The sequence below is a fragment of the Pieris napi genome, chromosome 3, assembly GCF_905475465.1.
Source record: "Pieris napi chromosome 3, ilPieNapi1.2, whole genome shotgun sequence".
Classification (NCBI taxonomy): Eukaryota; Metazoa; Arthropoda; class Insecta; order Lepidoptera; family Pieridae; genus Pieris; species Pieris napi.
The window spans coordinates 5,487,937-6,064,652 of NC_062236.1; the positions used below are offsets into that span (position 1 = coordinate 5,487,937).

The 576,716-nt window shown below is 32.9% G+C and overlaps 29 protein-coding genes and 2 long non-coding RNA genes across 66 annotated transcripts; 11 read left to right on the top strand and 20 right to left on the bottom strand.

Moving 5' to 3' along the window:
- Positions 1–11,405: 11,405 nt before the first annotated feature.
- On the bottom strand, positions 11,406–13,246 carry LOC125063659 (lipase 1-like). The gene has a single exon (XM_047670220.1). The coding sequence runs from the start codon at positions 13,135–13,137 to the stop codon at positions 11,905–11,907; it is 1,233 nt and encodes a 410-aa protein (XP_047526176.1). The 5' UTR covers positions 13,138–13,246; the 3' UTR covers positions 11,406–11,904.
- Positions 13,247–15,733: 2,487 nt separating this feature from the next.
- LOC125063647 (molybdenum cofactor sulfurase) lies at positions 15,734–21,310 on the top strand. Of its 2 annotated transcripts, none has more exons than XM_047670186.1 (7): positions 15,734–15,988; positions 16,063–16,147; positions 16,224–17,037; positions 17,219–17,513; positions 18,227–18,845; positions 19,532–19,962; positions 20,247–21,310. In XM_047670186.1, the coding sequence occupies exons 2-7, from the start codon at positions 16,075–16,077 to the stop codon at positions 20,472–20,474; spliced, it is 2,460 nt and encodes an 819-aa protein (XP_047526142.1). In that variant the 5' UTR covers positions 15,734–15,988; positions 16,063–16,074; the 3' UTR covers positions 20,475–21,310. The 2 variants fall into 2 exon arrangements, with proteins under 2 accessions (XP_047526142.1, XP_047526141.1); XM_047670185.1 differs by having other exon boundaries at positions 15,734–15,945.
- Positions 21,311–21,333: 23 nt separating this feature from the next.
- Positions 21,334–22,184, bottom strand: LOC125063648 (migration and invasion enhancer 1). The gene is made up of 3 exons (XM_047670187.1): positions 21,936–22,184; positions 21,727–21,824; positions 21,334–21,548 (listed from the first exon to the last, which is right to left on the bottom strand). Exons 1-3 carry the CDS (start codon positions 21,992–21,994, stop codon positions 21,385–21,387), a joined length of 321 nt encoding a protein of 106 aa, XP_047526143.1. The 5' UTR covers positions 21,995–22,184; the 3' UTR covers positions 21,334–21,384.
- A 1,104-nt stretch (positions 22,185–23,288) lies between these two features.
- LOC125063689 (ras-related protein Rab-27A) lies at positions 23,289–27,751 on the top strand. Its single transcript, XM_047670261.1, has 5 exons — positions 23,289–23,630; positions 23,787–23,854; positions 24,066–24,180; positions 24,652–24,848; positions 25,434–27,751. Exons 1-5 carry the CDS (start codon positions 23,487–23,489, stop codon positions 25,537–25,539), a joined length of 630 nt encoding a protein of 209 aa, XP_047526217.1. The 5' UTR covers positions 23,289–23,486; the 3' UTR covers positions 25,540–27,751.
- Positions 27,752–29,284: 1,533 nt separating this feature from the next.
- On the top strand, positions 29,285–145,640 carry LOC125063775 (sorbin and SH3 domain-containing protein 1). Of its 14 annotated transcripts, XM_047670391.1 has the most exons (29): positions 29,285–29,462; positions 46,518–46,748; positions 48,863–48,892; positions 58,228–58,379; positions 61,765–61,820; positions 63,249–64,112; positions 75,874–75,954; positions 101,559–101,606; positions 116,035–116,219; positions 118,566–118,716; positions 121,099–121,191; positions 122,101–122,246; positions 123,662–123,728; positions 123,801–123,836; positions 124,597–124,816; positions 125,675–125,789; positions 125,915–125,947; positions 126,219–126,284; positions 127,309–127,403; positions 127,728–127,897; positions 133,296–133,355; positions 137,410–137,573; positions 140,280–140,330; positions 140,496–140,750; positions 141,144–141,384; positions 142,195–142,353; positions 142,870–142,978; positions 143,354–143,499; positions 144,424–145,640. In XM_047670391.1, exons 2-29 carry the CDS (start codon positions 46,653–46,655, stop codon positions 144,444–144,446), a joined length of 3,912 nt encoding a protein of 1,303 aa, XP_047526347.1. In that variant the 5' UTR covers positions 29,285–29,462; positions 46,518–46,652; the 3' UTR covers positions 144,447–145,640. The 14 variants fall into 14 exon arrangements, with proteins under 14 accessions (XP_047526347.1, XP_047526349.1, XP_047526348.1 ...); XM_047670393.1 differs by lacking the exon at positions 101,559–101,606; XM_047670392.1 differs by lacking the exon at positions 48,863–48,892.
- Positions 145,641–146,071: 431 nt separating this feature from the next.
- Positions 146,072–172,048, top strand: LOC125063425 (centrosomal protein of 290 kDa). The gene is made up of 33 exons (XM_047669852.1): positions 146,072–146,317; positions 146,461–146,536; positions 146,943–146,995; positions 147,609–147,908; positions 148,573–148,708; positions 148,798–148,934; positions 149,016–149,123; positions 149,418–149,693; positions 150,217–150,404; positions 150,947–151,219; positions 151,748–151,884; positions 152,634–152,808; positions 153,419–154,218; positions 155,012–155,162; positions 155,754–155,892; positions 156,404–156,510; positions 157,201–157,377; positions 157,757–158,006; positions 159,493–159,721; positions 160,199–160,802; positions 161,393–161,509; positions 161,867–161,972; positions 162,879–163,052; positions 163,939–164,135; positions 164,539–164,688; positions 165,226–165,360; positions 166,086–166,237; positions 166,929–167,086; positions 167,449–167,609; positions 168,432–168,553; positions 169,130–169,227; positions 170,004–170,144; positions 171,653–172,048. The coding sequence occupies exons 1-33, from the start codon at positions 146,135–146,137 to the stop codon at positions 171,716–171,718; spliced, it is 6,276 nt and encodes a 2,091-aa protein (XP_047525808.1). The 5' UTR covers positions 146,072–146,134; the 3' UTR covers positions 171,719–172,048.
- Positions 171,829–181,526, bottom strand: LOC125063211 (putative sodium-dependent multivitamin transporter). 2 transcript variants are annotated; one of them, XM_047669512.1, is made up of 11 exons: positions 181,262–181,526; positions 180,425–180,594; positions 179,665–179,786; positions 178,802–179,364; positions 178,413–178,509; positions 176,820–176,984; positions 176,104–176,261; positions 174,570–174,774; positions 173,939–174,133; positions 173,055–173,219; positions 171,829–172,759 (listed from the first exon to the last, which is right to left on the bottom strand). In XM_047669512.1, the coding sequence occupies exons 3-11, from the start codon at positions 179,779–179,781 to the stop codon at positions 172,727–172,729; spliced, it is 1,698 nt and encodes a 565-aa protein (XP_047525468.1). In that variant the 5' UTR covers positions 179,782–179,786; positions 180,425–180,594; positions 181,262–181,526; the 3' UTR covers positions 171,829–172,726. The 2 variants fall into 2 exon arrangements, with proteins under 2 accessions (XP_047525468.1, XP_047525469.1); XM_047669513.1 differs by lacking the exon at positions 181,262–181,526 and adding an exon at positions 180,664–180,887.
- On the top strand, positions 181,512–186,997 carry LOC125063213. The gene is made up of 2 exons (XR_007119477.1): positions 181,512–181,645; positions 186,830–186,997. It is a non-coding gene; the product is annotated as an uncharacterized LOC125063213 (long non-coding RNA).
- Positions 181,781–195,523, bottom strand: LOC125063212 (putative sodium-dependent multivitamin transporter). 4 transcript variants are annotated; one of them, XM_047669517.1, is made up of 11 exons: positions 195,126–195,523; positions 192,471–192,593; positions 191,721–192,283; positions 191,374–191,470; positions 190,737–190,901; positions 190,215–190,372; positions 189,835–190,039; positions 188,654–188,845; positions 186,800–186,958; positions 184,034–184,090; positions 181,781–183,434 (listed from the first exon to the last, which is right to left on the bottom strand). In XM_047669517.1, exons 2-10 carry the CDS (start codon positions 192,585–192,587, stop codon positions 184,067–184,069), a joined length of 1,680 nt encoding a protein of 559 aa, XP_047525473.1. In that variant the 5' UTR covers positions 192,588–192,593; positions 195,126–195,523; the 3' UTR covers positions 181,781–183,434; positions 184,034–184,066. The 4 variants fall into 4 exon arrangements, with proteins under 4 accessions (XP_047525473.1, XP_047525472.1, XP_047525471.1 ...); XM_047669516.1 differs by having other exon boundaries at positions 186,794–186,958; positions 195,126–195,522; XM_047669515.1 differs by lacking the exon at positions 184,034–184,090.
- A 7,594-nt stretch (positions 195,524–203,117) lies between these two features.
- LOC125063747 (odorant receptor 45a) lies at positions 203,118–205,615 on the top strand. The gene is made up of 4 exons (XM_047670345.1): positions 203,118–203,287; positions 203,491–203,604; positions 205,076–205,231; positions 205,481–205,615. The coding sequence occupies exons 1-4, from the start codon at positions 203,231–203,233 to the stop codon at positions 205,529–205,531; spliced, it is 378 nt and encodes a 125-aa protein (XP_047526301.1). The 5' UTR covers positions 203,118–203,230; the 3' UTR covers positions 205,532–205,615.
- On the bottom strand, positions 205,567–209,862 carry LOC125063746. 2 transcript variants are annotated; one of them, XM_047670342.1, is made up of 5 exons: positions 209,212–209,862; positions 208,519–208,579; positions 208,136–208,344; positions 206,406–206,565; positions 205,567–206,165 (listed from the first exon to the last, which is right to left on the bottom strand). In XM_047670342.1, the coding sequence occupies exons 1-5, from the start codon at positions 209,375–209,377 to the stop codon at positions 206,081–206,083; spliced, it is 681 nt and encodes a 226-aa protein (XP_047526298.1). In that variant the 5' UTR covers positions 209,378–209,862; the 3' UTR covers positions 205,567–206,080. The 2 variants fall into 2 exon arrangements, with proteins under 2 accessions (XP_047526298.1, XP_047526300.1); XM_047670344.1 differs by having other exon boundaries at positions 209,216–209,328.
- A 1,696-nt stretch (positions 209,863–211,558) lies between these two features.
- Positions 211,559–221,483, top strand: LOC125063236 (cell division cycle and apoptosis regulator protein 1-like). Its single transcript, XM_047669573.1, has 15 exons — positions 211,559–212,397; positions 212,935–213,083; positions 213,218–213,443; positions 213,516–213,805; positions 214,126–214,351; positions 214,614–214,767; positions 215,106–215,455; positions 216,000–216,170; positions 217,123–217,377; positions 217,660–217,895; positions 218,433–218,529; positions 219,232–219,346; positions 219,898–220,133; positions 220,723–220,838; positions 221,009–221,483. Exons 1-15 carry the CDS (start codon positions 211,738–211,740, stop codon positions 221,133–221,135), a joined length of 3,408 nt encoding a protein of 1,135 aa, XP_047525529.1. The 5' UTR covers positions 211,559–211,737; the 3' UTR covers positions 221,136–221,483.
- A 299-nt stretch (positions 221,484–221,782) lies between these two features.
- On the bottom strand, positions 221,783–226,154 carry LOC125063237 (abl interactor 2). Of its 2 annotated transcripts, XM_047669574.1 has the most exons (10): positions 225,989–226,154; positions 225,405–225,844; positions 225,061–225,249; positions 224,846–224,970; positions 224,556–224,631; positions 224,066–224,133; positions 223,466–223,588; positions 223,061–223,154; positions 222,562–222,699; positions 221,783–222,387 (listed from the first exon to the last, which is right to left on the bottom strand). In XM_047669574.1, exons 2-10 carry the CDS (start codon positions 225,835–225,837, stop codon positions 222,341–222,343), a joined length of 1,293 nt encoding a protein of 430 aa, XP_047525530.1. In that variant the 5' UTR covers positions 225,838–225,844; positions 225,989–226,154; the 3' UTR covers positions 221,783–222,340. The 2 variants fall into 2 exon arrangements, with proteins under 2 accessions (XP_047525530.1, XP_047525531.1); XM_047669575.1 differs by having other exon boundaries at positions 221,784–222,699; positions 225,989–226,153.
- A 1,593-nt stretch (positions 226,155–227,747) lies between these two features.
- Positions 227,748–237,048, bottom strand: LOC125063137. The gene is made up of 7 exons (XM_047669374.1): positions 236,671–237,048; positions 230,950–231,065; positions 229,980–230,063; positions 229,097–229,582; positions 228,709–228,821; positions 228,230–228,373; positions 227,748–227,943 (listed from the first exon to the last, which is right to left on the bottom strand). Exons 1-7 carry the CDS (start codon positions 236,849–236,851, stop codon positions 227,799–227,801), a joined length of 1,269 nt encoding a protein of 422 aa, XP_047525330.1. The 5' UTR covers positions 236,852–237,048; the 3' UTR covers positions 227,748–227,798.
- Positions 237,049–237,219: 171 nt separating this feature from the next.
- Positions 237,220–253,804, top strand: LOC125063138. Of its 2 annotated transcripts, XM_047669377.1 has the most exons (7): positions 237,220–237,712; positions 244,540–244,732; positions 250,477–250,662; positions 251,547–251,728; positions 252,223–252,416; positions 252,831–253,075; positions 253,672–253,804. In XM_047669377.1, the coding sequence occupies exons 2-7, from the start codon at positions 244,569–244,571 to the stop codon at positions 253,784–253,786; spliced, it is 1,086 nt and encodes a 361-aa protein (XP_047525333.1). In that variant the 5' UTR covers positions 237,220–237,712; positions 244,540–244,568; the 3' UTR covers positions 253,787–253,804. The 2 variants fall into 2 exon arrangements, with proteins under 2 accessions (XP_047525333.1, XP_047525332.1); XM_047669376.1 differs by lacking the exon at positions 237,220–237,712 and having other exon boundaries at positions 244,248–244,732.
- LOC125063136 (striatin-interacting protein 1 homolog) lies at positions 239,754–242,718 on the top strand. The gene has a single exon (XM_047669373.1). It carries the CDS (start codon positions 239,869–239,871, stop codon positions 242,347–242,349), a length of 2,481 nt encoding a protein of 826 aa, XP_047525329.1. The 5' UTR covers positions 239,754–239,868; the 3' UTR covers positions 242,350–242,718.
- A 1,669-nt stretch (positions 253,805–255,473) lies between the features above and the next one.
- On the bottom strand, positions 255,474–262,422 carry LOC125063118 (homeobox protein pnx-like). Its single transcript, XM_047669339.1, has 3 exons — positions 262,000–262,422; positions 261,191–261,304; positions 255,474–256,576 (listed from the first exon to the last, which is right to left on the bottom strand). The coding sequence occupies exons 1-3, from the start codon at positions 262,346–262,348 to the stop codon at positions 256,206–256,208; spliced, it is 834 nt and encodes a 277-aa protein (XP_047525295.1). The 5' UTR covers positions 262,349–262,422; the 3' UTR covers positions 255,474–256,205.
- Positions 262,423–286,301: 23,879 nt separating this feature from the next.
- On the bottom strand, positions 286,302–379,012 carry LOC125063121. Of its 3 annotated transcripts, XM_047669349.1 has the most exons (7): positions 378,843–379,012; positions 360,549–360,634; positions 356,520–356,685; positions 350,312–350,417; positions 348,340–348,478; positions 346,901–347,030; positions 287,642–287,745 (listed from the first exon to the last, which is right to left on the bottom strand). In XM_047669349.1, the coding sequence occupies exons 2-7, from the start codon at positions 360,567–360,569 to the stop codon at positions 287,660–287,662; spliced, it is 648 nt and encodes a 215-aa protein (XP_047525305.1). In that variant the 5' UTR covers positions 360,570–360,634; positions 378,843–379,012; the 3' UTR covers positions 287,642–287,659. The 3 variants fall into 3 exon arrangements, 2 of the variants coding, with proteins under 2 accessions (XP_047525304.1, XP_047525305.1); XM_047669348.1 differs by lacking the exons at positions 346,901–347,030; positions 348,340–348,478; positions 350,312–350,417; ... (1 more) ...; positions 360,549–360,634; positions 378,843–379,012 and adding an exon at positions 326,528–327,078 and having other exon boundaries at positions 286,302–287,745; XR_007119471.1 differs by lacking the exons at positions 346,901–347,030; positions 348,340–348,478; positions 350,312–350,417; ... (1 more) ...; positions 360,549–360,634; positions 378,843–379,012 and adding an exon at positions 326,490–326,662 and having other exon boundaries at positions 287,624–287,745.
- A 542-nt stretch (positions 379,013–379,554) lies between these two features.
- LOC125063149 (alpha-1,6-mannosyl-glycoprotein 2-beta-N-acetylglucosaminyltransferase-like) lies at positions 379,555–383,850 on the bottom strand. The gene is made up of 2 exons (XM_047669400.1): positions 383,503–383,850; positions 379,555–382,297 (listed from the first exon to the last, which is right to left on the bottom strand). The coding sequence occupies exon 2, from the start codon at positions 380,903–380,905 to the stop codon at positions 379,613–379,615; it is 1,293 nt and encodes a 430-aa protein (XP_047525356.1). The 5' UTR covers positions 380,906–382,297; positions 383,503–383,850; the 3' UTR covers positions 379,555–379,612.
- Positions 382,427–390,326, top strand: LOC125063150 (acidic leucine-rich nuclear phosphoprotein 32 family member A). Of its 2 annotated transcripts, XM_047669401.1 has the most exons (7): positions 382,427–382,617; positions 384,180–384,556; positions 384,756–384,838; positions 386,443–386,577; positions 387,170–387,235; positions 387,731–387,853; positions 388,452–390,326. In XM_047669401.1, the coding sequence occupies exons 1-7, from the start codon at positions 382,570–382,572 to the stop codon at positions 388,532–388,534; spliced, it is 915 nt and encodes a 304-aa protein (XP_047525357.1). In that variant the 5' UTR covers positions 382,427–382,569; the 3' UTR covers positions 388,535–390,326. The 2 variants fall into 2 exon arrangements, with proteins under 2 accessions (XP_047525357.1, XP_047525358.1); XM_047669402.1 differs by lacking the exon at positions 386,443–386,577 and having other exon boundaries at positions 382,430–382,617.
- On the bottom strand, positions 390,324–394,323 carry LOC125063148 (origin recognition complex subunit 2). The gene is made up of 8 exons (XM_047669399.1): positions 394,104–394,323; positions 393,733–393,921; positions 393,041–393,241; positions 392,633–392,721; positions 392,103–392,249; positions 391,484–392,018; positions 391,017–391,247; positions 390,324–390,571 (listed from the first exon to the last, which is right to left on the bottom strand). The coding sequence occupies exons 1-8, from the start codon at positions 394,138–394,140 to the stop codon at positions 390,372–390,374; spliced, it is 1,629 nt and encodes a 542-aa protein (XP_047525355.1). The 5' UTR covers positions 394,141–394,323; the 3' UTR covers positions 390,324–390,371.
- Positions 394,324–396,893: 2,570 nt separating this feature from the next.
- On the bottom strand, positions 396,894–431,761 carry LOC125063222 (protein roadkill). Of its 4 annotated transcripts, none has more exons than XM_047669540.1 (8): positions 431,610–431,761; positions 423,020–423,051; positions 407,712–407,880; positions 403,748–404,085; positions 402,421–402,662; positions 401,231–401,409; positions 400,365–400,507; positions 396,894–399,107 (listed from the first exon to the last, which is right to left on the bottom strand). In XM_047669540.1, the coding sequence occupies exons 3-8, from the start codon at positions 407,784–407,786 to the stop codon at positions 398,954–398,956; spliced, it is 1,131 nt and encodes a 376-aa protein (XP_047525496.1). In that variant the 5' UTR covers positions 407,787–407,880; positions 423,020–423,051; positions 431,610–431,761; the 3' UTR covers positions 396,894–398,953. The 4 variants fall into 4 exon arrangements, with proteins under 4 accessions (XP_047525496.1, XP_047525497.1, XP_047525494.1 ...); XM_047669541.1 differs by having other exon boundaries at positions 422,997–423,051; XM_047669538.1 differs by lacking the exons at positions 423,020–423,051; positions 431,610–431,761 and adding exons at positions 417,425–417,463; positions 418,958–419,179.
- Positions 431,762–433,006: 1,245 nt separating this feature from the next.
- LOC125063224 (huntingtin-interacting protein K) lies at positions 433,007–434,453 on the bottom strand. 2 transcript variants are annotated; one of them, XM_047669546.1, is made up of 4 exons: positions 434,342–434,453; positions 434,036–434,245; positions 433,595–433,702; positions 433,007–433,178 (listed from the first exon to the last, which is right to left on the bottom strand). In XM_047669546.1, the coding sequence occupies exons 2-4, from the start codon at positions 434,192–434,194 to the stop codon at positions 433,083–433,085; spliced, it is 363 nt and encodes a 120-aa protein (XP_047525502.1). In that variant the 5' UTR covers positions 434,195–434,245; positions 434,342–434,453; the 3' UTR covers positions 433,007–433,082. The 2 variants fall into 2 exon arrangements, with proteins under 2 accessions (XP_047525502.1, XP_047525500.1); XM_047669544.1 differs by having other exon boundaries at positions 434,324–434,408.
- A 1,320-nt stretch (positions 434,454–435,773) lies between these two features.
- LOC125063223 lies at positions 435,774–443,666 on the bottom strand. Of its 2 annotated transcripts, none has more exons than XM_047669542.1 (7): positions 443,536–443,666; positions 441,921–442,034; positions 440,150–440,258; positions 439,199–439,321; positions 436,799–436,900; positions 436,361–436,427; positions 435,774–435,951 (listed from the first exon to the last, which is right to left on the bottom strand). In XM_047669542.1, exons 1-7 carry the CDS (start codon positions 443,606–443,608, stop codon positions 435,868–435,870), a joined length of 672 nt encoding a protein of 223 aa, XP_047525498.1. In that variant the 5' UTR covers positions 443,609–443,666; the 3' UTR covers positions 435,774–435,867. The 2 variants fall into 2 exon arrangements, with proteins under 2 accessions (XP_047525498.1, XP_047525499.1); XM_047669543.1 differs by lacking the exon at positions 443,536–443,666 and adding an exon at positions 443,323–443,463.
- Positions 443,667–457,017: 13,351 nt separating this feature from the next.
- LOC125063225 (insulin-related peptide 2-like) lies at positions 457,018–457,998 on the top strand. The gene is made up of 3 exons (XM_047669547.1): positions 457,018–457,184; positions 457,401–457,569; positions 457,753–457,998. Exons 1-3 carry the CDS (start codon positions 457,182–457,184, stop codon positions 457,908–457,910), a joined length of 330 nt encoding a protein of 109 aa, XP_047525503.1. The 5' UTR covers positions 457,018–457,181; the 3' UTR covers positions 457,911–457,998.
- Positions 457,999–458,239: 241 nt separating this feature from the next.
- LOC125063426 lies at positions 458,240–459,985 on the bottom strand. The gene has a single exon (XM_047669854.1). The coding sequence runs from the start codon at positions 459,818–459,820 to the stop codon at positions 458,240–458,242; it is 1,581 nt and encodes a 526-aa protein (XP_047525810.1). The 5' UTR covers positions 459,821–459,985.
- A 224-nt stretch (positions 459,986–460,209) lies between these two features.
- On the bottom strand, positions 460,210–462,109 carry LOC125063701. The gene has a single exon (XM_047670279.1). The coding sequence runs from the start codon at positions 462,107–462,109 to the stop codon at positions 460,397–460,399; it is 1,713 nt and encodes a 570-aa protein (XP_047526235.1). The 3' UTR covers positions 460,210–460,396.
- Positions 462,110–462,514: 405 nt separating this feature from the next.
- Positions 462,515–464,304, bottom strand: LOC125063429. The gene has a single exon (XM_047669857.1). It carries the CDS (start codon positions 464,302–464,304, stop codon positions 462,526–462,528), a length of 1,779 nt encoding a protein of 592 aa, XP_047525813.1. The 3' UTR covers positions 462,515–462,525.
- Positions 464,305–464,517: 213 nt separating this feature from the next.
- On the bottom strand, positions 464,518–481,878 carry LOC125063226 (guanine nucleotide-binding protein G(q) subunit alpha). Of its 6 annotated transcripts, XM_047669553.1 has the most exons (10): positions 481,580–481,876; positions 480,897–481,100; positions 478,511–478,695; positions 474,439–474,593; positions 473,729–473,857; positions 473,508–473,636; positions 470,045–470,174; positions 469,460–469,613; positions 468,145–468,252; positions 464,518–466,903 (listed from the first exon to the last, which is right to left on the bottom strand). In XM_047669553.1, exons 2-10 carry the CDS (start codon positions 481,012–481,014, stop codon positions 466,821–466,823), a joined length of 1,191 nt encoding a protein of 396 aa, XP_047525509.1. In that variant the 5' UTR covers positions 481,015–481,100; positions 481,580–481,876; the 3' UTR covers positions 464,518–466,820. The 6 variants fall into 6 exon arrangements, with proteins under 6 accessions (XP_047525509.1, XP_047525505.1, XP_047525504.1 ...); XM_047669549.1 differs by lacking the exon at positions 473,729–473,857 and having other exon boundaries at positions 481,580–481,875; XM_047669548.1 differs by lacking the exon at positions 473,508–473,636 and having other exon boundaries at positions 481,580–481,873.
- A 1,355-nt stretch (positions 481,879–483,233) lies between these two features.
- On the bottom strand, positions 483,234–497,269 carry LOC125063718 (fatty-acid amide hydrolase 2-B-like). 2 transcript variants are annotated; one of them, XM_047670300.1, is made up of 9 exons: positions 497,141–497,269; positions 489,527–489,709; positions 488,272–488,491; positions 487,121–487,338; positions 486,471–486,600; positions 486,070–486,209; positions 485,636–485,776; positions 484,506–484,775; positions 483,234–484,041 (listed from the first exon to the last, which is right to left on the bottom strand). In XM_047670300.1, the coding sequence occupies exons 2-9, from the start codon at positions 489,701–489,703 to the stop codon at positions 483,739–483,741; spliced, it is 1,599 nt and encodes a 532-aa protein (XP_047526256.1). In that variant the 5' UTR covers positions 489,704–489,709; positions 497,141–497,269; the 3' UTR covers positions 483,234–483,738. The 2 variants fall into 2 exon arrangements, with proteins under 2 accessions (XP_047526256.1, XP_047526255.1); XM_047670299.1 differs by lacking the exon at positions 497,141–497,269 and adding an exon at positions 490,778–491,041.
- Positions 497,270–536,164: 38,895 nt separating this feature from the next.
- On the bottom strand, positions 536,165–560,756 carry LOC125063717. The gene is made up of 3 exons (XR_007119555.1): positions 560,452–560,756; positions 538,056–538,137; positions 536,165–536,266 (listed from the first exon to the last, which is right to left on the bottom strand). It is a non-coding gene; the product is annotated as an uncharacterized LOC125063717 (long non-coding RNA).
- Positions 560,757–576,716: the final 15,960 nt, after the last annotated feature.

Consider the following 576,716-nt stretch of genomic DNA (forward strand, 5'->3'; position numbering starts at 1 on the left):
AATAAAGACATAATAAACAACACATTTCCAGCGCAATATCGAATATAACACGTAAATTATCACACTCGAGCGAACATTGAAAATAGACAAGAAGAAAAGAGGCGGGCTTTATCCAATAACAATTCTCACTTGGATCGCTCTATTTGCTCGCCGTCGCACGATCTGATATTGAATATGGATAAAGTGAATTATATTCCGAGTGGCGGGTAGCGCCGACTCGCAGAGTTTCTGATAAGAGGATTACTTACAACTTATAATTGGTTCTCCCTATTCAAGTGAATAAGAGAAAAACTCAAGCACCTCTTCGGCTCTAAGATAAAGATCGCAATTTTTCTTTAACTCTAGTTTATGATCTGTAGTACTTCTTAATTGCCCTGACCACTTACAATTTATTTTCTAATGTAAATCGAGGTAAGCGAAGTTTAAGACCGACAAAACTTTGAGGTTAAAGGGCGTAGATTCTTTCAACGAAGTTTATAAAAATGTTTATAACAAATATATTTACTTACCAGACTTTTGATTATTCATATAACCGATTCTCGTGAATTTAAGTGGGAACATTAAATTCTTTAACAGATACTCTCTACACAAGGATCATAAATAAACTTATGATAAATCCCACTGGGGTCAAATTACTGCCTGACATGAGCTGAAACTGGAGCTAGCTACTTTCATAAAAGTCATCAAATAAACCATAAAATATTACGAAACCAGCAAAAAATTTACGATCATAATCCCTTAGTATTATGTAAAAATGGTATATAATGCATGTTCATTTTATTATCCATTTACGATGCACGTTGTCGGATGCAAACATGAAACAAGATTAGCTTCATTCGCAGTTTTATTCCATTACGTTCATACATTTAGCTACACATGATTTTATTTATCACTTCAATGTAAGTTAATCAATTTAAAAGAAAGTAAAATAAATGCATATTCTAGATTAAATCAGCTTTGACTTTAGAAGCAACACTTCGTATCGTAAGAGCTATGATGATGTTCAAAATAGGTTCCTCTTGCCTCATTTCATAAAGGTAGGAGCCGTATTAACTCAAAATTTCATCCGCATCACCTTCATAGTTGGAAGCCTTATATGGTCCGCTTCATTTTCTTTTGCGAATCGAAATAGAATCGACTACCAGGATCTCCCTGGGAGATATGACCTCCAATTGTTTAGAAAAAGAGCATACTCCTCTCTCAAACGCCATCAACGCACCCACTTAAATAGGCAAAATGGGCAGCGATGATTGCCCTTTTTGGGTATGCCGAAGAAATTGGGCTCATTTGCCCACATATAAAAAAAGGTAAGGTGATAAATAAGGTAGACAGTTCGTGTCTGAATACTGCGAGGAAATTCAATGAATACAAATTTTTAATTAATTAATTTAAACAAAATATATTTTATTTATGTAGGTTACTAAATGAACACTAATATTATAATGAAAATTAAAAAAAAATATGATTTTAAATTCACATTTACTGCCAGTTCTCCAAACGGCGAAAAACGAACAAGAAGAACTAGAAATATACTCCCCGTCACTCTTATAAATCACCAAGTTTTTTTACAAAATACATATATTTTACAGCAACCATTATTAATTATAATTTAACATAACAAATATATTTTGTCTATTCCAAAGCACTTAATATATGGTTTCAAAACAATTTTATAGAGTATTACCCATAAGTACCATTAAAAAAGTAGACAAAATAAACGGCCTGTTAGCAGTTGAGAGGTTGGGTACATGTTTGCTGCTAACACAATTACCACTGCACTGGCGGCATCCTGCAATCTGAAGCCAATTCAATTAACATCGGCTTTTAAGTTCATCTATTGTCGGACATGCGAGCAATGTTTGTGAAATTTTTAGTACTCTGCTAAATTCCGTTTGATATTCTATTAGATTACCGACTTCGTTACAAATGCCGGGGTAAAAATCAGGGCGGTACTTTTTCTACGGGAGAAGGTCTTAGTTACTATATAAAGCTGAAACACCACGTTTCGCCTTTTATTTCGAGGGGGAGGCGATAGGAGTATTTTGACGTTTTTATATAGAGAATAAATATGGCAAGTCTAGTCTGAAGATTCGTGATTTTTTCAACGGCCTTCCTAAGCTGTGTAAATTTGCGGCATTTGATCGAGAATCGGTTTAGAGGTATAAATACAAAATATTCATTATATTTTTCACTAAAACCGACTATGAAACATTTTATACGATACTAGTGGAACCGACTGACGTGGTCATCTATATAACTCTAAAATACAACAAAATAAATGTAAATTTATACCATTCTCGAATCACAGAAAATTTCATCAAAATTGGTCCTGTTCTTTATTTACAAACATAGAAGATTTGTATGAGTATAAATTGTATTTTATATAAGGCGCCTCGTTCGCACTATTTTATTCTTAAAAAAGAAAAAAAATTAAACCTTTTTAACTAAAGCACTCATCTGTCTATTTTCATTACGTCATAAATACAATTTGACAGAATGAGACGAAAGAGTATTTAAGATCATGATAAAATTAGGGTTTTTTGACAAGTTATCCTCTTTGTAAATGTAAATTTTAAACTTAGCAAGTTGTGTGTCACATTTAAGTAAAGCTTTTAACCCATTACGTGATAATTTAACTTTTAGGTTTCAGAAATATCTGCATCCAAGAGATGTCGACCACATGCGGGCTGTGGTCACACAACGTATTTGTCGGACTGGCATTATCGGCGGGACAAATTTTCTACAATCTCTATCCTTTGTGAGCGTAACTGGATATGACATGTCAATTACTATATCCTGCGTACACGCCCACAAGTCGAACTAACCTTTGCTACGTATATTGTTCTAGGAACGTTTAGTTTTAATTAAAATCTGTCTATTCTTGTTACAACAACATCACAACCCTTTGTTTCTGAAAATGGGTTTTATAAAATATTAATATTGTCCAGTTATTTTTTGTAGATTTTTTAGTGAAAAACATGATTAAATTGTTTTCTATCTACAATAACGAGTAATTTTTAATACGTTGTTACGAAATATATCTATGTGTATTCAGCTTTTAACTTAGTTTACTCGTTAAAAGTCAAATTTTAATCATGAGTTTTACAGTACGCTCGTTTAATTTGATATAAAAAAATATTCAAACAAATGAACAAGTTAAAAAACCTCTAATAGCGTTAAATGTCAATAAAATTTGATGAGCTTCCTCGGTTTCTCCATGATTCCGACCTGATCGTAACACCACAGAGAAATACCTTTCAAAACATAATTCATTAGTCCAAGCATCTGCACTAAGAAATTACAAAAGAATGAAATTAACAACCTCATTTTTCAAATTCAATACATTTGAAATTCAAACCGAAAACAAATATTCATGTAAATAATGACTTGATATAGCTGTAGGAGGAAGTTATGACAGTTAGAGGACATGTGACAGCGCGGCCAACGCCGGCCATTGAGTGACACCTTATTTCCTGAGAAACGTCGCAGGCACTATTTCAATTGACTGTCGGGTATCATCCACACTTTGCATTCTATGAAAGAGCTTTATCTACGTTGACGCTTTTATGGAGAACTAAATGGACACGTTTCTATATACGTTGGACATTTATATAAACAGGCAACTTAAAAATTACATGAGTTATTTTGTTTAGCCTGTAATTTCGATCGAATATATACAATATATGTAATATTAAAATAGTATAGTAACTCTGGACAATAATCTAAATAACGTCGAAATGTAAGTTTGAATATACAAGATAATATCTCAACGGACGTAAACATAGACACAAACTGGCAACTTAAAAAGAAAAATCTATTACAAGGCTAGGATTTAAACTAAATACTTCACAAGTCTTCCTATAAAAAGCGAAGTGGTTTAAAGTAAATTGTTACAGTGTAGAAAGTTACCGTGTGTAGAAAACGACTTCACACGCTGTTGAGCAACATTCTCAGGCGTCTCGTGAACATAAGCGTCTTTTACATCTCCCCTTTCATGTAATTAGGGTAATATTTGAGTTCCAAGTTATAATATTATAGAATTTATAATCATCAAGGTTAAATGAAGGGCGTATAAATAAAAACCCCAGAGTATGTTTTCATTTATTATTTGGCACAATGCTTAGATTACGTAAAATTCAACTAGAGTTTATATCCAATAATTTACATATAATAATAAAGTCTCTCAGTTTATTTCGTTGTGAAGCTACGTATTTAAGCTACTATTTACTAACTTACAACAGTACCTAGTGCTGTCAAGTTATGATAAGATTCACAGCCAAGACTTAGCACTTAGGTTTTAAATTTCGTTACTATTTAGATGTATAACAAAACTATTAAACTGCCGTTCGAGATAATTTAAGGGATTTCTCATTATGGCACTTAACGAAATAATCTTAATAAAACCTCTTATTTATTTATAAATATACTATTAATAAATTGTTGCCATCCTCATATAGGAAGTTTAATATTCCATTGACCTGTTAAATAGGCATGTAGGTGACTAGACTTCCTAGGGCTTCCTGGCTGGAAACGAGGTGAACTGGTACTCATAGAATACCTTTGCGTGTGAATATGAAATAATTAAAAAGAGATATTAAAGTCGTATATCATTTACTTCTAAACATAAAGTTATTATTATTTCCTTGCTAGGAGGTTGTATTATTACAAAAACAGCTATAATCAACATAATAAATATAATATAGGTATTACTCGGGTTTTTCACGTAATCGGTACCGGGATAGTATTACATATGACAAAAAAAGCATTATAAACATAATGATACTAAATGATTTTGAGTATACATATATATGTACCCATTACTGAATCTTAGTCTGAAATGTACAAAGTAATGAAACAAACAAAATTGGTCATACAAATATGTAGGTAGACATCATTATCTTAGAATTAACGTCAAATGTACAACATTATGTTTTTGTGGGCAAAAACGATTATAAATAAGACCCAGTATGAAAACAATTGTGGTGGTTGCGACCGGAAGTCTAAAAATAACCAAGTTCTATAAACTAATTTATTTAAATTAAAACTTATAATTTAATTATAAAGTGGCAGCTCAATGGTGCGGATGTTTTGTTTCTTACAAGTCTATATTATATCTTAAGTTTACTGTCTAAGTAACTTATAATAAAGTGTCCCACTGTCAAAATTATTTCCAATAGTGGTAATAGACCTGCTTCAGATATCTGACCGTCGTTTGAAATAAAAAGCTTTAAAAAACGTATCAACAATTAAAATCACTTGAGTTGATTTATTTGAACATTTTACATCGACACTGGTATTGTTTTCGTACTTCAGTAATTGTTTTTAGTATTTCGCAACGAAATAAGGTCAATAAAATTTCAATTTCCATATAGCCTTCCGTAATGTATTTTCCGAGTATAATGGACTGAAGTAATAAAGTGATTGGACTAATGGGATAAATCTGGAGTCCCGCTTATTACTTATAGAATTATAAAGGTTTTTTTATTGGCATTTCGATGTATCTGATTCGTTATAATAGAAGATACCTCAAACTAATACGTGTTCCGTAATCATTTAATTTTGACACATGCTCTAATTTGACATGGAACCATAAACACTCAAAAAATTGCAATTTAAAGACAAGAGTATAAGTAGAAAGTAGGTATAAAACAACAATTAAGACAGATGATTTAAAATATATTCTATAGTATTCGTTTAATTTATCCTTGTGAACTTCAGGCTCGTCCACCGTAAAAAGGATCGGAAACAATATCGCCGTTCAATTTGCATTATTGCAAAAATGGCGACTGTTTTTCATCGCTACTAACCCATATGTCAAGCTGAGCGTAGGGGACACCTCACTAAGCTTAACGGTTCAATAAGCATTACTTTAATACGTTTTATTTCTATTTTCCTTTGAAGTGGGGCAAGCCTAGTATGGTTAATTAGGCGAAAGATCCACCCAACCAGTGAGCTGCTTAATCATGTTAGACAAATTATAACGTGTTATTGAACAAAGAAACCATGTGACAAATGTAAATAAAGCCTTTCGAAGGGGTATACGCTCTATTAGATATTTAAATATGCTGTAGAACTGGAAATATATTTCACAATTATTTATAGTTTTAAAAGGAATCAATCATTAGTAAATCAATAAAGCAACATATTTCGGGAAAACTAAGAAAAGACGCCACAGCCCTTTAGGTCTCAGATTTCTGTAGCTGTTTCGCGATGATTTGTTTTTTTCAAATAGGCAAGCAGGTTTTTTTTTTTAAAAAACCGGGCAGGAGGCTCACCCGATGTTAACTGACTGGTTGTCGAGGATTCGAACAACTCGTCGTTCGTCGTCGAACATCATACGGCCAAACTAAAGGAGCCGGTAGAGCTCGCGCCCAGAGGTGTGAACAGTACTCCACGTGAGTTTATACAGTTGCAAGCGATAGCCCGGAGTGAAGTACCGTCTCCCCTTACTGAGCACACCAAGCTCCTTGGAGGCTAATAATGTGATCACCCTTCCATGCCCGATACACGCCATCGACTTGGGTCTAAGCCATACCGCTTTCCTTACGATGTTTTCCATCACCGGACGAGTGAGTTCTAGAAAATTAATTCGGGTTTCAGGGTTCAAACCCACTAGGACGACTCACAATACTTCAACTACAGATAAACTAAATCATTAAAAAGATTTTTCATTACAGCATCAAGATAACAAGAAATTGCTAAATACAATTTATTGGCATATAAATAAAACAACATTTCCTTTCTGTTTAAAACGTAAGGAAAAATCACAGCGTAATTGTACGTAGAAACCTTAGCCGCAAACATAGTTATATGCTCTGGTTACCTGAGGCTTACAATGATGGCCTGTAAGCTTAGCTTTACTTGGCATGTGTCCAATATCACCTTCATAGATTACTAGTACTAGAAAAATCTAACCAAAGACTCTAAATAACTCTATCGACAATATGTTGTTAAATTCAACAGAGGCTATCTTTGCATAACATGTTTTTCACGTGTACATGATATTGACAGTTTGATTGCTTATTTCTTAATCAAATGCCATTGCCATAAACGAGCTTAGAATACATAGATTATTGCACAATAAATACACGATATTTTCAAACATTTGTATTAGTTATTATTTGAAAAAAAAACTGGAGATATTAAAGTTTTTATTTGTCACACATAAACATTACACAAGAACGTTGTGTCATGGATATACATAACAATTGTATAAAGCAGCAAAGACCATGTGAAAATACACCTGCGCCGTTCAAAACTGAGATACGAAGGCACGTTTAACAAACCCGCAGCAGTTTCTATTTCGATTACTGAAATATTGGAAATAAAATATAACCGCTATCACATTTCCACGCGACTACCGGAAATAAAGCCTGCCGACAAATCGACGGCGGCGTTTCACGTCACGTCCCCATACAAATATATGCAAATGCTTTAATATAACCTACCTTTCAATACGTTTATAGAGATTTTAGTTCACAAAAGGAATATGCATCATAGTATTCAATTGACGAATATGTAGAAAAGAAGTAAGTGTCGTATGTTCTGTGTACACATTTTTAATTGATAATATATATACATAACCGTAGTCAAGTTTATTACTCATAAATCACTTAAATAATTATTTGTTTTTTAAGAATCCAATATTAATTAATTAATTAATTCCTTAATTCATCGTTTAGCCTGCACTATGAAAACAAAATTAATAAACCCTTCGTTTAGTTACATCATCAAAACAGTCATCATAAAACGGCCCTTAATTATGCATTAATTACCATTTTATTTGTAATATATTATATTGATATCCTGCAAACTTATTTCATTAAGGTTGTTTATTGTGTGTTGTCCAAAGTTATACTTTACCCATATGTTAATATCCTTTATGTTAATACGTGAAAATAGTTTAATATTAGAGTTATTAGAAGCAGTATGCTTCTAATAAGTCTAATATTACATTACAAAGCACTCAGAGCCTAGAGGTAAGTATCACTAATTGATTGTAGTGCAAAGCCCCTTAATTCTAAGTAATACGCACAAGTTCAAAGGCTTGTTAGATGGATAACCTAAGGGGAATTAATTCCCTACATTTTTAAGACTAGAACATTCAATACTTGTAAGATTATTTCGGGGAAAATTTATTATATTCGTGAGTGATTCAAATAAATATAAATTAAGGTCAATACAAAGCAAATATCATTAAGTTATGTTGGTAACAAAGTCAAATGGCCCCAAATGTAGAAAGAGCCAGTTCTAGAGCCATCAATCAAGTTTTTCATTTACAATAGGTATGATTAAAGGACACTCACTCACTATGTGGAACCAGCTGCCTACTGAAGTATTTCCGAACCAATTCGACTTAGAGTCCTTCAAGAAAAGAGCGTACCAATTCTTAAAAGGCCGGCAACGCACTCGCGAGCCCTCTGGCATTGAGAGTGTCCATGGGCGGCGGTATCACTTAACATTAGGTGAGCCTCCTGCCCGTTTGCCCCCCGTTCTATAAAAAAAAAAAGGAGGAGGAGCGATGGAGCTGCAACCACTACATGATAAGTACAATTACACTTCGTGTAGTGAATGAAAATGTCATGAAAAAAAACAAACATTGAACCTCTACCACCGGTAATCATAGCGAAATAGGAGCATATTTATACATTAAAGTGATACCAACAGAGAAAGTAAGAATGGAATCTCACTCACTCGCCTTGAACTCTTGAACCTTGCTCTGGTTCCCTTCGATGACATGTACAATGTACATGCACGGCATATCGTTTTATTTATGATTCCATTATGTTATAGTTTTAGTAATAGCAGATATGGTTTCTTATAGGCCAGGGGGAAGGCGGGTGGGAATTAAGAGTCAACCTGCGTTTTATTAACCAGGTTTTTTTTATAGAATAGGGGCCAAACGGGCTAGAGGCTTCCCTGATGTTACGTGATACCGCCCGCCGCTGCCGCCATGGACACTCTCAATGTTAGAGGGTTTGCAAGTGGATTGCAACGTTTATGGGTGTTGTAAAGAGCACTAAACTCTTTTCTTGAATGCACCTAAGTCGAATCTCTCTTTTCTTGAATGCTACAATTTGGAAATACTGGCAGCTTATATTTCCATTATCCCATTCATTGTTTGAAAAGTTATGGTGACATACCAAGTCAGTTACTACAATGTTTTAAACCATCTTATTTGATCTTTGGCCGGTATGTATGACATAGTGTGGGGATTTGAAAATATTGGAGTGTCCAGAGATATCGAGATGTTCTTTTGATTTAAATTAGATATTCCAGATTAGGGAACACTCAGGTTTCATAAACATCGGTGTAGTTCTTTCGAAATATGGGTAAACGTATTTTTGGGGGAACTTAGTTATAATAAAAAAAAATCCCTTTTTAAATTACTTTTATGAAAACTATATTTTCATAATATTATCGTAAGAACCTCACCAAAAACAGCAAATATTATATAAATAAACAGCAAATATTCGCTATGTTTAAATTTTATACTACCTATAATTATTAAAATCACATAATTATCAAATAAATTACGCAATATACTCCGTTCTCGATCCGGTACAAGAAAGGCCGTGGCCGTGATCTAGGCTCTGACCATCAACTTAAAACCAGCTTGTGCTGTCATACTATCAACCTAGTAAGCACAAGCTGGCAGAAACATTCTATTACTATACATTCCGGATCAACCTCTTTTGTTTTTGAAGTTATACTTATTTTGGCGCGTTAGGGAAAGATGATGAGAGTAAATCTTTACGATGCGCGCGCACACCGTCACAAAAAAACCGACACCTTGAATTTAGCATAGTCAACATTTTAAAATATAAAATGTCCATTTCTTCAATTATGTAGAAATAATGTTTTTGTGAAAATGAAACTTTCAATATATTAAATACCTTTTTTATATTTTTAGTGTCGTTTTTTCTACAAAGAAGTATAACTTCTAACACGTGTACATAAGTAAACACGTAAAAACACATAAAAATGTGATTTTTTCACGTGTTTCTTTTATAGACCTATAACCCCTTTAGTAAACAGACACATTCTAATTCATTAAATATTAAAGACGTAATATGCATGATACAGATGAAACGGCTGGCAATGGTATAAATTAAGTTTTTAATGAATTTAGTATTTTGGCCAGTTTAATTAACAACCGACCTTCACCAAACCACGATCAGTTCGATATGTATTTTTGTTATTATATGCATACCGATTACATCAGCATAGTCTTGATTTAAGGTTTTACATTCAAAATACATTGAATATTTTCTAAATATAATATTTGCAATTCTGCGCTTTATTAATATTAAATTATTTAAGTTAATTTTGTAGTGTTAACTATGTATTATTGTTAACAAAAGCAAATAAATATATATCTAAAATCGAAGATGAGAATCAAAATTAAACAGCTTTAATATTTTGTTTTACTTCAGGCTATAGGGGTAAGAGCAGTGTTGTAGTAGCTTGTTCGTTTGACATTCATCTCTGATGTCGTTGATTCGAACCCCAGTCAATAGACTTTTCATTCTATATGCAAATTTAGCACTAGCTCATACGGTGAAGAAAAATGTGGTGAGGAAACCAGCACGCCTTAGATGTCATAGCATGGGCCATGGCATGGCATCAACAGCGTGTGACAGGCACAGAAGGATGATCACACATAGTTTTTCTCAGCTGTAAATAAAGACGAACAATTAAGTAAAGAGTGCTAGATTAAAAACGTGCCAAGTGCTATAAATTTTTAATCAGCCAAAATAATCACGATATGACATTGATAAAGTACTTGTTGACCGGTACATGGCCTTCACATTCATTACCTGAACAAAACAGAGTGTTTTCACGTTAAATTGGGTGTAGAGAGGCAATATGGTCTGCGTACGACGTAACGTCCGACAGTCAAGCATTTTTTCAATTAAAATCCTGCATTCGTGACGCCGAAAACCGCATTGTATTTTGTACTCTATGGAATTTTGTTAACGAGTTGTCTTTGTTTATCTTGAAACTTTAATAGTTTATTAACTGTATTAGGTTTTGCGAACTTTCCTTTTGCTTTGATGAAATAATACACATAAGAGGATATTTTTACACGCTTTATATTAGCTTCACCTGTATGTATGTATGTAACCGACTCCTTCGGACACGATTTTGACCCACTTTAAACGGACAGATTTTATTCAAATTTTGCGCACCTGTCAAAGATCGATGACAATGTAATAATCCGAAAAAAAAAATTTAACTAAAAAATAAAAAATAAATAAAACACGCTTTTAAAGCACATCAAACTAAAAAGTGAAAAATAATTCCTAATTTAGGCTGAAAATGGTAATGAACAAAAAATACTGGTATTATTGTGAAAAAGCGTGGGGCGCTCTGTGCCATATTTTTCGTCTATAGACGTTTTCGTGTTTTTTAGTTTTTTTTAACTATTATTTATTAAATCGAACGTTATAATGTATAAAATATTGTATGTAAATATGTACTGTATTAAACAAAAGATTTCATGTCACAAAAAGTTTTAACAAGTTATCAAACCACGACCTTCACAAGCAATAAAATGACAAAAACAATTGATGTATCTTTTCTATTATTTGAAACACAATTTTTTACTACCATGGTCAATAAAGTCACGCAATAAACGGCCTATTTAAAGTTATGTTATTATTATCGCTATACTTAGAAACTTCGTATACATTATTGCTATAGAGTTTAGCTTTAAAAATAATACAACTGGTATTCGTAAGAGGTAGAAAATTAAGAAATATGATAAAGGTTTCATGCGATAATTTGATTTTAATACTTACTGCGAATTCACAATTATGATATCTTTGGTTTCACTTATTACAAATTTATTCTCAGAACACTAATAACAATCACAGATTTAATAACAATAATCACAATTAATTACCTAATATCAATAGTGTCCAAAATTTTTAGTTCTTTTAATATGTTGATTACTGGCTTATTAATGAATTCTTTAACCCTCGTACCGTATACGAATTCAAGATGTGTAAATTGATTACTCTCATTTATAACGTTAAATCTTTCGATATATTTCAATTTATTTTTCAGTAAATTCGTGTCTTTTTCATCACTAAACCAGTCTATTTCACTAACAAATATTGAGCTAGGAACTGTAATTGACGAAACATTAAATTCTGGTGGGATTAAAGATGAATAAATTTGTCTATTTTTATTCATACCATAATCGAATCTTTGAAATCTTTTGCTGCCATAAAGTTGAAGGAAATGAAAAAAAGTTTTTGCAGAAACTCCAGCTGGTATATGACTAGTAATAACAGGTAATCGTTCCGGTGATAAATCTAATAAATTCCTCACGCCAAAATTCAAATATAATTCAATGTGACATAAGAAACTATAGGACGCCGTAGTGTTGCACACTTTAGCGTGATAATAATTATTTCTTTTATTAAATGAAAACACTTCGTAGACGTGACTTTTTTCAGAAAACTCCATAAGGTCACTCAAAATTTGGTTAAAAAATCCTATAAAAGGATACTTCGTATGCGTTAACCAAGCAACGGGGGCAAGTAGGATAGCATGATTAATTTTGTCATTATATTCTAGTTTTGTGCTACACATTATGAAAAAAGCTGTTGTTCCTTGTGAATAACCAATGTAAGTCAATCTCTTCATATTAGTTCGTTCCAGAATATAATCTATTGTAGCTGGCATATCTAGAGTGCCCATTTCTTCAAAACTGAAGTCCCAAAACTCCTGAGGCGGCACTGCGTTAACGTGCTTCTTGGAATATCTATTTCCTCTTGCATTGTAAATCCAGACATCAAATCCAGCATCCGCTAGCATAAAAGACAATGAGCTGGTTGGGCCCAGCACCAACCAGGAATCTGAACTATCACCAATACCATGAACCAATAAAACCGGGGGTCCGTTTCGCGGTATTCGAAAGGTATTTAGGAGATAACCATCCTCCGTCAGCACGACGTGACTCTCAACTGGATAATTATATCTCTCAATCAATTGAATGGAATTAAGATAAATATCCGACTTACGATTGTGTGTCTCGTCGTCCAAATTAAATTTGACTAGAAAACAAGTTATATCCATTGATAGCAGCAAAAATATCACCATATCAATCACGTGAACAAATCTCATTTCGCGAGTTGTTTACTAACGACTTAACAGTTTGGAGTAGATGAAGCTATTGACACGTTGTGGCCGAAACCAATGTCAAGTTATTATAATCTTGACCATGCAAGGTGAAAAAAACTAGTTTTAAAAAAATGTGAACTTATTAGCCTCGGAAATGCTCGATATAATATGTTTCTTATCGACGCTGTGATTATTAAAACATTCAAAAGTTTTGGTATTTCGTATACACAACTGCATATTGCGCGCGTCAAGAAACTCCTATTTTTATTTTCACAACCTATCCTGTCCCTCTTATTCCTAATCGCCCTTAATAGCTAATAAATATTAGGATCACATTTAACATTTTAATAAATAAAATTTATACATATTATTTAACTATTTACGTTCATGAATAATGTCTGTTTAAAATCATTCATGAAATTTCAATAGTATCTTACAACAGTTTTAGACTTAAATACATTCTAGCAAATTTATTCTACCTCTTTATACTGCGAAATAGAAAATTAAATGAATTCGTTTGCCTTAAATTAATATTCACACGCCATGTTTACTATTGACGCGCGACTGAGTTATTATATTGACAGGAGAAACAACCGCGCAAACCAAATATTCCACGTTGTTTGTAAACATTTCAGTTCAAGTGGTATGAGCTACCTATGTCAATAAACGGAGAGCAATCTCATTATTGTCAACCATTGTTACCTGGCACAAATGCCCATTATTAACCCGATGATACTTATAGCTAAAGAAAATTACATAAATATCGACCCACGCCGGAAAAAGCATCATTGTGCCGGTCACCCTACATCATTCCACTGAAAATTACCATAGTTTGGATTTCTCTTGAGCCTTGAACTATGTAAGTGATATTTTTCTTTATCTTTAAAGTTTCGTAGACTTTTCATATACTGTTGTGCGTGAATTTTTGTTTTTAATTTTAAAATGACCTAGAAATTACTTTCCGACAATTGTGGGTGACCTTCGTGGTAAACAAATAATTATTATAAAATACAGAAAACAGTTGGACAAATTGTATTATGTAATTTTTCAGCTGTTTTACTAATTGTAAGAATCGTATACTAAATGGAGTAACAATGCTCAGGGTCTTGAGGAAGAGAAACATACTTAAGATTTAAATTTTTAAAATTATCTTTAATATCTATAAATATACTAATTATGATATTAGTTAATATTTAATAAATAATTTAATTAGAAGTTATAAAGAGACAATATGTGGCGTATAATTTGATGACCCCTATTTCCGTATAACAGGTGGCCTCGCATTGTTATCTTCGCAAATAAGTATTTCCGTATTTCACGGTTTATGTAATCTGAATAATAATCACAAAACTTGAATATATTTTTGCCATATATTTATATTTTTTTATTCTTAATTCAAACTATATAATAATTCAACTATTTAAACAAAACTCTTGGCAATAGTTACATGGGTGGATTAATAAAGTACCTACTGAGTAAAAGTAACTTTTAATATCACTAATAATTTAAAAAGTCTAGAAGTATTCTGTAAGAAATTAAAAACAAAATATGCGTTAAATGAAATTAAATCAAACTTGCGAAATAATTTAATCATAAGGCAATATATGAAGCAAATACCTTATTTGAAGTAAATTAGCTAAACCTTATTTAAATAAACCTTATTAAAAAGGTACTAACTAATTAATAAGGTACCATAATATTTACTAGATAATAATAGTGTAATTTAAAATAATTTCGAGATGTATATGCTTTTGACGCTTTACGATTTGTTTTATAAATCAATGTAAATTGTTTGGTTAAGAGGCTTATCCTGTCTTTACCTCATGTAAAACTGTTGAGTGTCTTCTACCACGGACGTCAATTCACTTAGGAGGAGTCGATCACGGCCGCTTGCTACTAAAAGCTACTAAAAGCCTTCCATAAAAGCAATAATTAAATTGCCGTAACTCAATTTAGTAAGGCGATGCTGCGGAAGGTGCTTCTATATCGGTATATGTACTTATAATATTAATTCCTAGGGTGATATTTAGAATGGAAAAATACTATGTTGCATTGTTGTATTTTAGAAAATCAGATGTAAAACTGGAAGCAATATTTTGTCTTAATTTTTTATATATAATAGAGAATAAATTATAAGAAACAGACAATGAATTCTCATAACTTGTACCTAAGTTCTATAAATCATAAGCCAAAAGAACTTTTAATTATTACGGAAAATAAAACGACTGAAAATCTATTATTATTATTATTATCTATTATCTGTTTTCGGCATTTGCATTTAGCAGATTCTTCATTTTTGATAATAGCTTTCCGTTTTTAAAAATAACCGATTTCGCCTAATATTTTGCCAATGCGCGCCAATATTATAGAAAGTAACAGATCATTCATATTTAGCTTTTGTCAAATTGAAAAGTAACACTGATCACTAATATTGACATATTATCAAGATTTGTCGCAAGAAATCACGAATGGTCAGACTTCAAACATCAAACCATCTTAGTGTATGCCCTTATATCTGTGGTGCTATGTAGGTTAAACTCCAATGTTCAAATTGCATAGCCTATATGTCTGTTAACTGTGTTGTGGTACTACTACAAACAAATACAATATACATAATTAGTACTTACATACAGTCCAAATGTTATTACAATATTAAGAAGTACATATATAAAAAATATTAAGCAATAAATAGGAACCGACTAGTTACGACTTACGAGATTAAATATATGATCTAATAGTGTATCATGTATGATAATGTAATAGTTCAAATTAAAAGAGGCAGCTATATACTTGTGTTCTTAACCATTCTCAGTAAGGAAAACAGTTACAGAATTCAATAAATTTCTAACTAAATGTTATTATTTCATCATTAACCAAACTAGTTTATATAACTGAAATTAGTTTATGTAATGCATTGTGTGTTTTTAGGTATCAAGAATCATGATTTCGCTCAGCAAAGTCCTGAATTATGACCAAATGGTAGATATTTCTAAAGAATTTTGCAGATTAAGAGGTAATAATCAAATTATACATCCAAATAGCAGAGTTAAATTGTTTCAAAACATTTATCCGCTAATTATATTTTTCAGAAAGATGCTATTTAGAAAATGCTGGGGCTGCATTATATCCAGCTTCACTTCTTCAGAAAATTAATGAAGATTTTACTAATAATGTATATATGAATCCACATTCAGATAAATATACCAAAGACTGTATTGAACAAATAAGATGTTTAATACTAAAACACTTTAATACTGATCCATCCAATTACACTGTGATATTTACATCAGGTACAACACAGTCACTAAAACTAGTTATAGAGTCATTTCAATTCTCAAGTGAGGAAGTCGAATTGAATCAAGGTTCCTTTGTGTACTTAAGAGATAACCATACATCTGTTATTGGTTTAAGAGAAATAGCTAAAGAAAAAAATGTTAATGTTGTACACATTTCTCAAGAGGAGTTTTTAAAATCTATTAAGAATTCTGTAACTTCTTTGAATGCATCAAGTGACAGAAAAGGCAACTCCCTTCTTGCATATCCGGCTCAAAATAATTTTAATGGGTACAAATATCCCTTAGATTGCATAGATAGAATTAAAAATGGATGTCTTAATAGTTACCTAAAAAAACAATTATGTGGAACAAGCTCCAACTGGCATATTCTAATTGATGCAGCTTCATATGTTTCTACCAATAAACTAGATCTATCAAAGACACAACCTGATTTTGTATGTCTATCATTCTATAAAATTTTTGGATATCCAACTGGACTGGGAGCCCTTATAGTTAAAAATAAAAGTATACCAGTTTTAAGTGAGAAGAAATACTTTGGTGGTGGTACAGTGGATATTGTTTTAAGTAGTGAAGACTTCCACATAAAGAGAGAAACAATATGTGAAAGGTAGGTATTGCAATAAGTTGGCAGTGTTGAGTCTTTGAAGTGGTAAAATATTGTAATTTTGTATTCATTTTATATAATCTAGAACTTAATCATAAAAGAATACAACTACATGCTCCATGCACCTACAAGCGGTCTGAAATGGGATAAGTGATATAATTAATCAGATTTATTACTGTTTCAGGTATGAAGATGGAACAGTTTCTTTCTTATCTATTCTTGCTTTAAAGCACTGCTTTGACACATTATATTCCTTAATACCAAAAATTGTAAATAATGATGTTATGGAGACTATTTCCCATCACACATTTTATTTAGCTCAAGACTTCTATAATCAACTGAAGAAATTAACACATGAAAATGGAAATAAAGCTGGACATTTGTATATGGATTCAGATTTTACTGATATTTCTAAGCAAGGATCCATTGTCACATTCAATTTAAAGAGAAAGAATGGAGTATTTGTTGGATATGCTGAGGTTTGTTTACAATAATATACCCTACTCATTCTTGCACAAGATTTATTCTATTGTAATGTTAACCCACTCATGCTGTAGCCAAATACTTTGTTAGTAGGGGTTGTAGGGTTAGTATACTATGCTTTTGTCTAGTCTTTAAATCTAATATACAAAATTCTCGTGTCACAGTTTTCGTTGCCATACTCCTCCGAAACGGCTTGACCGATTTTGATGAAATTTTTTGTGCTTATCCGGTATCTATGAGAATCGGCCAACATCTATTTTTCATCCCCCTAAATGTTAGGGGTAGTCCAGTCCACCCCTTGATTTTTATTTTTTAGACAAAATTTTTAATTTCTATTTTTTTATGATACAGCATTAAAAAATACATACAACCCCTAATTTTCACCCCTCCACGATCAACCCCTATTTTTTATTATAAATTTACATGGCAAAACGACGTTTGCCGGATCAGCTATTATATAATATATGTTTTTAAATAAAAAAGACCTAAAGATATTATGATAGTATGTATATGCCCTATTAAATAATTTCAGAATACAATTATTGTTGGTAATAAAACTATCAGTTGTACAAACACACAAAAGAAAATAAGAATTTACTTTATTTGTACTATAAAACTAGTTTTCTATTCTTAATTCCTTCAAATATCTAGTAGTACTAGCATATTTAAAATCCCTTAACAATATTACTATTAAACATTTTATATGTAGTTTCAGCACATGGCCGACTTATTTAACATCAGCGTGAGAACAGGATGCTTTTGCAATTCAGGCACTTGTCAAAGGCATTTAAATGTCAGTAATAAAAGTATGAAGGCTATGTATAATGCTGGGCATAAATGTGGAGATGATATTGATTTACTTAAAGGAAAGCCTACTGGAGCTATAAGAGTCTCATTTGGATATTATAACACATTTCGAGATGTTGATAAATTAATTTATATGATATGTAAATGCTTTGTTAATATTCAAATTGAAAAACCTATAAGAACTTTGAATATTTATAAAAACAGTCGAACACCGATAATAGAAAAGCAGCATGAAAATTGTAAATTGAATGAGGAATCTGATTCAACTAGTAATTCTATATCTTATACAGAAGTATCAGATATTACTTTAATGGAAATTGCGATATTTCCAATAAAATCTTGTGGTGCATTTAAAATTAATAGACACTGGAAAATCGGACCTAAGGGATTTCAATTTGATAGAGAATGGATGGTTGTTAAGGATAATGGTGTTTGCCTAACACAGAAGCAATGCCCACAAATGTGTACAGTTTGCCCTGAAATCAACTTGGAAAGGCAATGTATGATGTTACATTGTCAAGGTAGGTTAAATTAGTAAGGGTCTTAAGAAAACACTCTTATTATTATAGGTTCTAGGCCTTCCTAGTTTTTTTTTCTTTAAAAAAATCGGTCTTATTAAATCTCTATTATTTGTAACAAATATGTGGTGACTTCTGTTAGGCACAGAAATTTGATTACAAGCGAAAATTGAAAGATTTAATGTTTTGATAGAGTCTAGTGGTATCAATTTTGCCATCACTACTTTTGGTAAAAGAAATAACTATATATATCATAGTGGTACAGATACCGGCAAACTTCTTGAGCATTAAACAAGGGAGTGGGGGAAAGTTTGCGCATCGTACACATACGAGCAAATAAAAGGTCAACTGATTTACCAATCACGCGATCGACACGTCACTCTCCCGCCGCCGCGCACCACCGCCCAAGTGATACCTAAAAATGGCAAGGACATTTGTTCAAGATGTTTGCCGGTATCTGTATCAAACTTTAGAACTTTCTACTAAAGTCTTAATCTAGTTATTCGGTGCTTAAGACGTCACCCACTTGGATTTCTGATTTTAACTAAAATTAGAAGTCCAAGTGTCCAAGCACTTTCTAAAATTTATAAACTGAGTAACCCAGTAGCCGGATTAGAAAAACTATATCTTAAACTAACTATGCCTTATTTTACTCGACGCTCTCAAATGCCTGTACTATTTAATTTCAGGTATGCCTTCAATATCAATACCATTAGAGCAAATCTCAAATGAGTACAAAGAATCATCACTTTGTCATAGTAAAGTTTGCTCTGATATTATAAAGGGCACCGATTGCGGCGACGCTGTAGCAGACTGGATTTCGAATGCTCTAGGAATATCATTTCTGAGATTAATAAGACAGTCAAGTAACGACACTCGATCACAAAAGAAAAAAAATGATGGTAGTAATAAACTATTATCATTGAGTAACCAAGCCCAATTTCTACTAGTAAATAAAGCTACAGTAAAATGGTTGAGAAATAAAATAGATGATCCCTTGTTTATGGACGACATAGATTCGTTAACTGATCGCTTCAGAGGTAACTTGATAATAGATATGGGACAAGAGCTAGCAGAAAAGGAGTGGCAGAAAGTTATTATAGGAGATCACTTGTTTAACGTAAGTCAAGTATGACGTCACAGTTGTAACGAGTCAGTATTTCTATTTATAGGGGCTGTCACAAGAAAATAGCACTTGATTCGTGGCATTAACGACTGACATTTAGGATTTAGGTCCCAAGTACCTGTCATTTTGAACCATATGTGTATGTATGTTGGTGGTAGATAGTATATCATTGCCTTAATGTTAGCAGTTTTACATTAACTATGAATTGTTTTAAACTGTAATGTCGTTTATTTTACATCATACTATGCTTTTCCTTAAAATTATTATTGTAATTTCAGATTGATGGCCAGTGTCCACGCTGTCAGATGGTTTGCATTGATCAAAAAACAGGACAGAAGACAGTTGAGCCCCTCAGAACAATTTCTGAACAATTTGCTGGAAAACTACGCTTTGGAATTTATTTGAGCTATGCTGGCGCAGTTAACGGATCAAAATCTTCAATTTTGAAACGATATGCACAAGTAGTACCAATATACAATGATGTTAGTGACAATACTAGTAGGTAGGGTTAAAAAGTTTTAGATTTTTTATTCAAATCTACTAACAGTGAAATATTGTCAAGGTTTTGAGCTTATAGTATATGTTGCACCCTTTTTCTCTCGGCAACTATTAACATTTAATCTTTAAGGATGGAGGCTATGATAGTTCAGTTTTCCCAAATATTTCAAGATTGTTAGGTGAAATTTACCTTTTTTATAATTTTAATTGCTAATCAATCGAATTTAATAAAAAAATTATTAGAATTGTTAAGTTAATGTTAAAATTAAGTATGTATAATCTTATGTAATACCTTTCTATACATTGTCAATTTGAAAGAAGTTACCTCTATTTAGTATAACAAATCTATTTCAGCTAAACGAATTTAAGTATGTAAGTTTGCATTGACATATTAAGAAAAGTAAGAGATGTACCATACTAATTGTTGTTTAACATACAGTTGTTCTGTAATTTATATTTTGATAGCAATGTCTTTAATATCTACTATTTTTTATAATTTATATTTGCTCTGTTAGTTATAGATGATGGTTGTTAATTGTTTTGTCTTGCCATTATTATTTTATATTATATTGAAGTAAACTGTGATTTAACTATTTACATAACATATACACTTTATATAAATTTTAATATATATGAAAGATGTGATGTAGATGAATATAGAATTCTAGGATAATAGGTCTGAAGTAACTAATATTAAACATAATTAGAAAGTAATCTCTTCACTATAAAGCATAATCTATAAAGTTACATATATAGCTACTTGTTATGTTTCTTTTGATGTCTTGATAGACGGTTTTTAAAATTAATAACAAATATATATTACACATATATTTCAGTATTTACAGTGTTTCGTGTGTGTTGTTTACAGTTATTTTAAGTGTTTCAAGTTTGATCACGTTGTTGATTTTCTAAATATATCTATTGAATGACACAATTAATTGGTTGTTGGCCTTTTATTTCTTTAGGTTCCAACCCTTTTGAAACGTCACTAACAACATTTACAACTTCTTCATAATCTGGTAGAGCCATCGTTTGAAGTTTTGAATACACTAATTTATCATTAATTACTACTTCAAATGATCCTGAAAAAGGTAAGTTGTAATAAAATATATTAACGAAAAGCAGTTCAATCTGGCAAGATAATTGTTTTGTGTGAGAATTCACTCGTATGTGTCAATAGTGGTGTACAGGACAAGGTATTTCACTGCTTTAAATTAAATAAAAAGACATTGTAAAAGTTAAATTAATTAGGTACTTAACCTTGTCGACCTCGTTTACAATAAATATTAGCACTTGGAGTTTTATCATTAATCATTTTTGCTAATTTCAAACAATGGCCTCCGTAGTCACAGGATCCACTAAAACATTTTAGTTAGGATATTATAATAATATTATGTACTATTTTAATATATAAACACAACATAATTGTTTATAACATACAGTCCTCAAATATTACATAATATACTAACCAATATTCCACATCTACTTTGGGAATCATTTTATTTTTTAATTCTGTTTTTGTTTCCATTATCTAATATAAAAAAACTGTAAATTAAAATATTATTATTTTTTTTAGTTATTCATTTTATCAACAAAAAAATTCTTGAAATTCCAACAATGCTAATCATAAGAGTTAAGACTAAGATTTTTTAAATAATTTATCATAATATCCAGATGTTTGTACATGAATGTACTGACTACTAGTACTGTCTGTTACTTCTTTTCAAAGAGAATTCAGTCTTCAGAATAGTAATATAGTAGGGATTAAAGGGGGCCTAGACAAGATGCCTTAACAGCTGTGTATGAATAATTGTAGTCTGTAGATAGTCGAAAAGTAAATTTATATGAAAATGACAGCTCGTGTCGACAGTCGCTAGCCTAGACCCAAAAGGCGTGCCGCGTGAGTCGGGATACAATAAGCGCCGCCATGACAGTGCTACGAAAAGACACTCATTAACGCTCACGCTTTTCGGTAGTCAACGCCAATTAATGTTTAAACGGCATTTATCGTCCATGTTTTTGCGTTATCTAAAAGCTGCTAGGTATTTGCTATAATTCGGTACCCCTATTTGAACAATCAACTTTTATAAATGACTACTTAACTTAACCTCAAATTGGATTTATGGGTATACGTAAACAGAAAATCATCATCAGATTTATGGGTATGTCAACGTATTATTGTAAAAACCGTTAGATTGTAATCTATCTCGCGAGATTGTGAACTGTCGAAAGATTGTGAACCTTTATGTACTGCTTACAATTTAACGTATTATTATTCGGTAGATTGTAATCTATCGAAGTGAAACCGTCAAATTACAATCTTAAAATTGTCAACTGTCCGAAGGCTGTAATGTATTGTATTTGGACACTACATTCATATGTTAATTTTTTCAGCTTGCTATTGCAAATTTAAAATAATATTGTGAAGTTTTCAATTTTTGTTAGGTTTATAAATGTGACATTAGGAATACATTTATTCCAGCGACAATATGCCAGAATAAGGTGCTACGAACAGCAGCTCGAAGCTACGCTGTCAACTTTGCGGTAGTGTAGGAACGTGTCTCTTGGATGCGAACGTTGCGTTTTCGACAATACAATTACGCAAAAGCGGTAGTGTATGTGGAAAACTTTTCAGCATTAATATGGCTAGACCCCAAGAATATAGGACAAAAATTTATTTTAGCACGGTTTCTATGTTTATTTTCATTGTAAACTGAAAACCAATGAAATTTTTGAAATATATTTAAAAATATTGTTAGTAAAATCTGAAATAAAATGATTGTAGTGTAGCTTATCTGTGACTATATCGAATATCGAGTACTCACTGCACAGATTACAGATAAGTTTACTGTTAAGTGTTAAGTTACTATTTGTATTTAGTAAAAGATTATAATAATTGATCAATGTTAAATGACTTAAAGTGAAAACAAGTGTTAACGTTAAGTAATTTATTTTAGCCATCATTCATAACAAAGAACCTACCTTTACTTAAGGCACGTATACCTTATGATAAATCCAATATGGACTACGACTACCTTATAAAATTATTATGTGTTGGTGATTCAGGAGTAGGTAAAACGAGCTTTCTTTATAAATACACTGACGGTGTTTTTCACACTCAATTTATTTCCACAGTGGGAATAGATTTTAGGGAAAAGACTGTGGTACGTACTATATTTTTTTATACTCACATACAATTTATTATTAGAATGCCCAATTAAAATATTTAAACATTTTACTATCTAGAAGTTGCTGAAAATCTATTAGTTTATCCACAATGGTCATATCTTATTTATTAAAAAGCTAACTTATTATTTCAGATTTATCAACAGAATGGAAGACAGCATCGTATACATCTTCAACTTTGGGATACAGCTGGACAGGAAAGGTAAAATAAAGTTTAAGTTCAACTTATTGTTTAAAAGCAATGTAACTGATTCATATTTATATAAAAGTTCTTAAATGTAAGCTTAAATTTTAGTATCCCTTTTATAACAAAGCTAAAATCAATGTTTTCAGAGACGATTGTAATAAACATTATTCTTTTAAAGTGCAATATCATTACAACATTGCTTTCATTAGTTATTTATAATTTCCAGGTTTCGTAGTTTGACAACAGCATTTTACCGAGATGCTATGGGATTTCTTTTGCTGTTTGATTTAACTAATGAGGCGTCATTCCTTGAAGTGAGAAACTGGATTGAGCAATTAAAGGTGAGTTTTTTAAAACTTTCTCATATTGCTGTTTTTCTGATGGTGAGTCATTATAAAAATCTCTATATTTTTCCAGCCTTTGATCTGCCATGGCTTTGCATTACCTTAAAAGGGGCCATACAAATACAAATATTAGATCACTAATGAAACTAACCTAATACTTAATATTTTTGATGAATAAGTCTGAGCAGTGGCTAAAGATTTTATATTTGTGCATGTATGACCTATATTAATGCATTATAAAAATCATTCTAATAATCTAAGATTAAAATAGTTCATTTGATATTGGTCAAGTCTCACTATAATAAACACATAAGTATAAATATATTTATCTTTAGAAGAGATAAGCTTTATTAAATGATTGATCCTTATCATATTATTAAAATGAAAGCTAACATCAGCATATAAATTTAATTGAAATTAACAGAGATATCATATATTTATTAATATAAGCACATGTTATTTATTCAGACACACAGCCTTAGCGATGACCCAGATATAGTACTGTGTGGGCATAAATGTGATCTTCAAGAAAAGCGATTAGTCAACCCAAATAGAGCAAGAGAGTTTGCTAAAAACTACAATCTTCCATATTTGGAGACAAGTGCCAAAACTGGACAGAATATTGATCGAGCCATTGAGATTCTTCTTGATAAAGTCATGTTCAGGTAATTCTATATAAGGCAAATCAAGATATTTTTTAGATTGTTCACTTAAATTTACATTAATTTATATAAAGTTCAATTAAGGTTTTTTTTATTTATGGAGGAATACTGCCAATTCTTAAATCAGTGGTGAAGAAACTGGGAATAAACTCATATATGACAATAATGACCATGTTCTGAACTTTAAAAACGAATGACTATAATCAAAAAGTTTTAGTTACTATAGTGTAGTAGGAAGTTTCAAAACCTTTAATGGGGCTTGGAAGAAGACATTCCTGTACCTGTTTTATTGATGTTTCCTTGCCTTTTCTTGCTAACTTATCTGAAGTTTGTTGGCTTAAGACATGCCATATGTCTGATGTTATCCTTTAATATTGCATATAAAAAGAAAGGCTGTTAATGCCTAGCCATAGTTAAAGAATTGCATTCTTAACTGTAAGGCTCAACTAATTTCATACTTTGGTTCGCATCAGATTATTATGTTAAAACAGAACTTAGCATCTTTAATCCTTTTCTCCATTTTTTTAATACAATAACAAACCTTTTTTGGATTTCTTATTGTTGAATAATAATAAAACATTGTTAAAGAATGGAGACATCAGTTGAGTATGCAATGCTGTGTGCGACTGGACGCCGTCGTCAATCCCTACAAAAGCTCCAAGCCAAACAAGACCGAAACTTTTGTTCATGTTAAAGCGAGACAACAATTTAGTAATATTATTCATATAACATTTATTTATTTGAAAATTTTCCAAAATTTATAATTTGTTGTGGAAAAATGCAAAGCTACTGGACCAATTTGAATATTTTACTATAAATTTATTTCAGCATATAGTGTATTTAAATAAATTGGTCTTACTATCTATAATCTCTATTTAATCATATATATTCATGAAAAATGTATTAAGAAAATTTAATTATAAAAGCCATGATAACTGGCTGATCCTGTGATCCATATACAATCTAAATGTATACAGAAATTTTACAATTTTAATATCTCTTATTACATAGTGAATACAATGCTATCAGATGTATGTCGAAATAATAGTATGTATTGGCACACAAGTTGGCCAAGTTTGGAGTAACTACCATGTGTATGTAATTTAATTTATTATTATTAGTATGAAGCTCTAGGCCATCTATGAGCCAATCATAGATTATTGTAAAAATGAATGGGGAATTAAATATTTGGGAAACAAAAAAAAACTATATTAGTTGGTTACTCCTACATTTTGTCATAGTTAATATACCATATTTTAATCTGATAGCCCTGTATTCACTTACTATTACTGTATACTTATGCTTAAGTGTTAATAGACTGATTTTTATTTATATAGAAACTTTTTCGGACAGTTTTGCGGTCTACATTTATTTATTGTAGATTTTAGTCATCAGTATTTATAGCCAAACTTCTTCTAATTTGCTGTCTTCAAATACAGAATTTCTAGAGTTTAATATGTTATAAGATTTTATCATAAAGTCGGTTACAAGGGAATTCTAACGCGTGAACCAGTTCTGCTATCTGTTAAATTGTTATCAAGTTTTGACCGATATCAGAGTTAGTTTGCTCTTAAAGTTGTCTATGAATCTTACCCCCTTATTCATATAAAGTGACAAAGAAAATGAATGAAACCATAATTCTTCGTCTCTTTCTGTCATATTGTTCTTACACTGTGATTAACAGAGAGATCAGTGGCTTAGTAATTGTAACTGGTTTTGTTTACTTTTAATGAATAAGGGGAAATGCCTCAGACAATCTTATTACTCTACTTTATTGTATCTGTAGTAAACACGGAATGTCTTTTAGAGAAGATATAAAATTGATTATATTACTAAATATTATCAAGGGTATATAGATTTTAAATATTGTTATTATGTACTTATTTTAAGATGATGTTGCTTCTGTATTTAAAGGAACTAGTTATTGCTTACAAAGAAATATTTATGGTTCAAGTCCTATTCCTGAAATGTGTTATGTGTCTTGTGTGTATGCCTTTTAATACAGAATTCCGAAGGACCAAAATCTCCAAAATCTCCAAAATCTCCAATGACGGAAAAAAAATTCACAATCAAACTGCGATAGATGTAATATTTGTGTTTAATGTTTGTATAACTTAAAGCAGAGATTGTAAAATGCTTTCTTTACTCATTTGCATTTTTATGAAATATCAGTTTTTTAAAGTATTTGGCATAAGACAGTAGTTCCGACTGGTTTGAAATTTAAAGGAGGAAGAGTTCATACATCCATTCGAATAATGTGAATTCCAAGTTTTTCTGTCCATTTTTTCTGCTAGAGTAAGTATTGCCGTATAAAAAAGGCTGAGATATAAAACCACCGTCTGCAGAAATACGACAAAAAATGTAACATATCTTTTTTTTTTCGAATTCACATAAGGTTATTCTTATATGCCAAAGATGTTTTATCTAGTCAAACTAATTTAAATAATATGTTTTTTGTTTATTCTAAAGTTTACGAGAGCTAAATACAAAGAGGAAGAAACAGGAGACACCAAATCGATTATATACCAAAGAATTACAAGTATTTATTAAGTAAAAATATCGCTTAATTTTAATGCGAATGTTCTAATTACATAGTTAGGTTTTGTATGCTGCCCTTTTATTTGATATACACGGGTGTTTTACAAGCACAAATATATTATGCTGGTTTTATCTTCAGTATTGACATTACCGCTGTAAGAATCAATTTTTAATCCATATCAAATTTTTAGATGTTAAATTTTTGACTTAGCCAAATATCGTGCATTTATTAAATTATTATTAGACCCTAAGTAAAACGTATTTAAATTGAACATTCCTGACCAAGCTGCCATATAGGTGTAAATTTATTTATAAATCGTCTGTTCATTATTTTAAATGTATTTTGAAAATAATTTTAAACTATTCAACATTTCTTTTATTTACTTTTCCCTATACATTTATATCTACTAACGCTCTTATATAAATAATAGTGTAATTGCAACGTTTGAACTAAAGGTTTTTATGAATAGGGGAGGAAAATATTTTCAGGTTTAATGTTTTTAAAATAAATTTTAAGTCATTTTAATGGAAATTATTTGAAAACAAAATGTTTGCCTGATCTCAGCCACAACGTTAGGGTTGCCAGGTATATCTATATCATCACCTCTTAAGACTAAATGTTTAGTCTGACTGTTGGCTTAATATTTTATCCTTAAATTCTAGAGAAAATGCCTTCAAATAAAAAAAAAATAAAGTAAATTAACTAGCCCTATGTGTATTTACTGAAAATTCATTTCAAGCATTGTTAGTTTCGCAGTGAAACAATTTCTTTTGTAATTTTTGCGTTCAATTCTTTGTACAAAACACGGTAGGCCAATACATAATCAATCGAGATATATAGCCGTAGGGCTAATTAATTGTAGGTGTTCTAAAAATAATCTTATTGCATGAAAGTTCAAAGTTATGTCTTTAATCGCAGAAAAAACTCGATACTAAGCCCATTTCTAGAACGTCAATCCAACATTAATATATACGTAGTTTTAGGGACTGTCAAATCATTGTATTAAATATGACAGGTATCAAGACGAGATTGTTACTTGAGATACGAATCCTGGACCTAAGACCTAAGGCATGTGGATTTCTTAAAACTGAAACTAACCGTTCTTCGACGATTAGTATAATATTTAGCTATGTATTTAAAAGTAAGTTATGTATTCATAACTATAATCTATCTATATTAACAGGCGCTATGATGTGTTTGATTAACTCGAATCCATACTTTTGCATTAATATCACAATAATTTATATCAAACACATTAATCAGCAATTATTGGTACGATAGCAATTTTGTTCTAGATATATTTAACTCCTTTGTGATCCAAGTATAAAGTACGTGTTTGGAATAATAAAATGCTCGCCGCTGGAAATCCTATATGACACGAGGGGTGCGCTTACTGCAATCACATATTAGGCCCCCATGCACGTGATGTATGTTTGCAGTAATTGTACCGAAGGTTTGAAAATCGGCCTTATCGCCTTTGCTTAAAGTGGGAAATTCAAAAGCAGTTTTGGATAAGCTCCTAGGGAAAACAATGCATTTTTAAATGAACTCTGTTGCAAGGTCACAGTGTACAAATTGGTCCAGATATGAACGGCGCCTGCCCCTTAAAGCGCAGCCGCGGAAGCTGTCCGTACGTCACGCCGCTAGCGTTAATATGACCCCTACTCGGTGTTCCCTTCAAAATTTACTTGTCTTTTTATTAGGCTGAAACATTCTATAAATAACCTATTACTTCCTTATATTCGGGTAGATATACCAAACGAGTTAGATGTCTTTGATATTCGGCTCGTAATTAAAGATTTCTGTGAATATTTTCAGATGAGCGTTTGTGGAACATGTGGTAATGCCGGTATTCGTAGCTAGCTTCAGTTTGCTAGTCGGTTTGTTTATGTATTGAAAGACAACAGTGTAGCCGGCTTCGAGTGAGACTGACTCGCGTTTCGTAATTTGGAACAGTGATGTAGTTCTTGATTGTATTCGCTCGGATAAAATTAATTCAGTGTAAGACGTCCGGTACAAATAAGTTGAGTGTAATTATTTAATACGCCAATTACTCCAAACAGGAATCAGGATATCAGGTATGTTAAAACACTATTATATGTAACAAATTATATTAAAAATCATGTAAATAATAAAATACTACTGGTAATTTTACATAGCTTCGTTAATAATAATAGACTTATATATCATAAATAAATTTCAATCACACCACGTTTAGTTATTTTCGTAGCTTACATTTCCTTTACGTTATATATGCACTCGATTAATACATCATTCATCCTTTGGTCTGAAAGCTAATTAGTCATAGACCTTAGTGCATATCCATTTACCTCTCAGTAATAAGATCAATTATTCTGTCGGAAACCACGCGTGGTTTTGTAACCAATATTCTTACGAGTACGAGCGGTGTTTGTTAAAGGTGCAATATTATGTGTTGCTAGACTGCAATGTCGTATAATTGGTGATATGAATTTAATTTAATAAAATATTAAATTATATTATTATATTAATATTATATTCATTTATTGACACGAATATAGACAATAAACTAAAAGCTAAACTAAAATAAACACGTTTTTTTTATTTCTAGTCTAATCTTGATAATAAGTCGTATATAGGTATTAAACCATATTTGTAAATTTATAATAATGATTTAATTCTTTGAAAAATATACGAAAATTGCCTCTTTTGCTGGCCCTAAACATACTAAGTTCAAACATTATAAACCTCTATTACTTTAAATTACCCTTAATTAATTGTAATTATCGCACGCCTTGTTATTTCGCTATTACTAAGATCCGTTGTTCTAAGTATAAAGCTTTTGTGTGTGTTTAGATCTAGTTACAAAAAGCCACTGTTCGGTATTAATTTCGTTAACCTGATGCGGTTATTTATATATATAGGTTTTTATTTTTATATATAGGATATAGGTTTTTTTCAATTTTCTTTATTACTTATTTAAATATTGATTCTATTAATATTTATATAAAATTATTATATTTGCGATTAGGTTGCTTATAGTATTGCATAATTTGTGGTTTTAATTATTATAATTTAAAATTTCTGTTTGTTAATAATATTCCAAAAAAACCAAACCGTTTTCGGCACCTTAATATATTCTATGAAAAAAGAATTGTTACGATAGCGTGCCTGATGTTGAAAATCTTTGGCTTTAAAATCTTACTTTAAAAGTATTTGAATATATAAAATAGGGACATTGTAAACGATACCAATAAGGCTTTATAGACCACAAGCCCATGAACAAAAAATACCTGTGAAATGACCCAACGTGAATTACGCTTAGAAGGCTGTTACTATATCTGAAAATAGCTCTGAGCACTATGCCGTCATTTCTGAGCGGTACATGTGAGTACGTGAGTGAATGGACTTTCTCAGGTACAATGGGGGAATTTCGACTAATTATTAATGTACGGCTTTGTTATAAGTGTATAGATGATTAAAAATAAATGTCGAAAAACCTAGTGCCGTACAAAAGTGATGGTGCCGGAAGTCGGTGCAAATTTTTAATTCGACGACAGTTGCAGAAGCAATATAGGTCATTTATTACTGTACGGCATTTGTGTGATTCCTTTTGGACACATATACAGATACTTTACCCGTAAACGCCGTACATATTTCCAGCGGAGCGGTCGAAAGCCAAGGGTCGGAACCCTACCCCTACACCCATATACCCTAAGGTCATTGTAAAATGTACGGCAACATGTTCAAAATATTATTTAACACAGACAATAATGTTTTATAATTATGCCGTCCAAATATTATAGTTAATATTTGTGTAATTAAATATTTATCGAAATTTCAGGATTTACCAAGTTCTTACTGCTGTAAGATCAGAGAATAATGTACGGCAACTTGTTTTTTTACATAATGTTACTAAATGTTACCGTTGTACCTTATAGCCGTTCATTATAAATGGTAACAAATAAAAATATTATGATAAGAAATATATGAAATTTCCGAAATTTAGATGACTTTTCAAATGCTCCTAGAGTAATATGGGGAGTAATATTTTCAAAGATTATTGTTATTTTATATGTAACAAATATAAATAAACAAAAAAAACCAGATGCCGTACATTTTACTCCAGATTATTCTTTACAGCTGATAAAAACTTCGACTACGTTTGAGGTGTCCCTTAAGGTCATTAATAACTGTACATATCTGAGTATACTACCATAAGGCTGTAAAGTATATTTACAGCCTTATCGTACCAGCAGAGAGAGGTAAAGGAAAAATATTTTTAACAAAAATAAAAATATAATACAGGGCGTCCCAAAGTTATGAGACATGAAGGGAAAGTACCTTAAGTATCGCAGATAGGGTATTTTACTAAAAGAAGACTTTATGTTATTTTTAAAAGTTAGTAATTCTGCATTCAAAGATTTTTTAAAAACTACTTGCCTCGTCTGGAAATCGAACCGGCTTAAATTTAAAAAAAAAACACCCCTACTTTTATGATGCCAATCGAAAGAATGGCCAAAACCTAATAACTTTTCTAAAGTAACAGACTCGTAGGGGATTTTTTTAAGCCGAATACGATAGATAATGTTTTTAATTTGATTAAAACATATATTCACGCTGTTCCTTTCTTTTAAAATACTATGTTACTTAAGAAGAGTTATTAGTTTTTGGCCATTCTTTCGATTGGCTTCATAAAAGTAGGGGTGTTTTTTTTACATTTAAGTCGGTTCGATTCCCAGACGAGGCAAGTAATTTTAAAAAAAATCTTTGAATGCAGAATTAATAACTTTTAAAAATAACATAAAGTCTTCTTTTAGTAAAATACCCTATCTATGATATTTAAGGTACTTTCCCTTCATTTCCCATAACTTTGGGACGCCCTGTATTGGTAGGCGGTGGTAGCGGACTATCGAAAGTGTACGGCATTTATCTTTTATTAAAGATTGTCTAAAGTATTAATAACCTGTGTTATTGCCGTACAGATAAAAGTCACCGGAAAATGACTCTTTTCTGAGGAAAGTAATTTACCCCATACACCTATGTGTTCCACAAAAAATGTACGGCATGCTGGAAAATGTTATCTATTTGTGAAGTACTCTCAAGATCATTTAATTTTATGTTGTTTCATATCATCATCACCTATATGCTAATCAGACATATGTTGCGACCCTTGGCTTTCGACCGCTCCGCTGGGAATATGTACGGCGTTTACGGGTAAAGTATCTGTATATGTGTCCAAAAGGAATCACACAAATGCCGTACAGTAATAAATGACCTATATTGCTTCTGCAACTGTCGTCGAATTAAAAATTTGCACCGACTTCCGGCACCATCACTTTTGTACGGCACTAGGTTTTTCGACATTTATTTTTAATCATCTATACACTTATAACAAAGCCGTACATTAATAATTAGTCGAAATTCCCCCATTGTACCTGAGAAAGTCCATTCACTCACGTACTCACATGTACCGCTCAGAAATGACGGCATAGTGCTCAGAGCTATTTTCAGATATAGTAACAGCCTTCTAAGCGTAATTCACGTTGGGTCATTTCACAGGTATTTTTTGTTCATGGGCTTGTGGTCTATTAGAGGTAAGTGTACCTATTACACCTACATGCTTAAGCGATATTGCGAGGTTTTCTACAAATAATAATTGTCTTATTATTTGCAGATTTTTCTAGAATCTACAATCTACATACTTTCCTGGTCTTGCTTTAATCAATATCAGGACACGCTTTTTATTTTCCTTTTCTCTATGTTGCTGCGTTTTATGCAAAGGCGGTTTTAATCTCTCAAAGGAGATTGTTATTGGTAAAGCGGTAATATAGAAACCACGGTGATCATGTACTAAACATTCTACCTTAGCTTCAGTACTAGTTTATAAAGATCTCTCTAAAAATAGCGCATACTTCATCGCGAAATTACATAAACAATTTATAGCAGAAAGCAGGCTAAGGTTAGACGAATGTTAGAATTCATAGAATATATCTCGTTCCCAGATAATCGTATAGAGTTTCATGGATTCATTTCAAATTGAAATTTACAAAGATATCTCGATAAGTAGGGTCCCGTGGAATGGCTTTACGATCTGGCAAAGACGTTCCTAACTGCTCTCTTATCTATTGCTGACCCAACCCTTTTCACTGTCTGAACATTCGAAATACTGGTCCGAAACTATAGCTGTACACTTTAATATATCATTTTATTATAGTTCTATTTTCAGGCACTATTATTCACACTTTACAATTTTCGACATAAAAGAAAAGCAATTGCCATGTATTTTCATAAATACCTACGTTAGGCAGAGAATGAAAAACATACTTATATAATATATAAACTCAACCTTCTTCGTTCAAATATGCATTGATGTTCAACTGTTAATCAATGCATATCTCTATTACATATTCAATTAAACTTCATTGTGTAGTGAAGAAAACATTATGAGGATACCGGCGGTCAAAAGAAATCGTCGAAGAGGGTCACAGAAGTATCTAGAAATATTAATTTATAATGACATAAGTTGCCGTACCACTTGGTGAACAATAGAATAAAACAATTTCACTACGTACGTATATGAATTAGTGTTAAGGATTTCTCTGTTTTGCTCGGTTTAAAATGCAGAAAGCACTAAACTGCATAAGTAGTTCAATGACTATACGGAGTACAAGAAGTCTTATAGATAACCAGATCTCGCAGCGGAATGACAGCATCTGTTCGTAATTATGATTGCAATTACAAGCGATCAGACTGTTCGCCGCATATAGCTTAATTACTATAAGGATCTTGGGAATACACTTGAGAGGTACATAGTAATTATCTTGTAAAAAAATATTGGTAGGATGTCTTCACTAAGCACAGGATGTTAAACATAGAAATGACGAGGAAGTAGGTAGTGGAACTATTTAAAGGTTTTAAAGAATTTAAATTAATAAAATAACTACGACAAACACAACTATGAATCCCAAATCATAATTGTTTCGAATGTTAATAAGTTTAACCTCGATGGGACTTGTGTAATTTTTAATCTAAAGTTTAATTCTTAAAGATCGGCTAAGCCCCTACAATTTAAGGTAACTCAGTATCTCATTCTGTACATAAAGATTTCAATTTCTAACTGTTAGGTAGAAGGTAGCGTTCTATTATTTAATTGGACATGTTGGACTAACATGTCTTATATATTTAATATTAAGGATGTAAAGCTATAGTAATGGTATTCTCCAATTTAAAGTACGTTTATAAAAACCTACGCAAACCTATACAATTAAATTCCTTTGTATTGTTAAAATATAAACTTGTAAATGTTTCATCTCAAACTCAACGACAAAGTCCGCATTGAATCAAAATAAACTTTTAAAAACAACTTCAACTTCATTAGCAAGAGTTCTACGGCTATTGATGAGTCCTTTGTCCGCCTTATTTTTGCTCAAATAGAACGTACACGCACGGATGTTTACATACGAGCAACTAATCCAGATTGACCTAATTTACAGTTCCATATGGAAACCGCCACACGCATTCTTCGTACACATGCATAACTTTTATTCTATACTAGCCGTAGTCCGATTTCATTGGCGTGATAACAGGAAAGCATATTTTAAAAGATCTAAGCATTCAGACGACGGCAAACGGATTTTTTACTATAGACATTTCCTTCTTGAACTCTATTTCTAAAAAAAATCATTAAAATTAATGTTATGTAATAATGTTTCCTTGTCAACTACTAATTTTATTATACCAGCAAACTTGGACTGTAAGATACAATCAGGAGAATTTGCATTGAACAAGAGTAATGAATACAGAATTCAGATGTGCAAGAATATTAAATTTAATTTTAAGAAATTAAGCTGCAAGCCATGTTTAAACCTATCACGTAAAAATAAACAGGTAAATAACAAAAACACGGGATAAAGTCGATCCCAGATCCCTCGCAGGATCATTAGGCAAGTTGGAAGCAATAAAATTCCTAAAGCAACCCCAGTGGTCATTGCGAAAACTACGGAAAATGTGCTCATTGTCCTAGAAATACGGCTGGAATCAAACTCTTGAGATCTTGTTTAGTTGTCCCGGCTGACCGGCGGACGAATTTCGTAGGTAATTTTTCACGTGCAACCTTTTTTTATATCTATAATAAAACAATAATGCTTTAATGGATTAAAACAACTTTCTACTAATACAATTAACTATTTACTATATTTTTAATAACGATACGAAATTAATTATGCAAAACAAAATTACATAATAAAAAATACAAGAAATTACCTAACTATTATATACGTAGTCACTAACAAATAATAGGACTATTGTTTAGTTGGCTAAGATGCTCATCTATTTGGCTCTAAAAGTTATATGTAGTATGTATGGGTGATTGAGACACCTTAATTCACGCATTTGAATAATCACAGGTTGACGGACTCCATTTATATGACAACTGATCGTTTTGTCATAAATGAATGCTTTTATTGAGTGTAATTAGAGATTTATTTTAAAAAAAGGGGCTAAAACGTTTGTGTTTATAAAATAACGTTTGTGTTAATAAATAATAATAAGTAAATAATTAAAAAATAAATAAATATAAAAGTGTTATCTATAATAACAGGGTAAACCCTCTTCAATCTTGTATGAAATGCAAATGTACAAATGTTAATTATTATTATCTTATACAATTATTGTCAGGTTATACCAAAGGGAATTATCCATTTAATGGATTCATAGTCATCAAAGATTTTGGAATAGGTCCTTCCTATCTCTCGTGTTCATAAACTAAATTTATAGATATTGACTGCGTACCTCACTCGTATTATTCTACTGTCTGTACCTTTGGGGTGGAATTTTCAAAATATGTACTTCCATAGTGAATGTATTCAGGATAACATATTGAAGTGAAACTTCTTTAGGCGCATGAGGGTAAATTTTTACGAAAACGTCACGCAGATATGCAGCGTTTTTGTCGAAGAAAAGGAAGAGAGCGATTGAGACCGATTGAGAGAGAATGAGAAGGGCGAATTACCTTATAGAAATTCTATTTTTCATATGAAAATTTCGTAAAGAGAAATTTATGAAATATTACTATTTTATATTTTATGCAAAATAATTCATTGATATCTCAAATGACGGTTTGTAAACTAAAATGCCACGGGTTTATAATATCGAAGAAATAAATAAAAAAATAAAAATTATTATTTGTATTAATTTTCGACACTTAATATTTTAATGACAATTAAATTCATTAAATTCCTAACATATCTTCCATTTTCCCTCCCTCTAAGTCTCGGAAATCTAAGTTTTAGATTTGTATAAATTTGAACAAGAGATAAAAATTAGTTTGCCAAAGAAGTTTCACTTCTGACATGTGTACTTTGTACGCACGCACTTTTTGAAGTTATACTTCTTTAGGCGCGTTATGAAAAATTGATGAGAGTGAAATTTTACGATGCGCGCGCACCGTGACACAAAATTAAAAGAATGAAGTTGCCCACGGAAGATGCTACGGCATTGGACATAATTTAAAAACAATATTCGAATAATAATAGAATTTATGTTACACTCAACGTAAGAGAATAATAATTAATATTTATTTATTGAATTTTTCAAATGTAAACTGAACTTTATTGACTATAAAGACTCCTTTTCCAGTCTTTGATTATTTAATTGTAACTAATTATTTGCATGCAATCAAAAACAATTTTTAATAATGCCAAAGAAGTATAACTTCTTACGTGCGTACATAAGTACACAAACCCTTTTTTTTATACAGAAATGGACGTTTGGGCGTAAACCCACCTAATGATAAGTGAGATGCAGCCTGATGGCAAGTCCTGTCCAGGACATGCCCATTTACCTGGCGTGAATTACATGGATTCATTTTTCTTTAGGAAAGATTTAAAGAGGCAAGGAGTTCCACTCCACTGTTTTCATAAGAGAGGACGATCCAAATATGAAGTGCGACATTTGTTGAGAATAATTGTGCATCAAATAACAAATTTTCTTCCTTCTATTGACAAGTAATTTATTTGGTATAAGTTTACTTATTATTAATTGGTTGTATAAGTCAGCATAGTTAGTTTTTTAATTGTTGATAAACAATTGTTAGTACAACCATTTTACGATTGACGTTTTATTAAAAATAGGGTTGGTAATATATATTACGTATACCTAATACATTTTAATTGGATCATACAAATTTTGGCATAATTTCATAATATCTAAATACCGACTAATGAAATTTTCAATCACGATCGCACTCGTAGCTACATTTTATATATTTTGAAATAGCTGAAAACGTCATTAGGTCATCTAAATAACCAGAGTTGTAAAACAACTGGCGAGTTAATTTTAACCTTCGATTAACGTAATGCTCCGTGACTCATCTCGGGATCTTCGTACCGACATTTTGACGCAAGCCGACTTAAATAAACCTATCAATCACTGGACGCTGCTCAGCCCATTACACAAATAAACTCGTGTTTCGTAGTACAAATCAATAATTAAAAACACGAAAATGTAACGTGACCTAATTACTTACGTCTCCAGCATCTATGGCTTGCTTAATATGACACCCCGCAGGTTCAGTATTCAATTAATTGCGGAAAAATTGTCTGGGAGGAATATTTAAGACACTCGTCGGAGGAAGTTTAATTATATATTTTTAAATTGATCGCATTTTACATAATAAGGATTATAAATTGATTCTTAGATAAATAGGATCCTAGACGAAGCTATGAATATTTTTTATATGATAGGCCAGCGAGGTTACGCAGAGGCTATAAAAGGTAGCTGCTGCAGCCCATGGACACCCATGTCATGTGCGTTAGCGGCTTTTAAGAGAGGAGAATCCCTTTTTTAAAATCTGGAAATCGTATCGTCCAGGAAAGATCTCCACTGAAAGTCGATTCCACAGCTCGCCAGTTCGCAAAAGCAAGTGTCAAGAAAAGCCGACTGTGGGAGACTTCCTACCATCGAGGTGGTGTGGATGAAACCTGGAATTAGTCCCTGAAAATAATTGCTCATATTAAGATCATCGTGTATTGGATGACATTAGATGCGTAGATGTTTTTTATTTTTTTTCATGCTAAAATGACATACGTGCATACCTCAAAATGTAGCCGAGCAGTAAGTATTACAGAAGTAATCTCAAACATAATGTCCCAGAAAATTTCACTTTGATCCATTTATGTATGTGTGTAACAAAATACAAATGTCACATTTAAATTTAGAACGATTATATCAGAGTTGAATTTCATTTGTTAAAATATATTCAACGGTAGACTAAAATTCATGACTCGTTTGTGGTGCAGCTCGCCATTGTAGCAAAACTATAAAAGAAAAAAAGCAAAGCTGCATGTTGATCAAAGAGTAGTCGGTTTTGATGTATGCCTGGAAAATGAACGATTCGTGATCTGTGGTAAAAATATTGCAGGTTCGAAAATCCTTGTTGATTTATATTGATAACGGGCAGTTCCGGTTTCACACGGATAGCACATTTTTTTTAATTTTGGCAATAGGTAGTATGTAACTCAGGGGTAATGGGAACCACATACAAATACTTTAATTTTTATAGGCTAGTTGGTGTTAAAATACGTTTAATTTACACATCCTTGTTTGACAGATTGAATTATTCGGTCAACTTATATCATATACTAGCTCTTCCCTGCCACGCATCGCTGTAGCACATTGTGATTTAATGGTGTAGAAATGAGAAACAAAACAAAGAAAACATTTCATATAAGTTTAATTTTGCAATACTTGTGAAAAAAAAACATAAAGATAAAAAAAAAAAAAAAAAGTAGATAAAAACCTTGATGCGGATTATATACCATTATCATGCTAAAATTTCAGCTTGATCGGTGCAGAACTTTCTGAGTTTTTGAAGCGTACACAAACCAACATAACATTTTTATATAAATAGATACATAAAAAATAACCTGTTTAGTTGTTTTGGTGATTAGTATGTAGGTTCTATCACTTTCCTAATCGCTCACAAATTTTTTTACTTAACATTGAATAGATATTATACACATCAGAAAAACACACACGCACTGGTGAATTATAAGATCTAGAAATAGTAGGCTACCTCGGCTCCCTGATAACCAGTCAAGGAGGAAGCGAAGAAGATCCCAGATGACCAAAGACGCTATGAAAAAAGTTGTGTTTATGATCGGAAGGACCGGAATATTTTCTGAAAAACATAGAAGAAATTGGTTAAGACTCTGGTATTTCCGATTTTCCTTTATACCGCTGAATCCTGGACAATACCGACATCTGAAAGGAGAAACATAGATGCTCTGGAAATGTAGTGTCGGAGGCGGAAGGAATTCCTGGACAGCTAAGTAAACAAACATGTCCATACTAAGACGGCTACAGGTAAAAATCGTCTTTCGACACTTTGTTACTAACGCGTCCTGAGTTATTTTTGGATCCAGAAAGTCTAGAAATTCTCATCTTGACTCGCAGAGAGGAAGGCACCAGATCTCGAGGCCGATCCCCCACTGGCTGGACCGATCAAGTAAAGTCCCTTACGGGTCTTACTATCCAGGTACAGAGGCTCGCCGAAGACGGGGGGAGAGTGGAAGAAGCTGTAGAAGAATAGATTATTAAAGGAATTGCAGACTGATGGAGGAAGCCTCTTGCAGATCTACGTATAATGTGATTTATATATATAGTAATATTTTATACACAAAATCATTTAGGAAAAATATCCGATTTCAACAGATAATAGGGGGAAACTCTATACCGGCTGAATATATTCTATAAATCGGTACAACGTTGCCACCGACAGACAAATAGATGTCTTATAACACCCCTCTGTGAAAAAATGAGGTGATCGACCTTTGATCTTTATTACCCCTGTTTCCTTACTCCCAGATCTCTATAATACGAGTAGTATGTTCCGAACCCTTTTCAGGGCCATATCAGTGAGTGACACCCCTTTAAGGCGCGTACTGATTCAAATGCTATTCAGTGTTTCCGTTCTCTAAGGTTTATTTACATACAATACGACGGTTATGAAGGTGTGAATAGGGAATATCTTATCGATTAGTTTTGAAGACCATTCAAACGACATTTAATAGTTTTGAGGACCATCAGTCTTTCACTTCATCGGTCCATTTGGTTGATGAACGCCCACGTGGTGTTTTGCCTTCTGTGTTACCAACCACGATCAGTTTCTCCAACTTCTCATCGCCTCTGCACATTATATGGCCGAAATATGACGTATCTCGTTAAAAAGTATGCTATGTAAAGATTTGACAGTTCTTAGAAAACAAAGGTTTTTAGATTTGAGTTCCCGTTTCAGAAATATAATTAGAAATTAAAAACATCTACCTTAATATAGTTAGTAAAGCTCGGTCTCAATCCAGTTAAATCCTTGTATTTTATTGATACGGATAAATTAATCACTGAACAGGTGCAAACCTGAGATTCTAGAGCCGATGTCGATTCATCCAGTTGATAAAAGCAATAAATCGTTTTAACTAGGCAAAGAGTTTTATTTTCTGAATGAGCGTTCGTTATAAAATCGCGTTTGCATCAGGTTATTTTAATAGCTTCACTTAATTTAAAAGAGACAAATTAATGTCTATTATTTAAAACATTTCTCCAAGAACTATATGTGGTTCATGTCTTGCTGTCGCTATCGTTATCATATAACCAGACAAAATTGGCATAGACAGGTAAAAAAGCAAGCCTGAAACGTTACGTTATAAATATCTTATAAGTATCTATGCTTTAGTTTTTATCTGTGGTAATATCTACTTCGTTGCTGTGTTGCCAAAATAATAGATATACTAATCCACATCAAAATAATAGAAATCGTCATATAATATGCGTCCGATATACGGGCTTTATATAAAACAAAGGGCAGGTTAGGTGATACCGCTGCTAATAGACAAGTCTAGAATGACGGCAATATTACCGGCCTAATATTAGTTTCGTAGTAACAAAATAAATTGTAACTATGAAATGTTCTATCATTTATTACTGAAATGAAAGAACATTTTACACAAACAGATGGACAGTCTGATGTGTGGTTACATTATCGGGCGGGCAGCGTTCGTTGTTTAAAAACTTATAATTATTTAATCAGTGTGCTGTGTTAAGCTTAAAGATATATTAAATGAGGTAGATTTTTTACAATTACGTATTTGAACAACATAGGTATTCGTTAGAAACAGTTGAACCATACTCATTTCATTACATTTCTCTTAGAACAATTCCATTTATAAAATACATTTATTTCTCTACCGATCCATATAATGATTGATGACTTTATTATTGCAGATTATATCCATATGTAGTTTTAGTTAGACTATGTAACAGTTCTGTCTTAGTTGCTATGTTAGCATTGTATACAAAAAACACCTTAAAAGCTCCTATACAGGGGAATGTTTTAAGAAATGCTTGTTCTCTGTAATCAACACATTCAGGATACCATTGGTATCAACACGATGCATTAAGAATGTCACCCTTTTCTAAATTATGATATTAAAACCGTTAGGTCGGGTCTCGGCAAACATACCCGACGCACTGTCCGTAGGCGTCCATAGGCTTCACGGGTAAAATGACTGACAATACCAGTAGTACCAGTACCAATTCTTAAAAGGTCGGCAACGCACTTGCGAGCCTTCTGGCAATGTGAGTGTCTTAACATCAGGTGAGCCTCCTGCCCGTTTGGCTCCCATTACATAAAAAACAACGTTAAATTTATTATCATGCTACTGATATTTTACTATAATCGGTATTGTATACTACTATTTAAAAGCTAAGAAAGATCTTACCGATTCGCACACGAGGACGAGCGCGATTATATCCCATATTATCTCCTCGTTATAAATAGGCTCTGCTGTCCAGACTCCTAAAATTGTAAATATTATTATAGGAAAATAATATTAAGAGATTTTTTAATGATACATGAATGCCAAACCTAAAATGGTAATTATCTTTAATCTTAGGTTCTTCTTACATGAAGCGCATATATTCCTAATCTATAGAATATAGGTACATATATAATTAATCTTATATATCTATATATATAAAAATGAAACCCATTTTCCGTTGTCACGACATAACATGAAAACGGCTTGACCGATTTGTCTGGTTCTTTTTTATAATATTCCTTGAAGTGCGAGGATGGTTCTTACGGAAAGAAAAATTAAAAAAAATGAGTGAAGAAGTCTAAAAACAACACTTTTCTATATTCCCATACAAAATATTCGTAATAATACTTAAAAGTCAATTTGAACTTTAATACCATATCATAAAGTTCAAGTGCCAGTGGAGGGGTTCCGGGAAGGTAAATTTTAATTTTGTGACATAATGTATATTTTGTTGTCTTATCAACTTTCTTTTTTTTATCTTACTAGCCAGACAGGTGTCCCGAATAGCAGAATAAGTATTTAAAAAAAATAAAGAATCGACTGTTAGGCGGTACGATGTTCGCCAGGTCAGCTAGTAAATTATAAAACTGCTACTAGGTAGTTATAACTAAAGTGTCTATTGAATATAATTTATATAATATTAGGATCGCTGACTACTTTTAGGATATTTAATGAGAATTCCTTAATTCTTAAATTCACGACGGTATGCGAGTAATTTCGAACGGAATGTTAGGAAACAATCTATCTCATGTATTAACTGATCAATAATACTCAAATATAACGTTCTTAGAACTAAACTTTTGTATTTTTATTTTACGACAATATTTTCATATATATCTTAGAATTATTTATTAGTAATCATATCAATCAAATGTACAGTATTTGCAATTTTCTTAACCTACAGAGAAATAATAAAAATAATTAAAAACTTAATAAATAATTAATAATATTTTTTTTGTGAAAATCCATGTTTTGAGTGGAGGATTATTGTGAAGAAGACACAGGGCCCATAAAGGATTGTAGCGCCACTGAGAGATTAAAAATTGTTACAAACTATTAAAAGAACAGTGGCGCTACAACTCCTAGCTAGGCATTGGCCAGTTTCCTGATCATTTATTTTTCTCTAGAGGCAAGTACGTGTTCAGCTTTCTGAATATATGTCCTCGATTTCGACTCGCTTAAATGTCATTGCTTGTGGCGGCGTCCATGCGTCGGGTTGTCTCTCTCCCTAAAATATGGCGAGGGGGCCGATGGCTGGCCATGCGTCATACTCGTGAACGGGTGCTACTTGTGGTGACTGGTCGTACTTGAATTCGTGTATGCGGTGATGTTAATTATTTCGACTATGTGTTTGCGTGTTGTTCCCACGAGAATGTAAGTGCGTGCTCCTATTTCACCATGCCTCCTGCTGATACCGGAAAGGTCTTTGTTTTTATTTATGCTATTATTATTAATTACTTAAAATGTCATGTGGAACATGGTGAAATGGTTGCAGCTCCTTACAAACGTTGTGTAAAAAAAAAAAAAAAAAACATGGCGATTAAAAAGAGTGGCGGAGAGTTTATTGCCAGTTCTTCTCTTCCGTTCTACGCCCTTGATTTGAGAACTGGCAGTAAATGTAAAATTAGAAGCAATAATATTTTTTTTTTAATGACGAATCACAAGTGTAAATTGTGTTACCTACGTGAATAAATGATTTTTGAATTTGAATTTGAATTTGATTTGTTGGTCTAAACTCTAAGGCATGCCTCATAACATAGAAAGTCCATCAGCGCACAGCCGTGATTCGAACTACACTAGGCCAACACTGCTTCTTCTTAATCTCCGTTCTGTTGTAAGTGGTCGTATATACAGTATTAATTTTTTAAGAGAAAATATGACATCACAAATTTTACACACATACACATCTATTATTTTAGAACATAGGCAAGCTAGCTTAACCTTCATAGTAATAGTAATAAAAAAATTGATAAACAGAAAACTAAAATAAATTTAAAAAGTTTGGTCCCTCTGGCAGTGTACCTTTAATGCTGGCAGAATTTCCTCGCTGTATTGCGATATTTATTCGTTGAGGAAAGCACAATCTCTAACTACAAACTCGTATACCTAACATAAATAATTACTATGACAGAGAACTAAATAAAAAAGTTATTAAAATACGATGTTTAATATAATATATAGCTAAGACACGGGATTTACGGATGTATATGTGTTTTTGATATAAATATAGCTCCACCTGAAGTTTTGTGCCGATACTAGTTTGATAATTTGACCTTCCACTCAGATCGTTGAGATCATAGGCTGAAAATAATAGAGCAAAATGGCCTCGGCCTAACAAATTTAACTTTACGATTCACCACTTTACCCAGATATTAACATAAAACAAATTAGTTTGCATAAATTTTTTAGTATACAACTCGAAAATACAATTCTATTTAGATATTATTTTAGTATATAAAATTCTCGTGTCACAATGTTAGTTACCATACTCCTACGAAACGGCTGGACCGATTTTTATCAAATTTTATATGCTTGTTAAGTAGGTTTGAGAATCGGCTACTATCTATTTTTCATACCCCTAAGTGATAAGGGTTGTCCACCACTAACATTTTATTTTTTTATTTTAGACATTTTTTATGATACAGGATACAAAAATACATACAACCCCAAATTTTCACCCCTCTACGATCAACCCCTATTTTTTATATAGTAGATAGTTATGTTTATTGAAGTAAAAAAATGTTTCCTAGAAATAATATACATGGCAAAACAACGTTTGCTGGGTCAGCTAGTATTAGTATATAATATATTAAATTTGTCCATTCAAGATTTTGTCGATATTCTACTTCGTATCTCTAGTCACAATCTTTAGAGGACTGTCAAAATTGTTAAAGTTCGTGCAGAAAAAAACTCAGGTTCGGGTTCGATACCTTGAAACTACATCCTATAATACGGATGTCATTGAATCTAAACAAAGGACACAGACAAGGTGTTTTAAATCAACAATATTTTTATTTACATTAAACGAATTCAGCGGTGTGTCGAAGTGACAAATGTAATTTGAAAAAGGAAATCGAACTTCAAAACTCAATCAATGTTCCTTCATTTATACGGATTCCCTCTGATAAGTTCTAGGAAACCTTTTATATTGAAAAGATGGAGAAAATATTGTATTTCATTTGAATAACGATGGCACTTAAAAATGCTCTTATGTTTCTACAGACTTCGCTGTTGTACTTTCTGATTGAAAACGAGGTTGAGTATCAAGACTTGAACGTTTTTTACTGCCAATGTTTATGAGGAATTAAACTGGTCATTAAACTAAATATACCTGCATTTACTGTAACATTGATATTAGCTTACGTTAGGGCTCTCTAAATAACCTAATATATAGCTGTCATTGCTATTTCTGTTTCAGTATGTGTGCTATTATTTTAAACTAAATTTATGTTGAAGATCTGTCATTCCATATATAAAAATGTCAAACATGTTGACAAAAGTCCGTGGATTTTTCGTCTAGGACACGTATTGGTGCTAGACCGCTCCGCTGGGAATATGTACGGCGTTTACGGGTAAAGTATCTGTATATGTGTCCAAAAGGAATCACACAAATGCCGTACAGTAATAAATGACCTATATTGCTTCTGCAACTGTCGTCGAATTAAAAATTTGCACCGACTTCCGGCACCATCACTTTTGTACGGCACTAGGTTTTTCGACATTTATTTTTAATCATCTATACACTTATAACAAAGCCGTACATTAATAATTAGTCGAAATTCCCCCATTGTACCTGAGAAAGTCCATTCACTCACGTACTCACATGTACCGCTCAGAAATGACGGCATAGTGCTCAGAGCTATTTTCAGATATAGTAACAGCCTTCTAAGCGTAATTCAGGTTGGGTCATTTCACAGGTATTTTTTGTTCATGGGCTTGTGGTCTATGCGGATTCAATGTCACTTGTTGGGTGTTATTTTATGTTTAAAATCGGCTTTAGTTTGTTTTATAATTTACATTACTTAGCACCGATGACTAATAGTCTACTTGCAACTATTGCCTATTTAGAATTCAAATATCTAAGATACCAATGTCTTAAAAGTGAATTTTTAAAACTTATATGAGAAAATCCGGGTTTCGATTGATGATTGAAAGTATAAAACCTAAAGCATTAGCCTATATTTATAACTATTGTTAACGTTGTGGGTGAGAGCTATAAATCTTATTTCCTAAAGGCTTATTTCACCTATCAATATTGATCAGCTATTCTTGTTTCAGATTGAACGCGAATACCGACGAAGATGCATCGATGGCTGAAAGATGTTTTGTAATTACAAGCAATCCATTGATGTGTGGAAAGGAATTTGAAAATTCTCGTCGCTTGAATGAGAGCTATGAAGTGAAAATTTTGCGATGACATCAAAGGAAGTGGAGTTGACAGGCGGCGCGCCGTGGGGATTTCGTATGCACGGCGGCCTCGATCAAAACCAGCCATTGCGCATATCACGGGTATGTTATTTTCTAACTAGATTTTCCTTTGTAAAGCTTGTAACGACTATTTATTTGAAAGAGCCTTAGCTTGGATGATATAAACGATATATTAGATACTTAGAGATCATTCGCTGCAATACTGTAAAATATAATCTATACTAATATTATAAAGAGGAAAGGTTTGATTTTTTGTTTGTTTGAAATGAATAGGCTCCGAAACTACTGGACCGATTTCAAAAATTCTTTCACCGTTGGCAAGCTACACTATTCATAAGTGACATAGGCTATGTTTCATTTCCAAAAAAATAGGGATGCTTACTAAAACTTGAATAATCTAACCCAAGGTGTAAAAAAATAAACAAAAAACTTCCTTCAATCGCGTGCGAAAACTATTATGTATTTCAATTTTTCAGGAAAAATAGTGTTTTTAAAAAATGTCGCGACAGCACGTCTCTATCTTTTATAGTTACGTCACAATAAGCGTCCTTTTATTATTATTTATTTATTAAAATACCACCGCTAGAAAAGGCTCTTTATTCGTACCTAGGTAGATATTGATCCTTATTAAAATAATTACCAACGTTTCACATAAGCTACAATTTAATGGCATAACCACCAAAAAAGCATGGTGGATTGGTGTTCTCCTGCCTTTTCTCTTGAATAGTTTACTACTATGTAATATAACAAAAATCTTAGCCACAGCAACGCTTGGCCGAGTCTACTAGTTAATTATATTTGACGTAGATTTTGATAAATTACTAAAATGATCAAATTTTTACAAATTTCAAATAGCTTGTTTCATTAAACCGTGACCATGCAGGCTGTAAACCACGAACATATGATTTCAGCACACAAAATTGTTAAATTGCTTTAATATATCTTAAAATCTTAGAAGTTAATTACACATACAATTATACCTTTTTCACTGTAAAAAACAACAAAAAATGTACTTTAAGACCCGGAATGTTAGTGTAATTTGTTAAGTGTATTGCTTTGTGCAGTGTTCATTAGACGTACAATCTGTTTGCACACAGACATTTGTCCTTTGTGGCTATTCTTTTGCCAAACAGTGCCAACTAGTCCATATTAAAATAGTGTAAACTTTGGATTTCAAAGACTTTCTTTGTTCATAGACTCATTATTGTTAAAATCAACGAAATTATTAATAAATCATCGTCGATACTGAAAAGAGATTTCAGTCCTGTTTAGAGTTTGGTCTTAGTTTTGAGGCTGTAGTAAAATTCTTTATAAGTTTGTAGGTTAGGTAGATTCATCATTCATCAGGATCACTAATATTTCATATAAATGCGTAATGTTAGTTGCGAATATCAGCTGATAACAGAAATGTTAAACGATATATGTAAAAGAAATATTGAGACCAAAATCAAATTAATGAATTGTATTTTTAAATGTGATGTATTAAATGGTCGGCAATATGGTAGGTGGAAAAACATAGGTATTTTCTACCATAGTCTATTATGTATTTTATGATTTTGAATTTAAAAATACTACAGATATATTAATTTAAGACTGTTTTGTTTTTATTGTACAAAACAATCTAAAAACTTTCATGATTAGAATACCAAGCGATATCTTCCAGGCAACCTAGTCTAGTACGGAAGAACGCAAGTGCAAAAGTTCAAAATTTATATACCTATTATGTAAGTGCATACATCACAATTATTTCAGATACATTAAATTTACACAGTCCAAGTCAGCGGTATCAAATATATTATTCTAATTGTAACTATGTACACGTATGTTACGTTTATTTTGCAACATTTTGTACTTCCTAAAAAAACGTGGTAGTAAATACCACAAAGAACGGTTCGGTGGCCGTCGATACACAATTGTATACTAAAATAATAAGTCCTGAGTACATACCTCGTTTCGATATGTCCTTTCCTACAAAAAAATAACTACAAAATCAGTTCATAAACAAGCAAGGTATCCGCGAACACATTAAAAAATTGCCAATTGAGAAACGTACCACGATTTTGAAGTCGGTTAAAAATATTAGTTAAAAACATTCTATCCTAAAAACAGACAATTAAATAGAGTGTGTACTTAGCTAATCAGAAAATAAACGAATCTGTGGTTGTCATCTCTCAAATTGGGTAATTTCATTTCAGAGCTTCAGTGAGTCAATGGAACGAATTGATGTGAGTAAAATTGTGACGGAATTGTTTGTTTAACACACAGTGATCAATCTTTTTAGCTAACGAGAGTGCCACTTCGTAACTTGCTATTCATCAACATCGCTTTTATATTTAGTGACTAAATAACACTATAACACTGTTTGTTAATATTCATAATCAATTAATAGCGTGTCTTTAACACCGATAGCTGATAATATTAGTAAAATAGTTACGGAATGAGTTTCTACATTCTGCATTAGTACCTTAGATACGAAGAGTGCAACGAACTTGCAAGCTAACTGGCATTGTAGGCATCGATGAATAGTTATCACTTTACCTCATATTGCCTGCTCATTTCTATACATTACTTTATTTCCTTATTATAAGTTAATAAAGTATTTAAAATATTGTATTTAAAAATAAAATACAGAAAATAATAAACGGCACAAATATAAGAGTCTTTCCTCCAACTTCGATTTTGTTCCCTTTGGAGTAGAGACTCTTGGGCCGTGGGGTTCAAGTATTTAAGTTTGCGCCTGGTAGATAGTACCGGTGACCCCAGAGCTGGTGCTTTCCTTAACGAATAAGTAACGCAATACAGAGAGGAAATGCTACCAGCGTTAAACGTACACTGCCACAGGGTTTTCTTTTTAATTATTTTTATTATTACTACAAGGTTAAGAAAATTGTAAAAACTAATTATACGTATGTAGCATGATTTAAAATTGTATATTTTATTAAAAGTGATTAATTCATTTCATTAACGGATACTAGCGAGCGATTAATTGAATTATTTATAAGTCGTTTCGACTGATTTAAAGACCCACGCTGACCACAACAGCTTTTTAAGCACTCGAAAAGTCCAGTTATGAAGTTTATTAAATTTTTGTACTTGTTTAAAGCAAAGACAACATTCTTATTAGCATAATGTAAAATATTAAATATCTGAACTTTGATCAACAACAGTTAGAAATAAGTTTTATTGGGTCGGCTATATACACTTTCGCTGCTAAGATTTCATATAAATCTCGCATACAAAGAAAATGTAACAAAGGCCCTATTGCTCAGTTCAGCAATTATATGACGCGGGAAAACAAGAGTTGTTCACTCATAACGTCTTTTACCTGACGGCTTTGGTCTGAATGTTTTATGTTGCTTTATACTTGAAGTGGTTCTACAGGGTGTAAAACTGTAAAAGTAGATGTTGAATGGAAATTGCTCGGTTTCACACGCAGAGAGAGTACTAGAAGTGCCGATATAACAATTCCAATCTCGAACAATAAACATTGCGTCAATTTCGTTGATAATTTCTCTTTTTAGACAAGTGGGTAAATGAGCCTTCTGTGGGTCGGGGACATGTCGGTTTCCATGCTTTTCCTTCACCGTACGCAAATGATATACATAGAAGGAAAATCCAATTGGTTTGTTTGGACCCACCACCTCGGAGTTCAGAGTTGCATGCTCAACTTTGATCAACCTGGGATGTGCAATCTTGGCTGTATTAATTTAAGATGGATGTAATATTATAAAATATAAAAACTTTTTTTCTCTCTATATGCTGCAATGTAAGGAAATCAAAATAGATTTTGATATTGATTGTATTTTTTACGCTTCAGTTTATAAGGAATTTAAAGAAATTCGCACTTTGGTCTAGCTCTTCAGGCACCATGGTTAAACTCCTTGTGTTTTTTTTTGTTTTTTGTACTTTAAGATTATAAATAATGTTTAAGCAATAAAAAGTATAAAAATTGTCGAGGAAAAAAGGTATTCGGATTTGTAATTTCATCTCAACGTACGTAATGTTATTGTTTTTATTATTACCAATAATAATAAAAACAATAAGTGAGTGTTCGACATCAATTCCCATACGGATAAACTTAAGGGCACTTCCATCTTTGAAAATGAAAGAACTCACAACATCGTAGCCGCACAGGCTTCTTAGCAAACGTCGCGTCGACTGAAATGGTTTCCGCGTTTCACTTGACAGTTGACACTGAGGTGTAAATGTGCAGGAATTTATTGTATGTGCCTTCCACAAGCCTGATTTAAAACCGCATTTTTCCGCTGCACAAAGATAAATGTGTTTGAGGATTGCAGTGGGTTGCTACCTGCTAGGTAATACTGGGGAACTTTTATATTTGGAACAAACAGTATTAACCTTGCTCTCATATCAATCTCTATTTTATTTAATGGTACAATTGTAGTTTAAAATATGAAAATATATAAAGTAAATAAATAAATTAGATTTCTAGGTTTTTAATGATCGCCATATAAGGCTCAAATAGTTCTAGAATGTTATATATATTTAAAGTCACATAAGGAGAATAAGGACAAAACAATTAATAGGAATAAATATAACGATTATTATGATTTATTTCAAATTCAATATGTATTTCCAGTTTTGAAACATTTAGTGATACTATAGTTATCGGATCCCGTAGGTCAATGGTTTATTTAATAAACAAATTTGTATTTAATTGTTTATAATAAAGCAAAAGTGAAACAAAAGCATACACAGAGATGATTATCTAAGTTATGTTAGTTAATACATTCTATGCACATTCCGATCAAATATCATATCAGCAATTTTGTATCAACGTCTTCGTTAGGCTGTTAATAGCAATAAAACCTTCAGCCAAAGGGGATTGTCCTTGGCCACAATCCAACCCTCCTTTATTAAATTGAAGAAGGTGTTCCCGTTAAACCCAAGTTATGGCTTACTTTTGCAAATATTTTACGACATCAGTTTCAATATTTTATTACAGATCTGACACTTATGGAGCTGATTCATGATAATTTTAACACCAAAATTATCGGTACATTTAAACAGATGGTTCAATTTAAACGATTAAATTAATGCTATAAGCGTTGTTAATACGAATAAAAAAGTTGTTTACTGAATATTTTTTAATGAATTATTGTGTTATTATATTTACTCAGTATATAATCGGGTATGTTCGTGTTCTGAAGTTTGATAAAATTCGTATTCGTTGTGACACTTGACACGTGTTGTCAAGTTTTTAATCTATTGTCTATATTTTATTTTATTGAAGATCTCATGGAAAATGCAGGGCAATAAGATGTATGCATTATTTATATCTTTGTTCCATAGAACTTCATATAACATTATTAACAATTAAAAACAATCGGTACGTGTTAACGTTGCAAGTCAACCATAAATCTTTCTGTTTTTTTTTATTGTTCATATATTTTAAATTTACCAAAGAGATTGGTACAAGAAGGTTTTACTGTGCCACCACATCTTTCACTTTACCTAATGATGTAAATCGTCAAATTTGATCACCATTTTTAATACTAAAAGTAAAAAAACCATCCTTCTTAACAAACTTTGGCGTTTATCAGTATATCCCTATCGTACTGATAACGTAAAATGGCTCACGTGCGTCTCAGTCACGGGTCATACGTGCAAGGAATTTCGATCCAATAGTTTGACCGACCAGGCAACTTTGAACTACTATAATCTTTCACGTCGCTAATACTACTACAGATTTACTGTGTACCCTCAAATCTCTGACGGTCCTTGTTATTCTGGTTACGTCGCTTCCTATAATGTTACTTTTCAGCAAATTCCTTATTGATACGTTCATGTTTTTATTGAAAACATGTATTCAGTATAATAAAAAGGTAAAAATGTATATAAATTTCTATGATTTTCTTATTAGTATAGTAGAAAAATAAGATTTATTTAATGACGGCATAACGCCAAAATACCTAACCCAACTTTAAAGCGAGTAAAAACATTACTACGCTTACGTACAACTAGTCGCCGTAGGCTCGCCGTAGTTAGCCAAAAATATTGTTTGAACAGTTTTAACCCACTTGAATGTTTCCACAGATTCTTGCTTTCAAGAATATCTTGACACAAACTCGGGAGTTGATTTAAGATCGCTTAACTATCTTTTAATTAAAATGAAGACAAATGTTAGTTTTAGAAACTTTTGCTTTAACTTGGTTAAGTAAGAAAATGTACTACTTAGAGTTAAATTAAAAACACCTCGTCCAACTAAATTGTACAAAATCCACAAAGTAGGTACTCACTTTGAATTAAACATTAAAACTATATATTGATTTTGGAATCCAGCCATTAATATTAATACAACTATGTCTGGTATGTTCTAAAAGCATTGGAATTTATATTTGCTAATATGCATTTAATAGTATAGCAATATAGGCGTATCTTAAGTGTCTCGAGCTTACATATAAATTCCTGCAGTAGGGCGGGCGATTAGGGCGAAACTTATTCTTCTTGAGAAAATTCTAAGTGATTTGCAAGTTGTAAACTTTAACTACGTCTTGCTTCATCTTTTATTGCACCTTCTTTTAAATTATTATAGTTACGAGTCAGTTTTATTTCTATTTTTACATTTATTTGCAAAATAATTTGGAAATAAATATAAAAGTAGAAAAAACAATAATACTAGTGTACAAATTAGTGTAATTTATTTTCTTAAAAATGTATATATAATAGAATTAAGTTAACTTTGTTCTTTTGCAATAAATAAAAGGGCTTTTTTATTTTTTTTATTTTATTAATGGGGGCCTCCCCCAATTACGTTTTATTATATAAATCAAACCTTTTTGTTTATATTATTGGAGTATCAGAACTAAAATTTAAATTTTTAAATGTAAAAATAACGATGTGATTATCATAAAATTTTCAATAAGTGCGAACGCTGCGCTCACAAAGCGTTTATCTGCACTTATCTACACTATCTTACAGACTCTTAGAGAACTTGAAGACCTTTTATTTCCTTAAGTTTCATTCGATATTCATTGCCTCAAAAAAATTTCTGCATAATATTACCCTCAATTCTCATACAATTTAGAAAATTTTCGAAACGAAACGTCTTCGTTTCTACCTTGAAGAACTGATTAAGATTTTAATAGTTTATATAGATAACATAGAGAAGTGTTGGCTTCAGAGTGCGATTCTCATCCCTGAGGTCGTAGGTTCGATCCCCGGCTGTGCACCAATGGACTTTCTTTCTTTGTGCGCATTTAACATTCGCTCGAACGGTGGAGGATACATCGTGAGCAAACCTGCTTGCCTTAGACCGAAAACGTCGACGGCGTGTCAGGCACAGGAGGCTGATGACCAACTTGCCTATTAGATTAACAAATGTTCATGAAACAGATACAGAAATCTGAGGCCTAGACCTAAAAATATTGTAGCGCCACTGATTATTACTCGTATAAAGATAAGATAAATGTTAGGACTTTTTCACTATATGTAATCATTTATTACTGCAAGCAATTGGAAAGGCAATGCAAGAACAAAGGTTGTTTTCTACTCTAGTGCTATACCAAGTAATATTAACTATTAATTAATACATTTCACTGTTTTTACGCTCCAGTTCTACATCCATTACTAGAGGTAATTGTTACGAGTTGTAATGTTTTATATAAGCTTTTTTTATATACTTTTCTATGAAAGGTTTCTCTAAAAAAACATTCCTTACTTGGGTTACCCCAGCGTAAGAGTATGAAATTTAGAAACGAAATTATATGCATTTCCTTACCATAATACTGAAAGTCACGTACAAATGTATGAAAATTAAGGCATGTATGTAAATGATTATGCGGTTATCACTTGAAGCTGCTCGTAACACGCACGATCACTGCAATGAGCATTATAAAGCCGAGATACAGTTTTATCGCACTCGTAATAGTCCGGGAGGTAGCGTTGCAAATGCGAAAGTCATAGTAAGCCGGCTGATATTAACACCGATAGTTGATCTTATATGACTAATAAGTGAACTGACCGTCAGCTGCTCAAGTAGCGGTGGGTGCGGGTGTAGGAGGCTGCGAAAGAGGTAAAAAATAAAAAAAAATAAAGTAATAGTACGCTGGCTGAAACTTGTTCCATGAATAGTTGATGTCATACTGAGCAAAAAAAAAATCGTCAGCTGCATCGTGGAGGGGGGATTATGCGTCAGCTGCCCGCATGCACTTGTGAAAAAAAGACGTAAAAAAAAAAGTTATAATACGCCGAATGAAATTTAACTCCGTGATTCTACAAAAAATATAGAGTACGAAAACAACAATCAGCTGTTTATGTAGCGGTGGAAAGACCGTCAGCTGACCCAGTCAAGATTTAAAATTTTGGAGCATTGCTGTCAGGCTGTTCGCTTTCAAACACATATTTTGCGATACATTCTGGCCTTGCTTGAACCCATAGCACGACCTTCGGGCTACCTAAACCTCTCCCCCTAAAATTTCAAAGCAGCATCCGCCTGGGGAATCTTTGTCGTACACAATCAGTTTCGGTTCTCCTCGTCGAACGAACGGACCTTGGGAACCGATTTTTGCTCTGCGTTGCCAGGTTTCCATGCCCTCACAGGCTGTGATTTTAATCCCGCATTTTACAGGAAAGAAAAAAAAGCCTTTACAATTGTTGCGAAAATCACAGGCATATATGCAAGCGTTGGGGGATATTGCAACTATTCTGAGTCGTGAATTAGACAAGGTCTTCATAACGATTGAAGAATTAGTTTGTCGCTTGTACGGGTTTAAATCGATAAACGATGTCAACGCTACACGCGTTGCTACCTTCGCGAAAAATTATCAAATCAATGAGAAAAACGGCGTGCTCAAGTGGAAAAGCCGTATCGACGGGGCGATCTTCCCACCATGTAAAAAAAACCGAGCTACGCCAGCATTTACTGCGCACGTCATACATAGCGCACCTTTGGAGCCATGCTCACCTTCAAGATCCATCTCATAATTGAGATGGGAGATAATTCTCCCACGGACTGGGGATGGGAAGAAAACGACGACAAATATGTCTTCAAATGGTTCGAAGGAGATCAAGTACCCCTATCAGTCACCAGTATAACGAATAGCAGCGACAATATTGGCGGTATGGAATTTTTGTCGGTGACACTTTCTTTGAGCTTTCTAGTAGCCTAATTTTGATAATTTACATGGTCATTTACAGATGACGGTGAAGAGAATCGAGGCCAAGAACTCGATCAAGACGAAGAGAACGATTTCCTGCAGGACATTTCGGCCGATGATTCGTCAGACAATGATGATGATAGCGATACCATCGACAACGATAACTTTTGCGATCTTTTTATTTCTATATTTCGATTTTGTTTATATCACCCTTCATTTTATTTTGCGTTCATTTCATTTTACACTCGATTTTATTTCATCTCGTGCATTTTGTTACGAATAAAACGAGATAAAAATATATCGAGAAAGATTCTGTGCATTTCTAGAAAAATCTTTACCTTTACTGCGTCAGCTGACGGTCTTTCCACCGCTATACACGCAGCTGATTGTTATTTTCGTACATTGAATTATTTAAACGATCACGTAGTCCAATTTCATCCGGCGTACTATGACTTTATTTCACGTGATTTTATTACAAGTTCATGCGAGCAGCTGACGCATAATCCCCCCTTCACGATGCAGCTGACGATTTTTTTTGTGCTCAGTATGACATCAACTATTTACGGAAAAAATTTCAGGCAGCGTACTATTACTTAATTTTTTAATTTTGTTTACTTCTTTCGCCACCTCCCAATTCCACACCCACCGCAGGTGCGCCAGCTGACGCTTGATTCAGTTATAAGTATTTCGAGATTAATAGTGAAAGAAGGAAAATAGTCGGCGTAAAATCACTGCCAAAAATGCAACGCTACCTCCCGGACTATAACTTTAATTAATAAAATAATAATATTTACGATTTTTCTGTTACTATACATAATCGCCAATAAATATAAAACATAAATAAAACGTGTATGAGTTTCTTGATATCTTTTTTTAGTGATCAACTTGACTCTTTGCCGATTTTTATGGTTTAAAGATGTATTCTCTCGATGTATTTTCTTTACCGTACAATCGAGTATCAAACGATTATACAGAATAAAAATCAAATTGCCTACAGTCCCGCATCAAACGCACGACCTCAAGGTTCATAATCGTACAATAATGCCACTACTCTTTAGGCCTACACCGCTCAATTAATCGCGAGTCTCTACGTAATAATATGGGTTCTTTTTGTCTATACTTAAATATAGTTTTAATAATGACGAAAAATAAGAAAAGAGCAGAAAAATTTAATCTTATAAGACTCTTTTTAGTAGAGTCAATAAATGTCTGGATATTCATTCAATTCAATTTGTATTTTTGCAAGAAATATTAATGTACTAAATCTTTATACATTTATTTAGAGGTTTTCCGAATAGAAATATTATCACCATACAAAGTTCATTGGCTTTATTAGAACGCTACCAAAGCACGATTTGCCGTGGACAAGATTAATATTCGAAGCAAGTGACGACCCTCAACACAATAGCCACGTCCTCACGGCGCATGCATATTCGAATAATGTCCATATAATGTTTGATGAAATTGGCTTTAACATTTACCTTAACTTAGTATAACCCCTGACTCGTGCGGGAAGGGAAGTTTTATAATTCCGTGTTATGTAACATTGAACTTAAAGTTGTGTGTTAGATATGTTTTTACAAAGACTATCTAAAAACAGTGTATTATATTATATAGGTTAGTTTAATATTGTTTGATTCGTGAATTATATGCAGCATAAAAGTGATGTAGTGTGGGGATTATGTTAGGGCTGGTCGAGATTTCCGGGAAACATGTTGAAGTTTTGTTCACCGGCTGCGCGACGGCGTGAGACAAATGTGGTTTGTAACTTAATGAAACTTATTGAGAATGTCTAAGTGTAAAGTTGAAGACATAATATGAGTGTCAGCAAATCATTATATTATCTCGGGCACGTATTCTACATTTTTGACATTGTGAAGGAAAACATCATGAGGAAACCGACATGTCTTATACCCAAAAAGTCGACGTCGTGTGTCAGGCACTGAAGGCTACTCACCTACTTGCCTATTAGATTTAAAAATGATCATGAAATAGATTCAGATATCTGAGGCCAAGACCCAAAGAGATTGTAACGACACTGATTTATTTATTTTTATGAGTAGATTGTGTCTTGAATAAAGTATTGCAGTAAGGTTTTGCAAAAATAATATACGCAACAAATACAACCTTAAATATACTATTTATATTAAATATCAATATTTGAAATGTTAACTGGTTTAAATATAGAAGGTACTTTTAGTGTGCATTCTTGTGCATGTGCATTATTCTTAGACACACAAACAATGATGAAACATATGAGGAAACTGCAAAGAACATAATTTGTGTTACATTTTTCTAATAAATCGATAGTTCCATAATCGAATAAGTGCATGTAGTGTGAACGATTCTTCATTTGTATCATCACTTTTCAACCCTAACACAAATAAAACCCCAACCCTTCAAGTAATCAAAGTAATTACCTATTATATTTTTAATTCCAGGTGAATCCGGGTCGAAAAGCATCTCTCAGCGGCATTCGTGAGGGTGATGTAATCACCTCAATTAATGGCCAGTCCACTAAGAACATGACTAATTCAGAAGCTCATGCCATGCTGAGATCTGCCGGGCCTAGCATGAGACTAGGGCTAAATGAGTGAGTGTTTAAATTATTCAAATAGTGTTACGGCTCTTTCACCATCCAGGTAAAAGTATTGGCAATAATCCTATGATGAGCGTTAGTTGAGAGTCAACAATAAAATAGTAAATAAAAATTAAAAAATTCAACAACAGGCTTTTCGCTAATAAGTGATTAACGTATTTTGTAGTAGGCGTAGGCAATTTGAATGACAAAAAATACTTGTGAAGGAGTACAAGTGCTAAATTTATTGGCTCTTTATAGTTAAGGATTTTTTTTGTTTATGGATATAAAAAGTTCTGTATAAGTTTGCTAAGACCTTTCCACTTTCACATTAGCCGATGGGCTTTAGTCTGAGTATAACTCTAACCAAAATTCGATTAGCGGTTTAGACGTATTCTGTTAACAACATATAACTTTTTATACACATTACATGATCGTTAATTGCTGTTATTAGTCCTGTAAACTCCTAAGTATTTCATATCTGCATCTCTTACATCACTATCACTACATAGTATAAAACAAAGTCGCTTTTTCTGTCCCTATATCCTTATGTATGCTTAAATCTTTAAAACTACGCAACGGATTTTGATGCGTTTTTTTAGTAGATAGAGTGATTGAAGAGGAAGGTTTATATACATATAATATTATACATAATAACATCCATTAAATACTGGAGAAATACTGTTATTTTTGAGATTACTAATGTGATGTCGTAAATAATAATAAAAAAAAAACCGCTTACAGTGCAAACGCAGGATTATCAAAATATCCAAATTTAACGCGTACGGCCCACGGGCAGTAACGAATAAATCAATACTACTGGATCGATTGGCTATATATTTTATACCCGTGCGAAGCCGGAGCGGGCCGCTAGTTGGTGAAACACCAGTCATGGACCCAACCAACCAACATTTACGATTATCACCAAGGTTAAGCACCTCCACGAAATACATATTAACTGTGGATGCAGAATCGTAAATAACATACCCTAAAATTTGTTAGTTTCTCTCAAATAGCCACTGAGTAGATTTTAATGATTTTAAGGACTTGGTTAGAATAAAAACATTTATTTTAATAACCGCGTGAAAGCCAAGTAAAAAGTGCATCAGCGCTTCCCTCAGTATATCCCTCGCACGTCTAGACATTTATTTTTGAAATACTTTAGAAATAAATATATTATTACGGGATAATGAAGCAATCTAATGGTGAAAGTATTTTTTTAAAACGGCCAATCAGTTTTTGAGTTAATTCGTTACAAACAAAAAATCTTTCCTCTTCATACTATTAGAAGCTAATATTAGCTTTACAAGGAAGGAGATACAGTAGATCTCAGTTATCATACTTAATGGTAAAAAAATAACTCTTATGTTAACAACACATTTAGATATTCTAGTCTGTGAAATCTACATTGTACCCAAGAGCACTGAATGCTACGTGCTCTTGCAGATATAAACATACATATTACATGCTGAGCTTTGATATTATTCATAATATGCGATAACTTCTACAATGTTTGCCCTTTTGAATCTCACTTGTATTATTGCATTTATTTATTTTCCTATTATTTTATACTGAAATAAATGCCAACTTTATAAGTGGCAGATGGGATGGCAGTGGGCAGATATACTGCGTTTTGTTGTGAATTACTGTAGCACCAATGGGGAATGGAGCGGATAGTACTATTTCATTGGTATTTTTATTACAGATGATTATATTATATATAATTGGGAAGTCAATATCTCCGAGCTTATTCGGCCTAAGCTATGGAAACTATTTCGTATATTTAGGGTTATTGCCTAAATTATTACTTGGAGCACAAAAAGTTACGATCCGAAGCGTCTTTTTCTTGTGCTCGAATAAATAACTTGTTTAGTCTTAAAGGTTATTTTATTATATTATTTTTTAGGAAAATTTTCGATCAGAGTTATAACATTAGTAAAATTTATAAAAATGACACGTTTATGTTATTGGATATTATTGTAACGAGAATGTTAAAATACAATTTATAAGTGTGGTAAAAACTAAAGGGCTCAATATTGGCTTCAAGTGTGCGATGATTGTACATACCAAAAAAAAAATGTACTAAAGTTAGGTTACATAACATACGTCTAATATATATTTATACTCTAGTACCATACCATTGTTACGCACAACGGACCAATTATGAGTCTAAATGCGGAAACTGAGTCTACCAACCTATAACCATACCATTGTTGTAAACTAAAAAAATGTCACCTGTTTACTCTCATATACCACACACGTACTAGCCCGCAGAGGATTGACTCTAATACGATCACTCTTCGCCATTTCACGAGATTTGGACATCAGATCCATTAGGCTATGTTCAGATGGCAAAAACTTGACGCGCGTTTTCAAATCGCGCGACTAGACATTGTGGTATTTTCATACAACTGTTCACATGAGCGCGCGGTAACGCGCGTCAACGCGGCGCTCAGAGAAAAAGTCTCTAGACGCAGGTGATCGCGCGTTGACGCGCGCTTTGATATTAATGTAATGTCCGTTTGCTGTTCAGATGAGCGCGCGCTTTCATCGCGATCGCATGTAATTTTGTTAATTTTCGTAATTATATTTTGTTCTCGCTTTTAAAATGAGTGAAATTGAAGATATTGACATCGACTTACTAATCGATGAAGTAGAAAAAAGGCCAGCAAGTTGGAATATAGTAAATTTGTTTAAAAAATATAATATAATTTGTATTTTTTTTTTCAAAATTGGATGAACCCAATGTGTACGTTTTCTTTTTCTATATTTTTCTTTATAATATGACCACAAAATAATAGCCTCTTCCACGTCCATTTTCTACGTTCTACCGAACTAGACTGACGAGTACTCTCGCAACGCGCGTTAGCGCTCATCATCTGAACGCTCTTCAAATTTGATCGCGCGTTGACGCGCGTTAACGCGCGTTGCATGTGAACATAGCCTTAGGCATATTAAATGCGACGTAATTCATTTTACCGATTAAACATGAAAATAAAAAACTCGGTTTAGTTTAATTTTGTTCGATGATGTGAAATTAGTAACTTGATATGTATTAAACCTATCGTTATATATGAGAAATAATCAGTGTAGTAACTTCGAAGGAGAAAATAATTTAAATTTAATGTTACAGCCAGTTTTTGTGTGTCGGTCCCCAATCTAAGATTAATCAAAATATTTTCTGTGTGCATAAAAATGTGCGTAAGATTACGTTCACATCTACTGAATTTGATGACATTATTAAATGCCCTTATATCTGGGCGAGTATGCATAGTATGTGGCGATAAAATAGGTAGAAAACAAGGAATTTTAGCATGGTTGAAAACAGTTTAGTCATTAAAGAAAAGTTATATTACACTGCTCCCTGCTCAAGTTCTAATCTAAGTTTTCTTGTTGTCAGAGACAAGGAGATGTCACCTCGAAGAAGATCCATCGGGAAGGCTGCGGACTTGAAAAGTAAGTTAGCTTATTTGTCTTTTGAAACTCGATCATCTAGTAGGGAAAAAATATTTTGAAGCTCACCTTTATTTTTATTCCCTTGGAATTATTTTACTATATTATCAGAAAAAGATTTTTACCTACATTATGCACATAAATTACTTCTCTTTAAATTCACGTAACTAGTATGGCATAGGACATTTCTGGGTCGATTCGATTCGATGGGTCGATCGGTTTAGACTCTACTGTTGACAAAAATCGATCGTAAAGCCTTTGTTTCTAATATTAGCCACGAGGTATAGAGGAAAAGTACTACTTACTTATATTAGTCGCATAAACCGCATTAAAAAAACTTAACTAACTGATCTCTGTGTGATTATAATATTCTTTACAAGTTCTTTTGCTACAGTTTGTCAGGTGGTGTAATGGTTACTCCTACAGCCGTTTATTAAAACTAAATACTTACTCGATGATTAAAATGTACGTATATGTCAGATACTTTTGGCAGTTCGTAACTAACCGTAAACTTATATTTAAAATGACATTTAAATAAGTGTTAAGGTACCAATATAAAGGAAAATTTTATTGATTCTTTCATAATACTAAAATATAAATTTCGAGTTTCTAATTTTTGCTTATTTGTATGATTTGTTAATGGTTAAAAATTGTGAATATGCTCAGTCCCGTAGTTCTATCTAGTCATTCAATTGATGAATAGAAATGTAGGTGGAGGTATTTGTATGGCATATTCCATTGCCTAGAAGCGTACATAAGCCGCTATGCGAATGGAAGTGCTCCAGGAAATATTATTTCAAACTCTCATCTTTAGGATTTAAGCTTTATTGTGTGCCAGTGTTCATCCGCTTGTATAAGAATGTCTGGTATATTTGCTATATGTGAACACCTTATTTTCATAAATAGAGTTTCTCTAATCTAGCAAAGAATTGGTATCTAATTTTAAATACCTAAAAAAAAAAAAATACAATTGAATTGCTTCTTAAAAATATAATATTTTGTAACCATAATGAGACAAAAATACTCTAATAATTCCTTGCGATATTAGGCTTCATAAAAACAATATTCACCAATTACAGAAAGAACTTTGGAACATTGAATTAAGACATTAAAATAGACCTAAGCTACGAGTATATAACATTACATTAGCTAACTTTTATATGTACTGCTAATGGTATTAAATTTCAAGAAATAAACGCTATCAAACAACAGCTATGTCACACTCTCATTATAAACTATCGTTGATAAATACAATATTTTAGAGATTGTTTAAAATTTGAATTGTATCTACGAGTAATCGTAATTCTTTTTAAGTATATTAAGGTATTATTATTTAATGGTAAAGATTGAGCTTCTACGTAGCACATACAATATATTATCTAGAATGCTTTTTCCAATTTTCATCTTCATTTCAATGTTCTCTTATTACAGGACCGTCACAGCTAATGGCTGATCTTAACAACGGTAAAGCAGTCTTACAAGCTCCGGTTTACGCCACTATCCGACCTCCACAACACAGGCCCACAGCCCCGCCATTAAGATCACTTAGCTCTCCGCCTACAACATATACCTCAATCGTACAAGAACCGCCGAAGATTCACCCAACAAACCCCTTTTACACCACGTTACCTCTAAATTGTACAAGTGCTTCCAGGTTACCTATACCAAACGGTCGATTTTCTACATTAGATAGGAATAACTCAATTAACAAATCTAAAGAACCAAATTATGAGTTTAATTCGACGTTACCCAATGCATCTGAATTAAGTCAATCGCAAATATTTGAGACAAGATCTGTAAATATACCGATTACAAGAGAAACTAATATGTATTACAATGAAAATGATTCTCAATCGGCAGCGCAAGACAGTAGAAGAAATCCCTTTGAGACGAAACGCAACAGTGACCCTTTTGAAAAGTATCATCGACCCAAAGCGAATGGAACTCATGCACACACTATGTTGAATTCTAAAAGCGATACAGACTTCTATTCAAAAGAAGAAATAGTCAAACATTCGGTAATAGAAGAGAAAATCAGTGAAATAGAAGAAGTAAAGACGATAAAGAAAATGGTGTTGAACGGTTCTAGTGACGCAATTGATAAATCTAACGGTTTGCAACATTTAAAAAACCACTCAAAAGTTAGTGACTTGAGAAACAATAGTCAAAATGAGTACATAATTACTCCAACTCTTGAGAATTATAATGAATTTAATAAGAACGGTGGTAATCTGGAAAGACGATTAAGTTCTTCAGTTATTTACAAATCGCCGAGAAATCACTACCAGCCACAAGGTAAGTGTTCTAATTTTAATCTATTGTTTTCCTTCTAACACTTGGTCAGATTAATGCATATGATAAACTGCCTTGCTTCGATTGATTATGAAAATGTTTTCGAATGGTGGCTTTTAGTATGGCACATGCCCTACTTCAGCTTTACGATGTTTTAATTATTTGATTTATTTCTAAGTCTATTGCTCTGATATTTCATATAAAGGTAGTTATTTAAATTATACAATCTTGATGAATCTGATTTAAAAACACTTCGGATAATACAAATCTAAACTCTCGTAATTTATACGCCTGTTTGATTCGGTAGAGCAATGTTTGCAGTCCACATCATTTTACGTAACAAAATAAAAACAAAAATGTAAAATATTTACAATTTAACCCATTTCCAATATATATTTAAGCTATTTTTGATATCATGATAATCGTATAACATTTTGTATACAAAATCGTCCGTGAACAGTACAAAGATAACCGAATCTCATTTTGAAAATGTCTTACACTTATGTTTTAAGAGCCCGTGAAGTAAGTAGAAATGTTATTTTAAAATACAGTTACGTTCGCTTTAGTTTATAGAGTACCTCCTTACTTAAACCTCTTGGAGCTAAGTCACCAACGTGAAATGTTTCAGTCTGAAGAGGGCTGAGCGCGACTGTGATTACGAAACTTGTTTTGTAAAAGTTAAAACCCTCATAATATCGTATGAAAATGCATGAAGTTGCCGCTACCTGCGGATTTTCTGAAACGAACTATGAACTATTTAGACAAAATTACTGGGGTATGCAAAGTATGTTTTAAACCTTCCGTTCCTATTTTGGGTCAATTTAAAATTTTAATTTGAGATTGTATTTTACATGAATTCAACTAATGTAATTTTTTATAGGAAATCCTTTTTTACTAATTTATTTGTTGATGAATTTATACTTACAAATCATAATAATTTGGCATGAAAAAAAAATTCTGGGATGTTTGGTGAGAAGCTAAAATATTCGTAGCACAAACACAATATAAACTTGAAATACTAAATTGTAGCCTTAAATTAAACTAATTAACATTTCGCATATTCAGTATTTATTTCAGAACTAAATACCGAAGCAACGATGAATATTATTATAATTGTTACCATTCATTATATATTGCCATAATTCATATCTTTCTTATGATATATTTGTTATTTTTTATAAAAATACAGAAATACGTTATAATGTCTTCGGTGTAAAGGGATTTAGGCGTATAAATGCCATGTTGACGTACGTTACGATTATCTTTTAGCAATCGCGGCGCATAAAATGGTCGGTATGATCAAAACACATGAGTAATTTAATAATCAACGTTATTTTGTATTCGTAAATACCTCTTAATGTTAATAATAAATATCTTCGCTTAACAGCTTTGCCCGGACCTTTCCATTTTCACTTTGCGGTTAAAAAGGATAATGGAAATCCAAATAACTTTTAGCATTAACAAAACTAACATTTAAATTGGAATGACAGCGTTACAAGGGATTTTGTTTATTAAGGTCGTATGCACTAATAACTCGTTTTTATGACTCTCCTATGTGTTTGCTTCTCAGACCATTACATTTTAATTTTAAGAGTGAATTATACTTTTTTAAATATATAAACGACCGTTGTTTTGTATGTGTGGACCATTTTGGATGAATAACAATGATTATCGGATTATATCCCTAAAAAGGGTTAATTTTGAAATGAAAAAAAAATTGATTATTGCATCTGTTTTACATTTTTGGACTTATAAGGCTGAAATTTTTTTTGGAATCGAACCCAAGTGCTGCAGGCGTTTTGCGTTTTTGGCTTTGTTTCATTTTGTCAAAAAATCTTTAGTATAAAGAGTTCTCTAAAGCACGTTGATTCGTAAATATAATCAAGTACAATACACCATTCACCTACTTTTTATATCTAGATGTTGGCACTTTGTCAAATTAAAGTTTACATTATCTCGTAGAGGAAACGTTTTTGTAAGAATTAGTAATCTGTTATTTTTATTTGTTTCGAAATTTAACTTGCTTATTTTAAACGAGTACTTATTAACTTTTCTCTTCATTTATCGAACTAAAATCGTAAATAAATCCGTTTTTTTAAATACTAATTTTATAATAAACATTAATTACTAGTATTTACAAAATTATTATAATTATACATGATTAAAATAGATTCTTAAGGGATCCACAGGGTTTAAAACGACGGCAATATTGCAAGTGTCCGAGGGACCATCTGGTTCTCTAAACAACTGAAAATAGGAGTGTCAAAAATACTTCCACCGATGATTATTATTAATAGTTGCCTTTCCTTTACTTGTAATTTTGTTAAATTTTTATATCATAAAGCAACAAAGTGTAAATAAAATAAATAGCCGAGAAAGTATCAAAAGACACGTATTAAACTTGGCTTCCTAGCAAGAAATCATTCTGTCAACAACTAAAAAAATAATTTACATACACGATTAAAGTGCTTTTCAGCAAACGTGGTCAAAGACGAGATACTACACTTAAATTATGTTTTATTTATTATAAACCGAAGACGATATAAAAATGACACAATCAAATAATTCATTGCTATTTTATAATAATGGGTAATTATTAGAAGAACAAGACCAAGGTCTTGGGCTTGTCAAAGGGAGCGGTGTCACGCTCCAAAGACGTCTTGTAAGCGAAAAAATCTCTCAGTTCCGTCATTGTCCCCAAGACTTTATAACCAATTGCATATCTTGATGATTTGCTTTGTAAAATGAACTCCCCCTGTTTCGCGAGTAGTCCATATATTTTTCATACAATTTCGGACGGTTCGAGTTCTGAAACTGAGGATAGCTCTGATTCCGGTTGTGAAAAAATTGTGGAAGGTTTTCCAACGAAATATAACGATCCGAAGCGAAGAACAATTAATAAAGTTAGTAAAAAGATACTTAGGGCAATTGAACGATTAACATGCAGTATAAAAAGAAGTGTGAATGTGAAGAAAGCTAACTTAGCCAAACGAGGAAAAGGTAAGAAATTTTGGTGTTATTTAGCAACCTTGTTAATGTCAGCAAATTGATATTATCTTTTTTAAAGTTGCAAATAGAAATTGTGAATTTTTATTACATACAATAATTTCGTCCATAGATAATTGTCTTAAGAGGTACTACTATAAAATATGTTTAATAATATTTTTTACAATACATAATATTTTAAATTAATATTTTTAAAAAGAGCATTTCGCATGTATTAAATCGATTGTTTAATTACGCTTACCTTTTAGATGACCGACAAAATCAACTGCACCATAAATAATTTAACAATACACGTATTTATAATTTTTTTTAAACCCCTAAAAAGTTAATAAATAATAATAAAAATATTTAATATCAAGGTCTATTTCTTATGACGACATACACACATAATTTATTTATGATTGACCTGTTCATATGTATATTATCATAATCTTATTATATGTATGAAAGGTTCGAGATACTTTATCGGTCGCCTTTGCAACATTTTTGTAACGTATAATAAGGTTATACGCAAAAATATTATGATAAATAGACCCTTCAATCTCGGTGAAATATTTGGGATAAAGTTTTTGTTATATTCGGCTCTTTTAGATTGAGGACTTCTTAATGTACATTATAGATTACACGTTAGCAAATCGAATTGAAAAATATATTTTTAGTATGAATCAAAGATATATTATGGTAGATGAAAATACATTTGTATAATTAATAATCAGAACCAGAAATAGTTAATTATACATACAAAGTGCTTAAGAAAAAAGTATGCATTGATTTAAATGGTTCATCAGAATTAATAAGGTTTTTTTGGATTTCAGTTTTATGTCTATTTTCGAAGATAATGCCAATTTATTGTGCTCAAGTTCGATTGAAAACATGAAAATCCACCTTTATTTCAAAGAATTTAAAATTAATATGAAATATAAAGAATTCCAATTACTTAACTACATTAAATTTCACACAATGTGCATGCGAATATTGACATAATGGGCCAACGATTTATTTGTATTGGGTCAACGGACGCGTACTATGTTGCTTTGAAATGTACACCGCAGTTTACATTCTATTTTCTCATATTACTCTGCAAATATAGGATTTGTATGAAACATTTTCAATAAAACGATGCGTTTGTAGTTGCAATAACTGGAAAATAATTGTGGTTTAAATTCAATGTTCGCGATGAAGAAAATTACTAAAATTAAGTTAAATTTTTCTTCTCAATGCAGATTCTTCTAGGCTTCACTGACCTACGGAAAGAGTCAGTGGATCGGATGACACCAAACAAACTTGGGGACCTTTTTGTCCCCAAATGATTAAACTAAAGGGACTCTTCATGTCCCTTAATCATTTATACATACATTTCCAACATATCACTTTCATTTTTTTATGATAAATACTTCCATAACTGTGTACTCTGTACAATAATGTTCTTAAATTTGTTATAATTACGGAATAAATTACAATTAAAGCATTTATTTCTCAATTATATTCACGCAATGTATTGGTAAATCACATTTATGTTAAAGCACTGAAGCGTATATTTGCTATGAAAAAGGCGGAACTGTGGCTGTCAAAATAATGCGTAGACGCACCCCACTGCGCTGTAAAACCTTTATTCTGCATCCGGCCACATCTTATTGCTGCAATCTATTCAACAACGACCTAATTGTTATTGAATGACCTACTTTACCTTAAATTTTCTATTTTTATTAACAATATGTGTAAGTTTGGTACTGTTCTGGTTGCCTAGAGACGCTCTAACACTGTTCTCTGATTATGTGTTAATCATTCTCCTTGTAGGCATTTGCGTATAAAGAAAACCATTATAGAATAGTTAATTTACAAACGGTAAATTTTTAGGTATTTTATGTCACCGCATGAGCAGGTATTTTGACGTCTTATGAAATTATATGATGTACTTTTTAAAATAAATGTTACGAAAACTTAATATTGAGAAACGGATGGCTACCTATATATAGAGACTGTACACAATAATCGTAACGTCCTCCATCCTCACCATCCCATAGCTAGTTATTAAATCTCGTTATGAGTTTCCTTTGAATCAGAACACCAGAAAATGAAGAACCATGTCGCGTGTCTATGCTTGTTGGACTAGAGCCGCTGTTGACCAATCGAAATCAAAGGGAACGTGCTATCGCTTTGTCTTTTGTTTTACATTGTCATCCCCAAGATTTTCCAAGTCCCATCCCTAGACGAAGGCCACCCATCATTTAAGATTAGAATTAAGTTTTGACGGGTGACCTTCATTAACTTTATCGCAATTACTATACTTTACGATTGGAATGAAATGTTTGCGAGTTTGAAAATTGCGAGGAAATGACGTACAGAGCTCTTCTCACGAGAATTAAATTGTTGTGTAATTTGGTTCATTGAATTGTATTTACATCGAATATTTGCGTGATGTGTATACAACGGTTCTTAATTTTCATATGATTCGTATATTATTTGAGAAGTATGTTTAAATATCACAGTAACTAGGGGAACATTAAAATTATTTATTATTTTTATAAAGTTTAAAAATAGGTTTTCTTAACTAGATATAGTTTTTCTGCCCTCCAGGACAACTTATTTACTAAGAAATTTGACTAGTTTAAGATATACTTCTGCTTCTTTTGTTTTCACTATTATGTTAGTGCGTTCTTCAATTTATTTATTGAAGTTCACCACGTCATACATAATACATTACTATTGTTACATTACACACTCTTTTATCTAAAATGTATGACAATTTAGGTAAACATAAATAAAATTCAATTAAAATATATTAAAAAAAAAACAGAAATTTTTGTTAAACATAAATTACCAGCAAACCTGAACTCCTAGGTTGGTTTTTGCAGACGGAATTAGGACAATTTTGCAGATTTTAGTCGTTTATGTTGTAACTTTATTATCATTCCTTTTTATCGTTACTTAATATTCCCTTCAATACAACACCAAGACTTGGCTTTTAACAAGATTGGCGGAGAGTGTCCTGCCAGTTCTTCTCGCCCGCTCTACGGCCTTGATTTACGACTACTGGTAGTAAATGTAAATTCCTTATTTAATATAGACGTTTATAATTTGGTGATAACGCCCAAGGACACTCACATTGTCAGAAGGCTCGTGACGTGGCGTTGCCGAAAAAAAGGAAAAAGTATGTCTATTCGTCAACATTACATCGTTGTAGAATTGTCTTTGGTATACACGAATAGTAAAGAAATAAAAAAAAATTACAAAAAAATGTTCACATTAAAATAAACTTCAACATATTTAAGTGCTTATTGAAATAATTGAAGTTAAAACGGCAACATATTACCAGAATCAACTTAAATATTGTTATGAATCACCTTGATTTAGTCACTCCCTAACCATGACTACTGTAAATCATTAAGAACTTCAACCTACAATCAGAGTCTATAAGAAAGTTTACTGAAAATGATTCAATACTTTGAATTTATAGTAATATTTTAGGATATGGATAAAATAATAAATGAACGTAACAGTTGATAAATTACAGAAAGCCTACGTGTTAGTTTTGATAGCTTAATGGATGTTTTTGAATGCCTAGAATGTAAATGATGGATGAGCTTAAAGCTGACGCCACCATTCGCATTTTGTACTGACAAATTGACATGCCGCACCTTGGCGCAGTTATATGACAATATATCGCCGTGCCACAGGACCATTTATGTATTTATTTGTGGTAAATTTTAATGCAACAATTGCTGATGCAGATTCTCACACATTCCTTCCATTATATACGGAAAAATACAGTAAGGAAAAAGTTTAGTGAAAGGAGTTTTTGTTTCACGAATTACCGGTAGTATACCTATATATGACAGTATACTACAATTATTGTAATAATTTATATTAAAAATAAGTTAAAAGGCTTATTATTAAACTTGTTTTTATGGCAATATAACAGGAGGCAAACGGACAGGGACACTTACATTGCCAGAAGGCTCGCAAGTGCGTTGCCGGCCTTTTAACTCTACCAAACTATAAACATCTCGCTACCATGAAAACTCTGAAGTTTGTATCTAATAGTAATAGTGTAATTTTTTATCAAAGTTTATCAAAGCAAAAGTTTTAAAAATCAATTACTGTGACCCGTGGCTAGGATGTTGTCTGACCAAGCTACGAGTTTAAATTGTCGATAATTTGATTGGAGCTACGTAACTTACAATCTCTTTCATGAGCTACCACACTTTTTATATTTTTTTAGCAAATAAATTTCCGCAGCTTCTTTATTGTAAGTAATCAAAAAATATGGTTTTTTAATTAGATGTATTAAGTTTTAGAAATTTTTTTATTTAAGTTCTTAAAATTGTAAAAAAATCGCCACTTAGATTATTGTTGTATAGTTAGAGTTATTTAGCGTATTTTAAGGCAGTTTACCGCGTATTGGTACCATACTAGTATGGCACCTTTGGCACTATGCTTCAGTAAAATGAAATCCAAAAAGTACAGATTTGAATCCAATATTTTGTGATTGTCGGTTCGTGCTTAGTGTCGCATGTCGTAATCAACGTACAAAGCGGCTTTTATTGTACTCCACATTCGGGTTCCATTGTAGAGGATCACTGTGACAGTGCCCCTCTGTTAGTGAGGTTGACCTGACCCGTGGTTTAGTGTAATTGTACAAGTGGTTTTTAATATGTGGTAGTAGGGTATAGAAGTTAGAGGTGAGAAGCGTTCGGTTTTGTTTATGGTTAAACTCGCGTCTCTGGTCAGATTATTTTACAAAATATCTGAAGCTATGTTATAACGGTCGGCGTACGTAATGTCTGGTAATAATGGTATCATTTTGTGTCTAAGGCTTGACACTAGGACCACGGAAAATAACGAATTTAAAGATTGTTTAGTTATTTGTGAACGTGTTTCCTGTGGAAGCATGAACATTAACCCTATTTGCATCAAATGTTCTTTTCTTTCTAATATATATATAGGTATATTTCACTTGTGGTTACTTAAGGTATATTTAACTGATTGATTGTTGGTTTAGAACCCTAAATTTAGCTCATAACTGAGGTTTTTTTTTAAATTAGAACACAAAATCATACTATTTAAGTCATAGTCATCAGAACTTTGTAACAATAATTTTGAGTAATCCGATTAATTTGTAATCCTTTGACGGATAATTTAATCTTATTCGAGTTGAGAAGTTTCAATCGATTTCCAACATCAATCGGGTACTCGAAAAATAAACTCGACGTTTTGTCAAGGACCATCCAAATAGTTTGATGGAATCTTTAGATATTGCAAACAAATTTGATTTTGCTAAAGTAATCAATATTAAAATATTTATTTACTTACACTTCGTTACCTTAACCATACATATAAAAACAGGTTACGTAAGTTATTAGGCTTATTGCTAACAAGCGATTCATTCCAGGCAACACTGGAAGAAAAAAAATCACCAACAGCGTAAAGTACAACAAGTGCATAATTTTTTTACAAAAAAACAAAACACTAGAAATACTTACAACGTTTATGGCGACAGAACGTTGAGGTATTTGCTACCGCGGCTAATAAATGGACGACCCAGCCAGTTATTAGATAGCCTAACGTTAACCAACATAAAAAGTAAGTTGAAAAACTACTTTTATATGGATTTGTCGCGATCCTAAACAAGACGGCTATGGTTACATTTACAAAAACCAAAGCGATTTTTTAATGTAACGTATTATGGTTTTATTATATATTTTAGTAAAATGAATAAATTAAAAAAAACAACGGGTTGCACTCCGGGAGTGCCGGCAGAAGTGAAAACTTGAATATTAACGTTGTGCATATTTGATATTTTGGAATAGTTAGGGAATAATTTTGTACGAATTGATTTAATCATCAGTATACTCGTAAAAGTACCTACTATCATTTATGTGGTAGAATACAATATTTATTTATTGCGCTATCGTACACATACATGACATTAAATACGCCGCGCCAGCTGTACTCTCCATCCGTCTTACGAATTTTCGATCAGGTCACGTGTCCTGACGCGAGTTTAACATTTTTTACCCATTCCAAAAAAAGTGTACAACACCGCTAAAGAAGTTTTCACTTAAAAAAACCGAACTTAATTAAAACTAAAAAATAATATTAATAAAAAGTAAAAGCTAATCTTTGTTAGTTAAACAAATAATTATGATGATTTCTGATGTAAGAAAACTCAAGTAATTTCGCTTTGAAATGTTTTTAAACTCAACGACAGTTAGTCAAGCAAATTATAGCTTTTTTAAATAATTATCTCGTTATGTTTGGCTTGCTTCTTGTACAACTACTTCTTTTAAATCCGTTATAGCTTTATTATATAAGACCACCCATTTATATAATTATGTAGCGCCCGTTACATTATATTATATTTTTATTATTATAATCAAAAAGTACCAATTCACAGAAACACAGGTGTACGTGTATTGTGTTAGTTATAAATAAGAACAATAACACTGAACGGAAACGAATTCGATCAATTACAATTACTACATATACAATCACGGTTGGGATGTATTTTTAGGGTTACTTGGAATTGTTGATTATGAGAAGCATTGTTTAGTTCCATATCAATATTTAAGTTTATAGATGCTTATTAAATTTTATTCAGGCATCAAAGTTACATAGTGGGTTTTGGTGCCTCTGCCAAAAATGTATAATATTTGTTTTAACTAACAAATGAAAAAAAAAGTTCTATCTACGGAAGTAATTTGTGGAACTCCTGAAATTGTTTTGAAAAGTCTCTCCTGTAGTATGCTATCTATATATATATATAATTCTCGTGACACAATGTTCGTTACCATCCTCCTCCGAAACGACTCGACCGATTCTTATGAAATTCTTATGCAATCAACTTCTATTTTTTATTATAGTAGATAGTTATTTTTATTGAATTAAAAACACGTTTCCTAGAAATATTATACATGGCGAAACAAAAGTTTGCCAGGTCAGCTAGTATTATATAAGTATAAGTTGTTGCTAAGTTGATTAAATAATGAAACACACGTATTGTTATAAGTATTAATTAAGAAACACAACTTAAAAAAAACGAAACGAAAGAAGCGCTAGAATATATTGTCATGATCAGGTTTTGATGATCAATTATAATTACTTTTCTTCTTCTTTTTTATATCGTAATCCACCTAGTGTGTCTTACACCCAACGAAACGAAAAGCAAATCGCAAATTTTCTCTAATACTCGTAATAGCTTGATTTGATTCATATCTGTGTTTTCCTGTTTTCACGAATGAATTCGCTTGGGTCAGATCTTGGACTAAACTAGACTTAAAGCAGGTTCAGCTGTCACTTTAATATTCATTTATGAAAGAAAAATAAAAGTAGAAACTTTCCCTACGTATAATTAAATCATGAACAAATATTTGAATGAATGTTTACGTATTTATTTTAGAGATATTGATGATTTAATATTTAGTCATGTAATACGGATGATTAAAAACGAATGTATATTTTATTAATATCCTTTTTAAACAACGGAAGGTAAAAGAGGTTAAAGATTCAACGCTTATGTTTTTTGTTTTCTATTATTTATTCTCCTGTATACTAACGACTCGTCGACTGAAGTAGATGTGAAACAAACACAGAAGGCGCGAGTGTCGGCTGTGGTATAATTTATTGTTTGTGAACAACTCCTTATTCCCTTTCCTCGTATAATACAAATTCACACTTTATTCACTTTTCGCTGGCGCTTTATGAGCATAATGTACACACAGGTTACGCATGCAGGTTAGGGAGGGTACAAATTTGTATTAAATTTATTTTTATTATACAACCTGGGGGAGCGTTCAAGTAACGTAATATATAATACGTAACGAATTTTGGGGGGGGGGGGTCCTTTTGTAAAACGTTACGATGCGGGGCGGAGAGTGAATTATGCGTTATTGATAATATTAGTTTCGACTTTCCAGTAATTTACACCACATAATGGTAACTTTTAGGTATAAAATGTGATCAAGAAACGTTTTAATATACTTGGGTACAGAAAAACGTTACGGCGCGTTACATTGGGGGGGGGGGGGGGGTGGTCAATAATCTCCAAAAATTGCGTGACGTAATACTTGAACGCTATAGGTACTTATATTATTAAGACGACAGAATTTTGTTTATGTATGTTTGTGATGACTTAAAAACAACAGACCCGATTTTAAAAAGTATTTCGCTTTTAGGTATGGTCCATTATTCTTAATGATATTATGTAGGTAATATATCATATGTAAAACATGTTATATTTTCTATTTTGAAGAGTCCAGCCGTGCGAATGTGTAAAGAAATAATTTATCATATTACATACTGAACCTTTCATTTTTATAAATAGCAATATAAACAAGCAACATAGTCAAGCATCACAAATGAGCACAGTTTTATTATGATTTATTAATTATTATATATTATTACTATATTTAGTATAAAGTTTGCCTGCCCGCCTTACAGGGGACGCAATTTTGTATACGTAGACTTATTGTTACAAATTTCTTCAGTGCCCTTTGTTAATACACGGCAACCAATCTTGTTCTGTATTTGAGTTTTCTTCTAAGATACTCCTGGTCTTAAGCAACTCTGTCCACGGACTGGTTTTCTTTTGCTCTATGATAAAGAGAGATTTAAAAAAAATGACGAATTCCAGTGCAATTGTTTATTAAATTCAGAAACAGGTGTAAAATACTGTTAAAGTGAAAAGTTGTACATTTGAACTTTAAAGACATTTCTGACGTCAACACTTGTTTACTTATACTATATGTTTGTTTTTCAGTGGATGAACAGCCAGTTGACGTTTCAAAACCTCCACTAAAGTCACCTAGTTCTACGCTTACACCGAGTCCGAACAGTCAACGTGAGTAGATAATTTTAATATAAATAATAATTATATGCAATTTATATGTTATTTTCCATTCTTTGCAAGAGATTTTAAGATAGGTGTGTAAATATGTAAACCTCGTGGGGAAGACTGATTTGTTAAATTTATTTTAAAGACGATAGCGATACTAAATCATTATATTGCTCATAGACGATGTGTAGATGATAACATTTGGACAACTCATTGGTCTAGTGGTTAATACCCCTGACTACGAATCCATGGGTCCCGGGTTCGATCCCCGGCTGAGACGAACATCGATGTGATGAGCATTTGGTGTTGTGCTTAGGTCTTGGGTGTTTAAATATGTATTTATATGTCTATCTATCTATACTATGTATGTATATCCGTTGCCTAGTACCCATAACACAAGCTTCACCAGCTTAGCATGTTACTAGGTCAATTGGTGTGTATTCTCTTTAATAAAAAAAAATAAAAAAAATAACTTAAAAATATATACTATTTTAAACAATACAAACAATAGCCAAACTCCGAACTATTCCCAATTATTCACAAAACACCCGTTTATGTAACCCTATAGAGGTCGTAATATAATCTACACGTTACCTTGACGAAGCTCGTTAATCTAAATACGGAGTAATTTTATGTCACACTTTTAAAGCTAAGCGGGATTTAGTACTCACTAACGATCTCCACAAAAACGATTCAGACCTTTTCGAATTAAACGGATTCGAGATTGGGTTTCAGGTTACTTAATAATTAATACGGCGTGAAAGAATAATTTATTTAAATAATAACTTACGTGAGGTTTTTTTGGTATATGGATTTGTCAGCGTCATAGACTAAAGAATGATTTGCATATGCTATTTTTTTTTGTTACAGTATTTTTGCTCTTTTTTGAGGCCTGAGATATTATCTATATAAATACGAATATATATTAGCTGTTGCCCTTCGTTAGAATAGAAACGGGGACAATTCATTACAATCAAAATTGTCATTGTAACCCATATTACCCAGGAATGGATCACCTAGGATACCTGCAGCTGATTTTCATCATCGGACGTCGAGGCATTACGAATTTCCACTCGTATCACATCGACGTCCGTCGTTCTACAACTGAGCCGTTTTTAAGGCAGTTTTTGCCACGCACCATTACTATGTGGAACCAGCTGCCCACTGAAGTATTTCCGAACCAATTCAATTTAGGGTCATTCAAGAAAAGAGCGTACCAATTCTTAACGGCAACGCGAGCCCTCTGGCATTGAAAGTGTCCATGGGCGGCGGTATCACTTAACATCAGGTGAGCCTCCTGCTCGTTTGCCCCCTGTTGTATAAAAAAGAAGAAAAAATTAGCTTTCTCTTGGTTAAATAAATTTAAAAATCGATTTATTCGTGTCAGATTACTTCCAACAAATTTATAAACTGTATAATATTCTTAATAGTATGGATATATCTGTATCGATTACTCAATAATTCGTTAATATCACGCGAACGCACTATAAAATTGGCTGAATACTTTACACGCAAGTACAAGGCTAGATTTCTTATAATCGAGTGCGTGCAACTGAAATGTGATAAGTTGCATTCGGCACAATTACCTTATTACCCTTTGAATGTTTGCCAAAAAACTGGCAGAAGTTATCGGCCGTGCGTTTTTGGCACTGCTGTCCGGATCTATGCGGCGATTATGTCATGGATCGTAGTTCGTCCGCTTTCCAGTCGCCAATCGAGTCGCCAATATTTGTCTTGAAATCATAATTTAATTTTACAGTACCCATTCAAAAATTTTAGACCATAGAGCAGACATACCACCAAGCAGGATATTGTTTCTTATCTCTGGGCGGAAGCTCCCTACTGCCAGATCCTTTCATTGGATGGCATCCAGCGCAGGGCGGCTCAAATCGTCGACGACCCCGCTCTTTCCGATCGATTTAATCCTTTGGGTTTGCGTAGAGATGTTGGTTCCCTTAGCATCTTCTACCGCATTTATCAGGGGAAGTACTCTACCAATACCTCTTTAGAATGGGAGTACTCGGACCAAAATTCCATAATTTCCATCTAGACACCTGGCGCCACGACACAGCGCTTTTTAAGGCAATTTTAGCCTCGCACCACTTCTTTGTGGAACCAGCTGCCGGTAGAGGTATTTACAAACCGAAACAACCTATGAGCCTTCCAAGAAACGAGCGGAAATTCTGAAAGGTCGGCAATTCACCCGCTGTCCCTCGGCGTTGCAAGTGTCCATGAGCGGAGGTTATTACTTTATTCAAAATGACACGCCTGCTCCTTTGTCTCCTGTCCCATAAAAAATATATATTTTAACGTATTATTGAGATGGAACATGGCAGTTGCCTTGCAAGTTCACATATAATGTATATCGAATGTTGTTCAAAACAAAAATACTTAATTTTCTGTAAAATTTGGTTTTGGATCTATAGGAGTTGCTGTTATTGATCACAGTCAGCCAGTCTTGGAGTTACTACCAACTCACACCATCCCGGTTTTTTATACTATCCTTGTGGCAGTTACATCGTATTCTACTCGCTTCGCTTACACAATTAAATAAATAAAAAACTTTTATATAATCTCATTCGGTAATATTGTAATTGTGAAATGAAATAAAATATGCCAATAAAAGTTATTTTATTGGCATATTTTATTTACATACTTCTTGAATAAAATTATAAATTACCTTAAAGCATTATTTTCCCAACAAAACAATGCTTTCAAACAATTTTTTAATTATTAAAGTACAATGTACTCGCCTGCGGCTCGTGTCAAAAAACTACACTCATGTTTTAATACCCTCTATTATAATATGACAGTTGCATAAACTACTATTTTGTATCATATTTATATTTAAGTGTATATATAATATATTTAAGTGTATTTTATTATTTATCATGCTGCGTAATTTTTAGTAACTTTATTACTTTTACGTTTTTGTAAGCAAGATTTTTATTTATGTTTTAAGTTAGCTGTCCAAGCCAATAAATAAATGTATGTGATACATAAAATCCGTTTGAATAGAAGTACATATTTCAATATACATGCAGACAGCCGGGTGTCATTTTGTGATATTCCTGGAAGGTCACCCTCTGGAGCTTGATTTATTACATCTGCTCCTTTAAAATGCTTTGTAAGTTTCATTCTAAGTATAGTTTTCGCACTAAACTTATAGCGACTAATGTTATTAATGATTTTTCCTTAAGAACATATTCCAAATGATACGAGTACATATAATGTTAAGAACTTTTTGGTTTTGACTCTCCGTGCAATTTCTTAACCTTTAGAAATCGATTACCCGTGACAAGGCCACTCGTATCTTTTAAGTTTTAAGTTATTATTGATCTATTGTTATTTTCTGCAATAGATATACTTACGCTAAACATTTAGTTATGAATAATTATATTTTTTCCACCTAGGAGTGTTAATAAATTTTGACCCTTTTCTATACTTACATATAATCAATGAGTTAAATACTACATATTTTATAATGTGACGTAAGTTGTACGTAGTTAATGTTACGAATGTTGCTATTTTTAAAAGCTTTTTATAAGTCTTGACCTATTTTTCGTTCATTATAGTGGATCCTCTGCAGTGTTTCAGAATATATTGATATAACGAATCTTTATGTATTTGTTTTATCTTCAATGTTCCGAGTAGATTATGTAGAAAAGATTACAACACCAGGTTTTTTTGTTTACTTCTTTAAAGGTACTTTTAGTACGGCTGAGAGTAAAAAATGCCTGGATAAATCGTCTAGAAGACAATAGAATCTACTGTACAATTAAATAATATTCTATCAGCACTTTGAACCTTGGAAAATCGCACAGGCTTTTTACTCTACGCTATTATTAATGTATATCGTCATCGTCGTCAAATCTGCAAACAACTAGGCAGCGCCTAAAAATAATTTTATGCATCTGACATTGCAGCGTGGAATGTGTTACACTTATTTTTATAATATACGGAGATTTTTAATATTGTGTTAACCTAGTGATTTGTAAAATAAATAATATACTCAATAACGCACGACTTAAGCGTTGACAAACCTCAACGCTTAAGTCGTGGGTTAGTACCCTATTCTGCAAATGGTTTTTCTTGTGTCTGCAATTATGGTGAAGGAAAGCATGAGGAAATCAGCATGACATGTGCTTAGCCGATATCCTTGCCGAAAAGCGATCAAAAAACATATTTATGATATCATATCTACGGGCGAATCTCATCCCTGAGATCGTAGGTCCGATCCCCGGCTATGCAACGTTTGACTTTTCTGTCCATGTGCGCATTCAATACTCGCTCGTACGGCGAAGGAAAACATCGGCATGTCGAATCCAAAAATCGAAGGTATGACACATACCTACTTGTGTATAAAAAAAAAATGTTTAAAGAAACGGATGAAAGTTAAGATCCGTATAGAGTCTAATAAGCCACTGGATTATTATTGTGATATGATAGGATACCACACATATCTCTAGTCATTCTTTTATTAGTATTATCAATAAGAAGTTGTTGCGAGTAATATCTATAACACTGTACCGCACATGAATTTATTTCCCTAAGTTTCTTAAGCAATTAATTACCTTTGAAACCGCGTCTCATGTTAAACTGCAACCCGATATCAACATGTTTCTTACTAATTAGAACCCTCATAGTTACCAAGGTGTGTGCACGAATTCACGCATTGGTATTATCTAGTTATTTGGGAGTTATTAATCCATATTATAATGAAAAAGGTGCTTGCATGATAGTCAGCAAGACTTAATCGAAATCCCCAAAATTTGGTAAAATTAATTACTATACACAGAGTTACTTTTAATTTCTGTTGGAGATTTGTTCGTTGTAAACCGGTTTCTTAGATACATTGTGTCCACATGCATAATTTGTATATACCAGTGGAAGTGTCCAATCAGTCTGGGTGACCTGCAAGTCTAGATCAACTGGACTACTTTTAGCCCACTTTTGTTACGAATTAATTTGTAACCACCCACTTCCTTACCATCAATTGTTAACATGAACTACGCCGTTGCTGGATATGATTGTTAGATCCAATAAAAATATACTCAGGCCTGCAACGTTTTTAGAAAGGATGTTGATTTTTATACTAAGTAGTTTTAATAATAAAACAAGGAAAAATCATGAATACCTTTTAGCAGATAGTATTAGAGCGCACTAGAACCAAATTTAAAATATTTATTTTAAAAACGTAAGCCCCTATTTCTGCGCCAATTTAAATCCCGTGATAACAGCGAACAGGTAAGTGGGTCACTTAGTTTCAGATAAAATAGTTTTTATTCACTATGTAGATTTAAAAATTAATTACGAAATTATACGTGCCATCCGCTACGTCCTTATAAGTTTCAAATAGACTATTGTTTTTCTCCGTTAGGTAAGCCAAAAATGGATAAGAAACGCCTGTGCAATTTTAATTAATAACAATTTAAATCACCCGTGCTGATAATACATTTGTTTGTTAGTATGAAGTAGCCGGCGCGCCGAGCGGACTTCCCTTCGTTCGACGAACGCGCACCGCGTACACGTCTCAGCGTAAAAATAATTCTAAAGCGCGCCTGCGTACTTCAACCCATTTATAATTATTAGTAAATCGCGGTGCGGGCGCATGACTGCCGCGCTTAGCTGTCGCTCGCGAAACAAAGTTTTAAACGATTGTGAACCTATTCCGAGCCCAGTTAACAAGCCCTTGTGAAAGCCGAAACTAAATCCCTAACGTCAATGTGCCTACGTAATATATTACGTCAACGTTAGCACCCACGCTAAAGATACCGGCGCAGGCGTGTACTTTATACGTTAACACATCGTGCTTGTGTTTGTGCATTGTATATAAACGTTTCTTATCAGTGATTAAAGTATTGGTGTGAGAATCTCGATATGCCAGATAAAAATAAAAAGCGCAAGAACAATAAAAATAAAAGGAAGAACAAAGGGCAGCACCAGCCAAGTAATAATAATACACGTATTTCAACTGAAGCATGTGACCAGGGACCGGAATGTATTAAAAAAACTGATTGTTCGCCAATAACAAGAGACGAAATCACGGAATCGCAAGTAAAACTTGTTGTTGAAGCTACTACACACGCAGTGACCTCAAACGTTGATTCTGAAATCTCAACTGACTTAAAAGAACTACCAAAAGAAATAGAATCTTCTAGTGCTATACCACCCTATCAATCAACGTCAGATGCAGGCATAATAACTAAAGAAAATACTCAATTATTCGAAGCTTATAAAGTAGAATCTCCAGAAAAATCTATAAAATCAATACCAAAATTGCGAAGTGATATAAAAAGTAAAAGTGTTGATAATGATGATCGACCAATTATTGTAGAAATAGTTGAAGGCTTTGATAAAAATGAGCTTAGCAGTTCCTTGGCAGACTCAAATAATATTCTTATCACTGAATTTGAGCCTGAGGTTGAATGGGAAAACACCTGTGAAATAAAAAAAAATAGTTACATCGAAGAAGAAAATGTAGCTCCAGGAGTATTATCTGTAATTACTCTACCACTTAACGTAGCAGAATGCGAAGAGGTTAAATCTATGAGCCCAGAAGAAGAGAAATCTTTAAGACAATATTTAAATACATTACAGTTATCTTCAAATACAGTTGTTAAAGAACTGGAAATAAATCCAGAAATAGAGCAGCAAGTGAATCATGATATAAAATCACGCTTACGCAAGAAACCACAGGCTGAAGAAAGTTATAGTTCTATGACAGGTCCTGCAAGATCTTTACATGTGATTGATGAAGAAGCAAGCGGGGAATCTTCGTCAGTTTCGCGTCGTCATTCTTACCTTATTGAGAAAAAAAGTGAGGATGAGGAGTTAGACGATGATGTTTTTTATGCAACAAATGAAACAAAACCAGAAATAAAGTTTAGAAAGGGGCGCAAATCGAATAATTTAATAAGTCAAGAATGCATACGTGTTGATGCTCAGCTAAAAAATCCAGAGATAACTGAAGCAAGAGGTTCCTGGACCACGTCGACTGTTGAAAAAATTACAGGAGCTGAAATTGTATATCTGACAGACTCTTCCAGTAGCACTAGTTCTCTTTATGATAATAATGACATCGAAGAAAAAAATGACGATAGTGATGTGTCTGTTCGTATTATAACACCTACTATTGAAGTCATTGATACTGATAAATTCTTAAAAAATGATTATAATTTTAATATTGTCAAGTCACAAGTGGATCATAAAATAAACAATAACGGCTTAAACGATTATAATGAGAAGGTCAACCAGAATTTTGACAGTAATTATTCTGAAAACGAACAAAATGAAAGATATAATAAGAATATTTCTAAAGAAAATCACGAGATTCTTGTTTTATCAACAGACAATATAAATACCAATCTATTCGTAAAAGATGTAGAAAAGCCTAGTTCTGAAATACCGACTTCATCGGTGGATACCAAAAAAGTGGTAGATAATTATGATCTTGAAATAAAAGTTTTGAAATGTGAACTTAACGATGCTATTAATAATTTAATAAAGGAAGTAGTCTCAGAAACAGATGCAACGCAAGAATATCGCAATGATTCATTAGAACGGCAAGATTCATCTAGCAGCGTTGGCTCGTCCCAATGTACTGCAAAGTATAATCCTAAGTGTTCTTCACTTAATGATATTTCTATGGCTGAATTTGATGAAATTGATAAAAGTCATGAATCCCAGACACACACAAGCGAAAGTAAAAGTCACGTTAAAGATGTCATAACAAATGTTCAAAATATAAACCGCCATAATATTAAATATGAAAAGGCCATAGAAACCCCAAGTCTTCGAGATATGTGTTTGGAAAAAATTAGTAGCTTGCCATATGGTGAACAGATATTAGAAGAATTAGCCAGTGTATCGGAACGATTGCAAACATTAAGTGACCACGCTGCTCCTATTGGTTTATCAAGAATCACAACTTTTAAGGATACCAATAGTGTAATACAAAATGTATCTAATGTCAACACGTTATCACGTGACAAAATTGTAACGCCTCCTGCTGTCCAACCTCGCAAATCTTCGTTAAAAATTAATCAAGACGATACTTTAAAAAAGAATTCTATAAAATCAGAGAGTATGCGATATAACTGTCTATCTCCTTCGCAAAAAATGTTAATGGAGACAACCAATTCACTATCACATCTAAAAAATACAGAAACTTCCGAACATATAGAAAACGTAGAAAACAAAAACGAATTGTCTAATCCTATTAATAAAAATACGATTGATGTGCCATTTAAATCACAAACTGGAAGTCGTTTATTAGCATTATTACGTAACCCATCAGTGGCTACCAATTCACAGAAACCAAAATCAAACGATGATAATATTTCTAATATATATGAGAGACATACAAGTCAAGGACATACAATATCAATGGGTGGTATAGATTTCTCTGTTAAACCAACAAGAGAACAAAGTATACATAGCACCTCAAATAATTTGAAGCCTATACCACCGCCAAAGCCGAGAAAATATTCATCATCTTTGTACGAAAGTGATGAATCCTCAGATTTTATTGATAATTCTTTTAAGTCAGTGAAAAACCATAAAAAATATTTTCACTTCTCGACCGGCAACTTAAGTCAAGAGATAGAAGATGATATTTCCTCTATTCAAAATATGCACAGACATTATAATGACATGTTTAGGCAAGCAAGAGAAGATCTACATCCAAGACGTCCATCTTTGCCTAAAGATTTATGTGATCAACAAATGGAATATATTCGCCAAAAAGAAAAAGAAGTTGAAGCAGAAATTTATCGACTAGAAAGAGAACGAATTAATACGCCTCAAAAAAGAGGACCTAGAGCCCCTATGTTAAATGACGAGTTTGAAAGTGAATCTTTTAAGTCATTCAATCGCATTAGAAATAGCCAAAGTCACGGGGTTTTACCGTCGCTTATTTCACCAAGTCCCGGAAAATTGTCATCTGTGTTTAGTAAAAGCCAAGAAGAATTATTAAGAAATAAAATGTATTCTGAATATCTCAGCCAAATGGCTGAACGCGAGGAAAGAAAACAAAAGAAGATTATTAAAATAACCAAAACACCGTGCTCAAGTAATTCGTATTCTAAGAGTTCATCGGAATTAACCACTTTTGATTCCAAAGTTAACAACCGCATTGAAAAAGAATTTATTGACAGAGCTAAGGATAGGTGGAATAAATTGGGCTTTAAGGATCCAGAAACGGAAGATGAATATGATAGAAACTCTAACGGACAACCAAAAGTGATTGAACATAAAATAAAAGTGATTGATTCGGGTGAAGAAAAAGACGTTCAAAAATTGCCAAGCCACTTACAAGACTTTGTGAAGTTTAGAGCGAAAGACAAAAGTGTTAAAAGTGAGAGTCCTGGTGAGTCGGAATCCAAAGAAACTGCTACGCATGGTGTGGTTTTGTGTGCAGTGATAATATTAATATTAACAATAACTAAATATATATTTCGGTTATTCCGCCGTTGATGTATTATAATATTACGGATTTTCAAAACTATTTAATGTAGTAGTAGCATGATATATTTCGCATGATTTGATGTTATTATAAGTGTTAATTTGTAGAATTGTAGAAATTAAATTCTCCAATTAGCTAAAGAAGAAACAAATGACTAAGGTAAGATAGTTCAATAAAACTTTCTAAGCAACATGTCATATAAAGTTTAATAACAAATTTAGACTGTAGACTTAGAATCCTTCAATAAAAGAGCGTATCAATTCTTAAAAGGCCGGCAACGCATTCGCGCCCTCTGGAATTGAGAGCGTTATGGGCGGTATCACTTAACTACAGGGGAGCCGAGCCTCCTGTCCGTTTACCCCTGTTTTATATAAAAAAGTAAAATACATTATTTATTCATTACTATATATTTTATTTCTAAAAAAATCGTTTGCATAATATATTAAATTAAAGGAAATAGTTGAGTTAAAAGAATCATAGATTTCTTCATTAGATTTAACAAGCTTGTTGGCATTTAGAATAAAATTCTGTATAACATTGTTAGTGGTTTAATATTACAGTCATCATTACATTCTATAAATTTTCATGTTAGATATATAATAGGCATTTTGATTACGTATGGAAATTAGCATTTGCTAGATAACTGTGTTATCGAAATGGCAAATGCATAAACAAGTTAATTACTAACATGACGATACTAGGTTTATTTTTGCTGTCAAAAATATTTTATTATTATTTTTTCATTAGATAACCAACATATTTTATAAATATTACAAAAGAAATATGACAAAGAATTGCCAAGAACGGCAAAATTTAGTAAAATATCATACTTATAAATATTTGGGTTGTTTGTGCGTACGTATGTTTATGTGTGTCTGTGTGTTTGTGAGAAGGTATGTGTGACTATTTACTTAATAAAAATTGTTTTGCATATCATCTTTGTATGAGGCCTTTGTTTTATTAGAATTCCTTTGTCAAAACTTGTCACGCAATGCGTTAGATCTTTTGTGACAACTGTCTTGTCTTAATTATAGAACAAATGCGGTAAATGCGTACCTATTATTGTAAAGTCTTAATTAGTAAAGTTTTAGAAATATGAAATGAAAAACTGATTTAGCTTATACTACCAAATATCATTTGCAAGAGAGCATTGCCCGTGAAAATATTTAGTTCAGGCTATATTCGTACGAAACGGCCTTTGGTGACTAACATTTTCTTCTTTACGCGACGGTTTCTTAGTTTTTATTCGAAAATTTATAACGCAATAATATGTTTTGTGGCACCTTAATATTACCGAAATGACACTAAATCAAGGTCATTATTAAGAATGGCTTTCGACTCTTGAAATTTAAATTTTGTTTAAATGTTATTATTTATAATTGGTATCACAGTAGTCACCTATTACAATGAAACACTCATACCAGAAAATAAAAAAAACTATGAACTTATGAAATACTATTTATCATTTTATATGCAATATATACTCACGTCCATTATGATAAAGTGATATAATACTGTTGTTGACGAGATCGACGTGCACTCTAAATTATTAATCTAAGTCCTGATAAATGAGGGTCGAAATTTCAATTATAATTATCTGTTCCAAAGCGAGCATAGTAGAGGTTCTATTTTGTAATCAAACCATTTAACAGTCTTTTGTTTTAAAAACAAGGTGAGAATCGTATACAAAATTCTGAAATTATAAAGTAATAACACGATAAAAGGGTATTTGTATGGTTCACCTATGTGATGTTTGAGGAAAATTTCGGTATATTCATTATGTTTTTTTGAAAATCGACTGAAATATAACGGTTGCCGAAATTGATGCGGGCGTCACTGCGGTAGGAAGCTCAATAACTCTATTAAGTATACGTTGATACTGCGTTCTAGTTTTTGTATAGTCTACGAATGCTTTTGAAACGAACGTACATCATTTCTCCGTTTAATCCATACAAAAGTTATTATTATATTACTATCCTCTTACTTTTACTCATTTTACATGTTATCTGTACTAGCTAAGTGTACATGTAAACGTATTTGAACTAAATATGTCCTAAAGTGCAATTTTATTCTTAAGGAATTTCCTACTAACGCGTATTAAAAGATAATAATAATTAAGCTGTTTTCGTATGAAAGCGTAACCAACCAGTTTAAATATATTATAGTCATTGAGTAAAAGTGTGTGTAGTGTTACGTTTTGTTTTGTAATTAACTTTATTAGTTTATTAGTATGAAACGTGCGTTGACACTTCATGTTCTAGGGCAATTTACAGCAAGCGGAAAGATCAAACTATTGAAGATCTTTGGTACCATTGATTCGTTTAAAAATAGATGAAGACTAAGATGTTCCATTTTCTGGCAAAGTCTAGTGTTGCCTGTGCTTGGCGGTTCAATCAGTCGTAAAGATAGGCATAACATATTTAAACCTGGCTCCATACTATTGGCAAGCTGATGTTTACGTCAATACGTAATGGACAGTAATAGACCATTCTTTCATGAACTGTTTATGATCTAATATCTATTTGTAAGCTTTCTCTTTTCCTATTTTCTTGAACCTTATGATGTTTGAATAATATTAAACAATCAAATTATGAATATGTTGTGAAATACGCGAAAGGTTAAAAATCGTACACGACGTAAAATGTTTTAATGCAAGAGTATTGTCCTTAACCTATGTATAAAGTACATCGAGAGATAAATAGAAAAAAAAAATCTAAGTGTTGTGTTATATAGCCATATTTACCCTATACGGGTCTGCGTCTCGGTTGCATCCGTTACTTTACTTTTTTTTTTTCATAGACAAGTAGGTGATCAGCCTTTAGTCTGACACAATATATTTATGGGTTTGATATAATTATGTCGGTTGCCTATTTTCCTTCACCGTACGTGATAGTGTCATGCGTACTTAGAAAATCCATTGGTGCATAGTCGAACCTACGACTTCAAGGACGAGAGTTGCTTAAGCCACTAAGCCAATACTGCTTTTGATGATGTATCGTATATATTTTATTGATTTATTACATTAAAAACTATGTTAACTATTGCGTTATAGTTACGATTGCGTCGACTTAGTTTAAGTCAACTATTATTGATAATATTTATAAGAATATTGATCTAGATTTTCCAAATAATTAAATGTTTCCTTACATCGAACATGGTTTACGATTTTGTGACACCGCTTAGCGTTACATGTGACCAGTCATTTAAAGTGTCAGACCCTAACAAAGAGTCCCCGGAAGTTCTTTGACAACGGAAGTGACGTCCCGCCGGGCCCCAATCATTTGTAATACGTACTTATTCCGCTTTTTCATTTCACAATACAAAAATTAACCTACTTTTCCCTTATCGTGTATTGTCTTAGATGAGATGACCTTACAATTGAATAAAGTTTTGATAATTTATTAGTTTATCTATGGATAACGTAAAATGAGATAAGAAATTCCAAGGTTTTGTTACAAATTATTGTTAATATAACTAGAAGACATTCAAGAAAAAAAAATAGAAATTGTACGATGAATATAGACAGTACGCGAGTGCGTTACTGGTCTTTAACTTTATCCATTTAACCGCTATAGCGATATCGTTGAAACCTTAAAAAAGATAAATTAAAGAAATTAAATTACCTATTATATCATTATTAACCGTATAAATACGACATTATTGTAATTGTGTACGCTTGTGATATTAAAATAATTGATATTCATTTGACACCCTAATGAGTCAGCAATAAATTAATTTTCAATTTAGATTATGACATGGCCGTAATCAGTGTATTTTGATATGATTATGATTTATACGTAAACTTGTATATAGAAAAATATAATACGTATAATTAAATAATAAAAAAAAACTTAAACTTCTTAAATATTGTTTTTACGCACTACTGCGCTATCTATTGGCAGTTTTTATTACTATCGTGAATACTTTCACTGGTGATTGATAGATGTCGCTATTTACACAAAACTTTAAACGATCTTAGAAATACGAAGTAATCACAAGTTAAGAGATTTTTGTTCATTGCTAGAAGAATTTCTAATAAACTATTTTTAACATTGAAGTAATGTTCTGCAAGTAGTGTGTAGTGGCTTCAACCTGCGACTCTCATCCCTGAGGTCGTACGTTCCATCCCCGGATGTGCACCAATGGACTTTCTGTCTATGTATGCATATGACGCTCGTGCATTGGAGGAAAAAAATGGGAGGATAGCGCCATTCCTTGGATTCAAAAAGGCAACAGCGTGAGTCAGACTTCTGGCCCGATTCGGTGATCGGCCCAGGTGTCTATATATAAAAATGATCTAAGAAACTAAAACCAGATATACCTATAGGGTTTTACTATACGGAATTATTATTATTATTATTACTACATATAGGTATTTTATTTAACTTCGATCAGAGCAAGCCGCTTTCGTGACTCACGCCCTGTTTACATTCAGACCTACACCAATAACGCAATGAAATTTCATAACAATATAATACAAATTATGGCAGTCAAAATTTATAGTTAAAACCGCGGTCATGTGAACTCGCAGCGGGTAAGATTAATTAGAGTTGTGGTTAAATTAATAACGTCCCAACACGCTCCCTGAACGTCCAGTGCCTTTGAGTTTAATAGCCCTTTTATACAAATCTAAACTTATACAAGTGGGTAAGGTAAAGGATTAATTTATCTCGATAAAATTATAAGTCTAACCTAATGAATATCTATATCATTAGTATGAAACATGTATACGAAAAAATAGAAGTCCCTGGGCACTATGACAGGGGAGTAGACCGAAAAAAACCTAGTGAATACTAGCAATCAGTTGATTAGTAAGAAGTTTGCCTATCTTATATAGTGTCCCAGTGAGAAATGGGGAAATCTTTGTAGAATAGATGGCCCGGCACTCGCGTTATAACGACGTGCACTTCGATGTCTAAAATTTTTAAAATATGTTTTTTTTTTATTAAAAATGTCTAAATATTACTTAAATGTTCTTTGGTTAAAACGTCTATAATACCACTTGGACAATAAACGGGTAACTACAATCTTACGACCGTAATAACTAACACCAAAGGTTAATATCCCATTTCCTTATAGATCCCGGTTTACAATGAGTTATCTGGAGGCTTTGAGCTTTTATCTATGAAGGTACCCTTTGTTATACCAAATAGATCAGTTCATAGTTTAGAACCTTATTTGAATTAATTAATCACTTCCAAATTTTTCAAGGCGGTTCTTATACTTCGCTAAAAGATAAACAGTAGTCATGTATTATGCCAATGGGGTTACGGGACTTTTAATTTATTTTTATGTATTAAGCAATGTTTAATACATGTTTTTATGTATTAAAAATGTTACATTATGCAACGGGAGCCCTTATAGCTACTAGGATATAGGCAACTCTAATTAAAGAAAACAATAAAAGAATAAACAAACAAAAATTGTTAAAATAGACTAAAGGTCATATTTTAGTAAAGAGTCATAGCAATTACTCTGAGTCATAAATTATAATATATGGAGTGGGTATCAATTGCGCTTTCTATGAATCCACGTTGCCAATAAACCCATATAAGTCTCATTTTAATTACTAAACGTTAAAAATTATTGTTAGAAATTATGGAGGAAAGTTTAAATTGCTAGTAGGAACATCACATTATTACGTCTTTGATAACTCTCTCCAATAATTGTTTTTTACAAGTCCGTGACTAAAACATAAAGCAAAATTGATTTTACGTGTAAGCAGTACAATGTACTTTCATTTATAAACCTATGTCAAAAGTAAATATTAATTAAAGTACGAATTCAAATTGGTAAAGTAGCCGGTAGCCCGACCTTCATGTGGAAACGGAAATATATATGTGACGCTATCGTTTTTGTCATTCGGGAATGATGTACTTTAAAAAAATTACAAAAGTAAACAGTCCTTCTAGAAATTATGCCTACGATTTTTTTATTCATTTATTTCTTCATAATACAGTTAATTAATTATGCATCTAAATAAACTAGCTGGGATAGTTCGAGTTATTTCAGTATATTTTGTTCCAGTTTATTTAGGATCTTCCTGTCTGAACGAAAGGTAATTTATCTTACAAGATATTCATAAAAAATACTAAATATGTACAAATGATATTTCTACTGCTGATATAAGCTTGAATCTATAACATTATTTACATAGCTTTCGAGTACTTTTTACGTCTGTAGAGACATATGTTAAGAAGGCATTTAATACCCCCCTTATACTTAAAAACTAAAGCAGTCTATTTGGACCTCGTCTCTTTTCATTACGACTTTAATACACTCTGAGACTGAAATAAAATAGTACTTTAGGTAAAACAGTGCAGACTGATTTAGTTTTTATGATAAAGGGGGAAATACTTATCCCCTAAATGTTAAATAAGTTATTGTACTGCTTTAAATTATACACGGTTCTGTCACTTTTCATTACAGCCCTCATTCTTTGATACGAATGAGCGGTTTCAACGATGAAATTGGACTGCAAACTTTGCATATATTACTTTTTAAATAAATGATAATGACACACGTATCTATAAACATGCAAATTTCATTTGAATCCAAAGAATACCAAGGTTACATGCTGATGGTGTACCATTCTCATTGTTTTCTATTTTCCTATGTAGATATCACGTCACAACGCGTTATCAATGCGAGTTTCATCAGTCCGTTAGAGATCGCTTGCTACGACACACGTACGCGGTCTAGCCATACATTTTCCGCGAATTTTCTTTACATTTACTGTATACTGATATTATAATGTTATCTTTAGAATAGTTAATTTAAGTTAAAAGTTATTAGTTAACGTAGATGACATGTGTTTTTGTGATCATTATCTAAGGATTTAAAGTAAGTGTAATATTTCCTATAAATATTTTTAACGTTTAATTAGCGTTAGATTAACGGCGATTACTCTGAAGTCACTGGTGAAGGTCAATTTATTTATGAGATTTTTCTTTTAATTCAAATTATTCTTGAGTTTCATATATTATGCTGGTCTATAAACCATTTAAGATTCAAAAATAAGTTTATTCCAACATACAATATGATATATTCTGCTTTTATTATTAACCCATAAAATACCTTAATGAAACCCAGGTACCGTAAGAACGGTTGCAAATAAATTGCTTAAAAATTGCGATCAATTACTGCTAATGGATTAATTGCTATCGGCAATTTGTAGTTCAATACAAATTGTGTAGCAAGGATAAAAGCCTTTGTGGAAAAAATCATAAGGAAATCTTTATACGGCAAAATTCATAGTAATAAAACTTATATGTAAGATATGTATTATATTATTAGATATGTATATATTATAACTATTTCTCGGTTAAATAGTAAACTTCATTCTTGTCTTCACACTTGTTTATGTCTTGTAGACGCTTATCACCATAAATATGAGAAACCCCCGTATAATTAAAAAAAAGCGCTCCCACTCTTGGCTTGAGATTTCTGTATTTGTTTCCTTAATTAGTTTTCTTTATAGACTACTAAATATCTTTCATGCCGTCGATTTTAGCCTCAAAAAATATTCGTTAAACAAGTACGAAAAATGCATTTGTGCATAACCGCCAGGCCAACGTTGTTCTCGCGTGTATTTTTTGTTACTTTAAGTAATATTTTAGATTATGTATAAATAAACATAATTGTTTAATCTTGTCAGTAGGTGTAATAATGTGGGTGTGATCTATCCGTTCATTAAGCGGAGTTAGGTCAAGGTAGATGATTAGATTGACCGGATTATGTAACGAATGAAAAACGCAAACAAGTTAACACTCTTTTTGGTGAGCGTTTGATGTTTTACGTTGACATTTTAATGTTACGGTTCAGAGTTCAAAGCCATTTATAGACAGACGTTGTATTTTGATTTTTTTAAGGGAACCGCGACTGAATAATGATAGTTCTACTGTTAACTGTAACACTCCAACTAATTAAATCGAAATTACTGATCAGTTACGTTTCATTTTCACTCGCATTTTTATGTAAAAAATAATTTTTTCGTCGATATTTTTTACGAATCAAGCCAAACGTTGGTTAAACACAGCCTTGCGATTCTGTTACTCACTTTTCGAACTCTGACAGCGGTTTTTGCTGCGGCGGCGGTCGCGCTCAAATTTATCGTGAAGTAGTCATTTTACGATTTGGCATTCTGATAAATAATAAACTACAAGCTCCGTCCGCTTGTCAAGACGTAATGTGAAATTGCTTAACAGAATACCATGAGATTCCAAAATTGACGTGGGTGACGAAGGGAGCGTTGTTAGCGCGAGGTGAACTCACGGATTAAAAGAATCGCACGGCAGAACAGATTTTTAAACAATTATTTTACGCAAGTATAAGGTTTTATACTTGTCGAACTCATTACAATACTGTGTATGGATAATGGATATATAGTAACAAACTCGAAAAAAAATTCCTAAAAATTTCGATAACAAATATAATTGTTCGATATCAACTATCAAATTAGTTGAATTGAAATGATTTAATTGAAACACAATAGAATAGTTTGTGAACAATTATTCAATGTAACAGTTATGTTCCCTAGTGCACAAGTGAGTTCATTTGTTAAATTAATGTTCATTAGTGCAACATTCGACGCGTTTAATATATTAGGGCAAACGGAAGTGAGCTTCAAAATGTTTCGAGCTTTTAATCGCTACCCAGCAGAAAAGAGCAGTGTTGACCTAGTCGCACGCTGGTCGCTCATAACTGAGGTCGTGGGTTCGATCCCCGGTTGAGCACCAATGGACTTTCTTTCTATGTGCGCATTTAACATTTGCTCGAACGGTGAAGGAAAACATCGTGAGAAAACCGACATGTCTTAGATCCAAAAAGTCGATGGCGTGTGTCAGGCTCTGGATGCTGATCACCTACTTGCCTATTAGATTTAAAAATTATCATGATACAGAAATCTGAGGCTAAGACCTGAAGAGGTTGTAGCGCCACTGAATTTTTTTATATAATCGCTAACTAAGGAATAGAAACACTTTTGATCAGTTCAGTATGAGAGTAGTCTTAGTGGTTAAGATATAGTCTTAACTCCGACATCGTGCGTCTAAACTGTGGGTATGTCTTATATTCGGTCGTTGAGAAATGGTACCTCATCACGTATGTAGTTACTCAACTGAGCGTTTGGTAAGCTTTATCGCGCATCACTTTTATGTGAAGTTGCCCTTCAAAAGTATTAATTGGACTTAGGGTAAGAGAATACGTATTCTTAAAATGCAAGCCCTTCCGGCAAAGCGAGTGATAAAGGAAATATCAAACAGTATACAAAGATTGACGCCTTGCTGATCACCAACTTGTCTATAGATGCGAGGCAACCTATAATGGGTCGATGTATAGTCGTTCTCCTTTGGATGTCACTGGAGAAAATTTTCCATTATTCAAAATAATAGAAGTGCCATAATCCTCAGGATTAAGTTTTGCGTCTCTTTTACCGTTCTTCATAATTAAGTAGCATCCCAGGAATCGAATCCAGGACTTGACTGCCACAATTTATTTTTAATTAACGAAAACATTTTCTTTGGTAATAATTCAGTCTCTCGTTGACTACGATTGTCGAAAGGTATAATAAATTCGTAAATAATAATAAAACATTTATTTAAAAGATAGAATAGTGATTGTATAGAAAATTTAATGTAATTTAAATACTGTCATTCATGGAAATTCTTGAACTAAGCGTTCAAGAAGCAATATTTATTACAATATTTCATTTCAACGCCGTTCTCGGAATATTATTTGTATAACAGCTTCCTAACTTTTTATTCCTGGAGCAAGGCTTCAACAAATAAGATTATAACCCGTTCCACTTTTATGTAGCAGCTTGGAAAAATATTGCTTTAAAGATATAGGCGTTTGGCGAGCGAATTCATTTTCGCTTGAGATCTATAAATTGCGCAAGCACAATGAAATTACTTATTTATATTATATTAAGAAATTTAAAAGTTTGACAATTTTGGAAAAATATTGTTTTGTCATATTACTAATCTGGTAATAATGATCATTAAAAGTCACCCAATTTGGATTTGATTTGTTTGTTTCGTAAATCATTTAAGTAACTTTCGCCCTTTTATATTTCACCCAATTATTATTAGCCTGTGTTTAAAAATTAATCTTCTTCGTAATTGCCATTTTGGGTATGAAATGTTACCAAAGGCTCACTAACGAGGTATAGAAGGTCAAGGTTAGGGACTTAATAGCGTTATCATTACATTCAGAAATAGACATGGGTGCTTAGCTTGAAACGCGGTATTTTTTGTCTTGATGTGTCTTCAATTTCTTCTCTACAGTAAGATAAAAGAATTCGTTTAGAAAATATAACGCATTTCGAAATTATATTTTTAATAAAGATTAAACATGTAATAATAAACAACATGTAATCTTAAATTTAGAATGTTTCCAATAACTAATAACGACGTAAGATGACATTTCAAAATTAGAACGTTTTTGTTGTTTCTAGGATACAAGTTTTACACGAAAGAATAGATGATTGTTAATATTTAAAAGTTTGTAATTTTAAATTTAGAATAAATGTTTCCAAAAACAAACAGCGAGGTTGGACATTTTGTAATTGGAATGTTTTCTAAGCATAAAGTTGAAATTATTGCCATAAAAAATGTTTTGTGATTATAAAGATGTTGATTATGATTTATTGTTGTATTTAAGTATTATATCTATATATATAAAAGAAAGTCGTGTTTGTTACAACACTTATAACTCGAGATCGGCTGGACCGATGTTAGTTATGTCTTTTTTGATGGATTTTTCTCCACTCCGAATAGCAGAATAAGTAATAAAATATCGGATAAGTTATCGAATAACAATAAATTAATTAATTAATTTTACGAATGCACACGGCATGTGGTGACATTTGTTGACAAAACTACGCATCATTTTACGTCGAATTCGTGTCACTTCCAGAAATTCCGAACTTGAGGTAAATGAGGAGATGCAAAACCAGGCTTTGATCTTGATCGAAAACATGTGTTACCTCATCAAAAAATGTTGTAAAGCAGAAAGTGCTTTAACATGCAGTATCGCAATATTGGCGATAGAGAGAAGAGGCCTAATGTGTAAAACTGCCATTCTTCTTTTGCAATGGCAAGCAATAAAACATTTCTCTATTTGCAAAAAAAGTTATCACCTCAATGAAATCCTAAAATAAGTTTAACTAAAGTAACAACGATATTATTATTAAGGCGGAACGAAGTTAGCCGGGTCAGCTAGTTGCTATTAAATACAAAAATAAATCACCTTATATGATAATCAAAGCTCAGTAAACATTATTAGGTTTGAGTTGCGTCCGTTTAACTATCGCAAAAAAACTATGGATTATTGCGCGCCAGTCACTGATCTATAAATTGTGTGAAAGGTGAATGGACGTCCCGTCGGTGTCAGCTGTCATTGATCTAAATTGCACTTAAATGACATTAGAGTTGATTAGATCTGTGAAATTAGTAAATCAATTCTGTAGTCTCGTCACAGAGCTATTAATCATAGCTTCAAAGAATGCAGTATTATATTGTGTCCCCTAAAATATCTTATACGTTTTTAATACAATTATAACACAAAAACTCTCTTAAGCGAAACAGTGAAACGTTTTTCAGAAAAAAATTTAAACTGCACCAAACAAAGTTTGTTTGCTGAAATTATATGACAGTTAATTAAACTGGTAAAATTAACTGTTATAGTTGAACTCGTGACAGTTCAGTTTATTTGTGGAGCGCACAAAAATGCCATGCATTTTTAGAGGCGCTGAAGACCTACTTGGCAGTCAAGAAATGGAGCAATGTATGATGCAGAAAAGCTTAATTGGGACATTAGGAACTTTGACTTAGAGCTAATTTAGACTATAATATATAAAATATCAATAAAAACTATATAGTGCTTTGTCGTGGATTTATCGCCAAAAAGCAATCTTCTCCAGGCAACTAATTAGAATTAGGGTAGGTCCTTTATCTCTCTTTAATAAGATCTTTCAAAAATGTATTTCATTTAATAATTTGGGTAATTGAATTAGTTTTCATGTTTATCAGATTCTGCTATTAATGTTATCTTTGACCTCATAATCTTCTTTAACGTATTTCCATTTAATATCGTTTGCAATCTACCTGTAACATTGCTAAATAACATTTATCTGTTTTTACTTAAATACTCTTTTGTATCTTTCTGATAAATTGCTTTTACGCTGCGTTGAAAAGAGACAGGTTTACATAATCTGAATACTTTGTTCTCAATATATATACACAGATTCAACAAAGATTATATAGACACATTGACGTTTCCGTCTAATCTATACATTCAAAGAATTACCATTGCCATAAGATACCCTTGTAAGATTTAGCTGTCTTTTGGGGATTAAGCAAATGGCTCCCGGAGATTTGTATCTTATTTATGCGTATTTAATAGCATTATCTGAGTAAAGGAAATTCCATTTAATATAATACCAATTTAATATACTGGCAATACCAAGCAGTATATAGCAGGAAAATAGTTTATGGTTTAACATTCTTCTTGTCTCTTTGTCAATCTTTTGTTAGAGAAAATTCATTATATATTATACATACTTCTCAGTTGTAATATATGCCATAGATAATTATTTTAAAACTAAAAGTTAAAAAATACAAAAAAAGTAAATATTAAAAACATTAAAACTAAAAAAGATTGAAAACCTTTGCGAAGGAAATATTTGCCTCGTTCATACTTTATGCTGACATAGTGTACGCCAGTATGGTCCGTTTTACCTTTATATAAAATTCATTCTTCTGTGAACTCGTTTTTTAATATATAAGATAAAATGATGTGATTGTCAATGATAGGCGCGGTCGATTCACACGCAGCACAGGATCTGGGCTCTATTTGCTGCGCCTGCGTCGGTCATGTATGACACCGCACCCTGAATATTTAAAATCTATAAAACTATTTGTTGTGATTCATCAACATGACATTTTAAATTTACGTCGCAGTTTTTGCGTTTCATGGTCAAATGTCAATAGGATATTGTAATTTTTACTACTTTGAGGGTAACATAGTTAATAAGGAGTAAAGAGTATTCGGTAAAAAAATAAATAATGGACAAAGAACATTTTCGACCCATTCTATTCGGGCTCAATAAACGTAGTTCTGTAATTAATTTTAAATTAATTAACTTGCCTACCCATTAATTTTATGTTTCTAACGTAATGGACAAAATACAACCAAAATATTAAAACACATATTTTGTGGTTATAACATTGCTTAAATCGTTGTAAGACAAAAATCTAAATGTACATAAGAAAAGGAAAGAGTACAGATTGAGATATTTTTTTAACAACTCAAATTATTATTATATCATAAATATATACTTTAATATTTTACATCAAATAAATTTACGGTCATACTAAATTACAAGTAGACATGAAGAAAATTGTTTCTGAAGTTATAACCATTGTGTTCTAAAGGTTACAGTCAAAGATCAATGACCTCACTACGCTTTTTGTAGGGCGTATGAAAATTTATACTTTGACACGAAAATGATACATATTTAACGACAACATACAATGTAATGGTGATAAATAAATTTCTATCCCCAAACCAGTGGATTTTTACGTATATATTAAAACTAAAAGTAATGAAAACACAAAAAACGCTAAAGGGTTTGTGCCTGAAGGCTACACCACAGTACAAATTAAAAATTCCTAATAAACTAAAGAGTTTAAAAGAAATACAATTAATACAAAAAAACGAAACGAAAACATTACAACAAACAGAGAGAAAAGAAACCATTTTTATACGTTATAAAAACAATAACATTTTCCTGCTAAATTAATTTTCCGCGATCTGTATTGCATAAATAACAATATGAATCAGCTGATTTAACTAAATGTCACGGGTTTGTGTTATCATAATAAGCAGTTATAGGTTTAACTTTCAGTGAACACGATATTTTCGTCTCTGAATTTCAGCCAATTCGATTTCACGCCGAACGCTGCCAGAGCCAACTGGCAAATGTGTAACCTGTCTGAATCATATTTTGCTCTACCTTGTCTCTACTTCGTTTAAGCAAACAATAGGCATTCACTTGGATAAACTTGCCTTTGTTTAAGTATATTTTTACTTGTATGTAGCAAAATATTTTTTTCAAATGTATTGTTATTTCTAAAGGCTGACATCGCGCGCACTAATGCTTGCTAGATGCCCGTGGCCTGAGGAAGGTGCATTATGGCTGTTCTGTAGGCTCGATTGCTATCATATAAAAAAAAGAGTAAAAAAAGTCGTATCAAAGAAATATATTATTATGTGAAGAGCTTATGTATATAGTGTTAAATAAAAAGTTTAATCTAATAATTTAATACGTTAAGGCCTGGTCATAAAAACTTAATTCTGCTTCTGAACTGTCAAAACATTTTTTCTATTTGATCTTTGACATTGGCAGTGCTCAAGTAGACACCTGAGATATCTAGATAATACCGACCAAAAGAACAGATTAACTATATACTATATATACTTAAAACAATTATGCTATTTCCAAATACTTTCACGTTTATCCTATCGTATAGAACTTTGTGTGAAATTTCTAATCATGAAAACAATCCACAGCTGTTGACTTTTTAATGATTTTTAACGCGCCAACTGACTTCGCAGTAATGGGGTGATAATAATAGTTCTGTATAACAAATATATCTAAATAAATTCATATTCATTAACCTGTTATTTATGATTATCTAGTAATTAAGAACCTTGAATGTCTCGTTCACGGCAATTCCTGATTATGGAGATTTATTCACGGAATGATAAGTAATCTATTTTACGCAAATGTTAAATTATTGATTGACGAATTATTGCCGCACTGTTCCATTAATTGTGCATTAAAAGTTTGTAATTGGACAACGGAATTGGTTATTTATTTATGGGCCATAATTTATCAAGGAAATAAATATTTACACTGTTTTACTTAGTTTTTTTTTATCAGTTATTTTTAGTTTATTTCTTACAAACATACAAAAATTTTGTGCTCATACCTATAAATAAATTGCTGTTCGTTTGTCTCGCTAAAACTTAAGAATGGCTTTGGCTAATTATGATGTTGAAACATTTGTGGAAGAGCTGAGACGGTTTAAATAGTGGAAAACATAAATAAATAAAGAAAAATACTAAAAATGACAATCGAATTTTCCAATAGCTGCTGTTCCTAGCTTGAAAATATTTGCTGTCTTTTTAAAACATTTTTTTCACTTGTTTGTCATATATTTAGATGCCTTCAGAAATTTGTGTTTCATTGCTGTAGTATGAGGTCCGATCTCTTTGGTCTGTTATAAAAAAAAATAACATTTGACTCAAATATATATAGGTGATACGAGTTCACCCGGTCATCTAGTAATAAATAAATATATCACATTCAAATCAATTTTATATTCTAAATTTAAATAATAGAAGTTAACATGTCAGTTTATAAAAAAACGTATCTGAACTTTAAGATTGTGAAAACAAAATCGCATCACACCAAATATTATTGCATATGGTCATCTATGCATATAAACGAACAGCTGATGGGTCATTGATAGTTATCTGACATGTGAAGGGTGAATGACCCCTACATTAATTCCCAGAACTCGGTAGAGCTATTAATTTAAACCATCTGTAATCCCCTGTTGTTTAATATTACTTATTCCAGTTTAATCGCAATGTTTTGGTTCCATTTTGTATAGCTAATCCATTATAAAGCAGGGTAAAATGTGTTGAAACATGTCGAACCAAATAGTACTATGCAAACACTATTTGATTATTCTAGCCGCACTAGGCTTTCTCTCCAATTATTCCGTGCGCGTTAATTCAATATTTACCTAACACCGTTCTCGAAGTGCCGACTGACCCACATCATTCACCTTCACCTTAACAGACAATGTAAACTGTCATGTACTTCAAAAATAATGACATTAGAAAAAGTTTAACATCGTTACAGATCGATTAGTTTAAATAAAAATAAAACAGATTATGCCAATATCGGTTCAAATGTTGTATCTTTTTTCACATGGTTCCAATTTTAAAAAGCAATAAAACCTCTTTCTAAATACAAAAAAAAAATCGTGGCGTACTTGGCGATCACTTACAGAGTTCACTATAATTGTATTCCGCATATGAGACTCATGGATTTGATTACAATTTTCAGAGACCGTCATGATTGCGCCGACGTTCAAAGCGCGCTCTACCTCCCCAGGTATCGAATGTTTGCCAAAGTATTGTACTTCCGACTAGAATATTCATCTACCGAACAATATTTTGCTCAATATTAATTTTAGCTCCCGTCCCTTGCGCTTGGTTTAATTTGATTATTTAACCTAGGATTACTTATAAAATATTTATCTAGTAAATAAATTGTTGGTACATATATACAAGAATTAGTTAATAAATAAATAATAAAAATATATATGACCGGTAAATGAATGTTCAATATGAATAAAAAGGCTTTATACATTTGTAGAGGCATTAACATAATAATGGTATGATAACCTTGTACCGCGCCCATGTTGGCGATAGTAAATCGTGAAAATTTGTTGAATACATTTTCTTTGCGTCAAACTAATGTGAGTGTTAATTTTACGTTTTGTTTCCGTGTGGGTTTACTGTGTGATTTACTAATTACTACTAATTGGTTTATAATGTTGCATGAATCATTACAGCGAGAAATCGTAATACAGCGTTTTTGGGTTACATAGGAATCGTTCGAGTTTCACTCACCACAGTTTCGTTATCTGTTATGATTTGAAGCCGAAATAATTTATGTTAGCAATTAAAACGCTAAAATTGTGTGAACAACACTGTTTATTGATTATAAAATATTTTGCTGAAAACATTTACTGTGACATAAAATGGCCGCCCATAAAGAGAACATTAGTGTTTTTTTACGTTTTGTTGGTACTTTTACGATCTATTCTTACCATTTTAATTTTCCCTTCGAACTTCAAAGGTTATATTTGTATAGCAGACATAAAAAGCACCTTATGAATAATAAAAATGCTACGCACCGATAAGATAACTTGACGGTATACAGATCGTATTCTTACATTTGATTTTTTGTTTCGAGGCATTGCTCTAGAAACATTAAAATAGACGGACGAAACATTTAATAATATATTGATAGTAAAATTTAATAATTAAATCCTAACATATTTATATACATAATCAGTTATTCTGATTAACCTTTACAAATTGTTATTTTAAATTGTTAAGTTAGTTGTTTAGTTTTTAATTTGTTTGATTTAAAGATTCAAATGAAATATTCATAATTTCAAGAATTTCGCCAAAAAGCATAAGCAAGATGGCGTCGTACAAGTCCAAGTGACGTACCATGCCTGTAAACAATTATTACTCTTAAATTACTCATACATAGGTATATTATATTTAAATACAATATATATAATATATATATGTTTTTTTTTCAAGCAAACTACATCATGTTCGTTTTAAAGCCGTGTTTTATACCGACTCTCAATAGAATTTTATTTTGCAAATAGCTGATTTTTGTTAATGGAAAAGTTGTGTACGACTTAATACGGTAAAATATCTTTAATGGGGATTTCGAGGTCATACGATATCTTCTTGACCCTCCTTGGCCTATTCGATAAAAATTCGATAAACGTCATAGCATCGGTATTCAGTATTATGTCACTAAGCAAATCTATCTTCAAGGCAGTTTCCTTAAGAGCGATAAATAACAAGTAATATAAATGCGAAGATTTCCTTTCACTCTACTTCAAACATAGAGTTGTCTTCTTTGAAACTTAAGACATGTGGCCTCATTAAAACATCGTGTCACTTTTAATAATCTGAAGTATACTATCCTAACTGTTGTGAAGGTAAACATTTTAGCGTATAACCGCGTCGGCTCGGGATTGCCTGCGGGTGGCCTTTCTCGACGCGACGTAAGTAAATATTACGTCATTACAGATAAGCCAGCTAAACATGCACTACAGCATCCGTGTATTGCTAGGATGTATATTCTCCATTAATCGCACAGATTACTTACAAGGATTTATTTTTTTGTTCTTTTTTTAATGACATTTGTCAATGCCGATGGATTATCTATGGTGCTATTGTCAAATATGAAAATTATTTGAATTTCGAATTCAATCGGTAAAAATGGTTTAGAGTTTTCTAATTTTAAAAATTTATGACTATGAGTCACGTGGCTCATTCTTAATGATAAATATAATATCAGCTGTTATAAATATGCCAAGGCCGGTAAAACCACAGTACATGTATCATTTTATCGTCATTATTTATTAAGACTATAATCTACAAGGCAGACTAAAGTAGGCTAAAGACCTCCTTAGTCTTGTAATGGGAGATATCGGGTGTAATCTGAAGGGTTATTAATGTTAAACACCGGCTTTTGCGAGGTTCATTAGAAACTTTAGCTTTCCTTATTTCTTTATTTGGTTAGAAATCTAGTGAAAATCACAATACATGCCGCATAATGTTTCGATTTTATTGATATCAAAACATTATTCGGTAAAATCTACAGTAATCTTTTTCATTTTTGAAATTCGAAATTCAAAATTGTCATTCGTAAGTTATAGTGAAGTACCACAAAGGTTTCATTGTCAAAATACAGATATCGCTACGAAGCCTTAAGATTTTTTTAGTATTTGTTTAACATTTTACAGTCTAATAAATAAATTTGAATGTCTTCCTTAACGTAAATGCGCATAAAAAACGAGTTTATAGCATTAAGTACGTGACATTGTCCTTCGCTTACAAGGTCTTTTATCACGTGCGACACTCTGATGTCTGTACAAAGTTTATTTAAAAAGTTTTCATACCAAAACTCTCAAATCTATTACCCCACAATATTACAAATTAAATGATTGATTACTATTGCCAAAAAAACATTGACCGAGAGGATCAGTCATCCTTAGACAGACATAACAAAAGTATAAAGTTCTCAAATAAGGCAGATACGTGTGTGTGTTTCATTAATCAAGATGTCTGTGCCTGATCATCTTTTTGGGATTAATATATGCCATTTTCCTCACGTTTTCTTTCTTGAAATTATTGAATGTGTGAAATAAACAAAGCCATTGATGTTCAGCCGGAGTTGAAACGCACTCATGGTTGAACGCTTAGCCACTAGTCTTACTCTGCTATGGAGTATTGTCAGGGCTCAGTAAAACCTAACATATATATCTATAAACATTCGTTCATCCGAGATATTAATTCTAATGAACTTGCTAGTATCGACTGTGTTTTAATTCGGCGCAAATTTTCATACTTTTTCAATTAAACAGTACTTTAGTCATAAATATGCTATTTATTCAGTTCAATGATGCTTCAGTCGAAATATTTTATCTCCCTTCTGTGCCCAAACAAAGGGCCGTAATGGAAAACGCCTTTTATTTGCAAGTGCTTAGCAAAACAAATTGTAAATTAAACCCTTTTAGCAGAATATTTAGATTTGCTCACATTTATGCATAAATGCTTACTATATATTTTCCTCTCCTCGATCATTTTAACACATGAAAGTCTTATGTATACAAATATTGCTTTAAATCTTAAAAAAAAAGAATTCAGATATACTTTCTGTGCCCGACATACAAAGATAGGCTCCTTATTACTTTCAAAATCAATGAAGGAAACATAATGTATCAACTCCGTTGACGGTTAGACTAGACATAACTAAATAATATCTGGATTATATAATAGAAGCTGAAGACAGTTGTGTTTTTAATTCAATTTTTAATAACCATAGAGTATATTTATCAAAGAGACATAACAATCTTCATTACGGTCCTTTAATTATTCAATTGACGTTATAACAAGGAAATTGCTCCCTACAATATGTGTATATAGGAAGTACACCCCGTTGTTAGCAGTTCGTCAACACTGTTCTAGTTTTTTGTGATTATCGACAACGCATATTGTGCTCCACATGTCGAAATCCCTTGTAACTTGGCATCCTACTTTAGACCTCTTTCGAGATTTTACAGTCGTACGCCCGCCATTCACGGCAAAAATTACTTCGAACAAAGACAGTCTTGATAACACTTTAATTCGTAAAACAATTTCTTTTATCGTTTTCTCGTTTAATTAACGTTTGTGGCCACGTAATGAACTCTTAAAACTTTGGTAATAAATAGATTTTCATCTTAATATTGTTTTGATGGCTGCCGTAAAATCTTATTAAATTAATTATGAATGAGTAATTAAATTGTGTTTGTTAAATTGTATGTCTTCAAAGGAAAGCGGAAAAGGAAACAAGATATCTCGAAATCATTTCTACAGAAATATACCATTAAAAAACATACCATTCTTGGATAAAATTTTATAAGAGATTATTAGCTTTAATTATTAATAGAATGACGCCAATTGTTTTTGGATTTTAAATTTTTTTCTATGGTATTTTAATGAGCTGTTGTTTCAAAGGTTATACAAATACGATTTAGCAATCGCTTATTTATATATATTATCTCGCATATGAATAAGCATACTGTGTTCTAGACAAAAAAGGATGTCTATACTTTCTCTCCTCCCTTCTAAAACTACACGCTTGCTACGGCAGACTTGTATATTCTGTAACAATCTCAAAATTGTCTTGTCTTGACTATGCCTAGAACGTTAGCCAATTGGTTGAGTGTAGGATTATCAACCTGTGGTCGTGTGCAACGGTGACAATAAGCAAATAAATTCTTCTTTGATGCCTTTGTAAAGGAAACACATAGAGGACGCCAGCCCGTAGACACGCCAAGCATAGACGTCCAACATAGAGAATGATCAAATACAAACCCAAAAATGTTCACACATGACTGAATCTAGGTAATACGTTCTATATTTCTCTTTGACACTTCTGCAGTACCACAGAGACGTCGGAAATTAATGGCCCATAATACGTAGTGAATACTTGTTACAACTTTTCCCATTACGATGTTGGGATTTACAAGAAAATATTATTCGAAGCAAAAAGATGCTTGAACGAAACTCAATGAAACTTTACCACGAGATGTGAATAAAAATTACCTCGCGTACAAACTTAATATTTGAGATGTTGCTGTAAATGTAACAATCACTTTAAACTTTATTAAATGAACATATTTCAAAAAGCTTTTAAATAACTAAAACTTTGGTAAAAGTATGAAATTAGGTAATTTGTACGTCTAGCCCCGTTTACCAGAATTAATTATACGTGATTTCAAATACCGTTTCGAGCATCTATTCCTTTCTATAGCAAGGTCAAAAACACATAAAGACTCTAATGTACAAATGTTATTCACGATTTTGTAAATTCTATGCAGTCTTTTGTTAAAAGTGAAATTGTATGCGATATCGGTTCTGTGAATGGCCGCGATAAAAATACCACATGTTCGCTCGCCACCAGATGCCCTGCGACCTTACTTTGTTTTTTAACGTTTTGCACCAAGACGACGCGGACGCTATAAATATCTGCTACGTTTCACACCACGTTAACGTTTTCGTACTTCATTGAAAAATATCTATAAATATCTTCATAGTTGAAAGCATCCTCTCATAACTGAAAAAAACTACCAATTATTTTTAAGTAGGTACTAATCGAGTTATGCTAGGAATAATACAAAATAGATTATATTCCTAAACCTAAGCGTGTAAGAATAAATTTTTGATAAAAATTGGTACCTAGTGTATGTCCATATTACTTTAATGTGTCTGTCAGAAAAATATTCCCATTTATAAAATTTAAGTATTAATAATATACCGTTCCTATATTGTTGTTCTAAAAACTAGGTTTCCAATAACCTCTCTTATATATCTCGAATTAGTAATCATAGACTAATCATAGACATATTTTTGCCAGTAAAACGTTTACTCTTTAGGAGACCCTTGAAAACAATAAAGCTAGTTTTGTATTAATGTATATTATAAATTAGTAGTAATTTCAAGGATTAAAGTAGGCTATAGGTATAATTTTTTCATACGTGGTACAAAAGATTGGCGTTTTTATTTATAACTATTATTATTTATAACATATACCTAATGTAAAAGGTGAGCATATCTCCAATCCCCAAAGTACCATTGATTTCAATCAAGCTCAAACTAATATTACTGAAACAAAAGTCAGTCAAGTAACAATACAGTAAAGGCATAGCGATGAGCAATATTTGAAGCCCACGTGCATGCTCATGCATGCTCATGCATTTCACCTGCCATTCGGTCAATGTTACTGCATTGTGTACAAGGCTTTGACTGCTACTCTGAATACCAAATAATTCGAATTTCGAATATCACTGTGCGATAACTCGCTGATACACTCGTCTGTATTGAACTCGTTTATAGTAAACTAGCTTTTATTTATGGTTTTACTCCTGGCATCTATAATCTACCGTCAACATCTATTCTAAATTATTATATAAATATGTATATATTATATATATATTTGCGAACCATGGTATAGACTATAGTCAATACTGTGGAAAGTTCAGTTAATTTAAATTCATTAACGTACAATATAAAAAACCCAGTAAATAGCCACCTAATTTAAGTATCCGTTTTTATAATCTAATATATAAAATTCTCGTGTCGCGGTGTTTGTGGTTAAACTCCTCCGAAACGGCTAGACCGATTCTCATGAAATTTTGTGTGCATATTGGGTATGTCTGAGAATCGGACAACATCTATTTTTCATCCCCCTAAATGTTAAGGGTAGTCCACCCCTAAATATTTTTTTTTATTTTTAGATATTCTTTTCAGTTTTTCTTTTTTTATGATACAACATTAAAAAATACATACAACCCCTAACTTTCACCGCTCTACGATCGACCCCTATTTTTTCATTATAAATGATATACATGGCAAAACGATGTTTGCCCGGTCAGCTAGTTATAATATATAAATTTGTATCACACATTCGAAATATATTAAGTATTATTATTGTTAAATCACCCACCTTACACATGCGTAGCCCATCATTCTATTCATTTGTTTCTTCTTTTCATTCATGCCTTCTTGTTTCGCTAGTTCTATCATTATCATGTATTAGTTGATAGTGGACTGGTCGTATATAATGGTGAATTGTTTTCAATATTGGACATTATGTGAGCGTTCAAGTATTCTGTTAACGCAGTGAACGGCGTATGAGCTGTATAGATGAATGCACCTGTGTTGTACTTCACAAAGAGGACAATGTATGATGAAGTGGAAAATCTATTATTTTTTTATAACCACGCCCTAGTACTAAATCATCTTGGGTCATTGTTTATTTCGCGTATACAGCGACCGGCATATATAAGAGGCAGTTATATACATACTTTGTTCCTAATATTTTTATGCTATGATAATTTAATATAATTTTTATAGTTAACAATAATCTACTGGATGCAGAGAGCAAGCCGTAAAAATTATCTATGTCCGAAGTCGCATACTAGTAAATTATAAATAGATGTCGTTACGCAATGCTAAGCCAAATTTGACGTGTGGGAAACTCAGAGTCATTAAGAGAGTGAAGACAGAAATAGAAGCTACTATGTGTGACACTGATGTGTGTCATCTGTTGGTTAATTGAGATAATTCAAGAACGTACAGTAAAAGTCCTCTATAGGTTGGGCATAGACAAAACTTTGACATTACTCAATGTTTAAAGGATTGAATGTCATGTCATGAACATCAAAATTACAATATTCAGATGATCCTATTGATGATTATAATTATTTTTAGATCAGTGTTGGCCTAGTGGCTTCAGCGTGAGACTAACATTCCTGAGGTCGTAGATTCGATTCTCGGCTGTGCACTAATAGAGGCAAACACAAACGGTGAAAGAAAACATCGTAAGGAAACCGGAAACGGATTTGCCTTAAACCCAAAAAGTCGACGGCGTGAGTCAGGCGCAGGAGGCTGATCACCCAGTCAAATGATCATGAAATATATACAGAAATCTAGGGTCCAGACCTAAAAAGTTTGTTGTTGTTGTTTTTTTATAATTGTTTTAATTTTATTTTATTATTTTCCAAAAACGTACGCCTGTTTATTACTTGGCTTCTAATTTTAATTTGGGACCAAGCAATTAAACTCAGAAAGATAAAGAATTAACGACTGTATAATTGACCAAACCGCATATTAATATTAGATATATATATTTGCTATAATCCGTCATTTGAAAATTGAAATGGGTTGTGAATTAATAGTGCATTGTAATCAACTACAGTGCGTCAAAGCCTTGTTTGAAGGCTTTGCGGCTTGTATTTCGAATGTCAAACTTCGATGCAATCCGTTAATACATGACCTATATTAAGACTCATATCACAGCATACTTTTATTGTATGTTTAATACCAAATATATTGTATCGAATTGATTTAAATAAAAAACAAATTTTTAATAGCGAAGCTCGAAGTTTGTGTCATTTGTAATATTTATAACGATTTTTTGTTTTGTTTTTATCACATATTTAGATGTCAATATGTGTCTGTGAATACTTGACAACTTTTCACAGGAATATATTATTTAACAATAGAGTAAGAATACTATAGAAAAATGTATTGATCTGAAAATGTTCACCTAACCTAACCATTGTATTAAGTTTTGTTTGTATAATGTGTAAACTGTGTAGAATTATTTTTTTCTTTAAATCTGGTTCTGTGGTCAATGCCCAGAACATTATAATGACAAATTCTCTCTGGAAAAACGAAAAAAACTTCCTACTTATTCTACAATATTCCAAACAAAATTAATACTATCTAATCTACTACATTATTATAACACAAGATCACTGGATATAGGTATGTATTTTTAATTTAAAAAAGGAAAAATGAATCATAATATGAGGTGTCAACAAATAGGATTCGTAAATGTTAGCACACCTGAGCGATTGGCACGATGACAACTTGCGTAATATAACCGCAGACGCAGGAAACAGGGCTATTTGAGTCACTAAAATAAAATATAGTTTGTTTGTGTCTTAAAGCCCTTCGGAAATAGCCAACGACAAATCATGAACGTTACGTCACTGAAGGTTTCACTTTAGTTTCAATTGTATGTATTGTCACTCACTTAAATTATGATCTGTATGTTTAATATGTTTACGTTCTGAGCAATATTTCTATATTTTATTTATATGAATAATTATATATAAATCTTACGTATTAATGACAGTGTTTTTAAGTGCCTAGTAGAGTTTTAATATTAATAATTTTTATGTAATTTAATTTTTAATTATTTTGGACTTGTTCAATTTTATTAATAGACACATACTGGAATTTATAATAAACACATAGTCTTATCATAACTAAGTCTTATCAGCCATCATTTTTTTTATCACGCGATAAAATACGGTTTTCATTGCCAATGTTAAGCAGCGTGTGCTTTGATTTTGTGTGCAGTAAGTAGTTTTATCAATATAAAATACGTTTTGATATGATAATTATTACAAGAACGATATTAGTACGGCGATTCTGTTCCTTCCGCCTTTTCAATTATGATCCTCTGTCATACTGTAATAATATATTATATGCCACTTAACTCTTTGCAACAATTCTCTAACTATACCATTATTGTCTAAAGTTAGTTTTACAAAGTTCACTTTTAAATTGCAACATTTAAGTGTGAACAGATTTTTTAATAACTTGAAAATGTACTTGAAATTATATATGAGTCTTACGAAAATATAATAGAATTATTGTAAAGTTGCGACAATTAAAATCGTTTTACACTGCTACAGTAACTCTTTTAGAGTTTAAAATCGCATCATTTAATGTAAAAAGATCTTGTTTTTCTTTTTGCAAATCTTGTCGCCAACTTGTAGTTGAAAACTCACTAATAGCTTTGCTATTTCAACACTGCTTACACAGAGTACTTGAATTAATAAATCGAAATCACAAAGAAAGCAGAGAATCGATGCTAAATGAGCCATTACTCTATTCACAGAGTTTTTGTCGGATTTCTTTTCTTGAATAATGATCCTATTGACGTCTCTTAAATTAATTTAATATCTTTTTTACTGCTCTCGTCTGTAACAAAACGTTTCGCTAAAGTTATGCCGTGTAATTCAAATTATTCCATTTGTCTTCACAACTGTGGAAAGATTACATTGAAGCTAAACAGTGCTATCTACAACAAGGCAGAGGCTTAAAACAAGTTATTTACACACTACTGTCTTCGTATATCGTAGTAGAATTAATCAATACTAACTTCCTTTATTCCGGGTCCTTTCAACACGGATAATTCCGACCTGGTTGCACTTCAGGTAGATCTGGATCTGAAACACCCAAATCAGTTGGACTAATATAAATAAAAGCGAGATAATAGGCTTAAACTTCGATTTTAAGTACCAAGTTCATAGTACATTTTAGATGCGCTATTGAATTATTGGTGAACCGCAGTTGAAGTTATATAATCAAATTAGGAACTGTAAGTTAGTGAGGCGGCCAGCGCGTGCGACGAGCGCTTGTGATAAGAATGCTTAATGTACGAGTATAGACGATCCCTTGAGATGGAGACAACTTGTGCCCCACGTACGTGATTCTTTTTACAAATTGACATGTTACGTTGCTGACCCTTTTGATATAATTCAAGGAAGTATGTTATGTACGTAATTATTGGTAAAAAGCTTCGTATCAATCGAATTCCAATGTACGTTTGATGTAGATTCACGTACGAAAATATTAAAATACGATAATTTTTCATTTTTTTTTTTTTTTTTTTTTTAATATAAATTTCCCACTATCCCCGACTCTTGTGGTGCGGGACCTTATTTTGTACATATATTTTGTAGAAACATATACATACATACATACATTAAGAGATTTCCTAATATACATATATATCCATACATAAAAATACACATATTTCTATTTTATATTCATGGGCCAGTGGGGGCCCGTCTCGCCTCTGCTACGCTCTTGTTGCAGCGAGTGACACATCTCACTACCTCATTTTCTTTCTAGAATCACTAAATGTATTGGAGAGTAAAGTATTCAGCAGCATATAACAAAAAAACGTTCGATTTTTGCACCCAGAATACTCAAACAATACACTCGGCACTCAAAATTCACAATCACGTGAGCTGGAATTTTTCTCAGATTTACCTTAATTGAATTCGCTTTCGGGAAGTTTTAATTTATTTACGTTCCTTTGATGCCGGCTCCGTGTTTTAGATAAATAACCAATTATCTCGATTCGAATTAATTCCCTGCGAGGGCATGTGATCTGGAATATCCGTGTATTACGCTCGCGTCCGTGCGTAATTCAGATCGCAATTTTAATCTGATAACTGTTATTGCACTAGAGATATTTTTATAATAAAACTGTTGTATTTTTTTGATGCATTTAATACTTTTTAAGTCTGTTTCGTTATTGTTTATGTCAGTACTATTATCTATAGTTTGACTCTTTAGATAAAAGTGAATTCGAAATTTAAAAAAATATCTGTTTAAGTTACTATTTTTTCAAAGAGCGTAAAACCTATTCGAATATAAAAATCATATTTACAAAGCAATAACTAATTTTATTAATGGTAATATCGGACCATTAAATCAAATTGGCCGAATACACACTATAAGTGATGGTAAACATTATACTCATATGGGGTCACAATTCCCTGATCCGATAGGGCGCACCTACTAACCCAATTTGAACCCAACTAAAAGCAAACATACACTCAACACCAATTTATTATAAGATTAGTTTTTGCTATGCCTTATATAAAGCCTATGTAATATAGTTAGAAGGTAAATGATTATTAACTTCGTGAAAGATATTGGGAGGAATAATAAATGGAGAGTTTATTGCCAGTTCTTCTCTCCCGTTCTACGCCCTTGATTTGAGAACTGGCAGTAAATGTAAAATTAGAAGCATTAATATGTACTGACGAGTCATAAGTGTAAATTATGTTACCTATATGATTAAATGATTTTTTACTTTACTTTACTTTAAATAACCATATACTTGATACTTCTAGGTTTAGGCTACGCAATCATAACAGATTTGGTTCTACTACAAAATTTTATTTAACAAAGCTCAAAGTGTGCTAGTGCTAAAGATGTAGTATGTAAAAATGCTAAATGTTAAAGGAGAAATTCAAAATGTAAGCAAGAATTTTTCTGAAACTATGGTATTATGTAAATTTATTTAATTATTCAGTAGTTCTAACTTTATTGCTAAGATGTAAGCCGCGCATATTTGTAGAACGTAAAATGTACTCTACAAAGCCTACGTACGTCGGCTTTATTTGCTCGTATTTTGTTTGGAGCAGTTCAATATATTCAAGTTAAGCATTATTACGTTTATTGCTGCACGGGGAATCGCTACAGTTTATTTACCATGTTACCTTGCAAACGTTTCACAATTCAATAATGTTATACTTAACCACTCTGCACAGAGCATATGTTATACTTGTATTGAATATAAATTCGTTTTACTATCCAACAATTGTTCTATGGCCGTAACCCCCAAAAAGTCAGTGGAGTAACGCGTTCATTGATATTTTTGAAGTGAAAACTTCTTTAGCGGCGTTGTACACTTTTTTTGGAATGGGTAAAAAATGATAAACTCGCGTCAGGACACGTGACCTGATCGAAAATTCGTAAGACGGATGGAGAGTAGACAGCTGGCGCGGCTTATTTAATGTAATATAAATTATCATGTTTGTGAATGATAGTACGTTTATACTGATAATTAAAGCAATTCGTGCAAAATTATTCCCTAACCATTCCAAAATATCAAAAATTCAAAACGTTAATATTTAAGTTTTCACATCTGCCGGCACTCCCGGATTGCAGCCCATCGTTTTTTTAAGGTAAGCGAATGATCAGTCTGAACCCAAAATATTAATCGTTTCTCCAGACATCGAGCTCTGGACTTTTGGGTTATTATACGCACCAACAACTTAGTAGTAACATCGCAATCAATAAATTCATCTAAATCAAAATTGGATAAATTTATATCACAGCCTTGAAAATTTATGTTAATATCATTCCGTTACGATGTATGTAGATAAACTCAATTAAAAAGCCTATGTAAACAAGGTTATATTGACAGGATGTCGCTTAGATAACATCTCAACATGACATGATCTATAAATTACCTACGAATTATTCATAGAGTTGCTACGGCGTAGCTGACACAAGAACCTTAGAAAGGCTTGAATTTGCCCTATAAAGTACAAAAAAAATGTAGGAATTTTTTATTTTTCAATCCAATTTGAAGTATTTGTATGTACTCGTATAATCTATGGTGGCATTTTTTTTAAATAAACTGCGTTCTCTTAGTTGTATTCTATTGAGCCATCTAACATCCTAAAAATTTCAAGCTTGCTCTTTCTGGGATTTGACAATTTCAATATTAATTAAAAAATGTCATATAGGTAAAGTGGAACGTCAAAAAAAATTAAATGTTTCTTAAACAAATAAGTATATGTAATAAACATTGTGGATCTAAATATTTATACCGCAACCTTGAAAATTTTCACTAAGTCATATCACAGTAATATGCTCACGCAATAAAACAAGTATGACTTTCCACACATCTAAACGACACCATTTATCAAAACGTTAATGTTTGCGTTGTAATGAAATTACATAGTTTGTTGCCGTTTCAAACTTTTATAGCCAGAGGCTGTGGTTCGCACAGATTACCTTATTCTTGGATTCCTAAAGAACAAATTTAACGAATAACGAGAACTCTTTCCTTTCTAGATTTGCATAAGAGCTACTTATTAATATTATTATGCAAAACAATTAATAAATAATATAATTGAGAGTGGAATCTTTTTCGTCAAAGAACTTCACGAATCTGCACATTTTGATTTATGAACGACTAAGACAGGTCAACTGAAGGGCAGATACTTATCAACAGTCAAATTGTCTCTATCTTGGTTTTATGATGCTCACGAAGGGCGTCGAATTTAGTTTGATTGCTCGATTTTATATCCACTTTATTATGCATTACTTTTTGTTGTTTAATACTTAGTATAAAAAGTATTAGTCGTGTTTAACATAATATTTAAGGTAAGTAAAGGCAGGTTTCCGAAAATAAACAGTACACATTAAAAAATTAAACATATAAATTATTGTATTTCCAATATTCCTAACCTATATAGTAATAATAGTAATTAAATAATATAGATAGAAAACTATAACAAATTTAAAAAGTTTGATCCCTGTGGCAGTGTACCTTTATGCTAGTAGCGTTTTCTCGCTGTTTTGCGATACTTATTCATTGAGGAAAGCACCAGCTCTGGGGTCACCGGTACAATCTACCAGGCGCCAACTTAAATATTTAATTAGGGCCTGTGCACTTAAACCCCACGGCCGAAGAGTCTTTACTCCAAAAGGAACAAAATCAAAGTTGGAAAGACTCATATATATTTGCCGTTTATTATTTTTCTTCTGCTCTGCGGCCGCTCCAACTTTCGCGCTTAACATAATTACAAATTGCGTTCCGTAAAATTACGTATTTACGGTTACGGTTACTAAGTTGACCAGCAGCAATGAACAGCATCATCAGTTCGAATGTTTTTATAAATGACTATATAAGATACCCTAATGCCTTTGCGTGATTGTAAAAATTAAGAATTGCTTTCTATATTTTTCTGTCGGTAAATTTGTTTTTTTAAATAAACGACAATACTTCTATAACTGTCATAATTGACATTAATAGTGACGTAACTGATAACTTTTGACATTTGCAGCGGTGTGGACGCCCGGGGCGCAGCCGCCGGCGGGCGACAGCGGGTCCAGCGCTGCCACGCCGCCCGTACCGCCCCCACCGCCTGTCTGGACCCCAAACAGCGCCACAGCATCGCCCCAAACACCGCGCAAAACTTTCCGCCCTGTACACTTCGAGGAGTCACCACCAGCCCGCAGAAAATTCGAAGTTTGTATTTCTTTACACTTCAAACAACACTGCACTACTAAAACTAACTAAAAGTCAGTTAAGTACATACGCAAACTATCAGTAAGTTCTGAGTAATGCAAAGTGCAGGCAACAAAAATTTAAGTAAGATTATGTAGGTTTTTTATGAAAATTCTAAACTTTGTATCGCTGAGTAATGATTTATTACACGCTTTATATTAGCTTCACCTGTATGTATGTATGTATGTCGATTTTGACCCACTTTTAACGGACAGATTTAATTCAAACTTTGTGCACCTGTCAAAGATCGATGACAATGCAATAATCCGAAAAAAATAATGAAAAAAATAAAAAAAATTTAACTAAAAAATAAATAATAGTTTTAAAAAACGCTTTTAAAGCACATCAAACTAAAAAGTGAAAAATAATTCCTAATTTAGGCTGAAAATGGTAATGAACGAAATATTTTTCGTCTATCGAGCAACCCACGCTTTTTCACAATAATACCAGTATTGTTTATGATATATAATAATATTAGCCTTGCTTTATTTTTGTATTATAAAATGTGTTGATTTTCAATTAATTAAAAATATAGCCATATACGTAACATTTTTTAATGAGAGAACGGTTAAATATTAGGTTTTCCAAGAAAATCGGACCGGATCTAATACTTGTGCGTACAACACACAAGCTTAGTTTGTGCAAGTTCTTCCACAAAATATCCAACGACTTGACAGTTAAAAGCATAGTCTATTAATGGTCTTATTTCCTAGTTCCTGCGAAGTTTATGAGTTTTCTTTGAACTTCTCGTTTGTGATATCAGCGCAAAGATATTCGCAATGACCTCTCACAACTTTTCAAATTCAATTTCCTTCATTTTAACCACTTTGTTTGTGTAAGAAGCAAGCTTATAAAGAACTTTTAATAGAAACATGATGCTAAACTGGATTTGTATTGTTTTGACATAATTTAAAAAGTAATTTATTAATATTTTGTAGTTCAGTCACGGGTTAAAAGAGTACGTAATGACAAAAAACAAAATAAATAAATTAACGGAACCATCTTACAGAAAGATCCAGAATGAACTGTGTTATCTGTAATGTGATGTCCAATTTTTAATTAAAAAATACATAAAAAGCCTAATTCGTGCATACCTCGTATATGAATAAATTTAATATAGCTTGATCATTTAATTATCTTGGTAATTCAAGACCACTCAATCGAAATATTATTATTTAATACTTTTTAGTAGATTCTGTTCCTAGATTTTGGAGTCGACTCTGTTATTATTATATGTAAAAAAAACATCAAATTCATGTAGAAATTCTAGTGTTTCTGTGATATAATCTTCTATTAAGAAAAGTCTGTTATAAAATTGGTCGAGTAAGTAGTCATTAACACTTTGATGGCCAAACGTGTAAAATGTAGGGTCTTTAAAGATCCTTTGTCTTACTGCAGACAAAAGTAATATCGTACTTACGGTGACAGACAAAAGTAACCTCTGTCAAATTTCCAATATTCTGCAATATTGTGAAACTCAAATCAATTCATACGATGAGGTATTCAATAAGTCTGTATGGCATCCAATTTATACAAGATGCGAGTATTGCGGTCTAGGCAACATCACAGCCACCCAGTTTGTATAATTTCCATTCTACGTTTGGTCTACATATGGTAATGTTTCTCAATAGATAATCGGGAAGCTAGAATATATGTGTATAGTTACACATACATTTGGGTGATTGTACTTTAAACAAAAATATAATTTCATGATTCAAAAAGAAATTTCTATAAAGAAAGTGTCGCTTCAACCCTTGATCATGGCCTCAGGTTTCTGTATCAATTTCGTGATCTTGTTTTTTTAATAGGCAAAGAGATGATCAGCCTCCTTTATCTGACTCACTCCGTCGACTTTTTGAGTCTAGCACAAGCCAGTTTCATCACGATGCTTTCTTTTGCTGAACGAGCTCAGCTGAGTTAAATTATTTATAAAATATTATTATTATAAATATTATTTATTAAAAAAAAACGTTCAAGCCACTAGGCCAACACTGTTCTAATATATAGTTATAATATGAAGTTAGTTACGATTAGTGGTTGACCGTGCGATAATCATCGCTTCAGCTTTTCGATCCCGGCTTTGACATTTTTCTGGGCAATTAATAATTGAAGGAATATCGAACTTTATGAATATAACAATACCCACTGCAATACCCAAAGATAACTTATGATAACATGATGACATGAACAGCAGCTTCTATATTTAATTAATTCACTTTGATCATTGTTGTTTGTACAAGTTTTAAACATATGGTAAACAGAAATATTACAAGTTAGAAAAAGTTAAAGAGATGTTTTATTTTTCAGAATAAAGAACCGAACGGTTGCATGAGTGGTTCTGAGGGTGAGAGTCGTCTTCGAACTTCGCATAGCGCTCCTGTGACCGGCTTCAACTCCCTGGGAAGCAAGTTGCCGAAAGCGCCGAATCCTACTGTTACCTTACTTCAAAAGGCTCGAGGTATGTCAATAATCGAGAGATAGATAGAGATTCGATGATGTCTCAGTCATGAGATAATTCACTTTGGAAATAAAATAGACCCATCTTAATAAAAGTAATAAAATAAATAAAACCTTTAAATTATACAAATGGTACAGGAAAAGAAAGGCTTTATTATTTTGTCGTTTTTATATTTTTTTAAAATTTCTCTATAAAATATATATAGTTTTTAAAATACTTAAAAACAAGTGACCGATTTCAATTAAACTTCCCTAAGTTGGAATTTACGAATTCTATATAAAAATCATTCGATATGCTTACAAAATATTTGTGGAATACATACACTCAAGACCTCTTGCTTTCCTATATCACTATACTGAATTATTATTCAATTCCTACAACATTTATCACATCATACGTATAACTGATAACCTTTTTCGAAGACGTTTAAAAATGAGTTGAAAGAATGTTACAATTTGAACGAGCGGTTCCTGGGTGCGCTCAATCGACCAAACAAACTCAAACATAATAACAATGAATTTCGTGACAAAATTAAAATTCAAACCTCTTTAATGCCCTAAACATCAAAGTAATTTTTGGGGCGTCCCTACTTAAACAATAACTTTGTAATTTATTCGTAAGTTAAGTTAATGGAAGTTAATTTGTGTCTTGTAAACCGACTCATCGCTCTTGACGTATGAAAAGACGATAATAATTATGTTCACTTTTAATTAACGAATTAGAGGTATATAATAAATATATGAGAGATTTCGAATCCATCTGGTATAATAATATTCTCAATTTATTCTTCTGTGTCTTGTAATTCGACTCATCACTCTCGACGTATGAAAAGACGATAATAATTTCGTTCATTTTTAATTAATCGAATCAAAAGTAATAAAGTCTATAAGAGATTTACAATTTAACAGATATTCTCTATTTAAGACAAAGATACAACGAGACTAAACTGTTACGAAATATATTTGAAATGTAGATTGCGGCGAATCGGCTCAATTTCTATTTCATTTAATTGCTCTATATCGCTAATAGCTTTCAGCTTGCCTTATCTGTGTATTTTCTAATTAGTCGGCATTATTGTCATTCACCTTTAATGGGATTAGAGGAAAGCTTTATTCGCCGCGCTCGAAGTAATTAAATACAAAGCTTCTGCTTCTAAATTAGATCTAATTTACAAACTTTAAAAGCAACACAAAAGGAAATCTTAAGTTTTTTTTTCGAGGTAATTGCACGCTTGTGTTTTGTCGTACCTTTGTCACGTTATATGTTATGTTTATATCCATTTCAGTTAACACGAATATAGTCTCAAAAAATAAATAAAGCTCAATTTATTCAGCGACTATTTAATGGTGAAAGAATTTATGAAATGGTTTCGGTAATTTTTTTTATATTCGTTATAAATTTGTATTACAAAAAAATCAAACCATTCTTCTATATAATATAAGTATATATATTATACGCTCGAAAATAAAACTCAACAGGGTTTAAGATAAGTTATAATGATAGAATTTAAATAATACTAGTACTGCTATTACAGCCTTTCAAATAAAAACGATTTGTCACCGAACATAAGATTTTTTTATTTACTACTTACATTACCATGCTTACACCTCCAATACCTTACAGTGATCGCATTCTTATATATTTTAAAGCTAAACAAAAACCTGAACAAAATTCAGGCTCGCTCGTGATAAATTTAAGGGAAATTAAGTCCAGTATTGCACTTGGTATCGAAAGCTGAATTCTTCCTTTCACTCTAATCTTTCTTTTAACTTTGATCATGAAAAAATAATAGTGCCTAATAGTTGGTGCCTCCAACTTGATAGAATCCCAAGAATTTTATACAATCTCAATTCGTAGGGCAAATGACAAGGGTAAGGTTATTATTAAACTTTCATAAGAGGGCACCATGCTGTTCCTATCAAGCTGTGAGTGAAAACTATTCAAATGGCAACCCTATTACGCAAATATTACGCTTGGGTGTCCTTAGGGATATTATTAAGTTAAATAGGTATTTCACTAAAGAATATCCAATTTATTTTCGCATACGTTATTGGGTTGAACCTAGTTTTTACTTATAATTGGTTTAACATGGATTGTTAATTTTAATAAAAAGCGTGCTGTATGATTTCAAAAATAGAACTTCGTTTTCGGTCGTGTAACATAAAAGTTTACATGTATGCTGGCTGGAAACAAATTACAAATTCGCGAAATTAAAAAAAGTATATTTTTTCGTAGTAGAGAAGTTAAATTAAATTAAAAAATGTCTTTTATTTGAAAAAGGAACAATTTCGACGACATATCATTATGCTAGTATACAACATTTGCTTTTGATTTGAATATTTTTCTTAATATTTCCACTTAAAAATTATATTTACATTTCAGAAGGACAGCTATCACGAGCTAGTCAGCAAGTACAAGGTGATAGTAATTCCCGCCTTCCACGCGACAGACCATCACCACCATTTGGCGACCCTAGTAAGTAATTAGAGGGAATGTTTTATACTATTCAGCAGCTTTAGCCAATGCGCCGTTTTAATACGATTATAATAAAAATATGTCTATGGCGATATGTTGAGATCGTTGGATAGGCCTTGTGTTACATACCTGGACCAAATCCAGGAGGTACTAGAGAAGGGACAAGTTAAAAAGTACGCGTATATAATATTCATGATTGAATTTGCCTGATTTTAGTATAAAAAACAACCAAGGTTCTTTTCCGTTTACTTTTATAATAAAACACTATGATCAAACCTTAACTTTTTTATTGTTTGAAACAAAACCCCGAGTTTTACTTTGGCTTTACTTTATTATGAAAAATTTAAAGAAAACTTTTATTCCTTATTAAATTTCACCTCACGTCAAGTTGAATAACGATCGTTCAACTTTTGTTGTCAAATTTTTTAAAGTAATATTTAAGGTTTCGTTATTTAATTAGGGGTGTGGCGTAACTTCCGTTTCCCGGAATAAATTAGCTTAGCGGGAAGACCTCCCTCGAACTTGCTAACTTATGAATGAAAAGGAAAACAGGATTTAGATGAATTTTGGTTTGCAGAGAAAGAAAAACAAATTATTTTGTAAACAATCCAACCTCAGATGATCGCTGCCAGAGTTTTGTGGTTCACATCAAATTCAATATTTACAAAAGAGGTTCAGTTTCTTAGATTACTAACACAGGGTCCAATACGTCCATAGAGGTATCTTGAAAGAACTAAAAACTGCTACGAATACTGTGTTTGTCAAACAACAATGCCCCACATACTTCAACAACGTTAGACAGCAATTTCATCTACATAATTCAAAAAACTAAATCAGTCGTACTGGACTCGTTTAAGGAAAATAGTTATTTATTTTTCTGTCAACTGAATTTAATAAAAATTATTTCAGTTCACGCGTTACGTCGTGGTTACGTGAGTGAAGGGGAAGGCGAAAGGCGAGAGCGGAATAGCACAACAAAAATGGCGGACACGCAGAAAAAAATCGAAGGAATAGGACCAATCACAAATGACGGCATGCCTGTTACATTGAGATCGGTAAATAACGTACTTGTAGTTAAGTTTTGATAATAAATAGCAACGAATCATATGTCTCATAAAAATAATATTTTATTCTTATAAAATTACTTACTGCAAGTTAAATGATACCGGGCAGTCTCAGTCCAAAAAGGTATTTTTATTATTATTTACTTTTCGAATGCGATACCAAGCGCGCCATCTCTGTGATATATTTTAAATTACTGCTGTCTGTGGCAGCGCCAGCTTTAGCGCATGCGCTGGCTTTTGGCGCCATTTAATAAATTTTGATGATAAGTCGTTGCACTTTGCAGTATGGTTTTGTACTTTGACCGTAAGGGCGAATTAATATAAAAATGACAATTGTTTTGGTAGTTCAACTAATCTTTGTGTAAGTTTCTTTGTTTTCTTCTTTAAATATTAGTCTAGTCGACAAGTTGAAAATGGTACAAAATAGAGATACTGCTCTTAAAATTATGTGCGATAGCTCATTGGATCCGGAATGACGTCTAGAAAAATGTGCCAAAAGCGTGTATTAGCACATAAAAAATTGCAAAAGTTATAAACAATTAAAGATGAAAAAAAATGGCATTTCGTTTTTTGCCAATATTTAATAAACTATTAATATTTAAGAAATTTCAAAAAAAGATTCTGAAAGAGGAGAAAAGTAAATTTTTTTTTATAAACGAAGTATATACGAAGTATATTCTATTAACTTTTATGGCACGATCTTGTTAAGTATGTGTGTATGAAAGGCTCTACGAAGCGAAATTTTTTTACGACCATTATTTAAACATTTTTTTTCACTTGGAAAATTTTGTTAGTTAACAATTGTTTAACTTGTTGAAAAATTAATTTTAAGTAATATTTCCAACGGGAATAAATTAATTATAGTGTTCAGAACACACCATAATTATTTCAAATTTAAAAAAAAATATTCAATACCTTAAATAAATTAATTAATGTGCCGTAGTCGCTTTTGACGCCACGCGCGAATCCTAAAAATGTCACGCGCAGACCTATTTTCAGCGTTAAATTAAAGTTATAAATAATGGAGATAGATTCCGGGAGCTAAGAGTTTTTTATTGGAAATTATTAAATGGAAATTTTTATTGAAATTTCTTAAATATTAATAGTTTATTAAATATTGGCAAAAAACGAAATGCCATTTTTTTTTCATCTTTAATTGTTTATAAATTTTGCAATTTTTTATGTGCTAATACACGCTTTTGGCACATTTTTCTAGACGTCATTCCGGATCCAATGAGCTATCGCACATAATTTAAAGAGTACCAGTAAGTACCAGAGTAACAGTATCTCTATTTTGTACCATTTTCAACTTGTCGACTAGACTATATGTTCTATAAACCGAGACATACAAACGAAACGAGAAAGTATAAAAGACACAAAATAATTATTCATTTTGACTATTACAGGAAGTTAAAGACCCATCAAAATGGTACAAGAAGATGTACGACACAATACACAAAAATAAATACGACAGTAAGTAGATTTATATTACGCAAAATAATTAAATAGATCTACCCAATAAATGAACATAAATTTTCTTTTCAGACGATTATGTGACGATACGATACAAAAGCCGTAGAGGTGAATATCTTTTATTCCAAATTTCTCATCGGTGGTTGAAATTCATATATAATAGCTATTTTTCATAATATCTATACACATTTTTAAATAAAATTATACTCTCAAACATCATATTATATATTTGCTTTTTTTGACAATTTCATAACATACATAACAAAATAAACTTAATATTGAAATGTATATAGACAGTTCACTTCTGATTGGCTTTACACAATATTATAACTTTAAATGCTAAATTGTATTAATGGTTTGATCTGATCACATTGATTGTAAGAACTAATATCCCTTACGTATAATGCCATAAGTTTTATTAATATTAATCTGCTAACTAATGCAATACGATATTAGAATGGCTTTACAAATTTATTTTACTATAATTTTAAATGTCCTTAGAAATAAATACTAATAAAAGTGGTGAAAGTGTTAGTTGTTTCTTTCTATTGGATCCTGTCATCTAATGAGGCATTTATGCGTTTGTTACGTAATTTTTTTCGCCTTGAGCCGTGGCCTAGCTTTGTTATAATTGTTACCCCGGGAATTGAACTCATGACCACCAATATATGCATTACCCATAAATGAGGGAGTTGGTTTACCCTTATAAGTCTTGGCTTAATCCCCTTTTTATAGAGGCCTATCCCATATTTTGCCATACAAATCAATATTGATGCTTTACTTGAACTGCATTACATACTGTATATAAGGTATTTTAATGAAATACTGTATTTGTATTGTTCTAAATTCAAATCTTTATAATTTTTAGACGAACCACAGAGAGTGAGCAGCAGTAAATCCCAGTACGCGTACTTCGACCCACGTTCAGGGTATCTGAGTGAACCTGAGGGCGGTCTAAGTAGGCTTACTTCCGGCACGTGGAGTGATGCGTACGATAGTGACGTCACATCCGGTCCACGCCGCCGTACCGCGTCCGTACAGGAGGACAGGAGGAACGATATCACTTCACCGTATCTGGCTAACAATAAGTAAGGAACTTTAATTATGTATATGTTAACGTAAAATTGTAAACACCGGTATATTGTAATCTATCTCGCGAGATTATAAGCAGTAAGCTGAGGTTCACAATCTTTCGACAGTTTATAATCTCGCGAGATAGATTAAAATCTAACGGTGTTTACAATTTTACGGTGACATATACAGTTCGTTTATTCATAACATCTGTCTAATTAGTGTTTAAACCTACGAATCAAGCATAAAGTTAATACTATTGCCATAATATTAAAAAAAAAAAACCTACGAATAGTTTCATAGTTATCCGTAAGTTTAAGCTGTGTCCCCGCAGTCTTTATTAACACTAAGCAGTATAGTGAAGAAACCGTTAAGTGACTAATTTAGGTTTTATAAAAAATATGTTTTTGACATATTTGTACTCTACTTCTGGTCATTATCATATACATCCTAGTGGATACGATAATTTTGATCCAGAATCACCAATATGTAGTCATTGTACGGCCCTGCAATGATAGCTGCCGGCTTCAGTCTGTGAACACTGATACTAGTTCATCTTCGAGCTCTTTCCACTTGGCATATGGCCAACCATGAACGAAGAGCAGTTTGAATTGTCGACGAATAGTTTCATCGTCGGATGTCAAGGCAGAATGAAAAATTCCGTCCGTATCACCTCGACATCCGTCGAACCACAATCGAACGCTTTTTTAAAGCAAGGCCGCGTACCACCATTCAAGAAAAGAGGGTAACAATTCTTAAAAGGCCGGCAACGCACTTGCGAGCCCTCTGGCATTGAGGGCCTCCTGCCCGTTTGCCCCCTGTTACATATAAAAACCTTCCTACTCATTTCACATTAATTTTTTTCTCATTTCTAGGTACAGTACATTAGCATCAACGAGAGTGAGTCAAGAGGTATACAAGTCGCAGCCCGGAAAAATTGAGAACTACACGCCTGGTAAATCTTCAGTAGTTGACAAGGAAGCCAAACAGGTAATGTTTGAAAAAACTGTTCCTTTCGACTAAAACTTTATCACGGGTTCATCATCTAATATAGGAATCATTTACCTAACAGCCTGATATAGTTTATAGAAATCCAGATTTTTTTTCTTTTCTAGTGGTGGGACGAGGTCATGGACATATTTGATGGGGTACGAATCTTTTATAATTATATGTGTATTTGTGCTAACACCGTTTATAACCCTATTTTCATTTACACTTTTAGTCATGCACGTTTTGGATCTGATGGCAACACTAGTATTTTCAGATCGAAATTTTGAATCTACGTCCCTTCCTTCTCTATCGCCAGTCTTGCTTGTCGTTGTAATATGCTCTATTGATTAATAAATTGTGTATCTGTGGATTAACGTGAGGTTTTGTTAATAACGATATGTTGGTGTTGCGGCGTTGGTGCACTAACAGTGGCTAGACGACAACTCCCCTCTACCGCCTTATTCAACATTGCTCGCTCGTGCCATACAAAAGAATGTAAGGTTAATATTAAAAATTGCATGTTGGCATGTTGTGCCTTCGATGTTTTTGACTTAGAATTCTATTTATGCGACGTTTTGAACCAATCAATGAAAAAACACCCTTACAATTTGGTCGTAAAGTGCATTTTACTATGCACTTGAAGCTCAGTATTAGCTAACAGTAAGCTAAGGAAAAAATTTATATGCATGTATAAAATACAATGTTTCTCTTATATGTGTGCTTGTTATAACACTGAATGTAAATAACAAGAGCTTTGTTGGCATGTTGCGCAAGCGTAATCTGTAAAATATTGAACGACGAAATTGAGCTAGTTAGTATTCGATTGTTTTTTTCTTATTTTATGTGAATGGTTCTTTTACTGTGGAAGATTCAGTTATTTTCTCCTCTTGGTGTTCTAACATACTGTATTGTTAGCATAGAAATATTTGGATGAGCATTGGTGGGTATTTATATATTTCAGTAGATTTGAAGTGTTTTGTGAAGTATTTAGCACGAATTGCTGATTTTTTTAGCAAAACAGTATTAATTTGCAGAATTTCGTATATAATAGTTCATGTTAAAATAAATATCTATAGGAAATCAATTTTGGATTCTAAAAGTATTTTTTTACTATCTGATTACTTATCTTCATACGATTGGGAACTAGCTTCCCCAATTTATCACTCAATTTTTATATCAAAAATCATCAAAATCAGCTAGCACCGTGATGCCTTTTGTTAAATTCATTGTAGCTTTACAATTAATTTCACAGATAACTAAACTTTTTTTGTAACATATTAGTATCATATATTTTTGTATTATATTACCACTTTAGCGATATGACGCTAACTGATGGTAGAGCCGCATCTGTCTCTTGTCACGTTTTCGATACAATTTAACAGAAAGACACAAACGAGTACCTCTTTTAGATAAAACAATTGAATTGCGGGGTATAGTTTGTAGATCGTTAACCTGTAGACAAATAATGAACATACTCCAAATATTTGCGTTTTTAAGTCATATTTTACAAACGTTTCAGCAAAACATGTCCAATACCACGATGAGTACTACGTCGCTACCAAAGGAGAAGAAAGACATCACCTCTGCTATTTTATCGAAGTCTAATATGGCAAGGTTTGTATTTTGAAATTCTACTATAACTAAGTAAATAAGTACCATGAAAGATTTAATTTTTTAGAGGTAAATCATATATTTACGTCTTATGTCATAGTAATTTGTAATCACACGCGACGCAATTCGTCTTCCAGTTTGACCAATGACAATAACTTAACTTGTCTCCTGAATTTTTTTCTCGCACATAATTACAACACAGTGAACATTTTATTTATACGGAAGTACATAATCACATGCTTGCATTTATTTTCAGTAAAATATTTAATTCAATACTTTAAGATACTTTAAAGTAAAATGCTTTAAAGTAACTTTGTATTTTAACAGGGCTTTGAAAGAGTCTGGTTACGAATCAGATTCGACGTTGGTGTTCAAACGACGTGAAGAAACAGAAGGTCCATTGTCACCAGCGGAGCGCCGAGCTGCGTACAGAGATCTTCAAGCGGGGGGTGAACCCCCACTTAGGGGCTTCAGATCACCTGCCCCACCAAGAACGGGTAAGTTAGGAATTAGGATTATGTTATATTGATGTTGTGCTAATCAATGTTTATGATATTTAAATTGGTTTTTATGCAAAAAAGGCTATTTTCTCAATATAATTTTACCTTTTACGTAATTTAAAATTAATTTTACACATTATTTATGTTTCTACTGATAAGAAGTAAGAGAGACGAGGAATTATAACTTCTAGATTAAGATGCATGTATTCTTCGGTGGTGGTATACGCTACTTAATATTTCGGCTATAACGTTTACTCTTTACGAGAATATAAATATGTTTCCTATATTTAAACGATACAAGGTCACATGTTGTGGGCACGTTTATATTGTCATGCGCTATTGACAAAAAGGCCAAAATCTAGGCATTGGTGATATTCTCTTCAGCTAAAATTAATATCTAACTAACTGCGCTTAAGGTAAGATATCACAATACTTATGCATGATGCTTAAATCTTAATAATGGAACTTCGGACAATCGGTATGGCTGCGGATAAAGGTAAATGCATGGATATCATAAGTAGTTGATTATAATGTTGTTAAACTCCATAATTAAACCACAAACACCGTTAAACACAAATTTAAATTAGTTTCCGGCACATGTTTAGTACCACGTTTGAATACAAGGCTTTCACTTATCCATTTATAACAGGGTACACAATACACGCAAATCTAATAAACTAAAGAAGAGTTTATTAATCAACGACAGTGGGAATTTGCAGAGGAATCTGAAATCGAATACATTCCAATATCTTCGACGTTAACGAAAATAAGAATACACAAAAAGTCACCAAGTCTTCATGAAGTTATATGTTATCCTGTTACAAGAATAGAAACAGATCAAAGGACAACGAGGAAAGGAGCGAAGGATGTCCTATTGCCACCTCCTCCACCACGCAGAGTATCATCAAGAAGTAGTCGTACTCTTCAACTGGTAACCATATCGAAACCTAAATCAGTATCACCAAAACGGGTAACAATGCCATCTAATGTGGATTTAATAAAAGAGAAAATAAGTAGCAAATTGAATAGGCAAAATACACATTTGATTCTTAAGAGCTCAGAAACCACTTCAATTGTGAATGCTACGCGAAGAAATACTTCGAATTCCGCTCCTCCTGCGTTAAGTAGACATAAAAGCACGTCCTTACCAACATGCAAGGAAAAGAATAAAGTTGTCGGTGTAAAACAATTCGGTACTAGTAGTTTTGGTTCTCCGAGAAAGACAATTCAACCAACTGAATATTCGACACCATCACGTTGCAAATATGGTACATCTCCAACATCCATCATAATAGAAGGAGGCGCAGGAAGAAAAACTCCTATTACTAGCATATTGGATAAAGTTACGCCTATTGACAAACTTTGGGGATCACAGAAGCGAAACGAACAAATAGATTTAACAAAATTGAAAGGTAAATGCGACAAAAATATGCAATTAAAAATCTCAACTAATAAGCCATCAAGCAAATCATCAACACTTACTGCCGTAACACATAGAAGCCGTGATATGATTCGTACTTCCGAAAAAGTGCAGAAGTTAAAATCATATGCTCAATCAACGCCATGCTTAGTAAACAAAAGAGACGATAGGCAAATCAAAACAAATATCAAAACTCTTGCGAATGTATCAAAGTCGTCGTCAAATATTTGTAACAATTTCAAAAAGGCTAATATTATAAAGACGAATGAAATTACAAACAAATCGAATAAGAAATCATTAGAAACTGTTTTTATCAAACCAAAAGCATTTCCAAGTCACGAGAAAGGTAATAAAAATAAACCAAAAGTACAAAAGGTACTTCAAACTGTAAATAAAAATAGTGGACATAAGAAAAAGAAAGGGGATAGTATTATCAATGAAAAATGTAGTAGTCAATTTGGAGATGATGTAAATGAAATTCACCCCGAAGAAAATTTATCTCAGAAACACTTACATGTAAAAGAAATCAAAGCCGGTCGTGACGCCATAATGTCAGACTCCTTTTTTCAACACTTATTTTTTCAAAATGCCCATCCTATGCCAGTTTCAACAGTTTCAGATTCGTGTCATGTTAGTACTGTAAAAGAAAAAGCCCGAATGTTTCAATCTAATTTATGTACTGGAGTATATTATACTCCAAGTGCTGTAAATACATATTTGATACATCGCAAACCTGTGTCTCTTTCACGATTTAAAATGTGGGATAAAAATGACAGCCCTTCAAGCATACCGAGCCCAAGATCTATATCATGGCCCGGTCGAATGGATGGAAAAATCAAAAAATTTGATAGTTTGTTAAAATGCCAGGATGATTATGGCTCTTCGATGTCACTATCTACCATTCGCAGTAATAGTGAACCACCGACAAATAAATTATATTTTTCTCAAACATCAAGACCTAAGTCACCAGTTATAATATTTCATAAAAATCAAGATGACAAAGATTCAAAAAGCTTCGATAACTATAGTTTACCTTCAAAAATGGTACACGAACAGGCATTACATGCGTCTAAATCTAAACAATGTCTGAAATCAAAAGCTTCACATCGTTCCAACACAGTCAGTGCCACTCCTGTTCGTTTAGTTTCAAAATCGGATGATTATGATCTTAGCTTAAATTATCCACCAACTATTTTTTTCTCACAAACATCCAGACCGATATCACCAAAAGTTTTTAAAAAACCTTCAACCCCTACTAGAAGCCAGTCATCGTCGCCAATTTCTATTAGATCGCCGTCGTATAGAAGAATTAACAATGTGAAATCCCAACAAAAAGCCAACCTTGCTGGAACAAGACCACGTAGTGTAGATATTGAAAATAAAAACACGTTGCCTTCACTTCAGACGAGGTCTAAAAGTGATACATTATCTCAGAATAGTGACCCAGAATATGAGGAATATATGCAAGATATTGAAAATAATAAAAATAGATCTGAGAGATTTCGTGAGCTAAATAGGTATTACACTTATTTAGAAAGGGTTGGAGAACTTGAAAAAGCCGCTTCAATTACCGACTTACGGCACAGAAGAAAAGATGAAGAAATTATTGATTTTGATCGATGGAAGAAAATTCGAGCAATTGAAAGAGCCGAAGAAGAACTTAATAGTCTATATGAGAAGTTAAAAATTGCACAAACGGAAAAAGATTTTCTGTTTTATCCTAGAGATATAAAAGATTTTCGTTGGAAATTTGAGAAGGAAAGGGGTTTGAAAGTAAAAGAAAAGTCAGTTGAAGACCTTAAGGATGATTTGTTACAAAAATCCTCGTATTGCCCTCAAGATGTAGAACCAAATCAAAAAAAAGATGTCTATAAACCTTTATGGAGGGGTAAAAGTGTAGCTGAAACGGCATTCAGTATCAATAAGAAAAATGAATGTAAAGATATTAGTAACACAACATCTATTACGAAACCTTCACTTAGCAAAAATACAGATCTATCTATAGGCGAACTTCGTAAAAAGATAGGAATTGGAAATCGTCTTTGGAGCAGCTTATCCTTAGACCAAGTAAATGCTTTAAAGAGTCAACTGAATGCAATTTATAGTAAAGAAATTGAATCGAAATCCCAAAAAGAAATAAATCAATATACAGTGGAGGTAAAAGAAAGAGATAAAAATTACAATTCCAACTTACACGTTAGATGTAGCTCACTTTCAACTACGCCTACTCATGACATCTTAAAAGAGTTAAACAAATCCAAATCAATTGCTGCAATATGTCCAGTTCCATCTGAAAAGGATATTAAAAATAATGTTAATAATACACAGATGTCTCTCAGTGAAACCGAAAAAAAACAAATTTCACAAACTCTAAGTAAAGAAGTTATAAGACGAATTAATACAAAAAGTAACTCTGAAGAGTATTGTGAGAAAAATAGCAATGAAATCAAAGATACATGTAATCTTCTTGCTACTAATAAAAGGCATGTAGTTTATGCATCAGATAAAGAAGAATTGCCTTCTTCGGCTAGTGAGACGGAGACGGGTGGATCAGATAAATCCAATAATACTGTAATTTTTGTGGCACCCAAAAAAGAAGTCCAAAAAAAGGTTGAGTATTTTGAATCTATCAAAAAATTACCTCATAGTAGTGCCCAAATTGAAAATAGCATCCCGCTAAGTAAACCGATGATAAAGTCATGTGATATTTCGTCTCCAGGTTATATATCTCAATCACAATCGTGTACAAATATTAAGGAACTTTTTGGTGAAAGTGATAAAAATAAGTTTTTATCTTTACCATCGAAGCCTGACCTATATTCGAGATCGTCTTCGCCTTACTCAGACGCGTACATTTGCGATAAACGATCGCCTGACTCGCTACGTTTCTCCAGTGACGAGACAATCTGGCGGAGTCGAAGCCCGTCGCCCGATCCGGAACGTTACTGGCGAGCCTTCCTTAAACTGGCGCGTGCCGGTGAAGTACGTCGCCTTGCTCGGCGGTTCGATACACTCCCTGTCACCAGCGCAGTAATACGCCGACATCGCAGTGACCCAGAAATAAACAACATCGGTTTAAGAAATTGTCTATGTACTGGTAAATCTGCGAGGCATAGAGAACGATGTAAAACATCATACACAGTAGCACGCGTGCCGCTTAGATCCACAAACCGTTTTATGCCTCATATTGATATAATTTCAAAATTAGCGGCTCTTAGGAGAAGGACTGCTCCAAGATCGCGATCAGCCGAAGAAGCGTTAGAATGTCGACCTGGAGAAGTAGAACGAATTCGAAAACGCTTCGAAGTAATGTCATTACTTGGGCAAATATACTCATCCGCTCCTGATGTAAGTGAACTTAAAGATATAGCACCATACTTGGAAGGGCCTTGGGTTGCGCATAGGTATCCAAAACCGAGTGACAACAATAGGTCGGTCTCCGATACGAAAAATTTTGTTCGAGGCCAAGTGTCCCCAGTTAAGAAGGAAATTAAGAAACCAATACCAAAGGCACCTTTAAAACTTAACTCAATCTTAAAAAGTGATGGAAGTGAAGGGCAAGAATTTAATCCATCGGCACACAGGCACAGGCCAATTAGCCGTTATGAACCTCCCCGATCGCCCGCCCGCCCTCCGCCAGCTGAATGGCCTTACAAGTTAGCACCCTTCGTCACGCCATCGCGACATAACGTCAAATTTGAAGGTTAATATTTATCTGTTTTTTTTATTTTATAAATGTTTAATATTGGAGTCAAACAACAATTACATTCACTCAATATTTTCCAAGAATATAAAATGAGTAAAACGGCAATTTTTAGACATTTAAAACTGTATATACTTGGGATATACGCTTGATTGGGATTTTTTCACAAAGAATTTATTTAATTTTTAAACTACTATTCAAAACAAGTTACTTATCACTTTCAAACATTAGTTTTTATTTGCATCCCATCATATTTTATTGTATTCTGGTAGAAACTGATTCCACCCCGGAGCCACCACGAAGGATGCCACAGAGCAGCTTCTCTGATTCAGGTAATGCATATATTACTCTATTTATTACAATAATTACTTAGTTTATATTAAACTAGTTTATAATGTGGCAAAGTGACAAATTTGTCTACTACACATATGAACTCTTACGTGATGTGAATTAGAAATGTTTATAAAGTATTTTGTAAGTCCCGTTACAATTATATCTTTAATATCTACAGCAAATGAAACAATAGTCTTTGTTCAACTAAATTATGTAGTCATACGGTAGACGCGATTGTGCGTGGTTTTGGCCGTCGTACCATAACATAAGTACAACACAAATCTTCTTATTAAGATCATTAAAGGTCGACCAGATGTTTACGTCACTTAAGCCCGTCACAGCTTAAGGTTGCCGGCTCAGTTTTTTCGATTGTAAATAGTGCTCCACGCTTCCTGATCGAGGCCGGTTCAGTTTTGTTCGATAATATTTCCAGAAGTGTTTTTGTTACAAATGTTATCTATATTATTATCTAGAAGTATTTATTGATAACGATATCTTGTTTAGTTTGTGTCATCCAAATCATAATCTATTGAACAGTGTGTAATAATGAAACAAAATCTGTGAAAATGAACTTAAGTGAACAAAAAAGCAGTGCCAGCACTAAAGTGTGCGTGCCAGAAGACGATGGTTTTTACAGTGATGTTCCAATTTCGGGTTCACTATCAAAATCGTTGTTGGCTTTAAATAAATATGTAAAAAAGAATTTGCTCTATGATGACAGTGAAGATCAGACGGAAGAAATTGACAATGACGGTGCATATTTCTCTAAAGAAAGTAGTCCAAATGATTCTGTGGCTAAAAGTGACACAGAGAGTGTTAAAAGTAATGAACTGTCCAAGGCACATAGCCCTACCATTTCAAAAGTGAATGTCGACGTAAGTGTAAAAGATGAAATCAAAAGCGATCCCACAAAACAAACGGACGATTATAAATTTAAACAACTTCTCGAAAATCCCCCTTCTCTACGCCGTTACTCCAATTCAAATAGCATACCAAACCAGGATCATGATCGCTATTTAATTGAAGAAAACTATTCTCAAACATTTCGCGATACTAAAGAAAATGAAGAAAACTTTGTTGACCGACGATCGGCTACTAAGGAAAAATTGCAGCGGCATTCGGTACACGATGGTAATTGGGTTAATAGGACAAATATTTATCCAGACGTCTATGCACCACTGCCATTCAGTAAGTCTTTAATGTAATATTTATTGTATAAACTACAACAAAATGCATAATGTGCAATATACCAATAGCGCTAAAACTTTTTATGATATTAATTTATTTATTCAAGCAGACAATCATAAGTACATATGGTTAGTAATATGTTAGTTACAATATTGTCCTAAATATTCGAAGATCGATCCTACGACCCCAGGGATGAGAGTCGCATGCTGAAGCGACTAGGCCAACACTGCTGCAGTGTGAAATATGATTTCAACGTGTGATGACAATTCATAGAAAACTAGTTACTAAATTCTTGAAATTCTATTTTTAAAACCCTAACATAATTGTTTTATCCTTGATGTTGAGGTTAAAAGTAACATTATGAAATTGTTTAGTTTAAATCCTTCATTCACCAAGATACCAAAACACGAACATCTATGAATAAAAAATATTAAATTCCATAGAAAATATACGATTTACGCTGAGCGTGTTGATAAGTCTAAACATACATTACTGTATTATAGACACGTATCGACGTGCCTTAATGATAAATAGTTATTTAAATGATGATTAAAAGTTAAAACGTTTGATGGCGACACGATAAGCTTTGAGCGGGAGACGATGAAAGTGATTTGAAGTAATCACGGTGTTCGTCAGTTATCGCGACGGTGACAGACCGACTGGTCGGACTTATTATAATTGCTGTGCGTGCGCGTCTTGTGGTTTGACATGGGAATATTGAAACAAATTAAGAAAATAACAACTAATGGTTCGTCCTATATTCAATAATCTTCATACTAAGTTCTCTGGTAAAAAATCCTTTACTCTATTGTTTTGTTTTAATTTATAAAATGTATATACAATTATTAAAAAAATATATATAAATATAATTCTGAGATATACAAATATTGCACGTGCGCGATTACCTGAATTCAAAATAAGAACAAACACTGCCGTGATTGACAAATTTCGTAATTTCGTCACGAGACAAGTTGTTTTGCAACAAATTCTTTGTAAATTGGTTTCACAATTAACGTCGATGTTATATTGCTACTTTTTAGGTATTTGAAACATTTTAGAATTACTTGGCTTTACTTACAATAACTCTGCGTACCATAGCCATGCTAAAAATCAACTAAAAAGTCTTTAATTTCTTCTCTAGTAGATTTGCATTAAACTCCAACTCGGTACAAACAAACTTTTTCAAAATATTCCTTTTTATGTATAAATTTATATGTATTTGAAGCGAAAAGTAGTAATCTTTCCTCAGTCGTACTAAAACGTAATTGTTGAAAATAAAGGTTATTTACAGACTGGCGTTATCTTGATCTAATCTATAAAACCTAAGATCATATATATCAGCTTACTACTGGAAATAAACTTTAGGACGCTATGGCTTAAATGTGGTTTCAAATTAATTCCAAAGAAGAACACTGTCAACACTCCCTTTAATCAGTTAATTAATTGGGCAATCAATTTCTGAGCTGCACTGTTATTTAGATATGTATTTTTATTGTATTATTAAAGATAATTGAATGACCCTTACTTATATGTTTGTGTAACGTCAAATTATTTTTTCCATCTTTCGTATTCAACTATTAACATACAACTCAGACGTCAATTGTCTGTAAAGTGGGTTTAATGATTTCCATACACGTTAATATGTAGTTGACGCGAGAAACTTGTGTTTAGCATCAGCACGTGCTAGAAATACTTATTTAGAGAAAGCCGAGACGAATTGCTAAGGGCTTTCCATTTCCTTAAGAAAACTTGTAACCGTTTTTCTCGATAAAGAAATCTGTAATATTTGAATTCAAATTGTATTATTCTTAAATCTAAAGCCGTAAAAGTATTCTCTTATTGTAATTACTAGTATTTATTACTTTACAAGAAAGACGAATATAAGTCATGTGGAGAAATGTGGCTTCATTTCGTATTAGTATAAATATTAGTATAGTATTTGGTTCTGCACTTCTCGCACGCATCATGTTTCTTTTTTTTAGTTTTTCTCTTTAACTAGGGTTGCCTGGAAGAGATCGCTTATTAGCGATAAGACCGCCCGTTGCATCCCTTATAATTTTTTTGTATTGTGTTTCATTCTTTTTTTTTTGCAACGAAGTGTAAATAAATAAATATAATTTTGTTTAAATTTGCTTAAGCTTTTGTTTCGAGAGAATAATATGTTTTCGGCTGAGACATCTAATTATATAATGTCTGTATATTATTTTAATGATATTAATTATACAATCAACAAATTAACTCATCTTAACTTTTATACAAAAATCAAAACCGTTAGAGATATATTTTTATATGCTAGGTAAATACAGCCTTTCGTTACGCCCTACTTCCGACATAGTAAAAACCGGTTGAACTCGTGAATAACATTACGTATCGTCACATAACTACGAAATATTATACTGATGGCTATTACAGCATTGATCATGCATACTTTCACTCTTTTATGTATTCAAATTTGATTGAGTGTCAGTGCTCTATTTATTTCTTGTTATTGTTTATTTTGAAAATTGAGAATTTATGTTAAACGCTTTTAAATATAGTGTTAACTATAAGTAACAAAAATTTTTATTCAGCCATAAACTACTACTTTATTTTTAAATTTATTTTCTGTGTTATGTAAAATAAACAAGTATTTTTAATCACTCGACTAACCGAAATGACGCAACGATATAAGCTCATTCATAAATACACTATGAATATTTAATTAAATATAAAAAATCCAAATAATATTATGTAGTACTTTCAAATACGACATGAAAATAAATTAATTTTACGGGATGTAATAATTAAATTCAATTTAAATGCTTAAAAAACGTGTATTTGTATAATTAATAAAAGATACTATTGTACGATTAACTTCTTTTCTAGAATCACCGAGCCGCCGTTATGTGGAGAGCGATGTAAACATCCACTATCGCTGTCCAGTTCGACACGATCCCTTGCCCTTGGTGCCCGAGAGAGAGCTGGCCCGTCAACAAGCAGAGCATATGAAACGGCTCTACCGAGAACAGAAGAGGAATAAATATTTACAAGTGAGTAATCCATTTATGTCATAACTAAACAGTATATATTCATAAATATAGAGGTGAAATGAGGAAGAAAATATCTCATATTTTTTTGTCTTTGACAAAATTTATTTTATAAGAAGTTATAATATTAGTTTTAAGCGCAAATGATGTATCTAATAATACAGAGAATGAATAAGAACATATCTGACAAAAACTTGACATCATTAAACTTAAACAAAGTTGGTACTGTAATACCTATACTTATATGGGAAACGGGAAAAAGTTTAATGAAAATCGTGATAAAATTCAAAGAGCGAACGGAAAATTGCGATTACCGTGCCAGTCAAGTGAGCTCCGATAATATTTAAATTACTCAAAGACGCACGCTATGCCGTTTGATCGATACTTGACCCTTAAGTCATCATTATCTAAGGAATTATCTTATTATCCAATGGCACTATTAACGGATTAATTGAAAGTAGGTCGCTAAATGTACTTTATATTGATGTTATAATAGTTAACGATGAATTTCATCGATGTCCAAGGATTTACGCGATTCTATATTAAATATAATCGTGGACAAATTTTGTCCATGTAGGTCGTGTAAAAGAAAGGAAAATAAAGCTGGGCAGAGTCCAAAAAAATAAAATGATGAATAAACGTTGCGTATCTGTTTCTATGACGACCAAATATTATTTTATTTATATCTGTAAAGTAGGAAGTAAAATCCACTTATATGAAGTTAGCGGCTTTGTAACGACATCAACTTTCGTATACGGATCGTAACTTTCTCCTACATAAATGGGCAACTTACATTAGGTAGATATTATAAAGTAATTGTCTTATTATAATTGGTTATTTCATTTCTGGTTTCTATATATGTTTGCGACTAAATGTATAGTTTTTGTACTGGTATAATTTAAGTATATCGTGAAATATGTGCTTTCGTCCATTTAGATGTAAGATAAATGTACTTTTTAATATACAAAGTTTCTCACATGCAGATTATTTATGGATATAAAGTAGGTTATAAGTATACTATATGATTATGACGCTATAATGATTGTGGTTAGTCCTCAATAAGCCGAAATAGCTACTCTCTAGTGTCAGTATTCAAATTGCACTTTGGAAATCAAATGTGCAATACATTTGATTCCAATATCTCGCATTCAGTAATTTTGAATCATTTGAATGAACCGTTATCAAATAATTTAAATATGTACTTCAAATTACTCATTTAATAATTATAAATTGTAAGTTACTTCTCAAAACTACTTTAATTGTTTCCAATAACTTTATTATCATTAATTCCAAGCACAAGGTTTTATAAAAATAACATTTAAAAAGTATCATTGTACGGAAATGGTTCTACTAGTGCATTTAGATTGTGAAAGCGTGGCATGGCTCTGTCATTGTGTAACTAAATAATATAATACTGTAATCGTTTGCAAAAAATCATACGATTTTTAGAGGAAGATGAAAGATTCTTCTGCGCGTTAATCTTAATAAACATATTTTATATCTCTCAATTTACTCATTACTGTTACAGCAGCTTATTTCGGGAATACAATCATTAATACTAAGTTCTATTTTATCTAAATCGACATTCATACAAATTTTGATTTGTTATATAATTATACAGATGACCTTGGAAGAGCACAAAAGTTGCTCTTCGATTTATTAAACACCTTCGATATCAAATCAATTTTCCACCACTATCACGTACTTCTTCACTAACTGTTTTCAAGTGCTTTTTTAATAAATGGTAAGATTTTTCGTATATTAATTTCATTGAATTCCTGAATGGCGTTTTAAACTGGTATTGCGATAAACAAAGCCATTCATGATAATAGACTGTCCGAATATATGAATACAAAATAGTAACCTTGACTCTGAATTGACCTTGAATAACAAAATGCGACCAATACTTTAAATGCCTTTGAAATTACTAAAGCATAAAAATATTTTGTTCGGTGATGACCAGTTAAAACTGATACTGGTGTAAATGAGACGTACATGAATATTAAAATACACTATTTTTAATTATATTGTACATGTACAGTGTACACGTTGTATTAATGATATTTGGTTCGTACAAAATTCGGGAAAGCAATAACATAACTTTTGTGTTCGTTAAAATATAATTTACATATTAAATAGTAGGTACGTGTTTTCTTTTAATTGTTCCTGCAATAATGACGCTACTATATAGATTTAAACCTTTTATTTTTGTCTAGTACTATCATACGGTGGTTTTTACAAGCCGGGCGTATACGTGGTTTTTTAAGCAAATACGCACTCGCAAGTCAGGCATTATTGATGTGAGGGAATGTCAAGGGCGGTATCTGTTAAATCTATACATTTTCCCTTACCATAAATATGTATTAAACATAATTTTTTTTTTTTTTTAAAGACAATTCACACCAATTGACCTAGTCCCATGCTAAGCTGGTGAAGCTTGTGTTATGGGTACTAGGCAACGAATATACATACATATTAAAGATAGATAGACATATAAATACATATTTAAACACCCAAGACCTAAGCACAACACCAAATGCTCATCACATCGATGTTCGTCTCAGCCGGGGATCGAACCCGGGACCCATGGATTCGTAGTCAGGGGTACTAACCACTAGACCAATGAGTCGTCAAAAACTAGATCATTGAGCCACTTGTCTGAATAACTCTTACATTAAAGATGAGATATAGGTGAATTGTTAATTTCAGGAAAACGACTACCACCCGATCGACATAGAAGCGTTTGATGCGTCCATTAAGGTTATTTTATTAACAGAGTGCCCACTGTTTGTGACTTTTAACCGCTATATAACATTCGGCTGAACTCATCGGCATTTCTATCAAAATTCTAAATTTCATTGCAGCATGAATAACTATGTGTTTAGGTTTATTCTAGATAAGGAAAATAAATTAATTTAATTTCAGGAGCTCCAAGATATGCAGAGTAGAAGACATCAAGATAATTTTATGCCGTCTCAGAAGACAATCGTGCCTCTTAATCGCTATGACGAGGCTGATCGAGTGGTAGCAAGGGCTTTGTATACGTTCAATGGGCAGACAGGGAGAGAACTTAGCTTCAGGAAAGGGGATATTATCAATGTGAGACGGCAAATTGATAACAATTGGTACGAAGGCGAATTTCACGGAAGGATTGGATTGTTTCCGTATAATTATGTTGAGGTAATTTTAAATTGTCTTAAGAGTCGTTAAAATAAAATTAGTTTAAGATTACATAACTTATTTTGAACTAAGGTAAGATATATTTCATGTAAATGTGTTTGAGTACGAGCAAGAGATAATGTATGAACGATGATGAAATTTAATTGATATGTAGTCGTGAAATGTATTTTAGTAATAGTAGTTGATAAACAAAACTAACATAACTACAATATTTTACGTGGCGTTATCGTTTCAGGTATAATTATATACCGCATATGTATATACATAAAACTTATTATCTTATTCCGGGCAAAGACAAAACCAAAAACAGAACTCATATAAATTGGTCCAGTCATTCTTGTGTTATAAACAAAATTATTTGTTTTTATTATAACATAATTCCTGTTTTTTCAGTTACTAAAAGGCGATGTAGCCCAATCTCCGAAGAAGCCAGTAATCCTCGAAGGTCGGGCGAGAGCGAAATTCGATTTCACAGCACAAACAAATCTCGAACTGCCGCTCAAGAAGGGTGAATTAGTGGTTCTTGCGAGGCGCATAGACCACAACTGGTGGGAGGGCAGAGTGGGGAACAAGACGGGAATATTCCCGGACAGCTACGTCACCATCCTGCAGGAACCCAGTCAGGGTAAGCCGGGTAAGTTATATAAACCAGAAATCCGTTGCTCATATTTAGCCCCAAAAATCGCCGACGTACAGATGATTACAAGTCTTGTGATTAAAGAATTATTAAAAATAATTAATTTTTATTTCTATGGAAAAATCTGTTTGTAATTTTATGACCGCAACAAATTTAAACACTGTGTCTAGGTTAAGCTAATTGTACATGCAAATAAATTGTGGAAAGCGTGTAATTTGTTGAGAAGGTGAATACTCAATATTATGATTATTATTACCAAAGACAATTAAATTAAATAGACAAACCACTAATATGAACTTTTTGAACTCTCATGGTAATTACAAATTTTGACGTTAGATGATAGCTCTGATAATAAGCTGTTCTTATTTAAGTAGTTATAATTAATCTTGAAAAAAATATAGTATAATTATACATTAAGCTAATAATAACAACGGTAAGAATTATTACGTAAACATTCCTATTTCAAATTATTTAAAAATTTGTAAATACCACGGTGAGCTTTGTATTGTCTATTTACATTAATTGTTTTTGGTTCTACTGTATTATCTCTGCCTTCGCCATGGAGAAGAAAGTTGTATAAACAAAATAATACTAGTATCTAGCAAATTTACGAAAGCAACTGGGGATACGTGGTCTTAGTGGGAATATATTACCTGAGTAGAGAATTACATTACGCCTTTAAACCACATAGACTGGGTTTTTGGTAATGTGGTCTTCAAATAAAAAGGTTTTATTTAAAATAAATAAATTTAGAAAACAATAGACACACATACCAATTATATAACTATCTTAAATTTCATGCTTTAGAACCGCAGCCGATCCTATCAACCGACAAGCCAGTGGCATCACCAGCAGCTCACGGCGTGGTGAACGGAGATAAGAGAAGTCTCGGGGCTCACACTTACATCCCCCAACACAACAGCGCAGCACTCGGCAACGCCCCACCGGCCACTGAACCACTCATTGGTGTGTAATTGATTTATTAGTTAGCTTATAACCCAAATAAAATGCTAATAATATCATGAAAGTATTCAAGTTAACAACACAGCACATATTTAATACAAATAAGATAAGAAAATATGAACGTAATCATGTTTTGTCACAAAAAACTATAGTACTTAAAAAGATTTAATAAGTTATATTAATGTTAAAGTAACGTAGATTTTTTGATTGATATTGTATGATCAATAGTGAGGCATTAACCAACTTGAAAAAATCAGTTTAGCCTCTCTGTATATGATACTGTTGAATAATATAAGTTCTTTTAGACTTATATACACGTGTACGTATATTATTTTATATGTTTGTTCACAAATTTCTCGAAAACGACATGTATCGAGGTTTCGATCTGACTTAAGAAACAGTCCAAGTTTCATGAAAATCGGTTCAGTAGTTTTTGAGGTATGTCTCTACGCAGTTTTGTCTGTTGACAGCTATTTAAAGATAGTTTAGTTCTTCTAAATTACTATAATTACATTTCAGGTTATCCCGCGAAAGGTCACTCATCGCCAGCTGACCGTGGATTAAATGCGAGTGTAAACCTCAACAACACAGAGCCTCTTTATGTCGATACGAATGCTGAAGCTGTTCCGTAAGTCACTTCATACTAAACTCTAATTATATTAATCTTTTTAATAATCAAATAGTACAATTCGCTATTGCGCCATCTATCGGGAGAAATGTGAACTAATAATAACTAAAACTAAGCCATATTTAATGATAGATGGCACTATTGTAAGAAATATTATAGACTGACTTTATAATATTTCTCTCTCGTCATACTATTCTTAATTTGCTCACTATAAATTGTACAACAACAACGCTTTTAAAATGATTAAAATCGAATTAATAATAATTTATCTATCTAATTCCATAAAGATCAATCTTTAACTGAAATAAGGTTGACGCAAAATGTCCGTAAAGTTTTAAGTTTAAATGCTAATTAAGATTATTTCTCTGTTTTAAGATATCGTGCAATGTACAAATACCGACCCCAGAACCCCGACGAGCTAGAGTTAAATGAAGGTGATACCGTATATGTATTGGAGAAATGTGACGACGGCTGGTACGTCGGATCCAGTCAACGGACTGGACGGTTCGGGACTTTCCCAGGTATATTGTTTTATTTAGTTACATAATATATAGCTCAGTGTCACTGTTAACCTGAATAAAAACTTCATGAAGCATAAATTTAAACTATACAGTTATAAATAATGATCTCAATCTTATTAATATATTACGTGTTATGGTATTTGAATTCTAAAATGAAATGTGACAATTAATCATGGCTCTCATTCGCGCACATTGATAGATATACTAGCTAACCCGGCAAACGTTTGTTTTGCTATGTATATTAATTTTAGGAAACATTTTTTTACTTCAATAAAAATCTACAATAATAAAAAATAGGGGTTGATCGTAGAGAGAGAGGGGAGAAAATTAGGGGTTGTATGTATTTTTGTTGTATCATAAAAAAATAAATACAAAAAAATAAAATAAAAACATTTTGGGGTGGACGCCCCTTATCCCTATATGCATAAAAAAATTCATAAGAATCGGTCGAGCCGTTTCGAAGGAGTATGGGAACTAACATTGTGACACGAGAATTTTATAAATTAGATTCTCTCATTCACAACGTAACCGTTTTATATAAATGTTTTCCAAGATGGTCAGTTACAAATCTTATCTATTAATAATATAAATTGAAATACACTTTTATTACATAAAACAAACACGAATTTGTGACAATATTTCGAGCGCTTTTTAGCAATGGTCAAGTGAAACTGCGACACCAAGTTGACAGATGACTAGTATTTGATATTATGATTAGTCTATTGAAGATTTGTCTACTGAGGTTATATGGCAGAATTTAAATAGACTATAAACATAATATCAAATACATATCAACTATGCAATCTCTCTGACCAAAATATCTGAAAATCACTCGTCATATAATGTAATTTAATCGCGGTATTTATGTAAATCTATAAAAAATAAAAGTTTATTTTTTATATAAACTGTCTCTTAATTCTCTAGGTAACTACGTGGAGCGCATTTGATAGCGGCCGACCTCGCTGCTTCGGCGGCTGCGACGCGCTACGCTTTGTACGCGCAAACTGAGATGAACTCTTGTAACGCCATATCATTAAGCTTTTGATCCTAATTAATGACGTCACAGTTGTCATCGCGGCATGTGTCAGATATTTACATTTGACATGATATATGACAAGCTGTATAATGATCATGAGTGACAGCTTTATACCGTGTTCTAAATTATTGAAAATAATACATTGTTTATTAATTATTATTTGTCTGTTACAAGATGTTTTGATGTTACCAAAATCAACCCATGACTTTGTTATTTATCAATTTAATTTCGCCATTAAGAACCTAACACTGCACAATAACTTAGGAAATCGTTGTAAGTATCAGTTTGAAATCATACCATTTATTTCCAAAGTTGTTTTATTTTTTCCAAAGAGTTTGATTATTGAATAATTATGTTTAAAATGTATGTGTACAAAATAACATGAGACGTGTGTTAGATGTAATTATTTATTATGAGCTCATCTTTTAAAATGTTTTTTAAAAGAGCGTAGCTGGGCGTGGTTAATCTATACTAACTATAATAAATTTTGCGCACAGACTGCCTTAGTCGCGAATAAAGAAAAAAAAAGATTTACAAAATTCGAACTTTAATATCTTTTAAGTTGGACATTTTGTTAAATTGGCGTCACAATTGGCTTTTCATCTTCAACTAAAAATATTCTAACAAATGTTTAATTTTTAAATTATTGTATATAAAGTTTGTTTGTGTTGGTTACCATAAAACCATACAATACTCAATATATTCGTTAGTTATAGGGCGAGTAACTTGGCGACGTTTGACAATACATTATTATATCGTAATTTTATGGAAATAAATGTCTATGTATTTTATATGTAAGAGCTTGTAATATTTTACGCTGATATACACTATGTACCTAGTCGATTTATGCCTATTTGTATTTATAATTAAATCCTCTAATTATTTATTATTACTTCTATATTTTATCGAACTTCCAATAATTAAAAACCTTTCTCGCCCTATGTAGGATCTTAGATGTCTTAGTTCTTAACCCTATAGTTGTTGTTCTCATGTTAATTTATTTTTAGTAGCACAAATGTTTTATTTGTTGTTGACACCTCTGTATATCGTCATTAACGGCTATTGTTTCATAAACGACACATCTAATAAATATAATCTTTCTAATGATTGTTGTATTATTTACCTTTACGTGGCGCCAAATAGATCTGAGGCTGACAAGCTTACTGTAGAAGTGTAGATTTTATGGTACGCAGGAACTACCTATAAAAACTGTATACGCCACAATATTCCAAGTTGTGTTTCTGTACATGTGCTTCTATAAAACTAACAGGTATTTAGTATTTGATAATAAAACTAATTTTAAAGTTATGTCAATATAAGACTAGGTATTTAATAAACAAAATACCCAATAAATTTACCCAAATCAATTGAGCCCTTTCTAAAATACTTCAAAATATAAATGACCAAGAAATGTAGCTTCAAGCGTGTCTTATAAATTGTAAACTAGATGGCGCCAATATACAAAACATTTATAAAAATGTCATCGTTTCTTAGCAACGCCACACAGTAAACACTGAGAAATTAAGTTTTAAACCCGAAAAGTTAAATAGCTTAACACAAATATTTACATAAAGTTTGAATACTATTTAAAACTTTAAAATGGTTGAAACAGATTGGAGAGAAATTCTGAACTACTCTCAAAAAGAATTAAAGCAAACGGATAAAGAAAAACTTTGTGAAAGCCTCTCTTGGATGGAAGCTGATGATATAGAGCTGAACTTTTCTGATTTAAAATCATTATTTAGACTTGCCCAAGATATGTTGAAATTTAAAAGTGAACAGGTAAGTTTTTTACTAAAGTAAAAAATTTCAATGATTTTGTACATTACAAGTCTCTCCACACTCCAGAGAGAAAGCCAAAGCCCTTTGTTTATAGAAATATAAAATTTGGTAGCATTATGTTAAATTGTGATTTTGTGGTGTAGGTAAACAGTCTTCTCAGTCAGGTAGAAACACTTAAGCGGAAATATGGGAAGGCTAAAGGAAAAAATGTCACAATGGGTATGTTACTTTTAAAAGATACTACAATATATTGATTTAGATTAATATCAATTGGGCAATAATGAGCAGTGTTATTAGTAACTAGGATTGCCAGATTTTTTTCAGCCAATAAGGAGCAATTGCTTAAATAGGCAAAAAAATACGGGAATTTAGTTTTTTACCCGGGACAATTAAAAAACAAAATTATACAGTAACCATTTTTTTTTTCGAGAAGCAAAGATTTTTTATTGGTTTAACATAAATATGTTTATAAATATATTTTTATAAATATATATATTTTTTATATTTTATATTTTTATATATATATTTTTATAAATATAAAAATCAATCAAATTATAATCGTAATTAAAAACGGTCATCAACTCGCTTTTTATTAAATTAGGGATACATTTATTTTTCATATCAGCCCACTTATTGGGAATGTGTGTGAGTCCACTTATTAGGAACAGTTTGAGCTACGTATACTAAAAACGCTAGAGATTTCGGTACTGGAAAACTCTTTGATGACTTTCTACCAAGTTTCATTCGCTCCCATACTCTTGTAATCAGAAGTTGTATTAACAATATTCCGGTTTTTTCTGATTATTTGGAATTCTTGATACAAGCAATCCATATGTATTTCTTCTATCTTAAAATGTTCCGCCGTTTCTTGGAAATTGTTGTAGTTTATTTCGGATTTAAAGTATAAAAAGAGTACCTTGGAGAGAATATTATTATGTGAAAAATCATATCTTTCAACACGTTTTCTAGTAATTCGTTTGCGTCAGCAGTTAATCCACGTATTATTTAACTTTAATTTTTAAAGATTTATTTATAAAAAACGGAGCACCTTTCGAATATCTAACAGAGTCATTACATTATATCCATTTTAAAGTAAGCCTAAAATACGGGACGTCCCGGGAAACACGGGACGTCTGACAACGCTAATAGTACCTAAGTCTAGTCCAGTAACAACATTCTGATTTTAAATTAATTAATTAATTAACCGGTGCCGAGTGCACCGGAACTCATTACTTACAGTGTATTATAAATTTATTGAATTTACGAGATGTTGTTTACGAAAGTGTTGTAGATTTTTTTTGTTTGTTTTGCACAAACCGATAGAACTTATTCACGTAGACTATTCTTAGATTCTCCTGCGAGGGACGTGTTAGAAACAACTCAACATGACGAACTACTTAAAGCTAACAAAGAAATATTGGAGAAATTGTATTCAGAAATCGCAGAGTTAGAACGTCGTAAATCCAAATATATGGAGGAAGATAGTGAATCTAGTCGCGATGCTTTATCAGAAATGGGTGCTATTGCACAACTTGAAGACGAAGTAGTTAAAAAGAATAGACACATAAGAAAACTACTAAATGACGTGAAGGTAAGTCTTAAAAAAAAACACTGTTTTTAAAAAAAATATGTTAATGTGTAAATGTGAATTTACCGTGAATTCAAAGTTACAAGAAATATCTTAGTTAATGTTATTTAAAAGTAAGCGCGCTCTTTTTAAATGTGATTTTTAATTGCTTCATGGACTAATAGTCCGTGGATGTAATTTGAATGATACAAATTTTAAGATTATTGAAATTTGAATAAATTGCATTTCGTTTTTTATCATGATTGGCAGTTGGGACGGCATTCTTAAATATTATAACTTATGTGTGTGTTAGGATCAAACGACTAACTTCATGTTATTTTCAAATTTCAATTTGCTATTACGATTGTCGATTACTGATAGCTGTTTGTTGTGTTAATGTGTTCTTTATTTAATTCTAATTTAATTTACGTAAAAACTACAAATATTATCTTTTACCATGAGTTTTAAACTAGGAAAAAGTGTTCATTTCTGCTATTTGATGTGTTACATATTATGTATAATTTCTGACCAAAACCGTTACAGGCTAGGCAACATCGAAGGTATTGACTTCTTGGATAAGGCTGGATAACATAAGCTTTCCTGTTAAATCCTTTAAGACGTATGACCTGACCATATTTTATCAAAGACATTAAAGTAAAATTATAAATAAATTCTTGGTTGATTTTAGACACTTGAGGAAGAAAACGCTACTTTAAAGGAAAAGCTGTCAGTTTTTAAAGATAAACTTAAAGAATCCACATTGGTTATTGAAAATTTAACTGAACAGTTATTTACACTTAACAGTGAATGTTCACAATTAAAAAGTAAGTATTTAACTCATAATTTCGTAATTAATAAATTATTAGGAATTTATGCCATTTAAAAACAATGTAATACTTAAATTATTGTAAAGTTGCTCTAGGAAATTCTGAAGAAGAAAAGAATCGCTACAAAGTAGATATTGAAAGTTCAAACAAAAAAATACAAGATAAGACTTCAAAGAAAAATGTAGTCCAGGAGGAATTAAAAAATAAACTTCAACAATTTAAGGTACTCACAAGTCTACTCTATTTATGTAGATGTGGATGATATGATATTATAATAAATAATTTAAATATGTAATTATTTCAGGATATAATCAAAGAACAAAATAATGAAATAAAACAATTGAAAATGGAAAATATCATTAAAAAAGAGGAAATTACCAAACTAAAGAACAATAGTTCCCCATCAAAACAAGTATGGTATTATTAATGTCTATTATTTACAGGAGTATCATTTAAAATTAACTTTACTTTTTATTATCTATTTGCATCATATTAATAAGCCAGTCAAATATTCAACTTGTAAAAAAGTTACCCCCTTATTCCAAAAAACTCTTGTCTTTCTTGTCTTATCTTTCTAATTGTGTTAAATGCTAGGCCGAATTGAAAGACAAGGACTTTTGCTAAAACAATGCAATTAAATTTTTTGTATTTATAAAGAGTTAAGTTTACTTTAGATATGAGATAATATGTCAATTCAAACTTTAAGCATGAAAACCAAGAACTAAAAGTTAGAGAATTGCAAGAGAAACTAGAAGAAGCATCAAGACAAATGATAGAGTCGGCTGAACTCATTAATATATTAAAAAAGGAAAATCATAATCTCAAAAAGAATATAAAATTCAGTCCTTGTGAACATGAACAAAAAGTTGATGTTAAAGACACAAAAGAAAAAAATACAATTAAATCTTTACAAAAACAAATAATGAGAATGACATGTGAGTTGCATGGAGCAGAAGAGATGATTGCTTTAAGAGAAAAGGAGGTGAGTTACTACTCAGATCAGTTAATTATGTTTCTTATAGTTATTCTTAAAGGCAACAAATGGCTTACAGGTTGATTGTTTCTTATATTATTTATTTTATTGTAAAGAGAGATAATGTAATTAATGCACACATTTCACTTTTGATATGTTTATCTGTAGATATTTTAATTTTCATTCCTTGTAACATTAATTTTGCCTCCTGTAAATACAGCCTCTTGCACACACATCACTTATAAATTGTATTGCCTTTTACAAATATCTTAACTTTTTTATAAAAACCAAATCAGGCTGTTTTAATTAAACTAATCATTTGTTTCATTCTCTACACCTCTATGAATATTGTGATAGAAAGAGACACCTATAGTTACTTCAACCTTATAAGACTCATTACGTTTTATAAATGGGAATTATTTGAATAGCACAAACAATTATGCACTCACAAAAACATTGATATTTAATAATACCATACTGTCTAGCTTGAGACTCAGTCCTAGAATTCTTATATAAACAAGTTCTGTTGTAGCTCACTGAAATCACAGCTCAGTTACAACTATTGCAAACAGACAATGGTATAAGAACTCTTTTAATTGGATTAAAGAACAAGAAACAACAAATGAGAGTCAAGGATGATGGAATTAAGTCCCTAGTTGAAGAGGTTAATAGTCTTAACCAACAGTTAAATGATATACAAATTGAAAATGAATGTATGAGGTTAGTACAAACAATTAACAATTACCCAAAGCAGGAGTGTTGCTTTATCAATGAATTGTGTAATAACAATAATTTCTATACTAAAATGCTGTGAGGTGTAAAAAATATATATCGTCCTAGTTGACAGGGCCTATAACTCGGAGGACCTGGGTTCGATTCCCGACGAATAAATTAAGAGGAGCATAACAAATTAATTTCTGTTTCGTGTCGTTTATTATCAAGCCAGCTGATAGAAGAAAGCTCGCTTCTTTTTGTTATTGCCGCGTCCTTCTATAATAATGATCACGTCATGTCTTTTTATCTTTTGTTGTGACACTTGCATTCTTCAGCTATTGTAGGATGACTTCATACCTTAATTCCCAATAACAAAGTGTTTCCGACCGCTGCAGCTGCTCTTCAGGCAGAGATATGCTAGACAGCCCTAGCTCAGCTGTAAAGACCCCTAACGCAAACAGCGAGTACCTATCGCTTAAAAAATGGTTTATTTTTTATTTTTTTATATTTTTATTACATTTATGAAATATCGAAAATGAAAATTTCAGGGAACAACTCAATCTTCCTATAAATGAAAAAGTCAATACAACTGGATTTCTAAAAGTATACTACGATACGAAACAAGAGAACGTCGTACTGACACAGAAATTAAAGGAAATTGAAAATAAACTTTTAACTATGGAAGTCGAGAACCGTGTGAACGATAAACGAATAGCAAAATTGGTTAATGTTCTAAAAAATATGCAATATCCAAAGGAAAAACTCGATACAATCTTGAATGATGACGATGCTATGGAAGATTCGTGTATTAAGCAGAAAAGGTAATTTTTATTGTAATAATTTAAGACGTTATTAATTTTATACTGGGTACTCATATATAGGAAATTATTAAAATAAATAAAATCTAGGAGTTTATAATAAAAACTATTTAGAAAGAGCATTTCCTTTTTTTTTAATCTGTCATGTGTAAGAGTAGATTGTGGCTTGAGTGACTTATCCCTGAGGTTTCGAACCCCGCTTGTGCACCAATGGACTTTCTCTTTGCACATTTCATATTCGTACAGTGCAGGAAAACATCGTGAAACACAGAATGATGATCATCTACTTGCCTATTACAAAAAACCCCAGACCTAAAAGCGTAGCCCCACTGGTGTTTATTTATATATTAACTAGTGATTTTTTAACTCAATAATTTAATTGTAATAAAATATTCTCGTAGGCGTTTTAACTATTTAAAATGACCTCACTATAATTGAATAGTAATGTTATTAACCACTAACTCTACCGTATTTTAACAAAGGCGTGGCATGTTCACAAAAGAAATTTGAATATCTCCAATTGAATTTTAGGAAGAAATCCCTCGATCAAGGTGATATTACCGTTTCATCCATTCCACAAGAGTCCTCTGATTATCAAAGAATCCTTGAAGAGAACGAAGCTCTACGTTCCAGCTTGTCTGAGATTTTAAACTGTTTGAAGGATAACAGTACGTATTTAGATTAAATTAAATTGTTAATGACAGCCAATTGCGTCGCCGGTCTTTTAGAAATTATTACGCACTTAAATCCAAAGGCTGACTTTGTACGACTCAAGCAAGTTTACCTCAATAGCAATTTACGTGGTACGATATCTATATTGAAATCAGTACGCTAATGAAGTTGCGTGATAGGCTTAATGGAGCAAAGTGTATTAAAAATGCATAAACATCTACATTTAAGTAGAAATAAAACTAAACTGTGGTAAGTTGGTTACTTTTATGCTCGTTATTGTCTAGACTAGGTAAGTATATAAAAAATTACTGACAGAAAACTGAGGCTAAATTTTACAGTCGAAACTTAGTACTAAGTTTATACTTACCTTGACCGGTATGTCAAATCGTAATACGTTTTTGATATACTGAAATGTCAAGTGTATAATTAATTGATTAAGGATATATATAACATACTTCGACCGAATAACCGCGCGTAAAACCGCAGGGCACAGTTAATTAAAATATTAACACCCATATTCTCGTCTGCTCTAAGCCCTTAATTTGGGAACTGGTACTAAATGTAAATTTAAATCTTCTTTTTTTCATATAATTCATAAGTAAAAATAAATTTTGATTGGACTAAAAAACCAGTAATTGACCGATTTTACTATCTCTGTTCCTCACAGCGTAAATATAATTCGACAGAAAGAGACGCAATTGTAATTTGGGTTTTATGTGTTGGTATAATTTCTACTTTACTCCAGGTACTACAACTTCCGGTATTCTGACATTGGAGTGTCCAAGTCTAGACTCAGTATTACAGTCGATGGAGGCTCGTAAAATAGCGGGTTGGTTTGCTCCTCACATGAAGACGGTCTTGGAATTGAGGACTGCGCTCGGTGGAAGGGATGCACTCCTAACTGCCTTACATGAATCCAGGTAACCTAGGTTTCTTTTAGGTGTTCTGCTACGAAAACTACAATTTATGAGTTTAGGGAATTATGTAAAACTAGCTGGCCTGGCGAACATCGTACCGCCTAACAGTCGATTCTTTATTTTTTTTAAATACTTATTCTGCTATTCGGGACACCGGTCTAAAAAAAGAAAGTTGATAAGACAACAAATACATTATGTCAAAAAATAAAAATTTACCTTCCCGGAACCCCACCCACATTTTCCCACATTTTGTATGGGAATATAGAAAAATGTTGTTTTTAGACTTTTTCACTCAATTTTTTTTAATTTTTCTCTACGTAAGAACCATCCTCGTACTTCAAAGAATATTATTAAAAAAAATCAGATAAATCGGGCAAGCGTTTTCATGTTATGTCGTGACAACGGAAAACGGGTTTCATTTATATATATATATAGATATTGTTTTCCAATTGTTCTTAGAAGAGACCAGACCTTTTCCTTTTAAACCCATTATAAGAATATCGAGGTTTATCAATTCGATGTTTTGTTTTTGAGTATTTTGGTTTTTATAATATAATTAAAATGGAGGTGTTAAGTGTGAATTTTATAAAAATCTTGAGTAATGCATTTGCAGGAAGGAAACATTCGAAGTAATGCACCAACTGTCTAAAGAAAGTAAAAAAGCTATTGAACTAGAGAAGGAATTAACGGAACTCAAGTCTAATGTAGAGGCGGAAAAGGAATCGGTAACCTTCAGTGATGGCGAATTTGGTCCTTGGATATTAGAAAACGAATACAATATAGATTTTGAAGACACAGAACAAATACAAAATATACTCGCGAAGGGAGAAAAAATATATGAAAACCAAATTAAATATTGCCTAACATATTTCCAAAATAAATTTAAAACACTATACGAAAAACTTACTAATCTAGTTATTACGGTTAAAGAAGAGAAAAATAAGTGGCTCAAACAAGAAGAAAACTATAAAATAGAAATAGTTAAACTGAGAGCGCAAATGGAAGACGACATAAGTGAACCATCTCCGGGACTCGTAGAAAACTCAAATCTGGCGATTAATTTAAAATGTAATTTCTTGCAAGAGAATTACAAATATTTAAGGACGTTGAATGAAAATTTAACAAATGAATGTTTGGAGAGCAAAAAAGGATCTCTTATAACCATTTCGGATTATGAGAGAAAAGTACAAGATTTAATGGCGGTTATAATTAATATAACGGATAGATTACGTCACTCAATACCTATTGATGTGTTTTGGAGACAAAATAATTTACTCAATGAGTGTAATTTAAAATATCGGAAGTTACTTGAAAATAATACCAGTGATTGTATGAAAAGTGTAGACTTTTTGGCAAAATTGAATAAAACTAAAGCAGATATCATGAAGAGTTTTGAGGATCAATTGAGAAATGGTATTTTTATATCTTTTTATATATGATAAACGAGTCTACGGAATAGCTGCTACAGCCCATGGACACTCTGTTAGTGGGTGGGCCTTTAAGAGAGAACTTTTTTTTTCAAGTTTCCTGGGAGAATAGACCTCCACTGGTAGTCAACTCCACAGCTATGGACTCTTAAATCTGTAATTAAAGTCACAAAACTGTTGTCATTTGACTGTGGGATTTATATGAGTATTTGTGTATCTATTTACTGTATTTTTACTGTACACACACATACACTTTTATGATAAATAACACAACGACGATAATATTGCGATTTCAAAGAGTAAAATAATGATTCTTTCTTTATAGAACAGTTAATTGTTACCGCCGCCTATGCACACTCTCAATGCCAGAAGGATCGCGAGTGCGATATCCGCCTTTAAAGGGTATTTTTTTCTTGAAGAGCCTTAAGTGAATAGGTACGGAAATACTTTAGTGGTTTTACATAGTGGTGGTGTACGGCACAAAAACTGTCTAAACAACGCTCAGTTGTGGAACGACGGAATTCGAGGTAGTCCGGGTGGAATTTCGTATTCTCCCTCGAAGTCCGATGATGAAGCTGCATATGTTACTTTGAATTTGTTTAGTACTAAAAAGTTTAGTTATTTGTATTTGCCTATAAGGCCATCTTTGATATGAGGCAATCACATTTTATACATAATCGCATAAGTATTGTACGGATTTAACTTTCCCATTAAACAAAATAGTTTTTTTATTCATAGAAATAAAAATATTGTTTAGCCTTAATCTATAGTTGTTTTAGGTAACATCGAAAACACACGCAGTGAGTTTCAAAATTCGATCGCTCAAAAACAACTCGTTTTGTTATCAAATGAATTAGACAGTAAGACCAAGGAAATACAACAGCTGAACACAACTATAGAAGACCTTCAAAAAGCACAAAATCAATTTATGTAAGTTTTGTTTCGTTATTTACGTAACTTGAATGCTTTATAAGAATTGTGGTCGGCGCCGAGAATTAAATATCTAGAGGAAAGAGAGCCGGTTATGCGAACTAAAATAATACGAGTACGACGGTCTTATACGAGTTTTGTTTGATTAGATGTAACATTAAGATACTTTTTTTTTTGAGGGGGGACTAGCGATAGATCAATTTTGATTCATACTTCTGTCATGAAGCTTTATTCATATTTTTTTTTTATCACGATGATTAATATAAAAATATCAAACTATAAGGACGTTGTCATAAAAAAGATATTTTAACCCTGTTGCGTTCTGTTTCAGCACAGACTCTAGACTCGCGTAAATCGTTGACATCAGTTTTACAGTCCTGGGAAAATTTATACCGCAATCAAAATCATATTATCTTTAATAGTAAAATATACTTTTTGCTCCAAAGTCCTTCCGTTCCTATTTGACCATACTTTTCTTTCATTCTCTTTGGTACTAACAAAGTAAAAATCAGCGTTTATGTTTGTTTAAACTAATTTTTATTTTATTATTATTAGTTGGGACGAAACTATATTAAAATTGTTTTGTTTCAGAAACCAATTGTCTTCTACGTTAACGGATGAAGAGATGAAATCAATGAAAGAAGATCTAAAAACGGTTTCAGATGAAAACAAAGCTCTTAAGGAACATTGTCAACATCTAAATTCAAAGTTGGACCTCGTCACCACACAGGTATGTCATATGGAATAGGTACATTATAGGCACCACAAATTTGCCGCAAGTATAAATGTTAATTAAACTGTAAAACTTACCAATACATATGCAGTTGTGTAACAAAAAATAGAGTAAAACGTCTAGGCTTTAGATTTTTCATCTGTTTGGTGATCATTTGTTTTCTCTAATTGTTATGGACAAGTAGGTGGTCAGCCTGAAACGGTCGACGTCACTGCTTAATAAATGGAATACCCTTTAGAGATTGAAAAAAACAAACAAAAATCCAGCATTTTCACTTATTAGCAGCTTAATTAAAATGAATATATTAGGCAAAATAATTTTTAGTTTTTAAGAAAATACTTTTTTTGGTATCATTATATATATATTCATAAAAATTTCCTCGTTACTTACTTATTTTTATTTTACTTAGATTTTAATACATACTAAATTTATTATGTAATTTTATTAAACTTGATTATACAATTATGTGACACCAAAATTATTCCTTTGAGATTTATTTTTCTTTCAGTTACAAGCGTATACTCAAAAGGAATTAACATCAGAAGTAGAACTTGACTTTCTACGACATCAAATATTAGACTTACAATCAAGTGGCCAAAAGGCAGTGGTATCGAGGTAAGATTAAAAAAATTACCTTAAATCAAAGGATGTAAGGATGTATGGCCTCCACACTGATCTCACAAGTCTGAAACATGATTTATGTCAATTAATCATAGACTAAATAAAATAATCCTTGACTGTACTTAATCTAGGGTATTTTTACATAATTTATTTCGTACTAAAATAAAAATGTCTTTATTCATTATAAGTACATATCCATTAAAATGTGTAAGATTTGGGAACCCTTTTAAGTAAAAAAAAATACCTACTACTGTTTGCGTAGTTGGGTGTTGATGTGTGGTACGTGAACCAAAGCATCTTTGTCTCTCGACAAAGGCTTTCAAATGTTGCTCTGTCCATCGCTACCAATACCCGGCTAGTCTTATGTCTTCCTCACAATGGAATGGAAAGAGAATGGAAATAGAAGAAAGTAGTAAGGTAAGGCGTTGGGAGAACGACATAATGCTAGATTTGCCACACGTCACTTTTATTGCCCAGAAGAAAACATCGTTACCACAGTAACAAACACGGTGCTAGGTTTAGTCCACTTTTTATTCGTAAAAAACTCGACTAAAGATAGTACGGTCAAAATCTTCTATATTATGTATGGATGAGGCAGACAGATTTTTGCCGGTTCTGTCCGGTCAGAGGTTGGATTTTGTAACATAATAAATTTTCATATTTTATAATATTGTATTTTTTTAGACTAAGCAACGAAATTTTAATATCTCATTTGCAAGCGACGGAAAATTTGCATAAAGTGGAAAGTCTTAAATTATCATTAAATAAGGAAAGACAACTCAGATTAGACGTAGAAGACATTTTACATAAGCAACAGAAGAAATTTGATATTTATGTCACACGAAATAATTTACAATTCAGGTAAATGTTAAAAATTAAATAGTAATTATTATTTCATAGGACTCAAAGACATTTACTTAATTAAGAAATAGGTTTTAATGTTAATCCCTTCTTATTTATAGTTGTATTGCCTAAACCCTGATTTAAATCTTTCCCGACATTGCAATAGGTACATGTTAATAATCTTCTGACTGAAATCGACTTTGGAATCTAAATTTACTTAGGTGTCCATTGTTTTCAAAAGGGCATATTAGGGTTATTTACATACATTTTAAATTGCGTTTTAACATGGTAAACATTTATTTTTTTTTAGACACCAGTTGAATATTTATCTTTTGTATATAACAAAATTTTATACATTATTTTTCCATTTAAAAACTAAATATGTTATTAACTACAGAAACATGTTCGACATAATAGAAGTATTAAGGAATCAATATCAGGGAATAATACCAACTATTTCGATTGAGAATTATTTAAAAAGTGTAGAAGAATCATATCGCAAAAATGTTGAAGTTGATGCAAAGTTAAACGATATTGAAGACATACGGAATAATTTGATGATTAAACATACTGTTTGCGATCAGATACTGAATCTGAAACCAAAATGTGGGGATGCTTGCCCTCATAAAATAAAATACATGATGTTGGTATGTATTAAATATATTCTAACATGTCCAAATACAAAATAAATTGTTAGTTTTTCTAACATTCATAGTAGCATCGCGAGAATATTTTCGAATTATTGTTTTTCGGATTGGTTTAAGTAAGTTTAAATTCTGACAAGTGACTGTTAACAAAAAATAAATTGAAAAATTCACGATGTGTTTGTAAAAAATTTAAGGCTCTGTAAGCAAAAAAAGTGATCAGCGTTCTGTCTACACGCCGTCGACTTTTTGTGTACAAAGCATGGCGATGTTTTCACCGTTAGAGCGAATGTTAAATGCGCACAAAGGCAAGTCCATTGGTGTATAGCCGGGATCGAACATACGACCTGGCGGATGAAAGTCGTTCTTTAGGCGTTCTACTTCGCTACTGATGTGTTTGTAAGCTTAAGGATCATATCTCGAGCTCTTCAAGCAATTAATAAGGATTGATTGGAACAATAATATTGCCCATGACCAACAAGACTGATGCCAAATTTCTTGTTGTTGTCCACTGTAAAGTACATTGTACGTAACTTCAGAGACTCTTATTCCTGAGGTCTTAGGTTCGAACCCAACTGTGCCCTGTAATGGACTTTCTGTCATTAGAGGGCGATGAAGGAAAACCAACATGCCTTATACCCAAAAAGCGAGGGCGTGTGTTAGGGTTAGAATGTTGATCACCTTCTTGCCTTTTAGAAAAAAAAAATCATAAACATATTCATAAATCTAGACCTTGGAAAGCCTCGTTTCCACTTGAGCATGCTCGGACGAATGAGCGGCTCATTTGGCCGAGCCGCTCAAGTGAAGACGCCTGAGCACGCTCGGCCCGAGCAAATCCGAGCGCGCTCAGGGCGAGCCGGCATCTGTCGGTTTTTGTCCGTGCTCAAAGGCGCTCAGTATTCGCTCGGCGCTCAGTGTGGACGGTTCTTTTTGTGTTTGAGGCGAGCGCGTCGAATTCGCCGAGTTTTAATTACGTTTACTTTTTCTGTTATTTGAAAAATGAGTGGCTTGTGGGATAACGAGACTTGTTTAACATTAATTGATGCGTATAGTTTCGATATTCAGCTCCACTATGGGGCGGTGCTATGATTTGAATATGCTTGCCATCCATTGCCCCAACACAATGAGGGTAGTTCCACTTTTTTTCGAAGTTTCGTGATATATCTAGCCATTCACTTTCTGTTCGAGGATCCTGAAGCAGAATAACAAACCACCGAGCATATACTGATCAGCCTGAGCACAGCTTTTTCAATGTTGAGGCTCGTTCGGCCAAAATATTCATTTTGTTCCTCTGAGCATACTCAGGCGAATGAGCGGCACATTCGCCCGAGCATGCTCAAGTGGATACGAGGCTTAAGATTGTAACGCCAATTGTTTTTGTAAAATTCACTCTAATACATAGAACTCTTTTTAAGTCTTAATAGATTTCATTACATGCTCTAATCTAAAGTCCTTCAAAAATGAATATTTAAACATACAAATTTTACAGGAAAAATCCAATGTACTGGAACTAGATCATTGCAACAAAAAGATAGCTACAATCGAACAGTCACGTGACCATTTACTACAGCGGTATAATAAATTAGAAAAAACGCTACTTTTAATCAACCAGGGATTCAAACCTAAAACATTTGAAAAGACCATTAATACTCTATGTACTAATGATGGTTCAGTGGAAGTGGAAGATGTACAGTCCGATTCTGAATCGAATGATAAAGGTAAAATATTACTTTACTACCAATTTTGATTTTGGGCTTCAAAAGAAATCATTTAATCCACTTGGAAGTAAATTTTAATAGATTATGTACAGAATAAATATACAAGGTTATTGGTAATTAGACAGGTTTTAACGGTTTTTTTGTTTTTAAGGCATTTTAGTGGAAAAAAATATTGGAATAATATCGGTTTTCGTCTCGCATTTTTAATTTTTGTAATTGATATATAATCAACGTTTAATCATTTTCATAAATCAGAATACAAAATGATAATTAAATTGATGTTGCATGTTTGTCTTAAAAAATACTAATATTCAACATAATAACTCAAAAATTGTGGCAATTTACACGTGGTTAAAATTATTGCAACCCTTATCACCTACTAACGGGAATAAGTCGAATTACCAATAGCCCTGTATATTAGTTATTATACCATATAAACCATTCGACTAAAACCTTTTAATAAGAAACCCATTTTAGGGAACGAAACTTATACCTTATCTCCAAAGAGTGAAAAAAACTCTCCAATAATTCAAGAGAAAATAATTGAAACCAAAGCTGTTTATACACAAACAATTATTAAAACAGAAAACAAAGAAATACAAGCTAATGATCAAGCTATCAAAGATCTCAAAAGCCAAATTGAAATATTAAAAAGTGAAAAGAAAAAATACGATCAAAAATTTAATGAAATCTTAGTCACGTATAAAGAACAATCACAAGACATGAGTCTATTACGAAATAATATAAATCAAGTGACGAGAGAAAAATCTGACTTAGAAGAGAATTTAAAAAGGTTAAAAGATTCATACAAAGATAAAAATGTAATATGCCACAATCTCCAAACCACAGCAGATAATTTACAAAAACAATTAAATGATTTAAGAAATAACGAAACTGCCCGAGCGCAGAGCAAAACTGATGACGAAAATAAAAGTCTTCTACTAATCAAAAAGCTTGAGAATGATAAAAAATATATTATAGAGGAATACAAGAATTTGTTGAATAACGAGAGAGATGAATTTGCCAAATCAATACACGAATTTCAAACGAAAATCGCCGTGTTGCAGTTAGAATTAGATAAGTATGTTCTTCAAGAGATTTTAGTAGATTTTTTTTTAATTTATATACTTTATACGTACTGCCCCTAGTGATACGTAGAGTGATATACTTTTCATTGATTTGCCCCATTTATAAATACTTACACTGTTTAGCACTTTTCAGATAATAAATATAATAATACTTAGTGGCTATGTGACCCTATGTGGGTGTATGTTTCTTTCATCATTTTTATAGATATGCATGCCGGTCACGGTCACAGTGTTTGCGTACACCGTAAGGGCAAGCGTCATTTGCGCTAATAGAAAATTTTATTGGTGCAACTTCATCATTCGCACGACTTGACCTGATCACGGTTGAGGGTCTCACGCTTAAACCACTAGACCAACACTGCTCTAATAATAAATATGCTTTTCGAAATAATTTCGCCATTATAGTTATAGTTGATAAATTATCGTCATTTGTTATAATTACTCTAGAGTCTAGAGCATACAAATTCAAGGCCAAAGAACCTTATTAATTATAGAAAATATGTGAAACCGTGTTTATGACCTCATCCTCATTAATCAATTAGATGTTATGATAATCTTATCTCGTATTACGTAAAATTTTCAGTAAAGGAAACAATGTCTCAGAGAAACCAGTACCAGAGAAGTTAAATACAAAAATCGCAGAGTTAGAAGATAAATGTTTTAAATTGAACACGGAGTTGGAAACATGCGAGTCGGACCTGTTAGTGAATTGTGTGAATTTTATGTGAATATTGTTATTTAGGGAAAATTAATGAAATGTGTTAAATTTCTATGAAATTGTGAAATTAAAATTGTTCTTAGCAAAATTAAGAGAAAAAAATGATATTATCCTGATGCTAGTGACTAGCGACTGTGTTATCGCATATCTTGCTTTTTTTGCTTTCAAAACTCTTTCTCTCTCTCTCTTTCTTGGGTCATTAGATAAAAGCCTGTTTTGTAAATTACTAGAACCATTCCAAAAAATCACTATTAGAACCAGAGTTACATTCATTTAAAAAATAAATTTCCAATCGTGTAGTAGGCAATATGGTGTTAAACAATAATGGTAATTATTTAGGAAAACGTGTAATGCTGAATTGGAACGTTGGAAAAATTTAGCTTCGGAAAGACTTACGAAAATGGAGCATTTAAGCAATCAATTGAAGGAGCGGCACAACCAAGAAGTATGTACATTATGTATAAGTATGATTCTGTATGGATTACTTCCTTACTATGTTATGTACTTATTGGATTTTAAAATACGGGAATCATAGTTCGAGCTAAGTCTCGACACAGAATCTTACCTTAAGTCTTGATTAAATTTAACTATGCCATCATTTATCAATATCGTCAATATTGATGACAATGCAAAATCCCTTTAGCCAATAAATATTTTTTATACTATTCGTTTAAACAAAATTTCCAGATTATTTCCGTCTACATTTTTGTGGTATACTTACATATGTGGACATTATATAAATAATAAGCCTTGTTTTTTCTTTTACCATTTTAAATATAATACAAATAAAAATATTTGATCTACAGTGTGTCCTGGGAAACGTAGGCGCCCTTTCTAGCTCTCTACAATTATTTTTATCCCAATTCTCGTTAACATCCTCTATGCGATTACCTATTATTGTCTCCCTTTTTTTCCATCTCGGGGATGTCATTCAGTGGTGAATCTTGTGCCCCGACCATCACCATTTTAGCCGGCTTATTTTCTGTAAAATACTTAAATCTTTCTGACTTAGTCTGCCCCTACGTGATCTTTTAGAGTGACATAATTATAGAAATATACTATAGTGTAAAAGCAATGAATCGGCTTCACCAAAGTTCGGCAAATTATATTAAAAATATTTTTCGCGTATGTGTTAAACTCAGAAGACCTACAGTTGTAATTGTATTTTCAACGCCCAAGTTTAATTGAAGGTTTTTGAAAAATTTGCACTGCCGATCTGACAGCCTCCGGTCTAATAAAAGTTTAGCCTTCAAGGATTTTTCTATAATTATAAATTTTAAATGTTTTTATATATTTTGTATTTGTGTTGTGTCAGTCATGTTTCCATTTTTATTGATGGAAAAATTTGCAGGTGGATTCATATAAAGCAGAGAACGAACATTGGCTTCTGCAATTGAATGAAACTCAGCGCGAACACGTAGAGTTGAGAAATAAGCTCGGAGAACAAAAATCCTTGCACATAAAACAAATGGCTGAAAAGGACGCACATATCGAACACCTACGCTCCGTTATCAACAATCTTAAGGTGAGTTATTGAACTTTCTTTTTAAGATTTTATCGCGGGCTATGAGCGCGACGACCGAATCAAGAAATTCCGTAACGATAACGCGGCCAATACGCGTTAGAGCGGGACAGATCGTATACTGCGTCTCACATCGGTTTAGCGTGATCGGATAGGCGTGTTAGTCTGAGTCTGGTAGAGTGGTAGATATAATAAATATCAAAGAAAAACTTAATATCAAAGAAAAAAAAATACTGCAATAAATAAATAAATAATTATATTGCAAAAGTTTATAAAAAATTCTATGCTTTACTGCGCCAGTCCCCGAGTGCCACGCGTTTTTTATTTATTTTTTTAAATATCAATCTAGTCTTACTTTAAACTAATAAGTAATTTAAGTCTAATAAATAGTCAACATTAAGAAAGTGTCCTATAACACTAATAATAGTTTCTATTAAGGCGAAGACACGTCTTTTATGATGAAAATAAAGCGTATTTTGATTAATTCAAAGTTTCTTTTTTAATCTCCTTCTTGGGTGTCTGTCTTAGCCTTTACCACTTTCTCCGCTTTTAGATATACTTTTTATTATTTCTGTTTGAAAAAAGTGTTTATTATTTTTTTATAATCTATTCATGTAGATGACACGTAAAAAATTGGTCATTTGTATAAGTTTTAATAATGTATCTAAGAAGTCTTTGTATCTAAGAAACCGGTGTTAGTCTAGGTGTACGATGCTTGATTAGACGCTGATCTAATAATATTAGACAGCTAACCTTTAGACAGCTCTAAGTATGACTTACGTATATCTATAACGTATTTGATTTGACTTAAGCCATACTTAGCAATAAGTTTCTACTTGACGAGACTGACAGTAACATGAAGCCGTATTAATTAGTATTTTAATTACAGACTCAAATAATTAACATGCAAACTATGATCTCGATAAATGATCCAAGTTTTGATCTCTCCGCCATTGTGGAGGTTGAAGAAGCGAGCGACGCGATCTCACATCAAGACTCAGACCGACTGGAGCTGAAGTTCGGTTCAACGGGCGATCTTAATGAACAAGATGACCTGAAGTTTCCTAGCAGTTCAACAGCTATATGGTTATAATTTGATTCTAACATATTTCTTTTGATATTTTTGCATGATGAGGATAGATGCTAAATTTGAGGGTAGACGTTTTATTTTTGAAATTAAAAAAAAAAAATGGAAATTCACTCTCACTTTCAGGCAGGAGCCGTTAATTTCTATTATTTTGTTAATTTCTATCATTTTGATATTTTTGTATGATGAGGGTAGATGCTAAATTTGAGGGTAGACGTTTTATTTTTGAAATATTATAAAAAAATTGTAAATTCACTCTCACTTTCAGGCAGGAGCCGTTAATTTCTATTATTATGTTAATTTCTATCATTTTGATATTTTTGTATGATGAGGGTAGATGCTAAATTTGAGGGTAGACTCTATTTTTGAAGGATTATAAAAAAAAATTAAATTCACTTTCAGGCAGGAGCCGTTAATAGAAAGGTTACGAAGGGAAAAACAACAAGTCAGCAAACAAAATGCAATTCTACGGAAGCAGATAAAAGTGCTCGCTGGGAGAGAACGACGAGCACGCCTCGACGCACAAAATCTTAAAAATCAAGTATTTAGAATGTGTGTATTTTATGTTTAAGGGTTTTAATATGAAACGTAACCTGGCCGATTGCAGGATTTTCTGAAGGTTTATAAGATACTCCTAACTAATAAATGCCTATTTAGACGCCAGTGACGCTACAACCTTTAAGTTCTGGACCTCAGATTTTTGAATAAGATTTAGGATCATTTAGCTTTAGCGTACGACTTATTACTGAGGTCGTAGGTTCCGTTCCAGGCTGTGCACAAATGACTTTCTGTATATGTGCGAATTGAACGCTTGCCCGTACCACTACCACTCACAGTGCCCGTACTGGTTATTATTATTGTCACAATTATAAATATAATGAACTAAAACTGGGTATTAACAAAATAAGTAATTATTTATGTATAACCCTATTAGTTATATATTTAGCTTGGTAATAGTGGAAAATGTGCGTGATTCTTATTTACACAGGTCACAGAGAAAGAAAATAATTTAACAATTATAAAAAAATGCTTGAAAATTTTAAGTGATTTTCAAATTTTTAAATTAAATATCAATGGATAAAATTTCAGAAGCACATCCGGTAACAAAGTGTCATCAGTAGAATCAGCCACCCTCCAGAACAAAATCGCATCATTACAAGCACAGCTGACAAGTGCAAGAAGAGACGCGCATTCCACTGTTGCTCTTTGGGATAAATGGAAGAGGTATTATTCAAATTCTAATGCTTTCAGACAGAATTTCTTCGATTTTTTTTCCTTACTGCTTTGACCACGTGCCTCGTGCTTTGGTCATGTGCCTAATGATTTCACAAGAATGGTTCTCTGTAACGACGATCAGTTCTCGTTAGAACAAAAATTGTTTATTAGTAAAAGTAAATCGTAAAATCAATCAATTGTTAATAATGATATAATAAATATATTATTGGAAAAAGTTAAGCAATCTTCGGAACCATAAATATTTTGATGAGGTGACATCTCATCATAATGTGATAGAAACTCATATAATATAATAATAGCATATAAAAATTTTACCTGAGGCAGTCTAGAGCATACTGCATAATATTGTTAATAGGGCGAATATTACAAAGGAAATTGATATGAAGTAGTTCTTTAATATATGTTTTGAATTTGGTGGTAGTTTAATATATTTTTTCATAGACGTATTATAATCCTCAAACAAGTTGTGGGGTTTGTTATCACTTGTATGTTACAAAGTAACAAAAATATATTAAAGCGAGCGAAACAAAGTTCGCTGGGGCAGCTAATTTACAGTCCTTATATTAATTAAGACAACTAATAACTTATAAACTTACTAAAACAAAGTTAAAAAGTAAGAGCAAATGTAAGTATGAAAACATGATTATTCAAATGTTGGTAGTAGATACAAAAATCGAAGAAAAAGAAATAAAAGATTTATAAATTATTTTCAGGGCACAACAGTCGTCGGATCGTTGGCAAACCAAATACGAAGAGAAATGCCAAGAGGTTATAAAACTTGAGTCCAGTTTAAATCTAGCGAGATCATCTATTCAGAGGTTGGAGAAGGAAAAACGCATGCTCTTATCAAGATTAGAGGCAAAAAGTAAATGACTTTCTTATCTGTATTCTTGAAATCATCAATGGAATTTTCTATTATGTACGAATTTAACACTTGTTCGTACGGTGAAATTTAACATCGTAAGGAATGCTTTAGACCAAAATATGTACGGCGTGTGTCAGCAATCTGAGACCAAGTCTTATGCGGGCCATAGACGGACCGCATGTTGCAGTCAAGACCGACTGCAATATGCGGTTTCCTCAGGAACTGCTCGAGCGGTCCGTGTATGGCGGATATGATTTTAGAATGGAAACTGCAGATCGCCGTGCGGCGACCGCTTAGAGCAGTCGCTATCGGCTGCAACATGCGGTCCGTCTATGGCCAGCGTTAGAGAGCTCCACTGGTTTGTTGTACCTCCTTGATGTCGTTTTTTAACAGACTTCAAAAAATGTGTGTTTAACTTGTATGTTAGTTTATTTACAAATTTAGAAGCTAAAAGTCATACCTACATTCCTTTTGATTTCTTTATTAACATTCCAAGCTTTATTAAAATCGGTTACGTAGTTTTTGCGTACGTATACGCATTTCTGGTAAATACCGTAGATGTACGTCCTTATTAGAAATGGATTATTTAAAATATAGCTATATATAGTAGTATATAGTTTAAAATTTAGTCTGTACGCATTTATTTTTAATAAATTCTCGGTTAAATATAAAGATGAATGAACATTTCCAGATACAAAAACCCTAGCTATAGAAAAACATGACTGTGAACCATCAGAGAAGTCAGCAAGACCAGACTACTGCGAGATGCCGCCCGTTTCTACTAAGGCTTTGGTTGAAAGAATAGAAGCCCAACAGAGAAGAATTGTGGCACTAGAGTTTGCGGAGAAGGTAATGTATATAATAATATACCTTCTTAATAAGTTTTCATTTTCCAGTTTTTATGGGACAGGAGGCAAATGAACTGGCAACTTAAACTTAAGTGTTTACTGCCGCGCATGGACACCCGCAACACCTGGATGTTTGCTAGTTGTAGTGGTAGGAAGACCCCTAACGTTTGGAAACCTGGAATGGCAGGCTGGTTCCATAGTGGTGAGGTAAGTATCTTTAAAAGCGGTCCGTCGTGGAACGTTAAAGTGGAATGTTACTCCGAAAAGTTCTTCGGAACATATGTAGTAGTATGTCGGGTAGGTATATCCCATTTTTTCACTACTAATTTACATATTTAAATTTCATTTTGTAAATATTTACAGGGTAATGAACCCCTAGTGTCTGAGTACGAGAAATCGTTGGCAGAAATAACATCGCTCAAGGGTCAAGTGCTCAAACTGGAGTCGGCGCTACTCGAGGCTCAAATCAAATCCCCGCTCAAGTCTAGTCAAGATTACGAACCCGAACTTGAATATTGGAAAAGGTTTGATTTTCCAGATAGAGATGAGAATTAAAAACCATTTCAGATTATTTATTAGGGGCTATAGAATCTGTACAATTGTGGTTATTTTTAATTGTTCAGGCTTTAGAGAATCCGCAAAAACGCGGACAGGCAAGATGGCGTCCCTATCACGTACCATGCTTGTAAACAAACGTTAAGTTTTGTACGTGTTTATTTTCATTCTTCATTTACACAAATACACATTATATTTCGATTAAAAACAGTCTCCGACGAAAATCCAGAACAGTATTTAGATTAGACAGATTATCAGAATGACCCTAGCAGACTAAAATTGGGAGGGCTGATGGCGACGTGTATCTCGTTCGTATATACATATTAAGTTTCTCATGTAAATAAAATACATTAGTTTTGTAATGAGAAATAAAGTTCTTTAAACATAAACCGCCGATGGGCAAAAATATATAATTTTCTTATTTGATTCCTTTCCGTTGCGTTCGGAGAGATACGTCTAATTGTTTAAAGAGTATACTTCCTCAAAGGCTGGCAACGCACCCACTTAAAATGAGTGTCCATGGGCTGCGTCGAGTCCCGTAAAATAAAAAAAATAAAAAAAATAAGGAATAAGTGATACATGTATCTTATGTTCCATAATAAATATATTTTAAGCCTTTAGCGCTAAGTATGAGCGTAATTCTAATTCACTTACTTTTAACAGCAAAAACCTTAACATTTTTTCCAGACAGACTTATGAAAATATAACTGAAAATAGTTATTAACAAGTCAAGTTTTACGTTAAGCTTAATTTAAACTCGTTATAGAGAATTAATTGTAGTAAAATTTCAGTTATTGTGAAATGCTGAAGGAAGAAAACGTCCAGTTATCACTGCGCGTGAGTTCTTTAGAATGTGCGCCTGCGTCTTCACAACGGGTCAACGACTTGGAACAGACTGTTCTTACATTAAGAGGTAATTGTGGTCTAAAAGAACACAGGCATTTAACGATACTTTATAGTTATATTTATTATATACTTTATATTATGTTTGACAGATTGAATTTTTCTCATTTTTGACAGCTCAAATGTATCTTATATATATTTCTCGTGTCACAATGTTAGTTACCATACTCCTCCGAAACGGCTTAACCGATTTTTATCAAATTTTATATGCATATTCAGTAGATCTGAGAATCGGCTACTATCTATCTTTCAACCCCCTAAGTGATAAGGAGTGTCCACTACAAAAAAAAATATTCTTTAGATTTTTTTTTGTTTTTATGATACAGCATACAAAAATAGATACAACCCCTATTTTTCACTCATCTACGATCAACCTTTATTTTTTATTATTGTAGATAGTTATTTTTATTGAACTAAAATAATATTTCCTAGAAATAATATACATGGCAAAACAACGTTTGCCGGGTCAGCTAGTATAGATATAAAAATATATACATATATAGATTTTCCTATACCAATAATTCAGATTATAGTATTTCTGAAAAGTACTTCAAACGTGTCAATGATAAATTATTTTGTTTTTCAGGTTTAGTTAGTAAATTACAAGCGGAACAAAAATCATCACACGCCATCTCTAAGCGACCCGACTCCCGACCAACGAGTGGACGCAACTCTCTGGATAGAGTAAGAATTATTAGCATTTATAATCAAAATTGTTATTTATTGAATAAAGTTGAAAAAGGATTTATTTATTATTAGGTTACGTAATAAAATATATGAATAAATCCTAAAAACTCAGCTAAAAGTTAAAATCGTTTAAAAGCATTTTCAGAAAAGTGTGTTTTTCTTGGCTATATTTAAGAATTTAGCTAAATAGAAACAATTATTCTTAAAGTTTAATGTTTAATGTGTGGAAACCTGGAATGGCAGCTGGTTCCATAGTGGTGGTGCCATTGTATTGTATCGTATAGTATCTTTAAACGCGGTCCGTCGTGAAACGTCAAGGTAGAATGGTCCTCCGATTTATAGTATTACAGCTGTAGTAATATAAAATTATTATGTAAATTACAGAAGATATATTAAGATTATCATAATAAATTTTATTTCATACTATTCTTAAAAGACCGGCGCCGCACTCGAGGGCCCTCTGGCGTGAGACTCATGTCTATATATAGAAAAAAACAGTTTTGACTAAAATGTGTAAATCGCGAAATGGTTGCAAAATAATTAATATTCGCACAATAAAACCAAAGACGAAACGATGACGTCATTTTATTATTTAGGTCAAGATATTAAAAAACATAAATTTTGATTGGTCAAGCGAATCAGTAACGAGATGCTGGCGACCAATCATAATTAAGAAAACTCACGTCGACTCGTCTTTCATTTTCATTATCCATACAACTTTGTTAGGACGGTATTCTCTGACTACTAATCACTTCTAGGATTTTTTTTTTTAGAATCGCAACACAAACTCAGACTCTTTAAGAATTGAGATTTCCAATCTGAAACAGATCATTCACGAAAAAGATTTGCTTCTGGAAAAATCAAAGGAAATGCTGAAAATCGCTGCAGACAGGGAGGAAGATTTGCTTCAAGAGGTACCGTACAGTTTAGCCCCGCTTATTTAAATTTAAAAAGTGATACTAATTAGACTACATATACTGTTATTCGAATACAGCGTAATTTCAAAATTCATATAAATATGAATATACAGTCAAAACCGGTTATAACGACATCGAAGGGACCGTATAGTTGCCGACGTTATATCCGATAGTCGTTATAAGCAATGTCATATACACAAGTACAGTACATATGTATGTACATAGTTATATTATCGTAGTTATCGATCTAGAATAGGTAGGTATGGATTATAATATGGTATGTTAATATTATAATATGTAAACGAGTCAAAAAAGAAACAAAAATATTTATTACGAAACAATTAGGTACAAACGTCATTTTGGTCTGTTTTTTTTAGCCCAGTCTCAAATATTTTTTGCATTTTACGTTTCATACTCCTCAAGGTATGAGTATCACCAGTATCAAACTGTTGGTTAAAGGCAACAAATTTTTGCAAAATCGTTACAGCGTTAAGACTTAAGAGCTTCGGAAATTGTTGTTGGCTGAAACTGTTCGTTGGGAGAAAGTGCGTAGGTAATAAATATTCCTTCAATGCTTATAAATAAGATTTAAAATCGTTTATATTGTTTTGTTTTGCTGAGACAAGAAGCGGTTGGTCGTTATAGCCGATGAATATCGATAAAATGTCGTCGTTGTAAGCGATATGTCGCTGTATCCGATGTTGTTATAAGCGGTTTGTTTACTGAATAGTTTACTAGGGATTCGGACGGGACCATACAATCTGGTTGTAATAACCGATAGGTCGTTGTAAACGATGTCGTTATAAACGGTTTTGACTGTATTAGGTTTAATTATTCAGCGTTTAACAAAATTAAATATACGTACGCGACTTAAAAGAAAAACGCTTGATCGTTTACGTTTTTCCTTATCATTTTTCGATTATAGTATAAATGCGTAATACATAAGAATATTTTACGTCGTGTACTTTGGCAAGTTTAGAATTATTATTATTATTATTAAAAGTCTTTATTGCTGACTCCCAGTATAATATATATATATATATATATATATATATAAATATTTGTTCATGTTTGTTAAGGTTCAAAGATACTTTATTTCTCAAAGAATTACATTCACTTGAGAAAACTTAGAGTAAGTTAGTTATGTACATCGTGTTATAAAATTATTTGAAAATACACTATATAAAATATTAGTTTCTAACAATATGTACCATATTTGTTACAAAAGTGCAGGTAGGTCGCATCGATGTTACAACAGACATTATGTGACAATGAATAGTAATAATTTCTAAGACGCTCGTTCGCAGACACAAGTAAATGATATAACTTAATCTAATACATCAGATGTGCCGGTTTTGGTTAGGCCTCTTAATAGAGAGATAATGCCCAAGTTTAGAATATACGTATACAAATAGCTGGAATATGTTTAGGCACTCCGTAGAGTTCTGTGGTGCTATGAGAAAAATACCTAAAAAAATCATTTCATATTTAAATTTTCTGTACAGAATGTGATATTACGACGACGCTTAGAACATGTGACTGATAATCAAGGTGGAGCGTTCTCGGCGTGAATGAAAATACTACTCTATACCAACAATTTTTAATCTTCTAAGTAATTACTGAAACCCAGTATAGAATTTAAGAAATATCGTGTATCATTAAAAAAATAAATAAAAATACATTTTCAATTAAAATTGTTTATTTATATAAACTGTCCATGTCTTAACTACATAAATACTTAATATCTATGAAGTACTTCATACACAAACAAATACTGTTTGCAACAATAGTGTGTTAAGTACTACAATAAATTGCACATGTCATGTGAACTTAAACAAATAGGAAACTTAATTAATTAAATATGTACAGTGAAAATTGTTCATTAAATGCCTTATATAAAAGTTTATTTAATTTTTCTAATCCAAATCTATTTTTCGAATTTTCTAGCAATACAACTTTCTAGAAAAAACAAGTGTTTTAATTTGGCCTCTCTTAAGCTACGGTTTCCTAGAAAAGCGGTGCCGTTAACTAACGGCCGTCATATTACGGTTGTTTTTAACGGCCGTCTTTACGGCGTCATAGTGGTGATAAACATTAGTTCAACGTTTTTCGCGTGTAGCGGTGCCCATATTTAATTAATACAATGAGTGGAAACGTGACTTGGACGAGCGAAAATGATTGTTTTTTTGCATTATGTTAAAAAGTAAAGACGGCCGTTATTAACAACTGTAAAATTGCCGGCCGTTAGTTAACGGCACCGCTTTTCTAGGAAACCGTAGCTTTGAGCCCTCGAAGAGACTCGGCTAAATTGTGACCAAAGCAGATGTTAAAAGCCAGCTAGAATACTGGGCACAAAAGTAAAAACAAATAAATAGATATCTAGCTATAAATAGGAATTTAGGACAAATTTGTAGGTAAGCATCACTCGGTTTACTTGCATTTAATTAAGTACTTATCATTGTCACAATACTGTCCTTCACAGCCATTTTGTGTTACTTTGCAACACAATACACGATCAGATCATAAAATTCTTACAAAATCTATTTAAAACGTCATTGTTTTAAAAATTCCTTACATTTTTACGATTTATATTCGGCGTTGATAAGGTGTACCTGTAAATAAATTTATTGTGAAATATTACTTATTTCCCTCATTAATGTTATGTTTTTAATCCGTAGGTCTTGGATTCGATTCCCGGCAAAGCTATTTTATATCTTTTCTATTTCAGAAAAAAACGCTCTTACTCTACTTGTTTCAGACCAATTTAAAAAAAATATAACTATAGATAATTAGAGTAGCGCAAAAATCCTTTATTTGCCTGGTATAAGATTGCATTTTTTACCTTTTTTACAAAAAAATTTGTTCAATTTATCAATAAATAAATGTGCTAATAAAATATATTTTTACCTCAACGCTCTGGTCTTCTTGGTATTTACGCTTTAACCACTTAGCTAGTGGTGGAGTAAAGAGCTTTGGATCAGGATGGCGCTTTCCTGCTCGATGCCACGGTTGAGGTTGACGCGATGCCAGCGATATTATCGAACCCACTACGAGCACCCATACAAAGCCAATCTGAAACCAAAACTTCACCCTTTACACAATACTTAAATGCCTTTAGCGAGCGTGTTGACATTTCATCTGGGACTACTAATTAGACCATGACACACTAAGCTACGCGGACAAAAACCCGCGGCTCTTTAGGCCAACAGCGAGGTTCTATAAAAACATATTGATTATTTTTAAGCAACAATACAGAGATAGTATAGTTTTAAAATAATTTTGAGAGATTTTGTGGGATAAAGTTCGCTTTTATGTATATATATATTAACGTATACGTACGTACGATATTATACGTACTTACTTGTAAATAAAGTTTATGATAAATCGGATAAAGGGATTAATTAAGATACGGAAAAAGTTGCAAAACATTTGTTTGGAAAGGATTGAATTTTGTATGGTTTAAGAGTAGGTAAAATCTTAATCAAACTCAAAAATATCTTTATTTATGAATATAGGTAAACAAGTACACTTATGAATCGTCAGAAAGAAGTTAAATTAATTGTAAATTTACATTTACTACCAGTTCGCAAGTCAAGGGCGTAGAGTGGGTAAGAAGAACTGGCAAGAATTTTCCGCCACTCTTTTTAATCGCCGAGTATTGAGTCATACAAATTGTTAAATGATTAAGTATTCAAATTTATAAAAAGGTTATTGATTAATTTTCATAAAACAATTCTCATATCTAAATGCAATTTGGCGCTGGATTTTTTCTTATACTTAAAAAAACTCACCGGACTTGACCACATATATGAGATCCTATACAAGTAGAAGTATTCACTTGCGTCGACAATGGGTGTTGGTGTGAGTGTCACATTTCCCGAACAATTACCCACACTCAGAGGTAATTTTCCAAGCGGAGGTCGCGGCCCGCCAAAATTCATCAATAGAGTGAGAGACATGCCACTAAGTAGAGATAGCGATACACCCTAAAAAATACATTTGTATGCTTTAGTTACTTGTTATTAATTTAGACATTAGACATATTCTTAGCTATAAGCGTAATTCGAGATTATTTAAAGAAAATATGGGAATAGAGAACAAAAATAAAAAAGCAAGATAAATTTAATTGTGTTAATGTATTTCACTGATTAAACTATAATACGCTGAGATTTGAATTGAAAAGTGTCTATTCAAAGTGAGATTATAAAAATGTTTAATCTGAATTAAAATTTTCCTCTCTGAAAATTCGTTAAAAGTTAAAAGTTTAATATCTTTATTTATAGCTATAATAACTTTGGAAATTGTAATGTATTGCTTTTAAAAGTTCATTCATCGTTATGTCATTACTAACTTATCAAAACAGGTATGAAAAATATATATATTTGTCCAGTATCATTCCTAGTACCTACTCAAGCCACTTACCATCTCCGTAGCATACGTAGTAAACATTCCAAGAGTAAAAACGCCGAACAATGGTCCACCAACAGCACTGAATATCGTTAACGCGGCTTGGAGAACGCCTCCCAAATACTCAGCTAAAAAGGCTAGAGCCAGAAACATCAAGCCATATCCACACGCCGCGATTTTAGTCAGCCAAGGTATGTACAAGTCATTAATTTTGCACCATCTGAGAAGTAAAAAATAAATCAATCAATGGCACTACAACCTTTTTAGGTCTGGGCCTCAGATTTCTGTATTTGTTTCATGATCATTTGTTCATCTAATAGGCAAGTAGATGATCAGGCTTCTGTGCCTGACGAACGCCGTCGACGTTTTGGGTCTAAGGCAAGCCGGTTTCCTCACGATGTTTTCCTTCACCGTTCGAGCGAATGTTAAATGCGCACGTAGAAAGAAAATCCATTGGTGCACAGCCGGGGATCGAACCTACGACCTCAGGGATGAGGGTTGCACGCTGAAGCCACTTGGCCAACACTTCTCATCTGAAAAGTATCTTAATTAAAACTGGAGTGAAGCTTACAACTCATACTACGCAATTAGAAGTTAGCGATATTAACAGCAAAAGAACTACATCGAATTTTGATCATTAGATGACGTCGTCAGCTACTTAGCCAGTACCGATAATACGTTCATAATTGTCTAAAGCAACAATGTTATAAACGCAAACATAATTTAGAAGAAGAGGACCCTAGACAAAGATATAAAAACGAATGGAGAAAGCAAGCAATGGATAAAGAGATTTGTAAAAAGCTGGAGAAGGCCTTTAACCGAGAAGGTCACGGAGGAGGCACTCAAGGAAGTTACGAGTAATTAGTAAAATATGATAAACGTAAATTATAAACAAATTTTGATTGGAACTAAACAGGCCTTATAAATTTAGTTACACTGAGAAAACTCGTTTGATAGTTTATTTAACTGAAATAATTTGAAAGTATTTTTTCCAATTTTAAAATAATGGAGTTCTCAGAGTCTGTGACGAGAACCTTGTTTATGCTTTTTGGGAAAGTGGCATAGGAAAGCGGTCCATAGCTTACGTATGCAACTGATCAATAAAAATTATCTGTTTGATGAACATTTCCACCAAATTTAATTTAGTAGATTAAAATAGGTGTAAATAGAAACTACCATATAGATCTATAATACATACATCTTAAACATAATTTATAGGTAAATTAAACTTCGTCAAAATATTTTCTCGTAATTATTAAGGAAAATCTCAAATTCATCCTTGTCTTTATTGTGGATATATCTATAAGGAAATCACTATTATAGCTTGTAAGTTGTAGCATGCCTACATTGTATTTGTGACCACATTTATACAGCCAAAACGTAAAGTATTTGTTGACTATAATGTAGACCAATCATGTTTAAAATGAAGGTGTAAATTTGCGAAGTATAGTTTTCGACAAATATGTTGGCGAGACAGAAGTAGTTTTTTTGTCAAGCTTATAAGGAAGTAGTATTTCAAGATAATCTGTTTCGAAGGATTAAACTATACCTGCTGACGTAGTCTGTGAGAGTAACAGCAGCCAACGCGTTGCAAGAAGCCGAAATCGTGGAAAGAGAAGCGCTGAAGATTCCCGCCACAAAAAGTCCTGCCAGACCTGGCACTGAGCGCATCGCGTCTACCACGTAGTACGGCATCAGCTGGTCTATCTGTTGGAAATAATTTTCATAAATAAAGACACAACTGGTAATTTCTATTGAGGCTGACGTAGAAGTATATTATGGACCCAGGTACACTATTTTCCATAACTCTCAAGGCCCGATGGCTATGATGTGTCCAATACGACTAGGGTCGCAGAATCAACAGCCTCACAGCCTCGTCAGAGGCACGGGAAATTTCCAACCAAAACAATCTTGGAATACATGACATACACTACATAGGGAAAGAATCAGAGTCGAGACTTATACAAACCGTATGTCAAAAACGTAATACATTTTGACATTTGAAGTACAAAAGTTCATAGACCCTGCCGAAGTTGTTTTATATTTTATCTGGACGTTTATAAGCCCTCAATGGAACAAAACGTACCATAGAATCATATAGCTATTTACTATTGTTTTAGAAGATATTTTTTGAATGAATTGATTTGTATTTACACAGATTAAATAATTCATTTGACGTTCTTAACATTTGTGCTTTTGCGCGGATCTTCATCTCTTTTCCACACATTGTAAATGAATGACGATCCTTAATAAAGTTCTACTTACAGCTGCGATATATCCAGCAGCATACGGGTCACAATCCTTGTACACCGCATATATCGCGATTCCGCTCATACAAGTCACTATACTTAGGATAGACAATACAGGCAAACTCAACCACATACATTGCTGGGAACGGGCCAATGTGCTAACCGTTAACAGACGTTGAACCTGAAATGAATAAGTCAATAGTTTTCAAAACAATACAATTTCTACTTCAATCAAAGAGTGTTCCATACAAACTTAAGTGCTGGCTATAAGCCCTGATTTGCGGAAGTGCATAGGCGGATCTATGATGCTAATGTTCGCTGCTATATAATGTGATACAAAACCACAGCAGGGTTGAGTAGGTATTATGTAACTTACAATAACGACGATTGTTCCCAATTTATATATAGTTATTTTAATATCAGTAATTTATGTCGCTATTTAGAGATAGCGCGATAAACTCGGGGAAAAGATCACCAGGTATTTATTGTATTATATATCAGCGAAGTTTGTGTAAAAACGTTTTACTTGAAGTTATCAACAGAAAAAAACATTACGTACCAACATTGATATATAAAAAACCCAAGATGCACACTCAACGTCAATAAAACGTCCTCAAAAAATGAGCGCAACATTCTAAATTGTGCGCTCATTTCAAATAGTCTCGCGTCTACAAGTGGAGTCGATGTTATTTATTTGTGTTTTTTTTTATTAACAAATTTATGTACTCTTGAACTTTTTTGTGTGTAGTTTTTGACAAATATATTTACGCTATATAAAGTGTGGGTCAGGAGGTAGCCAATTTAACATTTTTTTTTAATTTAAAGAAAAAACTTTTTAACCGGATAAAAGTTATGTATTATTATAAATTTACAACTATTTAACATCCAACACCTTTTGTCTTCAGTCACCGTGACCACTCACGCTGTAAAGCACCCGAAAAGTCGGATAAATTTAAAATTATGTTAAATAGTTGTAAATAAAAAAGTCATGTTCGACTCCACTCAATACCTTGTCCTACCGACCACGGTCGGTCGTAAAATTTTATTGCTTTAAGTACGTATTCACTGCGTTGTAATAACAACTTTAAGCAATTCGCGTAAGGTTGATTTTGCAATAATATATGCTTGTAACATATACTGTTATGGACAGAAATAGTGTTTTGGGACACTTTCGAGCGTTACTTTTATATGAGACTGTGCATCTTGGGTTTTTTGTATATCAATGCGTACCAATAAAAGTACTTGTATTTCAATTAATGGACTTACTTTATTTAGATGCAACTTTTTTATGAAGGCTTTTTTAATGATATTTAGTTTTTATCATGACTTCTGCGCTAGATATAATATCATTAAAAATAAGACTTAATATTTTTAATACTTTATTATCCAAATAAAATGCTTTTTTCTTATAATTATTCTTAGGATGACTAATATTCTATCACTGGCTGAGTATGAATGGAAACTTAGTGAAGTGAATTACGAAGTTGTAAATGAGAAAGACGCAAAATTCTTTACTACAACAAAATTTTAAGTTTGTTTGTTGATAATTTAACGTGGCCGTAATTTTCGGAAAATCACACAAAGTTCCGATACAAATAAATATACTCACTTGCGTATGATTAACAGCATATAAAGATAGATACATAATAAAACCACCAATGATGAGGGACCACCATGTATGCCGTTCTGTCGGGTCCAAGCTTACACTGAAAAGAATTAATTCATTAAATAAGTTTTTACTTATTATAATGCCTATAAGTATAATTATACTTTGTAATCATATAAGTACGTTGCATTAGTAATGATTTCTAAAATTCGCAACGTAAATAGATTTTATTCGAACAACTAATATTTTGTAGTGCAATATGTTAGTAAAATGCTTACAGAAACGCTGATAAATTTCGAGATGACCTTGACGTAATATCAGAGTAGGAAAGTAACAAATAACTGAGATTATAAATAAGGAGTAGTTTTTACTTTTAATCAAATGTTACTCACTGTGAAAAATCCAAACGCCCCCCTTCTTTAGCTACTGCGAATATATTTCCCAAACCTCCAACTTGTATGGATGCAAATATTAACACGCTGACCACAGATGCAAACATCAGAAACGATTGCAGCAAATCCGTAAAGAGAACAGCCTTCATACCTCCTATGGTCGAATAAAACGTGCATACAAGTCCCACCACTAGTATTGAGATTACTCTATTCAGACCCGTCACTGACTCTAGAACTATCGCTGGTGCATACAACACAATTCCATTATAAAGTATCATCTGAAGTGTGTACGTTAAAGACGCCAACGTGCGTATACGCGGTCCAAATCTCAATTCCAAATATTCATAAGTACTTGTCTTCTGCAGGCCGAAAAACACCGGCAAATAATATCTAGAAGCTATCGGAGTCGCCAAAAAGTAAGATATGTTTATAACAACAAATTGCATGCCATTATAGTAATTTTCAGACGATATCCCTAATATGGTAATGGCTGATACAAATGATGCCATCAATGATACAGCGACAGGAAATATTGACATATTACGATTGGCCATGAGGTATTCCTGAAACAATTATTCTGTGTTAGTTATTCAGTAATAGTAACATTGTTTAACCTTTAAACTTGCAAGACAATGCCCTATTGTGATATGATTATTTTTGACACGTAATCCACGTGCAAATCTAATATACTCTATGGTGGATTCTTTAAAAAACCACTGACGTTACAGGATTACAGACGACACACAGAAGTTGGTAATATTATGGTGGATTAACACGTAGCATCGCCTATATACATAGCACTTACGCGTAGTAACTAAGGGTAACATTGAGAATATAACTATCTATAACATAGAACTGCCTACCTCGTTTGTCTTCTGCTTCCCTCCACTAAATCTAAAATATATACCAATGCCGATGGACGTGATCATAGTCAATGTCATAATGACAAAGTCCCAAGGCCCAAACACCATTCGCGTCATGTTATCTAAAATATACAAAATTATTAATAAAAATTAGTGAATAAATGTATATGGGTGTAGTGTCCTAGAAAATAAGAGTTTACTAAGATGGATGGAAAATGTAACTAATTATTTTTTGATTTTGAGTTACATTACTATACCAGAATCGTAACTAATACTTACGTAATAAATTTAAAAAAATACGTAATTTAATGCAATTTTATTTTTTCTAAATTTCTAATTAGAAACTCAAGAATCATGTTTATAAGGCTGGAAGGACTTTTGGTAGAATTGTGACCAGCGTTACTTTGATTAATACCACTTCGTTGCACCCAAATCAAAACCTATGAAACATGATTATTTAATCACACAGTGCATATTCCGAACAATTGTGGTGCCTACATCATCATCCCATACTTATAAATCCCGTATCACGTTCACTTGAACAAAATGAAAATATTCAGCTTAAAGTACTAATTTTAACCATATTTTTCTTTTACTGGAATTGCCGCTTTCGTGTTCTGACTTTTTAATTCCACTTTACGACGAAGACAATTTAGGATTAGAATATATATGTTATTCGGGAAAGGAAAACAAAAATAAATCTATGAAATGGACCTATTATAAATTTTTGTGGTAAATATTACTATTTTGTGATACTTACCTTATTTTTATTTAATTATCTATTCCGAATGGTTTGTAATTTTTTTAAAGTCCTTCACGTTCAAACCAGTACAATTTCTTTGGAAATCCGTCCTAGTGGACTTTGTGCTCCTTATCGTATTTGGGTTCGTCAATTTCAAAGGTTGAAGTCATTATTTAGAATAATTTCAACTAAAAGAAAGATAAAATTTAAAGAAATATATTTTTTATATCTGTTGATTTCGACCGAACATACTTAACTCATAAGATCACATTCAAATGTTTGATAACAATCGTCTTTCCAAAGAACGGAATGAAATATAAGCAAATAACAGTATTGTCTTTGTTCTAACGGGTTGATTTTACTTTTGGTGTAGGTATAGTACCGAGTGTTTAGTTTAAACATTTTTCACAGTGTATAAGCAAAATTAACGGTACGCAAACGAAAAACAAGCGGTAAAAGAACCATTGCCGCAATGTTCAAGAATGTTCAGTTATATAAACTCCTTATAAAAAATATGTGTGTGGTAAAAAAATATGTATGATTCATAAAAGATTCATATGAATTCAGAGTCAAGCTTAAATGTACATTACAAGTAGTTAATATACACTACGTATGTTCTATGAGTAATTGTTACCAATCAACTGTAATAAAAGTTACAATTAATGTAATTTTAACAGCAATATTTTAAAACGAAATCTTATGAGCATAAATATATTTGAAACTTCGCGCCATATTCAATATCATTATATACTTTCATAAATACAAACATAAATAAAATTTTGTAAAGTAAGAAACATTATTTAATTATTAATTTGTTATATATCTAGGAAATAATAAAAAAAATTTAATTCTTACTTATTTCAGGGGTTTCATAAACTTCGACGGCTGCTTGTCACATAAGACAGCTGACTGATCAAAGGTTAAGAATCTGTAGTCTATCGTTTGTTCCACGTTGGTTTAGTTCATAGTTGTGCAATATTTTATACAGAAATATTAACTAATATAACTGTAACCACACTTTATTATACAAATTGACAGTTATATAATTACTGTTAATATATTTTAATTTATTTCAAATTAATTTTCACGGAACACGTCCAATCTATTGATTATGTCGTGTGCGAAGTGCGAACTGCGAAACAAGCGGCCATTCCCCGACTCCCCGTCACTCGCCAGTCGACATCGTACGATACGTTTTTTAGGTTATGCAGACGCCCGCCGCCCGGTGTTGTATAATAAGTAGGTACACTAACCTTGTAGTAATTTCGACTCGAATACTATATTTTACAAATAACGTAGGGTTATGTAATATGGGAATTTCATTAATTTTAATCTCTTAGGTGGGTTTGATAAATTTAAAATAAAACTAACAAATATAAATAAATTGTATTGTCACAAATTAATAGTACATTTATAATAACTTTTAAGTAGTGCCAACTTACCAGCTTACACTATCACAAAAATCAGCAATAACGCTGTAATAATAAATTAAGTATTACACATTTCCATTAAGATAACTGAATAGCTACATGGAACACAAACCTATTAAATATTGGAGTAAATTATATACAAGAATGGGAGAATATTGTAAGAATTATTGTCTTTGATTATTATAATGTTTATACAATAAATAGATACAAAATAGTATTTAATTTCGTGTGTCAAATAATATTTTTTGGATAAGTACACATTTTAAAAATTTGTATAGCAATAATCTAATAGCTGTATTTTCTTTGTACCTACAGAACACAACATTTCAACATAGGAACTAAAAACCACCAAATATTTAAGTAACGGGTATTATATACATATATTTTAAATATTTATGTCGATTTGACCTACATTTGAGACATTAATAAAAATACATTTTAAATGTCTTGAATATGACATTCTTCAAAGACTCAATATTACATGTTTTACTAAACATAATAATAGTTTAGTATATTATTTTATGGAAATACTTTTGTTTATAGTAATACAGTTAAAAAATCAAACGTCGGTTCAATAACCGCTCAAGGGTCACGAACCTATAAACTTGACCTTGTGCCATAAGTCGGCGAGTGTATTTTAAATATGAGTTCTAGGAATATAAATTGGAATGGTGATTAAGTCATGTGTAAAAAAACACATGAAAGCCAGTACTATAACAAATTGATTGATTTATCAATTAAATTGATATCAAAAAAAATTAAAAAAAATTAATTCACAACTAATCCTTTTAACAAATTAACGACATTGGGTCGACCTCACGAGAATAACAGGATAAGTTATTATACATTTTGTTACTGTGTAAACTTACATAAAGTAGCCAACGTGACTGAGTATATGCTTAGCACTAGCTCTGATATCTAGACATTGTAATGTAAAGTCCATGGAGATATGTTTTACACAACATTTTCCTCACATTAAGGAAGCACAAATTGAAGCTTAAGGCACGCATTTGTGTCTGTATATTTAATTATACAACTCGTAAATCTAAAATAAAATTTCACTAATTTCCACACACCTCAATTTTTTAAGTACACTACAAATTCACCTACTTATACATAAAAACTAAATCAATCTGATTACACTGATTTACCTAAAGTACTTATTTAAAGTACACGTTATTCCTTAAGTAAAAAATATTTCTCGCCATTTGGTTTGTTATAGAAGACTAATCAGTGTTAGTTAGTACAGTGTGATAAATTTGATTCAGTTTTTCCTAGCCATGAGCGCCATATACCGGATAAAATATTTAATCTTTTATATTTAAGGGCTTACGCAAAAACAAAAATCGTTACAAACGTTCGTATGTATAATATAAATAAAAAATAAATTTTTCTGTATTCACTTATCTATTATATATTTAAAGGCAGTGTTTAACTTAAACTTTCCATAAAATACTGCAACTTTGCCTGTTTCGACGGTTCTAGAATTGCTTTTCTATTTATCTATTTAGATCAATCGTATATTTTTTTGTCTTAATTAATACATTAGAAGAAAAGATATGTTAATTGAAGTCACCGTCTCGATTCAATAATTCACACTGTAAAATAAATATATTTCGTAAATAGCATAGTTTTGTTTAACTAATATAATAAATTTGAATACTAGGTAATCATGATTCTATAAATTCTTACATTAAATTAAAATTTGTTCAGTAGTTGAAGGTTTAATATAAATTTTTTGAATGACTTTTGGATTATTTGAACGTCAATAACTAATTAAATAATTTATTCATACACATTAGTCCTTACAAAGTCCCGTAAAGGACGTAATCAAATTTTAAAAAATCTACTAATTGTATGGGTAATCCTCAGATTCAGAGTCGAGTCTAAGCGCGCCTTACAGCTAAGTGTGACTCCTGCCTTGCGATTCTGTAACTCACTTTCGAACTCACACAGCGGTTTTCACAGCGGCGGTCGCTCTCAAATCAGTCGTGAAGCAGTCATTTTATGAGCGACCGCCGCTGTGAAAACCGCTGTGTGAGTTCGAAAAGTGAGTTACAGAATCGCAAGGCTGTATGTCAAAAACGTTTACGCTATGTCTCGACTCTGAATCTTACCCTAAGTAAAGCATTTGTTTTTCAAGCCCACGACAATCAGTTTTCCCGAATAATCGACTTAAAAAATCGAAATAGTTTACCTTGTCTAAATCCCTTGGTCAGAAATTCCTTGATTATAATACCACACCAGTGCCAATCTAGAAAATAAACTTCAAGCGTGCGCATTTATAAAACTACCAGTTGTTATGTCGCACGTAACTTGGAAAGATTCGTTGGTAACGTTAGTTCATAGTTGTTTTTTTCGGCCAGTATTCTAAACGGATAATCAGACTTTTTGGTGTAATTATCGAATGTCCACGCTTGTCAAACAATACTGTTAATATTTTCAAGTGTGCATGACTACACCTTGGAACACGTTTCTACACATGGGCCTTAAAATAAACTTCGCAACGACTCTTGCCAAATTACGTGCTGCAAGCAGAGATCCATTAAGCATAAAATATAGCCATCATCTCTGATAGATCTGCCTATCCTAGTAAAAAATAAAAAAATCCATTCTTATTAAGTTATAATATAGATTTGTCTTTGGTTTTTAGTACCAACACATTCAAATTAAATTTCTTTACCAGATGCAATCAGAAAAGGGACAAAAAGGGAGACAACCCTAAGCACGACTGCTTTAAAGTACTTAACATTAGAGCTGATTTACACAGGGTCAGTAACTGACTACAAATTCGAGGCAAGTCAGTGCTGACCCGAAAAAAACCCTGTGTAAACTGATTTGAAGTCAGTACAGTGGCTTGAAGTCAGCGCTGACTTGAATATTCGGACACGAATATTTTAAAGTCAGTTGGCGCCCCCCGCCACCCGCGCACCCCCGCGCCAGCCAAATAAACCCCGTGTAAACAGACAAGTCAGTGCGTGGTTAGTCACTGCCGCTGCGTTGTAGAGTGACCACGTTTTTTTGGCTGGCGATAAAAATTAAGCTTAGCGAAGACGAAACCTTAAAATTGGTGCAATTATATGGCGAAAACGAGTGCCTTTGGGATATTAAATCCCTAAATTACCGCAATAATGAAATGCGGTCAACAGCGTTGCAAAATATGGCTCAACAAATGCAAATTGAAGGGCTCACTTCTACTGAAGTAAAAAATAAAATTAAAGCCATAAGGGCTACATATTATTTAGAGCTCGACAAGATACAAAAATCCACCAGATCTGGCGCTAGTGGGAACGTATATGTCCCAAAAGTCAAGTGGTTTCAAGAACTGGACGGCTTTATAAAAAATGCTATTGTAAATAAATAAATAAATTTTTCAACAAATAATTAAATCGTCGTTTCAGTTGTTTTCGCGAATTCATTTTTCCCACTGACTTCACACACGTGTGGTCATCGTGAGAAACGCACCACTACTACTTACTTCATGTAAACAGTTAAAGTCAGTCGCGGCGCCGACATTGGCGCTGCGACTGACTTCTCTACTTACCCTGTGTAAATCAGCCATTAGGTTAATGATATTAAGTTTGTGTTGGCTGATAAAGATACATTTTTGCAATGAATTTAATTTATTGCGAAAATGTACACTTTTAGAATAAAAATATTTAAACTTTGGTTTTAACGGCAAAAAATCAAAGTCAAAATCATTTATTCATGTAGGTAACATTTATCAATGTAATCTTATGAACGTCAAAAAAGAAATATACATTAAATGCTTTCAATTTTACATTTACTGCCAGTTCTCAAATCAAGGATGTAGAACAGAAGAGAAGAACTAGCAATAAACTCTCCGCCCTTTTTTTCGAAACTTATAGCAAACCGCCTTCTTAAATGTCACGATTCAATAATCGTTGTGATAAATTAAATTAAACGTTTTGTTTGTAATAAAATAGTAACATTAATTATTAAAACTAATTAATTTATTAAAAATTATCCAGCTACCTTTTGTAATTGTAGCTCCTAAACATAACATAGTATACCTACAATTTCTCCTTTTTATTTGAATCCCTAGAAATTTATAGGTCAAATAAAAGTTTATGAAGCTAAAATACTTCATAAATTCCTTCTTCAAGGAAAATCATCATTATCTATAATGTAGATTAAGTTGATAATACTTTAGACGGTGTAAAAATTTACAAGTAAATGAAAAAAAATATTAAAATCTATCAAATCTTGTAATTTGAGCGATTCAAGCAATAAAAATTTGCTTACAAGTTTTTAATTGTTCAAACTTCGTAAGTAACATTAATGTTTTTTAGTTTTATGGAATTTACTTATTTAAATGAATTGATGAACTAAATAATTATTAAATGACGATCTACGATGACGTCATTCACCGAAACGCGTAAATAAAATTATTCCGGCCGCTTACGATACATACAACTTCTCAAACAAAGCAACATGGCCCTTCTGGCGGACCAGTCACTAGTCAGTGGTGCGACTGATAGAGGTCCTTTAGGCCAAAGGAAGCGAAAAACATAATTTCTCCATAACCATTCTTATATATAATGTTAACACTAAAAATATATTATACATATTATTTTATACTTAGGACAATATTGTAACACGATACTAACAAAGTAGACTTCTGATTATTTGATTTAATAAATAAATTATTATTATACTTTTAGTGGTCACACCATTAGCGGCACTCGGTGAACAATGGGGTCTGATTGAAATGCATAAAAAAAATCTTAATATTTTTGTTAGGTTAAATATATTAAGAGAGATATATATATATTAGAAGTTGAGCAATATTGCTATTGTCCCCAAATAAAATAATGATAAAATTACCAAAGAAAACATAAGAAATCCCGCTTTAACAAGGTTAATAGAGTTTCAAGATGTATTTAGAATTATCTAAAGCTTAAAATAGCACCTCATAGCACCCAGTTTACTCTACCTGTACCTCTTCTTTAATTTGATATTTCCTCCTAAGCCAGTTGGCGAGTGGAGGAGTGAAGAGTTTAGGGTCAGGGTGGCGTTTTCCCGCTCGCATCCATGGCTGAGGCTGACGCCAGATCAGCGATATTATAGAACCCACTATGAAGACCCATACAAATCCTATCTGTAAAAAAATCAAACATAAAAGCTTGATCCGTCCACATTATAATCGAATCATTGATTTATATGTAACACTTAAGAACTTCAATAATAAAAAATTATAAAAAAACCGTGTGTGTACTTATGTACACGCGTTAGAAGTTATACTTCTTTGGCGTAACAAGTTAAAAATCTTTTAAAAATTGTATATTTCGCCTTATTCTACGTTTGTAGAAATAAGGACACTAATTATAGAAAAAAGGTATTTAACACTTTGAAAGTTTTATTATAACACATTATCTAGTTAAATAAAATTTATTTAAATATCACAAAATAATATTTCTATATAATTAAAGAAATTGACATTTTTCATTTTAGCATGCAACTTATACATATGAATTCACGATTTTCACTATTTAATTCACGTCTATTGGTTGGAGTTCAGTGAGTGTGAGAGTGAGAGACATGTGAGTTACACAGTACACTTATGATAGCTAAAGTATGATACAAATATTCTTGTAGAAACATTGTCTAAATATCGTACAAATACAGCATCAATAGTTGTAAAAAAAATGTTGACTATAGCTAACTTGAGGGTGTCGGTATTTTGTGACGATGTGCGCGCGCATTAATTACTCTCATCATTTTCCTCTAACGCGCCAAAAGACGAGTAACTTAAAAAATTACATTTACTGCCAGATCTCGAATCAAGGTATTCCCTTGACGAACACTTGCTCTGAACGGACGTGAACCAAAGGCAATAAACACTGCTATTAATTATCAAATTATTTACCTATTGTAACTAAAGGCGATAGAAGTTTGTAAAAGATAAAATACCCTCTTGAGAAGAATGTAGTATTATAATGAAGCCTGTTTATCTTATCAGCGAAATCTACTCCAACTTCAAACGAATTGCACCTACAGTATCTTTGTTGTACCGATTCTTAAATTTTATTTTAATTTGCCTCATACGGCTACCGGAATTAGCAGACAATTTCCGAGTCAATTAACTTAAAATATCTTACTTATCGTTTCAAAAAAACACCAACAAAAAAATCCAAATTCTTATTCAAATTTGCTTGGTTTGATGAAATTCTCTAGAATCGCGATGAGATACAAGGTTCAAGGAAATGAGAATCTGCTGGTTCCATTGAATCAACTTCATTGTCATATGACGTCACGAACACGATCTTATCACACAGAGTAGCATGATTCCGAACTCTTCTTTGACACGTAACTGCATTGAAAAACCTTATCTCGCTTTTAATTCAATCTTAAATATGACAATTAAGAAAAATCTTTGCTTTTATGACCCAGTAGGTCATTATGGGTCCTTTACAAGTTTTTTTTTTTTTTTAATATATTTAACAGAATTATTCAATCTAAATCATGGTACATTTAAAAACCACTGTGTAGTCATGTAGTCTTGTCAGGAGCTAGACAAGTCCTTAAATTCATCAACTTGTTTTTTTTATTGGTAGTCCCTTTAGTAACCACGGTAATAAATACTTTCACGTTTAACGTACTTCAATAGCAAACAACATCGCTATAGATGTAGTATCGCTATGAATCGCTATGAAGTACAGAGCCAAACTTGCGTTACAGCTCGGGTCTGTACGTCATGCTTAACTCGTTTTTTATGTCATCTCAAAATGTTTCAAGCAAAACCCAAAATCCAATTATCAAAGTACAAGTTAACTTAAATACAATATTTTCTTACCGGACTATTCCACATATAAGATAATTTGTACAGGTAGAAATAATCTGTGGGGTTTGACGTCATCGCCAGGGGTGCAGTAAAATTCGAACAGCCGTCAACGTTAAGGGGTAGCATGACAGGTGACGGCCGAGGTCCCCCAAAACTAGTCCATAAGGTCAATGAGAGTCCGCTTATTAAAGCCAACGATGTGCCCTACAAAAAAAACTTATTATGGCTACATATGAAACGTGTACTCTATAGAATAGTTCAAGGCTCACAATTTTGCTGGAAATTTAACTTAGGTTAACCTAATCGCATTTGTTGCCCAATTAATCGAATTTTATATTTATAAACACTTCAGTCTCCAGAGAATACCTTTGAAACAAATTGAGAAGACATTTTCTCTTTCCATAACTTATAAAAAGAATCAATTTTCATTCAACGCTGCGCGAATTTCTGAATTATTTAATGTAAATTTTTATTTACGTCTACTATTTCGTGTTAGCTGTATTTTATAGCTATCACGGGGCTGTTCAAGTATTACGTAAACAGATTCACAGCTATTTATCCCCTCCCCCTTCCTCTTGTCAGCAAAAGTAAGCAAAGCTCTCAAAAATAATAGCACATAAACGTATTAATTTTTGTAGGAATCCTCGAAAATGCATTTCGTTTTCAAGCATTGACAATGTATGGGTAATATGTGTAAAGAAGTTAATAATTACTGTTGACGTAATCACTAATCACCCATAAGAAAATCAAAGAAATATGGTGCTTACGTAATACTTGAACGGCCCCCATATATCACAAATATAAAGTAATATTGTATGGTCATTTTTGATAAAGTTTCTCAATAAGAACAACAAGCAAGCCTATTAGTCTCAATTAACGGGTTGACAGGCCTCGACTACGAAATAAATATGTCAAGATATCAATGTTATTAAATGACGATATCGGCCAAACGATTCCAACAGAACAATTGCTTTGTTGTTACAAATATTTATTACTAAACCATTAGGAATCTGAAGGCAAATGCTTTTCCAGGTATCTTAAACTTTCTATTAATGAGTAGATGCGTCTATATTAAGTCTCGTAACGCTAATCGAACTGCTATACCAAGGCAAGTAGTAAGGAAAGGTGGGCAGGTACTCCGGGTGGACGGGCAACGCGACATTCATAACATCGTTTGCGCGCGCGACACTTACCATTTCAGTAGCATACGTAGTGAACATTCCTAAAGTAAATACTCCAAATAACGGTCCACCCACAGCCCCAAATATCGTAAGAGCTGCTTGCAGCACTCCACCCAAATATTGAGCCAAAAATGCCAGCACTAAGAACACTAAACCATATGCAAATGCCGCTAGTTTCGTCAGCCATATTATGTAATCTTCCTTTATTTTACACCACCTATAAAAATGTACAATCACCTAAAATTGTTAAAGAACAGAAAACTTTGCTCTACTTACGAATGTAAGTACTTACATTTGAAGTAGAGCAAAGTTTTCTGTTCTTATACATTATTGTAGTATTTATAGGTTCTTGATATCCTTGATATGAAATACTTTGTTATCTGTTCTTATACCTGTTAACGTAGTCTGTGAGAGTGACAGCAGCGAGCGCGTTGCAAGAGGCGGAAATGGTGGAAAGAGAAGCGCTGAAGATTCCCGCCACGAAAAGTCCTGCCAGACCTGGCACTGAACGCATCGCGTCTACTACGTAGTATGGCATCAGCTGGTCTATCTGTTGGGAAAAGTTACAAAAAATACCTTCCTATAGATGTCATCCTTATTACGATTTCAGCTCAATCTTATTCTTAATCAATTTAAAACTCGTATAATCACTCAAGATACTCTCTAAACTTAGTTTAATAAAAAAAACTTTAAATTTACTAATTCACTTATACAAAATCATTTAGCCAGAATAAAGAGTTTGAATATACATCCCTGAGTTACATGGCTATTTTTTTTTTTCAAATTATTTTAAATAATTGTCAAGCTGTGGATAATCCGTAGAAGACGCCGTATTTAAAACAGTATTCTCGTCTAAGCTTATAAAATGTTTTGATATTTTGTCAGCAGCCTTTTGTGGGCTACCTAAAACGTACTGCCGATATCTTCTTAGATACGAACGGATCGCAGTCCTTGTAGACTGCATACATCGCCAACCCACTTAAGCAAGTAACAAAACTCAATAGCACTGTGACGGGCCAGCTCCACAATAGACATTTCTGAGATTTTTCCACGGTATTAACAGTCATTAGGCGCTGCACCTATAAAGTAAACATCGATATTATTATTTATTTATTTACACTTTGTTGCTTAATGATATAAAAATTTAACAAAATTACAAGTAAAGGAAAAGCAACTGGCTGCCTTATCGCTTTCGAGCGATCTCTTCCAGGCAACCACTGTGAGAAAAGAAAAAAAAAGAAAATGTAAAAGTATTATCTTTTCTCAATTTAAGAGATTTTTATTTATTTATTTACAGCCAGTTTGGCCAAATAAACTAAAATCATTATAAAACTATTAAATATTATACAATGAAAAGGGATTTTTATAAAACTACCAGAAAACCTTTTCCTATACATTAATCTTTTCTAAGAAGTACACAGTATATAGTTAATAAGCTGTGCCGCTTTGGAGTCACCCTCAAACCAAAAGTTTTGTTTTTGTATATGTCTCCCGAAACCTAGGAAACCTATCTACAGATAGTATGCTCGAAGGCGTTAAACTAATTCTTACCTGAGTGTGATTAACTGCATACAGTGAGAGATATGTAAAAAAACCTCCGATACCGAGTGACCATATTGTATGTCTTTCTGTTGGGTCAGGGCTTATACTGAAAAAAAAATAGTCTTAAAAGCAATGTATTTTGTAATCTATTTGTATATTTAACATAGAAAATAGTTTTACTGAGTCTTAATTAATACAGTCGTAAAAATATTTCTGCGTTATCGTAGAGACACATTAAGCATGAAAAACCAATTATTTAAGAAAATACAACTTTCACTTTTCGTTGCACGTGTTTCTAATATTTTTTTCTACATACAAGGCCTGTACAAATAATCTCTAATGCTCATTATTCTTACTTCGAGAAGTCAAGCCTTCCTCCTTCCTTAGCAATAGAAAATATCTTGCCGATTCCCCCCATTTGAATCGCAGCAAATATTGGTATAATGGTAACAGCAGCGAACATTAAAAACATTTGCAATAGATCCGTAAATAAAACTGCTTTCATTCCGCCTAAAGACGAATAGAATGTGCAGACAAGTCCAACCACTAAAATGGAAATAAGCCGGTCCAACCCCGTCACCGCTTCCAAAGCGATCGCTGGAGCATACAGCACAATACCATTGTAAAGTATCATTTGCAGTGTGTAGGTAAGCGATGTCAACATCCGGATTTTCGGCCCGAAACGCAATTCCAAATATTCATACGTGCTTGTTTTTTGTAGACCAAAGAACACTGGAAGGTAGAGATAGGCTGCGATAGGAGTGGCAATGCCATAGGCTATGTTCACAATAAAAAAAATCATGCCATAGTAATAGTTCTCCGCTGATACTCCCATGAGGGTGATAGCTGACATGAATGATGCTACCAGGGAGACCGCCACAGGAAATATTGACATATTCCTATCGGCTAGAAGATATTCCTGAAATAATAATAGGCATTCAATAATTAAAAAGAAAACAGTTCTTAACACAAATTTTACCACAGTTACATACATTTTCGTTTTGTATAGTCACTTTATAATGGAAAAGATATATTAAATTGTGGTGGTGTAAACTGTCACCCAAATTTATTAGTAACTAGATACGGTATAATAAAACAAGAAATACCTCATTTGTTTTTTGTTTTCCGCCGCTGAATCGAAAATATAACCCGATAAGTACCGATAACACCATCGTGGCAACCATTATAATATAGTCCCATACTCCAAAAACTGATTGCACCATTTTGTCCTGCAGAAAACGATATAAAAACTTTTATCACTAAAATGTTTAATTCTGGCTATAAATGTAGACAAGACGTCATTATCTGCAATCGTTATATTCTTAACAATAAAACGTATAGCTCAGGCTTATATTGACAGTACGACGAGATAAGTTTATAAGATTACATTCTGTAGGAAGATGATTTAATCTGCAGATTCCGCGCGAAGGCTTATACGAAACGACGATAATGCTTTAACATAATATTAAACTGTATATATATTTATATATTTTACATTAGCTCTTTTAGGTTCTAAGGTTTTCTGATAAGCAATGCATAAATCAAATTATAGTGGGCGTCAGTAGATCATGAGGTTGGGTTTGTCATCTAACACCGTATTCTCCAGATTTTGCCCCCAGCGACTTTTTCCTGTTCTCAGACCTCAAGAGAATGCTCGCTGGAGAGACATTTTGCGCTGATGAAGAGGTAATCGCCGAAACTGAAGCATATTTTGAGGCTGATGACAAATCATTCTATAAAAACTTTTCGAAGTATAATAAACGAATCGACAGATGGCCTCGCTTAAATACGATTGGTCTAACTGTAGACGAATCCCTGATAAGCGATTTTAGTAATTCGCATATTATGAGTATCCGTTCTATACATTTTGACTGACTAGAACTGAACAATAACATCCCACCGAAGAATTCTACTTTTTTTTACAAACCGCTTAAATAAAAATGTACTTAGTTTATTTAATTTTAGCAAAAAACAAAAACAAACATTTTTTGTTTGTTACCGACTAAAAACTCCAGCGAAACTGTAAACTTTTTTCCGTTGGGTTTTTGGAGTAATTTTTTCAACTTAAATTTTTTACATTTTAAATATTGCGGTCAGTTTGTTAATATGTAATTAATGAGCAAAATTGTTTTAATATTAATAAATGTAAATAAGATCTTACGTAAGTGAATTTTACCAATCAATAGGCTATGTTTCGTTATAATTTACTGTGTCATCTATTATTAATATTACAATGAATCTTTTAATTTACTTATCAGTTATTTCAAAACAAAATTGTATGTGTTATGATGTAACATATCAATTGTACTAAGTATAGCAAAAAGACGGCATGTTTAATCTTCATAAAAAAACAATGGCGGTACAGTCTAAGCTAAGTCGTGGACGCAGATTTTTTTAAAGGTTTCGTGATAAATTTTTTTCATAATAACAAGCCTTCTGTACCTGACGGGTGCCAACCGTCTATGTTATGATCTAATTACAAGTTGAGTTCCTTAAGATGACTTTCCTTCTCCGTACGAGCAAGTGATTTTGCGCACATTTAAAGGAAAATCCATTGGTGAACAGTCGTGATTTGAACGAACGATCTTTGAAAGGCGCACGCTGTAATATTATACTATACTCAGGCTTCGTCATCGCGCTACTAAACTGACATTTCAGTATTCTTGCAGACTTTGAGATAAATTTTAACGAGAACGCCCAGGTGTAATTGTACTAATACAACGTGTTATTTAATTACCCAAATTTTATAATCTTCAGACAATGATAAATTATAAGTATAAATATGCGTTATAAATGTTTATCTTTTCTTTAATAGGCCAAATTTTCTGTTAAAACAAAGCAATGCGGAAAATATATAATGTATACATATGTATTCATGTTTGGAGTGGGTAATGTATGCCGAAACTACTTCTCGTATTCACACATTTGGCTTCATTTAATAAATTTGTTAATTTTTTTCGTATTTTTGTTTTTAGTACATTTTGCTACTTAAACTATAGGATATCAGTATTCCTGTAACTGGCGCAAGGATGAAATTCAAGACATTACGTCATTAAAACCGTATAGGAATGGCTTTTTCGTGCAGTTTTATGTAAATATTTATTTATACCTAGTAAAAGCAATTATGGTTTGGGATTTTTAGGATTGCTAAAACAATAAAAAAGCTTATAAATCTACGTTTCTAACCGTTAATATGATACACGTGTTAAATGCTTACAGATAAGTTAATTTCGTTTCTACCGTTTGTTTCAATTGTACAGTTATAAATTTATTTAATAAGCAAACATCGCATTAATATATTACAACTTTATGAAATTACACAGCCTTTTAAGCATTTAGTACAATCAGATTATAGCTCATGGGAACCATAAATGTTTAATTAATAACTAAGATAACCGTACGCGTCTTCAATTATACAAAAACATTAAAACAATGTGTCTGATAAAGATATTATCTACGATATTATAAATCGTATTTTATAATTGTCTTAAAAATGTTTATGTAATTCCTACGTTAAATTGACAATTACTACTTGTTTGATATGTAACTTCATACAAAAACATTAATGTAACCTAAATTATCCGGTCTAAGAAATAATAAAATTACGTACTCAATTACCTATCCTTAAATTATTGACACAAGAATAAAGCAACTCCAAAAGAAATATTCGTAAAAAAACATATCTAGGATTATTGACATTACTATTATTTAGTAAATTCTATTTTTTTTAATAAAACGAATCATAAGCCACTAATACTTACAATACTTAAATGCTGCCCGATTCCTTGTTCCCTTATTACATTCAATAAAGATAATTATTGCCTTGATTATTTTGTTTAAACTCTAGTTTTAGTAATTAATTTTCGATCAGCGGCTGTCAGCTTTAAGAGTTCAATAACTATACAATTTTCTTCACGGGCATTTATCTGTTATACTATATTTATTTATGTAAAATACCATTTTAACAAATATTATTTTTACACAACGATTTGAATGCTGTACATTCATGCGTTACACACGTCAATGTAAATGACATTCCATTCGCGGAATGAAAAATTGCTTACTAGTTTTTTGATCATGAAAATTATATCTATCAATAATTTAGGTTAAGAGATTTATTTCCGTACGCACATTGGTCACTTTAACAGTACATTTCTAATTCACTAATCAATTGCCATCCCTCGGTTTGACAGACAGAATTCAACCAATGACAACGGATACGTGATTCGACGGACAGTCATCCGATTTCGTGTCAGCATTGAAAGCGCTGAGAATTGTGATATTACTGACTAGGTATAATAAATATTATTTTATTCGGGTTTTGATCTGATGTAAAATATTTATGGTTTAAATTAAGGTAAAGAATTTTACTAATTATACCAATTAATATATGTAAAAGAAATACAACTACGAAAAAAAAACCACGCTACCACAAGCGCTTCAAATACTAAAAGCGCTATTCTCGTACAACTTGTCATTAGATGCGAACCAGTTTTAAATTTTGAGCGACAGTAATGTATTTGTAATTTGTATTTTATATGCTCTAATAATTAATAATTTTAATTTTAAATTATTAATAGCATATTACTTATCGTGTAAAAATGCTTACTAAAGGGAACCTAACAATATAAATAAGTGCCATCTAGCGGAGTGTAGCTGTAACTTTAAGCTGTATTTTTGTTTCGTATTATTAGTCCAGTCAGTCAAGACAATTAATTCATTATAATTCCAAAAGTTTTCAAATTTTGATGTAAGGTCAGGAGTGGTATTAAAACAAACTATAAAATTTTGCAACCTGCTCTGCGGTCCGGAGCATTGTTAAAAATAAGTTTTGGTCGTGAAAAAAATATTAAAAATTAATGTTTTTCTTTATTAAACTGAAGGAAAACGTTCCAAAAGTTCTGCAAATTTGACAGATATACCGAAAATAAAATAAATAACAAAAAATGTTCCGTACACTTAGGTTGGTTGCAAATTTTATACGTGATATGAAATATTATATCGAAAACTTCCCCAAGTTTGCAGAACTTTTGGAATTTTTTTCACGACCATACAGCAAAAATTAATTTAATTGCAATTTTAACAATGTTCCGGACTGCGGACAAGGTTGCAAAATGAGATTTATTGTCGTCCCAATGTACCATTCACTTGACTGAAGTTTGAAAACTTTTGGAATTATTATCAAATTTTCGATTTCGAATGTCTATAATGACTGGTCTATATGGTAAAATTATAAGGTGGTTTCAATTTGTCTATTAATGGAAGACATCGCTATGTATGGTAATTCAAGATTTTTACAGGTATAGGGACATTAATTTTGGAACGTACCTAAGCAACCAACATTTTAAAATATAAAAGTTGTATCTAGAGCTAGTTTCAGCTTTAAGTCTTTAGTTCCGTTTGCGTTGTAAAAAATTTAAATGAAGCAAATTTTTTTAATAAAAATTGAATTTCGAAAATTGAATTCGTATATTTGTTGAATATATTTTAAGAAGTACACACACCAGCGCCGGTACTTAGTAAATTCGAATAGCGATAGCGGCTACCATGACAGGTTTCAAAACTAATCGTTGTAGAAATTTCCACGAAGCTTTAAGCTTAGTACTCATTGGCATAATATGCAGCCTGTAGTATTATTTTCCAGTACCTGGGGGTTTAGTCAAGATGCCTTAACAACATCAACAGTAATGTATGTAGAAAGTCGAAAACTAACTTTGTATGAAAATTGGTCCACACGAACTGTCATCAATATCACGGCGATCTGCAGTTTCCATACTAAATTCATATTCGCAATACACGGACCGCTCGAGCAGTTCCTGAGCAAACCGCATGTTGCAGTCGGTCTTGACTGCAACATGGGTCCGTCTATGGCCCGCTTAAGCCCCCATGGCATCTGTGTGAATTTTCTGTGTGAAGTATCAGCATAGAATTTCAGATCAGTAACTCGACATCCTAAGGTGGGCAAGGCCCATCCAAGTATGGTTTCTATATACCTACGTCTATAACCTTACTTAAATATGATAATGCTATTAAGCTAAATGACCGGCGTTAAAAGCCCTGCAATTAAATGTTCGCTTCAAATAATACCTTACACGTTATTCTGAAAGTACCAATTAGATTACGCCGTTTAATGACAATACTAGAATATATTTCTGCTAATATTTTATTAGGCATTTCAGTTGTAGTACAATAATATTTTACAAACTATTTATTTAATACAAAGAAAAAAATGTTTCTGTACTTGTATATATAAATTACTGAAATGTCAGAATTAATTATCATAGGTAATTAGTTTTTTTTATTTCCAATAAAACAATGAAACGTTTACTTACCATATATTTATAGTTTCTAAACTCGTTACAGATTTCCCTATTTAACAATTTTTTTATTAAAAATACTTTATTTTGTCAATTAAACAATTGCTAGAAATTTTGTGAAACCGGCCGATAAGTGGGACAAATATAAACAAAACCATACAATTACCCTTTCTACCTTGCTTTTGTTTTTTTAATCGATCTTGTCGTTCGAGGTCCGAGGGCGAGTTTTCAGTTTCCTTTGCCCAACAAACACTTAGGGTTGCATTTAATCTAAATTTATAATAATTTAGTATATTATATATTATAAATAAATGAAATTTATATTTATTATATTTAATAGAACAAAATCGCCTTCGCTACTAAATTGTACGGAAATACAATAATTATAACGTTATTGACTGAATTTTGGTTGGAACAGCAAATTGAATCGTGCTTTAGAGTAATTCTGATGTAATCAAAAGAAATGGACAGACCTCGCCGTTATTTTGCAATGCATTACCTTTTACTGCGTTTCCTAGGATTAGGATACTGGCACCATCCTGACGAGGGGGATACCAGGAATTTCCCTGGAGTATACCTTTATTATGCCATACTCACAGAACTGGTTTGGGTCGCGGGTTTCGTCGGTCTGGAGACAGTTGACCCTTTCGTTGGAGAGAAAGATCTTGACCGCTTCATGTTCAGCCTTTCATTTGTCATCACTCATAATTTAACGCTCATAAAGCTCTATATATTTTTCTTTAAGAACAAGGAGATACAGGAAATCGTGCACATTTTGGAAATCGACTTGCAAATGTTCTATCAGAACAACGAAAGAAACAGACGAACAGTTAAAGTTACGCGAATATTGACTGGTGCATTTTTGTTCTTTGGATGGATAACTATTGGAAATAGTAATGTTTACGGAATCATACAGGATATAAGGTGGAAAGCCGATTTTCCACTGTATAACGACACTGAAAGACCGCCGAGGACTTTACCTCAACCAATTTACATACCATGGGCTTATCAGACGGATAAATCTTACATTTCTACATTTTTATTAGAATCCATAGGTCTGTTATGGACGGGACATATCGTAATGACGATAGACACGTTCATTGGATCAGTTATACTTCACATGAGTAATCAGTTCGCGATATTGCAAGAGGCACTGGTAACAGTTTATGACCGCACTAGAATGAAATTAGCTCAAGGTGCAGGTAATGCGGTTGCAGATTTCGACTTAAGAATGAATAAGGAAGATTTTGAAAAGGCATTAAATATAGCTCTAATGGATTGTATACGACAGCATCAGTTGTTGATTTCGTAAGTTCACTTATTAATATCGTTTACGATACAATTCATCTATTAAGGCCGATTTACATTATCTTAGTGTTTAGGAGAGTGCTTTAGGATAGTACTTTAGTTGAAACATGTAAACGCTACTTGCTTTAGTAAACGCTACGCTAAAGAACTTGCCTTTCAAGTTGTACTAAAGCACTCTCCTAAACACTAAGATAATGTAAATCGGCCATTATATCAAAACGGTAGGTAGGTACTGTTACGAGTAGGAACTGACGTAACAAATACTTTTAGTATTCGAATGATGTATGTATTTGCTTCCGTTAAGTCCTAATATGCTGCACTATGTTTCTGTACAAATGGTTATGGTTAGTACTGCAGTATCTATTTAATTTTACGCAGTGTTCTGTGATTCAAGTATAATTTGTAATTTTTTATCGGACTGTCACCCGTATTACAAACACTCTATGTTCAAAAGCCGACTTACCGATATCCAATAACATAAGAAAAACTTAACACTATCTTCAAAAATCGGCTGTAGACTTACGGCCAAAACCAATATGCAATCTCAATCCAATTTTAGCTGTCATAGACTGACAATTCAATCCATTTCTAAAGAAAAGCATGCCAATATTCAATACATGGACTGAGATACCAATCTAATTATTCAACCAATCGTTCAGAGGGCGGATAAGAGATTGAAGATTGCCCTCTGTATGAAAATGAATGTTTACTCATGCCAACAACCTATCTGTCCATTTTGACAGTGCTTCGATTGGCCAAATCAATCTCGGATTGCTATCGGTGAAACTCGTATGATTTGGGTTTGGGATTGCGACCTAACTTAATATTCATTGGGAAAATTTATTCATCTTCGTCATCTTCCAGTTCTAGTGATAGTGATTTGGAAGTTTAAATGCAATTATCCGATTGGGATAGTAATTCTGAAGCTGGAAGAAGACAACGTACTTCTGTGCGAAGACATAAGAAGACAAGAATTTATTATATCCAGGGCCTGAATGACGCCGAATTCACATTTAACAAAAGAAGCTTTGGAGACACTTTTACACAAAGTGATGTCTATCATATATGACTTCTTGCAGGTTTCATCTTTTCATCAACTTTTGTAAAAAAAATTTAAATATTAGCTACAACCAAAAATATTTGTTACTATAGATACTACCTACTAACTCCACTTCAAAACCTCAAGACTCCAGCAGAACATCTTTATAACGAATCTCAAATACGAAGCAGAAATGTGGTGGAAAGGACATAATATGGTGTTTGGAAAAAATCGGTTTGTCAAAAAAGGTTTTGCTTCAAGTATCTCGTGTACAAGCCGTGATAGTGGCATGTGCAGTGTTGCACAATATTGCTATTGATATGCGAGATGAACATTTTGAACTACTGCAACAAGTAGATGAACAAGCTGATGATATTGATCAAAGCGCAATTGACAACGTGGGAAATGCAAGTGTACGAAGTAATCTTATAAGTGATTATTTTGCTTTATTACTATAATATTTTATAAATTACAACATTTTTGAGATAAATTAAATAAAAATTCAATGCTTTTATTTAAATAAAAATACATGTTTATTATCTTCATCATCATTGTTCAACTCGTCTATATACTGTAAAGAATAACCTTTTGCAGTTCATATGAATGCGAAATTCATATGAAGTTCATATGAAATTTTTAATACAATACATCCTCGCTCCAGGCACAATATCTAATATTTTCCTAATTTATTTAACAATATATTTTTTTCTATGGCCCATAATTCTCTTTTATGCTCTCTTTCTTCCTCTTCAAATGCTCATTGCTTTCTCTTATTTAGAAGCTCTTCCTTTCAATTGACTTTCATTTCCTTCGACAGACAACAATATCATGTCTTTGACTTTTTCCTCGATAGTAGTAGCAGCACTAGGGCCACCTCCTGTACGATATGTTTCAGCATGTTTCAAGGCAGACTTTTTTCTTGTATCCCTCTTTAAGCTTTAGCACTGCGAAAGTTTACCCCACTTGTGCTATTAAACAGCGCCTCCAGCGTCTTCCAGCACTGCTCTTTCTCCTGCCAGGTGACTGAGTCACTCTTTTTATTTTCTAATATATTTTTATGGTCAGCAACAAGCGAAGTTAGAAGGTCAACTTCTTCCCGGCTGAAATTGACGCTTCTTTCACGTTTTTGCGTAGACATTTTTTTAAGTTAAAGAACCAACCTCGAATCACAAAAACAAGATACACAAACTACTCAGAGAAAATTTATATTTGTAATAATATGTACTAAAATACTCAATAACCTAACAAACAAAAATACCATATGAAAATGACAGCCCGTTTCGTTACAAGTAATATTAAATGACCAACAAAAAGGTTAAGGTCCTATGTTTTTCTATAGAATTTTGTAACTTTATTTGTTCGTAACAAAAAAACAAACAAAACGTTGCATAGCTATTTGCTACTTTATCCATACATTGTGAAACAGACCCTATTAGTCTTACTTATTTTATTTCGTTCCAAAAACAGCAAACTTTTGGTATGCTTGAACACAACATATTGCATTGAACGAAACGCGGTCGAGAGGCAAGGATCACGCAAAAGATTGCTGTCAATCTTTTGTCAAATAAACAATCGGATAGCAGAAATGTTTATTGGCATGCAGATTGGAGATCGGTCTTTAGATATGAATCAGTCCAAGATTGGTTATAATCATAGATTGAGGATACATTATTAATTTTGGCCGTTAGAATAAGAAACAAGTTTTGATATAATTTATTACGTGCCATGTTTTAAATTACAAATAAGTAGGTATCATTTAAATTATTTAGACCGTTATCATTATGGTTTTACAGTTCTTAACTAAAAAAATTGCTTTCACCTTTAGTTCCCTTTCAACTTAATCATAAAAAGATAATTAAACGTTTTTTAATCGTATATTTCGTTGAAAATATGTACATTATCATAAGTCTAGACAAGTTTGGCACGTCACCTATAATAATTTTGTCTACTGACTTCTATCTTCAACAAAACGGCTATTTAATATGATAATTAGTTATTTCATGTTCACTAATATGTCAAGAGAAGCTGACACAATCATATTTTCGTGTTTATTGCATGGGCAAAGAAAACAGACGCATCAAGAGTCTTGGTGAAAAGGCATTCCGCATTTGAATGACGCACATGAAAAACGCCAGAGTAATCTTTAAATTATTTCTTGTGTTTCGAGGAATTTGAAATTACCAATATATCTATCATCCGACGAGAGATCATCAAAACTCCTGCAAGTAATAAAAGCCGGTTTCTATAAAGATACGACGCAATATTCTCGGCTTACCGCCCAAATATTGTAATATAAAATGCTTTTTTCTCACGCCTGAATCAACATAATCGGCACTTCATATTCACCTCTAGTGCGATATGAAGGGGAGCATAGTTTGTGATAAATCTTCAAATACTTTGACGCTTAGGTAGGTACTAAGTCGCGCTGTAGAAGGCGTAGCAATCAACACTACTGGATACTATTGCGTATTTCTTTTAAAAGGATGATTTTACATTGTATTGCTAGCATAAGGATTATCAACAGTATGAAAAAGACATAGATTTTCTATTAGTTTTTATACTATTTTAGAGTTTTTTTTTAAGCTTAATAATGTAGAATTTGTTTTACGATAAAAAATTCTAGAAGTAATTTAAAACTTGGCGTCTATTGTATTAAATTAGCTACGCAGCTTTATTGTAATTATAAAATCTGCAACGTTTTATAATAATCGCAAACTGGCTGGGTAATCTAGACTTAATTTTCTGTAATACTAGTTACTTAATTGAAGATATTATTTATTAGTATCTATAATATTTGTTATAATAATCAACTTCATCAATCACATACATATTTTTTTATTGTTTAAACAAATTGTTTAATTACCTATTGCTCAAAAATTTTATTACAATTTTGCATATTGCTGAACGCTTTTCCACTCATAATGTTATTCAGAATATTATTATATATTTATTCAAAATATTCTTCCCTTTAGATATCAAACCGATACCTAACCATATAAAATAACTTTTATAAGACAGAACATTTCAAACATAACATTTTAAACATTTCACTTAAAATCTATATACTATATAGTGTGGTTATGAGGGACCCGAGAAAATAGCATATTATGTCCCTTATGAGATACCCTACTAATTAATTGTTCTGCGTGATTTTCCTTACAGATGTGTAGAGAAATTTGCGAAGACGTATTCCTATGGCTTTATGACGCAGCTTCTATCCAGTATGGCGGCGATTTGCGTTGTAATGGTTCAAGTTTCGGTAAGGTTGTATGAAAAAATATATTGCACGATATTATTTCATGCGGAACGGTCTATAATTAATAACTGTAATTAGCTTGTTGTTAATCTTATAAATCACATTGCTATTATAATAGTGCCTTATAATTATCTTCTCTGTTTGATTAACCAATAAGTATAATAGATATACACGAACATTTCATTAATTTTCCGTACATTTTATAGCAAGATGCATCTAGCTTCAAATCCATACGTCTAGTTACATCGTTAGCTTTCTTTGCGGCTATGATTATACAGTTGGCTATTCAGTGCTTCACAGCAAATGAACTGACATATCAAGTAAGTTCGTGGCATATTTTTTCCAACCAAGTAATTGGTGTCATGTAAATGTTATCATGTAATTAAAAGTATAGTTTCTACATTGTATGTTTGTCCAATTTTTTTCGTGCGACTTCGTGTCACATAAAAGGAAATGAATTATCGTGATAATTCAAGGTAAAGTAGTCAAAGGTAGATAAGTCAAAGTAATGTAGGTTTCATAATACTTTTTCTTACAAATGTAATTTTTGATACACCGCTATAAATTGAAGTTCTAGTCCTATTTCTCCCACCTGCTAACGTTACCTATATTCTGGAGGAAATTCGGAATTTTATTCAATAAATGTGGTGGCAATTAGGTTTCGTCAAACCACTTGAAATTACATTAATTACAATAAATTTATTTCTTTCCAAAATTACGTTTAACCGTAGGACGTCATGCAATTGAGTTTCGTCATATAACAAAAACTTTATTATTCTATTATTCAATTTGTAGTTTGGAATATGCATTTATTTGCCCGCTTGACGTGCGAGTAAATTAATAAAACTTGTTAGGGTCCAGCGAGCTCGTTCTGAGAATTATGTGCAGTTAAATTATTTGTTAACTGCAAAAGAAAACTAAAAAAACCTACATTCCTCGAAGAGAATCGTTTTAATAACTTCTTCGAATAAACTATTTTTATATTCTCACAATCATTTACAAAAATCCGATATGGACGCCAGAATTTAAAATGTTAACATTTATAAATCTAATATATAAAATTCTCGTGTCGCGGTGTTTGTAGTTAAACTCCTCCGAAACGGATTCACCGATTCTCATAAAATTTTGTGTGCATATTGTGGTATGTCTGAGAATCGGACAAGATCAATTATTTTTGTAATTTTTAGATAATTTTTTATTTTATTTATTTATGATACAGCATTAAAACCCCTAATTTTCACCCCTCTACGATCAACCCCTATTTTTTATTATAAATGATATACATGGGAAAACGACGATTGCCAGGTCAGCTAGTATTCTATGATATTCTAGTAGGCATACCTACTAGATCATCGATTGAAGGTTCCGGATTCTTCCGTTGGGGTATGGAATTATGTATGGATCTTTATAGGCAAGTAGGATATTATCAAAGATAAATATTATATATATATTTATCTGTGCCAATCAAGAATTGTTTCGTCGGGAACAGACGAGATGTACGTGATATGCATATGGTGTCTATGGTTTTGTTTGTGTACAGAAATTGTTTTTTAATTAAAACTACTCGAACCTATTACTCTCACAAAATTAGGAATGATACACATCGACGTTTCTAGTTCAAAAACCACAGTTAATTTCGTTTTCTTATTATATTCAAGCCAGTATACGGTTTCAAAAGTATTTAAAAGATGAGAATACGCGGTAGTTTCACTTGCAAAGCCTAATAAGGCTATTCAAGCATCTCTAAATACTTTCGCTATTACCAGATAAGTCTTTAAAGGCATGTTGCAGGCTAGTCTAGTATCAGAGTCTGTAATGCAATGCAAATGGGAGCGAATGCCACCGCGGCTTCGCCCCCTATTAATCATGATTATGATGAGAACACAGAGGCCTCTACGTTTGACTGCAGCTGGATTTGCTAATATGGACAATAATTGCTTTCTAGCAGTAAGTATTGAACAGTATACACTAAAGGAATGTGTCATTTCAAACCCTGAACTCTTTGTAGGTGCTTAAATCATAGCTATTGTTAAAAAAATATGTGTATTCATTTTAATTAACCTTATTAAATGGAAAATACAGTAATTGCATTGAACTATTTGAAAAGGTGACCTATTTACCCGCGCAAACGATTGAATTAATTAATAAAGCAAATCTTCCACTTATCGTATTTTATTAATAAAATATCTTTTTCAGATAATGAAAGCTGCCTATTCATACTACGCTGTATTAAGTCAAAAACAATGAACAACTTCATTTGCAGTCGTAAAATAAAACGATGATTTATTATTAATTACTATTTATTAACAAATCACACGAACACTTACACAAACTATCACAGTTTCTTATTCGATAATTAATAATTAGGTTAATTAAATAAGTATACAAAGTAGTTCTAGATCTTACTTGCAGTAAAGTTCTGAATAAATTAGTTCTGAATATGTTAACTTTAATTTTAATTGAAGTCGGTCAAAGCTACGTTTTATATTTATATGGTGGTTGCATTCAACTGGTCAAATTCTTCAATGGATCGAATGGCTGGATCAATAAATCAAACGCACAACAAACTGTGCAGACTACCTACTTATTTTTAGTAATAGAACAATATTAAAAATTAATGACCTTATAAAAGAGTACGATTACGGTTACCATGGTTACCATTTTGTTAACACGTAACCAGTACGTATATCCTCCTTTTATAATAAGGCCATAGAGAAATATGTCTTTGATATAACCAAAGATAATTAAACATAGTAGGTAAACCTCTTTGATAATAAAATACATTTAAAATATGTTTTATATTTCCAATAGCTTCGGTTTCGGTGAAACAGAACGTGATTTCTTCGGAGATTGTACATTTAAAACTGTCATTTCTTCGCATCTGAAAATAAGTTTAAAAAGCTTATGAAATATATGAAGACCAACGTAATAGGATACAATATATAATTATGTTATTTTTATTTTTATCCTCAAAATGAAAATTTTTGATATGATTTCAAAATTCGCAAAAATTAAATATTAATTATAATATAATTAAGCTATGATTAAACCACACGGAAAGACAGTATTATAATTACATTCAAACACTAAAGATAAATAATTGAACAAAAAATTCACTGACCTTTCATCATTACCATTAGCTGCGTTATAGTAGACGTCTGGTAGATTCTCATGTTGGCTCAGCAAGGAACTGCCCGCCCTTGGTGAATGAGGCCCTTGTCGAGCGTAAGGTGAGAAGGGCACTGCCGCTCGTAGGGCGGCCAGTACTAGTAACATTCCACCTGGTAATTAATTAACAATCTTAGCATTTTAGAACTGGCTATAGTTTTCTGACAGCCAAAAACTCAGGGCACTTTAGTATTACTTAAAATATAATGAAACAGAGCATTAATTTCTGTTCCTACCAAAAACAAATTAATAACGTGCTTATAGATTATTTATAAACACTTTATTGCAATAAATTTTGAAAGGACTACATTTAAACGGCATTTGATAAAGGAATCTATATCTCATCGATATTCTGAAAAAAGTTTTACTAGAGACATATTGAAAACTAAACAAAAACTGATTTGCAGTAGTAGCATGGTATTTTGTGATAATAAAGATTTTTCTATTTATAATGAGGCAATAAAATTATATGCGATAGTTAATAGAATTAAGTAACACTTTATACGCAAGGAGCAAAAATTCATGCACGGAAATCGTGAAAGGATTTTTTTGTGGAAAATATGACGTATCTCCTCTGAACTCATCACGTTACACGAGTACGTGATATGACTATTTATCGCACACGAATTTTTGACTTAGTTTCTTTTAGAAATATTAGAATATGTATGAACTATTATTGTAGAAAACTTATTGTTATATTAAAAAAAGTCTACCTCAGAATGTAGTAAACCAGTATGTTTGTTAAAATTAGGCGCAAATTTAATTATGTACATATCTAGTTATAAGAGCAGTCAAACTACATTTTTTTATGAAATTAGATTATTTTCTATGTGTTACGAATTTAAATACGGGTATGTAACTACAACTGTAGTGGTGGTGTTATTATGTTAAATATTTTAAATTTAAAAATAGGTCTGGTTTTGCTGAACGTATCGAAACAAAATAAGGCAAATGTATCCTCGAAGAATACAAATTTATTAAACCCCGAAATTCTATGTTAAATGTATCACAAAATATTTCAACTTTAATTAATACAAACGCACTTATCACACGACATTTTATTGCTTGAGACTTAACATTGCAACAATAATGATACTTTAACCGTGTTTTGAGTCGCGAGACGCGTAACAACAATTCGTGAACGTTTATTGCAATTAATATAATGTATCTTTATTTTTTATTTAAATTTAAAAGATAGAATAAGTCCCTAGACACAATTAAAGAAACCGTGTTTTGTGATAAACGTTTTCGCAATAAACAATTTCTTAGAAAAGAAAATATCGGGAAAACTGGCTGTGAGCTAGGTCGTTCACGAGTCACGACGATATATGCGAATGGGAAACTCGGAGAGAAATCACACAGTTTCGTATAGCTATAACAATATTTATTCACATATCAGCCACACGCCTTTCCTCACTCGTTAGATTTTCTTTTGTTTTATATTTATATTGTTATTAGTCTAAAGTCTTTTGATTCTTCAGGGTTACGAACCTGCAATTTTCTTTTCGAAAATGTTTTCCTTTTTTGTGTTTCCCATGAGACTTGTAGTACATATATAGCCTTATTTGAGCTTGATACGATATGCGTTTTGTATGAGGTCATAGAAATGCCCCGAAATGTCTCTGTCCCGTTTCTAATTGGGGCTTTGCACTTAGCGCAATATACAAATTCTTAATATATTACCCGATACTGTAGCAAGTAGTGTGAGATTGGCAAAGAGCAGAGCAGTAGCAACGCAAGCATAGAATGGCGCTCGCGCCCTACCACAGCACCATCTGAAGAAGTCCCAGCACCTCAAACCAAGTGAGTACTCCCCACGACGAGCCAGCAGGTCCACAAAGAGAGCAATCACCCACATAGTCTCCATAATTAATACTAACGCCGCACCGGCTCTGTTAAACAAAAAAATAATAAAAAGCCGAAACTAATTATAGACAAAAAAATTCATCGAAGCAGTAATTGCTGATCCTATAATTAGATAAACGGACGAAATTGGAATCGACTGTTTACTCTGTATAATCAACCAACTAACTACATGAAAAATTAAATTAAATACGAGAACTTACATCAAAGCCGGTGCTACATCATACTCCAGTACCGTAAGCTCTGCCCCAGCACCGCTCATCACTGTTGACATAAAAAGTAGAGTATCAAAGGTATTTACCGTGAAAGGTTTAATGCACACCATAATGGTCTTTGTGTATCATAACATTTGTGTGTCATTAAGAAGTGTTTTTCTGTTGTTTTTACACGCTTTATATTAGCTTCACCTGTATGTATGTATGTAACCGACTCCTTCGGACTCGATTTTGACCAACTTTAAACGGACAGATTCAAATTTTGCGCACCTGTCAAAGATCGATGACAATGCAATAATCCGAAAAAAAATTAAACTAAAAAATAAAATAAATAAAAATACTGGTATTTATTGTGAAAAAGCGTGGGTTGCTCGATAGACGAAAAATATGGCACAGAGCGCCCCACGCTTTTTCACAATAATACCAGTATTTTTTGTTCATTACAATTTTCAGCCTAAATTAGGAATTATTTTTCACTTTTTAGTTTGATGTGCTTTAAAAGCGTGTTTTTTAGTTTTTTTTAAACTATTATTTATTTATAACATATAATTTAATTGTACACAGTTACAAAAGTGTATTTTTTTTTTAAATAAATCGATCCTAGCTTTATTAAAAAATTGTTTAGTTAATTCTATTTTTAAAAATACTAATTTTACTTTTTTACTTGAACGGAAGTCTTACCTACGGCTGTAATGATGCCCCATAGCCTCGCCAAGGGCTGCAATAAATCCCATAGTCTTGACTCTAGGGTTTGTTTTGGGGCCCTTGATCTTCTTTCATTCCTGTTAGGGACGTTCTGAATTTGACTTGATCCCTCTTGGGCCGATGATTTCATATCGACACTCATTCTACTAACTTCATATCTATTCTAATTTAATTTACTCGTGAGATACGAAACACAGAGGTACGATTTCACTTCCTTGTTTTTCACTTTGTTGTTGTTCACTTTTACAGTCAAAAACCTTCACAAAAACCTATTTAATATTGACTTTGACCTGTTTTTTTATTAATTAAAATTTAATATCACTGATATACAAATGTAATTATTTTTATATCACACTGTTTACTAACATACTGGCACTATGCCCAACATCTAATATTAAACTGCACCTTGACCTCCACACAGTAGAGAAATATAAAAAAAAACACTAGAAATTTGCAAATGCGTCTGTAGTCTGTAGATGTCGAATATTTTTCCCGCGTTTTTCACAAGAGTCATGAAATGTGCAAACGAGCTGTCACGTCGAGTTTCTGACTTGTGAATGAGAAATTTTCTAGTCTTGATATGTTCTCGCCGTGTAGTAAAGTGCGTAAAAGCAGTAACTCCCAGCAACTCCTAGTACTGAATAAACAAACATAATTTACGATAACGTCAAAATATGTTTACGCATGAGATATGAGAATTTTTATGTTATACCTGAAATCTGGGCTAGGCAAATACAATTCAATGTCATTTTAGTGTGATCCTTTATTGATTTACTTTATAGACTTACCCCTTCATATTATTCATAAAAAATAAATCAGTCAAATGCACGGTGCATTAACTAAAGTATGTATCTACTTATTCTACGTCTCTTTTTATCACAGTGTAAACACAGTTTGACAGAAAGAGATGGAAGAGGATGATTTCTCTATTTTAACTAAAGTATAGTTAAAAGAGTGAAATCATCCTGATTTATTACATTTACGCTACTTTTCACGTAATATATGTGTAATAGCGGTAAACGTCATCTGGAAATCAACAGGAATTAAGTTTATAAATCAAGAACAAAAACAGTTTTTTTTTATACAAATACTATTAAACAATATTTTTTTCCCTTTATAAAATTTTTGTAAGTTAGCCGAATCATTTTGTACGAGTTACTTTTTTTAGTCGCGATAAGCGTCAACTTGCAACCTACGGTGAATATCATTAGTCCAGCGATTTAGAAGAATTTTTTTAGCTTGATTTAGTAAAATATTTCATTAAAAATAAAAAGTGAAATAACATCCTATCATATTTTACTTTAAATTCTTAATGTAAGTACTTAACTATAATATCATGTATGTTTAATTTTAGAAGGGTTACTACTGTACCCATCTCAATAGTATTATTACTATAACTTTTGTCTTTTACTACACTACATTACAAGTTTCTATGTGTTGAGAATTGAGATATGAGATAGATATTAGACATTGCCATCGAAGAGCGTCTTGTATAAAAATAACAATTTTTCATAAAAATATCAATGTGTTCTGAAAAAGCAGTATTTTTTATGATGATTAGAAAATTTATTAAATGATGAAATAAACATGGTAGGTGCCTGCCGCCTGGCGACAGTTAGGCCTTTTGGACATGAAATAATTTTCAAAATTTGATTAGTAGTGTTATGTTTATCTGTTACAAACATAAAACAAATAATATTTTTTGTAATAATATATCTATAGAGTCTGGCTCATGAAAGAAGATAACGAAAAAGTGCGGCAAATTCAAAAAAAATTAGTATGGTATCCCTAAAAGTTTGATATATTTTGTGGATTAAACTTATTTGATACTTGATTTTATTTTATTATTTTTTACATTGATAGTAACTGTATTTCTATGAAATTAAATACTATACGTATTTAGTATTTTACTATTGATACTTAAAATGACTAGCATTGCATGGAAAACTAAAACTATTTTTATTATAAAATACAACTTTATTCGGATCAAAATCAGAATCCAAAAAATCAATAAAACAAAGTTCAGGCTATTATACCTGTTAACTATTCGGATAAAATATATAATAAAAATAAAAATGAGTAATTGCATGAAGTATCAAGACAATAAAGCATACTAACCTAAGAAATTTAATGACATTCTGTGCTGCCTTTCGAAAGTTTTCAAATAATTCAATTATCTTCTTTCATTAGCCAGACTCTAGTAAAAATTGAAACAAATACCTATATTATATACTATGTTGGTCATGTAAGCATCTATGATAGACGGTGTTAAGAATCTCTAGTCTCTGATCTGTGCTCTGTGATTGCAGATTTGGTCTTTGAACTGCGTCATGGGCGAAGATTAAAAAAAAAAATTGGTCTTTGAAATTCATTATTTTTATTCTATTGATTACTCAATGTTTGGGGTTTTGGCACCTTTTTCAATATTTTCCCCTTAATGCTGTAATTTATCATCCTGGTGTATAAGTAGTTTACGTTAATAGTTTAAAACAGTGTCCTATAATGCAAACTGGAAGTGGAGCGAAAAACCCGCCGTGGGCTCGCTCAAATGTAAACTCAAATATAACCGGCATTAATCCACAAATAATGGATCCAAATGCCATGATGTCACAACAAAGTATAATGCCTTTTCAGCAAACTGCAGCCGTTTTTAATCCAGGTATGATGCAAACACAAAGCGGTATGGCTATGTCAATGGGTGGACAAATGCCTCTTAATCAGATGGCGCAAGGCCAGATGTACCCAGGAAATGTTGTAGCGTATCCTACACCGCGTGCTATGAATCCTAATATGTACCAAAATACTGCAAATCAAGCACCTCAAGGAAATGAACAGCGGGTTTTTACCGGCACTGTCACAAAGACACATAATGATTTTGGTTTTGTTGATCATGACGTTTTCTACCAAATCTCTGTATGTGCTAAAGGCGTTATTCCTAAAGTTAATGATAGAGTCCTAGTTGAAGCAACATACAACCCAAATATGCCATTTAAATGGAATGCAACTAGGGTGCAGGTTCTACCCAAAAACAATCCAAATCAAAAGGGTGGGAATTCAAAACCTAATAATTATGCTGCTGTACCACCTCCAAATAAGAAACCTATGATGATTCGGAGAAATGATGATCGTCGAGATGATCGCTCCTCAAGGAGGGATGATAGGGTAGGTTTAATTATATATTATTGTTTATAGTAAATTAAATATATATAAAAATTTTACTCTCCTTTATTAAAGAACTTAAATTCCGTTTTTTTGTAAGTGTGAAACTACCAGGATGTCTGCTTCATCAGTGTTATCTTAATATAGGAGATAGTGATCTGCTAAATCTCAATTAATTAAGTTTATATTTATTTAGTCTATTTTAGAATAGTCATACTTCATTGAAAAGTATGTTCTGTAACCCCTCATTGTCAAAAAAAAAACTAAACAGTTACATCTTACCACTTCATACTACATGAAAATAAACCCATGTTTTAAACATATCCTATTAATTCTTAAAGTGATTAAGATGCTACATGTACAAAACATTTTCTATTCAAAAAGTATCTTATGTACAAATGGCACTTGTTTGGGTAGTGAGGAAAACATAATTTTTCATTATTAGTCTATTTAGTTGCCTCTTGTTAATGCAAACGAAAGAAGGCATACAAAACTATACCACCTATGTTAGTTATTTATGAATAACCTGTATAATTACAGAAACGCTCCCGGTCAAGAAGTCGTTCACGCTCTCGTGATCGCCGCGACAGTCGCAATCGTCGTGATTCACCCCCTCGAAAACGTCCCATTGTACACCAGCCATCTCCTGTCAAGTATATGGTCAGAGTACCAAAGATGCCCCTTGATATGTAAGTACTACTTTAAAAAAAATTATAATGACTGATTTCTATTTAGTCAATATATTATTTTGGGTTTATGTAAGATGTCTTAACATTAATTGCCAATATGTACTACAAATTTTAATGTACTAAATTTTTTTCAGACAAAAAATGGATGTTCCCGCAATAAGTCAAAGATATAGTAATCTCTACATACCCTCTGACTTTTTCAATGCACACGTAAAATGGGGAGAAACTTTCCCACCACAATCACCATTTTCTCTTAATAGCTCCTGTCAATATCATATTCTGGACAAGACAGTCTCAACACCTAACCTGAATGATGCAGTTCTTGAACCACCAGATGCAGATTATCGCTTTTCAGCAAAGGTAAATTAATTAATATATTTTAAGAAGTATTTATAATTTTTAAATATGCTTATAATTTTATCTTTATTTTAGGTAATGCTTATTAGTATGCCAACATTGGAGTCACTCTATCAGAAATGTGGGCTAACCAAAGTAGACGAAAAAGACAAACGCAGTAGTAAATCACCACTACATCCTACTAGATTGATTAAGTTTCTTGTGGGTCAAAAAGGCAAGGGTACTGAAAATTTTGCTATCGGTGGACCTTGGAGTCCATCTCTAGACGGAGAAAAGCCTGAATCAGATCCTGGAGTATTAGTTAAAACTGCAATTCGAACATGTAAAGCACTCACTGGCATTGATCTATCTGAATGCACCCAATGGTAAGTTTTTGTTGATTTTGAACATTCCCACCTATTTTGCAGATATGTTTATTCTCATATTAATATCAAAAGTTTCAAGATAATAATGTGAAAGCTGTGCTAACTATTCTTAGATCCTTTTCTATCAAAGAGAAACTTTCGATATTGATTGAAAAGTGAAACATTGTACAGCACACATTCAATATGTGAGAGTATGGGGGCGATTCCGTAGCGACCTTTCGAAGCAGAGGCTAAAAGCGCTGATTATTTTCTCGTAGGGGATGTGTGTCTGCCGGGAGCGGTCTAGCAGTGAGTATTTATTAACATAATTAACCGTACAGGTACCGAATGGTGGAGTTTTACTACTGGCGCGAGAGCGGTGGGAAATCGCGGCTTGAGTGTGTGGTGTTGTTCCTGCCCGACGTGTGGGCCGTGCAGTTGGCGGGGGCCGAGTGGGCCGGCCTCGGGGAGCGCTATAAGGCCGCGGAAGACGCCGCCCTCAGGGCTCTGTGCCCCGACGCCATCCAGTCTACTACCGCAGAGGACATCCCGGAGAGATCACAAATTGTTTGTTCCCAGTTTTGTTTAGTTTTGCTTCCGGCTGCGTGCGCTTTAAGGACTCCGGCAGCCTTTGCGATCGCGCAATGGCGTCCTGTCTGCAACGCTCCGATAGGTGGAGAATTTTGCGAAGGACAGGTTCCCGTATAGAAGTAGATAGGTGTACTCAATTACTTGCTTTTCAAGTTTAAAGTTTTGAAGTATAAAAGTAAAAAGGACGACATCGAAATTTGTGTACTCCGCCGGGTACTGAAAGATTTGTGTTTTTTAGGAAAACCAAGATCTGGATAGCACGATAACTATTGATGAGAATGATGACGATGAGGCTAAGCTTGAACCGACTCACTATTCAAAAATTGATCTGAGGACCATTAAAGTTGACGCTTTGAGACATGAGTTAAGAGCGCGTGGTGTTAGCTGTAAAGGTGAGCCCTTCCATATAATAAAAATACATTAACTTAGGAAATACTATACTTATAAAACCATAGATATAGATGATTTCAATTATTTTACTCTCTACATTCTTTAATATATTGTCAAGGCAGAGTTGATGCTTACAAAATTTTATTTATTTGGGTTCTCTCTCTGTTCTCCTTGTGTATTATATACAGCTGTCCCATGCATATAAATTAAATCATATTATGTATGAAATTTGATATAATTATACATTACAAATTCCTCTTATAATTATTGAGTCATTTATAATTTAATTTTTGTACATTAATCTTCTGGAAAGATATTTAAATACCTTATCAATTTATAGGCATACGATCTCAACTTATTTCACGTCTTTCAAAACTAATAAAAGGAGAACAAGATAAGGACACAAAAGGAGAAGAGATAATGGAAGTAGAAGATGATGATGAACAAGAAAAAACTTCAGACAAGGAAGTAAAAGAAACCAAACTGGAAGACTCTAAGGATGAGGAACTGAAAGAAATTGAAACTGAAGAAAAGAAAGAAGAGAAAACAGATAAACCAGACAAAAAGGAAGAGGAGAAGAAAGACGATAAAGATACGAAAGACGTAAAAGATGACAAGGAAAAGAAAGATGACAAACTGAAGAAGGAAAAGCCAAAAACAGAGAAGGAAATTGAGGAAGATAAGAAAAAGGTGAATGATTTTAGTTCTATTTATCAATCACGTTCATCATAATATTATACCTAATCTTTGGTGTATCTACTTTTCACATCAATAATCATCTCCATAGCTAGTTACTATTCCTTTTTCTTGAACCTGGGTTCATTTATTAAATACACAGAAATAAGTTTATGTCGTTACTTCAAATCTTTTTTGTCTTAATTATAATTATCTAAAAACTGGCTTTAGTTATGATTTTTAATTGTTAATGACTATTGGGAATCGACATTCATATCTATCGAATTTCATAACTACACTAAACATTAATTATTACTTAATCAACTACTTCCACTATACACCTTTTTCAACAGAGATATTTAATTCCCCTTGCAACTGTTTAAAAACAGTCCTTAGGATATGATAATATACATTTAAAGTCACTAAATCAAGCCGATTTTGCATGTTTCGTGACACACACAAATACACACCCACACCATACGTGTATTTATTATTGTTTAGTCTAAACTTTTTAATTGGCGTTGGCGTTCTAAATAAATAAACCTAATTATCCTTTTAGCAAGAAAAAGAAAAGCAAATGATTAAATCCCGCTACGAACTCCCAACCACACCTCACATTATTGTCCATCCGTCTGCGACGGCAAAAGGTGGCAAGTTTGGTTGCAGTGTTGCCACACTATCTCTACTTTTGGATTACCGGGTCACAGATAATAAGGAGCATAGCTTTGAGGTAAGATTTAACAATTATAATGTTAATTATACAATATGTTTACTATTTTAAAATCTATTATGAAGCCTATCTCTAAGATATAGAAATTACGTTATGTTAGGTTATCTTTATAATTTCGTTGTAAAGTTTGTAAATAAAAAAACACCTTTGAACAGGTACCGTTCTGTATCTGTTTCGTGATAATTTTTTAAAAAAATAGAAAACTATGTGATCAGCCTTCTGAGCCTGACCCACGCCGGCGACTCTTTTGGGTCTAAGGCATGCCGATTTCCTCACGATGTTTTCCTTGACCGTACGAACGAGTGTTAAATACGCACACAGATTGATGGCCAGGGTTTGGAACGTACGACCTCTGGTATTATATATGTGTATATACAGGATGGCCAAAAAGTCGTGGATCAAGTAAGATATTAGAGCGGCTCATGGCCATGTTTAATACCTTTTCAGAATCCCTATTAAATGCGCCAAAACTGGTAATACAGGGTCACTTTTCGGTAGAGTAATTTTTTTTCACAGTGGGGTCCGAAGTAAACAAAGAGTTATGATTTGAAAAAAATTTATATCGTATAACTTAATATTATCTTCAATACACTCAATAAACAACTATAAATAGTATGTCTAACGCAAGAACTCATCAGTACCAATCTAGTGGATTTTATGAAAAAGATACAGGATGTAAATTTTTACGAATTTTAATAAGAATTAGTAAAAAAAGTCAATTTTCTTTAACGCAAAATAAATTATAACTCTGCAAGGGTTGAGCTTAGAGACCTCCCATAGAACATTTTTTTACAGCTGATAACCTCATCTATCCCCTATTGGCGTTTGATCCACGACTTTTTGACCACCATGTATAATACCAGGTAATATCTGGTATGGTATATGTGCTCGAGCCACTAGGCTAACACTCGAGTTATTTGTAAACCTTTAATCTTAATATGAATTGTTTTAGCTGTTCGTGTTCGCGGAACTCTTCAATGAAATGTTGATGCGAGACTTTGGGTTCTACATCTACAAGACACTTTATACTCTACCCGAGAAAGCGGAGGAAATTAAAGACGAGAAAAAAGACGACAAGAAAGAAGAAAAGAAAGATGAAAAGGAAGATGTCAAGAAAGAAGACGAAGATAAAAAGAAAGAAGACAAGGATAAAGAGGATAAAGACAAAAAGGACGACAAACGCGATACTCGCCGACGTGAGCGACGGGTAAGTTTTTTAGACCATATTTCTCTTTGATCAATTTTTTATAATTTTTTCAAAGTTACTTTGATAAGATTGAATAAATTGCTATGAAAAAATAGCATTTAACATTTTTATCACAAATAACTTTATTTTAGATCACTGGACATATTTAACAACGCAGTGCATTTTAATTTTTTTTTAATAGTCTGCGATTTTAACGAATCATATTTTTTATTTCCCGCCCTTATACTCACATATATATATATATATATATATATATATATATATCTCTTTTCGTTTTCAAAGGACTCGCATAGCGACGACGAGCGCAGCAAATCGCCGCGTAGACGCAGTCGTGGTGTAGACTTGCCGGCTGACCCTTACCTTCTATTATCCCTGGTCTACTTTGACACAGCCAGAGGTGGAATTGTCTCGAGAAAAGATCTGCAGAGCCTTTTCATCAGCCTAGGTCTTCAGCTCTCCAGGTCTCAGATACGAGCTGTACTGGAAAAAGTTTGCGTTCGGGATAATTTTAGTTACAAGTAAGTGGCAAAAAAATCAAAACCTTTTATATAGGTAACACAATGTACACTTTATAAAAGAAACATATTAAATGCTTCTAATTTTACATTTACTGCCAGTTCTTAAATCAAGGGCTTAGAACGGAAGAGAAGAACTGGCAATAAACTCTCCGCCACTCATTTTAATTTATTTATTAAAAAAGATTCTGAAAGAGGAGGAAATTTCCAATACAAAACTCAGAACTCCCGGAACTCTATCTCCATTATTTATAATTTTAATTTAACGAGCGAGATTTCAATGAGCTATCGCACATAATTTTAAGAGCAGTATCTCTATTTTGTACCATTTTCAACTTGTCGACTAGACTATATTACTGATGCTTTAGACGCAACAATTCGACTGCGTGAAGCAGATAAGGCTGATGACCTTCTTGCCTATTACAAAAAGCATTCACGAAACAGATTCAGAAATCTGAGGCATAGACCTAAAAGGTTGTAGGGCCACTGGGATTTATAATAACTACCTAAGAATTCTTCTAAGATAATGCTAATTTCCAGACCTCTAATTCAAACTCTCAAAGATTTGGGGAGTGGAGTGGACAGTATTCAAGATCTATCTTTGGATTCCGCTGTGTCTAGTGAAGAACCACCTCATGTAAGTATTTCTTTACTAGCTGCGAATCTCACATTCTAAGTAATTAGTTCATTTATTCATAAGGCACACCTAACACACATATGGAAAATATTACGAGTACGACATAAAGGCCGGCAACGCACCCAATAAATTGGGTGTCCATAAACTGCAATGACTGCCTTTTATAGGCGTCGTAAAGAATACATATATCATTTAGATTAGATACAACAACAAAAAATACAAGAGTTATACATATTAAATTATAATATACACAGTTATTTGTTATTTAAAGTTGAAGTTGTATAATTATAAATAAATGAACTTTCTTGTTTGTGTATTCCCTTTTTGGCAATTATTAATTGAAATAAACTCAAATTTTATCAATTTTTAATCAAATCTTTTAGATTGTTAGTCTTGTCTATTTGTTGCAGTCGTTCGTAAAATATGTGTATACGTTCATTTTTTTATGTTAACTGTTACTCGCAGTTTCGATGGATATTTTAAAGCTATTTATATTTAACAACTGGGATTTAAACGTATGATCTACCTCCTTATTTATATAGTAATATAAGAATTACTACCATATAGCTGAATTGGTCACGTGACAAAATTCCATTATTATAATAATGCAATTAGAAATATATATATTTTTAAGGCATAATATGTTTGCACGTTGCGGGCAAAATTTTGTGTTATGTTCTAAATTTGTGATATATTTTACAGGTTGCCGATTTGGAATCGGTAATAGCGTCCGGTAATCGTAATTTATTACCGGTTTTCGCACAGGACTCCACTTTACAACCTTCCTCCGCAGAGACAAAGGACGTTAGTGATACAGGTTGGTATCACTTTAGATCCCAAAATTATTTAAATATATGTAAGGAAAACATAATATACATATTTTCCTATACAAACTCTTTTTATATTTTATTTTTCTTCTTTGCCGTCTGATCGACGATGTTTAATTTGTCACTTGACATAATAGATGTAAGATGTTTTAATTTTTTTTCATTACATTATTTTATAAAAACCTAGAATATAGGCATTAAATGTTGTTTCTTTTATATTCACAGAGAAACGCAGTTGCGCCTTATTTATTCCCAGTACTCGTATAAGCGATTAATACCATTATATATAAATTAAAAATGATTAGATTCTATTCTTCTGTCGATTTATTATATCTAGTTTGTTAAAATATTCTTATGCAAAAAAAGGAATTTTGATATAGTTTTATATCAGTTAAATACATCGCTGGAAATATAAAATACAAATAAAATTTATATCTACATAAATCCATTTATTATTTTTAGGGCTGTAACAAATTTCTTGCATTTATTTTAAAGAGCCGAATCAGTCTATGTTATATTAATACAAAATTTATTTCAACAGGTTTAGTCTCATACAAATCTCGCATAGTGGACGTGGGGGCGCTAGTAAACTCGGCCGCTAAATGGCAAGCTGAGCGCGCTCGCTTGCAAACAGCGCTGGAACAAGCGCAGGCAGCATTAAAGGCAGCTAGAGCGACTGCAGCTTCAACTCAACAAGCGGAGCGTGGTGCTAAGAGCCAACTTAGCGATCTAAACGCTGACCTCGCCGCTGCGAGAGCTAGGATCACGTCGCTTATGGTTAGTATTCTAAATGTCTTAATTACAGAATTAAATTGAAACTATCAAATATCGATGTATGACAAATTAAATTTGCCTTAGAAGCCGTGGGAAAAACATGTGTGTTTGTTTTAATATTAATAGAATGATAACTATACTTACTAATACGTTACCATTTAGTCAACTTTAGTCTTAACATAATAATGGTATAGTTAATTTACGGAAAATCTGTAGTATTAACCTGCAGTCAAGATCCGCATCTCGTCTGGGTATCAATGCTGACTTATTATATCTATCTTTCCATGTGTGGTTAAGGCTCGCCTTTAGACCCAAACATCGACGGCCTGTGACAGGCACAGGAGGCTTATTTTCTACTTTCCTATTAGAAAAAACGAAATGATCATGAAACAGATGAATACAATTTCATCAAACACAAAACCTTGGCAATTAAAAAAAGTGGCGGAGAGTTTCTTGCCAGTTCTTCTCACCCGCTCTACGCCCTTTATTTGGGAACTGATAGTAAATGTAAATTTAGATCATAATAATAAATAATATTGACGTTCATAAGTGTACATTATGATTTTATTTAAAAAAAATTTTTCAATATCAGGCTAGTTCCAAGATCTTCCACGCTGCACTAAAGAGCATAAAGAGCAAAGCAGACGCAGTGGTCAACATAAAGTATGAAGATGATGACGTCGTTGAAGTCGTCAACGGACCGGCCAAGTTAGTACATGTGTAATTAGAATAACAAACTTATTCAATTTTAATATCTATAGAGATAGTGACTTCAAAAAATCCGAAGGTTTATGCAATTGTCTTTTTGAAACCCAAAAATTAAGTCCTTTTCAAGCGTATTTTTCTATCCGTCATATTAATTAAAAACTCATTTTCAGAGAGGAAAAGGAATCTGAATCAAAACAAAAAGAAACAAAAGTAGAGACAAAGGAAGAGGTGAAAGATAAAGACGTCAAAAAGGATATTATAAGTACAGAAAATATGGACTTAGATGATAAGGAATAACCCGAAACAATTTCTAATAAGTTCTTGAAATGTGGATATTTTTTAGTATTAGTCAAAAGGAATTTTAATTTTTGTGTGAAAATATGGGATGGCTAAATGACTCCAGGGACCTACGTAACTAATTTTAAACCGATTTAAACATAACTTGAAATTAAAAACGATAGTTATTTGTCATTTAATTACCCTCACATTGAGGTTAAGCTGCTTGGTGACAACTTCTACTATTTGTAATCTATTAATTGGAATGAAAAAATAGTTATATGAATAATAATAATTTTATTTTGTAAATTAGCTCATAACCATAGATGTAAGACACTATTTTAAAATACAATACTTGGAGTATGAAAATTGTTTTATTAAATTAACATAACCTAAATAAAATCTTATTTTTTATAACTTTAAACTTAAAAAGCTAAGGATTCGCTATTTGTCCAATACATTATATAATTTATGACAGTGGTATTTTTTTAAATGTCGCATTTGAGTGTAGTATCAAAACACAAGTATGTCGAGCCGTAATAACTAACGTAAAATGGCGCCAATATGGAGTATAGAAAACTATCGATTATTATGGACAAAATTTACCTTTTTATCTTTTGATCAATATTTCTTCTATATCTTTTAATATATGTTATATTACATAATATAAAAAATTACGAGTTTATACCCACGCTACAAAGGAAAGGTTAAAAACTTAAGATAAAAACATGTAAATGTGTTAAGCTCTGGCATGATATTACTATTGAACTATTAAATCTAAATAGCTTAAATCTATCAGTTTATACACTAAAAATCAATCAATTTTAAAGATACTCCTTTGGCTTACAAAAATATAAATTACGAACATTATTTCACCATTATATAGGTATTGTATAATCCAGATAACATAAATGCTAATTATTATACTATAATTGCTTAATTTTAATCAAGAATACAATTACTACTTAATAAGAATAATAACAAAAATCTTTAATTGGAAATATGGTACTAAATATTATACCAGATATTATACCCCCATTTTGCTATTTTAATGAGTGATTTAAATTGACTATTTGGTGCCATTTTGAACACAGAGACCATTAAATCGACAGCTTTAAACATATGAAACATTAGATTCATAGAGTTTATTACAAAAGCTTTATAAGCATTTTTATAATACTTAAAAAATATTTCATTGGATTCCTTTGCTCCCCACTTTGTAATTACTAAGTTGTTACTTGACGCCGTCTTGTACAAACAAGCGTTTTGACAGCTGTGTAAATTTTTAACGTTTTACCTCCATAAAATACAATAAATGTTTTTCAAGCCAAATTTTGATTCTCTGTGACAGATTGTGGACCAGCGCCATTAAATTCAGTTCAATCAGCAATTTAGGAGGATAGAAACATACATTTTTTTAATTACACGCAGGGTTCAACATAATTACCAGGGAAGAGCCCAGTGACTCCATCCATAACACCTTCCCACCATCCATCATCATTCCTTTTCAAAACATAGATAACAGAACTCTCTTGGAATGACAGTTCATCCTCTTTGTCTGCATAGTAGTCATAGATTGCCACAACTGAAAATAAATATGATTTCATGTTTGGACTACTGAACTATCTTTAAATTTTGGTAAAGGTTGACTTTAGGTCAACAAATTTATGTAAACCAAAATACATTTGATTTATTTATTTACACATTTTGCACAGAAATTATAATTTAAAAACATAACTATAACCCAATTAACTTAAATCTTTCAAACTATTACTAAGCATAACTTTTAAAATATGGTTATGAGATTATTAGTTACAAACATACAAATCATTCCTTTGTATAATATTAGTATAGATAAACATCGCAATAGTTCGTCACTTCTAAAATGTACTCATGTATTATGATTATTTTGTGTAAAAAAAATATTCCTTCCATTTAATACTCACCTTTCTCAAGGTAGTTCTTGGGCACCCACCCGGGCAAGTCTTCTTCGTCTGGCACTATGGCCGGCACTGCTCCACTGTATGGGCCCATCTTGTTCTGAAAGTTATTAAAAACCAAGCTACAGACACATGTGCAATTGTTTTATTGATCCCTCTCCCAAAATTTATAGTTGGACAAGCTACAATCTTATGCGACAACCCTAAATGACAATGTGCACTTGACACAGCCTGAAGCCTAAAACCGATATGGTTTGGACGCCATATTGGTTTTGTACAATTCCATTGCATTATTGGTAGAAGGGATATATATCATCGGGCCGCCTTATTGATTGTAATGAGTCCTATTTTATTATATTAATTTTAAGGTGATTTTATGGCTACCCATATAATATATACATATTGACTTACATGCACGTGCTGTTGTCGTCCAAACCCATCGTGCGCGAGTTCATCGTCCATGGGGGGTGGCGGTAGGGGGGGAGACACCGAACCACCGCGGATAGACCCACCCGCCGAAGATGAAGACGCACGCTATTAAAGAAATCATATAATGTGAAAAGCTAGCTAAATATTTATACCTATACATGAAAATCCATTATATATATTTACTTTATTTTATGGATTCACGTCTATTTCCACATGTAATTTTATAACTATGGTTTTCATACATATGTGGGCAATACGGTTGGTTGCTTTATACATATACGGTAAATAAATGGTCAATGTAACGATCCAGCCACGACATGTATGTCGTAGCGAAAGCATATGATATAATATAGTGAATAAATTATAATAAACACTTTTGCATTTTGAGAAAGTGTAGAAAATATTTAACTATGAAAAATAACAACTTTATTCTTGACAAAATTATACAATCCAGAAGAGATTCTTTGTGTCCACTTACTAGAACTTTTAGAGGTGACATGGCAACCTTTAAAGAGAAATATTTTCTAGGATAATAATCTCACCTAATATTTTTAGATTCTTATAAAATTTACTAAATCGTACCTGACCAGGAAGGCTCATAGAATGCTGGCTGTGTTCTCCATCAGATCCAATCAAAGGTGATGGAGGGGCTGAAATATTTTCATAAACCTGCTCATAAATATTTTTCCTTCTCATTGTGTTCTACGTTATATATTTTTATTACTGTTAAAACTATAACTTGAGTAAAATCTTTCGAAAAATGTAAGTTTTTTAATTACTTCATTTAGACAAAACAATTTCTGTGAAATAAACAATTTATAATGGTAAGACGTCACATGTTAGGCAATATTCAGTAATTTAAGTATAATTAAATCAGTCATCAGCATAATGGAAATACAAAGAAAAATTAAATATGGCCGTATGCTGTAAATAAATAAAACCGTTTATAAATTCTTGCAAAACATGTTTCTTTAATAATATATTGTCTTGAAAGGCATTTCAAAATACTCAATTAATCTTTGGTTTATTTATTAACATGTTAAATATTGTCAAAAGTCTATAGTATACGTACGTGGCATGCTCGCATGTAGATCTTGTTGAGAATAGTTGTTAGGAGACTGATGTTGTGTTGGATGTACCATACCAACCTGTTGGCATTCAAATTTAATATTTAATGTGATTCTGATAAGCCAATTTATATGGATTACAGGTTAGTGGCATTTCAGTAATTAACCCTATTTGCAGAGATAATAACATTCTAAAATTTCATAATTCATATTTCACTAATATAGTTTGTAACATACACACATTACAGTACATTGTAATATGTTTCTCTATGCCTCTGTTAATAGATAAGTTTACCTGTGGTTGTGCTACAGGCAGGGTGGAGTAGCCAGGAGGGCGTCGAGGGTAGTTAGGGGCATAATGTGAAGGCACTTGTGGGGGAGCCACAGCAGGTGGTGTACGGTACTCACGTGATGACTTGCCTGAAAAATGATACATTCAACTTAGTTCTACAATATCAAAACAAATTAATTCTATGTGTTTTTTTAAATTAACATGATTAATCACTTTACCAAGTGTACCACGTCCTAAAGTGCCAGTATTGGATGCTGAGGCAGAACGCACAGCAGCTGGTGGTGTGGGAGGTTTTGTGGTTGGGGCGGGAAGAGGTGCAGCCCCAGGCACTGAGCTTGAGCGACGTCCTCGAGGGGTTCCACTGACATTACTGTTCCAACGTGCACCGTGACCAATGTCATCAAGAGCTGTAATTATACAATGACATTAGAAGTAATACAAATTGAAATATTGTTAGTTAGCTATTTATTAAAATAATTTATAACTGGAGCCCTTATATTTAAGATAGCCTTAAAAATTATTATAGACTTACACTCAGAATAAAGATTTGACTAGGTCTTACCTGTATAATCAATACTCTTCCTTACATACTTTATAGGCTTTTCAGGATTAGCTGGTGCTATTATTTTATATTGCCTGTTAGTTACTTTATTAGCAGTAAGAACACCAATTTCTCTGCGAGCAACCTTTTCTTTGTGTATAGCTACAGTCTGAGCAATGTGGTTCATTTGTCCCTCCATTTCTGCCAACTGCATGGTTTGTAGCTCCAACAATTGCAAAAAGTTATATGCAAGAGTGTTGATTTGGTATGCAACACTTGCCAAAGACTGGGTAGTATAATTCTTAGTACTTTCGAGTGCTAATCGTTTGTTTTCAGACTGGAAATAATTTGCTTCGCAGTATTCTGCCACTCTTTCGAGATTCGTATGACTATCTGTTAGGTGATTTCGCCCTTCAGGAATCTCTGTTTGTAGTAATGCAGCAAGCTCAGCCATATTGAAACTGCAGACAAAATCATATAAGTTATTAATAATAGGTCAAAAGTAATTTCACAGGTATATTATTACAATCCTAATTATATAAAAGTAAGTTTAGTTTACGCAGTGTAAAATTGGTTTGCATACACGCCCAACAACAAAAATGTACCTGTTTAATATTTGTCGTATCAAGTATAAATTGTGATCAATATAAGATTTAAGATCGGCCTACCAAACTAATTAGGATTCGGTCTATTCTTAAACTAAAACAGAGCACACGAAATTATACTTTTAAGATATTATTGTGATTATTTTCACTTTTCAGCAATATAATAGAATATAGATGTCAAAATTGTATAATTTTTTTTTTTTTTTTTTGAGTTTATAACCTGGTAATTAGACCTTTAGGCCATTGTATAATCTGTTATCTATGACTAGTGCTACCAGGTGCGTTTTGAGTTTTCCATTTACAGATCATAATGCGACTTAGTGCCGCACAATGCCGCATAATGCTGAAGCTTAATTGGAACGCGAATTAGTTTTCAAATGCATCAGCAGAGTGCGCTAAGTCAGTGTTGAAAAAAAATGTTCTGAATAGTGTTAGCAACCTCATTAATGTATAAATAATGTGGTTAACAATAATAATTGGTTGAAAACTTTTTACGCTTATTTTAATAATCATTACGTACAATAAGTTTACATCATTTACGTTTTGTGTAACTTTTTATAAGATTTCTAAAAAAATTATATACTTTTTCAAAACCATTGCAATGTTTACAAGAGTATGATCCTGTAAAATAAATTTGTTTACAGATCCGAATTTTAAAATAAAATTGTATTCATATTTTAAATGTGGAATATAAAAAAAGTAACTATTTATACCTTCATCTATACTTATATTTATTTTTTTTAGCAGTTTGAAATAACTTTAATTATTTTCAAAATCTACGACGAAACAAATTTTTCAACAATAAATAATATTTACTAATGAAAATTTCGATAAATGCCAACTTAAAGAAAAACACTGTTCAATTTTCTGTCACTGTGTTGGTATTTATTGCGAGAAGCACGCGAGAGCATTAGTTTTGAGAGTGCTCAATTGTGCGAAGCGTTGCTGTAGTTGGAACATGCAACGTTGAGCATTATGCCGCATAATGCGCTCTAGTGCTGTAATTGGAAAACGCACCAGGCTCTTGATTACAAAAGTGCTCTTAAGCGCTATTTTATTTATTAGTTTGCTAATCTATAGTAAATTAAAAACGATGGGGTTTTTTTTTAAATAATATTGCTATTAACTACGAACAACAAGAATTTGAGTACAAGAAACTAAAAAAATATTTATAAAAGTAAGGATATGTTTAATTGGTTTGAAAAGCCGTAGTAAACGAAATTATACGACTAATACTACAATGTAAGGCGATAAAGTTGGCGATAAGACAACCTTTGACCACATATTTTATACTCTTTTAATTAGTTTGAATATAGATTATCTGTAGATTATGCCAGTATTGCCATTATGTTTTTGCAATTTTCTATCAATACAAATGAGGTTTTTTTAAAAACGTTTTTGTAAAAACGTCGCTTTAAAATAGAGAGAAGTTACTGAGAATTAAGTATTATCGCCGTACCTTAGATACAGCCAATGGAGTTTTTAAAATGTCTATTTAGATATTTTATATATTTCATTTTAACATTTTGTAGGTTGTGTTCAAGGTACATATTCAAGAGAGATCAACGAAATTTGCATCTGATGAAAACTACATCTTGCTTTTAAATTTTATTAGTACCAACTCTAATAATTGAATTAGAATTTAAAATAATATGTTCATTTTGATAAGCATAAAGAGTAAACTATATATTTACTATAAATTGTTATCAATTCGTTTTAAGCTAGTAGAATTATTACACATCTTATAAATAAAATACTATTACACTTATTACGTGAATTTATTAGAAATTTTATCATTGAAGAGGGATTTTTACTCCCTAACGTTGGGAGCCTCATTAGATGAGGCTGGACACGGTGGATTGTTCTCTTGGTGCTGTTGTTGGCGTATCTTTTTGAACATTTGACGATTGCGATAAAGTTTTGCTTCGTCGGTGCACTTCGTTGTGATGCAACCCCTAAAATATAAAATAAAAAAATTAATTTTGATTAAGAAGACATAACTTTTAAAGTTTTTATGAACATGACGGTGAAAGGTGACGAGCCTTTTTTCGATGGCCGATTTTATCACTATACTATAATGCCTTTAAATGTATTCAGGTTAAGAAGAAACGTAACAATAAAACGTCGTAAATATTAAAAAATGCAAAATCATTTGACAATTGCCAGCAAAAAAAATTCAACTTAAAATTAAAATATCAAAAATATCGATATAATCGAATAAAATAATAATATAACAAATACCTAATAACGCCCTTTGGAACACCGCATCTTTCAGAAACCGTGTTGACGATGTCATCTACCACAGCTGGGTCTAAACATTTCTTCGCTGGTTTATCGGCAAATGCAGGTGACTGTTTGCCAGTCAACGAGTGGGTTGCTAGTACTCTGTAATGAACATCAATGGATTAAAACTGTCCACAACATCTTCAGTCAAAAAAGTACGAAAACATCTTTAAAAAAAAAGTTCCAGCCTTTCAAAAAACAAAAACCATTTAATTTTTTAATTGATTTTAAAATAAGAAAGCAACTAACAAATTGGATATTATAAATTATTTAGACTGTGAATAAAGTCAAATTTATCGGGCCATGAAAAAAAAGTCAAATTTGCCCTCATGCGACGTAGCCGCAGGTAACAGCTACTTAAGACTATAAAAAGGAGGTGAATTATTAAATATACGTATAATAGATATGTAAATCTTCAAAATTAGCAAAGTTTTCACCTTCTTGGAAATACAGCTTGCAATAATTGCCGCGTTGCGGATGAGTACGAAGTCCAATCTATTTCATCCAAAATTCGGGCTGGTACCATTACATTGCCACTTCCGATACCCACCTGCAAATTTCCTAACATTAGAACATTATAAGTAGCCATGATCATACGCGCTTTCATGACCTGATAGAGTGTGGCTGTCGACCTCATACCAACCTTCTAACGTTGGGTGAGATAAGCAGCATCAGCAGAATCCAACTAATTATAATTCTATATATAGCAACACAAACCAAATATTACATTGAATGTTAATATCCAAATCCTAGCTGTGATTTTTTATCTTTAACATAAATTTTTCTAAGTAGTACAAAATATTAGATTTTTTTGTACCTACTTACCATTTTATCAACACTATGCGATGCCGCAACCTCCACGGTTGTATTCGTTGTCTGCGCAGAAGCCCTTCTAACCATAAGACCCTTGATATTGATGTCTTGATTTCCACTTGACGAACTATGGGTTTCATTTACTTCTCTTATCTCACCATTTTCAACTTCACAGTAATCCTCAGAAAGGACTGATTGTGCTTGAATGTTTTCTAGATTGGACGTCAAATTCAGGAATTGTCTATGTAGAGTGTGTACTAAAGCTTCTAGTTCGGTGATTTTTTCCGGTGTTGGTAAAACTGCTTCGGTTTGGGTTGCCTGGTCAAAGGTTAGTTTAGGTTCGGCGATCTTTTGAGGTATAGGTGTACTGCTTGCCATCGATCGACGGTTTAATGTCCTTTCGTAAAGTTTACGAATCAATTGGTTGTTCATAAATTCCGGATGATTAGCCTGATTAATCTTTATGGATGATTGGCTGAAGTTTAATTCTGGATTCACCTTTAAAAAAATATAATCCATTTTAATTAAAAAAAAGTGCGTGCGTACAAAGTTCCTACACATTTTAGAAGTGAAACTTAATTGGCAAACAATTTTTTAACTCTTGTTCATATCTATATATATAAAAATGAAACCCGTTTTCCGTTGTCACGACATAACATGACCCGACACCGGTGTCCCGAATAGCATAAGTAGCATAGAATAAGTACATATTAAAAAAAATAAAGAATCGACTGTTAGGCGGTACGATGTTCGCCAGGCCAGCTAGTATTTTATACAAATCTAAAACTTTAGATTTCCGAGACTTAGAGGGAAAAAGGAAGATATGTTAGGAATTTAATGAATTTAATTGTCATTAAAATATAAAAAGTGTCGAAAATTAATAGCTCCTACGAACCTCTGGATCTGTTTCACTATCACTGCTGTCAATTTCATTTCTTTCTTGTAATACGTGGCCACTTTGATTGAGTTGAGGTGGAAACTGAAATAATAGCTTCTTTCTTATAGTCGTCAAAATATCGGTTCTAATTATAACCTAAACATAACAATTAATTATTTACAATTTGCTTTCAAGGAATCAACGACATTCCATACGGCTGCTTGCCATCGTCTCTAACGATGTCTTTTGGCTCCAAATTAGCTAGAAAATTGACGGAGACATGGGAGCGGCGTATGATGTCGGATAGCGCGGCGTGGCGAGAAAACGATCTCCAATCTTTTGGCAATGGAGGCCATGGTGTCCAAGGTATTTCAAAGACACAGGGATAATTATGGGGACTACATATGGATACTCCTAAGCGGAGGCTGAAGGCAATGCGAACTGATTCATGTCCAAAAGGGTGCCAATGTTTGGCGAAGGATAACTATTAATTTAATGACCGGCTTCCTTAGACCCCACTGCCACCAACCTTGCCCGGTCTGTAATTGATATCGGTTCTTAGTTTATTTTAAGAATTATTTTGACAGTAGCCAATTTTATGAGCCGGTTTGCCAGAAGAGAACAATGTCGAGGTAGGTACCTATTTGAATTGACGTTTGGAGTGTTCCGACAATTCAATTCGTTTGCCAACTTATATGAATTTAAGGTAGGTTAGTGTATACTCCTACTAAATCTAAAAATGAATTGGCGGATCCAATCTATAAAGCACTTAACTAGCGTTTAGCAAACGTAGCTTTTGAGTGTTGTTACATTTAATTCAATAAGTTTGGCAAACGGGAGCCATACTTTGAAGTAAACTCTTAAACGAGTCAAGACTCTGAATCTTGCTTCTTGCTACTCATCTTCATGGGTCACGTGATTTGGGATTCCTACGTATTTAATCTTCATTACAGGTTAAAGATTACATAATATTTAATCAACAACATACCATTGTCCTAGTCTTCATTTCTTTGATGGTATTCATACATAGTGATAGCACACTTTTCACTTGATTATCTTGCCGTTCTAACATTACTTTCATTTCCTTTAAATGACGCTTTGTATCTGAAAATTATATACAAAATCATATCAGACATGGAGTAAGTACCTACACTATATAATTTTTTTTTAAAATTAAGGTAGCGTATAAGTAGTTGTGGTGTTAAATTAATTCCTATTTAATCTAAAAAAACACTTCTTTCAATAGCTCGAAACAAAATAAGGTTTTTTAGCCATAGGCAGGTTTTACTATCTAAGTTATTGAACAGAACAACAGAAAAGAACAAATTGCAAAAGTAACTTTAAAGTATGTAATAATCACTAAGAACAAAATTTTTTCAATAAAACGGTATTCTTAGTTAGTAGTAAATTTTATTATCACACTATGATGATGTAAATTTTTCGGCTAAGTATTGCAAATTAAGATAAGTAATAAATAATTATTACATGAGTAACGAAATGTATTCAATATAGGTATAATGTTAAATTAAAATGATTTGGTCATTACAATTAAAATCCGAGACCGAGATGCACGAAAAAGTAAACGTTTAGTTAATAAGTGATTGATCAACATGAAAATACGCCTGATTAAAACATGATTAATATTATTTTATAATTTTTTATTACAATTTGTATAACTGTCCTATTTGCGTGATTCGAGCATTATACCTGATTAAAAATAATATGACGGTTTTACATAACAATAAAACCGATATTATGTGCCGAGAAGGAAAACATACAGCTTTGTATAATGAAGAAGCAATGTATACTTAGCCATGAAGTGCGATACATACCGAGTGAAATAGTTCCACTTAGATAGGATAGATGGCGCTGTAATCGCCTCAACTTCATACTTATCTTAACCAGCTAGGACGTTGTCATTTCCACAGTCATAGAGTCTTCACCAGGAAGAGCTTCCTACAATGCTGTATGTTTTCCTTCTCGGCACATAATATCGGTTTTATTGTTATGTAAAACCGTCATATTGATGTGCCTCCGGAAAACATACAGCATTGTATAATGAAGACGTGTTTGTTATCTGCTGGTGGATGTATATAGTACAATATAAAACACAACGCTATGATGATTATGAAGAATTAAGGTCCGGGCTTTAGCTAAAGCCGTTATTGTTTATATAACTATTTTATTTACTTGCCATTATTCTTAATCAAAGCATAAGTATTTAGCAATTATTATTCTTAGTTACGGTATAAATATAACTACAGTTACCTACTAGTAACTATATACTCATCTGATTTAGATGTACAATTAACATAATAATATAAACTTCCTATCATAACAACAAGGTATTTCTATAATTACGATGGTGTAAATGTATTAAAGAAAGAGTGATGAGTTTTCTCTACGAGAGTCTATCTCGCGGCAGTAATGATTAAAGAATCTATGTATTTGAAGATTTCCAATTACCCCGTGTAATAAAAAATTTCATCTATTGGTTGATTTTCGACCTAAATATTTTGCTGTTGATGGATAAAAAAATATTGTTTAGATTTTTTACTTGAGATCTTGTTGTACCTGTTACTCAAAGCAATATATTTTTTTTTTTTAAAGACAGTTCACACCAATTGATCTAGTCCCATGTTAAGCTAGTGAAGCTTGTGTTATGGGTACTAGGCAACGGATATACATACATATTATAGAAAGATAGACATATAATTACATATTTAAACACCTAAGACCCACACATAACACCAAATGCTCATCACATCAATGTTCGTCCCAGCCGGGAATCGAACCTGGGACCCATGGATTCGCAGTCAGGGGTACTAACCACTAGACCAATGAGTCGTCAGGACTAACTGAAGTCTCACTAAAGTGATAGGGCATATGTTTTATCGTGGTGTTTAGAAAGTTTCCATGTTGACTGGCGTCTTGAGTGTCTGTCTTAGATTCGAATACCGGTGATAAATAAATGTTACCACCATCATCCGCGAATTGCTCGTCAGTAATTTCTAATAAAGTAAACCCTGCGGCCCAATGCTAAATGCAATACTGTGGCTGTTCTGCGAGCCGTATCGAATAAAGTGTCCCTAGGAGGGTTGGAAGAAAGCCAGTCTAGTACTATTCGCGGGTCCCACGTGACGGATGATTTCACGACTTTTGGTTTAGCTACTCCTAATACTCTGAGGATGTGTTTAATAATAAAATTTGAAAGTGTTTGTTGTTCTACATGGGGACCGCAAAAAGTTAAAATTGCCGATTTGCGAACAAGGATGGTTGATAGGATAAATTCCTGTTTTGGCTTTCTGTACTGTCTAAGTGTTTGTTTTGTAATATTATGTATGTTAGCTGTAAGATTACTTATAATTAAATAAATAAATAAATAAATTTTCTTTTAGAAAAAGTGATGTTAAATTTTTTGCAATATCGGCTGTTTGAGGGGATTTTGGGTTCACTTGAGAGTTGTCACACCATGACAGCCCTCTTTTGATAGCGGGTAAATAAGTGGACAGGTGGAGTGACCAACTCTTCAAAAGTAAATCTTTTTCCAGTGTGGACCAGTCTTTTATTTGGGCACCCCACCCCCAATTTCCCAAACTTTTAGGGTCAATGCTTGTATTTGTGGATGAGACAGTGCAATTGTCGTATCTAGGAGTGTCTGCGATAGGTATTGAATTTCGTGGGGGTGATCTAGAGACCTGGATTTCAGGTCCTGCAGCCAGAAACCTTGCGGCCGATCTGAAGCAAGTATCAGATAGGTTCCCGTCGCCCGGTTTAGGTGTGCTAAAACTCAGGCTAACAGACTTGGAGGGGGAAACACCCATGCTAGAGGAGGAAGGTGCCACTACGCAGCCTTTTTTTCCCTTTATAATCTGTCTGCTATGATCACCCTGGTAGGTAATGTACCGACAGAGTTATGTTGAATTTGTCCGTCAGGTGCAATAGTTTGAAGGTTAGTGTAAGTAACCCTATCGATTTCGTTCCTCCTTCTGTTTGAATGTATGCAATCAGAGTTTCATTTGTCCGATTGTATTAACACGTGTGTGTTTTGTAATATTTTTACATTTATTTTTATTGCGGCTATCACTGCATATAAGTCCTTTTTGTTGCAGTGCCACGTTTTCTATTGGTATGACCATTTTCCTGACAAGGTTTCCGTCTAGATGAGAACCCCCCCCCAACCCCAATCCGAGGCGTCCGTCGCTAGGAAGTGGGTTGCAGGTTCTTTGTGTATAGGCGTCGTCTGATGAGTAGCTCCGAGCCACCACATCAGTTCCTGCCCTACAATCTGAGGCAGCAGTTGACCTCGACGGGGTCGGATCTTGTTGAATTGTCGCAGAAAGATCTGTACCTGGCGACAGTGAAGCCTCCCGCGGGGCACGAGTTTAGTTTGAAAGTTTGCGAAGTTTACTTGCCCTAGCAAAGCTTTGTAACTCGCGAATACAACGCATAACTATGGTTTTTGCGCTGTATTTTTACCTTGGGTAGCGACATCACATTGACCATAGTATTCCAGCGAATTCCAAGGTATTCTAAATTTTGGGTTGGTACCAATACGGATTTTTTGGTAATTGATTTTCCAACCTAGGTGTTCCAAGTGTCTCACGGCCTCCGCGGCCTGAGAATCTAACTTGGCGGGTGTTCCAAGTGTCTCACGGCCTCCGCGGCCTGAGAATTTAACTTGGAGTGGTCTTGGTTGACCAGAAGGTAGTCGTCTAGGAAGACTAGCACTCGACATCCCTTCGCACGTAAGGTCTCCGCGACCCAACATGATACTGCAGAGAAAAGGTGTGGTACTGACGCTAGCCCAAAAGGAAGGCAAGTCATGTTTTCGTATAACTGCCCTTTTTAGCTGAGCCTTAAGAAAGGTCGGTGTGATCTCGCTGCCGGTAGATGGAAATAGGCTTGTGATAAATCTATTTATCATCCAGTCCCCTAGTTGAAGAAAGTCTGGGACTAAGCCGTGGGTGATCAACCGAAAATGTTTTGTCTTTACGAATCGGTTTAGTTCTCGCAAATCTACAACAGAACGCATCGTGCCGTTGCTTTTCCTGCGAAGAACCATTTTGGATATAAAACTGGGGGTTTTGTTGAGAACTGTTTGTAGGATACCTTGCTTGATTCAGGAGTTCTATGATTATCTGCGATGTCGTAGGTGACGGTTCGGTTGCGTATTGACTTACTATTCGATTTATTGGCATTAACAAAGCGGTTTCTTGTACAGAGGTATGCGGAATCCTTGAATTATGTTGGATAGTAATTTTTTTCCGTCATTGTTAGATAACGGGTAGTTTTAAATTTGTTTATGACTATCGATTTTCCTGTTAAACGTTCGCATCGTTTCTTGTTTTAGGTGGGTATTACGAAAATTATTTTTTCCATTTTGTGCCTGGTGTCTGTATTTGGATGTAGACGCTTACGATTCTTTGTATTTAGGTTTAAAAAGCTCTTACTCTTGAAGGTTGCGGCGGAGATAACCAGAATTGCGACCCACCGAGGGATTGTATTAGGGACGCGAGCTTACTTTTGTCAAATAAAAATTCCTCGCTAGGAGGTATATTACTAAGCGCAGTTTGAATACTTTTGTCCGAAATCTTACTTATTAATCTTTTACGCCTAGTTTCTATACATTCCGCTCGTTTTCCGCATACAATTTGCAGGGTTTGTTCATGCAATTTGTAAGAAGGTGATTCATTACCAACAATATAGGATATTTTTGTGAAAAGATTTAATCGCGGGTTTTAATTCCGTTGGGTTATTACGAGTCCAGTTTATGATTTTTTGTAATCCAGATTGTAGTAATTCCCTTTGACATAGGAGTTTGAAAAGCTTAATATATTATTATATTATTATATTATTATATTTTTATATATTTATTTTGTAATTTTTTTCTTTTTTATCGGCTTTCTTAATAATCTTTTTATCATCAATATTTGTGATCAATATTTGTGACCAAGCCCAGAGATTTCGATTTTCGGGTCGACGGATTAATAAAAAATGGCTATAGTAGTTGGTCGGTCAGTGGGTACCCTAGTCATTGGACGCACTGGCGTTGACATTTGGTACATAATATCGTTGATGCATTATAAAATTTGTGAGGAAACTCACCTGATTATATAACGCGTCGATCATGGGATCGACCGTTACCTGTGCTACTCGTTTCCTTTTCTTTCGTGGCGGTCCCTCGCGCTCCGAGTCGCTATCAGACGCGCTGCTGGTGCACGTGGAGTCCTCTTTGTCTTGTTCGCGACCTTGCTCGACACTTTTTTAGACTACTTGCCTGATCGGCCCCGGCGGCGGCCTTATCGGCATCGTGAGTCCATTACGCACTTGTGATGTATAAATAATGCGTTTTGCTAATAATTAACACTAAGAAAGACTATAAGGTTTTAAGTCGTTATTGAGTTGTTTCGGTTTCGACCGCACGCGGCGAAAGTACACAACGCTATGCCTGTGGAAATGACAACGTCCTAGCTGGTTAAGATAAGTATGAAGTTGAGGCGATTACAGCGCCATCTATTCTATCTAAGCGGAACTATTTCACTCGGTATGTATCGCACTTCATGGCTAAGTATACATTGCTTCTTCATTATACAATGCTGTATGTTTTCCGGAGGCACATCAATATGATAATAGTTAAATAATACATCCATTATATAATTTACAATTCAATTAGTATGATTTGATCTCATCATAATCCAGAACATACCTGAGATTCGCAGTACCTGGCCTCTCCTCGCGATGCCGCTATGCCTGTCTCGAACAAGAACAACCTTCCCAGCATGTATTTCAGTATCGCCAATTAACGATGACCCGCTCACCACACCATAATTTGAGAAAACATTTCTTTCATCCACCCACTCCACTAAAACCCAGAATCCTTGAGACATGATTTTCAAAGCTTGCGTTAACACCAATGCTCACTTGGCAACTAGTAACATGCCAGTATTCGCAGGTAAAATTAAATACAATAGATAGGTGTGCGCCCGATTTCATACCCTCAGTACAAAAAATAGGACAAAAGATTTCATTACATTTGAAAGAACAAAGGGTGTCTTAATAGTATCTCCGTATCTACAGTTGTAAAAACAGCTGATTTTTTCGAATCATGAATCACAAGTTCAAGCTCAACTTTCCAGACTCTAATTACGATTTAAATATAGGCAGTTGAAATAATAATAAGAAATTGAAGAGAAGTTGTGGTTTTGTTACTAGATTAAAACCTATCAAATGAAAAAGGATTTGTTTGAAATTATAAGGTTATATGAAATCATATAATATGTAGTAGGTACTCCAAAGGCCATTTTAACTTTTTTGATATTTCATATTTATTATCTTTCACAAATATTATAAAGAGGAAAGATTCATATGTCTATCTCCATAAATATAGCTAAACATTATCAGCGATTAATAGGTATATATTTATATCCATAACCCCGATTAATACGTCTGTATGAACCTGGTCCGTATAAAATAAATAAACAGTCCTTTTTAAAATAATCCTACCGATATTGCCAACATCTACGTTCTGCATTTTTCTGTAAGTTATAAATAACTCTTCTTTGCGCAGGCGTTTAAAATGTGAACTAAACTAATTCTGATAGCGGACCTCAAAAGTTAAATATTCAACATACTTGTTTGATTGATTGATTACTTGATGGACTACCTACTATAGTTACAGTCGTTTGTTAAATAATGTGTATTGGTAGATTTACGACGAAAAGAGAATTTTATCTGTAATTTGTGATATGGTAAGTCTTAATGTTCATCATCATCATTCATGAACATCATCAAGAAACACATTAAAAAACTAGTTCAAGTGAGGCACAGATATGAGTGAATAATAATAAATGAATGAGTCTATACGTTGTATTAGTTAAATTGACAACTGTATTCAGTCAATAATTGTATTCAATATTAAATTGGACACCTACTCGAGTATGCTACATCTTAATGCAAGTCAAGATAAAAAATAAAACATTTGCCAAAGCTGAAAGCTGAAGAACATGGTACCTAGGTACCCTAAAAAATTATCTTTTTCGTAACTCTTTCATGTCTTAATGTTTAAATTTAAAAAACAAATGGTACAAATACAATGGAAAATGCTGCCTCTATATTTGTACAAAATATGTGTAGATAACCATAATAAAGTAATACTTTATATGGAGTTAGTAGTTTATTACTTTCCTTGATGTCAGCAATGCTTTAAATAGTAAGTATGTACTCTTAATTATTGTGATATACTGCATTCGTATGTCAAAAAACCATTTATTTTTTATTCTTAACTTTTATGTCATTTAACTGGTGAACTAATGAAGTAAGGACTTATTTATGATATTAATAAATAAGTCATTTATACCATCCAAAAGTATGGACAAAAGCACATAAAAATATTTTGACGAACATTGACGAAATGAATTTTTTTTCGTTTCTTGTAATGTTTGGTCCTGGATATACGAGGTTATCATTCTACATTTCTATTTTCTACAATCTACAGCGACGATATGTATAATGTATAGTGCTTTTCATGAAAGAAGTCTATAAATTAAATAAGTCTATAAAGTAAATTTGACAGGTCGGCAATGTTGTCATTCGTCGATGTTATCAAGTTCTTTTGTTGTGGTAGATTTTTGTGAATTTTTAACTAGCTTAGTGCATTTTAAATATTGATTACAATGCCAAAAGTTGTAAAAAGTTCGGTTTGAGAAATGATATTAAAGGTGAAAGAGTTCTGTGAAGCGGAACATAAGAATCAAGGTGTTTTAATACCACTAGGCACTAAACAATGTTCGGAAGAGAGTTGCCGCCATAACAGGTACTTTTTAGAGTTGCCATTTAATAATTTTTTGCTGTATTGATGGGACTTTTATGATATAAATTCGTTTTTGCGACAAAATTGAACAAATACATAAAGTGATGAAACTAGGTAACTGAAATTAAAACATATATTTCATATTACATAAGCATTATAAACTTAAAGTTATTATTATTTTTAATTGTTCATAATTTAATTGCAGGTGTGTCAGAGAAAACTGTAACAAGAATTACAAACGAAGGTATAACAGCGGTGTGTACTTCGAATAAAATTGTAACCAACAATTATGCTATAAAACTCTGAATAAAAATTGTATTGCTTTTCTTTACCCTATTTTCTCATCTTTTCCCTGTAAGTAGGTAGAACACCGCTAATATAAGTAAATAAAAATATTATACTTTTTACATAACAGAAATATTGTTTCATCGAAGTATGCAGAAAATGATATTACTTGATAAATTACATCTGCTAAATGTAAATAAAATAGGTAAATTTTTTACTCATAAATGGCAACATTACGTCATGCGATTGCAGCGCCGCGTCTGGGGGACTTCTTTCATAAAAAGGACTATATATACTATATTGTATATAATATGTTATTTCCGTGTATATATTATTTCTCTATGGTTAATTATTGCGACCACAGACGCATGATGTAGGTTACGGCTTCAGATCAACAGGGTAAAATCACAGCCTCGAGAATCTTATGTCTATATCATTAAACATTTCGAGCCAAAAGGTGCTGCTATTATATTTACGTCTTTTTTTATTTGTAACAACAAATAAGTAAACTGTAGTTGGCACTTGGAATAATATCTTTAATTTATTAACTTCAAACAATTTATCTCTAGACTATACTTGGTCTGTGGTAGCTGGCAAGCGGCAAGTGGCAACACTACGTAGAAAATTGATTTTGTTGTTTGGCCTAAAGGTCTAGATACCAGGCCATAAACTCCAAAAAAAAAAAAAAAAAAAAAATTGATTTTGTTGTGATGATATTATATCGTAATTTTTATATTTGACTATCTTTTAATTATAAATCTTGGTATCGCTTGAAACATATAATGTGGATATTAAAAAAGATTGATTAAAATGGGCACTAACGGTAACGGAAGAAGTGGTGGCGCAAAAATGAACATGGAAGAAGGCGATTGTAACAATGATTTGGAGAGCCCCGAGCTAGATTTTGTTTATGATGACTGCGATTCACAAAATAATGAAATTGCTGAACTGTATAGTTATACAGAACATCCGGAATTTCAACTAAATGTCAAAGCTTTCGAAGAAGTCATGGAAGAATTTAGCTTTCCACCTAGTTGGCAGCGATTATCTGAATCTCATAGGCGTGCCGTCGTTATGAAACTCTTAGAATACTTAGACATAGTAATTAGTGAAATACGAACACGAGCCGCTCGGTGTATTTTGTATCTAGCACAAGGTTGTTGGGCCGAAATGCAATCAGATACTGAACAAGCTCTTTGGGCTCGCAGAAATATCTTCTTGCTGTATGAAATGGGTATATTTCCAGCATTTGTGGAATTGCTGCAACTCGAAATAGCAAAAAGCCAAACCTCCACTATTTCATCCAGAAAGCTAGCTGAATCTTTAGCTGATTCAACTGATTTAAGAGTAATTCTCTCAGTCTTGTATCTTATCACTGAACACATGAGAACTGAAAAAGGTAATGAAAATTCTGAGTATGTCCATCTAGTAAAACTATTTAAAGAGGAATTAGGGACACACTATGGTGAAGAATTGTTGCCAGTGCAACTTTTAAATATGATCACTCAGCTTTGTGCTGGTTCATCTCCTAATTTTCCGATGAAAAAGGTTTTACTGTTATTATGGAAAATTTTATTGGTATATTTGGGGGGCATTAAGGAGCTTAAAGAGAAGAAAACTAAATTACGTGAACAATATGGCTTACCTTCAATTGCTGAAGACACTTTAGAAGTTGTAAAAGGCATGAGGGCCAGTTCTCCACCACCAAGTGCTGTTGATATTCTAGAAAATCAGAATCCAGTTCAAAGAAAGAAAATCATGTTAAAGGAAAGTGAGAGAGCTATGAGGCGGCAAACATTTATGAAACAAACTTCTATGGATGAATCCGATGAGCAATTATATGTTGATAAGGAAGATACAGGTAATGGTTCTGAGGACTATTCTATGGAGTTTCAGTCCATGTCTAATGATGGTTCACAAAATTCAAATCAAAATTGTCCATATTACATGTACTTTAAGCAATTAGACAGTCCCCCTCCTCCACCACCCCCTAAAAGTCTGCCTTGGCAGTCAAAAGTCCGCCAGAAAGATATTGATAACTTTCTTCATAATGTGAGAATTAAGTTTATTGGGTATTCTCTACCAGGTGATAGGCAGACTATCGCAGGCCTGCCAAACCCTATTCATGAAGGATTAGAGGTATTAAAAAAACACATTTATACTAGCATTTCTGAAATTCAAGTCGAACGAGAAATAGAAATTTCCCGAAGTCCACTCACCAAAGGTGAAAAAGATATTGAGGAGACTGAAACAGAACTTTTGTATAGGGAAATGTTACCTAATCTACCCCAGTACATGATAGCACTATTAAAAATTTTGTTAGCTGCTGCTCCAACGTCTACAGCCAAAACCTATTCGATGAATATTATGGCTGATTTATTACCCGAGGAGATGCCAATGACTGTACTTCAGTCACTGAAATTAGGAATAGATGTGAACAGGCACAAAGAAATCATCGTCAAGGCAGTAACTGCAATCCTTCTGTTACTTTTAAAACATTTTAAACAAAATCATATTTACCAATTTGAATACATGTCCCAACATTTGGTTTTTGCCAACTGTATGCCCCTTGTTCTAAAATTTTTTAATCAGAACATTTTATCCTATGTTGGGGCAAAAAATTCCATACCTATATTTGACTTCCCTGCTTGTGTTATTGGGGAACAACCAGAACTTACTAAAGAGTGTTTAGACATTGGTGAAACATCTGTCCCTTACTCCTGGAGAAATGTTTTTTCATGTATAAATCTTTTAAGAATATTGAATAAATTGACTAAATGGAAAAATGCAAGGATAATGATGCTAGTTGTGTTTAAAAGTGCTCCAATTTTAAAACGCACTCTCAAAGTAAGGCATGCACTGATGCAGTTCTATGTTTTAAAGCTTTTAAAAATGCAAACAAAATATTTGGGAAGGCAGTGGAGAAAAACGAACATGAAAACAATAAGTGCTATATATTCTAAGGTGCGACATAGACTCAATGACGATTGGGCGTATGGGAATGACGTAGATGCTCGGCCATGGGACTTTCAGGACGAAGAATGTACCCTCAGGGCTTGTGTTGAGAATTTCAATAGGAGGCGTTACATAACTGGACCTATAACTAGTGTAAGAAAGTATATAGATGCTGAATGGGCACCTGTTGACACAAATATAAATGACGTGCTTGATATAAATATTGAGCTTGATGAAGAGTTTAAGGAAAATTATGAAATATGGCTAGAGAGAGAAGTGTATCATAATGAATCATTTGAAAGCCGATTGTATGCAAATGGTAGCAAAACAATGTAAGGCTGGAATGTTTGAAAAAAATGTTCAACTTCTTGTATGTGTTTAAAAATCTCTTTCAAACTTGTAAAATACTTTTTATAGATATTTAATTAATAAAATTTAATAATAACTTGATTTTGAAATAAGGTTTGACAGAATTAGTAGTAGTAATAAATTAAAAATATTCTGAATAAATTCTTGAAATTAACTCCCAAAATGTAATAGGTTTCAATATGAGTATAAATAATATGAGTAGAAGTATGTTAAATCCATTGTATTTTATTATTTTATAGTACTTTAGTGTATATCTATCATATAATGTAGTCAAAATCATGTTTATATACGTTTTTGAAGTAACTATTTTGAAACAATAAATGTGGTATAGTAGAATCTTTTATTTTTTTAAAACATTGTTTAATTTTTTTGTTAAAATGTTAATTGTCAAAACAAAGGACATATTTCGTTTCGACAGTGTAATATATTAGGGCCCTGATACTCTGAGCTCACACTTCTAGCTTCATTTACCTTATTTTTTAATTAGAGAAACAACATTCATAGTTAAAATGGATTGATATGGACACAAACCCATACGAAATTTTTTAAACGTTTAAAACATGGTACCTTTCACTTGCTTTGCTTCATAGAGAAAATGTCTTAGTACTAATTGAATAATGTCACTGCTCAGCGCATTTTTACCCATTCCGAGAAACTACGTTTTTTTACCTATAGTAAATGTATTAGTGTGATGTCTTTACATATATGTAATTGGAATGTGAGTTAACTTCGTGGTTAGGTGCGCTCAATCCTAAGGTTATATATTTATATTAGTATTATATATATGAGTCATGACAAAGAAGGATTACCTTCATTAAGCGAATTTATACAGTAATCCTGAAGGGCACGACCAAAGATTGGTAGCAACACTGTTTTTGGGTTGGGTACAGGCCTTTACTTACCTATAAAGTACCTACCTAAACATGCAGAAGAGTTGCTGCTCTGTTTTAGCTACTCCATTTGTGGATTACGGAACTTTAAATACTAGATAATTAAATTCAATAACCCACGTAATCTCGAGTTACCATGAATGATAATAATGATAGTAAGTAATAAGTAAAAACGTTAAACTATTTTCTATTTATATTAATTATTAATATAGAAAAATGTCACGCTTAAGACACATTATGAATCTATAAGTGTTATTAAAAAGTGAGCACGCAAGTAATTTGATATATAATGGTAAGAAATATTGGAGAAGAGGGTTTTTGAAATGGAGTGCAGCAGGGTTTGTTCCCACGTCAAATGTCACGCTGCTGACACCCAAACATTTGTAATATTGTGTATTACAATAGATCCTTTTACCAGCTCGACGGGGCACTTAAGGAACCAGGGGTGTTTAAACAGCTATCAGCGCAATTTTACAAATATACCCGCTATTAAATTTATTATCGTATTAAAACAAGATCGTATTTTTCGCCGTGGTTTAGGTTGGGTATATTAAGTAAATAAAAAAATATTTTTCAATAGGTACATTGTTACGAGTCTTTGACAAACAAAATTGAAATTGAAAGGTACCTGGAATATAAACTGCAATTAGCTAAACAGGTCCCGGAAAGGTGAATTTTGTAGAATGTCGTAAATCCAAGACTTGCAGCGTTAAGTTGATCACGCACTTGCTTATTATGTATTACAAGAAGCAAATAATTATACGTGTGAAATTAAGCAAAGTCGAGGGCACATAGGTATTAGAGAGATACTTCTAAGTCTGGGAGATGTTGCTGACTCTGACAATGGAAGGAAAAGCGTAGTGTTTAATTGTATATCTAATAGTGATGTGTGGGAGTATAACAGTTAAATTACTGTAGTAAAATTTAATTTAACTACCTAACCTTATTAATGCAATGTTGAGGACAATATTTTTTCTTTATTCCTAGTAAACTAATAAATTGTTATAAGTCGGGTAGGTACCTAACTAAGAAAAATCTAGACTTCGATGTCAAGCGGTTGTTCTGTGCCCACCAACCCGTAGCTACCTTGTTATTATGACAACAGTTTTAAACGTGATAAAATCTCCACGGCAAAGAATTTTCTGCTCTATAACTCGCATAATGAGAAGAAAAATACTATGCTAAAGTACCATTTGCTTCTTAGAAACGTTGCAGCGCCCAAGCCTTACAATAGAAATGTATTTTACTGTGCTTATTATTATTTTAGGAAAGGTTCACTACAGTTTGTCATCAGACATGTTTTATAGTGAACTGAATGTGAATGATATTCTTCGTACTGATTTGATGCCGACATTTTTTCTGGCGAATGATGATACGTCACAAAAGTCGAGAGAACGAAGTAATACGCCTTCTACTAATGGGTCAATCGATGCGGCTTTATCGACTCTCAATTTTCACAGGTAAATGTTTCGATTACTATAAAAAGTTTTTTTATATTTTTAATTTTATGGCCTGGTAACGAGACCTTTAAGCCAACTATAAAAAGTTAATATTAGTCATAAACAAAAACTGTACTCGTAGAGCATCAATTTCAGTTTAGTTATCTAATGAAATTGACTAGCATTAAGGTTCTTTTATTTATTACATTATTATGTGTTCCGTTTGACGTCCGAGGTCCATTATGAGAGTACATCGTTTCCTTTTCCGCCCAAATCGCTAGTATCCGACCTTTTCCCACCACGTGACACCGCCGCCAGCGCCCAGCGTTTGAAACTGGAACTAACTTTTTATCGCGCTAAAGCAAGCCACCAGAGTTCTTGTTCATTGTTGCGTCGTTTTTCGTCTTGCACAGTCGCTAGTGCACACTTAAAAACGAATCAGTATATTCAAAGTTATATCGACCTAAAATTTATTTTCAAAGTGGAAATAATTATTTCGTAAAATGGTTTCACGTTACGGTTTTCACGTTAAAAATATAAAATGGCTAATGAAAGTGCTAAAATCGGTGTAAATGTGTTGGCTACGCGGTCAAACGTGCCTCACCCGCGCTTTACAAGGCCGTCTCATATCACGGGAGATATTGTCTCTGCAAGTTCTGACAAGCCGAGTTCTTCGCAAAGTTCGAGTACGAGTGAAGAGGATGAAGAACCGCCGCCACAGCAGTAATTCACGTGATTATTCTCAGGTTTGAGCAATTGTCGCAGTAATTGGTGAGTCACCTTAATAATACTTTTTTACAATTATGCTGCGTCGTCTAGCATGTTACATAAAGTGACCGAATCTAATAATGCAAACCTACACGACCCTTTTTTGAACCATGCGGCTGTAGTTAATGATATAGCTCATTTAGACGTGTCGGTTCAAGAACCTCCGAGTTATAAATTATAATATTAATTTCAATGCAGAGGTTTTTACATTTCTGATTTGAACTGTGTACGTTATATTGATATACAAAAGAAATACGTTGCTTTTCCTGCTTTTACCGATTTAAAAATGAGTTTATCAATAAAGCGTTACGTAGCGTTTTAGTGGTCTTCAGTCGAACGCGGTTCTTAATTTAAATTCTATACATAATAAATTGCAAGAATGTTTTGGTCAAACTTTAAAAACATGTTATAGAAGATTTAGATAAAATTCCCACCCCTCTTCGGAGTACATGTTTAATCCTGAAAAATTATCTAAATATTTACAAAATGTTGGTAGTATTGTCAAAATTGACCAATGTGTAAAAAGTGGGTACCAATCTAAAACAATACGCGTTAAATCACGCATACGTTTTTAATCGCCTGTAGCTTCAACGTCTCAGGTTAGTCAAAAGCCCTTTCTTGGTAACCGATACAACTCAAAACAAGGACAACAGAGTCACAACTTCGATGATCACGAAAATAAAAAATGTGAGCCGTCACGGGACGCCTGGCAGATGTGAAACATCGACATTATTTTGTTAAAATAACGATGACTATTTATTGAATAAACATTTATTTTCATTTAAATACAAAAATTTACGAATTTATTTCAAAACGTGACTACTTAATTCGTTTAATCAGTGACTTCGAAATACACCGTCCACACTACTGCATATAGACTGTATATATACCATCATATAGCGTGGCATCGCCACGGCATTTGTCGCCACACCAGAAATCGGTTTTACGTGCGGTTATAGATGTTTCACATCAAAAGGGGGGACGCAAATATAACAATCCAAATAAATACCAACATAAGTGACTCGATGGGCTTTTCGGGCGGATGTTTAAGGAACTATCACAAAAATTGGGTGAAATTAAAACCTCCTTTTTCCATTCTAAAATTAATAACCTCCGCTCGAATAACTTTCAATCGAAAACCGCTAGTAGTACTGTCCTAAATCCTAAAAAAGTTGCAAACACCTGTTTCAACTTCGATTTCCTTGGAAATACATACCATGATTCGAGACCATATACTGGAGCCAGCACCGCTGACTCCGTCGTTCATATCTATCATATCATATCGTTCATATTTCATAATAACGAAGAACGGAAAAATCGAGTCATTTTCAGCCTAAAATCTTTAAATCGGTTCATGAAACCAGAACCTTTTCATCTGTTTCATCACCACCAAATGCCAAATTTCCTACAAAAAGGCGATTGGATGGTGAAGCTGGATCACAGGCAATCCTACTATCATGTACCGATTTCCCTCGAACATCGTTGCTTTCTGCGTATCAGTTACGAGGGAAGGCTCCTTCAAATGACTTGTCTACCTATTGGGTTGGCCATAGCTCCGAAAATGTTTGCTTCGGTGACAAATTAGACAGCCGAGATATAACGCCGTCAGGGCTTAAGAGTGATCGTTTTCTTGAACGATTACTTACTGGTCCACCAGGACAGAACAATTCTTAACTCCCAGGTTCTCGTAGCCATGACCTTTTTGAAGAACCTGGGCTGGACCATAAATCGAGAGAAGTCGATATGCTCTCCAACGAGGTCGATCGATTTTCTGGGTATCACGTGGGACACACTATCAAATGCAAAGTCCTTACCCGTAAAAAGTTATCAAAATTCGTCAGTGCCTGATAACACGCTTGTCAGCCGGCAAATTGGACCCTCAAGCAGGCCCAACGCCTCTTAGGGTATCTCAATTTTGCGACCTTCATCACCCACCGGGGAAGGTTGCGTTGCCGAACGCTGCAGCGACACAGCAATGCATTTAGGAGAGCTCCTCTTTGCCCGAGTTCTCTTGCAGAGGTGAATCAGGACGTGGTATGGTGTTTGCACAACCTCAGTCACAAAACACCGATTCACTTCAAAACAAGGCATGTGAATTACATTGTCACCGATGCCTCGGATCTACAATGGGGAGCGCTAATCAACAACAAACCCCTGAATGGTTCCTGGACTCAAAGTCAGATTGAGTGGCATTGCAATTTAAAGGAGATGCACGCTGTGGTAGCAGCAATCTCTTTGACATCCGAAGTCCTAAAGAACTCGATGGTAATCCTGCAAAGCGACAGCAAAACTGTTGTATCGTACATAAAAAACGAAGGAGGAACAAGGTCCCAAATGCTGTTAAAATTGACAAAAGATCTTCTGGCACTGACGGACAGTTTGAATATTGTACTTATCCCTCACTTCCTTGCCGGGAATGTACAACGTGGAAGCCGATTACCTCTCGCGCAATCGCAGGGGCACCGAATGGCATCTCTTGAAAGAGGCAACCACGGACATATTCAGACGATGGGGAACCCCCGAAATAGATCTTTTCGCGTCACGAGAGGCTCTTGTCGTGGCAAGTTATGTGTCGCTAGACTTATTAGACTCCAACACTTGCTTCACCACGCCTTCAGTAAATGCTGGCGATACGATCTAGCGTGGATATTTCCACCGCCAGTGCCTCTACCTCGAGTGCTGCACCATCTCAACTTATCCCAAGGGAAGTTCATAATAATAGCACCCAGGTGGAGGAAGCCTTTTTGGCGCCCGGATTTGAAAGGCCGAGCACTTGCACCCTCGCTACCAATACGGAATCTAAACAAAACCCTGATAAATACCGTAACGGGTCAACCTCCTCCTCAAGGGCAGAAATTACAGTTGGAAGCGTGGCTGATTTTGGCTACAAAACACGAGACGAAAAACAACTTATTTCGTCGTGTTTGAGAGCTTCAACAAGGAAAATATATGCCCCTATTTGGTATAAATGGGTAAATTGGTGTCAGCATAGTAATATAAACTGTCGATTCCCGGCTCCTCCTGATGTAGCTAGATTCTTAACAAACCTATTTATAAAGGATCATCTGGCATAGATATCTATATATCTAAATCTATTATCTAAATAGATCTATATCTATTTTAGTTCACAAATCTGACATAGCATCAATTTGTGAGGCTCTAAGCGATGTTAAAATTTTATCTAATAAATTAGTAAAACATATCCTTAAAGCGCTAGCTCCATCCTATCTATAGCTGGACCAATCGCGCAGTAATTGCCAGTATGGGAAGCGGGGAAAGTTATAAATTATTTGAAAAGCCTAAAACTAGATGAGCAAAATTTATTTCATAGCTCGAAACACACAGCCACAATAATTTTATTGGCTTCTGGGCATAGAGTTCATGATTTGACTCTCTTGCTTTTTCGAGCCTCAGCATTTCATTGATAACGGTGATTCCATCACTTTGCATCCGGGTTTCGGTTTTAAAACAGATACAGGAACGTATAGACAGTCAAGTTGGACGTTTTTATCGTGCCCGGAGAAGCATCTAAATCCCTTATTTTGGCTTAGGACACTCATAACTGTCTCTAATAATATATGAGGCTCCTTGACAAATTTGTTTATTACAACCAGATATCCTGTAAGACCAGCTACGCCCACAATTTTTGGGGGCTGGGTCAAGAAACCCCTTTTGGAATCAGGTATCGAAGCATCTCGGGGGTACTTGATCAGCTGTTGCTTCGCTAAATTGGTTTAGAAACATAAATGATATTCTTGGTTAGGCAAATTGGCGTCATGAAAGTACATTAAAGATATATTATTGTCGAAATCTAGATAATAATAGTCAGAATGCTGAGACTCAATCAGAAGTCTCTTTCTCAGTACTTTCGGCCGCTTAATGATTAGCCAAGTATTCTACTTCATTATAAACAATAAATTTTTTGTTATTATGTTTATTAAATGATGCTAAAGCTTAGGCTTTAATTAGCTTGTATTGTTTATTTCATCATGATTCTATCGGATATAAATAATTCAAATCACATTGTTGCGTTTTTTAGTTATTAATATATAACTTTACAAGCCACCAGGAGATAACAAACACGTCTCTCATAATGGACCTCGGACGTCAAACGGAACACATAATATAGAAATTTTACCTAAAAATAAAATTTGTATTATGTTTCCTAAGACGTCCGAGGTCCAAACAAGCTCTTCCTGGTTCTCCTATTATGAGACAAACAATGAACAAGAACTCTGGTGGCTTGCTTTAGCGCGATAAAAAGTTAGTTCCAGTTTCAAACGCTGGGCGCTGGCGGCGGTGTCACGTGGTGGGAAAAGGTCGGATACTAGCGATTTGGGCGGAAAAGGAAACGATGTACTCTCATAATGGACCTCGGACGTCTTAGGAAACATAATACAAATTTTATTTTTAGGTAAAATTTCTATATTATTTTTTAGATTCGCCAGTATAGTGTGCATAATAAACGACATATTTAAAAATAGAACTAGGTATATCTGATGGAACTTAGGTGAGGTCTGTGATATTGTAGGCTTTTAGAATATTGTTTTCAATAGTGTATGAAAAGATTCGATTAATTGGTCATGTTTATTTTCGGTAGTATGTATGGTCGCTCCAACTAAACACTAATCAAATATATAAAGTTCTCGTGTCACGGTGTTTGTTATTATACTCCTCCGAAAAAGCTGGACCGATATTCGTGAAATTTTGTGTGCACATCGGTTAGGTCTGCGAATCGGACATCAACTATTTTCGATCCCCCTAAATGTCTATTGTCTACTTATATTTTTATTTTTTAGACAAAATGTTTATTATACAGCATACAAAAATTCATACAACCCTTAATTTTCGTCCCTCTACGACCAACCTACTACTTTTTATTGTAGTAGATATCTAGTTATTTTTATTGAACTAAAAAAAAATTCCTAGAAATAATGTACATGGCAAAACTATGTTTGCCGGGTCAGCTAGTAACTTTATAAAACATTTAATTACAGAAAAATGATGAATGAATATCAGTGTAGAAATTATATTGCTGAACAAATTCTGGAAGAGGTAGGCAAAAATTCCTTGCAAAGGCGTCTCGGGATGCCATTTGATATCGGCCAAAGCAAAAGTGGTTATCCTCGTTCTCAAAATTTATACGACGTGGGCTCAGCAAATTATCAAGAGTGGCTAGCTAAGTAAGTAACAAACTAAAATAGCGTTTTCAAGTTTATAGGTACCTAAGATTGAGCGAGGCAGTAATTTTTTGTTTCACTTAAATGGTCTCAGCGCTACTTCACTCCGGACCATTGCTTGCAACTGTATAAAGCGCAAATTCGGTTTACTGTGCTCACCTCTAGGCGGGCGCCCTTAGTCCTACCATAGACCTTGACCATACCATATTCAACGAAGAGCGGTTCGAATCGTCAAACACCAGTCACTTTTCGAGCGGCTTGATCCCTTGCGTAAAGATGTGCCTCTCTGCATCTTCTACAGCATTTACCAGGGAAGAGAAGAGAAGTTGTTCGGATATATACCTGCCGCTGAGTTTCATCGGCAGAATGCGAAATTCCACCCGTATCACCTTGACGTCCGTCTTAAAACTGAGCGTTATTTAAGGAATTTTTCTCCGCGCACCACCACTGTGTGGAACCAACTACCCAGACGTATTTCCGAACCAATACGACTTAGGGTACGCTCTTTTCTTGAAGTATCAAGAAGAGCGTACCAATTCTTAAAATGGCAATAACGCCCTCTGCCATTGAGAGAGTCCATGGCCGGCGGTATCACCTATTCACCCCTAATCTATAATAAAAACTGTTTCGAGCTCGTTAAATCGTAAATATCAATATGTAACAAGACTTGTATAGGAAAAACCTACAAAACGCAATTCTTGCTCGATTCGTATTAGATATCGTGAAATTTTTTCCGGGTGATGATACATCAAGAAAGAAAAAAGCGAGAGTTGCCCTAGTTTTTTAATAGGCAGGTAGTTGATCAGCCTTCTATGACAAGTACGAGGTGCGTAATATAGTTACTTGCCTTATAACGCTTTAATCTGATCGTAATGTTGTCACCACAGGGTATCAGCTATGAACGATATATACCGCCATTACAATATGACTGTTAATCCAAATATAAACGGTTCAATACCGGTCAATCCTCAATTAGTGCAGGCCAACCCTAGAGATGGTAATGAAGTGATGGAGTCGGGCGAAACAATTTTCGGTGACCCGGATGTGACACATGACTTATCTAAACACGGTAAGTCGAATCTCACTTTGTCCAATGAGAGTTATATCTTACTAAATATGTATACAGAAATTGTTCCTTTAATTGTTAGGTAAATTGTTTGTTATAGGTAAACCTCTTGTTAAGTAAAGTACAATGAACAACACCTAAATTTCTCAGTAATTCTTTCTACCTCGGCAATATTGCCCAATTCAAATGGCAATAATAATGGATCGATTTTTATGAATTTTTTTGTGTTCAAGTGGATTCGACAATGGTTTAGATTAGATGATTTTTTGCTTTTTTTAGTTTGGAATTTTTGTATTTATAACGTAGTACAACACAACAGCTGCCGGGTCCGCTAGTAATCTATAAATATCACATATTTAACAATACTAATTAAAAACTAGTGCACTTTAACACAAGTTAGAAGTAAGTAACACAACGCAAGACCTTGTTCAGGCCCCAGGACTGAGTCGTCACTTCCACGACCACCCTTGGTAATGATGTACTAACAATTATTCCAGCTGGTGGTTACGAGTATTCCATGCCTCCCCCGCCACCACCAATGTACCACGCTGAACACGAGCCAGATGATCATCACGTAGAGAAGGAGTCCCATAGTCTGACCGTCGCAGACTTATTCGAAATATCACTTACAGGCATTGCATTTCTTTCGTTCGGCATGTTTGTCTTGCAAGTTCTCATGTGTATTACTATGGTAAGTGCTAAGAAGCAATAAGACTGTTACCCCTCATTGGGGTCGACAGATTTAGTGCTATATTGGTAAATGTTATGAGAATTAAAATGCGCAAAATTGGATCAGCCTAGCAACACTAAAAAGTTTTTTTCGCCCATTACTGAGCTGAGGGGGGAATAATAATTTTAAATAGGTAGATAGTCTTTTTAGTTTAGCTTTAGTTATTAAGGCATCGGAAATAACTAGGAATGGTGTCTTAAACGATTGAATATATAAGTATTCTTTCGTGTTTCGTAAATCGACACGAAAATCTGATACAATGTATGTATATTAGTTCAATAAATCCTATTTATTGCAAATAAATATCAGAATTGCGTTATATTACGCCATATCGGCAATATAGTGTTACAGATTTTATACTCTTTACGTTTTCAGACCGAGCAACAACCCCAAGTGATGCAAATGGTGGACAACACAGATAATATCAACGTAGATGATGTATTTCGCTTCAAACGTGAAACACAACCGCGACAATTGAAATCATTAAATAGTATTTCACGGTACGCTCTTATGGCATTGAAACCGCAACCAAATATATGCCTTTACAGGACACTGTGTTTGGGGAATAAACATATGAGGACTCTGCGAGATAAGGAAAGATATTGGCTACCTTTGATTCAGTGAGTTTCGTTCGACTGAATTTTTTTGGTTATGGCGTTTTGGACTCTAACGAATCGACTTACCGACTCAAAATCGTGCATTAATCTTATGATTTAGAGTCGAGACTTAACTATAAGTTTGACTATAGTTTGTGAAATCCAAAATATGAGAATCAAAGCGCCAAGTCGTCATGTTGAATTTTACCATAGACACGATGGTTACTTACGTAAGCCATTTAGTAGAGATATTGTTCAAAATCAAAATATCATTTATTCAATCTAGATAACTTAGTTAGTGTATACTTATAAACGTCAGTTAAAAAAAAATAATACTTCTAAATTTACATTTACTTTTCTCAAATCAATAGATTGGATTCTAAAAATAATTATGTATTCCTATAGATCTTTCTGATTAAGGAAGCTTAATAGTAAAAATTAAATATTTTATCCAATTAAAAACTCATAAAATATTTCTTCCTTAAAAAAATACCACGGAAAATTTTTAATCCAGCTACCCATCAGGGTCTAACGTGGGGACTAACGTTAGATCTATTTCTGTCAAGATTTAAGTTTTTTTTTATTATTATTTATAATACATATCATGTTGTGAATTCCAGTGCTGGGATTGCTTGGACCCGTGGCGTGACTTTGGGAGCATTGCGCGCAGCTACCCTAGGTCTTGGTGATGCCGACTGCAATAATATTTATCCGAAAGATATGTGTAATCAATAAATTACATTATTATTTCTAGATACTGGTACTTTTATATTCTGATATTTTTTTAAAGATCTCTCTTTGTCTATAATGTCCATATAAATTTGATATGAATGATTTTAAAATAGCTAAAAATAATCTAAATCATTATTGCTGCAACTCCTAGGTATTACAAATAAGCTAGTCTTCTGTAAATCTCTATACTTAAATTAGCTAAGCGTTTTACGATTAATACATATATGAATCTTTTTACAAAAGTATTCTCTTAACTGAGACAAATCATGCATCTTACCTAATCAGGGTCGGTTCTATCACAATATATTAGACGGTAAGATAATAATTAACCCCCTTGTTCATAAAAAGCGATTCCGTGAATTGCACCTTTTTCACAAAAGCACTGATCTATAGCTTTTCATCACAGTGTGAATACAATTCGACGAAAGAGGCAAAATACTACTGATTGAATACAATCAGTTCTTTATAACCTTAATTGAGTTTTGACATTGAGAGTGTAGAACTCATCAGTACCAACCTAGTGGATATTATGAAAAATATACAGGTGTAGATTTTTTCGAATTTTAATAAGAATTAGTAAAAAAAGTCAATTTTCTTATAAAAACGCAAAATAAATTATAACTCTGCAGGGGTTGAGCTAAGAGACCTTCCGTAGAACAATTTTTTGCAGCTGATAACCTCATCTATCCCCTATTTGCGTTTGATCCACGACTTTTTGGCCACCCTGTATACATATGTACTTAGATAATAATTATTCAGAACTAAATAAGTCGTCTCGTTCTTTCGAATTCTATTTACGTTGTGATGAAAAGGGAAAGATAAGAACGGCGAAATTAGACTGATTTATTGTTTATGAATAAAATTTAAATAATATATTATTTAATCAGTTAAACTTTATAGTTTCTTTGCGTTTCGGTTGATTTCTACTATCTGATTGAAGTAACTAATGAGTAATTAATGTATTTAAAGGTTGGACATAAAAAAACAAAAACGTTTCAGTATATTATATTTATTATCTATACTTATCATATGTACATTCTACATCAATTATTATTTCTATAAACATTACCTAATTATATTATACGCTTATTTCTAAATTTTAATATGGCATAGTTTTAAAATGTTTGTACAATAGGAAGAGCTATATTATACGAAAATACATTATTTTCATATTAATAAATAAACTTAGTACTACTGTACATAAATCCTAACTTATTCGGTTTTAAAATTTCGTTAAACTTTTCAACGAAAAGTTGCGTATTGCGCCGCTAGCAGCATCAACTCATGGTGGTGGGTAAGATCCAGATTAAAGACCGTTGGTAGAGGGAAAAAATTATAGCTTATATTAGGGAGAGGTTGAGCATTAGGACTGCAGAGGGCTCGTCGCATCAAGCACAAGACTTGACATGCTTCGCGAGACTGATGGTCAGTATTAATGAAGAGGCACCAGTAGATGAAACATGTATATATACACCTATATCTTATTGTTATTATATTGTGTTTGGTGTAGATTTTTGAAGAGTACCTAAGTGTCAAACAAAAGACTAAATAATCGAGTGCGCGCGTAGCAAACTCGCTAAAGTTCTTTCGTTTCACTAAAGGCCGATTTACATTATCTTAGTAGAGTGCTTTAGTACAACTTGAAAGGCAAGTTCTTTAGCGTAGCGTTTACTAAAGCAAGTAGCGTTTACATGTTTCAACTAAAGTACCATCCTAAAGCACTCTCCTAATCACTAAGATAATGTAAATCGGCCTTAAGGTAACGCCCCGCGCACAAGTCCAGTTGCGGTGGCTGCTATTCAAGACGCTGGCTTCAAATTGATGGAACATCCTACATCATAGTGGTTTCTTCAGCGGTTCAAGAAACAATGTAGGGGCTATAAATTTGAAGATGATAACGCAGTGGTCGCCTTTGTACTATTTGTTAGAAAAAAGATATACTAGGTGTATAAACCTGAAACGTGAACTACGTCGAAATATAAAATAACCTTTAGTAAAAGATAATCGCTACGATTAAAAGTAACTCAATTTTTAGCCCCATCTCTAAACATAAATATAATGTTAACAAAAGTCTAGATTAGTCTATAGTACCATTGGTGCCAGTAGTGATTTCAAATATTGTTTCATGGAAGGATGGTGAACTATTCCTCCATCCTCGACCAATCTAACCACCGAGTAGCCCGCTCGAAGACTCCAGTGGCTATGGCTGAGAGGCACTATGCACTATATATCCTTAGCAGTCAGAATAACTTCATTAGTGCGTGTGAGGTTATGACGTCATCGAAGTGATTTGTAAGCGCAGATGTCCGTCCGAAAGTACAATTGGTACTTTTTTCCACATTACCTACTTATTTTATTCGATACTATTACAATGTCATATCACCTTTGCTTGATACAATTATATAAATGATATACAAATAGTTTATGGAGGCGAAGATGGTAGCGTTACAGGTGTGAACACACAACTTAGTGGTTGGTAGACGTAAGGACTCAAAAGGGAGTATGTTTGTGGAGTGTGTCCCAAGATATGTCCCGGAAACAAGCCCTGCCGTTGCGCGATCTTCAAGCGAGATGTTAATTGCTTTTTCCACTTAGTTCTACGATTTTGAAACCACGTTTTTATTTGTACCTCTGTTAGATCTAGGGCCTTTGACAGTTCCATACGTTTTGATACACTTAAATACTTGTCCAGTTTAAACTCAGCTTCCAGTCTTTCCAATTGTTTTGCACTGTATGCTTGACGCGGCTTTCTTTCGGGTCCCGATCGACGCGATCTTCGATTGCCTTTGTCATCTGTGAACAACAAATTATCGATATAATATGATTATGGTATAGTTACCGGTAAATGTGATGAGAATGTATCACGTTCACATAATATATTAAATGGTGGACTGGTCATACAGGCACGGTTAGCCGCAAGTAATATTAATCATTTAAAAATACAAACACATGTACAACACAAGATATTAACGGTAACTAATAAAATTAAATATTGTATTTTTATTTATATGGGTACGGGTAAAAGTCTCCTCCAAGGCACTTCACAATTTTCAATTTATGCTATCTCCGCCCGCCGCAACTAATAGGTATGGTTAAGTGTGCGGCATAATTAATAATATTTAATACATTTGGAATATGGTTACAACGATAAGTTGGAAAATATCATAGAAGGTCTTTTCTTTTTCAATAGTGTATGCTTCAGTGACTAATAGTGGATATCTCACATAACGTATTTAAACCGGAAGTCCTAGGTTCGATGAAGAGATATGTCCACTCAAGTGGAGGAGTAACGGGGCTTCAAACGAATAATTAAATGTTTTATCATCTAGCAACCATAATTAATAGTAAATTGACATAGTCTTTTCTGTAAATAATATAAAATATGATTCAATAAATGTTGTATACAGATTAAATAAAATACGTCCTCATTTACAAAGTAGCTGCTCTCACTTAAGACAAACACGGGACAATTTTTTCGAACACTAATCGGAATTGTCGCAGCTTCTCGTTAAGTGGCTATAAACACAATCAGTTTGTTTGCTCTGCGCCTGCGCAGTTTGACATCTCGTGTGTCAACACGGCTTTGTGTCGAGTGTATGGTGTGTGATGGCCTCGCTAACAGACTGATAACTATTTGCGTATGTAGTTCACAAATTACAGGAACATTTCTCGTATCTATAACATACCTACTGATCTAAATTTCAAGTGAAATGGTAGTCACAAAATTGATACTGGGGATACATTTTGGGACTTATAAGTATTTATTCAGAAATCAATAACAAACATTTTAACTGTAGCACACTAGTAAGCTAATCATGACATTTTGTTTAAGTAATTCTTCCTATAATTCTACAACCAGGTATATAGCAAATAAAACGATTCCACGACACGTTCCGTTTTATATGGTTACGTTTTACATACACTGTACTGGACCTTAAATGATAGAGCATTAGAAAATTAACTCTATAACACCCACTGGCGTATATCAGCATGCAATTAAATGAATTTAAAATACAGAAGAATGGCTATACTTTAGGGGCGTAACTTCTACGATATATATATTAGTAGAAATGTACAGCCTTGCCTCGTACATACACTGATTCCCTAGTTATTCATAAGGTGTAACTATCCAATATAAAATGTCAGAATAAAACAATTTGACACATTCTGTAACAATTTCACGTAACATTAAATTCTTTAGCTCGTACTTCGTAGGGCTTGTTAAAGTGGGGGACAAACAAGAGCTTTGTTAATAATTATCGTTGCAGCAGCTGTTTGCCGACACCTCGGTGCGAAGTCGCGACCACCGACCGTCGGCTGGTGACATTTCGTCGAATATCCTCAGACGCATCGCTGGAATTACGGCACCGTGTAAGCTCTGTTGGCTTAAATAGTTAGAGGTTTTACATGTCGTTTTTCATATTAAATCCTATTTGCAAGAATTTAAAATATGTATTGTGCGTATAAAAAGACGATCAATACATTTAATTTACATATCAGGACTATAAATTAATATACCTCTTTCATTGAGTTATATTATTTTATATATTATATTAATAAATAAATAAAATGAAATCATTTAGCAATGTGATTACCGGTGTTACAAAAGTAACCAAAACATAAAATGACAGTACATAATGCTTTTATTAACATTTTCTATTTAAACTAGCCCACCTAGAGGACAGGAAGTGATTCAGCGTGTCCAACAAAAACAGCTTTTTAAGTACACAATTCTACTATTCATTTAAACAGATTCTTTTTTCATATTTTAGGGTCTTAACTATAAATATTTACTTTAGGGGGAGGTTGAGATTTTACTTGTATTGATAAAACTACTAATCCTTTCATCAATACAGAAGCTAAACCAAAAGGGTAAGTATAGATCAGTCGATGTATTGTATGACGTATTAAGGAAAGATTTTGGTTATGCATTCCATGGTACCTACAGACCTACTGGTATTTTAAAAAACGGTACATATGTACCGCTTTTTAAAGTTGCGTGAAGCTTCGTTTAGGTAGAAGATTCTAATTAGAATTATATTTATTTCATAATTTTTTCAAGTAGGGCGATGGGTAGTAGGCGAACATGTATTATAATTTTAATAAAACCGATGCAAAACTATCGGATTATCGGAGTTAAAATATTAAAGAAGTAAATAATATATCTGTCTGTTCCAATTTATTAACTTAATGCCATCAATTCAAATGCACAAATTAATACTTTTGGCAAGATTCGACTAAATTTTAGAGTTTCATTCATGTGTAGAGGAAAAAAATTACTTGATTTACCTTATATACGTACCTATTTTTGTAACATTTGACAACTTTAAAATAATATTGCATAAACTTATGTATTCTAAAAAACACGGACATTTATTATTATTTTTTCAGCTTCTTCTCAAAGAGTACAGACACTTGCTACGACCCTAATATACCTACCTATAGACCCTAAACCTACCTCGTTTTCGTTCCCACTCACTTCAGTAATTGATTAACTGTTGTAAGGGAAATCGGATAATAAAATTAATTAATGAGAGGGATGATTGCGTGAGAGAGGAGATAAATACGTGTGAACAATCACACCGGTACGTGATCACGCGACCTTACACTGCGTTTTAGCACCGTCGTAAGAGATTAACAGATATTTATTATTTCTCGATAACTTTGAATTTTTACAGGTGACTGATGACTATGACTGATGACTGACTACTGGAATAGTCTGAAATGCTGCAAGTTGCCTTCCATTCGATATTATACCTACATTTCTTTGTAGTTTTTTTTAATAACAGAAGCAAACGGGTAGGAGGCTCAACTGATATTAAGTGATAGACATAGACACCCACATTACCAGAGTGCTTGCAAGTGCGTTGCCGGTCTTTTAAGATTTGGTACGCTCTTTTCATAAAGGACCAGGAGGATAAGGAGGATTATTCAATTCAATAGAAAACCGAAATGTTAGGAAAAGTCGAAACTTAAATGGAGAGAAGATATTGTAATTAAAATGGCTGGCGAAAGACTGTACAGAACGCTACTAAAAATTAAAACATTGGGAAGACCCAATAAGAAATGGAGATAGATACCTACTCGTATATATGTACTAATCTAGTAGATACTAGCAACTCTAAAGAGGTCTGAAGGGAATTTTGGAAAGACGTGGCAATTGACGGAATGCATATAAAACAATGAAGCTAGGTATAATAATAACGTAAAACGAAAAACCTACGTTCTTTCATTTATTTAGCAATTCAATATTGAAACTGCACAAAATGTGAAATATTCTATTCAATTCGAATATATGAAAGTTGCCATTTCCATCTATACAGATTATCTGTAATGAAGTCCCAGATGTGAAAAGATGATTAAAAAAATATTAATTAAATAACAGAAATAACTAAAACTGTTTCTGTCTTTGCAGTAGAAATGTCTTAAAGTAAATTTTTCGTTTCGATAAATCTAACTGAATTTTTAAAATATTTTCAGCAAGTATACCGAAATATTGTGCAGTCTTGGCCTAGTGCCTTCAACGTATGGCTTTCATCCCTGGGGTCGTAGGTTCGATCCCCCGGCTGTGCACCAAAGTGCATGCAAATGTGACTTTCTTTCTATGTGCTCATTTAAAATCGCTCGAACGGTGAAGAAGAACCTCGTGAGGAAACCGGCATGCTTTAGACCCAAAAAGTCGACGGCGTGAATCAGGCACAGGAGGCTGATCACCTATTTGCCTATTAAATTGGCAAATGATCATGAAGTAGGTATGTACATAAATCTGAGACCCAGACCTAAGAAGGTTATAAGTTATAACGCTACTGATTTATACCAGAATCTGATTTATACCAAGACCTGTAGCTTAATGCTTATAAAAATAATTGCTTGTTAACCAAATGGAATTATAGTAGATATCGTTAGATTGGTAGGTAATATTATCTGTCATAATTACATCGTTGATCTGTATTTTTTTTAACAAAAGATGTGTACTTGAGTCTGCGCCACCACTGAATGCCGGTAAACGCGGCGCTAGCGAGTAGCGCGGCGTAGTAATATGTTGCTAATGCTAGGTGGAAGGCTAATTTACCCCAACGTAATATATATTAATGTGAAATTCGCGAACTAGTCTCCAAGATTTGCTTCTAATGTTTTACCTTAAAACGAATAAAATAATATTTCACTGTAACGACAAATTTAGTTCCAGGGTTCCCGTGGGCAATGAGTGGTGGCGCGGACTTTAGTGATTTAATTTTTTCACAGACTAGATACCCATTTGAAACAAAAACAGAATCAATTTAGAAAGTGTTTAGTTTAATTTAACAAGTAACCATTTCACCAATAAAACGATAAGTTAAATGAATACCCCGCCTGTCATGCTTACTTTTTCGTTGAATTTTTTTTAAAGCGTAAAAATCTACATACCATAGAAATTTGATGATGTCTGCCTTGTCGCCAGCCAGTGCGCGTAGGCATGGCCAGCTAGAATTTCTGCTCCGTTCAGCACACCTAGTTCTGCACAAGTTGACGTTGATGATACTAAAAAACAAAACGTAGTTAAGAATAGGTGATAAATCTCAAATTTATTACATACCTAGGTAAAGACTAACAAATTTAAAAGTTATAATTTGAACCGCCTCTATTGATGTTGTTCTTAGCTGTGCCATGACTATTGCCAGGCCGATCATAATCTATACTAATAATAATTTAAAATTGGTACTAATTAATTACATTACTTTAAAATAGTTTTTAAACTGACTGATTGTAATGATTATGTATCCAAAGAGTTTTTTAACATTCATTCAGAAATGTTAATCAAAACTTTAAAGTTATAAAGAGAATAAGTTACTGACTTAGGGTTTGTTTCACAATGTATGGATAAAGTACCAAATAGCTATGCAACACATAAATTATATATAAAATAAATTGTGCTATTTGACACTTCATTGGACTCATAGCTTATGATAGACTTTATGTGACCAATAGCGCTATCTGATAGTCGTAAAACGCAACAATAGTGTTTAGCCTACCAATAAGTAATAAATAGCTAATTTGGAACTTATGTAGAACTTATCCGTACATTGTGAAACAGACCCTTAATGTATTTAAAAAATAGTCTACGATCGATTCTATTCCCGGCGAAACAATGTTACCTAGTTAGTTAGTTTAGTTCTTCTACTTTCAAGAACCCATTATGTTAACTAAGAAAAATGAAATAAATAATTAACTATTACCATTGTGTTCATCGCCACCTTCTAGATTATTTTCAGCTCTATCATTTGGCTTATTTTTAAAATTACCTAAAATATTATCTATCAAGAAGGTTTTACTTTTGTTGTCTGTAAGCAAAGAGTTTTTATGCAAATCATGACTAGATAAGACGTAGTCTTTATTAAATAATTTTTCATAAACATTTCCCCCAGTTGGATGACTAAAACCGTCGGATTGACCATCAACACTAGATTCACTATTTTCACAAATCACATCAATTTCATTTTCACTATCACTATCTGATTCGCACACACTTTTATTTTTGTTATAACCGCCATCACACGAACTGGATATGCGTTCTGACATGTTCATTGTTTTATCTTTGGTACGAAACCTCTTTGCAATAAACGTAACAGTGACATTATGAGCCGCGGTTTTGACGCGAACTGATAATTGCCTGTCAAAATAGGTGTTACCGCGTAAACAACAAAACAGGTTGGAGGTTGTACTGTCGTGAAATACTCGAATGCTACTGGTTATTAGGACGGTGGAGGGGTGCTCGCCATCTTAGTGGGTGGGGCTTACCGCCTGTGAAAATTCACACCTTATTCGATAACACGCTATATGAGAGCTTTTCACCTCACAAAAGACCCCTAAAAGCTGGAGATTATTCGAATGAAAAGATATTGTTTGATGCGAACCATCAATTTATTTGATAAATCGTTGACTGACGAATCGGTGATTTTTTTAGACTTAATTGATTTTGTTGTTTTTATATTGTAATGATTCATTAAGAGACTTAGTATTTATTATTTATTACCCTATAGGCTATAGGGACTTGTCACTTGAACTTTCGTGAAATGAACATAAAGTTTGTATAGGTACCTACTCAGGTAGTACCTACTAGTGATAGTTCTGAAATTATGATAGTTTTCATACTATTTTTTATTGTTAATGTATTTTTTATCTATGGCTGTTATTAATTATAATATTATGTTGAGTATTTATAACATGGCGCATTAATACCTACTATCTATGAATGGAGGATTTATTTAATGTAATACCATGACTATTATACCACGATCATTATAATTTGGGGCTTTTGTATGGTACATTCGAAAAGAAATAAGGATGATAGAACCATAGACTTGGCGTACGCCAGTATATACTAGGTCTATGGATAGAACTGAAACTGGGAATTCAGGTACTAATTACATATTTAATTAGATACTTATAAATATAAAAATTCAAGGACTTCCACACTCGAAACGCGCGCCGCTGCCACACATAATGAATAGGTAGTTTTCGTGATAACAAAATTGCGAGCTACTTTTAACAGACTTTATTTCGAATCTTCTTGTAATTATTCAGATTTGAATCAGTATCGGTTATAGTATGAATTATAATGTCTATAGGTATGTTTATTAGACACAAATTGTAAGTTAACATCGCATTATCTCAATTGTCTTATTCGTGGGTATTGTCTCTAGCGGGTGGTATGAGAACAGCAAAAAAGCGTTAATTTTAATTTGTGCATAGTTTTTTTTATGTTTAATATTTTAAAAATATATATTTATTGACGAAATGATAACTAAAAACTGTTACAATGTTTTAAAACTTATCACGGATCTATTTATTTAACACCCTCGTCTTCAATTTCGCGATGCGGTTAATTTTGAGTCTGTGGTCTTGAAAATAAATTAAAAATTTATTTAAGAATAAGGGCAAAATATTTACTTATGAGATGTAAATGAGTAATGAAATTAAGCCGACTTTAAATACATATCTATCAATTATACATCCAGAAACGCCTGAACATCACTCAAGTGATTTTCATGAAACTAGGACTGTCCCAAGTTGGAATATACCTGATTCAAATTTAATGAATTCTTGATATAATTCATGATTATATACACACTCAAATCAAATCAAAATTTTGCTTACGTGCTAGTAAGCCCATCATTCAAAAATCAAGTCCATATGCTATATTATTGTAAAAAATAAAAAAAGCCTTTTTATTTCTTGCAAAAGAACAAAGTAAACTTAATCCTATTTTATATTTTTTTTCAATAAATTACACAATTTTTTTTCTACTTTATTATCTATTTCCTAATTATTTTGCAAGAACCCTTCCGCAAGTCTCTTCCAAGGATCTCCATGTATCGCAGTCTTGGGTGAGTTGCTGCAACAGCTGAGAGATCCATCTCGAGCCAGCCGGTTTAGTAATGTCATCCGCCCATCTCGTGAGCGGACTTCCTCTGTTTCGTTTCCCACCCCAACGGGTAACCCTTATGTACATTATCGTCAGACAGTCTACATGCCCTGTCCATTTAAGCTTTAGAGCATAAATTAGGGCATCAGTAGCTTTTAACTTTCTTATCTTTGCGTACTTTATGTATGATTTATTATATAGGCCAAATTGATAGGTTATCATCATTGTTCAAGTTATAAAAAAAAAAAATCAAACATAATTTATTCATGTAGACTTACGAACGTCAAAAAAAAGAAATATAGGTACATTAAATGCTTCTAATTTTACATTTACTGCCAGTTTTCAAATCAAGGGCGTAGAACGGAAGGAAAGAACTGGCAATAAACTCTCCGGCAATCTTTTTAATCGTTTTTTGTTTAACACAACGTTTGTAAGGAGCTGCAACCATTACACCATGTTCCACATGACATCTGTAATGAATAATAATTGAATAAATTAAAAACTAAGATTTGTCCTTTATTAGCAGGACTGCAGTGGCGTAGCTAGGTGACCAAGGGCCCTGGGGCAAATTAAAAAATAGGGCCCCACTGCTATAGTAAACTGATTAGGTTTTATCAAATAAAAATATGAAATAAACAAATACTTTAAAAATGCTAAGCTACTTATGCTCTTTTTTGTGCAGATCAGGTAATAAAAATATTAAACAGTAACAACATAAATTACAATTAATACTTGGTGTAGGTTTGGCGAATGAAATGAAATAGAGAAGATTCAAGGGTTTATTATATAAAGGTCGGGCCTACCAACTGACTAAATAACAATTATATTAAAAAAAAATGTGCGTGTACTAGTGTACACACGTTAGAAGTGAAACTTCTTTATGACCTTATTTTTCGAAAAATTATCTATATGCAACTTTACAGAAATTGGTTAAATAAAGTTAAATTAGATAAAGTTTAACAAAAGGCTTTTAATATCACAGACTTGAATACAAATAATACATAGTATTGTCTTTGATTAACATAACTCATAACATTTAAAGAAAAACGCTTTTTACCGGATTAAAGTTATGTATTATTATAAAATTACAACTATTTGACATAATTTTAAATTTATCCGACGTTTCGCGTGCTTTACAGCGTGCGTGGTCACGGTGACTGAAGACAAAAGATGTTGAATGTCAAAAAGTATCACAGCTGCAGAGAAAGTTGCATTATCTGTATTTATTTCCCCGGAGTTGGTATCGACTAAAAGATGGAGGGTTTTGGCAAAAATGGCTCACGGTGTCCTCTATTTTCGCGGATTGTTTTTCTTTTTGAGATTTTAATTTGGATATTATTGGATCCCAGGTGTTTGACAATTTTAGGCCGTCTTCTCTATTGAAATTGGGGTGTTTTTTGATTTCAACGGCTTCGCGTACCAATCTTGGGAAGAATCTTTTCTCTTTCGCAAGTACTTTCGGTTGGTCAAAGCGTATGTAGTGATTAGGCCTATCTAGTATGTGTTCACAGACTGCTGATTTTGTGTGTCGTCTATGTCTTATGTCTGCAATACATTGCATTGGGATCCAATAATATCCAAATTAAAATCTCAAAAAGAAAAACAATCCGCGAAAATAGAGGACACCGTGAGCCATTTTTGCCAAAACCCTCCATCTTTTAGTCGATACCAACTCCGGGGAAATAAATACAGATAATGCAACTTTCTCTGCAGCTGTGATACTTTTTGACATTCAACATCTTTTGTCTTCAGTCACCGTGACCACGCACGCTGTAAAGCACGCGAAACGTCGGATAAATTTAAAATTATGTCAAATAGTTGTAAATTTATAATAATACATAACTTTAATCCGGTAAAAAGCGTTTTTCTACAAATAATACAATTATTTCATTTTACCTTATTACCACTAAGATTATTACAGAATTTCATAAATTGTAATAGAATTTTTAGTATCATTGTTATCGTTATTATACATTTTTGTAATTAATGGTTTAGAAGCTCTTTGAATCAACCCTGGTAGGGACAAGAAAAAGACGCGCGTAACGGTCAAATGTGACGCGTAACCGAAACATGTGACGCGTAACGAAAAAATGTTACACAACATTTTTTTCCAACCCCGATAAAGAAGTTTCACTTCAAAAAATCCTTGCTTTAGTTTTCGCAAAAGTATTAGTATAGACTTCGTTTAAACCCAGGCTTGATGCGGCTTTGTTTTCAATTGATATCTAATTCGCGTTATAACTTATACAATGAGCTGTAGCCGAAATATTTAGATTTGACACGATTTATTGACTTTAACGAACATCAATATGAGTGGTAAAATCAAATAAAATTGAACCACTATATTGACCAGTACAAAAAAGTTTATTGACATTAGCTTACTTACTCCTGATACAGCATGAATTTTTTAACCGTTCTCAAAAAAAAAATATTAACTCGAATTCACAATAAAACGCACATCGATGAATAATAAAATGCACATATCACTATCTGTCAAATTGATAACACTGCCAACCTACAGAAAGAATTTAGGGGAATTTCCTAGGCATAACTTTTGAATTTCTCTCAAATCAATGTCTTGATTAAAGTGGGGTTGCAACCTGTCATATTTATTTTGAAAATGGGAGAAATTTCCAAAAGTTCAGAATGATCGAGATTTCTGGTGAGGATTCGAGGGCCCCCTGAGCTTGAGGGCCCCGGGGCACTGCCCCGCCTAGCCCCTTGGTAGCTACGCCACTGAGCAGGAGGCATTGTGAAATAGGAGCACGCACTTACATTCTCGTGTAAACCTCATGACAACGTTTGCATACCGTAAAATACCTATTTCAAGGTGTTATGCTGACAACAGTAACGATTTATATGTAGTAGTGGTAGGATGGACTTAGTTTCCGCACTTATCGTTACGTTAACGTAAGTAACGTTAAGTCCTGGCTGATTAAGCCAGTCTAGCTCTTCCTCAGAAGCTCAGAAGTTTCCTGGGCACTTCGCAGGCTTCGCGGAGGGAACCTAGAGCGATTCCAGAACTACGTGGGTGAATGATTCCTCTGCGCTCATACAGTCTCTGCACAAGGAACTGTCCGTAGCACTGAGGACAAAGAGATGTTTATTTAGACAGTAGTCCGTAAATGTCCTTATCGTTTTTTTGAGATTGATTCTGTTGAGGCTTAGAAGTCGCTTTGCCACTCGGTTTAGGGTCCTCTCTTTGCAAGCTCGTCGGCAGCATTATTGCCTAGAGATCCACTGTGTTCTTTTATCCACTAGAGGGTAACCCTGTAAGGGTTGCCTCCAGTGCATGATGAACCTCCAGTATTAGAATGTTGTTAGTCTTTTTTTCTAACGCCATCAGCACAGACGCATTATCAGATACGAATTTAATAGGTACTAAAGTCATTAATAACCCTTGTACGGCTCTAGCTGCTTCGTTTAGAGCGAACCATTCGCTATGAAACATAAACCTATGTGTGCCTAAAGGTATAAGTATGTTGATGTTGAGATCAAAAGAGGATTTCCGATCTCGCATTAAGTTAGCATTTTAAGCGGGAATATTTGAGGCGATTTGACGCCAAGCATATTTTTGCAATGATAGAACTGCTTTATTTCATGGTGTTTGTTCCAGAGCACTTGACTTATATTTGTATATGTGTTGATGAATCCAAATATGATTTCATTTTTATAAAAGTACCATCTTTGTAATGTGATCGAAATCATGTCTCTACGAAATAATTTGAGATGTAAAGTTGTCAACGCTTTACAAATATGTCACTAGATGGCGCTATTGTAAGTTGAGGTTCAATTTACACCTATGGAACTTTATAGTCTTTATATCTTAAAAGTAGCCGTTAGAGGGCGCGGAACACAATAAGTAAAATTGTGATACTTTACCACCAATCAACAGGTGATTGTGTACAAGCTACCAGTATTATATTATATGTAAATGAATTAAATGCTTATATGGACTGCAAGGTTAGGAATGTGCAGTTCGGTCACAGTTAGCCATTGAACATTGAACATAGAAAAATAAATATGGTACTCCTGATAATGATATTTTGATACCGTAACCATAATAACTAATAAGTAAGTGTAGATATTATATTATAGATTATATGTCTTCTTAAATTGGAAAATGTCGGCACACGTTACACGTCAAAATAAATCAATAAAAGAATAAAAAATAAAAAAAAATTTTAGCCGAATTTAATGACGAATACCAAAGTTGTTTGCGATATCAAGGGCAAGAACTAATTCCCATTAGCCAAGACGTTGCGCCCACTGAATACTGTCCCCGACACTGTCTAGAAAGGATTCTTCTATGTTATACACCATTATATTATGTTCGCGATATTGTGAATCTGATGTTTTTAGTATTATATTTCTTTTTTCGGCATTATCGTATTGGTAGTACTTACTGGTATGATAGGGTATGTATTTCAATAGATAAATAAATAATACGTCTTAAACGTGTATAGCGTTTTGGCTGATTGCCAAAAAATCATATTAAACAGCTCAACTATATTCCAACACTTTATATCTACGTGCGATAGTAGAGGTAGAAAAGCGATGTTAAAAAGCTCAAGTTATTTTCAATATTACATTATTTTGTTGGTAAGGAGGTCGCATTTCAATAGAACTAGTACAAAATTGCTTCAAATCTTTTGCGCTTTTGTGAGAACCGAGTTGTGTTACTCGATATTCTTATTTAATATATGTAAATATCCAAATAAAATAAATCTTTGCAGTGTGCACGGTATTTAATGTTTTCCTACTAAGCATATATTAAGATTTCTTTAGATAAGCGTTGTGAAAGCTGGCTTATGTAATTCGATAATTGAGTTTCTCAAGAGACACCAAAACATGTTAGAAATTTAGTTAGTATTATAGTAGTCACTATTATTATTATCTAAGCAAATAGATCCAGCAACGAAAAGCTGCCATGACCGCTATCACCTTCTATTAATTATGATGGGTAAAATCCAGGGCGTAAATCCTTAAATTGCGTGTTGGTTTAAAGAAAAAATCATGGCTGTCTAATGTTAGGGAGTAAACGGGAATTGCGACAGCGGAAGAGCTGCTCATCTGGCACAGGACACGCTTCATGAGAGTGGCAGCCAATCTTCAAGAATGAAGTGGCATCAACAAAAGAAGTAAATAGAGCATAACCACACTATCGAGAACTGGAAACTTTTTGTAAGTTCTCTCTATATTTATTCATCGCAAAAGGTGCAGCTGACAAAAGGTGAACATTCGAATTTAGAATTGAAGTATGTATGTAGTCCACTCTGTAATCTGTTGGGAAAATTGTTTAACATTATTAATAAATAATTAAATTCCCAGTTGTGTAAAATAATAGGATTAGCCTCTTATAGGATAACTGGTCCCTTTTGGGCGGTAAGCCTCCACACATGTCTATGTGTACAATAGAAATTGTGTGTAATCCTTTCTCTGATTCCATAGAAGAGCGTCCCATTTGCAGCCATTGAATCGATAGCGAAAACCTTCGCATTGAATTGTAAACCTCCTCCTAGAATAATCATAGAAAAGCGTAGGATCTTTACCTAAGATATCTAAATGTTGGAGCGGCTATAAAACTTATAAACGACTTTGTTTAATTCTGTGCAAAGATAATTCGATAGTTTTCTAATATGATATGTTTAACAACTGTTAATTAATACTATATTGACCACGAATTCCCTTGTGAAAAATCATATACAAATTATAATTAATTTCTTAATATTTGAGTTCATGAAAGTATAACAACTTGGTTTCCAGCTAAGACCAATTCTATCAAAACTTTTCAGATAAATTTCATCTCGATCATGAACTTAGAGATGGTTCCATTGAACTTTAAGAAAAACAACGTAATTTTATTTGTCTTGTAACTTATCTGTATCGACAGTTATCAGCTCAAGCCTTTAGAAACACTCTTAAAATTATAAAAAAGTGGCACTCAGATTTCTGCATATTTATTATTTTTGTTTATAGGCAAATAGGTAATCTGTGCCTGACCTTGGTCCTGAGTCTGAGACGTACTGGATTCACTGGTGAAATACACCGTAAGAGCAATATAATAATTTGCCGGGATTAAACCGTCGATGGCTGGCCATGCGTCATACTCGTGAACGGGTGCTACTTGTGGTGACTGGTCGGACATGAATTCGTGTATGCGGTGATGGTAGTTATGTCGACTATGTACATATTTGCGTGTTGTTCCCACGAGAATGTAAGTGCGTGTTCCTATTTCACCATGCCTCCTGCTGATAGAGGACATATCTTCATTTTTTTATTATTATCAATTAATTACTTAAGTGAAACATGGTGTAATGGTTGCAGCTCCTTACAAACATTGTGTAAAACAAAAAACTTGGCGTTAATCGCTAAAAAGAATGGCGGAGAGTTTATTGCCAGTTCTTCTTCCGTTCTACGCTCTTGATTTGGGAACTGGCAGTAAATGTAGAATTAGAAGCATTTAATATGTATTTTTTTTGTTGTTCATATGTGTACATTGTGTTACCTAAATGAATGATTTTGATTTGAATTGAAACGCATGGTCTTCTGGTCGATAGTGTAACTAACACTACTATGTTATTCGTCTCGTTAGAAGAACATACCCATTATATATATATATATATATATATATATATATATATATATATATATATATATATTATTGTCTAAACTATTAATGTTACTTGGGTTAAGTTGGCAACGTTTTTCTCTCTTTTGTTTAATGTATTAAAGCTCGCTTGATTCAATAGGTTCGCTTACAACAGTATTTCAAGCTTTAATATCAACAGGTCTGAGACAAAATCTACGTCTTAATTTATTTTGTCAGCAAATTTCCTTAACATTGTAACAACACGACAGCATTGACACATCGTGATTGATGAACACCTGCGATGTGTATTGATGACTTAGAATCCAATCACTTTAAGGAATCTTAGAAGAATAAAATTTTTATAACATCCCAAATAGTTGTCGCTCAAACGTCAATTGAACAGAGGGTTTTATTTCTTTTAATTTATTTAACTGTTTATTGATCCGCGGTTTTTCAAAGATTATATTTACAACTTTTAATTTAAAAATATAGCCAAAAATTACACCATATATACAAAGAACATTATATATTAAAAAAGACAATGTACTAATAATTTATTTGTTGAGGTGTGTGGAAATGTGTATATGTGGGTGTGTGTAAATGTGTGTGTGGGATTTTATGTGATCTTAAAAATCCATTCGATTCTCCTTCAAAAATACGCGTATTTTAACTAATATAAACAATCGCTCACCATTCCATTCTGAGATCAATGAATTTCGGTTCCAATTAATAATTAAAAATTTAAAATATATCTATCGTGAGACCTTATATCTCGTGTCTATGACGACTGATAATGCGTATTACTGTATTTTACACGCATTATCATTCGTGAAAACCAAATAACAAAGGTTCCTTTTAAGATAATTTGACTTTAAAATAGAGTATATCTCCTTTTTACATTAAATTATCCAACGTAATGTTTGAATGCGTACAAAGGAATGTTTGTCCCGACCGCATTAAAGGAGAATCTTTTCAGTTTGCTCTGTGGGATCTTTATCTTCCCTCAGCCTCAAATCTTTGGAGGAGTGTGGGTAATTAATATTTGTATGCTTGAAAGCGCTGGGTCATTATTTATTTTCCCTATATATATTTATTTTCGATGTTGAATAATGAATATATGAATATGTATTTGAAACAGTTTCTGCTACGAAATTGTTCGTCGGATTAGTCAATGGCTTAATCATTAATGGACTAAGATCCCACTGCTTGATTCTGCAACTGAATTTTTGGATGAAATTAAGTTTACTTATAAATTAAATATAAATTTTTATGTTTTTTAAATAAGTTTTACGTAATTTTAAAGGGAATCATGTAGAAATTATAGAAAAAGTTTGCCAGCTTTCAGCCAGCCACAACGTTAGGGTTGCCAGGTGTAAACAGGTATATTTATGTTAATTATTTTCAGTCATCTGTTTTCAAACATAAATAGAAAATTAAAGATTTAAGTTTTCTGTTTTATAGTGTCTAGGCTATTTTATAGGTCAGGAAACAAACGAGCGAGTCACTTTAAATAAAGTGATAACGGCCGCCCTGCAACCCCTAGGCTAGCGGGTGTGTGGCCGACCTTTCAGGGAATGTTACGCTCTTTTTTCCAGGCTCTACTGGCAGCTGATTCCACAAGAGTGCCCGGCAGGAAGTCCGCTAAAAAGCGCTGACAGGTTTTAAATTAGATATTGAAAACTTCAATTTAAGATCATGTAAGATTATGTAAAACGTTGTAGAAAATAATTATGAACACTTACCTCTTCAAAGGTCCGATAAAACAGTACACACGACAGCAAATACCTTAATACATTTCGTAAGAAATATGATCTGTATTCAAATATTCGAAGGCTTACGTCGCACTATCTTAGATAAAATTTACTTCACGTGTCTCTTTGGGACATAAATTCCGCGAATATACATACGATATTATCTGTGTGTGAGCAAAATTGAAAAATATTTTCTTCTAATATCCGAATGTAATGGAATTACGATAAGCTCCTAACGTTAGTTTTTAAAGTAATTCCTTACCCAAATTTAATAATAAACTATAGGTATTCGACACATTTGAGTGTAAATTGTGTATTACATTTTAAGTTCCAAAAATGTTTTAATTAAAACACTTTTTTAAAATGGTACAATGAAGATTTCGGGTAAAAACTTCTATTTTTCTTCAAATGAAACACCTAATAATGGTCTTCTCTCTACTAAATGATTGTGATGGAGGCTAACAAGCCTGCCCAGGAACTTTATCCAAACGTTGACGTGAACTATTTAAGTTTATCTTGTACTGTTTTAAGCCACCTTTAACGCTTTAGATACTTTCTCCCTCGACTCTTCACACGATGCTTTCGAAGACCTCCTTCCACCTCCGCTTCCGACGTGAATTGGTGTTTGGAGTTGTTTGCGATTCCAATTGAACAGTAAAATTCTGAAAAACATTTCTTCAAACTTAAGTATGATATGAAGATAATTCTAACTTGAATACATATAAAGAATTTGAATAACGTTAACAATAAAGTGGAAAGGCGCTGGTGAAACTGGTTTCGGGAAAAACTGGAAAAATTAAGAAAATTTAAACTAACAAAGAGATATACATTATTTAAAATGTGTATTAAGAATACATATTTAAAAAAATAGATATTGTATAAACCTAAATAGTAATAATGATAAAAAATATATAAATTAAAAATTAAAACAAATCAAAAAGGTTAGTCCTTGTGGCAGACAGTACCTTTAATGCTGGCATTTCCTCGGTCTATAGCGACACTTATTCTTCTAGCACCAGCACCAACTCTGGTCACCAGTACTATCTTACTATCTTAAATCTTAAACTGTGCACTTGAACCCCACGGTCCAAGGGTCTTCTCCAAAGAACAAATCAAAGCTGGAGGAAAGACTTTTATATTTAAGCCGTTTATTATTTTCTCCCTGCTCTGCGTCCGCGCTAGTTTTTATGCTTGTACGAGATAGGTGAGACTGGGCTAATGGGGCTACAAACAAATTGTATTGTTGAGGGAAATCAAGACTTTAAATGTTATTTTATAAAATTAGTTGCATTCATATGTTGGTGAATTATATTTATTGATTTAAAGCCGCACCACCACACTTAAATAGAAAAAAGTAGTATAACCTAAAACTAACATTTGACATCGAAAATAGGGTGCGGACACAATACTTAACATTATACGACTTACTTTGATTGTATTTAATGGTTTGTAGCAAATCAAACTCCATTAGTACCCAGTGACTCTACGTCCAGTTTCGAAAGCTTTATGAATAATCCCACAACTTCCCAACTTTCCAACTATCTCAGGAATCGAATGCTCTAGTCTCTACTTCCATTCCAACGATTAGAATATTATTAGTTTTTGAAAGCGAAACTATACTTACTTATTAGAATTTTGTAACACCCATTTTAAACAAGGCTGTTTAATGTTTATCCGTATAATGGTGCCATACTCGTTATGAACTCGAACACTAAAAACAATCAATTGAACAAGACCTTCAGAAAACAATTAGGAAGGAGAGCAATTCATTAAAATGGAATTTATGATTTCGAATATTAATGAGAATCAGGCATGTTGGGATCGTAGTGTTTCCCTGAAGGTCGCGCTTATTTATTTAAAAATATTTATTTTAATTTCTAATCTTCATCAGTCCTTAAACCAGTTACACCAGTTACAACCAGAGTTGCACTTATTGTTTTTATAAATAGGCAAGTACATATATAATATATAGTTTAGAAATTTTTAGATTTAAGACTACTCATGATGTTTTCTTCCGTTGTTGCAGACAGTAAATTGGTGCACAATAGGGGCTCGAATGCACGGCCTGTATTTTTTTTTTGTTACGTTTTTAAGAAATAGGAGGCCTCACCTGATGTTAAATGATACCGCCGCACATGGACACTCACATAGCCAGAAGGCTCGCAGTGCGTTGCTGGCCTTTTAAGAATTAGTACGCTCTTTTCTTGAAGGACCCTAAGTCGAAATGGTCCGGAAATACTTCAGTGGGCAGCTGGTCCCACATAGTAGTGGTGCAAAGTTGAGAATCGCACGTCCAAAACATGGAACGATCTATAGGTTAACTAAAAGTTCCAAAAAGCACAAAATTGAAACGTGAAAGTCTCACTACAAAGGTCAGGATACACGCCTGTCAAAGGTAAGTCTGTATTTAAAGGTAAGCTCAGTAAAGTTTCTAAGCTGTTCACCAGAAAATCGCCTCAAAACCATTAGACATGTAAGAGGAGGCTGGATTTTTTATTTATTTGTATTATATGGATTAGTTTAGTTTTTGGGATACTAATCATGGCTTAGAAATTTTCATAAACACATACGCCTGATTATGCAAGTAATCTCATATCAAAAGGTCTATCTTATCGACTTTTTAATCTAAGAAAAATTTAAACTTAAGATATTTCAAATTTTTTGCATAGATACACAGTAGTTGCCGTAGTTTATGAATATTGATTATGTGTTCGCGAGCTTCTATTTTATGTAGAGAATATTTTCACAGCACCATAAGCCGGTTATGTGAAAACTTTTAGTGATATAGCGCTGTTAGTACTTAGCTTCTAAAATAGTTTTCCAGTTGCCATCATAAGCATCGTTTAAAGACAATGAACTATTATTGTAAATCTTCTATAAACGCTGTTTTGTAGAAATTAAGTTTGGTCTTATAGTTTTATAGCATTATGAGCGTTTTATTTATGTTCACTACACACGTAGATTTTTTACATCTGTAGCTAAGTTTGTCAACGCTACAACTGGCTTCAGATTTTCATACCGGCATCGAACCGGTTCAAATTTAAACCTTAAGATCAAAAACATTCTAACTCCCATATTTTAATGCGTAAAAACATACAGTTACTGTAAACGCGCTTATTTACAAAATTTACAGAAACAGGGCAGCTTATTTAAAAGCATGGATAAATAATTTAGTATTAAACGTTAGTACAAAGAACAAACGTTATGTAAAACAAAAAGCTTGGCGATTAATAAGAGTGGCGGAGAGTTTATTGCCAGTTCTTCTCTTCCATTCTACGCCATTGATTTGAGAACTGGCAGTAAATGTAAAATTAGAAGCATTTATGAATATTTTTTTTTTGACGTTCATATGTGTACATTGTGTTACCTATATGAATAAATGATTTTTGACTTTTGACTATTTATTATTTAATGATACCAGGTGTTGATCTAGCAATATATATGCATCGTAGCCCATGTGTAAATTCATCGCAAGTCCAGATCATATTAGAGAAATCAGAGCGGGTAGGGTGAACGTAGGTGAATTAAATCGTTCAATGTAAGGACCAGCGAGGCGTGAGTACACATGTTCATAGTAAATTGATAAGTAGAAGTTATATTGGAATGAAATAACAGTGAATGACGCTTTAAATATGGGTAACTTGAACCAGCAGGAATAGTCTGTTGTAGTGAATTTTATGTGGTAGTCACATTTCTGCGTTTGTTCTGAAGTAAATTGTAAATAGTGGTACGCCTTTGAGATTGAATCTAGTACTTTCTAAGTTGTGTTAACCACTAAGCTCGTGCTCTCACATTTTTACTTAAAAATGTATCAGGAAACATGCGTTGTTTTTCAGCCACATTCTTGTGCCAGATGATTATTGACGCTGGAAATTCATAAATAATAAAATCGCTGTAATAAATGTTATAAATTTGCACGTTTAAAGTTCTTAATGCCACCTACACACTCCAAAATGAGCAAATAAATTGTTTTATTACACCATAAAGTAAAATATACATTAAAACGAATAATTACCTACCAGAGTACACGGTAATAGCTAATTATGATTTTCGCGTAAAACAGGGATTATAATCCAGCGAAATGTAGAGGTAAATTTTAGGTATATTTACAGGCTAAAACGGTTGGACTTTCTATTAGTTTTTCTTGACGTACGGTATTCTTTAAACCAGACGTGGGTTCATGGTCCGAGCTGTCGACTATACTACATGACCTCTAAACTTACCTCCCTATAGTACCATTCTAAAAACAACACTAAGGTTTTGTCATTCTACACAGGGTTTTGATATTTCTATTAATAAACAGATTTTCCAAGTCACATGTTGTAATGAAGAAAATAATAATATGATTAGGTACGTATTATTCAAACCGTAATAAAAGGCCGGTTCCGCAGTCACGAGTTATGTTCATTGGTTGCGAATTCCACTCAACGTAAATGTTGAAATTTGGATTTGTACCCACTTGTTGAATAGCTTGTTAACTAAAAATAGAAAATGTTTCATAAAAAGGTCGCGCAATATTAAATTTCCGTTTACATTTCAATCATGCCGTTTGTGAAAATATTCTCTCATTTGCGTAAATTGTCTGTTCCCTAGAAATATAACTGATTCAAGAAATACCTGCAAAAGGTAACTAACTCTTAAGTTGGCGGCACAGACTTGATCGCCTACTTGCTTGTCACAAAAGATCATCGGAACGCAAAACCTAACTTCAATATCAATTTCCGTATTATTTTTTTTACTGAGTCAATTGCTTGGTAACTAGCTACTTATTAAGTTAATCACTAAGATTGTTATTACCTAGTAAGTTGAATACACCTTGGTTTCACCAAGTGAAATAGTTAATGGACGATACTGCTTCCAGTACGAAGTTTAAATTAAGGTTGTTTTAATTTATTCCGGGCATGACAAGAACACTATGTAGCTGTAACCGTACCTTGGGTACGTTATTTATTTAATACAATTAACTATATCTAAGTTCGTTTTGTATGAAGCCTAGCCTACTTATTAAGAAAATACGTATATCAAAGAAGGCGAAAATATGTCGAGGGTGTTAAATACGTTACAATTCGGATACAAGTAATTGAAAATAGTTGAAGTGAATTCCCATGTTCACTAGTAAAACATGGGGAAACAATAAAGTTATTCTGAAATTTTGATGAATGGTATTATAGTTGTATTGACAATAATTAAAAAAATTATTACTGATATAGTTACTATATAAAATACAATGTTTCAGGAAAACATATTTTTTATAGTCAATTGTAAACCACCAGCGATCACGGTATATTAATAATATCTTTTTAATAAAAATGCTTTTTAACTCTAATAATATCTATTGTTATTATAGTATACATATTATTATATATCTATAGTATTTCATTATAATTATGGTGGCCGCGCTGTGTTTGTGTATGCGAATGTAAATCCCAATTCTAAGAGTATCAAAAACCTGTATAACCAGATTTCTCTGGAGCTTTAGGCATAATTCCCTCTGCCTTTCTAAATCTTTAAAAATGCGTTAATATTATCAGCATATTTATACAACATTATTAAATAAGGTTTATTTTTACTTTCAATTTTTCAAACTTTCATAAAATTCCTTTATAAAAATAAAATTCGCAAGCAGACATGTGAAATGTATGCGTTGAATCGGAATCTCAAAATGATGCATGTACGTGTAACGATTTCTTGAAATTTTCAAATGTTCGCCTCCCGCACATTTTCGTTCGAATAATTTCGTTACAACTTTTTGGTAATGTTCCATAAAATTCAACTAACCACATACATGTAATAAATATAAATTTAAATAAATGTAATCGTTCTATAATAATAATAATAAGCCTTTTTATTTCCTGTTATACAATGGTTGGTAGTTGTTATATTAAAGTAACTACGAGGCATGCCTTTTAAGTTTTGTCGTTTGCAGAAAAAAACACAACTAGAACCTTATAGTACTTTTTATTGTTTTTCAAAGTATTCACCACGTAGCTTAATAATCTTTTCCATTCTCTTAAACCAGTTATTATAACATTAATTCCACTCTAAAGTGGAGGTGTTCAAAATGGCTGACTTGAAAGCGTCGACTGCTTCTTCTCCGGACTGGAACCTTTGACCACGAAGACTTTTCTTACTTTTTTGAAATGTAAAGAAATCGTTAGGGCTTAGGTCAGGACTGTATGGAGGATGGTCAAGAATTTCTACTTTTTCCTGCTTAAAATACTGAATTGTTTGACAAGCGCTGTGTGAGCTTGCGTTGTCGTGGTGCAGGGTGATGCGCCGCTTTAAGTTAGATTTTCAAAGTTTGGCGATGACTTGTGGTAAACAAACTATGGTATACCACTCTGCGTTAACTGTTCTACGATCTTCAAGTGCAATAGTCGCAACAAGGCCGGTTTTTCTAACGAACGTGGCCACCATCTTCTTTGAAGTGCTTCGAGAACGAATGACTTTAGTCGGCTTTGGCTCGTCTTGAAAGACCCATATTGTAGATTGTTGTATGGAATCAGGATCGTAGGCATAGATCCAAGATTCGGCATCACTGATGATGTCGTAGACGTGATTTGACTCTCTTCGGTTGAACCTTTGCAGAGTTTTCTTACATCATCTGACGCGGGCCGCCTTGTGATCGTCGGAAAGCAGATGCGGTATCCAACGGCAAACTAGCTTTCTCACACCAAGCGTTTCATGAAAGATCTTCTGAATGGTTGTCCCTGAGATGCCTAATAGAGCCTCTATCTCTCGATACGTCACATGACAATCTTCGAGAATTAGTTATCTCACAGCAATGATGTTTTCTTCAGTGAAGGCGGATTTTGGGCGTCCTTCGCTAGATTGGTCACTAACACTAGTATTTCCAGGCTGGAATTCTAAATACCAGCGTTCGACAGTCCGCAGACATGGGGCTTCATCACTGAACACAGATATTAGCTCTTCAAAATACTGAAGCCGTGTCAGGCCTCTTCTAAAGTTGTAGAAAATTATTGCACGAACATTTTCCTTAGAAAGATTCATTTTCGTACGTAACTTAACAGATTCAAATCGACGCTGTGACTAAACAATAGCATTAATCCTAATACTTTTAACTGTTTTGAGATTCAAAATGTAAACACATTCGAATATAGTACATGTCCAAATTCAAAGTTGCCGGGAAATATGGAAACGACAGAACTTAAAAGGCATGCCTCGTAAAAATATTGATTTTGTTAGTAGGTTAGCTTAGATTATGTTAGTAATATATATTTATATTATTTGTTTAACAGGAACCCCGGTTTGGGTAAAGGCCTCCTCCAAAGATGCCCATTGTTGTCGGTCCTGTGCTATGGAGTGCCAGTTTTTGCCAGCTGATCTTTTCAGATCATCTTCCCAGCGGTCTAAGGGTCTCCCCTTCCGCCTCTTGCCTGGTGGTCCTTTCCATTGGGTAACTCGTTTGGTCCACTTTCTGCTAGACATTCTTGCTACATGGCCAGCCCAATGCCATTTCAGTTTTCGGGCAAAAGTTAAAGAGTTTGTAACTTTAGTGACGGCTCTTATCTTTGTGTGTCTTATTTTGTCCATTTTCTTTATGTTTAACATGCTTCGCTCTAAACCTCTTTGACATACATTGATTTTATTCATAGCTTGTGTAGAAAATTTCCAGGTCTGGCTTCCATAAGTTAAGCTGGGTAGTAGAGTTCATAACTTTAGCTTTGAGAGTTATTGGTAAGTTACTATTAAATATTATTTTTAGGCTCCAATATTTATTCCAGGTTTGTTGGACCCTTCTCTCTATTTCTATAATGTTACTGTTTTTCTCGAAACTTATTCTTTTCCCCAGGTAGGTATAATTTTCTACATATTCGTCATAATCGTTCTATAGTCGATATTAAATAAAATAAAGAAACTAACTTGTTTCAGTTTACTCAAGAAATAGCTAAAGGAAAATATTGCGAAGAATATGAAAAGACAATACTAATACGATAATAAAAAACGCGTTTTAAAAGCAACGAAGATTGTGAGACTCACGTGCCTATAAAAAAATAATCAGTGAAACAGATATAAAATCCATTAACCACAAAAGGTTGAACCCAGTTTATTATAAATATTAAATGCGATATATAGAAGAAATAACCATCAACTTCAAGAACAATGTTTCAAGAAAGTTTTATTGTTGGGTTCATTAGCTAAGTACAGGGCCGATCGGGTCTGACACGTCACTCAACTTCGGCTAACTAAATTGATTGGGCCTTGGGGTTCAAGTGGCACAGGCGCTAAAAGATTTAAGTTGGTACCTGGTAACTGGTGCCGGTGACCCCAGAGCTGGTGCTTTCCTTAACCAACGAATTAGTATCGCAATACAGCGAGGAAATGCTGCCAGCGTTAAAGGTCACTGCCTCAGCCCTGCGATTCTGTAACTCACTTTTCGAACTCACACAGCGGTTTTCGCATCGGCGGTCGCTCTCAAATCAGTCGTGAAGCAGTCATTTTATGATTTGGCATTCTGATAAACAATAAACTACAAGCTCCCACCTTCTCATCTGTTTCACCGCTGTGTGAGTTCGAAAAGTGAGATACAGAATCGCAGGGAAGGTACCAAACTTATTAAAATAGTTTTAATTTTCTTTTTATTAATTTTTTTTATTTTCCTAATTGATAGGTTAAGCGTCGATATGCCGAAACACTATTACAGCTAATAATATCGATAACAAGAAACACGCCATTTGAGCTTCAGTTTTCGATTGATTGATTGTAACGAACACTCAGAGTGATGTTTTGGGCTTCAGTTGGACGTTCGGGGGTCAGATATGTGTTTATCGGGTTTCCTTACATCTAGATTTATATTTTTAGTTACTAAAAATACTACTACTATCCTATTTTGTGGCTCAAAATCACACAAAGCAACCATGCAACGTTTCACTAGGTAAATCTATATATATGAATAAATTTTTTTTCCTAAATTGTTGTTATTGTTTGTATGACAAATCTTTACCTTTTAATTTAACTAATAAACGTTTTACAATAACAGCCACTACATGTTTACAGAAAAGTCTCTTAGTAACAAAATAATAATTTATCTAAAATGTATCTTGTTATATAATGACACTGTACCAATTGGTATTGTACTATTCATAGCAAGGCAATTTAAATATGATTCATCTTGCAATCTGAAGAAGGTTACTAATAAATAAGATTGATAGTTTGGATATATTTTACGCTTTAGTATAAAAAGTCTTAGTCAGCGATCGCTCAAGTGCTTGAAACTAGTCTGAAGAGGGTCGACCGATGAACTAGATACAAGCATCATTGGCTTAGTTAACGCTGTTAGGGACAGCTTATTTGTTAAACGTTTTATTTAGCAAATATATTGAACTATTTTAAAAGAAATATGAGATATTTTTTGACCTAACTAAAAATGGAAGGGTAAAATTTGCTTTTAAAAAACCAAGTCGCTCCAGTATGAGTGGTAACTACCATCGTATTGTTCGCACCGAAACTGTTTTTAATTTTAGTTTAGGCTTTTTGAAAGAAGCTTCGTAGCAATAATGTGGATTACACATTAGTTTGTTTTGAAGTTCTATTTTATTTATAAACTTATTTTAATATATCCAAGATATTCTAATTACCAGTGAGGGTCTAGTTTTTTACTATTATTTTTATTGTCTGTGGGAGAACCACAGATCGTTAAGTTTCTAATTGAACATCTCCTGATTTGTCTATTAATGTTTCATTTAAATGTGTGTGTTATTCTGTCTACAAACATTTGATCTAACGGCTATAGTCGTAGGAATATAGTGCCAGTCATAGTACTAAGACAGTATAAAATAAATACATACATATTCACACACAGATTATGTTTATCTCGAAGGGTCATAATAATAGTAAAAGACTTGAATGAGACTCCACCACAAAATGAGAAATCAACACTAAAAGTAAATATTTAGTAAACGTTGTAAACAGAAACAATAAAGAATGACCATGAACAGTGTTTAGAGCAGCTGAGTTTCATCATCGGTCGTCAAGGCAGAATATGAAATTGCACTTTTACTGCGTACCACCACTGTGTGATACCAGCTGATCTTTAAAGTATTTCCGAATACAACTTAGGCTTCTTCAAGAAAAGAGCGTACCAATTCTGAAAAGGTCGGAAACGCACATGCAGTACGACGCGCAGGCTGTATCACCTTAGGTTAGCATTGTGCCCGTCGGCAGTTCTTTGAAAAAAGAAAAATATAATATGTATAAAATTATTACCCATGATTATTTCCAGACGTAGTATTCTACTCCCAAGCATTATTAAGCTTCGACATAACAATCAGTATAACTGCTGACAATAACGTTAAATTAAACGCAATACAATGTCTTGGTAATTAATATATGCAATTAATATCTAGCTAAATGAAAATGAGAGCGTTCGTACATATGATACGGGCAAGAATTTAATATTCTGTTTCAGTCGTTGTATTATTTCATCGTCAATCTTTGTATGTAATTTTCCTGAACTTATGTCACACCTGGGGTCCTAGATATGAATATATTTGGAATGCCCTAATAAACTATCTCCAGTCGAGTTTGTATGAAAATTATCAGCGCCACCCAGTAACCCTATCATAACGATAATTATACTGTCTTTCTTCTATGAACAATATAGTTGATCACATACTTGCATATTAGAGAAAAACAAATGATCTGATATAGAAATCTGATCCTTGAAAGGATGTAGCGCCACTGATTAATTTTCACCGGTGTGTCCACGTGACTCAAGCCTTACGCCGATGTCCAAAAATACCAAGGATAACTTGACAGGTATTAATGTCCTATTTACATTTCGACGAGTCTACGAAAAAGGGTTTTATATCAGGATCCAGATGTGTGATACGGTCACTGTAATGTATACATAATCATACAATTTGTGTAAACTATGAACTATGAAAGTTATCAAATTTTTGATGAAAATTGTTGTACAATGTTACTCGGCGCATCATAACAGGCATAGTTGAAATGGCGTGTTGGGCCAAGGAATTCGTGACACACCTTATCCGAGTTCCAAGCTTTTCCAAGCTCTAGAAGTTTTACCTTTGAACGCCCACATTAATTTATAATTAGCCAATTTTTATCTTTCTTCATTGCCTTTGATACTGTGGAGATTTCGAAAGTGATACGAATGAATTATTTAAATTTGCGGTAATTCGTATTGTGTAATTTATACCGTATTTAAAAAATGACGAAATAGAACAATAACAAAAAAGTTTATATGAAAAGGTTAAGCAGCGCTTCCGTTTCGTACCAAATACGCACAGTTTAATGGATTTAAACGTTAACTCTACGTATGTACTATGTATAGTATTAATTTTCTCAAAATCTGCCACAATAGTATCAACATATACGAATACTTAACAAAACTTACGACTTGACATTGTGCTTAGGAAATATTATATCAAATATAATGGAAACGTACTATACTATGAGTATTGAGTAGGTATATACAAAATTTATAATTAGTAGTTTCCTCATTTGATACCAAAAATTACGAAAACTTGTGACAGTGTAAAACCGATTTATGCCAAGCGAGTGTCGTAAACAGCAATAAATTTGAAAACTCACGGTAATGCAATCGCAAAAGGGAAGACGAGCTCTACCAGAAATTCCTGACATTTTTGATATCATTATAATAAAAGACAGCTTCTACTTTCTAATAAGTTTTTTAATAATTGCTTAGTAACCCTTTATTTATATTGATTATAGCAAAAAATAAAACAAATGTTATTTATAAAGATATTTTATTAAACATTTTTTGTAAAATAGATTAATTCAAACTGACATTTACAACAAACAACTATAAAATTCTTTGTATCGTTTGTCTAACACTAATCAATAGGTATTGATACTTGACAGGGTGAATGGACTCGGAATATGAACACGTACTTAACGTATCTCTTAAGGATGGGTCGCAGATTAAACGAATACCCCCTTACAAAATCATCTAAATTTAGTTAGAGATATTGAGGTATCTTAAATGCGCACATAGAAAGAGAGTCCATTGGTGCACAGCCGGGGATCGAACCTAAGACCTAGAGGATTAGAGTCGCACGCTGAAGCCACTCTCTTGCGCATTTAACATTCGCTCGAACGGTGAAGGAAAAAATTGTGAGGAAACCGGCTTGCCTTAGACCCACAAAGTCGACGGAGTATGCCAGGCATCTTTAGATTAATCTATGTAAGAATTTATACTATGACGTCACCGATTTAGTGAAAAAGTGTGGAATAATTAACATCCAAAAAGCAAAGAGCAAAATAATAATTTATTTATCAGAGACAAAAGAATAGCGCGTTTCGTTTAATTGTGATTGGTCCAACGTGAAGACGCATCGTATCGTATCGTCGTCAACAGTACCTTTGGACAAATCACAGTCAACGTTATTTGGTCATCATTTCGAATTCTGCATTAATAAAAATAATTATAATGGTATTGCAAATATTATATAGAATAACGAAATTTATCTCAATATCTCTAACTTAACAGTTTCTAAGTTCAAATGATCGAATTCTGTAATTACCTTGTAGTTAAATCGTGCTAAGTACTTAATAACACCTTTGAAAGGTTTTATATTTAGTTCCGGCACAAATGTAAACCTCTTTAAAACACTTAAGGAAGGGGGTAACATAACAACTACAATTTCTTATACAATAAGTGGCTCATCGCTTCGTGTCTACTGATCTCCTACCTTTAATATTTCCCCGAAAGGTAATAAATATAATTGGGAACGAATTCCTGATTAATTGAACTCGAATTGCACCGTATACCAATTGACAATCCAATTTCCTACCGAGTAGACATGAAGTGTGACGGCTTATAGGTAATTCGTAATCTCACATCAATTTTTTATTACAAAAATACACAACCTATACCTACAAAACAATATAAAGTAAATATATGTCTTCCGTGTACTTACTATGTCTGACAGGAACAAAACGAGGCCTAGTCTTGAGATACAAAAAGCCTGAGAATATAAAAGATACAGAAGAAAGAAACTCTTTATAATTGATCGCTTACAAAATTAATGTTTTCCTTAAACAATAATATGTTATAATAAAAATACATTAAGGTATTAAATAGATTTTGCATAGTTAAGCTACATTAAACCATATCCCTGAAAACAAAAAAAAAAAACAACTAATATTCGTACATCACAAATGCAATTGCCTTTCCGTATTAAAAACGTCACGAAAAGTAGGAAAGTACATAATTTATGACGAACCCACATACAAGCCGCCCTACCAGACCACAATAGTTAATCATTAAATTAATAAAATGAGGGAGATACAATAAAATTAATCTACACATTTATTTATTTATACAAGGGTATACAGCCCTTGGTTTGGTATACTACAGCATATACAATTATATGATTATATGCTTTGCTGAAGCGCACACATATTTAGCGTCTAAAATTCACCATACAAGTGACATATCATACTTTACATAACAATATCCATACAACAGCTACATATAAAACTTACCCTTACATATAAGCACAGTTTCAAAAGCTCCTTTGACTAGATTCGGCTTAGAAGTGTACGATATCTTTATTATATGGTTTCCGTATCTGCTATTTCAATTACGCGAAACATACACACGTCATTGTTGTCAGTTTCGAACTGGGATTTATAAACGGGATTAAAATTATAATTTTCTTTGACATGATAAACATGTAGTGTACATAAAAACTAAATAAATACGCATCTCGTCAGCGTGACCACTTGAGAGGAAGAAACATTTGTTTCTTTATTTGAGTAGCTATATTTAAACAGTATCAAACTGGCTTAGTTTTTGTCTATGAAGTGTGAGAAGGTTAATGTTAAAGCATTTAGTCAATATTTTTATAGAAAATAGCAGACTAAGAACCCTTTGTGTTAAATAATATAGTAATAAAAGCTGGTACTTATATTTTTGGGTCGAAAAGTGTTTAGGGGCCAAACTTCAATTGCTTCATACTTGAGAGAGCGATTAAATGTCACAAAGAATAGAAGAGGTATAAAATTTGCTACTTTTAAAATGTATAGTTTTTATAAAAATAATTTTCAATACGTATAAAGGGTCAAAATTATTTAGAAGATTACAGATTATAAAAGTATTGTTAGATTTTAATATTCTCTCTTTACGATTTTAGGATGGATCAATATTTGTAAGTTTTTAAACTACTTTTACTTTGTGTGGAAATATGCTGTTGTGGTTAAGCGTAAATATTTTTGTGATAATAAATCATATATTATTTTATTTAAATTGCAAGTAAAATATTCTCAAATTTTAATTTTAAACATAATACCCATTATTTTCTTTTGAAGTTTACATCTGACTTAGAAAAGAATCAGCATAAACGTCTACACATCGAGTACTAATATTATATGAATACTATGAATGCGGTAAATTAATTACTGATTACACTTTGATAGTGGTAAAAATATAACATGTACGTGAAATTGATTACTATGCCAAGAAACATGCTTGCATGTTTTTATAACAAAATGATAAGTAACCTCAACATAAATTACAAATTATTTAAGATAATCTTCTTAAAAGAATTGTAATAAATTTATTGTGGTAGTAAATGGTAACTTAAACAGAGATTTTTAAAATTTGATCCCATGTGTTATATGAATCTTATTTCTTTACATTCAGTACATATTATCTTATATTTACTCGTAACATTAAATTTTAATTAAATAAATCAGCGCAGAACAATAGACGACTATGCCTTTGAAATAAGAATAAATTTAAAACTAATACTCCCGAGTGAACGAGATATACAAAGGAAACAGCGAACTGAAAATTAAGAGATCAAACAGTGAAATAGTCATCAATCAAAATATAGCTTTATACTACACATATACCTCGGACAATAACAATACCTACTGGAGTTTCAATCTCCAACGAGTAACAACGTTATTCACAAATTCACATAAACTATCTAGATAGTCCATAGTCAGTGCAGGCGTCTTGCGTAATCACGCAGGGCCTGCTAGGGTTGTGCTCACCGGTACAGAAGCGTTATTGGATAGTCCATAAGGGGTTTCCAAAGGTTCTGGGGGCTCCTCGGGAGGCGCGGCAGCCGGCCTGATGTTATCAAGCCTTGGACGAGGGGAGTAGCGCGGCGTCAGCGCAATCCCCCCGACAACTGGGTGCGATTGGCGATTCCCGCCTGAAGGACGTCGTGCATCAGCCGCTCGTTCTCCTGCCGTACTGTGGACAAATATACAGCTGAATTGCTAACCGTATAAACCTTTATTAAAAAGTTGTAGCCCTATTAAATGTTTTTAAAGTTTTAAGTCGATAGACTCCGATTAATTATTTTTGTGGCTAACCCTTTTAACAAGAATAGGTTAAATCTTTAAGGGCAGATAAATATTTCGAAAGTCTTCAAAGTGAGCGAATGCTTTGAAGTGATTTGAAATGAGTAAAATTCTGGGTTAGTTCATGACCCCTTTAGTAAGTTAACGCATACTCGTATGTGCTAAGGTGATATAAGGTGGCTTTTCCTTATTACTATAGATTTATATTGTTCTAATTTTGTAAGTAAATTATTACGAACGGATGTTTTAAGTTCCAATTCAGTTAGCATTAAGAGAAAAAGGCCAACTGAAACCATTATGAGATATGTTCGCAACGTTACTATATATACTTACTATTTATACTTTTACCGTACAGCGGGTTATGTCAAAATTATGATGATAACAACGAATATTAGCACAAAAGCTGCAAGAAAATTAGTACAATATGTTAGTATGTAATTAAACTTGATTCTTACACATTATAATGAATTGTCAAATGAATAAACACAATTTTTATTTTTTAATATTATTGACCTTGGTACCGATGTATCACGATTGTATTAGATTTTCAGCTTCTTCACTGTTTCGCTTCGACCTCAGCTACGAACATTTTATAATATAGGTACAGTACGTATAACGGACTTCTTGAATTCAGAAATATAATTAATAACATATAAAAATGAAAAAAAAATACACTAATGAGAGGGGCTACAACCTTTTTAGTTCTCATTTGCCAATCTAATAGGCAAGTAGGAGATTAGCCTCCTGTGCCTGACACATGCCGTCGACTGTTTGGTTCTAAGGCCAGCCCGTTTCCTCACAATGTTTTCCTTCACCGTTCGAGCGAATGGTTAATCCGCACGCAGCACCGAAAGAAAGACTATTGGTGCACAGCCGGGGATCAAACCTACGACCTCAGGAATGAGAGTCACACGCCGAAGCTACTAAGCCAACACTGCTCACCTACATATATTTGTGTCAAAATTTAACAAAAATATTTTAAACAAATCTAAGACCTCGGTCCTCATACGACAGGAATGTAACACACATTTCTGAAGGTATCAATAAATATATGATCCAAGAAATATATGTCCATTTTTTATTTTAAATTCAAAAGACATCGAATATTTCTCAGCTAGCAATCGTATTTATTGGAAAATTAAATTGTCGTTATTAGTATTTTAATTTACTTATTATTTATGTTACAACAAGATCACAATTAGCGAGACAAAAAGACAGCAATTATTTTTAATAAATACAGATTATTTGGATGGTGTCTTTAACATTGTAACTAAACGACAACGTCAAAGATAGCGTTGGAATGAAAATAAATTCAAATAATATATTTCCGGCGTAATCAGAAGGCTGACCTATTTTTATTCACCCATTGGTTCATAAAAAATTTTCATTTATGTCAAGAATTATTTCTAGGGATGACATGATGTCATTACGACAGTTCATTCTCATTTCGTATACGACCGAAAACCTAAAAGAGAAAGTTGTTAGTACGACGTGGACTTTTTGTGTATTGGTCATAATTCCTTCATCTGCAGACTGATCTCATTTCCTACTTAAAGTAATTTCACATCTCTGTAGGTATATGAAAAAAAAACTTGTTTCTTGACATGAGCTGGCAAGGAACCCTGATATAAAATGTAGGCTATGGTTTTGCTGCTTTAATCCATATTCAATACGATTTCCACTCTTTGAATCCCGGGTAAACAAAAAAATAAGTCCTCAGTCCTCACAGTAAGTATAACAATGGAACAAATGCAGAAATATATCCGCCATAAATAATATACTTGTTATGCGCGCCCTAGTAATTTTAAAGCCAATAAAACTATTCATGTGATTGATTTGAACTAATTTACATCATAATGATGTCACGCGAGCTAACAATAGATTTACAATTCCAATTTGCTTGATTTCGTCTAAGTAGAAGTACAAATTTCGTCAACAAATTTAAGTCCTTGGTATAAAATATAGAATTCTAACTACTAAATATCTATACTACTACTGACAGGGTAGAATTAATCAATAGAATACGATTCGAATGAACATATTATAGCAAATTTTCGAATTATGGTACAGCGCTGATCTGTGCCTTGGTTCAAAAAAGAACTACTGAATTTCTAAATATTTAATTGAATTCGTAAATATCATGACATAAAGCAACAAGTGTAGACTTATATAAAAGGTTTTAGCAGAATATGCACCACAAAATATTTATTACATTTTGTTTTTAAGGTTCGTTTTGGTTATAGAATCATTTTTTTTGATCGTGGTGAATGAATTGAATCGAAAAGCAAAACAGATTGAGTTACAAAGTCACTATTTTAAAATAGACTGTTGCAACCCGATTTATTGATATTCAAATTCATACATAGCCTGTTAATTGTTACGAAATTTAAAAACTTTGAAATTGAGGAACTAATTCAATTTATTTTCAGTACATATAATATAAGGTTGAATTATGTATTTTGTTTTTATTCCTGATGTGTATAGCTTTAATAATTAGTATAAATATTCATCACTCATCGGTTTGTGAGTTTCAAACAAAAATGACCAGCTAAAGGAATCTAAAGTCAGTTTGAGGATTCCCATACGAATGCCGGTCATATAACTAAAGACATATTTATAACACCAGTTCTTAATGAGAGCTCCTAAAGTAATTTGATAGAGGCCTTTGAACAACGCAAATTCGATACCAGGTTCCCTTAACTGTCACAAAAACAATTAACTCGGACCAAAAGTTTCATTTAACGCTATTCAAAGTGTTGCAAAGCGACATTAATTATCCTAAACAAATAAAGTTAGTGAAATAAGGCAAATGACGAGACTTTTATACGCCACGGCGGGAAATAACAGATAACAGAGTTAAAACTGCTGGCTTAAGTGAACTCCCGTGAAGCTCCAACGGGGCAGACATTTCTGTGTCCGTTTTCTAGAATCTCTAGCTGCTAGGGGGTTAGGGATAACAATTAAGTTGGGGCTTTAGTGAAAAAGCATGACTGATATAGTGCATTGTATAGTGGATTGTAAGGAATAATGTCACAATCAACATCCTCGCCATCATCATCTTCCAATTGGGTTCCCCGCTGGTGCTTTCTATGTTTCTTTAATTTTGACGATGTCTTCTGGATGAAGGCTGTTATATAAATGCAGCGGCTTATTAGCTTTATTATTGTTTTAGGTGTACTTTGAATTGAATTTTGAAGAAAATAAGTGTAATGCACGTATAAATATGCAAAATAATGTTTCGTTACTTACACTTAATAAAGTAATAACGACTATTTAGTGGTACGAATTTAAAATACCCATAAAATTAGCGGTAAGGAAAAGAGCGAAAAGGCGCCATTTACACTCTTCATCAATCTTCTTGTACGTCTGTGTATAAGAAAAATAATTTAGCGTACTATCTAGTATTGTATAAATTTTTGCAGTAATATACAGTTCAGAAATAATAAACGATGTTATTGAATACCCCTATTGGCGCCTTAAATCATTTCCGTAAACAGCTTTTTAGTTCCGCTTTATATCTATGTGGTCATCCACAAAATTCTTTAGATAAAGTTTTCGCAATGGTTCGATGGGTTTTGAAGATTAATGGATGCTTTCAGGGAACGCAATCTGACTTTTACAACCGAAAAACTCGGTTTGAATAAATGTTTGCATTTATCAATGTAACGCAAGGCGATTTATTTGTATAGCTTTAAGAGTTAACTGTATAACAGAAGAGATATCGTGTTATGTACGAGTAGAATAGATAGAGAATTTAGCGTTTAAGGTACTTGGTAATAGCACATACAACGATATCCAAGGTAAAAATCCACAGCTGTGTCCATCATCATAAAAAGTTCGATGTTATATTGTGATCGCATTGGGAATAAAAACAACGGAAAATCGCGGTTAAAATCGATCGATTTTTAAAGTGCCTTTTCTATTTAAAAAAGGAACACAAACTTGCTTCAAAATATAAGTTTTCATTTGACGTCACGAAACCTAAAATTGAAACGAAAAGAAATTATCTAAAGTTTACCCGGTCAACCTTCTAGTGTTTTATTTATTATAATCTACAGAAAGTATAATTTAAATAAACGTGGAGAAGTCTAGGTTTATTACTCGGTCGACTTTTTAATAGCGCGTCTGTTTAACTACTATCATTATACAGAAACTTTTATCCGGAGATAACCTGCTCATTGCTTTACAGAAATGTGATGTTCTGGCCTCGTTCCAAAGTAGTTGCTGTGTAAATAAGTGGCCAAAACGAGGTTCGTAAACAACGACTCTTCATAAATAGATTCTAATAAGAAAATTTATTCGACTTGATATTACTATTCCTGCTTAAACTATTATCTAGAATTATAATTTTTAAAGCGGCTGGCTTATGATTGCTCCGGTCAATAAAGAAACCGTGTAAATAAATCGTATATTTATCAAGTATATGTTTATAAATAACTCATGAACGAAAGCATAAACGTAAGGAATTATCATAACACGTCAAAGTATAGTCTATTTTTCACTTGCTACAATTGTAAATCGAATGTTTTCTAAAAAGATTTTTTACTTGACTTTACGAGATAAATTTAACGAAGACATGGGCAGTACACTCAAATAACATTAATCTTTGAATGTAATCTTTTATAGAACGATAAAAACCATACAACTTCGTATAAATAACACTTTTGTCTAAACTGTTTGTTTTACATACAAATCGGTGGCCATCAATTTAAACCTCACATTAAATTCTAAGAACCGTTGAGGCTTTGATCTTGATGTTCAGCTCAATTAGTCTTCTCTTGAATATATCTGGATATCTTTATTCTATATATTATTTTAACGGAAAATCTAATACGCATAATGATGTACGGAGTAAAAATACGGAGGAAATCTATCTTGATACACATGTACAATGTCATGTTTAAAAACAGCATTATGTCTATACATAAAAGAACAATTAAACAGAAAAAAGACGTTACTAATTGTGAATCGTGAACATTATTAATGATTGATTTTTACATATAAATACTATATTCTGGAGAATTCGTAAGTTCTACTCGTAAATATCAAATTTACCTTTTATTACACTTTATTCACATATTAAACAACTTACGACTCTACAGTAAATTATTAATTTTGCTAACAAATATTTTGCTTAAGTTGCGGGAACATAAATTCTTGGGCATTATATACTTACTAACCATAAATATTTTAGGAGTTTAAGGACAAACAATACATGACACATGACATTTATATTAAAGCGAACCCGTCTTTACTTTGTATAACAAAAGAAGTTGTCAAATCGGGTTATTAGCGACCTGTAATATCGAGTAATATTGCTAGCGTTGACTGAATAGGCAATCTGTGTGTTGGAGGCTAGTGGCCTCTGTGTTCATACTATGTCCCTATGTCTTCCAAACAACAGTCATTGTAATAACAACTATCTATATATTTAGTAACTCTCTTCTAGAAGTGATCCTTAACTTGTTATACATAAAAGTAATATCCTATATATTTAATATTCTGTGAGCAATGTCGGCCTAGTGGCTTCAGCGTGCGACTCTCATCCCTGAGGTCGTAGCTTCGATTCCGGCTATGCACCAATAGACTTTCTTTCTATGTGCGCATTTAACATTCGCTCGAACGGTTAAGGCAAACATCGTGAGGAAACCGACATGTCTTATGGTGGCTGTACACACTCGGCGAGAGCCTCTCGCCGAGAGTCTCGACCGAGAGGACCGAGAGAAGAGCGCAGCCTGTACACACTCGTTACGTTATTTGTATTTAAAACACCGTCAATAATGGACGTGGAAACCGCTGCTGCTGTTTGTCTTTGTGCAATAAGTTATTATAATTTTCTTCACGTTTACCATAAAAAAAAATTACGAAGCCATGGCGAAGAAGAAGATGGTGGATGGTTACTATGCACCGCAACAGAAATAGGTAATTAGGTTCATAAAGTTACGTCCACGGTACGTAGCCATGAGTGAATCTCGCTTTTTCTTTAGTTCCTCAATTGGGATATCCATCGGCCGGCTTATTCGCATCCAAGCATCATGTAGAGATTGTTTATTTTTGTGTCCTACATCCTTCGGATTCCATAACAACGATTCCCTTTGGTAACACTCCAAAAACTCTAATTCGTGTTCGTTAGACCACATTGTGCGATACGTCCTGTCACAACCACAGTCATCGAGCAAGTGATTGAACGAGTGTGTACAGGTCGCTCTCGTTTTACTCGCGAGACCCTTTGACTCGTGCGCAAAAAACCGACAGGCGACCGAGAGAGGCGAGACCGACTGCGAGGAAGCGAGGCGAGACGAGAGCTCTACTGTACACTCTCGCCCTCGGCCTGTCTCGGGGTGTCTCGCCGAGTGTGTACAGCTACCATTAGACCCAAAAAGTCGACGGCGTGTGTCAGGCATTGGAGGCTGTTCACCTACTTGTCTATTAGATTGAAAAATTAACATGAAACAGATTCAGAAATGTGAGGCCCCGACCTAAAGAGGTTGTAGTTCCACTGATTTATTTTATTTAATATTCTGTATATATAATATCTATTTCAGACACCATCATATTAATATTAATCAGGTTAATTATCCAACTTTAAGCGATGCTATTTCTAATAGCCACTAGTGGCTAGGCAACATAGCATTCGTAACAGTGATACTATATTGTAATGATGTTATTTGAAAGGTACCTTATTTATCATGTCGTACTAACATTATCATAACAAAATTGCCTCAATTGCTTGAAGAAATTTCAAATGAGTTTTTCCACAGCAGCAAGGACCTAGATAAAAAAGCTCGTCACTCGTAAACAAATTAATATAAAAACTTTATGTGTTTACATTGTGCGTTGTATGACATATTTCAAGTTCAATAATGTCTTAAGTACTGAACAAAGTGTCACAATTCATAGAGAATGGTTTGATGGTGGCTGTACACACTCGGCGAGAGCCTCTCGCCGAGAGTCTCGACCGAGAGGACCGAGAGAAGAGCGCAGCCTGTACACACTCGTTACGTTATTCGTATTTAAAACACCGTTAATAATGGACGTGGAAACCGCTGCTGCTGTTTGTCTTTGTGCAATAAGTTATTATAATTTTCTTCACGTTTACCATAAAAAAAAATTACGAAGCCATGGCGAAGAAGAAGATGGTGGATGGTTACTATGCACCGCAACAGAAATAGGTAATTAGGTTCATAAAGTTACGTCCACGGTACGTAGCCATGAGTGAATCTCGCTTTTTCTTTAGTTCCTCAATTGGGATATCCATCGGCCGGCTTATTCGCATCCAAGCATCATGTAGAGATTGTTTATTTTTGTGTCCTACATCCTTCGGATTCCATAACAACGATTCCCTTTGGTAACACTCCAAAAACTCTAATTCGTGTTCGTTAGACCACATTGTGCGATACGTCCTGTCACAACCACAGTCATCGAGCAAGTGATTGAACGAGTGTGTACAGGTCGCTCTCGTTTTACTCGCGAGACCCTTTGACTCGTGCGCAAAAAACCGACAGGCGACCGAGAGAGGCGAGACCGACTGCGAGGAAGCGAGGCGAGACGAGAGCTCTACTGTACACTCTCGCCCTCGGCCTGTCTCGGGGTGTCTCGCCGAGTGTGTACAGCTACCATGACAGTGAAGAATTAATTTGACGTTAGAAAAGTACGTCTGGGGGAAAAGTATGTGATTTGTGAAGAGTGTGTTTTCAATTTGATTACCACGACTGTCAGCTCATTATGTTCATTAATTTTTTTAATGATAATTGCATTTTTTTATTATATTTTCACGTGACTATAGTTTTTCATATAAAAAAAACACTTATATATAAAGTAATGTCCGTATAGTTTGTGTCTTAATAAGCTTATTATCTTCTTGCGAAAGTCTTTAAAATCATAGTTTTCCTTGGAATATTCGTTATTAACGCACCTCGAATATATGTGGTCATTCGGTCTTGTTTTCAGGTCCTCTTAAAGTAGTCAGTCTAGACAAGCGTAATAAAAATTAACACTCTTTACACACGGTAGACGCACATAATTTTATTAATCATGATTGGGTACAAAGCGTATTACAGACTAATCAAAATTAACTACGACGTTTAGGGTAGCACGTTATTTTCCTCCTTGAAAGACTAAATTACTATTAAGGTTTTTTTTTCAATTAGGTAATACAGACTTCGCGATTCAGTAGTTTTGGTTTATTTAATACGTTCAAATATTAGATCTAGGTAATATAGGTATATCTAAATCGTTATTATTATTATTTGTATGTTGCCGAAATACTCTGTGTATATAGGTGTTATATTTGTGTTCTTGAACACAATTCACTTAATTCTTATACCGTCAGACTTGACATTGATCGATTTACGTAATATACTCATATTATTAAGAACACGAAAACAAGTTATATGCCGACGTAACTAAGGAACTTATTACTCAAACTTCGAAGATTCCAAGGTATCCGCTATCATCAAATTCTAGAAAATTGTTCTTGACGTGTTCAAAGTTTATCGAGACATAACAAAATTGTCTCCTTAAATTACCTTAGTAGATAATTCTTCGTATATTTAGTAAAAGATTTCTCCCATAGTTTTTTATGCTATTATTTATTTATCACTCGTGTCATTTTAATAATACAAAGAATACTTTCACAAATTAAAGCTCATATGTGGTAATATATTTATGGTATAACCGTGTAGTATCAAGAAAAAATATTTTTACATTAGAATTATAGTATAATAATAATGTAAGGTGATTTTTTCTTGCTTGATACTTATAATTATAACTAATAAGTATAACTTGATAAAATATTATAATATTACGTAAGTAATATTATTTAAATCTAGAAATAAGGGAAAAACACGTTAAAAAATCTTATGATAACATGGCACTTTTTAAGAACAGAGCATCGACAGACAAAACATAGCCCCTCTGCGTCTATCTTTTTAAGTAATTGCCAACTATTTTATTTAAATGCTTGTAAGGAGCTGAAACCATTACATCTATATATATTAGACTGATTCAAAATAAAATAAAAATTTTTTTTTTGAGTTAATATATCTAAAAAGCTTCTTTGTTAGACAAAATACACCTCCTAAAAAATGAGCTTGATATCTTGAAAATTGAGCTGGCGCATGGGAGGGTCCCCTTTCCCATTTAAAATGCATTGAAAAAAAAAACTTTTTTCTTTATTTTCATTGTAAATCGTCGAAAAATATTTTTTTTCAAATTTCTCTTTTTGATATCTTGTAGGAAATTAAATTCTCTACAGATGACAGATGTTTCGCTATTGATGTTATTATAAAACTATGTTGTACAAAAATTATATACAATGCGTCATGACATTTGCCATAAGCCGCATAAAAGTGAGGGCGGACTAAAAGACCACAAAGTGTTGCATGATTCATGTCACAATACAAAGTAAAGGTTTACCGATTAGTGACATTTATGTCGTATGTTAGAGGATAAGAAACTATAATACAACAAAACATATATACATATTTATATGTTTTGAATTCTGGTTATTTTATTTAAAAACGATTTTCTAAAAGATTCTAATAAACTTTTTTTAGAACAGAACAACCGTTGTATGTTTTCCGAAATGAAAGTAACGTACTTTTTTAAATTTTCATACAGTTACACACTAGATATATATTTTGATTTCTACTTATAAAACAAGATCTTAATACTTATAAAACAAAAATAAAGTGTTCTACAAAATTCAGCGCCCAAACCCAGCACATTACAACGCATGCGCTGTAGTAGTAGTATGTCAGAGATTGCGCGTTCTATTAAATACATATTGTTATCCATATAATGTTATTTTTTATTTTGGTATTGCGTTTCTATAGCAAAATCGTTGAGAAAATTATAATACGAAATTCTAGCTTCAATAAAATGTTCTTCTTTTAAATTTGGTGGGAATTCCTTAAGACACATTCTTTATTTTTTATTTCTTTAGTGTCCACTGACCATGCATGTGAAAAATTCCCAATTAGTTGCAAAAAACAAAGGTATGGTTTAGTTAATGAGTTTCTAACTCTTATTAGAGTCGCACGAAGTTTTACATTAAACCGCTTAGAATAATGTAATTTTGTAGACACCTAATAAGAGGGATTTTGTAGAATATTTAGTCACAAAGTTACAATCCTCATCCTTGTAAATAAAGGGAATTCCTGATACCATTACAATAAAGATCTATTCTCTTTAGGTTTTCACTTGGAATCTATTACATTATACTTCGACGGCAAGATTTTGTGAAAAAGTCCTTTGTGTCTCGCACAACAATAAATCTATTGGTTTATTTCGTCCTTTTAGGATTATTCCTTATCGGTCTGCGCACCTGGCTGGCAGAAACTAAGCTTTATTGAATAAATATTTGATACCATAATTTGTAAATACTACGAGATATATGTAAATAATATACGAAAGTTAGTTACCAACCTCTACTATGATTACCAAGTAAATAACGAGAACGTAAAATATATACACCATATATTTTTATTACATCAGTGCTCAATAAATTACATGGTAATAATGGTTGATTTGTTTTTCGTTTCGTAAGGTATATGTTAATGCTAGTCTTTCGATGCCTAAAAATATGCAAATCAGTGGGATGAAGAAATTGGTTTGGCGTTGAATGGATTAGTTCCCGGGTAGCCGTGCATTAGACAAATTAAGAAACGATAAGTTTTCTTTCAAATATTACTATCACAGCCAAACGTCGAACAAGTAAGCATTAAGATTGTAAAACTGCGTAAAAATCTGTTTATTCCTTCAATGTCCGTTACTTATTACATATACGCTATAACCATTGGTCTTGGTCCGTATATCTATTTCAAGATTGTTTTATTTTCTTAATATCCAAGTAGGTTCTTCTGGCCTACCCACGCCGTCGATTTGTGGGGCAAGAATCCGATTTCCTCACAATGTTTATCTTCACGAGTCTCAAATGCGCACACATAAAAGACCTTCGCATCTTTCGCTAAACATTCTTAATCCCCTGTAAATCCAGATATGTTACAAAATAAAACGTTTTATCTTGATTATAATATAATACTGTATGTATTGTATTGAAGACAAAGCCTTGTTTGACTCTCAAATCGAAATCATTTCCAATGACTGTCAAAAACTCAAAGCGAGAGCACACTGAGAGGCTTCAATATACAATGAAGACACGAATACCTTTGTGAACGATTGAGATCGAGACTCAAAAGAATGTAATACAATAAATAATTAAAGACTATATGTAACTGCCACGTTAAATTGTTTTATAGAAGTATTTGATTACTCAATGGAAATCATAACTATTCAAAAAGCTATAGCAATATTTTTTATTTAGTTTTTATTTGTCTTTTTTCGTGTTTTACAGCTTACAATCACGGCTTGATTGGCAAACCAGATTTTTAAATACAACATAATATATTGTTCTAATAAGATAAAGATGTAATTTTTTATGATTGTTCGAATAAAACCTCCTGCTTTTTTATATTGTTTTTTTAAATAAAATGTAGTATTGTGTATTGTGTAATGTCAAAGACCCATCTTAAGTATATGAAAGTCAGATGAAGTGTTAAATAATATATATTTCTGTTACTGTGATGGCCTTATATCCGTGCTATAGTTAATGTGGCTTTTCCTTAATATAATTAAATTAAATAATTATTTTTTCACGTTCATAAGTGTACCTGTTTGAATAAATGATATTTTAGTTCTTTGATTGTCCTATTCCATTAGTTTACTTAAACACAGAGACCACCAAGCCACACATTACTAGTTCTCTCTGTACGGGGTAATTACGAGCGACGACGGCCTGTCGCGTAATCATTAAGATATTATATTCATAATAAATATCTTCCGAATATTTATTTGAGAACGAAATGAGATATAATGAATATGGATTATGTCACGGTTTTAGTTTTCCGACGTTTCTTTTTCTTCAAGAAAATAATTTTACTTTTATTTGCGACAGATCGTAATATATAGTCGGGATTTCGTATTGGGTTTGCGCGTAGTTTGTTTCCTGTGAAACAAACTACGCCTTTAACTGTATACTATAGAAATCTTTACCCGTGAAGACACCTTCACGTGTTTCCGATTGAAGGTACTGAACGTAGTTAGGATAAATACAATATATAGAATAACAAGAAAAATATTATAAAATATTAAAAATAACCTGTATATTATTTTTGTAATGATTGGAAATTAAACGGGCTTTTATTATTATTATACTGTTAGTATATATTCGTATTCTTATATATTTGATTCTCATTATACAATATAATAAAAATTGCAATATATGACAGTAAAAAAAGTTGAAAGATCGCGACTTTCAACTCTAAGTGCGCGTTCGTTCAATAGTAGTTCCTTTTCGCAATTGGGTAGTAATCGTATAATGCATGAAAGCATCATGAGGAAGCCAGCACGTCTAAGACCGTAAAATCGGCGACGTGTATCGTGTAGACAAGGCTGGTGTTAGGTCGAGTAGGTAAGTAGGTCATCAAACCGACATAGCATAGGCAAGATCTGAGAACAAGGATTATACCGCCTTTGTTAATATTGTTAGCTTTTATTATTTATTTAATAATATTCTAAATAATTTATGAAACATATTCTTTTGCTACAAGTGCGCATGTGCAATAATTACTCATTGGACTCGTTCGGTTATTTACGAATTGTTACGAATTGACTCGAATAACTGCCCGAAGTGGGAAGGTCGAGTCAGAGTGGGGACTATAGGATAAAACAGCTTGTAGCACATGCGCACAGGCCATTCCTTTGTTCAAGTTGGTGTTTGTACATTTTACGTAGGGTCAGTGTGTGAAATATAGTAAATCAAGTCATCATTGGAGTGTTTAATTTCCTACCCTAAGAACCAGATCAACTAGCCCTAACAAATCAGAAGAGCGGGATGCCATCGAGGTAAACTGATATGGTATATCATATCCTTGGTGTAAAGGATTAACGCCCACGAGGTATGCGATTTTTTTTTCCCTTTCTACATTTTGTAACCTAAAGATGTAGGTACTCTTTTTTTTTTATTATTTTTATTACACCTTTGAAGTTAAATTAGTTACATTTGTTATGAAACCTAGCTTACGATTATGAAGTTTTGTATTTTTACTAACGGAAGACTGTGCTATTGCGTAGGAAGTGTGAGACTGTGCTGTTTTAGGTTATCTAAATTTTTTACCAACTATTATAACCCGTCGGCCCTGTCTTGTCGTCCTATATCGATGAAAATCAAAACTTCCCAGCTGAAGTCCTTCATACCTACCTAACATAAATGGAAGAAAATTAATCCTATACTAGTGTTCGAAATAAATAATTTTATAATATTTGATGAGGGTGATCCCAAATATTTTTACTCGGCCGATCCTCATATGTTTTTATTAGTCTTTGTTGAGATTTACTCGAGTTACGTTAGATGTACTTTTATATATAGTTTTTGATAATTATAATTGATAATATGTAGTTACGTCCACTAATTAGAATGTTATAGTGAGTGTTTAGTGCGTGTTTAAGAAACGCTCTGGTAGGGAGACATTATGGCGAGGTATGTACTCGGGATTTTGCTATGAGTTATGCAACGACGGCCACCGAACCTGTCCTGTAAAACATATAACGTTATTTATTTTAAAGCTGTTACATTACATATTTTTATAATACTTACCGTCGGGTTAGTTGAAATAAATTGAATCATTATTATAAGATACTAGCAGACCGGCCAAGCGCGTTGCTGTGGCTAAGGTTTTTCTTATATTACATAGTAGTAAACTATTCAAGGGAAACGGTAGGAGAACACTAGTCATGGGGACCACCATGCTTTATTGGTAGTTATGCCGTTGAATTGTAGCTTATGTGAAACGTTGGTACTTTCAACACAGCGCCATCTGTTAGAATTGTGACTGTTAAATAATAAACAAATATTTTGCAATAAAATAATATAAATTGAAATGTAAGCTATCCTATCTTTTAAGTTAGATCAAACTGCACACGGTGTGCAAAATATTTGATATCGGTTCGGTAGTCAGGAGTCGATAGTGGACAAACAACGTGACACGTAATTTATATATTAAGATTTACGACAGATTACACAAGTAATTAGTTTAATTTTGTCTCATATTTTAACAATTTTTTTTTTTAGAGGTTCTTTGGTGAGTTGAATATTTTAATAAAGTTTTATTTTTACAGACTACTTTATTATAAATGTTTTACCATTTTTTTTTTTAATTATTAGGCAACTTGAATATTAAAATAAGATACATTTAATTAATTTATTATTTTTAGATGTTCCAAGCTGATTTAATATTATAATAAGTTTCTTACAGAACTAATTTATTTTAATTTTACCATTTTTTTTTTTTAGAGGTTCTTTGGTGAGTTGAATATTTTAATAAAGTTTTATTTTTACAGACTACTTTATTATAAATGTTTTACCATTTTTGAAATTATTTGGCAAGTTGAATATTATAATAAGTTACATTTAATAAATTTATTATTTTTAGAAGTTTCAAGTCTGTTTAATATTATAATATTTTTACAGAACTAATTATTTCAATTTTTTTTATATATATTTTATACCATTTTTAGAAATTATTTAGTGACTGTTATTATAATAAGGTTTTTACATATATAATTTACTTTAAAATAATTATTCATTTTTAGAAGTTCAGTTAGTTTAATATTAAGGTATTTACAAAAGTAATAAATTTTACAATAATTTTCGCCATTTATCGTAGAAGGTTAGTTTAATATCATATTATGACTTTGTTATACGAAAATTCAATTGAAACGTATTGTTTGAAGTATATTTTATTGGTAATTAAAGCTTAAATGTTTAATATATATATAATCAATACAAACAATTTTTTTTTATTACTACGTTGAATAATATTCTAAATATATGTATTAAAAAAAAAACATATTTGATTTTATAGAGTGTCTTTGTTACTTAGAATCGACGCCAATCCTTATAGATTAAGATGGCTGGAGTAATAATGTACAATGTTTTTCTTTTGTGTAACGATTGTTTCCAGTATGACTAGACCCAATAAGAATCCAGGGTTTTAGTCCTGAGTTACGAAGTCGTTTTAGGGACGAGGCATATAGAAGTCGAACCTTATGGTTATTTCATTGGTGAGACTAAAGCAGCTTGCTTTCCAATGCAGTAGGTGCAGGCTATAGGGCAGTCGTAAGTTAAACTTACCACAAAGCTGCAGCAGATCGAGTGGCTACGCAGGCGTTGCCTCACAGCACTACAAAGTAAGGTGACGCAAAATAATATCGGTGTACGGTCTAAATGATAGTTTACGTATATCTCACGAAAAGGCTACAAATTTAAGTCCGTGGCGAGACAATTAGTAGATCGTTAGTCCAAATAAAGAAGATATTTCTTAAAATCTATTGGACAAATGTAGCGTTACTTCAAAGAAAGATTCAGAACAAATTTGATGTCTAGAATCTCAAGAGGAAAACGAAAATGTTTTGAGTGTCAAATGATGAGTTTAACATTGATTTTTCTTCAGTTTCATAGGTATTGAAGTAGTAATAAAATGCTTCGGTCTATTTTTTTTTCTTACCTCTACCTTTCGTTTATACCGCAGGTATTAATAGTTATGAATTTGATGTTGATTGCTTAATGCGATATTGTGATAATGGCAGCCGACATTGGCGCCATTTGGCGCTTTGACATGGTGAAATGAATTTAATAAGAATGATAACAGTAAAAGCGCTATTACTGTTGAATAGTCGTTAATTTGTTAATATATTAATGATTAACGTTAATAAGGAAATGGAATGAAACTATAGATACTTAATTGTTGAGGGATTCTTCAAATAATTTTTAGGGATTGATTTTAAAACTTGTACAGAAATTAAGATAAAGCTAAGCGACAATTATATTACCCGTAATACGGCCTTACAGAGTATCAAACTGGGAACGGAAAAATAAAAAAACCAGAACTGAAGGACTGGTAATTTGTGCACTGTCCTAGGCTGTGCATTTTGCCCGTTAAAATAGAATTGATTTTGCTTTGATTTTTCTAGTTTGTTTGTTTCATGTTCGTTTGTTGTTCTCATGTTAAGATAACATGAGAACAACAAACGAGCCATCTACCGCGAATCGATAATAATCAATTGGATAATATTTCAGTCATGGGTGCTGTATTACACAGGGCCTCGCATCAGGGTACTATTAGAAAGCTGATGGTATTTCTGGTCTTAAGTGAGAGCAAGGGTAGCAAAGATGAAAAAGATGACCTGGTAAGATGACTCTATAGGACAACGACACAGTAAGACTGTATATTATGAGGTATTAATATTATTATATTTTTTTTGCTGCTTAGAGATTTAAAATATATAAGAAGCAAGCATTCGCAAGTTTAGGTTTTAAGGAGGAATTAGTAATCCTCCCGTAGTCAATTTTACATGCACCATGGTAAATGGGAGCATTCAAAGTTGGCATTGCTGATAAAGAAGTTTGATTTACTTCAAATGAGTAAGACTCTGCTGAATGTTAACATACTGCAGAGCCTAGTCTTTCATGACATTTCTTTTGCGGTAATTCACTTTGGGTATATTACAAAGGGTTGCTTTTTGATACAGCATCAAACAGACATAAGTCTCAATTTCATTAACAAATCTGAAACTTCGATGTCACGTCATGTCGACAATTTAACTTGCTTGCTAAGGCTGTTGTTCTTTTTGTGTACTGTGGCTATGTGCTTAGAAATTCAAAATTACATATGACCTTTTAACATATTATGTATTCCCTACAAACCAATCAATACTTGGTTAGTTTTTTTTTATTTTTTTTATTATTGGTCTTAATAATGGATATGAAATACTTTCATTATGTCTGATGATAAAATATCTTAGAACAGAATTGATTAAATGTTGTAATGAAATTTAATAATGTAAGAAAATTATTGTATCATCTTGATCGGTTACCAATGAGGTTGTATTTGACAAAGTAATGTCAAATTATTTGATAAAGTAATTTCACATTTAATTCATCTCCAGAAGTGATAGTATCCTAATAAAAGTGATGGCTTAATATAATAAGTAAGTTTTGAGTGCGTTGAAATATGTTGATGAAAAATAATACTCTAAAGAAGTAGGGTTGTAGTAGTAATAGTTCAAGTATTTGTTGTGCTTTCGATAAGTATTTTTTCTGAAGTCTGCACGAAAATGTGCAGCGTTTTTGTCAAAGAAAAGAGGGAGAGAGCGATTGAGACTTGAACACCGATGGTGTTTTTAATACATATCAATATCATTATTATTTTATTATGGAAAAAAATTACCATTTTTTTTTTGTTGGTTTTGGACCTTTTGCTAAGACCCAGTTGGCTATTTTACAAAATGTGGACATTAGTTAGCAATTATGATAGTAATTTCTTATATGATTGAACTAATTTAACTAATTTTAGCTCTGGTTTTTAATTAGCCTTGGTATCATTTAATAATATAGAAAGACTGGGAAAATTAAATTATGGGATTTGGTCAGCTTAATTACTCAATAATTAATCTACAAAGAAGTCTTTTGACATGTGTACTTTGTACTCACGCACTATTTATTCGTATAATTGACATAGACTAGAATATTTATTTATTTATTTAGTTAATAAGCTTACGACATCACACACAGTACTAAATCTACTAATTATTTTACAAAATCTTACATCTTAAATGTGTGACAATTAATGTAAACATAAGTTTAAAAAAAAAAAAAAAAATATATATAAATTATAAAGTACAATTAAAACATATACGAATATCAATTTCACATGATAAATTCACTATTGTGAATATAAAGAGATCATAATGGACTTAGTTTGGTAAAACTTTATTGTGATCTTAAAAAGATCACAGTAGTTTCAGTTGTGTAGGACTTTATTGTGAATATAAAGATATCTCAAAGGATTTAGTTATGTAAACTATATTGTGAATATTAAGAGATCACAATAGATATAGTTATATAAACTTTATTGTGAATATGGGTAGTTTACATAACTAAATCTAATATCACAATGCATTTAGTTATGTAAACTTTATTTTGAAAATAAAAATATCACAATAGATATAGTTATATAAACTTTATTGTGAATATTAAGAGATCACAATAGATATAGTTATATAAACTTTATTGTGAATATTAAGAGATCACAATAGATATAGTTGTATAAACTTTATTGTGAATATTAAGAGATCACAATATATATAGTAATGTAAACTTTATTGTAAATATAAAGAGATCACAATAGATTTAGTCATATAAACTTTATTGTGAATATTAAGAGATCACAATGCATTTAGTTATGTTAACTTTATTTTAAATATAAAGATATAAAACAGATTTAGTTATGTTAACTTTATTGTGAATTTTAAAGATCACAATGCATAAAAAGATCACAATACACTTAGTTACGTTAACTTTATTTTAAATGTAAAGAGATAAAACAGATTTACTTATGTAAACTTTATTGTGAATTTAATGAGATCACAATGCATTTAGTTATGTAAACTTTATTTTAAATGTAAAGAGATAAAATAGATTTACTTATGTAAACTTTATTGTGAATTTAATGAGATCACAATACATTTAGTTACGTAAACTTTATTTTAAATGTAAAGAGATAAAACAGATTTACTTATGTAAACTTTATTGTGAATTTAATGAGATCACAATTCATTTAGTTAGGTAAACTTTATTGTGAATATAAAGAGATCATAATACATTTAGTAATGTAAACTTTATTTTAAATGCAAAGAGATAAAACAGATTTACTTATGTAAACTTTATTGTGAATTTAAAAAGATCACAATGCATTTAGTTATGTTAACTTTATTTTAAATGTAAAGAGATAAAACAGATTTACTTATGTAAACTTTATTGTGAATTTAATGAGATCACAATACATTTAGTTACGTAAACTTTATTTTAAATGTAAAGAGATAAAACAGATTTACTTATGTAAACTTTATTGTGAATTTAATGAGATCACAATGCATTTAGTTAGGTAAACTTTATTGTGAATATAAAGAGATCATAATACATTTAGTAATGTAAACTTTATTTTAAATGCAAAGAGATAAAACAGATTTACTTATGTAAACTTTATTGTGAATTTAAAAAGATCACAATGCATTTAGTTATGTTAACTTTATTTTAAATGTAAAGAGATAAAACAGATTTATTTATGTAAACTTTATTGTGAATAAAAAGAGATCACAAAACAGATTCAGTTATGTAAACTTTATGGTGAATTTAAAGAGACCACAATGCATTTAGTGATGTGAACTTTAATGTAAAATATATTGTAAATATAAAGAGATCTCAAAAGATTTAGTCATGTAAACTATATTGTGAACATAAAAAGATCTCAAAAGATTTAGTTATGTATGAATGTAAGACTATTGTGAATGTAAAGAGGTCACAGTAGTATTGGATACATAAGACTATTGTGAATATGAAGAGGTCACAGTAGATTTTGGTATGATATGATATGATAAGACTATTGTGAATATGAAGAGGTCACAGTAGATTTTGATATGATATGATATGATAAGACTATTGTGAATATGAAGAGGTCACAGTAGATTTTGATATGATATGATATGATAAGACTATTGTTAATTATTGATGACTTGATATTTTAAAAGAGTACCGAGAGTTTTTTACGCCGGCTTTTTCTCTCGGCCTACACCCCATGTCTTCTTTGCCGATGAATAGGGATTTCTACCGATACATATTTAATGACGTGAAATAGGTGATACCTGTATCTTTTATTCCATTATAAATAAACAAATTAAATTTAGGTTCAATTTAACTAAAGAGATGTAATAAAAGATACATAGAATTAATTTTGTTTCTGTTTTGAGTTGTAATTTACAAAGCATTGTTTTTGTTTTTCTTTTTTTTGCGAGACGCAAACATTGTCAGGAAAGGCCGACTGTTAGCTTTTATTATTTATTTAATAATATTCTAAATAATTTATGAAACATATTCTTTTGCTACAAGTGCGCATGTGCAATAATTACTCATTGGACTCGTTCGGTTATTTACGAATTGTTACGAATTGACTCGAATAACTGCCCGAAGTGGGAAGGTCGAGTCAGAGTGGGGACTATAGGATAAAACAGCTTGTAGCACATGCGCACAGGCCATTCCTTTGTTCAAGTTGGTGTTTGTACATTTTACGTAGGGTCAGTGTGTGAAATATAGTAAATCAAGTCATCATTGGAGTGTTTAATTTCCTACCCTAAGAACCAGATCAACTAGCCCTAACAATATATAATTACTAAAATGGACCAAGAAACTTTCATATTCTCTAACAATTCCGTTACATTCCGTCAGATCTACGCACCTTGGTAAAAGCTATAAGGCATTATTTAATTTTTCTATTGTTATCAGAGTGAAATGAAATTTATTTATTTTCTTAATTGTAAGTGTAATTCAATAATGACGTAGACTCGTGTTAAGCACAAAATAAAACACCATTTTATATATAGTAGACTGAAAACCGTTTTGATGGACTTGAATATATGAATTTCATAAGTAAAACATCATCCATCAAGCATTTGAAGTATTGAACCTAAGTTTATTGAATACTAGTCAAAGTTTACTTGAAATAAAGATGACTCATCTAAAAATTCATAGAAATCTTTCCATGTCAATATCCCGTACAAGCTAAAAGGCACTTCATTTTTCATAGCATCATAATTCATCCATGATTTATGAATAGTTGTGGTAATTTTCGATTCAAGCTCATAGCTGTATCGGCGGGATAAGGATACAACATGTTTCTGATCTTCCAATCTCTACTAAACACTTTGTGTGCAATTCATAAGAGCTTACGTTCTAATAAGTTAGTTTACAGTACTCTTGGTGCCACGACTCAGAAGAATTTTTCTTAAAAATATTCCACCCAGACATGTCTACTCATGGTTGAGCTATTACAGTCTTAGCACCAACCGATAGTTTACTAAGTATCGGTATACTTATATCAGTTTCGGATAGCAAGTACGGATGTATTGGTAAATCTACACTAATAATATACGTTAATTTCCCGGAGTTTTCCTTGTTTGTCTTCTACTACGTATAGGGTGTGCTAAGGGTATTGTGCAATTAAATTGTATTTACTGAATCTTGATCAAAGTAATAATATTATTTTTTTGCCAAAAGCCAGCTAAAATCGGTCGATTGATTTTAATCTGCTTTTAGGTGAAATAAAAACGCTTAGTCTTACGTGTTTCACTCTAACCTCGATAATATTATACTCGTAACAATTAAATAGAACAGTGTTGAGGTGAACTAAAGAGTGCGACTTTCAACTCACACATGAGTAGAAGTCGTGCTTTCTACTCATGGTTGTGCAGCAGTGCATTATTCTGCCCAATTACCAATTGCTCATTGAGTGCAAAAGTCGTGTGGAAACTGGTACGTCAGGCTGTCATTTTTTTTACAATAAATAACCAAAGAACGCCACAAATTTATTAAAATTACCATTTTTGTAAATTTTCTCTGCACCGACATCATTTGACGATCTCGCCTAATATAAGACTAATAAGTCATATCAGTCTAACCTAGTTTACTTAAAAGTATATGTAACATATTATAAAAGTGTTTAATAACACTACTTACAGTCTCTATTAAAAGTGTTACCATTTAAAACATCTACCCTACCAATATACTGTGTATATTTAATATGTACTGAAGAGTCATAAGTGTAAATTATGTTACCTATATGATTAAATGATTTTTACTTTGAATTTTTACCTATTTTTCGAGTTGGGTACGATTATACATTTACATATGTTGTTGATATTGTTTGTTAAAATGGTTTTAAGTCCTAGGTAAATGAAATTTCAGCAATCAGGTAGTGAAGAATTAACAGCACCCGTGTACATTAAATTTGTCAGGTAAAGTAACAAGTTTCAAGCTAATGGAGCGTAGCGAGAGGCTCTCACGGCTGCAATCGAAGGCTTTTACTTTATATCTTCATACAGTTTGACTTCTGTTTTAGACAACCATTAAACAACCTCCAAGGTTATGTTAACTGCACTTTCACGTGCATTTAAAAAGGCGCATATATACAGGTTTTGTATTTTTATTTTAATATATTTTTTAAAATAATCTACTAGAACGACGTAACGTGTATTTTCCAAAATCAGGCCCTATCCATATAAATTTTCGCATACGTGTTACACATAACCGTTACACCAATGGTTTACACACATATCCGTCAAATTTCAGTCAATATGTTTTAACATGGAAGTGAAAATATAATGTTTTTTTTTATTAAATAAATTATTTAAAATAATTCTAACCAGCTATAGTATTATTTTATTGTAATAACTTGAAAAAAAGTTTACGTTTGGTCTATACGATTTTGAGAACAGCCCGAATGTTTATTTGAAAAGATTTTGTTTTTAAACAAAATTAACACTGCTGCTGGGCTGCTGTAAAGTTGGTTAAAAGGTGTTTGAGGTTAACGAGGGTCGTTAACGAAGGTCTAATTTTTGAGTGATCTTCGTAGTAAGTAAATAAACGACAATAGATGTGACAAACATAAGAAATAATTTACAGATAATACATAACAGTTATATACTGTACGGACCGGGTGGTAAGTCTATCTTTAAAGTTATTTTATTAAATTTAAATAGGACAATATATTACTTGAAAGAAATAGAAATAAAAAAATCAAAACATTTCTTTAAGAATTTCAACAACTAAAATTTGTTAATTTAAAGCAAAGCACAGTATTTTTATAAAACAGCGAGTAACAATGGCTTTTGTTTATTTATTGGTCTGTATAAATTCGCAAGCAATTAACTATAATTACAAAGCTCCAAAGACTTATTCATAAATTAGTCATAAATAGCTATTGAATTATTGTATTGTGTAATTGTGTAATTAAGGAAATATTGTGATTTGGTTATGCTTAATAGTCTAAGGGTCTGTTTCACAATGTTTGGATAAAGTACCAAATAGCTATGCAACACATATTTTATTTGGAAGAAAAATTGTGCTATTTGACATGCATCGGACTCTTTACGTATTATGGACTTTATGTGACGAATAGCGCTATCTGACAGTCGTGAAACGCAACAATAGTGTTTATCCTACCAATAAGTAATAAATAGCTAATTTGGAACTTATGTGGAACTTATCCGTACGTTGTGAAACAGACCCTAAACTTTATTATTAATTTAATATACTATGTACTGGACAATAAAGTTTTTGTACTTTCATGATTATGAAACCACCTTATAACACACACACTCACTTCGATGGCGCACTGAGCCTAAGCCTCCGAAACTAGAGAAATTTTTTGGCGATGGCGCTCTACCTGGCGCACTTTTTAATCGGCCACATGAAGCTCTCGAAGATTCTTCTACACAAGTTAGGCTATTACATGTGAAATTAGTAAAATTCGTAAAATGACACGCTCATTTCCCCTCCCTAAACGAAATTTACGCTGGTTCTTAAGTAACTAAAACTTACACTCAAAGCACAATAGGTTCGTTAGATCAATTTTACGCTATAATAGTATTTTTCCAAGCTCATTCTTCCTTAGGGGTCTCTTCTATGGCATTTTCGTACGCTTTCACCGCATCTTCAGGGCTCGTAAAGCGAATACCTCGAATTGTATCTTTAGTTCTTGAGAATAAATGAAAGTCACAGGGCGCCAGGTCAGGACTGTATGGCGGATGACTTATTATCTCGACACCTGCCATAGTCAAATATTCAACAGTCCTCAGACGTCAGTCAGTCCAACAGAAGGAGGATCCCGCATCGAGGGCGCTGCTGTCGAATTTTTGCCATGATAACAGGCAAACAGCGATTGACATACCAGTCTGCAGTAACTGTCCTTCCATATTCTAGCACAACTGTCTCGAAATGACCTTGCCGACCAAAGAATGAGACAATCATCTTTTTTCCTTGACTTCTTCCTTTCTTTACCTTAGTTAGACGATCCTCGAAAGTAAACACCCACTGAGCTGATTGTCCTTTGGATTCGGGTTCGTAGCAATATATCCAGGTTTCATCACCTTTGACGATGTCAAATACAGCATAGCTTTGTTGTTGAGTAAGCCCACAACGAAAGTCATAATAAATCATTGACCGAAAATTTTCTTCACGTGTAACAAGAGTTTCAGATTTTCCGCCATTTCACAAAAACAAATTTAACATTAAACAAACAAACACCAAAGGGTTAGGTTACCAAAGAGTTCTAAAATTGAAATTCAAAAAAGTTTTCATTAGCAATGTTTCTAACTGGCTAGTTTTAAAAATTTTCAGTGTTACCCACGTATAGATTTACAATATTACCTGCATTTTTAATAATAATTATAAATGGATAAATAGACATTAAAACGAATGAAATATAGTGTAGCGAACTCATAAAAAGCTAGAATTGTGCACAATGGATTTTCAGTGTAATATTTTTTATGTCGTAAACTTAATATGAGACTATATTAAGCTTGGTCTACATTTAAAGCGCTCATTTTGAGAAAGTCAACACTTTCTATTGTTTTATGTAAAATTATTCTGTTTTACGATACATAAATAAGGTCGAAAGGACCTTAGGGCGAATGTTTCGTGACCAACCCACTGAAACTAACTTCGGGTACTACTGACACATCCGTATTGCAGAGGCCCTCGGAGGCTCTTTCGCATTATAAGTACCCATGGAATACTCGTATATAAATATTCCATTAAAGCCAAAAGGATAATTTTTGAAGACAGATTTAAAATTGTGTTAATAAACCGACTTATATAATACAATACAGAGCGAAATAAAAACTTTTTAGAAACTCAGAAATGAGCTCTTGCAGATGTTAAGGTTACATGAACGGACACAAAAATATGTCCGTCCTATGTGCCATGGTACGGGACAGCACAGATGCAATAATAAAATGCATATGTAAGCTTTTAGTCGGATAAAATAAAAAATACAGTTAATTGTTTTTTAGAGTTCTAAAAAATACCGCTAACTTAATGTAGCGTTCACTTCCTCGAAATATGGAACTTTTTTAATTTTACGCTTCATTCGTGAAAGTTTCTTTATCGATAGGAAATTGGAGACATGTTCTTTGATATAAGAACTGTCACATGCCTACATATTTAAGATATAATATTTTTAGAAAAAATATTTGTAAGTTTAGCTGATAACTAACTTGTTTATTAAGATTAAGCTAATCGGTAAGGAATCCTCTGACTCTCATGAACCTGAAATAGATCCAACTCCTAAAAAATAAATATTTTAACCACAGGAATCTCGAACCCAGGACCGGGTCCTACGGGTTAACTACGAAAGCGGTAAAAAATTTAAATAATCAACTATTGTTCCCAATAATCAAATATATTTAATTGAGTTTCATTCTCTGAATCGTACGCTTCGAACTGCAAAGGCGCAAAGTTTATACAATGCTCCATACATATTCCCTTAAAAACTATACTATTCTGTCGATGTTCAAAATCTTGAATCTTTTTTTCGGGCTTCTTACCGATATTCTATCATAAATACTTTATTATCGCAATACTTAGATACACTATCAATTTCATAAACGACAAATAAGGACCATGACATTACAGCTAGGAATACAAGTATTATTTACGACCACAAATTGCTTTTTGTTGCGGACAAAGGGAAAATTCCGTTATGACGTCAAACGGGTGTGTTCGATTGACCCTCGGGTGACACGTCTCTGCATCTTGGTAAATATTAATCATGTGGAAAACATCAGTCATGCATATATCACATACAATTTCAGCCTTTTATTTACCACTAGTTGAGTCCCCATAGTTTCCTTCGCGTTATTTCTATAGCCTAGCCTTCCTCAATTAAAGGACTACTATGGTTTTTATTTAATTGGTTTATTTATTCAAAAAGAAAACATACAAGTACATGATATATAAAAATAAATATAAGTTGTAATAAGAGTAGTGTTCTTAAATTGCTTCTAAGAAAAGAAAAAAAAATATTGTAAGAATAGAACAAAAATGTACAAATAACAGTTCCCGAGATTAATGTGTTTAACCAAATGAAATTTTCATATATATAAAACTCTTAATTACAAAAAAAGTATGAAAGTTTTGCGAAAAATTAATGTCCGAAAGTTGTCTGTTTCTCATTTTTTTATTATCTTCAAAAAACCCGAGGAAGGAGTTTTCTATCCGACATTAGTACATATTGTTAACTGAGATATAATTTTTAAATAATTCAATATGGTCCAAGGTGAATTTAAACACATATAAAAGGAATGCACACATATTCCTCTATTGTAATTTTTAAGTGGTTCAAAAGTTTCGAACTTTATCGCCTATACGGTGTTTAACGTGCTTTCCGTCTATATAAAACGATGTTATCTACAAATTTCATATGTATTAAGTTTTGATAATATGTGAAATAATATCCGTTTAAATATATAGACGCAAAATGAACGATCTTGGAACTACTATACTTTGTTTCTAATTAGTATTTTCTTTAAATAAAACACTTCATAGTACACACAATACATTAACACAGCATCAATAAAATAAATTATTAATAGTTACATTATTACTATTAAATTCATTAATTCGAAAAAGTTGCAGAGATTATCGCGTTTAACTTAACAAATTTTTCAATAATACAATACTTGTACAAATATTTAAAGGGCGCCTAGAGATTTGTTTCCGCGAGACGTAAACAATATTGATGCTAATTCTGTACGTGGAATAGACTAAACGAGTTTAAAATTAGTCACCCTGTCAAAAATGTCGGCTAAAAATATATGTAATTAATAATTACTATGAACGTATCACGTAATTTTAATTAAATATACCGCAATTATATAACCTTAAAAACTGTCTTATGCTCAAATAGAATATATACTTGTTGTGCAAGAGTATTAAAATTATAGTAAGTTTTTATTATATAATAAACTATATATTATATACAAATACCTATAATCATAAGTATGTCAAATGGAAGAGACTAGCTGCCCACGACACAGGCAATCCTAGTTTGGTGTTTAGGGCACTTTCTCTTTTTTTTTTCATTTTTCACGTTTTTTTTTTGGTAATTTATTAAATAAATACCTACGTTCTAAGATAACCTCGAGTTGCTATTATTGTACTTACAGATTAAAAATACTTTATTTACTAAATTAAAGATTCTTAGTCAGATTTTACATAAAAAAGCTTAAATTATATTCATTAAGTTCACTTAATACGCTAAACCCCAAATTGATATTTAAAGAATTTTGGCGAAACTTTGGTCACACAATTAAGCCTTACCTATTGTGGAATTTGACAATTTAAACCCCGATTTTCAGTAATTTACATAACGAATTAACTATAGCTTTGTAAGATACCATGGATTTACAATGGCGCAGTCATGAGCGGATACATTTAGAATTCCCGAAAAGAAAAAGGTTCGCACACATATGTACGTGTGTATTTTCACATTATTAATTAATGAGTATTTAAGTACTGATTACGAGCTTGTTGGTAAACCTTTATGTTTTAATATTATATATAACGTACGTGTTATATATAACGCACGAAATTGAAGCAACGTATTTAGAATTCTATTGTACTATAACAAAGTTAAACGTATTGGAAACCTCCTCGTTCGGGGTGTTTGAAGTTATACATTATAAAGGTATGCAATTATTGACTTAATAATGTTTGTTATATTTTTTAAAGTTTGAAAGGAAAGTTATCATTTTTGTTTTGACGTATTCCCCAGTTTTGTAGTCCATTTCACTTTGGATCGCTTCTGGGCGTATGCAATTTTTATACAAAATCGTATGAAACAAATGACCTATTAATAAACAATAGAATTTCGTAAATCATATCAGGCCTTGTTTGCCTTTTTTGTTCTTAATACGCAAATAATAAAGGGTTTAAAAAAAATACTATAGTAATTTTGTCGAAGACAGTTCTTTGGAGAAGTGGATTGTGTGAAATTTCCGAAGATCTTCATAGGGGTGGGGTACTAGTGTTTTTCTGAGTCTGTTTAATTTATAGGCATGAAGGTCCGGCGTTTCATGCGTGACGTGACATAGGTCGATTTTTGCTTCTAGCGGCAAGATTTTTTTTTTCATAGTCGAGACTATGTACGATTCGGATTTTCCATACGTATGCCATATTTACCGCTAATTCTTGATTCGGTATGAACCCTTATTAATGTCGTAATAATTGCGCACATAAAATTTATTAGTTCAGACAGGGTTCAAACGCACACAGGGTTGGGTTTAACCATTAGGCTAACAACGGTCAAGAAATTAGTTTAAATAACAATTAATAACTTCGTATTTAAGTATTCACAAAGGTCAAATATTTCAAAGTATTATGAAGAATTCGAAAAGTTTTGGAGATGAATATTTCGCGATTCTAACTTAGTGAAGATTAACAACTTACAGAGGTATTAATAAATATCAAAAAAAGATTTGCCAAAAATTACATCTGTCGAAATTGTCACACTTCAATAATTATAACTGTCATAATCGCGATAATTTTCTATTCATTAATCTTGCTCCACCTAACAGTCAATGAATGAGCAGATTTATGATTTAAATGTAATATTAAATTACAATATTTTTTTATCGTATATAAATTTAAAACATCAAATCATAGACAACAAAACTGTCAGCTTTGCGTTTTTTAAACCACTTAAAACACAAATACTTTGACTGATGTTTTCTTTGACGATTTTTTTTAAATTGATGATTATCATAATATTTTAATAGGTCTTTTGCTACTTTTACGACCCGAATTTCTTTTAAAACATAATCTAGGCGAAATAGATATATTATTCTTGCGATTATAAATAGTTTAATATATTCCGGACTAAAATTTTTTTGTTCCTGAGTTATAATGGTGAAACGTGAATTTATCTCATTATTTACATGACGTTTCGATTGCTATTCAACAATCATCGGCACTGACTTGCCCTCGCGCTTTATATTCGTTAAAGAAAATTTATTTAAATGTATATTACACATGTAAAGTGTAAACCAAAGACAATGACGGATTTCTATAAAGACTAAAAAATGTCTATTAATAGACATTACTTTGAGGGTTTTATCAAACATTTTAACTCTATTAAAATCTTCTCAAGTCTCAATCTTTAACGTTATTAAAATGGTTGATTTTCCGCATTACAGCGTTTAAATTACCTTTCCAGTAAATTATTACTGAAAACTTTAGTCTATAAGGTTAATTTATTTTAACTGCAAAAGCATAGATTCATATTGGTTTTGGTGCAATTTCGATGTAAATGTTCATCACGAAATATCTGCAGCCTTTTAATGCACTTTTACGGCAAGAGCATCTTGACTTACATTTTAATACTTTAGTTTAAATACTCGACGGGAAGTGGGTCGTCCAGTTTTTAAGGACTTATAGAAAAGGCTAGTTTTATTTATTAGTAAATTTAAAATTCTCAGGCAGACTCGACAGTGAGTATTGCGTGACATGTATTACAACAAAAATCGTAATATGGTTCACGACTTACGTTAAAGATAACAAAATATGAAATAGTCACAGAAATTCCCCCTAATTAATTTACTCAAAAAATAAAAACAAATTCTAAAAGATTAATACAATTGTAGTCCTAACTTCCTACCTTATACGTATTTGGTTTCTATGGAGGAATCAGAAACGCTCGTATATTGTAGATAAACAATAGAAAGCTAAGAAGAAACAATAATCAATCAACTTGAATATAATATATTATTCGAGAGAATAGTTTAATCCCATATGTTGTTCTTTATTTGCGAAACTAATAATGTTCTACAGCGTTTACTTACTGATCTAAAAATAATAACACATGTCGAAAAAGTCTGACGTCATTGTTTATAGGGTACGTAAACACAGCCACATCCGAGTATACTGATTTATAACCGCAAGAATAAAATATCTATTTTACCTAGATTATGTTTTATAAGAAATTCGAGTCGTAAAAGTAGCAAAAATTCGAAAACTAGAACATAGAACTGTTTCAGCTAAATTCGTTCAGTTTTGTGTCGAACTGAGATTAGGATTAGGTTAAACATTTTGGATTTGACATTTAGTCATCATTAAGTTTCTATTCATAATATTACTCTAAGCTTTCGAAGACGGTATTAGTATCGCAGTGAAGAAATTTTTTCTTTATAATAAGGTTTTTACAATTGTATTTGTTGTCTTGTCTTTATTATAAGACAAGAAGAGTTTTTTATTTTGCCATTTGGCCGTATACATCGGTGTTATATTAATCAAAAATTAATTTAAAAATAAGGCCAGAATTCAATTCACGCGTCATAATATACACGATTATAAATATACATACTACTTCAGTCAATTAAATTTCATTTGATTAATTGAAATCGACCTTAGAACGTAACATTTCTTAGGTGAAAAAAAATACATGAGTTTGATTCGCTCGTGTAGTTAAGAAAGATAATTTAAAATAATGTTGTGAGAAAAAGGGAAGTAACATAATAAAGGGGAACGGTAAAAACAAATATTACACGCCCGAGACCAACGTTGATAACATTCAGTAAAACCAAACATCGCAGGAAACGTTAATAATAAATTAAGTCTTTTCGTGATTCGTGATTTTTATTATTATAAAATTAAAACGATGACTTCATTATCCGTAGTACTTAAAGCTCCACGGTCTTTTTAAGTGGCAAAGCTGGGTGAGAGTTTCTTAAGTGGTTTCAAAATCTCATTATTTTTTAAGTTTCCTTGAAAATAAAAAAAAATTGTTAGCTCGTGAAATGTAATTACATCAAAACGAAAAATATTTGAAAACCCATTACGATACGAGAAACATTTAAATTCCAACCGCATACGCGAGTTATCCTCGATATTATTACGTTATATTTCGAAACATACATTTAAAGCTACTGTTAAGGAGTTATAGTTGAGAATTGATCACTAATTGATTGAGGGTCTTGAAATTAAATAAACTGCAATAATAACACGTGCGAATCGTATGACACTTTTATTTTAACTAAGTAAGAGTAGTGGACTGTATATACATATTTGGACATGCCGCCCACCAAAGGACGCAGTCCTTTAAAAGAAATAACATAAAAGATAAAATAAACACTTAACAAAATTACAAACTATAGTTCAATACAATTGTTTCACGAAAGACACAATAGTATGCATCAGACATTGTCTTTCATCATATTTAAATGGCTTATTGACTATTGTACATAAAAATAAGACAAACCGCCCACCGTAATATGTCTGCATACATAGTTGGATATAGCATTACACAACAATTCACATGTTATAGTCTATTAATATATGTATATTATAGCGTAGTATAGTAAGTACACAGGCATCTAACACAGTATATAATAATTTTTAAAAACATACATAACAGGTAAGTATTACATAGTTTGTATATTTTGTTTATTACATATTTCCAAATAAGGTTTTTGTTAACAATAGTAAGTTGATATATAAATTGATTTTCACTTTTAAATGACTAATGAACATTTATAATAATAAAGTAACAATTAAAAATAGACTAATTATTTAGTTAAAATGCATATTTTTGATACAGGTCTTTTGAGCGTTCCGCTTCTACATTTGATCGATACTACCCGGGTCACATTGTCGGGACCGATATGCTTTTTAACTATTCTACCCATAATCCAGTTACCAGGAGGAACATTATCCTCCTGTATAACAACTACATCATCAATTTCCGGTTCTAAGTTATTTTTAACATTCCATTTGTACCTATTGTTTAGAATTACAAGATATTCTTTAGACCATCGGTTCCAGAAGTCAGTGACCATTTTTTGTGTTAACCGCCAACGATCGCGATAACTGATGTCTACATAAGCATGACTTTGGTCAGCTACATTAAGCACAGGTTCGCCGATCAAAAAATGTCCAGGCGTCAGTGGGAGAGGATCATTAGGGTTGTCACTTAAGACAGTCAGAGGTCGTGAGTTAAGGCAGGCTTCTATTTGAGTCAGCATAGTTGTGAGCTCCTCGTAAGTTAGAGTGGTATCGCCAATAACCTTTTTAAGGTGTGTTTTTGTGCTACGTACGCCAGCCTCCCACAAACCTCCAAAATTAGGAGCGTGTGGGGGTATGAAATGCCATGTAGTACGCTCTAATGTTAACATTTCTGCTATTTCACTAGGCACTGAAGATTTGGCACTGTTAAACATTGTCGTTAATTGTTTTTCTGCTCCTACAAAGTTTGTGCCATTGTCACTATAGATATCTTGACAGTGGCCTCGTCTTGCTGTAAACCTTCTAAAAGCGGCGATGAATGCCTTCGAAGTCATGTCTGTGACAGCCTCCAAGTGTATAGCGCGTGTGGCCATGCAAATAAACAAGCAAATATATCCTTTAAAGGACTTTGCTCCTCTACCTGGGGAGAATCTGATGTTAATAGGTCCAGCATAGTCCACACCGACCGACTTAAATGGTCTATTGGGAGTTACACGCACCTCTGGTAATTGACCCATTAACTGTGATGATTTACGTTTCGAATATCTAATGCAAGTCACACACTCACGGTAACATTTCTTTGTTTGATCTTTAGCTCGTAGTATCCAGTATTTTGTTCTCAAATAATTTATCATCAGTTGTGGTCCTCCATGCATTGTTTTCTGATGAGCATCCATAATTATAAGTCTGCTAAGATAGTTTTTAGCAGGTAAAATTATAGGATGCTGTGTGTCGTACTCCACGTGTGACTGTTGTATTCCTCCGCTGACTCTTAGAATCCCATTTTCATCGATAATGGGCGTAAGACTTCGCAGTTTACTCTTTTTAGAAACATATCCCAGAGTCTTTAATTGTTTCATTTCATCCTTAAATTCAAACCCTTGAACTTGTTTAATGCAAATATCTAAGGATTCATTAATTTCTTTTGTTGAAATATAACTTGTATAACACCGACGCTTATCTTTAGTTGATTTTAAATTTAGCCATCTTCTACAGTATGAAATAACTCTCAATAACTTATTTAAATTAGAAAACTTAGACCATATAAATTCTTCTTCGGATGTACATAAAGCAGTTAAAGATTTAATCTTCTCTTCTTCTTGTGTATCTTCGATGTCGACCATACTCAAATTTACATCTAATAAAGATAGCCAGGCGGGTCCATTCCACCATAGCAAGTGATTTGATAGATCTAAAGCTTGTAGACCTCTTGACGCACAGTCGGCCGGGTTCATCTCAGAAGTAACGTGTCCCCATTGTTCGTAATTTAAAATATTTAGTATATCAGATACACGGTTACTTACGAACGTGTTCCAGCGACTAGGTCCTCCCCTTAGCCATGCCAGGACTATGGTTGAATCAGTCCATGCATGTAAGTATTCGTTAGATATGTTTAACACTTGTGATATTTCAGAAATTAGCTTGGCCGCCAACACAGCACCACATAATTCCAGTCGAGGTATTGAATTCTGTTTCGTAATTAGTGCAACCTTAGTTTTGGCTGATATTAAATTCACATAAACCTCATTGCCTTCAATGACTCGCATGTAGACTGCTGCACCATATGCTGTCTGTGAAGCATCTGCAAAGACATGTAACTCTGCTTTAGATGTGGAAGAATAACGTAGCCACCTCGGTATATTAATGCATTTAATATGTATCAAATTTTCTCTAAATTGTAACCATTCCTTCAGTAAATCTCCTGTTATAGTGCTGTCCCAATCTAATCCAGTTAGCCATAACTTCTGGATTATTAACTTTGCTATAACAACAACAGGGGCTATCCATCCCAAAGGGTCATACAGTTTTGCTACTTCTGAGAGAATCTGCCGTTTAGTTATAGGTTCTTTTACTATAGGCACATTTAGAGTATATTCGAATTTGTCTATGTCTCTATTCCAACTCACTCCTAATACCTTAACTAGGTTATTTACCTTCAGAGGCAGTTCATGATCATCTCGTTTATTTTCACCAATATATTTTAGCACATTTTTACTATTACTGCTCCACTTTTGGAGCTCAAAACCTCCTAAATTCATTAATTTACTCATGTCATTATATATATTAATAGCATCAGCAACTGTCTCACATGACGTCATTAAATCATCGACGTAATAATCACGTTTAGTTATATGAGCAGCAACAGGGAACTTCGATTGTTCATCATCAGCTAATCTCTGGAGTGACTTCACAGCGAGATAAGGCGCACATGCTGTCCCAAATGTTAATCTTAAAAGCTTGTAATGTTTTATTGGCTCACTCGGATTAAATCTCCATAGAACTCTTTGGTAATTTGTATCATCTTCTGACACCCTCACCATTCTATACATTTTAATTATATCTGCAGTAAGGCAAATCTTATAAAGCCTCCATCTCACCAATATGTGGCGCAAATCTTGCTGCAACTTAGGACCAATATGTAAATCATCATTTAAAGAAACATTATTAACTCCTTTGCACGAAGCGTCAAAGACTATACGAAGTTTTGTCGTCTCCTTATCTTCGCGAAGTACCGCGTGGTGCGGGAGATAGACTGCAGTGGGACTATCAATTTCTGCATGTATAATTTCAACCATATGATTTAAATTTATATATTCGTTTATGACCTTGTGGTATTCTTCTTTAAGTTTCTGGTTTTTTAATAATTTTCTTTCTAATATTTCAAACCTCTTGGCAGCAATTTCTTTAAGATTTCCTTGCCTACATTGTGGATTTCCAGTCTTGAATGGTAGTTTAACCACAAATCTTCCTTCTTCATCTCTTATAGTTGTACTGTCATAAAAATGTTCACAAAATTCCTCTTCTTTTGATAGTCTCTTCTCTATAGTATTTGGTTCATTCTCGATTTCCCAAAATTTCTTGAGCATCTCGTCATCTTTAAGTTGAACATGCAAACTTGCAACATTTGTGTCCGAAGAACCTGTTTCTTGAGGCAGCTTTCCTGATAGCACCCAACCTAGGCATGTTCTCTGTGCTAGTAAGTTGCCCCTAGGATGTTTGATTATACCATCTAAAATAATGTTACTGTATACGTGTGCTCCCAAAAGAATGTCAATTTTTCCAGGTGTTTTGAAGGCTGAGTCAGCCAACTCTAAAGATTCTAGGTCTGACCATTCAGGAGCACTAAGTTTGGTAGTAGGCAGAAGTGTTGTTACCGAACGCAATACATATGCATTCACTCGTATTATTGTCTTAGGATCGTGGCGAGATTTCACGTTAAGTGAAACCATGTATTTGATTCTCATTTGCCCCTCTCCCACACCTGACACCCAACCACTTACTGATCGGCGCGTAAGATTAAGCAATTGTACTGTAGCTTCAGTTATAAACGATGCTTGCGACCCTTGGTCTAACAAAGCTCTAATAATATGTTTGCAACCATTCCTACTCTCTACTAATACCTCAGCAGTAGCTAATAGGACACTATTTTGACAATTTTCCTTGGAAAAGTTAGTTACAAAGTGTACATCGTTTGTTATAGTATTAAGCTTACCTTTAGTTTGCTCAGTCATGGTACCTGTCAACGTGGATTCCCCTTCACTCGTAGTCACCGTATTTCGATCTCTCTCGTAGTGTAGCAATGAATGATGACGACGCCCACATTTTCTGCAACACGTTGGCTGACGACATCTGATTACTGAATGTGATGGAGCAAGACAATTAAAACATAATTTATTCTGCTGGACGAACTCTTGCTTTTCTTTTGTAGACATGTCTACGAACTCTTTACAATAATATATGTAGTGTTCACCACTGCATAACACACATTTGACTTCCTGCTTTTTCACATCATTGTGTATACCTGAATGAAAGGACTTAGGTTTAGCAATAGGTGTAGCAACAGGCTTAGGGTATGGTGATTTCACTCTGTGACTGTCTATCATTTCTAACGATCGAAATCTAGCTTCTAGAAAATCCCGCAGTTCTGCCCAAGTAGGTAATTCGGTGTTACTCAAACTAAGTTGTTGTTCCCATCTCTTTATCGATTCATTGTCCATCTTTGATATTACTAAATAATTAATAATCATATCCCAAGTGTCGGTTTTCACACCGAGATTTTGCAACGTTTTTAAGCATACCGACGTAGTGTCTACTAATTGTTTAATTGAACTCGATGTCTCCGTACATATACCCTTCTGTGAAAATAATGTTCTTAAAATTGCATAGCAATTCAACCGCTTATTATTATATCGTTTCACTAACTGGTTCCATGCCTCATCGTAGTTTGCGTCCGTAGTCGAAAAGTTGCGTATTAATAGTTCTGGGTCACCCGATAAATTACTTTTTAGATAATGTAGTTTTTGCACCGGCGTTAAAGACTTATTGTTATGAATCAAGGAGCAAAATAAGTCATAAAAAGTTGTCCATTCTTCATATTTACCTCCAAACTTCGGTATTTGTATTGACGGTAATTTAATATTATTTAATAACCTCTGTTCGTCGCCACCCGCTATTGAGGTATGTGATAAAGGAGACTGTTTGGTTAAGTTTTGAAAGTCCTCCTTCATAGTGGACTTGTACTGAATATATAGCTCATCAAAAATATCACTAAAGTTTCCTTTAAAATAGGTACTTTCCTTTTCTTCCTCTTTAGATATTTTTAAAATTAAACTTTTGTGTCCTTCCTTAAAGTCCCGCCATAATTGTTCTAACACTTCTAATCGAGTTTCTATATATGATATTTTTATTCTGTCTTTCGGTGATTTCCTATAATTCTTTTCTGCACTTCTTAATGTCTCCAACAACTTAAATTGATACTCAAAAAGACCCTCCATCGTACACTATGACTTTGAGCGTAGTTCGTAATTATCCGATTACTCAGACCCACTGAAAAAACTGAACACAGCCCAACGTAATAGTACTTCACAGTATGGTGTGTATATAACGTAATTTATTTCGTTTTTATAGGTTAATTTCACTTTTATAATGTTATTATAACACTGTAATGAAACACTGATCACACAAAAATCCTTCCAACTATTCCTTATCGCTTAGGAATGTGAGCATCTATTGTTCTCACTGTTCGCCAACTATTGAACAATAGCGATGTTATCCGGTTCGATTTTGGACCATATGTTAAGGAGTTATAGTTGAGAATTGATCACTAATTGATTGAGGGTCTTGAAATTAAATAAACTGCAATAATAACACGTGCGAATCGTATGACACTTTTATTTTAACTAAGTAAGAGTAGTGGACTGTATATACATATTTGGACAGCTACGCTCATAATTTGATAGAAATTTTTGTTTACGTCTCAAGAAATATTAATCGTAATCTCTGTATTTCAACCAAGTTTGTCAAGTTCGAATTTTCCAAGTGTTCAATTTGAAGAGAAATAAATTTAAGATTCCAAACTCCTTTTTTCATATAATATACCAAACAGCTGTGCAATAATTTATCTGCATCATTCTTACAATACCACAAAATTAAACAACAAGTATTTGTAGTTGCGTTTTATGTATGAAATAGCGTAACTTAACGTAAAACAGCGTTTTTCAATATATGTTTTCTTATATTGTAAAACTTTAATTTTGCCGAACCTACTACCAAAATGGCTTGCTAATTTGTATAGCACCCAGTAAATATTATATTAAGTTTTTTCCATTCACGCGCGCTTATGGAAGCCATAGATAAAATATAATCAACCAACAACTGAAGCTTTTAACTAAACGACCCGTCTAATCTAATAACTGGGGAAGTGGAAACCGAGAACTGAACAAAAAATATTACATTTTTAATAGAGTGTTTCAATATACCTTGTTTTATTTTATCAATGCGTACTAGAATTTTTTCTATTTAATTTTTCACCTAAACCACGAATGTTGGCGTCTCTTTAGAATCGGATTGATCATTAGCAAATGAAAAACCATGAGTATGACAAAATATTAAACTGCGTATTTTAAGTTTCTTCTGTTAAGTTCTTCATATAAAATGATTATTTAAATTACCTATAAGCGGATGGCTAGATCCACAGTGATTAAAGCTAAAAATTCGAAATATAAATGACTAAGATAATGCAAGACATTTTTAAACAATCTAGACGTGAATAAGTTCTAACCAAAGATTTCTTTGGCTCTACCTAATAATTATTAACACACCCTGTGTTATATTAACTTTAATTAAGGCGTCTTCATAATTTGGAGATTGTTCTTGAAAACTAATTAATAATACCAGAGGAGAGCTAAATTTAAATAGATTCTGATTTGTAATTTGCTATAAATAGAAATCGTTTTTAGATGGCTTCTTCAGCCAGGTAATTAGTAAGGTAATTATACCTTTTTCTTTCGTTAATTATTGAAGATATTAAAAAGTCTAAACTTTTTTAAATGAGTGTAGATATGATTGATTATTTTGTTAAAAACTTAAACTATTAAGATCTTATAATCTATACTATAACACATGACAACTAAACATGCAGAAGGGGGTTGCGAACGTGCGCGTTGTGCTTTAAGCTCGAAAGAAGACAAAGCTCAGCATAGTTTGAAAACTGTTCAGTCCACTGTGAATTAGGACATCGCTTGGTAGTAGTGAAAACGCTACTAATGTAAATGTACCAATAAGTACCAAAAATATTGTTGGACAGTCGGCGCGGTGGGTCGTTCGCAGCCCCACGTTGTCGGGGTCGGAGTCAGTCTCATGCGAAGCGGGAGGGGCGACGGTGGGGCAACATGAACGGGGCTCACTGAGAGGATGGTGCGGCGGCACGGAGAACGTGTAGTACTTGGCTGTTTGGTTGTGAGCGCGCATCACGGAGCTGTGGGTGAGCGTCACCACCACGACCAGGATTGACGCCAGCGCCAGCATGAAGAACGACGCCGCCACAGCTGCCACTACGCGTCGCCGCCGCGCCTCCTTGCTGGCGTCCTCTGGAGGAATCTCGGGCTCGACAGGCTGCGGGGGTGGTGGCTCTGGAGAGCGACTTCTCACACTGGGACCCCGGCTGTTGGGCAGCTCCAGCGTGTGTCGACGGGGGCGACGGGTTCTGTCGCATTCTGCTGCAGATGAGTGATGCCGCCGCAACCGATGAGGCGCTCCTGACGTGGCACGACATGATGCCGACCGTAACGTGCGCACGGGCACCATCAAATCATCGCTAGCGACGCGCGGCACTCGGCCGGAATGCACCGATCGGAAGGAATGGTCGCGTGAGGAACTGCTAGGAAAAGCTAGATCCACTGAAGCGCGAGACGAGTGTCTCGAAAAGCGTTCGCGATCGCGGTCTCGATCCCGATGATCTACACGCACAGACATGGTGCGGCCGGAGCTCGCGGCGGCGCCCGCCCGAGTGACGGCGCCTCCCCGCCCGCCCAAGCCGCTTCGCCGCGCAATCGTGTTTACACTAGGGTTGCCATGTTTTATGGACGACCGAACGCCTACAGCAACCACCTACATTTAAAAAACATCTATTCTTGCTCATTTCTGTCACTTTGAAGACACGTAGATTTATGGATTAAACAACTATAAATCATTGCTACCAGTCTTAATTTATAATCGATTATTGACCGCAGACCTGGTCGTTAAGGAATGATTGATTACACGAATGAGCAAACATAAAGTTTAAACTTTAATCGATTTGTAATATTTTGTCCGTTACTTTTAATTAGTAATTCAGTACAATTCAGTGAAATTCTTTATAAGAATGCCAAAATTTGAGTCCTTTTTCTAAGTGTGAATGCAAACCCTACCGCTCCCAATAGAAGTTAGCATAAAGAAGCTTGACAAATATTCCACCGTCGAACACTACTTTCAAATGCATGTTGCCGAAATAGTATTGACACAACTGAGAGTATTTAAATCGAATTTTGAGAGCTCCTTCACTATCTAAACACAGACTATGGTCTAACAACATTTTAAAATATCATGGCCAAAATGGCTGGAAAATGAGGTTAGATGGAAGCATTTACGATATTGTTCCCATTGAAGAGTGTGCGGTAAATAGAGCGAGCGGCTTTTGTTATGCGTTGTCAAGTTAAATTGTGTTGGCGGGAAGCGTAACAGATAGTGAACAAGTTGTGAGGCTACATCGACACTTTTCAATACGTGCCTACGGGATTTCTACACCTGTAGACCACCACAGTAGCCTATAGGATAGGTTGCTTAGCAACTTTGAATCAGTTTACAGACTAAGCATCAATTCTTTTATTTACTGTCGAAATGGAGATTGAATTAAAACCAGTGTACAGCTCGCTATCTAGGACGTCTTTATGGTGTATGTAGTGTATGTATTAGCAAACTAAATATATGACAGGGTGAGACCTAAGAACCTAATATCCCTACGAAGCCCTAAACATTTACCCTAACACATAAATAGTTAATGTTTAAATATGTACGGGACGCGTAAACTCTAAAACTACGGTTAAATATTCTTCAAACGAACACAATACTTCCCCATTAATATATATTGTATAATAAAGTTGGACGTATTAAATATTTTATAAATTAATTTTTTTTAAATTTTAACCATCTGCAATCAGCCTCAGATTTTATTAAATGATTTTTGAAGCAGTTAGGTAATGCAAATCCAATAATTGGTTTTCCCTTCGTAACTCGCAAACTATCAACTTAGAAAATATTATTTTTATTCGTTCACCTTTTCGAAGCATTTTCTAAACGCAAAAAATTATTTGTATATTATTCATAGAAATTTAAACCTCGTTGGCCAGATTTAATTTAATCGAGAGATATAGATATTAGATTTTTTTTAGACTTTTAACAAAACATTCTTTGCTGGCCATATTCGTGAGTATTTGTACTCACGGTAACATCGCGAAAATAACAAGATGTGAATCGAATTAACGCTTTTGCATCCATGAATATTTAATCATGAGTTCGACATTTTTATTTGACCTCATCACTGCAGTATCTCGAGAGCGCGGAATTTTCTAAAAGTACTATTATTTGTAGGGTGACACTTATTAAGAGGAGACATGAATAATGCATAGCCTTTTGAAACCGTCCAGTGTAATAGGTTTTGTAGAGATGGTGGCTGAAAAAATTTCTATTACCTTCTGTCTGGCTTCGAAATAAACCTTAATTAAGTCTTTAAAACCTCGTCAATTTATACACCTTTATCAGTCTTTTATACTTTAATATAACGTCTGTCAGTCATAGTGTTCACGAAAGCGTAAATGAGAAATGTCTTGAGGACAATGTATTACGTGCAAATGAGTGAATCTGTTTCATTTTAATAATGTGTTACGTTTTAAAATAATACGTTTTTATAACAGGGTTCATGATCATGAAAATGCAGTTGCAAAAAAAATCTTATGTCACATTAACGAAGAATGGATTACAAATTACGATTTATGTTTAGCGTAGATTGAGATTATATGCTAAATTATAATTTTCAATTGATAGAATAGTATACAAAAATCATTAAACTTATTTAAATGTTAATATAATTCTAAGATATTAAAGATACTTACGACTATAAAAATTTAATTAATGATTTTTCAATTGCTACGGAATAGCTACGTAAAATTCAATATTTTAATAGCACCGCAATAGCAATGTGGGAATATTAGAAAAACTGCTCTTAAAGGTTATATTGAAAATCAGTAGTGTTTCTATGTCTTCAATCTACATCTAAATAAACGTCGGTTCCAATATTTACCAGGAACCACTAATGAAGTAGACGCTTTTAAAACAAAGCCTTATACTCACAACCCTTCAGCAAAAGAATGTTGATTTGTTTGTAAAGTACCTTTTATTTTTCGTTTTATACGCTAATGAAAAACTCAGTAATGCAAATACTTAATTGCTTCTCTGTTCCAGGCGAAAATATAAAAAATAATTTTCACGATTTCCACGAGCCCTTAAAAGCAATTTGATAAAATGATGTTCTAAGTGGCGAACAGTCCTATATTTTAATCCCAAATATTGTCAAGGCCCTACTCAAACTACTAAACGTAATCTTATAGGCATAGCTGAACTCAGAGGTATAATTTATTTAAGTAACTAGTTGGTGCCCGCGATTTTGTCTGGGCAGGATTAAAATAATATTTGTCAAAATTATGTAGCGTGAAAGACATATTTTATCTGCTTTAAATAACAAAAGCGATAAAAGTATCAAATTTTCAACTAAATTATCAATTTTTATTGTAGTTATGGTTCACTATTTTGGCTATAATAGCTTACACATAATATATAGATGTTTGCCGTGGCGAGATTTTTTGTAGGACTATTTAAGATAAACATTTCCATCATACATTACATAATATGTGTAACTCTAGCGGTTTCGGCAGCACACGTCAGAATAGCTCGCAGATGGTAAATTTTTTCCTACTTACTTGATATTTTGGACAATTCACACAATATCTTTATAAATTGAATCCTACGTCTTATTCCGATGTAAAGTTTCATTAAAATCCATTCAGTACCGTGAAAGAGTAACAAACATCCATCCATACTTCGAAACTTTCGCGTTTATAATATAAATAGGATTTATAATATAAGTCCTTTGAACGAGTTGGAAGCTAGCCTTACACTGTCCGATGCTTTCTTATGACATTAAATTTTATAGGTGAGTTGCTTGTTCTTAACAATTTACAAAACACATATTCGCTTAGATCCGGTCTTTACAAATATTGTCTAAGCGAAGACAATAAATGCCAAGAGTAAATGTATAAATACAGATTAAACTCAAGAGATGAACCATTAAAAAGCGAATACTTTTCTTGATAAACTGTTTATTTAATTAATAATGTGGTGTACCCACCACCAAGTAGATCGACTTCCGAATTTTCTTATAGGTAGAAATGTGTATACATTATATATCTTTCGATTGTAGTTTCTAAACTCATATAATATATAGAACTAAAAGACTACCTGACTGATTCCAAAAATTCCTTCACCGTCACAATGCTACATTATTCCTAAGAGACAGAGATTATTTTTTGTCGAATTATATAGAAAAATAAGTGTCCAGCCGTGCGACTGGACAAACCGCTTATGAATATAATTAACCGCAAAAGAGTCCCGCTGGTGTATGGAAACGATTATTTACTAGCATCAAAGGATTCCGATCCTTGATTAACACTACAAGAATATAGAACTATCCATTCAACCAATATTTACTGACTGTGATTAGAGGTACTATCAGCAGAATTATTTTTAAACAGACAAAATTAGTAAACAAAAATAAATTAGCTTTGTTTCTTGTTTCTGAAGCAAATTAAATTAGAGTAAATTATTTCCTTGTAAATTTCAACCTTTTAATAATTATTATAATCTTTGTATTATTCTTCATAAGTAGGTAACTATTACTTAAGTAATGTGACCCTACGACCACTTATAATACAGCTTGCATTTCTTCTAATGATCATTTTTTGTTTCTTAAAGTCATGTAGGCGGCTAAGACATGTCGTTTTCTTACAAAGAATAAGTACGAGTAGGTCTCAGGCTTGAGTCTCACGCGCTTAACCACCAGACCCTATAAGATTGAGACGTTTGCGATACGAATTATTACCTATCGCTAAGTCTCGACCCTGCATGTTACCCTTAATTTAAAAGTCAAAAGTTCTACTCATGATTACGAAATAAAGGAAGCGCAATATTTAAATTCATTTAATCGACATTTGCTGATGGTACACTAATTCGCAGATGCAAACAGTACCAGTACAATATACCTTATAGACAGATTGATTGAGCCGCTATGAATGATTGAGTACGAAATTTATTACATGGAAAATTTGAAATTTCTAACTTAAATTAGTTTTATAATTGGGCAATTAAGTATTAAGAAATATTTATGATATTAAATTATTAAATTCATTTTATTATTTTATAACAATATTACACATTATTTGTTTCGTAGCAACTAAAGTACATAGATTTAACAATTACAAAAAACTGCATCTTTCAAAATCATAAAAAAATTGTAATCAGATTTTAGTAACATAATCTAAGCGAAACGAGAAAGAAAGGTTATAAAAAATACGCTAATATCGATCTTTATAAGAGAGGAAATAAATAAAAAATTGTAAACGTCACCATTCACCGGCATCGAAGACACCTAGTGATATAAACTTGTTTCTAAACAATAAGAAATTCAATAAAGACTCCCTGAACACTTCGAGCATGTAAAACAAACGGAAAGTACGTACCTTATCATTATCAAGTTAAGAGGATGTATGGAAAAACTTTAGACCCCAGTAAAATCTGTTTACGACCGCCCTTAACCAAGAGTAATAAAAAACATTAAATCGCGACAATTCGGTTCATTGCTAAAAGCTTTTCGGGATTCTCATTTTGGGCCCAGCGCTCCATTTTTCTCGACCTTACTGGTAAACGTTAAAAGTTTTTAACTATTAATCCCAAAACAAATTCTAGTATATTTTCTTGAAATTTCACTTGATATTGTTCAAGATAGGTCTCTTCTGTTTTCATGGAACTTCTTTAGAGAAGTTTCAATGTAAAGCTTCGTGTAGCGATCTTAAGTTAGGTCACAGCACAGATAAAAGCCACCGTAACTTGCGATTCTTAGGATATTTTAAAAGGGTTTCTATTGAATTTATGACAGGATATTACAGAGTTCATTCACCTCTGTATAAAACTATTTATCCGGACCGATCAGAGACTGAACCACAGTGTAAGCAACCACAAATTTGATCAAATACATGTATGATGGGTATAGACTATAGATGTTATATCTCTGGTTTTTTTTTATTGATTCTTTTTTTGTTCTAAGAGAACAGCTCTAGTTTCTAAGTAAAGGAATTTGTACTGTGATGTGACCCTTCAGACATCGAGGTGTAACTATTTCGTTATTTCTGGTGTTGGAGGAATATAAATTGTGAAATACTGTGTAAAAATGTGTTTCATTGATTTTTTTGCACCAACAGTTGGTGTTTTTTATTCCCGACGAATAAATTTATTGTTTTTGTTCGAATGTATACAACATTAATATATATACATTTAAAAGCGTTCTCCTCATGGGATAGATACATATAGTACATAAACCTGTTTTCAACACCGAGAAACTATGAAGACGATTGTCACTTGAGATGCATTTTGCGCGCCATAAGCTCATTTAAAATTTTTACAGAGTTTTACTACTCAGTTGTATGAAAGGAAATATGAAGCGAATCAACGAGCACATTTGCAGAGAACTATTTCATTACAATTTAATACTGGACAGTGGACATTGTTTCATAGTATGTAGCTCTTTGAACAAACCAAAATTCAATGTTAATAATTATTTCCATTTAATTTTATAGTGAAGTTATTTGGAAAATTTGCAAGGAAACATAGGCCTTGTCGCTTTTACGACTACCCACTACTACCAAACTACGAAACCATTTATCGTAAACTTTCAAATAGTGATGAGTACATATTCTCTGGTATTTGTGTCCTTCCTGTGACATTTTTTTTTGTTGAACAGGAGGCAAACTGGCAGGCTCATCTGATGTTACGAGTAAGTGATACCGCCCCGCCCCATGGACACTCTCAATGCCAGAGGGCCCGCGAGTGCGTAGCTGGCCTCTTAAGAATTGGTACGCTCTTTTTTGAAGGACCCTAAGTCAAATTGGTTCGGAATTTTCAGTGGGCAGTTGGTTCCACATAGTGGTGGAATCTTGAGAATCTAGTGGTATTTTCTTGAAGGTAGGTAGATTTTACTACTATTGATAAATATGTACGATGTCATTGATCGATCTAGAAATATACGTGACAAAACAAATATTTAGTATCTTTAATTAATCCAGCGAAAAGTAACAGACAAACGACGACGAAGAAATGACGAACGAGGCTGGAGGCGATTCGAAATTCTGTAAGAAAGAATGTATACAACCCTTTGTAAACTACACAAAAGTATCCAATGAAAAGTTGACCGTACCCATATGGGTAATCATTATTCGTTTCCAATATTAAACTTGCGAACTCAAATATTTCTTACAAATAAATTATGTCCAGTATCAAAAATACTGAAACTGAAAATGAGAAATAAATGTGATCTTCAAATACATTAAGAATAGTCAACCAGGATAACAAAACTATTTATGACTAGAAGAGCGGCCTTCTGTGCCTGTTATAATTCGATCTATGCCTTGACTGTGGGTGTTAACGCACATAGAAAGAAAGATTCATCTACAGCCCTGACTATATTGAACTCGGGGTTGAAAGTTTCATGTTTAAGCCGCTCTGACGACGCAAAAAAAAGCATCAAGCAGAATTTAAGCAGCATCAGGAAATCTGTTACATCTAGATAGATGCTAGATAGCTGCTTTTTCTTTGGTAAAGTGTTTAAAACCTGCACCATACGTCACGGAATAGTTGTAATCTAGTTACCCACAACACAGGGGCTTCCAAGTGTGTGCACTAGCGATAGTTGAATTTTGTCACAAATTTATGACATGAATAAAGTTTTTATTATTAAGATAGGAATATTCACTAATAAGTCAAGATTATTTATATTGTTACTGATATTTATGTTGCTTATCTATTTACTATTTGTTTAATTGTTTTTTTTAATCGTATTTAAAAAACAAATAAATATATTATCTAATGAAAATCACTGTTGTGGTTGTTTGGCTGTATTTTTCTTACTCTTCTGTAGTTGTGGTATTTGTGTATAAACTAACTGCTTACGTGTTTAACAAATAAAAAAAGGTCAATACTACTCTAGTAATCATTTAAATGAAACGGCAGTATAACTGTCGTTATCTCACACCGAGTATCGAAAACCGATCCACGTTAAAACAGACAAAACTGCTGACTCGACCCACTCATGGACAAATAAATAAACATAACCCTTATGGGTGTACAGACAAGGGTCCTGACGTTTATTACCGCATATTTTACATTACCTGTTTGTAATATTACCACGTAATGTATCGTATCTATTCTTAAAGATATATTAACACAATAGTTTCTGAGGTGTGAGTTAAATTATTAAAATACTTTTTAGTAATTAATAAAATATTCTTTTTACAACTGTTTGCACTGGTGACCTGTATACGGTTATGGCGACATCAATGAGAAGAGAAGACAACATTAAATTAACAGCTGGCCGGCACTGGAGGAGAGCAGTGCATATCTTAAGTCTGTGGAAGTTTGAAGAGAACTATGCCATGAGGCACGCGATATTGAAGACAAACCAAATTCAATTTTAGATGCTGAACTACATCTAAAATTGATTTTGGCATAAACGCGAATCATCGGTTTTTACAATTATTGTTAGGTTGTTTAACTGAAGACAGTTGAGCGTGTGTGTGACAAGACATCTAGCCTACTCGATCAGCAAAGACATTTGAACACAAAAACCAAGAAGTTACTTTAATTGGCCTTTCTACTAAGACGCAATGCCCAGCAGATCCAAAGGTTAGAATACCAGGGCAGGCAATCAGGCTATTAAAACAATGAATAGAGTACACCTGCCCTGCACTTGCGTATTTAAACCAAGTACTTCCTTAACGTCTGGCCAGTTATTTCAAGCCCGATAAACATAGAAATCACTTCCAAACACTCGGTAATCTAATAATAAACAAAGCGTAGACCATTAAAATTTTATTATAATCCATTTCTGACGCAGTGAGTGAGATGAGAAATGCATGCCGTCTATGTACGACACCCGAACTCATGTTTTATTCATAAAGTAAATACGATTTTTGTGGAGCTGCCACGCGTATTTTCCTTCACTCGACCGCTGCTCTAAAGAACCCTGAAAGCATTTTAATCTCAAAGGCATACCTCTCTTGTATTTTTACATGTAAGTAGCTGTGTGGAGCCCAAGACTGATATTAAGTATGTTAGAGAAACCATACATACATGAAAATAAAGAATAAACGTATTAAATGTATATAATATATTTTTAATGTACAAATGGTAGCATATGAAATGTAATCTTAAAATAAATGTGTGTAGGTATTCTAAAGTATCAAAGCAATGGAATTGAAAAAACCAAACCACCACGAAAAACAAGATTATTACTTAAATTGATTTAAAAAAATGTAAAGATTACAAACATACATAGAGTGCGCGTAATTTTTGCAAATTTAAAAACAAGAGTAAGGGAGGAGTCCCTTAAAGACTGGCAACGTACCCACTAACATGGTTGTCCATAGCATTTATAATATTAAGATAAATAAATCTTCCAGCTGATTAGACATTTTAATTCCGTGGCATAACTCAATCCGGCTACGTGCCAGGAATACACTAGCTTTATGACCACGAGGTCAGAATTATACTTTCCTGTTTAGAATAACTTGGCCAGCCGCCTTATCGTTGTTTTATTTCACAAAAATTCCTTTGAGATAGCCTATAGGGGCTTTATGTATCAATTACGCTCCGAAACGTGACTGTTTTTTTAAATTAAGAATGGTTAATTCAACTACGACGATGTAAGTTTATGCGACATTGTTTTATAAAATATTGTCTTTGGTTTACGCGGTTCTACACATTTATACAGAACTTCTTTAATGTAAACGACAAGTCGAGATGTCAAGTTGAGTGAAAAATACAAAGTATGTCTCTTCATTCTTAAATTGACTTTGTAATACCGACACTGATTCAACGATAGATTTAATAAGATTTTAGCAATAACACAAAAATACAATATATGAAGTGCCGATTATATAAATAAAAACATCATATAAGGATTAAACTTACTGTAGATGAAGTAAATCAATCATCAAACATCGCATAAATGCACTCAACTTATTTCGAAACTGTTGTAGTGGCGGGTTAAAACTGAAGTTTGATATGTAAAACAAATGAAAAAATATTAGGCATGTGCGCTGTTTCCAGGTAAATTTTTATGGACTTGTATATTATTGGGCTATATTTATTTGTAATACTTTACTAATAATAAATATAAATTGAAGCTGATAAATTCCGATTTCATATAGTTGTCAAAGTATTAAACCTTGTAAAATAGGTAGCTAAGTCTACAAACGAAGTTAATAAGAATTTGTTCGTGGTATAATAATTTGCTTTACATTTTCTTTGTACCAAGTAATTTGAGGAATTTATAACAAAAAATAAGCGCTTGTAAAAGAATGTTTATTTTGGGGTTAAATTATGATGGCAAGGAATATGAAGCCTCATTCTTTAGCTACGTTAGCGGTTTACAGGGCCGGATTGTGAAGTATAAGGGACCGACAATGCTACGAGGAATTAGTGGCGTCACAACTCGCGGTCCTGGTCTTAGATAACCATATCTGTTTTCTTTATCATTTGTATTTATAGTTAAGGGGGTAATTATTGTTCTGTGCATTACATACAATCAGTTCTTTTTTATTTTATAGTACTAGTTGCTTCACTACTTTAAATACGCGATACATGAAATGAACACAACGAATTATAAAGTTTATATAATCCCTAACATTTTGTAACGTCGTAAACCTACAACAGTTGATGACCTCTTCTATAACAATAAATTACGACAGAGTTAAAATTTACTCTTCGTAGCTTCTTAAATTTGATCCGTGTTCACGTATGTACCAATGACCTGTAAAGAGTGCCACAGGCCCCAATTTTTCTAAATTGTTATGGTAATCCATCCCTGTATCGTAATCTGGCGTAGGATTAAATAAGGTGGTATCAAGTGTGAATGACGTTATCATGGCGAGTGACTTGCAGCTTTCGTCGAGGTTAAGTTCTCAAATAAATTATCTGAGTAATCTGTTTGCTAAGCTTTTAATTACCTCAATTTTCGTTCTATTTTTCTTTTGATAAAACTGAGGATTTTCGAGTAAAATGTTATCTGAAATGTGATATTCAACTTAGGATCGAGCAAGGTTTTCCATTTATTTTCCTATTTTATAAATACAATTTACGGAATATTAGGGACGATTAGATGTCGACTAAATTATAAAAGCGCAAGGCAGTAAAAGACAATTATTAACTTCTGAATGGATCTACTGTCTGCCGTCGTTTTACAAAAACCGGAAACCGTCACGCACGCCAGGCGTCACGTGTATCGCGTAGAAAAAAAACAATGTTTTTTATATACAAATTTATCACAATCCGTTAACGTTCAATATTTTACTAAACTTATTGCAGATAGCTCGAGGGTTAGTTAGCATTTAAACTATATATAACAAAAACATACTACAAATATAGACATAGATGGAGTACATAGGTAAACACAAACATATAACCAGGAAAAATTAATAAACATAGTTTAAACAAGTCGAGGCTTGAATAGTGGTTGTTGTATGTTCGGGATGCGCGATATAAAACTTGAGGTTTTTGCGTAGTTGTTGTCGATGTGAAACGTGAAACAAACGACTTCATGTCTAACTTATTTATTCAATCTTTAGTATTCATTAGCAATAAATTAACGAGTATGGCTGTAAGCGTACTCTAGTGTTATCTGTGTTATTTAAAAGTAAGATCAAAATACGTTGTCTCAATCTATCTGCCCTGCGATTCTGTAACTCAATTCACGAACTCACACAGCGGTTTTCGCATCGGCGGTCTCTCTCAAATCAGTCGTGAAGCAGTAATTTTATGATTTGGCATTATGATAAACAATAAAGTACAAGCTTCCACCTTTTCAGAAAACCGCTGTGTGAGTTCGTGAAGTGAGTTACAGAATCGCAGGGCTGGTTAGCTTTATTTCTTATCCAATCTATTTGGAACAATTTCTGCAATCTCCGAGTGGCGAGTGGTGAGTGGTCGTAATCGAATTTAAACGTATGAGGTGAACGTTTAGTTCTACGTGAGTGCCTTCGTGATATCAAACATGCTGTGAATTCATTTTTGGCAATCAATTTTCATTTATACGTGAAAATTGATTGCCAATAATGAATAGAAAAATTTCGTTGTCAATTTAAGAAACTTTTAAACATTGCATCTTTTAGTATTTTTGTTCTTAACGTAACCTAAACAGCTTCGTGAATATTATTATTAAATAGTAGTCACAAAATCAATGTATACACGTGTACATTTAAGTGAAACCATTAGAAATCAATTCGCTGAACAAGGACGTATTAGAAAATCATTATTATTTTTGTGATTTTTTTTTAATTTAGCAGACATGGACCGAAACATTTAATTAGTATATAAAATCTGCATTTAATACCTATCAACAATATATATCAACAACATTTGTAAAATTTTTTGTTACCTTGTCTATATCCCACGAATTAGCGTCATATCGTCACATTGTACAAAGTCAACACCATATTCATGATCCATCAATTAAGTTAGTAAAAACCGAAACCCAAAAGTTAAATTGTTACATACACTTTGGTACTGATGTTGTACTTTAATTACATTCATCTCAATATCCCTGTATTGTGCACAGATTTAATTAATATAAACAGAATACGTGGGTAACGTCTGGCCGAGACATCGAGAAATCCTACGTAATAAAGCCTACATCTTAGTTATCAAGTTACATATTATTAATGGATACCCATTGTGTTGCATATTAAGGATTCAAAGGCATAGTGGTTGTGTATTTCTTGTTTTTGATTAATATATCTGTCCACATGTAATGGGGTCGACCTCATTTTTATTTATTTATTTATTAACACTTCGTTGCATATACATTAATATAGTACAATTGACATAATTAAAAAAAAAGGAGAGCAACTGGCGGCCTTATCGCTTTCGAGCGATCTCTTCCAGGCAACCACTGTGAGAAAAAAAAAGTATTAAATTACATAAGAAAGGCAAGAAGTGCAAAAATACATGTATTACATTTAGTTGCTTAGAAAAAGAAACTTATCAGGAACAAAAAACAAACTAAACTAATAAAGTATACATGAAAAAAAAACATAATAATAATAAAAAGTGCACATGAATCATTTTTAATTTCCTAAATTAAGATCAGTCTCACGACAGTTGGTAGGTACCTATTATTAAAGTTAGGGGTTAGGTTATATGTATAATAAGATACTTTTTTCTTTTGTGTATTGTCCTAATTAAAGTATCCAAATGGCTATTAAACTGTGAAAAGCAATAAAACTAATATTTGTTTTTTAAAAAAACGTTACTTATATTCTTCGTTGATTCGTAATTTGTCCTAAATTGGCGAGTCTTGCCTTGACTACTTGACAATTCGTTAACCGTTTATATTTCTAGACACACAAATTTATTACTTGTCTTGTTCGATTCTCAAGTTAACAACTGTTTCAGGTGTTTGATCTACTTGCCTTCAAAGGGTCACAAAAAAACACAATCTTGAAGGTAAGACCTAAGACGATTTCAATAATAATTTATTTAAAGAGAATTGTGTACTACGTAGCGACTTCAACTATACAATAAAATAAATTAGTGGCGCTACAAACTTTATAGAACTGGGCCCTAAGGCCCTGATGCTTGAGGCAGGAAATCTGAATTTATGTATCTGTTTCATGATCATTTGTCAATCACATAGGCAAGTAGGTAATTAGCCTCCTGTGTCGGTTTCCTCACGATTTTTTCCTTCACCGTTCGAGCGAATGTTAAATGATCACATAGAAAGAAAGTCCATTTGTGCACAGCTGAGGATCGAGCCTACGACCTCAGGGATAAGCGTCGCACCCTGAGGTCACTAGGCCAACACTGCTCCGACAACTATAGTCGAACTTATTTGCTTATTTAATATGAATGATACTTTTGTACTTAAAAGAAAACACATGTATAATGTGTTTATAATTAATTAATTTCTTAGAAAGGTCTTATGGTAAGTCAAGCAGTATTCGAATAATAATAGGCAGACTTTAATTTCAAGGTGCAATGATTTTGTTACAACCTACAGTCAATAATCAGTAGCTCCTCTCATTTCTAGTGGAAGATCGCTTATTAAACCCGACTCGGGACAAAATAAACAGCTCTTCTTTAGTAAATACAAACAAACAACTTTTTGATGATAGCTATTTCGTGGATTTATTTTTGTTTGTGACATTTTTAAGACAATCTTGTAATCACAGCGCTCCATTTTCATACCGATAGACATTATTTAAAATGTATTACTTTGTTACGTTTTTTTTAGCTACTGAATGTATAATAACTTTTTTATATTCTTATAAAACAATAGAAAAGCAATATATAACAAAAATTTTATAGCTTTAAAGTTTAAAGTTGATGATTTTGTTTCTTTGAGAGAAATCTTTATTTAATAATATTAAGCTTTTAGTTTGTTTGAAATTAATGGTTCGAATTTACGCGACGATTTATTGGAGTGTTTTTCAGCAGATTCAGCAGACGAATGAAATATCAAATGTTGTGACAATTTCTCGCTATTTAGATCTATTTAGCTGTGTGCAGTGGGTGAATAGCGGGTGATTATACAGCCTCCGTGCTTACATGAGTTCACTAACTACTCTAGCAGAATACTCAATGTCGTGTCAACTGTTGCTCTATTTATAATTTAAATCGATTATACAGCAAGGCTGTATAGTAAAATACTTGCACTTTTTGGTTGGTTGTTTAAATTTTGAATAAATTACAGATTTAAGCTATTGATTCTATGTGGAAAGAATGGATTATTTAACGATAGAAAATCGTTAATTTAATTTATTTGTATAGTTTATTTGTAAATAAATCAAGATTAATAATGCAAGGTTTTAATATTTTGTCATAATTTCTACTAATATTCTACTTTCTACATACAAACTACTACTGATTGCATTTTCTCTTCTGAATTGAAATTAATATGCCCTCCACCTTTGTTTGTGACCAGTATAAAATAAATATTCTACTAAAACCGTTTACTTTTTATATTGTTTATAGATACCATATAAAAAGTTGCATCAGCGTGCGACTCTCTTCCCGGAGGTCGTAGAACAAAAGGACTTTCTATGTGCGTATCAAACACTCGCTGGTACGGTTAAAGAAAACATCGAGAAGAAACCGGCACATGTATTGGACGGAAGGCTCCATATTATGAAAGTAACGGATGCAATCTTAGATCCATATAGGGTTGTAGCGTCACTGGATTATAATTATTATTTAGGTACCATATAAGTATAATGGTAAAGGAAAACAAAGGCTCTGCGTGGGTCTACCTTTTGTCCTAGTTTCGATGCGAGTATATAATTCAAATTTGCATCTTAATAGCTTTGGTGCGAAGTACGCTGTGGATTTTAATTGGTTTTGTTCCATCAATTTCTACATATCGTAAGTGGATTAGACCTGACAGTTCTTTAATTTTATATACATAATAATGAGCCTCCACTTCCTTATTGTTCTAGTGGGAATCCAAAGTCGGCACTAGTCTAAAATTAAGAGTTGGGAATTAACGAACTAACACTCCCAATGTCAATAACTTTTTTGACATATAGAAGTCACACTCAGCGCTCAAGTCTCGTTTCTTTTTTTTCTTTTTTTTATAAAACAGGGGGCAAACGGGCAGGAGGCTCACCTGATGTTAAGTGATACCGCCGCCCATGGACACTCTCAATGCCAGAGGGCTCGCGAGTGCGTTGCCGGCCTTTCAGGAATCGGTACGCTCTTAATATCACCCAAAGATTGGGTATTGGCGAGAAGTATAAACCCCGATTGTCCCGATTGTCTCGTTTCGTCGAGTCACGTCAAACATTTAAAAGTAGCAATAAAAGTAAAGAGTTCAAACCAGTTCTGAAATATGTTCTAAAATATTAATATACATATATCTAATTTATATAGATGTAATATAAACTTATAAAAAGCAGATGTGATTAACATAGTGATTTATATATGTCTATTTAAATAAACTCATTAAGCTTAAAAGGTTTTATATAAACAGACAAGCAGGCGCCGTTTCACGATAATATCACTTAGCATCAATCATTGTCGATCCGTTTTTATTTATCACTTCATAATAAACTATATTATAACATTGTGAATACGCCATGGTGGCAACCATTATAATGTCTGATACATTACTAACGGTCGGATTAATACCCGCAGCTGAATTTCATCTTGGTACGTCCAAGCAGAATACGAAATTTGAACCGTATCACCTCAACGCTCGTCGTTCCACAACAGAGCATTTTTGAGGCAGTTATTATTATACCACAACTAAGTGGCTCCAGCGTACGGTGAAGGAAAACTTCGTCAGCCAAAACGTCGACAGCGTGTGCCGGACAGAAGGTTAATCACCACATACTTGCATATTACGTAGAAATGATCACGGAACAGATACAAAAATATGAGCCACAGGCCCAGACCTAAACGGTTCTAGCGCCATTGGTTAATACATTACTATGCATTCTAAAATATACTATTAGACATAAAAAAGATGTCATTACAATTTAATAGAATTCATAGTGATAAAATAATCTAGCCAAGTGTTGGTCATGCTCATGGCTGATTTCACTCGTAAGTTGCTACGACAGTGCCGTCAGTAACTGTCGCCGCACACGGGCCACACGCCACAGCCACAAACGCCGCCACGAGAAGCTAGAAGCGGCTACAAAGGTAGCTGAAACGCGCGACAGCCACTTGTGGCCGGTGGTCGACACTTGCGGTCGGTGGCTGCTACTTTTTTTAACCCTTGCCTGCAGTATCATAATGGACTCTGACGAAGAAGGTTTAATTGCGCTACTTTTGATATAAAGACGTCGTCGTAGAAGACGAAACCATAGTTATTGGATACACAGAAAGACATTAAATATCCCGTCACCACGACAGGTCGGTAATCGACAACCATTGAACTATACATGATGAAGCATTTGGCCTCAAAATATGATGAGGCCATATTCTGGAAAATATTTGGACTTAGACAAAAAAGTTTTCAATTATAGGTTAAGCCGTGCCAGACATTGCATTGAGTGTACCTTCGGCGTACTAGCAAACAAATGGAGAATATTACATCGCCTATTAATCACTTCTATTCATTTCTCAGAAGACATTGTGAAATCTTGTTGCATTTTGCACAACTTTATTCGCAAAAGGGATGGTTTCAATTTTCGTCACACTTTGAAAATAGTGGGACTCGAAAATATACAAAATACAGGCTGGCCAGTAACACGAGATTTCTTCCCAGACCTTCACTTTTTCTCCTCTATTACTAAAACTATCACTTTTTGAATCCCAAATCGCAGGACGGGATTGTATCTCTGATATAAATAATTCTATATCCATATTTATCTACCTATATGAAACACAGACTACGTGCGTGCGTTACCGTCGACTTTAGGTTAACTGAGGTAAGAGAGAGAGGGGCGCGGAATCGCGCGAGTGGCGTGTGGCGGCTTTTTGTGTCGGCGTTTAGTGGCCGGTGCGAGCCACAAGAAGCAAGCTGCGACGATTTGTAGCGTGTGGCCGCCACCGGCGCCAACCGTGTGCGGCGAGTCCATAAAATGTATGAAAATTACAAGAAATATGCCAGTGGCGGCGTTTTGTGGTTGTGGCCGGTGGCCCATGTGCGGGGACCCTTAGTCTTATAAAACGTAAAATAATATAATTTTAACAACAATACAGTTTTCTCGTATTCGTATGCGATACAAATAGATCCTTTACCTGCCATAAAGTCTTGTCGCTGTCATTAACTTCATAGTGAAAGTTTCTGATAGATTTTAATAATAAATTTAACTTGATTTATTTTTAGATTTACGTTGCAATGTAATTAAAAATACTGGCCGTGGGTCTAATACAAAGATTGATAGCGCGTTTTGTATTCGAATAGTTCATATAGAAAACGTATTGTGTGCGCGTGATTAATTATTTACTTTGATATATCTCATCGTCTTCTTCTACTTACCCTCCTACTATGAATCGTGGCAGTTACTACCGTTTGCATTTTACAAAACCAGTAATGCTTTCACGGAATTCAATATTATTATGTTTAATAATTGTAACAGTTGTTTTATCGTTGGGTAAAGCGAGTAGCTTATCTAATATGAATATTGTTCGTATAACGCGGTAATAAAAAAAACAACATTAAAATTGGAATCAGCAATGGTAGCTTTACTAGTCCTAGAGAACAAACATATTTCTTGTCTGTAAAACCTTATCTTATGTACCTTCGTCTATGTTTCCATTGTTATCTATACACGAAACTTGGACATTAACTATTGACTGTTCAGTGCTTACGCTTTTACTTCTTTGTTCTATTCTTCTGTTTTATTACAACATTTAAAATACCAAAATACTGTTATTTTGAGTTTAAGTCAGAAATTAATATATAACCCCAGATATCCTATTTTCAGTGCCCAAATACATGCATATAACTTTACAAAGTCTATACATACATAAATAGGTACTAAATATTTACAGAACATTCCTAAAATATCTTATTGTAATCTTAATAAATGTCTGACATTACTTTTACCAACATCAAAAGAAGTCTAATTTAATAAATTTGACGTGTATTTTCAATTATAGCTCCGGATTTTTGCATTTTCAGCGAATATGTATTTGTAATCAGATTGATAGCTTTGAATTCTTGAATAATTGTTAAATAGCAAGAAATGTCTGAACTTGTTTTGTTTCAATAATAAATAATTTATATTTCTAGCATGTATAATACTAACCTAAAGACCAGAGTATCGATCGATAAATCTTTCGTGAAACGAGTATAACCGTGAAAGGGGTTGGCAACGAAAATTTTAACTAGGAACTGTATATTATGAGCTTAGCTTGTCTCATATCCTCTTTGCTTTCGGGGCAAGCTTAGTCTGCCATTCACGCCGAAAACTAGGCTACAAACTGTATGCTTCAAGCGACTCACACCTACATAACTATAGGTATTAGCTTTTAGTACAAAATGACCCCTTTTAAATACCTATTATACAAAGTTGAATCATGTTAGCAGCAGAATAGTTACATCATTAAAATCAGATTTTGTTGGTGAAATTTGCTTCATGATAAATATGGTATTTAAGCGAGTTTTTTTAAATATAACGAAGCAAACACAATACCAGAAGGGTCGCAAGTGCGATGCCGGCCTTTGAAAACAGAAAACAATACGAATATGGCAATCTTGGTATTTTTTCTCGTTATTATTAACAGATATATATATATATATAAGATTTTTTAAGTGTACATAGACTATAAATGTCGATCTATTAAAACTTAAATATTGTTGGATTTTTCTAGAACAGGGGTTCTTCGTTCTGTGATTAAGTTGGTCTGGGAATTCATTTATTAAGAGCGATAACTCAAAGGTTCCGAATTCAAAATATACTAAACATTAAAATGGTTTTATGGGTGTAAAACACATATAGATCTTTTCCCATTAAAATGCAAAGAATCCAAATAATAAATAATAATAATTACTCATAACCATATGCACTGGTTCAGCTTAAATCTTCAAAAATTGCCTACAAAAAAGTATAACATTTAACAAATTAAACTAAACAGTCATTTGAAATAACATTTTTATTTAAAAAAATGGTTTAAAATACTCCTAAATTTATCCAAGCTAAAACAACACCAAACTAAACCTATTGTATTTAATGCTGTACTAGTTTTTATAAAAAATTGAAAAGGCTTTTAACGACGATAATTAGACTTACCTCTCGTGTATTTTAACAGCCGCATCATAACAAACATTATTCGGAATGTTTCCGATACATTCTTAGACGCCACTTAAACATATTAAATAGAGATTTCTAGTTTAACAAAGGTGACGTCCAAGAGAGATTCCATTTCCTAGATCTTCCTTTTTATTAGATACAATAAACCTTGAATGTTTTATTTATTGTGCTTTGAAGAACTCGTGACGCTTTCGTGCTGCACGAAAAAGACCTGGCGGGACTTTTGGTTTTCGAGAGTTCAATGGCCAACCTTAGTAAATATTGCGATAAAGTTCAGTTCCCAAATATATTTCAGATTCTTATTTCATAAAAGATATTAATATGCTTGAAAGGGTTCAAAGAAAAGCCATGAAATATGTCAGCGCCCTTAGGAACAAACCTTATAATGAGCGTCTGAAAGCACTTGCTCCTACTGGTTTAGGAAGTAGGCGATTCAAGGTTTATCCCATTGAACCGTATAAAATCCTTACTGATCACTATAATGTTTCTAGAATTGAGAAGGTCTATATTTTAAGTGAGAACACACATTTGAGAGGTAGTTCTTCGCAGATTCTCTAAAGAACTGTAATTAGTGCACCCTTTTTGAACTCTAAAAACAGGTTGGATTATTCGTCCAAATCTGGAAATATGCGCGCATCAGCTTATTAAGCGGCTAGTGTGTTAATCTACATAATATTAATAATATATGCTAAAGGACTTACCCATATCATCGATGAGCGGCGCCATCCGAAGCGTAACGCCAACAAGTAACAGACAAAGAAAGAGGAGCAGGCAAGCAGTCACCATAATGGTATAGCGAGCTCGACGGGGCAGCTCATCAGGGTCCAATACCTGGATATGAGATTTGTTTTTATGCGGACAAAAACCGAACAACCATATAAAGCAAGTAATATAGAAAGGTTATAGCTACCAGTTCTAAATTTTTCTAATATTATATATAGATATATACGGTTCCTGGGTCATCGGACTGTTTTAAATAATAGAGGATTTTATTTTTAATCAATATTAACCACACGCGTACAACAATAGAATATATGCGAAATAATTAAACGTTAATTGCTATGTAACGAATGAATATAATGTAACAGCTGAAGAGAGTGCCCACGTCTGGCTATACTCTCGGGGCGTAACTTCGAAGAAAAAGGTAATCGCCACGTTTATAAAACTGAGAAAGCCTGAATGAGTAATATTTACAGCCTTGACTCGTACAATATGTATCATGAATGTTCTGTTCTAGATATTATTATTTCGTATATTCTATATTTATTTGTTAATACAGAAGTAATGATTTTCAAATATTATCTTTAAAGTTTCTATGAAACTTTCAAAACTTCCGACGGAACTGTACAGCAGGTGATTTATAAAAGCGCCACCTATTATTAATTTTGTGAAACAATACTTTGGTGAAAATTATCGCGTTGTACAAGAAAGATGTGTTTTAGAACATTTCTGTGGTTTTAGATAGATGGCGCTTAATGCAAAATATGCTTAACATTATGCTAGGTTCAACAATATCTTTCAATCTCTATTATTGAATACTTAGTACCTTAGTGATATTTTTATGACAATTTAACATTATGTTCTAATTTTAAAGGACATTTTGCGAGATTTTTATAATAGTGTCATAATTCAAATGTAAAAGCCAGACAATTGAAGATTTTAATTAAGAAAAAGACATACGCTATTATATTTAAATAATTATAGTTTAAAAAAACTATAAAACACGCTTTTTCACAATAATACCAGTATTTTTTTGTTCATTACCATTTTCAGCCTAAATTAGGAATTATTTTTCACTTTTTAGTTAGATGTGCTTTAAAAGCGTGTTTTATAGTTTTTTTAAACTATATTTATATTCCACTTTTTAGTCCTAGCAGCAATACGTGTTGTCTCAATTTAATCGTATTGCTTTGTGGACTTAAACAAAATTCATTGTTTTTCGAGATGAACCTATGAAATGCAAATAAAAAAAAATAAAAAAAAATATATTATATTGTCGCTGATTCTTTATAAGTGTACAAAGTTTGAATTAAATCTGTCCGTTTAAAGTGGGTCAAAATCGAGTCCGAAGGAGTCGGTTACATACATACATACATACAGGTGAAGCTAATATAAAGCGTGTAAAAAGGGATATAATTACGTGTATAACTTTCGCCTGTTCGTCAATAGCGGATACAAGAAGAGTCCTATGTTTCTTAGGCTTGTGTGAATGAGAGTGGTGACGTCTCCGCCTACGTCGTCTGCGCTCCATCTCATAACACTCGGGACTGTGTATATCGCTGTAAAAATACAAATACATTAACGTATGTTATTAATTAATTTATTTTTATTTATTAGTTTATTTAAATGGAGGAATCAAAGAATACATCCAAATGGAAAGTTCAGGAGGAGGCCTTTAGCCATAAGGGATCCATACTGCGGATCACGAAGTAATGGAAATAACAATAAGTGTATAATAACAAAACTAACACCCATCTGATTTGCATTTTTTATATTATTGAATACAAGAGGCTTTATTATTATTTTTTATTCATTAGTGTAATGTCACGAATTACTAATTTTTTTTATTTAACAGTTTATTCATAATTTCAACCTTTACATCGTTTCAATCGATAACAGATGTAATTAAGACGAAAGATTTTAATGTCATGTATGTTAGTAACGAATAAACTTAAGTACTTCAAAAATTATTTCAGCTTTAGAACGCATTATATCTGAGTAATTTAGTTCCAAAATATTAAAAGTCCAGCAGCTTCAGGTCCGCTTATGAAATGAAACCTGGACCGAATTGTAATATAAAGCTATATTTTAGTAGAATGTTATTCTTAAAATCTTTATAATATCATATTAAATATTATTCGAACCTACAAATTTTAGCTATAGTATCACGGTTTGAAATCGAGCTAAGTACAAGTTGGAAAAACCTTCGACGAAAGAAAAACTTAAACCAAACAATGCTTCCTAGTTCTGCGATGAAAGCAGCTAAAATTAGGCTAAGACTCTTAACTAAGTTGGGTTTCGTCTAGGGTACGCAAAATAAAAACAAGTGCCTCAACATTTGCAGAGGCTACGAATATAATAAAACCTAAACCGAAACCTAGGCCGAAACTTCGGCCTACACGGTTTCTGGCTGTATGGCGAAATGAGTGCTAAGGTCAGAAATATTTTTTAAATTTATTTTTAATCGTTGTACTTGTTATATTAAATAAAGACTGATCTAATAGGGACAGTAAAAGAGAAAGTGCCTCCGATTATATCCTAAATAGGCTTAATAATATTTCAAATCTTGTTGAATAACTTTGTATCCGACTCTTAATTTACTAATAGATACTTACATTTAAAAAAACTATAAAATTACGAACATTCCCTATTTATGTTTTGGCCTCAGATTGATTCCGTTTCTTAGAAGATTACTTTTTCATATACAAGTTGGTGATCAGCATTCTGTCTGATACATGACGTCGATTTTTGGAAATGAGACATTTAGTTTCCTCACGATGTTTTCTTTCATCGTACGAGCGAGTGTTATCGAACCTACGACCTTCAGGGATGAGATTCGCACGCTGAAGCCTCTAGGCCAACATTACTTTTTTATATTGAGATTATTCAGATAAAACATAAAATAAAACAGTTACCAAAGTTTTGGTGAATACGAGGAAATTCCGACAGATTGTTAAAACTTTTAATTGTATTGTAAAGTTCTATCTCCTGCTAAAACTCGTAAATCGCCTGATAGAAACAAATTCTACATATCGTAACATTGTATTTTTATTGAATTTGCGAAAGGGCAACCGTCAGTTTTGTTTTATTTTAGCACTCAGTAATATTAATTTATAATACTAAGGCGTTACAACTCTGTATAGGTCTTGGCCTCAGATGGGATGGAAATCCTTTATTCCTTTAATTCTCATATATGTAAACAAAGTAACTTATATATATGTCATTAGAGAAAATCAGCATAGCTATTTATTTATTTATTTAATTTAATAAAGTGCTTACACGCTACAGTTTCAAATAATATTCCAAATACAAGGCTTACAACGCGGCTATATCACTTAACAGCAAGAAACACCCGCCCGTTATCCCCAGTTTTATATAAAGAAATAACTTACCCATGATGAGTATTAAGTTTCAGTTTCTTATGCTTTCTTTTAGGACCCTCATGTTCACACCAATGTCTGACGCCCCCGCCGGGGCTCTCTACTATAGACGCCTCCTCTGTAATAAATGTATAAGAATATAATATAATTATGCTAAATACTCTGATACATCCTATTCCGATTACATTGGTGGAACCAGCTGCCCACTGAAGTATTTCCGAACCAATTCGACTTAGGGTCCTTCAAGAAAAAAGCGTACCAATTCTTAAAAGGCCGGCAACGCACTCGCGAGCCCTCTGGCATTGAGAGTGTCCATGGGAGGCGGTATCACTTAACATCAGGTGAGCCACCTGCCCGTTTGCCCCCCGTTCTATTAAAAAAATAACATTATATTTACAGAATATTACAATATTTATTCTTAATTTAATATTTAACGATTAACCTATCGATATATAACGATATAATGGCATTTAATTAGATAGAGACATACATTATTTTATTTATTTCACATATTAAGTTATGAATTCGATCTCAAAAGATATTCCTAGAAAAATATTTACTCACTGGAGCGTTAAAGATATATTCATGTCACCTGTAGGCACAGTCTATTTTACAAAGGATCCGTGCCTTCGTTATCCATTCGGCGGGATTTTTATGTATTTATACATAAAATAGCCCGCTGAACATACACCGATGGCAAGAGGAACAGAACAGTGGAGGAATTTTGTGTGGAGGAGTATTTAACTGATGAGATGCCCAAGGTACAATAAATATTTTGGGCATAGTCTCATCAAAAGAGAAATACAATTTAGAAGGTACCAGATTAAGAAAACAGCAGGTGGTACATGGCAAAACGTTTCAAAGTGCAGTCAGAGATGGCGGGATTAGGAGGATTTTGTCAAAATAGTACACTCAGAAATGTATGTAGGAATTAATTACATGATAGAAATATAAATATATTTAAATGTAAAGTATCCGAAATAAAAAGCTTTTATTATTATCATATACCTCGAACAGGCCACGATATTAGATCTGAATCCTAAATAAAAGATAGCAAAATATATTTCAAAACCAATTGAATAAAAAAAGACCAGATGACATGGCCGTGTCTCCCACCGTCATGCGTAACGAACGTTCGTATAAGAAAAAACTATGATCGCTCTTTATATGTATTGTAGCTTACTATTATGAATTTCGTTTTTTATAGATTAGATTCAATCTCACACCCACATTCCATCAAATATTGTATGATAACTTTGAAAGCACAGATAACGCGAACACAATACGAATAATCCATTCAAATAAAACAATGAATAGACTTACATTCCTGGAACGATGACAATTTATTTATGATTGTTCAGTCCTCTTTGTCATATTAATAAGTTTATAACTCATATAATTAAGTTTACAGCTATACGCACACCTTGTGTGTATAACATTAGCTGTGCTTTCGTCTTTTAGTATTAGCTTATCTATGTATCTCGTTATTTAAAAGCATATGAGAGGGCGGAGTGGAACTGCAATAGTGTTGAAACACTCTGGATAACTATACCCCATAATTCATTGGCAGTCAACGACCGGCGCAGTCTCCATATCGGTCTTGTCTATATACCTCCAGACTCTATGCAGGCTGAAAGACTTGAAACGTTTATTTCCTCGTTTAGCCACATAATGGACACAAATATAAGTGATAACTTTATAATAGTCGGTGACTTTAACCTCCCAAATATTAATTGGACGCCTTTGGGACCCATTCTATTAAAAAAAGGAACATCTAAAATACAAAATGTCTCCGAAATATTTTTAAATGAAATTAATATTTCAGGCCTAAAACAACATAATGTGTCGTCTAATAGTAGCAATAATGTCCTCGATTTAATTTTAAGTAATGTTTCCATCGACAGTTCGACAACTGATATGGCGCTAGTTAAACCAGACATATATCATCCTTGCTTAAAGATCGATGCTACCGACTTAGTTATATGTAAAACCATCCCAAAAGCACAAATAAAATATAGCTTTCGTCGTGCTAACTACGAGGATATTAATAAAGCGTTGTCGAATATTGATTGGGTAAAAGTTTTAATTGGAGGTACTATTGATGAAGTGACAGGTAGTTTCTATGTAATATTAGATAAAATAATTTCAAGTTTTGTCCCTAAAAGCAGGAGTATTGGCAGAAGCAAATTTCCTATTTGGTACTCAAGCTCTTTGAAACATATAATAAAAGATAAATTAAAAGCTCACAAGCGTTGGAAAACTTATAGGAATCCAAGAGATTATGATGAATTTTCGCTGTTACGCGCTAGGCAAAAACTTGTATCTAAGAAGTGCTTTGATATGTATGAGAAGAGTATCCAAAATAATTTGAGTAAGGATCCCAAAGCGCTGTGGTCATATCTGAGAAACAAACGCCAATGTAGCCCAGGCTACCCTAACACAATGATTCTCGGAGATGAAGTCTACTATACAGAAGCAGACGCTTGTGAAGGGTTCAACAGGTTTTTTAAAAGTGTTTTTCAACACCCAGATGATAGTTACAATCTTCAACACCTACCTGAATCCGATTATACATGCAACCAAGTAGTACTGACCGAGGATGAAGTCTGTAGAGAGTTGAAATCTTTAAATATTAATAAAGGTTCAGGGAGTGATGGAATACCTTCAATTTTTCTCCAAAAATGCTATAGACAACTCTCTAAACCCTTGACAAATATATTTAATCAGTCGCTTAATGTATTCTGTAGTTTCCCATCCAAATGGAAAGAAGCCCACATTGTTCCGATCCACAAAAAAGGGTCTAGAAATAAAATAGAACATTATCGACCAATTTCAATTCTAAATTCGTTTGGTAAATTATTTGAAAAATTAGTTAACAAAACGTTGAGTCCTCTTATCCTAAGACAATTACCACATCAGCAACATGGTTTTACAAAAAATCGTTCAACTGTCAGCAACCTCACCGTTTTCACCGAGTACATTTTAAAGGGAATGGACGAAGGAGAACAAATTGATGCGATCTATACGGATTTTGAAAAAGCTTTCGATCGAGTTGATCATGTCATTCTCCTACATAAGCTATTAGCGCTAGGAATCCGTGGGGATCTATACAGATGGATCAAATCCTATGTGACTAATAGAAGGCAGGCGGTAGTAATGGGTGGACATAGGAGCACATTTATAAATGTGACATCCGGTGTACCTCAGGGCTCTATACTGGGTCCGCTGTTGTTTAATGCTTATCTTTATGATATACAGAATTGTTTCAAGTATTCAGAATATCTTATGTTTGCAGATGACAAAAAAATATTTCTAAAAATTAAATCTATAGAGAACTGTGTTCAACTTCAACAGGATCTTAGTAGATTGGAAATTTACTACAAAAGAAATAAACTATCTTTAAATATTGGAAAATGTAGTAAAATTACTTTTACTCGCAAACATAAGAAAATACAATTTTGTTATAAGATAAGAGATACAACAATTAAACAGGTGAATTTGGTTAGAGACTTGGGGATACTACTAGATGATAAGATGTCTTTCTCAGAACATATAGATAATATAACAGAAAAAGCATATAAACAACTTGGATTCGTCAAACGAGTATGCAAATCTTTCAGGAATATAAAATGTATAAAATGCCTGTACTTTGCTTTTGTTAGGAGTACACTGGAATATGCATGCACTGTTTGGTCCCCAACCTACAAGAAATACATTGAAGCAATAGAGAACATTCAAATAAAGTTTCTTAAGTTTTTAAGTTTTAAGGATTTCCGAAAGTACAGTAGCTATATAGATTCCTGCAAGTACTTTGGTATTGAATCATTGGAATGTCGACGTAAACAATATGACCTTATATTTTTACACGCTATTTGCAATGGTTTAATTGACTGTCCTGACTTATTGCCGCTTTTACTTTTTCACGCCCCTTCTTCACACAATACAAGGCAAACGCAACTATTTAAAATTCCTCGGTTTAATTCAAACTATTTGCGTAACTCAGTCATGCATCGTATACCTTCAGATTATAATAGGAATTACCAGCAAATAGAAATATTTAATGTATCTAAAAAATGTTTAAGAAATGATATAAAAAATCTAGTATCTTTTATTAGATAATGGCTTTGTTATTCCTTCTTTATAATAAATGTGTTGTAATGAACTGTGAATCGTAGAATTTAGAATTTACATACATACATATATTCTTTGTAATTTTTTTGTTTTTTTTGTATTTGTATAGGTGTAACTGTGTTTTGTGTTTGTTTAAATGTGTATTCCATGTTTGGCTCTTGTGTATAGTGTAATTTTTTGAATATTTTATAGTACTTGTAAGTAGCTGTAGGAATACCATTAAGAAAATAAATAAATAAATAAATAAATAAAACATACTTAGACGCAATAATTAATTATACTATTTTTATAAGACGAAACGGATAGTGAGATTAGATTAACAATAAGATAAACCCATTCATGCATAGTTATATGATCTATATTTTATCGGAATGAGGGAAAACTCAACATTGGAAAAGTCATTGTAACTCAGCAATACCACAGTTATCGATTCAATTCAAGCGGCCCGGGCGAATTATCACAATGGTCTATTTGAAACTTTTTAAAAACCATTTCAGATTTGTTTAGTGCATAACTTACACAAATTATTATTTGGGGTATTAAGGGTATTTAAGATTAATTATTCATGAAACCGCCAAAACGCTTCTTTTGGCTAGCTGGCGTCCCTACGTACTATACCATATATTATTTTTCGATCAAAATTCGATCGGAAATTACACTCCAAGTTAACTGCACTGCAAGTTAAGACACGCGTAAGGATTATGTACTGGTATAGTACGGATCGTCGATTCGAGGAATCTGAGATTGTTTACATGACAGACATAAAAATCAATTTAATTATTTTACTCCATAAAACTGTTTAAAACCATGTTCTATACGGAATACTCAACAACGCTTTATTTTTCATACTGTCGAATAATGAAGCTATTCAAGTTTTTTCATCATTGCTACCAACCCATAGCATATATAGCCTTTGTATACAATTAGTAGGGCAATACTGAATTCGATAATCAATATTCATATATATTAACCATTCAGGGGTAGTTGCAGACTTAGCTTCTCATTTATAAATATACTATGTATATACTTCAGAAATCAGGACGTAATGAGTTTGACCTGTATGTATATGATATTTATTGGTACTGAATAAAATTTGAGTATGATACATATAGGTATAATATATAAATTTCGTTAGTTAGTCATATCGGGAAAAGTCCGTGTTTCATCAAAATCGGTTCATTAGTTCTTGAGAGTCATTAGTTTTTAGCTGATATGCATAAACTAGACAGAAATGAACCAATTAGCACCGAGTGAGTGCTACCTACTTTGCTTTCATTCGGGAGTGTGGCAATTTACAGTTTGCAAAGCTTTGAATTGCTTTTAAAACTACTAATTATGCATACATATTATATCTCCATCTACTCTACTCTTAGAACAGTATTGGCCAAGTGACTTCAGCGTGTGAGTCTCATGCTTAAGAAATTTGATCCCCGGCTGTGCACAGATGGATTTTCTGTCTATGTGCGCATCTAACACTCTCTCGAACGATGAAGGAAAACATTGTAAAGAAACTAATCAAAAAAGACAAAAATTGTGTCTCAAATCCAAAAATTGACGATGACGAACACTGTTTAGACAGAAGGCTTAACACCTACTTGTCCATGATTTAAAAATGATCAAAAGAGGTGAAAAAGCGAAGATCCATATAGTGTTGCTGTGACATGATTATTAGGATTATTGTTCTACACCTAATATATGTATAATGAAATTTTGGATTACATGCCTTTGTGCTGTACTACGGAGAAAGTTATGATGCTTTCGAATATAGCTTCTTTGATGGCGTCACGGTATATGTTTTCCTAAAGATACCACGATCTCAGGATTCGATCCCGGACGCAACATAGATTAAAATTAGTTTTGTAATATGTTTGCTTAGTAACCTGACCGAATGGTTAAAGCTGTCACGTGCCTCCGTATACAGGGAAATGTCTATTACAACAGCTGTACCGCTATTCCTAGGAAGACATACATCGGAGACCCAAGAAGCCCCCAGAAATTCCATTGCCCATAAAGCCTTTTTGAAAAAAAAATTGGCAGTTTTTTTACATTGTCATGTATTTTTCAAGCTGGAGTAGAGGAGTCTATTTACCGTCAGGCAGATGGTCCCGTAACAGCAGAAGTAGGGGATGTGTGCGAGCGCGCCGTCTCGTATGCTCCGCGTGAAGTGCGCGTGACTTCCGCTCTACTAGCGCGACGAGTACAGCCTCTAGACGTGCCGCACCCGATTCCTCCGTCCACACCGCTTTGTCGACCGTCTATAAACCAAATAAGTACGTGTTAATATAATCGAATAGGTACTAAAGGTGTTGTTAAGCTCTTTGTTTGGACTACTAGCATGATACTGCAATACTTTTCATGACTTTTTCATTTTAATTCAAAGCTTAACAATGGAATTAATGTCTGGCAAATTAATTTTTAGTTTTTCTTATCTTTAAATAACATAATATTACAATTACAGACATTATAAAATACTTTGAAAGTTTTATAAAAAAAAAAACAAAAAATCGCGTATGGCACATGGTTAGCATTGTTTGGCAATAAAAAAAGTATGTCAGGTAGACATATTTAAAAACGATAAATTAAAAATTAGGCTTCTTAAAATGCTTTTAAAATCCAGGATTATTACCTGGACAGGTAGGATGCGCACTAATGAACGCAACCGCTACCGCCAGCCAGATAGCCCAGACTCTAACCGAAAATGCAAGAAGGACGACATATCACAAAATCAGCTGACCTGAAATTCTTACTTTTCAAACGTTGCTAGCTCCCGTACTATTATTTCTATTTGAAAATAGAGCCCGCCGTGTGCGTGTACAAAAATTAAGTGTACTGCATTTTCACCTTTAAACAACGATCTAACCTAAATTTTTATAGGTTTTTTTTATATTACTGTAAAATAGTGTTACACATTATATCAGCCCCTTGGCGAAATAAATAATCTGGTGTATTTCAAAATCCTGATCTATATAACCATTATCGTCCAATAAAAACGCGAAATCATTCCTTCAACTATCTAATAATCGATTAAGAAACCCGAGGCACACAATGCCTACTAATAATGTATTATACTAGCTTCTCTTTGCTGCTTGACTTGCACTAAAGCAAACTTTATGCTGAATGTATAAGAATTGGACAAGTAACTTTATAATATCTTCTTTAAAATAATTTTATAATAAATTAGATCACGCAATTTTCCTTCAGTAATGATAAAATTCTGAAGTAACTACGATAAGTCAACCAAAGACTTATTTTAGTTATTCAATGAATTCCAAAACTAGAAATCGAAATAATAGAAATCCTTATAATGGAACGGCCAATATTAACACGGTAAACTCGAATTCGATCCAGCTAAATCATTTTTATACATAATGCTGATCACCACCAGTCGCAGAAATATATCTATGGTTATGGAACTTTTAATATGAATAACAACGGTTATACTAACTACTACTAACAACTTAAGATTAATATTAATAATAATAATCGGGTGGCGCTGTAACTCTACTTGGTGTGGGCCTCATTTTGCATAAAATGTTTTTTTGATTATTTTCATTTAATAGACAAGCCAGTCCTTACAATTTGTCTTGGCATTAAGTATTTATTCGGAACATAGAAAGAAAAATACATTGGTGCAATGCCGGGATTTAACCCACGACCTCAAAGGAAATCTATATATAATTTATAGTTAACACAAAGTACAGTTATGAATGTAAGTAAAAAAAACAATTCTTCTATACATTCACTGTCAGTTCTCGAATTTAAGGGCGTAGAACGGACGAGAAGAACTGACAATAAACTCGTCACTCTTTTAAATCGCCAAGGTTTTTGATTGTAAGAGATAAGAGTCGTACGTTAAACACTTGCAATATTGTTATATTAAAAGTGCTACTCTTAAAGTACTATTAAAAGTACAAACAACTATTTTAGTATTATTAAAAGTAAAAACTCATAGTGGATGAGTTTTGAATAAAAAATGCCAGAATATTAAACAGAATACACGTATTTTTAGAATTCGAATGGTAAAGTTACAAAGCCGTATAAAAATCTAGGTAAATGAAGCCTCCATTTGTTGTTATTGTTGTGTGTACATTATACATGTAACAAAGGGTTGACTAGAGCTTAACTCTTAGCAACTAAACACCAATTGAGATCTTATAGACGAACTTTCTAAGACAAACTTAAGTTACGCAGTTGTGAAATATTGTGAACTTTTCCTATATAAAGTTATGAAACTTACCTTTGTCTAAACTAGTTCTAGTTTAGAGCCCCGTAAACAAAGAGGCATGAGGCATTGCAATTTCACGTTTTAAGTAATGGGCCTTTTGTGACAGTATTACTATTAAATTTAAAAAAATTACCGTCTACCTAGCCAAGTATAGACCTAGCCAGTTATAGATATAGCGTCTACCTACCCTAATGCTAATGCTTCCTAATGTAATAAATCATTGATTGTCATTTGTTTTCTTACAATTATTGGATTCAGTATAAAGCAAATAAACATTGGTATAAATAATAATTAATAAGCGTGTTCAATACACAAGAAATTTAGGTACTTTTATATAGGTAGTTAATGTAACTACATATTTTATTCAGGTATTCTGTTATCTATTTACCACACTAAATATATGATAACGTTAAAATAAATTTTATATGAATTCTGTTGTTAATATTCTTTATATTAATTCCGAATACAAAATTCAACGTAGTGACGCTATTCAAGATTTATTATACTTTATAAAGTATGTATAATCAGATTAATACTCTTGAAAGTCTACTTCAACAGTCGTCTTCTTCGATTTCTTCTTCCTTTCGGGAATTTTTTCTCTTTAAAATGTCTATATTGACCGGACTATTTTGTGGACTATTTCAATAGGCAACTATTAATGTTAAAAGGGTTTCAAAGAAACGTGTAAATTCTAGATTGCGAGTGAAATTACAAAAGCGAAGTCGAAGTCTTTCAAACGACAGATTTGCTTTTTATTTAAAATCATCCGCTTTGTACTTAAGCTTTTAAATAAGCTTATAGATTAAAGAGTATAAGATGTTTCAAACCATAATTGTAATATGAGGCAGATGAAGTCTAATTACTATTTGAGATGTAAATTGTACTGGGCCCTGTGTAAATTGCGTTGATTCGGTCGAAAGCGTAATACTAACCCTTCGTCGATAAGTGAAGTATACAAACACAATAGTTCACTTAGACATTGTACCTAGTTTCTTGGCTTTATAAGATCATAGTATAGATAACATTGCATCTTTGAACTTAAATCTATGCGATTTTTTATCCTTAAAATACCTATTGTTTATAGCAACACTTATTTACTTAATTTTTTAAAAGATACAAATTATTGTTGCGATTGTATATTATTTAAGGTTATTTAATTTCACTAGATTTTCAGTTATCATGTCAACAATATGGCAATTAAAAAGTATTACTACTACAGTAGTAATATGGGTTGCAATAAAAGAAAACATGAATACACCGTAGTATAATGAATTTAAACGAATATAAACAAACCAAGTCCTCACTTAAAAATAATATACTTTGAAGGTGGAACCCGCTCCACGAAAAGGTGTCTGTTATACAGAAGATAAATAGACTGCAAGTTGCGGAATAATCTTATTTTTAGTTTTATTAATATTTATCTTTCTTTTATGATTTAAGTTTTTTTTAACTTTAAACATATATTATTATTGATCGGATTAGTACCGTCGACTGGGTTTCATCATAAACGTCGAGGCAAAATACGAAATTCCTGTATCACCTCGATGTCCGTCGTTCAACAACTGAGCGTTTTTTAAGGCAGATTTGACGCGCACGATCACTATGTGGAACCAGTTACCCACCGATGTATGTCCGAGCCAATTCGACTTATGGTCAATCAAGAAAAAACCGTCCCAATTCGTAAACGGCCAGCAACACACCTGTGAGCCCTCGGGCAATGTGATGCCTCTGGGCGGCAGTATCACTTAACATCAGGTGAGCCTCCTGCCCGTTTGCCCCGTTATAAAAAAAAATTATATGCCGCCGGCAAAATTCGTTCCGGGAAGCTGTTGAAAAGTTTACTGGTACATCGCTATCCCATTAATTAATTTGTCCCATATGACTTTTACTTACATCGGTCGACTGCTGGCGCATGTTGAGCCCGCGGCCGGCCCATAAGGCGGATCATCGCCTCGCCCCTATTGGCTCCCAGCATACATCTGGAATAAAAAATACGCCGAATATTATTATTCATGTATTAATTAACAATATTGGCAACTCGCTTCATTCCCAATATTCCATTGCTTCATTTTACATAGATATGTAGAATGTAAAATTAAAGCAAGCAAAACAGAAAAAAGGATTGCGCTAAAAAACCTATCTTAATTCAAGTGCCCAGTAAAGTTTACAAGTTACACTAAAGTCCTGACTAACTATACCGTTAAAAACTCCCTGAACAATGACCGTAGACGTGTATTTTTCACCGCATTGCAGAGATATACACGGAGCTTGGTATATTTATAATTTCGAGGTTTATCCAATATGCAAACAGTCTCACTGACCAGTTGAGATTCATTTGCATGAAAATGACTGTAAACTGCTAGCCGAGTCCTGAAAAATCCAATTTACACCGGTTTTATTTCGCATATTCTAAGGTTAACGAAGCACAAAAGCATTTTATACGAAATGTATAAAAACCCTTTTGAAAGCACCTGTAATTTTATGACGTTTGAAATCAATCATATTATAATTCGAATGGATATTTTATAATTTACGACTAGTATTACTAATTTACAGTTTTACTGCCGCTGCTAATATTCATAATATGCTGCAGTAACCATTTGGCCAATATTATAAGAAAAGAGAGTATAAATTCTTAAAAGGCCGGCAACGCACTCGCGAGCCATGTAGAATTGAGGCTGTGTCAACGGTCGGTATTACTTAACATCAGGTTAGCCTCCTACCCGTTTGTTCTATAAAAAAAATATTTTTAGAATTGGAATGGGAATTATTGAAGTTATAAAGAATATTTGAGGTTATGTGAAAATCTTTTTTTGGGCCTGTACCTACTAGTATCGATCGTAAACAGTGTATATTTAAAAAATCATATCGTATAAAATGCGTTTTAATATCACAATGTTACTTCGTTGACAGTGGCATGCGGTCTTGAAATCTCGGAACAGTTTGTGAAAATTCATAATAAATAATTGTTAAATTGTAATAACAGAATGTGTTATAATCCACGAAGTCTTCTTTTAAAATGTATATCCATTGTTACAACCCTCAATAGGCCAACAATAACATTAATAATTCCACTTTGTAAATCGATACCAATGAGGTATTTTTGTCTTCAAGTCTGGTCAAACTTTTATTTATTGCGAGTGTCATTTAGCGTATATGTTAACGTAAAATTGTAAATACCGTTAGATTGTAATCTATCTCGCGAGATTATAAACTGTCGAAAGATCGTGAATCTCAGCGTACTGCTTACAATTTAAGGTATTATTATTCGGTAGATTGTAATCTAACGGTGTTTACAATTTTACGGTGACATATGCACACCGTTTAGGAAAAAACACTTTGAATAACTCAAGTGAACTGTTTTTTGGTTTAAAATATACCGACCATACTCTTTCTGTTGATATATTATTTTGTATTATGCTTCGAAATGGGTAGAGGGGTTTCAATATGTCGGTTAGTATAGGTATTATATTAGCAAACTTTCACATCTTTGTTTAAATTAAGCTCACGACAATCTACGGTGGAACCCATTTATCTCAAATATTTTCTTAAGAAATTGGCAATAAGAATTCCAATAACTTGCGAGTAATAATTATATCTAAAGGACCACTTACATAGTCTAACGGGCATGAGCTGGATAATTACATTACAAAGGCACAAGTATACTGTACCCATCGTTTATGTTATAATAAAATAGAAAATAATTTTGCTACTTAAAAATATATTAAGTTTAATTTGTTATATAAATTAAAATATCGCTGGCTATAGAGAAAATCTTAAGATCACATTCATAAAAAAAATGCAATCGTGGAAGTGAATTAGAAGCAAAAAGCAGCCTCCAAATCTTAGACCGAATCATCTCCATGGGGAAAGGTAACTCTTGAATTTATTTCTATTCGAATACTATTCACAAACCAAATATAATAAATAAAATAAATCAAAACCCAGCTAAAATTACGTGTTATGGCGTATATACCCGGTTTCATAAGAAACATTTGTCTACATTTGTTTTTTTTTTTTTGTGTAATTTATGGCATTTAAGTAAGAGATCGAATATTTAACTTTAAGACGCTGCACCAGAGCTTACGAGTATGATTCGAGACTTACTATTTCCAAAACCCAATACGTTTTAGATATACGGGGCATACTTACTTTCGTCTCTAAATCTTACTCATAGAGAGACTTAGCGCTCAGTAGGATTAGTGTTCGTTTGAATCGAATTCGATTGGTATATACTTGACACTATTTCTAAATTCTAACACTATACGAACGAATACCGCAGAAATCACTTGGTATTGAATCTTTTTAATATATTTTATTTGTGTCAAAACCATTTGTAATAAGGACTTTTAAAAATCTACAATTCAGTATAACAATCTACTATTGATTGACTAAAAAAGTATAATTAAATATTACAATCTTGAAATGTTTCTAGTTGTATTTTGCACAGAAAGGTCTTAATGCTTTACCTTAGGGTTCATAGTTCAACTCTAAGCTAACACTGCTCCATAATAGGATGAAACAGATCTCCCACTCATTTTTGTGCTATTAAAAAAACGCGCGAAAATTTTACTTAGTTTACCTCGTTTTTTTTATTGTTCATACGCGATATTTGTGAATTGATGGGTATATACCATTCATTCTAACTGTATGCAGTAGTAGACAGAAGATAGTTCTAAAAAACAAGGAGCAAATGAATTCGGTTCTCATAAATGTGAATATCCTTCCGGTGTATATGATCTCATGGGACGAGCGAGCATACGTTTCATTTTATACCAGTAAATACTTTATTCACCATATTTCATCCTTTATTTAATCTTTATTTAGAAATCTACGAGCAAAAACGAAATCGCAGAATTCTTTTCAGGTTTTAGAATGAGGCTTAAATCGAGACATGTTTATTACAGCTTTTGTTTAGACGTGTTATTTTCGTATCATGGAAAATTACATTACTAATAAAAATTATATTCCATTTATACAAACAATATTTTATAACAGATTCATTCAAACTAGATATATAATAGCTTCTTATGGACGACCACACCCAATGTGGTCGTCCATAAGAAGCAAAAAGATCTCAACAATTGCTCACTATTAATGTTCAATGTAACAAGTCTGTGTACTTTGAAACCACTATAAATTAATTTGATATGAAAGAAAAGTTATTTTTTTTATTAGAGCTTTATTAATGAATCCATACAAAAATTGGTTAGTTAACATTTCTTAATATGAGTATTAGTTGTGTTAGAACAAGTTGTAAAATTTAAGTAAGTTTTTTGTAGCGGTCTATTCTATGGCGCCTTTTAGGGTAAAAGCCTACTCCATATTTTACGATTTCTCTTTCTTTTTTTCTCAATGCATTGTTCAGATCTGTCTTGTTTTGATTATCTTACTTTCAAAGTGCATAATTTTAATTATTGTTAGCGCCTTTTCTTATTTTTATTATTGTCATGTTCTTCGTTTTACATATTTACATATGTAAACGAAGGAAGGGTGGTGGTCGCTTTCCCCACAAGGACCAGCCGGATTGGGGAGTATTAGACCTTACTTCATAGGATCATTGAAACTGTATGAATTCTAAATAGGAATGTTGTACATTATATAAAATATATGCAGGAACTGTGTCGCATCAGTTAGATTTAAATCTTATGTACACTTGACCTTAGTAAATATATGCTTGCATTTTAATATTCGTTAATATGAAAAACACAGTAAAAGTAAAGTACCTTAATATCACTTCATTTTAAGTGCAACAGTAATTAATGTGCCCGCTACGAAACAACGAGTTCATGGACAGATTTATTATACATGGTTTTTTGTTTTATATCTTTTTTACCTGACAATTATTTCTACATCTCTCGCCTGTGTTGTGTCACTCGGATAACATACTGATATATGTTAACTCGAGTGGTAAAACGATGTGGCCATTTGGCATATTAGGTACATAGATTACTTGAAACATTCATTCAAAGTCATATGCTTATAAGAAATTTTTGCGGCAACAAAAATGTAAGACCGGGTCTTGTAAGCAATTGCGCCCCGGCTCGCTCATGAATATTGTAAATAATACCTTTGTAGCCCGGACGCTAAACGCGCAAAACGAAGTTTCATTTTATTTTATGTATCCTGTTTGATTTTATTTCATGTAAGTGATGGAAAAAAAGTCCCTGAAAACAATGGCAGGGGAACGAGAAAAAAAAACAAATTGCGGCCTGAAAACGTGGCGGCTCTTTAAGCTTTGTGAATTACGCACATATCATTTTCTGGCTTTGAAACATTTTTTTATTTATAGATTATATGCCACACAATATTTATAATATAACTTACATACTACCTTAATCTACTAACACATTTTAATACTACTTAAAAAAGGGTGCGTGTACTTATGTAGGTACGCGCGTAAGAAGTTATACTTCTTTGGCATTATTAAAAATAGTTTTTGATTGCATGCAAATAATTAATTACAATTAAATAATCAAAGACTGGAAAAGGAGTCATTATAGTCAATAAAGTTCAGTTAACATTCGAAAAATTAAATAAATAAATATTTATTATTATTCTCTTACATTAAGCGTAACATAAATTCTATTATTATTCGAATGTTGTTTTTAAATTATGTCCAATGCCGTAGCATCTTCCGTGGGCAACTTCTTTCTGTTAATTTTGTGTCACGGTGCGCGCGCGTCGTAAAATTTCACTCTCATCAATTTTTCATAACGCGCCTAAAGAAGTATAACTTCAAAAATAACAACATCTTACATTCGTCTCTCAGTCTTCCCAAACCTGTCACAAATACAACAGAGGAATCGGTTTAGTACTGAAATCATATGCGGAATAAATCAAATCATTATAACATAAGGAAAATCGTATGTTTAACTACATATTAGAATTAAAATTTGTACATCAACAAAATTTAATAAAAGTTACAAATTCTATAAAACTAGTGTTTTTAATATTTATTATTGCTAAAACTTATATATAATATATAAACTAAGAGTATTAAAAACCACTAAAAATTAAAAATTAATAAAAACTTCAATTATTCATGCCCATTTCTAATGCAAATGTTTATCTGTATGAAAAACATGGATGGATAAAGGTCAGCATTGGAATAAGTATGAAAATAACTTATAAAAACTTAACTTAACTACTTGGAACTTGAAAAAAATTACTCTAGTAACATGAAGGTTTTATAGTAATAAATTTCTCTTTAACATTTAATACGACTTCATTTTTTAAACTTACATCCCGCAAGAGAAATGAACTGATTGTTAAAAAGTAATTAAAAACTTCAGCGTTTAACGCAGAAATTTTTCAGGTTAAATTTTAAATTACAGTCACGAATTGTTAAAGAAAACTATTTATTTGAAAGAATAATCGATAATTAAAAAGTATTTTAGTATAAGAATATTTAAAAACAATCTGATTGTATTCTTTTTTCAAATAACTCTGAGTTTCACTGTTGTTCACTTGCCGAGAGAGAATATCTCTTATCTGTTGGAAAGTAACACTTGGGCCCAATAAATTGACTCGCCGTTACGAGCAGGCATATTGCTGGAACTTTTGATTAAATCACACTTTTATCTTTCATCGGGCAAACGTTTGGCAACGGCCGGCCCCTCTATATTGAATCACGTTTTTCAGTACGGCTAACTTTGCGCCTCGTGAATTTTGATAGCGTTTAATTTTCAGATGTCAATTAAAAATTTGATTTTTAATGATGTTGGATTTTATTATTTTTTATGTAGAAAATTTCGCAGATTATAAAATAATAAAATCTATAGGCACGCACCCTAACTACAATACCCGGTAATTATCTTGAGTGTTTGCAATGTCCTGCAATAACTGATACAGAGTAAGTAGAAATATTTTACCCCTTTAATATACTTATGCCGTCTTGGGGGGTTTTCCCTCACAATCAGAGGGAAGGCAGAACCCCCTGGATATTTTTAGGTGATACATTTATTTAGGTGATTTTTTGGGGCACCTTATTCAAGATTTTTGAAGTTATACTTCTTTAGGCGCGTTATGAAAAATTTATGAGAGTGAAATTTTAGGATGCGCGCGCACCGTGACACAAAATTAACAGAATGAAGTTGCCCACGGAAGATGCTACGGCATTGGACATAATTTAAAAACAAAATTCGAATAATAATAGAATTTATGTTACACTTAATGTAAGAGAATAATAATAAATATTTATTTATTTAATTTTTCAACTGAACTTTATTGACTATAATCACTCCTATTGCAGTCTTTGATTATTTAATTGTAATTAATTATTTGCATGCAATCAAAAACTATTTTTAATAATGCCAAAGAAGTATAACTTCTTACGCGCGTACATAAGTACACGCACGTGACGATGACGTGATTTCTAAAGTTATCCTGAAGAAAATATAAAAAAATTGAACTTTATACTTTAAGGAATTTTAGGTACTATTTACACGCTTTTACTACCTGCCTGCCCAAGAAATCACAATCCAAACCTTATATTCGCTGGTCATTTTTACCTTTATTGGAGACATACACATACATTTCAGCTTGTTGCAAACTAACGAAGATACTCTATAACCTCAAGACTAAACTTCTAATAGATATACATAATCAACTAATTGAGATCCCTACTACTAATGTTTTGATGAACTTGGACAAAATACTGGACAGTCAAATTACCTCAATTACTTTTCGTATACCACAAATCAAGGCAGAAATAGAAGGGTCGTTACAACAAATAGCTTTCGGAACCATCCAATTCCATAAAAAGTTGTCGTAAATTTGCGCTTAACGCACAAACATTGCTATTCACGAACTAGGACGGTAAACAAATTCGTTTCGAATCTTGTGATTCTAGTATAAACAATATTACAATGTTGCTACAAATTCAATAGAGATTTTATAATATAGGCTATTGAATATAATGTACTAGTTTAATTGCTAACTACAGAACAAATAAATAGCTGTAATAAAACTAATCGAATTTAAACAAGGTATGATTCAACTTACTTCTACGTAATTGCTATAAGTTAAATAATATACGTACTTGCGTTTTTCTATTTATTCACCGTCAGATATGACATTTAAAAAACATGATCAATTAAAACATGTCCTTCCGAGAGAGTTTAAATAAAAGGAATCGACTTTTAACTTTTAAAAACATTCATTTCGATAAACACATTGATGGATGGATTAAGAGATTTCAACAAATGAATTTACTTTACAACATTCACTTGTCTTTGGATTTCCAAATTGTATGTATTTTATAGATTTGAAAGAAAGGCTAATCAAAAATAAGTTGCACTTTAAGGCGAACAGACCTCCTTACGACGCTTAAACCAAGAAGTTGCAGCGAGAAGAAAGAAAGAAGAAGACGAACGAACACTGTCTGTCTGTATATCTGTACCTACTTTCAGGCAATACTCACCGAACCCCTTGTCATATATTTGAGTTAGAGCATTAACATTCCCAGATCATTGCAAAAGTAAATAAGTGGATCATTATAGGCCGGTGGCAATTTCATCAACGCCAGCGAAGGTAATGGAGTCAGCCTTTGAACACTGGTGAATGGATGGATTTCGAGTAGCAAAAAGTACCACGAACAACTTATTGAGCTTCTTCACTCGCATAATACCCGTTGTAGATAGTGGAGGACAAGTTGATGCGGCCTACTTTAAAATGCGAAATACGTTTGACATGGTGGATAATTATGTATCTGATGTTTTATACTTTTTGCAGCGAAAAAGTATACATTTTAATATTGAAATCGATATTAATATTAATATAGACTAAATTCTCTGTTTTAGGCGAAATTGGTTGTTCTTACACAATATCAATCTCAAACTACATAAGTAATATGTATTAACCCTCATTTACGAGCGACCAATCTAGGTAAAGACAATCGATGCATCGTTAATATACCAATCACAAGCGCTCAGCAAGATTATTGACAGCGCTAATAGCCAACGTGGGACAATGTGGTTGGATTCCCGAGAGGAAGCTTGAAACTAGACCACGTACACCGGAAACACGACCGCCCGAACCTGCGCTGTTTCTCCTCGTAGCTTTACAGTGTTCGAAATTCGAACGTGTGAGAATATTACGACTGACAATTTACATTTCTAAGATATTTATGTTTCTTTTCAAATATTGGAAGCCTTTGGTCTTTGATATTACATACCACCTTTGATATTACATTACATATCTTACGTATTCTTTTGCGTTACCAAATTCCACAATTCAGCATAACACATAAATGCGTAATATAATATTAATGCATAATAATTAAGATATATCTAATATCTTAATTATCACAGAGAAAGAGAAAAAAGTAGTAAAAGTTTTCTAAAAAATATATAGTTGATTAGTAGGACTATATTTTTTAATATATCAAATCATGAATAATAACTGTAAACGTACGTAACAATAATAAGCGTAACAAATAAAAACAATTTTGCCACTGGCTTAAACAAATATCTACTGTAATTCCAAACATGGTTTGTTAATTAGGTTAAAATCATAATAACTATTATTCTTTAACAGAGGAAAATTCGTCGGGTTTTATTTGTAGTTCTAAATTGAACTAGAATTTGCATTTATAAACAAGAGATACAGTCGAAACCAAATACTGTCTATAACTTTGACGTGTGGCTTTTAAACATTAAACATATTTTTGTATTATATTACGATCTGGACTCTACTAGCAAAACCTAGTGGTTTTACCTTAATCATTTGATTTTGATCCTGATGTTGTATGTTTGTTTAATGAAGCAGAAATCTAATATATAAAATTCTCGTGTCACAGTTTTCGTTGCCATACTCCTCCGAAACGGCGTGACCGATTTTGATGAAATTTTTTGTGCTTATCCGGTATCTAGGAGAATCGGCCAACATCTATTTTTCATCCCCCTAAATCTTAGGGGTAGTCCACCCCTAAGTTTATTTTTTAGACAAAATTTTTAATTTCTATTTTTTTATGATACAGCATTAAAAAATACATACAACCCCTAACTTTCACCCCTCTACAATCAACCCCTATTTTTTTTTTTATACATGATATACATGGCAAAACGACGTTTGCCCGGTCAGCTAGTCTCTATATAAAACTTCAACATATAGAAAACCTTTAAAAGTAAAATGTGTTAGTGAAACTGCAATCAATAGACAGAGTATTATATTGTTCGAATTTATAAAATGGGCCAAGTATTTTCGATTGTCTTTACAATGATATTAATTAGTATCTATTATTTTATTTGTAAGTTAGCCACTAACGTTTAAAACAGTCCGTTTTCATGACAACAGATGTCTGAAGAACTCATACATAAAAAAACTATTACAGTTTAATTGCACTAATTTAGCGATCTATCTCTTTTCATCGTAGTGTAAATAGTATTTCACTTATGTTTTTATACGAGTAACGTATCATGTATATAAGGCCTTAACGGGTCGGTTTTAACACTTTTTTTCTGTAAAATAAACACAAAAACCGACCGTAAAAATGTCGGTACATTTGGAACTCCGTATAATAAGTTGAATGTACAAACTTGAATCGCTCAAGTTAACATCGCATTGTTTGTATTTCGTACTTAAAATATTATTTATGACAACAAATTGGGACATTTGTGGCTATGTCGAAAGTTATTTTTGTACTAGCCTTATTAATTCAAATGACTTCGTTCGCGTACATACTCGAATCCACCCGTGCGACGGTTTTGGTTTTCTAGAATTCTCCACGTCACCGTCACCTGTGAACCTATATTCTCGGTTTTGGACCAATACACCCGATGGTAGACAATCTCCTCCACCTCACCAGGAACCCAGAAATGTTCAGCAAATCAGTAAGTGAGTATGTCAATGGTGATGTATCTTTATATTAAAGGGAGACTTTGCTTCAATGTTTACAATGGTAAACATCTAATCGCAGTAAAATTAGTGGCATAGTTTAAAAGATAAACACACAGTACAGACAGCGAGAAGCTTATCTCAAAATTTACGCAATATATTTATGTGACAATCACACAATACACAACGAATTAAGCGCGTATTACGACATTTTTAATTAATTCTTAATTTTTTAACTTCCGAGCAGTTTTATATAGGGCAGGATAGAAAAAAATATATTGTGTTTTATTCCCGTCGGAATCCTCGCTTTTTATGCCCTGTCCTTCGTTCCAAGCCAATTAAAGTAAATTGTCTATGGTTTAACAAAGCAAACAGTGTTTTAGTTGCGTCAACTATAATATGAATTACGATCATAAAATTGCAATTCATCTCTAAGGATTAATAATAAGGTGTCTCTTAATAAACCAATTGTAATTTTACAAAATAAAATACAGTTGCAAAAAATTAAAAAGGAACATGAAATACCAACTAATCGTTTTTTAAAAGTACGAATAATAAAACAAATGTACAATCTCAGAAGAAAATATTATATGAAACCAATTGTATATGGGTATTGTCTGTAGTATAAATGAGTGTGGCCATGATATAATTACTACTAGGTACTATAATTAGTTAAGCTTCTACTTCGTCGCTGTATAAACATGAGTTACTAAAGTCCATGTCCAAGACCTATGTATCCAAAGCCTATATGATTTCATAAACACCCAACAAATCAGAGGTTTAGTACTGTAATAAAAACGTCAAGAATTCTTTTATACAGGATTTTCAAGTACCAAGTCTTGCCCGTAGCAATAAGATGTTACGTAATAAAATTCATACATATTCAGATACCTACGTGAAGACGAGGTTTTAAGAGTATTCAGTATAGCCGAATCCACTAAAATATTTAGTACAGAGTGGATCCAAATCTCATCGTCGAAAGCGAGCTTTTGCTTAAAAAGAATATTAAGCGAATACGTATTTAGGCCTAAGGGACCTTTCAGAATATCCGACAGAATCTATCAACTTTTATTTATTTCGTAGCGAATCTTTATCACGTTTATATTAGCTTCACTTTTAATTATATAAATATTGAAATTTGAATTAATTTATTAAGGTTTTTTAATAAGCAATAAGTAGTTTAAAATCAGTAAGTTTCCTCTCGTGCGAGTGTTAAATGCGTAAATAGACCATCGGTGCACAGCTGAGGTCTTAGGGATAAAAGTCGCCCGCTCAAGCCACTAGGCCAACACTGCTCTCACTCTACCAAGATCATGACAACATACGAATCATTATGTACGTCGATATAAAAAAGCGAATCAGCATGGCTAAAGATGCCATGACAAGATTAAGCAAAATCTGGAATAAAAGAGGAATGAGAGCTTGAAGAAGCTGATCGTGGTAACACAGAAGGCAAGTCGTTCTCCAAACTATACACTGAGGCGCTGGATGGAACCGGTGGAAACAGATAGTCTGCTCCAGATGCTTCCTTGCTAACCGATTAAAGAGAGATTTACGTAAAATGTTTGTATGACAAATCTTAGTTTTATACCACACACTATCCGATGACTTTATAGTACGGGAGGTAGCAACGTTTTCGAGAAAGAATTTCAGGTCAGCTGATTTTGTGATATGTCTTCCTTCTTGCACTTCCGGTTAGAGTCTGGGCAATCTGGCTGGCGGTAGCGGTTGCGTTCATTAGTGCGCATCCTATCTGTCCAGGTAATAATCCTGGATTTTAAAAGCATTTTAAGAAGCGTAATTTTTAATTTTTCGTTTTTAAATACGTCTACCTGACATACTTTTTTTATTGCCAGACATTTTTCACGTTGCTAACTATGTGCCAGACGCGATTTTAAGTTTTATTTTTATGAAAATTTCAAAGCATTTTAGAATGTCTGTAATTTTAATATTATGTTATTTAAATATAAGGAAAACTGAAAATGAATTTGCCAGACATTAATTCGGTTGTTAAGTCTTGAATTAAAATGATAAAGTTTTGCAGTATGATGATGCATTGCATTTTAAGAAGCGTAATTTTTGATTTTTCCTTTTTAAATACGTCTACCTGACATACTTTTTTTATTGCCAGACATTTTTCACGTTGCTAACTATGTGCCAGACGCGATTTTAAGTTTTATTTTTATAAAAATTTCAAAGCATTTTAGAATGTCTGTAATTTTAATATTATGTTATTTAAATATAAGGAAAACTGAAAATAAATTTGCCAGACATTAATTCGGTTGTTAAGTCTTGAATTAAAATGATAAAGTTTTGCAGTATGATGAAGCATTGCATTTTAAGAAGCGTAATTTTTGATTTTTCCTTTTTAAATACGTCTACCTGACATACTTTTTTTATTGCCAGACATTTTTCACGTTGCTAACTATGTGCCAGACGCGATTTTAAGTTTTATTTTTATGAAAATTTCAAAGCATTTTAGAATGTCTGTAATTTTAATATTATGTTATTTAAATATAAGGAAAACTGAAAATGAATTTGCCAGACATTAATTCGGTTGTTAAGTCTTGAATTAAAATGATAAAGTTTTGCAGTATGATGAAGCATTGCATTTTAAGAAGCGTAATTTTTGATTTTTCCTTTTTAAATACGTCTACCTGACATACTTTTTTTATTGCCAGACATTTTTCACGTTGCTAACTATGTGCCAGACGCGATTTTAAGTTTTATTTTTATAAAAATTTCAAAGCATTTTAGAATGTCTGTAATTTTAATATTATGTTATTTAAATATAAGGAAAACTGAAAATGAATTTGCCAGACATTAATTCGGTTGTTAAGTCTTGAATTAAAATGATAAAGTTTTGCAGTATGATGAAGCATTGCATTTTAAGAAGCGTAATTTTTGATTTTTCCTTTTTAAATACGTCTACCTGACATACTTTTTTTATTGCCAGACATTTTTCACGTTGCTAACTATGTGCCAGACGCGATTTTAAGTTTTATTTTTATGAAAATTTCAAAGCATTTTAGAATGTCTGTAATTTTAATATTATGTTATTTAAATATAAGGAAAACTGAAAATGAATTTGCCAGACATTAATTCGGTTGTTAAGTCTTGAATTAAAATGATAAAGTTTTGCAGTATGATGAAGCATTGCATTTTAAGAAGCGTAATTTTTGATTTTTCCTTTTTAAATACGTCTACCTGACATACTTTTTTTATTGCCAGACATTTTTCACGTTGCTAACTATGTGCCAGACGCGATTTTAAGTTTTATTTTTATAAAAATTTCAAAGCATTTTAGAATGTCTGTAATTTTAATATTATGTTATTTAAATATAAGGAAAACTGAAAATGAATTTGCCAGACATTAATTCGGTTGTTAAGTCTTGAATTAAAATGATAAAGTTTTGCAGTATGATGAAGCATTGCATTTTAAGAAGCGTAATTTTTTATTTTTCCTTTTTAAATACGTCTACCTGACATACTTTTTTTATTGCCAGACATTTTTCACGTTGCTAACTATGTGCCAGACGCGATTTTAAGTTTTATTTTTATGAAAATTTCAAAGCATTTTAGAATGTCTGTAATTTTAATATTATGTTATTTAAATATAAGGAAAACTGAAAATGAATTTGCCAGACATTAATTCGGTTGTTAAGTCTTGAATTAAAATGATAAAGTTTTGCAGTATGATGAAGCATTGCATTTTAAGAAGCGTAATTTTTTATTTTTCCTTTTTAAATACGTCTACCTGACATACTTTTTTTATTGCCAGACATTTTTCACGTTGCTAACTATGTGCCAGACGCGATTTTAAGTTTTATTTTTATAAAAATTTCAAAGCATTTTAGAATGTCTGTAATTTTAATATTATGTTATTTAAATATAAGAAAAACTGAAAATGAATTTGCCAGACATTAATTCGATTGTTAAGTCTTGAATTAAAATGATAAAGTATTGCAGTATGATGAAGCATTGCATTTTAAGAAGCGTAATTTTTGATTGTTCCTTTTTAAATACGTCTACCTGACATACTTTTTTTATTGCCAGACATTTTTCACGTTGCTAACTATGTGCCAGACGCGATTTTAAGTTTTATTTTTATAAAAATTTCAAAGCATTTTAGAATGTCTGTAATTTTAATATTATGTTATTTAAATATAAGGAAAACTGAAAATGAATTTGCCAGACATTAATTCGGTTGTTAAGTCTTGAATTAAAATGATAAAGTTTTGCAGTATGATGAAGCATTGCATTTTAAGAAGCGTAATTTTTGATTTTTCCTTTTTAAATACGTCTACCTGACATACTTTTTTTATTGCCAGACATTTTTCACGTTGCTAACTATGTGCCAGACGCGATTTTAAGTTTTATTTTTATAAAAATTTCAAAGCATTTTAGAATGTCTGTAATTTTAATATTATGTTATTTAAATATAAGGAAAACTGAAAATGAATTTGCCAGACATTAATTCGGTTGTTAAGTCTTGAATTAAAATGATAAAGTTTTGCAGTATGATGAAGCATTGCATTTTAAGAAGCGTAATTTTTTATTTTTCCTTTTTAAATACGTCTACCTGACATACTTTTTTTATTGCCAGACATTTTTCACGTTGCTAACTATGTGCCAGACGCGATTTTAAGTTTTATTTTTATAAAAATTTCAAAGCATTTTAGAATGTCTGTAATTTTAATATTATGTTATTTAAATATAAGGAAAACTGAAAATGAATTTGCCAGACATTAATTCGGTTGTTGTCTTGAATTAAAATGATAAAGTTTTGCAGTATGATGAAGCATTGCATTTTAAGAAGCGTAATTTTTTATTTTTCCTTTTTAAATACGTCTACCTGACATACTTTTTTTATTGCCAGACATTTTTCACGTTGCTAACTATGTGCCAGACGCGATTTTAAGTTTTATTTTTATGAAAATTTCAAAGCATTTTAGAATGTCTGTAATTTTAATATTATGTTATTTAAATATAAGGAAAACTGAAAATGAATTTGCCAGACATTAATTCGGTTGTTAAGTCTTGAATTAAAATGATAAAGTTTTGCAGTATGATGAAGCATTGCATTTTAAGAAGCGTAATTTTTTATTTTTCCTTTTTAAATACGTCTACCTGACATACTTTTTTTATTGCCAGACATTTTTCACGTTGCTAACTATGTGCCAGACACGATTTTAAGTTTTATTTTTATAAAAATTTCAAAGCATTTTAGAATGTCTGTAATTTTAATATTATGTTATTTAAATATAAGAAAAACTGAAAATGAATTTGCCAGACATTAATTCGATTGTTAAGTCTTGAATTAAAATGATAAAGTATTGCAGTATGATGAAGCATTGCATTTTAAGAAGCGTAATTTTTGATTGTTCCTTTTTAAATACGTCTACCTGACATACTTTTTTTATTGCCAGACATTTTTCACGTTGCTAACTATGTGCCAGACGCGATTTTAAGTTTTATTTTTATAAAAATTTCAAAGCATTTTAGAATGTCTGTAATTTTAATATTATGTTATTTAAATATAAGGAAAACTGAAAATGAATTTGCCAGACATTAATTCGGTTGTTAAGTCTTGAATTAAAATGATAAAGTTTTGCAGTATGATGAAGCATTGCATTTTAAGAAGCGTAATTTTTTATTTTTCCTTTTTAAATACGTCTACCTGACATACTTTTTTTATTGCCAGACATTTTTCACGTTGCTAACTATGTGCCAGACGCGATTTTAAGTTTTATTTTTATAAAAATTTCAAAGCATTTTAGAATGTCTGTAATTTTAATATTATGTTATTTAAATATAAGAAAAACTGAAAATGAATTTGCCAGACATTAATTCGATTGTTAAGTCTTGAATTAAAATGATAAAGTATTGCAGTATAATGCTTGTAGTACGAGCATAAAAAGGAATATAAAATTAGATTAAAATTAATAATCAACACTTTATTTAAATTGTCTTAATTACTAAATGTAAGTTATGAATAATTCATGCAACGTGAAAAATGTCTGGCAATAAAAAAAGTATGTCAGGTAGACGTATTTAAAAAGGAAAAATCAAAAATTACGCTTCTTAAAATGCAATGCTTCATCATACTGCAAAACTTTATCATTTTAATTCAAGACTTAACAACCGAATTAATGTCTGGCAAATTCATTTTCAGTTTTCCTTATATTTAAATAACATAATATTAAAATTACAGACATTCTAAAATGCTTTGAAATTTTCATAAAAATAAAACTTAAAATCGCGTCTGGCACATAGTTAGCAACGTGAAAAATGTCTGGCAATAAAAAAAGTATGTCAGGTAGACGTATTTAAAAACGAAAAATTTAAAATTACGCTTCTTAAAATGCTTTTAAAATCCAGGATTTTTACCTGGACAGATAGGATGCGCACTAATGAACGCAACCACTACCGCCAGCCAGATTGCCCAGACTCTAACCGGAAGTGCAAGAAGGAAGACATATCACAAAATCAGCTGACCTAAAATTCTTTTTTTTCAAACGTTGCTACCTCCCGTACTATTATAACAGCTTTAACTGTGACTTGGTTTAAAATACTATTTATTAAAGTATCAGGGTAAGCATTTCTCGATTCTCTGAAGAATCTTTTTGTTTATAAATACTTATATGTCCTAGCCAAGCTAGAGCATTTTCGGTGCCATAGCGGCAAAATACTTCAATGCGATTCCCAGGTCCAGGATTTGATTGGAATTTGGAAAAAAATGTATATACATATTTAGTAACGACATTAATCCTATATTATGATAAGTTTAAAATCTGGCGTGTTTTGGTCTTAAGCAGCACGGAAGTTTGCTTTTAATTGTTCACACATAATCTTAAACTTAAATGAACCCCTTTAATTAATAAAACCCAAAAGCTTCCGCTGAGAGGTGGCTAATTAGGGCGCTAAGCGGTAATTTGGCTTGATAATAGACCAATTTTCTTGCAAGGGTTTTCTTTCAATTGACAGTAGTTAATCTACATTTAATCAATATGAAAATAATATATTTATTTGAATTGAATTCCTTTATCAGACTTATAAACAGGAATTAACATTTTACCGGGTCATACGGGATCCCAGAAGTAATTACAAGATTGTTTTACTAAAATTTAGGTATTTATTTAATATTTGTTCTTTTTAATTACACATTCATTTTAAATTGATAGTTTTAAGATTGAGTATCTCAAGACATTATCTATAGTGTTAAAGACATGCGATCCTAACAATACCTACCAAAATGTCTAAATGATGTTGGATAAAATAATCACGCATTAAGTATGTGCGGAATGTCCAAATTAATAGACTACAAGCAAGTTGTAGTTCATAAAACGAAATTATGAGTTCGTTGGCAAAGCTAAGATTTTTATCTAACATATAATGTTATTAGTTTTTGCATTATTAACCCCAAAGTTAAACCTTTTTTTATATATGTTAACAAATTCTTACAAAGTACGATAATTAATTAATATATATTTTTTATAATAAAAACTATAGGCATTTTATTTATGGCGTATATAAAAACACATGCCGGCAGATATTTTTAAAAATATTTACACCTTGACCACTTTAACAAAGTGCATTTATATTAATGAGATTAAAATTCTAGTACATTAAAAGGATATAAATTACCAATCCTAATTATATTTCATATTTATCTCCATTGATACTGTCTGAGATTCTAAGACCTACTGTTTGTGTTCCAAGATTGAAACGTTGTTTCCGATTATACAAATCATAATTTAATAATACATTATCCTTGAGTGTAGCAGACACGATATTGACAGAATATTTCAAATAAACACTATATTTATGGCTGCGAAAACGATACCTTTCGTATCTGGTAACCCATTAGTTTACTTTATATATAATGCGCCGTAGTAAATGTACCTAGGAATAAACCATAGATATTCATGGTGACATATTTCTTTAATATTTCGATAATCTTTTGTCTAGGTATAGGAAACGGAACCGACTACTCTAGTGACGTAAAGGGAATTTCAATATTTAAATTCTACGATTTAAAATCGGTTAGTAAGAACATATGTAATGGTCCCTTGTACTGTATTAAAACAATTGTTATATCTTTTAACCATTATAAATTCTAAACGTCAAAGTATTAATTTGTAACGTTTGTTAATAGAAATTATTTGAATGAAACTATGAAACACGTAAAATATTAGACTCTCAATATTTATCAAAACGAACAAAGGATGCGAATTTTAAAATCATCACATGACATCAATGAATAATTTAGAAACTTTACAAAATATTTAAATTACCATTAATAATTTTTATGTTTATACATCGCGTTAAGGTAATATGGTGACTTACCGTTTGTCATTTTCGGAGGTTTTAGGCCGAGTCGCGAGCGATGGCTCACACGAGCAGACTGTTGCTCGTGGCCGGGCCGAGGTTGCGCGCGCCTCTACGCGTGGAAGCCTCTTCTCCCCCGCACCTTCTTCAATCAAACCGCTCCTACGCTAAGGTACTCTCATAGCGCCACGTACACCCGACGTGCTTTGTCTTAGGTAATTGGGACAGTACTTAATATAACCTATTTGATCGTACTCACATAGGATGTAATTTGCATGCATCTCTTATATGTCAGAATTGAATAATCTCTATATTGCAGTGGGAACAGTTTTTTCTATTTAGCAGGTGAAGGTGTCCCTAGTAATAATAAATAAAAACTTTAGAGGTGTCAAAGGACACCCGGATGGAACGAAATTCCTTTCGATTAATTTATATGTTAATTGGTATCATAACAGTATGATAGATTTTCTCGACACCAATCTTACGACGAAAAAAAAAAGCCAACAACACGAGGTGTTCCTAGGCGGTCACCCATCCAAGTACTGACCTCGCCCGACGTTGCTTAACTTCGGTGATCGGACGAGAACCGGTGTATTACAATAGCAAATAGCAAAAAAGTGTCGTGACAACTTTTCGTAAGAATTTTTTCCGTCTAGCCCCCTTTCACAACGCGCGATAAGGAACTTCGTTCCAATAATACAATACAATGAACACAATATGATTATATATCAGTTGAAAACGTGAGAGAAATAAATATTGCTGTAAACGGCAAAATATTTTTTTAATCTTTACATAAACTGTGTTTTCATATCTAAAAGTAGTTTTTTGACTTTTGATATTGTCATGTTACTACAAAACTCCCTATCACGAATATCGTTCCAACCACCATTATTTTCCGTTACAGTATTATCAATGTCATCAATCAATTCAACGTTATTTTTAATTTCCAAAAGTGGCGGAAACATATTACTTCTCGATAGCTTTTGTATATGTAAAGCTTTATAAATCCCTTCAAACTCACCACAATTTGTCAGGTCGTATGCACCACACTTCGTCGTAAAAGATCTCGGTACTTTACTTGAAATTACTTTAAATTTGTTACCCTCTAGCCGATTTAAGGAAATGTACTGTAGGGATCTGGCCCAAGAGTAATCGTCTATTAGGCAGAATAGATCGAAATGTGAGACGATAGTATTCCAAGTAGACAAATCAAAACCTAAAACATCCGAATGATATTTCGGTTCCCAGGTAGTTAATTCCAAGCGATATGTGTCCTTTCCAACAGCGATATTATTTGAACCAATAGTTCCTAACGAGATCATTTCGCATTCCGGCATAGACTTAGCCGCTTTTTTCATATAAATAACCATGTATAAAAAATCTTCAAGTAAATATTGATCTTCGTTCAAAAAAAATACAATATTGCCATTAGTCACATCAACTGAAGAGAGATTTTCAAATACCATATTCGCGGTCCACCACCAGTGATGCTTCTTTTCAGCTTTTTGTGAGTTTCTATCAATACAAGAACCTAAACAAGCGCGACGAACGCTTCTGCCCCGTCTTTGCTGCTCGTCATTCCCAGGGAATACGTTAGGATACAGTTGAATCGAATAGGGATAAAATATTTGCAATACACGACAAAAATCAATTTGTTCTATCAATTTATTTATATTAATGTCATAGAAGGCATGTGAGAAAATCACTAAAACATCTTGAATTCCTTGTATATTACTTAAAGAAGCGATCAGATATTTCAAATGCACCGAAATTTTGTGGACAAATATTACAATAACAGTAGAGTCGTTTAAACCAGGTCCAAAATCTATGTTGTTATGAATCCTTTCCGCCTCATTATAGCTTTTAATTAATCTTTTCAAAGTTGTTATGTCCGAATGCTGAGTGTCTCTTTGTTCAAATGAAATGAATTTATATGCTGATTCAGGAATTTCAACCAACAATGAAGTCTTGTGATAACGTTGTTCCATATATATAATTATTAGAAATAATGTAATTACGAAGCACAGTAAATTACGAACGAAACGTAAAATATTTCTTTTTAAAAACATCGAACAATACATATTAAAAATAATTGTTTTCTATTTTATACTAATCACTAATAGTAGGCAAAAGAAAATAACATTAGCAAGATTAATTACGTCGTGATGACTTCAGACATTAATACCATAGACGACTTTTTCAAAATGACTTACTACTGTTTACTTTCAATAATAATAATAAGGACCTTCGTAATATTGATGGTAGTCAGTATAGATGTCGAAAGGCAGTTTGTGCCAATTTATCTATGAATTTCAAATTTTCCCTTTTCCCTTATTTTTTTTCATAAGCTTTATTGAGCTTTTAAATATCCGTGGAGTTTCTTGTTAATATAAAATTCGACGAGGGTTACCGAGGTAAAATTTACTGATACATCATGCTTTTATATTTAAAGAATAAAAATTAAAAATTAATGCAGAAATCGGTAAGCTAAAAGAAACTTATTCAGTTGCAGCGCCATCTATCTAATTTAAATGAAAATAAAAAAATACTTGTTTATATGACATTTTTTTATATATTACAGCCTAGGAGTTCGACTAGACGAGACCATTAGTACTTTACGTTACATTAGTACATTACTCCCCTTTTAATATTTTTCAACCGGGTTCTCAGTCAGCACGTTTCGCTTTGCGGCATCCCTTAAAATCCAATAAGTTTGAACCAAACCGGACTGCTATTTAGTGCTGAGTCTCGGCTATGGATAGCGGATACCCTCAGGATGTCCTGCGATTCAAATAGCTTTTTAAGTTACTCAGTGTGCGAAATTAACCACAAAAAAACTAATTTTACGATTTAAAAATTACAAGATTCTTAACCTTAATGACTGTTACAAATGCTCATGTTAGGGTAAAATTATGACTCTTTTTTATTAAGATGAAGTATGGTTTAAAACATTAAGAGATAGTATAGTATAGTAACAAAAAATTGTACGTAGTTGCCATTGCAATATTTTGTTCTATTAAAAACGAAAATATTAAAATTATATTTTCTGGCATTTACAACCTATTTGTTTAATATTATGAGTTATTATATGTTAGAAATTACTTAATTTTTAAGATAATAATCAGAAACATTAATCGCTATTAATAGAATAATTAATTTCACCACATTTAGCATTTGGATGACATATAATATATAATATGTAATTGTAAACAATTTATAGATTTTTTTTAACTGTTTATTGTACATTGTCATTAATTATATACATAACATAGTGATTTTATAAAAAAAAGTTTACCGAGAAAGGATTCAATGAAGCAAAATTTTACAGCGATATTTTGAAAAGCCCGCCTTTTCGTATACTGCCAACATTCAAGCGCGTCCAATACTGCCAACGTAACTTTATCTGTATTTAAACGTAGTCCTCATTTAGACGAAAAATCAAAGATTTGTCATTAAGTGTCACGTAAATAAACCTGAAAATAACAATAAAATATATTAATTATTTATAAGTTTATGCCATAGTTCTCTAACAAATATATAACGCAATTTAAAAATTAAGTATGTCAACTGATACTATCCGGTCCACAAAAATCACCGCTAGGCGGCGCTTGCTATTTAACGTCATTCGAGTGTGTATCTTTAGGTTCCTTCTGTTTTGAAACCCAAGCAAGCTTCGGGAATTTGTTCTTGTGCCCTGAATAAGTTTAAATAGTGTTTCTGGTGATAATCTCGATAAACCAACACGATGGAAAAAAGAATCGCTCTGGAACTACGCGGAAGGAATCCGTCGCAGGTAAATGAAATCTATGCATCTTTTTATTGGAATGTTTTGTCGATACATATTTCCTTTATCACGTATATTGTCGTAACACACTTTGCCTATCCCCAATAATTAGCTTTATTATAATCAAAACCAATAAATATACGATGTACTTAAATTTCACCTATAAGATGTGGCGTTCTTGTTTATAGCGAGCCGTGTTGCTGTGTTACGTCCACTCATATCCACGTTACAATTTATCGAAAATGTATTGTTAATATTCGATATTACTACCCAATCTAACTATTAAATTCATTTATTGCACTTTTATTAGATATTTAAAGTTAATTGTTTATTCTGCGTTCTATCTATTGGTTATTTGAGGTTAAGTGATAATACACTGTATCCAAACGTGAAGAGTGTAATATTTCCTATATGTAATACATTTAGATGATGTTACATTAATATTACAATTATCTAGTCTTTTACTTAGTGTTTAATACAAAGATTTAATGTTCTCAAAATTAATAATGAAAATTAAACACTGAAAATCGGTTTGACATCTTCATTATATTTATATAGTTATAGGCGCTATTAATAATCATTAAGTATTGTTAATCTGAATGCAATATAATTAATGCATAAACACCGAAAAAGTTCTAGAAATTAATATAATATAGATGTCTTACAAATTGGTGAAATTTTTATTTCTTAGCACCTTAAATTGCGACCCGTTTGTCGTCATTCGACATAATTTCGCGCCCTTTCACTTGACTATCCTATTAGCATCTTTTCAAAATAGAATATTATTATTAGGATACTGTTATTTATTTTATACTAATAAATAGGAGATTTTTAGTTTTGAAATTGTGTATGTGTAGATATTTACAAGTTTCATCTTTATGTCGCACGCCTTACCATTTCAGCGGCCATATTTATTGCGTCGCGACGATTCGTGTCATCCGCCATTTCGGAATGAAAAAATTATGTTATTTCAACTAAGTACATCACGAAAAGCTATACTTTTGTTAAATTTTAAAGCAAAAACACATTGGTTGTATGTAAATACATAAAATTACTTATTCCATACACTTATTTTTCGTATTTTTGAAACTACGACAGAAAGAAAAGCCTGACAACTTGCACCATTTTGACGTCTAGCGTACTGCTGTTGATTTTCTTACAGGCCAGTAACACTGCTTATTTTTCGCGATTTGTCGACTTCTGTAGTTTTAGCTTGGCTAATGTTTCTAAAAAAAAATGTTTAATTTTTAAATACATTTCAATGTTTCATTATAGGTCAGATTTAAATAATGACTTATAATATATACATTTATTATGTACCTAACTTGTATGTGGGTATAACTGATATGACATAGATTCTGTTATGCTACAGACAATATTATGTAGATTTAATATATTTTATTTAAATGTTTCAGGATTTTTAATAAAACAAATTAAGATATCCAATATATGTCTAATTGTAAAAAAATATCAAGTAAACAGTAATAATCAGGCCTAATATAATTTCTGTAAGTTATTATACACAAGCACTGGGAAAGTACACAATGCTTTAACATTTACTATTTTTACAGATTAAAGAATTAAACTTGGACAACTGTAGAAGCACAACAATAGTCGGCCTCACAGATGAATATATAAATTTGGAGATTCTCAGTCTTAACAATGCTGGTCTCACAACACTAAAGGGCTTCCCCACACTTCCCAAACTCAGGAAACTTGAACTTTCTGACAACAGAATATCTAACGGGCTAAACTTTTTAAATGGCTGCAAAAAACTTACACATCTTAACCTTTCCGGGAACAAAATTGCAAAGCTGGAAACATTGAAACCACTAGAGGAGTTTGAGAACTTAAAGAATCTTGATCTATTTAACAATGAGGTGACTAATATTGAAGACTACAGGAACAGAGTGTTTGCTTTGCATCCATCCCTGAAATACTTAGATGGGTAAGATAAATTTTTAGCAGAACTGTTTGAATTTTGTATTGTAATTGGGAGGTATTTTGTTGCTATATAATTTTAAGAATTGGAATAAAACATACTCAATCATTTAATGTAACTGACTTGGACTATTAATTTAGTCTGATTGCAATAGATTATATATTCTAAGTTTGGCAATTAATTTATTATAAAAATTAAATTTCAGATTTGACAAAGAAGACGGAGAGGCAGAGGATAGCAGTGGAGAAGATGAAGATGAAATGAATGGCAACAATGACAGCGAAGAAGGTATTTATAGAATATTTTGATTAATACTTCTTAGCCTACCAATAGCAGTTAATGCTCTCATATTTGAACCCAGGTTATCCAGGTTTAAGACATTGAGATGCTACATTGACCAACTCTGGATACCATTTTTTTTTCCTATTGCATGATATACAATTCAATTACATAACATAGTTTCTAACTGTACTTTGCTTGATATGGTGATTTATAAATAAGAGGGAGATTATTTATAAAAAATGCATACATCTAATTACATTTTTATAATTAAGGTATTCTTTCATGTCTCTTCTATAAAATTGTGTTTACGCTGACGGAAAGAGACAGATTATTACTTTAGTAAAAGGTGCAATGAGACTGCTTTATTTTTAATGAATAAAGCGCTATAGCCTATGGAGGCCATGATGATAAAAACTGAAAGATCGTCTATTTTTACTTGATTGTGTGTAGGCTGTATGGACCTACGTTTTAACTGTACAGTTAAATCGCACAGTTAAAACTGAAGGTGTGTAGCCCGCTTAAGTAATTACATATAGTTTTTAAATATAATTTGATATGTAAAACCCCTTTGATAAGTCATAAGTAACTAAAAATAAATACATTTAAAATAAAATTATTTTATTTTTACACTTACCTTAACGTAACAGCGAGTCTTTCCATTGGCGATATAGATTGTCTCCAGTAAGTATCTTTTTTTCTCAAACCATCTTGTAGCTTTTGTAGTAGCACGTGAAAAGTAGATTCTGGCATTTTGAAGTAATCATAACATATATATATATATTTAGGGTGTCTCATGAGTTTCTGGCATAATGTGTGATATTCTCCTGCAGTTTCTCTATCTTCCCACAGCTCACATACCCAAATACGTTTTACTGGCTGCTGATGGTCTTCTTGGTCGTCTGCTTCTTCTTCATCTAGCGCTATTGCAATAATTGCTAACTCTTCTTGGTTAAACAAAGACATCGTGAAGTGTGCGTATCAGAAAGAAACTGATTACACTGATACCGATTTCTCTGATATGTGTGAACACGGGTGACTGATGGCACGTCCCTGACAGGAACACTGAAACGGACAACTCGGATAGCCCTGACCCGGAAATGTGTGGATAGCGCTTAAGGGGATATATTTTTATATCTCAATGTCAAATTGTTAGAGGGGTATTATCAACTCGCACAGGCCATTTGATGCGACGGCAATAGCTTCCAGTCGTCAGCTGCTTTCTGTCATTGAAATATCTGCGTTAACTTCCTTAGACCGACAGAATTTCTAATACCAATGTTCTTCTATTGATTCTTTGTCAAAATATGTTTAAAATTCACTATTCAATTCTTCATGCAGTGAAATCTGTTTCTAAATAATAATGTCTTAAATTGAGAAGCCAATTAGATTTTGTTGTGTACTTAACATAATAATAATTGTTGTATACTTAAGTTTAAACTAAGTTTTACCATACCTCTCGCGTTACTACTCTGTAGTAACTATGTATAGTGCTTACTTTACAAAAAAAATTCTGATAGGTTTCTGTTGCATTTTTCCATTTTTGTTTCTAAAATTCCTTTAATAGTTGGTCCATTAAGACCTGAAAGACAAATGCATTTTTAATATTACAGATCTTGGCATTGACCTGGGTCCACTCATTATAGATGATGATTATTCAGAGAGAACGCCAGAAATGACGTCATCTTTCCTTGTCTCGCTATACACTGTTTATGGTCTTCTGTTCCATATGGGCACTCTTTTAAAAAGTAAGCATCATTGCCAAACTGACCTTTGTTGTTTATATGAAAAGCTGTCAAAGCTCCTATGTGGAAAATTCTTATAGGGAAGCTTACGATTTGTAGGTATTTTTACCTTTCAGTAGAAATTTAGAAATTATATATTTGCTGACCAACTCAAGCACTACAAGCTTCTATTCTATTATATTTTTTGTAAATTACACTAACAAAATCTGTTTAAAAGTTATTTTAAAAACAAAAAAATATCTCAGTTACTTGTTGTAAACAAGCATAGTCAACCACAGATAGTTAAAAAATTGTTATGGCATATTTAATCCTGAATTGTGTATTTTATTATTATATTGTGGTGGCTACTTATTTCCTTTTGTTATTGTTTGATGGGTACAGGCAGCCTCATCACTAATATTAATTCTCTACCAGGCAACCCAAGTCTGGAAAAAATAGTCTATAGGATAAAGCAAGAAGTGCAAGACTTATAGTTATAACATAAGCATTAAATACATTACACAAAATCTGCTATATAGTATATAGTGGTGATAAATTCATTAAATAGATTAAATCCATTTACATTTTATGAAAATAAGAATGTTTCTTGTTTCAGATTCAGATGTTGATGATGAAGAAGATGATGATCTTTCACTAAGTGCTGTCTATAATACTAAATTAGGTAATATTATTTTTACTACACTTATCAGGAAATGTATAAATAAGATTGTTTGAAACAGTGTGCACTAGATAGATTTCATTTCATACATATTATCGTCATCATTGATACGTCACTATAGTCATGATCCGAAAAAAGTTGCAAACTTCTGCAAAGCCTCAGAATTAGCAACTTTAGATGTTTTGTCACTATTATCCAATCTATCTCCTACATCTTTTATCATCTCTGTTGGTGGATAGAATATCTGACACCTATCTACCTATCATTGCATATGAGAGATACCTAATGATCATAGTATTATCTGTTATTTAGTGATGTCTTATTGGTATAAGGTATGGGTATATTAAATCTTTTCAAGACATCTCAACTCATAATCGAATGTTCAGATCATGTCTCAAACACTTCATCGAATCTGGACAAGAGCTGGTTTAATATCATTCTTGTTAAAGATCATACAGAATCATCGCCCAACTGCCAAAATATTGTTATATATTTCAGAGGAAGAGAGTTCAGAGGGCTCCCTGTACGAAGGCAGTGCAGAAGAGGAGGAGGTTGAAGAAGAAGATGACGAAGATGGTGATGGAGATAATGATGACGACAAACCAAACTCCAAAGCACAAGGTATGCATTCTTTCAATTTTTAAATAAAATCCCTTCTTGTCTTGCTCTAGTCTTCATAAATTTAAATAAAATTATTATTGAAATAGAAACAAACCTGAAATAGGCCAAAAGGTAAATATCATGAAAAATCCTAATGATGGTAAAAAAATCAATTAAAATGGGTTTCAAGATTTCGAGTTATTTGCATAAAAGTATCTTTAAAATTTGACCAAATTCAGAAAAAAATAACCTGAGATGGGCTAATTTGTGGCTACATTTTATTATAACAATTAAACAAATATTTTTAATCCGTTTTTTACATTGATACATCTAAAACACTGTTTATGAACATAGTTCATATTGATTTATGTTTACACAATATAGCGGTAGTGTGTTAGAAGCACGTTAACATTTTTATTAAAACATTGCTTACTTTTATAATTTTGCATTGGAATAGAATAACTATAACTGACAGCATTTTTAAACTTATCATTGTCTGCCCATGTTCTAGATAATTTCATTGATATTTCAATCACATACTCTGCTGTCGAATTAGCTTATAAAGAGACTGAAAAATCTATGTGCATATTTCATAACATAATTTATTTAAATTTTACAGCCGGAAAGGAGAACTCTCACGGTGAGCCCGAGGAAAGCACTCGGGGCAAAAAACGAAAACACGAAGACGAAGACGAGAATTGATCGTGGTTGCCTTACGCGGAGTCATCTTACTAGTTCGTAAGTGTACAGAGCTCCGAGACATCGGACAATAAACCTTGACGCTAACCGACCGCGGACGATAAGATTGCCCTTATGTATTTCCCCTTACTTTCATCCCATAAAGTACAAGAAATTTTGTAATATCCTTCATTATGTTTAATTTATGGCACTATTATATAAAATTTACGATAAAATTATGTTATTAGTTTTATTTTTCGAATGCACAAATGCGCCCATATTTAATGCGTTCAGGTGCTTTTGAATGCTGTTTTTATAAATCGTAACTGTTTGCCATGTAATTTATAGAAAAATCAGATTTTGTGGCAAGTTTTGTTTGCACAAATAACTGACCGCTTTCACATAACTTACTATACGATAATGCACACACATGACACTCATCTCGCTAAACTTTTTATATTTTATTCATCTTGTTATAGAAAAGATAACATTAAACAAGTAACTGCTTATTGAAAGCCCTGAACATATTATCTCCTTTACAAGAATGCATTAAACTGGCATGTTCAAATAGTCTAAAGTCTTTCAAATATTACAGCCACTAAACCTGCTGAGACTTTAGGCTACTTATAATATTTTGATTGACTTTGGTCTATTTGAACCATATGTATCATACTGTAATTTCGTAGGTAAGTTGGAATATCACACCAATGGTATAAGGGACACTTCTATTGATAAATACTAGATTATGATCGTGTTATTCTTTCAAATCTCAGCAATATATTGACCGTGTTCGGGTTAGAAAGTGAGCCAGGTACAGTGATGTCATTCCAAGGCGCTCACATTGTCTTGTTACCGAAGCTATGAGCCAGTTTATGTGAATATTTTATCACCATTTTAGGGCTGTTGTACCTTTTAGTGTTTGTTGTCCGACAAGTTAATGTTCCAATTTGTTTATTGTATTTTTTTATTCTTGACATGCTTAATTTTAGAATAATGAATGGATGTGCATTTTAGGATGATATTCAAACTACCATATAATGTTATGATAATTAATTATTAAGTGAAGAGATACTTGAGTATATAAATGCGAGACTTTAAATAGTGCCCTCGTTCCTTTTGTGACTAAATTCGGGAGTTTTCCGCCTGTCTGTCCTTAAATAATTTTGAAAAAATATTTATTTCTTTAAAAATAATATATCGACTCTTTCTATTGTAAAAAGAAGATATAAAGAAAATATGTTTATTTATAATGCAATAAAAAATCTCTCATAAATTGATAACAAAAAAAATATTTGTCAATTAAATAGATTCATTGGCAAGAGTAAAGAAATAAGTTTTTTTACCTTTGTATTAATAGATTTATTGTACAAATATAAAGGCGAAATACTTGAATGCAAAACCTGTATATTGATAAAGAGAAAACCATGTGAACAAGATGGGTTTTGTCAGTAATCTCACTTAAGATAACAGATGCTCATCAATTAAATATAGAAATTCAAACGGGCGTAGTAAATAAATCAAATATTTAGACCAAATTGTCGATCATCTGATGAGTTCAGAGCATATTTTTCTACACTATTTTTTAAATATTAAAGAGCAATTTTATGCACTTAAGTATTAATATCAATGATAATTTATGAAATGTTTGGTTGATGCGTCATCGTGCCAGATGTGTTGAAGAGAATTTTAGTTAATAACTTTATTATATTATGTAAGTCATTAAGTTTAAGTAATTTACAACTTGGCCTGTTGATATATATTATATAATCCTATTAAGACTTTATTTCTGGGATTGTAAAATAAAAGGTGAAAACAATATTTTTTGTTTTATTTAAGGTAAAATAAGTCTTATTAACACAAATCATGTACTCTGTTGTTCCAAAAACTGTTGCAAGAGTACACTTTCAATAGGAATCACAAGATTTTCACTGCCATCTAAAGTTCTCTTGAATTTGACTAGTTTGTGGTCCAGAAATTCAGTAAGCTGAGCTCTCAGTGCAAGTTCAGAACTAACCAGGAATTGCTCCCGGGATTTTGAGTATAGATCCTTGAATGGTAATCCTAAAAAAATATGTTTATTTTATAAATGTTTGTATAGGTATGTTAACTAAAGCTGGCGGCTTCAACACATTTACACTTTGTGCTTGTGTAGTGTCTGTGAATAAACGCGAGACGTGATGTTAAACTGAAATACATCATGAATAGACTGTCCGTCTCTGTCGCGCTCGGTCAAGCTTATGAGTATAAAAGAGACAGTTATTGTGTTGTATATACATTTTTATTTATTTACAACCCACCCAACCTTACTAAAACCAGAGTGAACTAAAATGTATAGCATGGCAAAAAAATCATATTTTGAAACATACTGTATGTGAAATTGCATTAGTGTGAGTACTGTGAACCCGCCAGCTTTCGATAACCGACCTATAATTAGATGAACGTTTAAATACGCATTCCAATGCGAATAAATATATGTATGTAGGAAAACATTAAATATAATTCTAACCTTGATAATTTTGTTTCTGATTTTCAAGTTGATATTGTATAATAATATTAAAAATTCCTCTGGCATTAGTGGTGAGGGACTGATAGACGCTTTTCAATGAAGATAATTGTAAAGCTCCACTTCTTTGGGTCATGAGAGAATTTTCAAATGATGTCTCCTCCGTATAAGGGAGGAAAGTTGTTATGTCCCACCAACTGAATTTGTATTTACTTAACTTTGAATGGTCCCATACTGTGAAATAAATTCATAACTGAAATCTATTAGAGTGACAGACTTGGATTAAATTAAACCATATCATTCATAGCCTTCTTTTTTTTTAAAATCAGTGCCTTAGGATGTTCTTTATTAAACAAGCCAGTGTTTTTTTGTGCGTGATGCACAACTGGTGTTCGCACATGGCTTGAGAGTTACTTTCTTAACCACTGGACCTACAATGCTCATTTAAATAGTAAAGTAACCATACTCACACAGTGGGGCATTAATGTGGTCAATTGTTGCTATAGTATGAACATTTTTTAACTCTGAAATGCTGGCTAATGTTGACTGAGCTTTGCTATTTCTTAGCATTGTACCATCTATATTGTGTATTATTAGGAATAAGTCAGTCTCACGCTCTTTCAATTGGCTATCAATTAAATTAACAACATCACTTAAATTTGAGGGTACATGTGAATTACCCAATAAATCAATCACGATTGCCTCTAAAACATTCTTTATCATGAGACTTGGAAAGAATCCATTTATGATGATACATGGTACATTTTTTAGTTTTTCTATTTGAAATCTATGCAAAACTTCACGCTTGGATCCTATACCATAGAGAATTATGTTGAAATTTTCACCAAGAACATAAAGCCATTTATCAAATAATTCATTATAGCCATGTAACAAATCTGTAATTCGGTTTTGGTGTTCCTTTGATATGTGAGCATCCATTTCCTTAAGATTTGCATTTAAATTCATATTTTTTAATCTTGCTAATGTATGGTCTGATGTTGTTATCTGTAAAATATAATAGTAACCATTACAGTATAAACAATTTAACTCTTATAAACGTAAATTAAAAACTATATTTAGCTAAGTTACCTTTTTGCTAGAGTTCATCATGAAATAATTATCTGGAGTTACAATATATTCAGAATCCTTTTGTTTGGCTTTATGACATCTGTTTCTCACAATGGGTGCTATTTCTTTTTCAACTGCTTCGGTTTCAGAACTTGAGTCTGATGAAGACTGAAAAGAAAGCAATTGCATTAAGTATATAAAATATTTTTTTATGCATTTGTGTCACTATCAGGCAATTTTCTGATGATGTCCTAGTATATTTTTATCAGGAGATAATGCCTCATATGGCAGACATCAGTAAATTTTGTTTACAGGCCAGAAAAAAGGAGCCACTGAAAATATATTTTTCTTTGGAACAGTTTTATATGCGCATTGGGATCTGGCTGTAGATTTAATTTGTTGGTAACATTATTTTTACCATTTCGGAAATGGGATAATCACTTACTTCCAGTTATAAGTAAAACAGAATAGACAAAATTATGTGTTTAATTGCTTAGAGCTCTTTCCTATTAAGTATATGACATAGTATCTTAGTAACTTCTAATAATCACCTCATTTTCACTTTTATCTGGTAAAAAATCACTACTGCTTGCTGAGAAATCACTTTCTTCACTATCACTCTCCAATTTTTTTATAATTCCTGTAAATAACCGAAGGTTAAAATTTAAAAAAGAAGTGTACCTACCTCTATTTTTCTTGTAATAAAGGTGTCGGTAAATGTTTTAAATCTACTTAAGATATTACTGAACAGCAGCAGTGTATGTATAATATGTTTCTAGCTACTTGGAAGAGCATAATGGAATAGATAAATTATTTATGGTAAATTTTAATATAATTTAATTATTTTCAGCATAATTTTGTAGTTGTCAAATATATTCTATTTAATAGAACTATATATAAATAAGACTATTTGTAACATATTATTTAAGCATTCAATAAAATAGGAAACTGTTACTAACTTTTCTTTAACAAGTTGACAACTTGTTTTGGTGTTGCTTCATCTTTAGTAACTAAATGCTTATTTCTTTTAGGTGTCTTTGGGGTATTTGGTATGGGGGAACCAATGGCTTCCTTGACCTTATTTTGAAGATCTAGCTTTGTATGACGACTTTTAAATTTAAACATATCTTGTCCTTCAACATCATCAGAACCAAAGAGGGCTAAAATTTGAAAAATATAGTAAAGGTATATTAGTCTAGACCAGAGTTCCCCAAACGTTTTTGTGTTGTAGACCCCTTGCCATGTTTTTCCATGTTGGGTAGACCCCCTACTTACTGATATTTATTTCCTGTAAATTTCAAAATGTATTGCGACCACAAAGCGAATACCAACATCCTACAACTTAAACAATTTTATAAACATATATAATATTTTTTTACTTCATAGGTACTTTTATAAATAATGTATATGTTTTGATATTATAAGATAGTATGATGTAAGTAAATAGGTACTATCAGTGTATGTGTTGAGATCCACTATTGTGGACCTTTTCATTTCATGGACCCCCAAATTTTTTTTTCACTGACGTAGACCCCTTGCAGGTTGTCATAGACCCCTGGGGGTCGATATAGACCACTTTGGGAATCACTGGTCTAGTACAGTATTCTTAGATTAGTATTCAATTAAGTTGCTCATTTAGAAAAGAAATTACCTTTAGGTTTTAGAGTAAGTGTTTCAATATTCAATTCATCATCATCAGTACTATCATCAGAAGTAATATTTCCGTATCTTGTAGAAATTCCGCGTTTAGTGGGTGTAGTCTTGAAAAAATCCTGGTATTTTTTAGGTTTATTTCTAACTCTGAAAGTCCTTCTTGGTGTTGCTGGTGAATCTTCATTGCCTTTATTTAGAAAATAGATTTAAAAAACCTTGCTTGTCTTTCAAGTTTACAACTAATAAAGCCATACACTATTTCAATAATTTATGATATTTTTACATTAATTGTATTCATCAAACAAAAAGTATACCTCTAGTAGTAACTACATAAGAAATAGAAAAATAACGTATATATTATTTACTTACCATCACATGCGCTATCATAGTTATTTCCTAAATGCATTGCACTACTTGTTATAAATGTCCTTTAAAATAATTGTTTAATAACAAAGAAATATAATACCATTAGATAGTTTGAAGTTTATCATACGAAAACACGTTAGCGCCTACAATTTAAGGCTCAAACTTGACGAATGCGGACAGCGCACAGCGGAGCGGAATGATGTCGATCTCGATTCTCGATTGTCGAATGTCAAAAGAAAATAAATATGTCGAGAAATAAATTACCTATTTGGGCAGTTATTGTAATTGTGTTCTGTGCAACTGACGACCCACAAATCGGCATTCGGCCTGCCTGCGACAGACGACGTAAATTATGGCGCTAAAAGACGAAATCTCAATGTTACCTACTCCTAATAATATTAAATTCTATAGCTATTATTTAAGTCTAAAACCGTAAAATAACGATAATTTATTGTAAATTCTTTATATATAAAAATTAACATAAACGTTTTCACTTATATTATTTTGTAAGTTTTTGTAATTTATTACCTATACATGTTTGGCTTCTAGCATAAAGTTTTAAATGATTCGTTCTTAATATTTTCATGGTCCACCATCGTTATGGTAAGCTAATTATTGGTATTTCTTTATATTCAACGAGTAATATATTTCTCTACAATTAATAACTTGGTTAGAACTATTAGATGTGCAAAGTAATTTTTTGAAGTGAAAACTTCTTTAGCAGCGTTGTACACTTCTTTTTAAATGTGTAAAAAATGTTAAACTCGCGTCAGGACACGTGACCTGAATCCATATTTAAATAAGAACAAAATAAAGCAATCATTGTCAATTTCTCAATATGGCTCTGTGTTGCCATCCGAAAGTTTTCAAATAATTCAATTATCTTCTTTCATTAGCCAAACAATAAATATAGGTCTAATTGAGGTTTTACAATAAATATACAAGACGAATAATGTTTTATATAATGCTTAAAACGTCAATACAGTAGTAATCACTATTTTAAATTCGTATGGCACTTTCAAAAAGTCGAAGATGGGGTGTCATTTACTTATTGACCACATAATATTTAGAGAGATACTTAGTGAAAATATGGGTAACATTCAAAAAAAGTCTTGCTAAAATCTTAGGGGTAACCGCGGCGCTGTCAGCGTATAGAAAAATGTTGCCAACATAATTCTCTTAAATACCTACCCATAATTTATTTTCGATTAATAAAAGGTTAATGCTCTTACCACAGATGTTAAACAAGTCTTGCATTAATGCAAAGAACTTCTGAGTTTCGACAGAACCTCCAACGACACCGTTTATAGTGCTTTTCATGAAAGAAGTCCCGCGGTGATTTTTGGAACTAAATTTGACAGGTCGGCAATGTTGTCATTCGTCGATGTTGTCAAGTTCGTTTGTTGTGGTAGATTTTTGTGAATTTTTAACTAGCTTAGTGCATTTTAAAGATTGATTACAATGCCAAAAGTTGTAAAAAGTTCGGCTCGAGAAATGATATTAAAGGTGAAAGAGTTCTGTGAAGCGGAACATAAGAATCAAGGTGTTTTAATACCACTAAACAATGTTCAGAAGAGAGTTGCCGCCATAACAGGTACTTATTAGAGTTGCCATTTAATAATTTTTTGCTGTATTGATGGGACTTTTATGATATAAATTAGTTTTTGCGACAAAATTGAACAAATACATAACGTGATGAAACTAGGTAACTGAAATTAAAACATATATTACATAAGCATTATAAACTTAAAGTTATTATTATTTTTAATTGTTCATAATTTAATTGCAGGTGTGTCAGAGAAAACTGTAACAAGAATTACAAATAATAATAAACCTTATAATAACAGCGGCGTGTACTTCGAAAAAAATTGTAATCCAACAATTATGCAATAAAACTCTGAATAAAAAATTGTATTCCTTTTCTTTACCCTATTTTCTCATCTTTTCCCTGTAAGTAGGTAGAACAACGCTAATATAAGTAAATAAAAATATACTTTTTACATAACAGAATATTGTTTCATCGAAGTATGCAGAAAATAATATTTTGATAAATTACATCTGCTAAATGTAAATTTTTTACTCATAAATGGCAATATTACGTCATGCGATTGCAGCGCCGCGTCTGGGGGACTTCTTTCATGAAAAGGACTATACTACCGAATTTAAATTATAACTGTCTTTGTCATCAGCTTGGCCAATACTCTCGAGAATTTAATTGATTTTCCAATTCTGCAGCGCATGTTTTTTAACTGGGTGAAAACTAAAACTTTCAAGCAAGATGAGTTCGTATCTAGGAACGAGTTGTACAACGACGATTATTTCTTATAAATTTAAGGTATTAACCATGATCATGGCAGTGAAAACCCATTTTTGTGTCTGAATGGTGAACTTATTCAGCCCTATTACAAAACGTGGATTGAACTTACTACCATATTTGTAAAACGGACGTATAAAAATAGTGACCTTTATAAGTGAACACAGTTACCAATATGATTAAATAAATTTTGATTTGTTCATTACCCTCTTGGGGCCTAGGATCTCGCTGTATCACAAATTTCTAATATTGTGACAAAATAGTTTTTTTAGTGGGTATTTACAGATTCTGCATAAAAATTATTTATATCGATCACATGTAACATCTTAAACACACACTTGTATATTATACGGTCTAATAAATAAACAATTATTAAACTTTGACTTTGTGTGTAATAATGTTCTACTAATTATATTTAATATGGCCATCTTTGGGTACGGCTATTCTTTCAAGGCATCAACTAAAATAAAAAGCCAATATAATATTACATCATTTCATTTATTTCATCTTATTGACAATTTCGAAAATCACAGTTATTACTTCTGACAATTGTATTGTAACTATCATATTACACGTCAGCTGCCAGCTATGGGTAGTGGGTATAAAATGGTATTATAAACTTTATTGGCCACAGTACTTACACATTGGCTTGTAAACCTATTATTTATAATTGGTACCTCCCTTCATTTACAAACGAATGTGAACATTTCCATCGATAGGCAACAGTTTACTTAATACAAATAGGAATAAGATAAATTTTTAAAAAATAGTTCTTTCATTGATGAGCGAAAGTGAGCATAGATGAAGTGCGTTCTATAAATATGACTCGGAAGATATACAAACAAACGAACAAACCGACGAAAAATTATACTAAGACAAATTCAAACAAACAAAGCTTGTAATTAAAATACTATTTATAACCTTACAAATGAAAATCACAATATGTCATTGGAATAACTCCAACAAATTCATACACGTAACGGTGTCGTCCGTCATTCTCTTAAAATTTAGTACTTAGATATAGTATTAAATGGTGGGATCGTAGATCATCTATATACAACACCAACGATTTCATAGACTTATTACAATCACGCGAATCACCTAAAACGTCGACGAGTGACGGCTTTTTACAACTACCCTCACCGCTTTGTATAAAACCGTCGCGCGTTCGGCGTTCACCTACTTCAAGTATAATCTACTTTTAACGCTTCTATCAAATACAATTTTCGTGGTTCTCTATACAAGCCAAATATTTATAGTTAAATCATTTTAATGACATAGACTGTTTAAATATACAAGCAATAATTTACAAAAACAAAGAATACGTAAAATAGTAAAATGCCTACTTCGAAAATCTACAACGCGCAAAAAGCGTCCAGCGTCCATTATACGTAATTCATGAATATGGCGCGCGGGCCTCGACGTACATGGAGCGAACGTCTTGAGATCAATCAGAGAACGAATCCAAAGATTCACAACACACCGGCCTATTTGTCCACGACAGCTGCGCTGGTACTCTGTAACTTGCAATAGCAATAGGGATGGCGACGTGTCCGTAGCGCAGATGCGATACGTACGCTCAACAATCGCAAACACCATTGGGAGTTAAAGGGTACCGGCGCCGGTACTGACTAACGGACACTTTTCATAGGATTCCATACCCTTATTGGCACATTTGTATTCATCATACATACATACATATCGCCGTCTAAATACACTAAGATATTAATTATAATTATTTTTTTAATTTTACTATCAAAAGATATAATTATTATCTCTTTTGAGCTTAGAATATTTAGTCGACGATTTCCTGTAAAATATAGCTTTGAAACTGTCGTTGATAATAATTGCGTAGATATTAACAATCACAAATAAATATTATATTGATAAAAATCGTATTATAAACCTTCCTATAAATGCCTTTCAAATTTAAGAGACCTTTTAAATTGAATATTTTTTCACAGATAAACCGAATTCAGCGTTAAGAGGTCAAATGTTAAAAATTAAAACAACCTTGATATTTGGTAAATTAAAATTATTTAAAAAATGTAATAAGATATTAGAGAAAATTATCATATAATGTTGCCAGTTAAAAAAACATGCTAGTTAATGGGAGGCGTACAATTTTAGTGTTTTTTAAAAGTTTTAAGGATGTGAAGTGTAAATAATTGGTTAATTTTTTCAGTTTATTACCATTTGGATAAGAAATAGTATAGCATTATTTAATTAAAATATTATAATTATTATTAAAAAATTTCTTTTATAGCAACTGCAAATAGTTACTGCTGATCTCTACTACCCTACATTAGAGGCAACAGCTGGATTGACTTGTATGAATACATGACATATATTTTATAGAAAGTTAAAAAGTCACATTTTAGCTATATTTCACAGGATTACCATTTCAATGATGACGTTTGCCAAAATGTACCCAGAAACAGGTCTATCTTATACCTCGGCTGGTGCCTGTCTATCCGGCGTAGAATTCGAAAATAGCGCCGTCGGTATCTTTGGTATAGAGGCGGGTGTTCGCTTTGCACTAGGCCTGCTTCACCCGTTTCCTTGGAGGGCCAATGGGAGGAATCTGCTGCTGCTGAGTCGCCAAGGCGCGGAAGGCTTCGGCTATGAGGTGAGGGTGAGAGGATATCATGTTCTTCCATCCAGTGGTGTCCATGACATCTGTTGCGTGACTCCTGAAATATGGAAAGTAATACTAAAATAAGTGCGGTTTGGGGGTTGACTCATTTTCCTATCAGAGCCTAAGGCTCTATTATAATTAATAACTTAGCTAGGGTAGAATTTTAAATAACCGGTTTCCGAGACACCCACGATAATTTTCTGATTTGCCTTTTCAATTGAGAATAATGATTTAGTTTAAAGACCATGACTTTTATAACACATCACTTCATACAATAGTCTTTCTTTAGTCACTATCTTTATATATATAATTCTTCTGTGAGTGTGTATGTCACTGAACTTCTCTCAAACGACTGGACCGATTTTGATGAATTTTTGTGTGTGTATTCAAGGGGATCTGGGAATGGTTTAGATTCACAAATCACCCCGCCAGATGGCGCTGCAGTCGGTACGTTCATACTTTGCTTTACTAATTGCTTGAAATATCATGCAGGACAACGTCTGTCGGGTTCACTAGTATATACTATACCTACTGACACACAGCTTTGTCTTCATATAATTGTGTAAAGCCAATATCATTCTCTCAGTTTGATATCGGCTTTACACAATTATATTATTGCTTGGATAATAAAATTGATAGTTTAAGTAATAAATAACAAATACATATAGAGACTGAACATTAAATAATCTACCTAACCTTGTAAATAAAGCCACGATCCGTCAAATATTTGTCGAATCCTTCCTGTTTGTAATAAAACACTATCTTATCACACAAGTGTTATTTCATGGCCTTCGTGTTATTTCACTTATCACCAACAAGGAAGGGATCATGGTTGGAACCCATTAGTGATTACTATGACTGATTAAGGCTATATCTGATAGGTGATTTATTTATATTGTTAAACTAAGTCATAAGTATATAAAACTCATCACAATTACAACAGAAATTAAGAATAGTATTTTAATGCTTTATTGACAACTTCTTTAGATAATTAATAATAAGAGATAATGTACCATGAGTACGGCTGTTAGTAAATCATGGTAATCGACCATTATAACGCCAGCAAAGATGACCTCATAATTATTTCAATTTTTTTTAAAATTATATATAATATGTAACAGGGGGCAAACCGGTAGGAGGCTCATCTGAATGAGTCACACACATTGCCAGAGAGTTACTTTCAAGAATTGGTACGCCCTATCTATGTTACATATTTATATTCTTACTGCTCAATGGAAAATAATGATGTTTAAGAAAAAAAAAATCCAGTTTACTAAAAAGGACGTATAGATAAATAATAAATGGGACTGACGTGTTGATGAAGTCTATGGTCTGCGCCTTGAGCTGGTCAGCGGAATGAAGGTCGGCGAGTATGAGTGTGTCCGCTGCCGTCTCCACTGATAGGCTGAGGCACAACGCTTCCTCGCACATCACTTTTAACCGGTCTAACGCGTACTGGAATAGGAAATATTAATTAAGTACAATAACAACATTATATATATAAATCTTCTGTGCGTTGAATTAATTACAACTCCTAAACGGCTGGATCGATTTTGCTGAAATTTTACGAGTGTTTAGATTTTTTTGTATTTAAGATATGTGTCCACAAAACGTCACATCGTCCGGTCCGCTAGTTTGAAATAAAATTTACAAAAATATCATAATCTATCATGTAGCTAAGCTATAATATATGTTGGCGACAGCAAACAGTTAATTATGCTTTATCGACTATAATACTGAATCGATTATGATGATGTTTTTACAAAGATGATAAACATAATCCTGGGTAATGACAATGGACCATAATAAAGTAGTTGTAGTACAACTTTACTTCGTTGACTTTTCATAAATTTCATCATAAATCACGCGATATGACTTAATTTTATATCGTGATAATTCGTTTATACAATTCAAAGCCAAGGACAGAGATAACGAATACAAAATGTGTGTATTGCTACCAATACCTACATCTTATATTACTTGTCATTAAATACTAGTGTTGTAAATATTTTTACCTTATATACATTATAAACTAAAATTCATTAAATACGAAGGAGTTATCCCTAATAACTCAGATAACAAAACCTTGTTTAGTTAATATTTAACTTGAAGGTCTCGGGTTCGGTTCCGACTTCATTTGAAATCTATTTAAATGTTTAAGAGGGAAGTTGATTTTACCTTGTCGGCTGCTGCGAGGAGGTCGTCGGCCATTTTGTCTAGATTGGGCGCTCGATCCGTGTAAATAAACCGTAACATTTCACGTAACACCTCGTGATCAACGTCCGTGATGTCCACTCTGTTGCGTTTCCGCTCCTCCATTTCGTGTTCAAACATCGCCGCGAACACGGGACTTCTCGCTGGAAATAACAGGATATCATTATGAAAAATGCGATTATTACACACAAATAATTTCGCTTATTAAACGTGGACTATAGTTACGTGTTTTTACATACAATATACACGTTTTATAAGGCTTAGAGAGTTTAAAAAAGGAGAAGCACAGTATATTAGCGTTAGACAACTCTACCAAGGATTCAAGAGCCAAATACTTTGCGACAGGACCAACCCACGTTACCTCCAGCTTGGTCACGTGACTATTTCCATAGAAGTACGATACGCTTTGGTCACGCCCGTCGCAATGTATTATTGTTTTGCTAGTAGACTTTTCACTTGAGCTTTTTAACAAATTTTTAAACAAATTGTATCTCTAAAGCATTAAGAAATTAAATTATTATTTTTTTGCTGAAATAACATGGCCAATTTGAGAATGGTAGGGCTGGTAGAGCTACTCAGAAACTGTTTAATCTTTAAAAAGCGCAGATTCAAAGCACCCATAACATTTTATAAGACGAAGCAATAGTCAGGATAGAAAGAGGCATGCACAATGTAAAAAACATATTTGTCTTAAATTTTTGTAACGTTGGCTAAACTTGCTATACTACTAGTGTTACAATTTGATGTTTGACGTCAGAGAAACCATGATATCATATGCCTGCTATTCATTGACGCCGTTAAATGTGATGACGTATTTACATTTGGTGTAATAGAATTTCCTCTTTTTAATGTAATGCAATAATGACCTTTTTGATACTGTTATAAATTTAAAATCACAAAGATTAAAGTGTAATGACCAGGATAATGCACTTTTCGCGCTTCTCTTCTGACACCAACACTCATTCTTAAAAACTAACTGTTTTAACTAGTCATTCGTCTCTATCTTTTACGTCGTTTTACGCTGTGACAGAAAGAGACCACGACATAATAGACAATAAGACAGATTTAGCTTTTATGAATAGGCAAGGAATGGTCAACCAAAACTTCCTTCACCGGGTAATATAATCAAAAAGAATCATGAGAAAGTGAATTACCTGCTAATATTGCTTTATGCGCTTGAAACTCTCGTCCGCCGACCGCTAACGTCACGTCAGAGAATCTTTCACTATCAAACAAAGCTCCTAGGTCGTCCGATAACCGGCATTCTGGCACTTTGAATTGTACAACATTACTCTGCCCACTAATATTGATACTATCCGCTACCACTGACACTTCACAAAATATAGTCAGTTTATCTTCTGGCAGGAGACCGTTTGCTTCGTCCAGGAGGAAATCTCTGGAAAGTTAAGATTTGCTTTTAATTATTTATTTCTTTTTGCCAACTAGGAGCTGTGGAATTGGCTGCCAGTGGATGTCTTCCCGAGGAGATATGGCTTCAAGTATCCATGGGCTGCGGTAAATACATTTTTGGCCCTTATCTTATAGATATGAGTTACTAGAAGTATATTGGAAGTTTGTATATCATCTTTTCACCGGGATGTCTACCTATCTACCGCTTTCCCCCTATGAAGTTTTAACGGAGACCAAAGTATTATTAAGTGCGGCGCTCTTCCAAAATTTGTTGAGATTAAATCAAACACCGGTCTCGTTTGTAAAAAACAGTAACAAAAGTTTTAAGCAATATTATATTATTTATTGCCAAGTTTTATGAATAGGTTGATAATTATAATAATCTTGTATTGGTCTACAAAAAAGTACGTACGTATTTTAATCAATAAAATACATGGTTGAGAAACTTATATTCCTATCATAAGTGAGCCATTTGTTATATACATATATCCTCATTTATACTACCAATATTTTCCTGAAGAAGTAGATTCATAATATGGTTCCCAACCGAAACAATACCGATTCTGACCTGATATCACTATACACATCAAACCATAAATAGTTCTTATATAATACTTTGTTCTTCTGTTTGTATCTTATAATAATTTGAGTAAAATTAACAAGACATTTATTTGTAGGGAAAACATTGGTTAATTGTCCATTAAAGCATTGCGGATATGTATGTAGAGAAAGTATGAAAGTAGTTAAATACAAGGGGGTTAATTCGAGACTGTAAAACGGTTAATTATCGCAAATTAATAGCAGATTAGCATTTTGCACGTAATAATATTTTATCAGTGAATGCGCAGAACGCATTGCGCAATAAATACGACGCAAACGTTGCGGTTGTTAGGATAACTAATAGGTTAATAAATGAACTCTTTTCTCGTGTAAACTGTTAAAAAGTTAAATTAATTTTGGTTTGTGATTATACTTTATATCTTAGTATCCACATTAATTAATCTTTCACAATAGATTAAGGCGATAAACAGAAAAATACAAGGATTATTGGATGAGAAAAAAGATATATACCTTCTGATAAACTTTTTGAATCCCCAGTCCTTGCCTTGAACGAATCTATACGCCCGCTGTGATTCCATCGCCTTTGTCTCTTCCCGTTTCGCGTTCAATATCGAAAACTTGAACTTTGCGCGCACTTCTGATTTATTACACGACACTAACAATAAATATAACGATAAATAGTCTTTGCTCTCTTCATCGAGTCCTTTTGGGTTAACACGTAGACACCACTTTAATTTATCACTAGCACCAGCCGAAAATGTCGATGATTTTAAAACTTCACCCATTTCTTCTCTACAAAAACTAAAATTGTTTATGGTCCACATATAACTGAACTTCACCACCTTCACCTGGAACAAGAGAAACATAGTTTTAGTCTGTGCTACGGTTCTATTAAAAGAACTTTATCTAGAATTCTATCGTCTAACGAGTTACGATTCGTCAAAAAGCGAGCCTGGGTAGATAGCATCGTTACCTGACTTTTATCTATACCAATATTCATCGAAATCAGTTCAGTTAAAGTTTAACAGCTCGATAGACAAAGCCAGTTTTGAATTCATAATAACATAGTTGAGTTTATAATAATTCTAGGTTCGCTTCTAATAGTAAAAAATGGTACTAGATGGAGTATGACTAAAACGGTATACGCGCTGTAATTTTTGTGAACTTTTTTTATGATAAAGGTTATGTAAATTAGATTAGTACGTTTCTAACATATGTCCAAATAGGTTCTAAGCAAGGTGTTACTGTCCACTTCTCTAGTTATAATTAACTTCATAATACGCTTTGTACTGATACGGTTTCATTGAGGTGCCCTCTATAATCACCTTCAATAAACTGTGAAATGAGCGGTGACTACGCTTTACGGCTTATTTATTACAAATAAAATTTTATCGTCTCAGCCAAGGTTCAAGGTCAGAGTTTGTTTTTACATTAATACAAAGTCCGTTCAGACGACGTAAATTATGGACACCATATTTACAATGCAAAGTATTGTCGGGTCTTCTTTAGACTAAAAAGGCGTCTTTATTTGCTCGATAAATCGTCAACTGACACCAAATAGAATTTGAAACACTTCAGTTCAAAGACACGTGTCTTTTCTACCATAATTTTCTATTAAAAATCGCAATTTTAATAACTTTGGAAATACGGTTATATATTTAACAACATTTCGCGTCAAATATAGAGAACAAACAAATTATAAACGTGAGGTATGAAGGCTATTAAAAATCAAAATCCAGTTATTATTGCCTTGGCAAGTACAGTTACCCAAACAATAACTTATAAATTTGATTGACTTTTTAACACAATACTTTAAGGATAATTTAATGTATTAAATGAATGTTCGAGGTCTATCTCATAATTATTAAATTTTTAGGCTAGTAACAAATAATATATTGTTCTTAAATTACTCTGTCAACATCAGTCGTCAATTTTAGCAATAGACGCAATTATTGTTATGTGTTTTACGTCTCAATGTTTTGGGGTGTTTTAGGGATATTTTTGTGGTAATTAGTGATATGATTGTAAGGTCAGGACTAGGTGAACGACAGGTCCCTGGTCATTGGCCCCGACCGTTGCTTGCCAGCTTGCGGGCTTGCGGTGCTGGTGAGGTCTTCGCCCGGTCACCGACCCATGCCAAGGCCGCCCGCATCATCCCGCCACTTGACTCAATGCTTCTTCAGTGCAAAACCTAAGTCCGATTTCGGGTTCCGTGGTATATTGAAAATGTGCTAATTAAATAATGCACAGCTTTTTAAATCATATATGAAATTATAATGAAACTACATATTTCCGCGACGGTTAGAATTAATGAAATATAAGATAATGCAAACACGTATTGACTCATATTTAATCACTGTATAGCAATTAATCAAGGGCAAAATACTCAAGTAAATAATCTGTCATGTGTAAAAACGCGTGGTATGCAAGAAGAGTCACGCGTCAACACCAACGTTGGAACGTGTTATTATTCTACAAACATACAAGGAAGTAGCCACGTTTTTCATTATATTAACAATACAGATTAACACCGTTATCTTTTGAAATGATTAAACCTTAATAAGATCCATTCTCATATACAGTTATCCGCGAACCAAATAGATTTTGGCAAAAAGTACCAAAAAGGCAATAGCAGGTCGAAGCTTCGCAACGGTTGTTCCAATTTCTACGTATTGCTACCAATATCCGACAGGAAATAAAAGACAACACTACAATAATTTAAACACAAAGCCGTGTTATGGGAACAAAAAATAAACGTGAATTGGTTTAACAGTTATTGCTTATCTACGTTTACTTAAACAAATCTTCAAATGAAATGTGCCCTGAATTAGAGAAACGCTCTCAAGCACTATTATATTTATTCACAATAAGAAACAGAATACTTTGAAATAAGCTACGATTTTAAATAGAAAAATGTGAGCTCATTTAACCAATCAGTAGCTATTTATTATATAGCGAACTCGATTAGTGTTCCTAAAATTTAATGATCTATCAATATTTTTTTGATCTCATCAGATTATCCGACCATGAGAACTGGGAAAAGTACCATTTGAAACAGATTTCGGGAAATTCACGCGCATTCGAGTTATAATAAAAAGATTTTTAATTAATTTTCATTGAGAACCTCATTTGTAGTCTACAAAAGTTTAAAGGAAATGGTGTGTTGATTGAAATATCTGACACGTGCGATTCGACATATACTTGTAGCTATGTTCAGAAAACGTTGCTTTTCACGTTAACACGATTAGCTCAGATCGCCGATAACAGAAAAATTATCTTTCTTGTCATTCGGCAACTTTTCAAGTATTTTCCGATTTTATTATATTGAATATCAATAATGTTAAATGCGTAGATATTAACATTAGGTAATTTCTATGGGTTAAATATAATCGTAATATACATAATCTGAAGTTACCCGAATGTTAGGTAACTTTTACATTTCCTATATGTAATTTTAGAGGTTACCCATATGTGTAGCCCGCTTTGTGGGGTCGAAAAACTTTACGTAACCGAACATAGAACTTTAAATAACGTGTTTCCGGGTCTTGTATATGGAGCAGTTACCTCAATTGTTAAACACATTATTTAAATGTATGGTAATAAGTTAAGCTATATAATGAAATATCTCTATATTTCATTATTTAGCTTAACTTATTACCACTTATATACAACCTATTAAATTAACCCTTATCGCTTTTACTTTAAAAATAAATTATATATGCACCTTTATAATTTGAATCCATTATAGTTGAAAGAAAAGTCTCAACTAAGTGTCAGAAATTTAGGTATAAATGAAATGACTACCCATAATATATATGTATAACTTCAGATGTTAGAACACTAATTGAACTATAATGATACACTATAAACTATAACTAACTTTGAGATTTAGATTGCATCGACAAGTTGGGTCTCAACTTCTAGCACAAATACCGTTTGAAGACACAAAACGTATATTAGTTGAATACATGCAGAGTGAAGGGAGAAGATAGGGCTGCCGAAGAAAGTTTTTGTGTCTCAATGAATATAGAGTTTTTTTATAAACGAAGGAATTTATTGTTTATTCTCTAGTAAAAACTGATCTAATATATAAAATTCTCGTGTCGCGGTGTTTGTAGTTAAACTCCTCCAAAACGGCTTCACCGATTCTCATGAAATTTTGTGTGCATATTGGGTATGTCTGAGAATCGGACAACATCTATTTTTCATCCCCCTAAATGTTAAGGGTAGTCCACCCCTAAATTATTACTTTTAATTTTTGGATAATTTTTATTTCTTTATGATACAGCATTAAAAAATACATACAACCCCTAATTTTCACCCATCTACGACAAACCCCTATTTTTTATTATAAATGATATACATGGCAAAACGACGATTGCCGGATCAGCGAGTAAGTATATATACATATTTCTCACATTTACAGTAGGTATACAGTTGCTATACCACACACGCTGGACCGTGATAACCTTACCTGTGTAAAGCACCAGTTTTCAGCGACGGGCGTGTTCCCGTCGTGCAACGGGCTGGGCACGCGGCTCACCGCCATGCCACCGGCGCCGTTCGAGGACACGCGCGCCGACTGTGGAGCGGGCGCGCCCCCGCCCGACCCACCACCGCCGCAATCGCTGCCCGACGCGAGCCTGTAACAAAGCATACACGTATTAGCCTTTTTTTAAAGATTTACATATATTAGGTCTACACGCCAGCCTGGAATGGGCATGAAACATTTCTTGAGAGATTGAACGAGCATCTCTCTAGGTATTTAGATTTTGCGTGAGAGGAACTTTGAATGCAATACAATAATATTCGAAATTTAAAATACTAACTAATAAAATAATATAACTCTTTGAAAATGATTTTAATTTTATACCTTATAAATTACCATTAAATAATGATTACTTCTCAAAACTTGTGCGTTGCCTCTGTTGTCTAAGAATAGAGACGACTTAATGACAATGAAAATGTGTGAAAATAACGTCTTATGCTTGTGTCATAGATTTTTAATTTTATTATCTAACTACTAAATCGCGACATCAATGCTATGAAATTATTTATACCAGGTAGGTCGTAAGATAGAGATTCAATGTTACTTATAATGTAGGGAAAAGAATGGAGAAACCGGAAAGGCTGGTGTAGGCCACAAGCGCGACAACCGTCACGACACTAGGTCTTAGTAAATGCAAACATTTCTTGCAATATTCTTTTTCCGCACAAGAAGCAGGACGATCAAAATCAGCTAAGGTCAGGACATTGGTGAATAACCCTGTACTACTTATGTCTTTATAAAATCGAATGCAAAGTTTGCATTTACGAAATAGACTTCTAAAATAAATGGTCATACAAGACTTCAACATCTAAGATACAGGCGACCTTTCCATTCGTCATTATTAATATACTAGGCAGTGGCCTACTGGCCGAGTGGCGATACCTGCAAATTCTCATGAAAATTATGTAGCAACACTACAAACCGACCAATCAACGACCATCTTCAAATTCGAATAATAACGATAAACTACGAGCGTTTTAAACTACAGTCGAAAAAAGAAAAAGTATGTTCAGCATCCTTGGTTTTGGTGTCATGTTAAGTAGGACTCGGACAATACATGAACTGTGGCCGTCCTGTGAAACTTTCACGAGCTGGGGTTCGATTACCAAATGCGCGTTAGAATCTGTGTCAGTTTCATCACCATACTGCATCCGTTCACAGGTTGCGTGCGCTTGCTTTGTTCGCATGTACACCGCTGGCAGCTGCGCGGTCAGAACGCACAGCTCATGGGGCTAACAATATCCTGCGCTCCTTTAATAAAGACGACATGTGCATAGCCGACCGGTTGTAGGACTCGCAAACCGGTCTCGGGGAGAAAAGTTTACAAAGAATATTAAAATTCAATTTAACCCCAATATTAAGTGATCGATTAGCCGATGCTAATTTTATTCACGGCGCAATTAAATTTGATAACGAAAACAAAATACAAATGGCCATTATAAAATTATTCAAAGGAATCAGTACAATGCGATAACGTTGGAGCGGAAACCGCAAGTCGCGTCATGCCAGAGGCACAGCCAGAGGTCAATCGAGCCAACGTGTGTCCTGCACAATAGGGCCAAAAGGAAAACTTGACTATAAAAATAATATACTGGTATTAACCGCCTATATTTTTAATTAAAAAAAAAACTACTATGTATTAAAGCTTTTATCTCACCAAAAAATTAAATTTGTTATGTAATTTGATCAATTAATGATTCATATTACAAATAAACTAACTTCTTTAAGGTACTATAAAACAACTTTTCTTTTTTATTTTATATATCTTTAGTTAATAACTGAATATATATCAAATAAAAATTTGATTTAATAACACCAAAAATATCAATTTCGTCTCTCCTGGCACACCCATTAAACACGCGCTCGAATCGCGAACGAGACAATTAAATAACCGAGTTACAGTCAACGTGTGTCTCAGTTCAGGGCAGGAAACTTAAACAAGTCACTACCGAATGTAGGCTACATTAATTTTATTAATTGGCGCGACCCAGAAACTAAAGATGTTGACAGAGGTGACCCAAAGTGACAGGAGTTAAGTCTCCTCCTCAAAACGTCTTTACAAAGCAATGAGGACGAGCAGGAAAACAGAACGCCTAAACACATCTGAATCATCGTGAATTTCATCATTCCTTATAACGTACAATGTAAGCGTACTTTTATTCATTGTTATTTGCACTAATTTATTAATCAGACCTTTATACATATTAACTATTCAGAAATGACTAAAGTTTCATTTTTTATTCATTTGGTTTAGTTAACTTCATTGTATTTCATATTAAGTTCCATATATAGTTGAATCACACAACAAAACATATATTGCACAGTAATGATGATTATATTATTTATTACAAATATAATAACGGTTATTTTGGGGTTTTCACAAATGGTCAAATTTTCCGTAGCAACGAAAACCGATAAGATATGGCACACGCAGCGATCCGCTCGAGGTCGACTAACAAATTTGCCACTGTAACAAATAGAGCGGCCCGACCGACCTACATAGTTTCAGTTAACCGCTTTATTATGATTAACAATAGACCAACTACCGAAACACCTCAATTACTTTAAATTTAGGATATACTAAATTTCCATTTTGAGTGATCACCGTGGTGACTTTATGCAACCAATACAATAAGCGGACTCATACAATTTTCTTCTAACTTTGTGGAAAGCTGTTTCGATTTTAAACGCATGATACACAACCTAGTGTGAGTCACATGTAAATTATTATAGATTTTGCTTTTTTTTAACTTAAGTTTTTCTCACGAGCCAGTAAGTGGGAAAAATATTTTTTTTACAGGAATAGAAAATTATAAAATTCTTGTAATAACGTCTGTTTCTGTTGTTTTCTACGGCACTACTTTGTTAAGTAAACTGTAAAAAGAGAACCATTTCATACACATCAAAATTATTACGTTTGTTAAATTAAATACGATGCGTGGAAAAGTCAACAACCGGTAGAATCTTGAGAAATCTTTGTCGTACGTTTCATTGGTCTGTCGTGATCTTATTATAGATGTCATCCGACCTGCTAGTATCTCTCTCTATTTATAGGTACTAACTGCGCTTACTATTCAAAATCATCTCCATAATCCATGCAACACGTGTTCTAAACTGACACTGCGAAACCTAAAAACTTACAACCATAAGCGGGAAACAATACAAAATTAAATGGACACTGATTAGCTAGACAATGATGATAAAAGTAGGGTGTTGAACAATAAGGCTTCAAGATATGATATTGTTTTAAAGGTATGTTGAATTGCAGCCGGTGAAACAGGGGGGAGTAACTAAGTGAGCAATGCCCTCTTAACGACGACTGCGTGCTATGACTCAGACGCCCTGAGGACGACCTGACAATAGGGTCCTCGACTGGGTTACTTTGAAGGACGGTTTGTTTACACAAGACGCGATATCGTGCAGTTTTATTGCACCCATCACAGAGAGGACATATTAACTTTGTCACATTGAAATAATACAAAGCAATAAATTAGTTTTAAAACATTCGCATTCAACAAGTATTTGGGCAATAAAGACGCAAATGTATGGGTTCGTCAGTTCATTAGTGATAGTTATTATTGGATTTATACTTTTGTAATACACTTAGAAAAATAAAAATAATTGTAGAAGGCTTTCTTATATTCAGCTCAAAGCTAGCAATATTCAGGTCTGATAAAATATTAAAGTTGCGATTCACGAGGCCAGCCTTTTGTTAAAGTTGTCTCAATCTGTAGAATACCTGATATTTTTGAGGCACAATATGTATTTTATACATTATTCTGTATTATAAAAAATATACAACCAACGCTTGGTGGTCAGAACATCCTAATAGCTGTACAATACAATTATAGGTATATGTAATTGTTGGGCGTGACGTGTAGATTAACCAAACACATGAGGTGCTCAAGGCTGTCGTGGTCGTCCGACGCAATCCATGGCAATTTGTAACAATAACTCCTCAATGTCAAACCTATTCGTTTACACAGTCAGAGAATTATTAATTAGATTACTCTTCAAAACTCGATGTGCGATACAAACTGCCATACCCTACATATAAAGTAGTCCCTAGAACCTTTTCTATTGGGGCCATAAATAATGGTTCTAACGTATATCTGTAACGGTTAAATAAGCAGTTGTTTATAATCGATTATGTAATAATGAGTAAGCTGGTTTATTTACAGTGCAAATAACCTTGCGATTCTTGTGAAGTCTTAATAGATCTCCTTGTGTACGAGTTTCCGTATGATATAGCCAGCGTTTGTCTAATAAAGAAAAAAACGCACAAGGCTATTCGGTATTAAGATACCAAAATTTTTAACTGCTCGTGATTTACATAGAAACTGGCATAGTAATCATAAAATCTAGCTAACATGTTGTGTAGTGTTTTATTTCTAAGAGTATTAGAAAATATTAAATCAACATTTACAATATGGCAGACGGATTAGATAAAGACTCGGGTTAGGGCTGAAGGTTTCTAGACTTTCCTATTACAAAATATAGATAAAAAATCGAAAATTGATAATAAATAGTTATTAAATTATTTGTGAAGGTAAAACTATAGTCAAACGCGGAACTAAGAAGCAAACTAGCACCTCTATTCGTCCGAGATGTGCGAGGACGCGCAAGGTGACCGCGACGCGTGTCCATACAACATACATAATATACACAATAAGATCATGTTTATATGACACGTCCACATATATCGCATTGTTCTATATACACTTATACGCTGACATTATTTTTTGCACGTAATTGAACTGATAGTTACACAATTATCTGAAAAAGTCATACAGTAGCAAAAATCTAATTTACTAAATTTATAAATTTCTTTGGTGAAACATTTACGTATCTATAGAAAAAAATTCAAGAAAGGTCATCTAAAAACATAACGATTTAGTGCTAAACAACGTACTACGTGCCGTGCCATGTTTATTTAATGCTATATCATGTAGTTTAATCTCCAAACGTGTCAGTAAATGTAAACAAAATTATTAATATTTCAATATGTGATACATTTAATGCTTTATCTCGAAACAGCATTGTCTATGCTTTACGAAATGTAATTCTCATGTGATTCTTAATAAAAACACATGGATTGCAACGTGCAACTTTGATACTGTGGGGAACGATTTGGAAATCATTAAGGTACCTAGACAATTTATGCAAAATGTATTTTAAGGATTTCGTGTTACATACATATTGTTCGATCTTTAAATACCCAAAAAAATTACACAATTATTAAAATCAGTGATTTGACAAAATGGCACATACTTGAATATTTATTAGATTGTTCGGCCTCGTAATGTATAGTGGAACAACGGATCTAGAGACTTATTAATAATTGCCTGTGAACGTATTACGTCACGACCTTCGTCTTATAGTGATGACGTTGGCGCACGCACGCCTACCCACAGTTTTATGGCGTTTAGCGAAAGCATATATGTTCTAATACTAAAAAACGTCACTAGTACGAAGTTTTTAAAAGAATTTAAGACTTTTTCTTATTCAATAAAAGTTCCTTCATATTGACGGCCGCGAATTAAGTAGAAGGCCTGGCTCCATAGCAAAAAGACTGAGACTGTTAAGCGAGGATAAAGCTCCAAGACGGAAGCGAACGTACCGAGGCCGAGGACATTCACAAACCAATCCAGCCCGTCCGTTTTTACTTTTCGATTCCACGATTTTTGAAGTTATACTTCTTTTGGCACGTTAGGGAAAAATGATGAGTAAATTTTTGAGACACGCGCGCATACCATCACAAAAAACCGACACCCCGAAGTTAGCTATAGTCAACATTTTAGTTTTTTTGAAGTTATACTTCTTTTGGCGCGTTAGGGAAAAATGATGAGAGTAAATTTGTTCTATTGTTAGTGTCGTTTTTTCTACAAACATAGAATAAGGCCATTTTATCTTGTTACGCCAAAGAAGTATACGCGTGTACATAAGTAAGTACACACACGTTTTTTTATGAAAACACGATTAAATTCAAATCGTATATTGAAAGTAGTAAAATTGGGAAAATATTTACCAAATAAATTTTAAATATATTAAATGTTTTAGTATGTAGACAGTTATGCAACATCCTACAACAGCGACTTGCAGGCCGCACGCGCAATATGTGGGCGGGCGAGAACCGACACTATTCAACATCAAACATGGGAAACACCACTTAATCTTAAACCAAAAAAAAATCTAACTAGAACGGCCTGATTTACAGCGCTTACTCAAAAGTATGCCACCTCCGCCCTATAACAACTGCGCTCTACATTGTTTCACTATGAATACACACAAGACAACTTAAATGCCCACAGAAAAAAACATACACAAGGAACTGTATAGGATACTGTAATTTAGTACTAAATCGTCCAAATAAATTCGACCTCAAGTATTATTAACCTATGAATACGATTAGTAAACGATTGGCAAAACCTTGACTTCTGCCAGTACAAATAGTGTGACCCTACTTCCTGGTAGGTTTATGAGGGTCGTCATCAGTGTCGCTGGCTGTATAACGACTATTATCAATTTGTTAACCATGGCCACAATATATTATTATCGGTACTACAAAATGCAATTATAATTTGGAATATATAATCACACATATAACAATAAAACGTGCGAACTATTTGTAAATATATAGCAACTAGCGTAATTAACATTTAATACAAGTAGTTAACATTCAGCACTTTGTGAACAATGGCCAAGTAAAATATGTTAAAAGGCCACGCACTTATTGAGTTGTGGCTCAGATATTAAAATATTTACTAGCCCTGACACATCACAGGTAATTGTGTGGGTGTGCACGAACACAACGTAAATGTGTGAGTCGTGTCAAGACAGCGTACTGCTGGTACAGGTAGTCAGCTCGACAGCAGCGGCATCGAGAACGCGACCCGGTTTGCCGATCGAGAAAGCATCTACAAAACTCGGTTGAGGCCGCGCATACGGCAAAGAGGACGTACACTTCGATAATCTTGAACACGCCATATAAATCTTTATAAATCATTCGCTGATCAACGGTCGATTTCGTATTTAGTTATCCACTCTTTGAAACTACTGTATCAGCATCTGACATTATATCACTTCCGTGTTGTGAATGTTTATAGCTTGATTTCCTTGAAGTCAGTATCAATAAACATTATATGATTATTACTTTGTTGGTATTAGCGAATTGCTTGTTCCCAAAAATGAGTCTCCTTGTGCGCGAGGCTAAAACTAGTCCATCGTCATCCATTCACTAACACGGTTTTAAACAGTAGGGCCTAATGTCATGGCAGTGAGCAAGTAAATGTTACGAAAGACAATATTTGATGTTCACAAAATTTAAAATTAATATTCAAAGCGTTTTTCTATAATCTGGCAAGGTTAAACGCAATATTTTAGTTTATGTGTAATGTATTGATATTAGTTCAGCTACGTCCTAGACCTTGAATTTTACGTCCCTGTTCCACTTCTTTAGTACATCTTCACAATACATTCATTATATTCGAATTATCTAGCTTAGCTTCACTGAAATCTGGACTTATGACACGAAAAGTATAGTCATCAGTAGATATAAAAAATATTATCTGATGATACAATTGCCAAGTTTGTTCATAGGTAGAAACGGGGTCAAATTTGACATCGTAACGCGTTTGACCTACATTTCTAGCGCAGCGTTTGAAAAAAATTGGTATAATGAAGGTGGATTTCGTATAGGTCTATTAATACCGAGTTATAAACGTGAAAAAAAAAAACATAAAATGAAGTTTTATAGACGTTGAAAACGTTTTCAGAATAAATAAAAAAATAAAAGTTATGAAGACGATTTCGATAATTACAAGTGTCGTCAGTTTGGGGTCAATTTGTACGATAAGGGGCACAAGGTAAAAGATGGTGCATTGAAAGTGGCCTTAAGCCCAATAGCAATCTGCGACCGTGTCGCTTCCTATTGGCGTGGATCGACAATGCCTTCTACTGTCGTGAAGGTGCCATACAGATAAAAGGTCGAGAGCAGGCACTGGACTAAGTCAAGTTACATAATAGTTTAACAAAATATCCTAACCGTTTCCGTATTATTTAATCTATTATAACCCTGAAGTATCATCTTTACATAAGTTAATAAAAAAATATTGTTAAATTTATAAAGCAAATCATTAATATAATAGTATAGTTTGCTCAACATGATTATGCGATCACAAAACGGAAGTTACTTACAACAAAATGATATTGAGTCTAACAAATGTTTTCAACTCTAAAAGCTTTCACCAAATTTTAGTGTGCTTCGGCCCGCAGTAAGAAAGCGATGAGCGGTGACCTCGATCATTTAATAAGACTCAGGAGCTGAAACACAAACGCTCGAGTTTTACGGGTCAATTGAAGCAGGGGCTGGCTTAGGGTGTTCTGTGGGGAGCGTAGGGTGTAGGGACAGCAGGGGAGGACCCTGACACAGATCCCAACACATCAGTGAAACGCGCGGAGGCCTCCAAATTTGAGTCGGTACACGCCATCGATTAATCCGCGCACCATATTGTGTTTACAATAATTACGTTCTAATTTCTAGCTATATAGTATATTAATACTTGGTACTATATATTATTAGACCATTGAAAAATAGTAAGAATAGTGTTATCTGTTTTAAGAAAATATTTATTATCCATGTAATACTCGCAATATCGCAAACATCAGCTGTCATCGCTGTACAAAGATCAAGTTAGTATTTTATAAGCGTAAAATGTTTTGAATTTCACAATGAGAGCATTCAAAACATTCAAAATCCGAGAGAACGTAACGTGACCCGGTATCGTTATAACTTTACGGGGCCAACCTTTTACTGGCAACACGTGAATGTTGAACTTTGCAGACTTTGTCACAAAACAATCTGTTCTTGTATTATTTTTGGAAAGGTACAAGAATTGAGGCTTTGTTTTTATTTCACCAAAGACTTCTTCAAAATATTTTTTTTTAGATTTGTATTATTCAAAACCGTTTCTTTAATAAGACCGTTAACTTTAAGTTGCCAGAGTAAAAAAACAGAAATAGGAATAAAGTAGTAAATATGTTTGAACAAAAGGAGAGCCTATGCAAAATAATAGCTTATAATTTTAAAATTGCCGGCAAAGCCCTGAATTACAGATAGCAATCATAAAAGAACCTCGACCTTGTTCAGTACATATACAAAATTTAATGATAACTACATAGTTATATAAACACAAGTAAAATGTATGATAAATGATATTCTTAGTTATTTTTATGAACACATATACTTCCTATATTTAACCTAATGCGTTGAAAGTGTACCTTTTTAGGTATTTTCTATGTAGGTTTCGGAACACGTTTTATCATCTTATAGGCCGATTACTAAGCTTTTCGTAGCATTAGTCAGATAAGTATTATTGAAACTAAAATACGGTTTCGCCACTAGCGTCGGGCCGCAACCCAGTTCAGTTATCGCATTCCGCCTTGCGCCCGCGCAGTGAAACAGGAGCAGTGCGGGCTCAGCCGCAATCTTTCGCTTTGTGAGCGCGCCTGGGCCCTCGGTTGCTAAATTGATACACTATTGCGAAATAACCTCGCCCAACTTATCCGATCACAATCAAAATAGAGAGGTGGTCCGTTTTCTACATTTCAATTAGAGTAAAATTTGGGTGACTACTTACGTTCTTGGCATGGCAACTTTTTCTTTGTGGATAAGGTACCTTGAACAGTATTTTAGTATGTAGTTGTTTGAAATAATTTCACACTATTATATTATACAAATACATCAATTTATAGTGATCAATACATATACATATACATATATAGAATAAAGAAAAAAACAGAAATATAATTCGCATAAATCGGGGTTATTATAAGCCCTTCCATTCGAATCCAGACGAAATTGCCTTCGTTTTTGAGACGTCGTTCGAGTCAAAGGGACAACGACCTCAATCCGCACAAACGCATCCCCGCAAATTCTTATCTTATGTCCACCGCAACAAGTATAGCTATAATTCAACAATCGTGAACGGCGCAAAGGACAAGGGAGGGACCTTTATTCATTGAAAACATACAAATCGACTACCTGCCGCCGTCATCCGGATTAATGTAATGAAAACGATTGTAACATTGTGTTAATACATTTAAATACTTCAACTATTCGTATTCGTATTATATTTCCAATGATAATTTTAAGAACCTCATAAACCCATTCAATTCATAGAGGAATGAAAATATGTATGCACTCAATTAATTATTTTTGTATACTTCTAATGAAATCTCAATGCCAATTCTTTCCACTTGACATAGTTTCAATTCAAAACCAAGGCATTTAAGTCTAAAGCAGCACAATAAAATCAAATTACAGATTTTACAACGCATCAAGGTTTAGAAACATGAAATGTGAAGCAAAAAAGAAGCAAAAGCTTTCAAAGCTCGCTCGGGAACAATTTTGACCTGGGCTGCTCTACCTGCGCGATTTCGAATATATCCAAGTAAAAACCTACCTAATGATTAAATATACGGTTAGTATCGATAAATGGAACTTTGAAGGAATATATAAACCCTCGCGTAATGATCTCATTACTATAATTTGATTTAAATGGATCATTTTATGTAATTTAAAATTATAAAATGATATCTACGTAAAAATAACGTTTGTTTGGGAAAAAGTAACGCACGAACGAGCGACAGTGGGGTCTAGTTTGGGGTAACTCTTGCCAACAAGGGTGAGGATGAAGAGAAACATTGCCATCGCATTAACAAATACCGAGGGGAAGTTTAGGGGATTTAAACCAATACATAACTGAAAAAATGTTACATACCTACGCATACATTGAAAGTAGAAATGAAACTTTGAATGAAAAATAATTGTTGTAAAAGTGATTCGATTTCTATGTTGCTCCCTCTACCTGCTGTCAGCGGTTAAACGTTCAGCTTACACAACAAAGAAAGTTAAAACGCGAGCGCTGCACGGTGCTTAGTAACTTTCGCTCTTTATAATAAAAAAAATATATACCATATACATATTACTTTAAATACATATAAAAACGATTTAATGAAACAAAAATGGTAGATAATTAAAGATAATACCACAAAGTATAATAAATATTATATTTTATTGAAATAAATATAAAAAGAATAATGAAGGAAAAATCCTTCGATGAGCAAATTAAACTAGTTCCGCGTTGACTTCAACAACCAAAATAGCTCACCTAGCTAAGGCCATTATACGTTCGTATAATCCAATTTTCCAAAATGTCACTTCAATAACACTAAAACACTAGGGTGAAATTAAAGTACAGTCACTGAATAGAAATAACTTGTGTGCGAGTGCGTATCACGTTTGACAGTTTCACTTCACCACATGGTTTTCCCGTCGCGCGGCGTGGCCTGACAGACGTTATGCGCACTCCACGAGTGACGGGCGACTGGCCGTAGCGGGTTATGCATAAACGGCGTCGAGTAGAGCGATCAACTTGAACACGCTGTATAGTTCTATCAGGCCAGTGAGGGCGGGCGCCCACAGGAACAGCTGCGCACTACGGACCCTTTCTCTGTTTCTTTCGGTGAAAGCTTGACTCATGTCTTTGTACATTTACGTTTTGTTAATTATGTATTTGACACTATTAATATGTAACTATATTAGTTATCATTCTAGGAACATAATTTCTGAGTGCTTTTAATTATACAAAATTTGCTTTTCGGATTAATCGAGTATAGGACGTGTATACATCGAAATAATAATATAAATGGAAGTTTTGTATATATTGTTAATGTCTCAATATGAATTTATTATAGAATTGATGCTGTCATCCTTTGAAGGCAAACAAAGCAGGTGTTCTACCTGTAATTTTTTTACTTCTGTATCGTCGATAAGATATAATACATAATTTAATAGAAAAGTATCATTTATGTTTCGATGCAAAACAAACGTTGGCAAAAACATTTCTATATTATGTCAAAAAAGCCGTTACTATGGCAAAATAATAGGGTTATTTCAAAACTGGATGACCTAGTCAAAAGTATTACTTACATATGTTCGTATACATATATACAAAAAGATCGCGCCTTACATTTATCAAACATCTTATATATAAAATTCTCGTGTCCCAATGTTAGTTACCATACTACGAAACGGCTTGACCAATTTTTACTAAATTTTATATCCATATTCAGTAGGTCTGAGAATCGGCTACTATTTATCTTTCAAACCCCTAAGTGATAAGTGTCTATTTTTTATTTTTTGGATAAAATTTATTTAATTTATTTCTTTATTATGTGATATGACTTACAACCCTTAATTTTCACCCCTCTACAATCAACCCCGTTTTTTATTTTTATATTAAAACTTATGACTTGAACTCCCGAGGGTTATATAGAATAAAATTCACAGAAAAACCTAATAAAAGTTTTTATTCCGGAAACCTGAACATTCTCTGGGGTAGCATAGCAAAATGTGCCATGTTGATATGTACTAAAAACGTCGAAATAGCAAGGCCTGCATTGGCTGGGGCATCATGGCCCTTAAGGAAACGGATGGCGGGAGGTGGCACAAGAGCACTCGGAGCGCTGGAAGTTCCTCGTTTCGGAGGCCAAGACACTCTATGGGTCGCAGAGCCAGAATGATGAGTGATATAAGAATCACCAAGATAGTCAGGTTTTAAAATTATTTATATGCGTAGTTATGCACGTCACGTAAATTCCACGCAATTCTATGTGGTTGTGTGACGTCACTAAAGAATCCTATTTAGGACTTAGGTAGATAACATATAAATAAATGTATTAATTTGTGGTTATACACTGTTTCGTTTGCTAACTAAATTTGAACGTATATATTTAATAATTTATATACGGGGTTCAGCGCTGAGGTTGATTTCTGTTTGGGTGACTGATTACCCAAACAGAAATCCTCGGAGCAGTGAGGTCGCTCCGAGGAGACTGTGAAGGGCCCAGGAAACTTCTGATGTTCCGGAAGGAGCTAGACTTTCTTAATTAGCCAGGACTTAACGCACAACGGACCAAATGGGCGTCTAAGTGCAGAAACTAAGTCATACATTATCTTCGGGGTCTACACAGGCTACAAAATCCTTGTGTTGGAACCAAGAGGTAGAGCAATATAAGACTCTTAAGCGCGCGATTCTCGACTGCACAGGAACAGATTTTTATTTGCGCAATTATCACTTGGAACACGAAGAAAACATCTCGTGGAAACTGAACTGGCATATCTCAAATCGACATAAAACAAATCACTATAAATCACACACCTTGCATTTAAGAATAGATAAATAAATTAAAAAGATGCGTATATGAGGCTCTATGAAAGCTCGCTTTAGCTTAGAGTGTTATAGATAGAAGATAATTCAAATGACATGATAAAAATTTAATAGCAACAAGCAATTTTCAGCGGCGTGGCAAGAATAACATAATTTTGACAGCTAAGTGAAAACATTTTTACAAGATTGAAATCAAGTGCCAGCATCGGCCGAGTGCACTTTCCACGATTAACTTTCTCATTTACTATTTTAGATGACCTTTCCTTTCTATAGCACTCGGTATCACAGGTCAATTGTCAATTCAGTACCACATCAGTGCCATTGTATTCTCTATTATCGGCACGAGTATTGACAGTTGACACATTCTCGAATTTAGTGATGACATACTTGTTGTTGGTTGATTGATAATAAAAATCTTTAACGTGTTTGTAATTAAACTTTTGGTGTGTTCACAACATTTTTTTGTGTTGTTTTGTGGATCCGAGAATGGTTTAGATTTATAATTAGAAGATTATAGAACAACTTCTGTCGGGTTCGCTTGTGCTATGATTATTGCATAAAATATATTTATATATTGTCCATACAGTTTTATAACTATACTATATGTTCTTATTGCGGTAAATTGTACGTTTGTATCACGTATAAACTACAGTAATACCAATACTACAGTTCCGCGGACTGGGAAGAGACCACGAGCATTACGACCGAACCAATTATTATTATCGATTTTTATGCATTGAGAAGCATTCAATTAATTATTATATTATCCTAACTGAATTACTTTGAAATAAAATCCATGTTAAAAATTATTTTAGATTTTAAACCAAGTAAAGCTGTTATATTTTGCTTAACAATGTAATCTGTTTTTTCTTTATATATTGTATAAGTGTTATCATTTTTTTATAATGTGTATATGTGTATGATAGCTCATAAATAAATAAATAAAATATGCTTTGTAACATCTTCACAAAAAAAAAGGTTTATCGAATAGTCACCTATAAATTTATCGCGGTGAATAAGTTAAGAAGGTTTAGACGAAATTTTCAGTCTTATTGTAATTATTATTAAACATTATTCACGTGTTGAGTGACTTTTTAACCTTTAAATATAGAGATTCAGCCTCGTGCCGTTGTGAGAAAGTTGTTATCAATAGGTGAAACCCTCTAACGACGTCAAAGCTGTCACGTGGAGAGCAAACAAATGAAAAGCCTAACAAAAAATCTAAATTTAATAATAAGTATCAACAACAGTAAAAGTAAAAATTTCTGCTTTTGTTTCATTTCCTTTATAAAACTTCAACGACCACGTGAATGGTGAGTATAATAAGAGAGGGTTCTTGTCATTCTCACTCTTCACTCTCTAGCCGAAGTACCTATGTAAGGACCGTAGCAAGTTGAGGACTGTGGTCTCTGCCTGCCTTTAGAAAACAGTGGTAAATTAAGTAATAAAAAAAAAATGAAATCCCCAACTAAACATCAGCAACTTCATTTACAAGATCTATACAACCACGTGCTGTCCATGCAGTATTTTACATCATAAAAAACAAATCTCACAGCGAAACACTAAGCATCATAAACGGGAGACTGAAACCAAAATTTGAAAGCACAAAACAAAGCATTGTTGAAATTGGAAAGTCGAGTGGTGCGCGTGAGTTGCGTAATAGCTCTTACTGGGCACGGCGTGACGCTGACGGAAGGTATCGTGTGACGTCACTAACATGAAAGTGCATCGGCCGCTGCCCCTCCCGTGCAACGAGAGGGCGGCTGCACGTGCAATGCAATGCTTCCTGTATGGGAAGACTTTCTATTGGGAAACAGTTGCGGCAAGCGCTCAACATTAGGAAACACGGCTCTCACGACATAAACGAGATGCATCTAATTGAGCAATGACGTCTACTTCACAGCTTACACAACTAGAAACGTTGTGCTTTCGATAACTAGTGGCATGCCTGATTAAATGTTACTTAACAATTACTTACGTCTAGTTAATACATAGGCTTACACTTTCGTAGCGCGAAGACTAGATGATTGTACCTGAAATAAATAATATTTTATTAGTGTTTTATAAGTGAACTAATAACTATTATATACTACGAAAGCTTTAATTATGAAGAGGTTAATTTGAGATTTCTAATTCACCTTAAATTAAAAGTCATCGCTGTCAGAATCCCAATAAGTCTACTGGATGCTATAATGTTGAGCTTTTTAACCGACTTCAAAATCAAATTTGTCAGTATGACCTGTCGGAGTCATAATATTTCAGTATGATTCAGGCTTCCAAACAAGTGTGTAGCTATTTCAATGTGTATTTACGTTTATTCAAAAACTCCTCGAAAACTTAGTGATATCGGATTTAAATCAAAGGATATCTTAGTGATATCCTAAATATCAGTAATCGTAAATCCGGTACATTTTAATTTAGGAAACAGTTCCAACATCAAATATTTTTGCGGTAATGGAGGTAATATTAATCTACTATATAAAAATAAGTCGGGTTCTCCTTCCTGACGCTATAACTCCAGAACGCACGCACCGATTTCCACGGTTTTGGATTCGTTGGAAAGGTCTCGGGCTCCGTGAGCCATTATAGCAAAGAAAATTCAGGAAAAATCAACAGAAAAGCGGGATCACCAAACGAAGCCATCTGGTGGCGAAACGGAGTTCGCCGAGTTTGCTAGTTAATATATAAATATATAATACAGTTCCTACGTAAAAAAATATGACGTTTACGTATTTGAGTAAGGTTTAATTTTTCTTATTACTTTTATTATATTCTTAGTCTCATCTTCAAACCACTTTTAGATGCAGTTACATTGGGATTCTAGCCTTAGGGCAAAGTTTGACTCCCGTATGTCAAAAAGGTATTGGATTTGACATACTACATACATACACACTAAGCACTAAGTCTATTAATCTCTCTGAATAATAATAATAATAACTCTGAATCTTAGGGACAGTTGCCTAATATTGTGAGGTCAGCGCATAAGTTTAAGCATATACTAAAACCTAACGTAACCCATTGCTTTCATGCTAAAAAGATGTTAGTTTACAAGTGCTGAAGAAAACTTTTGTTGCGCTTCTAATACTCGAAGTCTAATTAACACTGTTTCAACAAGACTATATGTATTTAATATTCTCTACATATAATTAATTTCCATAAAAAATCTACGTAATACAATTTACACGTGTATATTGTAATCATATATATAAATGTTAATATATTGGAAGCAAAAATGTGCGGAACATGAAACAATGTCAGTAGGTAGGTACAACACAATGCAAATGTTACATTGATTGACCAATAAGTAAGAGTTAAAAAATTGAGGTCTTAGCTACGCGGGACGCTCAAAGGAGTTCATGGTTGAATGGAACATGTACAATGTTCGGCAACATCCTGTACATATTAATCTGTTCTTTTATCCGCGACGATAAGATTCATTATTCCACAGCAATATACGTTCCTATCGGATAACATATTTGTTACTTGAGTAATGTTTAAGTCTTCAGTTTACTTAGATTTTCTGACTGTTGCCTATGACATCCGAGGTTAGGCTTATGGGTTCCTAATGTTGTATATAGTTGAGGACCTAATTTTTATAAATATGTATTGTGTCATTCTACAATATAGCATTTATAACATATAGATTAAATTTTTCAGATAAATATAAAAGTTATCTTTAAATCTTGTACACAGATAAAAATTGCTTTCTGATAATTTTGTTTATTGCATTAAAAAGACAATAGAACGTCGTATTAAACTGCCTCTGCAACAGCAAATGATAAAACCGAACTTTCCAAAGCAAAATTGCAATTAGAGTGGCGAAAGTTACTTTATGCTGAACAGAACTAAATTGAAAAGCGACGATCGAAGTTTCCTAGGCAATAAATAGTATCAGAAAAGCGAATGGCCCGTTGCGCTTTCTAGTGGTACTGGGCAAAAGTTACGATATCTCTGGTGATATAATAACCATTCTGTAGAACGGCGCTAACGCTATCTTTGTCTTCTTCTGAAAACGGTCAACTTACACAATTGAGATTATACCCACGTGTATCGTCTAAAAAACAATTATCCCTTCCTCTTCAATGTAAAATCTCATTGATTTCTTAAGTACTTGTCTAAGAATTAAATGCAAAAGAAATACGAAAAATATGCATACTTTAGATAGATATATTTCAGTAAACTATTTTTTTGGTCTATTCAATACCTATAACAAGCCAAAATTAGGTTTATTATTATAAATATAATTATGTATTATTATTATAAAAAATAGCATTCACTCATAAACCTGGAGGACCCCAAATTGAAACTATAGAATATATTTGCTCAATAGTTTTCTCTTCGCCGCGGGAGCGACCTATTTGTGAAGCGTATGGTGATATAATGTAAAATCTGGTAATTTTATAACAAATACTTAATTGTATAATAGTTTTCTAATATTTTTATTTACAATTAAGCCATACATAAGATGTAAATACATATATAAAAACGATGATGACTATTAAAACTTCTAAAGTATCGTACAGATGTTTGTTGCAGTTTTATTCTCACACAGCAAACCCCATTAAAGGTAAACTTAGAAAGCACATTAGACGACCAATTCTTAATAATTGAGTAGGTATATTTCACATTAAAATGTTGGTAAATTGCAAGAGATCACAGCGAGAAATACGTTCACCGTCCTAGATGCGCGGTACTTTCGTTTTGAAATCGGCTCGCACAATTGGCCGTATCGAGCTACCAGCAGTTGATGAACAGTGTCAGCAACGCATTCCAATCTCTCTTATGTTTCTTTTCTAAATCTCAGTTGAGATAAGAATACAATGAAAGTATTATCTTATGCCGGGTTCTTTAAAATTTTTCTTCAACGCCTGTCAACAGCGATTTTCACTGAAAGATTTTCGTGGCAATTACGACGTAGCATTTAGGATAACATGGACGTAAGTTTAGGTGACAATAAAAAGTGCATGCGTGTAATATACATAATTGTTATGATTTTCGGCTTAATATATGTTATATTGCAAACTTCAATGTTGTTTTAAAAATCTTTTATGAGTGTCCATAATTAGTTATAGGAAATAAATTTATTATATAGCTTAATAACTAACTAAAGAACACAACTAGTGGTTGGTGGTAACTAATAAATCACTTATCTATTCTTATCTATTTCTTGAATTTTGTAGATATACAAAAATAAAATCATGTCTAATAACCAAAGTTAAAACCGATTATACTCAAGAATAATCGTTTCCGTTAAGCCAATGATGTGTTAGATATTTAAAAAGCGTTCGTACAATGAAACACGCCTACTTTCATGGAAGTATTCAAGGTTTAAATTACGTTTATGTGTTACGCTCCACTATAAATAGCACTTGACCAATTTTCGACGATAAGAATGTTTGAGTTTTGCAATAACCCATTGCGCTCAATCGCTTATCGTCCCTTTGAATCGGCAAACACAAAAATATTCAACTTTACATTCACAGCAAAATTATAGGGAGAAAGTGCGAAGGTTATGTACGCGAAAGTCGATGTAAACGTTACATGATAAAATGAGCCGAATAAAGGTATTAAATTCTATGTCATTTATGCAGTGTGCGCCAGATTTCATAAGCGATCTCTCCGCACCCTGATCTAGGTTAGGTGGTCGACATCGGTGGCAGCGCGAGCGGTAGCGTATCGAGCGCGGTTCATGTTAACCTACATCTGTGGCACACATACAACGGTAGGGTCGAGAGTACCCGTAAACGTAAAATTCGTGACCCGGTCCCCGCCTTCTATAATAGTAACTAACTTTGTTAGATAAGAGCTCTCGTGCAATCCACTCTCTATTCCATATGCGCTACTTATTGGACGTTTCAGTTTTCGCAAGAGAAACTATTCGTTCCATCAATTACGGCACTTTCATCGAAGACGATGCAAAACTGCGGTGATATTTTTATAAAAAGTATGTAAGTTCATATCAAATATTGTTATATTGACACCTGTTGATATTGCAATACGTACCTATAGCGAGCGTAAAATAAAATTACAGTTTGCAACGTACTTTACTTTAAATATTCCTTTAAGTAAACAAAATATATAATTATAGGGTTTTCTTCAAAAACGTTTGTCTGGTGACTGGTATTATACGTTATTAGAGTTGCGTCTATTTCCTTGATCATATTTGTGTCTTGAACAATTATTACTGAATTGTTTAAGGCACAAGACCTACAAGCTTCTACACCATGCCTCAAACATCAAAACATTTGCCTTTCACATACAAACATCCGATCACATTAAACTTACTATAGCGTACGTGCAAGTGATAATGTTCATATTTTGAAAATTACCCCAACTAACCAATTGCCCTGATGGTGAGGGTTGACGCCCCGCCTGTGTCGTGCGACAACTCTACCACAAATCGATATCCTGTAGATTTTGTATTTGTTTAATGGAATAAACTATTTGTTTAATAATCATTGCGCATATCGGCAACCCAAATTCTTAATTAATTTTAATGTTAAATTTTCAACGAAATTCAGTCAACTTGTTGAGGGCTTACAAAAACATAACAAGATTATTTCATTATTAGTTTGAATTGTCATGATTTACAAAAGTGTATTTAATGCTCAAAACTTATCACTTTATAAAACTATTAATACATAAATTAATTACATTACTACACTGCAAAAATTTGAATATCTACCTACAAAAATATCAAATAAAATAAAAAATATGAAACACTGGATGAGTAATTTCTTAGGGCTCTATTCATTTCTTAATCTAAGAAAATGATAGTAAAATTAAATACGTGCCTTGACTACTTACACCAGAGAACTTAGCGATACGATTTAAAAGCTCTGATTCAAATGGTAAAGTTAGAGTGAGTGAGAGAGTGAAATTTGTATAATCGTAATTTTTTCATTCAAATATATACTACTTTCGTATCGTCTCGATCATTGAAGATCATATTTAATCGTTACTTATATTAAGTAAAGCCGCGAACAGCAGAAATGACGTTATTAATGACAGTGCATAATCAAATATGGAGCTTTCATTCGAAGCACGCGACTAATGCGACAATGCATGCGTCCAGGCGAGGTCGATGGCCGAAGTTGAATTAACTACGGGATAGTGACCCGTCCCTAAACACTGCAGTCCACTTACTGCACTTATGATTGGCAATCGGTGCAATGTATATCACATATATATTGCACCCATACCTGTATAGACATCAATAGCTTACCGGAATATTTCTCCGCGCCGTGTAACATTGCCTCTATTCTCAGATAAGTATAATTTTGTATTTCAAAGTAAACTTAAACTTAATAGATTCATGTAGGTAAACAATTACACTTATGAATTATTATATATATACATATATATATATATATACTTATACTACCAGTTCGCAAGTCAAGGGCATATAGCGGGTAAGAAGAACTGGCAAGAAACTTTCCGCCACTCTTTTTAATCGCCATCGCCAATACAAATTGTTTGAACTGGAGCAAATCAATCCCAAGTAGCGCATAGACCTAACCTTTATTGATAAAGTGTCTAAACAAAAAGAGTTTCGCTTACGCTTCAAAAAGAAGCAAAATTTTAACCGTGTCTCGTAACGTAGTAGATATATTTATTGTATTTTTAAATACATGTTAGCTTTTGTATTCTATTACATATAAGATTATTACAATTTACTATATAAATACTTTTCTTGATAAAATTGTTTCCCTCGTTTGTTTTTTATCCATTTCAACAGGAGTAAGAGCAATAATTATCAATTAATATTAATAATACAATATACTAGGCCAGTATTAGACGATTGGTTAATATTGTATAGTACCATCTGCGTGCCGAATTAGATCGAGTGTGTCAGTGATTACAATAACGATAACGTAATGATAACACTCATAAAATATAAATAAAGTCGGGTCACAAACCGTATGGGAAGGTATTAATATTTTTATCATAATTCGTCACAACGGTGAAAAGCCATATTAATTAAAATTTATGTTGATTTGCCTTTTAAGTAAGAGGTAATATCCACCCTCTAAATGCCTTATATTTTTAATGGGCAGACGGTACGTCACTGAAATATTATAATTTTCTACCACTTAAATATAGGTCAAAATTATACTAACTCCAAACGACACGCCGTAAGTAGGTAAATTACTTTGGATGAAACTGTATATTAAGGACAGGGACGTTACGAGGGGACGACCTAGAAACGAGAAAAATATTTTCGTTAACGCGCACCCTCAGTCCTTGGGACAAAGTTATTCAAGGCCTTGTTCCCGGAAATATCCTTCGACCTAAGCAATTACAATCCGAATAACGAATGAGCAAGGTGATTGTGTAGGAAATTTTCTGGGTAATAATATAGAACATTATAATTATCTATATATATAAAAATAAAACCCGTTTTCCATTGTCACGACATAACATGAAAACGGCTTGACCGATTTGTCTGATTCTTTTTTTATAATATTCCTTGAAGTACGAGGATGGTTCTTACGGAGAGCAAAATTAAAAAAATTGAGTGAAAAAGTCTAAAAACATCACTTTTCTATATTCCCATACAAGATATTCGTAATAATATTTAAAGGCAATTTGAACTTTAATACCATATTATAAAGTTCAAGTGTTAGTGGAGGGGTTCCGGGAAGGTAAATTTTTATTTTTTGACATAATGTATTTGTTGTATTATCAACTTTTGTTTTTTTTATCTTACTAGCTAGACCGGTGTCCCGAATAGCAGAATAAGTATTTAAAAAAAATTAAGAATCGACTGTTAGGCGGTACGATGTTCGCCAGGTCAGCTAGTTATAAATAGATTTTTACAATTGACATCTACAATTAATAATTAAAAATGAGACATGTAGCTTTAAAAAAAAAATATTATCTTGTACACAATTTAAAGGTTAAAAAGCAAAGAACTACACTAACATACAAACTAAATTATGTGCAATAAACTATCTATACTCCAGTGACAATATTTTATCTTGACAAAATTTTCAAATGAGAACTCATCAGTTTTATATGTATTCTAACCACCTTACAAATAAATCAGTAATGTGTCCATTAATTAAATTGTACCATTTTAATTAATGTACACATTAGTCTCTTTTCATCACAAGATAAACACAATTTGACAAAAGGAGACAAAAGATTAATTTAGTTAAAACACTGTGATTAGACTAATTTAACTTTTATGAATAAGAGGTACATCTTTTTTCTAACATAAGCATTTCTATCAATAAATAATGGCTTAAGGCAAATTTCTCTTCTACGGTTTTGAGTTTAACAATATTTTAGTATAGGTATAAGGTATGAAACTGTTCTCTCATCTAATACATTTATTATAAAGATTTGAGAATGTCTACTTTTGGTTTTTAGGAGACATTGCGCAAAGATATACATCTTGTAATATAATATTATGTTAATTAAATTAATCAAAATAAATTTAGTATCAAAACCATAATAAATACTGAAAAATAAAGATTATTTTAATATTAAAATAAATTTGATATCAGAGTCCCACCATCAAACTACCTTATAAGTTGGCTTATAAGTTATCTTATCCCACCAGGTTTTATCCATGAAATAAAACTTGTACATGTATGTGGCTTAATCATAATTCATTTTTTATTTGGAATTCACTCACAAAACTTTATTATAATACCCACAGATATAGCTAAACACAAATATAAAAGATATCTTTCCTGTGATATAATATATATATAAGTCAGCTAGTAAAAGGCAATAGTCTTAGGCTAAGATTCAGAATAACAACTTCGTGCTAAGTATGACGCCTGTCTATCAAAAACATATTTGATATATGCGAGTGATAGTTAATACTAAGTCTCAGCTCTGAATAATTAACTTGCTCATTGGCAGTGGCAATACAAGTGTTTTACAAATAACAATAAATATAAATAAAACGCCTTTAAGTTTTTTAATAAATATCTTTACTCTGGTGCATCTACACACAACGGACCTATTGATTGTTTAAGTGTGGAATCTGAGTTCACAAACCATACCCTGGTGCACTTTGGTCTCATATAAAAAAATAGTAAAGTATAATTCTTCATAATATAATTAGGATAATATGCAGTATTTTCACAAGATGGACAATTACAGTAAGTATAATAATATTTAAGTAAAATGGATACATTAAATTTGCACATTCATTTCTAACTTTACATTTAATATTTGTTAGTCTATATTTAACCATAAACTTATTCAATATAAGTTTTATAATACATATTTATAACTAAATATATATTTAATTGGTACAATTAACTTATGAGAGTTCAGGGATCTTTAAGCTAAAAAGAAATGAACATCAAGTCTAGCATAGCTACCAACACAAATTATCTAAATTATGTCGGTAAATAAATTCTAGGCTATATGGTATTAGCTTTTTTCACTGTTTACTCTATAAAAGAGTAAAACTAACCTATGAACGATGCTGTCTGGGTTAAAAAAAAGTTGTTAAATTTGTAAATTTTAGTAAAAAAACGCCAAGGCCATACTACTATTTAATATAGGCATGCATACGATCAGCAGTTGGGTGTTCATGGATAGATTGACATTTATAAAATTTACTTACCGCCGTGAAGGTGCAGGATATTTTGGAGCAATTTTCACTAAATAAGCCAAATTAATAAAATTTATAAATAAATAAGAGAGTGGAAGTTAAGTTGGTTTAATTAGAAAAAATAAAATAAACGTAGAAAACACACACAATTCGAAACGTCAGCCACAGACTAGACAGTAACCAGTCACAGATTCAATGCAATTAGATTCAATGATTGTTTTTTAACTACAGATAACTCTCTAGTTCCTGGAAGACTTTTGCGGATTTTTTACAATATTAAGTAGTAATTAAATATAAAATGTATTTTTTTTAGTATGTTTGACGGCCAAGATAAATCTTTTTCTTTTCGACGGTATTAATAAGTTATTTGATAGATCTGATAAATGTATTAGGGTGAAGAGAGAATACATTGAAAAGGAAAAATAGTTTAATGTTTCATTTAATTACCCTTCCCTGTTATTCCGCGAACTTTTTGACCGGCCCTTTTGTACTTTGGCTACAAAATATAGGGGCGGTTACAGACTTTAGCGTAGGAAATAGGAATTATTTAGTTAGCCAAGTGAACAACAGCTGGCGCCACAGCCCATAACGTTATTTAAATATTAGGTATTTCTATCGTTTATTTTTTTACACTGACATGATGATTACTATCTTCAAGCCCCCATATAAGAGCGTGATGCAGTGGAGGGGGAGGAAAAACTTAGGCAGGGCAGTTACACGTCTGGCTCTGTTATCTAATATCTATACAAGCAACAAGGGATCATTAAATACTTGTGCTTCGACACAATATGTTTATTTCACCGATTGTACGGTGTACCATAGAGTATGCTTGGACCGTGAGAGCAAGGTCAATCTGCCCAATAAGAAACAAAAATCGATTGGTATTTGGTGTACAGGGTACAAATGCATGACCTCTGGGTTGAGAGTGACACGCTTAACCACTAACACTGATTAGTTTGTTATTTTTAGATTGAGAACTCCACAGCAACTAGACTACAGCTAGTTTGAGTAAATTGGTTTTAATAGCATTATAAAAAAGTACTCTGCGGTACAGCAAATTGAAAATGTTTAGTTGCCCACATGTTCCTAGTTTCCTCACAATTGGCCACAATACCTTTTGCTTTGGAACATAATAATATATCTGTACTAATAAGCTGATGAGTTTGTTTAATTGAACAGGCTTGTCTCAGGACTTACTGGTTTGAATTAAAAATTTTGGAAGTGTTATAATAAACATTCATCATTCTTAATAAAATTTTATATAGAATAACTCTACAACTTAATTATAATCAAGCACCTTATGGATTCAACCATCTAGACTATTTTCTTAAGTTTTGGGAATTCAAGTTTATATATTGCAGGCACTTATGGTATTTTTTTTGTTTTTATAATAAATTAAAAAATAAATATATATCACAAAAAATATTTTATTAAAACAAAACTGAATAAAACAAAAATGTATGTGTAGATAAGTCTATTTTAAATTTAATTTGTAAGTGTTGTTAATGCAGCAACAACATCACCTCTGTGTTCCCTTAGTGTTCTCTCTGCTAAAAACTTTGAGATTTCCATTTCATTTACCTGTAAATGCAAATTTTGTCTTATATTATAAAAGATCTGGGAGTATATTTTAATGCCGATTTTGGTTTTGTGCTTCGCATAGATAAAGATATGCAAAAAGGCTTACATAAACCTGGAGTTCATACTAGGGATAGCTTGTGGCTTCACAAATCAAGACATTTTACAAGGTTTTAGTTAGAAGTCACTGAGTGAAACGCGATTGTGTGGGCTCCATATAAAGCTAAATACAGTCTCATCTTAGACCATGTTATGGAATTCTAATAATTTTATTACGGCTTAAAAATAAAATTGACATTTTGGCATATTTATTCAACTAACTAATATAGAAATTATTAATCCATTAAATTTATGTCTCCTATAGGGCTCCTTAATCCAGCAAGTTAACTTTAACTAATATTAATATATGTGTTACATACAATTAGTGCAATATCTTCTTTTTTAACTGAAACTTTTTGCAGCTCTTTTTCTTTTTCCAATCTTTCTGCGGCTTCTTTATTTCTTCTATCACCAATCAATGAAAGGGCCTGGAAAGTTAAACAAAAAATATGTTGATATCCTAGATATTTTAAGCATACAAAAACACAACTATTACATTGTTCATCACAGACTTACAGAATATGAGAAGACATCAATATGAATAATATATGTATATAATTTAGCCTAAAATTGGTTTTGAAGTAGATATAGTATACATTACAACTATAAGAGAATTTAAGGTAATCCAAAAAGTACTTTGAATTATGTTTCTTTAAAACATAATGAATACATAATTTGATGTTAATATTATTTGTGGTGCCTAAATGAATTTAAAATAACCTTGCTTTAGTTTAAATAACCAATTTAATTTAAATACGTACACCCGATATATCTTGAGATGATATTTCTTTTTCTTCTGCATAGTCTGTAACTTTTTCTAGATCTGCTACTCCGCTATCGTGTTTTGCAGTTTTCTTTTGGTTTTTATCTTTGTCATGCTGGATATCATCGGTATCTCCATTAATTTCTTCATCTGCCATTTGTATAAATAGTTACCGCCTTTTTATTATAATACAAGGTTATATGATTATCTGTAAGTGTTAAATAAAAAGTTTTAATTTAAATTTTCATTAAATAATAGTTAAATGTTAATAATTACAATACATTACAATTTTTGAGATACTTGCCAATTGCTTATTGCACAGTACACTGCAGTTGCAGAGTCACAGATTTAGTTGGTGGCGGTGCAGAGTGCAGACTACTATCCCCATGACAGAATACAGATGTCAATTTATAAAATTATAGATTATATACTGACGACGAGATTTGATAAAATGATGATAAATAATGTTCCCACCTTCTAGTTAGCTCAGTTATTAGATTTACATAACGAACAATCTACACAAAAATGTCGTCAAACGTAATATATAAACTATAAATATCTATATATCACTATAGTGTCTCCACCGATAATACATATTTTGACTTTAGGTGCGACTACAAAATTAAAACTTTTAATTCTTCATGAAGGATGTTGTTTTTGTATAAACGAGATTGATGACAGCCACAATACCGACGGTATCGTTAATTCTACCTTTAATCAAATCTCTTTGAAATCGGACTAGTGATGTGTAGCGACACCTACAATCTTTGGCTACAAACGTTATAGAAGGTCGAGTATCCTACTTTTAGGCCGGAGCCCGGGGAAGCGTACAACTTGCTATCCCCACAGATGTATGGTCATATAGGACCTTTAACGACTACGAGGGCTGTTCAATAAATGGTGATAATGCTATAGGTACATTCGATTATTACTATTTATTGAAGAAATGAGTACTGGCCTTAAATATAATGATAATAAAAAACCAATCAATTCTATTTTGTTATTTTTATAGAAGTCATTAATTGTTTGAGTCGTGTCGGAACGCGTTTTTAAAATAAGGAACACGTTAAGGTGCCTAACGTAATTTTTTAAATAAAAAATACATCTACTTGAAAAATATTACTTGGTAAATTAAAACTTCAGATTAGGAATTCATTCAATTCATCAGGAATTCATGCTCTTCCAAATTCTATGGTTGCGCGGTAGTGTGCTGAGTTCATGCGAGGACAAACTTCTATAAACGACTACCCCCGCACGGGACGCTCTACATCGATAGTGCCTAAACAAATGATTTAAATTGTCTTGGCCGAAGATCGTGTTACTGTTGTTTTATAGCAGAAGAAATGAAGATTTCTATAGGAAGTGTCCATAATATTAAAAAGTGCCAGCACTGCCTTTCTGCACTGCCAAGAATGCTTTCTGACGCGCAGAAACAAACGAGACTGAGAATTTCACAAAGCTGTTTAGGTTTGTTACAAGATCTTGACAGTCAATTTGCTCGATTCAAAACTATGGACGCAGCATGGCTATAAAACCAAATCCAAATAAATGCAAATACGCAAGATACGGTGTGGCAATCTCGCTAAAGATCTTTTGTTTCACCAAGACATCGTCACGCACGTGTCCAGAGTTGCGAATTGGGTTGGCTTCATTCAGAGTTCGAATTAATAGAATATCCTCCATATTTACCGGACCTACGGGTTATTTCTACCTACTACGAGGAGGGCAAATAAAAATTATTTTTATAAATTTATTTATAAAATATTTACACTTAATATAAGTATCTTATAAGATCGATTTTTGAAAGAACAACAATATCACAATACTTTATCACATATGAACTATTCCATTTGGACTCTCTTCTTTTATCTCGGGTGGCGTGTAAGCAGGCGGTGGTAGACTGTTGTCGTGAATCTGCAAAGTATTGTTCGTTAAATTTAAATGGGGTTAAAATGTTTTTTTCATCCGTTTCCATGCAAACGAAAACCATAACCAGTTAAATGTGTTGGTTGAAGAGAAAGATTCTTTGAGATTCGTAGATGTCCAAAACATAAGCATTCGTACAGAAAAATGTTTATAATGTATAGTTTGGCTTAATTTTAAAGTAAACATATTTTTCTAAATCAAAACCAATTTGGCTCCAATTTTCAAAATGATAATTAGTTATAGCAATCGCGTCTTATCATAGCACGGTTTCACATTTGAGTTATAAAACGGTAATAATCAATATTCCGTTTTTAAAATCACACTTTTTTGATTCATTATACTTTAGCTTATTTAATACTATCGTTATATACAAATATTTATTGATTAAAATACTCACAAAACCAGAATTAAGATAATGAGGTGCCGGGCAAATTGACGACTCTGAAGGCGCTGTTCTGGTGTATCTGAAATACGATACTTTAAAATTAATATTAACATCCCAATTAATTATTATAATTGAAATAACGTACAAGAGCCTGTCACTAATTGTCGGAAACATAACATTGCTTGATAAAAATAATCAGGAGCTCTTTAACTTGCCTTACGTCCAGTATTGGTTAGGTAATAAACTAATAAATATAGCCCTCATTTACTATGATTGGATTTTAATAGATTAGAACGCCATCTCTTGGTAGTAATCAGAACTGATATTTAGATTTTTCTACTGTTCTTTTGATGTTTGTCTATTTTTGTAACACTATATTTAAAATGAGGTGCGCTAGTGCGCATCTATAAATAGTTTCTTGTTTAATCACTAGAATTTTGAGAAGCTTACCTTGGGGGTGCATCACGTAATCGTTCATCGACGTAAATTTGTAAGCTTCCGACGGATAGCCTTCCTCCATCCGTTGACCCATTTACACTTCTTCCAACAGGTCTGAAATAGGTCATTGATTTTTGTTTTCAAAGGCATAGTATTCTTTTAATCCTCAATGGTTTAAATGATATTCATCTACACTAGTATAAAGGGGAATGATTTAATTGTTTGTTATTTTTTAGGCATTGAATAAGCTCCAAAAATATTGGACCGATTTAAAAAATTCTTTCACCACTACATCGCACATTATCACAGATGAACATCGGTTTTAAAATATATATTATACAACGAATGTCCGAAGTTCATATCGTACGAAGCTTTATATTTTTCAAAGACAATAGGAATGATCATTCATGCCTACACTACTAATAAACCAATACCAATATTTTGTAATAGTGTGGCTACAATGACAACATAAAAGTACTCTTTTAAGATTGGGGTCAATGTTGAATGAGGGAGGCACTGGCATTTCCATTATTTGCGAATTAAATCCATTTTACAAAATTGCTGATATATAGTGGTTGACTCTCATCTTGAGCAGTTGCGTATCCGACAGTGGCTGAGCGATCAGTAAAGATTTAAAAAATCTATCTATTAATACAATGTTTTGAAACTGGCTTAAAGAAATAACGTAGCTTATTTCACCAAGTAGAATGTATGTACCTATTAGGGGGCGTCCATAAATTACGTGAGGTGTTTTTTAAAATTTTCTGAGCCTCCCTCCCCCCTTGGTGAGATGTCGTGAGATTTTATTCAACCCCCTCCCCCTTCCCCTAATCTCACGTGAGATTTTTCAAAATGTGGGTTTCTTACGTAAACGCGTCGGATTGTTATTATAAAAAGAAAAAAAAATTGCTTCGTGCTTTTATTTACGACTAGTTAAGACTAGTAATCAATATGACATGGAACCAACATGTCCATATGATTTTCAGTAAAAACATCTGCTCCTTCAACTTCGTTCTGATCTAGCCACTCTAAACCATTGGCACTTGCACACAGTAACTCATTAGCTCGTCTTGTGACAATCCGTGAAGGTCGCACTTTGCGGAACATACACGCTTGCTTAGCTGGTGCAATGTGGGCTGATCGCCTGTGCTCTGCAGCTAGATGCAAAGTAAATACCGCATGTACTGCAGCATCTTTTCTCTAAATCATCACGTATACTTGGTCAATAGAGATCATAAGGCGTGCTGATGAAGGCATTCAGCGGTTGAATCGGTAGGCAGTGGCGTATTAGAAATGGAACAAATGACTTTCCGTCATGCTCTTTAAAGTCCAGATTTTTTTTTTTAAAGAAACCGTCATTTATTCAAAAGTTATTGCGGTTTGAAAATTCACAAAATAGTGCATAAAGAGATATCTCTTTGAGCTCGGAGAACTCAAAATAAAGGCCGATTTACATTATCTTAGTGTTTAGTAGAGTGCTTTAGTACTTTAGTTGAAACATGTAAACGCTACTTGCTTTAGTACGGTTCTACTTGACTTTGAAGTTTAATCAAAATAGAATCGCTTTTTATTTTTGTTTCAAGTGATACCTCTCCCGCGCCCGCGCAACCCCCGAGATCTTCCCTCGTTGTGTGTAAACATGTAATTTAGTAAAATCTTTGGAGAGTGCACAAGTGCCGTGAAACGCGTGCGTGTTTTTTGATTTTTAAAGATGGCTAAATGGTCGGAAGATACAACCATCAAATTTTTGTCTCAATATGTTGTTCACGAATGTTTGTGGAACGTTAAAAACAATTTATACTAAAACAAACAGGCTAGGCATTCGGCATACACTGCCTTAAAAGAAGTTTATTTATTTCGAATAAAATCTCGTCTTCTATTTGTTCCATAACTACAGTTAGTATTTTGCGTAGAATGGAGCGTATTTGCCGACGTCGTTGCGCGTTCATTGTGGCGCTGTAATGATACTCTACTGGAAGAAATGTAAACGTTCACTCGCAACGCACTAGAGCACTAAAGAACTTGCCTTTCAACTTGTACTAAAATACTCTCCTAAACACTAAGATAATGTAAATCGGCCCTAACGCAGAATTCGTACTTTTGAGTTCAAAGAGCTCAAAAACAAAATAAGTGAAATGTTGAGCGTTTAGGTATGGAGTTAGCGGGAAGTTGCAGAGATGGCCTTTAGGGTCAACCGTTTTCCTAAAAAAATTTTCAATCAGAAAAAAATTGCGTGATATTTGCCGAGACCCCCCCTCTCTCCAATGTGAGATTAAGTGAGATTTGGCTTGACCCCCTCCCCCCCTTAAACACCTCACGTAATTTATGGACGCCCCCTTAGCTAGCGACTCCCGATGTAAAAGGCTAAGTTATGGTCATAATTGTCAAGAATGCATGAAATATGAATCTCACCTGATCGTAGTAGCTGCACAAAGTTTATAAAGGAGCACGAAGGTGGCAATTATTCCCAACACCAGCGCACTAGCCATCACAATCTGAGTACCAGATACAAGGACTATATGATCCACTGGTTCTCTGAAAAACATATAACTCAGGAAAACATATCTTTTAAGCTCCTACTTGTAAAATTAAGTATTATGGTGTATATCATAATAATTTTATGATCTCATTATCATAAACATTTAAATCCGTTAAGAAGTGTAAGCAGTGTTGGCCTAGTGACTTTAGCGTGCGACTCTCATGCCTGAGGTCGTAGGTTCGTCCCCTGCCGTACACCAATCGGCTCTCGGTCTATGTGAGTACCTAACACTCGCTCGTATGGAGTATCCTGAGCGTGAGGCAATAGGCATGTCTAGAAAATCGATGACGGGTGTCAGATAGAGGGCAGATCACCTACTTGCCTCTGAAATAAAAAAGATCAAAGAAACGGACGCTATCTGAGGCTCGTTAGGGTTGTAGTGCCACTGGATTATTATTATCTGGTAAGAAGTATGTGAAGTAATGAAAGAAAAAATGTTTTATTAGATCTTTTGCTTACAAGCGATAACATGCTAGAATTGCAACATGCGTATTACCAAAAAATTCAGTAATTGCGTTTTACAACGCTTTACAATATTTGGTATATTCGAATACTAGATATAAATGGCCTAGGAAGATAATGCGAGCCTTGAACATAATGAATAAAAAGATAAGGTATAATAGTAAGATTAATTTGACTAGACTTATGCGCAATAAAAATTAACGGAAGTACACATAATTTAGGAAGTAAAACACTAAAAATATCAAACAACCTATCTTTGTATCTTTTGACATTGCTATATATATCATTTGAACACATTGGCCTTCCTACTTTTCCTTTTATAGGTTTATATGAGTTAGCATGAACAGTTATGAACAAGATACCTGCACACCCAGTTTCCGTTTGACCCGTAACATGATTGGCAGACTCCATGCCAACAATGCAGAGTAATATTATCACCGCAGCACGGTCCATAGCAGGCCTCTCCTAATCCTGAAACACAATCATTTTCCTTTCAATCTACTCTTGTTATTCTCTTTTTTATAGAACAGGGCAGGAGGCTCACCTGATGGTAAGTGATACCGCCTCCCATGGACTCTCTCAATGCCAGAGGCCTTGCGAGTGCGTTTCAGGCACTTTAGTAATTGATACGCTCTTTTATTGACGGACCCTAAGTTGCATTTGTTTAGAAATACTACAGCTGGTTCCACATAGTGCTGGTGCGCGGCAAAAACTACCTTAAATAATGCTCAGATTTGGAACGATGGACGTCGAGGTGATACGGGTAGAAGTATCGTATTCTGCCTCGACGTCCGATGATGAAACAGAGTTACAGGTTATTATTAATCCGAACATGGCACTCCATCGTAAATGCGGTAGAACATGCAGAGAGACCCTACATCTCTACGCAACGCCAAGGGATCAAGCCGCTCGGAAAGAGATTGGTCGTCGACGATTCGAACCACTCTTCGTTGAATACGCTCAAGTGTAAGGAGCTGGGAAGCTCCCGCCCAGATGTGAAAACAGTACTCCGTTGGGCCGAATTTGCGCTTTATACAGTTGCAAGAGATGGCCTAGGGTGAAGTACCGTCTTGCCTTGCTAAGCACATCCATTAAAGAAAATTTAGCTTTTCCATCCAAATGACTGTGAAACGTTCGTTCGATATATAAATTCCCAGTATTCCGATGCTGGCTGTGGTTTTAAGCAGTGTTCGAAATAGCGACAAAGGGTGTTTTTTTAGCGTAAACCTCTGCCCGCTACATCGTCTCATACCATCAGCATGCTAAAGAGAAGAGCACCTGTACGTACTAAACCCACTAGAATGATTTAATAGCATGTCAATACATTATGTAAAGGACTTAGTGGCCGAAGAATCTGAGTATCATTTGTGTGTCGTCTCTTACATTGATATTGTTCACTTCCGTGAATATGTAAATACAGTGAAGGAGTCATAACAATTGATGCATAATTAGGAGTTATTGATAATATAATGCATTAAAGTTTAATGAGCGATTAGCGAATAGGTAAAGGAAGCATATAGATTGTTTTAAATCATTAAATAGAATAGGCGCTGTTTTCACGAACAAGCCAAATAATGTTTTACAAAGTATGATTTTATTTACTTGTAAACAATATGCTATTTTATTCTCATTTTAGGATCGTATATGTGTGTTATCAAAACGTACTTTAATAAAACTTATCTATCGGATATAAAGTATTTCCATAGGTATCACGATATTTCGTGCTAACACTGCTGTCGGTCGCTGGCAGTCTGATTAAAATCACTCGTAAAGTCCAGCCCTGCGATTCTGTAACTCACTTCACGAACTCACACAGCGGTTTTCGCATCGGCGGTCTCTCTCAAATCAGTCGTGAAGCAGTCATTTTATGATTTGGCATTCTGAAAAACCATAAAGTACAAGCTCCCACCTTTTCAGAATGCCAAATCATAAAATAACTGCTTCACGACTGATTTGAGAGAGACCGCCGATGCGAAAACCGCTGTGTGAGTTGTGAAGTGAGTTACAGAATCGCAGGGCAGTTATTTGAATAACGTAATTCGAAATACACTGAAATCGTATTTCTATGAACAAGATTTCTTTTAGCGTACCTACTTGTGTAAAGCTAAAATTAAGTTAATAATATATATTTACCTGGACATTTTACACATTGTGTCTGGTAATAGTTCGGGGCATATCCATTTGCACAATAACATTGTCCTTTTATACATTTATAAGCCGACCCTTCACAAAATGTTGGGCATTCACCTGAAATTTAAAAAAATATATTAATGTGATAAACCCCACATTTTTGAGTAATAATGATATACTGATAGGATACTACGACAATCCTAGTAGCCTAATAACAGCGCAATTTGCTAAGTTCGTAATATCGGTGTTGGAGTTATGTTTATAGAAAGATTACATTTGAATACATTTATTTCAACATGCAGCGAATCAGTTCTAAGAGAAGAAAGACGATTAATGCAAATGCTGAGATTCGACACTGAAAAAGAACTCGCTGGAATTCAAGCGTAAGCAACCTCTGAACAAAGTTTAACTGCATTCTATAACTTTCATCTGAATCGTTTAGTAGTTGTTCAGCTATTGTGTCATACATCTTTAAGCTTGAAACATATAGCTTTAGGGTTAAAGTTGCAAGTTTAACCATTTGGCTATCACTGCCCTAAGTCAAAACGATTATTTAAAATTATCATTCTCTTTGTTCTGAAATTATTTTTGTTCCCAAAACACATCAATATTTTATACATTATGTATAAAACATTTTTTTTATGAAAAACGTAACAAAGGCAATTAATCTACAAATATTTTACTTAAATATAAATTGATAAGGAATATAAATGAAGGGCACATAATTAGTTAGAAGCACAGCATACAAAGCTACAGGTGTCTCAAAGATTGATGGCACGGTGTATGATTATTAGATAGAGAAGAAAAGATAGACAAAATAAAGAATACAGCTTTAAGAAAATCAACTAAGATAACAGATTTTACAATAAAAATAAATAAGCTAAAGTAGAAATGGGCGGGGCAAGAGTACAGCAATCCAAAAAGAGGAAGACAACTTAAAAGGTGGATAGACCAAATTAAAGAATCAGCAGGTGCAGATAGGAATGGCGGGATTTGGAGGATTCCTTTGCCAAAAAGGGGCACACAGATACTTAAAAGAGGACTAAAATAGAAACGTGTTTAATTGTAAAAGTATCTGAATTAAAAGACTGTCATGTGGAAATCTCCAAGAACAGGAAATTTAAAAAATCGGTCCTGTATAGAAGACTAACGACTACTTGCTTTCTAAAGAACAACTTATAACATATGTTTATTAAGCATATCATAAAGCGATATAAAGAAATGAACAACAATCTTACTCCACATTGTCATACAGAGTCTCACTTTTCAAAACAAGAAACTATTTTAACTAGTACATGAAATTCATGCGCGTGAGTTTAGAACCTTTGTATTTTTTAAATGCTACAAACGTAAGATATAATATTGAGATATGTTTGTGTATGAAGTCCGCTAATTAAATATTTACCTATCATTAGTAAAAGCATATTTATGCTTGGACCTCGGTTTGGTTCTGTTTATAGATCAGGGCAATTATTTATCGCTATTTATGTACTATTAATAAATTATAAATAAACAACGAATGTTCCACGTTTTCATATCACAAAATTAACATCTACACAATTTAAAGGTATATACAAAATCGACAGTTAAAATATAAAAGCGAATATATGTACAATACCTTGACTTTTTATAGTTTCACCTGGTAGTGCACTGGTTATAGTGATGCATGTACAAAATAACAACACTAACATTATGTTACATACTCTGGGTATAAATAATGAAATTTTATAAAGAACACAGAACGTTACAGTTTTAATGCGCTAAAATATACTGATAGTGTTATCAAAGATGGGCTGAGTCGCGATAGTTTATCGTTTTCGCGTCACATAATGTAAGCAAATATCATTTAAGTTGTACGGAAAGGTTGTATTATAACCTTGACGGTAGAAAGAATTGTCGACAAATGTTATTAGCAAACATTCATATAAAATAAATGTAGATTTTTCCGACGTCACAAGGAATTTCGAATACGTGATTCGACCTCAAAAACTAGTGATCTAAAAATGAAATTCTCATTTATATACCCAGAACGGAACGGAGATATATTTCGGATATTTTCTATCCGTATCGCTTTAAAAGTGGAAAATCTTAAACGCGTTTTGAAAGTATTTCGTTTTATTTATTTATATTAAGGTTAATCAATCATGTTTAGATTGTATGATATGGTAATATAAATGATGATAAGGAGATAAGGTGAAGTCATACCAATATACTATAAATAGGCGTTTACAAAAAGCAAATATTCGACAAGCAGGCGGTACATAATTTATTTATTAATATCACATCACGACACGTTTCATAATAAGTAATTGTTGAAAATATTAGGTCCTTACATATGAAATTAGCGTAGGTACTGACGCCACTTTGACCTCAAATATATCCTCTTTGGTTAGGAATTCCAAATTCAATTTTGTACAGCTATGCACGTGCATTTGTTTTTCGAAAACCATTCTTAATTACATTTTCCCGTTTTATTTTTTTTCCTTTCGTCACTATTTATAAAATGGAAAACATGAAATATCGCGTTATTTACGAGTTCCACCGTGGCACCTGTGCTATAGAAACAGCTCGAAGGGTTAATTACATGTATGGTGGCGGTGTCGCAAAAGAAAACACAGTGCGTTATTGGTTCCAACGTTTTCGTTCTGGAAATTTCGACCTGCAGAACAAGCCCCGTGGACGGTTGGAGACGAAAGTACATAACGAAGAATTGAAGGCTATTGTGGAAGCGGATCCATCGCAAACTACGTCTGAGTAAGCTGCAGGCTGCGGTGTTAGTGACAAAACTATATTAATTCACTTGAATCAAATTGGGAAGGTGAAAAGGCTTAAAAGGTCAAATCAACAAACGCGCGACAACTGCTACGTTACATTACTCAACCGGTACAATAATGAAGGGATTATTGTACCGGATCATTACCTGAGATAAAAGGATCCTGTACGATATTCGGAATCGCTCATCGCAATGGCTGTACCCAGCCGAATCAGCCAAATCGTGCCCCAAGCGAAAATGGACTTCTTAGCCAGTCTTTCTCTTCGTTCGGAAGCTAATATATGAGAGCCGTGATCTGGATCAGCAAGAAACTGTCTGGAGTTCACTAGCGCTCTTTTCTTTTCTTGCTGATCATTCTTGTTTCCACCGGTTTCTGCACAGCAACTCTCTTGTTTCATCTCCTGTCTACAGAGTACAGTTTTTAGCCAGTACATAGCCAGTAAATTAAAACAAGTCTTGTTAGTTATATATAATGTAGTTTAACAATATTAATATATATATATAACAATAGTAATTATATATATATAATTATATAATACGTAATAAATAAATATTTGTATTAAAGAATTTAACACGTTATTGTAATATTTTAAATAAATACTAGGAGTCACGTATAGTTCAGCTGTTGCTATGCCTCATACCGACATTATACATTATTATTATTAATAACTTAAGATGTGGAGCATTGTGTAAAGGTTGCAGCTCCTAACAAACATTGTGTAAAACAAAAAACTTGGCGATTAAAAGAAGTGGCGGAGAGTTTATTGCCAGTTCTTCTATTCCGTTCCGTACGCCCTTGTATGAGAACTGGCAGTAAATGTAAAATTAGAAGCATTTCATATATATTTATTTTTTTACGTTTATACGTAACACAATGTACACTACTATTGTGTTACCTATATGAATAAATGATTTTTGAAAATTTGAATTACCGATTACATTAAGACAATTTTATAGGTAACGAAAATCACTTAGGACAAATAGATTCTCCTATCCTTATCAAACATCTATTTTGGTAAAATTGATTTTATCAGAACAGGTTACACTTGAAATATCGTGTCAACGTACTTCAACGATTTAATCTAGTACATATCAATCTAACATTATCAACGCGACTCCACATAAAAACACAATTGATTTTATAAAATTTAACAAGAATTTCGAATTTAATATATAAAATATAATAGAGAGAAGTGGAATAATTTACTACAAAATTTGTAATTTACATGCACCTACAATATTCGTTTTGTGTTATCGCAGCCAATTAGCTTAATTAGCTGTTCAATTAACAGCCTAGCCTTTAAACTAAACGGCGCCGTTTAACTAAAGGCCTGAAAGATATTCAGCCATAGCGTTCGTTACAACATTTAATAAACTGGCTGGCTAATGTAAGCTCTATGACTCTCGTACTTAGGCCATTCGTACGTATTCGTACGAGAGTCATTAATTGGCAGAAATAAAAAGATAAACATATGACATAAAAAATATTTCTTTTAAAATTAAATTGCTTAAGTCAAATTCACATTATTATTGTCACTACACTCTTCCATTGTACTGTACTGTTTTTCATGAAAATTTGGAAAATACCATCAAAGTTGTGATTTACCGACGCCATATTGACAGTTTGAAGAGTTTCGTTTCGAGTTTGAGAGTGGCAGAAAGTAGAATTAAATTTAAATTAACAGTCAACAAGTTAGGCAAGTAATGAAACGTCAATGATCCATGTCATTTTCATAGCTGTTCAATCAACTGGCTGAACATCTTTCAGGCCGCAAGTTAAACGGCGCCGTTTAGTTAAACGGCTAGGCTGTTAATTGAACGGCTAATTGGCTGCGACAGTACAACTGCGATGACGTTAATCCTGAAACGCGCTAACAAAGCTATTCCAGCCGTTAAGGATATACAACTTCTCGGCTTCTTCTGGCCAGTCAGTGGTTAGTTTTTTCGACGATCCTCCCTTTAGAAGCACATTCCTTCACACACGGCAGGAAATATTTCAAACTTAATCACCTAATAACCTTTATTTTAGCCTCATATATCTGGATTTGCTTTATTGATACTTCGTTATAGGCAAGTTCTTCTTGGCGTGAAACAACGATTTTGGGTGTAAGTAATATATTTTGAATGAAGTTTTCTTCACCGTACGAGTTAGTATTGCAAACACCATAAAATGTATTGACCTGCTGGTGTCCGAACAATTGTCCTCAGGATTTAAAATCACTACGCTACTCCTGTTCGTCAGTTTATAAATAGGGGAGGCCGGGGTTCAAAGTGCCGGGGGTAGGTTGTTCCGATCCGAATAACTCCGCCAAGAAAAGAGATAGCAATAAGTGTGAAGTGCGTCGCGAATCGTCATACCATCACGCTATTGCATCACCCATTTTAGTAACGTTCTGTCGGCGTGTGAGAGCGGTAACCGATTAGTGACACATAAACGTCACGTAAGTAAATATTTTCATTCTTAAACTTTTTGGTCTATATCAATCATTTTTCTAGTTATTTGTGAGTAGCTTGCAATTATCGGTTGGGCGAACTATAGTGAATATCTTTTAAATGTTATTGTAGGCTTTTTATAACATCTTCAATAATTATTGGAGGTCACTTTGAAAATGGAATTTGGGGTTCAAAGTTCCTCTAGTGTGGGGCTAGTTGTTCCGGGGAACAACGTGCCCCGTAATGAAACACGTAAATAATAAAACTAATATTTTTTTAGGATGAGAATCTATAAACGGAAAAACGAACGGGGCAAGGTTTCGATAGACCTTTTGCAGCGGGGAGCTGATGCTGTTATTAAATCTGGTCGTAAGCTTAAAACGGTAGCTCGGGAACTAGAAATATGTCATATGACATTAAAAGTCGAAAGCCGGTTTAACACCAACTGTGGGTTACTATTCTAGACAGGTTTTCAATCACGACCAGGAGAAGACATTGGCAGATTATTTGTTAATATGTGCATCAATTTACTTTGGTCTCTTGCTAGAAGAAATGAGGAAGTTAGCATATAGTTGTGCTGTTAAATTTGACATGCCTAACATTCTAGTCTCTTGGCATAGAAATAAGGAAGCTGGAGCTGATTGGTTCACAGATTTTCTGAAAAGAAATCCGAAGAAAAGAAGAAGCTGTTAAACCCTTACCTAAAGCACCACCGAGATCATCTACAACAAATATGCGACGAATAAGAAAATAAGCAATACTGACAGATACGCCTGAAAAGAACGCTTTGGCTGAAGAAAAAGCAAGAAGAGGAAAGAGCAATAGGAAAATAAAGGGAAAGGAAATTCAAAAAAGAGTCGGAAAGAAAAAGGCGACCGGTGAAAACAAGCGCAATTCTATAGTGACACGTTAATCTCTAAATGGTAAAGAAAATGCGACTCGGAAAATCCTGCAGAAAGATGATCATGGAAGTGATAGTGAAAAAGACAGCCTGGAATGGTATTGTTTAATATGTTGCGACTCATATTCTAATTCACAACCAGGTGAACAATGGATTGAATCCGAAAATGGGAAAAATGCCTAAAATCTAAAGATGTTTATTACTATGTTTGTCCGAATTGTAATTCTGACGACGAAATCTTTAAATAATTAATTTTTAAGCACTGCGAGACTGAAATAAAACTATAATTTAAGTAAACCTTTAATTAGATTATTGATCTCAGTAAAGAAAATGCTATGAGACTGAATATAGAAACTTTTGTTGGAAATGTTAAAATTTGTTGATTTTTCTTTTTGTTTTAATTAAAATAAATGGTTTGGTTTTTCACAAATTGACGTTTGTCAAAGTTGATTAATATTATAGATGTTTATTAGACATAAGTCCTAATTAAAAGGTCGTATTACATTATTAGTATTAATACTTGCTACTATTTTGTTTATAGTTTTGTTTTCATTAAAGCCTGTTAGTTGAAAATAAGTCGTAATCATTAAAATTTTGTACTTTATTCATATTATAAATGAAGCTTTCATAAATATTCAGAAAATTATTTATTTTATACATACTTTTCCATCTAATATGTATACTATTACCTCATTAATGATTGGAGTTGACAGCGGAACAACTTACCTCAACTAAGGAACAACCAGCCCCTTTGTGGGGCGGGTTGTTCCGTGTCGACTTGCTACAAAAAAAATATCCTGTGCCAAAATATATTATTATTTCAATGAATTTGACTTTACAATTTGAAACAAGGATAATTTCTGATTATATTTATACAGGTATCGTGGATTTTAATCTTTCACATTACATTCATATTACGTCTTACTCAAAAATCGGAACTTCGAACCCCGGCCTCCCCTACTTATAAATGTGTTAATAAACATGTTCTGACGTTTATACTAAAATAACATTTCCATAGCCAAAGTAAAACCAGCGAAATTACCTCCTAGACACAAGCTGTAATTATAAATAGACAATATAAGTAATCTACGAACTAGTTAATTTTAATAGCTCATGCCGTCTAAGCGTTATCAATTGTGTATTTTTGTATTGTTCCCGCCACCCTATCAAATGTATTCAACAATAAAATTATTTAATTGCTTAACTGTGGCAGTTATCATTAAAAAAATGGGTCAAACGGAACGCCGAATAGTGTCTACGTTTAATAATAAAACAAATTTTATATTTAGATTTACAGTTAATAGACCAGTGCCGATAATTTTTGAAACCAAAAAAAATTACAGTAGGATGAAACCCATTAGAAAAGCAGGGGAATATGATCAAAATGAAAGGAAAAATAAATTACGGTCGATCTGAGGTCGGGAAGGGGTAGGGGGGGAGTTTTAAGGGTAAAAAACGGTTTATCTCGATTTCCGGCAAAATTAAAAGCCCTATCGAAGAAAACTAAATGGCAAAGTTGTAGGTCATAAAAAGATCTACAACTTTTGTATTCACACATTTTTCACATAACCTCAAAATTTATGTGAAAAATTCAAAAAACCAGAAGAAGTAGGGAAGGGGATTCCCCTTCCCGACCTCAGATCGACCGTAATTTATTTTTCCTTTCATTTTGATCATATTCCCCTGCTTTTCTAATGGGTTTCATCCTACTGTAATTTTTTTCACTTTTTATTATTTTTAAAGGCTATCTGCACTGGTCTATAACGAGGCAACGATACTTTGGCCTATGTATGAAAAACATCACGAAAGTTAAAAAAATTATAATATACTATAAAAGTCAAATAAAGATATATTTTTGATTACAAAACAACAATATTTCTAGGATGTTAATTGATGTTATCACTTAGCACAATTTATCTGTCTGTCTTTAACTCTCGCCTTCGCTGTCTAGGGGTGCCAATAGATATATATTACATATAATAAAGTGTTAAATAGACAGTCTATTTTATGATAAATTTCGCTTACTGACAGAAACATTGATGAATAGAAATTTAAGCCAGGAGCCTGATATCAGGATTATTTCTATTATATACAGTTAAACAAATCTAAAAATATTAGTAATATGTACAGATTATACAGATCTTTTATCTTACTGAGGTATAGAGTTCTCTACTTAGTTATATTTAGTTCTTGTAATTTCCCAGAGTACACTAACTACTAAGTAAGTGTGTTACTACTAAGCACTGTACGCTGAGAAATTACACCTAAGCGAGGTCTTGAGTTTCTAGACCTAAGCTAGAAACTTCATGTTTTCTATTATGCACTTGCACATGTTAATCAGTATGATAAAAATTGTATTTCCAAAGCCAACTTATCTGAAACAAATAAAACGCGGCATTGTTTCTGTGCTGTGTAGAAAAACGTCGTATTTTGCTGACGGGTCAAAAAATAAATACTAGAGTTGTCCGAAACTTCAGTAATTAGCTATAGGATATAATATAGGCAAGGACAGACTTATTTTGTACGATACTAATGTTGTTTACGTTATGTCACAATCAGTCTGAGTAAACAGTGACCTAAGGACCTTTTATTTTTAATTTATGTTGACTGATTACTGTGGCGCTAAAGATAATACTGTTGCTAGGTGCACGAATAATAAACTTTGATATCAATTCTTTGCTTAGTAACCAAATTATATCAAAGGGTGTTATATTCTATGATTACATTTTTTTTCATTTTAAGTATAATCGGAACACTTCCTCGGCCGATAGATTTACATATGACTATTGTTTGCATAATACACATTTAGTAAATAAATGAAAGACATAGGACGCAAGGTAGATATATATAGAATATAATAAAGATATTTTTACTTGAAAAACGTGGTTTGGCTTGATAATTCAATTCATGTTCAATCAAGTAATGAAAACGATACAGGAAAGTAACGTTTTGACAGTATATTACGAAGATACTTTAAAAGGAAGTGAGAAATATATTATATAATAATATACTTAGACATAATTTTTTAAATCAAAAATAGAAGCTGTATTTAAAATCGCTATCATAATGAATTAGAATGCACTTTTGATGTTTGAATTTGGTTTGTTTATGACTCTCGTTATCTTAATGCCAAGACAATATTTTGTACACGATGTAAACAACTTAAATTGACTATGGGCCATTAGATCGTTATTCTATTCTCAATTTCTGACACATCATTCATAACCTCTTGAGGGATCAAACATCTGTTGTGCTCTTAGTGAAAATGGATCCAAAATATTATGTACGTAATTTTTAAGATTTAATTTAATACGAATTTATTTAAATTATTTCGCTTATAGCAATAGTTCTTAAAAAATTTAAACTGTACGATTTGAAAATGGAATGCCACCTGCGAGTTTTAAGTAATTTGACTTATACTTGCTATTTGAATTTTGTAGAGGTCTTTTAACTTAAATGTTTTTGTATAATTGTTACAGGTGTACATAATTCTTCTACTACATAGCGCCTTCAACCCTATCGAAGCGGAAACGGAAACATACCGAATGACGGATCACGTTTTCACCTGTAGCAAATGGCTTTCATCAGTTATTGAAAACCTTTGCAATAACGTCTACAGAATTGTTAAGAGAGACACTTCGTTATTGATGGGTGAGTATTTTTTAAGTATTAGTTAGGTAGGTTAGATAGATTTACTTAATAAATTTTATAGGAGGAATATAGGCGTTTTAAGTTCTTAATATATGTTTTTTGGTAATTACAATGATATTAAATCCACTTTATAATATTACCAGAAATTTAGTTGGATATAATTTTTTTCATTATCGATGCTTTTTCAAAGGTTTATATTAATCGATTTGTTCAATTTCATTTCACGTGAGAAAGTAAAAATAATTTAATTCGATTCAGTTACTAATACGTTGTAAGTTTATAAAATATTTTCTAAATGTAGTTTAGTTATTAGGAATGTATTATATATAGTCCTTTCAATCACACGTAGTAATCACGCCGAAAAATAAAATAATAGTAATAATTCATAAATATATGACTTTGTTAGAAAAAACAATCTCGTATATAAACGATTGACAGCTATTAAATAGCGCCGACGGGATTTGAACGGATGACGGTTAAGAGTCGCACGCTAATAGATAAAAAATATGGTTTCAATTTATACAAACTAATTACGTTCACAAGGAACGTTTTTAAAATTTAATTTACAACAATATATGCTTACAAAGCATTGAATCTGTAAACCAATAATGAAATTAAGTATTGCCTACACAATACTTCAATGGTAAGGTTTTATTAAAACATTTTTTTCTTCTGCGCGTATTTGCAATCATCCCTAAGCTATGAGCGAATCTGTCCTGTGTTGCTTTCATGTGGAGTGGCTTCCCATTGGAAGCACCTAGTCATCTACTGCCGGTCTTCTAGCTCTAGATTATGGTGACGTTTCAGTCGTCTCAAATACTGTTCTATGGTGAGTTGGCGCGCAAGTTCGTTCGGGTGATAGATTAACCGCTCTTGGTATTTAGCTGCCAGTCTCCGGATTTCCCCTTTGATTGCTTTCATTTCAAGGTGTTCGTGAACTTCGTCATTGGTTTTGTACCATGGTACTTTTGTCCCACAGTTGGAGGCCATACATCCAAATTTATATTAATCCACGATCAATGTGAAAGTCTTAAAATATCTTACATATTAATTGTTCACGACTCGAACCCCAAGACTTCTACTATAGGAAATAGAACGATGTATGTTCGACATTTCGTTAAATTCCAAAAGTGGTGTTTAAATTTATACAAAAGATTAAGTTAATATTCTAAGTAACTTTCGTACTACGATACTGTACCTTATTTCTATATACGTATAGCGACAATCTCTGATAGCTGACCCGTGCCCACATCGTAGGGCAACTTTTTGTAAATTCAATATAAAAAAATTGATATATGCTGCCATATTTTTTCTTTAGAAGTCATCGTTCGCAAAAAACGTTTTCGTTCAACCGCTTTTACTGGGACTATGCAAATCCAACTACCAAGAAAAAGCCTATTACATTTTTCCTCTTAATGTCACAAATAACACGGCTTTCTATTGCTGATAGAATTTTAATAATTAATTTTTGTAGATCCAGAGATTAGGTAATCTCCTTTTTTAACTTTTTTTAATATCTGTATAGATCTACCTTATTTATTAAGCTCTCTCTCTTAATGTTACATTATTTACAATAAAGTAATAATGTAAGTTAAGCACGTATAAGAATTAATAACAAAATAAACAAAACGCTAAATGCACAACTTTGTCCTAATAAAGCAGTTTTGTAAACTATAAAAAAATCTTAATTAATGATAGATTAAGTTGACAGTGAGGTAGAGTATTTAAGGGTTCACAGTGATTAGACAGTAATTGTTTCTAGTCGGTTGGCATACAAAGCAGTTTTAGAAAAATTTAAATAAAACATGCAAATACATGATCCCACGCCCCAGCGGTTTAGATTCAAACTGTACGTCTAAATAGTGTAAGCGGTAGTTGATCTAGTTCTTAGGGTAGGAAATTAAACACTCCAATGATGACTTGATTCACTATAATTCACTTCACTGATTTTACGTAAACTGTATAACTTCAAACTTGAACTAAGGAATTGCCCGTGCGCATGCGTTACAACCTCTTTTAAACATATTAAAAGCTAAAAATAGAATATTACGTATAATTAGTTGTCTTTATTTTTTCTGTTCTAGAAAAACTCACACCGCGCGATATTCAGAAGAGTGTGAATAGACGTCGGTTTCTAGCTGAAGAGAAATGGCGTCGCTTGCGTAGGCAAGTCGCGACTGAGTGCTGTGTGGAGGCATGTACGATCAGCAACATCATTTTGTACTGCCCCGAGAACTCCAAAGTCATTAAAGAAAACCCCCATATCTTTGGTTAATTAAACCTTAAGACTTTAGAATCACTTTAGCAAAGGCATTCCATGAATTGATAGAACAGACTTTTTTTTAACTTGGACTTGAACTTTTTATAAGTGCGGGATTCAGTCAATAAAATTAACAAGCAAATAAAGTGATATAATGTAAATCCACGAAATAGATAAATACGGTTGGATTTGTGGTGTAGGCGTAAGGAAAGCGTAGATTAAACAATCACATCTCATAGATTTGGCATAAGTATGAAATGCAGTAGTGAGTTTCGTAGCCGCGACACTGGTGTAACGACGAGATTCTTCCAACAGTATTCATCTAATTCGTGGTTAAATTAATATTTGGATATATTTAGATGTGGGTAAAATAATCGAATAGCACTTCGGGCACAACTGACAATAAAATTTATAAAACTTTTCTAGTTTTTATTTAATAAGCCAAAAAAATATTAGTTTACTGTTTATAATGATTAAAAGAATAAGAAGCTTGTCTTTAGTCGTCTTCAATTTTAAATGTAAGCTGCGACATGATTCTTTGTGTATTATATTTGATAGTACATCAAACGTTCTAGTTATTAAATTTACCTACCCTTGGCTAATCCGATCAATAATTGCATTTTAAAGTAATATCTTTGGTAATTCAAAAGCTATGCCAACATCGAGTGAGCTGTACTAAAAATTGCGAAATACCATCACGAAAATATAGTGTATAGCTTATTAATAATATATCAAATTTCTCTAACAAGTTCGTATAACTTTCGTAAGGTACTTCTTTTCGTAGCTTATAGATTAAGGGAATTCATAACAAGGTTTATTTGTTAAACAAAAACAACAAAAAGTATACATCGAATTTCTAATCTAAATAATAATAATTGTAAGAGTGCTTGCTTCCTCCACTAAGCTACCTTCGGTAGATATAATATAAATGTGGTCCAGGCACAGGTCAAGTCTATATTCCATAACTCTCACACCACACGAGTCGAGCTATTGTGGCGTGGTTTTCAAACACCACCAACATCGTAATATAGGACTTCTGAAATTCTTCTTAAAGGAAATTAAAAAGCTTGTAATGTTATAAGTTTACCCTTGCTGGCATTCCAATCCGAAACATTTAGTACATGTCTGGTACTTGATGTTAAATTTAGAATTATTTAGATTTGCTTAGATGCGTCATGTCTCAAGGTTAGTTATTTTGGGAGAATTAATAAGATGAATTAATAATTTCAGGAGAAAAGACGCTGTTTCACAGGGTTCCATGAATTACATGAATATGATAATTTTAGACGCAGGATTCTAGATAAATGAGTAATCGGAGTGACAGTTCGGGTGTGGTTATAGTGATGTACATAGCAAGTACAAAAATATTCAATGCTTACTTGGCAGATCTCTACACCTTTAAAAGCTTCCAGACAAATTTGGGTAGGACGGCTAATTTATAGTCAAGCTTGCAAACTACACAGTAGGTTGTAAAAAGCACACTAATTTATTTAGTTACAGCATACATGCCAAACAAGAATTTTACTAACATATCAACTTAGACTACCTACTAACAATAATTTCTACTTAAGAGGGGGCCATAAATCAAAACCACTCATCATAGATTTAAATTTTATATGTGTTTATGACGTTTGAATAAAAAAAACTTATTGCTATTTCACTATCATTTTGATATTAATCTGATGAAAAACACTACAAATTAAGTCTATAATTACATATAAAAAAAAATCACTAGGTAACTTCTAATTGTTATTTTAGATAGTATTCAATTATGGCGTGTTTTATTGAGCCTAAAATGTATTTATTTACATTAGTTTGATCTAGAGCTATTACTAAGGATTTGATTAAATATTGTTATTTTACGACTTATTTAAATAAAAAGCATTTGGCGCTTACTTCATTTTTGTTAAGCGAAACACTGAATCTTATGTCACGCGAACTTCGGGCATACGTTTGTTTGTAGTGTCAGTCGTTCCCAGTACATTATATTATTTCTCTATGGTCAGTCGCTATCGCTTCATTAAGACGAGAACACTACGCTTCTTTGCGCCAATTATAATTTAACGAGTTTACGTTATAATTACAACTAGTAAAAAAAATACCTTTACATTAAATCTATCTAACCTCTAGCATTTAGTGTTAGTAAGATATATATATATAATAAAAGAAAGATTTAAATTAATTTCAAAACAAACCAGTAAATGTAAGCTAAACAGATATTATTTGATGATTTTATTGAACATGATACGTATACAATTTTATTTGCCGCTGTTAGGTGTTAATTAATTTCTACATTCAAACCTACCTACATTTCGAAATAGCTTTGTTGGGTCTAGCAATTAAAAAAAAATACTTAGCCAGATGCAGAATGCAGATTTGGATAACCGAGGCCCAATTTTGCGTGTACCGTCCGTAGCAGTTTTTACTCTCGCCACGTGGTTAATCCGACACTGGTTATATTCACAATCTCTATTCGTCACCCACTCGGTAGAAGTATAGATATAAATAGTAAACCGAATATGACTATTTTATCTAACTGTATTGCATATACTACGAATCGTACAGAATGCCCTCAAGTGACCCAGCCCTGTAGATGTGCGACCGTTGCTCCGCGGTGATTGCTGTCATTTCTAAGACGAGTGGAGAAGGACGCGCGGGTAAAATAATAAATTTTGCTAGCTAAGCGCATTTTAAGCGCATTCTTAAACGCCGCACTCAGGCACTTTCTTAGCGCTTAGCTAAATTGTTTAGTTTCACTCGACCGGTGTTTTGCAAAATCAGGCCCTCAACCGATAGCTTTAAGTGTTTAACAGCGGAAGGGAAAGCCTGAGTAAAAACTAATCTAACTTGCTAAAATAATAACAACCGTTACTTAAGCTATGCCTATATACATGTTTGCACAGTATCTTTTGACGTTTTCAACGTAGCTAACAGAACGACGTAAGCAAACCGGCTTCATATTTACCGACGGTAATTTTTTTAATAAATTAAAAACATTAAATAATAATAAGGTAGACTAGGATACTAAAAGGATAACTGAAGCTTCAGATACAAACAAGAATTTTCATAACAGAAGTAATTTAATAGGGTTCGATCCGCTTCCCGCTAGCCTATGCAACATGATCATGGAATAGGAATATTAAAATTTAAAGCGCTCTATATAAACCTGGGCTTCCCAATATTATCATATCAAGGCATACATTTCAATACCTAGAGAAGCTACATCTTAAAATAAGCTTTTATCTAATGGTAAGAATTAAAATACTAAAAAAGGCAAACGTTTTTACATGCATACAATTGCTAGTTACTTAGCTATAAAGTCTTTTTAATTTTGACAAGTTTTTACTCTATTTTTCGTAGACGTACCTTGCATAACAACCGACTTAATAGGCTTGATAGATTGCTTAAAGGACAAGGGCGTAGATTGCTCTCAGTATTATATGGATTTTTTATTAATACTTTTAGAATTGGAACATGAAGCTTGCAGTGATAGTTTTATGTGTGATGACGATGTCACGAGCCGATCAGGAAACACCTGTGGTTCTATGTGGAAGGGAACTTGCCAATGCCAGAGTGTTAGTTTGCTATGGCGCTGAGTTTGTTTCTAAACGAGCGTCACCGCAATCTATAGTCGGTTAGTACATTTTATTATATACCTTCATGTTTATTTTTTATTTCTTTAAAAGGCTGTTTAGAAAATAAATGGAATCATGTTAACTTTAAACTCTGGCTAAATTAACAAATCTCGCCATTTTAATCTACCTTCGATATACTTGCATCTATCAAATATATTGTAATTAATCAACTGATTTTACAGCGGCATTAGCAAGTGGCGATAAATGGATTGAAGAACTCATGTGGGGAGGGCGTCGTGCCGCTATAAGTGCTGATTGGAACCGATACAAAAGGGGCGGGTTGGCTGATGAATGCTGTCTTAAACCCTGCACCACCGCTGATATACTTAACTACTGCTAAACGTGTGATTAAAATATCTCCTGTACATATGTATTTAAACTTCGGTAAGCTGGCCTAACTTAAATAGATAAATAAATATATTTACCTGGTCGTTTGTATTCCTTTGATTGTGAAATCATTAAAAAATTACAACGGCATAGAAGATACAAGTATTTAATTTGTGAAAATATGTTTTATTCAATACATAGTTTATTATAAATTATTGCAAATTTGTAATTGGTTATTCAATAGTGTACACAAATATATATATACATTTTATGCCTGTGGAATGTCAGAATTAGTTCCAAGCGGAAATAAAAACACCCCGTATTTTTTTATAATTACATGATTTATTGCACATAAACATTTAACAATTTTTTACGCAATCGTATACTGTTAAGTATCTCAAAAATAAATGCGATACAAGACAAAACCCATCCTAATATTAATATTCCGAAGCATCCTGTAAAATGGTTTAACGTAAGGGGAATGTTAGCGTTCTCCTGAGGTTCAGGCAAAGTAGAGGTATAATCTTCAAATATTTTTTTCACGATTCCAGCTTCAAATAATCGAGCAAACACCAAATTAACTGGACGCGTCACTGCGGACTTCCTTGCAAAATAAACCACTGAGTAACTTTCTACTATTTTTTTGGGAAGCGCATGAATCTCCAGATGAGTGTTACGCTGAAATACTTTTGCGAATACCGTATTCGCCCCGTATGTAAACTTCCCACCTGTCATTATACGCCCCAAATTAGCATATAAATCGGTACTATTATCAGATTTCCAATTATTGTAAATAAATGGGTCATTTGAATAAAATTCTTTAAGAGGTTTACCGCCTCCAAATGTATATCCTTCAGCTATGGCATCTTGAATATTGTGAATAGTATCGACTTTAACATCAGTTTGTAAGAAATATATTAGGTTAACTTGATAAAGTGTTCTTACTAGAAACCAATACCAAATCCAATATAAAATCAGATGTTTGCATAAGTTTACAGGATATTTGGTAACGGACACGCCCAAAGTTATTTGGACTGTATAGGCAATAAAATAATGAGAAAATGTATCAATTCTTTTCACTTTACTAAAGATTCTCCAAACACTGTGATCGATAAAATAATGTGATAAAACGAAGATCCCGAATGTTATCGATATAAAAAACCATGCACCGGCAGTAAAAGGTTTTAATAGTTTTACTGAAGACGATTCTAATCTCAATGGATGAATTAGCCAGACCATGGTTATTGTGTTAAAAATCGTAGATATATCAAAATCGTGGTAGCGTTCTAAATTCATGGTAGCGGAACCAGTAAAGGAAATGTTTGCTAATTTTTTGTCAAGATCACCAAGAGAACCAATCCATGTATTGTTGACAAGATATCCCCAGCCCTTGCCATCACTTGGTGAGATGACAACTAGACTTGCATTGACAGCATCTCCAGTAATTCGCATCACATCACCATCTGTTCCGGATGGAATGCCATCTTTAATCAACATAAATGGATTCAATTCAAAGGTTGAAACTATTAGCGGGCAACGATGGAAATTCATTAGCTTTAGAGGAAAAATACTTCGTGTTGTGCAAACTTGCTTACTATCTTTGTATGAATGAATGCAGTCTTCCCAATTTTGAACTCTTTCAGGCGTAGGATGGTCACAATCTTCATTTGGAAAATAGACATAGCCACTTACAGCATTATTTTCGTATTTGATAAAGATGACGTTTAGGATTTTGTAACTCCACAACATTGGTATAGTTTCGTTCTCATCACATTCATTTTCATTAAAACATATGATAATAAATTTAGCGTTTGGGTCAAATTGTTGCAATTTCAGTGCTTCTAACGTCAAAACAATATCTGGAATATCGTTTAAAAATAGCACGTATTGTATTGTGTCATCTATGAAAAGATTACCTTTCATGGATTTTGAAATAGCGTTCAACCTAACTTTTTTTCCGTATACTTTCGCAAAAACACCAACTCCATATAAATAGGTTGCGTTAAATAAAACTAAGGTTGCAAATTGCCATTTAAATGTATGATAAGCAATATATCCAGCACTTTCAGCTAATTTGTCAGTGTTTAAACTTTCTATAATAGCTTTTTCTAATACACCAGACATTTTAAACTAGCCGAATAAATTGTACATATACGAATGCTTTCATTAAAAATTTTTTTACTTAATTAAGTTTCGTATTTTTAAATTTTTTATCAATAATTTAAGTTAAACGTTAGTATACTTGGAGAGCAGTTTCAAAGGTGTTCGTTAGTCAACTCTTTACTATCAAAAATTTTAAACACCTAATACTTACAAAATAATTAATAAAGCAGGATAGTTATTATGCTTCATAATTTACGAAAAGCTATCAATTACATACGACATTTAGTGATTATTTTTTATTCATGGTGATTAGTAGTGATAGAATAACATACATTTTAGTACAAGAAATATAAGCTAAAGACACGCAACAAGGAAGAATTATTGTGAAAAGTTAATTTACCGATAGATATTTCTGAATATTTTACAATCTGCGCCAAACAGTTTCTCTAATACAAAAACAGCGATGGATAATATATAACCGAATACCAATATTGTAAAACAAGTATGAAAATGTTTAAAAAAAAGTACTTCTTGTGTATTATTTTCTTGTTTAGGCCTATAAATGTAGTTTTCATATAATGCATCTGGTATACCAGCTTCAAAAAGGCGCGTTAATACATGATTAACATCGTGAGTCAAACACGAATGTTTTTTAAAAAACAATACTGTCGGGCTATTCAATATTTTATGTGGCAGAATACGTAATGATAGACGCGTATTTCGCCTAAACAATTTAACGAACACCAAGTTTATAGCAAAGACAAATTTCTTACCTTTAGTCAAATCTATCATAGTAGGAAACATTTCATTGGTGTCTATAAAAACCCAATTTTTATATATAAATTGATCATCCACAAAATAATCTCTTATAGATGGACTGCTTCCATACTGGTAACCTTCTTCGATAGCATCACTTAAAGTATTTATAGTATTAAGAGGTATATCTGTATGCAGGGAATGTATAAGGTATACTTGATACAATGTTCTTACAAAGAACCAGTACCATACCCAAAATAGAAACACGTGTTTATAAAAATTCTTCGGATACTTGGTTACCGAAAAACCCAAACTTATTTGTAATGCATACATAAAAAAAGAATCAGAAGATAAACCTGTTTTGAATCTTGTCTTGACCTTATCCATAATTCTCAATTTTAAAAGGATGTGTATAACAAGGGGAATCATTAATGAAACTACAAAGAGCATTCTGGCTTTTCTTGTAAACGGTTTTAGCAACTTAAGCGATGAAGATTCAAATTCTGACGGATGCGTGATCCAAACCAAATCCAAAGAATTATAATTTATAGACATATCGAAGTATTTTAATCGATTGAAAGTGATTGAAGCTGATGTCATAGAAACATTAGCCAGGTCGTTGTAAACATCACCAAGAGAACCAGTCCAAGTATTATTCTCATAACTACCCCAGCCGTCATCATCACGCGGTGAGATCAGGACAAGCGTTGCATTGAGAGTATGCACTATACAACGCAGCAAATCTCCATCAGCACCATACGGTACACCATCGTTAATGTACATGAAGGGATGTTGTTCAAATGTCGAAACAATCAAGGGACAGCGGTGAAAATTCCTGAATTTTTGTGGAAACATATGCTTCTTGCAAAGCTTAATAACTTTTTCAGAAGACTCAATGCATTTGTCCCAATGTTCAAGCCTCCGGGGTGTTGGGTGATCGCAACGTTCACTTCGAAAGTATGTATAGCCACTTATTAAAGAATCTTCGTTTTTAATAAATATTACATTAAAAATTCTATAAGTCCACAGTATTTTTACGGCTTGAGTCTCGTCACATTCGTTACTGTGTTCACAAATTATTATAAATTTAGCATTTGCTTTAAGTTTTTGTCTTTCTATTACATTTAAAAACGCCTGTGCATCTGCCACATCAGCTACGAATAAGATGATCTGGTTAACATCTTCACTTTTTAAATCCGGTACGGATTCCATCATATTGTATAGTTTAATATTTTTGTCATATGATTTAACAAATACGTCAAGTCCGTATAAACATGAAGCGTTAAATAATATCAATGTTGTGTATTGCCACTTGAAGCTATGGTAAGCAACTTGAGCAGCATTTTGTGCCATTAATTCTATTATTTGTTCAACCGGATATCTTTCAAACATTTTATTCAAAAGTTCGCTACACGGCCTAAACAATATACAATTCACATTAAGTCTGAATGATTTTGATAACTAACTAGAAAATATATGCATTTCATTAGGGATTGGTACAATATTTTATGCTGATAAGTGAAGTGACAGAAAGCCCATTAATCTATAAAATAATAAACTGATGTTACAGATAAAATTGTTATTAATGTATTATCTAAACGATGAAACACACTTATCTTACTATTCATCATTTTTGGGTAAATTGAAAAAAAAGGCTTTATTGTACGAATCACATTTTATTATTATTAAGGAGTCACTTAGTGTGATTTTCTACATTTATAAACTATCATTACTATGTCATACCATTACGGGCTTTAAATGAAATTGATTTAATGGCAGACTTTCCTTTTATGCATAATAAGTGTATGTTTTTTGTGATACATATATTTTTCAATTGAAAACACAATTAAGGAAGCTACCCAGCCACCTCCTAATATCATAAAACAACCAGAATAGTCTTGTAATGTTATTGGTTTGGGGGCGTCTTTATCCATATCAAATCGAAGATAACTATTATCTTTATAAATTTTCTGAACTACCCCGGCTTCTAGCAGATGTGTCAAAATTGAATCAATAGATTGTGCTAACGAAGAATACTTTTTAAAAAATATTACTGTAGGGCTTTTTATAATTCTTTCAGGCAAGATGTGCAATTTTCTTTTTGGTTTTCTAAGAAACACTTTGGTAGCCTCAAAACTAACGGCTGCGACGAATTTTAAGCCTTTAGATAGCTCTTTCATTATCGGATATACTTGATTACTTTCGATATTTTTATAGTTGTTATAGATCAAAGGATTGTCTATGAAATAATCTTTAAGAGCCAGACCTCCTCCATATGGATAACCAGCAGCAATGGCATCCTCAATACGCACAAAGCCATTTATGCGCACATCAGACTGTAATGAGCTTATAAGGTAAACTTGGTATAACGTTCTCAATAAATAACAATGTAATATCCACAGGAGTGTTAAATACAACAAACTCCATTTTTTCGGCAACTTAGACGCTGGCAAGCCCATACAGATTTCCCAAGAATAAAAGACAATCCCATCAGGTATATCATTAATTTTAAACCTATTTCGAATACTTGTCCAATACTTACTTTTGAAGATGGCAACCGCGATCATGATAACAATAAAGTTTAAACACAAAAGTATTTTAGCTTCTTTCCTATATGGCCTCAAAAGTTTAAATAATGACGGTTCTGGGTTTGAGGGGTGCGTGATCCAGACAATCGTGACAGTGTTATAATCTTTGGACATTTGAAAATATCTATATCGATGAAGGGTGATACTGGCTGATGTCATTGAAAAGTTGGCCCAGCCGTAGTAAACATCACTAAGAGAGCCCGACCAAGTACCGTTCTCTTCGAGTTTCCCCCAACCAGTGCCGAGTTTTGGTGTTACCATTATAAGGCTTGCGTTCAAGGCCTTGATGATAACTCTTAGAAGATCACCGTCGGCCCCGGTCGGAGTTCCATTCTCTAGCATCATGTATGGGATTTGTTCAAACGTTGAAACAATTAACGGACACCGCTGCAAGTTCTTAAATTTTATAGGAAACATATCCTGGCATTTTGTTGAATTTTCGGAACGGATACATGCGTTCCAATTTTCTACTTCTATCGGTGGGCCGTTGCGACATGTGGAATCTTGGAAATAGGTAAAACCAATTGGCTTTTCAAAGTCGTCGTATTTGATAAAAATAACATTTGCCATCCTATATTCCCAAAGCAAATTAACGGCAATAGATTCATCACAGGTCCATCCAGCTATTGTGTTACATATTACCAGATATTTACCTGTGTTATTAAATCTTTGCGTTTTCAACCAGTCCAAGAAATCTAACAGATCGGTTAAATCACTTATGAATAAGACGAATTGTTTAGTGTTTTCCAAAACCCATGGGTTGAATGTGCTCTGTCCTATGATTATGCTTTTTTGATAAAATTTTAAGAAAACATTAACACCACAGAAAAATGCCGGATTATATAGGATTAACGAGGCGTACTGCCATCTAAAATTGTTTAAAGCCACATCTGCCGCACTTTTTGCGAGCGTGTCAAAAACAGAACAATTGTCTGGTGAAGGTCTGTCTATGAACGTCATGCTCGTTCTATAAAATGTTCAATGATAATTTGCATCGTTTCACGCAAAACGAGCAGTGCTATCATATGGTAAAATCAGTTCCATAAATGAAATGACTGCTGTAAAATAATGAAATGTAAAACGCTATTACTTAATTGTTTCTATGAAAGGGCCATGGATTTTATATAAGGTTAAATCTTAAATTAAATGTCGTAGTAAAGAAAACAAACAACGTAGCTGAAAAAAATTATATTTTATGAGAAATTATAATTTACAATATTACATACAGGCATCCATCTTCAGTCGAAACTTAAGCTAAAATTCTCACAATCTCACGCAAAAGGTAAAGCAACGTTAGACTATAGTATAGTTTAGCAATATTGTGTAGTTATCGCCCAATCGTAAAAAAATCACACCGGTAAATTCAGTCATTGAAAGGAAGATCGGCATCGTTCGGCGCAGGCGCTGCGTGCCGAGACCATCTCGAGTCGCATCTCAACATTCATAAATTAACACGTATAAATAAAATCTCATTCTGTCATTTGTGCTTGAAGGGTAACTTAGTGAAGCTTAAAATAATTTGTGCTCGAGCAATTAATATTCCGACATATACTATACGACCAAAATAAGAGATAATTTTAAGATATTCTTATTGGTCCTCTGTGTTGGTGTTTATAAGTAGGTTTATAATTAAATAATCAGTCCGTTAAACTAGCGTTACTGTCGTATAATTTATGCTTCACATTTACAAGTAAAGCCTGTGAGAATGGATGGACCCTAAGTAAACAATCGCGTAAACAAGGGAAAATTTATTAAAACGGACAGTTAAAGATCAAATAGTCATAGAAAATTAAACGATTACTACTCGTATTGGCCAGTTTCGTTATAGTAGGTATACGATAGTTTCCCTAGGACCCAGCGTAGACTATACGTACACTAATGTACTGTTATCTGAATAGTCCAGTGACGTCGATTTAAGAGACTGTAAATAAAAATCGAAACAGAATTTAATAAAGTTGCTATATCTTTGGTTTACAATAAAACAATCTCATGAAATTGACGTCATCGTTAACGCTCCGACGCTTCGCGAGGCACACGGTGCCCACCTCTAAATAAAAATATATACGCATTCAACAATAAGTATAACAAAAATATATAAGCGACTGTCAAAGACGGTGGAATCGCTCGGCACGCAAGCATTTTAGGAATTGACCGTGCGCCGAACAGAAATAAACATCGCTGTACAAACAACTATGTACAGGGCATACACAGAGATTGCAATGGGTAACATGAATAGAAATACTCCAATATTGTGCGCTAAGTTCCAAATTCACATGATTTTGAGCATTTCGGACAGATGTATGTATCTCGAGAAGCAAACAGTTTTGCTATTGACAGTATCGGGTATAGGTCCTCGCTTAAAATAACCAAGAATATTACAGAGTCACAACAACAAATAAGTTAATACAAATAAGTTACATGTTCGAAATAGAAACTCGGTTTCCTTACTATACATAACATAACTAACCGTAAACACGAAGCAACACACTAAATTAAGCATATAATAATAAAAATATTCTCTAAAATATGGAAGATCAAAAACAACGTATAATATGTTCGCGCTTCGGTGAGAGCCCGCAACGACATCGAGTGTCAATCGTGTGCCAATAGCAAAACTCGGCATTGACCCGTCAGCTCAATTCACTCGGCACATTTAGACCCAAATGTACAATATATTACATTCCGTGTTAAGCTTTCGTGCAAAAAACATCAGTTTCAGTTTAACAGATATCGCATCGTATTGGGTTCCTAGTAAAAAAAGTTTATATCAAATGCATTTAAAAATGTCCTTACACAACTAACGTACGCCCGTCGGCTCCGACTCTCGAACAGACGTGAGGAGAGACACCGTCGCGAAGGCGAAGCCTCAGTAAAACAAACTTTACGTCAATTAATTTCTTAGAAAAACAGCTCAAACGATACACATGTCAATGAATAGAATTCCAATGTACAAAACGAAAAGAGAATCTGTAGTAAGGGAGGAAGGACAGGCTTCGTCGCTTAAATAAATACGATATACAATACGAAGGGGCCGCGGCCGCCCTTCGACCGACTAGTTTGTTCGAATCCATTCCTCTGGACGTTCACGTATACTAGTAGAAAGATATTATGGCAACAAACTTTACAAAAATCCTAAAACAATGACTAAAAGCAGCGACGGCGAGGCCACGACTCGCCGCTCGCTTTAAAAAAAATGCACAATTTAATATTCACCGATACAGACACGTACATAAATTGTGAATTACCTCATCATAAAAAAACATGTCAAAAAGGTCCTGAAACGGCACCGCCCGCCGGTGCCCATTAATTAGGTTAAATGACTTACAATCTAACCTTACTTGTCATAAATCTGTTTAAGATGAATAACTTTCGTCCACCCGATCAGTTCGCGAATTTTTACATTTTGTCGTGAAATGATGATGTTTAAATTACGTGTTATACACAATCACAGATTTGTGCGGGCGCCGAACGCGGCCTTACACCAGGTTGTACTCCTTCAGGTTGGACTGCAGGATCGTGTCCTTCACCGCCGCGAACACGAATCGGATGTTCTCGGTGTCTGCAAGCACAATTCAAACGTCACTCATGTTTCACTCACGTTTGCTTCCTAAGATGGTTTGGGACCCATGTTAAATGAGGCAGTTATAGATTCTAAATTAGTCTACTTCCAACCTTTTTTTTGTCGTCATCTGTCTCATTTAAACACAGCGTAGACACAATGACAGAAAGAGACGTGAGAGTTCTTTAGTAAAGATTGAAATTAGTCTTTGTTTTTTGTTTAGATTTTGCGCTGAAATCAGCATGCGAAGCATTAAATTAGAAATAAAAGATATTGTATGCAAAAAATAGATAAAATCCTTACCTTTGTTTCATGCAGAGTTGTTAGGGCAAATAAAAGAATATTAAAAAATACGCAATAAATATTTATTATTAAACACCTTAACTAAACAACCACATCATGCCAAATTGAATTCTTTTAGCGCTGATTGCATAATTGTGTCCTTTACGGCACAGAACACTAACTTAATATTTTCAGTGTCTTTATGAATATCCAAAGCAGCATGCAAAATATAAAAAATAAATAGAAGTAAATAATATCCTAAGAATGGCAGAAAAAAATACATATAAACCATATATTAATGAACATACTATCACAAAAAGATTTTGTCCTTATCACTCTTGCCAGATTTTGAAAAAAAAAACTTGGCTTACACCATCTTGTTAAACCGATTTAGATGAAACATACATTTAATGTTTAAAAGGAATAATTAAAAAGGACGTCGGCGCTTTATCAATACTACTGTTGGACATATAAAATACATATACACACACATATATATATAAAAATAATATACACATACATACTCTATATACACACACAAAGCAAGCTACTTCAATTTTAGCGCAAAATCTAAATAATAAACGACTTACCAACTGCACTGCACTTACGCAATCCTTGAATATTCAAAACGCACTAGAACTTATATTACTAAATCAAAATAAATCTTTTTAAACGTATTTTGGTACGGTTAACAAACAAAACAAAACTGTCAATGATAATAAATCTGTGATGAATATGTAATATTCCTTTAACTGAAAAAAATTGTGTATAAGTATTCACATTACCATTATATAAAGACAAAATATAGAATATGATTTTACATAATCTTGAAGGAATCTTAAATATTACATATATATCAAGTTACAGCTTACAATGATAGTTCCAAAATTGACGGAAAAAATTGCCTACGTATTTTTATACCATCTTTGTTATATTTCATGAAAAAATAAAAAACTTACCCGTCGCACAGGTGAAATGCGAGTAAATAATTTTCTCAGCGTCGGGATTCAGATCGACGAACATTCGCAGAATAAACTCACGCGCAGTGCTGGCGTCGCGTTGCGGACCTAACAGTGCAACTAGCGTTAACTATGATCGCTTTACTAATCTTTAATGACTTAAAAAAATTGTTCAAGTACTGTATAAAGCTCCAAAAAACCAACAACTATATTGGAAAATCTCGACAAATAAAACTTCCTTAACGAGATTTTTGCATGTAAAATTGATTTGTAATTTTAGTGAAGCGACGAAACAGTACTTAAATAATTCTATTTAAATCAATAATTCACCAGCGAAGATAAACTTAGCGAACAAACTTAATTGCTTAATCTAGCCAAGTTAACGTACGTAAACTTAAAATATGTACGCGTACACATCGTACTAGCGCACACGTCTAGCATACTACACGATATAAACCTGTGGCTGTGGTAAAATGCGAATAACACGTCCTGTCGGGGTCCGGGTTCTCTCTGAGGTATTTCTTAAGTATATACTCCCGCGCAGGGACCGGATCGCATTTCGGCCCTGATAAAGTCACTCATACAATTATCTAAGATTTTATTTCCTAAATTAATTTTGTTATAAATACGTGATATTTTAAATAATATTTACGTTTGTTATGTAAATGAAGAAAACACACACGTGTTTTTTACAAATCACTTACGAAAAAAACTAGTGGCGCTACATCATTTTAGGTCTGGGCCTCTGATTTCTGTTTGTTTCGTGATCATTTGCTTTTCCTAATAGGCAAGTAGGTGATCAGCCTAACACACGCCGCCGACTTTCTGGCTCTAAGGCGTGTTGGAGGAAGGTGAATGTTTTGCTTCACCGTACCAGCAAGTGTGAAGTGCGCCCATACTGTACGGTGCGGTACACGGTCGGGGTTCGACCCTACGACCTGAGATGATAGTCGTACGCTGAAGTACTGGCAAACACTGCTCTTCATATCAATTACAACAACTGTAACACACAGACGTGATGTATGTGTGTTGACCTAACTTGTGGGTCAAATAAATAATACAAACCGGATTGCCAAACCAAGTTTGACGTTTCAGTGTATAACTGGCTAAGACTATCTTATCATCTCAAACCAACAGATGGCGATAAATGCAAAAAGGCCTACCGCTATTTTAATGACGAGGTTATATTAGGGTTTCATTATAATTAAACCTCTGCATGAAATAGCTGAAACATATTGGGGGACAATTATTGTTGATTCTCTGTAAGAAAACAATTGTGACCAATTTTAAAAATACAATATTAATGAGCACATACCGTCGTATTCGGGGAAATAGTCGACGAGATGCGAATACATGATTTTTTCTTCGAGCAAATCTTTTTTGTTGAGGAACAAAATAACCGACGAGTGCTGGAACCAGGGATACGTGATGATCGTCTTGAACAATGCCTTTGATTCTTCCATTCGATTCTGAAATTGCATTCAATTGTGATTAAGTATTGATACTAATATACATATTATTAATAGCTAGCTTTGCGTCAAAAAAATTTAAGTACGCAACACCCAGAACTATAGGGTTCGATTACCGGAAACAATGATATGAGTCAGGTTATATGGTTCTAACATCAATGAAGCAGAGATGTATAGCTATCGTAACAAGCGATTAATACAGTGTATGTATGTAAACCTATGTTATTTTGTATATCTCTTAGCAAGAAATAAAAGGCTTTTTATTTTATTTTTATTATTATTTTATTTATGTATGTAATGAACTTATTTATGCCCGGATTTCAAACAGTACAGTGAAGTTTAAAAAAAAAAATGTAGCAAATGTACTTTCGATGGGCGAACTGCAAAAACATTTTCTATGATAATTTTTAATAGAATTTTTTTTTACTCACCTCATTTTCAGACTCGAATAAAATTTGATCGTATTCGCTAAGTGCTACTAAGAAAATGATGGATGTGACATTTTCGAAACAGTGAATCCACTTCCTTCTCTCGGATCTTTGTCCGCCGACGTCCACCATTCTATACATAAAATTATTATTATCACAAAATCTATAGAAATCAAGATTTCCTCACACTAGAAAACTCGTTGATGTTTGGCTACAAACTGTAATTTTTGGGTTCTTAAGACTTAATGACCAGAGTTCAGTATCGTATCACAAGCCACAATTTAATTTTGAGGCCTCCAAGTTAAAATTAGTTAACAGTAGCTTTACTATATTCCTCAAAATATAAATTCTACGAAAAATTCCTTAATTAAAAAGTTTGCCAAAAAAATGTCAAAAGATTGAAAATTAAATCAATTTATATCTTTTATCACCAAACAAATATAAAAATCACCCATTTTTACTTACTATATATAAAGTTTACATAAAACACGTATAGAGAAACAAACATATGTTAGTATAAACTTACAACTAGCATTAGCAATACACAAAGCAGAGAAATACAAAAAAATCCTACCTAACCAATCTCTATAGCTTGTGCTTTTTTTTAAATTTTAATAGTTCATGTGTCCATACTACGACTGGAACTTTCCCTCTATATCAACTTCACACACTTTCTTGTACAGTGAAGTGTAATATAGTTAGGAAAACCGCCATTTCTTTATATATCAAAATCTACGGCTTATTAAATAGAAAATGTTCTAAAGACTTGTACAAGATTGTAGCGGTTTCAGGTTTTTTTTAGTTTATAGCCCTTAAAACAGTAAAGAAGTTATAGAGACTGGTATCAATATTAGTAAAGCAACGTTAATAAAGCATAGATTAGCGTTAAAAACAACTACTGGCATTACATTACCTTTTACGCCTCGTTTCTGGGTATATCATAAAGAGTAATAAACAATATCTCGACAGCGAACAGTTATTGATAAGTACGTAAATTTTATACAACAGATACAGAAATCTGAGGCCCAGACCTAAAAAGGTTGTAGCGCCACTGATTTATTTATTTATTTTATTTTACGTAAATTTTGTAGATCCCGCGAATTTAGTAAATCCCACGATTAGATTTAAATTCTTAATATTTAAATATTTTCAAGTGCAATGACCATTTAATAGGCAAAATAGTTTCATAAAATTACACAATCAAAGTTATTTAATATTTTCGTTCAGATACAGAAATCTGAGGCCCAGACCTAAAAAGGTTGTAGCGCCACTGATTTATTTATTTATTTGACGTAAAGTTTGTAGGGAAATTATATAGCATAGAAGCAAAATGTTTGCCATATCGTGCGTGTCCTAACTCCTAGTTGAAGCGTTAGAATTTTACACCCTTATTATTAGATATTTAAAATAATCGCGTGAAATTCTGTTTAATTTTTGCTATGAGATTTACTTATTAACCTTTTTGCTTTTTGCCGGCGCATTAGGGCGACATAGATTTGATACGATACTCATTACAGATTTTTTTGAACTGCTTTTCGAACTCGCACAGCGGTTTTCGCAGCGGCGGTCGTGGTCAAATCAGTCGTAAAGCAGTCATTTTACGATTTGGTTAGTTAGTGAGTTACAGAATCGCAGGGCTGTAGGTATGGTTAGAAGATAGATTTAGGAGATCAAGTATTAGTAGTAATAAATAAAAATTACTTTATTTTGCATGTGATACTATAAACAAATCGGCCAAACTTCGACTGGTATTTGATTTTATAAAATAATGAATCCTACTACCAGGCCACAACGACAACATACATATATTTAATTATTTTACATTTTAAATTATAAACCTCGGAAAATTGGGTTACAAACTACTAACTTCCAACCGCGCTTCGACTAAGCACCAACTGTTAAAGCACCACCGCGATTTTTCAATAATGTATTGTTGTTATTATACAGTTATTCACAATATTCACATATTATATGATTATAATACCTAAAGCAGTGTGTTTCCCTTTTTACAGTCAATCTTTGGATGCAGGAGAGTAGCGAATCATCGTCGATAAATTCAGTAAACCAGGGACTAATGAAATCATTGAAGATCATAAAATTATTACAATGTTTTCAAAATTTAATTCCAGGCAGATTTAGTGAAGAAATTATTTTTTTATAAACTAATTATGAAACTATCAAGAAGGCCGAAATAATTTACAGTTGTAAAAATAGTTACAAGAAAGTCCCATACTTTATGGGTATAACAAGACTTTATTACTCTAATACAATCGCGAAATTAAACAATATCAAATAAACTGTTAACAATTACCTATCTTTGCCGTGGAGCTAACGAAGCGATGATAATACGGAAAATGCTATCCTATATGTAGTATATGGCGTATTTAATAAAAAAACCTCGTAATTAAAACAAACATATTCGAACTAAAGTATCAAAGTTTCTCTTCACCAAATATGCCTGATTCGCAAACTTACAATAGAAAGCGCGATATTATCACAAAGCAAATGTTGATGGCTTAAGCATTACTTGTGCTGTTAAGCAATAAGCTATGATCTTATAAAATGATTTCACTAGATAGTTTTTTATACATACTTTGTATCAAAATTGCTAATAGCCCTGCCACGGATCAATACAGGAACTTATTGTAATCCGCGAATATAGTAAATCCCAGGATTAAATTTAAATTCTTAATATTTAAATATTTTCAAGTGCAATGACCATTTAATAGGCAAAATAGTTTAATAAAATTACACAATCAAAGTTATTTAATATTTTCGTTCAATAAAAGTAAAAAAACACTGTAATTTAATTAAATATTTTAGACTAGAGCTTAAGAAACGTATTATAAAAGTAGTTTTAATTGTGATTTAGGATTTGGCAATTTTAATCATGACAATTTTCTTAATTTTCATATAAGTTTTGCTTTTTTGACGTCATTAAAGCACCTAAACATCAAGTAAAACAACCGAGGTCACCTATAAACAACGCTAGGGAATTGTCAAATATCATCTATTGGTGCAATAATGCCAGAAACATTACTAACACAATATCAGGAAAACTTACTAATAACATTTAACTTCTAATAACAAAGTTTATAGCCATTCCCGTTGGCAAGGACACGTATACAAAGGATATTTGTTTTTTTTTCTATAACGACATAACAAATATAGAATCAGATTCGTCTGTGATTTTGATTAAACAACATTTTTTGTATGGCATCAAATGAGTATCTTCGGAAGACAATCTACCATTTAGCAAATTTAACTACTAACGAGCAGTACGTATATAGAAATGGCATGTTTTACGTACATAAGAATATAATTGTATTTAAGATTACCGCGTCACACGAGGTCCGTATCCGACCTTGCCTATAATAAGCTGATTACATTATTGTAAGGTTTCCAAAACCTATTATGAAATCTTTAGCCATCTAATCAAAACGTGCAAGCTACGGTCCAAACGTACCTAAATATAATGCCGTCTAGATCGAAAGGATATTCAAGAATGCCTGTAGTCGGCTGTCGAGCTCGGAGAATGTCCTGCTCCGTGGGTAGAAAATCGTCTTTTTCGATTCTCTCCAGATCACTTAAATAGCTGTAAATTCATGCAACATCTAAAGCACATGCACGCGATGCCCCATACCCGCAGAAGAGATCCGATCATGCATTAGTTTGCCACCATTTTACCTAAATCGTATCTCTTCCAAGTCAAACGGGTATTCGATGATGCCCGTAGTAGGCACTCTGACGCGCAGAATGTCTTGTTCGGTCGGTAAGTAGTTTGGTGCCGCGACACGATCAATCTCCTGCAAGTAGCTATAGAAAAACGGTCCCTTACATACGGAATCATAAACATTTCTGTTCTCACTTTGGGAATCGAACCCGTGGACTTTTTATTATCTAAATAAGCATCCTGAAATGTAGGAAATACCTCTCTGAGGTATTCTATTCGAGTTAATTTGAAGATTTACGAGTAATTTCATCACCTTGGGAATCGAACTTTTATTGCTAAGATTTTTGTGTGGTTATTTGGATGAATATTAGAAGAAATTACGTGGGCATATAATACCTAATGCTTGTGTTTATTATGAAAGAAAATACTGATGTCATTATGATAATTGATACATTTACAGACTTTAATCATAGTTTATGTTCGCTAGACAATTGATGTTTGTTATTTTAATCAATCGTGTAAACGTATAAAAATGGTATTGTCATACATATTTGTAGGTCTTGATACAGTACAGTAATTAAAAAACATAATTCTATTAGTTAAATCACAAATAATGTCTTTTAATTATGATAATCGATATTTTTCTACGTTTGAATAAAAAACTTAGAATCTAGTTCATGAGTAATGAAGTGATTTTATGAATACGTAATTATATTTCACTTACTATTTGGCTGAATCGGTGAGCTGGTACTCCCGCCTGCGATCGTAGCACTCCTGAATACCGGAGTCGGCCCATAGTCCCTTGATGGCCTCGACGTAGGGACTCTCGAATGTTGTCACGCTCTCAAAGTCGATAGCCGATATCAACTCCGCCTGTTCCTGGAAAATTTTGATGGAACTGTTAAAATCAGGTCTTTCAATTTGTCTGCAAGGTAAAGACTCCTATATAGCAGTACAAGAATATATTTATCTTATATTGACCCTAAAAGAAATTCTAGGTCCTATGTCCAGTAAAAATTTACTAATTTTAAAGTCGGAAATAATTCGTCTAAGAAAAAAGGGTCAGGAAATAGTCATTAAGGAACGAACTAACGGCAATGCAAATCAAGACCTTACATATAAAATGAGTACTATCAATAGTCTTTAAAATATAAGTTAATTTGTCATTTGGGAGATTATTTACGTGTCTCTTACATTGCTAATTTATCATTATAGGCAAATAAATCAACCTAAGCTAAATAACCTCATCGCCAGTAATAGAACCCAACATATGCACTATACGTTTACAAGCTACGAACGAAGGCGGTATAAAATTCAGATATGGTTTTTATTTGAAAATACAAATATATTCTGTCCTATTATTGCTAACGAATTAGATAATAATTATAAGCTCGCTGATTGCTATAAATTATAACGTAAAAAACCTGCGTTAGTAGTAATTTTATATTTTAAAATTTAACCGAAGTTTTAGAAAATTAACGTCTACGATAAATTATTACATTAGAGACGTACACGTGTCTGTGGGAAGTAATTATAATAAAAACAGTTAAAGAATTAAATTGTAAAAGTATATAATCAAGACTGGTAATAAACAACTAGTATTAACAGTACATAGGTCATACACTCATTTCGGTATTTACATACACAAATATATATTGCAATTGTATATTATATCGTCTCGATTCTAAGCTTATTCAAAGAAGCGTTAAAGTTTGATTGTTTGTGAAAGTTTGATTAGAAATTACCAAAACATTATATTTTAATAATAAACATACACATGTACTGTCAAATCAAATAGCTTTAAAACTACATATTTTGTCCTTATTACTCTCGCATAAATTTGAAATTAAATGAACGTGTCTGATTACGACTCATTGGTCTAGTGGTTAGTACCCCTGACTGCGAATCCATGGGTCCCGGGTTCGATCCCCGGCTGAGACGAACATCGATGTGATGAGCATTTGATGTTGTGCTTAGGTCTTGGGTGTTTAAATATGTATTTATATGTCTATCTATCTATGTATGTATATCCGTTGCTTAGTACCCATAACACAAGCTTCACCAGCTTAGCATGGGACTCGGTCAATTGGTGGGTATTGTCTTAAAAAAAAATTGATGTTTGAGCGTCTGATTAAGGATTATAAGCGATACACGTAATTTGGGCTGTGTTAAGTATTTATTTTAACACCATATATAATTTACACAAGCGCGAAAGAGCGTAGAGTGGGATTTCCTCAAGGTTGTCTAATAGCAATTTGTTGACTTGGATAGATTTATCATTTCCGTACTTAACCAAAATCGGACCACAAAAACCTTATCAATTATTATTGCAATTTGCCTTATTGTCTACTATTACTGTTTAAATGCCTCACAGCCTTAAATTTTGATTTAAGGACCCATTATATGAATAACGCGTGTAGAACACATTGAAATGAAACTCTCGCAGACCATGTATGCCGAAAAGTACCCGAAACGCGTGAAAGTTATTTAAATAGATTTAATTTTGTATTTTTCTAATTAAGCAATTGTAAATCTATACCGTTTTTTTGTTGTACTAAAATTCGATTTATCACGTGACAATAGGTGGCACTTCTGCTAGAATGTTGTAAATTTAATAAATTTGTGACCTACCTTCGCCTGTTTTAATGGCAGTAATGAAAAGTATGGATACTGCTAGGTACTTTATACGATTTATAGTCTATGCAATAATAGTGAGATCGACATCTAAAATGTCCATATATATAATTAAATCATATTATGTCCAATTTAATACTTTTATTCTTTAAACAAACACTGACCTGTATGTCCACAGACAATATATTCTCAATAATTTTATATTAAATGTTATTATGACTTTTCGCAGTAAGAACAATTAAGCGTTTGTCATGCGTGCGCAATTGTTTGAACAGGCAGAATTATACAAAAATAAAACAGACGCAAAAGCGCCTTTCTGGGCTTCTTTTTTTAAAATACAGAATAAAAGCATTTACCATAGACGATTATTAAACATAAGACACAGATGTACTGTAGCGAGTCGCATTCTTTAGATGACATTATTATGTAGTTATCTATGAAAAATTCTTACGAGTTACATATCATTCGTCCTCGTATATCATTCCTATCTTCGTATCTATATAATTCTTAGAATTATCTCAATTTTTACCTCGCGTTTAGTAAAACATTTCGTAAGAGGTGAAAGATAGCGCGGTATCTCGTCATGTTCCATGAATATCCTATTGCAAGTTTAAAATTATTATTATTATGGTATTAAAAGCGATGATGAAAAATTTCTATCAAGTTTGTTGACAATATATATTTTTATAAGGGAATGTTGTTATATTTAAATTATGGCTAATGATTTTGTATATGTACAAAAATGAGTTGTCATATGGTCTTCCTATTATAATTTTTTAAAGGTTATATACATACCTATATATATATAACATATATTGATTTAAACTTTCTCAGTCCAATCAATAAACTATGTTTTTTTATCAAATATTTTTACTAGACGGTCTCTATAAGCTGTTCAACTCCGGTGGCTCTTCGTTAACGTAAAGTAAAACAAGTAACACAGAAAAAAACATCCATGTTTAGAATTTTTAGATAAACACACAAATATTTAAAATGTTTTTTGTATATTTCTATCAAGTTTGTCAATATTGTCAATATATATTTTTATTAGTAAAAGTTCTTGTATATTAAAGATATTCTAATCTTATAAGTCCGCAATAAATTCAATAAGGCGTACTACTACGAAGAAGTACTGGAGAAGAGACTCTACAAGTTTGCAGGAGGACATTTAAAGAGAATATACTGAAGAACATTTTTATTAAACATCGAATTTATATTACCTACTAATTATTATAATCCTCTACATTATATTGACAATTTATTTTTGGTTGTTGTATTTCTATTTTAATTTTATTCTTTGATTATCTTAATTATAATATGTACTTTTTGAAACATTAATTATGTGTAATCATTATTAAACGATATTGTGTGGCGAAATGGTAATGAGAATAGATAGGCAGATTTATCCTGTCTATATTTAATACGAGATTATTTTCTATTTATAGCTACTGGGTGCAAGGATTTTAGTCTGCTTTATTTAACGGCTGAATCGATTTTTTTCTTAGAACATTATACGATGTGGTGAGTTTTACACTACTTGTTTAATAACGTATACTTTGAATACACAAACAGCACAGCCTTCAAACAATATAAAATTTTTTTTAAAGACAATTCACACCAATTGACCTAGTCCCATGCTAAGCTGGTGAAGCTTGTGTTATGGGTACTAGGCAACGGATATACATACATATTATAGATAGATGGACATATAAATACATATTTAAACACCCAAGACCTAAGCACAACACCAAATGCTCATCACATCGATGTTCGTCTCAGCCGGGGATCGAACCCGGGACCCATGGATTCGCAGTCAGGGGTACTAACCACAAGACCAATGAGTCGTCATTAAAAAATCTGTATATTTGTTTAGCAAATGATTAGAATGGAATAAATTTTTTCTCCAAATCCCGTTTTCTAATATGTATATCACCATTATGTGTCAAGCAATAATGACGATTAACTTCGTACATTAAATAGTAAATTATGATTTCATGCTCTTAGCAAAACAAACTATTGGATAACTTAAATAACCAACCATTCTACCACTGTATTAGGTGCAATTTATTAAGTCGATTCTATAAGTAAAGCCAAGCCTTACTTAAAATATATGAAGTTATTTTTTCTTTTTATAAATACATTGTATTGAAAATTTTACTTACTCCATTGGACGGATTTCCATATGATATTTTGAGAAGATCCATGGCGCGTATCATACTCTGCATGGCCATGAAGATGTTCTGGTAGACAAGTTTGATGAAGCCACGCTTGTCTTCGTCGCTGTAACCCGAGCCATGGATGATTCTCATCTGCTTGATGAATGTGGACTTGCCCGACTCGCCAGTACCTGGTCACAATGTATGATAAAAAAAAATAGATATAACAGAACATAGAAGTAGTGAGGTATGGAGTATACACATAGTATCTATGGGATTGCAATTTTTTAAATCCATGCTTACATACTATTCAGGACTTGATTTTTGAACACTGAGTGTGACCAATTGTAATTTAGGGGTTTTTAAATACAATATTAAACATTTATTATTACAAAATCAAGTAAGCTGCCTCATATTTATGGTATATCTGCTTTTAGACAGTAAAAGATTTTGAAACAGTTTAAGCTATTATTGATAAAAGACCCTGTAGAAAGAACTGATTTACCGTCAAAAAAAATTGGCAAAACGAGACTAAATAGGATGTTAGTTAAAACTGCACAATTGATTTAGTTTCTTTGAATGAGCGGGTAAATACCTGTTGTTGTATTTTGCAAAGGATATATTATGAAAGTATAAAGGATTGCTAGCCTACTACTGTCCTATGTTTAAACCCTAACTGTGCATAGTAATTTTTCTAAAGTTCACAGGAACTCTACATCATACAGTGAAAATAGACTGTAATATTATAACATTGTTATAAATAACATCAAAGAAATATATGTTTGGATATGTTTTGTTCAGCTATCTCCTATTTCTAACTCGGAACAATTTTGTTATGTTTTAACATGAACTCAGCGTATGCTTAGAATAAATCAACAAAAGCTTTGGAATTTATATTATTGGAAAGATATGTATTGCAAAATTAAATTCCAGAGAATGTTTTATTCATATACTTATCATATCATATATATCTTTAGTCATTAATAAAATTATTTGAATAAGAAACTTATAATCTTATAGAATGTTTTACATAGGTAATTTAGCTATTTATGTATACTAACTGAAGTGACATGACAAATAGCTAGATTATATTTATATTATTGTATTGAACAATAGATCTTGAGCAGCTAGTTAAAGACCTTGTGGAAACCAAAAACATTCTATGTATCTGTATAAATGTATGTTACTCTGTTTTTAAAAATTAATCTCATGTAGATGATGTTTTTGTATTTGAAATACCTAACTAAAATTTTCAGTAATTCATAAATTATTTAATTAAGTTTGGATAAAACCAAATGTAGTCATTTGCATGGTTATAAAAGACGTAGATAATATACTAAGCTTCGAAAACATAATATACATTAATGTTTAATATTCAAAATTATAATGAAATTCAACAAAAAATAACCTTCAGAACTGGCTGTTTTAAAACTTTTTAAACTATAATTTTCCTAGTTAATCTAAATACTTCCCTATAATAAATGTCATGAAATATGGATTGGCTCAATTACTTAATGAATAAAATAATAATATTTTAGTCTACCATATTCCCTTAATGATTAGAATTTTAATTTATACTAAATATTTTATTCAATTAATATTCATATAAGTTCAAAATTAACAGCAAACATTAAAACTAACTAAGAGATAAGATAATATATTTCTTATTTGAAATCATATTGCATTACTTTTTACTTGTTACAGGTTATCATACTATTATCAAAGCTAAAGAGAAAACATATAGATATGTACAATACATTCCTAGTGACAATGGATAATTAACTGATAAAATAAATATTGGAAAAGCATGCAAAGATCGTAATAGAATTTTACAAGATTAAACAGTTTAAAGGACCTTTCTATTTTTTTGCAAGAAATTAGTAAGACATGGAGAGATCCTGATATAAGAAAAGGAACAGAAAACTCTTAACAAGCAATTAATGATGATAACCCAAATTTGAAATTTAGCTTATCTCATATACTAATTAAATCTATATTGATATTTAAAGGGTTTTGCTAGGAACAAATTAGCAATAACTGAAATAAAGAAAATCTTTTATGATCCCCATTTCTATATCCTTATTAACCGCAAACAATGAATCATTTACAGAAGGAAACCTATAATAATCATATTGTTGTATACCTATTCAATCTATATGCACTAATTATTAAGGTTAAGAGAAAAGATCTTAGTTTCCTAGAAATATCAATTAATTATCAGTCATTGTAAGAAGTAATTGCTATAATTTAATATTTACCTATAGTCATTATTAAAATATCTAATAGTGGAAGAATGAGGCTACCAATATAATTTGATATTTAAAACTATGAACTGATTTACCTTTATTTATAAGATTTTTTTAATTAATAAAAAAATTGGGAGATGACTCACCAAGGAGTAGCAATTTGAGTTCTCTCCTTGCATCGCGTTTGTCCTTTCGGAGTTGCCGCTCTATTTCCTGATTGATTCTTTTCTGTTCTTTGGCCTCTTCTGACATGCAGCACTCCATGTTTCCTCTGGGCGGAGGGCCGCACACCGTCCTCGCGCGTGGAGCCGTGTCCTTTCGGCAGGCCTATCAACCGAGGCACACCACTCCTAGAAACGACATATCAATTCACTGCATACATCACCAAACGTTTCGATATAAGTTCACGAACGTTCACAAAATCACACACCGACTCGATAGCGCGTGAACAATCATCCGAACTAGAAACCAATAAATACTAAAACCGACAATCCGGTCACTGGGTGTGGTGACTTATGATCGGTCATATACATATACGCTTCTGTCAACTGCCGACATAAACACTTCGAAATCCGTTTATATACGACCGTGGAACCTTGTGAAGCATTCGTTTAATCTTATTAATGTAACTAGATTCAAGAAACCTATAGCTATTCCCCGCACGTGTGTAATAATATAATTAAAACTGTGAGCAAACAGCGGATTGATGGTAATCTACTGATAACTAGAACGGCCTATGTCTCCTGTCTAGGTTACGATATCATATTTTGTTAACATCAGTTCACGCGCTTAATTTCTTATAAGATCCATTTTCTTTCACCTTACGTACCCAAATATATATCCATAGGGCACGATCAAGTCTTTCACTTCAACTTATTGCACTAACCACAATTTTTATCACTGAAATCGTAAAACGTCCGCCTCTCTCAATATGGCGCTGGGAGATTTTGGGTAATGGAACTAGTGCGCGTGCGTCGTGCCAGTTTTAACAAATAAATTAAAATTATTCTTTTAAAGATTATAAATCAATAAAACAACATAAAATTGAGTGTAATGTATGATTTTATAGTGCGTAAATTATGTGTAAAAATCTGGCATCAAGTTTTTAATTTTCATATTCATGGTTTTATTTGACTATTGACAATATGAATATTGACAGCTGACACTTTAGTTGCGGACGCTTGCACCGATGTCAATTATCATTTCAGCAAGTTGTTGAATGAATGAGTACGGAGATTTATGAATTTACAATGGGCATTCAAATTTCAATCGCGAATCATGTTTCAATAACCATAACTAGATTGAAGTCTAGAAAAAGCGAATTGCCACTGTGCAGTGTGCACAAGCGCAGTAATTCGTGTGACAGGGAATGTATATTTTGTTAAAATGTTTTATATCTAGTTAAATTTTAAAGTCTCTAAGTTTTCTAGAAAATTTCTAGTTTTCTAGATCTTAATCCATATTTTATGAAAAAAATATTCATGCGGCTAACACGTTATAGGTTGGTAACTTTCGTGATTGGTAATAATTATTTGATTATAACGTGTGTCGATTACCTCTGTGGTGTAGTGGTTCTTGTGACGCTCATGACAAATAGTCCGAAGGTTTTGGGTTTAATTACCGGTTTAAAAATCTTGTTTCGAGTAAATGGCAATGAATTTATAAACTACATCGTAGGTTAATCACCTATTGTAATAGATCACTCAAGAAACAGACACATAATGTGTTAGCCTTATACCTCTCCATAGGGTGTTACAGGACTTCAAAATAATATAAGTACCTACTTACTAGAAGTTAGCCTTTCTTAAATTCTTATGTCCCGTAAGTAAGATACATAATTCTTAATATTCAAAAATTTTATTATTTCCTTTTAAGAAACATAAATTATAGGTTTTAGGAAGAAACCACTAGGAAATTATTAACAAAACACAGTTGACAGTTGATTGTGAACAACAAGTTTTCGTATATAATTATTTTAATTTAGTGAGATCCTTGCGCTTGATGCTTGCTGCACAGAGATTTTATATTAGGTTCCAATTTGGTTAGCTTTAAGTCTCAAGTCTCCATGTTGTGTTCAATAATTTACAGCACTACATCCACATTCACCAAAAAACGAAGATGGAAACGGTAGCAATAGATTCCTTGCACATTGCTTCTTTGTATTTTTTTTTGACGTTCAAAAGTGCCATTTTAGATGGTCTAATTGGAATAAATGATTTGACTTGGACTTTGACATTTATTTAATTTGAGTATATGATTTCTCTTTCTTACAAAGAAAAAAAACGCTCCTTTTAAGTATATTATATAAAGTGTTAACTGACTTTTTGTAGTTAATATGTTGCTGGCATATTTAAATACAATTCATATATCATGAAATTTTGCACAAGGGTAAAACTCGTGTCGAGTACATTTTCGAATAACCCTCCTGTGAGGCGTGGCCCCACATTGGGAAACAATGTTCTAAATTCAGATGAAAAACTCAGTTTTCGAAACATTTGTTATGAACACATTAAAAAAACTTATAACTAGAAATTATACTGATTCATAATTTTAATTTGTGATGTATTTTTGGTATTTCTTAGGGTTTTACATTATAATACAGTTACCTAAGAATGTCTTACTAATCACAGTTATAATTAAAAAAGCCAATCCTTTTAAGCTTCCTATATTCATTACTCCTAGTATTGATTGAGTCCGACTCACTAACATCACGATAATATTTTTTCTAACATTATTATTAGTTTTGAATTTATTAACACAAGACTTTTAATATCACAATGCTCTTTTGTGCAATAAATGGAAATTCAATGTTAAGTGATGTCAAATTGTTTTCTTTTTTTGAAGAGTTTATGGCCTGGTAACTGTCAAATTGTACTGGCATGCCATAAATTATATAATTATAATAAACGTAAGTCGTAAAGAGACGCCTAGTTCATAGAAAACTAAATAGGGCCTTAGTATCATTTTCTACTCAAATTTAGACTTAATTCATGCAGTCTTAACACTTTCGAAAACTTCTTTATTCGGCGGGACCCAGCCACCAAAGGCCTTCTCAAATTCTTTCGCCACTGCAATAGTGAGGTGGTCATTACACCTATTTGAAACTATCTGCATTCCCACTGGTAACCCATTATCGGTTAATCCAAGTGGACAATTGGTAGATGGCAACCCCAGCGCGTTGAATATCGTCAAATATCCACAGTCCAAGAATTTATAGAAGATTCTGTAGTGTAGATGCGCCGGATTCGGGTACGTCGGGAAAAAGAGTACAGCGTTGTCTGACAGCGCGTTCTGTGGAGAATACATATTTGATTAATGTCAAATTAATAACTGATTAAAATAATTATGAATTTGTTTAATAATAGACTTTCAGTTTTTAAATAAATGTTTCTGCTAATGTCCATAGTGAATAAAGCATTTTGTCCACAATTTACACCTGAGATACATTATTTAAAGTCAATTATAAATAAGTACCTATAATTGACATAATTATGTATAATCAAAAACATATATTTGCTATTTAACTTTTGTCGTTGAGTAGTAGGCTTGATCCATTTTATTTGTAATTTATGTATTTGTTTTAAGCTCGATTCGATAACGATGTATTGCGGTTTTGTATCTTATAGACGCTTACTTGATTTTTCCCGCGAAAACCTTATTAAGTATGAAACGTGTGAGGAATTAATAAATAATAATTTTTAAATCACCGCAGACAAAGGAAAAAGACAATACGTAACGAAACAAAATACACTTACTGCTATATCCCTTTTAATTTGTTCGAATATTGACAGCAACTTCTTATAGTACCTATCTGGTAGACTGTCAAAGAATTTCTGAGCCGGCCCATAGGCGACACACGTCAAATTATGGTCAGACATTCCTAAGAGCTTTTTCAATACAACAGGCCACATTGATATTAACTGCTCTCTCTCTTTTGGGTCAGTATAAATATTTCTAACGTGTTTGATTTTAAACAAAACTCTGACACTTATCTCCCACATGTGTTGTATATTCTCGATTTGGAGCTGAAAAATATATTAATTAAAGTAAAAAAAAATTTTTTTCAACCGCTGAAAAGTTGAGCTCGTTGATGTCTTATACAGATGCCATTTTAACAACTTATAAGTTTGCTACATCTAATTATGTAGACATTTAAGAAGTTTTAACAAAAGGAGTTTTTATTTATCTTTTTCTATCAAAAGATGTTTACGCTGTGATAAAGAGAAACTAATAATCGCTCGTACGGTGAAGGAATACGTCCTGAGGAAATCGGCATGCCTTAAAGCCAAAAAGTCGACGGCGTGTGTCAGGCTCAGAAGTGTGATCACCTATTTGTCTATTAGAAAAACAATCAGGAAATAGTTACACAAATCTGACGCCAAGGCGAAGATTGTAGCGCCACTGACTTTGATTGAGATAAAACAGTGTAATAAGAGTCATTTGTATTTTTTACGAGAAACCCCGCGAACTTCGTTTAACCATAATATGATTTTTTTATATAGCTTTCCTCTTTAGTACCAACATATGGAACATTTTGCTATGCTACCCCATAGAGACTGTACGCTTTTCCGTGATAAAAACCTAAGTATAAACTATATTGATTACTAATATTTTTCCAATATAAAGAAAACCTCCATAAGAATCTTCCTCAGAGTTCATGGAATAAATAAAAAATATTCGAATTGGTCTAGCCATCTTCGAGTTTTGCGCTTAGCAACATATTTTGCGATTATTTTTTGTTTATATAGATATACTCCACTCTTTATATTTCTAATAAACATTTGTTTGAAACCTTGATAGTATGTATTTAATTACGCAATCTTTAATCAATAAAACTAATTATCACGCAATTAAGGTTGAATCATTAAAGCCGTAGTATTTTTACCTTTTGAACTTCTAAATTGTAAGTACTGTTAATATAGGCTTTTGCTTTGTCAATAGCCTTTCGTACATCTGGTCCTATTTTATTTAGTACATAACCACCATCCCCGTCCATGTAATAGTATTTCAATCGTGTTAGGTCTACCTGTAATAGACACAATTTTATTACTTTAAAATTTTAAATTATACATGTATAATATATAAAATAAAGTAAAAAAAATAGTTATTTTACATAACGTGAAATTGTCAAACAGTATGTAAGACTCGGCTAAACAAAGTTATTATTTTTAAATATGATAATTTATTGGAAAAAATAAGTAGAGAAAATCTCTGTCATACAGTTACATTATTTATTTTATATTAGACATAGTTACTGGATAAAAATAATCTATGTCATAAATCGCGTGTATGTTGCGAATTATGCATAAGTAAACATACCGGTTTTTCTAAAGGTACTTCAGGGCCGGTCGGTTGCCTCAATACTTTGAGTAATAACGTCAAATCCTCAGCATATCTGGTTATAGGGCCGAGTGTGAAGTATTCATCAAAATCAGGATCCAGGCAATCTGGTACATGACCTACAAGGCAGGGAAAACATTATAAATGTATCCTTTATAAGTTTTACACTTCTTGTACTAGAAATTCTTATTTTATTATTTAACGAAGTGTAATAAAGTAATAAAATAACTCTAAAAATTTTAATAGTATCTAGTTTGAAATTAATTAGTTAATGATGTCAATCTAATAGATCCATTCGTCTCTGATTTTCATAAAGTCGAAAGTATATTTTCCTGAAACTTATAGAATATGCTTAATATAAACATTGTTTAAATGCTTACCTTCAGTAGATAAAAGCCTGGGGGTAGGCTTATGTCCAAATATCCCATTGAACATGGGAGGAAGTCGCAACGAACCAGCTATATCCGAACCCACACCGATCACCGACGCAGCAGCTGCTATGAGCACCGACTGGAAATAAAACCCAAACTTTTGCAATACTTCAGTCTTAAATAAAAGTGTAATAAGTGCTTCAAAGCATCGTCAAGCATTTTCATATTTGTTACAAGGAGGCTAGATTCGGCTTCGATGCTTACGAAACTACTTTTGTTATTCTGTAAATCAAAACATAAACAATCCACTCATTTATTTTTTATATTGGCTAAGCAAGTCTTTTAAACTAGATTATAATATATTCGTAAAGACTATACAAACTTATTGGATCATAATCTGAGATTTAATTCCATCATTATCTAAATTAAAGTCAGGCTAAAGGCGTAAATATAAATTATGTATACTGTATTGATGCGTCATATATTTGCGTGTATTGTATAAAATACAAATGTAAAATGTTTTGTCTTAAATTTTTTCATTCTAGCCATAGAGAAAAAAGCTGTAGAGATAGGGATTAACTTCTAAATCTATCGAATTCTAATTTTGATCAAATCAAGTTCTGCATATGATAGGTTCTTGGTTGCAAAAAAATATATACCTCGCCGCCTGAAGAGCCGCCCGCGGTTCGCTTCTGGTCATAAGGGTTCATTGTAAGTCCTGTGACGTTGTTATAAGTCTCCCAATTCATGCACAATTGTGGAGCATTAGTCACAGCTATAGGTATGGCCCCGGCTGCTCTCGCTAGGCGTACAATCTCAGCGTCCTTTGTGGCCGGCTTCCGGTAGGGGTGAACTGTACCCGAGTCATTGCTCATACCTAGAAATCCGTTTACATGTACTTTATTAGACAGATGTCTGGTGTTAACAACATAGTGGAATTATGACGACTCATTGGTCTAGTGGTTAGTACCCCTGACTCCGAATCCATGGGTCCCGGGTTCGATCCCCGGCTGAGACAAGACATCGATGTGATGAGCATTTGGTGTTGTGCTTAGGTCTTGGGTGTTTAAATATGTATTTAAACACCCAAGACCTAAGACCTTATATGTCTATCTATCTATAATATGTATGTATATCCGTTGCCTAGTACCCATAACACAAGCTTCACCAGCTTAGCCCATGACTCGGTCAATTGGTGTGAATTGTCTTTAAAAAAAAATAAAAAAATATATATATTAAAATATGGAAAAAAGCCTAGTGACACCTAAATGGGACAAGACTTGCTATGTCTAATTCAAAATATAATTCGACACATGTTTTGCGAAATCGCCCTCAGTGTTGACTGATTGAGACTGTAGAAGTTGAAAATGCTTCAGCCCGCTTACGAACATATTGATAATGCTAGGAGTTAAAACATGGAAGGAAGTAAACAGACAATAGGCGTATAATGGAACGTATCTTTAAGAATTTAATTTACACGAGCCTAGAAATCTCCATGCTGGGACCGGTATTCAATAGTGGAACAACTTTCTCTGCTACTTTTATTATAAATAATACCACTGACTGAATATTTATAAATAATTTAATAAATTCTTTGACTACGTAATATAAAGTTATAACTGAACACTATTTGGGTCTATAACAGTCCGGTTTCTTCTAAATTATTTCTTTCACCGTTGTAGCAAGTGTATTTTGTAAAGGATATTTTGTACCTTTACAAAAAAACACGAAGTAGCGATTTTAGGCCATTTTATTCCAATTATTAAATACTAGCGTGGACAACTTTTGACTATAGTTTTAGAATCCTTACCTTCCACAGCAATACTTTCTTTCACTGTCATAGGGACGCCTAGTAATGGGAATTCCTTTTCAAGCATTTCTGTAGAACGATCGTTGGAGCTGATCATCTTATCTATGGACTTTGCTTCTCTTATGGCTATCTCATATCGAGGTTCCACAATAGCGTTTAGGTAGGGATTCACTTCTTTACACCTTTCTATGTAGGCTCGTACGACGTCTTCGGAAGTTATCTGTAATGTTAACGATATGTTTTAGTAAATATAAATTTAATTTATTTAACGGTTATATAAAAATGTGGACGAAACCTATCGTTATAGGTAAATGTTATGTGATTGCAATTTTACGTATAGCGTGCCAATGCGCACGCGCTGGTACTTCGTAATAGAGTTACTTCCGCCCGTATACTTTATAATTTACGATTTCTCTCGCATTGTATTTCGTTTATTCAATGCATTTAAGGTGTTTTATAAATTGTTTTTAGTATAAATTTGTGTGAAGAGCTTTCTTGTTACGTATTATATATGGCATGTAAAGCTGTTAACAAATGATCAATCACTTATTATAAATCTTATTGCGAGTTGCTTGAGATATCTACTCGTGCGTATTTTTTACGAATATTCATCGTATTAAATACTAAAAAACAAAACTGTTGATGCATATTAATATAACAATTCAAAAACATAATATTAACAAAAAATAAATCAGGTCTTAATTTCACACTGCATCTGTTTTTTTGATTATTTTTATACACATGCCGGATTTCTCACGGAATTTTCCACCGTACAACTAAGTGCACAGTCGGGAGACCAGAATTGAGGGTCGCTCTCTTAAAGCACTAGGCCACCTCTGCTCTAAGGAAAAAACAGAGTTTAACCGTAAGCCCAGAACGTACTGGATTTTGTCACGGAGAGAGAGTTTTGTGGAGTCAAAGTTCTAGCGGAATCTTACGCTTACTATAAGCACTGTTTTCAGTAGAACACCACTTTTTATCACTTATTAATTAGATTAATTAGTAATAATAATCCAGTGGCAACCCTAAATGGTTCTTGGCCTCAGATTGCATTCGTTTTTATTTAATAGACAAGTAGGTGATCCTTCTGTGTCTGACACACGTCATCGATTTCTGGGTGTAGACATGCTGTAGGACCAAATGCTAATTGCGCACATAGAAAAAAATTCCATTAGTGCACAGCCGTCATAAGAGTCGCACGCTAAACCCACAGGGCCAACACTGCTCAATTAGTAATTACCACAATAATAATTACCTGTTTGTTTCTTATCATCATCGCTAGTGTTGTAGCTGATTTGAAAAGTATAGGGTTCCTTGGCGGTGGGCATTTTCTATTTCTTCTCAAATTCAACAAGTACGTCAAAGGGTAGACTATTATCGCCAATAGAGAAACGAGAAACCGCAGGAGCCATTGCATCAATGGGTTCATCATGATTGTCTGAAAGAAATCAAATAATTTAATAGCAATACGATCCAAATTTGCTTAGATAAATTTATTTCGGGTATACAGGGTGGCCAAAAAGTCGTGGATCAAACGCAAATAGGGGATAGATGAGGTCATCAGCTGCAAAAAATTGTTCTACGGGAGGTCTCTAAGCTCAACCCCTGAGTTATAATTTATTTTGCGTTTTTATAAAAAAATTGACTTTTACTAATTCTTATTAAAATTCGAAAACATCTACAATCCTGTATCTTTTTCATAATATCTACTAGATTGGTACTAATGAGTTCTTGCCTTAGACATACTATTTATAGTTGTTTATTGAGTTTATTGAAGATAATATTAAGTTATACGATATAATTTTTTTTCAAATCATAACTCTTTGTTTTCTTCGGACCCCACTGTGAAAAAAAATTACTCTACCGAAAAGTGACCCTGTATTACAAGTTTTGGCGCATTTAATAGGGATTCTGAAAAGGTGTTATCCATGGCCATGATTCGCTCTAATATTATCTTTCTAGGAAGAATTACAAACAACGGTTGTGATTTTTTTTTATTATGTAGTGTGATTTAGAAGAATCCTACATATAATTAAATAGACAAATACCAGTTCTATATCCTATAGAGATGGATTAATGATCTTAGGGTCATTACGTAGGTCATACTAGTACTATTAATTGATAATTATAATAATTAATGGCGCACAAATTACTTGGAATCATTTTACTTGTGTTTAGAACAATTAAATTAAGATAATTCTGGAATTAAAGTTTTGAAAAATATAAAAAAAATGTTAGTAATTTTTTTTGTTTTAATTTATAATTATTAAATTTATAATTTTTAGACGTGGTGATTTCCACCGGATGAGAGCAAGTTTTAAACATTAATTGCCCACATACAAAATTCCATTGGTGGTTCGAACGTATTACCTCTGAGAACGCCCATATCCCATAAAGTCCACACAGCTGTTATACAATATTTTTTTAAAGGCAAGAACTTCGTTAATAAATTAAGAATATATTATATGCTATTATTATTAATTCCCATATATATTTAAAACATTACCTTCTTAGAAAATATTTGAAAAACAATAGTCACTGCACTTATTAAAACATAATTAATTTGATTTAATATCTTTGCCAGTTTTTGTTGAAAGACAATAGAATTCAATAATATTTCCACCACAATAAATGTATGATACACGCTTGAGCTTAATATTATTAAAATAACACGACAAATAATGACTAAAATAGCCCGGAACCACACACCGAAGAATGTTTTTTTTATCATAATGAGGTCATATATTATCAATATTTATTTATAAAATGAAAGTACCACGAGCGACTTCAGTACGTCTGATAGTCGCACAGCTGTGAAATGTAATGTTATCTTAGTTCTAATATATTACATATTATATCTATATATTAGATAATACATCTATAACAATATTAATATTCGAAATTCAAAGTTTTCATCATCTTAAGAATTTTAAGACTTAAAATTATTTACTGATTTTTTGTTTAATAATTTAAATTTAAAAGCTGATTACTTCATAATAACTCGCCAAAATCGATAATATTGCACCGTAATTTGAATTAAGAAATGAATGCTTTTGCATTGTGTGCAAACGGTTTTTAAATTGCAGCTAGTAACCATTACATATTGTATATAAGAAAACGACACGAGTACATAGCGATAAATGTAAAACTATCTTATATGTCGTAAAAATATAGTATTAAACACTTAAATCTTCCAATTATTTGAAAGAAACAAATATTGCTACCAGACGCTAACGAATGTGTGTACACAAAGGGCACTTTATCTCAATAATGAAGTTGCGAAATTATTTATATCATTCAAACAACGTGCTGATAATTAATATAATTACATAATTAATTAAAGTGTAATACAGTAATAAATGCGTATCTGTCACGTATTTATCATTTTCTTATCCCTTTGCAGCCACCGTAGGCACATCTTTCAAAGAGAGTACAATACAATTAAAAACACTTAAATGACAACTTGACCAGTCATAGAATAGAAGATAAAACAACATATATAACACTAAAAATTAACGGATTTTTCGAAAGTCGATTAAAGGCCCTTTAAAATACATTTACGACATTTTTAAGTTCGGTTTTTTCTTTATTTCAAGGCATTAAAAAAAGTATGGCGCTACAACTTCTAGGGGTAGACTTCAGATTTATGTATCTATTTTGTGATCATTTTATTTTACTTTATAAGTGAGGGGCCAGCATGCCGCTTTTCTTACGATGTTTCCCTTCACCGTACAAGCAAGTGTCAAAGAACCGTGATTTGAACGGATGACCTCAGGGTTGAGAGGCGTACGCTCAATTCAAATACTGATCTAAGCATTTAAGTTCCGTTATTAAAGAACATAGGTACACATAGTTCTAAGTACAGCTGACGGTGTGGAAATTGCACAAATTACAACAGCGACGCCATTCGTCCCGTATTGCACCACGCGCTGTGCAAACATTTTACGGTGGTTCTACGCATTTCATAGAATATTTGTTTTAGTCTATTTACAAGATTTGTTACATACAACTTCCGCGGCACTCAAAATTTCCCATCACTGTTATTTCTACATGCTAAAAATGCTGTGTGAATTTACGCATTCGTGATTTAATTGTCCGAACAGTTTTAGTAACAATCTATTGATTTTGGTAGGTAAAAAACGATACTATGATAGTAGTTTATGTAACTGTCATATAATAGAGGGTATTAAAACATGAGTGTAGTTTTTTAAACGAGCCGCAGGCGAGTTTCAAAATAAGATTACACGAGTGTTTTAATACCTAATTATATGCAGTTGCATACACTATTTTATTTAATCTCATGCCTAAAGGTTTCCAAGTCATTAAGACAATGTGATTAATTGGTTAAGTCTTGGTAACATTTGTCGTACGCTTTTCTTGATTTTTCTGGCAAAAGACTATTCGTCAGTTTCGTAGCTGTTTCTAGAATGTCAGGTGGACTTAAATTTTCATCAGTATCGTCGGTGTTGTTTGACATTTTTGCTACTAAAGTTTTATCCAACAAAATATAACTCAAATTCGTATGTACGAAATAGCGCCAAAATGGAAAGAGTCTGTTATTGGTCTATTGGCTCGGAACCAGCGCGTTGCGCGCGCAGCGCGCTCACCACAGTTTATGTGTGCTTAAATAAAATTTAAACCTCCTTGGTCACGACACATTGTCTTTAATAATTAAAAAAATATTTCAATGCATTGTTTTGTTAGGAGAATAATGCTTTAATTTCATTTATTAATTTTCTTAAAGAAGTATGTAAATAAAATATGCCAATAAATGTCTGTTTTTCATTTCATAATTAGAATATTATCGAATGAGATTATATAAATAATATTATATCATTTTTATATAATTTTTCGTGAACCTTCAATGTCTTTTATAGAGCAAGATCCCAGGGCCGCCAGACGTCACGTATTTTCTGACGGATGAAATGTGGACGATTGGGTAGTGTTAGTATGTACTATGATCGTATGCCTACCTGCTAGCTTGGTCAAACGGCCAATTTCCAGGTATCAGGTAATCAAGGTACACAAAAACATTACTTACTTCACGTAAATTCTCATGGCTGATTTTTATATATGCTTTCGAGTGTATAGTTAAAAATAAATTGTCAATACTCCCAGACACTTTCCGTCGGCCATATACCAAAAAAATGTCGGCTAACTTTAGTATTATTTATTATGTGTTTTTTTCTTATTTTTGTTGCTATAATTTACTTGTCAACAAAAGTTCTAAAAATTATAAAATATCTGTTCAAGTAATTTTCATGGCTTTAACAGCGCAGTCGGTCTCACTCAGTCTCATGCGCGTAGATAATGCTCTCTCACTCATAGAGATATTAAAATTTAGTTTAGGGGATGATTGGCCCCTTGGATCGGTCTGTCTTCTTGTCAAAGCTTTTAAAATAGTTGTCGAATGAACATATATAAAAATGGAGCGTCAGAATTTACATGAAGTTGACTAATTATTTTGAGACCCTTAAAGCGTCTGTTAAGCAATATGGCCGACGGAAAGTGTCTGGGAGTATTGACAATTTATTTTTAACTATACACTCGAAAACATATATAAAAATCAGCCATGAGAATTTACGTGAAGTAAGTAATGTTTTTGTGTACCTTGATTACCTGATACCTGGAAATTGGCCGTTTGACCAAGCTAGCAGGTAGGCATACGATCATAGTACATACTAACACTACCCAATCGTCCACATTTCATCCGTCAGAAAATACGTGACGTCTGGCGGCCCTGGGATCTTGGACCATTAGCGACGCAAAATTTCTTTTGGTTACAACATAATTCAATATCATTATTAATATGCAATTCTCACAAAACTAATATTGTTTAACGGATCAAGGTATGCAAGTTTAATTAGTGGTAATGTTTAGTTTACGCAATACGTACGTAAAATCTAGTCTGTCTACATTCCTGGTACAAAACGACACATAAATGTTATAGCAGTATGTCTTCATAGCAAAGCCTGGAAGTAAATTTTCGTCTAACTAGCAAGCTAGATCTGGTTTTCGCTGACACTGAAAAACCTTTTATTCGTATTTTCAAATAAGTCAAATGTTAGCTTCAGGGCTTAGTAACGCAAAGTAAAAAGAAAGGGAAGTCGTCTTTGACCATTTATTTTTAGTCTAAACGGCTTTATATACCATCAGATAACTTCATATTTAAAATGAATATAAGAATTGTTAAGATTGTAATATTTCAAGTTACTTGCAAGTTTTTGCTTGATACTATTTAGTCGACTAGTTTGTTTAAAATTAAATTTGCATTAAAAACTACATTTCAGTATTCAGTCAGTTTTGTCTGACTTAATAACCTTTATAACTATCCGAACAGCTGATTAAAATTATCCAAATCTAAGCAAGTCCTATTTATAGTATTTTCTTATAGTACACAGTGCGACCACTATGTCAAAGGCGAAAAAGTAATTAATTAACCCATCAGCCCTGTGATTCTGTAACTCACTTCACGCACTCACACAGCGGTTTTCGCATCGGCGGTCTCTCTCAAATCAGTCGTGAAGCAGTCATTTTATGATTTGGCATTCTGAAAAGGTGGGAGCTTGTACTTTATTGTTTATCAGAATGCCAAATCATAAAATGACTGCTTCACGACTGATTTGAGAGAGACCGCCGATGCGAAAACCGCTGTGTGAGTGCGTGAAGTGAGTTACAGAATCTCAGGGCAGTAAGGATTTTAAAGTAAACAATCTAGTTTGTTCTTACCGAAAAAAAAAATACTTCAAATGAGTGTTTATTGGTGTTGAAGTAAAAACTAGACACCCCGAAATGATACAACTCTTTATGATACAACAGTAATGTTCCGTGTTGAGCAACATTGTAAAAACCACGACATTAAACAACAAATAGGTTTATTACATAATACTGTCAAAACCGTAATAAAATTTAAGTATGTTTAACGACAAATATACATATGCAGTTATTTCTTTTAAGAATATATACATAATTCAGTTTCAAGCTCTAAACGAGGTACGAGCCATTCCTAATATTTTAGTTTCAATCTAAATAAATGTATAATCATGATTAATAAACGCGTTAATTGAACTGACGAACAAAATTATTACGGGTCTCAATAAATTAAAAATATATTTCTCTTGTTAATACAGTGAATTAGTATCCTATACTTATTTTAACCTCAAAGTACGTTATAAATATATCTGCCTTGCGATTCTGTAACTCACTTTTCGAACTCACACAGAGGTTTTCGCATCGGCGGTCGCTTTCAAATCAGTCGTGAAGCAGTCATTTTATAATTTAGCATTCTGATAAACAATAAACTACAAGCTCCCACCTTATCAGAATGCCAAATCATAAAATGACTGCTGTGTGACAGAAAACCGCTGTGTGAGTTCGAAAAGTGAGTTACAGAATCGCAAGGCTGCACTTATTCGTGCATTATTCACGTATATTAAAGTTAATATCTTACACCACGATTTCCATAGTTTGAATCAATGATGATATTTTATAACCCAGATACAGTGGTTTTATAAGAGAGATTTATCAACAAAATCAGCGAAGCGTATTATTTCGTATGAGGTATAAGTTTCGTTATTAACTACTGAGTATTAAATTATAATTATTGAACCGAGGCCTTTACCCTAAAAGGGGCCATACAAAAACTAGACTACTAAAAAAGAAAAAGAAATCTAACTTTAAATTTTTAAAACTTATACTAACTATACTGGAATTAAGGAATGTTGGCTAACCAATTGTTGTAGGGATTAATATATAAAGCTTTAATAAATTTTAATAAATTTACAAAGTTTAAACAAGATATATGTATTTAAAAATGAGGTGATTTCGGGTTTCTTGGAATCTTAGTGCTACGCCCGGTGAACTATGTAATTTTGCGGTTTGCTGTATAAATAAAAGACCCTACAACCTTTTTAGATCTAAGCCTCAGATTTATATATATCCAGAGCCCGCATTATACTTGACACGGTTTCTGTAGTACTTTCTATTTTACAATTATTGTGCTAGTCAGGTTTACTAACTGCGACGCTTTCTTCGACAATTTATTGTGAGATTGAAATGAGAAAATCTCAATGAACTCGTAACTCTTCTAATTATAAAACCTCTAGGCCGTGGCCCCTGATTCTTAATCTGTTTGATCATTTACTTTTATTTATAGGCAACTAATACCTTTCTACCTTTACATGGCATTTCTTATAATCTTATTCAAATGTTTTTTTTATATTCTGATATAATAGGTAAATATAAAATCTAAATACATTAAAACTATAATTCAAGTTTAGTAGGTTTAGTTTCTTTAGTTGATCCGTAATTCTAGCAGCAATTACTGGCTGTATTGTGCTCATAAGCTGCAATGAAAGCACCAGCTTTGGGGTAATTATGTTTATAGCCGACGTCAATTTCATTTAAGACATAATATTAATACTTTATAACACAAAACAGGAAAAAAGTCATACATGGACGGTCTTACTGCTAAAAACAGTTTCTGCCAGACAATCCAGGATAGAAGAATGCATATTTTTTAATCTGTTTCGTTTTATATCTAATCTGAAATGTAAATTGTTTTCAGATTTTGCAATGAGGATCCCAATAATAAGATTAAATAATAAGTGAAATGATGGTTTAATATTTTTGAATAGAAATGTATTTTTTTTATTTATTGAAACAATAGCACCAGGAAATATGAAGGGCAAATGTTTACATATTCATTGGAATTTATAATTAAGAAAACTAATGAATTAAACTAAAACCAACCAATTTTAATTTGAAATCTTATTACTAAGAAATATTCCTATATTAATTATTATTGATTATTTTCAACTTATATAGATAATTTTATATAATAATAATAATAAGACATGATTTTACTCACAGTTTTATCGCGTTTTAACTGATAGAAAGTATATACTAAGAAGAGACGCGCGCGCGTCCGACATCAGTGCGCGGAGTGACTTAGATTCCGACAAACTAACGCTTCAACAGCATCAGAATTAGTACATAGTGAGGAAAGTACACGCAGCGCTAGCCTAGTGCAGCGTGACTCGTAACTCAGTGTTCAAATGTTCTATGCTTTATAGACATCTATATGTCTACTTGGACCTTTAAAGGAGTTTAATAAAACACATGCAGAAATGAGCCTAATGCACCAGTACTATGTGAAACCAACTGCCCACTGTAGTATTTCCGGCAAAAGGCCGGCAACGCACTCGCGGCGAGCCTTCTGCCATTGAGAGTGTCCAACGGTGGTATCACTTAACATCGGGTGAGCCTCCTACCCGTTTGCTATTCAAAAAACACAAATAAATAATAATATATGCAGTTTCTACTTTATAGGTTATTGCTTAAAGCCATGGGCGCCCTTCAAACGATAAAACAATAGAAACTCAACATTCATTGACGTATATATATTTTAGCTAAAATAAGAATTTGCTAAAGTTTTACTGTAGTATTATTGCTGCCTTATACCCTAAGACGTACTGGTTTCGTAGAGTTTTAGAAAGATGTAGAAATCTTGAAATGCAAATAGCACTTTCAAAAAACAAAGTTTTACGTGGGTAACACTGAAAATGTTTAGAATTGGCCAGTTAGAAACATTTTTAATGAAAACTTTTTTGAATTTCAATTTTAGAACGCTTTGGTAACCTAATTTAGTATATTGCATTCATTTGTCATTTGTTTTTGTGATTTGGCGGCAAATCTAAAACTCTTGTTACACGTGAAAATGAACCTAACGCGAGAAAATTTTCGGTCAATGATTTATTATGACTTTCATTGATATGAGTCAAGTTCAAAAAATATTACACGAACATTTAGGCGTCAGGAATCGTTGTACCAGATGGATTCTCAATACTTTAACCGACGACCAGAAACACCTTCGCATGGACTGGTGGCGCCAAATGTTAGATAAGTTTAACAAGGGTTACTCAAACGCTGTATTTGACATCGTCACAGGTGATGAAAGCTGGAAATATTGCTACGAACCCAAAACTAAAGATGAAATTCAAGGTATTCGCTTTACGAGACCTATAGATGCGGTGAAAGCGTACGAAAATGCCATAGAAGAGACCCCAAGGAAGAATGGGCTCACTGCTTTTCTCAGTGGTCCCATCGAATGCAGCGATGTGAAAACAATAAAAGTATTGGCAACTTTCTACTTACCTAGGTAACACTGAAAATACCTACCTACCTATATGTATGTGATATTATTAAAGTTGGTTAATATTTAAGTACGCCGATTTATTTAGGCTTCGTGTGCTAACTTTCCTAAGTGTTTGTGTTTGTCCATAAATATTTTGACAAGTGTAGTCGAAATGATCATTGTTTTGATATGTAAGTATATAAATCACGTCTCCAACTTAGAGAACCGACCGAATTCCATCTATGTATTTCTGGCCACGTTAATAGGTAATTAACAATATTTGAAGTCGGTTTAATGTCATTAAAATTCCCTCATTTTATTTTGATTTTCTCGATAACCTCACGTGACGCGAATAAAAATTTAGAAAAATGTTTTACGGAAGCTAAAAATTTTCGTACAAAAATTTTCATATAAAAATCCTTACAAAATTTCATGAACTCGACGTGAATTAAATTTTAGTTTTTCTTCTACATTTCCTTAATTTCTTGTACATTGCCATACAATAAAGATCTTGCTCGAATGTTACATTTATATATTACGTGTTATTACATATTAACGGAACTAATTACTGAATGATCAACAATAACTTTTGCAGTTATGTATCGTGAAAGTGTTATTCATTTATTATATAAATTCAATCTTCAAGTTATTGAAAGGAATATTTACTAAAACACTTCAATTGTTGTTCTAGTATTTCTATGAAATTTACCAATTACGTTCAACTTCATTAATTTAACAATATTTTTTTTATTTAATAAGAATAAAGCCCATTTATTTCCAATCTTTAGATACTAATGATGAATATACAGTTAAGATTTTCTGAATATATTTTTTGGAACTTGATATCCTAACTTTCTTCGTACCATTGGAACCCCTTACCGGGTAAAGGCTACCGTAAGGGTACCGGCCTCCTACAGCTTTTTCCAAATATTTATTCCACCTTTTTTAGGGCGCTATCTCCTGCTTCTTATTACCCTTGGAAGTATATAGCTGTCTTTAAAGTCCACCTTTTATTTGTGCATCTTGCTATATTGCCATTTCTGTTAATTGAAACAATTATTGAATTAATGAAGTCGATTGTTCTCATAGTCAAAAAATCATGATTTGAAATTTGTTTTTGTATGTTAAAAACAGGCGAGGAAGAAAGCTTTATATCTTTTTGCATATTAAGGGCCATATTAATGATTAAGCTAATGGCTATGTGTAAGAAGAGTTCGAACAGATATCACGTTCAAAAATATTTAAACATTTTGCTGTTGCAATGAGGCTGTGTGAATATCGTAACTCATTCATGGAATAACAACCAGTGGCGCATCTCTTTTTAAATGATTTTATTTTCTTAACAGTAGATGATCAGCGTTGTGTGACCCACAGTCGCCTTAAAGACCTAAGGCATACTGGTTTATTTTTGTTATAGAACAGGGACAAACGGGTAGAAGACTCTGATGTCAAGCCCAAGGACACTCTCAATGCCAGAGGGCTCGCGAGTGCTTTGCCGGCTTTTTAAGAATGAGTACGGTCCGTTCTTGTAGGACCTAAGTCGGAAATACTTCCTCACGGTGATTTCCTTTACTGTAAGAGCGAGCGTTTAATTCGCACATAGAAAAGTCGAACGCCACGGCCATAATTCTAACGCAATAGCTCAGAGAGAGAGACGCTTAAACCAATACTGCCATGGCCAAACACTAGGCCGTCACATGTATGATATCAAATCACAAATCAAATATATCTTTCACGTATATTACCAATAATCTGATTGATTTGTGAAAACAGCCGTTTTGTAATAGTCCTTGTATACAAATATTTAGTATGGATTACAACCTGTATTACATTAGGCGCAGGAAGTTTAGCCAATGCATGTCTTCACAATCTGTTTTATATCCTATAGGTACCTAATGTTTCAACAGTAATTTATAGCAAAAGTATAAACATGCAATTGTATACGTATAGTGCAATAAGGTTTAGGGCAAAAAGTTTTAAAAGTCCCAAATAGATAAAAAGGCTTCCTGTTTTCTGTTTATCGTTTTGATAGATTGCGTTGTGATGGAAATAGGTCATATTATAATTATTAAAATGTTAACAATACTATGTCTGTAAAATAATAAAATATACATTGTATGGAACAATTATGGGAACTACCCGTATTTAAATAGAATGTTTAAAAATATATTTTCACTGCTTTCAAAAGCACGAGTCTCACTAGCGAGAATAAATAATTTTGTACAAGTATGCGTACCTGCCGCTAGATGTCACTTTTATAAAATCTATGTTGGTTTGTTTAAGCTACTGGACAATAGATGGCGTATTGTTTATACTACATAGTTTTTAAGATAAGAATACAAAAATAAAATGAATAATCCAAAATGTATACTATGTGAATGTTTAGTAAGTTAAAAGACATTTTATTCACGATTTACGTTTTGTTTAAATTCATATATTATTTTAAGCTTAAATAAGATTGACTACAGTGCCATCTATGATCATATATATACATTAGGGTTATTCAATTTAATTGCTATTTAAAACGAATGTTGAAGGTACAAAATCTATTTGTATAATATGAGAACGCTAAATCAATTTTAACATTGTTAGTTATGAGAGGAACGAAATAGAATAAAAATCGGTTAATGACAAAAAGCAAGCTTGCTGTACGCGGTAGCTCCTCGCGACATGTTACCATAAATCAGAAGGGGTGCACCCCACACCCCCTGTTAACAGAGACGGTCTTTATAACTTTGGAGCCTCGAAATAAACATTATTGACATATAGATAAGTTAAGTGAAAATAGTGGCAATCGTTATTGATTAAAAAAAATATATTCCGATAGTCCTTAACTCGTAAAATAAAATAAAAAATGCGTGAGTTACGGAAAGATTTTCTTCTTTACGTCTTTCAATCAGCGTTAATAGTCAATGGAGCCAGTTCAGATTTAAATACGTGCCTTATGCTTCTTTAAATTCGATGTAATTTTTTGTAAAATAAAAAAGTAATGTTCAAAGCACATATTCAACATAAGCAACTTTTCAAAATACTGATGTTTTAATTGTAATACATATTTTAAAATATTTGTTTTTTTCTTTACAAAGCTTTAGCTGACTTCATTCACTAAAAAGATCTTTTAGTTAAAGATTAAAGTAATTAGGAACTCATAACACACATTAATATGTATAGTATAGCTCAATATTATTGTTAGTGAGAGGCCCTAAGGTTATATTCGGATCCTTTGCTAAAATGGAAGTTCTGTTTAGCGTGAACGTAATCTTTTTGTTGATTTTTACGTTTTTATAACGTTACATTCGCCCTCACAAATCTGAAAAGGCTTTGTGAGCAATACATGAATACTATAGCAAAGATTTTATATATTATATTCAGTGAAATAGCATTATATAACCATATACGACATAGGGCATGGGAAATACAAATTTTGTTTCTGTTAAATTATCGGGATTTTTAGCAAGTAGCTCTCGAGTTATGCAACCAAAATTAATTTTGTTTTTCCAATTTATTTTCCTGGGCAAAAGAATGAACTACCATCTATATGTATATGGAGTTGATTTTAATTTATTTTATTCTTCAATACTTATTATAAATATTCCTTGGAATATAGGTTTAAAATATCGGCAAGCACTCTGTTTATTTGAAACCGTTTCCATATTAACTAACGCGGGAAACGCGTCATTAAACTTTAAAATAAATAAATATTGAAAATTTTGTTGGCGCAAACAATTATTACGTATTTTTGATTCCAAATCGCTTCTTAATTTGTAACTACGTGTGTACTGTATGAATTATATAACAATGTAAAAGGCGTTACAATATAATAAAAAGCTGATTCTCGTTAATATATTAGTTATTCTTTGAGCCCGGCAATAAGGGAAGGCATCATAATATTACTTACGCAATCGACCCATTTAGAAGCCCCTACCATGGATTTGCGAACGAGTTTTATGGTACACAAATGTTTTTTAATATGCAATTTTAACTCTCTTTTTATGTATTATATATTTTATTTTAAACTTGACGCGAGCCCGTAAAAACAAAAACACAACGACTAATCGTTCTTAATTCTGATTGGTCGAAATGTATCATTAGCTTTTCAAATTTACGTTCCAACCTCTTTTAATTGTTTAATATGTTATCATTATATTGGCACTGAATTACAACAATCTATATTGTGGAACTAAAAAGTCGCCTTACTATACATATGACGATCTGCAATTAAAGAGCAAACTCGCTTTTATAAGCCCGCCGTGATTTACATTAAACTGATACACCTTCCATCAAATGGGAGCAGGGTATATTGACCAAAAAAACAATTGACTACATTATTAAAATCACGACGACGAACGCACGTTTTTATTGGTTAATAATTTAATACAAATTACAATCCGCGAGACATTGATTTACAGATAAATAAAGATACAATAGTACAATTTGTGAGGGTTTCTGAAAAACAAGGGTTTCTTTCATGACCCCAAGGGAGGCCCCTGCTCTACCCCACCCAGAGATACTGAGCTGAATTACTGAAAAGGTGATAGGTTTTAGGGACGCTGCGAAATAATTTTATTCAACAAATTTGTTGTATGTTTATTTTATATTTAAAGATTTCATTTCGAATCAAGATTAGTACAACATGCATGCTTCTTACATTTCAAAATGTAAAATATAAAAAGAAAAAAAAACTGTTTTTTTTTGTTGCTTTTAATAGTGCTCACGATTGTGCTCTTGCTTGACAGTATTTTACGTTGGAACATATAAATTGTCTCCACAGTGGAGAGTAATATTTAATTCCGTTAATTAACGTTAAGGCCCAAGCAATAAATTGTATATATAAAACAATAGCGGTATTAAAATCTGGTATTCATAAACGCCTTTTTTGCGTTAAACTTTTTCAATACGACGCGTCGTCGCGAGAGCCACACTCTGCCACCATTAACCACCGACACTTCACCGTTGCTATAAACTCACAAATCATGAAACTCGCTGTAACAGCTATTATTAGAATTTAAACTCTATTATTTCTTGCTTAAAGTTCAAAGTTCAATTGAAGGAGGGCGCCGATCAACGGGAACAAAATGCTACAAACGACAAATTATTTTGAACCTTCGAGTCTCGCACGAGAAAACCTATTCTCAATTAATCGCACGGGAAAATTGTGAAACGAACAAAGAGAGCGGGAAACGAGGCCAACATTCGTTAATAATGTAATGTATATTTATTCGTCTACATTATTCTACCGAATACCGACGCTGGTTACTTTTGGTAGGCTTTTACATTAATTATTTTCGGAAAAGAGTTTATTAATTATTACTTCTTAAGTAGCATTTAATACTTTGTTCTTGGAGAAACGTACAGATATTCAAAGAATATTTTTACTTACATAATAAAAAAACACAAACAAAAATACAAAACACAATTTATCTTTTTCTAACTTTAATTCAAAGGATATTTTTACTAACATAATAAAAAAATAACTACATAATTTATGTTTTTTGAATTTCTACTAAGTATATGAGTTCAAAATTATATTATTCTATAAAAATATATTTTGACATAAATTGAGCCTAAAAATGAAAACAGTACATTAATAAATATTTTTTATGATTATTTATTTATTTTTTAATTCAGATTTTGCGGCCTAATTTATATAGCATCGGGCGTTCCGCATCTAATCAATACAGAGCTTTGGTGCGGCGGGAGTATGGCGCTTTCGTGGAACTTCGTGTAAGCTCGGGTATAGTCGGCGTAAAGCACGGAGCCCTCGGCGACAGTCGGCCATACTCGCTTCAATCGTAATTCCATTTTCCGCCCGCCTTGGCAAATTGAAATGTCGTAACTCTTGGGGGAATATCGGCTTTCTACCCGAGAAAAATATTTCGCTTAGGTTTTGTAACGACACTTGTGATATTATGGAATATTTCCAGTCCATCATACATTACGGGTTCCCTTAAATGACTGTAATCGTGAATCTGCTCGCCACTTGCTCGCTTGTTGGAATGGAGGTGTGACCCCACTCACACTATGGTAACTCGCACTCGATGTGTACTTTTGTAACTTTATTCAACGATCTCTTTGTATCAGTTAAGTGCGAGAATATGAAAATGTTTTTTTTAATAAACAGTTTTACCTACTCAGCTATAAAGTTCGCATACAAGCGGTTGTTTTAAATAATTAAAAGACCTTCGCAAACCTTGATTAAATATCACACTAATAAACTTGTATAAACGATTATTGAAAATACAGTTAAAAACGGTTATCATTGCCATTTAGGTCCGGAAATTGTTCCGGAAAAAATGTAGAACCATTTCGGACGTAATATTAGTTAGAGGCCTAGTAGGTCAGATAAATTGAACCCTTGGTGGTGTTGTGTTCACACGTAAATAACATGTAGAGTGCCGGCAGGGTGGAGGGCGGATGACTCCCCGATCTCGCAAACAAAAAAACCCTTACAAACACATTCATGCAATACTTGACTCTAGCGCTTTAGGAATAGGGGCTATTAATACACAATTCATCGGTAAATTAGTTTGCATTCCGTGACAGATAGTATCGAAGTCTGCGAATGGAAAATAAGTTTTCATGCGAATTTCCACCTTATGACGTGGGAAAAAGGTAAATTGCTTCGCGATTCATATTATAATGGCATATTGTGCGAGTGGATTTCTTTAAATAGTTGATCGAAGTTTTGTCCCCATTTGATTTTGGAGTTGACTTTCAATGTCATACTAGTATTATTCGTTTGTCTTAAAGTTAGCTTTCTTTAGAAACAGTTTTCATTATCAATATGAGAACTGATTTATTATATGTATTTTCACATATCGAAATGTGCGGTATCGATTACATATATTAAGGAAATAAGACGCACTATTGTTTTGACGTGACAACGTCTTATAAATCGATGGAGCCGGCTGCACGCACGAAAAAACATGACTCATGCGGCGTTACCTCGCTCTGAGGCGTTCCATTTAAGGCTTAAAGTGCAAGCGAGAGCGCGAAGCGACAGAGAGGCACAATCGGACTCCGCGCTCTTCAGCGTTCGACATCTGTCTCTCTCCTACTTGAGTGAGCGATTCGTGACGTTCAACTATCGTCAGTAAACCGACTTTACAGACAACCGATTTTTTTTAATAATAAAAAATAAATTCAACTTGAATCAAATTTAATGAAGTGACGATGGCGTTTCAAAACTGTATTTTTCAAATGAAATATCTTTTTTAATACCATTTTTAAAGAGAAATTTATAAGATTTACTTAATCCTAGACCCATACTTTCCATTACAAGATGGTATAGTAACTTTTTGGGCCATCCCCGCAATCACTGGAGACCGAGTTTGGGGTGGGTCGGGGAGTCGGAGGCCGACCCGGGTTTTGAATTAATAATATTTATATCGGCCTGGCTTACGATCAATTTGATTATTTGTCTTGTACTTGATAATTATGACACCTGGAAATTTAGATAACTCAAATAATGTTTTCAAAAATAAAACATTATTTGATTGATTATTTCATGATATTAGCTGAATATTTTATGTCCGTTCTGTATATTTAATAATATTTTTTATTCTGTTTTAGGTATACATAATACTATATACATAAATTAAATTTAAATTTACCTTATTCAACGAATATAAAAGCAATTTTATTTAATTATTTAGATTAAAATAGAAGATTCGATTTTCAGTATTTATTGTTAAGCGATTTTAATGTAATTTGAGCACATTAGAATCGGTTAACAAGATATATTTACTGCGATAAAAGTTATTTAATAATCGTTACGGCTAAAGGTAGGTTCAATAACCTTTACAAAAATAAAATTCGTATGAAATATGCTCATAACTAAATGAATCGATACTTTAGTCTATCTCAGTAAAAATTCCACATCGGTGCATTGTCTAGACGTCATTTGAATATAAACAGAGCAGGGAATAAAATCCTTCACAAAAAATTTAAAGAGTGACGCTTTGAAAAATAATTAATTAATGTTCAACGATGAGAGATAATAAACTTGCATTAAGCGATACTTTGGGAAAATTCGGGAATGTTGGGCGGTGGGAGAGCTTGGGCGGGCGGCTTTAACCTTTCCTTAACTTCTGTGAGTGAAATTGAGTATGTATTTATATAGAGTGAGTTCAATTTCAATTTTCAATTAATCTATTTTGTCTGGGTTGCATCGTGTCTTGATACAATTCGCTATCCGAATAAGATTATTATTCCACGTACTTTACTGTTAATAGAATTTTGTATCAACTCGTAATAAACAATTTAGTTACCTTATTACCTTTAGTAATAAATAATATAAAGTGGTTTTTATGTTTCCATCAAATTTTCTTAGGAAATGTTATTTTTAGAATTTAGTAATGCAATATAAATAATTTATTATTGTCCATACAGACATTTGTCCATACAAAAAAAAATATAATTGTTTCTAGTAACGGACGAATGCTACGGTAGAGATATTGCCACTCTATGTAATTCCAAAATCGGCTTGATCTAATGTCTTCGTCGAGCATCTGCGGATCCACGATAATATTAGCCTACCTCGCTTCCATTGCTTCTTATATGTATGAGTTCCATATAAGGCTTCCAACTAGCGCAGCGATGTAATAACAGCAAAAACAAGTATCGTTCGGGCATATGTTAGTTTTACATTAAGTTTGACTGCGGAAAGGAAAGTTTTAGCTGCTTAGACCCTGAATACATAGGTTAAGACCATTATAAGAGTAATGTTATTTATACCTATCACTTTAACTAATCTACATTTGTTAAAGTGATATACGACGTGTTATACTTATGTAAAAAGTGCCTATTAATAACATTTTAATTGTATCGTCATATGAAATGTATGAAAATGCTGTATAATTTTATCAGTACAACATCAGTATCACAGTGTTAAATTTGGCTTAAAATAAAGGGGAATGCGCATATTTAACGTTTTTACACTAGAGCTTATGAGATATTTAAAAAAAACAAATATTGGGATGGTAACAATAGCATACACGGACTCAGAACCTTTTCATAGGGCATACCCGACTAGAAGGTTATAAGAAGAAGAATTTCCTTACTGGAAACTCGTTCAAAACTTATACTAATTAAGTATGTAAATAGAATGATCTTTTCAAATCAAAAGCCCGAAAAGACAACGGACAAAGTTTCTATTTCGTGAATAAATTATAATGATAAGGGCATGCTTTCGCAATATTGAAGGCGTTTTGATCATTAACTGAGACCCGCCTCGCCCACCCGCTCACTTTCAAAGAATTTTTCCGGGAATAAGGTTGCCAGAATGGAAAAATAGAGGAAAAACCGTTTTCACGTCGAATAAAACGTTGATTATTTGAGACGATTGACTGGCCGGGTTAATTAAAAACTAATGTGCTTTTATTGTTGTTATATTTTAAAGAAACTGTAATTTTCGATTCGAATCAAAATCATTTAAATTCATTTAGCTAATACAATATACACTTATGAACGTCACAAAGAAATACATATGAAATGCTTATTTTACATTTGCTGCTAAATGAAGGGCGTAGAACGGAAGAGAAGAACTGGCAATAAACTCTCCACCACTCATTTTAATCGTCCAGGTTTTTTTTTTACACAATGTTTGTAAGGAGCTGCAATCATTACACCATGTGCCACATCACAACTTAAGTAATTAATAATAATAAAATAAATTAAAAACAAAGATTTGTCCTCTATCAACAGGAGACATGTGAAATAGGAGCACGCACTTACATAGTCGAAATAACTAACATCACCGCATACACGTATTCAAGTCCGACCAGTCACCACAAGTAGCACCCGTTCACGAGTATGACGCATGGCCAGCCATCGGCCCCTCGCCATATTTTAGGGAGAGAGACAACCCGACGCATGGACGCAATAATTGAACTTAATTTAATTTTTACATCATGGGCAACAATTTAGGACCATTATTATTAATTTATATATTTATACTTCATTGCCATAATACACATAATTATACATATAGCGAAAAAATAAAAAAATAAGTAGGTTACATGAGTTATTAGGCAACGGGCGGCCTTATCGCTAACAAGCGATTTCTTCCAGGCAACCCTATCTCTTGGCTGGAATCGATTCTATTAAGTTGAAAAGAAATATATAAGATTTAAAAATTAATTAGCATCATGGATCCTCTTTATCACCCTGATAATTCTACGATTAGGTTCTTAACCTTGAACAAATTGTCATATAACTAATAATTGTTACGTCCCGGACGTAGCTTATAAAAGACCTTACCTGATCTTAAAGGTAACGAATTTACTCCCGTCTCTTGTCCTGCGTATTAAATTTGGAAATCTGGTAACCCTAACGGATGTAACGATTCTCCCCATCTCAGCCACGTTTACAAGAACACTTAAACTTCTTTCATCTTTGGTTTGTCAAACGCGAAAAGATTCTGAATTATTTGATAAAACGGGGTCTCACTTTCGTGTCGTCTCTTGTAATTTTTAATAAGTGACTGCAGATATTAGAGCCGCGTTGGCCTTGTGCAACTCTTATTAGAGGTCCTAGGTACGAAACCCACCTGGGCTCTAATAAACTATATATGTGTGCTATCACACGATCGTACGAAGGAACAGCGTGAGGAAACCAGCATGCTCTAGAGTCTAGAGTCTAGACTAAAACAGTTAACGGCCTGGCAGGCTCAGAAGTCTCACTATATAAAATAAAATAGGCAAAGAAATCTGAAGCTCCACTGGTTTTTTGTTAATATTCCGTGTTTTAATATAACATTAAAGTTGTTAAACAAAAGCGTAATCTAATTAGTGGCTTTTCTAAGCCAGTCAGACATGACCTACATTCACATGTAAGTTTAGTTGATGGTCGCCTTCATGGTCCTATGCATATTACAGTTTTACTGTGCTAGCTACAATAAAAATATACTTTAAGGGGATTTTTGAAGTGAAACTTCTTTATCGGGGTTGGAAAAAAATGTAGTGTAACATTTTTTCGTTACGCGTCACATTTTTCCGTTACGCGCCATCTTTTGAAGTCAAACTTCTTTATCGGCGTTGGAAAAAAATTTACACACATTTGTCACATTTTTCGGTTACGCGCCATCTTTTTCTTGTCCCTACCACGGTTGATCCGAAGAGATTCGACGCAAATTAGTAACAAAAATATATAATAACGATAACAATGATAGTAATACTAATAATTCTATTACAATTAATGAAATTCTGTAATAATCTTAGTACTACATAGTAGTACAGTAATAAGTTAAAATGAAATAATTGTATTTGTATTCATGGCTATGATAATAAAAGCCTTTTGTTAAACTTTATCTAATTTAACTTTATTTAACCAATTTCTGTAAAGTTGCATATAGTAGATCATTTTTGGAAAAATAAAGAAGTTTCACTTCTTACGTGTGTACACCGAGTACACGCACACATTTTTTAAATTATAAGTACGTTGATTAAGTAGTCTATAAGTACCCCAAATAATGTCTTCGATAGTTTAGTGTTTCTTAGTTCAAATGCTGGTAAAACAAAAGTTTGTATCACGTTGGTAGTTGGAAATTGATGTTTTGTCGTACTGGCCACTTTGACCTCAAATATCTCTTCTTTGGTTAGGAATTCCAAATTCAATTTTTACAGCTTTTTACACGTACATCTGTTTTTCAAAAACCATGATTCATTTAATTTTCACGTTTTAATTTTTTTTTTTGGCGCCTGGTAGATTGTACCGGTGACCCCAGAGCTTGTGATTTCCTCGCTCTACAGAAATACAGCATTAAAAGTACACTGCTACAGGGACTAATGCATTATGCATTTTTATTTATTATTATTACTATTAACTGCATCACACCCGTTTTTAAATAGTGTAATTTTTTCACATCACTTAAATTGGTATTATGAACAAGCGCTAAAAACAGGTCTTGTATTGAAGGCCAATCGAAATATTTTCTTATAAACAATTATCCGATTTTTATAATTTATTATTACTATATGATGATTTTCCTATATGTATTGTTTCGTATATAATGTAAATAGTTGCCGCATTGGGATGATCCGTAATCGTTACTTTTTTGATCAAATAAATAAATTCTTATTAATCTTCTTACGAGAATCAATGCACTCAGAATTTAATGGAATGTATATTGAAGGGTGTTCACATCTTCTGTTATTGTAATTTCTCCTTCAGATGACCACTTTCAGACTGAATCACAATAACTTACGAATATTATGGATGCGGCAAACATTTTGCAGTGTAAACTAAAAATTAGAAATATTTTTTTCAACAATTCAATTCTAAAATGACTTTTAAATACAATGCGTAATATTTGAAATATGTACGATGGGTTAGAATATGTATTATATATACACACGTATGTATGTATGTATGTATGTATAGGCCTGTTTTGGATACTGGTGCGTTTGCAGAGTAAGTAAGAGACTATAACATCGACTAACGGAAACCAGTGGAGCTGCAACCTCTAGGTATTAGGCTCTATATGTTTTGTGAATATTTTTTTCAATAGGTGAGTAGGTGATCACCCTTCTATGTCCGACACACGCTGTCAGGTGATTTTTATTTACCGCACGACCGAACGCAACACCTCAGGGTTGTCAGTGTATGTTCAACAACGCCTTGTTATATTTGTAATACAATCAAGGCCCAAAATCTGGCTTTTTTTTATATAAACAAGGTCTAAGCAGGCGCTTGGTGTAGCACATCAAGGATTCAAAAGCTGAAGGAAAGCATTAAAACCGTCTTCAGGTACAGAAGCATCTTCTCTTCTATTTGTTCTATAAAATCAAATAAGCAATGAAACAGAAGAAATGTGCCATGCCCAATCGCTAGGCTGTGAAACTTCTTTGACGAGGTTTACCATGCCCTTATTTTTTTTTATAAGATTATCTAAGTTACTTGTAAATATTTAAAAATCATTGTATGTGTAGTAAAAAATAAGTAAAAATATCTTTATACAAAAACATAATGACCCACGCTGGGATCAATGTATTTTAAATAGGCATTAAGTACGCGTACTGTAAAAGAAATATGAATTAAATAATTTGTAAAGATTAAAATGTGTGGTTTGTACTAACTTAATAAGTATTTTGACACCTTAAAGGTTGAGTTAAGGGTAAGAAAATAATTAAAAACACATTCAGATAACGTATGTAAATTATATTTTAAGGAAAAACCTGTTTTATTATTAAAAATCTTAAACATTTCAAGGACCAAGTAGAATTTAGTTAGAATTTTCTAGAATAATATTAGGTAAAATAATGGCAATGAAGGAGAAAAGTTAAGGAGTCATGTACTATGACTCCCTAACCTGCACCTTCTACTACATTTACCATGAATAGTGTTCAGAGGAGTTGTTCCGACTAATACCTGCAGCTGAGTTTCATCATCGGACGTCAATGCAGATAACAAAATACCATCCGTATCACCTCGACGTCCGTCATTTCACAACTGAGTGTTTCTTAAGGGAGGTTTTGCGCACCACCACTATGTGGAACCACCTGCACGCTGTAGTATTTCCGAACCAATTCGACTTAGGGTTCTTCAAGAAAAGAGCGCACCAATTCTTAAAAGGCTGGCAACTCACTTGCAAACCTTCTGGCAATGTACTCACAAACATAACAAAAACATGAAATATGTTTATGTTATGATTTCTGTCCATGGGCAGCCGTATCACCTAACATCAGGTGAACCTCCTGCCCGTTGGCCTCCTATTATATAAAAAAAACTGGTACTTGGTAACTTCTAACAGAGATAACTGATGCAATTTTGAAGTTATTTAAATATCCTTAGCGCTAATGTACTGTGGACACGGTACGAAATTTGACATTAAGATACAAGGGGCCGGTTTTTATAACTTCCATAGCAAAGTTTACTTTAATATTTGTTCATTAGATTTACAGATATATAAACGTTAATAGGCGGCCAGTGACCTACCACTTTTAAGAAAGTGAAAATACCTTTAAAGGTATATTCACAGCGCGAACACGAGAGAAAAAGTCGAGAAGAAAAAGGATTTTACGCAAGGAATTGCCGTAAAAACGAACAAAGGACTAAACAAATTTAATTTTATTTAACAGGTTGATAATAATCCAATAAACAATTTACTAATAATGTATTGGTTGCGTGTGTGGGAATGTGTAATGTGTGGGGGTGTGTAAGTGTGTGTGTGCGTTTTGTGCGTAATTTGCTTATCGCCTACAAAAAAACGCGTTTAGAGATAATATGGAATAAATCGAGGCTCGCATACTTCTTAATATATAGATTTAAAATATGAGTAAGTATAATATTTTGATCATAGTATGACGCTATGATATGATATACATCTCAGTATGACGAGTCCTCAGATCGGGTACATTTTAATATTTTAAGCAATTCAATATGATTGTTCCATAAACCATATAGATTAATGTAAATCATCTGTGATTTTTTCAGTTATAATACCACAAGAGCTTATAGTCAAGACTTTATAGTCGTCATGACGACTATATTTGTTTGCAACGAACCTATCGGGAAATGCCCGATAATTTTGAAGCTCGTGTGGTATTCGGGGGATTATTTTTCCGACCCAAATGTCGGCCAATAGAATTGCACCATGAGACGAAATGTACAGTTAACAAATAAGAATTTCATAATGAATAAAACAACTACTTAATACTTTTCTTGAAGCAACGACCAGAGAAAATTTTCACAAAAAATTATCAGTATAATATCATGTAGGTTGGACCACGTGACGTCGAATGGTGCAATTCTATTGGCCGATATTTGGGTCGGAAAAATAATCACAAAAAATTATCGGTATAATACCATGTAGGTTGTACCACGTGACGTCGAATGGTGCAATTCTATTGGCCGATATTTGGGTCGGAAAAATAATCATATTAAAATGTATTTTTGTAGCTGAATGTACTCCGTCTGGCGGGCGGAGGGTGTAAGTCGGTGCGCGACCTGTTACCAGCATAACTATACAATGTAGATGTTTGCGACCTCGTCCGATGTCAATTAAAAGTATTGACTGTATTGTTTAGACATAGAGTTGGTTATTGCTTGTATATTTTTTGTCATTGAAGTAGGGTAGGCTTTTAAGGTTATCATTTGCAGAACGGCCAGGGTTGAAGATGTTTTAATAACTTATAATTAACCGCGAAACTGATTACTCCTATACTTTATCGATTCATTTATTTTAGTAATAACAAAGCGGCGCTTCTTTGACTATTTTTATTTTATACACACGGAGGTGATCAGCTTTCTGTATCTGAGACATGCCAGTTTCCTTACCATATTTCCTTCCTTATGTGCACAGACGGGGATCGAACCTACGATCTCAGGTATGTCGCACGCTGTACCCATTAGGCTAACACTTTTATTTATTTGCATATAAAATTGTGACTATTTGGCCACTGCTTACGAATTGTAAGGAAAAAAATAAAAAAAAACGTATCAACTTATGCAGTTATAATTATTTATAATTTTTTTATTTATGCAGTATTTGTTTTTATTTGATATTAATTCAATTTTTTTCTTTGATATTATTTCAATCTACCACTCTACCAGACTCAGACTAAAACGCCTATATAGTCTGTCCCACTCTAACGCGTATTTGCCGCACCTTTATTACGTCATCGTGTGTTAGATTTTTTTCGTTACGGAATTTCTTGATTCGGTCGCCGCGCTCAAAGCCCGCGATAAAATCTATGCAATAGCTTAATAAATATTTTACTATTCTAGTTCTTAGATTATAAGTTTCGAATACGATGTATTAATCAATAATTTAACTGTTTTCAATTGTTTGTCATTTACATGCACATTTTATATAAAACAGTATCTAAATTATTGTAATAATTCTCACCGCACATAAACCATGTTTGCATAATCAGAATTTCTAGTGGAACCGTGGAGCTAGGTTAGCTAATTAGCAAATAAACACAATTTGAAAGCAAAAAATACGCGAGAAGCCTAATCAAAACATTTTTTCTCAAAACTTCCCAAGAAGGAAACCTTTTATGTGATTTTATAAGCAAAAAGTTTATAAGCAATTAAACGCTTTAATAAGGCTGTTAAAGTAATTTGTTAAGTGTTACGTATTAGATTGCTGATAGTCATTATGTAGCAAACAATTTGTACAATTTACTTTATTAAAATATATTTATCAAACCTTTCAAAGGTATATTAGAAAAAGGAATGGAGAGAAGTTAGGAGTAAACAAAAAAGGTAGGGTAAAAAATTAATACATTAGGAAAATGAAAAGGATAGACGACATTCGATAGACAAGTGGAGTTGGACAGAACACACCTCCCGAGGAAGGGAAAGAGAAAAGTAAAAAAGTGAGAGTAACTGTGAATTAATTCTATGATGGTTCCCAAAAATTGGAAAAATGAAAAAAGGAGGACAGTAGAGATGGGAAGATGAATAAAAATTCAATTTAAAAAAAGAAATCTGATGGTCAGACCTTACAAGGTTGTAGCGCCATTTTTTAAAAGTTCGCGCTCAATTTTGACTCTGAAGAGTAAGATTATTCCTTAAGTAACTGTTAGATATTATTAAACGACTCTGAGTAGGACTATTAATATACGAGAACAATTTAATATTAACAGTATCAAAACAGATTACGTATTAAAACTAATTAAACACAGGTTAGTCAACTAATTGAGGCAGATCCATACAGATAACAGACTGTTAATAACTGAAGTTACGATTTGTGCATAGATTGATATGCATATGTATGGATGTGTGCGTGGGGTGGTTGCGCATATGTCTACAGGGTGGTGGTGGTGTGAGTGTGGGGAACGGAGTAACTGCTCAGGCTTGTAGCTCACTCGGTACATTTTATTGTAGCCTCTCTGGATACTACTGGGGTAGTGTTGTGCTGTTTTGTCGATGCTTCAAATGGTATATGAAAAAAAAAAATTGGGAGTATGTATGGCTGCGGTATACGAAAAAAGTTTATAAAATAAATAATAAACCGTTTATTTGCAAAGAAAGTGGTTCATTTAGATTTATTAATTATTAAAACCCACACAATCAGCCGTATAAAAATAGGCATGATAATGACATAATAATAAGAACATTTAAATTATTTATAATATTGTCAAAACTTAAGGTACACTATAAAAGGAATTTGGGTGTATTTGATACATAAAATTATATATTATAAATGCTTGGCGATACAAGATCACAGTGTAACCACAGGACACCTCTAAAACACAGGCTACAACAAATAATAAAAAAATTAAGACTTGATGGTCTCAAGATAGGGCTCACGATAGTGATATGTATGACCTGTATGCCTTGCAGGTTTCAATCAAACTTTTTTAATTATATTTCATAAAGGGATAACCCATCTCTCAAGTAATACCATAAGTAGTTAATGCGTAATAGGTATGACGAAGATAGTAACAATTTTGTTCTATAATTAAAATTTTAATATCATCATAGCTACTTTTAAATTCCAGGTCACTTTCTATCGATATCGATAAAATCTCATGCCTCACTATCAGGTTAACTCTCCGTAGTTGGGGCGTTGCCTTAACTGCCCTCTGTGTGGCCAATAATTTTATTACAAGTTCATTAAGATACCCGCACCCGTTTTGATCGTAAATTCTAGATATTTTTGTATTATCTGTCTACATATGAAGAAATGACGTCATATTACGAGATAAATCCCAATAGGTACCTTCCCCGAAAAACAAGTCTACAGTTGAATTGTGTTAAAACAATTTTTATGTGATTTTCTAAAGATTTGGCCCTTAATACGAGACTATAGCTTTAAAGATATATAGTCAAAAACATATATTAAATGTGCTATAATACACTTAACGGCGTTGAAGTGAACAGTTCTTTGTTCATAATAGGCCACGAAACGCTTACTTTACTGTTTTCTAAAAAGTATTTTTTTAAGTTAAACTTTATTTATAATTAATAGATTATTTATTCTACATACTATTAAAAAATCCAAATATAATAAACAAATTTTCGTTACTTTATATAATATTCACTAAGATGTACCTGAATTTAATTAAATTTGATATTAAAGAGAGCCATTAACGAAAACTAAATCATCTTATATTATTCGTAACAAAAGTATTCTGTATTAATTGTGCCATGAACGGAGTGGGGTGACTAGCAAACTCTATACCAAAACTTAAAACTCTTAATTTGTACATAATATTAACTCTAATTTAATTCTGTAAAGCACGAAAAAGAACGTTACGCCTGCTCCTAGCGTGTATAACTACAAATTATACATACAAGATTCACTAAAGAACTTTTAGCGGGCAATTAAAATTCGTAATAACTCTGAAGCAAAGTCAACGTAAGTTAAACAAAGCGGCAAAAATAATTAATCGCTGACACGCTCGCGCAGTAAAAATGTCGCACCGCGGGAATTAAGCGGCACGCAAAATTATTTAAACCTTAACGAAAAGTACAATGAATTTACAACTACCTGAATAAATGATAACATCGCGGTGAATTTGATGTCAATATGTGTTAACACTAAGCTATTTAGTTCACGACTCGGACCCCTTTCCCGCCCTGTCCCCACACGCACACGACGAAACCGACACCCCCTGGTAGCGACATCTGTGTGCCACTTACGAAGGCAAAGCAATTTTTCACAGGTTACATTTACACACACAGATGTAATGATATCAATGTGGGCGTCCCCACGAAAACTTTTGTAGTACAAAATTTGTTCGCTAGTTGTGTCTAGACATGCCATGCTTTTAAGTTAGAGGTGAATCTTGCGAGACTTATTGGGTGAACTTGAAACGAATAATTACTAAGTTTTAATCCTCGCTCAAAGTTATCGGAAAGGTTTTATATTGAAGTTAACTATCTTAATATTGGTATTTCGTTTTAGTTATGTGAACACTGTTTGGATTTTAATTTTATTGTTGTAATGTAGACGAACAAAAGTTTGAATAGCGCTTAATATCTCTTTAAATTTTTTATATAAATTGTAAAATTTATATAATTTTTGAAAAAAAATTATATTTAATTAGAAATAAAAAGTCAAATATTGTGATTCCGAGTTCTTTGTTTCGGAGTGCTATGAACGCAAAATGGTAGAATACTTGTGTTCGCAAGTGCCGCGGGAAAATCATGGCAAGGGAATGCATTGAAAATGATTACGGAATGTGTTCGAGCGAGATAGAAATATTGCAGTCACATGCCGCTCAGCCTGCTAGACAGAGATCAAATATTGAAGATCCAACACGTTCAGAAAAGGGTTATATCGTTTCAGAGAAAAGCAGGAAAATGCACCATTTGTAGCCGCTATACGGTGGAAAGTCGGGGTGGAACGGGATTTTATACGACATATTGATACCCGGGGTGGAGGCAGTGGGAGGGGGTGTTGGCTCTCAACTGTGGCAGATAATCAATATCCGCTTGGCTTGTGGGCACTATAATAATATATGTTATTATATTGCTGTTCCGTTCTCGCTTGGGGGGTCTCCCTTGGTGCCATCCCCTTCGCACCATTATCTAAAATGGACAGTGGCGTAGATTTGGTAAATGATAAGTGTGAGAAAGTATTTATCACGACAATGAAGTGATATGTAATTATATAACTTATTTGGGTTACGGATAGGGAAGAATTTAATTCTATAAACAATATCAAGGTTGTGGCCACGCGATGCGGGTTTTAGTTAAAGATTTGAGGGTTGGTTAATTTAATTATCTTTTATGGTCACTTGTACGTCTTTGTACTTGATCAATGTTTTTGAGCGCGCGTCATTTCCTAAATGAATAGAACTGTTAAAAAAAGAACAATTTATCGAATGTGAATTTTGCGAAATTTTGTTTAAGAACAAGAACTAAAAGATTATAGCATATTCTTGCTATGTTCATATTATACAGTATTGCTATAGGGACTCGACATATTTTTCATGTGATGAAGAGCTTGATGTAATGTTTGCAGGTGCTTACATTTGTAAAAAAAAACTTTGCAAACTAAAAGAGTGACGGAGATTATTGCCAGTCCTTCTTGTCCGTTCTACCCATTTCATTTAAGAACTGGCAGTAAATGTAAATTTAGAAACATAATTTTTTTCTGACTTTCATAATCTGATTTACATAGCCTATATGAATAAATTATATATTGACAAGACTTGTCCTCGTATTTGTGAATATTTTTTTTATTTAAGTGGGCGTGTTTTGATACACTTTTGAGTTTAATAATTTAATTAGTATTCAAAAGGAATAGCGAAAATATGATTAATGTAAATGAATCAAAGCTAAGTAATTGGTTTGAAGCTATTGATATTACGTTGGACACAAATCACCCCTGTTATAACACAGCAAAGCGTTCCCAAATAATAATGGGAACATAATTCGATTGCCCCCCGTCTGTCGACGATTCACACAATATTTCTATAAATATCTAGATAAGACAAGGTTTGCTGGATGAACGTAACATATGCAATAAGTGTATTTACAAGTAAGTAGGTATGAATTTGAAAATGACCAAATTCTTCAAAAATAACAATATAATTTATTCATATAAATACTATATTGTTGAAATTAACTAGATGTGTATTTATTCATGTAGGTACGTCAGTAAAAAATAATTATACTAAATTTACAAATACTGCCAGTTCTCAAATTTAAGAACGGGTGAAAAGAACTGGCAATAATCTCAATCTGTCAGTCAATCTTTAAATCGCTAAGTTTTTTTTTGTACAGGAATGAAACCTATATAGTTTATTTGTAGAAGCTGTACTATATTAGCTACTGTGGTCTTGTCACCGTAATTTTTTTCCTTATTTGAGGCAGTTGGAAAGAATTTGCTACAAATGATTAGGGTTTGGGAGATGAGTAGAATATTAGTAGTACCTTACATAATCATCTTATCTGGATATAATGTAGTTGCTCCCATTGCTCACACTTTGAAATAAATTTTTCTTTACTTTTTATAGTGTAATTAATGTTCATTTATGAAGTTTGTTGTATTTTATATAACAATGTTTAAGTTTAATTAGCTATCTAGTAAGGTATTACGGGTAAACAGATATTGTTTTTTACTTTTTAAAATGCCCTATCTAGGAGTACTAATTCACGTACAATTACTAAGCTGCAGATTATGTACTATGTAAATAAATTAGAAAATCTATCCATACTTTTAATTATAAGGGCTGAAGGATGAGATAGAGGTTATTGATTTTCTCTTCTTACATGTATGTTTAACAATCCAGTGGCCCTAGAAGCCTGGGTAACGTTAGATTTTTTAATTTCAATTGTCATTGTCATGATTTTCAATTGTCTAATAGCTGATGACATCCACATGGGTCTAAGCCCGGTTTCTTCAATATGTTTTCCTTTATCCTACGATTGTGTGTTAATTGCGATCACAGAAGTAAAATTCCATGCATAGCCATGATTCGAACTCAACTCAGAGTAAAAGGTCATTCAAGCCACTAGCCACCGCTCTATATACTCGATACTAATTTACATAGCCTATGTATCAGCTACACATTTCGGTGCAATTACATAATATGCAATAATTTCATTAATGCAAAGTGTTCATTGATATGCAATCGATACCATACACATATATCCGCTAATACTGTTTGTGGATTGTACATATGTTTATCTATTATAGAAGCTAATTACTCTCGGCCATTGAATACGACAGGTATAATATAATTAATGATTGCAAATGGAACCTTATTGCCGGTAATAGGGATATCGGTCAAAAGTTTTTCATTGCATTTTAAGTGCATAACACTTGCGGAAAAAGGAAATTTGCGAGGACCGGCATGCGTTAGACCTCGATGGCGTATGTCAGGCACTATGCTATTAAGAAATAGAAAAGCAGTCTAAGGCCTGAGGGAAGAAGAGCAAGGGTTGTAGCGCCACTGCTTTTTAGCGTTTGTCTATTGTTTAGCGCGATTCTGAACAAGTGCGCCAATATTGGCGGCATAGGTTTTTAGGTACTGTAAAGGTAAATTAGGAAGTATGAAACCCAATGATTCACAAATTAAAATACAATAATAATGACACAATCAATTCGACAAATGCAGAAGTTTGTCTGTTCCATTGTCTGTTATATAAGCCTTTTTAAAGTTGTTAAAGAAAAATACTCGCGTACACGTACGTAGACGTGAGTTTCAAAAGCGATAATATTGAGTTTTTCTAATTCCACTAGAGTGAACAACATCGAAAGGGATTTCGTCCTTAGTTGATTTGGTTTTGTAAGGAAAGGTTAGGTTTTGTTTGGGGTTAGTTTGTATGTTGCGGAGAAATATTAAAAATCGCTAAGCGCTACATCGCCGTGTGGGCCTTGCTTTCAGATGACATTCGATTTTTTAATCATTATATTTTTTATATACAAGTAAGTGATCAGCCTTCTGCTGACGTCTATAACATGTCAGTCACCTTCATCGAATGAGCCAGCATTGGTGCACAGTCGTGATTTTAAAGCACGCCCTGAGGGTTGATAGTCGTACGCACTAAAAGGCCAAGATTGTTCGAAAATGGAGGAAATATTAATTAATTATTATTTTTTTATATAATCAGATAAAATTTAAAGCATTAAGCATTAAACTATGATTCTGTTTCTACGATACATATGTGTTTTTTAGGTTTTCAATTAAGCCAGACACGAGCGTATTTCATTCAGGGATTATGGCCCTTCGACACGTGGACTGCACCCTCTATGCATCCCCTACGAGTATTGACCTGTGACTCAATGTGAATTGTGATCACTTTATGAATCATCCCACTGGCAACTATTGGAGGACGTAACTTAATTAGTGGCTAATGTGGAAAATTGAGTATAAATGCATAATCGTGCTTTGGTTGGCTTATATAAAATATAAGGAGCTTAAAGAGACATCTAGTCTAGTGGTTATAGTTTAACATATAAGTTGAGAGTTCGATTCCCGGCGATTTATGACGGCTTATTGCTTTTACACTTTGCAACAATCAACTTGGCAACAAGGGCCTACAAATAAACAAAGAACTCAAACGTAAAGACGCGCAGTTATAAACAAAGTTAGCTGTTTGAATGAATGAATGAAGCTTTTATTTCAAACAACCAAGTTCTCACACCTAATTGTGAATTTGCATATTATGATATTAATATTATAATTAATCTATTCAATTTTCCTCGGTGTTTGCTTGTCTTCCGACATAGGCCTCCTCCAGGTTTTTCCATTGTACTCACACAACTCAAGAGTTCGAAAAGTGAGTTTCAGAATCGCAAGGCTGGACTATCCTTCTCCATAGTGGGTCTGCTACTTTTTTAAGATAGTCATCCCATCGGATCAATGGTCTTCCTTGGTTTCTTTTGCCCTGTCTTGGATACCATTCTACAATCTTAGTTATCTCTAGTTAGCTATTTAATGTAACATAAAATATTATCAAATCAAATCAAAATCATTTATTAATATAGGTAAAACAATGTGCACGTCAAAAAAGAAATACATATTAAATGCTTCTTATTTTACATTTACTGCCAGTTCTCAAATCAAGGGCGTAGAATGGAAGAGAAGAACTGACTATAAACTCTCCGCCATTCTTTTTAATGGCCAAGTTTTTTGGTTTATATCATATTACGTTAGTAATTAATAATGATAGTCAAGATACAGAATTGTTGCTTAAGCACCGTTTACAGTGCCTGAACGAGAAATTTACATATTATTAATTTACACTGAAGCTTACCCTATCCGACCTCTATAATGGGTGTAACCTAGAGTTACGACTAACAAGAATTTGACAATTAGTCAATATAAAACATAATATATTAAAGGTTACTATTAAATGTAAATCAATTATAATAGTTCCCTTTTAATATTTGCTTTATAATAAAGTATAAGTTAAAAGTTTAGTAACTTTTTCCAAAGCCCTTAAGGTAAGCAATAACAATGGTTGTGGGATACACAGGTTTATAGATGTTTTCTTTAAAAAAAAAAAACGCCTGTAAATGTTATCCTGTATGTATTAAACCCATGTCTCCCATGAGTGTGAAAGAAATTTTGCTGACATTATTAATTCCCTAATTTAATTCAGAACTATACTATATTTTAAATATAGTTTTTTTCTTTGGCTAATTCCCTGACTATATTGTCGTCTGAGGTAAGTAACTTATGTGCGTATAGATATTATCATTAGCAAAATAGCATTTGTTACTAGTATGATTAAGTACCAACTACTATTTCTGTAAACAATTTTAGAAAAGTGTATCTTAAGCTTCTGCTCAACATTATTTATTTGAAGTCTCTGTTATGTTTATTAATATAATTATGTTTAGTGTTGACATGTCGTAGTCATACAGCCAAAACAGCACTTTACGATAAATAACCTGATCTCAATTACATTCCTACCATCGATGCGAAAGTATAATAACACTTCCCCAACAAATGCGAAAGAAGTAGTGGGTAATAACTTCGATTTGCATATTTTAATTGTACTAGGAGGGTGTGCCCCGTAGTGCGAATGTGGCGCAAGCAAGTGATTTGCATACATCGAGAAAGAGCCGAAACAAATTTGTAAATAAAACAGTGGATTTCACTGATTTGATTGAGATTGAATTTTATTAAGATCGTTCATTTGGTACTTAGTAAGTGTTTAAATTAGGTAACCACGATAGCACGGTGCATACACATTTTGTGTCTGTTGCATTGATATTTAGTAAATACAAACATAGGTAAGTATTGTTTATATTTGTATTATTGAAAAAGTATTTATTTGTAATGTACAAGAGTTTCTACTAAACCATTTAATAACATCACAGACTAAACTTAAACTTTCAAATGTAATTTTAATATTAGTTTGTTTATAGCAAAACCTTCAAAATTAAAATCATTTTGGAATAATCACTTTTTGTGTGTTGCCCAATCTGAAAACACAAATATCAATCTTGAACATCTTATGTATTTTTGAAAGAATTAAAAATATAATTAAAAATACATGAGTAGTTAATAAAATTATTTAAATACACAAATCCAATTTAATAACTTTGCGATCGCACTGTATTGCGATACTTATTCGTTGAGCGGGATAGCACCAGCGCTGGTACTAGGCTACCAACTTAAATCTTTAATTAGCGCCTGTGCACTAGAAGCCAAGAGTTTATCCTCCAAAGGGAACAAAATCAAAGTTGGAGGAAAGTCTCTTGTATTTTTGCCGTTTATTTTTTCCCCCTGCTCAGCGGCAGCGTCAGCTTTCAACCTTGTCCGAGGGAGGTGAGACGGTGCTAACGTATGTCATTTAGGAACAATGTAGTATCAGATATTATATATATTAAAAGTTTCAGATATTACGCTCTTCATGCAAACTTCACTTCACTTTTTTATTTACATAAATTATTACGTATTTGTTTATTTTACGTTGCAAAAGATTTTATTGTATCCGGCTTAAAAGCAATTCTAAAGATTGGTAATTGCTTATATTTAATTCCTTATTAATTTTGTATTTTTTAGGTTGTCTGGGAGTAATCACTGATATGCCGCTTGATTTCACTGCACGGAGCAGTAATGGCTTAGGTCAGTGGTTCAGCGTGCGACTGTCATCCTTAGAGGTCGTAGGTTCGTACTCCAGGCGTGTGCACCAATGGAATTTGCGTCTTTTTATTTTTGTGTGCATCTAACACTCGTTCATACATTAGGTTATGCCAGGTATGGAAGGCTGGTCACCATTTATGAAAATCTGAGGCCAAGACCTAAATAATCTAATTAATAATAATGTCGTAATGCCACACGCATTATTTTTCACTACATTTTATCCTAAGCGATATTAAGTGTATTAAAAAAACTACACACTCTGCACTCTACAGTCTATCATTTTTTTGAAAATAATAATTTACATAGAATAGTACTTTATTATGTTATTGGTTATAGTATTATATATAAGTTTATATGTAATGTAACAAATGTGTTTAAATTTAGGTTAGATTTCTTACCTTGGTAGGATGTTATTTTTGGCGGCAATATCTTAGATATTTGACGAGAATCGAGAGGAAATTGTGAACGTGTGGCAACATTCTGTCATGTTTATTTTTAGAATCTCGATGTATTTGAAATCGCTTTATTCAGAAATCATCCTGCAAACATGCGACGATTATTATTTCATATTTTAAATCTAATAAACAGCTGAAACCTTAAATGCCTCCGGGGCTTAGATATTCATACAAAATTAAGTACCTTTTTGCAGTAACCATTGTACCTTCGAACCATTGAAGTTCCATGGATTATAAGTCAAAGTTCCTCGATTCGAATTCCGACGAAGTCATCATTGTTTTTGTTAGTCACAGATCGTCGACTTTTATTAGACAAAAAGTATCAATGATACAAACGCATGAATGTGGCTGCTTAATGCCTTAAAACGTAAATTAACCGAACATAAAAGTCACTTTACAGTGAGAGTCACCTAGTTAGTTCTGGTTGTGATGTAGAAAACCAGAACCATTTTACATCATTTGATTAAAAACTTTAAACGTTTGTCGATAGATGCGGTAAGGTAGCGCCATCTCGTAGTGGGTGGCATCAACATATCCATCATATTTTACACACCTGTAAAAAATATTATCGTTCAATTAAATATTCGTCCTAATATTATGTATTACAAATATTTTGTGAGTTTTCTCTAATCTAATTAATATGAATACTTACTTTACTGAAGTTATAAAATGTTATCTAAGAAAGTCGGCTTAATTAATATTGTTTTAGTGTTTCATAAAACTCCTTGCTCGCGCCTGTTTTGTAATCACAGGCTGATTAAATTTCTTTGTAGTGAATTTTCACACTACCTAGGTATAATATCAAATCAACATTTTATAAATTAGAAAATATGCTTTTCGACGAATGAATGACTTGTCATTTAACCACAATTTTCCCGCGTAAAATTTCATGTCATTTTCATATTCAATTCAATCTGTTATAGACCAGTGCCGATAATTTTTGAAACCAAAAAAAATTACAGTAGGATGAAACCCATTAGAAAAGGAGGGGAATATGATCAAAATGAAAGGAAAAATAAATTACGGTCGATCTGAGGTCGGGAAGGGGTAGGGGGGGGGGGGAGTTTTAAGGGTAAAAAACGGTTTATCTCGATTTCCGGCAAAACTAAAAGTTCTATCGAAGAAGGTTAAATGGCAAAGTTGTAGGCAATAAAAAGATCTACAACTTTTGTATTTACAGATTTTTCACATAACCTCAAAATTTAGGTGAAAAATTCAAAAAACCAACTTTTTGGTTTTTTATTTCTATCTTTTAAAAAAATTTATTTTTTTAAACGAAATTTGGTGAAAACTTACCTTATTATGTCCCAAATATACTGTAATTTATTTGATTAAAAATATTTATTTGTTCACCTTATTTTGAATTAATATCCAAAAAACACCCTAATTTTCAATCGAAAATTCTGACGTCAAAATTTCAGCTTTTTTCAAAAAGTTGATGTGCTTTCAGTGCGTTGAAATCTCTACTTTCCTATGGTAAAAAATATATATATATTACCATAGTAAATCTTCTCGGAAAATGCAAAACATCGTATGCAGTAATGCCCAGACCCGTCATCCCCTTCCCTACTTCTCTATGAAATACGAAAATTTTACCAAAAAGTTGGTTTTTTGAATTTTTCACCTAAATTTTGAGGTTATGTGAAAAATCTGTAAATACAAAAGTTGTAGATCTTTTTATTGCCTACAACTTTGCCATTTAACTTTCTTCGATAGAACTTTTAGTTTTGCCGGAAATCGAGATAAACCGTTTTTTACCCTTAAAACTCCCCCCCCCCTACCCCTTCCCGACCTCAGATCGACCGTAATTTATTTTTCCTTTCATTTTGATCATATTCCCCTCCTTTTCTAATGGGTTTCATCCTACTGTAATTTTTTTCACTTTTTATTTATTTTAAAGGCTATCTGCACTGGTCTATTACTTGTTTGATTTAATAATAAATATTATATTTTTATCACAACAACATTAAAAAATAATTACTCTGATTAAAATATAGATAATAAACGTTTAATTTTTTTTAATTATCAATATTAAATATTTTAATATAAATTATAAACCTTTCATTCCTAAATAATTATCAATATTAAATACTTTATTATAAATTATAAACGTTTAATTCCTAAATAATTATCAATATTAAATACTTTATTATAAATAATAAACCTTTAATTTCTAAATAATTATTCATATTAAATCCTTAATTGCGACTTGGAAATTGTGTGTATTAGTACTGAGTTAATAATCGCAAAAGTTACTCGGCTCTACCTGGAATCGGGTACAACAAAAGAGAGACTGCTAACATAAGTGGGTCGCTGTACAGCCAGTATAGCCTGAGCTCTCATACCTTCACATTTCCCCTGAAACACCTGAAACTTCACGAGCCGATCGACAGAAAGTGGGTCAAATGAAATTGGTTTGGAAAACTTCCGCGCATTTATAATTTATTCACACTACAATACCTGAACTGTGAAAATCTGGAGAAATAATTTTTACTATAGTACAAAACCTGTTTTGACCTATATCGATTTTGTAATATTTACTGAAGTCTTACTTAGTAAACAAGACATATGAAAAATAAAATATATATCCTAAATTACTCTATAATATATAATGAAAATTGTCTTCGTTTGAGGCTCAATCACGCCTAAACCACTGATCGTATCGACATGAAACTACCACCATTCGATGCGAAATTTTTCCTAGATGGTTTATGGCTATTTATTTATTTATTTTTTTTAATTTATCCTTCATTTTTTTATTGCTGTTTTACTTTTATGAAAATTTATCCATACGGACTTCACCGCGGAAACATTCGGGGAGGCTTCCTAGAACCTCTAAACGTCAACATCTGTTAAAAACTCGATTTTCGAAATATTTCAATTTTCTTAGCGGGAAGTTAAAAAGAAGAATAATAAAAATATGAAAAAAAAAAAATAATGAAACATAAAATTTATTTTAATTCGTCCAGCAAAGCGGGCGCGAAACGGCTAGTTACTCTATAATTAAATTCTTATTAACACCTAGTTCTATCGGAAACCTTGTCACAATGGACCACCCAAAAGATTCTCTATTCGTGGTCGTAAAGCACACATGACTTTATAATACTCATAAATCAGTCAAAATGATCAAAAACTAAGTCACGATGTCTGTTCAATGTAAATCATATGAGACCAGAATACCAAGTGCCAATTCTGTATTGCAATCGTATAAATTTCTTCTGGCAATGTGTAAATCATTGCAGCATTTAGGTGGCGCAAAAATACCATAGACAAAGATACATTTTTGCGTTGATATGTTTACAGGTTAGGCTTTTTAATCAAGTCCAAAAGTAGTCAGTCGGTCTGAATTCTACGCACGAAAAATCTAATCTCTCTAAATATAAGAAAATCTAAGAAGCGTTTTAGAAGTATAAAAAAGTAAATTATATCAAATGTCGAGGATATTCAACTTCTTAACACCACGGGCCTAGTGAGAAGTTTTAAAAGGACAAAACCATTCAAATTAGTGAATTAGTGTGAGTGTAGGTTAGTACGGTAGTTCTAAACAGTTGGAAGAGGAAAAAAATAGTACAGAAGAACACGTTGTCTTTCTCTTAATAGAGACTGTAAGTAGTGTTATTGGACATTGGAAGGTTGATCACCTACTTGCCTATTAGATTAACAAATAATCATCAAATAGATACAGAAATCTGAGGCCTAAACCTAATAAATTATAGCGCCATTAGTATATATAGATATTGATGAGAAATTAAAATGATAACGTCATGTTGAATGAGAGAAATATTCTTGGGCGTACACGTGCGATAGACTTGTACTTTAGTTTACGACTTATAGGAAACGATCTAATACGGTCGCAACGCGTCTGTTTCGGATAAATCTGACTAGTTATAAATTAAAGTACGTGGTAATGCGTAAATCAATGGAAGATTTACGTGCCTTCAGAATATGTAAACCGAGCCAAAAGCAGATCCGACGATAATAAAACTATCACTCTCGAAAGAACGCTGTTAAAAACGTGGTTTTCAATAACATATTCGATATTTTAATAAAGATTTTAGTACTAGTCATTATAATAATTATTTTTGTATGTAATTAATACAATAATATTAAATGTTAAAATTGCATAGTAAGTGTCAAAAGAAAATTGTCTGTCTGTTTTAATAGCAGAAAATTAGTTCTAACAAACGAAAATATCTATTTAATAAGTACAATTAAAATCAATTAATAAAATTACTGAAATAAATAGCAAATTCAATACTAGAACAACATGTTACGAAGCACGCGGTAAGATAAACATCAGTCCAGAAATAACGGTCAAGGAATTTCTAATGCATAAACTAAATGTTACATACTCTATTTATATTTGTTTTACGTACGGAAATATTCCATTAACATTGTACTTATACGCTGTACTTTGATAACGACTGAAACGTTTTAAGATCTGTATTGAAACGTAATAAATTATTTTACTGCGTCATTCTTAAAAAGTAATTGATTATTGAATGCTATTATAGCCTACGTAAAATATAATTTATGAGTAAAATATGTAAACTATTGAATGGAATATTATAAGCGATGATTTAAATTATTAAGACCGATTATATTGAATATAGTTCCAAGTTTTTTCAGTGCTACTTGATAATAGATGGCGTTGGTGAGAAAAACACAATTGATAGACAAATTGCAGAAAATCTGTATTTTTATTATAATTTGAAGAAAATATGACACACTGCACATAATTTTATTATTTGTATTTTGTAAGGTAATAATTTTATAAGTTTTTATTATGACTATAACATACAGAATAAATTTTTTATGTTTTGTTTATGTAGTTATCAAAATTTCTGAAATTGGCATGGTATCCAAATATAATACATTTTAAGAGGGAAGTCTTTGACAATTTTATGTCACATAAATTACTACTAAAATTATTGGTGGCAATAAAAATAAGGGAAAATAAACATATAAAGCTGAGCAATAAATTAACATGAAAATTAGCTGTTATGATTGGTGAGCTAAACAGCGCAGCGAAGGAAACATTTGTCAAGTGCGTAAGTCGGGCTAATTTGCGAAGATCGCGTGCGAAGTTGAAAAGTCACCTGGCGGCGTACGTCATTTATACAACGCATGCTATTTTTGTTTTGGTATTATTCTACCTACACGCTAGTGCCAACACTCCACTTGCTCCTATAAAAAGCAAATATAAACCTAAACGACGCTGAGATCGCCCGCATTATCTCATGATTATCGCGTGTCAAAACATCGCCACGCTCGCGATACTTCGCATGTAATCTGATAAACGATGTACGCTGCACGCTTCGCGCTCGCAATCCATCCCTTTTCCTCATAAATAAATCGTAGAACGCCCTCTCATTCTCCGGGTCATCCATTTCATTCATGCGCGGTACACCTCGGCGGGCGCGCTGTTTACAGACACAAACAAACTGTACACTGCAAACCGCTTAGCTATAAGTACGAGACCGTGAAAGTGATATTGTCAAAATGCTGCCGTCTCTGTCTAAAGGCCGAACTTTAAATCCTCACAGCGTCGATAGATGTCGCTAGCGGTAGTTGTTTTAAGTATTGTGTGAAATAAATGTCACAATAAATTTTCGCGCGACGTTGCCGTACCGCGCCACCCGTTGCGGTGGCAGGCGCGACTTTATAAAACTGCAAGTTTGACAACACTTTAGTGCCGCTATTTCCGAGGGTTAAAGTACATATTTGTTTGAATCTGTTGCATGTATAAATTGGTAAATATGTGTGAGCGTCACGTTAACGTAACGAGTGTGATACACACATGTACGTAAACTGTCAGTAGCTAATGCGAGCGATGCGTTGTGATCGCTATTGTAGCGGCAGGCGAAGAGCGCCCGCGCGGTTTACAGCGTTTAATTCAATTTAGTAATTGATACGTTGGTCGGTCAACATTGTCGCTTCTTCGATTGTCACTATTATTTTTAATCAATAAATGTTTTAATTGTTTATTCGATAGTAATTAAATAAAATTATATTAATATTTCAGTTAAAGCTTTTTCTAAAGTTAATGATGTTATGTAATTATGATTTCTAATTTTTATATAAATTTAATATAGTAATTTATATAATATGGTAAATAACCTAATGAGTGTTTTGAATTAGGTCACAAATAAAAAAACTTACATTTAACAACCAGTTATCAACAAAGTTACCTAAACAACGATACAAGATTTGTACAATTAATTGCTCTCGTTAATCCAAACAAAACCAAATAAGAGCAAAATTGTCAAACTGACAAGTCCCTAAACATGGTAATTCACGCTCGGCATTCTTCGATACTTCGAACCGTTGCGGTTCACACAAACAAAGCAACATATTCTCCATACACAACAGAATACGCTAATAAAGATCTTATCAATAGAATTTGAAGGTGTAGATTAGCTTGACAGCACACACAGACGAGTCAATGAATTCGGTAGTGGACGTGTTGTGTACAATATGACGCGCTCATTGTACCTATTATAAATGAAATGTGTAGCTTTCACGGAGGCACACAGCCATATCATGATGTTTCATCACTCACTGTTATACAACATTGAGCTTTAATTCTAGGTGATAGATTATATTATCGCAGTTACAGTATTAAATTGGCTTATAATCTTTTGATTCAAATTGAGCACGGTTGGCGGTAAACGTGTGAGTTGTTATTGTGTGTATTAGGTTACTTTAATCACAATTTGGATTTTGGAGTGGCCCGCGATATGACTTTCGACATAGCAACAACGTTATTGAATTGTTTTTGGTTGGTTTTTGACAATATTTTTTTCTGAATCAACTTATATTACCAAACGAATCTCTTTTAAGGCTGGATTTAGAGCTTTACTTATTTAATACTATTTTACATATTACATTAGGCAACATTTTTACTCTAATCAAGTTTGTTGTGCAAATGTTTTACACTTCGAATACAAATGTTTACAAAATTTTAATTTGCTCACACGTTATCAAAGTAGTATAAAAAGTTATGTCTTACTTAATTCAAATGTATCTGCGGCGAATAAAATTTGTAAATTCACGCATAAAATGTAAAATTTAACGATTATAATGCCATTATGACTATTAGAGAGAATATAATAATTAATTTAATATAGCCTTTACTGTGTGAACCAAAAGTGAATTAGAAGCTTAAAAGTCTGGCTTTACAATTCGACTTGATATTTTAGAAACCTTTTTAACCTCGTTCCAGGGTAAAAGCTAGAGTGAGTGTGTGAAGATGGAGTATGGGGCACATATGTAGTAACATCATAGTTTTTTTATAAAACAGAATGCCATAGGAGACTGATGTGAAGTAATACCACCGCCTATGGACACTCACACTGCCAGAAGGCTCGCAAGTGCGTTGTCGCCCTTTTAATAATTAGTACGCTCTTTTCTTAATGGACCTTAAGGTGAATTGATTTGTAACAACAGTGGGCAGTTGGTTCTACATAGTGATGGTGTACGGCAAAAGCTGCTTTAAATAATCAAGGTTTAATAAATGGATGATAGGCCGATCTTACACAAATTATTATTTCTTGGAGTATTGAACCCAGTGTTTAAAGAATTAACCTACAATCTATGAATATTCATAATAAAAGACAAGTGCATGTAAAACGCATAGAATGGATATTTCTTCTGCTAAAGGCAAAACCTAATTACAACGTACTTTTAAAATATTTATTATTTATTTATTATAAAATAATATTAGATTTTTTGCATATATACTCTTTGATTATCCTTAATAGTCTTACTACACTTGTTCTCTTCGGCCTCCTTTTGTCTCTATATCGTCGTTTAAAGACAAGTAAGTGATCAGCATGTGTCAAGGAAAGTCAACAGGACAACACGCAAATGCCTATTATGTTCTCAGTCCAGCACTTTAAGCGCAATCCTTTGCAATATTAATATTAAAGGTCGCATCAATGTGTTCACGATCGGCCGTCGAGTAAATTAGAAAGACCGGACTAAGTGCGACTGACGATTCTGAAAGTTAATTGTGTGATATGTGGATAATCCTATTTAATCTTAATATATACGTTTGTGATGAAACTTCTAAACTTTGGTGAAATTTGGGTGTGTTCAAGTGATTTTTTCGCATTTAAAACGTGTACAGGACAACGTCTGTCCGCTAGTAAAAACATGTTAAATTTGTTTGGTTTAACACAAAGTCCATACATTAATTCTTCCCTGCTTATAACGAAACCTCTCTATAACGAATAAAAATGCTTCTTGGCAGTTGTGAAATAACGCAAATAATATTGCAAAATAACAATAATTTATCTAGAATAGTGTTAGCATAAACCGCATTAAAGCATATTAAGTAGTTGTGTGGTCCGTCCCTAACACAAATTATTTTAGACCTCGCCTAATGGTTACATACCTATCTCTATAAAAGCGCCCACCAAAAAGAAGGAAATGTCAAACAGCAAAGCTCTCCACTTTAAATTTAAATTTAGAACGTAAAGATTAATTACGTTCCAAAATCAAATTCTGACTATACAGGGATTAATATTAAGATAAGATTATCCATAATAATATTATCGTTCGCCCGCGCGTGGAATGCAGCTCAACGACTGCAGTGATGCATATCGTATACCCCCCTCTCCCAACTTGCCCCCCACCGCTACCTGACGCTTCCTAGCCTTTTGTTTTAGCTAGCAATTAAACCTGCGATAGTCATATGTTAATATTGTGTAATTAAAAAGTCTTTAGGTTAAAATATTAATTAATTATGTGTATTAGTAATAGTTTTAGCTTACATTTTCTACATTATGGGGTTCTGTAATTAAACAATTTATTATTTGACGTCATAGTAAAATATATTTTTTTTTAATTTAAGGTGATACATCGTTGTATTATCGTGTATATCAAACGTTTGGAAAATCTAATCGTACGTACTGTTAAAAATTGAGGATATCGTATCTAAAAGCTTGACTAAACTTTACAACTATAAGGGTGGGTAAGCACGTAGCATTGCACATTGGTTTGCCATTAAACCAACTACAAAAAGCGTTCATAGCGGAATCTTCTTCGACTTATTATGGACACAGAAATGTGTCCTATCAGTCTTTTTAAATGTATTTGTTTTTTTTTGGAATTTGGGAAAAATTAAAAAAAAAAACAATATTTACTACGAGAATCCATTTGTGTACTAATAAACACAAATGGATTCTCGTGATTAGTATTTGTAAGTAATTTGTCTATTAGACACTTAAAATTTTAATATATATTTGTATAGATTATTAAGACGGTCAAATTTAAGTTTTTACATTTTAAGAAACTTCAAAATTAATTGGCACTGAGTGAAAGACTTCAACGCGCGATACCGAAGGTAAAAATCGTTTTAAAGTAAATAAAAATTTAATATGTTCTAATGTCTTTTGCCATACGTTAACTTGTATATGTCACCTAATTTTTATTTTTTTATTTATGAAAATTACTGGCCTATGTCAATACATATATTAAGTACCTACAATGTATCATTATAGCATAATTACAAATTAATATGTATAGATTATTTTGAGGTGATTTGATGAGGTGAAAAAAAAAATATATGCTAAAGGAAATGTTTTATATATTGACAATATTGTACCATTTTGTACTTTAATGTCCATAATATAAAGTCGAGTTTGGCGTATATTTATTGGAGGCTGAGTAGATTAACGTTTGGAAATTTAAGTATTATTCGAAGGACTTTTTATAGAAATGATATAATGTTCGAGAAAATATGTTTATTTAGAATAATCGCACTTCGCTTTCTGAAAAGTAGTTTAGATGATAAAACCAAGTCATATTTTGAAGAATTCATTTATTTAATTTTTTTCTATTCTAATAGCTAGAATGTTTTTTAAACAAATGCGACGTAACATTAAAACGTTTTTATTCAAATTATTTTTGCTACTTTTTATATTTTATTGTCACAAAAAAATTCATACTAAAATTTGTATATATTTTTTGAATTTTTTCGTTATTATATTTTCAGGAAAAGATTTCCTTGTTACGTGAAGATGATCGTTAATAAGGCAAGAAATTATCGTTCTAATGGATTTTTTTTATTTTTTTCCATTATTGGGTTAAATAAATAATAAAAAATATCAAGCCTTTTTTATCTTACAATGAATGTAGTAGCATTTACAAAATGCTAGCGTCAAAGCCTGAAATATCAGATACTACAAAGAAATACATTTTACAGCGAATTACATGCGTGCCAAATCATTACACAGCCAAATAGAGTCAAAGAGGCAAACCGAAACACTCCTGAAACTTCCGAAGGCTTTCCGACCCCTAGAGAGAGATGAACGATGTCTTCTACTACGAAAGCTCGAATTGACTTATAAATTTAAAATATTAAGAACTTATGTTACGAAAACTTAATCTTTTTTTATATGAGCCGTCTTTATAGTTAGTATCTAAGTTTCATTGCAGCATTAGCAAATAGTTTTTAAACTTTGTATACAGGTATGGCTAAGAATTATTTTTCCTAAGGTCTCAGAAACAAACACTTTTGGAGAATTTCGTATTACATTTAAACAGTGGTATAAATGTTTTTCGGGAAGACCTAAAAGCATGCTGGCGGTTATAAGAACTCTACTGGTTTGCTTTGCATAGGTCTTTAAGAGTATAGTTTTTTTAGTTATTTAACATTTATTTTTTTACAGTTCACTACCTTAAACATACATATAAAAAAACAGGTTTCATAAGTTAGTAGGCAACGGGTGGCCTAAACAAGTGATTTCTTCCAGGCAACCCTATAGAAAAATTAAAAAAAAAACAATAAAATTCACATAAAAAAAAATTACATGTACTAGAAATACTAACTACAACATAACTAAACAAAAATCTTAAAAATAGTAATAGTAATAAAAATGTATACGCTAATCTTAGGGTATATATGAGTAAGATTCTTAAATAAATTGAAATACTAAGCTCGTCTGATATTAAGAACATTATGAACATTGAGGAAATTTAATTCCCTATTTATTATTTAATCCAAAAATTTACTTGGTCTAAACGTCCTTGTATAGTGCGGGTAGTGATACAATATCACAAATTGTGTAATAAATAATGGTAAAATTAACATTGATAATATCCGCCGACCTACATGATCATAGTAAGAGCAACGTGGCGAGGTGGATACGTGGGTGTTTTAGGGGGTGGGTGGTGAGGGGTCGAGAAAGTTATTAATTCTGGAAGCGAGAGGCGCCACAGCCTACCGTCTCAACTGCAACAGAGTGGAGGCTTACCTTAGATTCGTTTAATGTTCTCCTGATATCATTATTACAATACCGCAGTTTTCCTCTAAGCGAATTTCAGGAAAATGGGATAGAAATATTAATTGTGGATAGATAAACTGACATTCTATACAAAGATTTTATAGAACGTTATTAGTTACTTGTATTATTATTTATTAACTTATCTTCTTCTTATAGTGCCATTACCTTTCGAAGGTTAGCGATCATGATGGCGACTTTAATATTGGATGCCGCGCTTTTGAACGATGACTTGGTGCTATGACCAAGTCATTGTCTAAGATTTTTCAACCAAGTCTGCGGCCAGATCACTTTGCTGTGTATGAATAGTTGAAGGAGCTCGTATTTTTTTGTGTTACGTAATCCTACCAATCTTCCTATAATCTTATTTCATTTCTTTTTTACGTTATTTGTAGTATACATGATAATAATATACTGAAAGTGTAGTCAAGTTAAAGTTATAAACAATTTAAAGTATAAATTTATGTTAATAGTCAAGAATTGTAGCAAATAAACAAATTAAGATTTAGAACTTACCGAGAAGGTTAACTGCCTATTTTTTCTATTTGAGTCACGATTGAAGGGGACAAAATGTAAATCGTCACGTAAATGACGTCGCAGCATCTTCCTTCGCTGAAATTTTCCAAGAGAATATGATACCTAAATTATAATTGTAGTTATAAAGCAATAATTATTTAATAAATTTTTGTCGTGGGTAATATCTACGTAATAAGAATAATCCAGTGGGGCTACAACCCTATATGAGTCTTGGCCTCAGATTGCGTCCGTTTCTTCGATCATTTTTATTTCAAGTAGGTGATCAGCATTCTGTCTGACACGTGTAGATTTTTGAATCTGAGATGTGCTGGTTTCTAAACGATGTTTTACTTCACCGTACGAGTGTTATCACAAATCAGCGTAATGACAGAAGGTGCATTAGTGCCCATGCGGGTATAGAACCTACGTCCTCAGGGATGAGAGTTGCATGCCGAAGCCACTAGGCTAACACTACTCTCGTGGTTAGTATAGAAGCAAAATATCTACCACTTTATGTGAACAGGTTGATAGAAGAAAGATAACACTTGAAAAAACACAAGAATTTAACTCGTCTGTTGCACGTCAAATTGTCAACGTTTCTTGTAATAAAAATAAATCAAATACCCTATCACCCTCAAGCTAGACGGCAGCTTTAATTAATTCATGGAGGTTCTACGGTGAAAGCATATTACGTGTGCTAGGCAATGCGAACAGATGCCTAAAATTGTCCCATACCTACAGAACCTCACACCGGTTTTATTGAGGCAAACATACATTTTGGCAAAGCATTGAAACTTTATTATAAATAAAATGATTGCCCAACTTTTATTCCCCTTGTTGACATTTCCTTAATATATCATTAAGTGATAAAATTTAAGATTGCTCGCGACCTTTACGTTTGGTATCTAACGCCTACTGAATCTATTTTTGTGCACACGAGCAACCTTTTCGTATTTTCTTAGATGATACAAGTACGCCATTGTTTATTTAATATACGTAAATAATAAGTAATTTTGTAATAATACGCAATTAGAAAATAAAGAGAAAAGGTAAGGAGAACCAAAAAACAATTTCGCTTGAATTATTAATTTTGTGTTCATTATATAAATACTATTTTATTCAAAAAAATCGGTTGTCTGTAAACTGTAAAGTCGGTTTACTGACGATAGTTGAACGTGACAACGTCATAAGAAAATACTGATGGAATGGCTACATTTTTCAAAATAAAATTTTAATTTTATACTTGACGAAAACATGTAAATGTATTATTGTATAGCAGCTGTTCCCGCGGACGCATCGCTCACTTAAGTAGGAGAGAGACAGATGTAAAACGCGGAGGCCGACTATGCCTCTTTGTCGCTCGTTCCTCGCTCTCGCTTGCACTTCAAGCCTTAAATGGAACGCCTCAGAGCGAGGTAACGCCGCATGAGTCGTGTTTTTTCGTGCGTGCAGCCGGCTCCATCGAATTATAAGACGTTGTCACGTCAAAAACCTAATTCAATCTTAGTTTGTATTTATGTGTCAAATGGCAAAAACGTCGTGACGAGGAAATTAATACCATAGTTGAAAATTTAAAAACTAAATAAGCATTATTATGAGTACATTGACAAGTTCCAAGTTTAATCAAAGCAAGTGACTACTCAGGGTATAAACCACGCTAAACTGTAGGTTTAATTGTAACAAGGGATCGCGCCTTAATTTCGTAAAATAAATTTCTTAATAAAATATTCATTGAAAGTGCAACGTTCTATTCGCGTAATTCAACTCGACTTTTCCCTTACAGAATGTTTTAAATGGACCGTCAACAACACATTAAAATTCATTGAAGTCTAGCATTTGTGTAGTATCAAATATTGCTCCGAATACAATATTAGCTTGGAATTACCTTTTGATTAGTGCTCTCCTCGGGCAAGCTCATATCGATCTGGGTATGAATATTTCAAACCGGGGCCGTCCTTGCCATACACCTGCAAATGAAACAATGTTCTATTAACCGATTAGGTATATATAGAACTCGCGCCTCATAAATTCTCCTCCAACGAACGTACAAATATTGACTGAGTAATTATATAAGATTTATTGGTACAGGCAGTCCCAAGTACACTACGACCTTTCAAGGTTTAAACACTGCAATTTTTAATAGTTTTGTCAACTTTTCGTGTACTTATATACGATACTGTATGAATAATATATATATATATATATAGATATGATATTATTCATATATATATATAATATATATGAATAATACTCGAATGTTCCCTTCCGTTAAATTTCAAATACACTGTGGTTTGTTTTACTTATTATTTTTAATAGTTTAGTGATAACGCTCTGTTAGGTCTGAGGTCGTAGCTCAAAACTTAAAACCAATGGTATGGTCTTTGTTGGTAACCATAAAAGAATTCAAATACGCCAAGTATTCACGAATATTGATTGTACAGTATCAATACATTTTTGTATGGAAATCTTTGTACCCTCGTCTGTGGAACTGAATACAGCAATACATCCGTTCGAGTATATAAATAACGTTCATGTAAACTGTCAAAAACTGACTTCATATAATTGACATATGATACTTGACAATATGACCTCAATGTTCACGCTAATGGTACAGTCTTCAGTCGCGCTCTTTATTTCTGAAGGTTAATGGCGTTGCACAAATACCTCCACATCCCTCTATTCTCGGCAAACCTATTTGTATGGGTGATGGTGAGACCTTTACTAGGTCCTAGCTAGGAGATTGGTCTTAAGGTCTGGTGCCCTTTGTAGTCGCAATAAGTTTTTATATATATATAGTATTTTATACAGAAATCAGCAGGTAAATTGGTGATTGGAAAAGTTACTAACTATTTTTACCTTTGAGAAAGTTCTGTATTAAATAGGCGTCTAGAAAACGCCATTTTACTCTATCAGTGTCAGTTTAAGTAGCATAACGAATCGTACTTTGTAATTGAGTTGTCGGGATCGTATTTAGGTCACCGTTAGACCTGACCTCTGTGCACATATTATACTCGTGTAACCCTCGTTCATCCAATTTTGGGGACTAACAGTAAACTACTATTACGTCTTAATCAAGATACTTATTACTTTGGTGTATGTTAAAATTAGAGCAGTGTTGGCCTAGTGCCTTGAACTTGCGCCTCTTAACCCTGAGGTCGTGAGCTCGAATCACGGCTGTGCACCAATGGACTCTTCTTTCTATGTGGGCATTTAAGCCAATGGGTCTTCATTGGGTAAAAAGTTATTACCCAATGATGACCCAATTCATTGTCAGTGCCTTCAACTACCTTCCTTTTTCCACGTGTATCCGCCAATAACCTTCCTGGGCCATTATCAAGATGCTGTCCTAGTTTCACCTTCCTGTGATTAAATAATAATAGACAAGGATCAGTCTCTATTGCTTTACAACAGCAAACAATTATTATTTTGCCGTCATTTGAACCCTGGACTATGCGGTAACTTATAAATAAGGCGATCATCGATGAGTCATGGTCGTTTCTGGTACCTACTCAGGTATCTAAATGCTTCGGCAACTAATATCAAACTTAGCAAAAAATGTTCTAAATTCAAAATCGGCTCATAGTATGTAAGTAATTGCTTTTCGTTACATTTAGCGATTACAAAAACTCGCTGAAATAAACAAATAGTGATCGCAGATACAAAGCGAATTGCTGTGGCAATTTTAAAAGCTTTTCATAATCAATACTATGTGCATGTAAAATATTGTGATAGCATATTATATACGTATTCCGTTAACAGACTGAGGCCCTCGTTATGGTTAGGTCACAATTGGAACAATAATTTTGTCTATTTTATTATTAAATTTGATTTTGTGTAGAACGAGGATTTTTTTGTTGTGTATGTACTGTTTTCCTAATTCAGTCAATAATTTTTCCATTTAGTTTGTAACAAAAGTTTGACTTAAGAAGTGTGTATTAAGAAATAGATAGCTTGTCTTAGTTATACAATTTCAAAAATCATCGTTTCGTTGTTCAAATATTTTTTGTCATACAATGTTACTATATACAACATACCCTTGAGCCCAGTAATTTGGCTTATGTAAGATAGACTAAAATCATAAAAAAAACAAAAGGTATTTGATTTAAACCTGGCATCTAGGACTAACCAACATTAAGAGAACAACTATTGGCGGAAACAGAGCTGTCACTTGACGCATTGCTTTTGACATGTTTTCTAATTTGACAAATGACATTTTGGACACATGACAGACGGTTGACTATTGTCATCGCATGTGTCTAGCAATTGGTTATTAATATTATCATAAGTCACAGCTTAAGTTTAACTGTTAAAGCTGTTTGACCAAAAAAGGTATGTGACATTGCACAGTACTTTAGGAACATTGATACACATCTGAGATTTTAAATAATGGAATAACAATGGTATAAAACCAACGGCGAAAGAAATGAAGTCACATTATTAATATTCCTTTCAGCGTATTAAAGGAATTCTTTGTCGCTAGTGTGATCACAGCACTAACGATATATGTGCAGTAATTGGATTGAATTGAATTGGTGCGATGCTCGCAGTTTATTTAGGTCATAGTTGTAGTCGCCTGCTTGTTAACGTTTAACCTATTCGACTGTTGAGTTTATTAAAATATCGATTTTTCCTCAAAACTCATGTCAAAATGCACAAATATCTCTTTGTTTTTATTTATCCTTTAAATAATGTTACGATTCGCGTGTATTTGTATATATTCGTATTATTAACTTGAGCGACTTTAGATTAGATTGCGCAGAAGAAGCTTGGAACTAAGAAAGTTTCACTAATTCTATGGAAATCTGGACAAATCAGTAAAAATTATAGCAAATACCCCTTTTGGTACCTTACCCTTTAGATTAATAATAATGCAACAGACGTTGAGTTGCTGACTGTCATTGGTAATAAGGAATAGCTAATAGAAGTGGTCGTATGGTAGACGGCACCTTGTCTATTACCTGAATATACTTGTTCTTTATTTAGAACTAGTCTCTTTTTAAAGAAAACAATTTTTTACCGAATTGAAGTTATGTATTATAAATAATAATTTCAATAGAGAAGACGGCCTAAAATTGTCAGACACCTGGAATCCAATAATATCCAAATTAAAATCTCAAGATAAACAATCCGCGAAAATAAAATAATTGTAAATTTATAATACATAAATACATAACTTCAATCCGGTAAAAAATTGTTTCCTTTAAATGTGTAAAAGTTATGTCAATAAAGGACAATACTAGTCTCTTTTTATCACAATGTAAAATCTTTTTTTTTATATAACAGGGGACCTCATGTTAAGTGATACATACCGCCGCCCATGGACGCTCACATTGCTAGAAGGCTCGCCAGTGCTTTTCCAGCCTTTTACGAATTGGTACGCTCTTTTCTTGATGGTCCCGATTTGGTTCGCATATACTTCTGTGGCTGCTAGCTAGCTTCCACATAGTGGTGGTGCGTGGCAAAAACAAGAAAGAGTACTTTCTCTCAGAAAGAGATTAAAGAGTACTATAGTATATTGCTCTTACTATGGTACTCTTTTGTCTCTTGAAAAAATTGAGTTTGTAAATGGACGTTAGTATATAACTTATTAAAAAAAATATTGGTTGTTTGTAAAGTAGGTTTACGATCGAGATGTTTACGTGATAACGTCTTATTGGTGATATAAGTTTTTGGGAAGTAAGGAATTAATGAATATAACAATTTTTTCAAATTTTAAATTACATCTATCGTTTTATTCACACTTTTGATGATAAATTTCGGGTGTAAAATGACAAGTTTACTTATTCGACTATGATATACATTTTTCTTCATACATTCACGGAATGACTGGCAGCGCTCGAGATGAGACGGGAGATCGGTCCGTCTCTCTCTCGTTATACCTGCGATCGCGCTCGTGAGGTTTTGGTGTGACACAAGTTTCTGAACATGTCACCCGACTAAAACGATTTTAAAGACGTTATCATAAATCATCACGTCAAAACATAAGAAATCGAGAGAACCACGAACCGTTCAAATAAAATCGTTCCAACTATGTTATTAACAATTTATGAGTACATTGGTATAAATTGTAATGGTGGTAAGTCCGAGGGTCGGACAGACCGGATGCGGAAGTTGTCTTGCAGATCACGTACTACATAAGATGCGATTCCAGCCATTGTGAACCTCTAAGCTTCTTTATGTATTGCGCAAACAGAACGCACTTAGTAATTTTAAACACTTAGTTATCAAAAGTAACATTGCATTTATTTTCTTTCTTTTGTTATATGACTTTGATAAAATCTAAATTTAAATATCTATTAACTTTTATTTATATAATAATTGCTAAAAGCCAAGGTTACGTTCTGTCAATAATCTTTAATAGGCTCGTAAGATCGTCTGCAGGTCGTCTAAAGGTTGCAGGAGGTCTGAGTATATGAACCATATTTTTATCGGAGGTAATGTATTTATCCTTCGAGATGTAAAACGATATAATGGAGCGCTGTCTATCTATATGTAAATAAAATTGAATCGCAAAATAAGTTACTAAGCGCAATACTCGAAGACGGCTGGACCAATTCGTATTTTTTATCTAGTCTGTGAACTTTGAGGAAGGTTTTATGGAGAGAAAAATTTGAAAAATATTATTTAGTACTGTTTCGGTTTTTATCATGAAAAAAAAACCGTCTAAGGGGTACCATAGCAAATGTTATGTTGGCATATTGCTACTAAAAAGAAAAATAAGTTATTAAGGCGAAAAGAAGTTCCAGGTCCGCTAGTATTTAATAAAAATAATATATAATAATATTCAGATATGACGCGAATGAGCTAGTGTTTAAAAACATGGGGTCAGAATTATATTTTTGAAATAAATCAGTTCGATTTTTAAATTAAGAATGTTTAAATTTTTCTTTATCACACCAGTGAAAACTCGATATGAACTCGATTGTTTCAGTAAAACTCGATATGAACTCGATTGTTTCAGTAGTAGGCGTTGGCAGATTACACTCAGTATGAACATTCGAGCGGCCTGCCCGGGGTGGCTCCCCCACTCATTTAACGTGATTGAGTGGGAAATTGTTTAAAGGAGCAGATTTTTTAATTTCATTACAAGAGGCGCGAGATATGAGATATTAATGCGTTGAAACCAATAAGATTGTATAGAGAGCAGTGGTTCTACTTAAAATCAAATTTTTCAATTATGAATACATTCATTATTTTATTGCTTGTCTGTAAAATTAAAACAAACATACTGATATGATTTTAGTAGTGTTACGTAATTAAAAGATTGAGATATTTGATTAAAAAACGCCCGCTTTAAAGCTTTTGTTGAAAAACATCTCTTTTACTCGGACAGTTGTTTAATTTTAAATAATCTAAGGCATTTTGTCGACAATAGCCGAGTCGGGGCGATATAGCTTGTTATATAAATTTCAGCTCCTAGGGGACGGGAGGAAAGGAGGAAGCGTAGTGTGAGTATATTATACCCATTTTCTGGGTCGTCCTTCCTACAAATACGTTTTATGCGGAAGCTAGTCTGACTACGCCAGTTATGCCCATTATAAACTGTGCTCCCACCGCTTAGAGTTCACTTTCAACCTTTTTGTATCCGATCCCCGTAAAAGGTACTTATTTGATTAGGGTGTCAGCCGTATCGCCGCGACTACGGTAAGCCTGCTTTTGGATCAAATTTGCGTTTTCGATTGTTTGTTACTAATACTTATAAAGTGTGGTTAATGTACTAATAAATAGGGTAGATATAGTCAGTTTTAAATAGTTTAAAAGCTAGTTCCTAGGTTTATAATTAATACTAAATTTAATTCCTAATATTAAAGGATTAATTAAGTTGATACCAGAAATCATAACGTTCTTTAGCCAATTTAACCTTAAAGGTGAATTAAAGTCTGGTCAGTGCGAAAATGTAAAAATTTAAGCGAAATCCATCGATCTCCGGTGACGTGCGATTGGGAAATGAATTAGCCGTGAGCTGAAACGAATTTACATTTTTATTGACAACCAATCTATTTCGAAGCAGATGGCAGTGAAATAGGATTTTATAAGACGGAAAATTAAGGAGTCTTAAGTGCTATACAGTGGTACGTGGAAAAAAAATAGTACACAAGAACAGAGTCTTCCCCTTAGACTGTAAAACAATATGCACAAGAACAGAGTAGTTCTCTTCCCCTTAGTAGAGACTGTAATTAGTGACACTTTCTTATGTTAAATATCCTTTTTAGTAAATTAGGTTAGTTTTAAATTTTTCATCACTTACTTATTAGTCTTAAGTTAGTCTTGATCATAATGTAAAAATTTATACAAAAAATACATAAGAATATTTTTGAAGTTATACTTCTTTAAGCGCGTTATGAAAAATTGATGAGAGTAAAATTTTACGATGCGCGCGCACCGTGACACAAAATTAACAGAATGAAGTTGCCCACGGAAGATGTTACGGCATTGGACATAATTTAAAAACAACATTCGAATAATAATAGAATTTATGTTACACTTAATGTAAGAGAATAATAATAATAATTATTTATTTAATTTTCAAATGTAAACTGAACTTTATTGACTATTATGACTCCTTTTCCAGTCTTTGATTATTTAATTGTAATTATTTGCATGCAATCAAAAACAATTTTTAATAATGCCAAAGAAGTATAACTTCTTACGCGCGTACATATAAGTACACGCACCCTTTTTTTATTACAAAACAAGATCACGATGTTTATTAAATCAATAATTTTATGAAGTGATCGGTCTAGAAAGCTAACTTAATTATGTAATAAAGGTCTTTATTACATAATGCAAAACAGTCAAATAATTCACATCAACACGATGTTACAATATAATAATATCAGCTGAGATTAAAATCAATTTAATGCCGAAATGGGACACCCTCTATCATTTCACCTCAGCGTTTCGCATAAATGTCAACAGCACGGATACACCACCTCATCTACAAATTGAGCCAAAAACGCGAAGTAATTATTTAAACCGTCATATAAATTACTGCTCAAACTTTTCACGACAGGGGCGTTGATGTGTGCGTAATAAAGCCAAGTATTTTTTTTTTTTTAATTTCAGGATTAATTTTTTACGCGGTTTTTTTAAAAATTGGTGTGGCAACATTGTTTTTGGATTTAAGATAAACAATAATATTTTCACCAAGTAGAATATATATGAATTGGTTAGTAATATTGTATAGATTTAAATATAAATTTTGATATAAAATCTTGAAGACTGATACACCTATTGAAGTGCTAATGAGATCCGTATGCTGTAAGAGCTTGAAACATATTTCAGCTTTGTTCACTCTACGGTTAATCTGTCTCGTTCTCTCCCATGTCAAGTGCAGATACACTTTTTGGGTCGGGCCGGGGGAGGCTCTGGGAAGGGGACACCCTTCCTGATGATGAAATATTGTACACGTGGTCTGATTTTGAATGACAACGTTTTCTTTGGCCGTGCAAGATCCCACTTTCTTTGCGCCGTTATAGCGAATTGAGGATTTACTCCATTTTACATAATGTAAAATCGTTACAATGTGAAATGTAGATATTTTGTATATTATGTATTTAATATTTATACTTCAAACATAAGTTTTATACTAAGAAATAATAAAATAATATACATTGAAATAAATAATTAAACTTAACATAAACTAAAATATATCATTAAAAGGAGTCCCTTTAGGCAAGGTTCCGAAGATACTGGCAGCGTTCCCCCTTTGAATTGCTAGACTAATTCTTTGTCCGAGGTAGCTGCCAGATCTTCGGTCTCCTGTGATGTCGACTATCCTTTTTGAAATTTCTTTAAAAAGCCTTAAAGCGCTAGGACCCCACGGACCAAGGGTCTCGACACCGAATGGGACAAAATCATACTCAGGGCCCAGACCCCTGTATTTGCATGCTTTATTTTTTTCTGCCGCTTCAACATATATTTTGTATTATATGTTGAACGTACAATGTAGGTTGAAGCTCTGTTTAGTTAATTCAACGGTTTTATGATTAAACGCTTAAAGGGAGCAAAGATGGGGCAAAGGCCGTGTGGCTGATGGCCTTGGCCGGTATGTTTATTAATTCGTGCCCGATACCAGCCCACCGCCCGCCCTACCCCTAATAGGCGGGAATAACACAGCTTTTAAATTTCAGGGCGACGCTAAATGAAATTGGATTTTTGATTTTTTGATTGTGCACCCGTTGAATTTGTCCATTTTTGTGGTTTAAACTATTCTATCTGTTTTGTTAGATGTAATGTGTTGCGGCGTCCCTAATTTATGTTATAGCGATCCACTTTAATCTCCTCTGAGTGTATGGTTGCAGAAGATACTATTTATTTCCACTTCTTATTTTCACCTTCGTAACAAAACATTGCATACACGAATATAGACTTTATGCAGAAGACATTAAGTGCAATTTCTTATGAGTGTGTCGCAAATCTTGTGACTAGTTGACGGATTTGTCGAGTGATTAAGTCGCCCCTTACCTCAAGAGGAGATTTATTGGTTCCGCCGTACGCAAAACTGTGGGTTGGTAAAAAATCTCTATCGAAAATTGAATAGAAAAGCCATTTCAAGAGCGCTTTCGACTGAATCTGTTAATACACTTTTTACGATCTCCTTTTATTCAAGGAAAATAATCTTCAATAGAGCAAGTATTGTCTTGTAAACTTACTTAAACAAAGATTTGAAATCGATCAAGTGATACAATTTAAAAATCGTATTTGGTTAAACTTAAAGATTTTTTAAGGGTAATATAACTTTAGTACGTTAAAATAACAGTTCTCTAAATGTATTAAATGCAAAGTGAAAACAAATGAGTAGAATTAGACGTAAAAAAATCTAAACAGATGAGACTAAGGACCACTAAAGACAGACTAAATATATATTTTGATCTGTCTTAAATAATAGTGGATTAATCGAAAATAGTAATTTAGTTAACGGTGTGTAACTTATTGACTTATTAGTGGTATGTAAATAAAAAACTACATAAATAAAAAGGCACATAATGCCTTATAGACTGTTTATTGTATCTTCCTAACATAATTCTGAAACTAAAACGTCCTTCATAAAATCAGCGGTCATATCTCGGCGATTATTGCGAAAAATCGTACGGTCCACAGTCGACATGCGTATATTCCCTTAATATGTTTGGGGATTTAACCCCACCGCCCACCGGGAGTTTTATTTTCGATCTTCTTCTTTTATCCTCCCGACGTATGTAATGGAGGTGTTTTTATTACTATATATTTTTGTTTACAGAACTGCTTTTAATAACACTAATTGCTTTTAAATGCACACCACATCTTGTGTATAAACTGGTATTATTTGTAAATACCTGGGCTCTTGCTCTGTAACCTCAAATGGCGATTCCAAAAATGAGTTTTTGTACCGCGTGATTCCACGGTTGCGAAAATAGCATTACTGATATTTAGAGAACTAACTATACATTGAACATGCATACAAAAATGTGGGAATCAGTGTCGATGTTACTATTGGAAATTACTAAGTACAAACTCAATTTATATAATTATATATATCATTCTATATCTATAATTATATATATATATAATTCTAGCGGATCCGATAGTTGTCCTGTATATACAAAAAAAAATATAAATACTTTACTCCACTTGAACACACAAAAAATTCATAAAAATTTGTCCAGCCGTTTAGGAGTTTAATTACGAACACATAAACAGAAGATTTATTTGAGTATAGATACCGACTGCAGCGCCATTTGCCGGGCTGATTTGTGAATCTAAACCATCAAAAGCGCCACCCGCGCAAACAAAAACATTAATTCAAATCGGTCCAGCAGTTTAAAAGGAGTCCAGTCACATACACTCGTACAGTGTAATTATATATTTAAAGATATTTCGTTTGTACTCTGTATTAATAATTTAATAAGCAATACACGAGATCTATTTTTAAGAAATATTTTTTTTACATAATGTGGCATTTGATGGGTGTTCAAAAGTCATGGTCAGCATGAGATAGTGTCTGACGACTGTTAAATAGAGTCAAACCAAAGTTCCTCTATACATAAATTCATTAGAAAAAAAAGTTAAATATTAAGGTGTAGCGACAAATATTTTAGTTGTAACAATAAAATTCAAGAACTAAACTATATATAATTAATATTAACCTTATTATGTACTTAGAGAGTAAAAAAGCATCCACTAGGTTTCATTAAATATTTTTAAATGATAATTAATAATCTTTCGTAGTAAATTCAGCGGACAATAATTCATTTGCAAATATAATTGCGAAACTTACAAAACCTAAATGTAGACAGGTTTCTTGGAAAATAGGTTTCAGTTAATATTGACTTCGACAATATTACCAAGGACGGGGCAGGTCAATCATGAAATGTTAAGTATGGCATTGCATGACTGTTAGAAGGACAAAGTCAGATAGACAAAGAACTGTTTTTGACGTTCATTTATTTAGTGTGACGAATAACTATCGTGTTTTTATTTAATAGACTTTATATAAATAAATAAATAAAGCCTTTATTGTTGTTAACAAGTTTTACACAGAGTAGTTTCGTGTGCCTAAAAAACACATTTTGACTATTAACTAGAGTTTAACTAATATACTAACAATTTTACTATCTATTGATTAATTATCGGCAAACGGTAGTTCGGTTACAACTTGTCTTCCGACAAAGGCCTCCTCTAAAGCTCTCCAGTCTTTTCTCATTTTTGCAGTGCGAGTCCATGTTGAACTCGCTATTTTCTTAACGTCATCCTCCCATCTTTTAGTCTGTCTTCCTCTATGTCTCTTTCCGTCTAAAGGGTGCCATTATGTGATAAGACTTTATATAAACCCCATTTAAATCAAAGTGAATTGGGGAAATCGGAACAGGAACAGAAGGTTAATAACCTATAAGAGAAACCAACAAAACTGATGTAGAATTTGGAGCAAAGACTAAAGAGTTGCAAGTTGCGGGATGGGAATTCCAGAATTTGATGTCATGCCCAAGATTCAGGCTGTAGCGTCTTATATTAGGTTTCCTGTAACCCAGTGTAGTTCATAAAAACTAATCGGCACCACAGAAAAGCTTGTATCGTTGAACTTAAAAATAATCGAATAATGACATAATTTTGGTATTTTACGTCACAAATATAACAAAATTATTGTTATTTTTGTTAACTGGTTCATATAAGCAACTACAATAAATGCTTGATACCATTTCACAAGCGACCAATGAAATATTCACATTAATCGATCACCGTTCCAGAAGACGAAGTGTTCATTGTTAGACCAATGTTTTTCTCACGTACAACCTTTCACTTACCTATTACCAAATCTACTGACAGAACTAATTTAGTAACATGCGACATTTTTATACCATTTTCGATCGTATGTTGAGGAAATAAAGGTTGTTATTGTGTTATCCTCATTTGGTCTCCGAAGACATTCGAATTATTGTTGTTGTCCATGCGTGGAAGTCATTTGTACGAATGTAGATTAGGGGTCATCATACCGTACTGTCGAGGTCTTTTTGAGTGTTAAAACAAAATTGCCGCTTTCGCCATATACAAGTTGTATTAGTTAAGGTATATTAAGTATCACCGTTTTGTAATTTTTCAATTTGGAAAGTTTAACCTTAATTATTTCTGCCGTGCCGTGTTAATCAGTGGGGGGATCGCTTAAGTTGAAAGTTTATTAAATGCGTAAATTTACTGATATTATTTGCGTAATGTGTGTGCGATGTTTGACACCATTGCGTCAAACGTACATGTACATTCGTAATACACATCGAATGTAATGTAGGATGGGTCATGGGAACCTACTTTCCATGACATTTTGTTGGTAAATTCTCGAGGCATCGTTCGTTATATGTGTAATTGCCTATAAATGGGGTAAAATCAATAAAGCGAATTGGTATAAATTAAACAACAAGCGATATTGGTATAAATTAAATAACAAGGTATTCAAGAGCAGGTAAGTATCGAAGCACCCTCGAGACGCGGTAATGTACCTGGAGTATGGTCCGACATTAACAAATGATCGTTTTTATTTCGCCCGCGCCTGCGCACCGGATACGCAGCGGTTCCTGTGAGAATGTTGAGCCCGATTTTTTTACCCTCCAAAAAGCGGATGTCCTTCGTTCGACCGGTTATGAAAGGTGTCGAACATATGTCTGCTATGTTGTTGAGTGTTTAAATAGGTTGACTATCGATTGAAATAGAATTATTAAGTAATTGACCTAATTGTACCCATTTAATTAGTGAAGTACTGTAACAGAACCTAATAAATAACAAGAGACAAATAAACCGCTGATGACATAATTTTACAGAATTTAATTGGATTATTAATTAGCATATATATCACGTAGATGATAAAATAAATATCATACAAATCTCTTCCCTACTATTTTGTTCAATACAGTTTTATTTTCGACATTTTACCTTCGTATTTGCCCTTCATATAAGAATTAATCACTTACTCTGTCATTTTGCATCTTTATACTGCAGTTTTAGCTTGATATTTTTATTAGCACCTGTCTGTTATTATAATCACCTGCCGATTCAAAACAAGAAGCTTTTGATATCTTCATTTTGTTCTTATTAAGTTCCTGTTATTATGCTGGCTTACCCCATTTGCCACAGGTAGTGGAGCATATAATTTTATTGCTTTAACTGGAAATGCTTAACAAGTCTGGAATCAGTCATAGGTAGAATGCAAGCACATTACTGCTTGCTTTCTACCTGTGACTTCAGATATCAATTTTCATTATTCAATTAACAGTGTAAGCTTATTTACGTTTTAATCTTCGCTGTACTTAGATTTTTATGAGTACGGTTACGGTACGCCATTGATGTTTATTTTAAAGCGATTGGAACTTGTACACATATATATTTGGTTTTCTAGATCTTTGCAGACGTCAATACGACGACTTGAACATATGAAGTTCTTAATAAAATATAAATGCAATGGACATTTGCGCGGCAGTTCGTTTAGTGTAAAAATAGTTTGGTAAAAAACTCGTAGACAAAAGGTGTTCGGGGCACGTGCTGATGCAGATGGCGCGCTAACGACTGCCGAGTGTCGAGTGGCCACGATCGATTTGACGGCTTATATCGATTTTTGACCAACATTTATTACAAGTAAATTATAACTAACTCAACGAAAGCTTCGTTCCACTAATTCTAACGGCGATATAGTATCTTTAAGATGTAACAAAGCGATGTTATTGATTTAGTTTCAGAGACTAAAACAACTCACAGACCTAACGTGTAAATTAAGGGATATATTTTAGTTTTTAAATATTTTGTACCAATTACGACCTTTAAAGGATCATTTATGAACCATTTATGTACTATTTGAAGTACACACTAAGGTAATTGGATATAGGAACACTTGTCTCCGCTATTAATCCATTATGCTACGCAGGCGATTGTGGACAATTCTATCCATGTGTAATGTTAACCAGTTTAATTATAATTTGAATTAGGCGTTGTTTACATGATGTTGTAGCTGGTATTAATAATAAATAGGAATCGAATGATGCTTAGACTCAGATTGCATCTGTTACTTTGATAATTATTCACATTACAAGAAATACATTGGTTCCTACGAACCTACTCGACTCTTTAAACTAACTTATCGAATCACAATACCAAGAACGACTTCCTAATGTCAAATAGTCAGTATTAGTTTATGAAATACAAGATTCGCACTTAGATATCTCAACTCGGAATCTGTTGGGTTAATATTATTCGTAAATAAAATATCCGTTATTCATTTTGAACCAAACAACACAACAATTTTAGTTTTTAAATTTATAGCGGCTAATAAAAACTCTGAATGATCAGTACAAAGATGAACTGATTATGATTGTCATACTGATAAAGTTCTTTTTGACGGTCTTTTGAAAGTAAATAGATACCAAATATAACGTAAATGATTTTGTATTACTGTAATACTCTTTTACTCAACAATAAACGTTTGTAGACGTTTGAAGTAACCACTGAATGTGAAGTCCTGTGTCTGTTTAGATTTATAAGGCAACGAAGTGACCAGCGTTTTGTGTTCGCAATCAAAAATATTTGTAGCAAGGAATCAATCCGAAATGACTAATCGTAGAATCACGACGAGCATTTTACATAATAAACCTACTGCATACAGAAACCTACTGTAAGCCAAAAGGTAAAATATGAATAGAAAAAAATTATAAGCATTCCTTAAATATAAACAAAAAAATTAATTTATAAAAATACAAGGTAAAATATCTAGTTTTTAAATACCATCTCTGATCCTTATTTTAAAATATGTCTATCTAATAAGTCTTTTTTTTTCTCGCCTGCTGTTTTCTTTTTTTACTAGTGTCATAATTAGATTATAAGCTAGCCTAATGTATTATTATATCACTACTTAGTATATTTTCTTATGTTAGTGAATGTTATAATAATTAATTTAAAGCCCACATGTTTCATTTAATGTAATGTGATTGAAATGGTTTATTAAATTCTTTCATTTATTGTTTTCAGTCTAAGTTTGGCCATTGTGCTGTTATTCAATAAATAAATAAATAAAATCAAAACATAATTATCGCAATACAGCGAGAAAATGCTGCCAGCGTTAAAGGTACACTGCCACAGGGACCAAGCTTTTTAATTTTGTTTTAATTTTCTTTTTCATGTAATTAATTAATTTTTTATTTAATTTTCTTTTAAATGTATGTCTCTAATGTTTAATTATCTTATTTATTAGATACTATGTAGGCTAAAAAAATTGTAACATTTTACAGTATTTCAACAAGACAACCAAATTTACATCAAATTTATTTGATTGTTAAATTTTAATTACTATATGGTATAAAATAAACAATTTTAAATTTTAATATTTGTACTATAAAGATAAATAGATCTTATAGATTTATTCATTAAATTACCAAGAACAACATCAAATCTATTCGTATTACAATTAACGCACGAATTTGGTTTTGTTGACATGAAGTCTGTGGGATACGTGACTTACGTCGCATAATCACTGAAACAGAAAATTATAACGAGAAAATGAACCTTATGCCCTACATATTATTGATCATTGTTTTGAAGATATAGTGTTGACATTGCTTGGATCCGATACGAAATTACACTGTTGATTTTCGTACCTCAATAGAATTTTAGGCTTGAGAAAATAAAGTTATGTTACAAGCGTTGCTAAAACCGATTAAAAAAATTAAAAAAGAAATGTACTTTTTTATTACCATTAAAAATTTCATTTACCATAATTTTAGTCCATTTTAAAAAGTATTAAACTTTTGTATTGTGAGTATAAGTATATTTTTACATATATTTTTTTAAATTAAATAAAAACAAATTTTATAGAAATATACTTCTTACGACGCACTTTGAAATTGTTCGTTGATCTGTTACATAATAAAAACCATCTAATTTTCCAGCTTTTGCAGCATTTTGGTAAAATGATTTCAACATCGATTCCTAGATTCTTAAGGCTTTTAGAACACTTAAGACATAAATTGAGAGATTTCTTAAATTTCCAACGAAAATATTTAATTTACACGAGAGTTAAGTTCGGTGGTGGTTGTTTGAGGGATGTTCAAATATATGTTAAATGAAACTCTTTATTTGAAGCTGGGTGTCAACTGGCTTTAATTGTTTTAACAAGAGCATATAACTAACATAAAATTAGGGGTAGTGGGGTTGCGACGCTAACAAAAAACTAACATGGCATAAGAAGCGTTAAACTTCTTAAATTTAAGTGACACTTAAATATAAGTGTAGTCGACCTTTTGGGCAAAAACTAAAGGTGCTATAATTGCTAACATTTGGTTTGCGCTTCTAATTCTAATATTAAATAAAATATATGTACATGTAACTTAACTAATGTTAAACTGAAGTATTATAAAAATTTCATTAAATGCGACGTTTTATCACAATTTATAATTGTTTGACTATAATTATAAGACTGTTAATCCGAGCTTTCGAGAGCGAAAACCATAAAAAATTTTGTCATTTATAAATATCGTATTTGATTTTTTGTGTGACCACCATAGCCTTAAGTAACAAGTAGTTGACTATATCATCGTATAACACATCACCCCTCATTTGCATGGAAATGAGATTTGAGAACATTGAAGGAGGCATCCCTCCGTCTTACGCCTCCTTTGCTTAATTACAGTTACGACACACTGTAACATTATGCTTCAGTATTTTTAGTATTGATCAATTGCTCTCTGTATATTGCGTCTGAACTCGTGTCTAAGCTCCACCAACGATTTCTGTCCAGCCCTGCGATTCTGTAATCATTTTATGATTTGGCATTCTGAAAAGGTGGGAGCTTTTAGTTTATTGTTTATCAGAATGCCAAATCATAAAATGACTGCTCCACGACTGATTTGAGAGCGACCGCCGATGCGAAAACCGCTGTGTGAGTTCGAAAAGTGAGTTACAGAATCGCAGGGCAGTGCTTCACTTGGATCTCGGCGTAGGCCATGTGATCTTACGTTTAGAAAGATATAGTTTCTCGTCGTGTATGTTAATTAAATTTATTTCAGACATAAATAGGTTAGAGATAATTGTATTTAACAATTGTGTTTACTTTATATAAGTTCACCGTATGTGTAATTCCCTTGATACTGTTGTTACACAAAGATTGACGATATTTTTAACGGTATTTATTATTATAATTAAATGTTTAATTTATTTATCAAATACTCTTTTATATATGAAATTTCCATACGCATTTTCCAATCTACGAATCATTAGGAGTTAAAGTTCTTTAACAATCATTGTATTAAAAATAGCATTATTCGTTTGAATAATGAATTTGCAAGAAAAATGCGTCGGAAATACCAATATTGGTAAATAAAAAGCTAATGTGACCTCATTATCACCGCTTTTGTATCCATTTCGCTAATAAGCCACTCAAACGAAGCATTTTAATTACAAAGCACGCCATTAGAGCTTCGTTGAACTTCATGTCCTCAGTATTGACTTTTTATATGAGCTTTCACATAATTAATAGCTTATGAGCGCAAGCTTTTAAGTTTACTTGTGAGTTGAGTCGAAAATACTCTTTATTTTTAATGTAATATTGTCTTACAGTGTTTCAAATAAAAAACAAATACATAATTAACAAATTTTCTATAAATTAAATAAGAAAATAAATTTAAAGTTTGTTTTTGGATATCAGACTTCATTTGCTTGTATTCTTAGATGTCTTAGTTCCACCTATTGATAGAATGATTTTATAAGGTTATCGCAGTTTATAAACACTTTTAAGTGAAAGTTATATTTAATATGTTAAAAAAACTAAACTTTTTACGTTAATTTCTTTGCAAAGCCAAAATTTACACTACACTATACCCTTGAAATGTTGTGCTTGTTGTGTGTGAGTTAGTGTACTTACAATAAGATTAAACTTGATTGATAAGATTAGACTTGATTCGTAAAACAACATGTCTATTGACGGTTCTAAAATAATCAAAAATACTTCCCAAGAGACAATCACAAGGGAAAGCGTTAAATTATTAGTATTGTTTCAGTCTCTAGTTTTTCTCACACATTTCATTGACCTACGTAAACAGCTTTTGTACAAGTAAATAATTGAATAGCTCTTTGAAGATACATTTAAGTGATGGTAATTTTAGAAGCATTATTTGTTTGCTTTATTATTCTTTTTTTTATTATTAAATAAACTTAAAATCTTTAATTAGGTTAAAAGGAAGGAAAGACGGTTTAGTGTTAAACAATAATTAATAGTATTATAAAGTACCGTCTAATTTACAAGAATTTAGTTTTTGTTTATTTTTTTTAATATAACTATGTTGACTATCATTTAGAAACAAGTCCTACTTTGGCCATATTGCCTAGAGATAACAGAATAGACTCGACAAGCTGGTAATGGTAGGGAGGAGAGATGACAGGAGAAGTCGGGATTGGTCGCCTACGTTGATCTGACCAAATTAAGACAAGTCTCAGTATCCCTAATGGACTGAGACAAGCTGAGTGTAAAGTGGTGTGGAGGCAGCAAGTCAACATATCGGTTAGGGCTTTTCAAGACTGGCACGATCTTCAGTATTGACTACAAAGAAGAAGAAAATGTTCCTCTGTCTCAATTTCAACTTATTACTGTCAAATCAGGGTTAAGCTAAATATAATTAAAACCATGAGGTTCTGCGTTCCGACAATTTGCGTCAATCAATTGGTACGACGAAGAAAAACATCACGACCAAACCTTCTTAGACCCATTAAACGATGTCAGTCACAGAAGACTGATAATATACCGATGGCGCTGCAACCTTCAAACCTGGGCTGGGTTTTAGATTTCTGTATCTGTTCCGTGATCATTTCTAAAGGCAAGTAGGTGATTAACCTTCTGTGCCTGACACACACCGTCGACTTTTGGGTCTAAGGCATGCCGGTTTCCTCACAATGTTTTCCTTCACCGTATGAGCGAGTGTCCATTGTTGCAAGGCCGGGAATCGAACCTTCGACCCCAGTAATGAGAGTCGCACGCTGAAGCCACTAGGCCAACACTGCTCTATCAGGCAATTCAATGAAAATGAATTGGAATTTGCCAAAAATGCGTTGCTTGAAAAACAGACAGTAATAAGTATCTTAAAGCTAATGCAAAAAAAGAAACGGTAATTACATTTTAACAATCTAATCCCTTATTTATTAAATTTTTTCAATTTATTAAATAAGGATTTCTGGCAAATCGCTATGTGTCAATCTTAACAACCTTTTCCAGTTACACAGACACATACAGACTATACAAAAGAAAATAAAGCAATGTCATTTCTTTACATATAATAGGTAAGCTATAAATCCAAGTTTTACAACAAAGGTGTTAAAAGTTACCATACACACGGAGATATTATTGGTATCACGTACGCAAATTAGCGACATCAGTGTTGCGAGACACGTGGGTCGTGGAACCTCTAATGCATTTAGTATAATCAAGATCAGCCCTGCGATTCTGTAACTCACTTTTCGACTGATTTGAGAGCGACCGCCGATACAAAAACCGCTGTGTGAGTTCGAAAAGTGAGTTACAGAATCGCAGGGCTGGTATAATTGATGTGTAATCTTTTGTTCCTAGGACGTTAATTTAACACAAATTCACATGTCAATCCCCAATTTTATTCGATGTAGCATTTAAAAATTAATTTAATTTTGATATAATTTATTAATAAATGACGTAATTTGAGTGTATGTCGGAAATGTAATGTATAAACTATTATATTTACATTGGCTAAGTTATTGTTGCATATTTCATGGCCTTAAGTTTTAAGTGAACAATTTGATATCACGTTATACCCTTAATTAACCCTTACATTAGCTTAATAACATCTTCAGGGTATATGTTTTATGTATAAAGGTATATGAAGCAATGAATAACTGATTGAGTGTCGTAATCGGATATAATTACTTTAAGCATATCTGTAACTTTGGAATGCATCACGACTATAATATAAAAATGAATCGCAAAAAGCGCATAACTCAACAACGCCTGGACCAATTTGACCAATTTTTTTATATAATATTCCTTGAAGGACGAGGATGGTTCTTACGGAGAGGAAAATTTTAAAAAATCAGTGAAAAGTCTAAAAACAACACTTTTCTATATTCCCATACATAATATTCGTAATAATACTTAAAAGTGAATTTGAACTTTAATACCATAATATCATAAAGTTCAAGTGTTAGTGAAGGGGTTCCGGGAAGGTAAATTTTTATTTTTTGACATAATGTCTTATCAGCTTTCTTTTTTTTATCTTACTAGCTAGACCGGTGTCCCGAATAGCAGAATAAGTATTAAAAAAATAAAGAATCGACTGTTAGGCGGTACGATGTTCGCCAGGCCATCTAGTTATTAATAATACTGAATGTTACATAACTATCGCCACTTTTACGCACAACTTGGAGTGTAGAATACAAAAGGATTTTAATTAAAAATTTAAAATAAATGGTATGGTTTCCCAAGAAATAAATAGTCGGCCGCCTAATCTCCAACTAAACGATGAATAAATAATATTTTTATCCCCGCCCATGAGGACATCACAGAACCTTTGATATTCTGTAGTCGTGATTTCTAATATTTATTCTATAAATCTGAATTCAAATATAGAACCAAAATTTGAGTGTATTCAGCAAGTAAATGAGACTGCAAAGTGGACGAAGTATGAAACCGGTCTAGGACGATGTCCCTACATTCCCGCTTTTGCGAACGCGGTGCAATGATCTTCCTACCAACTTTCGGAATGGCTACCGAGGAATAACTAGCTTTGATCCGAGATTTCTCAGGGCTTCGCAATTATATAGTTCTTCGCGTGCCTCTTCATCGGAGATAATATCGTAATAACTTTCTTAATGAACGTCTGCGTCTGCGCTTCCTGATCAATGATCTATATTAAGTGTGAATATATCTCGATTTTATCATTTATAATCTGTTTATATGTGTTTATTTAAAAGTGAGAACATTTTAAGTAAATACACAATGTTTATCACGTATTCGACAACATTTCAGTACATTTTGTTTTTGTGTTAGCTTAGTTTGTGCTCTAAAGATATTTTAAAAATAGAATTCTTAGTTTTAACTTTACTCCATTCGTCCACTCCTTTTAGAATTATTCTTTTAGTCATTGTTTGATCTCTTTGTGTTACAAGACTAGAAAGTCCAGAATCTAGAATCATCTAACAGGGATAGAGTATTTTAAATACCACTGGTTCGAAAAAGACAACATCTTCCTCTTTCCACTTCAGAAAGGCACTAGAAAATGTAAGGGTGCTTCTGAATTCGAATCTATTACACTTGCATACCTCCCAATTTAGAATGTATGATTTTGTAGTCTTGTATTTTTCAATTTTAACCATAACGGGCATTACATTTTTATCTGGTGACAGAGAGGGATGCAAATAGCAAAAACATTTGCGTGCAACCGGGATAGAGTTATCAAACATTTATATTCCGGATACGTTTAAGTTTCAGGCAACGGTCGCCGTGAAACTCGTAAATGGGAAAAAGCAACAGCGTCGAATTCAACCGCCTTTAGTGAAGGGAAACAACGGTTTATTTTTCAGTGCTTTCGTGAATATATTACGCTGGTAATCAATATCTTTCTTAAAGGAACCTATTTATTGGCTGTAGTTTTATGAATTTTTATCCGCATTGCAACCCATGTTCTCTATTGTTTTTAAATGTCAATTTTCGATATTTTAGAAGCGTCTAAACGAATACGATTTTTTAATAGGTTTACATTAGACACGTTATTCCTTTAATTAACCCTTATATTAGATTAATAACATCGTCAGGGTCTATGTACTGTATTATGTATTAAGGTATATGAAGCAATGAATAGCTGAGTGTCGGAATCTAATATAATTACTTTAAGTATATATGTATACTTTGGAATGCATCGCGTTATTATTAATAGTAAATATTAATAATTATTATTACATAACTATGATAACTTTTACGCAGAACTATGAGTGTACAATACAATAGGATTAACCCTTGTTCATAAAATCTAAATGAATCTAATGAATGCTTACATTATTATAACTTAAATATGAGATATCTCAGTGATTTAGTTAACCATGTACATAGACTACATACATATGTATGATGAATTTAATGTTATGGAATCAATCACCACTGAAGAATCATAAGGCTCGGCAAGTTTTCGTATTACATAAATACTCACAAAACTAGTTATTAATCGAATGTGGCGAAAAACAATAATAAATTTATGAAATGCGTGAAGTTCACACTGAGTCCAATTGATTGAGTCGCCACTCGCTGTTAAGCTAATTAAAAAATCAGAACACGTACGATAAAGTAGCAAGAAATATACTACTATATCTATGATAAATGATATTTTTATACTTTACTTACGTACTAATAAACGTACCTTTTATAAGTGCAGTTTTTTTGTCATTTTAGCTTTAAAACTCAATTAGAGCGAGTATTTTTTTTTATTGAGAAAAAGCTTGCCAACGCTCGGCACACTGACACATTGGTAAAAACAAACACAAAATACAATTTTTAATGTGACAAGCACTTAATGGCAAACATGACATACACATAGAGATCATAACCTATTATTAAACAAAACAAACATTACAAAAAAAAAAACAATTACTAATCAAAGAAAAAATTCAAATTACAAAAAACTAAACAAAAACCATTTTATAGTGTGAGGGGAGCAACTATGTATATCCTAATAACTAGTATCAAACATATAAGTATGTATTAACATATCTTAATAATAATTCATAAGGACATGTTTTGTTTGACAATCGTAGCCCATACTCACCCAGAACATCCAAAGATGCGTTGTGCTGCAGCAGCCAGCAGTTTTCTGAGCAGAAAAAGGATAGGCCTACGCTTGAAGCCGTTTTGACAGGTCACTAGTTCAGCCAGTAAAAAGGTTTATATCTGAATTGTATTTAATAATGAAAAGCAACGAAAATTATCACGTGTTTAAAGTATGCAGTCATCACTTACAAGTCCTATCGATGCGTAATTATAACGTGCACTTATTAAGTCATGACTACCATAATAAATGTAGCTATCGATAAATCATGAATACAATAGCAATTAATCGACTCACTGATATAATTGCTGGTTCGCTTTTATTGTTTGTGTTATTAAGAGTGACAAAGGTATGTGAGTGATTAAATTATGAGTGTCAAGTGCGGTGACAAAAAATGAACAATACAGATACGATACGGCATTGTTTGATAATTGTTTTGTAGTTTGTATTTAACGATAAGGTTTCTAACTAGGTTTAATTGAATTTAGACAATATTTTACATTGATGATTTTCTTATTAAAGTACACGAAAATGTATTATCATTTCCTAGGGTTTAAGTTTCAATTGCATGAAAAAAAAAAAGAGAAGAAAAAAAAATACTTGTTTACATATTTAATGATTACCTGATGGGTGCTGAAATACGCACGCAATAATTGTTTTAAATTGATCAGCTCACTATCGAATATATCAAGCTCTTGATGAAGTACCATTCATTCAGTTCATTTGTGGAGAATTCGAGTGAGAGCTACCTGAACTCCCAGAATTTAATTTGATATCATTGTCATAATTTTCTTCATAGGCCAAAAAACGAGTCATCAACACGATGTTCCTTATAAATTATTTCAATAAAACGATAAAATAAGAAAGTATCGTCGCACTCTTTGTCGATAATTATAATTCGCGTCACCTCCCTATCCACTCGTCATCAGGGCACGAAGCATGTTGATATTTTTGTTCGTAGATTTCACTCCGTAAAACCTTTGCCGTTTATTTTTATACATTTCGGTTGGCACTGGATCTTTTTTTTTCGCGAACACTTCAATGCCGCATCATCGCACTGTACCTTGATTATTTCAAACGAAAAGTTTTATTCGGCGTTAATGTTATGCTTTTTGTAGGGTCTTATAGCTCTCGTATGGTGCAGTTTACTGTAAAATAAATTACGAGGTAATGTTTGTGTACACCTCTTCATTTATAAAAACTAAGTAAGTGTAAATAATAATCCAGTGGCAGTACAATCCTAAATAGGTTCAGCATTCTGTCTGACATATGTCGTCGATTTTTGGATTTATGACTTACCGATTTCCTCACGATGATTTCCTTTACGTACGAGCGACTGTTGCGCACATAGACAGAAAGTCCATTGGTGCACAGCCAGCGATTGAACCTACGAACGAACACTGCTAAATATGTATTACACTTTATTATACAGGATTAAATAACGTATTCGTCCCCGTGTGTCAAATTGTGTTTACGTTGTATCGAAAGAGTCGAAACTCAGAGCTAAGTATGTGAAATGTTTTAAATACATATATTATAATAAAACCTGCATAGTAAAAATAATAAAATAAAAATGTATAAATTGAAAATTAAAACAAAGGCTAAGAATATTATAAATACTGTACATTTGCTGGAAATAAATATAAAAGTATATTGATTCTAAATTAAATGAATTAAAGCCACATTGGCACACGTTTTAGATAATGTATACGGAAGTGTCAAACAATACAAGTGCGGTTTCATCATCGATGCTTACCCAAGTAGTTACATAAAATGATGCACTGATTTCGTCAACGCAACAAGCGGCATATAATTGTTATGTAAAGTGAAAGCTCTTTAGAATAACGAGAGAAATACTGTTGTGTAATGTATGTCGCGGTATCCTATATTTCTTAAATCTCGTTTAGTATATGTGAAACGTAAATCTACGGAAACGTGTTTTTCTATAATAGAGGGGTCAAATGGATTGAAGATTCATCTGATGTTAAGTTATGCCGGACATTCAATTTGCCAGAAGATACGCGAGTCCGTTGCCGACCTTTAAGGACGGTACGCTCGTTTCTTGAAGGACCCTAAGGGTCTATGGCACTAGTATTGTTAACTCCTGAAGGTATCAATGCATTTGCGAAAGTATAAATGATTGTTTTAAGCATTAATTATACTTATATAAGTAACATATTAAAATTATTATTAATAATATCTTGTTAAAAATTAAATATCGTATTTGTATGCAAGTAATAATACTTCGTCATTAAGGTACTATGCATAAAAGCAGCGGCGTGATCATTTAATTTTCTTAATAGACCAATAGATGATCAGCATTCTGTGCCTGATACGCGCCGTCAACTGTTTCCTGACGATGTTTTTCTTCGCCATACGTTAAATGCGCACAGACAGAAAGCCCCTTGGTGCATAGCTGAGATCGAACTCAAGCATGAGAGCCGCACGCCGAAACCACTGAGCCATCACTGCTCCCTTATATCAGTAATTAAAAACTTATTTTAATAATAATAAATGCCTTCATTCACTAAACAAATACATACATTAACATTTTAATCTAAGCGATAAAACTGTATACTTGATTGTAAATAAACAACTTCCGTTTAAATAAAAAAGCCAATAGGATCTTCATACCTAGCGATAATATACATTTTAACTTATCATCAGCCAGTTGGTCAGGTTGTTTTCAGACATAAGTCTCCCCTTGTTGTGTCGACTCGTCTCTTTCACCAGCTGATTTCCATCCTTAGATATTAAAAAAATACTAATCATATTTAAATAATAAATATAATAGCTAAATAAAGCCCATGTACTTACCTCTGTTATTAGATTGTATACAAATATATAGATATAGTAAGCGAAAGCAGTATACGTACGAGTATCTATGTTACATCGAAAGCGGCTAAAGATTTGAGATAAGGGGCAAGATGTCGTGCGCACAGTCGCAGTCTAACCGACCCCTGGACCCTCACATTATATTGAACATTTATACCCGCGCTATAAACATACATATACACATTGAAAGCACAATACGAAAAAAGATAATTGACACTCTGCCAACGAAAGCTCACAAACAAGTCAGTCAACCAATTAATTCTTTTCACGCATTGTAAGACCTAATACATTTTAATTAAACTTTTTCAGAGCGTTTTAAACTTTTAAGGTATCTTAAATCAACGCAGCCTCAAATATTCAAGTTAACAGAAGATAAAACAGTATCCGGGCATTGTGAGTCAGATGTCGCGTAAGGCAGTCCATACGAGATAATTTCACCTGACCTCTGCCGGTTCATTGACTGCGGCCTGCATAGTGCTATACGCATGTCTAGCTAGAGATTCGAATAAGGCACAGGCTTGAGCGGGTATTAGGAATAGGATGACCAACTATGACTAGTATTAAACAGTGTAAACTCTTTATAACGTCATTCGGTACAACGAAAAACTATCTATAACGTAAAAATGTGTAAATTTATTTGGTTTAACACAATACCCATACATTAATTATTCTTCCCTTCGTATACCGAAATATCAGTATGACGAATAAAAATGGTCGTTCTCTTGAAATTCGTTATAAAGAGTTTACACTGTATATAGCTTCACAATATTAGTGTATGTAAAGGCCTTTAAAAGTCCGGCAACGCACTTGCGAGCCTTCTGGGTGAGTGTCCATGGCTGGTGGTATAACTTAGCACCAGATGAGCCTCCTGCCCATTTGCTGCCACACAAAAATGAAACTGTTTTGTGTGGCAATAAGTTCAATTGCCTTATAATGAATACACTTATTACTAAACTCTTGACTCTGCTTCGATTAGAAAAGTACGATGTTGGCACGAGAGGTGAAGAGTAAACCATATATAGTTACTTGAGGATCATACTTCAGTTATAAATAAGGGGTTATTATTAATGAATATTGCCTATCGGTATGACGTTTATTCAATTCATTGTGCTTTGGTATACTCATATTTATTTAGCTATAGGGCTGAGTTGGAGTTAATCGTTATATATAATATAATATATTGGAGTTATCATCTATCATGTATAATGCATTTTCTACAGTTACAACCTAAATTGAGTAATTACACTAAATGTTGAACTGTAATTATTGTCTCAGTAACATCTACGTAACAGCCAACATGTTTTTGCTACTTGAATAATTTGAGAAATGAAATGAATAGTTTTAGAACACAGTTAGAGTATTGTCAATCAGAATATCAAAACGTTTACGTAGGTCTGACAGTATTTAATCTAATCGCTTACAACTTGCGTCAAACCAGAACTAACCGTGAGCCTTCTGTGTATAAAGTGTTTCGATGTTTATATGAGATGTAGAAACAACGAGGAAATTTATCTGGGTGCGTGGGTGTGACCAACGTTAATATAAGGCCGTTCGGCGCTCATGGAATATCAATGGGGCCACCAATGACAGCCTCTGACTCATGAGACTAATCTAGTATGAAGGTTCCATTTTCAAATTAATTCTTACTTAAAATAACGATTGACGAATAATCGCTAATTGCCTTGACATCGTAATGATAATACAATCAAAACTAACCTTTTCTAAATTTTGTTTTTGAATTTGAAATAGTTGAAACCAATTTTTAATATGTTTTTCCCTTCGTGCTTGTCATATTATTTTTTATGTACCAATGTATCAGTGTGCCGACCACTGCGTCATAATCGTAGAACAATTTCGGATTTGAAAAAAATTCTTATACATTGAATAAATATTACGGCTACATTAAAAAAAATCCATATAAATTTGAAATTAAATTAGATTTTATAGAAACATGTGATTTTTCTAGAAAACTGTGTAATTTAATGTTATCATTTTTATTTTGTTTAAAAACAAACCCTTTTGTTTGCTTGTATGCCAATTTTCATAATAACAGAATATGAATTAAAATAGTTATGACAAAAACTAACATATTATATTATTTTTAAATGGCTGCCCTGTAAAGTTTACTATTTGTCAGATTCGTCACTATTCTACGACTATGACGATTTTTTTTAAAAAGCTTTTGTATAAAAAGCATTCAAAACTTAGTTATATTTAAAAGAAATCCACAAGGCTTTGATCAGCTTTAACAGCCCTTAAGTGACGTGAATATGTGGAACTTATTGGTCCATTTCTTTTAATTAAAAAAAATTGTATAAGCTAAATACTATTGCACGTATGCTATGCAGACAAGGAAAAGTACCCCTCTACATAAGTTAGGATCTTGCCTACTGCAAACCGGACAGAGCCTAACTGCCTACCTTCAGCGAGACAGGGCTAGAACACCATAGACCTAAAAAACTTATTAGAAAATTACTACGAATTTATTCCGTTACTAGTAGGTACCCAAGTTTATAGTAACCAACACTTTCTCTTATACTTTCATAGGAGGTCGTAACTAAAACCTTTAACCCTTTCACAATCATTAAAATCGTATATGTAATTACACTGCCTATCTCTTTCTATCAAATTATATTTACAGTGTATCAGAAAGAGATGTCTAAAGAAATTAGTTATTTATAATATAAAACACATCTATTCACCCGTGCCTCGTGTGTAATATACAATGAAAAATAAATTATAGACACTGGCAACATAATATAAAAGATATAGCCCTGTCTTTGATCGTTAACGGCCTTATTATAAAACGAGAACTGGGTACCGCGATTGTTACCATAGTTACCGTGGAAAAGATGTTGTAACCATGGCAACGGTACCATCTGTAGCGCGCGATTTAAAATAAGGTTGTATAAGATGTTATCTAATAGCGGAAAGGGGGCACAAACAATAACGAATAGTATTCTTATAACGTTTGAACTCTAGTGACGTCATCGATGTCGTGACCTATCTATTCCCTTCTTAGGTCTTTGGTATCATTTGTGTTTGTGTCTCTACAGTAAGTTTACGAGCGATGTCCTATCTTACACTCCGTACTCCGCGCTCTAAGATTCAAGATTCTGAATACTGTACTGTCTTTACTTATCTGTGTTGATCATAAAGCTTCTTGGTTTTAAGTTTCCTAGCATGTGTACTGGATACTGCTAGTTATGCCTTTTAGTTGTAATTAATTGACTTTAAAGTTTTTTTTTTAAATGTTTATCAAGTCAGTTTTCAGATTTTAATCATCAAAAAAAAGTTATTATTAAATTTAATCATTTCAGACACTAAATAATAGTTACTTCACACAAGAAAAAAAAAGGTGCGTGTACGCACGTAAGAAGTTAAACTTCTTTGGCATTATTAAAAATAGTTTTTGATTGCATGCAAATAATTAATCACAATTAAATAATCAAAGACTGGAAAAGGAGTCATTATAGTCAATAAAGTTCAGTTTACATTTGAAAAATTAAATGAATAAATATTTATTATTATTTTCTTACAACAACTGGGCAACTTCATTCTGTTAATTTTGTGTCACAGTGCTCGCGCCTCGTAAAATTTCACTCTCATAAATTTTTCATAACGCGCCTAAAGAAGTATTACTTCAAAAATTCTATAAAATTATTAAATTTCAAAAATGGACTTAAGTATCAAAAAAGTAGTCCTTACCTTTGACACCAAATAACAACTAACCGCTACAATGTATGCGCGCCGGAATGACAAATTAATTTATAGATCTTATAAAGACATTAGTTATTCGAATATAATTTATTACGACGGTTTCTTGGCATATTGTACAAATTAAATAGTATCATAGATTAAGACAGGTCCGTTAAACCGCGGGTGGTCTAATAAAATTGTAAATAAAGTTAGGCGTTATCACGAAAATACTATAAATTTAGCATAATTAGCTATTTTGGTTTCGACATGAGTAATTTAATGTTAACTTTAGTATAACTTAATTTTGAGTTATAGTGTTTAAGTCCCGTTATAAAACAGACACACTTGTGTATCTGTTACATTTACCAAGCAAAGTTGGTGATCAGCGGTGAGCCTGTACCATCCCGAATAATCGTTAGCGAGAAATCGAGATACCCTTCGTATCTCGTATCATAAAAACATAGTAATTTTATTCGAAACTAGCTGGCCTGGCAAACATCGTACCGCCTAACAGTCGATTCTTTATTTTTTTTAAATACTTATCCTGCTATTCGGGACACCGGTCTAGCTAAGAAAAAAAAAAGAAAGTTGATAAGACAACAAATACATTATGGCAAAAAATAAAAATTTACCTTCCCGGAACCCCTCCACTAACACTTAAACTTAATGGTATGGTATAATTGTTCAAATTGACTTTTAAGTATTATTACGAATCTTTTGTATGGGAATATAGAAAAGTGTTGTTTTTAGTCTTTTTCACTCGATTTTTTTAAATTTTTCTCCGCGTAAGAACCATCCTCGTACTTCAAGGAAAATTATAAGAAAAAGAATTGGCCAAATTGGTCCAGGCGTTGTTGAGTTATGCGCTTATCAACACATTTTGCGATTCATTTTTATATTATAAGATTATCGTACTTTCTAAATAATCGATCAGAACTGGAAATATATCAAGCCCTCTTCGAATGTCTTAATAGATTTATCTCTGTAATTACAAAATGCTCCCTCCGTATAAATTTAGCCACGCCTGTTTATTTTTATGGCGTAAGCGTTAAGGCACATAGTTTATCTTTTTATCTTCTTATAATATCAACAATCATAACACGGTATGACAAGCTGTTAGAAGTTAACACTTTAACGCGATTCAAGCGATAGTTATCCGATGTGATTTAATCACGTTAATTCGTATGTTCAAACCTGTTGAGGTCCGGATATGAGCCAATTAACTATTCATTGCATGTTTGTTTTAGATGAAGTATACTTAAAAAACAGGTTTTAATAGACCAAGCAATTCGTCATTTGGTAATGTTAAATATATTACAATAGCGAAATGAATGCCCATATTGTAATGAACAATTAAGTGAAAACAGACAGGAGATGTAATTAACAGTGGCACGTAATGTTTTATTTTAATCGGATTAACAGAATAATAATTCATAAGTTGACAATTTGAGAGCCTGTTATCAACTGTACTTGCGCAGTGCAAACGGCGCGCGTGCCGACTACATGTGCCCTTACGTACTTGAATCGGTTTCAATGACGACTGCATATATATGCACGATTTACATTACCACTTAACATTTTTTATTAAGCTATTAACACATACGATAATTAAAATTAAAATTCAATAAACAACCCTTACGCCACTATTTTTTAACTTTAATTGCTTCCAAAAAGCATATCCAGATAACGCCTAATTAACCACCTCAATTAGACTTGAAGTTAATTACGGATTCATTAAGGAGCGACCTCTACATTTAGTCGCGTTCAAATACGTTAACAATTCAAACAGATAAGATAAGGGACAGTGTAAGGTGAACAAGAATCCGGATCGCCGCACCGTTTGACGCCGACCACGACTAATTGCCCGATAAGTCGTCGATTCGCGTCTCGTTTTAATAAGGTGCGCTGTGTGCATGTAAGTGTGGATGCTGATGGAATGCCACGGTCATGTGTACATGTGTGAGTGAGCTGGGCTCGTGTGCGGATGACGTCTGCCGCACGCTTCAATGGCCAGTATAGCTTGATCCGCTCCTCTGCCTCCCCCGCTTAGGAAACCGGTGTCGACCGGGTGAAAGAGATGCTTTTCTGCAGGTCAAAAGTAGTAGTCAGGTTATACTGTAACTACGTGAACGTTGTTACCACGCGAACCGAGTGTACTTGTACGATCTGTTGTTTGTGTGTAACCTCGATTCGGACACACTAAGACATGTGGCATTGTGGGCATAAACACGCAGTAAATCGCCAATATAATTATCCTAATGAGTATCCACTTGCGTTGTCTACTTGGCTTAATTAAAAACATTTTTTTTAATGTTAAGGAGAGACCTACAAATATTTACATAAATAGCAAGCAAAGCTAATCCATCTCGAAAGGTTATTCATATATATTTTTATATAACACGACCTAGTTTATATTAAACGAGCATAGTAACGTTCATTTGTTCTTATTTAGATACCGTCTCATATATTTATTATGAATTTAAACAACTGGTGTATCCAGTTCTTGTTCTAATTAGTGACTAATGACCAAAAAGGTCAGTTCCGCTAGTACAATATAAGTCTACTATCAACATACCGTATACGGTAGCTTTCCCACGGTCAGTCGGCGGAGTGCATCGCTTCCCAACGGCCGACTCGTGCGGTGGTCTCACTTGTACCACTACGATACTGGAATCCAAAGTGGAACACTTTATTACCTTATTTACGCCGCTTGCATATGTATTTATTATTTCGTAATAAAACAGGACGATTTCCAGCGAGAAATACCATACAATGAAAACCAGAGCGAAATTATCTCGACAATTTATAAAGGATCTTTGGCCTAGATCCAAACACTCGAGACCGCAATTTCACCCTATACAAAACAAATAAGCCATTTCGTCAATATAAAAATAAAATTAATTGAAAGAGGGAACGACTCATGCAGTGGGTTATTTTCGGCGTCACCTTACGCGTCGACAATTATTCGGGAATTTCGAGAGATCACCCTGGAACAGCGGTCGTTGGCTCTCTTGACTCATTCTTTTGTTTTAGTTTGATCGTTCTTTTGATAAGGGGAGGATAAAGTAAATCTTTTGTAGTCGACACACCTGCGCGTTATTTGCCTGTTGCTTCGCGAGCACTCGATAAAGACTTCCACGAATATTGCGCTTGTCATTGCCGCTCCGGGTATTTGGCTACAATTCTTCAAAGTCAAAAAGGATAAAGAGTCGCGGGTAGGTCGTTTAAAGATCAATTAGTTATAATATTAGAAGTGATTCAAATATTCGACACGTAATACCAAACTGGCGCAAGTCGTACCTACGCCACGAGTAATTTGGATGTTGCTAATTATAGGTGCTATTGCGGTTAAAATAAGATCCTCCCAACTTCTCAGAAACGAGGCCGGCAGCTTTATTAATATTTATCCGATACAGCGAACGTTCAGTCCCAAGCTAACTGACGCAGTCAAAGAAAACATGCCGGCCAGAAATAAAGTCGTAAAGTACCGGAACGATTATAATCGATGTTCTCGCTCTGAATATCGACTTTATAATGTTTGTAAAGTATCGAAGAATAGCGGTTGAAAATTATTTTTCACAGAATTAATTTCATTTATTGGGTGCTGGTGAAATTTACGCGTCGAATACTGGGACTCATAATTTTTGTTATGATTGGAGAGACGAAATATAATTATTACTTAAACATTTAATTGTTAACACTTAATTCATAACACATTTAACATAAATGGGAATCTTTGTGTGAAACAGGGGGTCTTATTGCTAAAACCTAATCCTTTCAGACAATAAGTTTTGATAAACATTTTGAAAATAAAGAAGCGCAATGTGTAATACAGTTTTTAGTTCTGGGACCCATATAAATGTATTCTATGATAATTTCTAATTGGAAAGTAGCTGATCAACCTTATGTACCTGACATAAACGTCGACTTTTTGAGTCTAAGGTTTCCTCACAATTTCCTTCGGAATACGAGCGAGTGTTAAATGCGCACATAGACCAATGGTGCACAGCCGGGATCGAACCTATGACCCCAGGGATGAGAGTCGCATGTCAACATGGCCACCACTAGGCCAACACTGGTGCCGAAATACTGATAACAGAAACAAAATTAATACATAAACAGAATTATACAATAAGGAAAATAAAAAGGTTTACATTATACTAGACAAAGACTAAAATAAATTAAAAACTTAATAAAGCAACGTATCAAATCAAAAAACAAGATTCCAATAATGTAAATACTCGCAGAGATTACCTTTAATACTCATCGAATAATATACAACCAAAAGAAATAAGTACCATAGACTACAGTCTAGATAGGGAGCAGTTTTATAAAATAGCGTTTATTAGAACATTGCCTGTCTGTAGAGTGTGGAGGATAGCAACCCCAGCTACATACTTGTAACGATTAGGTAGGAGGTAAAATATATATTTCTTTGAAATTCCATGACACTTCAATATGCTATTCATACATCAGAATAATATTTAGAATTTGAATTTATATTTCGATTACATATTTATCTTATGCTATGGCAGGGCGGAGAAAAATAATAAATAATATAATAAAATAAAAAAATATTTAGATAAAAAATTACTAATATAGTATTTTTTAATAATCAACTCTCTTGTAATTTTTTTTATGTAACAGGGGGCAAAGGAGCAGGAGGCTCACCTGATGTTAAGCGATACCGCCGCCTATTGACACTCATATTGCCAGAGGGCTCGCAAGTGCGTTGCCGGCTTTTAAAAAATCTTACTAGATAAAAAATCGATAGTTTAAATTACAATTACATTAGTTGCAATATACTTTTAAGTAAACCTAAAAAAAAACTTCAACTTTTTTCTTACCTCTTGCGTTCCTCTTAAACTAGTTAAATAATATGAATGTATTGTAATTTATTTTAATTACATTTTACAATTTGAAAGAAGATATAATTTTTTTATGTAAACGAAATATTTCTGTAGATCTTAATTTCGATAAAAAGTCTTACAAAACTTGAGAAATTCTCACGTAAAATTAGCATGAAATTGCAAAAATTGCATTAGTTAACTATAAATATTTCGATTTTTGATTCGTAGCCGTCGGCTTCCTCAGAAGCCTTACATACACGCATATCTCACCAAAGATATTTACCAAATGACAGACATGGCCTCAGGCAAATTCATACCAATCACTCGCATTTTTTAAATCTTTCACAAAGAATTTCGGATGTATGTTAATTTTAGCGGTGGTTGTTTCGATATAATTGATTCATACATTCTATATAAATTTTCGAATTGAAATATCCTGTATAATATATCAATTATATCGTTAATCTATTCAGCAACAGCTATTTGACGTCTTTAAGTACGTGAGCAGTGTTGGCCTAGTGGATTCAGCGTGCGACTCTCATCCCTGAGGTCGTAGGTTCGATCCCCGGCTGTACACCAATGGACTTTCTTTCTATGTGCGCATTTAACATTCGCTCAAGCGGTGAAGGAAAACATCGTGAGGAAACGGATGGCGTGTGTCAGGCACAGGAGGTCGATCACCTACTTGCCCATTAGATTGAAAAATGATCATGAAACAGATTCAGAAATCTGAGGCCCAGAAGAGAGGTTACAGCGCCACTGATTTATTTATTTATTACGTTTGTTATGTATGACACATTAGTTAAGATTGGCTTATAAATTTATTACTATTAAATAGTTCACTATCCATTAAAATCTAAAAATGCTAAGACTTTTTAAACCAGTCGTTAACTAATCTCATTAAATTTCGTTGTTGTGTTTAACGTATAATAACAGAAGGATACAACGGTGTACCAAGATTTTCCAAATCTTGAATTGGCCAATCGATACAGCGAGGAGTAAATATAACGTGATTGATGATCGAGTATTGTATTATAATATTCAGGTTTGCGGCTGTCCGTTTGTGGACGCTGGCCACTCGCCAATACTCCGCTTCAAATTGATTTTGCCGGTGTTGTACCCAAAACTCTTTACTCCCGCTGCGTATATTAGGCACGTAAATTAATTTTCCTATATAATACAGATTTCAATTAAAATTGTCATCGTTTTAATTGGCGAGTCTCGCCGCTGTAGCTAGCTCATACATTTAGTTATCCTGGATAAAACAGATGTAGGTGCTGGCACAGAAGAGCAATCATCTAACATTTGATAAATGAAGCAAATGGATGTTCCTTTTAAAAAACAAAGGTCTTAGATTTGTCTATCTGTTCGGTGATCATAAGTTTTTCTTAAAAGGCAAGTAGGTGCTCGGTTTTCTGTGCCTGACACACACAGTCGACTTTTTGGGTCTAAGGTATGCCAGTTTCCTCGCGATGTTTTCTTTTACCAGACGAGCCACTGTTAAATGCGGACTTAGATACACAGTTCGTTTTTGGTTCGTCTTACTTAAATTTAATTAAAATTGGAGGGATTTACGCACGTAATGTGAAGTTGATTATTTTTCTATATTATTATTCAATATTATGCTTCGACCTAAACAACAAGGAACATTTTAGATTTTTTTTTAATGTGTCATTTAGAAAATGATTGAAGATAAATATAATGGTTTAATAATTGACACAGGTCAACAGGGCAAAAATTTATATTTAATTAAAAACACTTTTAAGCAGGACAAACCTAAGACATTTCTTATCGGAATCATAAAATTATGAACATAGTAAAGCCGATAGTGTTTAAAGAACTTTATTTCTCATTACAAAAAAAAAATACATAAGAAACTTAAAGTATATATGAACGAGATACGCGTCGCCATCAGCCGTCCCAATTTCAGTTCACTAGGCTCATTCTGATATGTACACCTAATGACCTTTTTAACCGGTCAAACGCGCTAATATTAATATTAATTTTAGACCATATGATAGAAAAATGATTTATTTTTCTAACAGAATTTCATTGTTATCCATTAAAAGGCAAAATACAAAATTAAAGCATCTAGGTAGCTCGTGCCATTAACAGCGGGTTTCATACTAAAAATGATATAAAATTACGGTATTCTTGTTATAGCCAAGAAAACCAGTTATCATCTTACCAGTACTTAAGCCCTAGTGCCAACAGATGCTTGATAATAGCTGATTTGCTAAGCGACAACTGTAGTGCTTAAAAGTTATGTTAACTTTTATCTAGGAGGCACATAACTTAAGGAAGATGTGTCTGGCTGTACGCCAATGATCTTAAATTGTATGCGTTTCTCAACTAGAAACATGGAGACACTGTATGAAGTATCTTAACCCCCGAAAGGACAAAATTTGCGTTAATTTATCACTTTGAAGCAATTATGTTTCTATGTCTATATAAATATAGCAATATTATAATATGTTTAGAATCTATATAGAAAATTTATGGCATTCAGTTATTGTTTTTTAAGCGTTCTAATTATTAAAAAACACAAATCTATGTAGACGATTTGCCAGAATTTTTAATTACTACCTTTTTTACGCCATTTATACGATAATTTTATTCTAAATAAATGTCTGACGTTAATGTTGAACAAAATCTTGTGAGAATCGATCAAAGATTTCAAAGGTCGAATGTCAATTTTAAGGATCACTGACGTATACGTAGCCATTTTTTGCTTTGTTGACTAGAATATTAAGATAGCCTATTACTACGTCTATTTTTTATTAAAAGCCTTTGGGACCTTCAAAAATAACATTATTCGAAACTAGGGGCCTCATAGCCTAGCGGTCTTATTATGGTAAGGTGAGGGGTACCGGGTTCGATTCCCGGTTCGAGGGCAAGTTTTACATTAATTTAAAATTTGCTCTCGGTCTTTGGGAGGGTTGTGCGGTACCTAAAACCGTACATGGAGGACACGGTCGAATTTCTAAAGACAAGCACGAATTATAAAAAAATCCTATACTTGACGCTGGCTAATGCACAAATCGTGCCAGAGCCATTAAAAAAAATTAGAAACTAAGTCTAATTCTAAATTTGAAAGTATGTAATAAGTTCTGTGTCTTCGAAGCCTAAGAACATCGTAGACTATTTTCGAAACGGATCTGCTATTAGCATCGGTATTACTTTGGCGTAGCCAGATTTTGCATAGTGGAAACTTCGCGCATGTTCTTTAGCAGAAAAAAGATGGCCAACTTATTGAACACAGTTTTGAACACAGAGGTCACGATTTAAAACATTATGTACATATTTTTATGAATTATACGTATACGTGCAAGGTATGTATTGGTGTTTTCAGAGTGTAGCAAGCTTATTTCTCCTGGCTGTCTGCCAACCGTCTCCGCTCGAAATTGCTTTTACTGTACTCCAATGATATCATGGATACCCTATGCATATGTCGAAATAACTTACGAACATCAATTACGCGGAAAATTAAATTATTTCGAGTTAACATTATGATAGATACGCGGCGCCCGCGCAATTTAGCTCGTTTTAGATCCTTTGTAATGTAAACTGTATTTTGAAATAGTGTGCATTATTGATAATATGTATGTATTATGTGTAACATACACATTAGGGGTTTGAATGTGTTCCGTTGAAGTGACTTTGAAAGTTAATAAGGATGTACAAATGACAATATTGCTTCTTATTCATTAGTTTATTTATATAGAAGAAATAAATAAAAATTCTATGAGATTAATTTTTGTTCAAATACACACACTTTTTGCACCGAGATCCAAAACAGGATTACCCTAACAGGATCTTCATAACTTGCTTTTAACTCGCTGCAAATCAACTGATACCGCGATCATCCAGATCCATCCACGGACGGAAGAGCTACGCTTGAATACACACAAAGAATTACAGTTGTGAACCTCCTCTCTAGGTTTTTATAAGATCAGTTGACTGGCTGTTTCAAGACCTGTGTACTTAATACTAACAAGTTGAAGAAAATTATAATAAAATTGTGCTTTTGAAAGTCGAAATATGTCATACTAATTACAAAGCATTGTATTTTTGTAACTGAAAAACTGAGGGACTGTTTTAAAAATCTAACTCCTTGAGAATGCTGCATTATCTTTAGGTAGCATGTTTTTATTTCAAAAATATTTTAAAATGTCCAGTTCGAAGTCGAAACAGGCTAGTACATTCTCTATTAAATCCACGAAAACGCTACAAATAATCACAGTAAAAACGTGAGCTCTTGGAATTATTTGTCGTTATAACATGCCAAGTTATCGTCTTAAAAATTTTCCGTTGCTACTCTCATTCACTGCGGAGTATAATCCGGTGCCAAGCCGGGGTTTTTCTCGTTTTTAGCTAAAAATGCACACTGCAGATAAATCCATGTTAATGTATCTAATTTGGATGTCATAAATACAATCATTATAATTGTAATTTCTCGTAAGTAATGTCGCTCTTTTGCGATTACAATTTATTAAAATCAAAGTTTATTTAATTATATCGGTTACAATGTATACCTCGATCAAGGTTTCCACTTGACATATTGAAATAAAATTTCATAATTATGTAACAGCCGCTTAGCATCAGCGGGATGCACTTACAATTTACATTACAGTGAGAATACAACCCGTAGTCGGAATATGTCTTATCGTTAGAAGTCTTTGTTCTAACCTTACTCTACAAAAAAATCAGGGTTAATAATTAATTTTTTAATTAGACAATAAATAGATTTTGTTGATGTGATTAATGAAAAACTTGTATGACGTCGGTAAACTTTGAAATAGCCGCCAAAAGTCAAGACTATTGGATATTACGTGGTGGCTTCACAGGTGATACTGTCCATGGTTTTCTATTTGTATCAAG

Excerpts from the sequence above, each read along its gene's own strand:
- LOC125063236 (XM_047669573.1), top strand. The coding sequence starts at position 211,738 with ATGCAAACTGGAAGTGGAGCGAAAAACCCGCCGTGGGCTCGCTCAAAT. Across the intron at positions 215,456-215,999 it reads TTGAGGAAGATAAGAAAAAG|CAAGAAAAAGAAAAGCAAAT; the intron begins GTGAATGATTTT and ends TTATCCTTTTAG. Across the intron at positions 217,378-217,659 it reads CTCGCCGACGTGAGCGACGG|GACTCGCATAGCGACGACGA; the intron begins GTAAGTTTTTTA and ends TCGTTTTCAAAG.
- LOC125063747 (XM_047670345.1), top strand. The coding sequence starts at position 203,231 with ATGACGCAGCTTCTATCCAGTATGGCGGCGATTTGCGTTGTAATGGTT. Across the intron at positions 203,288-203,490 it reads TTGTAATGGTTCAAGTTTCG|CAAGATGCATCTAGCTTCAA; the intron begins GTAAGGTTGTAT and ends TACATTTTATAG. Across the intron at positions 203,605-205,075 it reads CAAATGAACTGACATATCAA|GCTAGTCTAGTATCAGAGTC; the intron begins GTAAGTTCGTGG and ends GGCATGTTGCAG.
- LOC125063225 (XM_047669547.1), top strand. Across the intron at positions 457,570-457,752 it reads GTCACCGCAATCTATAGTCG|CGGCATTAGCAAGTGGCGAT; the intron begins GTTAGTACATTT and ends CTGATTTTACAG.
- LOC125063223 (XM_047669542.1), bottom strand. The coding sequence starts at position 443,608 with ATGTTAGTGTTGTTATTTTGTACATGCATCACTATAACCAGTGCACTA. Across the intron at positions 442,035-443,535 it reads TGAAACTATAAAAAGTCAAG|GTGAATGCCCAACATTTTGT; the intron begins GTATTGTACATA and ends TTTAAATTTCAG. Across the intron at positions 435,952-436,360 it reads ATTATCTTAATTCTGGTTTT|ATTCACGACAACAGTCTACC; the intron begins GTGAGTATTTTA and ends AATACTTTGCAG.
- LOC125063237 (XM_047669574.1), bottom strand. The coding sequence starts at position 225,837 with ATGGCTGAGCTTGCTGCATTACTACAAACAGAGATTCCTGAAGGGCGA. Across the intron at positions 224,134-224,555 it reads TCTACATGCGAGCATGCCAC|CCCCTCCATCACCTTTGATT; the intron begins GTACGTATACTA and ends AAAATATTTCAG. Across the intron at positions 222,700-223,060 it reads CAAGAACTACCTTGAGAAAG|TTGTGGCAATCTATGACTAC; the intron begins GTGAGTATTAAA and ends ATTTATTTTCAG.
- LOC125063775 (XM_047670395.1), top strand. The coding sequence starts at position 81,829 with ATGCCAGATAAAAATAAAAAGCGCAAGAACAATAAAAATAAAAGGAAG. Across the intron at positions 123,729-123,800 it reads ACACAAAAATAAATACGACA|ACGATTATGTGACGATACGA; the intron begins GTAAGTAGATTT and ends TTTTCTTTTCAG. Across the intron at positions 141,385-142,194 it reads ACCCAGTCAGGGTAAGCCGG|AACCGCAGCCGATCCTATCA; the intron begins GTAAGTTATATA and ends TTCATGCTTTAG.
- LOC125063211 (XM_047669512.1), bottom strand. The coding sequence starts at position 179,781 with ATGACGCGAATGGTGTTTGGGCCTTGGGACTTTGTCATTATGACATTG. Across the intron at positions 174,134-174,569 it reads CTACGTATGCTACGGAGATG|GGTGTATCGCTATCTCTACT; the intron begins GTAAGTGGCTTG and ends TGTATTTTTTAG. Across the intron at positions 173,220-173,938 it reads CATATATGTGGTCAAGTCCG|ATTGGCTTTGTATGGGTGCT; the intron begins GTGAGTTTTTTT and ends TTTTGGTTTCAG.
- LOC125063701 (XM_047670279.1), bottom strand. The coding sequence starts at position 462,109 with ATGGCACAAAATGCTGCTCAAGTTGCTTACCATAGCTTCAAGTGGCAA.
- LOC125063659 (XM_047670220.1), bottom strand. The coding sequence starts at position 13,137 with ATGAGATTTGTTCACGTGATTGATATGGTGATATTTTTGCTGCTATCA.
- LOC125063689 (XM_047670261.1), top strand. The coding sequence starts at position 23,487 with ATGGACTACGACTACCTTATAAAATTATTATGTGTTGGTGATTCAGGA. Across the intron at positions 23,855-24,065 it reads GATACAGCTGGACAGGAAAG|GTTTCGTAGTTTGACAACAG; the intron begins GTAAAATAAAGT and ends TATAATTTCCAG. Across the intron at positions 24,849-25,433 it reads CTTGATAAAGTCATGTTCAG|AATGGAGACATCAGTTGAGT; the intron begins GTAATTCTATAT and ends ACATTGTTAAAG.
- LOC125063150 (XM_047669401.1), top strand. The coding sequence starts at position 382,570 with ATGGAAAAAAGAATCGCTCTGGAACTACGCGGAAGGAATCCGTCGCAG. Across the intron at positions 386,578-387,169 it reads TATGGGCACTCTTTTAAAAA|ATTCAGATGTTGATGATGAA; the intron begins GTAAGCATCATT and ends TTCTTGTTTCAG. Across the intron at positions 387,236-387,730 it reads TGTCTATAATACTAAATTAG|AGGAAGAGAGTTCAGAGGGC; the intron begins GTAATATTATTT and ends TATATATTTCAG.
- LOC125063136 (XM_047669373.1), top strand. The coding sequence starts at position 239,869 with ATGGGCACTAACGGTAACGGAAGAAGTGGTGGCGCAAAAATGAACATG.
- LOC125063648 (XM_047670187.1), bottom strand. The coding sequence starts at position 21,994 with ATGGAAACAAAAACAGAATTAAAAAATAAAATGATTCCCAAAGTAGAT. Across the intron at positions 21,825-21,935 it reads AAAGTAGATGTGGAATATTG|TGGATCCTGTGACTACGGAG; the intron begins GTTAGTATATTA and ends AAAATGTTTTAG. Across the intron at positions 21,549-21,726 it reads TTGTAAACGAGGTCGACAAG|GATCATTTGAAGTAGTAATT; the intron begins GTTAAGTACCTA and ends TACCTTTTTCAG.
- LOC125063148 (XM_047669399.1), bottom strand. The coding sequence starts at position 394,140 with ATGCATTTAGGAAATAACTATGATAGCGCATGTGATG. Across the intron at positions 393,242-393,732 it reads ACTTACTCTAAAACCTAAAG|CCCTCTTTGGTTCTGATGAT; the intron begins GTAATTTCTTTT and ends TTCAAATTTTAG. Across the intron at positions 392,019-392,102 it reads TGATGAACTCTAGCAAAAAG|ATAACAACATCAGACCATAC; the intron begins GTAACTTAGCTA and ends TATATTTTACAG.
- LOC125063226 (XM_047669553.1), bottom strand. The coding sequence starts at position 481,014 with ATGGAGTGCTGCATGTCAGAAGAGGCCAAAGAACAGAAAAGAATCAAT. Across the intron at positions 473,637-473,728 it reads TTGGAAGAGATACGATTTAG|CTATTTAAGTGATCTGGAGA; the intron begins GTAAAATGGTGG and ends ATGAATTTACAG. Across the intron at positions 466,904-468,144 it reads GCATTTCACCTGTGCGACGG|ACACCGAGAACATCCGATTC; the intron begins GTAAGTTTTTTA and ends TTGTGCTTGCAG.
- LOC125063212 (XM_047669514.1), bottom strand. The coding sequence starts at position 192,587 with ATGGTGCAATCAGTTTTTGGAGTATGGGACTATATTATAATGGTTGCC. Across the intron at positions 190,902-191,373 it reads ATGCAGTTAATCACACTCAG|GTGCAGCGCCTAATGACTGT; the intron begins GTAAGAATTAGT and ends TTTACTTTATAG. Across the intron at positions 190,373-190,736 it reads TATCTAAGAAGATATCGGCA|ATAGACCAGCTGATGCCATA; the intron begins GTACGTTTTAGG and ends TTTTCCCAACAG.
- LOC125063647 (XM_047670186.1), top strand. The coding sequence starts at position 16,075 with ATGATTTCGCTCAGCAAAGTCCTGAATTATGACCAAATGGTAGATATT. Across the intron at positions 17,038-17,218 it reads AGAGAAACAATATGTGAAAG|GTATGAAGATGGAACAGTTT; the intron begins GTAGGTATTGCA and ends TTACTGTTTCAG. Across the intron at positions 19,963-20,246 it reads TAGGAGATCACTTGTTTAAC|ATTGATGGCCAGTGTCCACG; the intron begins GTAAGTCAAGTA and ends TTGTAATTTCAG.
- LOC125063137 (XM_047669374.1), bottom strand. The coding sequence starts at position 236,851 with ATGTCTCAAGGATTCTGGGTTTTAGTGGAGTGGGTGGATGAAAGAAAT. Across the intron at positions 231,066-236,670 it reads CCAGGTACTGCGAATCTCAG|ATACAAAGCGTCATTTAAAG; the intron begins GTATGTTCTGGA and ends TATAATTTTCAG. Across the intron at positions 228,374-228,708 it reads CAAGCTGTATTTCCAAGAAG|AGTACTAGCAACCCACTCGT; the intron begins GTGAAAACTTTG and ends TGTTCATTACAG.
- LOC125063429 (XM_047669857.1), bottom strand. The coding sequence starts at position 464,304 with ATGACGTTCATAGACAGACCTTCACCAGACAATTGTTCTGTTTTTGAC.
- LOC125063224 (XM_047669546.1), bottom strand. The coding sequence starts at position 434,194 with ATGGCAGATGAAGAAATTAATGGAGATACCGATGATATCCAGCATGAC. Across the intron at positions 433,703-434,035 it reads CATCTCAAGATATATCGGGT|GCCCTTTCATTGATTGGTGA; the intron begins GTACGTATTTAA and ends TTAACTTTCCAG. Across the intron at positions 433,179-433,594 it reads AAGAAGATATTGCACTAATT|GTAAATGAAATGGAAATCTC; the intron begins GTATGTAACACA and ends TTGCATTTACAG.
- LOC125063121 (XM_047669348.1), bottom strand. The coding sequence starts at position 327,057 with ATGTCTGTGCGTGTAGATCATCGGGATCGAGACCGCGATCGCGAACGC. Across the intron at positions 287,746-326,527 it reads GCTCACAACCAAACAGCCAA|TACGGCAGGAGAACGAGCGG; the intron begins GTACTACACGTT and ends ATTTGTCCACAG.
- LOC125063426 (XM_047669854.1), bottom strand. The coding sequence starts at position 459,820 with ATGAAAGGTAATCTTTTCATAGATGACACAATACAATACGTGCTATTT.
- LOC125063425 (XM_047669852.1), top strand. The coding sequence starts at position 146,135 with ATGGTTGAAACAGATTGGAGAGAAATTCTGAACTACTCTCAAAAAGAA. Across the intron at positions 147,909-148,572 it reads AACTACTAAATGACGTGAAG|ACACTTGAGGAAGAAAACGC; the intron begins GTAAGTCTTAAA and ends GGTTGATTTTAG. Across the intron at positions 155,893-156,403 it reads TGGACCTCGTCACCACACAG|TTACAAGCGTATACTCAAAA; the intron begins GTATGTCATATG and ends TTTTTCTTTCAG.
- LOC125063746 (XM_047670342.1), bottom strand. The coding sequence starts at position 209,377 with ATGAGTGTCGATATGAAATCATCGGCCCAAGAGGGATCAAGTCAAATT. Across the intron at positions 208,580-209,211 it reads GGGCATCATTACAGCCGTAG|TGATGAGCGGTGCTGGGGCA; the intron begins GTAAGACTTCCG and ends TTATGTCAACAG. Across the intron at positions 206,166-206,405 it reads GCTAATGGTAATGATGAAAG|ATGCGAAGAAATGACAGTTT; the intron begins GTCAGTGAATTT and ends ACTTATTTTCAG.
- LOC125063138 (XM_047669376.1), top strand. The coding sequence starts at position 244,509 with ATGTATTTTACTGTGCTTATTATTATTTTAGGAAAGGTTCACTACAGT. Across the intron at positions 252,417-252,830 it reads TTCTCATGTGTATTACTATG|ACCGAGCAACAACCCCAAGT; the intron begins GTAAGTGCTAAG and ends TTACGTTTTCAG. Across the intron at positions 253,076-253,671 it reads TATTGGCTACCTTTGATTCA|TGCTGGGATTGCTTGGACCC; the intron begins GTGAGTTTCGTT and ends TGTGAATTCCAG.
- LOC125063149 (XM_047669400.1), bottom strand. The coding sequence starts at position 380,905 with ATGTATTGTTCGATGTTTTTAAAAAGAAATATTTTACGTTTCGTTCGT.
- LOC125063118 (XM_047669339.1), bottom strand. The coding sequence starts at position 262,348 with ATGAACATGTCAGAACGCATATCCAGTTCGTGTGATGGCGGTTATAAC. Across the intron at positions 261,305-261,999 it reads AGGTGGCGATGAACACAATG|TATCATCAACGTCAACTTGT; the intron begins GTAATAGTTAAT and ends TTTGTTTTTTAG. Across the intron at positions 256,577-261,190 it reads GACATCATCAAATTTCTATG|ATGACAAAGGCAATCGAAGA; the intron begins GTATGTAGATTT and ends TGTTGTTCACAG.
- LOC125063718 (XM_047670299.1), bottom strand. The coding sequence starts at position 491,002 with ATGATAAAAAAAACATTCTTCGGTGTGTGGTTCCGGGCTATTTTAGTC. Across the intron at positions 486,601-487,120 it reads GCGGCTCTTCAGGCGGCGAG|TCGGTGCTCATAGCAGCTGC; the intron begins GTATATATTTTT and ends TTTTATTTCCAG. Across the intron at positions 486,210-486,470 it reads CAGGCTTTTATCTACTGAAG|GTCATGTACCAGATTGCCTG; the intron begins GTAAGCATTTAA and ends CCTGCCTTGTAG.
- LOC125063222 (XM_047669538.1), bottom strand. Across the intron at positions 407,881-417,424 it reads AAAGTTGCCATGCCAAGAAC|GCTCGCGTCGGGCAGCGATT; the intron begins GTAAGTAGTCAC and ends GCTTTGTTACAG. Across the intron at positions 399,108-400,364 it reads ACCATAGACTTCATCAACAC|GAGTCACGCAACAGATGTCA; the intron begins GTCAGTCCCATT and ends TCCATATTTCAG.